The 468,788-nt window shown below is 55.2% G+C and overlaps 32 protein-coding genes, 2 long non-coding RNA genes and 1 pseudogene across 95 annotated transcripts in view; 13 read left to right on the forward strand and 22 right to left on the reverse strand.

Moving 5' to 3' along the window:
- Positions 1 to 28,389: 28,389 nt before the first annotated feature.
- efna3b (ephrin-A3b) lies at positions 28,390 to 65,166 on the forward strand. 2 transcript variants are annotated; one of them, XR_015930562.1, is made up of 6 exons: positions 28,390 to 29,121; positions 55,440 to 55,729; positions 57,564 to 57,629; positions 58,066 to 58,143; positions 59,684 to 63,660; positions 63,713 to 65,166. XR_015930562.1 is itself a non-coding variant. In XM_088620583.1 (5 exons), exons 1-5 carry the CDS (start codon positions 29,015 to 29,017, stop codon positions 59,800 to 59,802), a joined length of 660 nt encoding a protein of 219 aa, XP_088476709.1. In that variant the 5' UTR covers positions 28,390 to 29,014; the 3' UTR covers positions 59,803 to 65,166. The 2 variants fall into 2 exon arrangements, 1 of the variants encoding a protein (XP_088476709.1); XM_088620583.1 differs by having other exon boundaries at positions 59,684 to 65,166.
- A 14,780-nt stretch (positions 65,167 to 79,946) lies between these two features.
- efna1b (ephrin-A1b) lies at positions 79,947 to 97,663 on the forward strand. The gene is made up of 5 exons (XM_088620581.1): positions 79,947 to 80,265; positions 95,333 to 95,628; positions 95,731 to 95,796; positions 96,182 to 96,244; positions 96,452 to 97,663. Exons 1-5 carry the CDS (start codon positions 80,174 to 80,176, stop codon positions 96,568 to 96,570), a joined length of 636 nt encoding a protein of 211 aa, XP_088476707.1. The 5' UTR covers positions 79,947 to 80,173; the 3' UTR covers positions 96,571 to 97,663.
- A 5,933-nt stretch (positions 97,664 to 103,596) lies between these two features.
- Positions 103,597 to 109,980, forward strand: slc50a1 (solute carrier family 50 member 1). The gene is made up of 6 exons (XM_088620563.1): positions 103,597 to 103,828; positions 105,519 to 105,596; positions 106,469 to 106,592; positions 106,701 to 106,862; positions 108,054 to 108,173; positions 108,407 to 109,980. The coding sequence occupies exons 1-6, from the start codon at positions 103,761 to 103,763 to the stop codon at positions 108,509 to 108,511; spliced, it is 657 nt and encodes a 218-aa protein (XP_088476689.1). The 5' UTR covers positions 103,597 to 103,760; the 3' UTR covers positions 108,512 to 109,980.
- A 1,617-nt stretch (positions 109,981 to 111,597) lies between these two features.
- On the reverse strand, positions 111,598 to 113,204 carry dpm3 (dolichyl-phosphate mannosyltransferase subunit 3, regulatory). Of its 3 annotated transcripts, none has more exons than XM_088620564.1 (2): positions 113,022 to 113,204; positions 111,598 to 112,576 (listed from the first exon to the last, which is right to left on the reverse strand). In XM_088620564.1, the coding sequence occupies exons 1-2, from the start codon at positions 113,130 to 113,132 to the stop codon at positions 112,247 to 112,249; spliced, it is 441 nt and encodes a 146-aa protein (XP_088476690.1). In that variant the 5' UTR covers positions 113,133 to 113,204; the 3' UTR covers positions 111,598 to 112,246. The 3 variants fall into 3 exon arrangements, with proteins under 3 accessions (XP_088476690.1, XP_088476691.1, XP_088476692.1); XM_088620565.1 differs by having other exon boundaries at positions 113,003 to 113,122; XM_088620566.1 differs by having other exon boundaries at positions 112,957 to 113,035.
- A 4,816-nt stretch (positions 113,205 to 118,020) lies between these two features.
- krtcap2 (keratinocyte associated protein 2) lies at positions 118,021 to 120,345 on the reverse strand. The gene is made up of 5 exons (XM_088620557.1): positions 120,206 to 120,345; positions 119,124 to 119,278; positions 118,730 to 118,793; positions 118,564 to 118,630; positions 118,021 to 118,425 (listed from the first exon to the last, which is right to left on the reverse strand). Exons 1-5 carry the CDS (start codon positions 120,207 to 120,209, stop codon positions 118,305 to 118,307), a joined length of 411 nt encoding a protein of 136 aa, XP_088476683.1. The 5' UTR covers positions 120,210 to 120,345; the 3' UTR covers positions 118,021 to 118,304.
- A 1,420-nt stretch (positions 120,346 to 121,765) lies between these two features.
- Positions 121,766 to 137,760, forward strand: LOC148640079 (tripartite motif-containing protein 46-like). Of its 2 annotated transcripts, none has more exons than XM_088620554.1 (12): positions 121,766 to 122,205; positions 126,026 to 126,281; positions 126,421 to 126,571; positions 127,770 to 127,968; positions 128,436 to 128,582; positions 129,160 to 129,255; positions 129,367 to 129,620; positions 131,600 to 131,721; positions 132,073 to 132,399; positions 135,398 to 135,627; positions 136,433 to 136,500; positions 136,598 to 137,760. In XM_088620554.1, the coding sequence occupies exons 1-12, from the start codon at positions 122,146 to 122,148 to the stop codon at positions 137,049 to 137,051; spliced, it is 2,364 nt and encodes a 787-aa protein (XP_088476680.1). In that variant the 5' UTR covers positions 121,766 to 122,145; the 3' UTR covers positions 137,052 to 137,760. The 2 variants fall into 2 exon arrangements, with proteins under 2 accessions (XP_088476680.1, XP_088476681.1); XM_088620555.1 differs by lacking the exon at positions 121,766 to 122,205 and adding an exon at positions 124,204 to 124,936.
- Positions 137,761 to 138,801: 1,041 nt separating this feature from the next.
- LOC148640080 (uncharacterized) lies at positions 138,802 to 141,956 on the forward strand. 2 transcript variants are annotated; one of them, XM_088620830.1, is made up of 4 exons: positions 138,802 to 138,957; positions 140,563 to 140,647; positions 141,135 to 141,265; positions 141,606 to 141,956. In XM_088620830.1, exons 2-4 carry the CDS (start codon positions 140,581 to 140,583, stop codon positions 141,717 to 141,719), a joined length of 312 nt encoding a protein of 103 aa, XP_088476956.1. In that variant the 5' UTR covers positions 138,802 to 138,957; positions 140,563 to 140,580; the 3' UTR covers positions 141,720 to 141,956. The 2 variants fall into 2 exon arrangements, with proteins under 2 accessions (XP_088476956.1, XP_088476955.1); XM_088620829.1 differs by having other exon boundaries at positions 138,803 to 138,957; positions 141,132 to 141,265.
- A 2,874-nt stretch (positions 141,957 to 144,830) lies between these two features.
- chrna11 (cholinergic receptor, nicotinic, alpha 11) lies at positions 144,831 to 153,608 on the reverse strand. 2 transcript variants are annotated; one of them, XM_088621421.1, is made up of 11 exons: positions 153,019 to 153,608; positions 150,862 to 151,001; positions 150,465 to 150,509; positions 150,183 to 150,292; positions 149,657 to 149,736; positions 149,399 to 149,566; positions 148,665 to 148,859; positions 147,794 to 147,880; positions 147,391 to 147,500; positions 145,693 to 146,484; positions 144,831 to 145,620 (listed from the first exon to the last, which is right to left on the reverse strand). In XM_088621421.1, the coding sequence occupies exons 1-10, from the start codon at positions 153,068 to 153,070 to the stop codon at positions 145,729 to 145,731; spliced, it is 1,743 nt and encodes a 580-aa protein (XP_088477547.1). In that variant the 5' UTR covers positions 153,071 to 153,608; the 3' UTR covers positions 144,831 to 145,620; positions 145,693 to 145,728. The 2 variants fall into 2 exon arrangements, with proteins under 2 accessions (XP_088477547.1, XP_088477546.1); XM_088621420.1 differs by having other exon boundaries at positions 144,831 to 146,484; positions 153,019 to 153,535.
- Positions 153,609 to 154,881: 1,273 nt separating this feature from the next.
- On the reverse strand, positions 154,882 to 168,910 carry snx27b (sorting nexin 27b). Of its 2 annotated transcripts, none has more exons than XM_088621424.1 (13): positions 168,475 to 168,910; positions 165,873 to 166,104; positions 165,575 to 165,767; positions 164,703 to 164,767; positions 163,878 to 163,982; positions 162,313 to 162,391; positions 161,897 to 162,063; positions 160,739 to 160,828; positions 160,321 to 160,470; positions 160,112 to 160,240; positions 159,958 to 160,017; positions 159,418 to 159,480; positions 154,882 to 158,141 (listed from the first exon to the last, which is right to left on the reverse strand). In XM_088621424.1, exons 1-13 carry the CDS (start codon positions 168,774 to 168,776, stop codon positions 158,094 to 158,096), a joined length of 1,683 nt encoding a protein of 560 aa, XP_088477550.1. In that variant the 5' UTR covers positions 168,777 to 168,910; the 3' UTR covers positions 154,882 to 158,093. The 2 variants fall into 2 exon arrangements, with proteins under 2 accessions (XP_088477550.1, XP_088477548.1); XM_088621422.1 differs by having other exon boundaries at positions 159,432 to 159,480; positions 168,475 to 168,909.
- Positions 168,911 to 170,403: 1,493 nt separating this feature from the next.
- Positions 170,404 to 185,376, reverse strand: smad10a (SMAD family member 10a). 5 transcript variants are annotated; one of them, XM_088621429.1, is made up of 12 exons: positions 184,894 to 185,371; positions 181,800 to 182,037; positions 177,936 to 178,110; positions 176,814 to 176,837; positions 175,657 to 175,875; positions 174,766 to 174,927; positions 174,510 to 174,611; positions 174,373 to 174,426; positions 173,749 to 173,932; positions 173,352 to 173,520; positions 171,689 to 171,827; positions 170,404 to 171,383 (listed from the first exon to the last, which is right to left on the reverse strand). In XM_088621429.1, exons 2-12 carry the CDS (start codon positions 182,034 to 182,036, stop codon positions 171,172 to 171,174), a joined length of 1,677 nt encoding a protein of 558 aa, XP_088477555.1. In that variant the 5' UTR covers position 182,037; positions 184,894 to 185,371; the 3' UTR covers positions 170,404 to 171,171. The 5 variants fall into 5 exon arrangements, with proteins under 5 accessions (XP_088477555.1, XP_088477557.1, XP_088477554.1 ...); XM_088621431.1 differs by having other exon boundaries at positions 174,510 to 174,599; positions 181,800 to 182,040; positions 184,894 to 185,369; XM_088621428.1 differs by having other exon boundaries at positions 181,800 to 182,040; positions 184,894 to 185,368.
- Positions 185,377 to 185,998: 622 nt separating this feature from the next.
- snapin (SNAP associated protein) lies at positions 185,999 to 188,264 on the reverse strand. The gene is made up of 4 exons (XM_088621447.1): positions 188,052 to 188,264; positions 187,685 to 187,731; positions 187,330 to 187,448; positions 185,999 to 186,959 (listed from the first exon to the last, which is right to left on the reverse strand). Exons 1-4 carry the CDS (start codon positions 188,165 to 188,167, stop codon positions 186,852 to 186,854), a joined length of 390 nt encoding a protein of 129 aa, XP_088477573.1. The 5' UTR covers positions 188,168 to 188,264; the 3' UTR covers positions 185,999 to 186,851.
- A 332-nt stretch (positions 188,265 to 188,596) lies between these two features.
- Positions 188,597 to 196,519, forward strand: chtopa (chromatin target of PRMT1a). 5 transcript variants are annotated; one of them, XR_015930694.1, is made up of 7 exons: positions 188,597 to 188,837; positions 190,229 to 190,313; positions 192,609 to 192,759; positions 193,866 to 194,052; positions 194,130 to 194,252; positions 195,519 to 196,054; positions 196,188 to 196,519. XR_015930694.1 is itself a non-coding variant. In XM_088621446.1 (6 exons), the coding sequence occupies exons 2-6, from the start codon at positions 190,249 to 190,251 to the stop codon at positions 195,728 to 195,730; spliced, it is 738 nt and encodes a 245-aa protein (XP_088477572.1). In that variant the 5' UTR covers positions 188,597 to 188,837; positions 190,229 to 190,248; the 3' UTR covers positions 195,731 to 196,519. The 5 variants fall into 5 exon arrangements, 1 of the variants encoding a protein (XP_088477572.1); XR_015930695.1 differs by having other exon boundaries at positions 195,519 to 195,968; positions 196,016 to 196,519; XR_015930696.1 differs by having other exon boundaries at positions 195,519 to 195,968; positions 196,067 to 196,519.
- Positions 196,520 to 203,609: 7,090 nt separating this feature from the next.
- Positions 203,610 to 226,047, forward strand: kcnn3 (potassium intermediate/small conductance calcium-activated channel, subfamily N, member 3). 2 transcript variants are annotated; one of them, XM_088620469.1, is made up of 8 exons: positions 203,617 to 205,757; positions 214,547 to 214,642; positions 218,180 to 218,598; positions 218,959 to 219,100; positions 221,614 to 221,724; positions 222,173 to 222,300; positions 222,424 to 222,493; positions 224,047 to 226,047. In XM_088620469.1, exons 1-8 carry the CDS (start codon positions 204,870 to 204,872, stop codon positions 224,338 to 224,340), a joined length of 2,148 nt encoding a protein of 715 aa, XP_088476595.1. In that variant the 5' UTR covers positions 203,617 to 204,869; the 3' UTR covers positions 224,341 to 226,047. The 2 variants fall into 2 exon arrangements, with proteins under 2 accessions (XP_088476596.1, XP_088476595.1); XM_088620470.1 differs by lacking the exon at positions 214,547 to 214,642 and having other exon boundaries at positions 203,610 to 205,757.
- Positions 216,809 to 218,201, reverse strand: LOC148640087 (uncharacterized). The gene is made up of 2 exons (XR_015930526.1): positions 218,113 to 218,201; positions 216,809 to 217,447 (listed from the first exon to the last, which is right to left on the reverse strand). It is a non-coding gene; the product is annotated as an uncharacterized LOC148640087 (long non-coding RNA).
- Positions 226,048 to 227,280: 1,233 nt separating the features above from the next.
- Positions 227,281 to 245,636, forward strand: LOC148640088 (nuclear pore membrane glycoprotein 210-like). Its single transcript, XM_088621158.1, has 40 exons — positions 227,281 to 227,859; positions 228,898 to 229,043; positions 229,510 to 229,641; positions 229,734 to 229,827; positions 230,692 to 230,842; positions 231,779 to 231,911; positions 232,138 to 232,269; positions 232,563 to 232,631; positions 232,726 to 232,832; positions 232,914 to 233,054; positions 233,180 to 233,317; positions 233,503 to 233,658; positions 234,177 to 234,456; positions 234,644 to 234,789; positions 234,925 to 235,137; positions 235,240 to 235,464; positions 235,612 to 235,804; positions 236,062 to 236,159; positions 237,170 to 237,274; positions 237,359 to 237,460; positions 237,546 to 237,674; positions 237,969 to 238,096; positions 238,465 to 238,597; positions 239,510 to 239,572; positions 239,669 to 239,848; positions 239,943 to 240,023; positions 240,540 to 240,671; positions 240,754 to 240,897; positions 240,984 to 241,069; positions 241,473 to 241,647; positions 241,727 to 241,902; positions 242,075 to 242,295; positions 242,619 to 242,755; positions 243,101 to 243,227; positions 243,545 to 243,694; positions 243,956 to 244,215; positions 244,314 to 244,506; positions 244,726 to 244,842; positions 244,925 to 244,999; positions 245,468 to 245,636. Exons 1-40 carry the CDS (start codon positions 227,693 to 227,695, stop codon positions 245,563 to 245,565), a joined length of 5,733 nt encoding a protein of 1,910 aa, XP_088477284.1. The 5' UTR covers positions 227,281 to 227,692; the 3' UTR covers positions 245,566 to 245,636.
- A 118-nt stretch (positions 245,637 to 245,754) lies between these two features.
- Positions 245,755 to 247,676, reverse strand: LOC148640089 (small ribosomal subunit protein eS27). The gene is made up of 4 exons (XM_088621167.1): positions 247,578 to 247,676; positions 246,809 to 246,917; positions 246,360 to 246,470; positions 245,755 to 245,977 (listed from the first exon to the last, which is right to left on the reverse strand). The coding sequence occupies exons 1-4, from the start codon at positions 247,581 to 247,583 to the stop codon at positions 245,949 to 245,951; spliced, it is 255 nt and encodes an 84-aa protein (XP_088477293.1). The 5' UTR covers positions 247,584 to 247,676; the 3' UTR covers positions 245,755 to 245,948.
- Positions 247,677 to 249,319: 1,643 nt separating this feature from the next.
- On the forward strand, positions 249,320 to 260,815 carry rab13 (RAB13, member RAS oncogene family). The gene is made up of 8 exons (XM_088621166.1): positions 249,320 to 249,808; positions 254,301 to 254,361; positions 254,481 to 254,541; positions 254,657 to 254,734; positions 255,362 to 255,451; positions 256,089 to 256,154; positions 256,238 to 256,288; positions 257,181 to 260,815. The coding sequence occupies exons 1-8, from the start codon at positions 249,685 to 249,687 to the stop codon at positions 257,247 to 257,249; spliced, it is 600 nt and encodes a 199-aa protein (XP_088477292.1). The 5' UTR covers positions 249,320 to 249,684; the 3' UTR covers positions 257,250 to 260,815.
- A 1-nt stretch (position 260,816) lies between these two features.
- LOC148640091 (solute carrier family 25 member 44-like) lies at positions 260,817 to 267,675 on the reverse strand. The gene is made up of 4 exons (XM_088621159.1): positions 267,315 to 267,675; positions 265,562 to 266,946; positions 265,351 to 265,478; positions 260,817 to 264,658 (listed from the first exon to the last, which is right to left on the reverse strand). Exons 2-4 carry the CDS (start codon positions 266,808 to 266,810, stop codon positions 264,458 to 264,460), a joined length of 1,578 nt encoding a protein of 525 aa, XP_088477285.1. The 5' UTR covers positions 266,811 to 266,946; positions 267,315 to 267,675; the 3' UTR covers positions 260,817 to 264,457.
- Positions 260,917 to 263,185, forward strand: LOC148640092 (gamma-secretase subunit APH-1A-like). 5 transcript variants are annotated; one of them, XM_088621164.1, is made up of 7 exons: positions 260,917 to 261,328; positions 261,573 to 261,743; positions 261,831 to 261,904; positions 261,994 to 262,116; positions 262,349 to 262,476; positions 262,562 to 262,670; positions 262,768 to 263,185. In XM_088621164.1, exons 2-7 carry the CDS (start codon positions 261,574 to 261,576, stop codon positions 262,830 to 262,832), a joined length of 669 nt encoding a protein of 222 aa, XP_088477290.1. In that variant the 5' UTR covers positions 260,917 to 261,328; position 261,573; the 3' UTR covers positions 262,833 to 263,185. The 5 variants fall into 5 exon arrangements, with proteins under 5 accessions (XP_088477290.1, XP_088477286.1, XP_088477291.1 ...); XM_088621160.1 differs by having other exon boundaries at positions 261,240 to 261,369; XM_088621165.1 differs by lacking the exon at positions 262,562 to 262,670 and having other exon boundaries at positions 261,240 to 261,369.
- A 715-nt stretch (positions 267,676 to 268,390) lies between the features above and the next one.
- lrrc71 (leucine rich repeat containing 71) lies at positions 268,391 to 279,255 on the reverse strand. Its single transcript, XM_088621434.1, has 18 exons — positions 278,703 to 279,255; positions 277,609 to 277,706; positions 277,235 to 277,273; positions 276,995 to 277,129; positions 276,280 to 276,408; positions 276,109 to 276,184; positions 275,421 to 275,495; positions 275,265 to 275,333; positions 274,801 to 274,960; positions 274,334 to 274,417; positions 274,173 to 274,253; positions 272,700 to 272,807; positions 272,495 to 272,615; positions 271,606 to 271,685; positions 269,753 to 269,779; positions 269,432 to 269,540; positions 269,109 to 269,215; positions 268,391 to 268,839 (listed from the first exon to the last, which is right to left on the reverse strand). The coding sequence occupies exons 2-18, from the start codon at positions 277,691 to 277,693 to the stop codon at positions 268,717 to 268,719; spliced, it is 1,608 nt and encodes a 535-aa protein (XP_088477560.1). The 5' UTR covers positions 277,694 to 277,706; positions 278,703 to 279,255; the 3' UTR covers positions 268,391 to 268,716.
- Positions 279,256 to 279,404: 149 nt separating this feature from the next.
- Positions 279,405 to 300,340, reverse strand: LOC148640094 (potassium/sodium hyperpolarization-activated cyclic nucleotide-gated channel 3). Of its 3 annotated transcripts, XM_088621426.1 has the most exons (11): positions 298,472 to 300,340; positions 296,283 to 296,712; positions 294,703 to 294,864; positions 292,507 to 292,725; positions 291,896 to 292,042; positions 290,951 to 291,191; positions 289,511 to 289,675; positions 284,399 to 289,418; positions 282,605 to 283,869; positions 279,999 to 280,108; positions 279,405 to 279,674 (listed from the first exon to the last, which is right to left on the reverse strand). In XM_088621426.1, the coding sequence occupies exons 1-8, from the start codon at positions 298,978 to 298,980 to the stop codon at positions 287,827 to 287,829; spliced, it is 3,465 nt and encodes a 1,154-aa protein (XP_088477552.1). In that variant the 5' UTR covers positions 298,981 to 300,340; the 3' UTR covers positions 279,405 to 279,674; positions 279,999 to 280,108; positions 282,605 to 283,869; positions 284,399 to 287,826. The 3 variants fall into 3 exon arrangements, with proteins under 3 accessions (XP_088477552.1, XP_088477551.1, XP_088477553.1); XM_088621425.1 differs by having other exon boundaries at positions 282,605 to 289,418; XM_088621427.1 differs by having other exon boundaries at positions 282,571 to 289,418.
- Positions 300,341 to 300,842: 502 nt separating this feature from the next.
- On the reverse strand, positions 300,843 to 308,134 carry pklr (pyruvate kinase L/R). 2 transcript variants are annotated; one of them, XM_088621442.1, is made up of 11 exons: positions 308,009 to 308,134; positions 305,902 to 306,066; positions 305,639 to 305,730; positions 305,424 to 305,555; positions 305,160 to 305,346; positions 304,383 to 304,653; positions 303,723 to 303,873; positions 302,939 to 303,091; positions 302,484 to 302,650; positions 301,646 to 301,827; positions 300,843 to 301,565 (listed from the first exon to the last, which is right to left on the reverse strand). In XM_088621442.1, exons 2-11 carry the CDS (start codon positions 306,041 to 306,043, stop codon positions 301,459 to 301,461), a joined length of 1,584 nt encoding a protein of 527 aa, XP_088477568.1. In that variant the 5' UTR covers positions 306,044 to 306,066; positions 308,009 to 308,134; the 3' UTR covers positions 300,843 to 301,458. The 2 variants fall into 2 exon arrangements, with proteins under 2 accessions (XP_088477568.1, XP_088477567.1); XM_088621441.1 differs by having other exon boundaries at positions 307,915 to 308,056.
- Positions 303,091 to 312,202, forward strand: LOC148640096 (uncharacterized). Its single transcript, XR_015930698.1, has 3 exons — positions 303,091 to 303,199; positions 303,236 to 304,670; positions 307,945 to 312,202. It is a non-coding gene; the product is annotated as an uncharacterized LOC148640096 (long non-coding RNA).
- cyp11c1 (cytochrome P450, family 11, subfamily C, polypeptide 1) lies at positions 308,327 to 316,325 on the reverse strand. The gene is made up of 9 exons (XM_088621443.1): positions 315,931 to 316,325; positions 314,469 to 314,624; positions 313,319 to 313,521; positions 312,243 to 312,446; positions 311,465 to 311,625; positions 310,520 to 310,686; positions 310,220 to 310,298; positions 309,007 to 309,207; positions 308,327 to 308,886 (listed from the first exon to the last, which is right to left on the reverse strand). The coding sequence occupies exons 1-9, from the start codon at positions 316,149 to 316,151 to the stop codon at positions 308,776 to 308,778; spliced, it is 1,503 nt and encodes a 500-aa protein (XP_088477569.1). The 5' UTR covers positions 316,152 to 316,325; the 3' UTR covers positions 308,327 to 308,775.
- Positions 316,326 to 316,857: 532 nt separating this feature from the next.
- Positions 316,858 to 319,652, reverse strand: LOC148640098 (complexin-3-like). Its single transcript, XM_088621448.1, has 3 exons — positions 319,285 to 319,652; positions 318,093 to 318,180; positions 316,858 to 317,985 (listed from the first exon to the last, which is right to left on the reverse strand). Exons 1-3 carry the CDS (start codon positions 319,449 to 319,451, stop codon positions 317,788 to 317,790), a joined length of 453 nt encoding a protein of 150 aa, XP_088477574.1. The 5' UTR covers positions 319,452 to 319,652; the 3' UTR covers positions 316,858 to 317,787.
- A 2,693-nt stretch (positions 319,653 to 322,345) lies between these two features.
- LOC148640099 (dual specificity protein kinase CLK2-like) lies at positions 322,346 to 337,920 on the reverse strand. 6 transcript variants are annotated; one of them, XM_088621437.1, is made up of 13 exons: positions 337,766 to 337,920; positions 335,276 to 335,448; positions 334,689 to 334,935; positions 330,480 to 330,579; positions 329,488 to 329,554; positions 328,602 to 328,718; positions 328,103 to 328,269; positions 327,622 to 327,716; positions 325,942 to 326,071; positions 325,755 to 325,837; positions 324,828 to 324,907; positions 324,632 to 324,722; positions 322,346 to 324,529 (listed from the first exon to the last, which is right to left on the reverse strand). In XM_088621437.1, the coding sequence occupies exons 2-13, from the start codon at positions 335,446 to 335,448 to the stop codon at positions 324,323 to 324,325; spliced, it is 1,557 nt and encodes a 518-aa protein (XP_088477563.1). In that variant the 5' UTR covers positions 337,766 to 337,920; the 3' UTR covers positions 322,346 to 324,322. The 6 variants fall into 6 exon arrangements, with proteins under 6 accessions (XP_088477563.1, XP_088477564.1, XP_088477561.1 ...); XM_088621438.1 differs by having other exon boundaries at positions 324,632 to 324,718; positions 324,824 to 324,907; XM_088621435.1 differs by having other exon boundaries at positions 324,828 to 324,952.
- Positions 337,921 to 338,165: 245 nt separating this feature from the next.
- On the reverse strand, positions 338,166 to 344,659 carry LOC148640100 (uncharacterized). Of its 2 annotated transcripts, XM_088621444.1 has the most exons (6): positions 344,455 to 344,657; positions 342,917 to 343,246; positions 340,223 to 340,549; positions 339,449 to 339,592; positions 339,226 to 339,269; positions 338,166 to 338,926 (listed from the first exon to the last, which is right to left on the reverse strand). In XM_088621444.1, the coding sequence occupies exons 1-6, from the start codon at positions 344,516 to 344,518 to the stop codon at positions 338,777 to 338,779; spliced, it is 1,059 nt and encodes a 352-aa protein (XP_088477570.1). In that variant the 5' UTR covers positions 344,519 to 344,657; the 3' UTR covers positions 338,166 to 338,776. The 2 variants fall into 2 exon arrangements, with proteins under 2 accessions (XP_088477570.1, XP_088477571.1); XM_088621445.1 differs by lacking the exon at positions 339,449 to 339,592 and having other exon boundaries at positions 344,455 to 344,659.
- A 3,027-nt stretch (positions 344,660 to 347,686) lies between these two features.
- LOC148640101 (uncharacterized) lies at positions 347,687 to 354,031 on the reverse strand. 2 transcript variants are annotated; one of them, XM_088620649.1, is made up of 6 exons: positions 353,402 to 354,031; positions 350,411 to 350,719; positions 349,174 to 349,503; positions 348,190 to 348,339; positions 348,033 to 348,079; positions 347,687 to 347,946 (listed from the first exon to the last, which is right to left on the reverse strand). In XM_088620649.1, the coding sequence occupies exons 1-6, from the start codon at positions 353,529 to 353,531 to the stop codon at positions 347,764 to 347,766; spliced, it is 1,149 nt and encodes a 382-aa protein (XP_088476775.1). In that variant the 5' UTR covers positions 353,532 to 354,031; the 3' UTR covers positions 347,687 to 347,763. The 2 variants fall into 2 exon arrangements, with proteins under 2 accessions (XP_088476775.1, XP_088476776.1); XM_088620650.1 differs by lacking the exon at positions 348,190 to 348,339.
- Positions 354,032 to 354,184: 153 nt separating this feature from the next.
- Positions 354,185 to 362,630, reverse strand: LOC148640102 (immunoglobulin gamma-1 heavy chain-like). Its single transcript, XM_088620656.1, has 8 exons — positions 362,460 to 362,630; positions 362,049 to 362,289; positions 359,978 to 360,316; positions 357,660 to 357,989; positions 357,480 to 357,581; positions 356,885 to 356,997; positions 356,301 to 356,652; positions 354,185 to 355,282 (listed from the first exon to the last, which is right to left on the reverse strand). Exons 2-7 carry the CDS (start codon positions 362,107 to 362,109, stop codon positions 356,626 to 356,628), a joined length of 972 nt encoding a protein of 323 aa, XP_088476782.1. The 5' UTR covers positions 362,110 to 362,289; positions 362,460 to 362,630; the 3' UTR covers positions 354,185 to 355,282; positions 356,301 to 356,625.
- Positions 362,631 to 364,823: 2,193 nt separating this feature from the next.
- Positions 364,824 to 382,949, reverse strand: LOC148640103 (aryl hydrocarbon receptor nuclear translocator-like). Of its 17 annotated transcripts, none has more exons than XR_015930573.1 (23): positions 382,743 to 382,948; positions 381,744 to 381,858; positions 380,646 to 380,699; positions 380,101 to 380,148; positions 378,833 to 378,877; positions 376,457 to 376,670; positions 376,161 to 376,374; positions 374,702 to 374,804; positions 374,552 to 374,617; positions 374,360 to 374,445; positions 374,197 to 374,273; positions 372,917 to 373,051; positions 372,583 to 372,657; positions 372,354 to 372,505; positions 371,364 to 371,483; positions 370,590 to 370,701; positions 370,367 to 370,469; positions 369,962 to 370,061; positions 369,018 to 369,204; positions 368,717 to 368,891; positions 367,774 to 367,922; positions 366,671 to 367,278; positions 364,824 to 366,499 (listed from the first exon to the last, which is right to left on the reverse strand). XR_015930573.1 is itself a non-coding variant. In XM_088620621.1 (22 exons), exons 1-22 carry the CDS (start codon positions 382,762 to 382,764, stop codon positions 367,189 to 367,191), a joined length of 2,439 nt encoding a protein of 812 aa, XP_088476747.1. In that variant the 5' UTR covers positions 382,765 to 382,949; the 3' UTR covers positions 364,824 to 367,188. The 17 variants fall into 17 exon arrangements, 11 of the variants coding, with proteins under 11 accessions (XP_088476747.1, XP_088476746.1, XP_088476744.1 ...); XR_015930570.1 differs by having other exon boundaries at positions 366,631 to 367,278; XR_015930574.1 differs by having other exon boundaries at positions 364,824 to 365,219; positions 366,462 to 367,278.
- A 2,644-nt stretch (positions 382,950 to 385,593) lies between these two features.
- On the forward strand, positions 385,594 to 386,909 carry LOC148640104 (cortexin domain-containing 1 protein pseudogene; annotated as a pseudogene).
- A 94-nt stretch (positions 386,910 to 387,003) lies between these two features.
- Positions 387,004 to 407,897, forward strand: setdb1a (SET domain bifurcated histone lysine methyltransferase 1a). 5 transcript variants are annotated; one of them, XM_088620610.1, is made up of 24 exons: positions 387,004 to 387,156; positions 388,929 to 389,131; positions 389,622 to 389,794; positions 390,302 to 390,369; positions 390,731 to 390,851; positions 391,648 to 391,827; positions 392,455 to 392,656; positions 394,911 to 394,984; positions 395,388 to 395,578; positions 396,371 to 396,500; positions 396,664 to 396,811; positions 397,132 to 397,320; positions 398,396 to 398,795; positions 400,084 to 400,436; positions 400,750 to 400,866; positions 400,955 to 401,124; positions 402,406 to 402,846; positions 402,949 to 403,157; positions 404,131 to 404,156; positions 404,598 to 404,730; positions 405,491 to 405,641; positions 405,869 to 406,080; positions 406,430 to 406,518; positions 407,174 to 407,897. In XM_088620610.1, exons 2-24 carry the CDS (start codon positions 388,929 to 388,931, stop codon positions 407,289 to 407,291), a joined length of 4,098 nt encoding a protein of 1,365 aa, XP_088476736.1. In that variant the 5' UTR covers positions 387,004 to 387,156; the 3' UTR covers positions 407,292 to 407,897. The 5 variants fall into 5 exon arrangements, with proteins under 5 accessions (XP_088476736.1, XP_088476737.1, XP_088476738.1 ...); XM_088620611.1 differs by having other exon boundaries at positions 387,018 to 387,156; positions 388,892 to 389,131; XM_088620612.1 differs by having other exon boundaries at positions 387,021 to 387,156; positions 388,897 to 389,131.
- Positions 407,898 to 408,756: 859 nt separating this feature from the next.
- cers2a (ceramide synthase 2a) lies at positions 408,757 to 423,002 on the reverse strand. 2 transcript variants are annotated; one of them, XM_088620647.1, is made up of 11 exons: positions 422,461 to 423,002; positions 416,402 to 416,575; positions 416,028 to 416,145; positions 415,547 to 415,665; positions 414,449 to 414,506; positions 414,185 to 414,235; positions 413,787 to 413,879; positions 413,305 to 413,433; positions 412,476 to 412,582; positions 412,005 to 412,158; positions 408,757 to 411,235 (listed from the first exon to the last, which is right to left on the reverse strand). In XM_088620647.1, the coding sequence occupies exons 2-11, from the start codon at positions 416,572 to 416,574 to the stop codon at positions 411,068 to 411,070; spliced, it is 1,170 nt and encodes a 389-aa protein (XP_088476773.1). In that variant the 5' UTR covers position 416,575; positions 422,461 to 423,002; the 3' UTR covers positions 408,757 to 411,067. The 2 variants fall into 2 exon arrangements, with proteins under 2 accessions (XP_088476773.1, XP_088476774.1); XM_088620648.1 differs by lacking the exon at positions 422,461 to 423,002 and adding an exon at positions 422,294 to 422,420.
- Positions 423,003 to 426,439: 3,437 nt separating this feature from the next.
- On the reverse strand, positions 426,440 to 454,068 carry celf3a (cugbp, Elav-like family member 3a). 5 transcript variants are annotated; one of them, XM_088620638.1, is made up of 14 exons: positions 451,665 to 451,794; positions 449,653 to 449,717; positions 447,953 to 448,035; positions 439,126 to 439,174; positions 437,790 to 437,918; positions 437,240 to 437,319; positions 436,520 to 436,663; positions 433,975 to 434,110; positions 433,645 to 433,794; positions 433,486 to 433,551; positions 432,652 to 432,756; positions 432,346 to 432,489; positions 431,947 to 432,089; positions 426,440 to 428,071 (listed from the first exon to the last, which is right to left on the reverse strand). In XM_088620638.1, the coding sequence occupies exons 4-13, from the start codon at positions 439,172 to 439,174 to the stop codon at positions 431,962 to 431,964; spliced, it is 1,131 nt and encodes a 376-aa protein (XP_088476764.1). In that variant the 5' UTR covers positions 447,953 to 448,035; positions 449,653 to 449,717; positions 451,665 to 451,794; the 3' UTR covers positions 426,440 to 428,071; positions 431,947 to 431,961. The 5 variants fall into 5 exon arrangements, with proteins under 5 accessions (XP_088476764.1, XP_088476763.1, XP_088476762.1 ...); XM_088620637.1 differs by lacking the exon at positions 449,653 to 449,717 and having other exon boundaries at positions 437,790 to 437,915; positions 451,665 to 454,068; XM_088620636.1 differs by lacking the exon at positions 449,653 to 449,717 and having other exon boundaries at positions 451,665 to 454,058.
- A 2,369-nt stretch (positions 454,069 to 456,437) lies between these two features.
- adamtsl4 (ADAMTS like 4) overlaps positions 456,438 to 468,788 on the reverse strand; it is a 29,448-nt gene continuing 17,097 nt past the window's right edge. For 3 of the 7 annotated variants that reach the window (XM_088621584.1, XM_088621583.1, XM_088621582.1), the window contains exons 7-18: positions 467,723 to 467,859; positions 467,325 to 467,529; positions 466,605 to 466,774; positions 466,399 to 466,504; positions 466,106 to 466,315; positions 465,606 to 465,735; positions 464,569 to 464,773; positions 463,218 to 463,391; positions 462,326 to 462,508; positions 462,051 to 462,230; positions 461,291 to 461,435; positions 456,438 to 460,693 (exon numbers count right to left, since the gene is read on the reverse strand). In XM_088621584.1, the coding sequence (XP_088477710.1) occupies positions 460,563 to 460,693; positions 461,291 to 461,435; positions 462,051 to 462,230; positions 462,326 to 462,508; positions 463,218 to 463,391; positions 464,569 to 464,773; positions 465,606 to 465,735; positions 466,106 to 466,315; positions 466,399 to 466,504; positions 466,605 to 466,774; positions 467,325 to 467,529; positions 467,723 to 467,859 (1,976 nt within the window). In that variant the 3' untranslated portion in view covers positions 456,438 to 460,562. The remainder of the gene's footprint in view (positions 460,694 to 461,290; positions 461,436 to 462,050; positions 462,231 to 462,325; positions 462,509 to 463,217; positions 463,392 to 464,568; positions 464,774 to 465,605; positions 465,736 to 466,105; positions 466,316 to 466,398; positions 466,505 to 466,604; positions 466,775 to 467,324; positions 467,530 to 467,722; positions 467,860 to 468,788) is intronic. The other 4 variants (XR_015930729.1, XR_015930726.1, XR_015930728.1 and 1 more) reach the window with 4 other exon arrangements.

The raw sequence follows: 468,788 nt of genomic DNA on the forward strand, positions 1-468,788 counted from the left end.
GTGTTGTCTTCAACAACATGGCTGGGCAGCCTGTTCCACACCCCGGCCACCTTTTGTGTAAAGAAGTGCCCCCCCTGTTCTAACTATTAAGTACACTTCCCTGAAGTTTCCTCCAGTTCTTGTCTCGCTGTTTCGTGTGGAGAAATCCCCCAGGATTGACTGTCAGAGGCTGCGGAGGATGTCGGACACGCAGGGTCAGAAGTGCTAGGTCTCTCCGGATGGAGGAGGTTCAGTTCCTCCGGCCTGTCGTGCAGACGGGAGACGCTGGGCTGTGCGCGGCTGGACTGAGGCAGCACTCATTCATCCAGCGGGCAGAAAGGGCGTTCATATCGAAACTGAACCTGCTGGGAATCTGTCTGTCTCTCTGCATCTCCAGTACATCTCCCTGTCTGTCTCTCTGCATCTCCAGTACATCTCCCTGTCTGTCTCTCTGCCTGTCTGTCTCTCTGCATCTCCAGTACATCTCCCTGCCTGTCTTTCTGCCTGTCTGTCTCTCTGCATCTCCAGTACATCTCCCTGTCTGTCTCTCTGCATCTCCAGTACATCTCCCTGTCTGTCTCTCTGCCTGTCTGTCTCTCTGCATCTCCAGTACATCTCCCTGCCTGTCTCTCTGCCTGTCTGTCTCTCTGCATCTCCAGTACATCTCCCTGCCTGTCTTTCTGCCTGTCTGTCTCTCTGCATCTACAGTACATCTGCCTGTCTGTCTCTCTATCTGTCTCTCAGCCTTTCTCCCTGTTGGTCTCATTGCCTATCTGTCTGTCTCATTTCTGTGTATCTGTCTGTCTCCTTGTGTATCTCCTTCTCTGACTCTCTCTCTCTCTCTCTCTCTCTCTCTCTCTCTCTCTTATTCGTGTCTCTTGTCTCTCGGTCTGCCTGGAGACGGAGCCGGCCGCTCTGACAGACAGGCCCTACAAGCAGAGGAAGTGAGACGGGCCTGTGAGCGAGACCAGCAGTGGCAGCCTGCCAGCTCTGTCCATATCGAGACGCTCGAGGGGTTAATCCAGTCTTTACTGCGGCTCATTACAGACGGAGAGGCTCAAGGGACCGGCGCTGGGCACTGATAACAGGATTAGCTCTCTCCTGACAGCGGCTCAAGCACAGCGCCCGGGATTACTGAGGCTGTCCTGGCGGGTGACACGGGGACACGGGGACACGGGGCTGTTCAGCCTCCGGGAGCCCGGCCTGTAGGAGCTGGAACTGAGCTGGACAGTCCGGGTCGAGCGGGGGACGGAGAGGGAGAGGGGGGACGGAGTCACTCGGAGAATCTGGAGGCCTGGCGCTCAGACTGGAGCGGTGGGGGTCAGGGGTCAGGGGTCAGGGGTCAGGGGTCACAGCACAGGGCCGGGGTGCAGGTTGGGCTTAGGGCTGGGATGTGTCAGTGTAACACAGGACTGTGCTACAGTTAGGATTGGGGGGGATTGGGGGGGTGAGGTAGTGGGGGGGGGGTGGTGGTAAAAGGGAAAGAGAGGAAAGAGAGAGAGTCTTCAACTCTGACTTAACAGCACTTTATTGAACTGGGTGTCACGCCAGGTCCTTTAAAAGACGCAGCGAGGGGAGTCGGTGAGGACGCGCAGGCATTTGACAAAACTCAGACATTTCATAGACGATTCCCTAAATCAATCAATCAATCCGTCACCACAGCAACCGTGCTAATTGCTGTAGCAAAAATCACTGTAAAAGCCTGGAGGAAGTTTAAAAAACAAGATCGAGTGGAGAGAGATTCACAGAGTGAGGAGGAAGGAGGCCAGTGTGAGCCTCTCATGTAATAATATTTTATTATTGCAAGTGTTTGTAAATGTGCTGCTAATTGTTGTGGCTAATTGCTGTGTCTTACTGCAACACTGTAATCAGTCCAGATAATACACATTAACATTTAAATTTAAGAGAGGAGAGAGAGGGATGAAGAGAGAGAGAGAGAGGAGAGAGAGAAACGGATGGAGAGAGCTTAGACAAGAGGAGGGAGAGGGAGGAGGGAACTCAGCTGAACTGGCAGCCCAGTGTGTGATCTCCTATCCCAGCCTGACGAACAGTGAGTCTGTCTCCCAGTAATGTTCCAAATGTTTGAACACATCTAAGTGTATTATGACGTGTCTGTATTGTACATGTCTGTAGATTGTATGTTAATTGTATGTGCTTTGGCAATGCTGATTTACTCATTGGCCATGCCAATAGGGCGTCTTGAGTCGAATGTAGGGAAGGCGAGAGAGGGCGACACCAGCACTGCGACCACACAGCCGGGCACGTCGGAGCTCCAGAGAACACGCCCTGCAGAGAGCCACTTCACAGCCACCAGGGGCCCTGTAGGACCTCACTGTGGAGAGTGCAGTGAAGCCCAGTGAGATCAGGGTAAAAGCACAGTCCAGCGCAGTGAAGCCCAGTGAGATCAGGGTAAAAGCACAGTCCAGTGCAGTGAAGCCCAGTGAGATCAGGGTAAAAGCACAGTCCAGCGCAGTGAAGCCCAGTGAGATCAGGGTAAAAGCACAGTCCAGCGCAGTGAAGCCCAGTGAGATCAGGGTAAAAGCACAGTCCAGTGCAGTGAAGCCCAGTGAGATCAGGGTAAAAGCACAGTCCAGTGCAGTGAAGCCCAGTGAGATCAGGGTAAAAGCACAGTCCAGTGCAGTGAAGCCCAGTGAGATCAGGGTAAAAGCACAGTACAGTGCAGTGAAGCCCAGTGAGATCAGGGTAAAAGCACAGTCCAGCGCAGTGAAGCCCAGTGAGATCAGGGTAAAAGCACAGTCCAGCGCAGTGAAGCCCAGTGAGATCAGGGTAAAAGCACAGTCCAGCGCAGTGAAGCCCAGTGAGATCAGGGTAAAAGCACAGTCCAGCGCAGTGAAGCCCAGTGAGATCAGGGTAAAAGCACAGTCCAGCGCAGTGAAGCCCAGTGAGATCAGGGTAAAAGCACAGTCCAGCGCAGTGAAGCCCAGTGAGATCAGGGTAAAAGCACAGTACAGCGCAGTGAAGCCCAGTGAGATCAGGGTAAAAGCACAGTCCAGTGCAGTGAAGCCCAGTGAGATCAGGGTAAAAGCACAGTCCAGTGCATTACAGCCCAGTGAGATCAGGGTAAAAGCACAGTCCAGTCCAGTGCAGTGAAGCCCAGTGAGATCAGGGTAAAAGCACAGTACAGTGCAGTGAAGCCCAGTGAGATCAGGGTAAAAGCACAGTCCAGTGCATTACAGCCCAGTGAGATCAGGGTAAAAGCACAGTCCAGTGCATTACAGCCCAGTGAGATCAGGGTAAAAGCACAGTACAGTGCAGTGAAGCCCAGTGAGATCAGGGTAAGAGCACAGTCCAGCGCAGTGAAGCCCTGTGCGATCAGGGTAAAAGCACAGTCCAGCGCAGTGAAGCCCAGTGAGATCAGGGTAAAAGCACAGCCCAGCGCAGTGAAGCCCAGTGAGATCAGGGTAAAAGCACAGTCCAGCGCAGTGAAGCCCAGTGAGATCAGGGTAAAATCACCGTACAGTGCAGTGAAGCCCAGTGAGATCAGGGTAAAAGCACAGTACAGTGCAGTGAAGCCCAGTGAGATCAGGGTAAAAGCACAGTCCAGTGCAGTGAAGCCCAGTGAGATCAGGGTAAAAGCACAGTCCAGTGCATTACAGCCCAGTGAGATCAGGGTAAAAGCACAGTCCAGCGCAGTGAAGCCCAGTGAGATCAGGGTAAAAACACCGTACAGTGCAGTGAAGCCCAGTGAGATCAGGGTAAAAGCACAGTACAGTGCAGTGAAGCCCAGTGAGATCAGGGTAAAAGCACAGTCCAGTGCAGTGAAGCCCAGTGAGATCAGGGTAAAAGCACAGTCCAGTGCAGTGAAGCCCAGTGAGATCAGGGTAAAAGCACAGTCCAGTGCATTACAGCCCAGTGAGATCAGGGTAAAAGCACAGTCCAGCGCAGTGAAGCCCAGTGAGATCAGGGTAAAAGCACAGTACAGCGCAGTGAAGCCCAGTGAGATCAGGGTAAAAGCACAGTACAGCGCAGTGAAGCCCAGTGAGATCAGGGTAAAAGCACAGTCCAGTGCAGTAAAGCCCAGTGAGATCAGGGTAAAAGCACAGTCCAGTGCAGTAAAGCCCAGTGAGATCAGGGTAAAAGCACAGTCCAGTGCATTACAGCCCAGTGAGATCAGGGTAAAAGCACAGTACAGTGCAGTATAGCCCAGTGAGATCAGGGTAAAAGCACAGTAAAACCCACTGTGATGAGGGTAAGAAGATACTGTAGGTGTCGTACTGACCGGCTCTGTCCAGCTCTGTCTGCCCAGGCAGGTGACTGAGTTACTGAATTGCTGACAGCAGACAGCACTGCACTGCTGGGGTTTCTGAAGCAGCGGGGATACGAACTGCAGGCCCCAGCACACACTTTACTGCCTCTGCTGGAGTGTTTTTCAACATTTCTTAAATTAAACCAGTAAAGATGGCAGTTAGAACAAGAGAGAGAGAGGGGGGGGGAGGGAGAATGGAACTAATAAACCCGGGTTAATTGTTCCCCAGGGGGAAATCAAAGCATGTCGGACAGGATTCAGGTTCTCAGAATGTGATGAAGGTGCAAGATTTCCTGTAACGATTTCCCCTCGTTTCATTTCCTTATTTTCATCTTTTACAAGCGTCAGGCGTTCCTGCTCTCCCTCGACACGATCAGTAAAATGAGTATAGGAAACGACAAGCAAGGCGCTGAAATCTCTTATTTATCTCTTGTGATTTTGTGGGGTCCTTGAATTATTAATTGCTCCCAAATTAAAGTGACGACACTGGAGCTCTGCTGTCCATCAGTGTTTCGATCAGTTCTGGGACAAGTACGCCAGGTAGTATGGATTCAGAGTTTTTCAGGATAGGACAGAGAGGAACAGTGGGGTGGAATGAGCTCAGACACACAGCTTTGTCTCTCAGTGTGTGTATCGGGGTCTCTGTGTGTCAGTGTGTGAGTCTCTGTGAGCGTGTGTGCCTGTGTGTCTCTGTGTCAGAGTGTGTGTGCCTGTGTGTCTCTGTGTCAGAGTGTGTGTGCCTGTGTGTCTCTGTGTCAGAGTGTGTGTGCCTGTGTGTCTCTGTGTCAGAGTGTGTGTGCCTGTGTGTCTCTGTGTCAGAGTGTGTGTGCCTGTGTGTCTCTTTGTCAGAGTGTGTGTGCCTGTGTCTCTGTGTCAGAGTGTGTGTGCCTGTGTCTCTGTGTCAGTGTGTGTGTGTGCGTGTGTCTCTGTGAGTCTCTGTGTCCAGGTGTGTGTGTGTGCCTGTGTCTCTGTGAGTCTCTGTGTCCAGGTGTGTGTGTGTGCCTGTGTCTCTGTGAGTCTCTGTGTCCAGGTGTGTGTGTGTGCCTGTGTCTCTGTGAGTCTCTGTGTCAGAGTGTGTGTGTGCCTGTGTCTCTGTGAGTCTCTGTGTCCAGGTGTGTGTGTGTGTGCCTGTGTCTCTGTGAGTCTCTGTGTCAGAGTGTGTGTGTGCCTGTGTCTCTGTGAGTCTCTGTGTCAGAGTGTGTGTGTGCCTGTGTCTCTGTGAGTCTCTGTGTCCAGGTGTGTGTGTGTGTGCCTGTGTCTCTGTGAGTCTCTGTGTCCAGGTGTGTGTGTGTGCCTGTGTCTCTGTGAGTCTCTGTGTCCAGGTGTGTGTGTGTGCCTGTGTCTCTGTGAGTCTCTGTGTCCAGGTGTGTGTGTATGCCTGTGTCTCTGTGAGTCTCTGTGTCAGAGTGTGTGTGTGCCTGTGTCTCTGTGAGTCTCTGTGTCAGAGTGTGTGTGTGCCTGTGTCTCTGTGAGTCTCTGTGTCAGAGTGTGTGTGTGCCTGTGTCTCTGTGAGTCTCTGTGTCCAGGTGTGTGTGTGTGTGCCTGTGTCTCTGTGAGTCTCTGTGTCAGAGTGTGTGTGTGTGCCTGTGTCTCTGTGAGTCTCTGTGTCAGAGTGTGTGTGTGCCTGTGTCTCTGTGAGTCTCTGTGTCCAGGTGTGTGTGTGTGTGTGCCTGTGTCTCTGTGAGTCTCTGTGTCCAGGTGTGTGTGTGTGCCTGTGTCTCGGTGTCTGTCACTCTCTGTCAGACAGTGCTGTCCAGTGCAGGGACACATGAAATCCTGGACAACTCCATTTTTGGCACCGCAGACAGCTGTGACACTGACAGCTGAGATAACCCCTCTCCCCTCTCCACACACACAGCCCTCATCCCTATCTCTCACTCACACTCCCAGACAGCAATATCCTGTCAGCAGGCTCCGTGGGAGAGAGTGATCTGGAGAGGAAGAGAGGGAGGGAGATAGGCAGAGACTCAGAGAGACAGAGACTCGGAGACTTGGAGATGGAGTCAGGGTGGCTGAGTTTTGTCGACTTCATCTTTTCTTTTCTGTTTTATCAGAAATTGCACTCCGCCCGGGCGGTCGGGCGATATCATTCCGCAGGCAGGGAAGCCTCCTGCTGCAGGTGGGGACTGTTCAGAACCATCCCAGACGACGAGACTCCACTGTCAGGCACTGCAATTAGCCAATTAGCCAATCTGCCAATTAGCCCCTGATTCCTATTCATACAGTCAGATTAAGACCTGAGAGATGGACAGACAGCGATAGAGAGAGGGACACCAGGAGGGCACGTGAGGGTAAAAGCGGGGCCCTTGCCTGTCCCCTTGTTAACACTGACACACGTGAGATACAGAATGTAATGCCAGCAGTCTCCCCACCCTGTAGCTCCTTCCCTGCTCATCTTGAGAGGCTCAGCCAGGGCGGGCCAGGAAGGGGACAGGGTGGACAGAAGCATGTGATCTTTGTGTTCTTTCTACAAGCAAGAGGAGCCATTCGGCCCATCTTTGTTGATTGATCCCGGGATCTCATCCAGCTGCTCCAGCACCATGGCTGTGTAACTGGTACCACACCCCCACCAGCCTTTGTGTAAAGACGTGCCTCCTGTTCTTGGTTTTATATGCACTTCTGTGTAGGTGTCACTCTTCTGGACCTGTATTTGCAATTCAGTGCACCAGAAGGGTGAAGTTTATATCCAGTATAATTTAAATGCTGCAGTTCCTCTCTCCTGCCCCTGATCAGTGTGCAGTAGTGCTGCTGTGTGTCCCCTTGTGGGGCTGTGCTTCAGTGGAGCTTCTCTGTGTCCCCTTGTGGGGCTGTGCTTCAGTGTAGCTTCTCTGTGTCCCCCTGTGGGGCTGTGCTTCAGTGGAGCTGCTCTGTGTCCCCCTGTGGGGCTGTGCTTCAGTGGAGCTGCTCTGTGTCCCCCTGTGGGGCTGTGCTTCAGTGGAGCTGCTCTGTGTCCCCCTGTGGGGCTGTGCTTCAGTGGGGCTGCTCTGTGTGTCCCCTTGTGGGGCTGTGCTTCAGTGAAGCTGCTCTGTGTCCCCCAGTGGGGCTGTGCTTCAGTGAAGCTGCTCTGTGTCCCACAGTGGGGCTGTGCTTCAGTGGGGCTGTGCTTCAGTGGGGCTGTGCTTCAGTGGGGCTGTGCTTCAGTGAAGCTGCTCTGTGTCCCCTTGTGGGGCTGTGCTTCAGTGAAGCTGCTCTGTGTCCCCTTGTGGGGCTGTGCTTCAGTGGGGCTGCTGTGTGTCCCCCCATGGAGCTGCTGTGTGTCCCCCCAGTGGGGCTGTGCTTCAGTGGGGCTGCTGTGTCCCCCCAGTGGGGCTGTGCTTCAGTGGGACTGCTGTGTCCCCCCAGTGCGGCTGTGCTTCAGTGCAGGTGATGTGGGTCTCCTCCTATATGTAAAGCATTCTAGGATGTTTTAAGATGACTGGCACTATATAAATTAAATTTATTATTATTAATGAGACTGCACCAATTTAGGAAATATAATTAACAGAAAAGGACACTTTTTATACTGTTAATGTAAAACATGAACAAGTATTAAAAAAAAAAACAAGTGACAAACGAGGAATTGGTGTCAGTGAGGAGCCACACAGGACAGTCAAATACTGTTACTCCTCTGCCCTGCTGCTGTGTCACAGACTTTTCATTCCCTACTAATCATTAAAAGCCAAATTAAAGACACTATTACAGAACGTCACGCTGTTCCCAACACACAAAATACACGGACTGATCTCACAATAGCACACAGAACACAGTGCAGTATGTGTTAGAGAGAGACAGCTGATCCCAGAATTCCCACACCTGCCAGAATCACAGCAACTCCCGATCCTACTGGGAGAGGGAGGAGGGAACTCAGTTGAACTGGCAGCCCAGTATGTGATCTCCTGTCCCAGCCTGAGGAACAGTGAGCCGGTCTCCCAGTAATGCTCCAAATGTCTTGTGATGTGTCTGTATTATAAATGTCTGCAGATATTATGTTAATTGTATTTGTACTGCTTTAGCAACACTGATTTATTCATCGGTCATGCCAATAAAGCACCTTACATTGACAGGGATGGAGAGAGGGGGACTGAGAGAGGGATGGAGAGACAGAGGGAGAGAGGGATGGAGAGACGGAGAGGGAGGGAAGGAAAGGGGAGAGAGGAGAGGCGAGAGAGAAATGAGGGAACAGGCAGACAGAGGAGAGGAGGAGAAAAGGAGGGGGAATAGGGAGGGAGAGAAGGGGGGAGACAAGGAGAGAGAGATGGAGAAAGAGGGAGAGGGCTGGCGTCTTCCCAGTAGATTGATTGGAAATGTTCTGCTAATTGGTATTGCTTTAGCAGCACTGTAATTCATCAGTCATGCCCATAGCAGTGTTTGGATGTGAATGAGGAGAGGCAGAGAGTGGGGTGTGCCTGCGTGAAAGCAGGTCAGAGCAGTTTGCTGAGCCCTGTGCTCAGGGGCAGGGGGACTGAACGCATCATCCGTCTCCGCTCACACCTGGGCTGCGACAGGCCTGGAGGAGGGACAGACACGCCTTCTCCTGCGCCTGGACCGGCGTGCGGCTGGCAGAGCTCCCTCCCCTCTCTCTGGGAGCACACTCTGGGAGAGGCAGGGACGGCCATTCCTGGGCAAACTCTTCTCACTTCCTGTGGGAGGCCAGTGCGGTAACATCCAGCACAGCACAGGTAAGAGATCAGGGTAAAAGCACAGTGCAGTGCAGTACAGCCCAGTGAGATCAGGGTAAAAGCACAGTGCAGAGCAGTACAGCCCAGTGAGATCAGGGTAAAAGCACAGTACAGTGCAGTGAAGCCCAGTGAGATCAGGGTAAGAGCACAGTCCAATGCAGTGAAGCCCAGTAAGATCAGGGTAAAAGCACAGTCCAGTGCAGTAAAGCCCAGGGAGATCAGGGTAAAAGCACAGCACCCTTAGTGTAAAAGCAGCACCTCCTGTTCTCGGTGTCCTGGCCCTGTTGCCGGGCTCGACAGGCTGCCCCCTGCGCTGGGGTTCGATCGGCAGCGCCCCCATCGCCCCCCTCCGCCCCCCTCACCTGTACACGGCCGCCGGCCCTCGTTAGGGGACGAGCTCGTTCCGAGCGGGAAGGGCTGGAAATAGCCGCGGGTCGATGTGCGGGTCTCCTGGGCCCGGCGTGAGCGATGGCCGCGCGCGGTGTAATTATCCAGAATTGACTCCTTCGGCAATTATGGGAGGGCCTGTCAGCGCGGCCCAGCAGACAGTAATCATTAGAAAGAGATCGTCTTCCCTCTGTCCGCCGGCGGGCGAGGAGGACGAGGGGGAGGGCAGGACCCGCCTCCGGTGGCGCAGGTTGGAGTGGGGGGGCAGTGGGCAGGTGATCTGTTCAGCTGGCGGGGGCCTTTTCACAAAGTCTGGGGAGAAGCTAGAAATCTGGTCGTCTCACTCTCTCTCCCCTTGTCTCACTTTGTCTCACTCTCTCTGTCTCACTCTTTCCCTCTCTCTCCCCTTGTCTCCCTCTCTCCCCTTGTCTCACTCTGTCTCACTCTCTCTGTCTGTCATACTCTTTCCCTCTCTCTCCCCTTGTCTCACTCTTTCCCTCTCTCCCCTTGTCTCCCTCTCTCCCCTTGTCTCACTCTGTCTCACTCTCTCTGTCTGTCATACTCTTTCCCTCTCTCTCCCCTTGTCTCACTCTTTCCCTCTCTCCCCTTGTCTCCCTCTCTCCCCTTGTCTCACTCTGTCTCACTCTCTCTGTCTGTCTCACTCTTTCCCTCTCTCTCCCCTTGTCTCACTCTTTCCCTCTCTCCCCTTGTCTCCCTCTCTCCCCTTGTCTCACTCTGTTTCCCTCTCTCTCCCCTTGTCTCACTCTTTCTCCCCTTTTCTCACTCTCTCTGCTCCTGCTCTCACTCTTCCAGCACTCTGATCCTTTCTCCTCTCCTGTCTTTCTCTCCTCTCTCCTTTCCTCTCTCTAGCACACTTTCAGGTTCACAGAGGTGCTGTATTGGCACAACATCTTCTCTCCTCTCTCCTCTCTCCTATCCATCCTGCCTCTCCCTCCTTTCCACTCTGTGCCTCCTGTCTCCCTCTCTCCTCTCCCCCTTCCTCTCCCTCTTCTCTCTGTCCTTCCTCCTTCCCACTCTGTGCCTCCTGTCTCTCTCTCCTCTCGGGGGGGCTCAGGTTAAGCGGCTGAGCGGAGGCTAAGCGCTCCCGCTGTAATGGATCTGCTCCAGGAGCTGCCCGGCCCCTCCCCCTCCCGCCGCGCTCTGCCATTAGTCTTGAGGTGCCGAGCCGCGCGGAGAGAGACATCCATCACGCGCCTCGAGCAGGAGCGGTCAGGGGCCGCGCTACACCGCTGACGGCCCGCTAGCCAGCGCGACCTCCTGCTTCCTGCTCCTCTTCCTCTCCCCCCCCCCTCCTTCTCCTGCTCCTCTTCCTCTCCCCCCCCGCCTCCTTCTCCTGCTCCTCTTCCTCTTCCCCCCCTCCTCCTTCTCCTGCTCCTCTCCCCCCCTCCTCCTTCTCCTCTCCTCCCCCCTCCTCCTTTTCCTGCTCCTCTTCCTCTCCCCCCCGCCTCCTTCTCCTGCTCCTCTCCCCCCCTCCTCCTTCTCCTCTCTCCACCACCTCCTCCTTCTCCTGCTCCTCTTCCTCTCCCCCCCCGCCTCCTTCTCCTTCTCCTCTCTCCACCACCTCCTCCTTCTCCTGCTCCTCTTCCTCTCCTCCTCCTCCTCCTCTTCCCCTCCTCCTTCTCCTGCTCCTCTTCCTCTCCCCATTCTCCTCTCTTTCCACACCTTCTCCTGCTCCTCTTCCTCTCTTCCTTCTCTCTTTCCTCCTCTCTCCCTCCACCTTCTCCTTCTCCCCTCCCTCATCTTCTCCTTCTTTTCCTCCAATCTCTCCTCCTTCTCCTTCCTCCTCTTCCCCCTCCTTTTTCCTCCTCCGGCTTCTCCATCATCATGCGGTGAGGAAGAGGAACTCTAGCTGTGCCTGACAGGCAGGTTCGTCAGCTCGACGGCTCCCCCTGCCTGTGGGCTCTGAGAGGGTATCCCTCTGTGTCCCTGTGCAGAAACCATTCACTAAGAACAGGGTGTCAGGACACTCCACTCAAAGCGTTTTACGGGTCACGGGGATCCCCCCCACCACCAGTGTGCAGCCCCACCTGGATGATGCACCAGTACTCTCCCCACACAGCAGCTCTCAGTGGGGAGGAGAGCAGAGTGATGAAGCCAGTTCAGAGAGGGGGATTATCAGGAGGCCATGACTGGTAAAGGCCAGGGGGAAATCTAGCCAGGTCACCAGGGTAACACCCCTGTGCTTTTAGAGAAACGCCCTGGGATTTTTAATGACCACAGAGAGTCAGGACCTCGGTTTCACGTCCCATTCAAAGGACGTCACCTTTTTACAGTAAAGCGTCCCTGTCACTGTACCGGGCCATTAGGACCTACACAGACCGCAGGGTGAACGCCCCCTGCTGGTCCCACTAACACCTCTTCCTGCAGCAGCCTCAGCTTTCCCAGGAGTCTCCCCTCCAGGTACGGGCCAGGCTCACACTGCTGGGCTCCAGTGGGCTGCCAGCTGGGAGCTGCTGGCAAAGGAATGAAGTGGAGGCAGAAGGGAGAGGTAGACAGGGGGGTGACAGAGGGGGCGTGTTTGTGTGTCTGTGTGTGTTTTTTTGTGTGTCTGTGTCTGTGAGAGTGTCAGATTGTGTATGAGGGTCACGTTTCTCTCCAGCTCTGCTCTGGAAGATGATTGTAGCTCTGGACCCTGTAGATAACATGTCCTTATCTCCTTTCACACTGGGGCTCTGCACACTGACAGGCTGTCTGTCTATCTGTCTGTCTCTCCAACACCCAGTACAGCCCAGAGTCATCACTGCACACTGAGAGCCTGTCTGTCTCTCCAGCACCCAGTACAGCCCAGAGTCATCACTGCACACTGAGAGCCTGTCTGTCTCTCCAGCACCCAGTACAGCCCAGAGTCATCACTGCACACTGAGAGCCTGTCTGTCTCTCCAACACCCAGTACAGCCCAGAGTCATCACTGCACACTGAGAGCCTGTCTGTCTCTCCAGCACCCAGTACAGCCCAGAGTCATCACTGCACACTGAGAGCCTGTCTGTCTCTCCAGCACCCAGTACAGCCCAGAGTCTCTCAGTGTGTTTGTATTTCTGTCAGTATCATTAATGAGGTCATGTGTGTTTCAGTGTGTATAACTGTTTGTGTCTCTATAAATCAATGTGTTTGTACATCGGTGTGTGGCAGTGTCTCATTATATCAGTGTGTTAGTACATCTATATATCGGGGCGTGTGTCTCTGTGAGAAAGTACATGTGTTAGTGTGTGTCAGCGTGTGAGTGTGTCTTTACATCAGCATGTGTCAGTGTGTCTCTATGAGACAGTACGTGTGTTAGTGTGTGTCATGGTGTGTGTGTGTGTGTGTGTGTGTGTGTGTGTGTGTGTGTGTGTGTGTGTGTGTGTGTGTGTGTGTGTGTGTGTTTTAAAATCTGTATCTCTCGGCTGTTGTCATAACAACGCCATTACCTATGCGGTTTGATGTGTGTTAACAAACACTGTGCTCTCTGAGCAGACAGGGAGCCGGAGGGACTGGATCCAGAGTCTGGGCCTGTTCTGTGCGCTGGTTCTGGTCCTCCTGACACCAGTCTCAGTCTGGACCTGCTGCTCTGTGCTGTGGTTCTGGTCCTCCCGGTCTCAGTCTGGGCCTGCTGCTCTGTGCGCTGGTTCTGGTCCTCCTGATTCCGGTCTCAGTCTGGGCCTGCTGCTCTGTGCTGTGGTTCTCCTGATACCGGTCCCACTATGGGCCTGCTGCTCTGTGCTGTGGTTCTGGTTCTGGTTCTCCTGACACCGGTCTTAGTCTGGGCCTGCTGCTCTGTGCTGTGGTTCTGGTTCTCCTGATACCGGTCCCACTATGGGCCTGCTGCTCTGTGCTGTAGTTCTGGTTCTGGTTCTTCTGACACCGGTCTTAGTCTGGGCCTGCTGCTCTGTGCTGTGGTTCTAGTTCTCCTGATACCGGTCCCACTATGGGCCTGCTGCTCTGTGCTGTGGTTCTGGTTCTGGTTCTCCTGACACCAGTCTTAGTCCTGCTCTCCTTCTGTCAGTGTCCTTTTCTCTCCCCTCCCTCCCTCCCTCTCTGTCTGAGTTCATTACTCAGCAAGACCCTAACGAGGTCCTTGGAGAAGCCTTAATGAGGTACGGTGTGTGACGAGGTCGCCGTCGTTAGTCAAAGTTCGTTACTGTGTGTCACAAAAGTAGAACACCCCCCTCCACCCCTGGGTCCCAGCACTGTCAGAAACCAGAGCGCGTTGTGAAGCAGAGAGGTGCGTCCCACTTTCCGCCACAAACCTCAAGGATCCCCCAACTGCTGCTCATCTGGGCCTGTGACCCCACGTGACCTGAGAGACGCAGAGAGACACACAGAGAGACAGAGCCGCACACAGAGATGCAGAGAGACGCAGAGACACAGACGGAGAAACTGAGAGATAGTGATAGGGACAGAGAGATGGGGACACAGAGAGACGCAGACAGAGAAACTGAGAGATAGAGATGGGGACGGAGACAGAGAGAGATGGAGACAGAGATGGAGATAGAGAGATAGACAGAGATAGAGATGGAGACAGAGAGATGGACACAGAGATAGAGAGAGATGGAGATAGAGAGATAGACAGAGACAGAGATAGCGAGCGAGATGGAGACGGGGATAATGGCAGGGACGGAGAGATTGTGAAACAGACAGAGAGACAGAGAGCGCTGCTCTGAGATGAAAGAGACAGATAAGTGCCGTGAGAGGTGACAGATTACAGCACAATTACAGTCGGCGTCTTTGTGATCGGCCCGGCGTCGTGGCGACCGCTGTTAATTACACGCTGCAGTAACCGCACTCGCAACTGAGCAAGAGCTACCAGCGGCCCGCCACACGTGTCTAATAGCACGCAACACGCTTCAAACACGCCTCGCTGCCGGTTCCGAACAATTACCCTGCTGAAGCCTCGCTTTCCTGTAATTACAGGCAGCCAGATGGAGAGACAGAATGGGGAGCACTGATACTGCAGCCCCCAGACAAGAGAAGACAGAGAGAGAGGGATGAGGCCAGGAATATAGACAGTCTTGACCCTCCATCTGGGCCGGGTCACAGTGTAACCCTACAGTCCAGAGATCACTGGTCCAGTCTGGGTCACACTGTAACCCTACAGTCCAGAGATCACTGGTCCAGTCTGGGTCACACTGTAACCCTACAGTCCAGAGATCACTGGTCCAGTCTGGGCCGGGTCACACTGTAACCCTACAGTCCAGAGATCACTGGTCCAGTCTGGGCCGGGTCACACTGTAACCCTACAGTCCAGAGATCACTGGTCCAGTCTGGGTCACACTGTAACCCTACAGTCCAGAGATCACTGGTCCAGTCTGGGCTGGGTCACAGGGGAAGAGGAGCTGTTGTCCTGACAGTGCAGGTGTCAGAGGAGGAGAACAGCGCCCCCGGTGTCTGTCCAGGGCTCCTGCAGCGTGTGTGTGCTGTCAGTGAGAGCTGCACCAGTCCTCCCTCTGGTGCCTCAGCTCTGCTGTGGAAGAAATCCAGCCGCGGTGTGTTTTAAAATCACTCAGCTCTCATGTCAGCGCTCCGCCTGTGCACCTTGGGGTTGTATGGTGTCAGCCGGCGAATTAATTGGCAATCTGGAGGAGAGAAGAGCTGACTCTGGATCTTCGGCCAGGAGATCTCGCCGGAGTGTCAAGAGCCACGCTCCGTCGGCAGCAGGGAGAGACGGCCGCTCGTTATGAAGAAGAAGGATTAACGAAGAGCTGTGATAGTGACAGAACAGGATCAGCTGCAGAGGTGGTGAGGGTTGGAGGAGGGGATGGATGGTGATAGAAGACACACATCTACCTCTGCTCTAGCCCTCTCCCTCTGTCTCTTCCTCTCCCTCTCTTTCTGTCTCCCATTCCCTCTCTCTCCCTCCCTCTCGTGGAGTCTAGGACAAAGAGCTGATTCTCAGTCTGTGAGAGCTTCTGCAGTATGGTCAGTTCCTGCACTCTCACAAGGTCGCTGTAAGAGGGGAGACAGGTGTTGTGGTGGGGGGATGGTTGTAGAGGGGGGAATGGGTGGAATGGGTGCTGATTTACTCAAGTATTTCTCTCTCTCTTAGTTGTTCTCGTTAGCTGTGACACTCCCTCTCGTTTGTGACTCTCTCTCTGGGGAAAGTTAAGGAATCTGGGTCATGCCAAGAACATTCATCACTGGGGCCTGATGGGAGTGACTGCGTGTGCCTGACATGTGGAACTGCACACGGATCAACAGCAGGGCTGCGTGTCTCTGACATGTGGAACTGCACACAGATTGACTTGGGGCTGCATGTTTCTGACATGTGGAACTGCACACAGATCAGCAGCAGGGCTACGTGTCTCTGACGTGGAACTGCACACGGATCAACAGCAGGGCTACGTGTCTCTGATGTGGAACTGCACACGGATCAACAGCGGGGCTGTGTGTCTCTGACATGTGGAACTGCACACGGATCAACAGCTGGGCTATGTGTCTCTGACATGTGGAACTGCACACGGATCAACAGCAGGGCTACGTGTCTCTGACATGGAACTGCACACGGATCAACAGCGGGGCTGTGTGTCTCTGACATGTGGAACTGCACACGGATCAACAGCTGGGCTATGTGTCTCTGACATGTGGAACTGCACACGGATCAACAGCAGGGCTACGTGTCTCTGACATGGAACTGCACACGGATCAACAGCGGGGCTGTGTGTCTCTGACATGTGGAACTGCACACGGATCAACAGCAGGGCTCGTGTCTCTGACATGTAGAACTGCACACGGATCGACCTGGGGCTGCGTGTCTCTGACATGTGGAACTGCACACGGCTCAACCTGGGGCTGTATGTTTCTAACATGTGGAACTGCACACGGAACTATACTGCTGAGGAATTGCTCCCACTATGACTGAAACGCGCCTGACTGACATCTCAATTTCCAAACAGACCTTCCCCATACAGGGAGGCTCTGACAGGTGAGTACGATCTCCAGGATGTCAGATTCCAAATGAGAGGAAATTCCTCCCTTCGGCCTGTAACTCAGTGACCCACTAATCCCAGAAAGTCATCTGGTCGTTGCCTGCGGAATCCCAGAGTGCTAGAGATTCTGTGCAGACAACCCAGAATACACCCCCCCCCCACAGACACACACACGCACAACTCCCTGAGCTGGATGTGTGGCTCTGGGTCTGGACAGAGTTCCTTCAGCAGGGGAGGAAACAGGTCACCTGTGTCGGGAAGGGGGAGATCGCCGGAGTGAATTCTGTGTCTACAGAAGAGGAGGAAATAGAAATACCGGAAGCCTATTGACTAGAAGCCTACCCAGCCTTCACAAGTAAAGAGCACTCCTCCGACGGCACCAGCACAACACCTGGCTGGGGATGAATAACCTACAGTATTTTCAACTGTATTGAATAACAGAACATGTGGCAACAACACAACACCTGCAACAACACAACACCCGGCAACAACACAGCTCAAAGCCTGCAACAACATGGCACAACACCAACAACACAACACCCAGAAACAACACCTGGCAACAACACAACACCCGGCAACAACAAAGCTCAAAGCCTGCAACAACATGGCACAACACCAACAACACAACACCCAGAAACAACACCTGGCAACAACACAACACCCGGCAACAACACAGCTCAAAACCTGCAACAACATGATACAACACATGGCTACAGCAGAAAACGCAACAACACAACACCCAGAAACAACACCGCTCAAAGCCTGCAACAACAAGACAGAACACCTGGCTACAACAGAATACCTGGCAACAACAGAATACCTAGCAACAACAGAATACTTGTCCAACATTGACCCATGGGGATGAATAACGTGTTTTGAATTGAATAATAGAACATGTGGCAACAACACAACTCAACACAAAACATAAGGCACCAGCACAACACGTGACAACATCACAACACATGGAAACAAGACCACAACCGTCAACACCATAATTAACGGCATAAATGCAGCACGTGGCAACACCAAAACACAACACCCTTCACCAAAGGAATACCTGGTAACAACACAACACAAATCATGGCGACAACAGAACACCTGTCAAAAACACAACTCAACACTGGGCAACAGCATAACACAAATGGACAGTGGACTTGTTACCTGTGTGAGGTGTCCTGTGATTCCAGATGGAACATACTCCAACCACAGCAGTGTACATCTCAATCAGTTACGGTCCAAACATGTCTGAGCTCCACAGCACCAGAATTTATTACAGAAGAGCTGCTGTGATCGTACTGCCGCTCTGTCTCAGCTGCTGTTACCCCTGGTGCTCTCTGTACCTGTCATTCTCTCCCCGTCTGATCTGAGCCTTCTGACAGTCATCTGAAATATTCATCTCTCTCTTAAATATTTATACAATCACTCACACACTTCTCGGCATTAATGTGCAGAGAGAGAACTGGGCTGAGACCTGCTTGCTGGTGAATTCAGGGGCAGTGTGAGAGGAGAGGGACAGCAGTGTCTCCAGTCCAGTCAGGGGGGTGTCGGTGTGTGAATTCAGGGGCAGTGTGAGAGGAGAGGGACAGCAGTGTCTCCAGTCCAGTCAGGGGTGTGTCGGTGTGTGAATTCAGGGGCAGTGTGAGAGGAGAGGGACAGCAGTGTCTCCAGTCCAGTCAGGGGTGTGTCAGTGTGTGAATTCAGGGGCAGTGTGAGAGGAGAGGGACAGCAGTGTCTCCAGTCCAGTCAGGGGGGTGTCAGTGTGTGAATTCAGGGGCAGTGTGAAAGGAGAGGGACAGCAGTGTCTCCAGTCCAGTCAGGGGGGTGTCAGTGTGTGAATTCAGGGGAGTGTGAGAGGAGAGGGACAGCAGTGTCTCCAGTCCAGTCAGGGGGGTGTCAGTGTGTGAATTCAGGGGAGTGTGAGAGGAGAGGGACAGCAGTGTCTCCAGTCCAGTCAGGGGGGTGTCAGTGTGTGAATTCAGGGGCAGTGTGAGAGGAGAGGGACAGCAGTGTCTCCAGTCCAGTCAGGGGGGTGTCGGTGTGTGAATTCAGGGGCAGTGTGAGAGGAGAGGGACAGCAGTGTCTCCAGTCCAGTCAGGGGGGTGTCAGTGTGTGAATTCAGGGGCAGTGTGAGAGGAGAGGGACAGCAGTGTCTCCAGTCCAGTCAGGGGGGTGTCAGTGTGTGAATTCAGGGGCAGTGTGAGAGGAGAGGGACAGCAGTGTCTCCAGTCCAGTCAGGGGGGTGTCAGTGTGTGAATTCAGGGGAGTGTGAGAGGAGAGGGACAGCAGTGTCTCCAGTCCAGTCAGGGGGGTGTCAGTGTGTGAATTCAGGGGAGTGTGAGAGGAGAGGGACAGCAGTGTCTCCAGTCCAGTCAGGGGGGTGTCAGTGTGTGAATTCAGGGGCAGTGTGAGAGGAGAGGGACAGCAGTGTCTCCAGTCCAGTCAGGGGGGTGTCGGTGTGTGAATTCAGGGGCAGTGTGAGAGGAGAGGGACAGCAGTGTCTCCAGTCCAGTCAGGGGGGTGTTAGTGTGTGAATTCAGGGGAGTGTGAGAGGAGAGGGACAGCAGTGTCTCCAGTCCAGTCAGGGGGGTGTCAGTGTGTGAATTCAGGGGAGTGTGAGAGGAGAGGGACAGCAGTGTCTCCAGTCCAGTCAGGGGGGTGTCAGTGTGTGAATTCAGGGGCAGTGTGAGAGGAGAGGGACAGCAGTGTCTCCAGTCCAGTCAGGGGGGTGTCGGTGTGTGAATTCAGGGGCAGTGTGAGAGGAGAGGGACAGCAGTGTCTCCAGTCCAGTCAGGGGTGTGTCGGTGTGTGAATTCAGGGGCAGTGTGAGAGGAGAGGGACAGCAGTGTCTCCAGTCCAGTCAGGGGGGTGTCAGTGTGTGAATTCAGGGGCAGTGTGAGAGGAGAGGGACAGCAGTGTCTCCAGTCCAGTCAGGGGGGTGTCAGTGTGTGAATTCAGGGGCAGTGTGAGAGGAGAGGGACAGCAGTGTCTCCAGTCCAGTCAGGGGGGTGTCAGTGTGTGAATTCAGGGGCAGTGTGAGAGGAGAGGGACAGCAGTGTCTCCAGTCCAGTCAGGGGGGTGTCGGTGTGTGAATTCAGGGGCAGTGTGAGAGGAGAGGGACAGCAGTGTCTCCAGTCCAGTCAGGGGTGTGTCGGTGTGTGAATTCAGGGGCAGTGTGAGAGGAGAGGGACAGCAGTGTCTCCAGTCCAGTCAGGGGGGTGTCAGTGTGTGAATTCAGGGGCAGTGTGAGAGGAGAGGGACAGCAGTGTCTCCAGTCCAGTCAGGGGGGTGTCAGTGTGAGAGAAGATGGACGAGTCAGGTTCAGCGTCTGTAGCTCTTCTAGGAAGGATCTGTGCAGTACTCTCTTTTAGTGGTATCTGTGCCCTGTGGGGGCTGGGCGGACAGGCAGTGTGCTGAGAGAGTAGGAACCTGACACTGAGAGCAGATGGGCAAGAGCTACACTTAACACTGATATCAATTAGCTGATTGATGATTGAGGGAGAGAAAGGAGGAGAGAGAGGGAAATACAGGGTGATGGGAGGAAAGAGGGAGACAGGAGGAGAGGGGAAGAGAGGAAGATGGCAGGAGAAGGATGGAGGGTGATACAGGAGGAGTGAGATGGCGATAGAAGGAGAGAAGGGGAAGATAGAGGGTGAGACAGGAGGAATAAGAGGTAGATGGGAGGAGAGGGGGGGAAAGAGAGTGATACATGTAGAGAGAAAGGGAGACAGGAGGAGAGGGGGAGACAGGAGGAGAGGGGGAAGAGAGGAAGACGGGAGTAGAGAGGGAAGAGAGGGAGACAGGAGGAGAGAGGTAGACAGGAGGAGAGGAGGAAGAGAAGAAGACAGGGGGAGAGAGGGAGACAGGAGGAGAGGGAGGAGAGAGGAGATAGGAGGAGAGGGAGGAGAGAGAAGACAGGAGGAGAGGGAAGAGAGGGAGACAGGAGGAGAGAGGGAGACAGGAGGAGAGGGAGGAGAGAGGAGATAGGAGGAGAGGGAAGAGAGGGAGACAGGAGGAGAGGGAGGAGAGAGGAGATAGGAGGAGAGGGAAGAGAGGGAGACAGGAGGAGAGAGGGAGACAGGAGGAGAGGGAGGAGAGAGGAGATAGGAGGAGAGGGAAGAGAGGGAGACAGGAGGAGAGAGGAGACAGGAGGAGAGAGAGGAGAGAGGTGTGTGGGCTCTGGGACTGGGACACAGCAGTGAGAAAAGTTTGCTGGCAGAGATGGAGGTCAGCAGCAGAGCAGCGCGGAGCGAGGGAGAGGCGATGGATGTGGCGTGTGCCATCGCTCTGCCCTAACGAAGGAACTAATTAGTTTGACTCTAATTCACAGCACAGCCCCAGCCTGTAGCTGCCGCCCGATCATGCAAATTAGAGCTATTCATCTTTCCTCTGTCACACTCCCTCTTTCCCTCTCTCCCTCATCCCTCTCTCCCTCTCACTGCCTCTCCGAAAATAACTCGCTGCCTCCCAGCCACAGCAAACCTGCTTTCTGTCTCTCTCTCCTCTCTCTTTCTCTCCATCCTCCAGACCTCTGTCTCTCTCTCCTCTCATTCTCTCCATCCTCCAGACCTCTGTCTGTCTCTCTCCTCTCTCTCATTCTCTCCATCCTCCAGACCTCTGTCTGTCTCTCTCCTCTCTCTCATTCTCTCCATCCTCCAGACCTCTGTCTGTCTCTCTCCTCTCTCTCATTCTCTCCATCCTCCAGTCCTCTGTCTCTCTGTCTCATTCTCTCCATCTTCCAGACCTCTGTCTGTCTCTCTCTCTCATTCTCTCCATCCTCCAGACCTCTCTCTCTCCCATTCTCTCCATCTTCCAGACCTCTGTCTGTCTCTCTCTCTCATTCTCTCCATCCTCCAGACCTCTCTCTCTCCCATTCTCTCCATCTTCCAGACCTCTCTCTGTCTTTCTTTCATTCTCTCCATCTTCCAGACCTCTGTCTTTCTCTCATTCTCTCCATCCTCCAGACCTCTGTCAGTCTCTCTCTCATTCTCTCCATCTTCCAGACCTCTGTCAGTCTCTCTCTCTGATGACTGATGGATTGTCAGTGTTGCTAAAGCAGACACAATTAACACAACATCCACAGACATTACAATACAGACACGTCTCTCTCTTCTCCCCCTCTCCCCTCTCTCTCTCAATTCTCTCTTTTTTCTCAAAGTGAGCAAACAAAAGAATTAAATAAATGTGTTTTCCAGCAGCCTGTCCAGATGTGTTTTCCTTCTCGGCTCAGTGTGATGAGACTGAGGCTGTGGTTCGAGTCCTGAGTGAAGCACTTACAGCGTCTGGACTTTCCTGTATTGCATTGCTATTGATCTTCCTGCGGGCCTGCGTCTGGTTATAATCCAGCAGAGCACCCAAACACCAGGACCTGTGCACCTCTCCCTCTCCTCCTTTCCCTCTCCCTCTCCTCTCTCTGCCCTGTATGCCCATCTCTCCCTCTCCTGTCTCCTCTCTCTGCCCTGTACACCCATCTCCTCCTCTCCCTCTGCCTTCTCTCCTCCTCTCCCTCTCCTCTCTCTGCCCTGTATACCCATCTCCTCCTCTCCCTCTGCCTTCTCTCCTCCTCTCTCTGCCCTGTATACCCATCTCCCCCTCTCCCTCTGCCTTCTCTCCTCCTCTCCCTCTCCTCTCTCTGTCCTGTCCACCCATCTCCTCCTCTCCCTCTCCCGTCTCCTCTCCCTCTCCTCTCCCTACTCCGTATGCCCATCTCCCCTCTCCTGTCTCCTCTCTCTGCCCTGTATGCCCATCTCCCCCTCTCCTGTCTCCTCTCTCTGCCCTGTATGCCCATCTCCCCCTCTCCCTCTCCTTTCTCCGCCCTGTGTGCCCATCTCCCCCTCTCCCTCTCCTCTCTCTGCCCTGTACACCCATCTCCTCCTCTCCCTCTCCCGTCTCCTCTCCCTCTCCTCTCTCTACTCTGTATGCCCATCTCCCCCTCTCCTGTCTCCTCTGCCCTGTATGCCCATCTCCCCCTCTCCTGTCTCCTCTCTCTGCCCTGTATGCCCATCTCCCCCTCTCCCTCTCCTCTCTTTGCCCTGTGTGTCCATCTCCCCCTCTCCCTCTCCTCTCTCTGCCCTGTACACCCATCTCCTCCTCTCCCTCTCCCGTCTCCTCTCCCTCTCCTCTCTCTGCTCTGTATGCCCATCTCCCCCTCTCCTGTCTCCTCTGTCTGCCCTGTGTGCCCATCTCCCCCTCTCCTGTCTCCTCTCTCTGCCCTGTGTGCCCATCTCCCCCTCTCCCTCTCCTCTCTCTGCCCTGTATGCCCATCTCCCCCTCTCCCTCTCCTCTCTCTGCCCTGTATGCCCATCTCCCCCTCTCCCTCTCCTCTCTCTGCCCTGTATGCCCATCTCCCCCTCTCCCTCTCCTCTGTCTGCCCTGTGTGCCCATCTCCTCCTCTCCCTCCCTCAGCGTCTCTGTGTCACTCTCTCCTCGTTTGAACAATCGCAGGTGTCACTCTCCGCTATCGCGCTGCCATTAAAACCCTCTTTATTAAGCATGTTCATTATCGCGGCAAGAGAAACTGCCTGGCTCCCTGACACGGCTCTCTAACGAAGAAAAGGTGCATTATTAAGCAATTAGGTTTAAACGAGGGCTTTGCTACAGGGCCCTGGGGATTAGTCACTGCGAGCTGGCTCGGGAGAGTGGGAGGCAGCGAGGAGGAGAGGAGCGGATTGTGTCGGAGGAGAGAGACAGGCGGAACGTGAAGTCCTGCTCTCGGGAATTTTCTCCCGGCTGCACGTGCTCAGTGCTTGACCCTCCTCTTCCCTCTTTCTTCTCCGCAGGAAATGGGGCCTCTCCTCTGGCCTGTCAGTCCCGGCCCTCACCCTCACCCTCAGGGCAGCCCCAGCTCTGCCCCGGACCCAGCAGTGCCCCTGCTTCCGGCTGCATCTCCATCTGCAGGACAGTATTTCATACCCTCGGTTATTACACTGTGCCTGGTGAGCATGTGTTACTGTCGCACTGTACTGGACTGCACTACTGAACTGAAACACACTGCACTGTACTGTACTACACTATACTGCACTGTACCGGACTGTTCTACACTGTACTGCACTGTACTGGACTGTTCAACACTGTATTACACTGTACTGGACTGCACTTTACTGAACTGAAACACACTGCACTGTACTGTACTACACTATACTGCACTGTACCGGACTGTTCTACACTGTACTGCACTGTACTGGACTGTTCAACACTGTATTACACTGTACTGGACTGCACTTTACTGAACTGAAACACACTGCACTGTACTGTACTACACTATACTGCACTGTACCGGACTGTTCTACACTGTACTGCACTGTACTGGACTGTTCAACACTGTATTACACTGTACTGGACTGCACTTTACTGAACTGAAACACACTGCACTGTACTGTACTACACTATACTGCACTGTACCGGACTGTTCTACACTGTACTGCACTGTACTGGACTGTTCAACACTGTATTACACTGTACTGGGCTGTTCAACACTGTATTACACTGTACTGGACTGCACTTTACTGAACTGAAACACACTGCACTGTACTGTACTACACTATACTGCACTGTACTGGACTGTTCTACACTGTACTGCACTGTATTACACTGTTCAACACTGTACTGGACTGTACTACAATGTATTACACTGTACTGGACTGTTCAACACTGTATTACACTGTACTACACTGTACTGGGCTGTTCAACACTGTATTACACTGTACTGGAATGTTTGACACTGTACTGGACTGTACTACACTGTATTACAGTGTACTGGACTGTTCAACACTGTATTACACTGTACTGGACTGTTCGACACTGTACTGGACTGAAACTGTTCTTTACAGTACTATAATATACTGCACTGTACTGAACTGTTCTACACTGTATTACACTGTACTGCAATGTACTACACTGGAATGAACTGTACTGTACTTTACACTACTACACTGTACTGTACTGCACTGGGATGACCTGTACTGTACTACACGGCATTGCATAGTACCAGACTGAACCGTATTACACTGCACTGGAATTAACTGTATTACTGTACACTGGGCTAATGTGTACTTGTCTGCACTGAGCTGTGCTGCACTGCACTATACTTCACCGGGTAAGTGCAACTGTACTGAAATTAAGTACACTACACTGTATTGGCATGAACTGTACTGCAATCAGGCGTATTACACTGGGCTGATCTATACTGTACTGCACTGTACTACACTGGATTAAACCGAACTGAAATCCACTGATCTGCACAGTACTGTCATGGAGTGCACCAGAATGAACTGTACTCCCCAAGACTGAACTGCATTGTACTGCACTATACTCTGCACTCCAGTTTTATAACATACCAGAATGCACTGCAGCTGCAGTTCAGTTGGCATTGGAGCTCAGAGTTCATAATTCAAGACTTGTGTAGCTGGGAGTCCTGCCTCTCTCACGCTCTCGCTGGTGCTCAGTACTATGGCAGTAATGTGTGTAATCCCCCCCCCCCCCCCATGTCTATCTGGCCTTGTGACAGCCCCCCCATCTCGCCCCAATACAGGACATGACTTTCCCATCCCACTGTTTACCTTCAATTGTGCGTCTTCAAACAGCACTGAGAGAGACAACTTGACAGAGGGAGAGAGGGGGAACTCTCCTATCTCTCCCACCCTCTCCTCAAATTCAAATCAGATTCAAACAGCTTTATTCATGACTGATGAATTGCAGTGTTGCCAAAGAGGTAACAATTATCACAACATCTACAGACATTCAGTACAAACATATTATTGTACATTTACATTCAACATATAAAACAACTCCACTCAGTGTGACTCCAGTCAGTCTGCGTGTCAGTCCATACTCCACTCAGTGTTACTCCAGTCAGTCTGCGTGTCAGTTCATACTCGACTCAGTGTGACTCCAGTCAGTCTGCGTGTCAGTCCATACTCCACTCAGTGTGACTCCAGTCTGTCTGCGTGTCAGTCCATACTCCACTCAGTTTGACTCCAGTCAGTCTGCGTGTCAGTCCATACTCCACTCAGTGTGACTCCAGTCTGTCTGCGTGTCAGTCCATACTCCACTCAGTGTGACTCCAGTCAGTCTGCGTGTCAGTCCATACTCCACTCAGTGTGACTCCAGTCTGTCTGCGTGTCAGTCCATACTCCACTCAGTGTGACTCCAGTCTGTCTGCGTGTCAGTCCATACTCCACTCAGTGTGACTCCAGTCAGTCTGCGTGTCAGTCCATACTCCACTCAGTTTGACTCCAGTCAGTCTGCGTGTCAGTCCATACTCCACTCAGTGTGACTCCAGTCAGTCTGCGTGTCAGTCCATACTCCACTCAGTTTGACTCCAGTCAGTCTGCGTGTCAGTCCATACTCCACTCAGTGTGACTCCAGTCAGTCTGCGTGTCAGTCCATACTCCACTCAGTGTGACTCCAGTCAGTCTGTGTGTCAGTCCATACTCCACTCAGTGTGACTCCAGTCTGCGTGTCAGTCCATACTCCACTCAGTGTGACTCCAGTCAGTCTGCGTGTCAGTCCATACTCCACTCAGTGTGACTCCAGTCAGTCTGCGTGTCAGTCCATACTCGACTGTCATGTTAGTTAACACAGTCAGTGTGTTGGTTAATGTGACAGTCTGTCGGTGTATCAGTGTGTTAATATGACATTCAATTAGTTTGTCAGTCATTACGTCATCAGGCAGTGTGTCACACTCACACTGTTTCTTGTGAATGCCATCCTCATCCTCACCATCATCTTCATCATCATGAAGCAATGGAGGACTGTTGAGGGGCTCATCCTATACTGGCAGCACATTTAAAACCCAGCAAACACCATCACAGCTGATGAATGTGACTCATTGTCATTTCGTAATTAGTGTAATTAAGGTCTGGGGTTTAATTCTGTTTTTGTTGTTTTGTTTATGTTTCCCTCCAGGCCAAATAATTAACACTTTCACTCCTACCAGTCGCTGTATCAGGATTGAGGGTGTCAGTCAGTGTGTTAGGGTGCCAGTCAGGGTGTCAGTCAGTGTGCTGGTGTGTCAGTCAGTGTGTTATGGTGCCAGTCAGGGTGTCAGTCAGTGTGCTGGTGTGTCAATCAGTGTGTTATGGTGCCAGTCAGGGAGTCAGTGTGTCAGTGCATAAACCAGCAGCCATATCACTCTGCAACTCACAACTGGCAGCCCACTGGAGCCCAGCAGTGTGAGCCTGGCCAGTACCTGGAGTGGAGACTCCTGGAAAAGCTGAGGTTGTTGTTGGAAGAGGTGTTAGTGGGGCCAGCAGGGGCGCTCACCCTGCGGTCCATGTGGGTCCTAATGCCCCAGTATAGTGACAGGGACACTATACTGTAAACAGGCGCCATCCTTCGGATGAGATGTAAAACCGAGGTCCTGACTCTCTGTGGTCATTAAAAATCCCAGGGCATTTCTCGAAAAGAGTAGGGGTGTAACCCTGGTGTCCTGGCCAAATTACCCATTGGCCCTTACCAATCATGGCCTCCCAATAATCCCCCTCTCTGAACTGGCTCCATCACTCTGCTCTCCTCCCCACTGAGAGCTGGTGTGTGGGGAGAGTACTGGTGCATCATCCAGCTGGGACCACACACTGGTGGTGGAGGGGATCCCCATTACCTGTAAAACGCTTTGAGTGGAGTGTCCAGAAAAGCGCTATATAAGTGTAAGCAATTAATTATTATTATTATTATTATTATGATTATTATTATATAAGGGTGTCAGTAAGTGTGTCAGGGTGACAGTGCATACGTGTGTCAGTTCGTCAGGGTGTCAGTCAGTGTCAGGCAGGGTGTGAGGGTGTCATGCAGTCTGTCAGGGTGCCAGGGTGACAGAACCGGACCAGTGCAGATGTTCACAGCTGTGCACCCAGGTCTACACCCACCCACTGGGCACCCTGTGCCACCCTGAGCCCCAGGCCCCAGACACAGCCTCATTAATTAGCAGGTCGTTCAGCCCCGCAGGCTGGGAGTGAGTGTGGAGAGGGATGGAAATAATCGATTTGTCTGGCTAAGCGCACTCTACAGATACTGCTGCCACGCTGCTCACCCAGGCTCAGCTCAGACGGGCTCGCACAGGGCAGCTACACAACACCCAGCAGCAACGCACGCAGCCTCACAGACCCAGCAGCAAAGCACACAGCCTCACAAACCCAGCAGCAATGCACACAGTCTCACACACCCAGCAGCAATGCACACAGCCTCACACACCCAGCAGCAAAGCACACAGCCTCACAAACCCAGCAGCAATGCACACAGCCTCACAAACCCAGCAGCAACGCACACAGCCTCACAAACTCAGCAGCAACGCACACAGCCTCACAAACCCAGCTGCAGATACACAACACCCAGCAGCAACGCACACAGCCTCAGACATCCAGCAGCAACGCACACAGCCTCACACACCCAGCAGCAATGCACACAGCCTCAGACAGCCAGCAGCAAAGCACACAGCCTCACACACCCAGCAGCAACGCACACAGCCTTACACACCCAGCAGCAACGCACACAGCCTCACAAACCCAGCTGCAGATACACAACACCCAGCAGCAACGCACACAGCCTCACAAACCCAGCTGCAGATACACAACACCCAGCAGCAAAGCACACAGCCTCACACACCCAGCAGCAACGCACACAGCCTCACAAACCCAGCTGCAGATACACAACACCCAGCAGCAACGCACACAGCCTCACAAACCCAGCTGCAGATACACAATACCCAGCAACAGCAGATACACACTGCTGTTACTGCTGCTACAGTTACAAAAACTGTTTCTAATACTAACTGCTGCTCCTGCTGTTTCAAATACTATTACTGCTGTTCCAGCTGCTATTAATAACACTACCGCTGTTCCTTCTGTTACTGTTACTAATACTACTTATGTGTTACTAATACCGCTACTGCTGTTCCTTCTGTTACTGTTACTAATCCTAGTTATAATTCTGCTGCAGCTACAGCTCCGTGTACAGCCCCTGCTCCTGTTGGTACTCATTCCGCTACTGCTCGTCCAGCTGCCGGTGCACTGAGCAGCGCTGCCGCTCCCCGGGGTGGTCGTGCTTCGGTAGCAGGTGCGCTCCAGGGAAGGGTTAACGGAGGAGCGGGTCGGGGGGTGGGGGGGGGCGCGATTCCGAGAGCGCCGGGGGCGCGCCGCGCTCGGGAGGCCGCGGGCCGGCGGCGCGCTCCGGGGGCGGGGCCTGGCGCCGCGCGGCGAGGAGAGAGAGAGGGAAAGGAGGAGGAGAGAGGAGCGGGGAGGGAGAGATAGAGCGCGATAAAGAGAGAGAGCGGGCGAGGATGCGAGGGATGCCGGAGCAGCCCTCCGGAGCCGTGAGAGAGAACGCAGGGAAAACTCGCTCTCGCCGCGCGGCGCGCACGGACCCCGGGAGACGGACCCGAGCGCGGAGGAATTCGCGCCGCAGCCCCGAAAGTGGATTTAAAGACCAGCCGAGAGATTTCCACATTTTTGCATTACGTGCAGTCTTCTCTTCTTAAGAAACTACGCTCTTGCTTGGGGATATATTGCCAACAAACCGTCTTAAAGCGGAATATTTTTTTTGACTTCGCCGCCTCCTCCTCCTCCTCCCCTCAAATTGGAAAGCGACAACTAGGACAGGCGGAGTACCTGGGGGGTTTCTGGGGTGTGTGCGCGCAGTTGTGCTCTGGGGGGGTGGGGGGGGAATGGGAGACGGGGATCCTGTCCTGGGTGCTGGAGTGCATTAGCGGCAGAACCGGAGTCCCCGGAGGGACCTCTCCGTCTCGTGCGCCCGTCCCGCCGGCACGCGCCCGTGTGTGGGAGAGCGAGACCCGGCGGAGGGCGCGAGCGATGGCTCGCTGTGCGGCGGCGGTGTGCTTCCTCGTGCTCACCTGGGCGGAATCCCACCTGGCGCTCGCGAACAGGCACGCCGTGCACTGGAACAGCTCCAACGCGCAGTAAGTACCGGGGAGGGGGGCGGGTCGTACCCGCTTCCCTGCCACCTTCTTCTGTCCCCCCTCCTCTACCGAATACCGAATGTACCCCCCAATCCCCAACTCCCAGCCCCTCTCCCCCCCCCCCCCCTGCTCCTTTCCCGGCAGGTGATGTGGACGTTTCTCCTCTTAGCGCGGCGTGTGCCACCTGTCTGCGGTCCGCGGAGGGGGTCTATGCGCGCAGGCTGTCCGGCCGGGCCGGGCAGGCGGGCAGGGAGCTGCCCGTGTGTCTGTGTGCCCCTGTGTGCCATCTCCCGTCCGCATCTCGGCCGATCTGTGTGTGCGCGCAGGCTGTCCGGCCGGGATGGGCAGGGAGCTGCCCGTGTGTCCGTGTGCCCCTGTGTGTCATCTCCCGTCCGCATCTCTCGCCGCCTGTATCTCGGCCGATCTGTGTGTGCGCGCATCTCCTGCGCTCGCTATCTGTCTGCATCTCTCGCTATCGCCGCGCGGATCTGCGCTCCTAGCGGTCTCCGAGTCTGCAGCTCCCGCTCGGCGTCTAGAGCGCCGTTTGGCCACTATCGGGGACCGAGCCGGTCCGGCTCACCTGAAAGCCGGGCTCTGTGCACCTGCGGGACCGCCGGCGAGTGAATCCGGCTGTCCTCTCGGCCCAGCGACGCCACGACCCCGGAGTCGGCGGTGCCCCGGTGAAAGGAGAAGCGACCCGCCGGTCCTTCCTGCCTGCGGAGAAAACTTTCTCCCAGACTGCTGTTCTGAAACCTGCAGACAGGACACGAGCAGGGCGCTCTCACTGAAACACCGCATACCAGACTATGGAAACTGGGTAGTGGTGATTGTTTCTGCAGTATATCTTATATTCTCATAGTAACACTGTCCCTGTGATCTCTGGGTGCTGAGCCAGTTTGCTGTAGTAACACTGTTCCTGTGATCTCTGGGTGCTCAGCCAGTTTACTGGAGTAACACTGTTCCTGTGATCTCTGGGTGCTCAGCCAGTTTACTGGAGTAACACTGTTCCTGTGATCTCTGGGTGCTCGGCCAGTTTACTGGAGTAACACTGTTCCTGTGATCTCTGGGTGCTGAGCCAGTTTACTGTAGTAACACTGTTCCTGTGATCTCTGGGTGCTCGGCCAGTTTACTGGAGTAACACTGTTCCTGTGATCTCTGGGTGCTCAGCCAGTTTACTGGAGTAACACTGTTCCTGTGATCTCTGGGTGCTCAGCCAGTTTACTGGAGTAACACTGTTCCTGTGATCTCTGGGTGCTCGGCCAGTTTACTGTAGTAACACTGTTCCTGTGATCTCTGGGTGCTGAGCTCAGCCAGTTTACTGGAGTAACACTGTTCCTGTGATCTCTGGGTGCTGAGCCAGTGTACTCTAGTAACACTGTTCCTGTGATCTCTGGGTGCTGAGCCAGTTTGCTGTAGTAACACTGTTCCTGTGATCTCTGGGTGCTCGGCCAGTTTACTGGAGTAACACTGTTCCTGTGATCTCTGGGTGCTGAGCTCAGCCAGTTTACCGGAGTAACACTGTTCCTGTGATCTCTGGGTGCTCGGCCAGTTTACTGTAGTAACACTGTTCCTGTGATCTCTGGGTGCTGAGCTCAGCCAGTTTACCGGAGTAACACTGTTCCTGTGATCTCTGGGTGCTGAGCTCAGCCAGTTTACCGGAGTAACACTGTTCCTGTGATCTCTGGGTGCTGAGCCAGTTTACCGTAGTAACACTGTTCCTGTGATCTCTGGGTGCTGAGCCAGTTAACTGTAGTAACACTGTTCCTGTGATCTCTGGGTGCTCGGCCAGTTTACTGGAGTAACACTGTTCCTGTGATCTCTGGGTGCTGAGCCAGTTTACCGTAGTAACACTGTTCCTGTGATCTCTGGGTGCTGAGCCAGTTAACTGTAGTAACACTGTTCCTGTGATCTCTGGGTGAGTGTGAGTATTACTCTAATCAAGAAGTCTCAATCTCAGTGCTTGTGTTGTGTGTGTGTGTGTGAGAGAGAGAGTATTCCTCTAATTAAGCAGTTTCAATCACAGTGCTGGAGCTGTGTTGTGTGTGTCAGTATTACTCTAATTAAGCAATCCCAGTCTCCATGCTGGAGCTCGTGTGTTTGTGTGTATTACTCTAAGCATTCTAAAGCTCATTTGTGGAGCTGTGTTGTGTGTGTCAGCATTACTCTAATTAAGTACTGTAGTCTCAAACTCAGTGCTGGTGCTGTGTTGTGTGGATCAGTGTGTGTGAGTATTACTCTAAGCAGTCTCAATCTCAGTGCTGGTGCTGTGTTGTGTGGATCAGTGTGTGTGAGTATTATTCTAAGCAGTCTCAATCTCAGTGCTGGTGCTGTGTTGTGTGGATCAGTGTGTGTGAGTATTACTCTAAGCAGTCTCAATCTCAGTGCTGGTGCTGTGTTGTGTGGATCAGTGTGTGTGAGTATTACTCTAAGCAGTCTCAATCTCAGTGCTGGTGCTGTGTTGTGTGGATCAGTGTGTGTGAGTATTACTCTAAGCAGTCTCAATCTCAGTGCTGGTGCTGTGTTGTGTGGATCAGTGTGTGTGAGTATTACTCTAAGCAGTCTCAATCTCAGTGCTGGTGCTGTGTTGTGTGGATCAGTGTGTGTACTGTAAGTATTACTCTAATTAAGCAGTCTCAATCTCAGTGCTGGAGCTGTGTCGTGTGTGTGTGTGAGTATTGCTGTAATTACGCAGTCTCAATATCAGTGCTGGTGCTGTGTTGTGTGTGTGTGAGTATTGCTGTAATTCAGCAGTCTCAGTCTCAGTGCTGGAGCTGTGTGTGTGTGTGTGAGTATTGCTGTAACTAAGCAGTCTCAATCTCAGTGCTGGAGCTGTGTTGTGTGTGTGTGTGAGTATTGCTATAATTAAGCAGTCTCAGTCTCAGTGCTGGAGCTGTGTTGTGTGAGTATTGCTGTAATTAAGCAGTCTCAGTCTCAGTGCTGGAGCTGTGTTGTGTGGATCAGTGTGTGTGTGAGTATTGCTGTAATTAAGCAGTCTCAATCTCAGTGCTGGTGCTGTGTTGTGTGTGTGAGTATTGCTGTAATTAAGCAGTCTCAATCTCAGTGCTGGTGCTGTGTGTGTGTGTGTGTGTGTGTGTGTGTGAGTGAGTATTGCTGTAATTAAGCAGTCTCAATCTCAGTGCTGGTGCTGTGTGTGTGTGTGAGTATTGCTATAATTAAGCAGTCTCAATCTTGGTGCTGTGTTGTGTGTGTGTGAGTATTGCTGTAATTAAGCAGTCTCAATCTTGGTGCTGTGTTGTGTGTGTGTGTGAGTATTGCTGTAATTAAGCAGTCTCAATCTCAGTGCTGGTGCTGTGTTGTGTGTGTGTGAGAGTATTGCTGTAATTAAGCAGTCTCAATCTCAGTGCTGGTGCTGTGTGTGTGTGAGAGTATTGCTATAATTAAGCAGTCTCAATCTTGGTGCTGGTGTTGTGTGTGTGTGTGAGTATTGCTGTAATTAAGCAGTTTCAATCTCAGTGCTGGTGCTGTGTGTGTGTGTGAGTATTGCTGTAATTAAGCAGTCTCAATCTCAGTGCTGGTGCTGTGTGTGTGTGTGAGTATTACTGTAATTAAGCAGTTTCAATCTCAGTGCTGGTGCTGTGTTGTGTGTGTGTGTGTGTGTGAGTATTGCTGTAATTAAGCAGTCTCAATCTCAGTGCTGGTGCTGTGTGTGTGTGTGTGAGTATTGCTATAATTAAGCAGTCTCAATCTCAGTGCTGGTGCTGTGTTGTGTGTGTGTGTGTGTGAGTATTGCTGTAATTAAGCAGTCTCAATATCAGTGCTGGTGTTGTGTGTGAGTATTGCTGTAATTTAGCAGTCTCAATATCAGTGCTGGAGCTGTGTTGTGTGGATCAGTGTGTGTGTGAGTATTGCTGTAATTAAGCAGTCTCAATCTCAGTGCTGGTGTTGTGTGTGTGTGTGTGAGTATTGCTATAATTAAGCATTCTCAATCTCAGTGCTGGAGCTGTGTTGTGTGGATCAGTGTGTGTGTGAGTATTGCTGTAATTAAGCAGTCTCAATCTCAGTGCTGGAGCTGTGTTGTTGTGTGTGTGTGTGAGTATTGCTATAATTAAGCAGTCTCAATCTCAGTGCTGGTGTTGTGTGTGTGTTTGTGAGTATTGCTGTAATTAAGCAGTCTCAATCTCAGTGCTGGAGCTGTGTTGTTGTGTGTGTGTGTGAGTATTGCTATAATTAAGCATTCTCAATCTCAGTGCTGGAGCTGTGTTGTGTGGATCAGTGTGTGTGTGAGTATTGCTGTAATTAAGCAGTCTCAGCCTCAGTGCTGGTGCTGTGTTGTGTGTGTGTGTGAGTATTGCTGTAATTAAGCAGTCTCAATCTCAGTGCTGGTGCTGTGTGTGTGTGAGTATTGCTGTAATTAAGCAGTCTCAATCTCAGTGCTGGAGCTGTGTTGTGTGTGTGTGTGTGAGTATTGCTGTAATTAAGCAGTCTCAATCTCAGTGCTGGTGTTGTGTGTGTGTGTGTGTGTGAGTATTGCTGTAATTAAGCAGTCTCAATCTCAGTGCTGGTGCTGTGTGTGTGTGAGTATTGCTGTAATTAAGCAGTCTCAATCTCAGTGCTGGAGCTGTGTTGTGTGTGTGTGTGTGAGTATTGCTGTAATTAAGCAGTCTCAATCTCAGTGCTGGTGCTGTGTTGTGTGTGTGTGAGTATTGCTGTAATTAAGCAGTCTCAATCTCAGTGCTGGAGCTGTGTGTGTGTGTGAGTATTGCTGTAATTAAGCAGTCTCAATCTCAGTGCTGGAGCTGTGTTGTGTGTGTGTGTGTGAGTATTGCTGTAATTAAGCAGTCTCAATCTCAGTGCTGGTGTTGTGTGTGTGTGTGAGTATTGCTGTAATTAAGCAGTCTCAATCTCAGTGCTGGAGCTGTGTTGTGTGTGTGTGTGTGTGAGTATTGCTGTAATTAAGCAGTCTCAATCTCAGTGCTGGAGCTGTGTGTGTGTGTGAGTATTGCTGTAATTAAGCAGTCTCAATCTCAGTGCTGGAGCTGTGTTGTGTGTGTGTGTGTGTGAGTATTGCTGTAATTAAGCAGTCTCAATCTCAGTGCTGGAGCTGTGTTGTGTGTGTGTGTGAGTATTGCTGTAATTAAGCAGTCTCAATCTCAGTGCTGGAGCTGTGTGTGTGTGTGAGTATTGCTGTAATTAAGCAGTCTCAATCTCAGTGCTGGAGCTGTGTTGTGTGTGTGTGTGTGTGAGTATTGCTGTAATTAAGCAGTCTCAATCTCAGTGCTGGTGTTGTGTGTGTGTGTGTGTGAGTATTGCTGTAATTAAGCAGTCTCAATCTCAGTGCTGGAGCTGTGTTGTGTGTGTGTGTGTGTGTGTGAGTATTGCTGTAATTAAGCAGTCTCAATCTCAGTGCTGGTGCTGTGTGTGTGTGTGAGTATTGCCGTAATTAAGCAGTCTCAATCTCAGTGCTGGTGCTGTGTTGTGTGTGTGAGTATTGCTGTAATTAAGCAGTCTCAATCTCAGTGCTGGTGCTGTGTGTGTGTGAGTATTGCTGTAAATAAGCAGTCTCAATCTCAGTGCTGGAGCTGTGTTGTGTGGATCAGTGTGTGTGAGAGTATTGCTGTAATTAAGCAGTCTCAATCTCAGTGCTGGTGCTGTGTTGTGTGTGTGTGTGAGTATTGCTGTAATTAAACAGTCTCAATCTCAGTGCTGGTGTTGTGTGTGTGTGAGAGTATTGCTGTAATTAAGCAGTCTCAATCTCAGTGCTGGAGCTGTGTTGTGTGGATCAGTGTGTGTGAGAGTATTGCTGTAATTAAGCAGTCTCAATCTCAGTGCTGGTGCTGTGTTGTGTGTGTGTGTGTGTGTGAGTATTGCTGTAATTAAGCAGTCTCAATCTCAGTGCTGGTGCTGTGTTGTGTGTGTGTGAGTATTGCTGTAATTAAGCAGTCTCAATCTCAGTGCTGGAGCTGTGTTGTGTGTGTGTAAGTATTGCTGTAATTAAGCAGTCTCAATCTCAGTGCTGGTGCTGTGTGTGTGTGTGAGTATTGCTGTAATTAAGCAGTCTCAATCTCAGTGCTGGTGCTGTGTTGTGTGTGTGTGTGTGTGAGTATTGCTGTAATTAAGCAGTCTCAATCTCAGTGCTGGTGCTGTGTTGTGTGTGTGTGTGTGTGTGTGTGAGTATTGCTGTAATTAAGCAGTCTCAATCTCAGTGCTGGAGCTGTGTTGTGTGTGTGTGAGTATTGCTGTAATTAAGCAGTCTCAATCTCAGTGCTGGTGCTGTGTGTGTGTGAGAGTATTGCTGTAATTAAGCAGTCTCAATCTCAGTGCTGGAGCTGTGTTGTGTGTGTGAGTATTGCTGTAATTAAGCAGTCTCAATCTCAGTGCTGGAGCTGTGTTGTGTGTCTGTGTGTGTGAGTATTGCTGTAATTAAGCAGTCTCAGTCTCAGTGCTGGTGTTGTGTGTGTGTGTGTGAGTATTGCTGTAATTAAGCAGTCTCAATCTCAGTGCTGGAGCTGTGTTGTGTGTGTGTGTGAGTATTGCTGTAATTAAGCAGTCTCAATCTCAGTGCTGGAGCTGTGTTGTGTGTGTATGTGTGAGTATTGCTGTAATTAAGCAGTCTCAATCTCAGTGCTGGTGCTGTGTGTGTGTGTGTGTGTGTGTGAGTATTGCTGTAATTAAGCAGTCTCAATCTCAGTGCTGGAGCTGTGTTGTGTGTGTGTGTGTGAGTATTGCTGTAATTAAGCAGTCTCAATCTCAGTGCTGGTGGTGCGTTAAGGACTCAGTGCTGTCGCTGCAGGAGGAACAGATTGGGGTCAGTGTGAGAAACTGACTCTGCTCGGAAACAGCAGGACAGGCAGTCTGCCCCCCCCCCCCCCGAGAGCGATGGGGGAGGACAGAAGGAGCGAAGGACACAGGTGATGGAGAGCAGGAGAGCAGCAGTCTGGTAAGTCCTTGCCTTACCTTCGCTAGGAAGGGCCTGACGTAGGCGCTCAAGGGGCTGGTGGATGTGCTCCCCGGAGTGTGGCTGTTGTTGTTCCCAGCTCGTGCCGTGCTGGCTGCCTGCCCCGAGGGGGGGCAGTCTGTACTGCTGAAACACCCTTTTTCTCAGCGCAGGCCCAGAGCTGCTGTGTAGGGACTGCATCGGCCACGAGCACTGTGGTTTCCCAACTTCCCTGGCATTCAGCAGGAAATGTGCGCGTGACGGCGTCTGCTGTGGACTGTGTCATTGAGTTTGCTGTGATCGCTGGGAATGGGATTCTCCCAAGGGACAATGGAGTGCATGGGATTGCAACAAACCATGTGGGGCTTGCTGCAGCAACAGCACCCCCTGGTGGCTGCCAAAGGTACCCGCGACGCCTAGAAGTGGATTCATTTAGCTGTCTCATCAAGTCTGTGTGAGCAAATGAAAACTTAAAACGGAGAGTTCACTTGAAGTCTCCAGCCTATGATGTTGCCCCAGCACTGCTATTACAGCACTAGTGGTAAAACCTGGAGTGGATCAGACTGCTGTGCACTGGGAGTCGGACTGAGAACACTGTCAGACCTGCACTGGATTGGACTCCCTCTCTTACATTCTGATTCAGAGAGCTTTATTGTCTCTTTGAGAGATCTCAGTCTTTCTCGCTGGGTCACTGTTTGTCTAACTGGGGACACCCTCTCTCTCTCACTGGGGACACTGTCCCTTTCCTATTCTCTGGGGTTACTGTCTTGTTGGGCTCACTGGGGATACCATCTCTCTCCCTCTGGGGTCACCATCTCACTTTCTCATCCTCTCTCCCTCTCTCTCTCTCTCTTTCTGTGGTCACTGTCTGGAGACGGTCTCTCTGGGGTCAGTCTCTCCCCCTCTCTCTCTCTCTGTGGTCACTGTCTGGAGACACTGTCTACCTTCCTCAGTCTCTCTGGGGTTTGTGTATGGAGACACTGTCTCCCTTCCTCAGTCTCTCTGGGGTTTGTGTATGGAGACACTGTCTCCCTTCCTCAGTCTCTCTGGGGTCACTGTCTCTCCCTCTCTCTCTCTGGGGTCACTGTCTGGAGACCCTGTCTCTCTGGGATCACTGTCTCTCCCTCTCTCTCTCTGGGGTCACTGTCTGGAGACACTGTCTACCTTCCTCAGTCTCTCTGGGGTTTGTGTATGGAGACACTGTCTCCCTTCCTCAGTCTCTCTGGGGTTTGTGTATGGAGACACTGTCTCCCTTCCTCAGTCTCTCTGGGGTCACTGTCTCTCCCTCTCTCTCTCTGGGGTCACTGTCTGGAGACCCTGTCTCTCTGGGATCACTGTCTCTCCCTCTCTCTCTCTGGGGTCACTGTCTGGAGACACTGTCCCTCTGGGGTCACTGTTTCTCCCTCTCTCTGGGGTCACTGTCTGGAGACACTGTCTTCCTTCCTCATTCTCTCTGGGGTCACTGTCTCTCCCTCTCTCCCCTGTGGTCACTGTCTGGAGACACTGTCTCCCTTCCTCAGTCTCTCTGGGGTCACTGTCTCTCCCTCTCTCTCTCTGGGGTCACTGTCTGGAGACACTGTCTCTCTTTCTTGCTGGCTTTAGGTGTTGATGCAGCAGGAAGTGTAACTCTAGTTTGTTGACTCTCTGGAAATGGCATTTTCTGTTTATCTTATTACATTTGTTTAATGCAAGGTAATTTTGTGAGGGTGTGGGAGTTGATGCATTATCTCAGCCCGACCTTAAAACCTGCAAATGACTCATATTCATTTTCAAATACCACACGTGTCTGGACTAATAAAACTACAAGATTTTTTTGTGATATTTTACCAGCTTTGCAACTCCAGGCTCTTCTCGGTTAATTCTCTATATTAATCTATTAATCTCCCTGCCACTCTCTGATGATGATGAAGGAGTGTTCATGTGAAGATACAGAAGAGCTGGATCAAGTGTCTGTAAAATGACTCTCCAGCTCTGATGATGATGAAGGAGTGTGAATGTGTAGATACAGAGGAGCTGGACTGAGTGTCTTTACAGTGACTCTCCAGCTCTGATGATGATGAAGGAGTGTGAATGTGAAGATACAGAGGAGCTGGACTGAGTGTCTGTACAGTGACTCTACAGCTCTGATGATGATAAAGGAGTGTTCATGTGAAGATAGAGAGGAGCTGGACTGAGTGTCTGTACAGTGACTCTCCAGCTCTGATGATGATGAAGGAGTGTTCATGTGAAGAGACAGAGGAGCTGGACTGAGTGTCTGTACAGTGACTCTCCAGCTCTGATGATGATGAAGGAGTGTTCATGTGAAGATACAGAGGAGCCTTCCAGTGTCCTTTCTCCTTCTCAGTCTCATTCTGCGTTCCAGCCTATTGTCTGAGAGGCCCCCTATCCCTCTGTCTTTGTGTTCCAGACAGAGAGAGGAGGGAGAGGAAGATAAAGACCAGAGGGGGGGTGGGGGGTGCTGAGATCTGAAGTCGACGCTGGTCTTGATCTCGGAGTAATAGATCGCCCTCCCTGGGCGTGTTGCCCTCTAACCTGATGCTAATGGCACACAGCCACCGGCTCCTGAGCAGTGGTGCACTGAAACTCACACGAGAAATTAAATATTGACATGAATGTCTGCATGAAGTATTAAAATACTTAAAGGTCTGTACCCTCCTCAGCAGTGGAGAGCACTCTGCCCTGTGGACACCGGTCTCAGTCCGGGCCTGTTGTTCTGTACACTGGTTCTGGTTCTGCTGACCCCGCTCTCAGCCTGGGCCTGTTGTTCCGGTTCACCTGACACTGGCCTTAGTCTGGGCCATCTGTTCTGTGCTGTGGTTCTGGTGTCTGGCTGGGCTTGCGGCTCTGTGGTGTGGTTCTGGTTCTGCTGACACTGGACACTAGTCTCAGTCCGGGCCTGCTGCTCTGGTTCTGACTCCGCTGACAGTGGCCTGTGCTGCCTGTGCTCCAACAGGTGGAGTGAGACTGTCAGTTCCCTGTCACGTCTCTGCACAGATAAGAGCAGGATCTGAGAAACCTCTTTCACAAACATCACAGCCCCCCTCTCCTCTCCTGCGTCTCTCGCGCCTCCTGATGATCCACTCTCGACTCGGGTTCTGAGTGTGTTCGTGTGGAGTAGCCCTGTGTATGAGTGTGACAGTATGTTACATGTTTACAGTGCTGGTGTGTTCATGTTCCAGTATGTGTGTGTATAACTCATACAGTAGGTCTGTTACAGTATCTGTTATGTATGTATTAGTCTTACAGTATGCGTCTATGACATTGACATTGTTATGGTGCATGTGACTTACAGTAGGAGTGTTACAGTATGTCTGTGACATTGTTGCAGTATTACAGTGCATGTTAGTTACAGTATCTGTTATAGTAGGTGTCACAGTATGTCTGACATTGTTGCAGTATTACAGTGCATGTTAGTTACAGTATCTGTTATAGTAGGTGTTACAGTATGTCTGACATTGTTACAGTATGTTGCAGTATTACAGTGCATGTTAGTTACAGTATCTGTTATAGTAGGTGTCACAGTATGTCTGACATTGTTACAGTATGTTCCAGTATTACAGTGCATGTTAGTTACAGTATCTGTTATAGTAGGTGTCACAGTATGTCTGACATTGTTACAGTATGTTGCAGTATTACAGTGCGTGTGTTACAGTATGTCTGTGACATTGTTACAGTATGTTGCAGTATTACAGTAGGTGTTACAGTATATCTGTGACGTTGTTACAGTATGTTGCAGTATTACAGTAGGTGTTACAGTAGGTGTTACAGTATGTCTGTGACATTGTTACAGTATGTTGCAGTGTTACAGTATGTTGCAGTATATCTGTGACATTGTTACAGTATGTTGCAGTATTACAGTGTGTGTTACAGTATCTGTTACAGTAGGTGTGTTACAGTATGTGTTACAGTGTTTGTTGCAGTATTATAGTGCATGTATCTGTTACAGTAGGTGTTACTGTAACAATGTCACAGACACATACTTTGTTTGTTGTAGCATTTCAGTGCAAGTGAGTTAACAGTGTTACAGTATCTGTTATGTGTATTAGTCTTACAGTATGTCTGTGACATTGTTACATGTTACAGTATCAATTCCAGTATGTTAAATATGTTATCTGTGTGGTTTACGACTTGTGTGTTACATTGTTATAGTACGTTTCTATACTACGTTTGTGTTATAGTAGAAATATGTTACAGTTTTATAGTACGTGTGTGTGTTCCAGTGTTCCAGTGGGGCATCGCTCTGTGTCTGGCAGTGGGAGTGCTGGTAGTTTGCTACATGGGGATCACTGTCTGAATACTAATCTACTAAGCTGCATGCTTCTGTTTTATGAACAACTGGAAGCTTACAATGATGATGAGGGTGACAATTATGTCATATTGACTTCTGGTGATGTAGTTAAGTGCATTCATATTGTTGTCATTATTTATATTAATAAGCTATTGTGTTTTATAAATATAGATTACCATTTGTTTTCACACTTACAGAGCAGTCTGAGCCACTCTAGACTTTAGTGGACTGGACTGACTGGACTGTGAGCTGGATTAGTTATTAATTGAAATTATAATCAGACTCCCACTGACAGAGCAGTCTGAGACTCTCCAGGCTGGACTGGACTGACTGGACTGTGAGCTGGATTAGTTATGAACTGGGATTATAATCAGACTCCCACTGACAGAGCAGTCTGAGACTCTCCAGGCTGGACTGGACTGACTGGACTGTGAGCTGGATTAGTTATGAACTGGGATTATAATCAGACTCCCACTGACAGAGCAGTCTGAGGCTCTCCAGGCTGGACTGGACTGACTTTACTGGAAGCGTAATTATTTTGCTCTCTGCTCTCTCTTCCTCCGTCTCTTTCCTGGGGTGTCTGTCACTCTCTCTCTCTCTCTGACATACGGTGCAGAGTCAGTGATTTGGAAAGACAGGTCTGTCCAGGGGAACAGCGGTCTACACACACTGAGCCTGTCTCCTCTGCTCAGATCTCTCTCTCTCTCCCTCCGTCACAATGTTAGTGTGAGTCTGTAGCTATGTGTTCTGCAGCACAAGTAGAATTTGGTGTTGCCCAGTGCCTGGGCCAGGTGTGAGGTGATAAAGGAAGAGGGATCTAGAGTGTGTTGTGGTGTCAGCCTGTCTGCCTCTGCCCCTGTCCCTCTCTTCCTCTCTCTCATTCTCTCTATCCCTGCCCCCTCTCTCTCTTCATTTCTCTGTCCACCCCTCTCTCTCAGTCTCTCTCTTTCTCTCTCCCTGTCTGTCTGTGTCTCTCTCTCCCTCTCCCTGCCTGTCTCTCTCTCTGTATGTGTGTGTGTGTTTGTGTGTGTGATGAAGTGGAATGAATGTAGTGATGTCTGAGTACAGGGCCTCCTGCTGTGCTGGAAAGGGGGGGTTAATGTGTCTCGACCTGGGGGGGTCTGAGCAGACGGGATAGACGGAGCGTGAGAGGAGCAGGGCAGGGAGAGGAGAGAGGGAGTGAGGGACAGGAGAGCTGGGGGGGGTGGATGCTGTTGTTTTTTTAAGGATCAGTACGAGTGACTGCACCTGCCCTCCCCTGAGACAGCCTGATGGGTTTATCTCTCCGTCAGCCCCGCTTCTCCTTACTCGTTTACGCGCTGCTCCCTGGAGACAGCGGGCAGGGCGCTCGTGTGTGTGTCTGCCGAGGGGGGTACGTGTGTACACTAGAGGGGGGGGGTTAATGCATTTTTCTCACTGGCTGCTTCTTTCTCCCTCGTCCTGTGAGAGCATTTACTGACAGGCGCATGCCTTCAACGCAGGGTTCAGTCACTCCCTCGGAGGGCTCCGGCGACACAATGCCAGGCACAACGCGGAGCAGGCACCAACACCGCAGTGCAGCCCGCCTGCCTGCGTCTCAGTGTGCAAGTGCTGGGGAGTTTGGGCCAGGAAATGGGGAAAAGAGTATATGAGAGGTTCAAAATTAGATGGGGACATTCAATCTGTTTGGTTGCCAGTTGAGAAATGAACGGCCGAGCTCATCCAGATGTTTCTCTGGATAAAAAGTCAGGATGTCAATAACGAGGATGTGCAGCTTGTTCTAGGCTCCTGCAACCCTTAGCGTACAGAAGCACTTCCTGTTTGAGATCTTTAATGCACTTCCACCTGTGTCTTCTGGTTCGTGTTTCACTATTGATCCACTGTTTGTGTTTGTAGTAGAAAGAACGAGGGAGTTCATACAGGGCACCGATTATAGCTGCCTGGGGTATTCAGACAGCTGTGTGGTGAAAACTGAGCGCTGTGGAGCAATGCTCTTTGATCTCCACAATTGATTACTTCCTAGCAGTTATATAGTGCCTAGTGTGAAGTGGGAGAGAGGGATGGGATGACAGAGCGCTACAAGGTGGAAAAGCAGAGAGATCCAGGCGCAGGGTGTCATTAACATTCAGGGTCGGCGCCTGGTTACCCCAGCAATACCCTAGGAATGAGAGAGGAGAGCAGGAGTTAGAATGGGGTGCAGGGAGAGAGGAGAGGAGAGGAGAGGGGGGAACGGGGAGAGACCGTGTGTGTGGGAGGGAGGGAGGGCATTAGACTGGACTACTGCAGACTGGACTACTGCAGACTGGACTGTATTGGACTGGACTACTGCGGACTGTATTGGATTAGACTGGACTGTATTGGACTGGACTACTGCGGACTGTATTGGATTAGACTGGACTGTATTAAACTGGACTACTGCAGACTGGACTGTATTGGACTGGACTACTGCGGATTGTATTGGACTAGACTGGACTGTATTAAACTGGACTACTGCAGACTGGACTGTATTAGAGAAAGAGAGTAGCCTCTGCCAAACTGCAAGGACCCCGGGTCCAGGCAGGCAGCAAGCTACAAGACAGGGGGCCGTTTCACTGCCTGAGCAAAAACAACAACAATACAGAAAGCATTGGACAATGCTCAGCCACCCAAAGACAGACCACTGCTGTCGAGTTTCACTTCACAGACACTCTGCCATTCCTTCTACACACAAGACATAAGGAGATGCCCCCTGGTGCTGTACCACAGTGACAGACGGGAGTCTTCTGGTCACTTGCCAAAGATGAACTGAGTTTCAGTAGGAGTACAGAGGACTCTGGAGTTCTGCCTTTGTGCTGTTCATTACAGATTGGATTATAACAAACTGGACAGGAACAGACTGGAGTATAAATGTCTGGACTGAACTTTAATAGACTGGACTGTAATCAACTGCACTGGAGACATTAATCAACTGGACTGTGACAGACTGGACTGGACTCCGACAGCAGACTGGACTGGATTCTGTCATGGAATTCTGACAGCGGAACGGATTTAATCAGATTCTGACAGTGTGGCCTGGTCTACAGCAGACTGGACTGGACTCTGACAGCAGAATGGATTACATCAGGTTGGACTGGACTGGATTCTGACAGACCGGAATGAACTGTAACAGTAACACACTGTAAGTGTGATGCGTGTGTGTTGGCGTGTTGCTGTCTCGCAGTAATCTGTGTCCTGTGTGCTCTTGGCATGTATCACGTTTCTGCACCACACACCGAGAGAGAGGAGGAAGTTGTTAATATTTTATTTTGCGGTTGAGTTTTCAGACAACAAACATCATCTGGCTTTGTTAGTACAGACACTTCAATATAAAAAGCTTTGTACCTCTCGGTACCTCTCTCTTTTCACCACTCTCTCAGATTCAGATTCAAAGAGCTTTATTGGCATGACCAATGAACTGCAGAGTTGCCAAAGCAGATACAATTAACACAACATTTACAGTCCAAACATTATTATTTGAGAGGCTCAAATAATCTGTTCCTGAGGCTGGGACAGGAGATCACACACTGTATTATTATTATTGAGAGACAGGCTCACTGTCTGTTCCTCAGGCTGGGACAGGAGATCACACACTGTATTATTATTATTGAGAGACAGGCTCACTGTCTGTTCCTCAGGCTGGGACAGGAGATCACACACTGTATTATTATTATTGAGAGACAGGCTCACTGTCTGTTCCTCAGGCTGGGACAGGAGATCACACCCTGTATTATTATTATTGAGAGGCAGGCTCACTGTCTGTTCCTCAGGCTGGGACAGGAGATCACACACTGTATTATTATTATTGAGAGACAGGCTCACTGTCTGTTCCTCAGGCTGGGACAGGAGATCACACACTGTATTATTATTGTTGAGAGACAGGCTCACTGTCTGTTCCTCAGGCTGGGACAGGAGATCACACACTGGGCTGCAGCTCATGAATTTCCTCTCTCAGCAGGATTGGAAGCTGTTCCGATTCTAGCAGGTGTGGGAATTCCGGTGTTAGGTTTGTTATTTTAGGGAAGAAGATTTGTATTTCTCCCAGTGCAGCAGAAATCTCTGTCTGTGTTTCTCCCTGCTGGCAGTGGGAGCACAGGTTGTCCTCTCTGGAGAGCCAGGTCTGTCTATGTTCAGTGTCTGTGGACAGCCTGTGGTCGGTGATTATATCCTCTATCCTATGGTCAGATACTGTATTCAGCTGTGTGTGTTGTCTGTGTAGGTTCCTGTAGCATTCCAGTTTGTGGTGTGTGTGTGTGTGTGTGTCCCAGGCTTGTGCTGTGATTGCTTGACTGTGACTGGTGTTGCTGAGGCTGGCTGGTGTCAGTGAGCTTCAGGACCAGCTGGCTGAGGGGCTCTTCTCTGGGCTCAGCAGGGCCTTGTGCTGGAAGGAGCTCTGGTCAGTGTTTCTCAGGAGTGCCCAGTACTTCATTGCTCTCTGCTGTATATTGATTAGTAATGGGTATTGGCCTCATTCAGCCCTGCACAGTGTTAGGAGTTTGTCTCTGCACGTCAGTTAATCCTGGTCTGAGAGTACAGGGCACTGGGCTGGGTGACACTTTTTCACCAGCCCTTCGGATCTCTTCCTCTTCCCATTCCTTCCATCACCTTCTTGCTCACTCCCTGTCTCCCGCAGTCCCCCCTCGCTCCTCCTGCGCCTTAAGATCTCCCCTTATCTCCGTGTCCCTCTGTGCCTCTCTCTTTCGCTCCCCGTTTCTCTTTCTGTCTCTCCTTCCTTCCCTCCCTCCTTATCTCTCTCCCCCAGTCTCTGGCCTCCTCTCCCTGCGCGCCCCGTTGCTGTGCCAACGTGGCACACCGCGCTGAGCGCGCCCAGACGGGCAGCAACAGCTGTCACTCAGGGGCTGGGACGGGCATCTGCTCGCTCGGAGAGAGCCAGAGGTAATCAGTCTTGACAGAACAGAGCAATTAAAAATGTCAGATTTAGCTCGTGAGCTTAGGCTGACCTCCTAAAGGGCACTCATTCACTGTGCCACGCGGTGTCTGTGCAGTGCTGTGCCATGCCGAGAGATACTGCACTGTACTATACTGTACTGTGCTGTACTGACTCAAACTGCACTGTACTGTACCGTGCTTTACTGACTCAAACTGCACTGTACTATACTGCACTGTGCTATACTGTACTGTGCTGTACTGACTCAAACTGCACTGTACTATACTGTACTGTGCTGTACAGACTCAAGCTGTACTGTACTGATTCAAACTGCACTGTACTGTACTGTACTGTGCTTTACTGACTCAAACTGCACTGTACTATACTGCACTGTGCTATACTGTACTGTGCTGTACAGACTCAAACTGTACTGTACTGTGCTGTACTGTACTGACTCAAACTGCACTGTACTATCTGTACTATACCACACTGTGCTGTACTGACTCAAACACTGCAATGTATTATACTGTACATTTCTATACTGATTCATACCGCACTGCACTATACAGTACTGCACTGTCCTGGACTATATTACTGTAACACTGAGGCAGTGCAGGGATTTCTAGTGTGATACTGTGCACTAAACTGTACTGTAACAATACTGGACTACAGTACTGTAACACTGAGGCAGTGCGGTGATTTCTAGTGTGATACTGTGCACTACACTGTACTGTAACAATACTGGACTACAGTACTGTAACACTGAGGCAGTGCGGTGATTTCCAGTGTGATACTGTGCACTACACTGTACTGTAACAATACTGGACTACAGTACTGTAACACTGAGGCAGTGCGGTGATTTCTAGTGTGATACTGTGCACTACACTGTACTGTAACAATACTGGACTACAGTACTGTAACACTGAGGCAGTGCGGTGATTTCCAGTGTGATACTGTGCACTAAACTGTACTGTAACAATACTGGACTACAGTACTGTAACACTGAGGCAGTGCGGTGATTTCTAGTGTGATACTGTGCACTAAACTGTACTGTAACAATACTGGACTACAGTACTGTAACACTGAGGCAGTGCGGTGATTTCTAGTGTGATACTGTGCACTAAACTGTACTGTAACAATACTGGACTACAGTACTGTAACACTTAGGCAGTGCGGTGATTTCTAGTGTGATACTGTGCACTACACTGTACTGTAACAATACTGGACTACAGTACTGTAACACTGAGGCAGTGCGGTGATTTCTAGTGTGATACTGTGCACTAAACTGTACTGTAACAATACTGGACTACAGTACTGTAACACTGAGGCAGTGCGGTGATTTCTAGTGTGATACTGTGCACTAAAGTGTACTGTAACAATACTGGACTACAGTACTGTAACACTGAGGCAGTGTGGTGATTTCTAGTGTGATACTGTGCACTAAAGTGTACTGTAACAATAGTGGACTACAGTACTGTAACACTGAGGCAGTGCGGTGATTTCTAGTGTGATACTGTGCACTACACTGTACTGTAACAATACTGGACTACAGTACTGTAACACTGAGGCAGTGCGGTGATTTCTAGTGTGATACTGTGCACTACACTGTACTGTAACAATACTGGACTACAGTACTGTAACACTGAGGCAGTGCGGTGATTTCTAGTGTGATACTGTGAACTAAACTGTACTGTAACAATACTGGACTACAGTACTGTAACACTGAGGCAGTGCGGTGATTTCTAGTGTGATACTGTGCACTACACTGTACTGTAACAATACTGGACTACAGTACTGTAACACTGAGGCAGTGCGGTGATTTCTAGTGTGATACTGTGCACTACACTGTACTGTAACAATACTGGACTACAGTACTGTAACACTGAGGCAGTGCGGTGATTTCTAGTGTGATACTGTGCACTACACTGTACTGTAACAATACTGGACTACAGTACTGTAACACTGAGGCAGTGCGGTGATTTCTAGTGTGATACTGTGCACTACACTGTACTGTAACAATACTGGACTACAGTACTGTAACACTGAGGCAGTGCGGTGATTTCTAGTGTGATACTGTGCACTACACTGTACTGTAACAATACTGGACTACAGTACTGTAACACTGAGGCAGTGCGGTGATTTCTAGTGTGATACTGTGCACTACACTGTACTGTAACAATACTGGACTACAGTACTGTAACACTGAGGCAGTGCGGTGATTTCTAGTGTGATACTGTGCACTACACTGTACTGTAACAATACTGGACTACAGTACTGTAACACTGAGGCAGTGCGGTGATTTCTAGTGTGATACTGTGCACTACACTGTACTGTAACAATACTGGACTCCAGTACTGTAACACTGAGGCAGTGCGGTGATTTCTAGTGTGATACTGTGCACTAAAGTGTACTGTAACAATACTGGACTACAGTACTGTAACACTGAGGCAGTGCGGTGATTTCTAGTGTGATACTGTGCACTAAACTGTACTGTAACAATACTGGACTACAGTACTGTAACACTGAGGCAGTGCGGTGATTTCCAGTGTGATACTGTGCACTACACTGTACTGTAACAATACTGGACTACAGTACTGTAACACTGAGGCAGTGCGGTGATTTCTAGTGTGATACTGTGCACTACACTGTACTGTAACAATACTGGACTACAGTACTGTAACACTGAGGCAGTGCGGTGATTTCCAGTGTGATACTGTGCACTACACTGTACTGTAACAATACTGGACTACAGTACTGTAACACTGAGGCAGTGCGGTGATTTCTAGTGTGATACTGTGCACTACACTGTACTGTAACAATACTGGACTACAGTACTGTAACACTGAGGCAGTGCGGTGAATTCTAATGTGTGTTGAGGCTTAACTATCTGTTCCTATTGTGGCGCCCATGCATTGTGCACTATGCTGACAGCAGATTTTCCATTCAGTGAATTCTCAACAGAAGTAGTGAATGACGGAAAGAATAAATAAAGGGTGAGAGAGTGTCCACACTGCTGTGGTGTGTATAGCTCCAACAGCAGCCAGTGTTTCAGACAGGGGGGCAGGGCTAGATCTGAGATAATACAATGATGAAGGAGTGTTCATGTGAAGATACAGAGGAGCTGGACTGAGTGTCTGTACAGTGACCCTCCAGCTCTGATGATGATGAAGGAGTGTTCATGTGAAGATACAGAGGAGCTGGACTGAGTGTCTGTACAGTGACTCTCCAGCTCTGATGATGATGAAGGAGTGTTCATGTGAAGATACAGAGGAGCTGGACTGAGTGTCTCTACAGTGACTCTCCAGCTCTGATGATGATGAAGGAGTGTTCATGTGAAGAGACAGAGGAGCTGGACTGAGTGTCTCTACAGTGACTCTCCAGCTCTGATGATGATGAAGGAGTGTTCATGTGAAGATACAGAGGAGCTGGACTGAGTGTCTGTACAGTGACTACAGCTCTGATGATGATGAAGGAGTGTTCATGTGAAGATACAGAGGAGCTGGACTGAGTGTCTGTACAGTTACTCTCCAGCTCTGATGATGATGATGATGAAGGAGTGTTAATGTGTCTGTGAGAGTGAGAGTGTTCAGGTCCTCCTGTGTCAGCGTGTGTTTGTCAGTGAGGGTCTGATTCAGACAGTGTTGCCCCAGGGCTCTGTGATGTAGCCGAGTTTAATAATCTATCAATTATTCATCAGCTGTCTCTCTCTTAAGAGCGCGGAGGGGGAGAGGTAGGAGAGCAAGCGAGGAGGAGGACAGAGGGAGAAAGAGGCAGGAGGGGAGGAAGAGTGCGGGAGATGGGAAATCCACGTCAAGGAGCTATGCAGGTCCTCCTCCTATCCTTCCTGCTTCAGGGTACCCCCTTTCACGGGGTCCCTGGGCGTGGAAGGATCGGACACTCGCACTACCTGCTCGCATGCTCAGGAGCTTTTCCCAGCACAACACCAAGCACAAAGCGGATGAGGCCAAAGCACACTGGTGCAGCGCCACGTCCAAGAATAGACCAAGGGGTCTTTTCCTCGGTGTGCAGGGCCTGATGCAGAAGCTTGCCGGGTGCAGATGTGGACGGGTGTTGGAGATGCCGGGGAGGGTGGAATGTCTGTCTCTTGGGTGCCCCAGAGACATGTGCACCGCTGAAGTCCTTCCCCGGTGCAACACTTGCAGGTCCAGCTCCTGATTGTTTTATTACCGTCATACCGCTGAGAGCAGTTCCGCGGAAATTACAAAATACTCCTGGAACAGTGTTGGCCGTCAGCACACAGAGCACTGGAGCCACTCCAGCACGACGGTATTTAATTCCACCTGGAGAAGCTGCGCAGCGGGGTAGAATTTAGCAGTCGCTTTCCAAGGAGAACGTTGCGATTTCCAAGAAGAGCGCGTTAAACTGTGCTGCTCCACATGGGAATGAGGTGTTCTGCAAGAGCTCGCTGCAGGAATCCGGTCGGTGAAGCTCGCTGCGGTGTGTCTGTGGGGCGCCGTCTGGTGGCCGTTGTTGGTACTGCGCCCCCGCCTCGCACATTCACACTCGCAAACCCCCTCTCCCTGCCCGCCCCCCCCCCCCCCCCCAGTGCCTGCTGGCCTCACTAACTAGCTCAGCTCCATCACTTAAAGGGAACTGGTGATGAGACAAAAAGGAAGAGAGAGAGAGGGAGGGAGAGAGCAGCCCATCTCTTCATTTGTTTTCCACTTCCGTTCATCCCTGGAGACACACGGCAAACGCGATCTCTCTCTCTCTCTCCCTCCCTCCTTTTCTCTTTCTGTGCTCCCCTCTCTCTCTCTCTCTCCCTTGACTGGGTTTAAAAATAGAGCCGCTCTCTCTCTCTCCTCCTCTCTTTCGCTCCCTGTACATTAACCACTCCGTCTCTTCTCCTTCCTCCCTCCTCATCCCTCTCTCCGCTTTAAAAACTATCTCGGCCCGTCCCCCCTCTCTCTCCCGGCTTCTCCCTTTGACTTCCTGTCTCCCGCTCCCCCTTCCTGCTCTCCTCCGATTCTCTCCCCCTCTCCATTTAAAAATAGGCCTGCCCCACCGGCTGCCGCTGCCGCGCGCTCCCACGTCGCTCCGGGATCCTTTCATCTGCGCTCCGAGCAGGAGAAGACAGGGAGAGAGGGGGAGAGGACTGGGGGAGGAATCCAGCAGTCGAGATGACAAGCTTGTTAACACACCGATCTGCCTCTACTGCTCTCCCAGCTCTGAACTCACACACTGACACTGCTGCCCCTCTCCTGACACACTGACACCCCCCTGACTGGACTGGAGACACTGCTGTCCCTCTCCTCTCACACTGCCCCTGAATTCACACACTGACACAACCCTGACTGGACTGGAGACACTGCTGTCCCTCTCCTCTCACACTGCCCCTGAATTCACACACTGACACCCCCCTGACTGGACTGGAGACACTGCTGTCCCTCTCCTCTCACACTGCCCCTGAATTCACACAGTGACACCCCCCTGACTGGACTGGAGACACTGCTGTCCCTCTCCTCTCACACTGCCCCTGAATTCACACACTGACACCCCCCTGACTGGACTGGAGACACTGCTGTCCCTCTCCTCTCACACTGCCCCTGAATTCACACACTGACACCCCCCTGACTGGACTGGAGACACTGCTGTCCCTCTCCTCTCACACTGCCCCTGAATTCACACACTGACACCCCCCTGACTGGACTGGAGACACTGCTGTCCCTCTCCTCTCACACTGCCCCTGAATTCACACACTGACACCCCCCTGACTGGACTGGAGACACTGCTGTCCCTCTCCTCTCACACTGCCCCTGAATTCACACACCGACACACCCCTGACTGGACTGGAGACACTGCTGTCCCTCTCCTCTCACACTGCCCCTGAATTCACACACTGACACCCCCCTGACTGGACTGGAGACACTGCTGTCCCTCTCCTCTCACACTGCCCCTGAATTCACACACCGACACCCCCCTGACTGGACTGGAGACACTGCTGTCCCTCTCCTCTCACACTGCCCCTGAATTCACACACCGACACCCCCCTGACTGGACTGGAGACACTGCTGTCCCTCTCCTCTCACACTGCCCCTGAATTCACACACCGACACCCCCCTGACTGGACTGGAGACACTGCTGTCCCTCTCCTCTCACACTGCCCCTGAATTCACACACTGACACACCCCTGACTGGACTGGAGACACTGCTGTCCCTCTCCTCTCACACTGCCCCTGAATTCACACACTGACACCCCCCTGACTGGACTGGAGACACTGCTGTCCCTCTCCTCTCACACTGCCCCTGAATTCACACACTGACACCCCCCTGACTGGACTGGAGACACTGCTGTCCCTCTCCTCTCACACTGACACCCCCCTGACTGGACTGGAGACACTGCTGTCCCTCTCCTCTCACACTGCCCCTGAATTCACACACTGACACACCCCTGACTGGACTGGAGACACTGCTGTCCCTCTCCTCTCACACTGCCCCTGAATTCACACACTGACACCCCCCTGACTGGACTGGAGACACTGCTGTCCCTCTCCTCTCACACTGCCCCTGAATTCACACACCGACACACCCCTGACTGGACTGGAGACACTGCTGTCCCTCTCCTCTCACACTGCCCCTGAATTCACACACCGACACACCCCTGACTGGACTGGAGACACTGCTGTCCCTCTCCTCTCACACTGACACCCCCCTGACTGGACTGGAGACACTGCTGTCCCTCTCCTCTCACACTGCCCCTGAATTCACACACTGACACCCCCCTGACTGGACTGGAGACACTGCTGTCCCTCTCCTCTCACACTGCCCCTGAATTCACACACTGACACCCCCCTGACTGGACTGGAGACACTGCTGTCCCTCTCCTCTCACACTGCCCCTGAATTCACACACTGACACCCCCCTGACTGGACTGGAGACACTGCTGTCCCTCTCCTCTCACACTGCCCCTGAATTCACACACTGACACACCCCTGACTGGACTGGAGACACTGCTGTCCCTCTCCTCTCACAAGCAGAACTATTTTGATCTGCTCAGTCAGAAAGTATATGCTAATACCAGTTTAAACACAGCTCGAACATCAGTCAGTCCCACAGATGTGACTTTTGAAATAGTGTGAGTTTTGAATGAACAGAACTCGTCTTCGCAGGGGAGAGGCTGTGTAATTTTTGGTATGAAAGCGCCTGTCAGCACCTCTGATGTTTGTGAATTACTCTTGCTAGCTCGTGTGTAACACGGATCTTCTCTGGTTTTCAATGGCGCTGTGTGGCACTCGAGCTTCTGCGCTTATTTGAATACGCCTGCAAATGCACGGAGATGAGTCCTGGGAATCGTGCTAATCCGATTCCGTCTGACCTTGATCCCTGATTACAAGCGAGTGCCGTGTAAAATCCGATTCCTTCCCGCCTGGATGAATAAGAGGCAGCAGCAGCACTGGCCCCAATACCTGCCTGGAATGTGCTCCCATTGAGCGTCCTGCTGGGAGAGCCCCGAACCCCAGTATCCGAGCATCCTGCTGGGAGAGCCCCGAACCCCAGTATCTGAGCCTGAACCTCAGTATCCGAGCCTCCTGCTGGGAGAACCCCAAACCCCAGTATCTGAGCCTGAACCCCAGTATCCGAGCCTCGTGCTGGGAGACCCCCGAACCCCAGTATCCGAGCATCCTGCTGGGAGAGCCCCGAACCCCAGTATCTGAGCCTGAGCCCCGGTATCCGGGCCTCCTGCTGGGAGAACCCCAAACCCCAGTATCTGAGCCTGAACCCCAGTATCCGAGCCTCGTGCTGGGAGACCCCCGAACCCCAGTATCCGAGCATCCTGCTGGGAGAGCCCCGAACCCCAGTATCTGAGCCTGAACCTCAGTATCCGAGCCTCCTGCTAGGAGAGCCCCAAACCCCAGTATCTGAGCCTGAACCTCAGTATCCGAGCCTCCTGCTGGGAGAGCCCTGAACCCCGGTATCCGAGCCTCCTGCTGGGAGAACCCCAAACCCCAGTATCTGAGCCTGAACCCCAGTATCCGAGCCTCGTGCTGGGAGACCCCCGAACCCCAGTATCTGAGCCTCCTGCTGGGAATCTGGGCCGGGTCACATTGTAACCCTACAGTCCAGAGATCACTGGTCCAGTCTGGGTCACACTGCAACCCTACAGTCCAGAGATCACTGGTCTAGTCTGGGTCACACTGTCACCCTACAGTCCAGAGATCACTGGTCCAGTCTGGGTCACACTGCAACCCTACAGTTCAGAGATCACTGGTCCAGTCTGGGTCACAGTGCAACCCTACAGTTCAGAGATCACTGGTCCAGTCTGGGCCGGGTCACACTGTAACCCTACAGTCCAGAGATCACTGGTCCAGTCTGGGCCGGGTCACACTGTAACCCTACAGTCCAGAGATCGCTGGTCCAGTCTGGGTCACACTGTAACCCTACAGTCCAGAGATCGCTGGTCCAGTCTGGGCTGGGTCACACTGTAACCCTACAGTCCAGAGATCGCTGGTCCAGTCTGGGTCAGGTCACAGGGGAAGAGGAGGAGAACAGCGCCCCCTGTGTCTGTCCAGGGCTCCTGCAGTGTGTGTGTGCTGTCAGTGAGAGCTGCACCAATCCTCCCTTTGGTGCTTAATCTCTGAATTGGATCAGACTGCTGTGCACCGGGAGTCTGACTGACAGCATTGTAAGACCTGGAGTGGATCAGACTGCTGTGCACTGGGAGTCTGACTGACAGCACTGTAAAACCTGGAGTGGATCAGACTGCTGTGCACTGGGAGTCTGACTGACAGCACTATAAGACGTGGAGTGGATCAGACTGCTGTGCACTGGGAGTCTGACTGACAGCACTGTAACACCTGGGGTGGATCAGAGGGCTGAGCCTGTTTCCTGGTTGGAGGTGTACATTTTAACAAAAGGGATTCTCAGCAGGAAGAAGAGTGAGGGAGTTAACGAGAGAGAGAGAGCAGTGCTGTAGCTGCAGCCTCTATGTTCATTTAATAATTGAATAAATACAGTCTCCAGAGACATGGCCTAGAATTGAGAGACTGCCAGAGAGAGAGAGAGATGAAGTGAGAGAGGAGGGAGAGAAGTGAAGAGCGCGTCAGAGAAAGAAAGAGCAGGAGCGAGGGAGGGAGGAATAAAGAACGAGGGGGGGCCGGGGAAATGAGACGGAGAGGGGGATGGGGAGAGACGGGGAATGAAGGAGAGAAGGACAAGGAGAGGATGAAAAGACTGTAGCTGCGGAGAGGCAGAGCGAGGCAAGAGGCAGGAGAGAAGCGATGGGATATGAATAATACAGGAGACAGTGTTGAGCTAAAGAGATGCCAGACACCCATTAGAGATCATTGTACTACACAGACATCACTGAGCTGAACATCTGCTCACACACCTGACTGTGCTGTAGACACTGCTGCCCCTCTCCTCTCACACTCCCCTGAATTCACACACTGACACACCCCTGACTGGACTGGAGACACTGCTGTCCCTCTCCTCTCACACTGCCCCTGAATTCACACACTGACACACCCCTGACTGGACTGGAGACACTGCTGTCCCTCTCCTCTCACACTGCCCCTGAATTCACACACTGACACCCCCCTGACTGGACTGGAGACACTGCTGTCCCTCTCCTCTCACACTGCCCCTGAATTCACACACTGACACACCCCTGACTGGACTGGAGACACTGCTGTCCCTCTCCTCTCACACTGCCCCTGAATTCACACACCGACACACCCCTGACAGGACTGGAGACACTGCTGTCCCTCTCCTCTCACACTCCCCTGAATTCACACACTGACACACCCCTGACTGGACTGGAGACACTGCTGTCCCTCTCCTCTCACACTGCCCCTGAATTCACACACCGACACCCCCCTGACTGGACTGGAGACACTGCTGTCCCTCTCCTCTCACACTGCCCCTGAATTCACACACCGACACCCCCCTGACTGGACTGGAGACACTGCTGTCCCTCTCCTCTCACACTGCCCCTGAATTCACACACTGACACCCCCCTGACTGGACTGGAGACACTGCTGTCCCTCTCCTCTCACACTGCCCCTGAATTCACACACTGACACCCCCCTGACTGGACTGGAGACACTGCTGTAAACAGACTAATAGAGATCCTGTAAAAGTAAGTGGGACATTTCCCCTCTCACTAAAGCAGGTTGCTTTGACAGCACTGCCACCTGCTGGCCATTGTGGGATACTGCGGTTGCCCTGCTGCTGCGCTGCGTGGAGCTCTTCTGCAGCAGGACTAACCTGCCCCCCCCCCCGTCTCTCCCCAGCCTGCGACGGGAGGGCTACACCGTGCAGGTGAACGTGAACGACTACCTGGACATCTACTGCCCGCACTACAACGGCTCGTCCCCGGAGCGGCACGCGGAGCAGTACGTGCTGTACATGGTGAGCCGGGAGGGCTACCGCACCTGCGACCCTGCGCTGGGCTTCAAGCGCTGGGAGTGCAACCGGCCCCACGCGCCCCACGCGCCCATCAAGTTCTCCGAGAAGTTCCAGCGCTACAGCGCCTTCTCGCTGGGGTACGAGTTCCACGTGGGACACGAGTACTACTACATCTGTGAGTATAGCACTGCTGCACTCCTACTCCTGTGGGTATAACACACCCCTACTCCTGTGGGTATAACACACCCCTACTCCTGTGGGTATAACACACTGCTACACTCCTACACCTGTGAGTGTAACACACTGATATACTCCTACACCTGTGAGTGTAACACACTGCTACACTCCTACACCTGTGAGTATAACACACTGCTACACTCCTACACCTGTGAGTATAACACACTGATATACTCCTACACCTGTGAGTATAACACACTGATATACTCCTACACCTGTGGGTATAACACACTGATATACTCCTACACCTGTGAGTATAACACACTGATATACTCCTACACCTGTGAGTGTAACACACTGATATACTCCTACACCTGTGGGTATAACACACTGCTACACTCCTACACCTGTGAGTGTAACACACTGATATACTCCTACACCTGTGGGTATAACACACTGATATACTCCTACACCTGTGAGTGTAACACACTGATATACTCCTACACCTGTGAGTGTAACACACTGATATACTCCTACACCACTGAGTATAACACACTGATATACTCCTACACCTGTGAGTGTAACACACTGCTACACCCCTACACCTGTGAGTATAACACACTGATATACTCCTACACCTGTGAGTGTAACACACCGCTACACTCCTACACCTGTGAGTGTAACACACTGATATACTCCTACACCTGTGAGTGTAACACACTGCTACACTCCTACACCTGTGAGTATAACACACTGATATACTCCTACACCTGTGAGTATAACACACTGATATACTCCTACACCTGTGAGTATAACACACTGATATACTCTTACACCTGTGAGTGTAACAGACTGCTACACTCCTACACCTGTGAGTATAACACACTGATATACTCCTACACCTGTGAGTGTAACACACTGATATACTCCTACACCTGTGAGTGTAACACACTGCTACACTCCTACACCTGTGGGTATAACACACTGATATACTCCTACACCTGTGGGTATAACACACTGATATATTCCTACACCTGTGAGTATAACACACTGATATACTCCTACACCTGTGAGTATAACACACTGATATACTCCTACACCTGTGAGTGTAACACACTGATATACTCTTACACCTGTGAGTGTAACAGACTGCTACACTCCTACACCTGTGAGTATAACACACTGCTACACCCCTACACCTGTGAGTGTAACACACTGCTACACCCCTACACCTGTGAGTGTAACACACTGATATACTCCTACACCTGTGAGTATAACACACTGCTACACCCCTACACCTGTGAGTGTAACACACCGCTACACCCCTACACCTGTGAGTATAACACACTGATATACTCCTACACCTGTGAGTGTAACACACTGATATACTCCTACACCTGTGAGTGTAACACACTGCTACACTCCTACACCTGTGAGTATAACACACTGATATACTCCTACACCTGTGAGTGTAACACACTGCTACACCCCTACACCTGTGAGTATAACACACTGATATACTCCTACACCTGTGAGTGTAACACACTGATATACTCCTACACCTGTGAGTGTAACACACTGCTACACTCCTACACCTGTGAGTGTAACACACCGCTACACTCCTACACCTGTGAGTATAACACACTGATATACTCCTACACCTGTGAGTATAACACACTGATATACTCCTACACCTGTGAGTGTAACACACCGCTACACTCCTACACCTGTGAGTATAACACACTGATATACTCCTACACCTGTGAGTGTAACAACTGCATGCAGTTGGCGTGTAATTGGCGTGAGCAGTGATGTGTTGTGTGTTGTTCCAGCGACGCCCACGCACCACCATGGCCGCACCTGCCTGAAGATGAAGGTGTACGTCTGCTGCTCCACCAGTGAGTGTCTCTGGCCTCTCCCTCTGTCACTCTCTCACTCTCCCCTCCTCTCTCACTCCCCTCTCTCACTCTCCCCTCCTCTCTCACTCCTCTCTCTCACTCTCCCCTCCTGGCCTCTCCCTCTGTCACTTTCTCACTCTCCCCTCCTCTCTCCCTCTGTCACTCTCCCTCTGTCACTCTCTCACTCTCCCCTCCTGGCCTCTCCCTCTGTCACTCTCTCACTCTCCCCTCCTCTCTCCCTCTGTCCCTCTCTCACTCCCCTCTCTCACTCTCCCCTCCTCTCTCCCTCTGTCCCTCTCTCACTCCCCTCTCTCACTCTCCCCTCCTCTCTCCCTCTGTCCCTCTCTCACTCCCCTCTCTCACTCTCCCCTCCTCTCTCCCTCTGTCACTTGAACGCCCTCACTCTCCTGCTCACTCTGTCCCTCTCCCTCTGCAGCCTCTCAGCTGGATGAGAAGCCTCCCCCGACGCAGCTGGACTTCACCTTGAGACCCGACCTGGAGATCGAGGACCTTGGTGAGACTGCGCTGGCACACTCTCACCCCCTCTCACCCTCTGTGTGCTCTGGGAGTGAGAGAAGGGTGTTCAGGGGGCAGTGGAGTGTAGGACAGCGCTCAGGTGCCCGTACAGGAAGTCAGCAGCACTATGTGAAGAATGTTTTCCTGTGAGTCCGGAGGAACTGCTCTGCTGATAAGACAGCAGCATTCCTTCTCCCTGAGGTGTTCCTGTAACACCAGTCACGTCTGGTATTTACCTCCCTGTGCATTCCTGTCATTCTGTGCTGCCATGAGATTGTACTCATGCCACTGGTAGAGAGTGCTGCCTCCCCCTGCAGTTTTCACTGCCTGAGCTTGAGCTACTCCAGTCTGGGCCGGGTCACACTGTAACCCTACAGTCCAGAGATCACTGGTCCAATCTGGGCCGGGTCACACTGTAACCCTACAGTCCAGAGATCACTGGTCCAGTCTGGGTCACACTAACCCTACAGTCCAGAGATCACTGGTCCAGTCTGGGTCACACTGTAACCCTACAGCCCAGAGATCACTGGTCCAGTCTGGGTCACACTGTAACCCTACAGTCCAGAGATCACTGGTCCAGTCTGGGTCACACTGTAACCCTACAGTCCAGAGATCACTGGTCCAGTCTGGGTCACACTGTAACCCTACAGTCCAGAGATCACTGGTCCAGTCTGGGTCACACTGTAACCCTACAGTCCAGAGATCACTGGTCCAGTCTGGGCCGGGTCACACTGTAACCCTACAGTCCAGAGATCACTGGTCCAGTCTGGGTCACACTGTAACCCTACAGTCCAGAGATCACTGGTCCAGTCTGGGCAGGGCCATACTCTAACCCTACAGTCCAGAGATCGCTGGTCCAGTCTGGGTCACACTGTAACCCTACAGTCCAGAGATCACTGGTCCAGTCTGGGTCACACTGTAACCCTACAGTCCAGAGATCACTGGTCCAGTCTGGGTCACACTGTAACCCTACAGTCCAGAGATCACTGGTCCAGTCTGGGTCACACTGTAACCCTACAGTCCAGAGATCACTGGTCCAGTCTGGGTCACACTGTAACCCTACAGTCCAGAGATCACTGGTCCAGTCTGGGTCACACTGTAACCCTACAGTCCAGAGATCACTGGTCCAGTCTGGGTCACACTGTAACCCTACAGTCCAGAGATCACTGGTCCAGTCTGGGTCACACTGTAACCCTACAGTCCAGAGATCACTGGTCCAGTCTGGGTCACACTAACCCTACAGTCCAGAGATCACTGGTCCAGTCTGGGTCACACTGTAACCCTACAGTCCAGAGATCACTGGTCCAGTCTGGGTCACACTGTAACCCTACAGTCCAGAGATCACTGGTCCAGTCTGGGCCGGGTCACACTGTATCCCTGAGCCAGGGAACGAGACTTATGTACATAGGCGAGTGTAACCTTCCTAAACTCATAAACTATACTGCATGGAGATTCCCAGTTATAAATAGGAAACAAAATTAAAATTCCAAGCTATGCCGATGCATTATACACTGAATTCACCTTTCCCTCTCTCCCAGACCAGTTTCATCCCGAGATTCCCAAACTGGAGAAGAGCGTCTCTGGGAACAGCCCTACACGGGAGTACCTCTGCATCACCGTGGCAACACTCTTCCTCTTCTCCCTTTCTGTCTCCTAGCAACGCAGGGCAAAGGCACGCCCCCCCTCCCATTGCCCCGCCTCCCCCTCTGGCTGTCATGAGCTCGAACCTGCGCTCGCCACGCCCAGGGCAGCCACACTGTGCGGACGTGCAGAGCTGAGCATGGACAGTGGACACACTCGCTTGCACTGATGCACTAATGCTCTCACACACACTCTGATGCACTAATACTCTCACACACTGTAGCTCTGACACGCACACACACACTCTGATGCACTAATACTCTCACACACTGTAGCTCTGACACGCACACACACACTCTGATGCACTAATACTCTCACACACTGTAGCTCTGACACGCGCACACACTCTGATGCACTAATACTCTCACACACTGTAGCTCTGACACGCGCACACACACACTCTGATGCACTAATACTCTCACACACTGTAGCTCTGACACGCGCACACACACTCTGATGCACTAATACTCACACACTGTAGCTCTGACACGCGCACACACACTCTGATGCACTAATACTCATACACTGTAGCTATGACACGCGCGCACACACACACTCTGATGCACTAATGCTCTCACACACTGTAGCTCTGACACGCACACACACACTCTGATGCACTAATACTCTCACACACTGTAGCTCTGACACGCACACACACACTCTGATGCACTAATACTCTCACACACTGTAGCTCTGACACGCACACACACACTCTGATGCACTAATACTCTCACACACTGTAGCTCTGACACGCGCGCACACACACTCTGATGCACTAATACTCTCACACACTGTAGCTCTGACACGCGCACACACACACTCTGATGCACTAATACTCTCACACACTGTAGCTCTGACACGCGCACACACACTCTGATGCACTAATACTCTCACACACTGTAGCTCTGACACGCGCACACACACTCTGATGCACTAATACTCACACACTGTAGCTCTGACACGCGCACACACACTCTGATGCACTAATACTCACACACTGTAGCACTAACGCGCACACACACTCTGATGCACTAATACTCACACACTGTAGCACTAACGCGCACACACACTCTGATGCACTAATACTCTCACACACTCTAGCTCTGACTCGCGCACACACGCTCTGATGCACTAATACTCTCACACACTCTAGCACTAACGCGCACACACACTCAGATGCACTAATACTCTCACACACTAGCTCTGACACACTCTCACACACTCACTTGCTCTGCTCTCACGAACAACTAACCAGAAACGAGACTGGTGGCTGCAGAAGGAATTCTGGGAATTTCTGAGACACGGATAAAGAATTCCTTAACTGCAAGGTTTTTCGAAGCGCGGGCAGCACTTCAGAACACTCCTGGAGACGAGCAACGCGGAGAGCCGTGCGTGTCGTCCCTCTCCCTGGCACCCTGCAGCATGGACCTGCTCGGGTTTCGGACAGACTTCGCATCTGAAGATATTTAAACAAGCAATTATGCCAAACTTGAGTTTCAAACGTGCCAGTTTTGCACGTGTGAGTAAGAATTGGGATGGCACCTGGCAGTCGGCCATAATGCACACTGGTAGGGAGGCCCAAGACCCAGCTGAACTGAGAGACCCAAGGAGTCTGAGAAACTGGCAGTGAGATTAATATCCTGACTCTATAAGGGCTGTGTCTCTACCTGTAACACTGACACAGATCACAGTGAGACTGGGGCTCCTTTACAGCTCTCTGTCTGTCCCAGACTGGCAGTGAGATTAATATCCTGACTCTATAAGGGCTGTGTCTCTACCTGTAACAGAGACACAGATCACAGTGAGACTGGGGCTCCTTTACAGCTCTCTGTCTGTCCCAGACTGGCAGGGAGATTAATATCCTGACTCTATAAGGGCTGTGTCTCTACCTGTAACAGAGACACAGATCACAGTGAGACTGGGGCTCCTTTACAGCTCTCTGTCTGTCCCAGACTGGCAGGGAGATTAATATCCTGACTCTATAAGGGCTGTGTCTCTATCTGTAACACTGACACAGATCACAGTGAGACTGGGGTTTCTTTACAGCTCTCTGTCTGTCCCAGACTGGCAGTGAGATTAATATCCTGACTCTATGAGGGCTGTCTCTACCTGTAACACTGACACAGATCATAGTGAGACTGGGGCTCCTTTACAGCTCTCTCTGTCCCAGACTGGCAGTGAGATTAATATCCTGACTCTATAAGGGCTGTGTCTCTATCTGTAACACTGACACAGATCACAGTGAGACTGGGGCTCCTTTACAGCTCTCTGTCTGTCCCACACTGGCAGTGGGATTACAGGAGAGGTCAGCTCTGAATGTGATTTCAGGAGGCCAGGTAACAGTGCTGTTGGAGTTGGAGTCGCAGACAGTAGAACTGCGGGTGAAATATTAGACTGCTGTGTCAGCTCTGAGTGAGCGCACGTTACTCACCTGGACTCTGCACAAGGACCTGCAGGGCCAAGCAGTGCCCAGCCCATGAGGGGAGACAGTGTGTTCTCTCCTAGACTCAGAGTGCTGTTGTGTTGATCACGGCAGTACTTTCACCTGTGACCGCAGGTACATTGAGGAAGCCTTTTCAAGCTGCTGCTCTCAGAAAACTAGGCATCAGACAGAGAGGGAATCTGGGATGGACAGGGTCTGCAGGGAGCACGTTCCCAGTCACAGTGTCGCGGAGGCCGTGCAGCGCCCCCTGCTGTCTGCCTCTGCGTGACTGATGTTTATGCAGACAGTGGACAGCGGGAGGCGCTACACTGCCTCTGTGTGACTGATGTTTATGCAGACAGTGGACAGCGGGAGGCGCTACACTGCCTCTGTGTGACTGATGTTTATGCAGACAGTGGACAGCGGGAGGCGCTATACTGCCTCTGTGTGACTGATGTTTATGCAGACAGTGGACAGCGGGAGGCGCTTCACTGCCTCTGTGTGACTGATGTTTATGCAGACAGTGGACAGCGGGAGGCGCTACACTGCCTCTGTGTGACTGATGTTTATGCAGACAGTGGACAGCGGGAGGCGCTACACTGCCTCTGTGTGACTGATGTTTATGCAGACAGTGGACAGCGGGAGGCGCTACACTGCCTCTGTGTGACTTCTGATTATGCAGACAGTGGACAGCGGGAGGCGCTACACTGCCTCTGTGTGACTGATGTTTATGCAGACAGTGGACAGCGGGAGGCGCTACACTGCCTCTGTGTGACTTCTGATTATGCAGACAGTGGACAGCGGGAGGCGCTACACTGCCTCTGCGTGACGGCTGATTGCACTGTGTGTCCGGGTCGGTGTGGAACTGTGTGTCCACTTGAGGCTGTTGTTCCCAGGAATGTGTCCATGTTACTGGTCAGTGTCTGCCGGTCAGTGTCAACTCACTGCACAGCCATTTCTGGACATACTCCTGGCGGGAGAGAATCTGTGGGCTGTTTGGGTGTCCGGGATTTCCGTGAGGCAGCGGAGCTGGCCGGTTCCTCATCCCGGGAGGGGAGGGATTTCTTTCCCTAGAAGAGATGATGAGCTCGGAATGACCACCACAGAGCCTGGAAAATCACTCTTCCAAACGTTGCACTTCCAGAAGACACGAGAGAGGAGACTGGAGACTGTAGGCGCGCGCGCGCGCGTGTGTGTGTGTGTGTGTATGTGTGTGTGAGTGAGTCTCGGTCTGTGCTCCTCTGTGTCTACGTGTGTGACTGTGGGTGTGTGTGTGTGTGTGTGTGTGTGTGTGCGCGTGCGCGCGAGTCTCGGTCTGTGCTCCTCCGTGTATCTACGTGTGTGTGCGTGTGTGTGACTGTGTGTGTGTGTGCGCACGCGAGTCTCGGTCTGTGCTCCTCCATGTGTTGACGTGTGTGTGCGTGTGTGACAGTGTGTGTGTGTGCGCGAGTTGTGGTCTGTGCTGCTCCATGTGTGCGTGTGTGACAGTGTGTGTGCGCGCGAGTCTTGGTCTGTGCTGCTCCGTGTGTCTACGTGTGTGTGCGTGTGTGACAGTGTGTGTGAGCGGAGTGTTTCCTACTCCAGACACCTCCTCTTCCTGGGCCTGTCCTGGCTCCAGGCGGGCCGGATCTGTCTGTGTAACATAACTGAGCCAGTAACCCCGGAGAGCAGGCTGGGCTCACCTGAGCCGAGCCCCGGCCTGTGTGGCACTACACCTCTTTGGACCCAGATGTACGAAACCAGCTCTGAGCCATGGGATTTCCCAGCGCTCCGTGTGCTGGGTGTTTGGGGGGGGGCAGAGGAGCTGACCGCTGCAGTGTCCAGCCTGTCCTGTAGAGCCCAGAGGCACGGTGACTCCATGTGTTTGTGTGATGTTTTGGGGGGGGGCGCGTGGTCACCCCTCCCCTGCCCCGCTGGAAGTATCCTCCCATTGGCATTTTTGGCTGCTTGTGTCCCGAAAGGAGTTGGGCTCCAGGCGCTAGCGGGGGCTCGTGTGAGCACTCAGGTCATGTCCGGCCTCCCGCTCCGGGGCTCCGAGAGAGAGCTGGGGCCGGGGCTGGGGTCGCCTGGAGGCCAGAGCCCCGCAGGGCTGTTGGGCTCTTACTGCTCCTGGGAAGGCAAGAGTTAACAGGCAGAGGCCCACAGGGCTCCGAGCCGAGCGCAGCCCAGCAGCTCATCCTGCGATTAAGATAATTAGGGGTTCGGTTGTGTAGCGGAGCTGGACTGCGGCACCAGCCAGAAGGTAGGTGTGGGTGTGGTGCGCGCATGTGTGTCTGTATCTGTGTGCATGTGTGCATCTGTACATGAATGTGTGCGCATCTGATTGTGTCTGTGTGAGTGTATGTGTGTGCATCGGTTTGTGTGTGTGTGGGCGCCTGTACATGAATGTGTGTGTGAGTGCGTGTGTGTGCATCGGTTTGAGTGTGTGTGAGTGCATGTGTGTGCATTGGTTTGTGTCTGTGTGTCTCTGTGTGTGTGAGTGTATGTGTGTGCATTGGTTTGTGTCTGTGTGTCTCTGTGTGTGTGTGTGCATCGGTTTGTGTGTGTGTGAGTGTATGTGTGTGCATTGGTTTGTGTCTGTGTGTCTCTGTGTGTGTGTGCGCATCGGTTTGTGTGTGTGAGTGTATGTGTGTGCATTGGTTTGTGTCTGTGTGTCTCTGTGTGTGTGTATGCATCGGTTTGAGTGTTTGTGAGTGCATGTGTGTGCATTGGTTTGTGTCTGTGTGTCTCTGTGTGTGTGTGTGTGTGTGCGCATCGGTTTGTGTGTGTGTGAGTGAGTGTGCGATAGACTTGAAATCAACAAAGCATTTACGAGGGAGTCTGGTGGTGACGGTGTGTTTACTCCCCAGCGAGAGAGCGCGCTCTGCCCAGTCCTGGCACAGAAGGACCGGGCGCAAGACTGCGGGGGGTCGGGGCTGTTTCATAGCACTGAGAAGAATAAAAACTGAATTTGAAATATTCCTGCATCCGAGTGCTGGTGTTGATTGCCACCGGAGGACTTGGGGGGTGGGCGGGCGGGCAAGGGAGATAAATGCAGCCCCTAAACCAGAAGGAAGGGGGTAGCAGCTCTGCACAAGTGCAAGCCTGTGACCTTTGAACTTTCACCCCATCTGCCTTCCTCTCTTGCCCTCAACTGGACCTTTTGTTTCAGCAGGTGGTAACATCTACATTTCTGTTACAAAGTCCAAATGCAAATATGGAGAGAGAGAGAGAGAGAGAGAGAGAGAGAGAGAGAGAGAGAGAGAGAGAGAGAGAATGTTTATACGGTTAAAAGGAGTTAAAATTGAGCACTGCGGATCATTGGATTGATTCTGACAGTGGACAGCAGGGGGCGATGAAGCGGCTCCATTTGTGTCAGAACGTCTTCCGCATATGGAATGTGTCAGCGGACAGCTGTGAGGAGTTACCCAGGAGCTGTCCATGTCCGTAGGACACTCCCGGTCAGGTTAGTAAAGGGTGAGAGACAGGTAAACTGACATGAGCATAGGGGGAGAGAGAGACAGGTACACAGACACGAGCACAGAGAGAGAGAGAGACAGGTACACAGACATGAGCACAGAGAGAGAGAGAGACAGGTACACAGACACGAGCACAGGGAGAGAGAGACAGGTACACAGACATAAACACGGAAAGAGAGACAGGTAAACAGACAAGGACAAGTATACACACAGGGAGAGAGAGACAGGTATACAGAGAGACAAGGACAGGGAGAGAGACGGGTACACAGGTTGAAAGCCATACAGAGACTCAAGTGCGCACAGAGACAGACAGATAGACTTTATCATCACTAGAACCAGCAGATATAGTGAGAAACAGACCCCTCCCCCTGTCTGTCTCTGAGCTCTGCCTCATTTGTTACAGAACTTCGTTAGTGTGATTAATTGCTTCTCGCAGTCTCCCTGTGGAGAGGAACTGCATGAGACTCTTTTTCCTTCCTCGCACTGCACCTCTCTCTTCCTCACAGCTCCCGTTTCCTCTCCAGTCTCTCCATTTACCTGCTCATCTTAAATCCTGTCTGTCTCCTCTTCTCCTCACTGCAGTCTCCTGTCTCATCTTCCTGCCCACCATCACTCTTCCTCTGAGTCTGTACACTTACTCTCCAGCTCTGATGATGATGATGGAGTGTTCATGTGAAGATTCAGATGAGCTGGACTGAGTGTCTCTACAGTGACTCTCCAGCTCTGATGATGATGAAGGAGTGTTCATGTGAAGATACAGAGGAGCTGGACTGAGTGTCTGTACAGTGACTCTCCAGCTCTGATGATGATGAAGGAGTGTTCATGTGAAGATACAGAGGAGCTGGACTGAGTGTCTGTACAGTGACTCTCCAGCTCTGATGATGATGAAGGAGTGTTCATGTGAAGATACAGAGGAGCTGGACTGAGTGTCTGTACAGTGACTCTCCAGCTCTGATGATGATGAAGGAGTGTTCATGTGAAGATACAGAGGAGCTGGACTGAGTGTCTGTACAGTGACTCTCCAGCTCTGATGATGATGAAGGAGTGTTCATGTGAAGATACAGAGGAGCTGGACTGAGTGTCTCTACAGTGACTCTCCAGCTCTGATGATGATGAAGGAGTGTTCATGTGAAGATACAGAGGAGCTGGACTGAGTGTCTGTACAGTGACTCTCCAGCTCTGATGATGATGAAGGAGTGTTCATGTGAAGATACAGAGGAGCTGGACTGAGTGTCTGTACAGTGACTCTCCAGCTCTGATGATGATGAAGGAGTGTTCATGTGAAGATACAGAGGAGCTGGACTGAGTGTCTGTACAGTGACTCTCCAGCTCTGATGATGATGAAGGAGTGTTCATGTGAAGATACAGAGGAGCTGGACTGAGTGTCTGTACAGTGACTCTCCAGCTCTGATGATGATGAAGAAGTGTTCATGTGAAGATACAGAGGAGCTGGACTGAGTGTCTGTACAGTGACTCTCCAGCTCTGATGATGATGAAGGAGTGTTCATGTGAAGATACAGAGGAGCTGGACTGAGTGTCTGTACAGTGACTCTCCAGCTCTGAGGATGAGGAGGATGTGAAGACAGTGTCTGTAGAGGTGATTCAGTGTCTGGAAGACTGGGAGCCCAGAAGGGGCCTCAGTGTGGGCCAGTTCTCGTGCCCCTGGGCAGCCTGAGTGAGGTGGTGTCTCCTGCCGCTCTGAGAGCCCGTTTGTTGTCTGCGCGAGGAGGCCGTCAGTGCCAAGAGCGCGCCTGCTCTCGCCCTGCCTGACTCAGCACGCCGGCGCGCCGCCACCACCGCTGGCTGGGCAACCACAGTCACCTGGCTGTGTCTCATCAGCCCACAGAGACAGGAGAGAGAGGGAGAGGAGAGAGAGAGGGGTATGGGGGAGGGAGAGGAGGAGAGAGAGGGAGCAGGAGAGAGAGGGAGAGGAGGAGAGAGAGGGGTATGGGGGAGGGAGAGGAGGAGAGAGAGGGAGCAGGAGAGAGAGGGAGAGGAGGAGAGAGAGGGGTATGAGGGGAGGGAGAGGAGGAGAGAGGGTATGGGGGAGGGAGAGGAGGAGAGAGAGGGAGCAGGAGAGAGAGGGAGAGGAGGAGAGAGAGGGGTATGGGGGAGGGAGAGGTGGAGAGAGAGGGAGCAGGAGAGAGAGGGAGAGGAGGAGAGAGAGGGGTATGGGGGAGGGAGAGGAGGAGAGAGGGTATGGGGGAGGGAGAGGAGGAGAGAGAGGGAGCAGGAGAGAGAGGGAGAGGAGGAGAGAGAGGGGTATGGGGGAGGGAGAGGTGGAGAGAGAGGGAGCAGGAGAGAGAGGGAGAGGAGGAGAGAGAGGGGTATGGGGGAGGGAGAGGAGGAGAGAGAGGGAGCAGGAGAGAGAGGGAGAGGAGGAGAGAGAGGGGTATGAGGGGAGGGAGAGGAGGAGAGAGGGGTATTGAGGAGAGGGAGAGGAGGAGAGAGAGGGGTATGAGGGGAGGGAGAGGAAGAGAGAGGGGTATGGGGGAGGGAGAGGAAGAGAGAGGGGTATTGAGAGGAGGGAGAGGAGGAGAGAGAGGGGTATTGAGGGGAGGGAGAGGGGTATTGAGGGGAGGGAGAGGAGGAGAGAGAGGGGTATTGAGGGGAGGGAGAGGGGTATTGAGGGGAGGGAGAGGAGGAGAGAGAGGGGTATTGAGGGGAGGGAGAGGGGTATTGAGGGGAGGGAGAGGAGGAGAGAGAGGGGTATTGAGGGGAGGGAGAGGAGGAGAGAGGGGTATGGGGGAGAGAGAGGAGTGAAGACAGACGGTTTTTCACCTACCACGTCTGGCTCAGGCCGGGTTCAGCTTGGTTTTTCGCGATGACGCGGAGGGTAGCTAGATCCAGTCAGGCCTGCGCGGACCTTCGCTGGGCTGACAGCGCGCGCGGGTTGAGCAGGCGCCTACCGCGGTAATCAGCCGTTTCCCCACTTCCAGACGGACTACAGGTCTACAGCACACCAGTCTGCCTCTCCACTGCCCACAGCAGCCCAGCAGGGCAGCGTGAAACCGTGCCTGCAGGGTGGTCTCGGGTACGGGCCGGGGTCGGGCTTCAGGGTCATGCCCGGGTGACCAGGAGCCCACTCTGACTCCCAGGGTCTCCCCTCGACCCTGCGCTTCGCTAACAAACTCTTCTGTTAATTAAATAAATCAATTTCCTGAACAGTTTGTTCATCTGTGTCTGAGCGCTTGTTGCGCAGGGGAACTCGAGCCAGATGGACAGATTGCGAGACACGAAGAGATGAGCAGATAGTGAGGCAGAGAGACGGGCACAGGCACGCCACTGCACAGGTGTCAGGGAGAGAGAGTCACTGAGTGTGAGAGAGTGTTTGATAGATCAGAGGAACAGTACAGTCCAGTGCAGTAAACCCTAGTGAGATCAGGGTAAAAGCACAGTCCAGTGCAGTGAAGCCCAGTGAGATCAGGGTAAAAGCACAGTACAGTGCAGTGAAGCCCAGTGAGATCAGGGTAAAAGCACAGTACAGTGCAGTAAAACCCAATGAGATCAGGGTAAAAGCACAGTACAGTGCAGTAAAGCCCAGTGAGATCAGGGTAAAAGCACAGTACAGTGCAGTAAAGCTCAGTGAGATCAGGGTAAAAGCACAGTACAGTGCAGTAAAGCCCAATGAGATCAGGGTAAAAGCACAGTACAGTGCAGTAAAGCTCAGTGAGATCAGGGTAAAAGCACAGTACAGTGCAGTAAAGCCCAGTGAGATCAGGGTAAAAGCACAGTACAGTGCAGTACAGCCCAGTGAGATCAGGGTAAAAGCACAGTACAATGCAGTGAAGCTCAATGAGATCTGGGTAAAAGCACAGTACAGTGCAGTAAAGCCCAGTGAGATCGGGTAAAAGCATAATCTCAATGCACAGTGTATTAAAGGTAAGTAAAAATGGTAAAAGTAACAGGAATGGGGTACATTGATCACACCCTGTACCCTGACCTGGACAGACCTCAGAGGCTCAGAAAGGGGACAGTAACAGGACAGACTGCAGTGTCCACACCCTGTACCCTGATCTGGACAGATCTCAAGTTACACAAGACAGGCCCTGGTCAGTACTGGGGTGAAAATGGTCTGAGTGGAGCAGTAGATGACGATCTACTCCCTCTGAAGAGTGTGTGAGAGTCCCTGGTTTAACCAGTGCTGCTCTGTCACTGGGCTACTGTCTAAACCTGCACCACCTGCTGCTCCAGCCAGAGGGCGCCAGCGAGTGGGTGTGCCTCTGTTTACTCGCGGACAGGCAGAGTTCACACACACAGGATTACACAATCACTGCACTTTAAGGGTTATCAGAATCACGCAGTACAAACACACACGCAAACAGCAGAAACACAAACACACAGACACAGCAGATAAACACACAGAAGATACATACTGCAGACTCATAACAGACAGACAAACACGTACATACAACAGATACACACACATAAACGTTACGCATACACACACAGCAGTTACAGAAAACACGCTGTAGACACACAGAGACGCACACAGCAGATACACACACAGGAGATACACACAGCAGGTACACAGTTACACACACAGCAGGTACACAGTTATAAACACACAACAGATACACAGTTACGCACACAGCGGGTATACAGTTACACACACAGCAGATACACAGCTACACACAGACCCCTGTCCTCTTTCTTGGGGGTGACCATGTCTTCCCTGGGGGGGGGTAAGAGGGGGTGAGGGGGACCCAGATTTCACATTGTGAGGTCTGTTGCTGTCTCTCTGTAGTCACTCTCCTTCCCCCTCTCTCATCCTTTCCTGCTCCCCGCCCAGCCCCCCTGTTCCTGGGGATGTTAAGGATCGAGTCCTGAGTGTCCCGGAGTGTCCCGGGCCGACAGAACTGGGCTATTTCTGGCCCGGCAGCAACACGGTGCCCCTGCCCTGTTTTTAGCGGGTTTTAGCACGAGGGTTGAGCTGCGGTTTATTTCGGGTGCAGAATGAGCTCCCCTCCCACTATATTTAGCTCCAAATCCCGACGATCTCCGCCTGTATCCGAGCAGATGGGGTCGGGCCTGTTTTTGCTCTGGGATGGGGAGGGAGGGGCGCGGCAGAGAGGCTTCGGAGCCGAGATTGGAAGTCAGTGGGCCGCCGGCAGGCAGTAATCTGTGCACATCTGGACACAGCTGGCCCAGGCTGCTACACAACTTCCCAGGATTAAAGCGCTCTCGCAGAAATAGAAACTCGCTGATCCCGGCAGAGTATTTGGGGAAAATATTCCAATATTAGAAAGAAAAATCCTTCAAAAGGAGATCAGAACATAAGACGGTTACAAACGAGGGGAGGTCAAGGGGCTGGTTCTGCTTGTTTAGCTGGAAGTAGCGCTTCTTTACGCAAAGAGCTGTGGGGGTGTGGAACGAGCTGCCCAGCCCCCATAGGGGAAGCAGTTTCCCAAGATCAGCCAGGAAGGGCCTGGATGACAGATTCTGGGGTGCAGGTGGGCTAACTATTAGGGAGGGGGGTCCTCTTGCTCCTGCTGGGGGCTCGCTGCTGAGTCACATGTCCCTCCCTCCGGCCCTGGACGCTGTGGCGTCTTCCTCGTGAGAGTGCGTCAGACAAACCGGTTCTGTCGCGTGCGGACAGAGACGTGGAATGTTCGGGTTCACGGTAATGGATGAGCCTGTCAACACATCACTGATAAGAGAGACAGAGGGAGAGACGGAGGAGGAGAAAGAGAGACAGGTTCAGGGAGAGAGAGAGCGAGACAGAGATGGAGGAGGAGAGGGAGACAGAGGGAGAGAGAGAGACAGGTACAGGGAGAGAGGGAGACAGAGATGGAGGAGGAGAGAGAGACAGGGAGACAGAGGGAGAGAGGGAGGAGGAGAAAGACAGAGGGAGAAAGAGACAGAGATGGAGGAGGAGAGGGAGACAGAGGGAGTCTCCAGTCTTCTGTCTACAGTATATGTAAATAGTTTATGATATGTCCTTGTTGTAAATGTCTGTAGATTTTATTTTACTTTTATTTTTGTTTTGTTTCATGTGAATTTCATTATTTTCATTTGCTTTGCAACACTGATTGTCCCCATCGGTCATGCTAATAAAGCCTCTTGAATTGAACTGAGAGGGCAGAGGGAGAGAGGGAGGAGGAGAGAAAAAGAGGGAGAGGGAGAGGGAGACAGAGATGGAGGAGGAGAGAGAGAGGGAGAGGGGGAAAGGGAGAGAGAGACAGGTACAGGGAGAAAGAGAGACAGGAGACAGAGGGAGAGAGAGAGACAGAGATGGAGGAGGGGAGAGAGACAGAGTGTGAGGGAGAAAGGGAGAGAGAGAGAGAGAGAGACACAGAGGGAGAGTAAGTTGACAGAGAGACATAAGTAGAGTGAGGGAGAGAAGGAGGGAGAGAGACAGACAGATGGAAAGAGAGACAGGCTGGGAAAGAGAGAAAAAGTAAGAGGGGCAGAGAGAGAGAGAAGAAGACTGACAGAGGGAGAGAGAGACACCCTGACACCCCAAAATAAACCTTCCAAAATAAATCTGCTCAGGCACACAGTGCGTGGAGTTAAAATCATAGCGGAAACATTTGCATTTCTGCTTCATCAGTACAATCAGATCAGGAGCCCTGCAGCTGGTGTAAAACCCGGAGTGGAGCAGTGGCCGGGACTCGAGCAGGCTGCTGTGCACTGGGAGTCTGTCTGGCAACAGTGTAAAACCTGGAGTGGATCAGCCGGCAGCGCATCGGGAGCCTGGGCTGTAGCCTCTGGAAGTTCTGGCGCACACACACACGTGCGCTCACACACTCTCACACCTCCCTCCTCCCCCAGCCGGAGACAGGGAAACCGCAGGGAAATCACACGAAACTTGTTAGCGCAGTGTGCAGCTCCTGCTGTGCTGTCCTGAACCCCAGAGAGCAGAGGGGGTGCGAGTGATTGATGATCTGGGGCTCCACACATGTGCAGCGGGGGGGGCTGTCCCTCGACTGTGCTCCCCGCCTGTGTGTTGCGCACACACACACACCAACATGCACATACACACGCACACGCACACTAATGCACATACACACACGCACACGCACACAAATGTACATACACACCAACATGCACATACACACACACACACCCACAGTCACGTGGGTGGGGGGCTGCGGGGACAGTGAGTCCTGGGGGTTGTCATGACATCCTCACGTACAGGGTCAGTGTGTCTGTCAGTGTGCAGTGTGTCGTGTGTCAGTGTGTCTGTCAGTGTGCAGCTTGTCAGTGTGTCAGACAGTGCCCAGTGTGCAGCATGTCAGTGTGTCAGTCAGTGCACAGTGTGGAGTGTGTAGTGTGTCAGTCAGTGCTCAGTGTGCAGTGTGCAGTGTGTAGTGTGCAGTGTGTCAGTCAGTGCTCAGTGTGCAGTGCGCAGTGTGTCAGTCAGTGCACAGTGTGGAGTGTGTAGTGTATCAGTCAGTGCTCAGTGTGTGGCTGCAGGTTGTCAGTTTGTAGTGTGTCAGTCAGTGCTCAGTGTGCAGTGTGTAGTGTGCAGTGTGTCAGTCAGTGCTCAGTGTGTAGTGTGCAGTGTGTCTGTCATTGCTAAGTGTGCAGTGTGCACTGTGTCAGTGCTCGGTGTGTGGCTGCAGGCTGTCAGTGTGCAGTGTGTCAGTCAGTGCTCAGTGTGCAGTGCTCAGTGTGCAGTGTGTCAGTCAGTGCTCAGTGTGCAGTGCTCAGTGTGTAGTGTGTCAGTCAGTGCTCAGTGTGCAGTGCTCAGTGTGCAGGGCTCAGTGTGTGGCTGCAGGCTGTCAGTTTGTAGTGTGTCAGTCAGTGCTCAGTGTGCAGGGCTCAGTGTGCAGTGTCAGTCAGTGCTCAGTGTGCAGTGTGCAGTGTGTCAGTCAGTCTCAGTGTGCAGTGTGCAGTGTGTCAGTCAGTCTCAGTGTGCAGTGTGTCAGTCAGTGCTCAGTCTGCAGTGTGCAGTGTGTCAGTCAGTCTCAGTGTGCAGTGTGTCAGTCAGTGCTCAGTGTGCAGTGTGCAGTGTGCAGTGTGTCAGTCAGTCTCAGTGTGTGGCTGCAGGCTGTCAGCAGGGGGTGACGTCAGGCCCCACTGAGACACTGACTCTTTGTCCTGTGACTCCAGGGCTTGTTGCTGGACTTTGGTCCATCTTGGAGCTGCCTGATAACACCCTGACAGGCCTGTGTGCACGTAAGCACTGCCTGCCCCACACACACACACACCTGCACGCCACAGCACGCGGCTCGCAATCTGACACTCTAACACACAGACACACCCCGGCCCCTGACCTTGTACCCAGCCGGGCCCCTCCCTGATGCACCTTGCCCAGAGCGCGCGCCGCCAGGGGCCCGGTGGCACAGCGCTCTGCCTGGGACCGGGGTGGTGGACAGGCTGGCCTCGGTGTCTCAGCGGCAGGGTGGGCCAGGCAGAGGGGATTAGGACTAATACAGCCCAGATGTGTCATTTCAGACACACAGGAGCCAGTAACGAGGGGCCCCAATTAACACCCAGCCCTCCAGCTAATTAATCCCAGTTGCCCCGGCCTTGTCCCTCCCTCCCAATTTTCTATCTCCCTCTTTCTCTGCTTTCCTTCCACATCTGCTTTCTGTTCGACTGCCCTTCTCCTCCTCTCCTGTTCCTCCTCTCACCAGGCTCTCTCCCTCACTCCCTCTCAAGCTCCCTTCCTCCTTTCCATCCCTCTCTTCCTCTCTCTCTCCATCCCTCTCTCTTCCCCCTTGTCCATCTCTCTCTTCCTCTCTCTCTCCATCCCTCTCTCTTCCCCCTTGTCCATCCCTCTCTTTCTATCTCTCTCCATCCCTCTCTCTTCCTCCCTCTTTCTTCCCTCTTGTCCATCTCTCTCTTCCTCTCTCTCCATCCCTCTCTCTTCCTCCTTGTCCATCCCTCTCTTCCTCTCTCTCTCCATCTCTCTCTCTTCCTCCCTCTCTCTTCCCTCTTGTCCATCCCTCTCTTCCCCTCTCTCTCAATCCCTGTCTCTTCCTCCCTCTCTCTTCTGCCTTGCCCACCCCTCTCTTCCTCTCTCTCTCCATCCCTGTCTCTTCCTCCCTCTCTCGTCCCTCTTGTCCATCCCTTTCTCTCCCTCTCTCTCCATCCCTCTCTCTTCCTCTCTCTCTTCCTCCCACTCCCTCCCTCTCTCCAGCCAGCCGTGCGCTGTAACGCGATCCCCATTCCCGGCGGAGAATGCCGTATTCCTGCCTGGAAGCTGGCGGCCCAGAAAAGCGGAGTCTGTGTGGACAGCTGGCTCACAGCAGCGCTTAAATACAGACCAGCCCAGCTCCACTGCAGCCCTGCCACACAGGCAGCTATAATTAGCCTCTCCCAGAATAGCGAAGGGGGAAAGTGACACAAACACAGAGCCGAGCAACACGCAAAGGACACATCGCGGACCTGCAGCCTGCACCCGCACACGCCAGGACACGCATGTCCTGCACATGCTAGACATGCTCAAGACACGCTCCATCTTCATCAGAGCTGTACAGACACTCAGTCCAGCTCCTCTGTATCTTCACATGAACACTCCTTCATCATCATCAGAGCTGGAGAGTCACTGTACAGACACTCAGTCCAGCTCCTCTGTATCTTCAAATTCACACTCCTTCATCATCATCAGAGCTGGAGAGTAACTGTAGAGACACTCAGTCCAGCTCCTCTGTACCTTCACATGAACACTCCTTCATCATCATCAGAGCTGTAGTCACTGTACAGACACTCAGTCCAGCTCCTCTGTATCTTCAAATTCACACTCCTTCATCATCATCAGAGCTGTAGAGTCACTGTAGAGACACTCATTCCAGCTCCTCTGTATCTTCACATGAACACTCCTTCTTCATCATCAGAGCTGGAGAGTCCCTGTAAAGTTTCTGAGAAGTAAGAGACTCAGAAGTGATAGATGGAGACAGTTGTGGTGATGATGCTCAGCATGCAGGCCCTGGTTGACAGAGAGTGAGGGTGAGGCTCCAGGCTCTTACAGCATCTCTGGACTGCAGCCCAGTGACACACCACAGCTGGGACACACTCGCTGCCAGGACATGGAAACTATACATTAAACTTGTGTCCCTGCTTGCGTTCTGGAAACACAGGCTGGAGCGAGGGCACCCTCCCAGCTCTTTGTGCACTGAACTGTGATTCCAGGGCAGACAACAGGACAGAACATCTTCAGAACTACCCTGATCTCACTGGGCTTTACCGCACTGCACTGTGCTTTTACCCTGATCTCATTGGGCTGTACTGCACTGCACTGTGCTTTTACCCTGATCTCACTGGGCTGTACTGCACTGCACTGTGCTTTTACCCTGATCTCACTGGGCTGTACTGCACTGCACTGTACTTTTACCCTGATCTCACTGGGCTGTACTGCACTGTACTGTGCTTTTACCCTGACCTCACTGGGCTGTACTGCACTGTACTGTGCTTTTACCCTGATATCACTGGGCTGTACTGCACTGTACTGTGCTTTTACCCTGATCTCACTGGGCTGTACTGCACTGCACTGTGCTTTTACCCTGATATCACTGGGCTGTTCTGCACTGTACTGTGCTTTTACCCTGACCTCACTGGGCTGTACTGCACTGCACTGTGCTTTTACCCTGATCTCACTGGGCTGTACTGCACTGCACTGTACTTTTACCCAGGTCTCACTGGGCTGTACTGCAGTGTACTTTTTTACCACGTTCCTTTCCAAGCCCCTGACCCTCTGAAAGGCGGGCTCTGAGCTCCGGGGCGTCCCAGCGAGCACTGGGCCACGGCTCTGAGTCTCGGCTCCGAGGAGACCCGGCAGGCTGGGAGATACCGATCACCTGGGAGACTTTCTGTGCTTTTTGGGGAGGGGGTGTTGTCTGCTGTGACAGCTGGTGAGGAGAGGCGAGGGACGGTGGGGGGGGGGTATCCTAATTGCTGAAGTGTGTCTGCTTTGAGTGCCTTTCTGAAAACACACTGACACACACAGACAGACAGGCAGGCTTCTCCCCCAGCAGAATGGAACGGGACTCCATCTGGGATCATTAAGGAACTGTTAATGAATACAGTCATTGGGGAGGGAGGGGGAGATAAATTATTCTGCCTTTCAGGGTGCGAGCTGGGCGTCTGTCTCCCCAGAGGGAGAGGAGGTGGGAGAGAGAGGGAGGGAGAGAAGGAGAGAGGGGGAAGGAGAGAAGGAGAGAGAGGGAGAGAAGGAGAGAGAGGGAGGTAGAGAAGGAGAGAGGGGGAGGGAGAGAAGGAGAGAGAGAGGAAGAGAAGGAACGAGAGGGAGAGGAGGTGGGAGAGAGAGGGAGAGAAGGAGAGAGAGGGAAGGAGAGAAGGAGAGAGAGATGGAGAAGGAGAGAGAGGGAGGGAGAGAAGGAGAGAGAAGGAGGGAGAGAAGGAGAGAGAGAGAAGGAGAGAGAGGGAGAGGAGGTGGGAGAGAAAAATTGAGAGAAGGAGAGAGATTGAGGGAGAGAAGGAGAGAGAGAGAGAAAGTGTGGAAGAGAAAGAGAGGGGGAGAGGAGAGGGAGGGAGAGAGAAAGAGAGGAGGGAGAGTCTCAGTAAAGACACTGTAAAAGCACAGGACAGCAGCCTGCACTGGGGCCTGACCTCTGAAAGGTGTTCCAGGGTGACGGAGTGTGTGTGGGGGGTCGTGACCTGTGACCCCTCGCTGTGCTGTCCTCTCACGGACACACATGGGGCCCATTGTGCAGAAGTGTGCCGCTCCGAGGGACGACGGCCACCTGTATGCTAATAGAGCAGGCCCACTGTCCAGCCTGTGGAAGTGAGCCAGACCGCGTGCCGGAACAGCCAGGGGCAGGGCAGGGGCAGGGGGAGGAGGGGACGGGGGCAGATCGGCTCCTCTCCTCTGCCAGGGGGCAGCTGGTGCTGGCAGTGCGATCCGCCTCTAATCGCGCGCCAAGGCGCTCTCCTCCTAGACCACACACACGGGCAGCTGCTATTTGTGCAACAGGTGTTAAGATCTGATCTGTAGTCAGTCAGTTTAATTACACAGTGTGTGCAGTGCAGGAATTAAAGAGCTTAGTTTGAGTTTCTCTGCAGATCTGATGAAGATGATGATGGAGTGTTAATGTGAATTTACAGATGAGCTGTGTTAATGATGGAGTGTTAATGTGAAGATACAGAGGAGCTGGACTGAGTGTCTGTACAGTGACTCTACAGCTCTGATGATGATGAAGGAGTGTTCATGTGAAGATACAGAGGAGCTGGACTGAGTGTCTGTACAGTGACTCTCCAGCTCTGATGATGATGAAGGAGTGTTCATGTGAAGATACAGAGGAGCTGGACTGAGTGTCTGTACAGTGACTCTCCAGCTCTGATGATGATGAAGGAGTGTTCATGTGAAGATACAGAGGAGCTGGACTGGGTGTCTGTACAGTTCCTCTACAGCTCTGATGATGATGAAGGAGTGTTCATGTGAAGATACAGAGGAGCTGGACTGGGTGTCTGTACAGTTCCTCTACAGCTCTGATGATGATGAAGGAGTGTTCATGTGAAGACACAGAGGAGCTGGACTGAGTGTCTATGCAGCTGTAAGTAGAGAGAGGAAGGGAATAAATTCAGAGGGGAGAGAGAGGTGGAGTTGTGGTGAGCGAGATCAGAAGATGAGCTCTGTGTTTGGATCTCCTTACCCAAAACACCTGGAAGCAAAGATACCCAACCCCTCCCTTCCAGCCCCCCACACACAGACAGCCCCTGGATATCCCACACAAGACCCTCGAAGACAGAGACAGAGAGAGAGAAGTTCTACTGCTGGAGCCGTAAGAGAACAGAGAGAGAGACGGATGAAGAGCTAGAAACAGAGACAGAGCTGTACTTCCTGATACAGTGTGAGAAATACTCTGGGATTATACAAACGTTCTTCCCCAAAATAACACATCTAATCCCAGAATTCCAACACCTGCCAGGGTCAGAACTGCACCCAATCCTCCTGATGTAAGAAAATGAACAGAGCTGCAGCCCCTCCATAATAGTAATAATAATAATAATCATCATCATCATAATAATAATAATAATAATAATAATAATAATAATAATAATAATAATAATAATAATAATAATAATGATAAATGATGAGCCCTGGTCGGGGAGACTAGAGAGGAGGTGTTCTGAACAGGGAGAGGAGAGAGGAGGTACTATGATCTGAGAGAGAAGAGGAGAGAGGAGGTGTTCTGAACAGGGAGAGGAGAGAGGAGGTACTATGATCTGAGAGAGAAGAGGAGAGAGGAGGTGTTCTGATCAGGGAGAGGAGAGAGGAGGTACTATGCTCTGGGAGAGAAGAGGAGAGAGGAGGTGTAATGATCAGGGAGAGAGAGGAGGTGCACTGAGCGATCACACACTCTCACGTGAGACCCAGGTCCTCTTGCTCCTCAGCCCACAGGGTGTGGAGAGAGTGCGTGCACTGTAGGAATCTGTCTCCGACCACAGAGACTGCCTGTCCGTCCCACCACAGTGTTGATCAATAACAACAGCAGCACGCTGCAGTTCATGACATGTGACTCGCAGTGCGTTCAGGTGAAACAGGCCCTGACGACGATATTAATAAAGGTGCTCGTACTCGTGCAGAAAATGGAGCTAACGAATTAGCTGATAGAAGCATTTCAGCAAGTTGAAAGTCAGCAGCCCATGAGTCTCCCTTCTCCTTAACCCCTGTTCCCTCTCTCCTGTCCCTCTATTCTCTCTCCTGTCTCCTATCCCTCTCTACTCCCTCTCTCCTGTCTCTATTCTCTCTCCTGTCTCCTATCACTCTCTACTCCTTCTCTCCTCTCCCTCTATTCTCTCCCTCCTGTCTTTATTCTCTCTCCTGTCTCCTATGCCTTTCTATTCTCTTTCTCCTGTCTCCTATCCCTCTCTATTTCCACTTCCCTCTCTCCTGTCTCCTATCCCTCTCTCTCCCAGTCTTATCCGTTCACTTGCACACGCAGACACTGACAATAAATCAATGCTCCACTGTTTGCTCTGAGTCCGGACTTTATTCAAATCTTTGATAAATAATCGCCAGATCTTCAATTTTTGGCGCAGCCACAGATAAAGGGAAGAGTGTATCTGTTGTTTTTAATACGTAACTCATTTGTCTTTACGGGAGATGACTTCACCGATCGATGTTACTCATTATTGTTATTGTGAGTCCGGAATAACAGGGAGTGTTTCGGGGCCAGACCTTCTAGCGTCTAGGGAGGGGTCTTTGGGGCGCAAACACGGCTCTTGATTGGCCAGGGATGCGTGGATGGGCGGAGCACAAACGAAGGGCTACGTGTGGGCGGGGTCTACTAAGCTCCAGACGTACGATTGGCTGTCGAACAGAGGGGGGCGGGGGACAGGTGGCTGGTGTTTGAACAAAACCAGAGCCGAAGTTTTCTCATCCCTAGTGATCAGCGAAGCGGTTGAGGTGGTTCGTCCGTGGATCGATATTTCTTATCTCCGCAAGCAAACAGCTCCAGCTTAAGGAAGTCTATTCCACCCCCCAAATACTTTCTTCTACTTTCAATCGCCAGTACTTCCTAAGGTGCGGCCTCACGACAGGTAGTGGCCGGCGGTCTTTGGTCGTACTCGTTGGTTCCGGGACAGCGAGCGATATGGATGTACTGTGGCTCGCCTGCCTGGCTCTGGGCTCATGGGTGGCATCGGCAGAGAGGCACAGCGTCTACTGGAACAGCAGCAACACCAGGTGAGCTCCCCTCTCTTGCAGCGCCGTAGTGCGGCGGTTTGTGTGTTTGTGTATGTGCGTGCGTGTTTTGTTAAAGGCTGTGATTTGTTGACCGTGCCGTGTGGCTGGCGTGCACAGTTTTTTTTTAAAAAGGCTCGGTGCCTTTCGGACGGGTTCTGTCCAGGAGACGGAACCTCCCGGCACGGCCTGGGTTGGGCTGAGCGGACCGGGCCAGGGGGTTCTGCGGCGTGCGAAGTTTCGGGGCGTCCTGACTTGTTTGTGCACGTTGTGTGTGTGCGTGTGTTCTCTCTGACCGCTCACTGGCCAGGATCGACAACGCGCTGCGCGGAGGTATGTGTCTAAGGGGAGGCTGCTGACTTTCCCCTGTGATACTTCTTCGGGAAACTGCGGAGCTACAGCTGGTCTCCCCCGACTGCAGCAGTCCGAGTGTGTGTGTGTTGGTCCGCGCAAGTTGTTGTTGTTGTTGTGCGCTGATCCCCGTGAACGGACGCTGTCCTCCCCTCCTGGTCTGCCGAGAGACCACTCTTTCGCCTCTTTGTTGCGCCGTTCGGCGGGGAGCGTGTTTATTTTTCCCCCCTCTCGAGGGTGTGATTGTGCAAGCTGGGATTTGGTTTGGCAGGGAATGAAAAGCGGTTTCGACACGTACTGACGTGTTCCCGGGAGGCTATCGAGTCTCGATATTTCAGTGCGAGTCGCGATAGTTTATTGACTTCTATCAGTTGCTGAGGCACGGGTGAAAGCAGAAGGAGTTGTGATTTTTTTTACCAGGTAGTTATTGAAAGATAAGATAGTTCTTGCATAACCCGGAATCACGTAGACTTGAGGCGGAAAACAGCTCCTATTCCTGTACTTCTGAGACAGAGCCACCAGGAGTGTGCGGCACCTTTCCTCCTCGGCTGGGATTGAGCAACTACCTGATAAGACTGAGGGAGAGATCTCTGATCCGCTCCAGATTTTACAGGTCTATCAGTCAGACTCCCAGTGCATAGCAGTGTAATCCGCTCCAGGTTTTATAATACTATCAGAGTCCCAGTGCACAGCAGTCTGATCCACTCCAGGTTTTGTAATATTGTCAGACTCCCAGTGCACAGCAGTCTGATCCACTCCAGGTTTTGTAATACTATCAGACTCCCAGTGCACAGCAGTCTGATCCACTCCAGGTTTTATAATATTGTCAGACTCCCAGTGCACAGCAGTCTGATCCAGTGCTGTCATTCAGACTCACAGTGCACAGCAGTCCTGGTTTTCCAGAGCTGTCATTCAGGCTCCCAGACAGCACTGTAAATCCTGGAGTGGACCACTCTCCTGGGAGCCAGTTCTCCTCCTTCAAACCCAAACAGATCTTCAGGTTTCTCCCTTAGACAACACCAACGTCCCAGGTCAGATGTCAGTGCCTGAAGAGATCAGAGATGGGGAGATAACATTCCACCTCCAAATAGTGTGTGGGGGGGGGCAGACTGCCCCCCCCAGCTCCCTCCTTGCTCTGTCACTTGGGGATTATCTGAAAGCACTTCAAAAATAGCAGCCCTCCGTCTGCTGGAGGATTAGGGTCTGTCGGCGGTTCTGGGTATTCTTTGTATGAAGGGGCTCTGTGCGTTCTGGGGTCGAGCAGTGCTCTGTGAGTGGATCAGTGATGTGGTCCCTGCTCCCGCCTCGCGCCTCTCTCCCTCATTGATTTAATTATGCTCAGCCTAATTGATTGGATTACAATTCGTGTTTTTTTACATGCAGACTCCCAGACATGAGATACACATCTGCCTGCTTTCTGTCTCTCCCTGAAAACTGTGGATCTGTGTCATCAGGTCCTGGTTAGTGAGATCTGGGTAAAAGCACAGTCCAGTGCACTAAAGCCCAGTGAGATCTGGGTAAAAGCACAGTCCAGTGCACTAAAGCCCAGTGAGATCAGGGTAAAAGCACAGTACAGTGCACTAAAGCCCAGTGAGATCTGGGTAAAAGCACCATACAGTGCACTAAAGCCCAGTGAGATCTGGGTAAAAGCACAGTACAGTGCACTAAAGCCCAGTGAGATCAGGGTAAAAGCACAGTACAGTGCACTAAAGCCCAGTGAGATCAGGGTAAAAGCACAGTACAGTGCACTAAAGCCCAGTGAGATCAGGGTAAAAGCACAGTACAGTGCACTAAAGCCCAGTGAGATCAGGGTAAAAGCACAGTACAGTGCACTAAAGCCCAGTGAGATCAGGGTAAAAGCACAGTACAGTGCACTAAAGCCCAGTGAGATCTGGGTAAAAGCACCATACAGTGCACTAAAGCCCAGTGAGATCTGGGTAAAAGCACCATACAGTGCACTAAAGCCCAGTGAGATCAGGGTAAAAGCACAGTACAGTGCACTAAAGCCCAGTGAGATCTGGGTAAAAGCAGCATACAGTGCACTAAAGCCCAGTGAGATCTGGGTAAAAGCACCATACAGTGCACTAAAGCCCAGTGAGATCTGGGTAAAAGCACCATACAGTGCACTAAAGCCCAGTGAGATCAGGGTAAAAGCACAGTCCAGGGCAGTACAGCCCAGTGAGATCTGGGTAAAAGCAGCATACAGTGCACTAAAGCCCAGTGAGATCTGGGTAAAAGCACAGTACAGTGCACTAAAGCCCAGTGAGATCTGGGTAAAAGCACAGTACAGTGCACTAAAGCCCAGTGAGATCAGGGTAAAAGCACAGTACAGTGCACTAAAGCCCAGTGAGATCAGGGTAAAAGCACAGTACAGTGCACTAAAGCCCAGTGAGATCAGGGTAAAAGCACAGTACAGTGCACTAAAGCCCAGTGAGATCAGGGTAAAAGCACAGTACAGTGCACTAAAGCCCAGTGAGATCTGGGTAAAAGCACCATACAGTGCATTAAAGCCCAGTGAGATCTGGGTAAAAGCACCATACAGTGCACTAAAGCCCAGTGAGATCAGGGTAAAAGCACAGTACAGTGCACTAAAGCCCAGTGAGATCTGGGTAAAAGCACCATACAGTGCACTAAAGCCCAGTGAGATCTGGGTAAAAGCACCATACAGTGCACTAAAGCCCAGTGAGATCTGGGTAAAAGCACCATACAGTGCACTAAAGCCCAGTGAGATCAGGGTAAAAGCACAGTCCAGGGCAGTACAGCCCAGTGAGATCAGGGTAAAAGCACAGTCCAGGGCAGTACAGCCCAGTGAGATCTGGGTAAAAGCACAGTCCAGGGCAGTACAGCCCAGTGAGATCTGGGTAAAAGCACAGTCCAGGGCAGTACAGCCCAGTGAGATCTGGGTAAAAGCACAGTCCAGGGCAGTACAGCCCAGTGAGATCAGGGTAAAAGCACAGTCCAGGGCAGTACAGCCCAGTGAGATCAGGGTAAAAGCGCAGTACAGTGCGGTAGAGCCCAGTGGGAGCGTGACCAGGCGGTGTAGTAGTAATGGCCCCCAGGTGGTGTTTCTGGGAAGGAGACTTGAGCTGTGCTGTGCAGGGTGTGGTGTGCCGACGTGCTCTGTGATACAGGTGTGAGTCACGCAGTCTTTCCCCACGTTTCCTCTGCACTCTGCAACCCCGCGTCCGGTGCTCATCGCTGCTCTCCGCCGGCTCCATCTGGCCTCCCCGTGCCCCGCTCTGCGCTGCGCGGGGCGAGCAGGTCGAGGCGCTGGAACTGTGCTGAGAGCAGCAGTAACAATTAAAAGTCCTCCTCCTGCCTGTTCTCTTCAGTGGAATTTCTCCCTGCCTGGTTCAGACCGTCATGAACCTGGGCCTGCAGTAGGACAGGACATTAACACTGACTGACCGACTGGACACTCCGCTACATTAACACTACACTGAGAGAGAGGGTTTCATACTGACACACTGACTGGACACTCCAGTACATTAACACTGCACTGAGAGAGAGGGGTTCATACAGACACACTGACTGACTGGACACTCCAGTACATGAACACTGCACTGAGAGAGGGGGGTTCATACAGACACACTGACTGGACACTCCAGTACATTAACACTGCACTGAGAGAGAGGGGTTCATACAGACACACTGACTGGACACTCCAGTACATTAACACTGCACCGAGAGAGAGGGGTTCATACAGACACACTGACTGGACACTCCAGTACATTAACACTGCACTGAGAGAGAGGGGTTCATACAGACACACTGACTGACTGGACACTCCAGTACATTAACACTGCACTGAGAGATAGGGGTTCATACAGACACACTGACTGGACACTCCAGTACATTAACACTGCACTGAGAGAGAGGGGTTCATACAGACACACTGACTGGACTCTCCAGTACATGAACACTGCACTGAGAGAGAGGGGTTAACACAGACACACTGACTGGAGCTCCAGCTGGTCTGGAGAAGCAGTGTTTTTCCCAGGCTGTGCAAGCAGGGACAGGGAGCCCCACGCCCTGCCCCGCTCCCTCCCCGCTCTGTCCTCCGCGCAGCGCTGCCAGGAAGTGAGCAGACACTGCGGTGCTCTTCATGGCTCCGCAGGTGCTGGGATCTTGCTCAGCAGGACAGGAAGTGTTTTTCACTGGCGCTCTTTGCAGCTGTGTGTGTGGATCAGCTGGGACACTCTCGCTCACGCACATGCCCAGAGCATTGACCTCCACTTGATATCTAGTGCCTTTCATCAGCAGCCCCACTGAAGCACACACAGCGGCCCCACTGAAGCACAGCCCCGCTGGGGGACCCACAGCGGCCCCACTGAAGCAGAGCCCCACTGGGGGACACAGAGCAGCCCCACAAGGGGACACAGACCAGCCCCACTGAAGCACAGCCCCACAAGGGGACACAGACCAGCCCCACTGAAGCACAGCCCCACTGGGGGACCCACAGCAGCCCCACTGAAGGAGAGCCCCACTGGGGGACACACTGTACAGGAGGCACACAGATCAGGGGTGGACCAGTTAAGGTGAAACGAGCTTCACTGATGCAGAGGGGAGAGGGGGTGAGATCTGGAAGAGTGGAGCGTCTATCTTGAACACGTACTCCTGGGAAAAACAGCTCGTCTTGCCACAGTCTCCACACCTCTCCACGCCCCAAGGGCAGAGAGCAGATTGCTGTGGAATCCCAGCTCCGCGCCTCCCACTCTCTGGCTCCGTGCTGTTCAAACTGCACACTCCCTCCCCCCGGAACACGGAGCCGCGGGTCTGGTCGGAGCAAGCCGGCGCTGTCCCGGCCAGCGTTCTGGTCTAGGGTCCGAGATGGAGCCGATCAGGGGGACTGTTCATTGGGCTGGAAATCCCGGTCGGAAGTGGGCTGCGGGAGGGTTTTCCCCATTTTCTAACGCGGGAGAGAGCATGGTTTTCCAGCCTGCGGCTAACAGCAGCATGTTAGCTGCTGCGCCTAGCAGTTGATACGTTCCAGTAATAGAGCAGTAACAGCTCCAGTTGCTCCAGTATTAGAGCAGTAAGAGCTAAAACAGCACAGTATTAGAGCAGTAACAGCAGTAGTAATATTGTTAGTATTAGCTCCAGTGACAGCAGTAGTAAGAGCTACAGCAGTACAGTATTAGAGCAGTAACAGCAGTAGTAATATTGTTAGTATTAGCTCCAGTGACAGCAGTAGTAAGAGCTACAGCAGTACAGTATTAGAGCAGTAACAGCAGTAGTAATATTGTTAGTATTAGCTCCAGTGACAGCAGTAGTAAGAGCTACAGCAGTACAGTATTAGAGCAGTAACAGCAGTAGTAATATTGTTAGTAGTAGCTCCAGTGACAGCAGTAGTGAGAGCTACAGCAGTACAGTATTAGAGCAGTAACAGCAGTAGTAATATTGTTAGTAGTAGCTCCAGTGACAGCAGTAGTAAGAGCTACAGCAGTACAGTATTAGAGCAGTAACAGCAGTAGTAATATTGTTAGTATTAGCTCCAGTGACAGCAGTAGTAAGAGCTACAGCAGTACAGTATTAGAGCAGTAACAGCAGTAGTAATATTGTTAGTAGTAGCTCCAGTGACAGCAGCAGTACAGTATTAGAGCAGTAACAGCAGTATTGGCTACAGGAGCAGTTGTAGCAGCAATAGGAGCTAATAGTTGCTGAACCAACACTCTACCGCTGTCCTGAAGGGGTGAAAGGTCACGGCTGTTAGCAGCAGCCACACATGCTGTCCTGTAAGGTCACATCAGGTTCCCCTCTTGTTCCCAGGATGTCCTAAATGGTAATTAGCTCCGAGATTGGAGTAAATAATCCAGGGAAGAGTGTAACCGAGTGTGTGAGCGTGAGAATGCGAGTGTGTGCTTAGCAGTGCGTGTGAACAGCACTCATTCTGCATTGTCCTCCGCGACACCCTGTTGTTTCCCAGATCAGGATCGGAGGGGGGCGGGGGGTGTTTATCTGGTGTCCGTCTGGGTCAGGCACAAACACTGTGGGAGACGCGCGCGCAAACACACACAGACTGTGCCCTCACACTGCCCACTGTGGGAGACGCACACACACACACAGACCGTGCCCTCACACTGCCCACTGTGGGAGACGCACACACGCACACACACACACAGACCGTGCCCTCACACTGCCCACTGTGGGAGACGCACACAGGCAGACCGTACCCTCGCGCTGCCCACTGTGGGAGACGCACACAGGCAGACCGTACCCTCGCGCTGCCCACTGTGGGAGACGCACACACGCAGACCGTACCCTCGCGCTGCCCACTGTGGGAGACGCACACACGCAGACCGTACCCTCGCGCTGCCCACTGTGGGAGACGCACACACGCAGACCGTACCCTCGCGCTGCCCACTGTGGGAGACGCACACACGCAGACCGTACCCTCGCGCTGCCCACTGTGGGAGACGCACACACACAGACCGTGCCCTCGCGCTGCCCACTGTGGGAGACGCACACAGGCAGACCGTGCCCTCGCGCTGCCCACTGTGGGAGACGCACACACGCAGACCGTGCCCTCGCGCTGCCCACTGTGGGAGACGCACACACGCAGACCGTGCCCTCGCGCTGCCCACTGTGGGAGACGCACACACACAGACCGTACCCTCGCGCTGCCCACTGTGGGAGACGCACACACACACACACACCGTACCCTCGCGCTGCCCACTGTGGGAGACGCACACACACACACACACACCGTACCCTCGCGCTGCCCACTGTGGGAGACGCGCACACACACACACAGACCGTGCCCTCGCGCTGCCCACTGTGGGAGACCGTGCCCTCGCGCTGCCCACTGTGGGAGACGCACACACACAGACCGTACCCTCGCGCTCCCTACTGTGGGAGACGCACACACGCAGACCGTACCCTCGCGCTGCCCACTGTGGGAGACGCACACATGCAGACCGTACCCTCGCGCTGCCCACTGTGGGAGACGCACGCCCTCAGGACAGTGGGGAAATGCCACACTGTGACCTCCGGTACTGGTTCCCACAGAGTGGACTCTGTGCAGGGCCTGATGCAGAAGCTCCCACAGAGGCCTGTGGTGGTGGTGGGAGGTGGGGGAGCGCTTGTTCTAGGAATACGCTGGTTTCTTGTGAAAGGGGTCTGATTTTCACACCGTTCGCGCCAGCAGAAATCGGCCTGTCCTGTCTCCCACGCCTCCCTCCCGCGCGCCCCCCCCCTCCCTCTCTTCCTCTGCTCTCTTATCGGCGGTGCAGGCTTCCTCCCTCTCGCCAGGGCTGGCAGCACGCTTCCTCTCGGGGGGCGCTGCAGAAGATCAGAGAGGTGTGGGTACGATCTGAAGCCACTGTCGCAGGCGAGGAGGGCTGGGGGGGTTCTCTTTGTACCCCCCAGTGCTTTCTTTCCCAGCCTCGGCCTCTGGTGCTCAGACTTCTGCTGCTCCCTACTGCCCCCTGCTGGTCAGCCGCGCCGGTAGTTGCTCTTGTTCGCTCGCCCTGCGCTGGGAGTCCGGAATCGGGGTGACACGGTCCAGACCTCCCCCACCCTGTGGCTCTCTGCCATGCGGGGGGTTCAGCTCCTCTCGTTAACGCCTGGCTGGCGAGCTAATCCCCCTTTCAGGGCGCGTTAGTGCGGGACGACCCAGTGGAGCGTGGGGCGCTGCTGTGTCTGAGCAGTGCCAGCTCCTGTTAAGGGGTTTGCTGGGCCCAGGGCACTGTAGCAGTTTGCTGTGTAGCTGGGCCCAGGGCACTGTGGCAGTGTGCTGTGTAGCTGGGCCCAGGGCACTGTAGCTGGGTGCAGTGTGCTGTGTAGCTGGGCCCAGGGCACTGTAGTGGGGTGCAGTGTAGCTGGGCACAGGGCAGTGTAGCTGGGCGCAGGCAGTGTAGCGGGGCGCAGTGTGCCGGGCAGTGTGCTGTGTAGCTGGGCGCAGTGTGCCGGGCAGTGTGCTGTGTAGCTGGGCCCAGGGCACTGTAGCAGTGTGCTGTGTAGCTGGGCCCAGGGCACTGTAGCAGTGTGCTGTGTAGCTGGGCCCAGGGCACTGTAGCTGGGTGCAGTGTGCTGTGTAGCTGGGCCCAGGGCACTGTAGCTGGGTGCAGTGTGCTGTGTAGCTGGGCCCAGGGCACTGTAGTGGGGTGCAGTGTGCTGTGTAGCTGGGCCCAGGGCACTGTAGCTGGGTGCAGTGTGCTGTGTAGCTGGGCCCAGGGCACTGTAGTGGGGTGCAGTGTGCTGTGTAGCTGGGCCCAGGGCACTGTAGCTGGGTGCAGTGTGCTGTGTAGCTGGGCCCAGGGCACTGTAGCTGGGTGCAGTGTGCTGTGTAGCTGGGCCCAGGGCACTGTAGTGGGGTGCAGTGTGCTGTGTAGCTGGGCCCAGGGCACTGTAGCTGGGTGCAGTGTGCTGTGTAGCTGGGCCCAGGGCACTGTAGTGGGGTGCAGTGTGCTGTGTAGCTGGGCCCAGGGCACTGTAGCTGGGTGCAGTGTGCTGTGTAGCTGGGCCCAGGGCACTGTAGCTGGGTGCAGTGTGCTGTGTAGCTGGGCCCAGGGCACTGTAGCTGGGTGCAGTGTGCTGTGTAGCTGGGCCCAGGGCACTGTAGTGGGGTGCAGTGTGCTGTGTAGCTGGGCCCAGGGCACTGTAGTGGGGTGCAGTGTAGCTGGGCACAGGGCAGTGTAGCTGGGCGCAGGCAGTGTAGCGGGGCGCAGTGTGCCGGGCAGTGTGCTGTGTAGCTGGGCGCAGTGTGCCGGGCAGTGTGCTGTGTAGCTGGGCCCAGGGCACTGTAGCAGTGTGCTGTGTAGCTGGGCCCAGGGCACTGTAGCAGTGTGCTGTGTAGCTGGGCCCAGGGCACTGTAGCAGTGTAGCTGGGCGCAGGGCACTGTAGCAGTGTGCTTTGTAGCTGGGCCCAGGGCACTGTAGCAGTGTGCTGTGTAGCTGGGCCCAGGGCACTGTAGCAGTGTGCTGTGTAGCTGGGCCCAGGGCACTGTAGCTGGGCGCAGTGTGCTGGGCAGTGTAGCAGTGCGCTGTGTAGCGGGGCGTAGGGTGCTGTGTAGTGGGGTGCAGTGTGCCGGGCAGTGTGCTGTTTGCTCACTCTGACCCTGTGTCACATTCCTCCCAGTCAGTGAAGACCGCAGCACCCCTCCCCCTCGCTCTGCTCCTGTCCCGGGACTGATGGATGAGCCCTGTGCGAGCGCTGGAGGGAGACGTCACCCCTGCAGCAAGAGCAGGAGCAGAGATATCCTTGGAGTCAGCAGAGTGGTGTCTTCCGATTGTCCTGTCCCGCGTCTGTGTGGCTTCTCTGCTGGTTAAGTGGAGAGTGTGTGCGTGCTCTTTGACGGAGTGACGTCCTGTTCCGGGTGTGTTCCCAAGTTGCTCTCTGCTTCCAGGATAGACTTGGGCTTTGGGGTTCTGCCTCATGCCCGGACTCATCCTGCACCTGTCCCCACACAATCCCACACAAGGGTCTGACCCCAGCCTTCACAGCGCTGAAGGGGTCCGAGGGGTGGCCGTTAAAGCACAGACTGGACTGCCGCCGAGCTCTGAAAGGAGCCCCAGAACCAGCCCAGGTCCGAATACCATCAGAACCCCGCTCACACGGGGTTCCTCCGCTGCCCCGGCTCCAGGAGCCCGAGGGTCGGGTTGGGTGGGCTCCACCCGCTCCAGGACTGTCCGGCGCTGGGCTGGGGGAGGCACTGGGAAAAGCACGAGGCTCCGGGAGTGAAGGTCGTGTGGAGGTGGCGCTGGCAGTGTTGGGATCGAGAGGGTGTGAGGTTCAGATTGTGGTTTTTGTTGTTGTTGGGCATAATAATAAATCAGCCCAGGACAAGGACACAAATGTGTCTCTCTCTGCTTGGCCCTCTGTGTCTCCCTCCCTCTCTGTGTCTCTCTGCTTGCTCCTCTGTGTCTCCCTTCCCCTCTGTGTCTCTCTGCTTGCCCCTCTGTGTCTCCCTTCCCCTCTGTGTCTCCCTCCCTCCCTCTCTGTGTCTCCCTCCCTCCCTCTCTGTGTCTCCCTCCCTCCCTCTCTGTGTCTCTCTGCTTGCTCCTCTGTGTCTCCCTCCCTCCCTCTCTGTGTCTCTCTGTGTCTCTCTGTGTCTCTCTGTGTCTCTCTGTGTCTCTCTGTGTCTCTCTGTGTCTCTCTGTGTCTCTCTGTGTCTCTGCGGGGCAGATGGAGTGTCTAATGCTCACGCCAGCACTCCCGACACCAGTCTGAGAGCAAATGGCGTCTGTGAGCTTGTCACAGTGGAGTGTGTGGAGTGGGCGGGAGAGCAGGGGAGCGCTGGGAGTCTCGGAGCAGAGTCCACACTTCGGTACAGGGCGGCTGCGGTGGCGGTGCCGGGATATCGCTGTCGGAATGCAGAATTCCAGCACGGATCCCGGGGGGAGGCAGGGCCTCTCTGTGCTGTCTGCGGGTCCGTGTTGAGAAATCCAGGGGTTTTGCCGGGAGTCGGGTCCGGCGCAGGTTAGGTGGAAGCCGGCCAGCTGTGGGCTGTAATTTGAGGAATTTCAAATTCCCTGCTGCCTTCGGCACCAGCCCACCCCTGTGGGCAAGGAGCCAGAGCCAGAGGGAGGATGTTCAGGCTAATTACCCCCCACCTCAGGGGTCACTCCTCAGATCTCCTGTCTGCTTTCATTACGGCTAATTTAACCCCTCACCTGCCCACTCTGACTGTCGCAGAGCACCCTCTTCATCCCCATCGGAGCTGGAGAGTCACTAAACAGACACTCAGTCCAGCTCCTCTGTATCTTCACATGAACACTCCTTCATCATCATCAGAGCTGGAGAGTCACTGTACAGACACTCAGTCCAGCTCCTCTGTATCTTCACATGAACACTCCTTCATCATCATCAGAGCTGGAGAGTCACTGTACAGACACTCAGTCCAGCTCCTCTGTATCTTCACATGAACACTCCTTCATCATCATCAGAGCTGGAGAGTCACTGTACAGACACTCAGTCCAGCTCCTCTGTATCTTCACATGAACACTCCTTCATCATCATCAGAGCTGGAGAGTCACTGTACAGACACTCAGTCCAGCTCCTCTGTATCTTCACATGAACACTCCTTCATCATCATCAGAGCTGGAGAGTAACTGTAAAGACACTCAGTCCAGCTCATCAGTAATTTAATTATAGCCCAGTCACCTCCCTTTGTGCCCTGAGACAATCTGACATTCACATTGAAATGGCAGCCTGTTGAGACAAAAGGAGAGACGGGGGACGGGGAGATAACGGCCCTGCTGCCCTCTGGGGTGGGATGGGGTCTAATTAGCTCTGGGACAAGTGAGAGATTAAAGGCTCTTGTGCTGTTTTGTCCACGGCGCTGCGCTCCGGTGGGTGGGGCTCGGCTCTGGCGATCGGTGCTGGGACAGGGGGTTCCTGCTAATCAGCTGGGGTTCCTCCGGGGGGGATGCTCCTGCCCTGCCTGTCTCTCTCGCCAGCTCTGCTGGGGCTCAGACTGGGGGTCGGAGGAGTCTGGTCTGGGTGTCCAGCCAGCCTCCTGTCCAGTCTCCGTCTCCGGGACGGGCTGGGGAACGTCGGATTGTGTGTTTTAGTTTTTTTTTGTCGCCAGTAACTGTCCCGTATGGGAATACAACGTGTGCGTGTGGGGGGGACAGTTCAGTGGTGCCGGGGTGTCTGCGGTGTCGGATCTTGGCAGGGGTGGGGTTCAGGGGTTCTGACCTGACCCAGACACGGGACCGCACTTAGTGGTGTGGCGGCAGGCCAGGGGCGAGCAGGGCTCTTGGCACAGAAAGGAGCTGGGAGGAATGTTTCGGAGTTTTGACTTGGGTTCAGGGGTCAGAGCAGGGAGCAGTCTGAGAAGTGTCCCGCTCTGCGGAGGAGGGGCTGGGGAGATCGGGTTACCTGTGTCCCCCCGAGGGGCTGAGAGGGGGCGCCTGTGGAGCCAGACTGTCTCTGCCCAAAATCAGGGGTCCCTGGACAACGGCTAACGAGAGGGAGAAGGGGAGCACGCTATGAGCTAATGAGGCAGAACTAAAACAGCATCATAAACCGAGAGGGCGGGCGGACAGCCCTGTCTGCTGACCGGGCAGAGGGGAGCGAGGGATTGTGCAGGAGGAGGAGAAGAGATGAGTGAGAGAGACGGGGAGGAGGGGTGGGAACAGAGCAGTCGGCACCACGAAAATTGCTAGGTACCTGAAACCTAACACCTTAAAAACACACGCGTGCCGCCTAAGAAAACACTCTGGAGACGAGCCGCAGTCGCTGTCTGAGCAAGAGAGCGCAGGGGTTCGGGACAGCCTACACAAACACCTCTCTCTCTCTCTCTCTCCCTACCAGAGCACGCAAGCAGGCAGGCAGGGACCTGCCCTGCACAGCTGCCTCTCTCTGCTCCGCTCCAGGTTTTGCTGCTAGACAGGGCTGTGGGGCTCCAGGGCAGGCCCTAGCCGAGGCAGAAAAGCAAATATTGTTTTAAGCTCTCTTGTCTGTCAGTTCGCATTTACTGAAGTGGGAGAACCAGAGACCCGTGTCCCCGCACACTGGATTACAAGCTCTGCTGCACTGCTGGCAGACGGGAAGAGGCTCTGTTTTGTGTTTATTCTAACCCCAACAAAAGTGAACCAGACTCCCAGTGCACAGCAGTCTGATCCACTCCAGGTGTTACAGTGCTGTCAGTCAGACTCCCAGTGCACAGCAGTCTGATCCACTCCAGGTGTTACACTGGTGTCAGTCAGACTCCCAGTGCACAGCAGCCTGATCCACTACAGGTTTTACAGTGCTGTCAGACTCCCAGTGCACAGCAGTCTGATCTACTCCAGGTTTTACAGTGCTGTCAGTCAGACTCCCAGTGCACAGCAGTCTGATCTACTCCAGGTTTTACAGTGCTGTCAGTCAGACTCCCAGTGCACAGCAGTCTGATCCACTCCAGGTTTTACAGTGCTGTCAGTCAGACTCCCAGTGCACAGCAGCCTGATCCACTCCAGGTGTTACACTGGTGTCAGTCAGACTCCCAGTGCACAGCAGCCTGATCCACTCCAGGTTTTACAGTGCTGTCAGACTCCCAGTGCACAGCAGTCTGATCCACTCCAGGTTTTACAGTGCTGTCAGACTCCCAGTGCACAGCAGTCTGATCCACTCCAGGTGTTACAGTGCTGTCAGTCAGACTCCCAGTGCACAGCAGTCTGATCCACTCCAGGTTTTACAGTGCTGTCAGACTCCCAGTGCACAGCAGTCTGATCCACTCCAGGTGTTACAGTGCTGTCAGTCAGACTCCCAGTGCACAGCAGTCTGATCTACTCCAGGTTTTACAGTGCTGTCAGTCAGACTCCCAGTGCACAGCAGCCTGATCCACTCCAGGTGTTACACTGGTGTCAGTCAGACTCCCAGTGCACAGCAGCCTGATCCACTCCAGGTGTTACACTGGTGTCAGTCAGACTCCCAGTGCACAGCAGCCTGATCCACTCCAGGTGTTACACTGGTGTCAGTCAGATTCCCAGTGCACAGCAGCCTGATCCACTCCAGGTTTTACAGTGCTGTCAGACTCCCAGTGCACAGCAGTCTGATCCACTCCAGGTTTTACAGTGCTGTCAGTCAGACTCCCAGTGCACAGCAGCCTGATCCACTCCAGGTTTTACAGTGCTGTCAGTCAGACTCCCAGTGCACAGCAGTCTGATCCACTCCAGGTGTTACAGTGCTGTCAGTCAGACTCCCAGTGCACAGCAGCCTGATCCACTCCAGGTTTTACAGAGCTGTCAGTCAGACTCCCAGTGCACAGCAGTCTGATCTACTCCAGGTTTTACAGTGCTGTCAGTCAGACTCCCAGTGCACAGCAGTCTGATCCACTCCAGGTTTTACAGTGCTGTCAGTCAGACTCCCAGTGCACAGCAGCCTGATCCACTCCAGGTGTTACACTGGTGTCAGTCAGACTCCCAGTGCACAGCAGCCTGATCCACTCCAGGTTTTACAGTGCTGTCAGACTCCCAGTGCACAGCAGTCTGATCCACTCCAGGTTTTACAGTGCTGTCAGACTCCCAGTGCACAGCAGTCTGATCCACTCCAGGTGTTACAGTGCTGTCAGTCAGACTCCCAGTGCACAGCAGTCTGATCCACTCCAGGTTTTACAGTGCTGTCAGACTCCCAGTGCACAGCAGTCTGATCCACTCCAGGTGTTACAGTGCTGTCAGTCAGACTCCCAGTGCACAGCAGCCTGATCCACTCCAGGTGTTACACTGGTGTCAGTCAGACTCCCAGTGCACAGCAGCCTGATCCACTCCAGGTGTTACACTGGTGTCAGTCAGACTCCCAGTGCACAGCAGCCTGATCCACTCCAGGTGTTACACTGGTGTCAGTCAGATTCCCAGTGCACAGCAGCCTGATCCACTCCAGGTTTTACAGTGCTGTCAGACTCCCAGTGCACAGCAGTCTGATCCACTCCAGGTTTTACAGTGCTGTCAGTCAGACTCCCAGTGCACAGCAGCCTGATCCACTCCAGGTTTTACAGTGCTGTCAGTCAGACTCCCAGTGCACAGCAGTCTGATCCACTCCAGGTGTTACAGTGCTGTCAGTCAGACTCCCAGTGCACAGCAGCCTGATCCACTCCAGGTTTTACAGTGCTATCAGTCAGACTCCCAGTGCACAGCAGTCTGATCCACTCCAGGTTTTACAGTGCTGTCAGTCAGACTCCCAGTGCACAGCAGCCTGATCCACTCCAGGTTTTACTGCAGCCGTTTTGCTTCCTTACAAATGAATTGAGACGCGGCGGCACATCTGACACCCTCCCCCTCCCGTCTCTCCCGCCAGGTTCCTGTGGGACGAGTACGCCATCTCTGTCCGGCTCAACGACTACCTGGACATCATCTGCCCGCACTACGAGCACGGCGCGGTGCCCTCGCACGAGGCCGAGCGCTACGTGCTGTACATGGTGGAGCGCGAGGACTACGCCGCCTGCGCGCCCGCCTCGCAGGAGCAGGTGCGCTGGGAGTGCACCCGGCCCTTCGCGCCCCACGGCCCGGAGCGCTTCTCCGAGAAGTTCCAGAGGTTCACCCCCTTCACGCTGGGCAAGGAGTTCCGGCAGGGAGAGAGCTACTACTACGTCTGTGAGTACGGCCAGGGCCGCCGGGTGGGACCGGGCCGCCGCCGCCGCCTCGTCCGCCTGGGCGACTCGCTGACCCTGGCGCCTGTCTCTCTCTCGCCCGCAGCCAAGCCTGTCCACCACCACGGGGAGGCCTGCCTCAAGCTCAGGATCGACGTCACGGGGCCCAACGGTAAGACCCGCCCCCGTTTCTGACCCCAGTCAGAGCGCAGGAGCCCCTGCAGCTGCTGCGGGGGCCCGGCTGTGCACGATCGTGTGACTCGGAAAGTGGCGCTGTTAGGTCAGGCTCCCAATGCACAGCAGTGTGATCCACTCCGGGATCCAGGTTTTACACTGGCGTCAGTCACTCCCAATGCACTGCAGCCTGATCCACTCCGGGTTTTACAGTGTAGTCAGTCAGACTCCCAGTGCACAGCAGTCTGATCCACTCCAGGTTTTACAGTGCTGTCAGTCAGACTCCCAGTGCACAGCAGCCTGATCCACTCCAGGTTTTATAGTGCTGTCAGTCAGACTTTAGACTCCTAACAGCAGTCTAATCTCTGCTCCTCTTTCTCCAGGTTCCCAGCAGCCCCGCGTGGTGGAAGGGGGTGCCCATAACCCTGTATCCCGGCTCCCCGCAGGTACAGCCCTGTCCTTACCAAGCCCCTCTCCTTTTCCATCTTTTTCAAGGGGGTGGTGGGGGGGTTGCTGACCGAGGCAGACCTGAGCCTGCTTGAGAAAGGCAGCACCTGACCTAATCCTTAAAGCCTGCTTCCTTCCTGTGTTCTGGAGATCCGAGGGGGGCGTTCATGTTGGTCACCTCTCTCTCTGTCCTCCTCTCCCTGCAGATGACCCAGTGGTCCGCATGCCAGACGTTCAGAGGAGCGTGGGAAACACGGCAATGAAGATGGCCTCCCTCTCAATCCTCCTCACCCTGCTTCCCGGGCTCTGCCTGTTCCTGCTGTGAGGACTACAAGTCCCAGAGACACTGAAGTGGACTACAAATATGGTGGCCCGGGTAGGCCTGTAGCTGGCTGCCCCCCCACTTTTTGCCTGACCGGTGCTGGACACCGGGGAGAGATCACTCTCAATGGGGAGAGTGCAAGAGCCATTTTTTTAAAAAAAAACTTTATATATAAAACAAATTTACTGAAGAACTGAGGCCTGCGACGCTTCTTAGTGAATGCCTGGAGCATAGGAAGTGTGCAGCGCACAGACGTGGGACTGGCGGAGACCCCCAATTCTAACTCCGAGGTGTCTTGCAGCTGACACTCGACAACCTGCCTGCAAGCTGCGCCCCAAAACTACAGGACACTAAAGAGACAACTGTGGCTCCATGTCTGTGGGTCTGAACTGCACGTGTCTGTGGCGCCCGTAGAGATGTGGGGTTGACGTTGCTGCTGTTGTTCACTGGGGGGGGGGGTTAGTCTCGATCCTGACGGGGAGCTGGTCTCCCCACTGTAGCACCTTCCACCACCAACCCCCTTCCCCCAGATACAGGCGGACAGTGTGCTCAGCGCCGCCCCCTGCTGCTCCAGCGCCGACATGACGCACGACTCGTCTGACTGCGTGGTGGGGGGCGGGGTCAGGAGGGGACTCTGGCCAATCCGCTGCAGAGCTCCGACACGACCTCGCACCTCGATCGCCCCGCCGATCAATGAAGTGACTGACGAGCGGGCAGGCGCTGGGGACGGAGAGACGTTAACGAGCCAATTAAGTGCTGGAATGGGTTTGGCTGATTGCCGTACACAGAGCAGTGGATCGGGGGGGGGGGGGGTGTTCTGTGCATTTTGCCGTTTTTCCCATTTTAAAGTTGATCGTCTCCCAGTCGGCGGTTCTGGCGGTCCTGGAAGGACCCGGCCCGTTCTCTCACACCCGGGCCCAGACGGGCGGTCTGGCTGCTTTGTTCTCAAGATTTTTCTCTTTTGTTTCCGTTTCTGTACAGGTGTATGTAAGACTGTAAAGTAAAAACTGAATTGTACATAGGAGTATATAAAAGCCAATGTCTGATCATTGAAACCTTGCTTCCGAAAGTGAATAAAATGTTTCTACCAATGGGACCTGTGCAGGTGTTTTGCCACAGTCTGACGGGCTGCCTCTCTCCTGGTGTCCCAGTGTCTCCTCCCTCTCAAATTCAATTCAAAGAGCTTTATTGGGCCTGGCCATCTCTGAACTGGCTCCATCACTCTGCTCTCCTCCCCAGTGAGAGTTGCTGTGTGGGGAGAGGACTGGTGCATCATCCAGGTGGGGCCACACACTGGTGGGGGTGGAGGGGATCCCCATGACCTGTGAAGTGCTTTGAGTGGAGTGTCCAGAAAAGTGCTATATAAGTGTAAGCAGTTAGTATTATCTCAGTGTTGCCAATGCAGATACAAGCATCACAACAGTACATGTCCATACAGGAAACAGATCAGTACCGAGAGACATGTAATAGGTTTATGTTAAAAAAGAGAACACAACGTTTCGGCCGTGGAACCTTCTTGGAGTGACACCTGAAGAAGGCTCCACGGCCAAAACGTTGTGTTCTTTTTTTCAGCATGGAATAAACCTATTACTTGTTCCTTTGCAGCCTACGCATGCTGACGCAGCTCCCCACCTGAACTACTCGTACCGAGAGACAGGCTGACTGCTCCACTAGATCACACACTGGGCTGCAGCTCTAGTGAGTTTCCTCTCCCAGCAGGATTGGAAGCTGTTCTAATTCCAGCAGGAGTGGGAATTCCGGGATTAGCCTTGTTATTTTAGGGAAGAATGTTTGTCTAATCGCAGAGTAGGGCTGGGCGCTGTGACCTCAAACCGATATCGCGATAATTTCCCACACTTACCTGGATAACGACAAATTAACGACGATTTTTTGGAAACCCTTGAACTTCCAGGATTACATGGTATGCTGAAAGATCCGTGTTTTAAATATGCGAAACGATTAAAGCTGCACATACCCTCATCTGATCTCAATGTCTTACAAATAATTTAAGGACATAATTCATGGAAACGCAAACAGAATAACTTTTAATGAGCATTTTAACATCTGGCACTCTACGTGATCCACGACTCGTGTTACGTCTGGGCGCAGAAACGGTTTACATCGGACTTCTCTAAGTTCAGATGTTTGCTGAAGACAAAAAAAATAAGACCAGACGATCGACGCTGCATCTTCTTGAGATCCCAGCTCGTCTCGATGTGTACTTGAGCCGCCCCTGCCCGAACCTGGGGTTCGGCAGAAGCGCTCGTGTTGTCTCACGCCCGGCTCGCTGCTTCGTGCGAATGAAGGAGGAAGGTGGGGCCAGGCGGAAGCACGTGACTGGGTTTGGCGACTGGGTGTTGTAGTTGTATAAGGGGCCCACTCATGAATGCACACTGGGTGTTGTAGTCGTATAAGGGGCCCGCTCATGAAAGCACACTGGGTGTTGTAGTTTTATAAGGGGACCGCCCATGAAAGCACACGGCGGGGAGAGCTTTTACCGAACATACCTACATGGGCAAAATTAGGTCGGTGAGAGATTCTTCACGTCGGTATCGGTACATTTTCGTTCTATTGCCCAGCCCTATCCCAGACTATTTCTCACTGTACAGCAGAAAGTGATTCTCTGTCTCTTCCTGCTGGCAGTGGGAGCACAGCCTGTTCCCTCTGGACACCCAGGTCTGCCTGTGTCCAGTGTCTGTGGCCAGACTGGACACTGAGCCTGTCCTCTCTGGACAGCCAGGTCTGTCTGTGTCCAGTGTCTGTGGCCAGACTGGACACTGAGCCTGTCCTCTCTGGACAGCCAGGTCTGTCTGTGTCCAGTGTCTGTGGCCAGACTGGTCACTGAGCCTGTCCTCTCTGGACAGCCAGGTCTGCCTGTGTCCAGTTTCTCTGTCCAGGGTGCGATCACTGACCCTGTCCTCTCTGGACAGCCAGGTCTGCCTGTGTCCAGTTTCTCTGTCCAGGCTGGTCACTGAGCCTGTCCTGTGTCCAGTTTCTGTGTCCAGGCTGTGATCACTGAGCCTGTCCTCTCTGGACAGCCAGGCCTTCCTGTGTCCAGTTTCTGTGTCCAGTGAGCCTGTACTTGGTCAGAGTCAGTTTCTCTCTCCCGTCTCTCAGCCTGGTCAGCTCTTTCCGTGCCTCTGTCTCTCCTTCCTGTTTGCCTCTCTGACTTCTGTGCTCCTCTCCTGGTGTCTCCTTCTCTCTTCCTGTGTACAGCGGCTCCTATTGTTTTGCTGTACACAGGAAACAAATGGGGAGGAAGATGGGTTTGTACTCACACATTCATATTCCTGTCTCTGTCTGGGGACACAGTTTGTACTCCACACATTGTTAGGACACACACAGACACGTGTTTGTCTTTGTGAAGACCTGGCCATAGACACAGTACAGATAGACTTGACTCTGTGAGCATAGCCTGGCCACAGAAACTGGACACAGGCAGGCCTGGCTGTCCAGAGAGGACAGGCTCAGTGATCACAGCCTGGACACAGAAAGTGGACACAGGGAGACCCGGCTGTCTAGAGAGGACAGGCTCAGTGATCACAGCCTGGACAGAGAAACTGGACACAGGCAGACCTGGCTGTCCAGGGAGGACAGGCTCAGTGACCACAGCCTGGCCACAGAAACTGGATACAACTAGTTTCTGAAGATACAGATCTGTAGTGTTGTGCCTCACTCTGATATGTGATGTTGTAGCACTGCTGGCCTGAGGCTGGCTGTGGGTTGTGTGTCTGGTGCTGTTGTAGCACAGCTGTCCTGAGGCTGGCTGTGTGTTGTGTGTCTGGTGCTGTTGTAGCACTGCTGTCCTGAGGCTGGCTGTGTGTTGTGTGTCTGGTGCTGTTGTAGCACTGCTGTCCTGAGGCTGGCTGTGTGTTGTGTGTCTGGTGCTGTTGTAGCACGGCTGGCTGTGGGTTGTGTGTCTGGTGCTGTTGTAGCACTGCTGTCCTGAGGCTGGCTGTGTGTTGTGTGTCTGGTGGTGTTGTAGCACAGCTGTCCTGAGGCTGGCTGTGTGTTGTGTGTCTGGTGCTGTTGTAGCACGGCTGTCCTGAGGCTGGCTGTGTGTTGTGTGTCTGGTGCTGTTGTAGCACTGCTGTCCTGAGGCTGGCTGTGTGTTGTGTGTCTGGTGCTGTTGTAGCACTGCTGTCCTGAGGCTGGCTGTGGGTTGTGTGTCTGGTGCTGTTGTAGCACTGCTGTCCTGAGGCTGGCTGTGGGTTGTGTGTCTGGTGCTGTTGTAGCACTGCTGTCCTGAGGCTGGCTGTGGGTTGTGTGTCTGGTGCTGTTATAGCACGGCTGTCCTGAGGCTGGCTGTGGGTTGTGTGTCTGGTGCTGTTGTAGCACTGGTGTCCTGAGCCTGGCTGTGGGTTGTGTGTCTGGTGCTGTTGTAGCACTGCTGTCCTGAGGCTGGCTGTGGGTTGTGTGTCTGGTGCTGTTGTAGCACTGCTGTCCTGAGGCTGGCTGTGTGTTGTGTGTCTGGTGCTGTTGTAGCACGGCTGTCCTGAGGCTGGCTGTGGGTTGTGTGTCTGGTGCTGTTGTACCACTGGTGTCCTGAGCCTGGCTGTGGGTTGTGTGTCTGGTGCTGTTGTAGCACTGCTGTCCTGAGGCTGGCTGTGGGTTGTGTGTCTGGTGCTGTTGTAGCACGGCTGTCCTGAGGCTGGCTGTGGGTTGTGTGTCTGGTGCTGTTGTAGCACTGCTGTCCTGAGGCTGGCTGTGGGTTGTGTGTCTGGTGCTGTTGTAGCACTGCTGTCCCGAGGCTGGCTGTAGGTTGTGTGTCTGGTGCTGTTGTAGTACTGCTGTCCTGAGGCTGGCTGTGGGTTGTGTGTCTGGTGCTGTTGGAGTTTGGCTGTCCTGATTTTGGCTGCTGCCGGTGTGGCTCAGGGCAGTGAACTTCAGGCCCAGCTGGCTGAGGGGGAGTCACTGTGTCTTAAAAACACCAAGTTTCTCCCTCGGGAGCAGAGGAGTCAATATTTGCCCTGCCTGCTTCCTCCTGTTTGCTGAGCCTGACGTGGAGCAGATCAGGGCGGGAGCGCTGGTCCCAGTGTTGTTTCCTCTGGGGCAGCGGGAGACTCCAAGACTTTGATTTTCTCAGTGGGGGGGGGGAGGCGGAGAAGTGGGGGAGGGGCATGGGAGAGAGCCTCTTTGCACCCGGGTGCTAACGTGGCGTGTTTTTAGATCTCTCTCCTCCCCTCTCTCTGTCTCTCTCCCTTTCTCCTTCTCCTCCTCTTTCTCGGTCCACACGCTCGGGCCACCTGGACCGAACAATCCCATTGAGGGCGTCTGGGGTGTGTGGGACTGCACTTGGCCAGATACTGGGGCTAGTGTCCTGGCTAACGAGCGCTGCGCTGTGATCACGTCCTCAGGAGCTCTGTGCTGTGATCATGTCCTCAGAAGCTCTGTGCTGTGATCATGTCCTCAGGAGCTCTGTGCTGTGATCACGTCCTCAGGAGCTCTGTGCTGTGATCACGTCCTCAGGAGCGCCACGCTGTGATCACGTCCTCAGGAGCTCTGTGCTGTGATCACGTCCTCAGGAGCGCCGCGCTGTGATCACGTCCTCAGGAGCTCTGTGCTGTGATCACGTCCTCAGGAGCGCCGCGCTGTGATCATGTCCTCAGGAGCTCTGTGCTGTGATCATGTCCTCAGGAGTGCCGCACTGTGATCATGTCCTCAGGAGCTCTGTGCTGTGATCATGTCCTCAGGAGTGCCGCACTGTGATCATGTCCTCAGGAGCGCTGCGTTGTGATCATGGTCTCAGGAGCGCTGAGCTGTGATCACGTCCTCAGGAGCTTTGGGCTGTAATCATGTCCTCAGGAGCACTGCACTGTGATCATGGTCTCAGGAGCGCTGCGCTGTGATCACGTCCTCAGGAGCTCTGCGCTCTAGATATTGGCAATGTCCTCTTGATGAGCAGGGCATTGTGGGTCCTCTGCGTGTCTTTCTTTCCTGATTTTCACCTGGCTTGACTTTCAGCTCACGGGCTCAAAGTCAACGAGCTTTATTATTGTAACTGGGGAGTGACAGTGTTGTCAAAGGACCAAGAACTGGCAGACAGTTCCAATATACAAACATTATGATTAGACATCCATCCATCAATTTTCTAACCACTTTATCCGGTACTGGGTCACAGAAGCCAGTCAATCTCACAGTTTGTCTTCGGACTGTAGGAGGAAAACCAAGTGAACATGGGAGAACATGCAAACTTCACACATATAGCACCCCGGGGCCCCAGCTCCATGAGGCAGCAGCACTAACCATTGTGCCACCTTGTCGCCCAGGGTTAAAGTCAAACAGCTTTATTGATAATTAAGATAAGATAAGATCATTTTATTGGTCCCACTAACGCCTCTTCCAGCAGCAGCCTCAGCTTTCCCAGGAGTCTCCCCTCCAGGTACTGGCCAGGCTCACACTGCTGGGCTTCAGGGGGCTGCCAGTTGTGAGTTGCAGGGTGATATGGCTGCTGGCTATGGCTTTTTTATACGGTGCCCCTGGAGCAGCTGGGGTGAAGGGCCTTGCTCAGGGGCCCAACGGAGTAGGATTCCTCTGTCGGCCGCAGGAGTCGAACCAGCAACCTTCCAGCCACAGGCACAGATCATTAGCCACAATTGACAGTGATGCCAAAGCAATACCAACTAGCTAAACATTTACAGACAGACACGTGACAGATGCCAAAGCAATACCAACTAGCCAGACATTTACAACAGATAAACATCATGATCAGACATTACAAAACGTTGTTATCTGGAGATCCCACTCTATGTCCCTTACGCCAACAGGAGTCTCAGTTACTAGAGTGCATCACAGTCAGTCATGATGAGAATCCATAAGACCTTAATCGATATCCCATATTGACATCCGTATATTTTGTTTTCCTAAAAACCTATACAAGTAAGTTGATTTAGAGCGTGCGGTCGCTTTAACAGAAACAAAACAAAGGGCATTTCCGGACTACAAACGCGCTACGTCACCACTCCTTGTGTTCGATTGGATCAAAGTTGGGGATCACGCCCACCGGGTCTGACCAATGGGCTCTCCGCGTTGGGCCGACTGATTACAAACACGGAAATGGTAGCTGAGGTCTTGTTTACTGAGACACGCAGCTTGTACTTTTGGGCTCGGTGAAAAATATTATCGTTCTTCCTGTATTGTGGTCATTTCGCTATTTATTTTATATATATATATAGATCCATTTGTTGCGTTCTATGGATTTTCTTCAGCTGCTGTCATGGGCTTGCATCGTGTTTACAATATGCATGTTTTCGACCGGAGTGTGAGTATATTACAATACACTATATAGAGCCTATAAAGTCGATTCGCAACAAGCATCCAGCTTCGCCTCGCCTGTGTAACAACTCTCTGCCCGTGTTATGCGGAGTCCAGACGCTCCGAGCGCGCTTCTTCATTGTTGTGCCCGTTGCAATAGCCGCAGCAGGGCAGCTGTGCGAGTCGTGTGCGCGAATATCGAGAACGACACGGTAGTGTAGTGAGTGGGAGCGGTTGGGAACCCGGGGGCGGATGTTCGCTGTCGATTCCTGTCGGACAGGTGCGGGGAAACTGCGGCGGTCGGAGTGCTGACGCCGCCTAGAAACCGTCCCCCGGCTCCCGTCCCGCGGGGCGAACAGCACCCGACTGCAGGCGAGCGCCCGGGTTTCGGTGCACCTCAGGGGGCTTTATTGGCGTGACCGATGAGTACAATCGGTGTTGCCAACGCAAATGAAATTAACATGAAACAAAACAAAAATCTACAGACATTTACAACAAAGACATATCGTAAAATATTTTCATATACTGTAAACATATGGAACATTATTGGGAGACAGGCTCACTGTTCCTCGGGCTGTGACAGGAGATCACATACTGGGCTGCCAGTTCAACTGAGTTCCCTCCTCCCTCTCTTCTTTCCTTTACCTCAATGCACTCTCTCTCTCCATTTCTGTCACTTATCCTCCTGTCTCCCTCTCTCTCCACCTTTCATCTCCCCTCTCTCCTCTCTCTCTCTGTGTCCAAGACCAAAGACCTGATAACTGACTTCAGGACAGCCCCCCACACTCCCACCCTCACCTACACCGGGGCAGGTTCAGGGGAGCTGGTAGAACAGTACAAGTCCTTGGGGACTGTCCTGGACTCCAAGCTCAACTTCGAAGCCGACACTCGGAGAAGGCCAACAGCATCTTTTTTTTCGTAAGGAAGCTGAAGCGTTTTAAGGTCGATGATTCATTGTTGATTTCGTTCTACCGGTCCATCCGTGAATCCGTTCTCCCTTTTACCCTGATCTGCTGGTTTGGCCGCCTGGATCGGAGAGGCAAGAGCGAACCGGGCAGCCCTGTGTAAATCTGGTGCTGACCTCCCAGCCCTCTCCGCCATCTGTCGCCCACGTGTTCTGTATAAAACAAAACCCATCTGCGCTGATCCTTCACGCCCCTGTTTAATAAATGGAGGTTATAACAACAGTTCGGGAGGGATGACAACAACCAAGCTCAATCCGACTCAGCTGTCAGTGATTAGCAACCGCCCCTGACATCCAGTCCTCTCCCACACGCTATAAATACCTACGGGATCCCCATCTCTCTCTCTTGCATCCCTCTTCCTCTACAGCTGCCCCTCGGTCAGCCTGCAGGGGGGTCCTGGTCGCCTTGTCCTCTGGCTGGGAGGTCAGGCCTCAGTCAGGCGGGCTGAGCCACCACTTCGCTCCATGACTCTTTCATCTTGGGTGTGGTCATTCCTCGTGAACGTCTAGCTACTCCCATCAGAACGCAGAAACTGACTCCCCGACGCCCAAACCGACAGATTCAAGTTCTCATTCAGACCTGTTGCCATATCCTTACTTAACACTTGACCTTCTGTGTAAGTGTGTGTGTCTACTCTTGTTCCCTGTGTTTCGTTTCTTCTGTCTGTCTGCCTGTGCAGCTACACTGCTGCTGTAAAGAGAACTTTCTCTCTCTCCTTTCTCCCTTCATCAGGACAGACCTGAGGAAGATGGTGTCCTCCCGGAGCGCGGAGAATGTCCAGTTCCTCCCCTTCCTCACCACCTGCCTCAAGTAAGCGCTGCTGCCGGTGCCGCCTGCAGGGCGATCTGGGAGAGTCTGGCAGCCTGCACGCTCAGAGCTGCAGAGGGAGTGAGCGCTCTTCTCGGCTCTGACAGGGTGGGGGTGGGGTGGGGTGGGGCTGTGCAGATGCAGGAACAGGGATCGGGAATGACTGATGAGACACAAGGAAGCCGGGAACAGTTGAGGTTTTTCCCACATGTGCTGCTTTGGTTTCCTAGGAGCGATTGTATTGCGTTCACCCCACAGCTCTGCCCTGCTGGTGTTTGCCCTGGCCTGAGTGACGTCATCAGCTGAAGGCCATGCTGATCAGTTAGTAGTCTCCTGTGGGATCGGTGGAATGTTGAATGCATTGTGAACAGAAGAGAGAGTCTCTGTGCAGTCTGACCAGCGGAGTCTCTCTCTCTGTGTCTGCAGTCTGACCAGCGGAGTCTCTCTCTCTCTCTGTGTCTGCAGTCTGACCAGCAGAGTCTCTCTCTCTCTCTGTGTGCAGTCTGACCATTGGAGTCTCTCTCTCTCTCTCTCTCTCTGTGTCTGCAGTCTGACCAGCGGAGTCTCTCTCTCTCTCTGTGTGTGCAGTCTGACCAGCGGAGTCTCTCTCTCTCTCTGTGTCTGCAGTCTGACCAGCAGAGTCTCTCTCTCTCTGTGTGCAGTCTGACCATTGGAGTCTCTCTCTCTCTCTGTGTGTGTGCAGTCTGACCAGTGGAGTCTCTCTCTCTCTGTGTGTGCAGTCTGACCAGCGGAGTCTCTCTCTCTCTCTCTCTCTCTCTCTCTCTCTCTCTCTCTCTGTGTGCGCAGTCTGACCAGCGGAGTCTCTCTCTCTCTGTGTGTGCAGTCTGACCAGCGGAGTCTCTCTCTTTGTGTAGTAACCTGGGGTGGCTGTACTACGGGACTCTGAAGAAGGATGGGACGCTGATAGTTGTGAACGCCATTGGGGCTGTGCTGCAGACCCTCTACATCCTGTCCTACTACTACTACACCACCCACAGGGTGAGCAGGGCACCCTTGCTGCTGTAGTGTCACTGCGTCTCTGTGTGTGTCAGCGTGCTGCTGTGTATCAGAGGAAGGTGCTGAAGCTGTCTGTTGACTGTGTTTCAGAGGAAGGTACTGATGCTCACACTGTCCGCTGGCGGGGTGCTGTGTGGTGGGTATCTGTACTTCTCTGTGCTGGTCGGGGATGAGCACAGCAGACTGAACCAGCTGGGACTGATCTGCAGCACGGTCACTGTCAGCATGTACTTGTCCCCCCTGACGGACCTGGTAATAACCCCTCTCTTCCTGTTTATCAATTCAGTTCAACTCAAGGTGCTTTATTGGCATGGCCAATGAGTAAAATCAGTGTTACCAAAGAAAAAGAAATATGATTAACATAAAACAAAAATCTACAGACATTTACAATACAGACACATCATAGGATATTTACATATAAACATATGGAGCATTATTGAGAGACAGGCTCACTGTCTGTTCCTCGGGCTGGGACAGGAGATCACACACTGTATTATTATTATTGAGAGACAGGCTCACTGTCTGTTCCTCAGGCTGGGACAGGAGATCACACACTGTATTATTATTATTGAGAATCAGGCTCACTGTCTGTTCCTCAGGCTGGGACAGGAGATCACACACTGTATTATTATTATTGAGAGACAGGCTCACTGTCTGTTCCTCAGGCTGGGACAGGAGATCACACACTGTATTATTATTATTATTGAGAGACAGGCTCACTGTCTATTCCTCAGGCTGGGACAGGAGATCACACACTGGATTATTATTATTGAGAGACAGGCTCACTGTCTGTTCCTCAGGCTGGGACAGGAGATCACACACTGTATTATTATTATTGAGAGACAGGCTCACTGTCTGTTCCTCAGGCTGTGACAGGAGATCACACACTGTATTATTATTATTGAGAGACAGGCTCACTGTCTGTTCCTCAGGCTGGGACAGGAGATCACACACTGTATTATTATTATTATTGAGAGACAGGCTCACTGTCTGTTCCTCAGGCTGGGACAGGAGATCACACACTGTATTATTATTATTGAGAGACAGGCTCACTGTCTGTTCCTCAGGCTGGGACAGGAGATCACACACTGTATTATTATTATTATTGAGAGACAGGCTCACTGTCTATTCCTCAGGCTGGGACAGGAGATCACACACTGGATTATTATTATTGAGAGACAGGCTCACTGTCTGTTCCTCAGGCTGGGACAGGAGATCACACACTGTATTATTATTATTGAGAGACAGGCTCACTGTCTGTTCCTCAGGCTGTGACAGGAGATCACACACTGTATTATTATTATTGAGAGACAGGCTCACTGTCTGTTCCTGAGGCTGGGTCAGGAGATCACACACTGGGCTGCAGCTCTATTGAGTTCCCTCCCAGTATGACTGGGAATTGTTGTGATTCTGGCAACTCTCCCCCACCCCTTCTCTCATCAGGTCAACATTGTCCGCAGTGGCTCTGTCCGGTGTCTGTCCTTCCCTCTGACGGTGGCCACCTTCCTTACGTCCACCTCCTGGACCCTGTATGGCCTGCAGCTCCAGGACCTCTACATCATGGTGAGAGGAGACAGAGGAGAGGAGAGAGAGAGAGAGAGAGAGAGGAGGAAGAGGAGACAGAGAGAAGAAAGAGGTGGACAGGGAGGAGGAGAGAGAGGAGAAGTAGGAGGACAGGGAGGGGAGAAAGGAGCACTGGGAGGGTGAAAAGGGAGTCAGTATGGAATGACGTTGCATCAGCACTTGGAATCTAGAAGAGCTCCCGTAATATTGTTCCCTTGTCTCTGCCCTGCCAGGTGCCCAACACGCCTGGCATCATCACCAGCCTGGTGCGCTTCTGGCTGTTCTGGAGGTTCCCCATGCCCCAGGAGGAGCCGTCCTATAGGCTGCTGCAGATCTGAGGGGGCGGGGCCCAGCCTCATCATGACACTGTCACCATGGACACGGGCTGACCCGCTGGAACTGCCGAGCTGATTGCCGTGGCGACAAGGTGTTGGGAATGAGAAAGCCCAGAAAGCTACCAAAGAGATTGCATGACTGATCGGGAACACACTCGGCCCACCAGAGGGAGGACTGGCACGGCTCTCACTGACAGCACACACAGACAGAGGGGGCGCTGTTCTCCTCCTGATCCACACTACAGCCCCACAGCAGAGCTGAGGCACCAGAGGGAGGACTGGTGCAGCTCTCACTGACTGCACACACAGACACAGGGGGCGCTGTTCTCCTCCTCTGACACCTGCACTGTCAGGACAACAACTCCTCTTCCACACTGCCGCCCCACAGCAGAGCTGAGGACTGGCGCAGCTCTCACTGACAGCACACACACAGACTGCAGGAGCCCTGGACAGACACAGGGGGCGCTGTTCTCCTCCTCTGACACCCACACTGTCAGGACAACAACTCCTCTTCCACACTGCAGCCCCACAGCAGAGCTGAGGACTGACAACTCTCACTGACAGCACACACACAGACTGCAGGAGCCCTGGACAGACACAGGGGGCGCTGTTCTCCTCCTCTGACACCCACACTGTCAGGACAGCAACTCCTCTTCCACACTGCAGCCCCACAGCAGAGCTGAGGACTGACAACTCTCACTGACAGCACACACACAGACTGCAGGAGCCCTGGACAGACACAGGGGGCGCTGTTCTCCTCCTCTGACACCCACACTGTCAGGATAACAACTCCTCTTTCACACTGCAGCCCCACAGCAGAGCTGAGGCACCAGAGGGAGGACTGGTGCAGCTCTCACTGACAGCACACACACGCTGCAGGAGTCCTGGACAGACACCGGGGGCGCTGTTCTCCTCCTCTGACACCTGCACTGTCAGGACAGGAACTCCTCTTCCACACTGCAGCCCCACAGCAGAGGGAGGACTGGTGCAGCTCTCACTGACAGCACACACACACGCTGCAGGAGCCCTGGACAGACACAGGGAGGTGCTGGTTTTTCCTCCTCTCCTCAGACCACGTTTAAAAACATAGGTTGTCATGTAGTTTGCAAAACTAATTTTTGAAGTGTCAGGAGTGGAGATAAGGGGATACACTCTCTGACACACACCCTTCTGTATCAGAAAAATGCAAATATTTTTTTACTGTCTGCCTGGGGACTTCCAGTCTGCTGCTCTTGTGCCTGCAAGCCGTCTGGCATGTTTTTAAAAACGTGTTTTTAACCCACCATCTGTCTGTGTGTTCCAAAGATTCATTATTCTAAACAGATTAAATTTTTAAATATATTTTTATACTGAAAACAACAGGGCTCAGGTTTGGGGGTTTTCATTCATTTGATATGTATCAACTTTTTAGACTAGTAAATCCTTTTCAGCCTTTGAGAAACTGGTTATTAAATTTCTTTTCTGGCCATAAACCATTTTACAGTCTGGGATGTTACTGTGGAAAAACCTGTTTTCATCCTCACTGTGCCCTGGATGCCAGGTGTGAAGATACTTGATAAAGGCATTCTGATCCCTGGCAATGCTTTATCACAGAAAACAGCAACTGTAAACATGAAACCCCTAGACCACTATCTAGACTGGACCAGTGATCTCTGGACTGTAGGGTTACAGTGTGACCCAGACTGGACCAGTGATCTCTGGACTGTAGGGTTACAGTCTGACCCAGGACAGACTGGACCAGCAATCTCCAGACTGCAGGGTTACAGTCTGACCCAGGACAGACTGGACCAGCAATCTCCAGACTGCAGGGTTACAGTTTGACCCAGGACAGACTGGACCAGCAATCTCCAGACTGTAGGGGTACAGTATGACCCAGCCCAGACTGAACCAGTGATCTCTGGACTGTAGGGTTACAGTGTGACCCAGACTGGACTGTAGGGTTACAGTGTGACCCAGCCCAGATTGGACCACCGATCTCTGGACTGTAGGGTTACAGTGTGACCCAGACTGGACCAGTGATCTCTGGACTGTAGGGTTACAGTCTGACCCAGGACAGACTGGACCAGCAATCTCCAGACTGTAGGGGTACAGTATGACCCAGCCCAGACTGAACCAGTGATCTCTGGACTGTAGGGTTACAGTGTGACCCAGACTGGACCAGTGATCTCTGGACTGTACGGTTACAGTGTGACCCAGCCCAGATTGGACCACCGATCTCTGGACTGTAGGGTTAAAGTGTGACCTGGACCAGACTGGATCAGTGATCTCTGGACTGTAGGGTTACAGTGTGACCCAGCCCAGATTGGACCGCCGATCTCTGGACTGTAGGGTTAAAGTGTGACCTGGACCAGACTGGATCAGTGATCTCTGGACTGTAGGGTTACAGTGTGACCCAGACTGGACAGTAGGGTTACAGTGTGACCTGGACCAGGCTGGACCAGTGATCTCACCACAATAGTTAATGTTGCTGTTTGAGCCCCTTGATCGGCACCCTACATCACAGCTGCCTTTGAATGTTTTGTGTTTGAAATTTGTACCTGGCGACTTGGTCAGAATTATGATAGCTGCAGGAATGTGAGAGTGATTATCTGGGGGGTGTGGTGGGAGAGAGGGAGGGAATGTTGTGAGAGTGACCCCCCACAGCAGAGGGGACTGTGTCCTGCTCGATGAGAGCTTCACGTGTGGGCGGAGTGAGTGCGGCATCTCGCATGCGATCGCTGAACTGGGATATAAACGCATAATCCACAACCCAGTGCCCGGACTCGGGGAGAAGAGAAACACAGGGAGCAACAAACAGCTCTCTCAGAAGATGCTGCACAACTAGGAGCTCCATAAAGCGCCTTCTGTTCCCAGAGACTGTGTGTCAAACTGTGTCTGTCGCTCTCCTCTCTCTCTCAATCTGTTGCTCTGTCCCATCTCATCCATCTGCTCTGCAAGACAGTGATCGCTTTCTCTGACACCCCCCAAAAACAAGCCCCCCCCCGACACAGTGATCCCCTTTCTCTGACACCCCCACAAACACCCCCCCCCGACACAGCACTGGGCGTTCAGTCCCCACTCTCTCTGAAATGCACTGGGAGACGCACAGGGAGGAGGAGAATGGGCTTTATTGCAGTCACCTGCACTGTGGCGCTGTCCAGTGCACCACCAGAGGCTCAGGACTGACAGGAGACACAGCCCCGACCCCCTGCTTCCCAGTGTCAACAGAGCAGCACCCAGCTCCGTTCTCTCTCCTCGCACGGGGGGACAGGAGTGAAGGAGAGGAAACAGAGCAAGAGGAGGAGGAGGACAGGAGAGGAGCAGGGAAGGGACAGTAGTGAAAGAGAGGAGAACAGAAAGAGAAGTGAAGGAGAGGAAGAGGAGGAAAAGGACAAGAGAAAGGAGGAGAAGAAGGACAGGAGTGAAGGGGAGGAGAAAGGAGTATAGAGAAAGAGGAGTGGGAGAGAAGAGGAGAGAGGGAGGTGGGAGAGGTAAGAGAGGAGTTAGAGCAGGTGAGAGAAAGAGGAGTCAAGGATAGGAGGCACACTACAGAGGCTGGGGGAAGAGGATAGATGAGAGAGCCAAGAGGCGGGTGGGGGTGAGAGTGAGCAGATGACAAAACAAACAGCAGTAAGTCTGTAGGGTACAGATCCCGCAGCAGGTTCAGGATTCGAACAAGGACACCGTCAGTCCAGTGGTCCTCCGGCTCCAGTGCTTGGAGCCGAAATAGCAATCCAGAGCACGGCCCGTGTTTCCGGCTCAGAACCTCAGTCCCTTCCTCTGAAGGTCCACCCTGGCCTCCTGGATCTGCTCCTGCAGCTCCCGGGCAGCCTCCTTGCAGTCATTGAAAGTGGCGACTCGGTAACCGACGGTGGCCAGCGAGTAGCAGCCGAACGCCACCAGCAGGTAAACGGGCATCGGCCAGGCCACCTCCTGCCAGGCTGCCGGCAGCCTCAGGCCCAGCAGGTCAAAGGTCACTACCCCCCACAGGGCCCCGACCACAGAGATACCGAAGAGCCACTCGGCGAGCTTGGTCATGTTGGAATGTGGGATACTGGAGGTGAGTCTCACCAAGCAGGAAAACGAAACCTGGGGGATGATGATGATGATAATTATTAAAGTACCCCAGCCTCTAATTTCGTTTTATTTCGTCCAGTCTGTAACTGGACTGTTGTACGTCACGTTACTTCTACTTTAATGAATATCAAAATTCATTTTAAGCCCAGCAAAAAGAAAAACAGCCGTGATAAACACTTATAAACTAACGGATACTGGGGGGTTACGAAGTCAAAGACAAATCTGAGATATACTTTTAAGAGTACCGGTAGGTATTATTGAATGAAGACGTCGTTTTAATGGCTTTGAAGATTTCACAACACACGTACTGTTAAGCACAGCAAACCGAATACATACTGTGTAGTTACTCACGGACAATTGCCACAGTTCGAAAAATAAACGTATAATATTACCTATTATATTAATTTTAATATAAGCAGTAACGCTGTTTACGCCTACCTCGCCAGCGACAACTCACCAGTTTAATACTCAGCGCCGGATCATACGTCATCAGTGCGCGACAGTTGATGGGACTTGTATTTTTTTTTGTATGTTCCGAGACGCATACCCTGCCTCCGCCAGATAGCATTACAATCTGACAAAGCACTTCTGCTGGTACTGTGAGTGCCAGTCTGCAGTGTGCCAGCCAGGCCTTTTGTTTTTTTAAGTGATCGATCACTGAGCAGGGCCATCTGGAGGTGTGTGGAGTGTGGTGCTTTCTGTGTTTTGGGATGATTTTAAAAGGTGATAGGCAAAACAATACTCGGACAGATATAGTGTGAGACAGAGAGGAATACAGGTAGATATACAGACTGGCATGTGGGGAGTGACGGTGTGGATCTGTGCCCCTGCAGACTAACAGTCTCTGTGTTTGTGTCTCAGTAGCAGTGCCGTCCCCAGACAGGAGGGGAAGCCGGTGTTTATCAGGAAACACGCAGACGCACGGCCTCTTGCTGCTCTGAACAAAAGGAGATGTGATGTCTGTGCAGACTTGTTTGTATCTTTCCCACAGTCACCATGGGCCCTGTGCTGCGCCAGGGAAAGTTTTCACATAATACTGATGAGGACTGTGCTGCACTTTACTACACTTCTACCCTGATCTCACTGCGCTGTACTGTGCTTTTATCCTGATCTCACTGGGCTTTACTGCACTATACTGTGCTTTTATCCTGATCTCACTGGGCTGTACTGTGCTTTTACCTGGATCTCACTAGGCTCTACTGCACTGTACCGTGCTTTTACCCTGATCTCACTTGGCTTTACTGTACTGTACTGTGCTCTTACCCTGATCTCACTGGGCTTCACCACACTGTACTGTGCTTTTACCCAGATCTCAATGGGCTTGACTGCACTGTACTGTGCTTTTACCTTGATCTCACTGGGCTTTAGTGCACTGTACTGTGCTTTTACCCTGATCTCACTGGGCTTTAGTGCACTGTACTGTGCTTTTACCCTGATCTCACTGGGCTTTAGTGCACTGTACTGTGCTTTTACCCAGATCTCACTAACCAGGACCTGATGACACAGATCCACTGTTCTCAGGGAGAGGCGTGTTTTTCCACAGAAAGCCTGGGCATGTCTGTATAGGGGGCGTGTCAGAGTGCAGGAAGTGCAGTGGGTACCGTTGTGAGTACCAGTCTACCACCCAGGCCTTCTCTCTCTCTGCCAGTCTGACCCACGAGACACCAACACTGAAACACTTTCCACAATGACAGGCTCTCCATCGTGCCTCTATGTTGCCCATTTTCCTCACTTCCTCTGCCCCCCCACAATTCCTAAGTCTCTTTAGGCCCCCCTCTGTCACCTACTCCCACTCCCCCCGTCACCCCCCAACTCTGTTTAATCAGAGGAACAATAGGACTGTGAGTCCAAACAGGATACCTCTGTTTCCTGCACTGTGTCCCTGTCCCTGAGACAGCTTTCTGACACACTGGGCACAACACACACACTCAGTCTGAGACAGCCCTGCCCCTCTGACATGCTGAACACACACACACACACACACACACACACACAGTCCAAGACAGCCATGCCCCTCTGACATGCTGAACACACACAGACTGACACACTGAGTCTGACACCCTGAACACACACACTGAACACAACACACACTGGAGACAACACACACTCTGAGTCTGAGACAGCCCTGCCCCACTGACACACTAAACACACACTGAACACAGCACGCACTGGGAACAACACACCGTGAGCACAATATACACTGGGCACAACAATCACACAAAATCTGAAATAGCCCTGACCCTCTGACACATTAGGCACAACACACACTAAGTACGATATACACTAAGCACTAACACAGCACACACTGAGCACAATATACACTGGGCAGAACACACACATTAAGCACAACACACACTGAGCACAATGTACACTGGGCACAACGCTCTTGTATACTTCTGCTGGACACACCCTTCTGCCCTGTCTGCCGGCTGGCCGGTCACCCCAACACCACCCCCAGCACCCCTGGAGCTGCAGAGGGGCTCTGGGAACCTTCTCTCCCCCCGAAAAAGCAAAACAAAAACAGGCTCTTCCGTGCTCTCCTGCTTCTGTTTGTCAACTTCCTGCAAAATATCCCGACTTCCTGAGAGCCAGCGAGCAGCTGTGCACTCGCAACAGGGTCGTTAACCCCCCCCTCTACCCCGGCCCCCCCAGGAGAGAGCTGCCCTCCACCCGCCTGTCGCCCTCTCGCCCACTCGCCCCCTCACTCCCTCCCTCTCTCGCCCAGGTGTCCCGCTGGCCCCCTCCTCCTGTGAGAGCCTGTGTGAAGTCTCTTGATGTTCAGGGCCCAGAGCGCACCTGCTCCTGGCTTCCACCAGTGACCCTGAGCACCTTGTCAGCTCAGCACATTCCCCGGCCTGCTGCTCGCAGATTAACTGCCCTGCCAGACCGACACGGGCAGAGAGACGGGGTCGGAGACAGAAGAAAAGCTTAATGGGCACACACACTCTGAGGGGCACCACACAAACAGGCGCACACACACACACTCTGAGGGGCACCACACAAACAGGCACACACACACAGACACTCTGAGGGGCACCACACAAACAGGCACACACACACTCTGAGGGGCACCACACACACAAACAGGCACGCACACACACAGATACACACAATGATGTGCTCACACATAGATATGCACAGACACAATGATGTGCTCTCTCACACACACACACCGATGTGTTCACACACAGAGACGCACACACTACCGGCGTGTTGGGGAGACATGAGCGCTACAGGGGTTCGTGAAGCAGTCCTGGTCCAGCTGAGCTCTTCCGGCGAGAAACAGCTCATTATCGACTTCACTGGACCAGTTCACCCAGTTCACCCAGTTCTCCGTAAGTCCTGGAAAACGCAGCTGTCCAGAGGCTCCAGCGGGACGACCACACGCTGTCCAGGCTGGACTCCAGGCCCTACAGGAAGATTCCACAGGGCTGTTTTCACCCTGCGCAGACGACAGCTCACGCGTCAGCACGCCACCCCTGACCTGCGCTGAGGTCGGGGGCCAGCAGGTGTCCCACCAGAGAGAGTTCAGGCCAGGGGGGGTCAGAGCGGAGGGGTGAGAGTGGTGGACAGCAGGTGTCCCGCCGGAGAGAGTTCAGGTCAGGGGGTCAGAGCAGAGGGGTGAGAGTGCTAGACAGCTGGTGCAGGACACTGCAGTCCTGGCAGGTCTAATAAGAGTTCTCCTGTACCACCCACGCCGGCCAGTGCGTGAAGGATTTCCAGTTCTTTTTAACAGTAGTACAACCTGCAGTGGATCAGACTGCTGTGCACTGGGAGTCTGACTGACAGCACTGTAAAACCTGGAGTGGATCAGACTGCTGTGCACTGGGAGTCTGACTGACACCATTGTAACACCTGCAGTGGATCAGACTGCTGTGCACTGGGAGTCTGACTGCCAGCACTGTAAAACCTGGAGTGGATCAGACTGCTGTGCACTGGGAGTCTGACTGACAGTGCTGTAAAACTTGGAGTGGATCAGACTGCTGTGCACTGGGAGTCTGACTGACAGTGCTGTAACACCTGGAGTGGATCAGACTGCTGTGTACTGGGAGTCTGACTGACAGTGCTGTAACACCTGGAGTGGATCAGACTGCTGTGCACAGTACAGGAAACCTAGAGCGGATCACAGAAACATGAGAAAAGTTACAGGATAGAGGAGCTGTTTGGTTTGATTTGTGTTTGGTTTGGTTGTGCAGTTGCTGATTGATCCCAGGATCTCATCCAGATACTAGTTTAGAGTATTGTCTCCAACAGCATGTCTGGGCAGCTTGTTCCAGACTCCCACCACTCTTTGTGTAAAGATGTTAAGCCTGCAAGGCGAAAGTATGCAATAACAAGAGAAAAAACGAACTGAAGAAGCAAAGCGCCAAGTACTATACACGAGCAGCCCCACGGGCTCGACTCCTCCCCCCCTCTCCCTCGTGTAAAGTAAGGGCGACACCTAGTGGTCTATTCTGAGAACTGCCATCTTTCCCCGCAGCTCGACTTCAGTCTCATTGCAGTCTCTGCGAAGTGACAACTGTGACCATTTCCAGCTCCCTGCCCAAGAGCTCAGCCAGCTACTCGACTTCCTCAAAGTCCATTGTGTGTCAAGTATAGCCAGCAGCTTCATCACCCTGCAGTTCCCAGCTGGCAGCCCACTGAAGCCCAGCAGTGTGAGCCTGGCCAGTACCTGGAGGGGAGACCTCCTGGGAAAGCTAAGGTTGCTGCTGGAAGAGGTGTTAGTGGGGCCAGTAGGGGGCTCTCACTGCGTGGGTCCCAATGCCCCAATATAGACACTATATTGTAAAAAAGACACCGTCCTCCAGCTGAGACATAAAACCAAGGTCCTGACTCTCTGTGGTCATTAAAAATCCCAGGGTGTTTCCCGAAAAGAGTAGGGGTGTTACACCAGCGACCTGGCCAGATTTCCCCCTGGCCTCCTGATAATCCCCCTCTCTGAACTGGCTCCATCACTCTGCTCTCCTCCCACTGAGAGCTGGTATGTGGGGAGGGGACTGGTGCATCATCCAGGTGGGGCCACACACTGGAGGTGAGTCCCTGTTACCTCTATTGCCATCATTCCTGTTCCCAGACGTGTAAAACGGCCCCACTCAGCTTCTGATCCAGACCTGTTAGAATGAAGCTGTTCAGAGGAAAGGCTGGGCTGGGGAGGAGTCGGGTTCGAGAAACGGGAAAGTAGGGCTGCTCCAGCAGAGGCCCGATCTGGGCGCGGCCTGCCTGGCCAGGACGGAGGTCAACGTCAACCCCCTTACCCCCCCGCTCGCTCTGCTCCCAGCATCCCAGCCCCCAGACCTGGTGCTGCTGTGCCACTGGTCTCGGGCTGCGGGGGGGTGGGGCTCAGAGAGGCACGCTCACAGCTGCAGGGGGACAGGAGGAAGACAGGAGAGGGAGGGGCCTCAAGATGCCACTCTCTGCAAAAACCCTGGGCGCCACCCTTAGAAATTAAAACCATAAACGGTTTTAAACTTTTTTATTGGGATTTTTTTGGCTCCACGTTTTCTTAACAAAAGCTTCCTCTCCCACGTCCAATCGCAGAACAGCAGAGGGGAGGGGCTTGGAATGTGGGCCACAGAGTGGCGTCGTACGATTGGTTGGCTGGCCAGCGGCAGCAGGCTCCTCCCCTCTAGGACTTGCAGAAGGTGCTCTCGGGCTGCCATTGGCCGGCCAGGCGCAGCGGCAGAGTCCGCCCTGTGATTGGCTTTCTGAGGCTGGTGGGCGGGTGGGAGGCGGGACGTCCTCAGTTCTTCCTCTTGCCCTTTCCTGTGGGCTTCACCGGCGTCGCCATGGGAACGGAGGCTTGGTACAGGGCTGCCGACACTTTGTTGATGTAGTAGAGGCCAAAGAGGGAGAATATGAGACTGGAGAGAGAGAGGGGGGAGAGTCGCAGGGAGACGGAGAGAGAGAGAGGGCGTCAGGCACGACGCTGTGACCGAGCGCGATGGTCACACAGCGTTCCTGCAGGACGCCCTCCCTCAGACCGGCCGCCCCACACTCACCAGGTGGTGACGCAGACGCGGTGGACGAGCCCCGAGGCGAACAGGGACAGGCACAGGCACAGCAGGACTGCCGGGAGAGAGAGGGAGAGAGACAGACGGGCTGGAGTCAGACCGCTGCCAGGCACAGCTCTGCCCGGACTCGCAGGCCGGAAGGAAATCTACTCACTCTCCGGGAAGATCTTGGCCTGGAACCCCTTCCCAAACACCAGGTTCTCCAGGTTGTTGAAGGCCTGCGAGTGAACGGATCAGGAAAAGCACACCAAGTCTAAGCTGACCACCAGCACCTCTACTGGTCACTCTCAGGGTCAGAGTACAGTATCACAGGGTAAAAGTGGACATTCAGGGAGTCACAGTGCACAGTCAGTGCGCGGCATCGCCGTCAGGGGCACAACGGTGCACAGTCAGTGCGCGGCATCGCCGTCAGGGGCACAACGGTGCACAGTCAGTGCGCGGCATCGCCGTCAGGGGCACAACGGTGCAGTCAGTGCGCGGCATCGCCGTCAGGGGCACAACGGTGCACAGTCGGGGGGTGATAACGGACAGCACCAAAGCCAGGATACAGTGAGTGAGCAGATGAAGAGGATGGACCCCAGGAAGCCGCCCAGAATGGTCAGCCACTCCGAAGAGCCGAGCTGTCGACTGAACATCTGCATCCCAGCGAAGACCAGCACCGACAGCAGGGAGGAGAGGACCAGGGAGGTGCCCGTACTGACCGCTGGGGAGATAATCATTCACACAGGGACATCAGCACTGACCACAGGGAGGACAGGACCAGGGAGGTGCCCGTACTGACCGCTGGGGAGAGAATCATTCATACAGGGACATCAGCACTGACCACAGGGAGGACAGGACCAGGGAGGTGCCCGTACTGACCGCTGGGGAGAGAATCATTCATACAGGGACATCAACACTGACCACAGGGAGGACAGGACTGGAGAACTGACTATACTGACCACTACAGGGACAGAGTAACAATAACAACCCGAGAAGTTGTTCGACAAATCTGAGGTAGCAAATACAGTAGAGAGCGACTCTGAGAGGGAGAGAGAGACTTTATACATGCAAGAGATCTTTTCTTAAATGCCTAATAGAAGCAAATGCATTTCCCCGGAGAGGGAGGGAGAGGTCACTACAGCCACCTCGTACCCAGAACAGAGGAGTCTCTTCAGCTACTGGTCAGTGCTGCCACGTCAGTCTAGCGACCCCTGGTCTGGGACGCGGTCGTGTATTGTCACCGTCACGAGTGGGTGCAGAATACAGTTTACAGGCCTCGGAACTTGTTTCTAAATTGCCCAGCTGAGCTTCTCCGCTCCAGAAACCGCCGAAATCTGGGCTCTGTTAGAGCCACGTCAGTGTGCGCTACAAATAGGGTCCGACGGGAAACATGGAGGCGGAACTCCCAGAACGTCGCTTTTACCACCTTCCCCCGCGCTCTTTGCGTCCGATGTCAAAAATCACAAAGCCTACAGCCCCCCGTCGGCCATCACGGACTCCGTCTCCACCTCGACACTTCTGCAAATTCAGATAGCCCGACGCACCCTGCAGCCTCTCCCCCTTGCACAGTGAATACCAGACGGGCTCTCGCCACGGGGGAGCCCACGCCGCGTCCGTGTCCCCTTCTCGGGGCTCTGCACTCACTCACCCATTCCGTGAGATTTAAGCGCGTAGAAGTTCGTATTTCCCCCGTTGAACTGAGTTTACTCCGCCGACGCCACCACCGCTTTCACCGACGCACTGCGAGTCAGCTCCAACACTCACCACAGATATCGAGGAGCCTCACCGCCGGAAGCACCCTCCCCCAAACACAGCCGTTACCGGGGGCCTGGAAGAGCTGCAGCGCCGCCTGCTGGAGACGTAGGGCAGAGACCTCCACGAGACGAGTTGCTATAAATTGATAATAATAATAATAATAATAATAATAATAATAATAATAATTGCTTACACTTATATAGCGCTTTTCTGGACACTCCACTCAAAGCGCTTTACAGGTAATGGGGATCCATTACCATTGGTGGTGGTGGAGGGGACCACAAAAAAACAATAATAAAATTGTTTTTATTTTTCCTTCTCCTTTTATTTATATGTACTGGATACTTTAGTAGGCACAGGTGAACATATCCTAGCAAGTGAAGTCAGGTGTACTAGGATCTATAGTGACCAGTAGTCAGGACACCAGGGTCCACACCCCACTCTTACTGACAGTGTCCTGGGGTCTGTAGTGACCAGTAGTCAGGACACCAGGGTCCACACCCCACTCTTACTGACAGTGTCCTGGGGTCTGTAGTGACCAGTGGTCGGGACACCAGGGTCCACACCCCACTCTTACTGACAGTGTCCTGGGGTCTGTAGTGACCAGTAGTCAGGACACCAGGGTCCACACCCCACTCTTACTGACAGTGTCCTGGGGTCTGTAGTGACCAGTAGTCAGGACAGCAGGGTCAACACCCCACTCTTACTGACAGTGTCCTGGGGTCTGTAGTGACCAGTAGTCAGGACACCAGGGTCCACACCCCACTCTTACTGACAGTGTCCTGGGGTCTGTAGTGACCAGTAGTCAGGACACCAGGGTCCACACCCCACTCTTACTGACAGTGTCCTGGGGTCTGTAGTGACCAGTAGTCAGGACAGCAGGGTCAACACCCCACTCTTACTGATAGTGACAGTGGTTTAATGTCTTAGCTGAAGGACACACCCACAGACACAACCACAGACGGAGACAGACTCACAGACACAACCACAGACAGGGACACACTTATCCATAGACACAGAGAAACAGACAATGGCTCTCACACACGAACAGACACACACAAGCAGACATAGGCACACATGAGTAGACACAAACACACAGACACACAAATGAATAGACACACACAAGCAGACAGACGTGAATAGACGCACACACAAGCAGACACAAACACACAGACACACACAAGCAGACAGACACACACATGAACAGACACACACAAGAAAACACAAACACACAGAAGCACAGTTCAGAGGTCACACAAGCAGACAGAAAAGACACATGGACACACACGAATAGACACACACACACACACACACAAATACAGACACACACACACAGGCAGATAAACTCAGAATCAGCAGGGCTGCCAGGTGCGCGTGGCGCTGCTAAGCACGCGGTGCATCAGCCTCCCTGTCTGCAGGGGTCTCTGCGCATGTCCCCCGCCCCCCTCCTCCTCCTCCCCCGTTACTGAGCTCAGCTCCCCGATCTCGGGCAGCTCGTGCAGAACCCAGCGGAACCCGGACTCGCGCGCTGTGGACATTCGGGTGGAAACGGCACGAGCCGAGCCCAGGCTGCAGCGCGTTCTGAACGCGCGCGCGGTCCCCCAGCCGCGCCCGCACCCTGCCGCCTCTTACAACTAACAGGTCTAATTAATTTCCATCTCATCCGGGCGCGAGTCGCTGTCTGTGCTGTTCAGGGTGCTGAAGGAAAACTGGTTTGGTTTCTATCATCGCGGCGTGAAATACGCAGGCGCCACTGTAGGCACAGAAATCCATCTATGCGCGTCTCTCAAGCAGAATAAAATACTGAAATAAAATCGCGACACTGTGTGCGGAATGGCAGAGGCAGATTTTCAGACGTTCACCTCAATCATGGACGCCCTGGTTCGGATAAGTGTGAGTATTTCATTCTGAACGTGTCGTGTTGGTGTGCGCTGTCCAGATGTGTTGTTTGTCGAGAAACACAAAGAGGCTCTTGCGTGCGTGCAGTGAGGGAGCGTGTAGATTCCTGTGTGTCCACGGGAGTCGGCGCACGGCGCGCCGGCTCTTCAGACCCGCGGCAGAAGGACGGTTCCGGGCCTGATGAAACGCAGTGTGAGTGTGAGCGCCGGTGTCCAGTGGGTTTGTGCTCACCGGCGCCTTGCTCGACTGGAAGCAGGTCAGGGGACAGGTGGAGACAGGCAGAGAGAGAGGAGAGAGAGAAAACTGCACCTCTGTCTGTTTCTGTCTGTGTTTGTCTGTCTTGATACGCTGGTCCAGTCTGGGTCACACTGTAGCCCTACAGTCCAGAGATCACTGGTCCAGTCTGGGCCGGGTCACACTGTAATCCTACAGCCAGAGATCACTGGTCCAGTCTGGGTCACACTGTAGCCCTACAGTCCAGAGATCACTGGTCCAGTCTGGGCTGGGTCACACTGTAACCCTACAGTCCAGAGATCACTGGTCCAGTCTGGGCCGGGTCACACTGTAATCCTACAGCCAGAGATCACTGGTCCAGTCTGGGTCACACTGTAACCCTACAGTCCAGAGATCACTGGTCCAGTCTGGGTCACACTGTAACCCTACAGTCCAGAGATCACTGGTCCAGTCTGGGTCACACTGTAACCCTACAGTCCAGAGATCACTGGTCCAGTCTGGGCCGGGTCACACTGTAACCCTACAGTCCAGAGATCACTGGTCCAGTCTGGGCCAGGTCACACTGTAACCCTACAGTCCAGAGATCACTGGTCCAGTCTGGGTCACACTGTAACCCTACAGTCCAGAGATCACTGGTCCAGACTGGTCTTGACAGTGCAGGTGTCAGAGGAGGAAGAGGAGGGTGTACACAGCCCTCCTTCCTCGCCCATAGGGGCAGCAGAAGCAGGCGACACAGTGAGCTGGCTGAGTGTAGGGGGTAAAGAATATTTTGGGTAGGGCAATGGCATGGCGATGCAGTAGTCTGTCTGTGTGGAGTCTACATGTTCTCCTTCCGTCTAGATGGGTTTCCTCCAGGAGCTCATACTGACCAGGACTGACTGGCCACCCTGAACTCTCCAGTATCCCGTCCAGGTCAGACTGTTTTCACACTTCAGAACAGTTACAGGAACAATCTAATTAAGCCAATCGTTAGTTTAATTAGGGGTTTGATTATGCAATTAAGACCTTGGTAGACTGGAAAGCAGAAGGTTCCTGGTACAGATTGCCCTACATTTGGCTTTGGGCGAACTGTGAGCAAATTGCCCTTTGTATTGTGTGCAACTGAGAGTGCAGTCTGCCCACGATGCCAGTCTGCTTCCTCAGACACTGCACTGCTGGTACCACGGAGAGCCCTAACTTCTCCCATCAAGTTAAGACAAAGTGTAATTGAAGCAGCAGCACCAGGAGTCCGTACTGTGCTGTGATTAATCCGAGGTGATTCTCTGGGTGACAGTGAATTAGAGCTGAGCGAGTTTAACCCCCTCTCCTCCACAGGGTCTCATTGTCTCGCACTGGCCACAGCGCCTCGGGCTGTCTGAGGCAGCAGTCACACCCCGAACACCAGACAGGACACCTGGAGAGGAGAGAGGAGAGAGAGGAGGGAGAGAGGAGGGAGAGAGGAGAGGGGAGAGAGAGGAGAGGACAGAGGAGAGGGGAGAGAGAGGAGAGGACAGAGGAGAGGGGAGAGTGTTGAGCTGAGAGAGGAGTGGACAGAGGAGAGAGGAGAGAGAGGAGGAGAGAGAGGAGGGAGAGAGGAGAGGGGAGAGAGAGCGGAGAGAGAGGAGCTGAGAGAGGAGAGGACAGAGGAGAGGGGAGAGAGAGGAGGGAGAGAGGAGAGGGGAGAGAGAGGAGTGGACAGAGGAGAGGAGGGAGAGAAGAACTGAGAGAGGAGAGTTGAGAGAGGAGAGGAGAGAGAGAAGCTGAGAGAGGGGGGAGAGGGGAGAGAGGAGAGAGAGGAGTGGACAGAGGAGAGGGGAGAGAGAGGGGAGAGCAGAAGAGAGGAGGTAGGAATAGTGAGAGGAGCTGAGAGAGGAGAAAGGAGCTGAAAGCAGAGGGAAAGAGGAGGAAGAGAGGAGAGAGGAGGGAGAGAGGAGAGAGGAGTGAAGAGTGAGGAGTGGACAGAGGAGAGAGGAGTGAGGGAGAGAATGAGAAGGGAGAGGAGAGAGATGGGAGCAGGCGCATGAATGAGGAATAACAGGACCAGGCCGCGTTGCGATGCCGGTGCGCAGTGGCAGGTTGCTATGGCAACAGATGCATCCTGCCAGCAGCAGCAGCAGCAGCAGCAGCGCGGGGCTGGGCTCGCGCCGGATTCCTCCGTGTCGCGGCGCTCACCTACATAGAGAGACGGGGGGAGGAGGGGGGGGCGAGATTGATGCGCGGGGGACAGGAGCAGCGCCGGAGAGGGGAAGGGCCGGGGCAGAGGCAGACAGAGGGGAATGGCTGAGCAGCGCGCCGTCACTGGAGACAGACGGGTTCCAGCCGCCAAGACCGCAATTCGACCTTCGTCTTTCTTAATGCTGAGACTTGAAAACGCGCGCACGCCTGACCCTGTCCCCTCCCCCACTCCCGCTCCCGCTCCCGTCTCGGGAAGAGCCCTGCGCGCGTCCGCACGCCTGTAGGACCCGCCGTGCGCCCGGACCTCAGTAACATGGCGCCCAGGAACCCCGCCAAGGTAAGCCGCTCGCGCCCTCCGAACGCCGACCGAGGTCGCGAACGCGGCCGACTCGCGAGCCAACGGTCAGCGCTCAGGGGCGCACACGCGCCACCCCGCGTGCGTTGCGAGGGGAAAGCGAGCGCGGGCCGCCGCGGGTGACATTGGCGAATGACAAGCGGGCCCCGGGGCGGGTGTGCGGGACAGGGAGACCCGTCCGGAGGGGTGTGGTGGGGGGGGTCGGGGTGTGAGCGTGTTAGTGCACGAGGCTCCGGGCCCGCGAGGCGCCTGGGGAGAGGAGAGAGGGAGGTGGTGAAGGTGGTGACGTCATTGATTTGACTGCAGTTCTGTGGTTGATCTACGTAGATACAGATCTGATATTTCATTGCATATGTGTGTGCAAGTCTTCACATGACCCAAATAAAAGAGGGTAATCATTCTGAACTGTGCGACCCTGGCGTTGCTTCAGTACAGCTGATAGTAAAACCTGGAGCGGGTCAGGCTGCTGTGCACTGGGAGTCTGACAGCACTGTAAAACCTCTCGGTAGAAGCGGAACATGAGCAGGTTCAGCAGGATCAACAGTAGAGAAGCTCCCTGCTGTCTGAGCTGGGCTGAGGGAGACAGAGCTGACTGCATCACCATGATTTACCCCCAGCCCACCCCGCAGGGCAGAGAGGGCAGCGAAGCTCTCTGTCCACACTCACTCACTCAATTCAATTCAACGTGCTTTATTAGCATGACCGATGGTACAATCAGTAGAATCAATCAGTCTCTCTCTCTACTCTCTCCCCCCTCTCTCTCCTCTCTCCTCTCTCCCCCCTCTCTCTCCTCTCTCCTCTCTCTCCTCTCCCCTCTCTCTCCCCCCTCTCTCTCCTCTCCTCTCCCCCCTCTCCCTCTCTCCTCTCCCCCCTCTCCCTCTCTCCCCCTCTCTCTCCTCTCTCCTCTCTCCCCCCTCTCTCTCCTCTCCCCTCTCTCTCCTCTCCCCTCTCTCTCCCCCCTCTCTCTCCTCTCTCCTCTCCCCTCTCTCTCCTCTCTCCTCTCCCCCCTCTCCCTCTCTCCTCTCCCCCCTCTCCCTCTCTCCCCCTCTCTCTCCTGTCTCCTGTCTCCAGTCCAATATGAAGAGCATGGAGAGGGAGCTGCTGTGTCCAGTCTGCACTGAGATGGTCAAGCAGCCCATCCTCCTGCCCTGCCAGCACAGTGTCTGCCTGCTCTGTGCCACGGAGGTTCTGGTCCAGAACGGGTACCCGGTGCCGGACCCGCCCCCCGAGCCGCACTCCCCCGCCTCCACCCCCAACACCCGCAGCCCCCGGCAGGCACGCCGCCCCCCGCCGAAAACTGAGCGGCTGGACAGGGTGGTCCGCTCAGGTCAGGCACTGTCCTGCTGTCTCTGTCCACTCTGTCCACTCTCACTCTCTCTCAGAGCTCTCTGTCTCACTCTCTCTCACTCTCCCTCAGAGCCCCCTGTCCTCTCTCACTCCTCACTGCTCTCCTGCGCCCCCTGCAGGTTACGGGACGTACCCCGGGCGCCGGCGGCGTGAGGGCCCGCCCCCGGCCATGCTGTTCCCCTGCCCGTCCTGCCAGCGGGACGTGGAGCTGGGGGAGAGGGGGCTGTCCGACTGCCTGCGCAACCTCACCCTGGAGCGCATCGTGGAGAGGTACGCTGGCATGGTGCGGGCAGCGGGGTCAGCACGGGTCAGCCCAGTGTCACAGAGCACGGGTCAGCCCAGTGTCACAGAGCACAGGTCAGCACGGGTCAGCCCAGTGTCACAGAGCACAGGTCAGCCCAGCCCAGTGTCAAACAGCACAGATCAGCCCAGCCCAGTGTCACAGAGCACAGGTCAGCCCAGCCCAGTGTCAAACAGCACAGATCAGCCCAGCCCAGTGTCACAGAGCACAGGTCAGCCCAGTCCAGTGTGACACAGCACAGATCAGCACAGCCCAGTGTAGCCCAGTATCACACAGCCCAGTGTAGCCCAGTATCGCACAGCACAGATCAGCCGTCACAAGTACAAGTACAGTACAGGCACAAGTACAAGTACAGTACAGTTTAGAATAGTAGTACAGTACAGTGTAATAAAGCAGTGTAGTATAGTGTAGTACAGAACACTACAGTGAAGTGCAGTACAGTGTAGTATAGTGTAGTACTGTACAGTGTAGTACAGTACAGATCAGTACAGTACAGTGTAATACAGCCCACCTGCACGCCTCCCTGTCTCTCTCAGGTACAGTGCAGTGCAGTACAGTGTAGTATAGTGTAGTACAGTACAGTACAGTGTAATAAAGCCCACCTGCACCCCTCCCTGTCTCTGTCAGGTACAGCGCAGTGCAGTACAGTGTAGTATAGTGTAGTACAGTACAGTGTAATAAAGCCCACCTGCACCCCTCCCTGTCTCTGTCAGGTACAGTGCAGTGCAGTACAGTGTAGTATAGTGTAGTACAGTACAGTACAGTGTAATACAGCCCACCTGCACGCCTCCCTGTCTCTTTCAGGTACAGTGCAGTGCAGTACAGTGTAGTATAGTGTAGTACAGTACAGTACAGTGTAATAAAGCCCACCTGCACCCCTCCCTGTCTCTCTCAGGTACAGTGCAGTGCAGTACAGTGTAGTATAGTGTAGTACAGTACAGTACAGTGTAATACAGCCCACCTGCACGCCTCCCTGTCTCTCTCAGGTACAGTGCAGTGCAGTACAGTGTAGTATAGTGTAGTACAGTACAGTACAGTGTAATACAGCCCACCTGCACCCCTCCCTGTCTCTCTCAGGTACAGTGCAGTGCAGTACAGTCTAGTATAGTGTAGTACAGTACAGTACAGTGTAATAAAGCCCACCTGCACGCCCCCTGTCTCTCTCAGGTACCGGCACACGGTCAGTCTGGGCGCGGGGGCGGTCATGTGCCAGTTCTGCAAGCCGCCCGCCCAGCTGGAGGCCACGAAGGGCTGCACGGACTGCCGCGCCAGCTTCTGCAACGAGTGCTTCAAGCTGTACCACCCCTGGGGCACCCCGCGGGCCCAGCACGAGCACGTGGCACCCACACTGTCCTTCCGGCCCAAGGTAGGGACAGGGGTCTCTGCAGGGGCTGTCCTGTGTGCGGTGTGCGTGTATATACGTGTCTCTCACCCCTCTCTCCTCTCCTCCCTCTCTCCTCCATCTCTCCTCTGTCTCTCTGTCCTTCCCTCCTCTCTCCTCTCTCGGTCCCTCCCTCCTCTCTCCTCTCTCCTCCATCTCTCCTCCCTCTCTCTGTCCCTCTCTTCTCTCTCCTCCATCTCTCCTCTGTCTCTCTGTCCCTCTCTCCTCTCTCCTCCATCTCTCCTCTCTCTCTCTGTCCCTCTCTCCTCTCTCCTCCATCTCTCCTCCCTTTCTCTGTCCCTCTCTTCTCTCTCCTCCATCTCTCCTCTCTCTCTCTGTCCCTCTCTCCTCTCTCCTCCATCTCTCCTCTCTCTCTCTCTGTCCCTCTCTCCTCTCTCCTCCCTCTCTCCTCTCTCTCCTCCCTCTCTCCTCTCTCTCTCTGTCCCTGCCAGGTCCTGACGTGTCCAGAACACGACCAGGAGAAGCTGCACTTCTACTGTAAGTCTTGCCAGCGACTGCTCTGTCCTCTTTGCAAGCTGCGCCGGGCCCACGCCGGCCACAAGATCACCCCGGTCGCCAACGCCTACCAGGCTCTGAAGGTGGGTATGACACAGCACTGAGGAATGGGGTGGTAACCCCAGAGATCACCGGTCCAGTTTGGGTCACACTGTAACCCTACAGTCCAGAGATCGCTGGTCCAGTCTGGGTCACACTGTAACCCTACAGTCCAGAGATCACTGGTCCAGTCTGGGCCGGGTCACACTGTAACCCCACAGTCCAGAGATCACTGGTCCAGTCTGGGCCGGGTCACACTGTAACCCTACAGTCCAGAGATCGCTTGTCCAGTCTGGGTCACACTGTAACCCTACAGTCCAGAGATCACTGGTCCAGTCTGGGTCACACTGTAACCCTACAGTCCAGAGATCACTGGTCCAGTCTGGGTCACACTGTAACCCTACAGTCCAGAGATCACTGGTCCAGTCTGGGTCACACTGTAACCCTACAGTATGTTTGTCAGAATGACAAAATGGAGGTTGACAGAGGGAAAAACAGAAATGAGTAAATTTAAGTTAAAGGACAACAGGGTACAAGGAACACTGTAACAGTACATCAGCTATAGAACAAAATGGGACTAAAGTCCGTCATCAACTTGTTGACCTCTCTGCTCACCTGCAGGAGAAGATAACCAAGAGTGTCGGCTACATCCTGTCCAATCAGGAGACAGTGCAGTCCCAGATCACACAGCTAGAGGCTGCCATCACTCAGACTGAGGTTGGGCCCTTCTGCCTCTCCCTTCTTGTCTTCCTCTGTGCTTCCCCGGCGATGTGAACGAGCCCTCTCTTTCTTCCCGTCTCCCCCTCTCTCACTCCCTCTCCCGGCCAGATGAACAGCGGCTCTGCGCGGGAGCAGCTGTGCCAGTCCGTGCGGGAGCTGTGCGCCGCGCTGACCGACAGGCAGGGGGTGCTCCTGCAGGCCCTGGACGGGGCTCGGCTCAGGCGGGTCGAAGCTCTGACGGTCCAGGTCACGGAGAGGCAGTCCCTGCTGGAGCACGCTGGCCTGCTGGCCTTCTCTCAGGAGCTGCTGAAGGAGACTGAGCCTCCCTGCTTCCTACAGGCAGCACGGCTGACTCACAACAGGTCAGAGAGAGACTGCAGCACTGCAGACTGGTGTCCAGACTGACACTCTACAGCTCAGAGAGAGACTACAGCACTGCAGACTGGTGTCCAGACTGACACTCTACAGCTCAGAGAGAGACTACAGCACTGCAGACTGGTGTCCAGACTGACACTCTACAGCTCAGAGAGAGACTACAGCACTGCAGACTGGTGTCCAGACTGACACTCTACAGCTCAGAGAGAGACTACAGCACTGCAGACTGGTGTCCAGACTGACACTCTACAGCTCAGAGAGAGACTGCAGCACTGCAGACTGGTGTCCAGACTGACACTCTACAGCTCAGAGAGAGACTACAGCACTGCAGACTGGTGTCCAGACTGACACTCTACAGCTCAGAGAGAGAGACTACAGCACTGCAGACTGGTGTCCAGACTGACACTCTACAGCTCAGAGAGAGACTACAGCACTGCAGACTGGTGTCCAGACTGACACTCTACAGCTCAGAGAGAGACTGCAGCACTGCAGACTGGTGTCCAGACTGACACTCTACAGCTCAGAGAGAGAGACTACAGCACTGCAGACTGGTGTCCAGACTGACACTCTACAGCTCAGAGAGAGAGACTACAGCACTGCAGACTGGTGTCCAGACTGACACTCTACAGCTCAGAGAGAGACTACAGCACTGCAGACTGGTGTCCAGACTGACACTCTACAGCTCAGAGAGAGACTGCAGCACTGCAGACTGGTGTCCAGACTGACACTCTACAGCTCAGAGAGAGAGACTACAGCACTGCAGACTGGTGTCCAGACTGACACTCTACAGCTCAGAGAGAGAGACTACAGCACTGCAGACTGGTGTCCAGACTGACACTCTACAGCTCAGAGAGAGAGACTACAGCACTGCAGACTGGTGTCCAGACTGACACTCTACAGCTCAGAGAGAGAGACTGCAGCACTGCAGACTGGTGTCCAGACTGACACTCTACAGCTCAGAGAGAGAGACTACAGCACTGCAGACTGGTGTCCAGACTGACACTCTACAGCTCAGAGAGAGAGACTACAGCACTGCAGACTGGTGTCCAGACTGACACTCTACAGCTCAGAGAGAGAGACTGCAGCACTGCAGACTGGTGTCCAGACTGACACTCTACAGCTCAGAGAGAGAGACTACAGCACTGCAGACTGGTGTCCAGACTGACACTCTACAGCTCAGAGAGAGAGACTACAGCACTGCAGACTGGTGTCCAGACTGACACTCTACAGCTCAGAGAGAGAGACTACAGCACTGCAGACTGGTGTCCAGACTGACACTCTACAGCTCAGAGAGAGAGACTGCAGCACTGCAGACTGGTGTCCAGACTGACACTCTACAGCTCAGAGAGAGAGACTACAGCACTGCAGACTGGTGTCCAGACTGACACTCTACAGCTCAGAGAGAGAGACTACAGCACTGCAGACTGGTGTCCAGACTGACACTCTACAGCTCAGAGAGAGAGACTGCAGCACTGCAGACTGGTGTCCAGACTGACACTCTACAGCTCAGAGAGAGAGACTACAGCACTGCAGACTGGTGTCCAGACTGACACTCTACAGCTCAGAGAGAGAGACTACAGCACTGCAGACTGGTGTCCAGACTCTCACTCTACAGCTCAGAGAGAGAGACTACAGCACTGCAGACTGGTGTCCAGACTGACACTCTACAGCTCAGAGAGAGAGACTACAGCACTGCAGACTGGTGTCCAGACTCTCACTCTACAGCTCAGAGAGAGAGACTACAGCACTGCAGACTGGTGTCCAGACTGACACTCTACAGCTCAGAGAGAGACTGCAGCACTGCAGACTGGTGTCCAGACTGACACTCTACAGCTCAGAGAGAGACTACAGCACTGCAGACTGGTGTCCAGACTGACACTCTACAGCTCAGAGAGAGAGACTACAGCACTGCAGACTGGTGTCCAGACTCTCACTCTACATTCTACCTCTCTACTCGTTCTCTCAGGCTGTTGAAAGCGATAGAGTCCCTGCAGTGCTTCTCTCTCTCTGCTGATCCCTCTTTCCGGCACTTCCAACTGGACGTCTCCCGAGAGCTGAAACTGCTGAACACCCTGGAATTCATCCGGGGTAAGAAGGAGGGAGAAAGAGGTATTGGGGGACAGGAGAGGGAGGGAGAGGGGTTGGGAGGCAGGAGGGAGAGGGGTTGGGGGGCAGGAGGGAGAGGGGTTGGGGGGCAGGAGGGAGAGGGAGAGGAGTTGGGGGGCAGATGGGAGAGGGTTGGGGGACTGGACAGGCAGGGAGGGTGAAACTCTTCAACAGGGCTGTTCTGACTCTCCCTCTCCCCTGTGTCTCCTTTCCCTCTGTCTCCCACACACACTTCACCTCTAATTCTCCTCTCCTCCCTACTCTGTCTATGCACTCCTTTCCCATCCCCATCCCTCTCTTCCCCCTCCTCCTCTCTCCTCCTCCCTCTCCCAGCTCCCCTGGCTCCAGTTATTGACACCCAGCGGACCCTGGCCTACGACCAGCTCTTCCTGTGCTGGCGGCTGCCGCAGGACTCCCCCCCCGCCTGGCACTTCACGGTGGAGTTCCGGCGCCGCGAGGGGCGTGGTGGGGGGGTGCTGCGAGGGGGCGGGGGCGGCGCCCCCCGGGGCTGGCAGCGGCTGGAGGAGGTGGGCGGGACGAGTGCGGTGATCGAGCGACTCGAAATCGATTGCATGTACGTCCTGCGGGTGAAGGGCTGCAACAAGGCGGGGTTCGGAGAGTACAGCGAGGAGATCTACCTGCATACCCCACCTGCACCAGGTAACACTGACGCTCACCTGAGCCAGGTAACACTGACGCTCACCTGAGCCAGGTAACACTGACGCTCACCTGAGCCAGGTAACACTGACACACACCTGAGCCAGGTAACACTGACGCTCACCTGAGCCAGGTAACACTGATACACACCTGAGCCAGGTAACACTGACGCTCACCTGAGCCAGGTAACACTGACACACACCTGAGCCAGGTAACACTGATGCACACCTGAGCCAGGTAACACTGATGCACACCTGAGCCAGGTAACACTGACACACACCTGAGCCAGGTAACACTGACGCTCACCTGAGCCAGGTAACACTGATACACACCTGAGCCAGGTAACACTGACACACACCTGAGCCAGGTAACACTGACGCTCACCTGAGCCAGGTAACACTGATACACACCTGAGCCAGGTAACACTGAAGCACACCTGAGCCAGTTAATACTGATACACACCTGAGCCAGGTAACACTGACACACACCTGAGCCAGGTAACAATGATACACACCTGAGCCAGGTAACACTGAAGCACACCTGAGCCAGGTAACACTGATGCACACCTGAGCCAGGTAACACTGACACACACCTGAGCCAGGTAACACTGATGCACACCTGAGCCAGGTAACACTGATGCACACCTGAGCCAGGTAACACTGATGCTCACCTGAGCCAGTTAATACTGATACACACCTGCACCAGGTAACACTGACGCTCACCTGAGCCAGGTAACACTGACACACACCTGAGCCAGGTAACACTGATGCACACCTGAGCCAGGTAACACTGATGCACACCTGAGCCAGGTAACACTGATGCTCACCTGAGCCAGTTAATACTGATACACACCTGCACCAGGTAACACTGACGCTCACCTGAGCCAGGTAACACTGACGCACACCTGAGCCAGGTAACACTGATGCACACCTGAGCCAGGTAACACTGATGCACACCTGAGCCAGGTAACACTGATGCTCACCTGAGCCAGTTAATACTGATACACACCTGAGCCAGGTAACACTGAAGCACACCTGAGCCAGGTAACACTGACACACACCTGAGCCAGGTAACACTGACACACACCTGAGCCAGGTAATACTGATACACACCTGAGCCAGGAAACACTGATGCACACCTGAGCCAGGTCATACTGATACACACCTGAGCCAGGTAACACTGACACACACCTGAGCCAGGTAACACTGACGCTCACCTGAGCCAGGTAATACTGATACACACCTGAGCCAGGTAACACTGACACACACCTGAGCCAGTTAATACTGAAGCACACCTGAGCCAGGTAACACTGACACACACCTGAGCCAGTTAATACTGAAGCACACCTGAGCCAGGTAACACTGACGCACACCTGAGCCAGGTAACACTGACGCACACCTGAGCCAATTAATACTGAAACACACCTGAGTCAGGTAACACTGATGCACACCTGAGCCAGTTAATACTGATACACACCTGAGCCAGGAAACACTGATACACACCTGAGCCAGGTAACACTGACGCACACCTGAGCCAGGTAATACTGATACACACCTGAGCCAGGAAACACTGATACACACCTGAGCCAGGTAACACTGATGCACACCTGAGCCAGGTCATACTGATACACACCTGAGCCAGGTAACACTGACACACACCTGAGCCAGGTAATACTGATACACACCTGAGCCAGGTAACACTGACGCACACCTGAGCCAGGTAACACTGACACACACCTGAGCCAGGTAACACTGACACACACCTGAGCCAGTTAATACTGATACACACCTGAGCCAGTTAATACTGAAGCACACCTGAGCCAGGTAACACTGACGCACACCTGAGCCAGGTAACACTGACGCACACCTGAGCCAATTAATACTGAAACACACCTGAGTCAGGTAACACTGATGCACACCTGAGCCAGTTAATACTGATACACACCTGAGCCAGGTAACACTGAAGCACACCTGAGCCAGGTAACACTGATGCACACCTGAGCCAGGTAATACTGACACACACCTGAGCCAGGTAACACTGAAGCACACCTGAGCCAGGTAATACTGATGCTCACCTGAGCCAGTTAATACTGATACACACCTGAGCCAGGTAACACTGAAGCACACCTGAGCCAGTTAATACTGATACACACCTGAGCCAGGTAACACTGATGCTCACCTGAGCCAGTCGAGATTGTCAACACTTGTTGCCGGTTAAACTCTCCAGCACCATCAGCGATCTGAAATGATTAACTCGTCTTTCTCTCTCTCTCCTGCTGTCAACCCATCTCGTCTGTCTGCATCCCAGTGCGATCCTCTCATCCCTCTCTCTCTCTCTCATCCCCATCTCCACCTGCCGAGATAATCACTCCATGAATATTTCAACAGCGCGGTTCATTCATTAGGACAGGGCCCTAATGAACGCGTGTTAATTATTCAGGGAAAAAAAAGACAAATTGTTCTCTGCTGCCATCTTCCGAAGAATGTCGAGCTCGGAGTGCTCCCCCCCTCCCCCCGCTTCCCTCGCTCCCTCTATCTCCGGAAGGTCCTGGGTGCCTGAAGGCTGCCTGCCACTCTCCCAGATTCCCTGCTTTTTTGTTTTCCTAATTGTACTCTTTCCTGCACTTCTTTCCTCCCTGCCTGTTTTCCTCTCTCCCAAATTCTTCCTTTCCCCCTTTTCTGAACTCTCCCTCTCCCGTTCTCTTTTATACCTCCTTCTCCTCTCTACCTCCTCTCTCTCCCTCTTCTCTCTTTCTCATTCTCCTCTTTCCTGCCTCTCTCTCTCCTCTCTCTCTCCCTCTCCTGTCTTTCCTGCCTCTCTCTCTCCTCTCTCTCTCCCTCTCCTGTCTTTCCTGCCTCCTTCCCCTCTTTCTCCCGGTGGAAGTCTCCTTTCCTCCTCTCTCCCTCTTCTGCTCTATCCTATCTTTCCTCTTCTCCCCTCTCCCTCCTCCTGTCTTTCCTCTCCCTCCCTCTCTTCCTGTCTCTCCTCTCCCTCCTCTCAGTGCTGAATTTCTTCCTGGACTCGCGCTGGGGTTTCCATGGCGACCGGCTGGTGCTCGGTAAGGAGCAGCGCGGCGCCCGCAGCGTGCCCGGGGTGCCCCTGCTGCAGGCCGCCGACCGCGCCCTCACTTCCTGCCACCTGACCTCTGACCTCCTGATCGGGGACGTGGCCGTCACGCAGGGGCGACACTACTGGGCGTGCGCGGTGGACCCTGGGTCCTACGTGGTGAAGGTAAAGGTCATCACGGGGCGCAGCGTTCCCTAACGAGCCCGGTCTCGTTAACATCACGGCAGTCAGGAGCCTACGAATTCAGTCAGTTCACTGGAAAGTAGAAATAGTCAAGAATGGGATGAACACTAACGAGTATTAAAGTGCCTGTAAAGATTACACAATGGTTTGTGGGAGGATACCTATAAATAATCCGTCTGTTCCAGGTAGCACTGATACACACCTGGGCCAGGGATCTGTGATCTATACCTGAGCTAGGAAATACTGATACACACCTGAGTCAGGTAGCACTGATACACACCTGAGTCAGGTAACACTGATACACACCTGGGCCAGGGATCTGTGATCTATACCTGAGCTAGGAAATACTGACACACACCTGAGTCAGGTAACACTGATACACACCTGGGCCAGGTAGCACTGATACACACCTGGGCCAGGGATCTGTGATCTATACCTGAGCTAGGAAATACTGATACACACCTGAGTCAGGTAACACTGATACACACCTGAGTCAGGTAACACTGATACACACCTGGGCCAGGTAACACTGATACACACCTGGGCCAGGGATCTGTGATCTACACAGAGCTAGGAAATACTGATAGACACCTGAGCCAGGTAACACTGATACACACCTGGGCCAGGGATCTGTGGTCTATACCTGAGCTAGGAAATACTGATACACACCTGAGTCAGGTAACACTGATACACACCTGGGCCAGGGATCTGTGATCTATACCTGAGCCAGGAACTGTTGATACACGTGTACTGGGAGTGTCACCGTCCTGCTCTCTCTGTGCCGCAGGTGGGCGTCGGCCTGGAGGCCAGGCTGCAGGAGTGGTTCCATCTGCCCCAGGACATGGCCAGCCCACGGTGAGGGAGAGAGAGGGTCGTTCCTCTTCATGCTTCAGTTCCCCACCTGCCCCCCCTTCTCTTTCACCCTCTCCCTCTCTTGCCCCCCTGTCTCCAGGTATGATCCGGACAGCGGCCACGACAGCGGGGCCGAAGACGCCACGCTGGACTCCCCACCCCCCTTCTGCTTCCTCACCGTGGGCATGGGCAAAGTGCTGCTGCCCCAGGGGGTGAACAACTGCCCCAGCAACGCCACCAGCCCCCGGGACCCTCCCTCGCAGCCCCCACCGCCGACTCCCCACAGCCCCCCCGCCATCACGGCCCCCCTCCCTCCCCGCCTGGGGGTGTGCCTGGACTTCGAGAAGGGGCGTGTCTCCTTCTACGACGGGGTCTCGCTCCGCCTCCTGTGGGAGGGGCCGGTGGATTGCTCCGCCCCCGTCTGCCCAGCCTTCTGTTTCATCGGGGGAGGGGCTCTGCAGGTGCAGGAGCTGGTGGCCAATCGGAGCGCGGAACAGCCCCCTCCCAGGAGGGTCACCATCCAATCACGAGCAGTGACTAACCTGGGCAATTGACCCCTCCCCCCCCAGCGGACAGAGAGACTGACCGACACAATGGCCTTGGGATTTTTGGACAGTTCGGTAGAAACAAAAAAAAAAAACGCCTCCAAAACACCTCGTTGGGAGGATTCTGTGCCAAAACTACGGACTGATCCGAAATTCTTTTTCCCACAGGAGCGTGTAAGGAAGGCTGGCAGTGGTTTTGAGCGTGTGTTATCGGGGAGGGGGGCGGTGGATGGGACTGTACTGTTTTTTCTAAGTGCTGCCTTTCTTGTCCGCCGGGCGGTCGTCTGGTCAGGGGGTCTGCCGTGACCTCTGTGACAGGACACTCGGACAGCGGACCTGCCCTCCGTGGCCACAGGAAGTGGAACTTCTTTCCTAATTAGCGAATTCTTAAATTAATGAAGGGACCCCACGGGGGTCAAAGTTAACCTTCTGGAATGGGGGGGATGCAGGATGATGCTTTCATAGGTAATTTCTTCTTACTGCTATAATTATCATCGTTAAGATCGTTACTATTTTATTTAATGTTTCTCTTATAATTCTCACCAATAATGAATTAGCTTGCTGATGACCAGCTCCTCATTCTTTAGACAACTGAGAAGCGATACTGCACCTGAATGAACTCTAGACTGTAGCATTTTGGAATCTTATTTTGATGATCGTCACAGTGGCAGATATTTTAAGGATAAAATAAAAACGAAAGAGTAATTAGACAACAAAACTGATTGTGTTGTAATTTTTTTAGTTATTATACTATTTTGGAACTGTAACCCCTATGGTAACAGACTGTAGCTCCTACTGTAACAGGACTGTTCTACTGTACTGGGACTGTAGCTCCTATTGTAACAGGACTGTTCTACTGCACTGGGACTGTAGCTCCTACTGTAACAGGACTGTTCTACTGCACTGGGACTGTAGCTCCTATTGTAACAGGACTGTTCTACTGGACTGGGACTGTAGCCCCTATTGTAACAGGACTGTTCTACTGCACTGGGACTGTAGCTCCTACTGTAACAGGACTGTTCTACTGCACTGGGACTGTAGCTCCTACTGTAACGGGACTGTTCTACTGCACTGGGACTGTAGCCCCTATTGTAACAGGTCTGTCCTACTGCACTGGGACTGTAGCCCCTATTGTAACAGGTCTGTTCTACTGCACTGGGACTGTAGCTCCTATTGTAACAGGACTGTTCTACTGCACTGGGACTGTAGCTCCTATTGTAACAGGACTGTTCTACTGGACTGGGACTGTAGCTCCTATTGTAACAGGACTGTCCTACTGCACTGGGACTGTAGCTCCTATTGTAACAGGACTGTCCTACTGCACTGGGACTGCAGTCCATGGTATGTTGTGTAGCACAGGAGGTGCACAGCCAGTTTCAGGAAGTGTTGTACCCTGGCAAGGTAAGAGTTCAGGTGTGTCTGAGCAGGCACTGCCACGCCTGCCTGACTTCATAAGCATGGCAAAGTCTGTTTAACAATAAACTGCTCTCATGGTACTGCACCCAGGACTGGAAATACGAGCTGCAATTATACAGACAGGGGGAGGCACAAACAAACAGGTAGTTAAAGAGACAAAGATTGTATACACAGAAGTCTGCATCACTCTGTTTCTCTGCATGTGGAGACACACAGACCTGTGAGAATCCATGTGGCCTGGGAATTTGTGTTACTGTGACAACTGTACCACAGAGCAACACAGGGTAACACTACTCTAACAAACACAGGACTGTCACACACACTCAGACCTGTGAGAGTGTACCACACTGACGGCACAGTACCGTGCTGGGTGTGTCCTCTGGAGGGTGTGGGAGGAGAGGAGGAGGAGAGTGGAAGATCTCTATAAAAGACACACAGTCCTCTCTCTCCCTCAGTCTTCCCCTTGGCAGAAAACGAGAGTCTCTCCTTCGCTAGACAGGTAGGATTGCGTGGGGGGGTTGGGGAGGGGTGAGGGGGGGTCTTCACAGCCCACAGCCACATTCTCAGCAGGTAGGGGGAGTCTGGAACTTGATCCCCTTTATTCCTGACAGTGGAGTGGCGTGACATCTCAGTAAGAGCTCAGTGAAGATCTGGGGTACAGCGGGAGAGAGGGGGGTGACTCCGTCTCTGTAGCTCAGCAAAGGGAGGAAACAGACTTGTGTCAGGCTGCTCGGGATGAAATGGGTGTCGGTTCTGTCTAATAGGGCCCGACTGATGACTGGACTTGTGCCTGTAAATGTGTTGTCTTGACTCATGAGGGGGAGAGTGAGTTAGCATAATCTTCTTCATCATCACACCTGTGGAGTAACTGTACAGACACTCAGTCCAGCTCCTCTGTATCTTCACACTAACACTCCTTCATCATCATCAGAGCTGGAGAGTCACTGTACAGACACTCAGTCCAGCTCCTCTTTATCTTCACACTAACACTCCTTCATCATCATCAGAGCTGTAGTGTAACTGTACAGACACTCAGTCCAGCTCCTCTGTATCTTCACATGAACACTCCTTCATCATCATCAGAGCTGTAGAGTCACTGTACAGACACTCAGTCCAGCTCCTCTGTATCTTCACATGAACACTCCTTCATCATCATCAGAGCTGTATAGATCATACAGACTCTAAGGTAGAGAAGAACGACAGGTATTTAACACTGGTGTAAATGGCTTCAGTCTCACCATGCCTGTTTCTATGTTATGGTCTCCAGGTGTTATTATCCCAAGCCTGCTGGCTGGGCTCTTTCACTCCGAGGGGGTGCCCTTTGGGCACTGGGAGTAGCCGGAGTGTCACTGTCACCATTGTCATCATTGTCTGTTCTTAATTATCTATTGTTACAGAGATTGTTACTGTTCCTCGGCTGTCACCTGGGATACTGTAGACACAAAACAGACGTACTGACAGGCAGGACACACACAGGCTACCTGTCTGGCAGTCTCCCAGATAGACAGGACGTGCAGAATGGACATACAAAGAGTTTACACGGACAGGACACACAGACCGACAGAAAAAGAGATACAGACAGACTCACATGGATATAGACAAGCAGAAAACAGAGAGACACAGACAAATACAGAAATTCGATTATTTAGACATACAGACACAGTAAAATAAAGGAAAGACAGACAGGTTAAGAGAAGAACAGAGGGGGGTGCTGGGTTCAGGGTTTGGTGTATAAAACAGGTGGGTAGCTCAACACAAACACCTACCCCAGCAGCCTGTGCACCTCACGTACACTAACACACGCAGGCTCTCATATACCACTGGATGGACCTGACACACTGCATTCCTGAGAATGACCGAGCATGCCTAATGAACTCACTTGATTTTACTGCGCTGTGATTTTACACTGCTCCCACTGAACTTTACTGCAGTGTGTTATGCTTTTACCCTGGGCTTTACAGTACTGTACTGTGCTTTAGTGTAATTTGACCCTCTCTCTGGGCATGTAAAGGTGTTTTGTGAATTCAGGCCCAGGGCAGGACACTGGGATTGTCTGAAACCATCTAGGTCGTCACTGTTAATGAAACTCCTCCTCTGTCTGCAGTCACTTCTCTTGCCCACAATGACAAAACTCAGCCTGACGGTATGTCTGCTCTTCATCTGCCTGGCCTGGCCCTCCTCTACCTCAGGTATGTGAGTACGCAGCATGCCCCAGTCCGACAACATACTGTTCTTTTTTTCTTGACAAACCCTGCAACTGCACACAGGAGAGGTGAGGAAGTGCAGGCAGACTCCGCCCATGTGCCCGCCTTCCTGCCACTTATCTTTAAACATGTCACAGCTAGACCCGCCCCCAAAATGTAGCTTTCGCACTGATTGGAGGGGAGGCCCATCCCTCACTGGCCACACCACATGCCTGCATGGAGCCTGCAGGGGGCACTGTGTCATTGAAAACCATGGCCATCTAATCCCATCCTTCATGCTTGGGGAATCCCAGTCACAGTGCGCTAGAGACATCACCCAGACTCGAGCCCTCAGTCTCGGGTGAGTGCTTTCAGGCCATCCGGGTCTAGTCCTGTTGGTTCTGCTGGTGCTGGCCCTTGTCCAGCTGCTGTCCCTGCTGGTTCTGTCACGTCTGACTGACTCGGCTGTCCCCTCCACACTCCTGTCCAGCAGCCCTGTCGCCCCTGGAGCAGGCCATGTCCACTCTGAGGGATGTGTTTGTCCAGTACTCTGACAACCAGAGCAGTCTGACCCGGGAGCAGGTGCGCGCTCTGCTGTCCAACGAGATGAGCAGCAGTGTCAAGGTCAGTGAGTGGAGCACCTCGCTCTTCTGGCTGTCTGACTCCCTACCTCCCTGTTCCTTTCTCTGTCTCTCTGTCCTGCCTCTCCGTCCCTGTCTGTCTCCCACCCCTTGTCTTTCTGTCCTGTGCCTGTCTGTCTCCCTCCATGTCTTTCTATCCTGTGCCTGTCTGACTCTCTCCCTCCCTGTCTCTCTGTCCTGTGCCCATCTATCTGTCTGTCTGTCTGCTTCCCTGTCTCACTGTCCTCTGCCTGTCTCACCCTGTGCTGGTCTGTCTGTCTGTCTCTCTCCCTCCCTGTCTCTCTGTCCTCTGCCTGTCTCACCCTGTGCCGGTCTGTCTGCAGGAGCTGAACCTTCAGCTGCTGGATGAGCTGATGGGCTACGCGGATGTGGACATGAGCGGGTCTCTGGACCGCCAGGAGTACATCCGGCTGGTGACGTACATCAGCATGAAGTGAGAGTGGACCCCACTGTCCGGGTAACCCCCCAAAACAACGAGTCTATAGCCTGTCTCACCTGCTACCTGCTCCAGGACTGCTGAGCTCCCTGGCTGTAGAATTGGGACACTCCTGGGCTCTCCAGTCCATTCCTAGACCTTCTCATTGTCTCCCTGAAACAAGGAGCGACTACCCCTGAAACCTCTGTAACCTTTACCTGTATTCTCAGACTCCAATAAAAGAGTCCTCTTACCACAGGCTGAGCGCCTCTTGTTATTTATTATTATTCTGCTTGTTTTAACGGCCCTACTGCTTGGCTGACTTGTCAAGTTGAGTGCAGAGCTCAGGAACCATCAGGGCGCAATAAACGCAAATGGCCACAGGGGGGCTTCGAGAGCCGACACACTGACCAGCAGCGGCCGCTCGTGAAGGAATTCGATTTCCTGACGAGGGTCGCTTTCCGAGGCTGTGCAGCTCAGCGTGTTGGTTTTTTTTTTAGGCCCACGCATCTTACAGGTACCGAGGCTTTTCTTGTGTGTGTACAATTCAGTACCACAATCACACAGCACCGCACAGTTTTGAGCCATTGCTCACGAGCAATTCCTGAAAGGCTATCTACATTTTCAAAACCGCAAACGCAAAAAGTGAATGCCTGCCTTCAAAGAAAGGTGACAGGAGGGCAGGAATGCAGATATTCCTGGGGATATTAAACCTTTTCTCTCCAGAACAGGAAAAAAAAGCTTCTGCACATCTGTCCAGGACACCTGGCTGTCTAAACTAGGCTCCCCCTCACACGCCTACTCGTCCCTACATCTGGAAGAAAATTCTCATCTCCTCAGAGACCTCCCAGTTAAACTATGAACACCACTAATCTCCTGCTCTGTAGAGATTTAAATTGATGCAGGAATACACCGCAGAGACGAAATGCTAAATTCACTCTTTCTTTTCTGCATCGAAGACGGAACAAATTCCCTGCAAGCCTTCAGTCATGTCCTCCTGACTTGTCAGGACTGCTGGCTGGCTGCTCGTGTTAAAGCACAGGAGCTGAATTAACACTCTGTTTAATTGAATTGCTCTGCGGCTCTAATTACTGCTGGCTCTCTCCCTGAACTGCTGGAGCTCACACTCAGCTCTGCTCAGCCAGCAGCTGGGGTGCAGGACTGGGGTCTGGACCCTGCCTCTGTCCCTCGGTGATTCACAGATCACGCCAGGCCCCCAGTAACCCCCAGTCCTCCTCCTGTACCCCCTGTGACCCCCCTGGCCTCAACCTGTACTACCTGTGACCATGCACACCCTGGGTGACTCCAGCCTGCCCAAACATCATCATCATAATGTGTGGCCCCACCTGGATGATGCACCAGTCCTCTCCCACACACCAGCTCTCAGTGGGGAGGAGAGCAGAGTGATGGAGCCAGTTCAGAGAGGGGGGTTATTAGGAGGCCATGACTGGTAAAGGCCAGGGGGAGAATTTGGTCAGGACACTGGGGTAACACCTCTACTCTTTTCCAGAAACACCCTGGGGTTTGTAATGACCACAGAGAGTCAGAACCGTAGGACAGCGTCTTTTAATAATAAAACGTCCCTGTCACTGTACTGGGGCATCAGAACCCACACAGACTGCAGGGTGAGCGCCCCCTACTGGTCCCACTCACACCTCTACCAGCAACAGCCTTAGCTTTCCCAGGAGGTCTACCGTCCAGGTACTGGCCAGGTTCACACTGCTGAGCTTCAGAAGGATGCCAGCTGGGAGCTGCAGGGTGATATGGCTAGCGCACCCCAGTGACACTCAGCTGTCGGCGTGCCACCCCCCTTGGAAAATCAGTCACAAGAACAGCAGGCTGTGAAACCATGCGATAGTATGGCCTCATCTCCAAACTACAAGAAAAGACCCTGGTGCTCTGGAACTGGTACAATTAGAGCAAGCAGGTTCATTCTGGGGCTGAGCAGCAAGAACTCGCAGGCACAGAATCTCTTCAGTCCTGAACCGAGGAGACGACAAGGGCACTCGATTCCAGCTGTCAGATCTCGAAAGGTCAGTGCCAGAATCAGGAGACAAACTAGAACCTGGGGGCACAGGAGCAGACAAGGAGAACAGGAGACACGTCTTTACACAAAGAGTGGTGGGGGACTGGGACAGGCTCCGAGGCCGTGCCGCTGGCTTGGGGTGGGGGGAGACCCTTGGCTTTCGGCTGTAGCTGAGCTCAGAGCAAACAGGCACCAGTAAAAATGCTGGGCCTTGCTCTCTCAGCTGCCCGTCAATAACTAATTACTTGAGCCTGTCTCCCTCCCTCTGGTGAAGAACTGTGCTGGAAGACTGCACCAGCTCTGAGGGCGCCAATAAAACATTCCAGTGGCACTGAGGCCGCCCCTCTCTCTCGCTCGCTCTTCTGTGAAACAGGAGATTAGCAACAAGACAAATGGGGACTTAAAATAATATTAAAGCCATTTTCTTTTCTGCTTCACCAGCACAATTTGTACAGGAGCCCTGTAGCTGGTAGCAACGCCTGGAGTGGATTAGGCTTCTGTGCACTGGGAGTCTGACTGACAACTGTAAAAACCTGGAGTGGATCAGACCGCTGTGCACTGGGAGTCTGACTGACAGAACTGTAAAACCTGGAGTGGATCAGACTGCTGTGCACTGGGAGTCTGACTGACAGAACTGTAAAACCTGGAGCGGATCAGACTGCTGTGCACTGGGAGTCTGACTGACAGCACTGTAAAACCTGGAGCGGATCAGACTGCTGTGCACTGGGAGTCTGACTGACAGCACTGTAAAACCTGGAGCGGATCAGACCGCTGTGCACTGGGAGTCTGACTGACAGAACTGTAAAACCTGGAGTGGATCAGACTGCTGTGCACTGGGAGTCTGACTGACAGAACTGTAAAACCTGGAGCGGATCAGACTGCTGTGCACTGGGAGTCTGACTGACAGCACTGTAAAACCTGGAGCGGATCAGACTGCTGTGCACTGGGAGTCTGACTGACAGCACTGTAAAACCTGGAGCGGATCAGACTGCTGTGCACTGGGAGTCTGACTGACAGCAGTGTAAAACCTGGAGCGGATCAGGCTGCTGTGCACTGGGAGTCTGACTGACAACCCTATAAAGCCTGGAATAAGGAATAAGGCTGAAACAGAGTAGAAAAAGACATCTTTATTTTTGGATGCAGGTACAGTAGGAACTGCTGAGGCTGCAGTGACTGATGTGGAGGGCTGGGGCTCAGCGCTGGCGATCTCAGACTGGGTGTGTGCCTGTACAGGGGAAGGGTTGTACAGCGTGAGGGCGGGTCAGAACCTCACTGAGGAGGCCGAGCAGGTCTGGCACTGCGCTGAGGCAGGGGCTCGACTCAGGTGATCTGTACCCGACACTTGATTCCACAGCTCTGTATAGACTGCCCCTGGTGGAACCCGGGTCAGACCACACCCCACTGCAGTTCCCGAACACAAACAGGAGACCAACCAGCAGGGCGACACCCAGCCCGACAGCCGCGTCAGCGCCATGCCCTTGGAGAGAGAGAGGAAGTGTCTCCCTTCCCCCCTCCTCCTCTCTGTGTCTCTTGTGTTGCCTCTGAACAGAGCTTTGCAAAGGGTTTTAGGGTCCCATACCCCCGTGCCCCCCCCCCTTCTCCCCCCTGTCTCTCTCTTTCCTCCTTGTCTCCGCACTCTCTCCTGTCTCTCTCCTCAGTCTGTCTCTCTCCTGTCTCTACCTCTCACTCCCGTCTCTCCTCTCTCTCCCGTCTCTCTCCCGTCTCTCTCCCGTCTCTCTCCCGTCTCTCTCCCGTCTCTCTCCCGTCTCTCTCCCGTCTCTCTCTCAGATGAAGTCCTTGGACACAGCCTCCACGAAGTTGGGGGCTGACATGAGGATGGAGATGGTGCAGACTGTCTCTCTCTCTCCCGTCTCTCTCCCGTCTCTCTCCCGTCTCTCTCTCAGATGAAGTCCTTGGACACAGCCTCCACGAAGTTGGGGGCTGACATGAGGATGGAGATGGTGCAGACTGTCTCTCTCTCTCCCGTCTCTCTCCCGTCTCTCTCTCAGATGAAGTCCTTGGACACAGCCTCCACGAAGTTGGGGGCTGACATGAGGATGGAGATGGTGCAGACGATGTTGAAGATGCTGAAGGCCACCAGGCAGAGCCGGTCGATGACGGCGGCGGCGAACTTCCACTGCTCGCACTCCGTCTCGCCCTCGTCCTGCTCCCGGAACCGGTCCGCGATGAAGCGCACCTCCTCCAGGATGGCCTGCAGCTGGGGGTCCCCGATCCCGGCCGGGCACACCCCCAGACAGCCCCCGCCGGGAGCCCCCCCGCAGCCGGCGGACAGGGTGCTGCCCCCTCCCACGCTCTCCCCGTTCAGGCTGGGCACCCCCATGGCCTGGAGGTGCGGGAGGGGGCTGCCGAACTGGGGGGGCACGTGGGGCGGCGGGCTCCCGCTGCTCCCGGGCCCGCCCTTCCTGGGGGGCCGCTGGGGGGCCGTGATCACGGGCGGGTCGTCCAGGTTCTGGAAGCCCAGGTACAGCAGGTTCCCGTTATGGGTGCTGCCATGCGAGGGGTGCAGGCCGTGGAGCTGGGCGTGGAGCTGGGCGTGGGGGCTGAGCGAGGGCAGGTTTTGGGGGTGCAGGGGGTGCAGGATGGGGTCCGGGTTGGGGGAGCAGTGAAGGCTGCCCGTCCCGGAGCCCGAGGAGCACCGGCGCAGGTTCGGGGTGCAGGGGGGCCTCTCCGGGAGCCCCTCCTCTCCGGGACGCTTCATCCTCAGGAACCAGGCCACCCACTGGAACAGGATGAGCTCCACCTGGAGAGAGGAGAGAGGGAGAGGAGTGAGAGAGAGAGAAGAGCTGACAGTGCAGTGTGTGATCTCCTGTCCCAGCCTGAGGAACAGACAGTGAGCCTGTCTCTCAATAATAATAATACAGTGTGTGATCTCCTGTCCCAGCCTGAGGAACAGACAGTGAGCCTGTCTCTCAATAATAATAATACAGTGTGTGATCTCCTGTCCCAGCCTGAGGAACAGACAGTGAGCCTGTCTCTCAATAATAATAATACAGTGTGTGATCTCCTGTCCCAGCCTGAGGAACAGACAGTGAGCCTGCCTCTCAATAATAATAATACAGTGTGTGATCTCCTGTCCCAGCCTGAGGAACAGACAGTGAGCCTGTCTCTCAATAATAATAATACAGTGTGTGATCTCCTGTCCCAGCCTGAGGAACAGACAGTGAGCCTGTCTCTCAATAATAATAATACAGGGTGTGATCTCCTGTCCCAGCCTGAGGAACAGACAGTGAGCCTGTCTCTCAATAATAATAATACAGTGTGTGATCTCCTGTCCCAGCCTGAGGAACAGACAGTGAGCCTGTCTCTCAATAATAATAATACAGTGTGTGATCTCCTGTCCCAGCCTGAGGAACAGACAGTGAGCCTGTCTCTCAATAATAATAATACAGGGTGTGATCTCCTGTCCCAGCCTGAGGAACAGACAGTGAGCCCGTCTCTCAATAATGTTCTACGTGTTGCATGTTGTATTTAAATGTCGGATGATGTGACAGTACTGTAAAACGTCTGCAGATGTTGTGCTGATGGTATCTGCCTTGGCAACAACGTTCCCCCCTCCGTCACACCAGTGACGCTCCGAGACGCTCCGGGCTCTGGCCTGGCCTGTGGAGTGGAGATGGAGGCCGAGGGAAGGCGGAGGAGCTCTCACCCATTTGGGCATCCTTCCCCCAGACGGGTCGTGGTGATGGTACTGCAGAACCACCACTGTAGCCACAACGGACATGCCCACGATGATCATGGTACTGGCGAAGTACTGGCCTGAGAGAGGGGCGCAGGGAGACAGTAACACCTGAGCGACTGTGCCATCTCCGATCAGAGCCTGTGGAGCAGACTGTGCTGCTTCACTGTAAGCGATGGACTGAATGCAAATGGACAACAAGATGATTTTATTGCAAATTGATGTGTTAATTGCTATATTCCTTTGGTTTTTGGCACAGCAGTAACTCATTGATCAAGCGAATAAAGCTCTTTTAAACTTGAATCTGACCATTTGAAAGAGCAGGGGGACAGAGGGTGGGGGAGTCCGAGTGACACAGAGGCACCAGACTCACCGATCAGAGGAATGGAGTCAGACGTCGCCGGCATAATCTCCGCAACCAGCAGCATGAAGACGGTGAGAGACAGCAGGACTGTGATCCCTGCAGAGACAGAGAGACAGAGAGAGGGGAGGGGTGGAGAATCACAGTGAAGGATTACTCCTACTCTCACACACACACACACTCCCAGTGAAGCACAGCAGGGTGCTGAGGCCAGCAGAGCTGTCAGAGGGGGGTAGTATATAGACTGCAGAGAGAGCAGAGGGAGAGGGTGATGACTGTAAGAATCTGGAGAAGGAGAGGAGAGAGAGAGGGAAAGAGAGGGAGGAGAGGGTGAGGACTGTAAGAATCTGGAGAAGGAGAGGAGAGAGAGGGAAAGAGAGGGAGGAGAGGGTAAGGACTGTAAGAGTCTGGAGAACGAGAGGAGAGAGAGAGGGACAGAGAGAGGAGAGAATGTTAAAGGACCCTAAACAGACAATACACACAAGCAGAATATCTGAACAGCGAGGATAAACAGATCCTGATGAAGTACAGTGACCACAGCTTGGACATAGACCCTGGACACTGACAGACCTGTCTGTCCAGAGGGGTCAGGCTAAAAGACCACAGCCTGGACACAGACCCTGGACACTGACAGACCTGACTCACCAGAGGGGTCAGGCTTAGTGACCACAGCCTGGACATAGACCCTGGACACAGACAGACCTGGCTGCCCAGAGAGGACAGGCTCAGTGACCACAGCCTGGATACAGACACTGGACACAGATGCACCAGGCTGTCCAGAGAGGACAGGCTCACTGGACACTGTCAGACCTGGCTGTCCAGAGAGGACAGCCTGTGCTCCAGGACTCGACCATGAGTGGACACTGCGCTCCCACAGACTCACCCAGCGAGATCTTCTCCCCCGAGTCCGCGGGCAGCACGAAGACCAGCAGCGTCATGGAGGACAGCAGCACGCAGGGGATGAGCAGGTTCAGGGCGTAGTACAGCGTCCGGCGCCGGATGGTCACCACGAAGGTGACATCGGGGTACGGCTCCTTGCAGCAGTCGTAGAAAATCTCGTTGCGATTGCCTGGCACCCCTACACAGACAACACAGGCCGTGGGGTCTCCTCCGAAAAAGGGGGGTACTCTCAGCAAAAGCAGGTCTAAGCTTAAAATGGGGAGTCTCAGCAAAAGTGGGGACTCTTAATAAAGAGGGGTGTCTCCCAGCAAAAGGGAGGGACAAGCTGTGTAAAGGGGTGTCTATCAGAAAAGGTAGGGACTAGCGTTATAAGGAGTGTCTAAACAGAAATGGGGTGTCGTTGTAAAAGGGGTGTCTCAGCACATTTGGGCTCTCTTTATTTAAAGGGCTGTTTCAGCCAAAGTGGGGTCTCTTTGTAAAAAGGGGTGTCTTGCAAAAAGGTGGGTCTCTTAATAAAAGAAGGAACTGGCTGTATGAGGAAAAGTGGTGCCTCTTTGTAAAAAGGGGGTTCGGGGGTGCCTCAGCAAGCGTAGGGTCAGTATGTATGAGGGGCGACCCGGCCAAAACGAGTCCTCTGTAAAAAGGGGGTGTTTCTTAATAAAAACCAGGAGCGGCTGGGTAAGAGATGGGGTCCGGCAGAAGATCGGGGTCACTCACCCACCAGGTCCCACTCCCCGTTGGGCATGTACCCCGAGACGTCGGCGTCCATCATCTGCAGGTCCAGCAGCCAGCCGTCGTAAGTCCAGGAGCCGAACTTGAGCTCACACTTCTGGATGTCGAAGGGGAACCAGCGCACGTCCACGTTGCAGGTGCTGGTGAAGATCCCTGCGCACAGCAGCACAAGCAGCGGTCAGCGGTCAGCGGTCAGTGGTCAGCGGGCGGGGGGCTGGCCGGGCGGGGGGGGGGCACACGTACCTGGGGGCAGGTACTGGCAGTACCCGCTGGAGTTCACCAGGACGTTGGTCTTGAAGGTGGAGTCGAAGTGGTCGTCTGCGCTGGGGGGATGGGGGAGACAGAGGAGTTACCTGTGTTCAGGTGAGAGCTGCAGAGACCCAGATTTGGTGGGAGGTATCTGTGCTCCTGCTCAGGTGTGCTCTACCTGTGCTCAGGTGACAGCTGGACTCTTTCTCGTGTGCTATACCTGTGCTCCAGTGTGTTACCTGTTGTACAGGTGAGTGTTACCTGTTGTACAGCAGGATGTCAGAGGACTCTTTCTTGTGTGCTATACCTGTGCTCCAGTGTGTTACCTGTTGTACAGGTGAGTGTTACCTGTTGTACAGCAGGATGTCAGAGGACTCTTTCTCGTGTGCTATACCTGTGCTCCAGTGTTACCTGTTGTACAGGTGAGTGTTACCTGTTGTACAGCAGGATGTCAGAGGACTCTTTCTTGTGTGCTATACCTGTGCTCCAGTGTGTTACCTGTTGTACAGGTGAGCGTTACCTGTTGTACAGCAGGACGTCAGGTGTCCAGACCTGGTCGGTGGTGAATCGCAGGTTTTTCACTCCTGGGTATTTGGACTGGTTCCAGGAGAGGTAGTGATCATACCAGTACTGCTCAGAGATGGGAGAGGGTGACAGAGGGAGAGAGCCTGTGACTTGAACTCACACACACCATACACACTGACATCATACCAAACACACACACACAGTCACTCACACTTTCTGCCATACAGACACATTGGCATCACACCACACACTGACACACACACACGTGTGTCTTTACCATCTGAAGCCAGATGTTGGTTGTGAGGATCTGGTTCTTCTCATCCTGAAAGTACAATAGAAACTTATTTTAGTTCTCTAACGCAGAGAATCACAGAGACAGGCAGACACAATTATAGACAGGCAGACACAACTACAGACAGGCAGACAAACAGGGAGACACAATTATAGACAGGCAGACACAACTACACACAGGCAGACAAACACAAGTACAGACAGACAGGCAGACACAACTATAGACAGGCAGACAAACAGGGAGACACAATTATAGACAGGCAGACACAACTGTCAGACAGACAGGCAGAACTACAGAGAGGCTGATGGACATGCAGACAGGTAGTCAGGTACAGCTACAGTCAGACAGACAGGCAGGTACAGCTACAGTCAGGCAGACAGACCACGTCCATGATCTGCATGAGGCTGAGGGTGAAGTGGACAGTCAGGGGCAGAGAGTCGTTGCCCACTGGACGCTCCATCCTGTTATAGTCTTTCAGCAGCTCCTTCAGCAGAGTGCGCTGGTGAGGACCCTGCTCTGACACTGAGAGACAGAGAGACAGACAGGGACAGAGGGGGAGAGACAAGGGAGAGAGACAGCCTGGCATCAGAAAGAGGACTGTGGCACACAGAATATACTGCATCTATTTTCTTACACTAAATATTCTCTGCAGAGCACTGTCAGATTCAGATTTACAGCTTCAGTTTGAAATCCAGTACAGAATTTGCGATTTACAAGAAGCTGAATCCAGCAGAATTATTATCTGCAGAGTCAAGTGCTTAGAAGTAGATAAATATCAGTCACATTTCCCCCCGTTACCTCTTCTCTCTCTCTTTTCTAATGGCTTCAGGCCTGTAATAACAGGACTGTTCTACTGCACTGGGACTGTAGCTCCTACTGTAACAGGACTGTTCTACTGGACTGGGACTGTAGCCCCTATTGTAACAGGACTGTCCTACTGGACTGGGACTGTAGGTCCTACTGTAACAGGACTGTTCTACTGTACTGGGACTGTAGCTCCTATTGCAATAGGACTGTTCTACTGCACTGGGACTGTAGCTCCTATTGTAACAGGACTGTTCTACTGTACTGGGACTGTAGCTCCTACTGTAACAGGAATGTTCTACTGCACTAGGACTGTAGCTCCTACTGTAACAGGACTGAACTACTGCACTGGGACTGTAGCTCCTATTGTAACAGACTGTCCTACTGCACTGGGACTGTAGCTCCTACTGTAACAGGACTGTTCTACTGGACTGGGACTGTAGCTCCTATTGTAACAGGACTGTTCTACTGCACTGGGACTGTAACTCCTATTGTAACAGGACTGTTCTACTGGACTGGGACTGTAGCTCCTATTGCAATAGGACTGTTCTACTGCACTGGGACTGTAGCTCCTATTGTAACAGGACTGAACTACTGCACTGGGACTGTAGCTCCTATTGTAACAGACTGTCCTACTGCACTGGGACTGTAGCTCCTACTGTAACAGGACTGTTCTACTGCACTAGGACTGTAGCTCCTACTGTAACAGGACTGAACTACTGCACTGGGACTGTAGCTCCTACTGTAACAGACTGTTCTAATGGACTGGGACTGTAGCTCCTACTGTAACAGGACTGTCCTACTGCACTGGGACTGTAGCTCTTATTCTAACAGGACTGTTCTACTGTACTGGGACTGTAGCTCATATTGTAACAGGACTGTCCTACTGCACTGGGACTGTAGCTCCTATTGTAACAGGACTGTTCTACTGCACTGGGACTGTAGCTCCTATTGTAACAGGACTGTTCTACTGGACTGGGACTGTAGCTCCTATTGTAACAGACTGTTCTACTGCACTGGGACTGTAGCTCCTATTGTAACAGGACTGTTCTACTGCACTGGGACTGTAGCTCTTATTGTAACAGGACTGTCCTACTGCACTGGGACTGTAGCTCCTATTGTAACAGACTGTTCTACTGCACTGGGACTGTAGCTCCTATTGTAACAGGACTGTTCTACTGCACTGGGACTGTAGCTCCTATTGTAACAGGACTGTTCTACTGGACTGGGACTGTAGCTCCTATTGTAACAGGACTGTCCTACTGCACTGGGACTGTAGCTCCTATTGTAACAGGACTGTTCTACTGCACTGGGACTGTAGCCCCTATTGTAACAGGACTGTCCTACTGCACTGGGACTGTAGCTCCTATTGTAACAGACTGTTCTACTGCACTGGGACTGTAGCTCCTATTGTAACAGGACTGTTCTACTGCACAGGGACTGTTCTATGTGGTTTTCTCCAATCCTGTGTTATACGTGCAGCTGTCTTTATTGAACAATAAAGCCCTGCATGGCTGTGACTGGACCGCGACAGCTTCAGTATCGGAATTCCCCCGGCCAGCTCGTTACCGGTCTCCAGACAGGCCGTGTGTGTGAGTGTGAGCGTGCCGTTAGCCTCTGCCTTCACTGCACTCGCTCAGGCTGCGCTGCCGAAACCCCCCGGCCCCTCTCCGCACCGCCGTGCGCCCACACTCCCTCCACACCCCCCCAGAACCAGCCCCCACGAGAGGCTTACCTCGGATCAGGGCTGCTGCGCTAGCCAGGTGGAGAAGCAGAGACGTCAACATGATCCGTCTGCGGCGAGGAGGAGGAGGAGGAGAGAGAGAGAGAGGGTAGGGAGAGCCGGGGATGCAGGCTGCCTGGGGTCCGGAGTCCGGGATCCTGGCACGGATTGGGAGAGAGAGGGGGAGGGAACAGGCTTCCAGAGCGCACTGACAGCGAGCCCGCGGCTGGCGGTCTGACTGGGAGACGCACGAGCCAGCTCCCCCTCCTCCCTCCTCCCTCTCGCTCGCCGGTCCTTTCTGCGCAGGAGAGAGAGAGAGAAAAGGAGCTCCCAGACACAGGGAGAGAGAGAGAGGAGAGAGGAGAAAGAGGAGAGAGAGGAGAAGCTCCCAGACACAGGGAGAGAGAGGAGAAAGAGGAAAGAGAGGAGAGAGAGGAGAAGCTCCCAGACACAGGGAGAGAGAGGAGAGAGAGGCAGAGAGGAGAAAGAGGAAAGAGAGGAGAGAGAGGAGGAGCTCCCAGACACAGGGAGAGAGAGAGAAGGGAGAGAGGAGAAGCAGCAAGACACAGAGAAAGGAGAGGGGAAAGGCAGAGAGAGGAGAGAGGAGGAAAGGAGGAGAGAAAAGCAGCCGTAACACCCTGCAGCTCCCAGCTGGCAGCCCACTGGAGCTCAGCAGTGTGAGCCTGGTCAGGACCTGGACAGGAGACCTCCTGGGAAAACTAAGGATGCTGCTGGAAGAGGTGTTAGTGAGGAAGCATCCAATAGGTCATTACTCTTAAGTTTTTCTTTGCTTTTCCTTCAGCACCTGTATTTTATTTGACTGGTGCAGCACTGTTTTTAATGTAATAGTTAACAGTTCTAGTAAGTAGCTCTCGAGTGGGAGTGTGGGGGCACATCTGGATACAAGTGGCCAGGCCTGCACATCTGGATATCCACGCACCTCTTTACCAGAAGAGCACCGAGAGCCTCTTGCTCAAGCTGCACTTTTAACACGTTTGCAGCAGTGTTCAGTAAATCAGTAAAAGGAAGAGCTGACAATATTCCACACCCCCCACCCAGACACTAACAAGGACTACCGGAGACTGACACGCCGCGATCAATGGGCTGTAATTACTGAAGAGAGCTCAGCAGACATCAATACTGTTTACTCAGAGCTGCTGAAGAGGGATTTATGATCCTGCACATCCATGAGGCTGCTCGTTAGCTTAATTAGGTTAACGACGAGGTTCACCTGACTTCTGGCATGCTGCTCCAAGAAAATGCAATAAACCCTTAGTTGCAGTCTAATGATTAGTGATGATCTTGTATATACAGAGTGGAGGGTACAGACCCAGTGGTCCAGTCCGGGCCGGGTCACACTGTAACCCTACAGTCCAGAGATCACTGGTCCAGTCCGGGCCGGGTCACACTGTAACCCTACAGTCCAGAGATCACTGGTCCAGTCTGGGTCACACTGTAACCCTACAGTCCAGAGATCACTGGTCCAGTCTGGGCCGGGTCACACTGTAACCCTACAGTCCAGAGATCACTGGTCCAGTCTGGGCCGGGTCACACTGTAACCTTACAGTCCAGAGATCACTGGTCCGGTCTGGGTCACACTGTAACCTTACAGTCCAGAGATCACTGGTCCAGTCCGGGTCACACTGTAACCCTACAGTCCAGAGATCACTGGTCCGGTCTGGGCCGGGTCACACTGTAACCCTACAGTCCAGAGATCACTGGTCCAGTCTGGGTCACACTGTAACCCTACAGTCCAGAGATCACTGGTCCAGTCTGGGTCACACTGTAACCCTACACCCATCGCTGGTCTGGTCTGGTCAAAGAGAAGAACACTCAGCCAATGCAAAAATCCAAAAATGAAATCAATGCCAGGCATTCATCAATATATCAATTTATTTAAAAGAATATGTTACAATTTATTACACTAAGGAACTTTACCAAACATTTAAATTTTTACATTTTTTTAAAGTGGTTAGCTAGAGCTTGCTCAAATTTTCTTCTTCAATTTGTTTCTTTTAATATCTTATTTCTCAGTGTTAAGAGGATGAGGTGCTGTTAGCATTTTAAACTCTAACATCAGCTGGTCTCACCACACATTCGGTCTCCGTGGAAAATCACACAAATCGCAGTGGAAAAACAACTACAATTAAAAGAGCTTCTGATTTTAGAAATAAATTACAGCTGTGCAAGAGGGAGAGGCTGGGCACAGGTCTGGGAGAATCAGGAACAAGAGGCCCGGAATTCAGCAACAGGAATCCATTTTGTGTTGCACAGCAGTCTGATCCACTCCAGGTGTTACACTGGTGTCAGTCAGACTCCCAGTGCACAGCAGTCTGATCCACTCCAGGTTTTACAGTGCTGTCAGTCAGACTCCCAGTGCACAGCAGTCTGATCTACTCCAGGTTTTACAGTGCTGTCAGTCAGACTCCCAGTGCACAGCAGTCTGATCCACTCCAGGTGTTACAGTGCTGTCAGACTCCCAGTGCACAGCAGTCTGATCTACTCCAGGTTTTACAGTGCTGTCAGTCAGACTCCCAGTGCACAGCAGTCTGATCCACTCCAGGTGTTACAGTGCTGTCAGTCAGACTCCCAGTGCACAGCAGTCTGATCCACTCCAGGTGTTACAGTGCTGTCAGTCAGACTCCCAGTGCACAGCAGTCTGATCCACTCCAGGTGTTACAGTGCTGTCAGTCAGACTCCCAGTGCGCAGCAGTCTGGATGGTCAGGGAGTCTGACAGCAGCAGCACAGAGCAAAGACACTGGGACTGGGGCACGAGCAAGAGACTGCCACAAGGGGGCAGGACCAAAGAAGACATGTCTGGGCCTGGGACCGGGACCGTACTGGGACAGGGAGTAAGGGTGGAGGCACTGGCAGCAGGGGGCAGCAGGACACTTTTTAACTCACCCGCTGGTGCTCCTCTCAGCCAAGCTCCTCCCTTCATTGAGCCCTTAATTAATCTAACGAGCTGCCTGACTGGCACCCTTACAGGTGCTTTCCCTCTTCAGAGGGCGGGAGAGCTGGGGTCACTCGTGGAGTTCAGCAGACGAAGGGCACCTCCAGAGCGCTGAGGACCTGAACGCAGCGAGAGAGTTCAGGTGCATCAGGGTGGGGAACCGGGAGCTCTGGGCCAGGAGGACCAGTAGGTGGGGGGTGGGGACCCCAGTATGGAGCGGGGGTCCACTGAACCGGACCACAGCCTCAGTGTCTGGCCCTCATGCGAGTGGACAGGGATTGCCGACGCCAGTTCGTCCGGAGCCACCAGAACCGGCACCCAACGGTCTGCACTGGCCTGTCCCGCCAGGTCACCTTGGAAAAAGAGCTGGGGGCCCATGAGGGCAGCGGGTGCGAACCTTTACTCATCTCATGGCGCAGGTGCTAATGACCTGGCCGAGAGATCTGATCTTAACACTCTCCCCCTGGCCCAGAGCTCCCGGGACACACAGCTCTGGGAGAAGAGTGCCATCTGCTGGCTGGCTGTGGTACTGCAGTCCAACAGGAAACACCAGTCTGCCTGTAGGGCTGGGGGTACCGACAGCTCAGCCCAATTCTGCCCAATGTCCTGAAAGTGGACGATTCCTTGACTTAGTCTAAGGAGCTACACTATCTGCTTCCACCATCACCACCAGCTTTCGTCTTTTGGGAACTCTTGACAACTGCGGTTGTCTGCATGGACTGTGTGCCAGCGTCTGGCTCCCTGTGAAGCGAGGAGGGAGGGGGACGGGTTTGAGGGACGGCCCGGGTCCGTCAGTGAAATACTTCCCCTGCTCACTTCCTCTCGCTTTAGTTTACAGCATGGCTCTGAGAGAATAAACAGTGTGTATGAAAATGGCTGCACGCATAATGCTTAGCTCCCTTGAGGCAATAAATTTAACAAATCCAAAAAACAAGCAATTCTTTAAACGGATCACAAACGGAATAATTATATATATAAATGGAAATGATGTTAACCAACTGGAACAAGAGAGACAGGGTGTTAAGAGTGACAGACGCCCCCTTCCCTCCCCTGCTGTTCTGGATATCCTCCGGGATTCCACTCGCACCCCAGCGACCGGGAAAACGGGCAGAGGTGGAATCCTGTGTGATCCCGGCTCTTGGTGTTCCTAAAGGAGGAAGGAAAGTGACGGGAGTGCTTCAGACTCCTGGGAATGCGTCTCTTCTATTCCCAGAGAGTAGGCCATTCCGAATGCTTGTGACCCGATTCCCAGAGACCAGGCACTTCTGAATGGATTCCTGGAGATCAGTGGCGTCCGAATGCCCATGGCCGATTCCCAGAGAGCAGGAGTTTCTGAATGGATTCCCGGAGAGCAGGAGTTTCTGAATGGATTCCCGGAGAGCAGGTGCGTCCAATTCCCGGAGAGCAGCAATTTCTGAATGGATTCCCGGAGAGCAGGAGTTTCTGAATGGATTCCCGGAGAGCAGGAGTTTCTGAATGGATTCCCGGAGAGCAAGCGCGTCCAATTCCCGGAGAGCAGGAGATTCCGAGTGGATTCCCACAGAGCAAGCGCGTCTGAATACTTGTGACTGAAGCCCGGAGAGCAGGAGATTCCGAATGGATTCCCGGAGAGCCGACGACAAGACCTCACCGCCGCCCCTCTTCTTGCTCTTCCCTAAAAGCCCTCTGAAGCAGGAGGCCGGAGGAAAGACTGGGCAGCAGGAACCGGACCGGGAACGCGCGGCGCTCCGCCTGGGAGTGGGAATCCTCAGCCCTCACCTTGGCAGCTCGGAGCAGGAAGCCATCGGAATCCGAAACCAACCGGACACAGCAAAGGGGTCGGCCGCTTCCCCAGTCCGAACGCATGACTCCGTGCTCTCCCTCTGCCACCCCAGAACCGGACCGGCCCGTGCCCCTCGCTCCAGGGACAGCCCTCCCCTGTCCTGCATTTTCAGTCCCTTTCTTTTCTGCCAGAACTGGAGAAGGCGCTCCGGGACCCTGCTCTCTCGGGTCGGGTCGGGTTGGGTCGGGTCGGGTCGCGTGCTCTCCAGCCGGTCTCTCTTCCCTCGGGGCGCTCCGCTCTGAAATGTGGTTCTGGTTCTGCTCGTGTGGGGTCTGGGCTCGGCCCTGCTCAGGACGTGACGATCTCGCCCCCTAGGTGGCGCCATCCCTTCTGTGTGACCTCAACAGCTGGAAGATATTCTGAAAGGGAGAGACCCTTGAGACCACACACTCGCACCCCGCCTCACCCCAGAACAACTCACACACTTGCACCCCACCTCACCCCAGAACTCACACACTCGCACCCCGCCTCATCCCAGTACAACTCACCCCGCCTCACCCCAGAACTCACCCCCTCGCACCCCGGCTCACCCCAGTACAACTCACACACTTGCACCCCGCCTCACCCCAGTACAACTCACACTTGCACCCCACCTCACCCCAGAACTCACACACTCACACCCCGCCTCACCCCAGAACAACTCACCCCGCCTCACCCCAGAACTCACCCCCTCGCACCCCGGCTCACCCCAGTACAACTCACACACTCGCACCCCGCCTCACCCCAGAACTCACACACTCACACCCCACCTCACCCCAGAACAACTCACACACTTGCACCCTGCCTCACCCCAGAACAACTCACACACTTGCACCCTGCCTCACCCCAGAACAACTCACACACTTGCACCCCGCCTCACCCCAGAACTCACCCCCTCGCACCCCGCCTCACCCCAGAACTCACACACTTGCACCCCGCCTCACCCCAGAACAACTCACACACTTGCACCCTGCCTCACCCCAGAACAACTCACACACTTGCACCCCGCCTCACCCCAGAACTCGCACACTCGCACCCCCCAGTACAACTCACCCCGCCTCACCCCAGAACTCACCCCCTCGCACCCCGGCTCACCCCAGTACAACTCACCCCGCCTCACCCCAGAACTCGCACACTCGCACCCCCCAGTGCAACTCACCCCGCCTCACCCCAGAACAACTTGCACCCCGCCTCACTGACTCACTCCTCACCTCACTTCACTGGGCCCTCTCACTCGCCTCACTCTCTCCCCCCCGCCTCTCACCCGGGACCGCACACTCCCGTCAGTCCAGCGGCCTCAGAGAGGGCACCTGCCCGCCCTCCCAGAGTCGATCACTCCAGCAGGAGCGCTGCTCACTCCCAGAAACACCCCTTGCTCGCGTGCTTCACCGAGCCCGGAACCAGAACCGCACCGGTAATCCGACTCTACCCTGCGGCCCTGAAGCTCTCGGAGAACCCAGGTGACCCACAAAGCGGCGAAACGAAAGCCGCACCCCTTGCAGGAGAAACTGTGTCAAGACTGCACGAGAGGCCGAGCAGCGCAGCCCACAGCGAACTGTGGCTGCAGCCCCTGCAGTGGCAGTGACAGACTCTGGCCAGCAGAGGGCGGCAGTGCTGCGCCGTGCTGCAGGAGAGCCTGGCAGGGCCCGGCCTTACCTTACTACACATACCGTCTCTACTGCAGTTCTTATTGTCCTTGTCCGTGGCCTCCTCTTCCACCTGGGGGAGAGGAGAGAGAGAGAGGAGAGAGTTACAGGAGAGAGAGGGGAGAGGAGAGAGAGAGGGGAGAGTTACAGGAGAGGAGAGAGGAGAGAGTTACAGGAGAGGAGAGAGGAGGGAGGAGGGAGTTACAGGAGAGAGAGGGGAGAGAAGAGAGAGAGGGGAGAGTTACAGGAGAGGAGAGAGGAGGGAGTTACAGGAGAGGAGAGGAGGAGAGAGAGGGGAGAGAGTTACAGGAGAGGAGGAGAGAGAGGAGGAGAGAGAGGGGAGAGAGTTACAGGAGAGGAGGGAGGAGGGAGTTACAGGAGAGGAGAAGAGAGAGAGGAGAGAGTTACAGGAGAGAGAGGGGAGAGGAGGGAGGAGAGAGAGAGGAGAGAGTTACAGGAGAGGAGGGAGGAGGGAGTTACAGGAGAGGAGAGGGGCGAGAGGAGCTCAGTGCTGCTCCTCTCTGACCCGGGCTGTCGGATTTGGACTCACCTCCTTCCTCCAGCGGAGCTCACAGAAGACCCTCTCGAAGCACTCGTGCATGTAGTTAAACTGCAGCGAGACAGAGAGCAGTCTCACACACAGCCCACACGCCGCCGGGGTCCCCCCTCCCCGCCGACACCCCCGGAGGGCCCCCACCACTCACGTATGGGGTGAAGATCTTGACCCAGCGTGGCTTCTTCTCGGCGCGGGCGTACTCGAAGCAGAACGCAGTGCCCTCCTCGTCCGTGTCCCAGCGCTGCATCTCGGCCCAGTCGAACGCGATCACCTGGTTCTGTAGGGACATGACCCCCAGTGAGCCTGCGCCCCTCCGCCCCTCCGTCCTGCCCCCAGCCCCCCCCCACCGCCCTGTACCTCCAGGGTGCCGTCCTCAGTGCAGGCGTGCAGCTTGAAGTGCTGTATGCTGATGGCCGTGATCACGTGGCCCTTGCGGCGGGAGTCGCAGGCGCAGTGAGGGAAGATGATCTCGTTGTAGCCCTCGCAGGACTGCAGGACACTGAGGTACTGCAGAGAGAGGGGGCGGGGCAAGTAGAGGGGGCGGGGCCGAGAAGGCAGGGGGCGGGGCAGAGGAGAAGGCAAGCAGAGGGGGCGGGGCCAATGTCAAGGAGAGAAGGGAGAGAGAGGTGGGGCAAACAGAGGGGCGGGGCCGAGGAGAGCGGAGAGAAGGATGGAGGGGCAGGGCAGGAGAGAGAAAAGGGATGGGATTCAGTTACGCAGGCACTTCCTGAGACACGCAGAAAAAAATCCTGAAAACGCCGAGATCGAGAGTCACCATTGTCATCTTGCGCTGCTCAGCAAGTTTCTGCAGCTGATAGGCTTTCTCTTCGGCCTTGATAAAGCCCTTCTTCACATCGTCCACCGCCTGCAGCGAGAGAGGGACAGCTTGCGGTCACGGAGCGGACAGGCAGGGGCGGGGAGACGCAGACCGGCAGGGGCAGGGGCAGGGGCAGGGAGACGCAGACCGGCGGGGGCCAGGGGCAGGGAGACGCAGACCGGCGGGGGCAGGGGCAGGGGCAGGGAGACGCAGACCGGCGGGGCCAGGGGCAGGGAGACGCAGACCGGCGGGGGCCAGGGGCAGGGAGACGCAGACCGGCGGGGGCAGGGGCAGGGGCAGGGAGACGCAGACCGGCGGGGCCAGGGGCAGGGAGACGCAGACCGGCGGGGCCAGGGGCAGGGGCGGGGAGACGCAGACCGGCGGGGCCAGGGGCAGGGAGACGCAGACCGGCGGGGGCCAGGGGCGGGGAGACGCAGACCGGCGGGGCCAGGGGCGGGGAGACGCAGACCGGCGGGGCCAGGGGCAGGGAGACGCAGACCGGCGGGGGCCAGGGGCAGGGAGACGCAGACCGGCGGGGGCCAGGGGCGGGGAGACGCAGACCGGCGGGGCCAGGGGCGGGGAGACGCAGACCGGCGGGGCCAGGGGCAGGGAGACGCAGACCGGCGGGGGCCAGGGGCGGGGAGACGCAGACCGGCTGGGGCCAGGGGCGGGGAGACGCAGACCGGCGGGGCCAGGGGCAGGGGCAGGGAGACGCAGACCGGCGGGGCCAGGGGCGGGGAGACGCAGACCGGCGGGGCCCAGGGGCGGGGAGACGCAGACCGGCGGGGCCAGGGGCGGGGAGACGCAGACCGGCGGGGCCAGGGGCAGGGGCAGGGAGACGCAGACCGGCGGGGCCAGGGGCGGGGAGACGCAGACCGGCGGGGCCAGGGGCGGGGAGACGCAGACCGGCGGGGCCAGGGGCGGGGAGACGCAGACCGGCGGGGCCAGGGGCAGGGAGACGCAGACCGGCGGGGGCCAGGGGCGGGGAGACGCAGACCGGCGGGGCCAGGGGCAGGGAGACGCAGACCGGCGGGGCCAGGGGCAGGGAGACGCAGACCGGCGGGGCCAGGGGCAGGGAGACGCAGACCGGCGGGGGCCAGGGGCGGGGAGACAGACCTGGTAGAAGCAGTAGCTGATGGCCAGCTCGTTGTTGTTCAGCAGCAGCACCTCCTGCTCTGTGGTGAACAGCCACTTGCGGACCGTCAGGCAGGTGCCCGGCACGGCGGAGGTGTAGTTCTGGACGTACAGCTTGTGGGGGAACTCGTTCGGGGCAAGCTTTCTCACTGCCACAGAGAGACACAGGGGGGTTCAGAGCCCCCTCACTGCCACAGAGAGACACAGGGGGGTTCAGAGCCCCCTCACTGCCACAGAGAGACACAGGGGGGTTCAGAGCCCCCTCACTGCCACAGAGGGGCACAGGGGGGTTCAGAGCCCCCTCACTGCCACAGAGGGGCACAGGGGGGTTCAGAGCCCCCTCACTGCCACAGAGTGGAACAACTTGTTGCACCTGTGTCTGCGATGTTGAGACTCACCGAAGGAGTGGTTGATGACCTCAAACAGGGCAAAGTAACTGGCTGTGATACTGTCCATCCCCACCTTCGATACCACAGCCTGACAGGAGAGGAAGAGAGGGGGGTGATCAGGAAACAGTTTATTTTCAACAAGGCCTTTTTTTTACAGCACAGAGCACCACCAGGCCCAGCAGAGCCTGACCACAGCAACAACACCCACAGCACAGAGCACCACCAGGCCCAGCAGAGTCTGACCACAGCAACAACACCCACAGCACAGAGCACCACCAGGCCCAGCAGAGTCTGACCACAGCAACAACACCCACAGCACAGAGCACCACCAGGCCCAGCAGAGTCTGACCACAGCAACAGCACCCACAGCACAGAGCACCACCAGGCCCAGCAGAGTCTGACCACAGCAACAACACCCACAGCACAGAGCACCACCAGGCCCAGCAGAGTCTGACCACAGCAACAGCACCCACAGCACAAAGCACCACCAGGCCCAGCAGAGTCTGACCACAGCAACAACAGGCCCACCAGAGTCTGACCACAGCAACACCCACAGCACAGAGCACCACCAGGCCCAGCAGAGTCTGACCACAGCAACAACACCCACAGCACAGAGCACCACCAGGCCCAGCAGAGTCTGACCACAGCAACAGCACCCACAGCACAGAGCACCACCAGGCCCAGCAGAGTCTGACCACAGCAACAGCACCCACAGCACAGAGCACCACCAGGCCCAGCAGAGTCTGACCACAGCAACAACAGGCCCACCAGAGTCTGACCACAGCAACACCCACAGCACAGAGCACCACCAGGCCCAGCAGAGCCTGACAACAGCAACAACAGGCCCACCAGAGTCTGACCACAGCAACACCCACAGCACAGAGCACCACCAGGCCCAGCAGAGTCTGACCACAGCAACAGCACCCACAGCACAGAGCACCACCAGGCCCAGCAGAGTCTGACCACAGCAACAACAGGCCCACCAGAGTCTGACCACAGCAACACCCACAGCACAGAGCACCACCAGGCCCAGCAGAGTCTGACCACAGCAACAGCACCCACAGCACAGAGCACCACCAGGCCCAGCAGAGTCTGACCACAGCAACAACAGGCCCACCAGAGTCTGACCACAGCAACACCCACAGCACAGAGCACCACCAGGCCCAGCAGAGTCTGACCACAGCAACAGCACCCACAGCACAGAGCACCACCAGGCCCAGCAGAGTCTGACCACAGCAACAACAGGCCCACCAGAGTCTGACCACAGCAACAGCACCCACAGCACAGAGCACCACCAGGCCCAGCAGAGTCTGACCACAGCAACACCCACAGCACAGAGCACCACCAGGCCCACCAGAGTCTGACAACAGCAACAACACCCACAGCACAGAGCAGCACCAGGCCCACCAGAGTCTGACAACAGCAACAACAGGCCCACCAGAGTCTGACCACAGCAACAGCACCCACAACACAGAGCACCACCAGGCCCAGCAGAGCCTGACAACAGCACCAACACCCACAGCACAGAGCACCACCAGGCCCAGCAGCAGTGGACGACGCCGAGAGAGGGGTACCTGGTAGACGTGGTCAGTGGTGCTGTTCTTCCTCACACGCACAGTCACTGTACTTCTGTCTGGCAGTGCGACCCGCAGCTCCACATCCGACACCCCGTTATAGTTCTGAAACACAGGGCTGTCACTGAGACAGGCAGGGGAGAGAGGGGAGAGAGGGGAGAGGGGAGAGACAGACAGGCAGGCAGGGGAGAGAGGGGAGAGAGGGGAGAGGGGAGAGACAGACAGGCAGGCAGGGGAGAGAGGGGAGAGAGGGGAGAGACAGACAAGCAGGCAGGGGAGAGGGGGGAGAGATAGGCAGGCGGGAGAGAGGAGAGACAGGCAGGCAGGCGGGAGAGAGGGGAGAGACAGACAGGCAGGCAGGCAGGGGAGAGGGGAGAGACAGACAGGCAGGCGGGAGAGAGGGGGGAGACAGGCAGGCAGGCGGGAGAGAGGAGAGGGGAGAGAGGGGAGAGACAGGCAGGCAGGCAGGGGAGAGGGGAGAGACAGACAGGCAGGCGGGAGAGAGGGGAGAGACAGGCAGGCAGGAGAGAGGAGAGACAGGCAGGCAGGCGGGAGAGAGGGGAGAGACAGGCAGGCAGGCAGGGGAGAGGGGAGAGACAGGCAGGCAGGCGGGAGAGAGGGGAGAGACAGGCAGGCAGGAGAGGGGAGAGACAGACAGGCAGGCGGGAGAGAGGGGAGAGACAGGCAGGCAGGAGAGAGGAGAGACAGGCAGGCAGGCGGGAGAGAGGAGAGAGAGGGGAGAGACAGGCAGGCAGGCAGGCGGGAGAGAGGGGAGAGACAGACAGGCAGGCAGGGGAGAGGGGAGAGACAGACAAACCCACTGACCTCGTCGGACTCTGACAGGAACTCCTGCATGATGTCGCTCTCCCCGATGACCCTCACGGAGCAGACTGCAGAGAGAGCTGGGTGTGAGAATACAGTCCTCCTGCCCCAGGGTCACCCCTTAACTGCCCCATCACACCTGCCACCTCCCCATCCCACCTCCTCTTCCCTCCTCTCTTCTCCCACCACCTCTCCTCCCTTCTCCCCCTGCCCCGCCCCCTGCCCTGCCCCTCCTCCCACCTCTCCCCCTGCCCCGCCCCTCCTCCCACCTCGCCCCCTGCCCCTCCTCCCTCTCGCCCCCTGCCCCGCCCCTCCTCCCTTCTCCCCCTGCCCCGCCCCCTGTCCTGCCCCTCCTCCCACCTCTCCCCCTGCCCCGCCCCCTGCCCTCCTCCCACCTCTCCCCCTGCCCCGCCCCTCCTCCCACCTCGCCCCCCGCCCCTCCTCCCACCTCTCCCCCTGCCCCGCCCCCTGCCCTGCCCCTCCTCCCTCTCTCCCCCTGCCCCTCCTCCCACCTCTCCCCTGCCCCGCCCCCTGTCCTGCCCCTCCTCCCACCTCTCCCCCTGCCCCGCCCCTACTCCCACCTCTCCCCCTGCCCCGCCCCCTGCCCTGCCCCTCCTCCCACCTCTCCCCCTGCCCTGCCCCTCCTCCCACCTCTCCCCCTGCCCCGCCCCCTGCCCTGCCCCTCCTCCCACCTCTCCCCCTGCCCCGCCCCTACTCCCACCTCTCCCCCTGCCCCGCCCCCTGTCCTGTCCCTCCTCCTACCTCTCCCCCTGCCCCGCCCCTCCTCCCACCTCTCCCCTGCCCCGCCCCTCCTCCCACCTCTCCCCCTGCCCCGCCCCCTGCCCTGCCCCCCCTCCCTCTAAGGAAGGACCCACCTTTCTCCAGGTACTCCTCCAGCCCGCGGCGCCGGGCGTCCAGCTGCTGCTCGGACAGGGAGAAGGGCCACTTGCCCGGCAGCTTGGGGAAGGTGAAGCTGGCGAACTCCCTCTTCAGGTTCTGGTGCAGGATGGCGAACTCGCGGTACCGCTTGGAGCACAGCTGCCGGCCCGCCATGTACACGTGGTACACCTGCACACAGGGGAGAGCGTGAGCGGCGTGGGCCGGGCCGGGCCGGGCCGGGCCGGGCCGGGCCGGGCCGCCTGCCCCCGGCGCCCCCCGGACCCCCGCGCTCACCACGAACTTCTCGCTGCCCTGCTCCACGTGCTTGTAGGTGGGCACGGAGATGGGCACGGCCTGCTTCTCAGTGTAGTCGTAGAAGGACTGGCCCGAGGAGTCGTCCCCGGGGTCCAGGCTGTCGGCCTCGGGCTGCGGCACCGACAGCACCGTCAGCACCAGCTCCCTCTCGCCCGCCCGGATCAGGTCCACCACCTGCTTGTGCGTGGCCCCTTCCACACTCACGCCATTCCTGCCGGGAGAGAGGGGCATCAGAGAGGGGCCGGAGAGAGAGAGGGAGAACAGAGAGAGAGGGGGAGAGAGAGGGAGAGAGAGAGAGGCAGAACAGAGAGGGGGAGAGAGAGAAAGAGAAACAGAGAGGCAGAACAGAGAGGGGGAGAGAGAGAAAGAGAAACAGAGAGGCAGAACAGAGAGGGGGAGAGAGAGAGGCAGAACAGAGAGGGGGAGAGAGAGAGAGAAACAGAGAGAAGCAGAACAGAAAGAGAGGAAGAGGGACGGAGAGGCAGAACAGAGAGAGAGAGAGGCAGAACAGAGGGAAGCAGAACAGAGAGAGAGGAAGAGAGACAGAGAGTGATGAAGCTAGAGAGAGAGGAAGCTCAGACTGAGGCCGGTGGCCGGGGGGGTGGTGTCTCGGATTGGCACAGAGTTGGTTTCCTGGCTTAAGGGGCTCAAGCAGTTCGGAAAAAACAATCCCGAGACGTCCGCACGCGCGGGATTTCAACACCCCAGGCCATCCCTCCATTCTGCAGCAATCAGTGTGAGGCTGGGCCTCCCTGCCGATTCCCGCTCCACACCCCCGCCACTCTGAGCGTGAAGCTGAGAGTGCGCCTGCAGGGGGACCGGCCGGCTCCGGTGGTCCTCCTCGACACGACAGACCCCGCCGCCCCCTGACCCTCACGGCCGCTCAGGCGGTTTCACCTCACCGAGCGACACTGACCCCCCCTCCCCTCGGAGTGTTCGTGCGCAGGTCCGGCTCCTCCCCACCTCCTGAGCTCCTCACCGCGCCAGATCTCTGTAATTACAGGCCTGATGGGTCTCGCCACAGCCCAGACACCGCCCGTCTCCACGCCAACCACCGCCGTGCCGTCCCCCCTCCCACTCCCACACACAGGACAGCCACAGCCGAGTGTCGGATCACCAGGGCCGAGGCCGACAGAGATCACTGGTCCAGTCTGGGTCACACTGTAACCCTACAGTCCAGAGATCACTGGTCCAGTCTGGGCCGGGTCACACTGTAACCCTACAGTCCAGAGATCACTGGTCCAGTCTGGGTCACACTGTAACCCCACAGTATCCAACTGGAGTGGATCAGACGGCTGTCCTCCTGGTGTAACAGCCCTGTGTTTTAATAATAATAATAATTGCTTACACTTATAAAGCGCTATTCTGGACACTCCACTCAAAGCACTTTACAGGTAATGGGGATCCCCTCCACCCCCACCAATGTGCAGCCCCACCTGGATGATGCGATGGCAGCTATAGTGCACCAGTCCTCTCCCCTTCTCCCTGCACAGCAGCTCTCAGTGGGGAGGAGAGCAGAGTGATGGAGCCAGTTCAGAGAGGGGGATTATCAGGAGGCCATGATGGGTAAAGGCCAATTGGGATTTTAACCGCTCCACCGGCTGTCCCCATGGTGTACCAGCCCTGTGTCTTAACCACTGGACCAGCTGTCCCCCTGGTGTAACAGCCCTGTGTCTTAACCGCTGGACCGGCTGTCCTCCTGGTGTAACAGACTGGACCTTCACAACTGGACCAACTGTCCCCCTGGTGTAACAGCCCTGTGTCTAAACCACTGGACCAGCTGTCCCCCTGGTATAACAGCCCTGTGTCTAAACCACTGGACCAGCTGTCCTCCTGGTATAACAGCCCTGTGTGTTAACCGCTGGACCGGCTGTCCTCCTGGTGTAACAGCCCTGTGTCTTCACCACTGGACCAGCTGTCCTCCCGGTGTAACAGCCCTGTGTGTTAACCGCTGGACCGGCTGTCCTCCGGTACAGAGTGCGCTGGGAGACGGGGGTGAGAGAGTGCTGGTTGAGTATCGGGCTGTATGTGCTCTGAATTCTTAATGAGCCCGAGTTGTCGCCACAGGTCCAGCCCGACATTTTCCATCCCTTTCAAACGCACCGCCAGCCCTCGCCGAGACACGCGTGACCGATCCCCGCGGGTCCCCCCCCCCAACACCGCTCGGCCGGGACGGGGAGCTCGAGCTGGAGGGGCCCGTGCACTCCGAGCCGGGGCGGCGCGCGCGCGCGCGCGAGGGTGTCTGTGTGTGTGCGGAATGTCTAATGAACCGGAACCAGACCGGCGGCGGTTCGGGGGCTCGGACGGGCGTCGCGCAGGACTCAGCCAAGACTGAAGCACCGCGGCCGGTTTCCACATTCGCCCCCGCCAGCTCCTCAGGAGCGCGGGCAGCGTCCACCCCACGGAGCGGACACACAAAACAACAAACGTGTTCCTGCGAGACGCCGCGGGGACAGCGGGCGAGCCAAGCCCACCCTCCGTGTCCCCCCTCCCCACGCCGGCTGCACTGACGACACTGCCGTACGGTCTCCCGGTACCGCCGCGGCGCCGGACTGCGGGGCCCCGGGTCGGGTCCACTCACACTTCCAGGATCCGGTCGCCCTTGGAGATGCCGGCTCGGTCCGCCGCCCCCCCCGGCAGCACGGCGCTGACGTGCTGGAGGGGCGCGTACAGCTCCCCGTTAATGCTGCGGAGCTGTCCGCCTTCGCTGACCTGCCCCCGCACGTTAAACCCGTATCCCGAGTCCGACTTGACGATCCGGACCAGCCGCGGGCCCGACGCGACCGTGGTGGCGGTGCCGCAGGGCCCGGAGCCGCTCTTGGGCGGCGGGTGCAGAAGCGAGGGCGGCCCCGACCGAGTCCCGTCTCCCTCTTCGTCCGCCATCTTTTCACAACAACATATGCAGGTTTTACAGCGGAGCCCGGCAGCAATTACACCCGAGCTGCCTTTTCGCTCAGACAGCTCTACAGACCGCTGCCGTCAGCATCACAAGACTCGCCCCCCCCTCTTCCCCTCCGCCTGGCCGGGCTCGCCAAGCATTGTGGGACGTGTAGTTTAAATCACCCCTCACAAACTGGAGAGTCCGCCAGTGGCCGGCTTTGAAAACTACATTTCCCACAAAGCCACAGAGACAAACGCTATAATCTGGTGTGCGTGATGGCAGGAATTCTGGGAAGCAGAGTTTGGTTTGAGCGAGAATCTCCTTGCTGAACTGAGGTTTTAAACCAGAACTCTTTTTTTTAATGAATCTTGCAGTGGTACAGTTTAGAGTATTTCCCAATAAGTCATAAAAAACGCGAAATATTTCGCTCATATTTCATGCATAGTTTCCTTATACACAAACTCAAATCAGAACAGATAAATTTTATTTGGTGATATTATTGTACTTTTGATGTACAGTGTAGGCTCAGCAGTTTTTTTTAATATAATTAAAATAAATGTAATAACGCTACAAAAATTTACAACTTGATCAGATGAGCCATTTACTGAAACAATCAATCAGAATGGCTGAGCAGAGTTTCCTACTTGAGAAATATGAGTATTTACTTGTTTTAAAGAACGGCTACAGTATTTAAAGAACTGAGGTGTCCATTTCAATTAGGTAATTTCTCACCCAGAGCAAGGCTGGAACAGTGTTCCTGGGTCTTTCCTCAAAAGCACTAAGCAGTGGAATGTATTTTACAAGTTTTAAATAAGAAACCACACTTCTTAGTTAACAATGTCCAAAAGTGTGTCAAAACTCTGCAGTCTCTCCCAGTGTCTGGGGGTTTATACTGTGTCTCCTGGTGTCTGGGGGTTTATACTGTGTGTCCCAGTGTCTGGGGGTTTATACTGTGTCTCCCGATGTCTGGGGGGTTTATACTATGTCTCCCGGTGTCTGGGGGTTTATACCGTGTCTCCTGGTGTCTGGGGGTTTATACTGTGTCTCCTGGTGTCTGGGGATTTATACTGTGTGTCCCAGTGTCTGGGGGTTTATACTGTGTCTCCTGGTGTCTGGGGGTTTATACTGTGTCTCCCGGTGTCTGGGGGTTTATACTTTGTGTCCCGGTGTCTAGGGGGTTTATACTGTGTCTCCCATTGTCTGGGGGTTTATACTGTGTCTCCCGGTGTCTGGGGGTTTATACTGTGTCTCCCGGTGTCTGGGGGGTTTATACTGTGTGTCCCGGTGTCTGGGGGTTTATACTGTGTCTCCTGGTGTCTGGGGGTTTATACTGTGTCTCCTGGTGTCTGGGGGTTTATACTGTGTCTCCCGGTGTCTGGGGGTTTATACTGGGTGTCCCGGTGTCTGGGGGTTTATACTGTGTCTCCCGGTGTCTGGGGGTTTATACTGTGTCTCCCGGTGTCTGGGGGTTTATACTGTGTCTCCCGGTGTCTGGGGGTTTATACTGTGTCTCCTGGTGTCTGGGGGTTTATACTGTGTGTCCCAGTGTCTGGGGGTTTATACTGTGTCCTGGGGGCTGGTGATTACTCGTTAAGAGGAGCAGGTTAAGAAATACACAGCAGAAGGAAATGTATCTCAAAGACTTTATTAGTGTGTCCCTTTCGTGTCCTACACTAGAACTGAACCTTTGCTCTCGCCAGGAAGCAGACAGCGCACACGTACTCTCTAACACAGACAAAGCTACAGCGCGAGTGAAAACACTGCTGACTACGTCGTGGCTTAACACCGATTTCAACGTATTGAGGCTTTGGTGAGACTACATATTTTGGCAAAGTGGTATACGATTTTTGGTTAATTAAAGTTTTGGTCCCCAGACTGAGTGCGATCAGGGAGGTCTCGTCCCTGCTCTCCGTTTCTTTTGGTTACAGATGTACCCATGAAGCCCAGCGGCCTTGGGACGGGGCCCTGGACATCCTGGGCAGAGCTCGCCCAGGTCGAGCCCCAGCCAGTCGCTCGGTCTGGTTCTGTGGGAGCAAAGGGGAGGGAGGGGGTGCTGTGTTCCGAGTCTTGTGGTCGGCCCAAGGGTCAGTGCTCCTACTGGGTGCCCAGCCAGGTCAGTTTGGAGGCAGGTTTCTGTTCTTTTCTTTCGGACCAGAACCGGCCAGACCCCGTGCACGGTGCCTGGGTTTGGTTCCCGACCAGTGGTTGTGCGGTACTGACCCAGTAGCCTGCCTTTAGAGGATCTGGACCCAGGTCTGTTGGTGCTGGGGGTGGGGGGGGTCAGCTGTGGGCGAGAGGTTCTGGACCGGGGTCTCAGGTCAGGGCGGCTCGGGTCGGTCACCTGTGTCCGCAGCTCTGACCCAGGTCCCCCTTGGGCGGGAGTTCGCTCCCTGCGGGTCAGTGGGCCGGGCCCGGGTCGGACAGGGGCATGGTGTGCAGGACCTCGTCCAGCAGCTGCAGGGCGCGGTGCAGGTGCACCTCCACCCAGCAGGGGGTGTGCTTGATGCTCTGGCGCGGGTAGTCCGGGCCCCAGCCCTTCACGAAGCTCAGTCTCACGATGCACAGCCTGCGCAGGTCGTCCACTCCGATACCTGCAGCTGCGGACAGGCCTGAGAGACAGACAGGGGGAGAGTGAGAGAGAGAGAGAGACAGGGGGAGAGAGAGAGAGAGAGAGAGAGAGAGAGACAGGGGGAGAGAGAGAGAGAGAGAGAGAGAGAGAGAGAGAATGAGAGAGACAGAATGAGAGAGAGACAGGGGAGAGAGAGAGACAGACAGGTGAAAGAGAGAAAGAGACAGGGGAGAGAGGGGGGGAGAGTGAGAGAGACAGGGGAGAGAGAAAGGGAGACAGGGGAGAGAGAGACACGGGAGAGAGAGAGAGAGACAGGGGAGAGAGGCAGCGGCAGGCAGTACTCACTGATAGCGGGCGCGATACCCCCCACACTGCCCGGCCCAGGGATGTTCCCAGCCACCGCTGCCGCCTGGGCCGCCGCCGCCGCCTGCGCTGTGGCAGCCTGCTGCTGCATCTGTCTGTGGCACTGCCTGAGGTCAAACACCTGCAGAGAGAGAGAGGGGTTAATCCTGCACACACTGCCTGAGGTCAAACACCTGCAGAGAGAGAGAGGGGTTAATCCTGCACACACTGCCTGAGGTCAAACACCTGCAGAGAGAGAGAGGGGTTAATCCTGCACACACTGCCTGAGGTCAAACACCTGCAGAGAGAGAGAGGGGTTAATCCTGCACACACTGCCTGGGGTCAAACACCTGCAGAGAGAGAGAGGGGTTAATCCTGCTCACACTGCCTGAGGTCAAACACCTGCAGAGAGAGAGAGAGAGGGGTTAATCCTGCACACACTGCCTGAGGTCAAACACCTGCAGAGAGAGAGAGGGGTTAATCCTGCACACACTGCCTGAGGTCAAACACCTGCAGAGAGAGAGAGGGGTTAATCCTGCTCACACTGCCTGAGGTCAAACACCTGCAGAGAGAGAGAGAGGGGTTAATCCTGCACACACTGCCTGAGGTCAAACACCTGCAGAGAGAGAGAGAGGGGTTAATCCTGCACACACTGCCTGAGGTCAAACACCTGCAGAGAGAGAGAGGGGTTAATCCTGCACACACTCCCTGAGGTCAAACACCTGCAGAGAGAGAGGGGTTAATCCTGCACACACTGCCTGAGGTCAAACACCTGCAGAGAGAGAGAGGGGTTAATCCTGCACACACTGCCTGAGGTCAAACACCTGCAGAGAGAGAGAGGGGTTAATCCTGCACACACTGCCTGAGGTCAAACACCTGCAGAGAGAGAGAGAGGGGTTAATCCTGCACACACTGCCTGAGGTCAAACACCTGCAGAGAGAGAGAGAGGGGTTAATCTTGCACACACTGCCTGAGGTCAAACACCTGCAGAGAGAGAGAGAGGGGTTAATCCTGCACACACTGCCTGAGGTCAAACACCTGCAGAGAGAGAGAGAGGGGTTAATCTTGCACACACTGCCTGAGGTCAAACACCTGCAGAGAGAGAGAGGGGTTAATCCTGCACACACTGCCTGGGGTCAAACACCTGCAGAGAGAGAGAGGGGTTAATCCTGCACACACTGCCTGGGGTCAAACACCTGCAGAGAGAGAGAGGGGTTAATCCTGCACACACTGCCTGAGGTCAAACACCTGCAGAGAGAGAGAGGGGTTAATCCTGCACACACTGCCTGAGGTCAAACACCTGCAGAGAGAGAGAGGGGTTAATCCTGCACACACTGCCTGAGGTCAAACACCTGCAGAGAGAGAGAGAGGGGTTAATCCTGCACACACTGCCTGGGGTCAAACACCTGCAGAGAGAGAGGGGTTAATCCTGCACACACTGCCTGACGTCAAACACCTGCAGAGAGAGAGGGGTTAATCCTGCACATCCCTTCCCGCTACATCCCCTGTCTCTACCACCAGAGGGCGCCCAAAGAACACACCACAGACACTAATGAGAAGAAGGCACAGCCACAGACAGACACTGCACCATGACCTATGACCGTCTTTAAGTAACGCTGAGAGACACAGGGGGAGCCCCAGAATCTCCCGCTGAAGGGGTCCTCACCTTGATGTAGGCTCCTGGGTAGATCTTGTGCACGGCGTCGCCTGGCGCCCTGCCAGCCTCGCGGTCCAGGTAGTAGCTCTGCACGAAGACGGCGTGATCGCTGAGGCAGCGCATCCAGACATCTCCCTCCCCACGGCACTCCAGCTGCACGCCCTTCCCGATGTGCAGCCTGGGAGACAGGAGGCACGGACAGAGGGGAGCAGTCAGGGAGAGAGGAGACACACACACACCTGGCTCTCTCACTGGCCCCAGACGGCAGACACACACACACACACACACACCTGGCTCTCTCGCTGGCCTCAGACTGCAGACACACACACACACACACACACACACACACACCTGGCTCTCTCGCTGGCCTCAGACTGCAGACACACACACACACACACACACACACCTGGCTCTCTCGCTGGCCTCAGTCCGGTGCACGTTGCTCAGCTGGCCCAGACAGAAGCGGTCTCCGCCAGACGGGTCCACGTAGCCGTCCACAGTGACCACCGGACAGCTGGCCGGCACCTTGAACTGCTCCCCAACCTGCACGTCCATCTCGAAGTAGGAGATGGAGCACCAGAACTCTGGGCCTGGAGAGAGACACACAGGAGCCTGAGCACCAGCAGGGCTGTCTGAACACAGTCTGTCTGTCTGAACCAGAACTCTGGGCCTGGAGAGAGACACACAGGAGCCTGAGCACCAGCAGGGCTGTCTGAACACAGTCTGTCTGAACACAGTCTGTCTGAACCAGAACTCTGGTGCTGGAGAGAGACACACAGGAGACTGAGCACCAGCAGGGCTGTCTGAACACAGTCTGTCTGTCTGAACCAGAACTCTGGTGCTGGAGAGAGACAGACACAGAGCTTTGCTTATCTGTTTGCATATCTTAGTCAGAGTCTTAGATCTTATCTTAGAGCTTGCCTATCTCAGCTTGTCTCCAGGGGAGATGGGAGACAGGGAGACAGGGAGACAGGGAGACAGGGAGACAGGGAGACAGGGAGACAGGGAGAGCAGCAGTACTCATCAGTACCTGGATGGCTGGAGACAGGAGGAGGGAAGGCTGCGGAGTTCTGATGCTGAGACCCTGTAGACCGGAATGAAGTGACATCAGATTAGTGCCGCAGGGGAGTGATAGGCTGGAGGTGCAATGGAGGACTGGAGACTTACAGAAGTGGGCGGGGTGATGAAGGGGGGGCTGGGCGTGGCTCCTCCCATTTTGCTGGGGTCCTACAGGAGTGTAGGCGGCTGTGCTACTGCCTGTCCAGGTCGCTGCCATGGATGGGAGAGGGAGAGAGGGAGAGAGGGCACGGTTGTGAGCTCACTCGTGCCTGCGCAGTTCACTCTCTCACACTGGGACACACTGACACGCGAGCACACCGAGACAGCGTCTCCACGACAGCACAGCCTCGAACCCGGGACTCACTGTGGAAGCTGCTCTGGGGCTGGCTGTGCGTGGGGGTGCTGTAGCCGTTCTGGGAGGGGGCGGAGGGAGGCGGCGTGGGCGCCATCGTCTGGGGCGGAGCGGGCGGTGCGATCTGCAGGAGTCCCTCGCTGTGAGCAGGCAAGGGCAGCATGGAGCTGGAGGCTGAGAGAGACAGAGGGACAGGAGGAGAGAGAGGAGCGAGAGAGAGGGACAGGAGGAGAGAGAGGAGCGAGAGAGAGGGACAGGAGGAGAGAGAGGAGCGAGAGAGAGGGACAGGAGGAGAGAGAGGAGCAAGAGAGAGGAGCGAGAGAGAGGGACAGAGAGCAGCGAGAGAGAGGGACAGGAGGAGAGAGAGGAGGAGAGAGAGGGACAGGAGGAGAGAGAGGAGCGAGAGAGAGGGACAGGAGGAGAGAGAGGAGGAGAGAGAGGGAGAGAGGGAGAGGGACAGGAGGAGAGAGAGGAGCAAGAGAGAGGAGGAGAGAGAGGGAGAGAGGGAGAGGGACATGAGGACAGAGAGCAGCGAGAGAGAGGGACAGGAGGAGAGAGAGGAGCGAGAGAGAGTGACAGGAGGAGAGAGAGGAGCGAGAGAGAGGAGGAAAGAGAGAAGAAGACAGAGACAGAGGGAGAGACAGGAGGAGAGAGAGGAGAGTAAAGAGGGGTGAGAGAGGCAGGAGGAGACACAAGCAGAGGGAGAGACAGGAGGAGAGGGAAGGAAACACAGGAGGAGAGCCAGGGAGGAGAGAGATAGTAAAGAGAGAGGAGGAGAGAGACAGGGAGACAGAGAAGGAGAAAACACCGTGATTCACTGATCATCATAGTACAACTGTAAATCTGAGTGAACGGAGGAGAGAGGAGAGAGATACATTCGGTGTCTACACGCTGCCTGCTCACCTGGGGGCGACAGGGGGAGGCTGGGGTACAGGCCGCCGGGCGGGGGGGCGCGGGGCGGCTCGGGGGACAGCTGCAGGGGGGGCAGGGGCTGTCCATAGTGCTCCGGGGGGGGCAGCTTCAGCCCCACGTGCTCGGGCGGGGGGGGCAGGCCTGGGGGGGCGCTGTCCATCTGGATGCAGTCGTGGATAAACTCCTCCTTAATCAGGCGGCCGGGGGGCGCTGGGGAGACAGCGGACGTGGGGTCAAAGGTTAAACTCAACACTGCGCTGAGGCCGAGCTGGACCGAGCTGGACTAGGGTGTTCACGCTGAGCAGGAAGGCAAACAACATGCCAGTACAGACCTATCTGACTCAGGGGAGGCTGTGCTCAAGCTGTATAACACACTCATGCATTTAGCACAATTCCAGCAACTGCTGGAGCCGGACTCTATCCCAGCAAGCAACAGGTGCAAGGCAGGGTACACCCTGGGCAGGACGCCAGTCCATCACACACACTCACTCCAGGGCCAGTTTTCCCAGAAGCCAATCAGCCCACCAGCAAGTCTGTGGGCCACAGAAGGAAGCCAGAGCACCTGGATGAAACCCACAGGAAGCCGGGGAGAACATGCAAACTCCACACAGACAGCAGCCCAGGTTTCTGGAATTGAACCCAGAGCCCCAGCGCTGGCCAGGGAAGAGCAGCCGGATACATTCTGGAGCTGAAGGGACTGAACATCGCTGACAGGCTGGAGGAACTGAGTCTCTTCAGTCCGGAGAGAGGACTAGGAGGTGACCTGCGATCCTCACAGACGCCGAGACAGCCAGCAGGCTTCTTCAGAATCAGCAGCGAAACACCAACCAGGGGACACAAGAAGCCAATAATTTACACAGAGGGCGGCGGGGGCGTGGAACAGGCTGCCCAGCCACGTTGCCGGATTCTTTGCAGAAGCAGCTGGCCGAGACGCTGGATCAACGTGCTTCTAGCTACCCAACGCGCTGGAGGGGCCGGAGGGCTCCCGTCCTGTGTCACCACTCCGGCCATCGTGAGTTTCACTCGCTCTTTCGGGGACCCAGACACTTCGGAGTTTGGGGTGTCCGCGGGGCATGTGGGGGCGGGGGGAGGTCAGGGCTCCCACTGCGACTACCGGAGTTGAGAATGTCAGTTTCTGCCACACTCACCTGTGTTCTGCAGGCTGAGACCTGCTTCAGAGAAAAAGGAGAGAGAGGGACAGAGAGAGAGGCTGGGTTACTCACAGCAGCGCACAACGGCATCCTCAGGCCTGAGAGGGGGACAGACCACAGCAGGTGAGCTGACCGCTGACCGCTGACCGCTGACCACTGTACTGCCACACCCCCTGCTTGTTACCCCATCTCCACCCTCCTCTTCCTCCTCTGACACCTGCACTGTCAGGATCAGACTGGACCGGTGATCTCTGGACTGTAGGGTTACAGTGTGACCCAGACTGGACCAGTGATCTCTGGACTGTAGGGTTACAGTGTGACCCAGACTGGACCAGTGATCTCTGGACTGTAGGGTTACAGTGTGACCCAGACTGGACATGCGATCTCTGGACTGTAGGGTTACAGTGTGACCCAGACTGGACCAGTGATCTCTGGACTGTAGGGTTACAGTGTGACCCAGCCCAGACTGGACCAGTGATCTCTGGACTGTAGGGTTACAGTGTGACCCGGCCCAGACTGGACCAGTGATCTCTGGACTGTAGGGTTACAGTGTGACCCAGACTGGACCAGTGATCTCTGGACTGTAGGGTTACAGTGTGACCCGGCCCAGACTGGACCAGTGATCTCTGGACTGTAGGGTTACAGTGTGACCCAGACCGGACCAGTGATCTCTGGACTGTAGGGTTACAGTGTGACCCAGACTGGACCAGTGATCTCTGGACTGTAGGGTTACAGTGTGACCCAGACTGGACTAGTGATCCCTGGACTGTAGGCTTACAGTGTGACCCAGACTGGACCAGTGATCTCTGGACTGTAGGGTTACAGTGTGACCCAGACTGGACCAGTGATCTCTGGACTGTAGGGTTACAGTGTGACCCAGACTGGACAGGACCAGTGATCTCTAGACTATGCCCTGTGTCTCTGCCTGTGTGAGTTCACTGGGGAACTGGGGCGCCCCACACCAATGTTTGTGTGTGTGTTTCCACTGGGAATTTGGGGTGCACCATACCAATGTTTGTGTCTTTGTGTGTGTGTCCAGTGGGGATTTGGGGTGCGCCATACCGATGTTTGTGTCTTTGTGTGTGTGTGTGTCCACTGGGGATTTGGGGCGCACCATACCGATGCCGGGTGACACCACTCTCTCGTAGTGGTAGGGGTTGACGCAGACGTTGTCGTATTTGAGGTCGAAGGCGAACTGGCAGAACTTGACATGTTTCAGTTCGTTCTTGTGCAGGTCGGGCCAGCGCCACAGCCGAGCGTAGATCACATGGGGAAACCCCTTCCGCCCAGCCACCTTGAGAGAGAGAGAGAGAGAGAGAGGGGTTACTGCACCCAGCAGACAGCACAACACACAGTCTGGGCTGGGTCACACTGCAACCCTACAGTCCAGAGATCACTGGTCCAGTCTGGGTCACACTGTAACCCTACAGTCCAGAGATCACTGGTCCAGTCTGGGTCACACTGCAACCCTACAGTCCAGAGATCACTGGTCCAGTCTGGGTCACACTGCAACCCTACAGTCCAGAGATCACTGGTCCAGTCTGGGTCACACTGCAACCCTACAGTCCAGAGATCGCTGGTCCAGTCTGGGTCACACTGTAACCCTACAGTCCAGAGATCACTGGTCCAGTCTGGGTCACACTGTAACCCTACAGTCCAGAGATCGCTGGTCCAGTCTGGGTCACACTGTAACCCTACAGTCCAGAGATCACTGGTCCAGTCTGGGCCGGGTCACACTGTAACCCTACAGTCCAGAGATCACTGGTCCAGTCTGGGTCACACTGCAACCCTACAGTCCAGAGATCACTGGTCCAGTCTGGGTCACACTGCAACCCTACAGTCCAGAGATCGCTGGTCCAGTCTGGGTCACACTGTAACCCTACAGTCCAGAGATCACTGGTCCAGTCTGGGCCGGGTCACACTGTAACCCTACAGTCCAGAGATCACTGGTCCAGTCTGGGCTGGGTCACACTGTAACGCTTCAGTCCAGAGATCACTGGTCCAGTCTGGGTCACACTGTAACCCTACAGTCCAGAGATCGCTGGTCCAGTCTGGGTCACACTGTAACCCCACAGTCCAGAGATCGCTGGTCCAGTCTGGGCTGGGTCACACTGTAACCCTACAGTCCAGAGATCGCTAGTCCAGTCTGGGTCACACTGTAAGCCTACAGTCCAGAGATCACTGGTCCAGTCTGGGCCGGGTCAAACTATAGCCCCACAGTCCAGAGATCGCTGGTCCAGTCTGGGTCACACTGTAACCCTACAGTCCAGAGATCGCTGGTCCAGTCTGGGTCAGGTCACAGAGGAAGAGGAGCTGTTGTCCTGACAGTGCAGGTGTCAGAGGAGGAGAACTGCACCCCCTGTGTCTGCCCAGGGCTCCTGCAGTCTGTGTGTGTGCTGTCAGTGGGAGTTGTCAGTCCTCAGCTCTGCTGTGGGGCTGCAGTGTGGAAGAGGAGCTGTTGTCCTGACAGTGTGGGTGTCACAGGATGAAGAGGAGGGTGTTATCTTCATCTCTCCAGTGCTGGAGCGGTGTGAGGGGGCTGTCCCAGTTTGTTTGCTGGGAGAATTTGCTGTGGGGGTGTATTGACTGGGAAAATGTTGGTTCACTCCTTTGGAAGCCCTACAGTGATCCAGCAGGATGCTGCAGAGATCAATAATCTTTGAAAACACTTCACAGATCAATAAACACTTCATAGAACAAGTGGGGATTTTAAACTAAATGAGAGATAGAGAGGACTGAGGGCAAGAGAAAGGAAAGATCCAAAAGAGAAACAAGAGAGAGGGAGAGAGGGGAGAGAGAGAGGAGAGAGAGGAGAGAGAGAGAGGAGAGAGGGGAGAGAGAGGGGAGAGGGGAGAGAGGCAGAGCGAGGCAGAGATGGGGGAGTTAATCCAATATACCAGGGCCGACTGGAGCCAGGCTGCTGAGTAACTACAGCAGAGATGTCACCCACCCTGACACTGGAGAGAGAGGGGAGGAGAAAGAGGGGAGAGAGGAGGAGAAAGAGGAGGAGAGAGAGCCTAACAGTTCACCATGTGCCTCCCGTCACAGTCTGAGAAACACAGTGACAGTATGCAATAGTAACGTCATCCTCTCGTCCGGAATGCTTGCAAATGCTAATTCTGATCATAACAGAATAATACAACTGTTCATAAGATGATGATAACAGAACAGAGAGAGGAAGAAGAGAGGGAAAATAGGAGGAGATGGAGAAAGAGACACACACACACGCCCACGCGCGCGCACACACACACACAGAGACAGACGGGCTTAACTTAAACCTGCCCCCTTCCTGTGTCTCAGACAAAACAACCCCGTCTTGTGCCCCTCCCTCCTGCCCCGGCGGGGGAGGGGCAGGCAGGCGGGAGCCGTGCTCTCAGTCCGAACCAGCTGCACACAGAGCACAGCAGCACAGACACACACTGACACACACTGACACAGCAGCACAGGCCCCGACACACACTGACACACACTGACACAGCAGCACAGACGCCCCGACACACACTGACACACACTGACACAGCAGCACAGACGCCCCGACACACACTGACACAGCAGCACAGACACACTGACACACACTGACACAGCAGCACAGACGCCCCGACACACACTGACACACACTGACACAGCAGCACAGACGCCCCGACACACACTGACACACACTGACACAGCAGCACAGACGCCCCGACACACACTGACACAGCAGCACAGACACACACTGACACACACTGACACAGCAGCACAGACGCCCCGACACACACTGACACACACTGACACAGCAGCACAGACGCCCCGACACACACTGACACAGCAGCACAGACACACTGACACAGCAGCACAGGCCCTGACACACACTGACACAGCAGCACAGGCCCCGACACACACTGACACAGCAGCACAGGCCCCGACACACACTGACACAGCAGCACAGACACCCCGACACACACTGACACACACTGACACAGCAGCACAGACACCCCGACACACACTGACACAGCAGCACAGACACACACTGACACACACTGACACACACTGACACACACTGACACACACTGACACACACTGACACAGCAGCACAGACGCCCCGACACACACTGACACACACTGACACACACTGACACAGCAGCACAGACACCCCGACACACACTGACACTGACACACAGTGACACACACTGACACACACTGACACACACTGACACAGCAGCACAGACACACACTGACACAGCAGCACAGACACACACTGACACAGCAGCACAGACGCCTCTGTCTCTCTCAGTGTGTGGGGGTGTGTATGAACCCCTCTGTCTCTCTCAGTGTGTGGGGGTGTGTATGAACCCCTCTGTCTCTCAGTGTGGGGGTGTGTGTGAACCCCTCTGTCTCTCTCAGTGTGTGGGGTGTGTATGAACCCCTCTGTCTCTCTCAGTGTGTGGGGGTGTGTATGAACCCCTCTGTCTCTCTCAGTGTGTGGGGTGTGTATGAACCCCTCTGTCTCTCTCAGTGTGTGGGGGTGTGTATGAACCCCTCTGTCTCTCTCAGTGTGTGGGGTTGTGTATGAACCCCTCTGTCTCTCTCAGTGTGTGGGGGTGTGTGTGAACCCCTCTGTCTCTCTCAGTGTGTGGGGGTGTGTATGAACCCCTCTGTCTCTCTCAGTGTGGGGGTGTGTGTGAACCCCTCTGTCTCTCTCAGTGTGGGGGGGTGTGTATGAACCCCTCTGTCTCTCTCAGTGTGGGGGTGTGTGTGAACCCCTCTGTCTCTCTCAGTGGGGGGGTGTGTATGAACCCCTCTGTCTCTCTCAGTGTGTGGGGGTGTGTGTGTGAACCCCTCTGTCTCTCTCAGTGTGTGGGGGTGTGTGTGTGAACCCCTCTGTCTCTCTCAGTGTGGGGGTGTGTGTGAACCCCTCTCTGTCTCTATGTTACTCGCACCCTGAGCGCAGAGGGGTGGAGGTGAGGGGGAGACCTGGTCGATAGAAGATATCGTGTCTCGTACCTGCAGCCGGCCGTCCAGCGTCCTCTGGATGGTCACACACTTGCTGGGGTGAACCCCGTTGGTGGTGATGGCAGTGATGAGCGAGTCCAGCTCGTCCTTCTTCTCCTTCAGCTTCTTGACCAGGCTCTCGATGGCGCGCTTGGCGAAGCCCTCGTTCTCGCCGCCCTGCCGGTGGCACATGAGGCTGTGCACGATGCTGAGGCAGGCGTCGCTGCTGCTGGGGGCGCTCACCGACATCCTGCTGCAGAGAGAGAGGGGCTCATACAGACACGCGCTGCGCACACCCACAGCACCAGGGCCGCTCTAGAGCCGCAGGACCCCACAGGGCCGCTCTAGAGCTGCAGGACCCCACAGCGGAGCTCTAGAGGCGCAAGGCCCCACAGGGCCACAGGACCCCACAGGGCCGCTCTAGAGGCGCAGGACCCCACGGGGCCGCTCTAGAGGCGCAGGACCCCACGGGGCCGCTCTAGAGGCGCAGGACCCCACGGGGCCGCTCTAGAGGCGCAGGACCCCACGGGGCCCCTCTAGAGCCGCAGGACCCCACAGCGGAGCTCTAGAGCCGCAGGACCCCACGGGGCCGCTCTAGAGGCGCAGGACCCCACAGGGCCGCTCTAGAGGCGCAGGACCCCACAGGGCAGCTCTAGAGCCGCAGGACCCCACAGCGGAGCTCTAGAGCCGCAGGACCCCACGGGGCCGCTCTAGAGGCGCAGGACCCCACGGGGCCGCTCTAGAGCCGCAGGACCCCACAGGGCCGCTCTAGAGCCGCAGGACCCCACGGGGCCGCTCTAGAGCCGCAGGACCCCACGGGGCCGCTCTAGAGGCGCAGGACCCCACGGGGCCGCTCTAGAGGCGCAGGACCCCACGGGGCCGCTCTAGAGGCGCAGGACCCCACGGGGCCGCTCTAGAGCCGCAGGACCCCACGGGGCCGCTCTAGAGCCGCAGGACCCCACAGCGCAGCTCTAGAGCCGCAGGACCCCACAGGGCCGCTCTAGAGGCGCAGGACCCCACAGGGCCCCTCTAGAGGCGCAGGACCCCACAGGGCCGCTCTAGAGGCGCAGGACCCCACAGGGCCGCTCTAGAGGCGCAGGACCCCACAGGGCCCCTCTAGAGGCGCAGGACCCCACAGGGCCGCTCTAGAGGCGCAGGACCCCACAGGGCCGCTCTATAGTTACAGTACAGTAAAGCTCTAGAGCTACCGGACAACATGGTATAACTCTACAGCTCCAGTACAGCAATAGAGCTACAGGATAGCACAGTACAGCTCTAGAGCTCCAGTACAGCTCTACAGCTCCAGGACAGCTCTAGAGCTACAGGACAACACAGTACAGCTCTAGGACAGCTCTACAGCTCCAATACAGCACAGTACAGCTCTAGAGCTCCAGGACAGCACAGTACAGCTCTAGAGCTCCAGGACAGCTCTAGAGCTACAGGACAGCACAGTACAGCTCTAGGACAGCTCTACAGCTCCAATACAGCACAGTACAGCTCTAGAGCTCCAGGACAGCACAGTACAGCTCTACAGCTCCAGGACAGCACAGTACAGCTCTACAGCTCCAGGACAGCTCTAGAGCTACAGGACAGCACAGTACAGCTCTAGAGCTACATGACAGCTCTTGACTGTTCCGACAGTTCTCAAGCTACTGTACAGGACTGCACAGTCGATCTGCAGCACATTTCTGAAGCTACAGTGCAGTGTGGTTCAATTCCAGAACTACATCATATCATGTTAAAGGTCTTGTTCTACAGGACAGTTCTAGAGCTACCGTAGATTTCTACAACTGCTGCACAGGTCCAGAGTTACAGTGCACATGTCTGCACTGCAAATGTGTCCAGAGGCAGAGGTGTCAAAGCAATTAGTGTGTCCTGAACAGAACCCAGGACTGAAGGTATGTCAGGAGCACAGTACAGTGCAGTACAGCCCAGTGAGATCAGGGTAAAAGCACAGTACAGTGCAGTAAAGCCCAGTGAGATCAGGGTAAAAGCACAGTACAGTGCAGTACAGCCCAGTGAGATCAGGGTAAAAGCACAGTACAGTGCAGTGAAGGCCAGTGAGATCAGGGTAAAAGCACAGTACAGTGCAGTGAAGCCCAGTGAGATCAGGGTAAAAGCACAGTCCAGTGCAGTACAGCCCAGTGGGATCAGGGTAAAAGCACAGTACAGCCCAGTGAGATCAGGGTAAAAGCACAGTACAGTAAAGCCCAGTGCGATCAGGGTAAAAGCACAGTACAGGCCAGTGCGATCAGGGTAAAAGCACAGGACAGTGCAGTGAAGCCCAGTGAGATCAGGGTAAAAGCACAGTACAGTGCAGTAAAGCCCAGTGAGATCAGGGTAAAAGCACAGTACAGTGCAGTGAAGCCCAGTGAGATCAGGGTAAAAGCACAGTCCAGTGCAGTACATCCCAGTGGGATCAGGGTAAAAGCACAGTACAGCCAGTGAGATCAGGGTAAAAGCACAGTACAGTAAAGCCCAGTGAGATCAGGGTAAAAGCACAGTACAGGCCAGTGCGATCAGGGTAAAAGCACAGGACAGTGCAGTGAAGCCCAGTGAGATCAGGGTAAAAGCACAGTACAGTGCAGTGAAGCCCAGTGGGATCAGGGTAAAAGCACAGTACAGTGCAGTATAGCCCAGTGAGATCAGGGTAAAAGCACAGTACAGTATAGCCCTGTGGGAGAGGCAGATACAGTTAGCACGACAGAGACAGGCAGGCAGAGGTTTAGACTGAGACGGAGATACAGAGTGTCTTAACTTCGCCTGGCTCGGGCCCTCTGGTGACTGAAAACCCTCGAACTGTTCTGAACTTCACTTCAGCGAGCGAAGGGCTGGATTTATATATTTCCAGCCCAAAACCCGGCCATCTGACGAGCGCGGAGGAGCGGGATCGCAGTCGGTACCGGCACCGCGGCACCGCTCTTCTGACGACAAGCTCCGGTCCAAGCCGGGGGCGGACTGTTTCTGAATGTCTCGGACTGAGTCCTACACCTCGGGGCCAGCGATTGGAGGCAGAAACGCGACGCGGGCGGGAGAACGGTTAATGACGGGAATATCGATCACTGCAAGAGAAGTCAATCAATCGATCAATTTTAAAAGGCATTACTTTCACATCGGTGTGGCACAGCAGCGCGACAGCAGAAAGTGGCGCAGGGAACCCCGATCGGTCTTCTTCCCCCCTCTCTGCTGTGCCCGATCCCAGTCCTCCGTGTCTCAGCCTCTCCGACTCCAGCCGGGCATCCTGCAGCTCCTCGCGCTCGCTACAAAAACAAAGGGAGAGACGCCGTGCGCGTGAGTGTCTCGGCGGTCGCCAGCCAATGGCAGCGCGGCTCTGAGGCCGGGCCGCCCACGCCCGGGCCAATGGCGAGCCGCCTCTCAGCCGCTCGAGCCCCGGGGTCTGTCTGGGTCGCGGCGTGACTGACAGGTCGGGCGGCGGAGTCCCGGCTGTTTTTTTAAGGTGGCGCCGTGGAGATTACCACGCCCGGCCCCTCCGCCCTCCCCGTCTCCTCTCTCCTTCCCTATCCTCTCCCCCCGTCCTTCTGTCCCCATCGTCAGCTGTTCTGCCTGTCCTCTCCTGCCACCCTCCTCTCCCTCTGCTCCCCTCTCCTGCCCCCTCCTCTCACTCTGCTCCCCTCTCCTCTCCTGCCCCCCTCCTCTCACTCCTCTCCCTCTGCTCCCCTCTCCTGCCCCCCTCCTCTCTCCTCTCACTCTGCTCCCCTCTCCTCTCCTGCCCCCTCCTCTCCCTCTGCTCCCCTCTCCTGCCCCCTCCTCTCACTCCTCTCTTCTCACTCTGCTCCCCTCTCCTGCCCCCTCCTCTCACTCCCCTCTCCTGCCCCCCTCCTCTCACTCTGCTCCTCTCCTCTCCTGCCCCCCTCCTCTCACTCCTCTCCCTCTGCTCCCCTCTCCCACCCCCTCCTCTCTCCTCTCACTCTGCTCCCCTCTCCTCTTCTGTCCCCTCCTCTCACTCCTCTCTTCTCTCCCCCTCCTCTCTCCTCTCCTATCCCCATCTCCTCCCACTCCTCTCCATGTCTCTCCTATCCCTCTCTCCTCTCACTCCGCTCCGCTCCATGTCTCTCCTATCCCCCTCTCCATGTCTCTCCTTTCTCTCAGGGAGGGGTCAAAGGTCAGGGAGCAGCTCCCAGAAGCCCAAGCAGCAAAGATCCGACATCACACGAGTTCTTGAAAATAAAGCACAGCTGCTCGGACCCATGTCGACTCAAACAGGAACAGGTTTATTCACAAGACATTGCCATACATCCTGCACGCGCCCCGACAAACGAACAGACGATCAGTCCCATCTCCAGCGCCCGGAGCGCAGCACCAGTTCCTCCCACAGTGCACCAGAGGGCGGAGACGTCCTCTTCCTTCTTCCTGTCCCGCCCGAGTTGTCCTCACACCCGGGGCTGCGGCGCTGCTCCAATGGGCCCGCACGCCCCGGCGCTTCCAAACCCGGGTTCGACACCATGGCGGAGGCGAACTCGACGCCAGCTGACCTCTACACTACAGCTGCATAGCAGGGCCAGCCGGACTGAAACAAAGCTCAATTCATCTCGTGTCTGGATCACACAGGCTCTGCATCCCATTTGCAAAACTGCATAGTGCAAAATATATATTTTATTTTAATAAATGCAAATTAAACTGCTAATAGTAAACAGCAGGACAGTTTACAGCCCGTCTGTGTGGGGCCCTTCACTGAAGAGCAACACTGCCACCCGGTGGTGAGCATCAGTAACTACAGCCCAGACACAGCAGCTTGTTGGCAGTGTTGCGTGTGTGGGAGTCCTGCTGTCGATGCGGGAGGAGCAGGGCCCCCCGGCCCCCCGGTGGAAGTCAGCCCCGGGTCTATAGATCTACAAATCTCTGGGAGTGTGCGTGTCCTCACACAGACAGGCAAACGGATGTCCAGTGGCACGTGTCAGTGTGAGCAAGTCTCAGTGCATCACGGTGCTCAAGTCTGTGCGTCTGGGAGAGTGGCAGTGTGCGAGTGTGTGTTGGTGCATATGTGTGTGTCTCACTGTGTGATGTTGTGTGTTGGTGTGAGTTTGTGTGTGTGTCTGTGCACTGCTATGGCTTGCTGGGAGAGCGTGGCACGAATGCTCCAGTTGTTTCCAGCATGGTCTTCCTGCGCGCCGTCTCCTTCGCAACGCTGTGATTGAGTCGCCGCAGTCGCTCCTAGGAAAGAGAGAGTAACCGAGTCAGACCGAATCGGACCGCATGCAGAACCGACACCAACCCAACACAGACAGCTGAGAGTGTAAGAGTGTCAGGACACAGGGTCCACACCCCACTCTTACTGACAGTGTCCTGGGGTCTAGCGACCAGTAGTCAGGACACCAGGGTCCACACCCCACTCTTACTGACAGTGTCCTGGGGTCTGTAGTGACCAGTAGTCAGGACACAGGGTCCAAACCCCACTCTTACTGACAGTGTCCTGGGGTCTGTAGTGACCAGTAGTCAGGACACCAGGGTCCACACCCCACTCTTACTGACAGTGTCCTGGGGTCTGTAGTGACCAGTAGTCAGGACACCAGTGTTATCTGACCTGTGCGTTCTGCAGGATGTTGTTGACAAGCACAACCCGGCGCCGAGCATTCAACAACTTCTTCACATAAGGATCCAGGTCTAGCGCCACCTTCTGGTGATCGTTGATCCTGCACAGCTCTGAGAGAGAAAGAGAGATTTCAGAGCTAACCTCCAACCTCATACATCAACACTCTATCATCATCATCATCATCATCAGAGCTGGAGAGTCAGTGTACAGACACTCAGTCCAGCTCCTCTGTATCTTCACATTAACACTCCTTCATCATCATCAGAGCTGGAGAGTCACTGTACAGACACTCAGTCCAGCTCCTCTGTATCTTCACATTAACACTACGAAGACAGTCTTCTCTTACCTGTGGCCAGATTATCAATGTGTTCGCGAAGCTCCACCTGACTCTCCCTGAAATCACAACAGCAGGAATATTACAACTGCCCAGGACTTCACTCATCAACACATCTTGCCTGAGACGAGCGAGACTTCAGTCCACTCCACTACGAACGAAATTACTTCGCTAACCCCCCTGTCATCTGCCCTTCGCCGCTGTGGAATGCAAATTCATCGCGCCAGTGGTTCGCTGTCATACTTATTGTTATTTCCGGGCTGTCGGGGGAGGCTACATCACGGGGCGATCGGCCCGCCAGCCACAAAAGCCGATGTCACCAGCGGTGACAGCCCTCCCCCCCATCTGCCGCCGACAGAAGACTGATTTGCCCCCTTACCTCACTGAGTGCACATGCATGTCGAGCTGCTGCACGGCGGGTTTGAGCAAATCCAGCAGCCCCTCGGCGATGGCATCCTTTCCTGACGGAGTCTCTATCACGGCGACTGCGGCCATTCCGGCGAAGCCTTCAACTGAGCCGACTGGGAAATGTAGTCCTGAGTGGCAATGTTTGTAGGCCCGACATGAGGAGTGCGCTGCTATGACCCTTGGGAAGTGGAGTCTTCGCGTTTTCGGACAACGGTGGAATGAATGGCGAGGCGGCGGAAGTGGTGGACAGGAAATATAGACAAACCTGTCATGGTGACGCAATAACACGAGATGCATGGTGGGATGCGGAGTTCAATTTATTCCTAACCAAGTACCTAGAAACCCTTTTATTCAGAACTAAGGAGTCAAAAGGAGACTATATCGTTTGATTTATACTATTCCATTTTCTTGCTGTTTTTAAATAGCGTTTGTTTTGTTACCAGAAAAGATTGAACTTGATTTTAAACACTGTTCGCACTTTCGAGAGGCTGGATTTACTTAAGACCGGAAATGGACGGAGTCTCCATCTTGGCCCGTCTGAAGTCGGTCGCCATTTTCTCGGAGGAGGCGAGGCGAGGGCAGCGTGTACGTGCGACAGAAAGAGAAAAAAAATCAAATTTAAGAGTTGGGGGGCGAGTGCGTGTAGAGACAAGCAATTCAGGCAAAACAAAAAAGTATTTTATTTTCGAAAAAAGACGCCGTATCTTACGAAAGAGAGAAAATACCCCAAAGTCAGACGTCCGGCCGATACAAGAGAGTAAGTTAACAGTGCTGAGTCGTTTATTGGTGTAATTGTGTAGAATTAACACTTACAGCAGCTCTGTGCTTAGTTCACGTTTTCTGCATCCCACAGAGACAAAACCATACTGATAAAGTCGACATCTTAATTAAAATTCGTGTTTTTTTTGTGTAACTTCAGAACGGTCATTTGTTGCTCGTGTAGAAGACAGCAAGTCTCCGGTCCCGAGAGCTGTTTAACGTCCCCAGGACGGATAACGTCGCTGCTTCTAACGCTAGCAGCACGCCGTGTGGGTGCTTTGTTTGATCTTGTAATAATACGTTAAGTTTATGTAGCGCCTTACACTCGCTCATATGTCATGGAGCATGAAAATGTTTTGAGGGATTGGGATGTTGACGTTGTGAACGTTTTTAGAGACGGCGGGCTGCCTGACTGGACCTGTTACCTGCGAGTTTGTGTTTCAGAGTTAGATTATAATCCGAGTTGTGGCCTTTCGGTAACCTCGCTGTAGTGGGGCGTGACGATGCTGTGTGTATAGCTCTTGCTGGGCAGGGTGACTGCGGAGTGATGCGTGCGCTTCTGTTTTCCTAGTCTGGGGTGTTGCAGGCGGACTGACCAAGCTCCCATTGTACAGCAGTTTCACCCATCCTGGGTTTCTGTCTCATTGACAGCACTGTAAAACTTTGAATGGATCAGACTGCTGTGTACTGGGAGTCTGACAACACTGTAAGACCAGGAGTGGATCAGACTGCTGTGCGCTGGGAGTCTGACTGGCAGCACTGTAAAACCTGGAGTGGATCAGACTGCTGTGCACTGGGAGTCTGACTGACAGCACTGAAAAACCTGGAGTGGATCAGACTGCTGTGCACTGGGAGTCTGACTGGCAGCACTGTAAGACCTGGGGTGGATCAGACTGCTGTGCACTGGGAGTCTGACTGGTAGCACTGAAAAACCTAGAGTGGATCAGACTGCTGTGCACTGGGAGTCTAACTGACAGCACTGTAAGACCTGGGGTGGATCAGACTGCTGTGCACTGGGAGTCTGACTGACAGCACTGTAAGACCTGGGGTGGATCAGACTGCTGTGCACTGGGAGTCTGACTGGTAGCACTGTAAGACCTGGAGTGGATCAGACTGCTGTGCACTGGGAGTCTGACTGGTAGCACTGAAAAACCTAGAGTGGATCAGACTGCTGTGCACTGGGAGTCTGACTGGCAGCACTGTAAGACCTGGGGTGGATCAGACTGCTGCGCACTGGGAGTCTGACTGACAGCACTGTAAGACCTGGAGTGGATCAGACTGCTCGTTGCTGGGGCTCAGGCTGGGGCTGTGCCCAGAGCAGCGGCGATGACAGGCGTGTAATGTTCTTCTGCCAGGTGTTAACCTCTCCCCTCCCTCCTGTCTCTGCAGGCCTCAGTCCGTGAAGAGAAATGAGCGCGCCCTCCTCTCAGAAGGTCGTGCTGAAAAGCACCACCAAGATGTCCCTGAACGAGCGGTGAGACTCGACCCCCCCCTCTCCCCCATACAGGCAGAGCAACTGCGGGGGGGGACAGCAGGCAGTGTGACCCCAGCACTGTTCTCTACACCCCGTCCTGCGTCATACTGCTCTCAGAGACACCAGAGCAGACTTGCTTACCCACACTCTTACAGAGAGCGGAGGCTGTCTGGACCCCTTCCACTGTCCCCTGTTCCACTGTCAGGGGCGGAGCTGGACCTTCTTCATGGGACAGCAGCTGGAGGAGAGGAGTGTGGGCTTTTGCATGCTTGCCGATTCTGATTCGAATGAAGGGAATGGGAGTGTCCCGGTTTGGAATGGGGTCCATCCAGGCTAGAGATCGCAACTGGGGTACCAGTCGAGAACTGTCCCCTACACTCCAGAGTTCACAACTAGGGTCCCACTCCCGTACCAGCCCCTATACCCCAGAGATCAATGTCGGAGGGTACAGTCCAGGATGAGCCCCAAGACCCCAGAGATCACAGCTGGGATCCAGGATGAGCCCCTGTAATACGAGAGACCGTCCTCTTTAGAAACGGGGCGCCCCTGCCCTGGCAGTTTAACCAGCGGTCACCGAGGGTAGCCCCCTGCCGAGCTGTTTTTGGGAGCAGTATGGCTGCTGTTTGGACAGAGGTGTAGCAGGCGGGGCGGAGGGGAGCCCCTGGCCTGGCTGAGAGAGATGAACCCCCCCGCCGCCCCCGGCCAGCAGCGCGATGGCGGGGTGCGAGAGTCGGTACCGGCAGATCGGCGTGGTGCATGCCTGTCTACGCCCTGCTGGGCACAACCTGCCCACAGCTGCCCCAGCCTCCTCCCCAGTCTTGCTCCCTGCCCTGCTGTCCTGCTCTCCTCTTCCTCCTCCTCCTCCTCCTCTCTCTCGCTCCGCTGCCTGCGTCCTGTTCGAACCCGGGCGCCCAGTCCTAGTCCAGACGTGGCCACTCCCACCCCCCACCCTCCCCTGCCTCGGACGCTCGGGGTGGCGCGGTCTGGGCTGTAAGAGGCGGGGTGCCCGGATGGCCGCCACAGCCCGGGGCCCCCCCTTCCCTCGCTGTCGCCCCCTGCTGTGGGGGCGGGGTGGGGGGCCTGTAAGAGGCGCTGTCTTGGCTCGCTGCGCTGTCTGCGTCTCTCTCTCTCTCTCTCTGTGCGATGGTGTCTGTGTCGCGAGTCAGGAGTGGACACCCCCTCCTCCCACTCTGTCTACACGCTCAGCCGGTGCCAGGGTGCGTGATGGGAAGGCTCCGCGCTCGTCCCAGGCTGCCTGTGGGCCTGGCGTGACGCCACCCCCCTCACGGGGCCAAGGGGGGTGGGCTGGCAGTTCGGTATCCTAGAGGCAGGACCTTACCGCTGGGGCAAGGCCACCGCGGATCAGAGGAAGAGCAGCAGCCCAGCGAACCGCGCCGCCGGCGGAGGTCGGAGTCGGGGGTGAGCCGGCCTGCTGTTTCGTGAGCCTCCCGGATCTTCAAACGGGCTGTGCCATCACGGCACCCCCTCTCCCGCTAGCTGGGGCGAGCAAGCTCCTGGCGCACTCTGGAGAGGTGTCCCCAACACCGGCGCAGCGGAAGACATGGGGTTCACGGATCAGGGGGTGTCTTGGGTTGTGTGTGTGTGAGGTATTCTGCACAACTGTATTCTGTTGCTTTCGGAATCCACTTTCCCCCTCATGGCTCTCACTGCGGCTCCGTGTCCCTGTCTCACTGTGTCCCTGTCTCACTGTGTCCCTGTCTCACTGTGTCCCTGTCTCACTGTGTCCCTGTCTCCCTGTCTCCCTGTCTCCCTGTCTCCCTGTCTCCCTGTCTCCCTGTCTCCCTGTCTCCCTGTGTCCCTGTGTCCCTGTGTCCCTGTGTCTCTGTCTCACTGTGTCTTGTGTCTCTGTGCTGCTCATGCCCACGTTCTCTCAGAGAGCTCTCCCTGTGTCCCTGTGTCCCTGTGTCCCTGTGTCCCTGTGTCCCTGTGTCCCTGTGTCCCTGTGTCCCTGTGTCCCTGTGTCCCTGTGTCCCTGTGCTGCTCCTGTCCTGCTGCTCATGCCCACGCTCTCTCAGAGAGCTCTCGCGCTGGAGGGGCAGGAGGCTGTGAACCGCTTGGCGAGCGGAAGGTGTTTTGGGGAGACACCGGGGGCTTCAGGCTGGGAGGGGAGCCCCCTGGCAGTGTCAGCGCCAGCAGAGCCTGACGTGCAGCTGGTTTGGGTGCGTGCCGTGTTAAAAGATGTGCTTTGAAACCCCCCCCCCCCTCCTCCTCCTCCTCCCCCATCCTCCCACCCCTCCTCCCTCCTTCCCCCCGTCTCTCTTCCTCCTCTCCAAGCTTCACTAACATGCTGAAGAACAAGCCGCCGTCGCCGGTGAGTGTCCGCGCCACCCTGCAGCAGCAGCACACCGCCAGCGCCCGCAACCGCCGCCTGGCGCAGCAGATGGAGCACCGGCCCTCGGTGCAGGCCGCGCTGCAGCTCAAGCAGGTGAGCCCGCCCGCCGCGGACCACTGGGCCAGCTGTCCCCCTGGTGTAACAGCCCTGTGTCTTCACCACTGGCCCAGCTGTCCCCCTGGTGTAACAGCCCTGTGTCTTCACCACTGGACCGGCTGTCCTCCTGGTGTAACAGCCCTGTGTTCACCACTGGACCAGCTGTCCTCCTGGTGTAACAGCCCTGTGTTCACCACTGGACCAGCTGTCCTCCTGGTGTAACAGCCCTGTGTCTTCACCACTGGACCAGCTGTCCCCCTGGTGTAACAGCCCTGTGTCTTCACCACTGGGCCAGCTGTCCCCCTGGTGTAACAGCACTGTGTCTTCACCACTGGGCCAGCTGTCCCCCTGGTGTAACAGCCCTGTGTCTTCACCACTGGGCCAGCTGTCCTCCTGGTGTAACAGCCCTGTGTCTTCACCACTGGACCAGCTGTCCCCCTGGTGTAACAGCCCTGTGTCTTCACCACTGGGCCAGCTGTCCTCCTGGTGTAACAGCCCTGTGTCTTCACCACTGGGCCAGCTGTCCCCCTGGTGTAACAGCCCTGTGTTCACCACTGGGCCAGCTGTCCTCCTGGTGTAACAGCCCTGTGTCTTCACCACTGGGCCAGCTGTCCCCCTGGTGTAACAGCCCTGTGTCTTCACCACTGGGCCAGCTGTCCCCCTGGTGTAACAGCCCTGTGTCTTCACCACTGGCCCAGCTGTCCCCCTGGTGTAACAGCCCTGTGTCTTCACCACTGGGCCCTGCAGCTCACAGCTGTCAGCCCACTGGAGCCCAGCAGTGTGAGCCTGGCCAGTGTACCTGGATGGGAGACTCCTGGGAAAGCTAAGGCTGCTGCTGGAAGAGGTATCAAGGAGTCTCTCTGTGTGGGTCCTAATGCCCCAGTATAGAGACAGGGACACTATACTGTAGTAAAGACACTGTCCTTTGAGCGAGACAGATCCTGACTCATTAAAAATCCCAGAGTTGGGGTGTTACCCCGGTGTCCTGGCCAGATCCCCCTGGCCCGTACCAGTCACGGCCTCCTGCTGGTCCCTGTCTCCGAACTGGCTCCGTGGCTCTGCTCTGCTGGATTAACCCCCCGTGTTGCCGCGTGTCCCCGCAGAGCCTGAAGCAGAGGCTGGGCAAGAGCAACATCCAGGCCCGCCTGGGCCGCCCGCTGGGCTCCCTGATGCGCGGGGCGCCGGGGGGCCGGGGCTTCCCCATGGGGGGGCTGCGCGGGTCCCCGCGGGGCGTGATGCGGGGCCGGGGGGGGCGCGGAGGCCCCATGCGGGGTGCCATGTCTCTCAGAGGTGAGTGGGGCGCCTCGGTGGGGGGGGGTGAGGAGCGCCACCTGCCCGGCGCGGCTCTGACCCCGTTCTCTCTGCAGGCCTGGGGCAGATGAGGGGGAGAGGGGGTCCCCCCCGGCTGGGGCTGAAGAGAGGCCTGAGGCAGCGGGGCGCCATGCTGGGCCGAGGAGCCGGGCCAGGCCGAGCCCCCATGAGCGGCAGAGGTGAGAGTGGGGGTACAGTGGGGGGGGGGGTGACACTGTGGATCTGGGAGAGTGGGGGTACAGTGACAGTGAGGGTGCAGTGGGGGGGGTGGGGTGACACTGTGGATCTGGGAGAGTGGGGGTACAGTGACAGTGAGGGTGCAGTGGGGGGGGTGGGGTGACACTGTGGATCTGGGAGAGTGGGGGTGCAGTGGGGGGGGGTGACACTGTGGATCTGGGAGAGTGGGGGTACAGTGACAGTGAGGGTGCAGTGGGGGGGGGTGACACTGTGGATCTGGGAGAGTGGGGGTACAGTGACAGTGAGGGTGCAGTGGGGGGGGGGTGACACTGTGGATCTGGGAGAGTGGGGGTACAGTGACAGTGAGGGTGCAGTGGGGGGGGGGTGACACTGTGGATCTGGGAGAGTGGGGGTACAGTGACAGTGAGGGTGCAGTGGGGGGGGGTGACACTGTGGATCTGGGAGAGTGGGGGTACAGTGACAGTGGGGGTGCAGTGGGGGGGGGGTGACACTGTGGATCTGGGAGAGTGGGGGTACAGTGACAGTGGGGGTGCAGTGGGGGGGGTGGGGTGACACTGTGGATCTGGGAGAGTGGGGGTACAGTGACAGTGAGGGTGCAGTGGGGGGGGGGTGACACTGTGGATCTGGGAGAGTGGGGGTACAGTGACAGTGAGGGTGCAGTGGGGGGGGTGGGGTGACACTGTGGATCTGGGAGAGTGGGGGTACAGTGACAGTGAGGGTGCAGTGGGGGGGGGGTGACACTGTGGATCTGGGAGAGTGGGGGTACAGTGACAGTGAGGGTGCAGTGGGGGGGGGTGACACTGTGGATCTGGGAGAGTGGGGGTACAGTGACAGTGGGGGTGCAGTGGGGGGGGTGACACTGTGGATCTGGGAGAGTGGGGGTACAGTGACAGTGAGGGTGCAGTGGGGGGGGGTGGGGTGACACTGTGGATCTGGGAGAGTGGGGGTACAGTGACAGTGAGGGTGCAGTGGGGGGGGTGGGGTGACACTGTGGATCTGGGAGAGTGGGGGTACAGTGACAGTGAGGGTGCAGTGGGGGGGGTGGGGTGACACTGTGGATCTGGGAGAGTGGGGGTACAGTGACAGTGGGGGTGCAGTGAGAGTGGGGCTCTGAATGGGATTGGGGTGCAGTGAAAGTGGGGACACGGGGAGGGGATGTGGGGTTCTGAGAATCTGTGGGGGTGGCCCCTGTGTGCATGTCTGGCGCCTGGGAGTCCGCCTGCCTGACGCCCCCCCTCTCTCTCCAGGCCGCGGCGGTGTGGCTCTGCGCGGGAGGGGCGGATTCGGGGGCCGAGGGCGTGGCCGGGGCAGAGGCCGGGGCCGAGGGGTCAGCCGGCCAGCCGTGACCCGGGAGCAGCTGGACAATCAGCTGGACGCCTACATGTCCAAGACCAAGGGCCACCTGGATGCAGAACTGGACGCGTACATGGCCCAGGCTGACCCCGATGGCACTGAGTGACCACAAGTGCCCCGCTGGGACAGACCCACGCTGACACTGACTGACCGCTGACTCGGATGACCACTACAGACTGACCGCTGGATAGGCTGACTGACGGGCACGGACAGACGCATATGGGCTGACTCTCTGACGCGCTGACTGAGGGCACTGGCACAGACAGACGGACAGACATGCTGACTGAGGGCACTGGCACAGACAGACAGACGGACAGACATGCTGACTGAGGGCACTGGCACAGGCAGACAGACGGACAGACACGCTGACTGAGGGCACTGGCACAGGCAGACAGACGGACAGACATGCTGACTGAGGGCACTGGCACAGGCAGACAGACAGACAGACACGCTGACTGAAGGCACTGGCACAGACGGACGGACGGACAGACGGACATGCTGACTGAGGGCACTGGCACAGACGGACATGCTGACTGAGGGCACTGGCACAGACGGACAGACAGACAGACACGCTGACTGAGGGCACTGGCACACGGAGGCAGTCCAGAACTGAACATTCTGCCAAATGTAGAGGACAACTGGGCACCGTGACCACAGAGCCCAGGCGAGCCAGGCGGATTGGACAGACTGGGAGCGCTGGAGTTCTGTGGGTCAAGCGAGAGAGAGACTGGGACAAAGACTCTGCTGATATCGTGCTCCAGTTTTCGGCAGAGGAACCTCTGGCCGGAGGACGTCCATTTATCCGCAAAAAGGCTGTTTTAGATTTCTTTGTGTTTTTATTTTCCCTCCAGTATCTGTTGTTCTGATTATTATTAAAAGTCTTAGATTGCTTGGTGTTGTTTGTAGGCGACTCGTTCTGTGATCAGTGGCTGTAGATTCAGGTCCTCTGGCCAGCACTGTCCTGACCTTGCAGGTGCTGGGCTGAAATCTTCCCTGGGGCATCCAGTCTGTTCTGGGTCACACTGTAACCCTACAGTCCAGAGATCACTGGTCCAGTCTGGGTCACACTGTAACCCTACAGTCCAGAGATCACTGGTCCAGTCTGGGTCACACTGTAACCCTACAGTCCAGAGATCACTGGTCCAGTCTGGGCCGGGTCACACTGTAACCCCACAGTCCAGAGATCACTGGTCCAGTCTGGGTCACACTGTAACCCTACAGTCCAGAGATCACTGGTCCAGTCTGGGTCACACTGTAACCCTACAGTCCAGAGATCACTGGTCCAGTCTGGGCCGGGTCACACTGTAACCCCACAGTCCAGAGATCACTGGTCCAGTCTGGGTCACACTGTAACCCTACAGTCCAGAGATCACCGGTCCAGTCTGGGACACACTGTAACCCTACAGTCCAGAGATCACCGGTCCAGTCTGGGACACACTGTAACCCTACAGTCCAGAGATTGCCGGTCCAGTCTGGGTCACACTGTAACCCTACAGTCCAGAGATCGCTGGTCCAGTCTGGGTCACACTGTAACCCTACAGTCCAGAGATCACCGGTCCAGTCTGGGACACACTGTAACCCTACAGTCCAGAGATCGCCGGTCCAGTCTGGGTCACACTGTAACCCTACAGTCCAGAGATCGCTGGTCCAGTCTGGGTCACACTGTAACCCCACAGTCCAGAGATCGCTGGTCCAGTCTGGGTCAGGTCACAGAGGAAGAGGAGCTGTTGTCCTGACAGTGCAGGTGTCAGAGGAGGAGAACAGCGCCCCCTGTGTCTGGCCAGGGCTCCTACAGTCTGTGTGCATGTTGCAGGGGATGGGGGTCTCTCCTGCGCTGGTGCAGTGGTGGGGTGTAGCGCAGAATGGAATAATTTTACAATGAGTGCCTTCCCCTTAACTGAGCAGTGAACCCACAAATTGTGTGTTGAGTGTCTGAGGAAGATGCCTGGACCTGTCTGAGGCCAGCCCCCCCCCTCCCCCAGCCTGGGTACCCAAGGGCCTTGTCTGAGGGGGTCACCTCAGCTCTGCGATTCGTACCCTGCTACTACCCAGGGTCTGCCCCAGGGGTAACTGAAGGTTTCCTTTACTGCAGGCTGACCCCAACACGTAGATTCTCTGCAGGTGGAAGACAACTTGTGTTTTCTTGGAAGTGCGAGATGCTGAGGTCTGAGCTGTTCGGACACGTAACCTTAACACGGGGTTGTGCAGAGTGGCTGTGGACTTTTATTAACAATAATTAATATAAGTAAAAGTTTGCCGTTATCCATGACCATGCAACATTGTTTAAGAGAAAATGAAGTCCTGGAATGTAGGATAATGCGCTGTCTTGCCTTCTGTCTGGGAAGTGGGTGTTTTTAAACGATGAAACTGATGCCTAGCAAAAAAAAAAAGGAACGGTTGCGCCCTCTGGTGGTGCAGGCGCGCTCCTTCGCCTGATATAACGGCACCTAGCGCCTAATCCAGCCTGTAATTAACTTTTTTGGCCATAATGTGCCCCTGGAGTCCATTTGAGCTGCAGCGTTTTAATCTTTTTTTTTCCCCTAAATTACAGTACTTTTGCTTTAAAGGCGGAGCTGTTGGAATTTGAATGGATTCATGGATAAAATGCTGGTGTTGCTGTCCAGATGGGTGATAATTAATCCAAGGGTTTCACAGGGCACAGGTAATGGCCAGCAGCCATGTCACTCTGCAACTCACAACCAGCAGCCCTCTGAAGCCCACCAGTGTGAGCCTGGTCAGTACCTGGATGGGAGACTCCTGGGAAAAACTAAGGCTGCTGCTGGAAGAGGTGTTTGTGGGGCCAGCAGGGGGCGCTCACCCTGCGGTCCATGTGGGTCCTAATGCCCCAGTATAGTGACGGGGACAGGCGCTGTCCTTCGGATGAGACGTAAAACCGAGGTCCTGACAAATCCCAGGGTGTTTCTGGAAAAGCGTAGGGGTGTAACCCCGGTGTCCTGGCCAAATTTCCCCCTGGCCTTTACCAGTCATGGCCTCCTAATAATCCCCCTCTCTGAACTGGCTCCATCACTCTGCTCTCCTCCCCACTGAGAGCTGCTGTGCAGGGAGAAGGGGAGAGGACTGGTGCACTATAGCTGCCATCGCATCATCCAGGTGGGGCTGCACACTGGAGCTGGTGGAGGGGATCCCCATTACCTGTAAAGCGCTTTGAGTGGAGTGTCCAGAAAAGCGCTATATAAGTGTAAGCAATTAAGTGTAAGCAATTAGTATAATTAATTATTATTTGTGTGGGCTCAGCTGTTTCCTACCTGTATGGGTGAGTCTGCCCACCGCAATGATCCCAGCCCATCTCCCACGGGTCGCTAACGGCGCGATGGGCTCCATGCAAGTACCTGCTGGTGTTGCCGCAGTGGCTGCAGAGGAGCGCTAGAGGGCACTGTAGGGACACATGAGTCAGGGTCTTGTCACTGAAACCTGTCTGTTGAGACCAGAGGGAGAGAGACAGGCAGTCACAGTGCAGTGGGGAGAGAGGGAGACAGGTAGTCACAGAGCAGTGGAGAGAGAGGGAGACAGGCAGTCACAGCACAGTGGGGAGAGGGAGACAGGCAGTCACAGTGCAGTGGAGAGAAAGGGAGACAGACGGTCACAGTGCACTGGGGAGAGAGACAGGCAGTCACAGTGCAGTGGGGAGAGAGACAGGCAGTCACAGTGCAGTGGAGAGAGGGAGACAGGCAGTCACAGCATAGTGGAGAGAAAGGGAAACAGACAGTCATGCCAGTAAAACGCTGTGATTTGTCTTGCAGAGGGAGGGACTCTGCTTTGGTCTGTTTAGCCAGTAGGTGGCAGTTCCTCACAGCGTTCCTCTCATCACAGTGGTTCACTTTGTGACTAAACCTGTGAAGATCATGACAGAATTCCACCAGATTTTAACTCCATGCTCTCCCTTTGCTCCCTTTGTACATAGTATTTCACATTTACATTCTTAATATAAAAATTGTTGAGAAACAGGCTCACTGTTCCCCAGGCTGGGACAGGAGATCACACACCATATTATTATTATTGAGAGACAGGCTCACTGTCTGTTCCTCAGGCTGGGACAGGAGATCACACACTGGATTATTATTATTGAGAGACAGGCTCACTGTCTGTTCCTCAGGCTGGGACAGGAGATCACACACCATATTATTATTATTGAGAGACAGGCTCACTGTCTGTTCCTCAGGCTATGACAGGAGATCACACACTATTATTATTATTGAGAGACAGGCTCACTGTCTGTTCCTCAGGCTGGGACAGGAGATCACACACTGTATTATTATTATTGAGAGACAGGCTCACTGTCTGTTCCTCAGGCTGTGACAGGAGATCACACACTGTATTATTATTATTGAGAGACGGGCTCATTGTCTGTTCCCCAGGCTGGGACAGGAGATCACACACTGTATTATTATTATTGAGAGACAGGCTCACTGTCTGTTCCTCAGGCTGGGACAGGAGATCACACACTGTATTATTATTATTGAGAGACAGGCTCACTGTTCCTCAGGCTGGGACAGGAGATTATTATTAATAATAATATGAAGTAGTACATGATAATGTATTATTATGATTATTATTATTTTCAGTTTCTATGTCCAGGCTGTGGTCACTGTGTCTGTACTTTGTCAGGGCCAGGCCTGTCTCCCATCCCCTCTGCTCTCCCCTCTCTCCCGTCTCTGCTCCTGTCTCTCTGTCGCTCCCTGTCTCTCTCTCACCAGACTCTCCCCCTACCTCACCTGCCCTGTCTAATCCTCGTGTCTGGCTGTGGTTGGATCTCTGGGCTGTGCGCTGAGCCGAGGGGATTAGTGCAGGGGCAGACGTCACTCCCCCACCCCTCCGTTCCGGACGGCCGAACAGGCCGGTTTTGATGGGAGTCTTCCTCACTGCGCGAGGAAGAGCGCCAGGGAAGGCATCTGCCCACCTGACTGACCACTTGCATAACTACCTAATTAACTGTGCTGGACTGCTTGTCGATTTAACACAAGAGATTGTACAAGCAGGTGTGTAACTCACCCACTGTGTATCAGCTAGTGTGAGTAACAGCTTAACTAGTACCTAGCTCTCCAGCCTAGTGACTGCCTAGATAACTGTCGGCCTTTTTTCCTTTACAGCAGTTTAATTGATTATCAAGGTGGGTAGATAACACTTTAATTCACACTTTGAACATATTCATTTTCCCTGCCCGTCTCTGCCTCTCTCTCCCCTTGTCCCCATCTTGCTCTCCCTGTGTCCCCCTCCCTCTGTCTGTCTCGCCCTGTATCTCTCTCTGTGTCCCTCTCCCTCTGTCTGTCTCTCTCTCTCTGTCTGTCTTGCCCTGTATCTCTCTCTGTGTCCCTCTCCCTCTGTCTGTCTCTCTCTCTCTGTCCCTCTCCCTCTGTCTGTCTTGCCCTGTATCTCTCTCTGTGTCCCTCTCCCTCTGTCTCTCTCTCTCTCTCTGTGTCCCTCTCCCTCTGTTTGTGTCGCCTTGTATCTCTCTCTCCCACTGTCTCCCTCTCTCTCTGTGTCCCTCTCCCTCTGTCTGTCTCGCCCTGTATCTCTCTCTCCCACTGTCTCCCTCTCTCTCTGTGTCCCTCTCCCTCTGTCTGTCTCGCCCTGTATCTCTCTCTGTGTCCCTCTCCCTCTGTCTGTCTCTCTCTCTCTGTCCCTCTCCCTCTGTCTGTCTTGCCCTGTATCTCTCTCTGTGTCCCTCTCCCTCTGTCTCTCTCTCTCTCTCTGTGTCCCTCTCCCTCTGTTTGTGTCGCCTTGTATCTCTCTCTCCCACTGTCTCCCTCTCTCTCTGTGTCCCTCTCCCTCTGTCTGTCTCGCCCTGTATCTCTCTCTCCCACTGTCTCCCTCTCTCTCTGTGTCCCTCTCCCTCTGTCTGTCTCGCCCTGTATCTCTCTCTCTCTCCCTCCCTGTCTCAGACAGCTGTTCACGGTGATGTAACTCTGCACTGTTGCCAGCTGGTGACCTTCAACCTTTCACTGCAGTTATTTCAGTCACGCCGTGTCCCCCCTCCCTCTCGGATCACGTCCACAGCACGTTCCGGGTGGAATCAGGGAATTACTGCATGAGCATCAGGAAGGAGTGTAGCACCCATGACGAGTGATCACCAACTACAGCTCAAACACAGACGTTCTACACATTACAGCCTTCTTCCTCATCATCACTCACTGTCTCAGTGCAGCTCATACTGTCAAAATAACTCCATCATCCTCTTCATCATCAGAGCTGGAGAGTCACTGTACAGACACTCAGTCCAGCTCCTCTGTATCTTCACATGAACACTCCTTCATCATCATCAGAGCTGGAGAGTCACTGTACAGACACTCAGTCCAGCTCCTCTGCATCTTCACATGAACACTCCTTCATCATCATCAGAGCTGGAGAGTCACTGTACAGACACTCAGTCCAGCTCCTCTGTATCTTCACATGAACACTCCTTCATCATCATCAGAGCTGGAGAGTCACTGTACAGACACTCAGTCCAGCTCCTCTGTATCTTCACATGAACACTCCTTCATCATCATCAGAGCTGGAGAGTCACTGTACAGACACTCAGTCCAGCTCCTCTGTATCTTCACATGAACACTCCTTCATCATCATCAGAGCTGGAGAGTAACTGTACAGACACTCAGTCCAGCTCCTCTGTATCTTCGCATGAACACTCCTTCATCATCATCAGAGCTGGAGAGGAACTGTAAACATGCTCAGTTCACTCTATGTATGTTATAAAAACACAATTCTGAGTGGGAATTGTAGGCATTTGGTATCTATAGTCATAATGCTCTCAGATCTTCTTAGGATCAAAGCTGGATGACTGATGAGATGTTCTAATTCCTGGCCGGGGCAGAGATGTCCAGCACCACCAGCAGATCCGCAGGTCCCCTGAGCGAGGAGATGGACCGGGTCTGGGAGATGGACCGCCCTCCTCCCAGCCTGCAGGACAGGAGTGTGAGGGCAGGGGTCTCTGTGGCTTCACAGCATCACAGCCGTCCACAACCAGACCATCCAGAACCAGGCCTTTCAGACCCAACCCATCCAGAACCAGTCTGTCCAGAGCCAGGCCTTACAGACCCAATCCATCCAGAACCAGGCCTTTCAGACGCAATCCGTCCAGAACCAGTCCGTCCAGAGCCAGACCTTTCAGAACCAGCCTGTCCAGACCCAGTCCGTCCAGAACCAGGCTGTCTAGAGCCAGGCCTTTCAGACCCAATCCGTCCAGAGCCAGGCTGTCCAGAACCAGGCCTTTCAGAACCAGCCTGTCCAGACCCAGTCCGTCCAGAACCAGACCAAGTCTGTGCAGAATCGGGCTGAGAGGCTTGTTTCAAGGCGCGTGTGATTTGCAGTTGTCAGGGTCCGTGAACCCGGGCGAGAGACCCGCACCCTCCCTCCCTGTGTCTCAGAGCCCAGGCCCCCGCCTGCAGCCTCGCTCCTGTTCTCCTGCGTGGCCAGCCCACTTCCAATTCAGCCACTATTAAAAAAAAACCAAATTCTCCCTCATCCTCTGCTCAAACCGGCTCTCGCAATCCGCTGGCGCTCAAGGTGTTTCCGCGTGCCGGATTGTGTAACGGGTGATGTAATGGGCTTCGCTCGCGACCGGCGCTCCCGTGAAGCGCTCACGAGAACCCCTCGCGCTCCGTGCACATCCCAACATCTGTGCACGGGGACAGAGCAGCTCCGGCTGCCTGCGCATCAGCTCGGCGGCTCGGACAGTGAACTCTCAGGGCCTGCCGGGGGCTCCTTTACTTCTCCTCCTGTTGCTTGATTTGTTCTCCTTTTGTTTATAACTATTAATGATAATCGCCCTTCTTATTTTAAAACATCTGTACGAGCTTTTGCATAACAGGTGCCTAAGGAAAGTCTCTGTGCCGACGGAGCGCACTCGGATTGAATGGAGAGCGACTGCAGGTTAGGGGGCGGGGATATGCAAATCGCACAGGCTGCGGGGGGCGGGGCTGCTGCCCAGACAATAGCTAGTCGGCGACTGGCCCAGCCCGCCCGCGGGCCAATGGCAGGGGGCGGGGGGCGGGGCCGAGCGCGAGGGAGACAGGAGGGCAGAGACGGAGACGGGAGACAGAGGCGGAGAGGAGCGCGAGCCCGGGCAGGCGGACCGAACGGGCTTCAGCTGGGCTTGCTCTCGCTCGCGCGCTCTAGCCGTTGGTCCCCACAGCGTCGCCGCCCGTGAGGCGCCGAGTCTCGGCAGCGGCGTCGGCCGGCGAGAGGCAGGGAAGCGGGCTCGCCGCAGCGGCAGCCGCCACCGCCTCGGATACAGCCATCCATACAGCCATCCGCCCGGCGCAGCGAGGTGAAGGCGGACACACCGGCGCAGGTTTCGGTCCCACAAGCACCGAGCCGGGGCGGCGGAGGAGACGGAGGGATGCTGAGGACGACCCCCTGAGGAGCAGGAGCGGGGAAAGTGTGGATTAATCTCTTTTTTGGGGGGGGGGTTCTTGATTAACAAGTGCGGCGGGAGAGACGGGGGGGGCGAGTCCGTTAACCCCGGGATACCGGCCGGGTCCGAGCTGTGTGTGTGGACGGTCGGGGGGCTCGGTCCGGTTCGGCCCTGGCGTATCCTGTTGGACTGGGATCTGCGTTTCGGGATTGCCGAGGGTCTCACAGCATTAACACCCAGTCCACCGGGAGAGGAGACAGAGGATAGGGAGTCGGAGAAAAGAGGAGTGGACAGAGCGAGGGAGGAGTGGACAGGGGACAAGGGGCCAGAGAGGAGTGGCAGTGGACAGAGGACAAGGGGCCAGAGAGAGGAGTGGACAGAGTCAGGGAGCAGTGGACAGGGGACAAGGGGCCAGAGAGAGGAGTGGACAGAGTCAGGGAGCAGTGGACAGGGGACAAGGGGCCAGAGAGAGGAGTGGACAGAGTCAGAGAGCAGTGGACAGAGGACAAGGGGCCAGAGAGAGGAGTGGACAGAGTCAGGGAGCAGTGGACAGAAGACAAGGGGCCAGAGAAAGGAGTGGACAGAGTCAGGGAGCAGTGGACAGGGGACAAGGGGCCGGAGAGAGGAGTGGACAGAGTCAGGGAGCAGTGGACAGAGGACAAGGGGCCAGAGAGAGGACAGAGGCTGGCAGAGGAAGGTGGCGGAGGCAGCGCGAGGCCGAGAGGGAGGCAGGAGGCAGGGGTCTGGCCCTAGCAGGCTGGGGGGGGTTAGGCGGTGACAGTATGAACCCTGACCTCTCCTCTTCAGTCGGGCCCCCCCCACACCCCGAGTCAGCGAGAGACTGAGTCCTCCCTGGCCCCCCCCCCCGTGTGCGATGGAGAGCCCCCCCTCGCTGGGGCCCAGCCTGCTGCGCGACTCGCTCTCCGTGGAGGAAGGGGGCGAGGACGGCCCCCCCGCGTCCAGCCTGCTGGGCTGTTCCATGTTCTCCGGGCCGAACCACGCCAACCACGCGGGGGGAGCCCTGCTCATGGAGCGGCTGAACGGCACGCCCTCCCCCTCCCCCCCGGCGCTGCCGCCCTTCTCTGGCTCCGGCCGGCTCTCCGCCCAGCTGCCCCTCGGCCCCCAGCCGGCCGGCAACGCCCTGCGGCCCGCCGGCGCCTCGCGGCTGGGCAGCCAGCACAGCCTGAGCGAGCACTTCTGCCCCGCGCACTCCCCGTCCTTGGACCGGGACCGGGACCGGGACCGGGGGGGCTGCAAGCACCGGCAGGCCAGCCCGCTGGTGCACCGCCGGGACAGCAACCCCTTCACCGAGATCGCCATGAGCTCCTGCAAGTACGCCGGCGGCGTGATGAAGCCGCTGAGCCGGCTGAGCGCCTCCCGCCGGAACCTCATCGACTCCGACTCCGAGGCGCCGCCGCTGCAGGTTCCCCACGCGGCCGGGGGCGGGGCCGGCGCGCCGCAGTCCCTGGCCCCGCCCCCCGAGATCATCATCTCGTCAAAGGAGGAGCTGCGGCTGGGGCCCGGGGAGGGACCCCCGGCGTCCCCCTACCACCAGAACCACCAGGGCCCCCCGGCCGGCACCGGCTCCTCGCGCCCCAAGGCCAGCAAGCGCAAGAACCAGAACATCGGCTACCGGCTCGGCCACCGGAGGGCGCTCTTCGAGAAGAGGAAGAGGCTCAGCGACTACGCGCTCATCTTCGGCATGTTCGGCATCGTCATCATGGTGATCGAGACCGAGCTGTCCTGGGGCGTCTACAGCAAGGTGAGCCGGGGCGCCTGGCGCCGAGACGAGACCGAGATGGGGCTGGAGCTCTCGGTTTCTCTCGCTGTGTTTATCGCACCGCTCGTCTCTGCTCCCTCCCTCCCGAGGCTCTTGGGAGTAATCAGAAGCAATTACCACAGAGCACTGTACTTGTATGGCAAGAGGGGAGACGCATAATCACAACCGTGGTGCTGAGAGGGAGGCAGGGGTCTATCGTCAGGCTGTTTCCTAGGCTGGCTGTGAATGTGAGCTTGTGTCAGCGTGCATCTGTGCTATCTGTGAGTGTGTGTCGGTGTGTATCTGTGAGTGTGAGCTTGTGTCATTGTGTATCTGTGATTGTGAGCTTGTGTTACTGTGCATCTGTGAGTGTGAGCTTATGAATATCTGTACAGTTGTTATATGACTGTTGTTACTGTAGTTATAACACTGTTATTACTGTACTACTGTACTGTATTACTGTATACTGCATCAGTGTTACCGTTGTTACTGGATACTGGATACCAACCGTGATATAACTTGAATAACAACTGGACCATATACAGTATGCACATTAATAGTAATAAAATAACTAAAGTAACAACACTGTAATATACCCACAGGAACAACACAGCCATATAACTGCAATTACAGTGATATAATTACAGTAATTACAGTAATACATATGGTAACAAACTGCGAAATAGCTATAGTAGCAACAGTGATATATCTATAGTACTAATATTGTCATATAGCCACAGTAATAGCAATGATATAACCATAGTAATAACATTGTCATATAGCTACAGTAACAACAGTGATATATCTATAGTAATAACATTGTCATATAACCCCAGTAATAGCAATGATATAACCATAAAAATAACATTTTCATATAGCCACAGTGACAACAGTGATGCAACTACAGTAATAACATTGTCATATAGCCGCAGTAATTGCAATGATATAACCATAGTAATAACATTGTCATATAGCCACATTAACAACCATATAGCCATATCCAACACTGTGAAATAACTACAGCTACAACACTGTGATATAACTCTGAGCAGCCAGGTCTGTCTGTCCAATAACTATATCCAGGCCGTGGTTACAAAGCCTGTTCTTTCTGTATCAGCCAGGTCTGCCTGTGTCCAGTTTCTGTATGCAGGCTGTGGACACTGAGCCCATCCTCTCAGGATCAGCCAGGTCTGTCTGTGTCCAGTTTCTGTATGCAGGCTGTGGACACTGAGCCTGTCCTCTCTGGACAGCCAGGTCTGCCTGTGTCCAGTGTCTGTGGACAGACTGTGGTCAGTGATTATATCCTCTCTGGACAGCCAGGTCTGTCTGTGTCCAGTTGCTCTGTCCAGGCTGTGGTCAGTGAGTCTGTACTGGTCAGGGTCTGTTTCTCTTTGCTGTCTCTTACCCGGGTCAGATACTGTATTCAGCTTGTGTGTGTTGTCTGTGTAGGGTGCTGTAGGATTCCAGTTTGTGTTGTGTGTGTGTGTCCCAGTGGGTACGTTAGAGTGGTTGGGTTTGTGCTGTGACTTGTTTGATGTGTGACGTTTTATCAGTGCTGAGCTTTGTGTGGGTCTCTCTCTGTTCCCTCTCCCCCGTCTCTCAGTTTCTCTCTCTCTGTTTGTCTCCTTCTGTCTCCCTCTCTCAGTTCGATTCAGTGAGCTTTACTGGCCTGACTGATTAATTTCAGTGTTGCCAACGCAGTTGCAATTAACACAACATGTACAGATGTTTATAGTACAAACACATCATGGGGCATTTACATACAACAAACTGCACAATACAGAAAACTTTGTCTCTCTCTCTCCCTGCCTGTCCGTCTCTGTCTCCCTGCCTGTCCGTCTCTGTCTCCCTGCCTGTCCGTCTCTCTCTCCCTGTCCGTCTCTCTCTTGTCCGTCTCTCTCTCTCTCCCTGCCTGTCTCTCTCTTCCTCTCTTCTCTGCACTCCAGGCAGAGCTGTGCCTGCTGTTGTGGGTGGAGGGCCGGGGGTGGTGTATTAGAGGGAAAGGAAGCGAGGGAAAAACAAAGAGAGGGAAAGAAAGGGAGTGGAAAGAGACAGAGGGACAGAAAAGAAACTCTGTTAAAAGAAAGTGATAAAAATAGATGGAAGGCAAACAGCCGAGGGCAGTCTGTCACCAGCTCGTCAGCCCAGCACAATGGCTGAGACAGAGCAGCGCTGTGATCGGAAAGACATCCTGTCTGGACGAGAGGTTTCCCCACCATCCCCTGCAGTGCTCCAGGAATCCTGAAAGAGGAATCCGGCTGGATCCTCCCTCTGGAGTAGTCCTGTAGCTGGGTGTTTGCAGGAGCCTGCATGGAAATTGTCTTTCTGCTCCACCAGTACTGTTTCCACAAGAGCTCTGTAGCCCAGTAACTGCTAGTAAAACTTACCCAGCCTGCTGTGCACTGGGAGTCTGAGTGACAGCACAGTAAAACCTGGAGTGGATCAGACTGCTGTGTACTGGGAGTCTGAGTGACAGCACAGTAAAACCTGGAGTGGATCAGACTGCTGTGTACTGGGAGTCTGAGTGACAGCACAGTAAAACCTGGAGTGGATCAGACTGCTGTGTACTGGGAGTCTGAGTGACAGCACAGTAAAACCTGGAGTGGATCAGACTGCTGTGTACTGGGAGTCTGAGTGACAGCACAGTAAAACCTGGAGTGGATCAGACTGCTGTGCACTGGGAGTCTGAGTGACAGCACAGTAAAACCTGGAGTGGATCAGATTGCTGTGTATTGGGAGTCTGCCCATTAACAAAGTGCCTTAGCAGCTTACCACAACAATTCTAGTAAAATTTTACCTATAAGGTATTTATTAGAAACTGTGTTATTTATAGGAACCAAAATACAGTATGTCTTGTGTTGAAACCTCCTGGTCAAGATAGGCTTAGTACTTTGCTGCAGTATTTTCACAGTAACGGTGGTGTTACTGTGGTGCTCTGGCACAGAGTGGGCCCCCTGGGTGGTGTAGTAGCATGTCATCCTGTTGAGAGCTTGGTGACAACGGGACTGCTGTCTCTCCCGCCCCATGGTCAGGGCGTGCAGACGTGTCTCCCTGCCCTGTGGAGCAGGTGCACACACACGGGAGGGGGTTATACAGTCCTGGATCGCCCTCTGGAAGTGGACAGCTGTAAAGAGTTGGCTGGTGGTCACAGGAATTCCACGGATGTTCATGGGCAATGAGCTGTCTCGGGCAGTGGGAGCCTGCTCTGCAGGGAGTAGTGCTGGGGCACACGGGGACAGCTGGGTTTCTGTTTCTGTGCACGGGGCCTCTCTGGGTCTGTCTAGTTTCCTCCCTCAGGCACACAGGTCTCCAATCTGCCCTCCCAAGGCTGAGGTTCACCTGCATATAACATAATGATAAAATAATTCACTCTTCACCTCCCTCCTGCTGCTGTTACTACTGCCGTTACTGTTACTGTGGCTGATACTACTGCCATCACTCTTAGTGCAGCTGTTACTACTGCCGTTGCTGTTACTGCTGCTGATACTACTGCCATTACTGTTACTGTGGCTGATACTACTGCCATTACTGTTACTGCAGCTGTTACTACTGCCATTACTGTTACTGTGGCTGATACTACTGCCATCACTCTTACTGTAGCTGTTACTATTGCCATTACTGTTACTGCAGCTGTTACTACTGCCGTTACTGTTACTGCTGCTGATACTACTGCCATTACTGTTACTGTGGCTGATACTACTGCCATCACTCTTACTGTAGCTGTTACTACTGCCATTACTGTTACTGTGGCTGATACTACTGCCATCACTCTTACTGTAGCTGTTACTACTGCCGTTACTGTTACTGCAGCTGTTACTACTGCCGTTACTGTTACTGTGGTTGATACTACTGCCATCACTCTTACTGCAGCTGTTACTACTGCCATTACGGTTACTGCAGCTGTTACTACTGCCGTTACTGTTACTGTGGCTGATACTACTGCCATTACTATTACTGTGGCTGATACTACTGCCATTACTGTTACTGCAGCTGTTACTACTGCCATTACTGTTACTGCAGCTGTTACTACTGCCGTTACTGTTACTGCTGCTGATACTACTGCCATTACTGTTACTGCAGCTGTTACTACTGCCATTACTGTTACTGCAGCTGTTACTACTGCCATTACGGTTACTGCTGCTGATACTACTGCCATTACTGTTACTGTGGCTGATACTACTGCCATTACGGTTACTGCAGCTGTTACTACTGCCTTTACTGTTACTGCAGCTGTTACTACTGCCATCACTCTTACTGCAGCTGTTACTACTGCCATTACTGTTACTGCAGCTGTTACTACTGCCATTACTGTTACTACTGCTGTTACTACTGCCATCACTCTTAGTGATGCTGTTACTTCTTCCATTACTGTTACTACTGCTGATACTACTGCCATCATTCTTACTGTTACTATTACTACTGTCATTACTGTTACTCATGCTGTACTACTTCCATTCCTGTTACTGCTGCTGATACTACTGCCTTTACTGTTACTGCTACTGTCACTACTGCCATTACTGTTACTGCTGTTGTTACTACTGCCAAACGCTTGCTGCTGTACCTACTGCCATCACTCTTACTGCAGCTGTTACTACTGCCGTTACTCTTACTGCAGCTGTTACTACTGCCATTACTGTTACTGCGGCTGTTACTACTGCCATTAATGTTACCGCTGTTGTTACTACTGCCATTACTCTTAGTGCTGCTGTTACTACTGCCATCACTCTTACTGCTGCTGTTACTACTGCCATTAATGTTACTGCTGTTGTTACTACTGCCATTACTCTTAGTGCTGCTGTTACTACTGCCATCACTCTTACTGCTGCTGTTACTACTGCCATTTCTGTTACTACTGCTGATACTACTGCCATTACTCTTAGTGCTGCTGTTACTACTGCCATCACTCTTACTGCTGCTGTTACTACTGCCATTAATATTACTGATGCTGCTTTTAATACTGCCATTACTGTTACTGCTGCTGTTACTACTGCCATTACTCTTACTGCTGTTGCTGTTACTACTACCGTTACTCTTACTGCGGCAATTACTACTGGTATTACTTTTACTGCAGCTGTTACTACTGGTATTACTCTTACTACTGCTGTTACTACTGCCGTTACTCTTACTGCTGTTGCTGTTACTACTGCCATTAATATTACTGATGCTGCTGTTACTACAACTGTTACTGCTGCCATTACTGTTACTGCTGCTGTTACTACTACTATAATTGTTACTGCTGCTGTTATTATTGCTATTACTGTTACTGCTGCTGTTACTACTGCCATTACTCTTACTGCAGCTATCACTAGTGCCATTAATGTTACTACAGGTGTTAAAATTGCTATTACTCTTACTGCAGTTGTTACTTCTGTCGTTACTCTTACTGCAGCTGTTACTACTGCCATTACTGTAGCTGTTACGATTGCTATTACTCTTACTGTTGCTGTTACTACTGGTATTATTCTTACTGCTATTACTCTTAGTAATGCCACAAATGTCTGTTCCCATGTACTTCTCTCCTCTACTGTCTATCTATCTGTGTGTCCCTGTGTCCTGTCTGACTCCTCTTCTGTCTGTCACTCTGTGTGTCCTCCTCTTCTTTCTGTCTCTGTCCCTGTTTTTTAACCTCCTGTCTGTCTCTGTCCCTGTGCCCTCCCCTTCTGTCTGTCTCTATCCATGTGTCCTGTCTGTCTCTGTCCCTGTACCCTTCCCTCCTATCTGTGTCTCTGTCCCTGTGTCCTGTTTGTGTCTCTGTCCCTGTACCTCCTCTCCTGTCTGTGTCTCTGTCTCTGTGTCCTGTCTGTGTCTCTGTCCCTGTACCCTCCTCTCCTGTCTGTGTCTCTGTCCCTGTACCCTCCCCTCCTGTCTGTCTCTGTTCCTCTGTCCTGTCTGTGTCTCTGTCCCTCTGTAGTCATCCCGTGTGCCCCTGGTCTATATTAAAACCTCTCAGCTGCTGGTCCTCAGAAATGTCAGGTTCATTCACAACTGTGCGCCCCTCCCCAGTTCTGGGGAGACCTTTCCTGAAATAAGAAGCCGGAAAACACCACATGTAGAGGAATGAGATCGGAGTGGGTGCGTGCATCTCAAAATAACACCGCCGAGTCCCAGACACGCCTAAGGACTGTGTCCCCTCCTGCCCCCTGATTTTCCTGCAGGGAATAAACTGCCCCACTGCCCTGTGGGAAATGCCACACTGATGATTTTCTTTAAATCCCAGCTGGCACTTCGACAGTCCCACAGCGTGCGTTTTGTTCTGATGTCCACACATACCTCAGAGGCCACAGTGTGAAAGGCCAAAGTCAAGCTGCTGCAGAGTTTCCACGCCCTCTCTCAGCAGCCAGGTCCTGCAGGGCTCAGCCAACTTGGAGGGCTGGGACTCAGCGGGACCAGTGTGACAGAAATGTCCAGCTGTCTTCCTTCCATCTGACTGCTTTGCTCTCATCGCCCTCTGGCATTTAGTGTGGGAACCGTAATCTGGAGACACATGTGAACTGGACTGTGTCTTTACAGTGACTCTCCAGCTCTAATGATGATGAAGGAGTGTTCATGTGAAGATACAGAGGAGCTGGACTGAGTGTCTTTACAGTGACTCTCCAGCTCTGATGATGATGAAGGAGTGTTCATGTGAAGATACAGAGGAGCTGGACTGAGTGTCTCTACAGTGACTCTCCAGCTCTGATGATGATGAAGGAGTGTTCATGTGAAGATACAGAGGAGCTGGACTGAGTGTCTGTACAGTGACTCTCCAGCTCTGATGATGATGAAGGAGTGTTCATGTGAAGATACAGAGGAGCTGGACTGAGTGTCTTTACAGTGATTCTCCAGCTCTGATGATGATGAAGGAGTGTTCATGTGAAGATACAGAGGAGCTGGACTGAGTGTCTTTACAGTGACTCTACAGCTCTGATGATGATGAAGGAGCGTTAATGTGAAGATACAGACGAGCTGGACTGAGTGTCTTTACAGTGACTCTCCAGCTCTGATGATGATGAAGGAGCGTTAATGTGAAGATACAGACGAGCTGGACTGAGTGTCTTTACAGTAACTCTCCAGCTCTGATGATGATGAAGGAGTGTTCATGTGAAGATACAGAGGAGCTGGACTGAGTGTCTGTACAGTGACTCTCCAGCTCTGATGATGATGAAGGAGTGTTCATGTGAAGATACAGAGGAGCTGGACTGAGTGTCTGTACAGGGACTCTACAGCTCTGATGATGATGAAGGAGTGTTCATGTGAAGATACAGAGGAGCTGGACTGAGTGTCTCTACAGTGACTCTACAGCTCTGATGATGATGATGAAGGAGTGTTAATCTAGCGGGTTTTCACAGTGGCTTCTATGAAGATGCTGTAAAGGTCACCTCACCAGGTCAGACAGACAGCTGCCTTGTATGACCTTGGTGGTAATGGCTCCCCAGTCTCCAATCTCCCCTCACCGTTTATGAGTGCAGTTAATAATTCAGACTGTGCGCTGATAGAGCCATTAACTATCACTCCTCTCTCTCTGCCCTGTTTCTTCATGTGTTTCCAGCTCTTGTCCAGTCTCTCTCTCCCATCTGCCTGTCTCTCCCCTGTCAGGAGTGCTGTGACTGTGCAGGGTGTGTGTGATGTTTGTGTGCAGTTCAATTCCTGTTGCTGCTTGAGTACATCCTTAGAAACAGGAAGTATCCATGCTGTGCCCCCTCCCAACCGGACAGCCTGGTGGGATCTGACCTCTGCGAGCCCCCCCGCCCCCATCAGGAATCCTGGAGGATAATCTCGGTCAGAGGCATTTCCATTGGAAACCTTGGCAACCACCATGTTTACAAATTGCCCTGACAACTGTTGTCATGCAAACACACTGACCCTCTGGCCTCTGTACCTCCCCACCTTCTCCCAGCTGCCCACTGCCCCACCCAGGCTGTGGCGTCAAGAGACTGCTGGGTCCTGTAGGTGTGACAGCGGGTTGCGGGTTCAAGTCCCACTACTGACTCTGAGGGTCCTGTAGGTGTGAGAATGGGTCATGGGTTCGAGTCTCAGTACTGACTCTGTGGGTCCTGTAGGTGTGACAGTGGGTCATGGGTTCGAGTCCCAGTACTGACTCTGTGGGTCCTGTAGGTGTGAGAATGGGTCATGCGTTCGAGTCTCAGTACTGACTATGTGGGTCCTGTAGGTGTGAGAATGGGTCATGCGTTCGAGTCTCAGTACTGACTCTGTGGGTCCTGTAGGTGTGAGAATGGGTCATGGGTTCGAGTCTCAGTACTGACTCTGTGGGTCCTGTAGGTGTGACAGCGGGTTGCGGGTTCGAGTCTCAGTACTGACTCTGTGGGTCCTGTAGATGTGACAGTGGGTCATGGGTTCGAGTCTCAGTACTGACTCTGTGGGTCCTGTAGGTGTGACAATGGGTCATGGGTTCGAGTCCCAATACTGACTGTGGGTCCTGTAGGTGTGACAGTGGGTCATGGGTTGAGTCCCAGTACTGACTCTGTGGGTCCTGTGGGTGTGACAGTGGGTCATGGGTTCGAGTCTCAGTACTGACTATGTGGGTCCTGTAGGTGTGACAGCGGGTCCTGGGTTCGAGTCCCAGTACTGACTCTGTGGGTCCTGTAGGTGTGAGAATGGGTCGTGGGTTTGAATCTCCAGCCAGCCCTGCTGTACCAGATGCCCGCTGGAGGGCTAATCAGTGATGGGCTATAGCTCAGTGTCCCAGCCAGGGGGCGCTGTGCTCTTGGTGTGTTTAAGAGCTCCACGCTCAGGACAGGACTGGAGGCTGGGCAGAGGCGTGACGCTGACTGTGTGCCTGTGTGTCTCCTCAGAGCTCCATGTATTCCCTGGCACTGAAGTGTCTCATCAGCCTTTCCACTGTAATTCTGCTGGGGCTCATCATTGCCTACCACGCCCGGGAAGTGCAGGTGAGAGACCGCGGCAGCACAGACACGGACACACTGACACACTGACGGGTACCAGCACCTCATGGGAGACTCACAGTGCGCAGCAGTCTGATCCACTCCAGCTTTTACAGTGCTGTCAGTCAGACTCCCAGTGCACAGCAGTCTGATCCACTCCAGCTTTTTTAGTGCTGTCAGTCAGACTCCCAGTGCACAGCAGTCTGATCCACTCCAGGTTTTACAATGATGTTCAACAGACTCACAATGCACAGCATTCTGATCCTCCACAGCTCTTACAGCAGATGTACAGCACTGGGTTTGCTTTGTGCTGGCTGACTGTCACACTGTGATGCAATTAGGGGATTTTCCCCACTCTGCTAGTTCTGGCAGTAATACCCTCTCTCCTCCTGAGTTTATCTCCCTGCTTTAATTCTCTGTGATTAAATTAGCATCAGGGATCGCATGCTGTCAGTTCAATAAACCATCAGCCTTCTTCCCACCATTTCTTTTATTCCTGTACACGCTTTTCTGATATTTAATTCGGGAGAGGAATTAATTTCTCAGCCCGGCTGAGAGATGCTGATTAAAATATTAGGAACAGCAACATCTCATTACCAACATCAGCCAGCTGGAAACTAGACTATATCTGTATCTTCCATTCTCTTCCTGCATCTGTCCTGCATTTCTCTTCTGTCTCTTCTCTTTCCTCTCTCCTCTCATCTCTCTCTCTTCTCTCCTCTCTCTTCATCTTCTCTTCCCTCTCTCTCTCTATATCTCTCGTCCTCAGGTGAACTGCAATAGGAATGTGCCAGCCTATGTACCCTTTCCAGCCTGCACCAATGCGCCAGTGTTTGTGGTAGTGTGTGCTCATGTGTGTTGGGCTGTCTGTGTCTGTGTATTCCAGTGTTTGCCAGGCTGTGCCAGTGTTGCAGTTTGTGCCAGGCTGTGTGGATCTTTGTGTCAGTTTGTACCATTGTGTATGCTGGACTGTGCTGATGCCAAGCTTTGACATGATGTGTCAGTGTCTGTGCCAGCCTGAGCCAGTGGGTGGTCCAGTATGCCAGTATGTGTCCCACTGTTAGTCAGTGTCTGTGCCAGGCTGTGCCAGTGTCATCCTAGCAGTTGTCGGTGTGTGTGCCAGTCTTTCAGTGTCTGTACCAGTGTCTGTGCCAGTCTGTATCAATGTGTATTCCAGTCTGCAGTGTCTGTACCAGGCTGTACCAATGTGTGCTCCAGTCTGAGTCTATGTCTGTCAGTGTGTATGCCAGTCTGTATCAGTGTCTGTGCCAGTGTGTGCTCCAGTCTGTGTCAGTGTGAGCTCCAGTCTGAGTCTGTGTCTGTCAGTGTGTGCTCCAGTTTGAGTCTATGTCTATGTCAGTGTGTGTGCCAGTCTGTGTCAGTGTGAGCTTCAGTCTGTATCAGTGTCTGTGCCAGTGTATGCTCCAGTCTGTGTCTGTGTCAGTGTGTGCTCCAGTCTGTGTCTGTGTCAGTGTCTGTGTGTGCTCCAGTCTGTGTCAGTGTGAGCTCCAGTCTGTGTCAGTGTGAGCTCCAGTCTGTCAGAGTGAGCTCCAGTCTGTGTCAGTGTGTGTCAGTGTCAGTGTGTGCTCCAGTCTGTCAGAGTGAGCTCCAGTCTGTGTCAGAGTGGGCTCCAGTCTGTGTCAGAGTGGGCTCCAGTCTGTGTCAGAGTGAGCTCCAGTCTGTGTCAGAGTGAGCTCCAGTCTGTGTCAGAGTGGGCTCCAGTCTGTGTCAGAGTGGGCTCCAGTCTGTGTGAGAGTGGGCTCCAGTCTGTGTCAGTTCCAGGCTGTGCCAGGGCTTTGTGGCCAGCCCAGCGCAGCTCTATTAATGATTCACTCTGGGTTATGGATGGGATGTCATTGCTGGCAGCTGGGCGCGATCAGACTGACGACCTTTCCTAATGGAATTTAATAATTGATCAGGGAACGGGTGGAGGAGGGGGCCTCACATCACAGAGCCATCTCCGGGCCCCGCAGAGACCCCCGAAGAGCAGATTAACACTCCTCTCAGGCAGGCTTGTCAACCTCATTACTGCCATCAATCGTCTTAAATAATTCACTTCCTCAACAATCTTTAAAATACCACACCTGTCTGCCAGCGCCCATAGCCCTGTGACAGTGTGCTGTGCTGAAACCATGGTAAAAGTGCAGAAAGCAAGGTAAAAGTAGACAGTAATGAGCAAGAAGTAGCAAATTAACATTCCATCATCAATAACTATAAAGACACTCAGTCCAGCTCCTCTGTATCTTCACATGAACACTCCTTCATCATCATCAGAGCTGGAGAGTCACTGTAGAGACACTCAGTCCAGCTCCTCTGTATCTTCACATGAACACTCCTTCATCATCATCAGAGCTGTAGAGTCACTGTACAGACACTCAGTCCAGCTCCTCTGTATCTTCACATGAACACTCCTTCATCATCATCAGAGCTGGAGAGTCACTGTAGAGACACTCAGTCCATCTCGTCTGTAGCAGTCATATCAGTGGATTAATTGAAGTTGTTCAGCTGTAGAGTCAGTGAGAGGGGAATCAGGGGGAGACAGTTTCTCTGCTTCTGCTCTTTCTCATCTATCACTCTTTCTTCCTCTTTCCTTGCCTCCTCTCTCTCTCTCACCCTGTTTCCTCTGTTTTACAGCCAGACGAATCCAGTGGGCCCAGTGGCCTCCTCTTGTGTGTAAGCTGTCTGGTGTTGTCACTTTCTCCCCTCTCTCCGGCTCTCCCTGCCTCCCTCTCCCTGGCTCTCACTGGGGACACTAATTAGGCTTGGACCCTCTTTGATGTTGTCGCCTTGGCAACAGTCACAGTGACGATGCTGGGTCAGGAAACAGTTTTGGGAAATGAGGGATTTGTATACTCTAACACACACACTGACACACAGTGGCACACACACTGACATTGGCACAGCCTTTACTGACGTACAGTGGCACACACACTGACACACAGTAGCACATACACACTGACACTGATACTGACACAGTTGCACACACTGACACTGGCAGAGACTGATACTATCGTACAGTGGCATACACACTGACACTGGCACACACAGACACACAGTGGCACACACACACTGACACTGATACTGAGACACAGTGGCACACACACACTGACACTGGCACACAGTGGCACACACACACTGACACTGGCACAGACTGATACTGACACACACTGGCACACACTCACTCTGACACGCAGAAACACACACGGTGGTAAACATGCTCAGTGGCACTCACTAACGGCAATAAACATAGCCTGGCACTCACTGACACTGACATTGACACTGGCACACACTCACTCACTGACCACACAGACACACACAGTGACTCGCACTCACTGGCGCACACACTCACTCTTCCTTTCTCAGCCCATGTCCGATGTCTGTTAAAAGGCTGTGTCGTGTAGCTGTCAGTGTGGTTTCCTCAGGGCCAGTAACAGAAGTAAGACTGTAGTTTGTCTACAGCTTCCTGCTCCACTCACCTGAAGAGGAGTTTCCCTGCCAAAGTGATGTCATCTTTCCCTCTGTCTCACTGCCCCGCCCCATCAGCTGTTCGTCATTGACAACGGCGCGGACGACTGGCGCATCGCCATGACAACGGAGCGCATCCTCAGCATCGCGCTGGAGCTGCTGGTGTCAGCTATCCACCCGGTGCCGGGCGAGTACAAGTTCCACTGGCGCGCCCGCCTGGCCTTCTCCTACACGCCCTCGGTGGCGGAGGCAGACGTGGACATCGTGCTGTCCATCCCCATGTTCCTGCGACTGTACCTCATCGCCCGCGTCATGCTGCTGCACAGCAAGCTGTTCACCGACGCCTCCTCGCGCAGCATCGGCGCCCTCAACAAGATCAACTTCAACACCCGCTTCGTCATGAAGACCCTCATGACCATCTGCCCCGGGACCGTGCTGCTGGTCTTCAGCATCTCCCTGTGGATCATCGCCGCCTGGACGGTCCGCGTGTGTGAGAGGTGGGAGGGGAGAGAGGGGTGAGGGAGGGGGGAGAGAGAGGGGGTGAGGAATGAGGGAGGGGGGAGAGAAATGAGGGAGGGGGGAGAGAGAGGGGGTGAGGAATGAGGGAGGGGGAAGAGAGGGGGTGAGGGGCGAGGGAGGAGAGAGAGAGGGGGTGAGGGAGGAGAGAGAGGGATTAGGAGGGGAAGGGGAGAGGGGATGTGGGAGAGAGGGAGTAGAGGAGTGAAGAGAGGAAGAGGGGGAGTAGGAGGAGAGAGGGAGGAAGAGGGAGAAAGAGAGAGGGAAAGAGAAAGAGGAGACAGCAGGAGGAAGAGAAGAAGAAAGTAATGAAGTAATAGCACACTCCCTCTCTCTCTCAGGTACCACGATGCCCAGGACGTCACCAGCAACTTCCTGGGTGCCATGTGGCTGATCTCCATCACCTTTCTGTCCATCGGCTATGGAGACATGGTCCCCCACACCTACTGTGGCAAAGGGGTCTGTCTGTTGACCGGCATCATGGTGAGAGAGAGTGAGCACTGTCTGCTGTCTCTCTTTCTGTCCCCCCCCACCTCTCACTGCTGTCTCTGACGTCATGGCATGCTGTGAACCCCTCACCTCTCACCTCTCACCCTTCACCTCCCACCCCTCAACTGTCACCCTTCAGCTCCCATCTCTCTCTTTCCAGCCCTAACCCCTCACCCTTCACCTCAAACCTCTTATCCCTCACCTCACACCCCCCACTCCTCACCCTTCAACTCTCACTCTTAACTCCTCACCCTTCACCCGTTACCTTTCACTTCTCACCCTTCACCTCTCAACTCTCACTCTTCACTCCTCACCTTTCACCCCTCACTCCTCACCTCCCACCCCTCACCTGTCACCCTTCACCTCTCAACTCTCACTCTTCACTCTTCACTTCTCACCCTTCACCCCTCACCCCTCACCTGCCACCCTCCAGCTCCCATCCCTCTCCTTCCAGCCCTCACCCCTCACCCTTCTCCTCCCACCCCTCACCTCCCTTCATTGTGTGGGAATGTGGGTGCCAGTAATTTCAGTGCATTGAACACTTGTTAAGAGCCTCTCTTCAGCCCCATCTGACTCACGTCCTCTCAAGGATGGAGAGGGAGGGAGGGAGGGTGATGGAGCTGTGACGAAAGCTCGCATTTCTTTGGAAACTCCATCGCAAACACCTTCTATAGGTGCCATTCTTGACTTTGTTGCCCTGGCAACGGCGCAGGCTGGAGCACTCTGCTGGAATGTGCTATTGTGCTGGCGGCAGGAGGGAGGGGGCCGGAGACAGAGAGGGAATAATATTTTACTTTTCTCTATCTGCATATTTATTCGGGTCTGAAATAACCAGAACGGATTGTGAGCACTGGCTGCCATTTGAGCAGTATTTCCAGACAGAACCAGCCATCATAATTACTCCTATTATCACTGTTCCTGAAACTGCTGTCTCTCCTACTCCGTCTGTCTCCGTCTGGGCTGTGTTTATCTGTTATCACCATCCTAAAAATTAACATCACGCACTCTAAACGAGCTAGCACGTTAATTACAGTACCCCCCACACAAATTCACAGTGAGGCTGACTGAGTTCTCCTCGTTAGCACAGACACTGATTACTGTAATGGAGGCAGCTGTTAATTGTCTAATGACTGTTGAGTGTCATGTCTACGAGAGCACCTGTCCTACACAGGCAGGCACAGACAGACAAAAAATAGACAGAGGCAGATAAAGAGGTGGACAGACAGGTGTGAGGGGTTTGCAGTAGTGTACAGATGGACACAGACAGACAGGTGTGAGGGGTTAACAGTAGTGTTCAGATGGACACAGACAGGTGTGAGGGTTTTGCAGTAGTGTACAGACAGTAGTGTACAGATGGACACAGACAGGTGTGAGGGATATACAGTAGTGTACAGACAGTAGTGTTCAGATGGACACAGACAGGTGTGAGGGATTTGCAGTAGTGTTCAGATGGACACAGACAGATGTAAGGGATTTGTAGTAGTGTTCAGATGGACACAGACAGATGTGAGGGGTTTGCAGTAGTGTACAGATGGACGAAGACAGACAGGTGTGAGGGGTTTGTAGTAGTGTTCAGATGGACACAGACAGGTCTGAGGGGTTTGCAGTAGTGTACAGATGGACACAGACAGGTGTGAGGGGTTTGCAGTAGTGTACAGATGGACACAGACAGGTCTGATGGGTTTGTAGTAGTGTTCAGATGGACACAGACAGATGTAAGGGGTTTGCAGTAGTGTACAGATGGACACAGACAGGTCTGAGGGGTTTGCAGTAGTGTTCAGATGGACACAGACAGATGTAAGGGGTTTGCAGTAGTGTACAGATGGACACAGACAGAAGTAAGGGGTTTGCAGTAGTGTTCAGATGGACACAGACAGATGTAAGGGGTTTGCAGTAGTGTACAGATGGACACAGACAGAAGTAAGGGGTTTGCAGTAGTGTTCAGATGGACACAGACAGATGTAAGGGGTTTGCAGTAGTGTTCAGATGGACACAGACAGATGTAAGGGGTTTGCAGTAGTGTACAGATGGACACAGACAGGTGTGAGGGGTTTGCAGTAGTGTTCAGATGGACACAGACAGACAGGTGTCAGACAGACAGACAGGTTTAGCAGGGTGGGCTTGAAATTGTATGAATACAACCAGACATAGCAGTTTCAATAACAGCAACACTTTGACATTGTGCTGATCTCCAACTGCCAGCATTCTCTATCATCTGTTTCACAATTACATTTGATTTTTAAGCCTCAGTCACATGACTGTTGCTAATGAGCTTTCTGTCTGTTTCAGTTTAATTACTGACAGAATCTCTCTCTCTTCCTCTCTCTCTCTGTTTTAGGGGTGTTTTCTGGTTACTGACTTCCTCTCTCTCTGTGTTAGGAGTGTTTTCTGGGTACTGACCTCCTCTCTCTCTCTGTGTGTTAGGAGTGTTTTCTGGGTACTGACCTCTCTCTCTCTGTTCGGATTGTTTTCTGGGTACTGACCTCCTCTCTGTTTCTGGCTCTCAGGGTGCAGGCTGCACAGCTCTGGTAGTAGCAGTGGTGGCCCGGAAACTGGAACTGACCAAGGCAGAGAAGCATGTCCACAATTTCATGATGGACACACAGCTTACCAAGAGGGTGAGGACAGTAGGCCTAGAAATTAAGTAGGATCAGTAGGGGCTGTGTTGGGTCAGAACGGGCTATGTAGGTTCAGTAGTGACTGTGTATGGCTAGCACTGCTTGTGTAGCGTCATCAGTGTGCGAGTAGGATCAGCAGTGTGTGTATAGGACCAGCTGTGTGTGTGAAGCAGTGTGTGTGTGTGGCAGTGTGTTTGTAGGACCAGCAGTGTGTGTGAGGCAGTGTGTGTGTGAGGCAGTGTGTGTGTGAGGCAGTGTGTGTGTGAAGCAGTGTGTGTGTGTGTGTGTGTGTGTGTGTGTGTGTGTGTGAGGCAGTGTGTGTGCAGGACGGCAGTGTGTGTGTGTGTGTGCAGGACCGGCAGTGTGTGTGTGTAGGACTGGCAGTGTGTGTGTGAGGCAGTATGTGTGTGAGGCAGTGTGTGTCTGACTGTCGCTGTGTTTGGCCCAGATCAAGAACGCAGCTGCCAACGTGCTCCGGGAGACCTGGCTCATCTACAGACACACCCGGCTGGCCAAGAGGATCGACCACGCCCGTGTCCGCAAGCACCAGCGCAAGTTCCTGCAGGCCATCCACCAGTGAGTCACTCGCACCCGACACCAGAGCCCCGAAACTGGGCTCGATTACAGGAGTCCCCCAAACCAGGACAAGTGAGTGCGGCTCTGGATGGTTTCTTAAGGATGTCTCTCTTCCTCCTCCAGGCTGCGCAGCGTGAAGATGGAGCAGAGAAAGCTCAGCGATCAGGCCAACACCCTTGTGGATCTGTCCAAGGTAACCCCCCAGGCCAGAGCTCCCCCTGCTGGCTCCTGGTGCACAGCGCGCCGGAGCTCCACCGTTCCTTCTCTCTCTGGATGCCCCCTCCCCTCTCTCCGTGTTTCCCAGAGAGACGGAATCCCTCTCTCGCTGGCTCACGCTGTGGGAATGAGTCTGTGTTTCTCTCCGCAGCCCAGAGACGGAGGGAGGGAGGGAGACTTCATCGGCCCCCCCTCTCCCCCCTCTCCCCCCTCTCCTCGTCAGTCACACTGTGCTGCCTGTCTCCCTCTCCTGGGTCTGGCAGGGATGAGCCCCTCTCCTCATGTACTCGGGGCGCTTTGGTTCTGTAATTACCCCCCTGCCCAATCCCTCACATGATTCCACTGTTTCTAGGGTGGCCTGCCAGTTTCCCTGGCTTCAGGTCGCCTAGCAACCAGAACAAGTGTTAGAGCTGGCACTTGTGTTAGAGTGAGAGAGAGGGAGGAGAGTGTGTGACAGTCTTGCATTGTTAATAGTGCGTCAGGGTGTGTGTCTGTGTATCTGTATACAGTGTGTGTCTGCAGTAGGAGCCTGTGTCCAGTGTGTGTGTGTCTGCAGTAGGAGCCTGTGTCCAGTGTGTGTGTGTCTGCAGTAGGAGCCTGTGTCCAGTGTGTGTGTCTGCAGTAGGAGCCTGTGTCCAGTGTGTGTGTGTCTGCAGTAGGAGCCTGTGTCCAGTGTGTGTGTCTGCAGTAGGAGCCTGTGTTCAGTGTGTGTGTGTCTGCAGTAGGAGCCTGTGTCCAGTGTGTGTCTGCAGTAGGAGCCTGTGTCCAGTGTGTGTGTGTCTGCAGTAGGAGCCTGTGTCCAGTGTGTGTGTGTCTGCAGTAGGAGCCTGTGTCCAGTGTGTGTGTCTGCAGTAGGAGCCTGTGTCCAGTGTGTGTGTGTCTGCAGTAGGAGCCTGTGTCCAGTGTGTGTATGTCTGCAGTAGGAGCCTGTGTCCAGTGTGTGTGTCTGCAGTAGGAGCCTGTGTCCAGTGTGTGTGTGTCTGCAGTAGGAGCCTGTGTCCAGTGTGTGTGTGTCTGCAGTAGGAGCCTGTGTCCAGTGTGTGTGTGTCTGCAGTAGCAGCCTGTGTCCAGTGTGTGTGTGTCTGCAGTAGGAGCCTGTGTCCAGTGTGTGTGTCTGCAGTAGGAGCCTGTGTCCAGTGTGTGTGTCTGCAGTAGGAGCCTGTGTCCAGTGTGTGTGTGTCTGCAGTAGGAGCCTGTGTCCAGTGTGTGTGTCTGCAGTAGGAGCCTGTGTCCAGTGTGTGCGTGTCTGCAGTAGGAGCCTGTGTCCAGTGTGTGTGTGTCTGCAGTAGGAGCCTGTGTCCAGTGTGTGTCTGCAGTAGGAGCCTGTGTCCAGTGTGTGTCTGCAGTAGGAGCCTGTGTCCAGTGTGTGTGTCTGCAGTAGGAGCCTGTGTCCAGTGTGTGTGTGTCTGCAGTAGGAGCCTGTGTCCAGTGTGTGTGTCTGCAGTAGGAGCCTGTGTCCAGTGTGTGTGTCTCTGCAGTCTTCTCTCCTGACCTCCTGACTTCCTCTCCTCCTCTCGCGCCTCGTCCCAGATGCAGAGCGTGATGTATGACCTCATCACGGAGTTGAATGACCGCAGCGAGGACCTGGAGAAGCAGATCGTCAGCCTGGAGAGCAAGCTGGAGCAGCTGACCGCTGGCTTCTCTGCCCTGCCGGCCCAGATCGGTGACACGCTGACTGCCCAGCATGCTCTGCTGCTCCGCGTGCTGTCTGAGAGACACCCCCGCGCCCCTGCGCCGGGACCCCTGCCACGACCCCCCTCCTCCGACAGCCCCCTGGACTCGGCCTCCCTGCCCAGCCCGTATACCAGCTCTTCCAGCTGCTGAGAGGAGGGGCGAGAGGGGGAAAGGCTATAGCAGTCTGCATCCTGATCACTAGTTATTAATAATCATTAATATAACAAAATCATACTTTTTATTAATTATTCTTAATAACTAAAGCAGCAAAGGTAAGGATGATGATAAAGGTGCTGGAAGCAGTCTCTCCCTTTGTCAGACATGTGCACAGCACATTTCCCTTTAAGAGCTGTGACCAATATGAACTAGTGCCATACTCTACAGTCCTTAACACTCTAGAGACACTCCATTCTGTACTCTCTGGACACAATCTAAACACTGTACACTCTAGACACAATCTAGACACACTACAGTCTACACTCTAGACACAGTGAAGACGCACTACAGTCTGTACACTCTAGACAGTCTAGACACACTACATCTTACACTCTAGACACAATCTAGACACTCTACAGTCTGTACACTCTAGAGACACTCCATTCTGTACTCTCTGGACACAATCTAAACACTGTACACTCTAGACACAATCTAGACACACTACAGTCTACACTCTAGACACAATCTAGACACTCTACAGTCTGTACACTCTAGACACAATCTCAACACTCTTTACACTCTAGACACAATCTAGACACACTACAGTCTACACTCTAGACACAATGAAGACGTACTACAGTCTGTACACTCTAGACAGTCTAGACACACTACATTCTATACACTAGACACAATCTAGACACTAGTCTGTATACTCTAGACACAGTTTAGATACTCGACAGTCTGTACACTCTAGACACAATCTAGACACTCGAGACGCAATCTAGGCACACTACACTTACAGACACTCTCAACACTCTAGCTCTATGGACATTCTAAACGATAGTCTGTCCTCAGTCTATATACTCTATACACTCTCTGTACACCCTTTGCACTATAGAGAATGTATTCTTTATACACATGCAACAATCTGCACAGTGCATATCCTGATCAGTCTACACAGTTTGGACATTGTACATTCTATTTAGTCTCTACGCACTCTAGACATGCTCTGTACACCTTTCTCTAGACACACGACACACTGTGGTACTGTACACAGGGTAAAAGCACAGTACTGTGCAGTAACGTCCTGTGAGATGGTGGTAAAAGTGCAGGGGCTGTGGTGCAGTAAACCCTGATACGCACTGTCAGTCCAGAAAGCAGTGGGATCTGCACAGCTCTCGCAATCAGTTGTCACAGAGTTGTCACTGCCTCCCTGCAGCCTGTCTCTAGTGCCCTAGAGCAGACGAGCACCGACTCAGGGGGGAGAGGGGAGGCCTCTGAGGTGCTCTGCAGCATCACGATGTCCTGGGAAACATTACAGCTGCTGTTTGCAAGGAAGAAGGAAAAAGTACTGGAAAATAACCAACTTCTAACGGGACGAACTCGGCTCATTTTAATCATTTTAAGGCGAGTCGGCGAGGAGCTGCAGGGACAGACTGTGAAACAGCGCCCTCTGGTGTGCGAATATCTCACTCCTGCCTGGAACTGGCCAATAGCTTTGTAATGATCTTTTTTACTCAATATTATTACGATTGTAGGTAATATTACTATTCTTCTTATTATTAATAATAATAGTAATAATGATGATAATGACAAATAACTAAATGAGAAAATATCAAGTTTTAAGTTTTACATTATTTTCTAATCTGTTCTAATTTTTATTTTAACAGAGAAAAATAAAGTATATATCTATATATTATATGTCTGTGTTCTGGAGAGTGGTCATTGCTTATTTTGTGGGTGTGATAGAAGGGGTCTTGGCTTGAACCCTGTGCCTTGCTGGGTCTCACAGTACTGACATACTCTTTCCCTCTCCTTTAATCACACTCTCTCTCACCCCAAAGAGGAACTTTATACTGATGTTGCCAGAGTTTCTCTGTTGAGGTGCAACTTTATACTGAAGTTGCCACAGTGTTTCTCTGATGAAGGGCAAGTTTATAACTAATGTTGAAACTGAGTTTCTGTACTGAAGAGCAACTTTGTACTGATGTTGCCACAGAGTTCCTCTACTGAGGAGCAACTTTGTATTGATGTTGCTAGAGTATTCCTCTACTGAGGAGCAATGTTATACTGAAGTTGCCAGTGTTTTTGTACTAAAGACCAACTTTATACTGATGTTGCCACAGAGGTCCTCTACTGAGGAGCAACTCTGTATTGATATTGTAACGCAACAGGGGCTCAGGCGGGCGCCCTTGCCGCATCAGGTCGGCCCCATCCCGACTGAGGCTTGAACCCGGGACTCCCGCGTTTCTCTGCAGCGACCCAGCCCGGTGAGCCAAAGAGAGATCTTTCTACAGCCCAGTAGCTGTAGTCCTGCTATCACAGGGAAGGGCGGTGACGTCACCCGCTCTGGTACGCCGGCTCTTACACAGTGCCTGTCGGCCGTAAGCGTTACAATATCAAAAGTGAGCTTCTCTACTGAAGAGCAACTGTGTAGTCATGTTGCCACAGAATTCCTCTACCAAGGAGCAACTTTATACTTATGTTGCCACTTTGTAATCTGGGCTACTTGTTTTGCATTTTTAATTCACGTTTTTTAATAAGAATAATAAACAGTACATGCACAACACAGCACTATGCTTGGCTGCGATGTACCTCATACTTTCAAGAAACACTTAAATACGGAAGTCACTGAAAGCCTTTTGTCCAGATCACCGCGAAACAAGAACGAAAACCGTCGCGCGAAGGCCCCTTCGGCGCGTGCACGGCAACCGCCATATCAGTTTTTTTGGAAACCACCAAGTTCGGAAAGAGAGGGGCGTGCCCGTTGAAATGTGTTTATTTTTAATGAAATGGCTTTTCCGTTTAAAGGCACAATGTATTGTATGATATAGTAATAAACTCAGGGGTTCGGTTTTATAGTACATTGAGTCGTCGCCCCCCTTTACGGGCTTTGGGACTACCCTCTCCCCCGACGCCTTGGTCTCTCCCAGCACCGGAAGCGGCCTTTCGTAAAGTTCGTTATTTTAAACAACTTAATTTGAATTAATTTAAATCCGCTCGTTTCCAGTTAATTGTTCAGCATAGTGGGTTGAGGTGTAAATTTTAAAACACATTCAAACCGCCAGACTTATTCGACCAATCTGCAGTTGTAAATATTTACTGTCCTTAACGTTTCTTTTCTAAATAGATTGTCCAACGTTGGAGTTAAATGTCAATATTTTTAATATTTGACCGGCGGTGTGCACTTTTCTTGGCTTTATAGCGTTAAATATTCACGAGTCAACGATCTTGAATTAGCAGATCAATGCGTTTCATTTTTCGTTCGCGTTTGACGCGGAGTTCGTAGTAAAATGGCGGGTTTTGATTTTCTCGCGGCGGAGCAGTAGCCTGTATTTAAAGAGCGATGTTCTCGCCGTGCCTGTGGGCAGTGTTACTATTACCGCTTCTCTCCCTGAACCTGATCTGCCCGGCGGGGGCGGCGAGGCTGAGCGCCCCCAAACTTCTGCTGCCCTGTTCGGGGTCGGCCAGGGTCAGCCTCCCCCTGCAGGCGGAGGAGGGCTGCTACACATGGTAAGATCACCGGATAATCATCCCGTCGGTGTCAGCCTGACATCCCAGTAGCGGCTCCTTGAATCTCAAGGGTGACATAGGAGGTGTCAGCCGCCTGGGGGCACACTGTTAGGTGACATAATAAGAATATAGCACTTTTCGGGACACTCCACTCAAAGTGCTTTAATGGGGATCCCCTCCACCAGCTCCAGTGTGCAGCCCCACCTGGATGATGTGACAGGAGCCATAGTGCACCAGTACTCTCCCCACACACCAGCTCTCAGTGGGGAGGAGAGCAGGGATGAAGCCAGTTCAGAGAGGGGGATTATTAGGAGGCCATGACTGGTAAATACCAGGGGGAAATCTGGCCAGGAAACTGGGGTAACACCCCTACTCTTTTTGGGGAAACACCCTGGGATTTTTAATGACCACAGAGAGTCAGGACCTTGGTTTTATGTCTCATCTGATGGACGACACCTTTTTTACAGTATGGTCTCCCCATCATTGTACTGGGGCATTAACTGGGGCCCCACTAACACCTCTTCCAGCAGCAGGCTTAGCTTTCCCAGGAGTCTCCCCTCCAGGTACTGGCCAGTCTCACACCTGCTGAGTGTCAGTGGGGCTGCCAGCTGGGAGCTGCAGGGTGATGTAGCTGCTGGTTAATCAGAGTAGCTAATACCTCCTAGAGCACCCTTAAATGCCCCCAATTCATCCTTATACACTCCATTACAGGCCCAGTCAAACCCTGGCCTTTCCCGGGCTGTGTCGGACAGTCCTGTGCTGTGTATGTCACAGGGACGGAGGGAGCCCCCTTCAGGATGAGGTGTGTCAGTGCAGGGGGACGCAGGCCTGGACCGTGGGCTGCAGGGTGATATAGCTGCTGCCTGTAGCAGGTGTATATCTGCAGTAGCACTGTTGAGGAGAACAGAGACAGGGAAGCAGAGTAGAGGAGTGTCCAGGCTCTCTGGGGCTTCAGCCATATTCCTGAGCAGGGCTAAGTGAACTACGTTCATTACATTCATGGCACACAATTACAGCGATGGTGCTGTTCCCTGCCAGGGTCACTTCAAGGCCAGAGGTAGTGGGTGTGCAGCCCCTCCATCAGCCCTCTCTCGCCGGCGCGGACTGCTCCCAGAGTGCTTTGGTGTCCGCTCTGTCTGCCCAGCCGCTCCGTCAGGCCAGCGTGGTGGAGGCCCGGGAGTCCGGTAACACTCCTCTTGCTTCAGAGTGTCGCTCCAGCATTGTGAAACAAACAGAGACACGAAGAAAACCTTCATCTGTATCTTCACATGAACACTCCGTCATCGTCATCAGAGCTGGAGAGTCACTGTACAGACACTCAGTCCAGCTCATCTGTATCTTCACATGAACACTCCTTCATCATCATCAGAGCTGGAGAGTCACTGTACAGACACTCAGTCCAGCTCCTCTGTATCTTCACATGAACAATCCTTCATCATCATCAGAGCTGTAGAGTCACTGTACAGACACTCAGTCCAGCTCCTCTGTATCTTCACATGAACACTCCTTCATCATCATCAGAGCTGGAGAGTCACTGTAAAGACACTCAGTCCAGCTCCTCTGTATCTTCATATTAACACTCCTTCATCATCATCAGAGCTGTAGAGTCACTGTAAAGACACTCAGTCTTGCTGTGTTTGTGTCTGGCAGTGACAGGCCGTGTGCTGCGCTGTGATGTCACTGTGGACAGTATCACCCGGATCAGGATCGTCACGACAACACGGCAGCTGTACACGGAGGACCCGCCCGTCCAGCTGTCTGTCACGGCAGAGGACTGCGAAGGTGCTCCGGCGCGCAGTCTGCCTGCAGTCACAGCCCAGCCCAGTCACAGACACCCATTAACCCCTCTCCCACCCCTGCTGCTCCTCTCTCAGGGAACACGTTCAGCACCCTGGCCGGCCTGCGTTTCCACTGGTCTGTGCTGGCGGACTCGGACACACAGGGGCCGAGCACAGCAGAGAGAGTCCGGTGAGGAAGAACACTGCTGAGCCACTGGCCACTGACTGACCAGCAGCGGGCTGGGAGGCTGACTCACAGTGTTGTCTCTGTGCTGTTGGACAGTGAAGTCTCTGTGTGTCTCTCTGTGACAGTGGAGTTTCTGTGTGTCTCTGTGACAGTGTTGTCTCTGTGCGTCTCTCTGTGACAGTGTTGTCTCTGTGCTGTTGTACAGTGTTGTCTCTGTGCGTCTCTCTGTGACAGTGGAGTCTTTCTGCTGTTGTACAGTGTTGTCTCTGTGTGTCTCTCTGTGACAGTGTTGTCTCTGTGTGTCTCTCTGTGAGAGTGTTGTCTCTGTGCTGTTGTACAGTGTTGTCTCTGTGCGTCTCTCTGTGACAGTGGTGTCTCTCTGCTGTTGTCCAGTGTTGTCTCTGTGCGTCTCTCTGTGACAGTGGTGTCTCTCTGCTGTTGTACAGTGTTGTCTCTGTGTGTCTCTCTGTGACAGTGTTGTCTCTGTGCTGTTGTACAGTGTTGTCTCTGTGTGTCTCTCTGTGACAGTGTTGTCTCTGTGCTGTTGTACAGTGTTGTCTCTGTGCTGTTGTACAGTGTTGTCTCTGTGTGTCTCTCTGTGACAGTGTTGTCTCTGTGCTGTTGTACAGTGTTGTCTCTGTGCTGTTGTACAGTGTTGTCTCTGTGTCTCTCTCTGTGACAGTGGTGTCTCTCTGCTGTTGTCCAGTGTTGTCTCTGTGCGTCTCTCTGTGACAGTGGTGTCTCTGTGCTGTTGTACAGTGTTGTCTCTGTGTGTCTCTCTGTGACAGTGTTGTCTCTGTGCTGTTGTACAGTGGAGTCTCTGTGTCTCTCTCTGTGACAGTGGTGTCTCTCTGCTGTTGTGAGCAGGTTGGTGCGCTTCACAGAGGCAGGGTATTCCGCCCCAGAGCACATCTCTGCCCTGGAGAGGGAGGGGCTGTGGGGAGAGCATGTTCTCGTGGCTGGAGTCCGTAGTGGAGCAGCGTGGGTTCGAGTTTCTCTGAGCCATCCTGAGTACAAGGTCATTCCTGCATACCACATAATATACTAAATTACACCCCAGTAGAACACAGTACAGTACAGAACAGTACAGAGTCACCCCACTAGAACACAGAACAGTACAGGACTACAGAGTCACCCCAGTAGAACACAGAACAGTACAGTACAGAACAGAACAGTACAGGACTACAGAGTCACCCCAGTAGAACACAGAACAGTACAGTACAGAACAGAACAGTACAGGACTACAGAGTCACCCCAGTAGAACACAGAACAGTACAGTACAGAACAGTACAGGACTACAGAGTCACCCCAGTAGAACACAGAACAGTACAGTACAGTACAGAACAGTACAGGACTACAGAGTCACCCCAGTAGAACACAGAACAGTACAGTACAGAACAGTACAGGACTACAGAATCACCCCAGTAGAACACAGTACAGTACAGAACAGTACAGGACTACAGAGTCACCCCAGTAGAACACAGAACAGTACAGTACAGAACAGTACAGGACTACAGAATCACCCCAGTAGAACACAGTACAGTACAGAACAGTACAGGACTACAGAATCACCCCAGTAGAACACAGTACAGTACAGAACAGTACAGGACTACAGAATCACCCCAGTAGAACACAGTACAGTACAGAACAGTACAGGACTACAGAGTCACCCCAGTAGAACACAGAACAGTACAGAACAGTACAGAACAGTACAGGACTACAGAGTCACCCCAGTAGAACACAGAACAGTACAGAACAGTACAGAACAGTACAGGACTACAGAGTCACCCCAGTAGAACACAGTACAGTACAGTACAGTACAGAACAGTACAGGCCTGTAGAACACAGTACAAGACTACAGAGTACACAATATAGTGCAATACAATTGAGTCTTAGACAGAAGCAGAGTGGAGTGAAGTAAAGCACAGTGAAATCGTGGTGACTGTGTGTGCAGGAGGTGCCCGCGGACAGCGTGGGGCTGCTGGTCCTGGACAGAGTGTTCCTCAGCCCCAGCCAGGACGTCTACCTGCTGCTGGGCTCTGCGCTGAGGTTCCGGGTCTGGAGGCGCCTGCAGGGCAGGGACCGGGGTACGAGAAAGACACATGACCTTTAATTGTTCATGCGTTTCCTTTTATCCTTCCTGGCTTTACTGTGACATGCCTGTTTACTTTGCGATGCCTGTCAGGCATGGCGTGTGGTAGGTTAGGCAGGTGTTCAGGTGTGACAGTGATAGTTTTCACAATGATGTAGACCATTCTGACTGTGCTCTTTGTGCTCTGGAGTTCTGATACCCCTCTCTCTCTCGTGTCCCAGATGTACCCTTATCCTCAGAGGGGTACGAGCTGGTCCTGCAGGCCCAGGAGGGAGTGGTGAGGCTGGATCAGGAGACTGCAACAGTGACTGCACTGCAGCTGGGCCACACAGCCCTCTCTCTGACACACTCCAGTATCCTTCACTCAACCGCTGTACCTGTGCCAGTACCCCACCTGTACCTGTACCTCTACCCCTCCTGTACCTGTATCTCTCCTGTGTTTGTATCCTAGATCCGCCTGTGTCCTACCTGTACCTCTACCCCTCCTGTACCTGTATCTCTCCTGTGTTTGTATCCTAGATCCGCCTGTGTCCTACCTGTACCTCTACCTCTCCTGTGTATTTTATATAGGCAGTAGGACATGTTAGTGTGTGAACAGAGGTTTGCCTTGTGTGTGTGGTGATTTTCCTCAGTGCTCTGTGGCCAGACATCCACATGCAGGCTGCCTCTCAGCTCCCAAGCTGCAGTATCTCTGTGGTGGAGCCGCACTATCTGAGTGAGTGCTGTGGTTTCTAGCGCCCCTGAGTCAGCCGCTGTCCTGTGTGTGCCAGTCGCCACCTGTCTGGATCTGACCGTCCTTGTGTCCCCAGCCCTGAGCGTGGAGCCCGAGGAAAGGTGGGCTCTGCAGACTGGCCGAGTCTACCAGATCACCGTGGGCGTCCACGACCGCGCCTCCCACGCTGCTCAGCTGTCCGAGGTACACCTGTCTCCCGACCGCCTGTCCCCTGGTGCCTTCACTGGCCTGACGCCCCCCCGGTCCGGCCTGTGTGTGTTCCAGAACGTGAGGATCGCAGTGGAGCTGTCGGAGCTGCACTTCGAGACGCTGCTGTCCTCCCCCAACGGCTCCTACCACGTGGTGCAGACGCTGCGCCCGGGACGAGCCCTCGTCAGAGCCGCGCTGGGATCCATAACGACCGAGGTACAGTGCGAGAGGGCGACCCGTGCGGAGTCGCAAGGTGATTGATGTGCAAACCCCTGAAGAGAGCTTTTTCCAGCCCTAACCATGCCTTACCCTCACCCCCCCCCCCATCTCCTGAACTCTAGAATGGTATGGTCCTGCCTCTGAGTCCTCCAATCAGCCACCAGCAGGAAGTGGAGATCTACAGCCCCATTGTCCTCATGCCCAGCGTTGTCGCGTTGCCCTGGCACCCGGGAGACGGGCTGTACCACTACAAGATACAGGTGACAACCGGACAGTGCAGCTCCCTCTCGTAACCATGTTGTGTAGAGACGCTCATCTTCCATAGTAATCCCACTGCTAGGGACCCTTGAGTCTCCAATGATCCTGCGCTCTCACATACTGCTCTGTAGTGCTGTGTCGGTTACCCTGCTGTTGTTGTGCTCCCTGTGTTGCGTTGTTGTTGCAGGTTGAAGGGGGCAGTGGGAACTTCAGCTGGGCGTCCTCTAATCAAAGCGTCGCCATGGTGACGGTGAACGGGACAGTGGTGACTGGTTCAGTTCTGGGCGTCAGCATCGTTGAGGCTAGAGACCAACAGAACCCCTCCCACTGCGGACTAGCCAGGGTGAGACACCGCTGCACACTGAGACAGACAGGCCTGTGCCTGACAACTTACAGGTCAGCTTCATGTGTTAAAGTCCAGTCTGTTGCACCAGGAGGACAGCTGGTCCAGTGGTGAAGGTCCAGTCTGTTACACCAGGGGGACAGCTGGTCCAGTGGTTAAGACACAAGGCTGTTACACCATGAGGACAGCTGGTCCACTGGTTAAGACACAAGGCTGTTACACTGTTACACCAGGAGGACAGCCGGTCCAGTGGTTAAGACACAGGGCTGTTACACCAGGGGGACAGCCAGTCCAGCGGTTAACACACAGGGCTGTTACACCAAGAGGACAGCTGGTCCAGTGGTTAAGGCACAGGGCTGGTACACCATGGGGACAGCTGGTCCAGTGGTTAAGACACAGGGCTGTTACACCAGGAGGACAGCTGGTCCAGTTGTGAAGGTCCAGTCTGTTAAACCAGGAGGACAGCCTTGTCTGCGCCCGATAGCCAGTGTTGTCTCCTTCCCACAATGTGTCTGCAGGTGTTGGTGCTGAGGCCTGTGAAGATGCAGCTGTTGCCCCAGCAGGGAGACTGTGAAGTGGGGGGGTCAGTGGACCTGCCTCTGGCTGTGTGGGGGCTCCCTGACCTCCCTGAGGCCCCACATCTGCAGACACCCCCTCAGCTGCCTCGGGACTCCCTCAGCACCAAGCCCTCGCCCCAAGATCCCCTGAACGCACAGACGCCCCAGCTGCTGACGGATTGCTCCCTGCTGCCCCTGGACACCCACCCCGACCGCCTGGGGGTCTTTGAGGCTGTGCCAGGTAACCCCAGCCCCTGGTCCTGCCTCTTCCCGACAGGGGGGGTGGGCTGTGCTCCGTGCGTGAGGGGCCCCCGGCTCTCGGGCGATGGGAGAGAGGGGTGTCTCCTCTGAAACCTCTTGCTAGGAGCCCAGACTGAGCGCGCCAGCCGTGTTCGCCACCCTGTCTGTGCCATCTTGTATCCCGGCAGGCCAGCTCGGCCCCGGACCGGGGTCCTGCAGCGGAGTCCGGCTGGAGGCGGTCGGACCGGGTCACACACAGCTGACCATCGGGATGGCCACAGACCGGCACTACATCACTGCCACGGCGACTCTCGCCGCCTACAGGCCCCTGCGGGTATCACAGCAGCCTCTTCTCTTTATGGGCCGGGGGAAACATGACAGTCGTGTGCCTGATGCTTTCAGATTTGAAAAGGTGTTCAGGCTCTTGCTGTACAGCTGGCAGAACCCATCCTGAGTTTCTGCGTCCCAGGCGCTGCTGTCGGACGTCCTGCTGGCGAACGGAGCGGCCCGAGACCTGCTGTTCGACGGCGGGCCGCAGCCCTGGGTTCTGGAGCCCGACCGCTTCTTCAGTGACCTGCTGGCTGAGCCCGGCGGGGGGGCCCAGATCGCCGCGCTGCGCCCGCCCCAGCTGCACCGGAACCAGCACGCCTACCGGGTCACCTGCACTGCGCTGGGGGAGCAGGTAGCCCGGCCGGCACCGCTGGCCCAAGCCACGCGGCGGTGTGATCCTCAGCTGACGGTGCCGCGCCGTGACCCTGCTGCTCTGCTCTGGCTCTGTCCCCAGTGGCTGGTGTTCCGGAGCGGGAACGTCCCCGGGCCTCTGAACCCCCGGCCCAGCGCAGAGGAAGTGCGGGTCAGGGTGGGGTGCGCCCTGCCGGCCAGGCTGTCCCTGACCCCCGTCTCCACCCTCTCCGCCTCCACCCCCGTCTCTCCGCCGCCACCGCCCCCCTCTGCTGCATCCCCGCCGGCCCCCTCGCCCTGCCCCCAGCCCCTGTACCGCGGCAGCACGGTGAGTAGTCTTGTGTTGGCGGACGGCTCAGAGCCCTCTTCCGGCCCAGTTCGAGACCCAGGAGCCCTGCGCGCCACGCCGGCCCTGGGCTATCCCACGTGCCCCCGATCCTCTGTGCCCGACTGACCCCTGCCCTCTGTGTGCCAGGCGGCCGTGCCCAGCTCCAGAGACACCGTGCTGGAACTGGCAGCCTTCGACCAGCAGGGGGCCCAGTTCGACAACTTCACTGCGGAGGCGGTGCGCTGGCACTCCTCCAACCCCTCCCTGCTGTCCGTCGCCCAGGACACGCCCATGAGCCTGCAGGACAGACAGACGGGCTCTGGGCACGCCAAGCTGCACGGTCAGTCCTCCGCAGGCTTAGCTGTGACTGTGGTGATGATGGCAGGAGGAAGAGGAAGGGCAGTGCTGATCACACTGCCGCCAACAGTTGTCAACATGACAATTTCACTGGATCGTAGCTTGATCAGATACTACCTCGAAGAATAATTCTGATGTTGTGCATCTACATCTCGTCTCTCAGAGATCCCCAAAGACCAGGTACTGTAATGTTCAGTGTGAGTGGGAGTCTGATCCTCCTGTTGGTGGTGTTGACCTCAGGGCGTCAGATCCTGCATGCCCACAGTCAGACTGGCACAGTCACCATCACCGCCAGCCTTGCTGAGCACCACGATTCTGCCAATCCGGTCAGCATACAGGTCAGGACCTCTCCATTCCCTTCCTTTTCTTATAGTAGTAACCGTAACAACTACAATAATACTTATCAGCTTTATTGTATGCAGTGCGTTTAAAACTGTATGTTTTATACAGCTTCTCCAAGCGCTTTACAGAGAGAGAAAGAATAAATACACAGTGAGAGGAGATAGCAGAATGAAACAGTTATTGTGAGGGTTTGGAATACAGCAGGAAAGCAAAGGGAAAGACACAGAAACCAGCTAAACTCAAGCCCCTCTAAAGAAGGAGGTTTTCAGTCCAGACTTGAAACAACTCGGGGAAAGTGACTCCGTGATAGCCATAAGAACGGGCTTGGTGGAGAAACAGGAGAACAGAATTAGACGAACCAGTAGGTGAGCATGAAGATTTAGAAGACAACAAGAAACGTGATAGGAAGCCAGTGCAGGGACTCCGGGACAGGGGTAATGTGATCGCTAGGCCTGGTCAGGATTCTGGCTGCCGAATTCTGCACATACTGTAGTTTGTTCAGTGTGTATTTAGATATCCAAGTGAGTAGGGCATTACAGTTTTTACACTGTTCTTAGTTTTCTGTTTTATGATTTAGCTTTAAAGCAGCCCCAGTCTCACTGTGATCTGTGTCAGTGTTACAGGTAGAGACACATCCCTTATAGAGTCAAGATATTAATCTCACTGCCAGTCTGGGACAGACAGAGAGCTGTAAAGGAGCCCCAGTCTCACTGTGATCTGTGTCAGTGTTACAGGTAGAGACACAGCCCTTATAGAGTCAGGATATTCATCTCACTGCCAGTCTGGGACAGACAGAGAGCTGTAAAGGAGCCCCAGTCTCACTGTGATCTGTGTCTCTGTTACAGGTAGAGACACAGCCCTTATAGAGTCAGGATATTAATCTCACTGCCAGTCTGGGACAGACAGAGAGCTGTAAAGGAGCCATAGCGAACAGGTGTAGACACTGATAGGACAATGTGTTTGTGTCACTGAAGATGTGACAGTATGGCGTGCTCCTCTTCTGCAGGGTGTCTCTCTGCCTGCACTCTCCGTGTCTGTGGACCTGCGCCTGGTGGAGGATTTTCGCTGGGAGCCAGAGCGCATCACACTATTCAACCACCCTGCGGTGACGGTAGCACACCATTCCTCCTGTTCGTGACACAGACACTCTCTGACTGGCCCAGGGCAGCGTGAGCGTCTCCGTCTGTCTCTGCAGGAGACCCTGTCTCTGGTCAAGGGCTCTGGACACTTCCTGTTCAGGCTGCAGGACAGTGACCTGGCTGACACCGCCTTCCTGGAGCAGCACAGCGCAGTGCAGGTGAGCGTACTCGCAGTCCGTACAGGGGTACAGTTTTCCACGTTACAGTCTAATATAATCACAGTGGTGGTGGTGTTCACCCCAGGTGTCCCCGCTGCGGCCTGGTTCCTCTGCACTGCTGGGCTACGACCTCTGTGTGACCTCTGCTGACCCGGCTGCAGCCTTGCTGACCGTCTCCGACATCTGGGATTTCGAGATGGACTTCATAGACAAAGTCCGACCATCTCAGTGTCTCTCCCTCACTCATTCTTCCATCTGCCTGTTGAACTCTCCTCTTTGAAAGAGGTCTTGAGCTCTTCGGCCCTTTGGCCTCTCTGCTTCACTCTCTCCTCTTCTTTACTCTGTTCTCTCCCTCTGTTCTTCACTCTCTCCTCTCTCCTATACTGTCTCCTCCCTTCCTCTCTCTTTTACTCTCCTCTCTCCCTCTCTTTTTCAGTCTCTCTGTTTATTTGCTTTCTCCCTCTCTCCCTCTCTCCCTCTCTCACACAATCATGTATCTGTCCTGCAGGTGGAGCTTGGGAACAGCGCCCCCCTCAGGGTGCGAGTGCTGGACGCTCTCGGACAGCCTTTCTCCTCCCGGTACCACCTGCTCATGGACCTCCGGGTGCAGATGACCTCTGCCATCGTCTCTGTGCAGTGAGGACACAGCGTTTGTCTGTCTCTGTCTCTCACTGTCTCCCTGTATCTCCCCGTCTCTCTCTCTATCTGTGCCTTTCTCTTGTCTTTAAATTACCATAACGAGTTTCAAAGAAGTCCACTTGCCTCTGTATCTCTGCTGGTCTCTCACTCTCTCTCTCTGTGTCGGTTGTTCTGTTCATGTACTCAGTGAAGAACACTCAGGCTTTCCTCCTGTCCAACTCCAGATCCCCGCCACATTAGAATGGGCACCTGCTCCTCAGCCTGCCTAGATGGTGACCATAGCTGTACTGCTGTGCTTGTGCCTGCTCTGTTATGTGTGTGGTGCTTGTTAGATGTCTGTCAAATCAGTTTGTGCATGTGTTCAGGCAGATTGGCCCGATGGATGGCGTGACGACAGGGTTCCGGGTTCGAGGGGACTCTGTAGGAGAGACCAACCTGCTGCTAACAGCCAGGGACCGGAGTGGAGCAATACTGACCTCCACTCCCAGACCTATAGAGGTGAGAGAGACTCCTGACCTCCACTCACAGACCTATAGAGGTGAGAGAGACTCCTGACCTCCACTCACAGACCTATAGAGGCGAGAGAGACTCCTGACCTCCACTCCCAGACCTATCAGCAGCCATATCACCCTGCAACTCACAACTGGCAACCCACTGAAGCTAAGCAGGTGTGAGCCTGGTCAGTACCTGGATGGGAGACCTCCTGGGAAAAACTAAGGTTGCTGCTGGAAGAGGTGTTAGTGGGGCCAGCAGGGGGCGCTCACCCTGTGGTCCATGTGGGTCCTAATGCCCCAGTATAGTGATGGGGACACTATACTGTAAACAGGCGCCGTCCTTCGGATGAGACGTAAAACCGAGGTCCTGACTCTCTGTGGTCATTAAAAATCCCAGGGCGCTTCTCGAAAAGAGTAGGGGTGTAACCCCGGTGTCCTGGCCGAATTTCCAATTGGCCCTTACCAATCATGGCCTCCTAATAATCCCCTTCTATGAATTGGCTACATTACTCTGCTCTCCTCCCCACTGATAGCTGATGTGTGGTGAGCGTTCTGGCGCACTATGGCTGCCGTCGCATCATCCAGGTGGATGCTGCACATTGGTGGTGGTGGAGGGGAGTCCCCATTACCTGTAAAGCGCTTTGAGGGGAGTGTCCAGAAAAGCGCTATATAAGTGTAAGCAATTATTATTATTATTATTATTACCTATAGAGGCGAGAGAGACTCCTGACCTCCACTCACAGACCTATAGAGGCGAGAGAGACTCCTGACCTCCACTCACAGACCTATAGAGGCGAGAGAGACTCCTGACCTCCACTCACAGACCTATAGAGGCGAGAGAGACTCCTGACCTCCACATTGAGCTGAGTGCAGACTTCTCCATCTCTCCTCTCTTCTTTCCCCTCTGTCTGTGCAGGTTTTCCATCCCTTTAGGCTGCAGCCCAGAAGGATGGCTCTGGCATTTGGCAGCGAGAGACAGGTGTGGTACTGTCCAGTGTCCTCTTCACTGATATTGCTGGTGAAAATCTTGTTCCAATTGATTTCCAATTGTTATGCTGCCTGTTATTATTCTTAGGTGGTGGCAGAGGGGGGGCCTCACCCCCGGTCCAGTGTCACTTTCACTGTGAGTGACAGCCATGTTGCTGTGGTGACGGAGGAGGGGCTTGTGCGTGGTGTTGCCGTGGGGACGGTGCATGTGCATGGTGTGCTTCAGACTGTGCAGCAGGACACTGGAGTTGTAACCATCTTCTCAGAGGTCACTCTCTGTTACTGTCTCTGTCATTTCACTGTTTTACTCTTTCTCTCTGTCCATCTCTGTCTGTCTGTAAGACAATCTCTCTGTCCTCCAGGATGAGGTGGAGGTGGAGGTGTTCAACCTGACATCAGTGAGGGTCCAGGCTCCCCTTGACCGTCTTCCTGTAGGTGCAGAGGTGAGATCCTGTCGCTCTCCTCTCCCGAGCAGGCGTCCTGTCTCTCTCCTCTCCCGAGGAGGCGCGCAGGCGTCCTGTCTCTCTCCTCTCCCGAGGAGGCGAGCAGGCGTCCTGTCTCTCTCGTCTCCCGAGCAGGCGTCCTGTCGCTCTCCTCTCCCGAGCAGGCGTCCTGTCGCTCTCCTCTCCCGCGCAGGCGTCCTGTCTCTCTCCTCTCCCGAGCAGGCACGCAGGCGTCCTGTCTCTCTCCTCTCCCGAGCAGGCGTCCTGTCTCTCTCCTCTCCCGAGCTGGCGCGCAGGCGTCCTGTCTCTCTCCTCTCCCGAGCAGGCGCGCAGGTGTCCTGTCTCTCTCCTCTCCCGAGCAGGCGCGCAGGCGTCTTTTCTCTCTTCTCTCCCGAGCAGGCGTCCTGTCTCTCTCCTCTCCCGAGCAGGCGCGCAGGCGTCCTGTCTCTCTCCTCTCCCGAGCGGGCGTCCTGTCGCTCTCCCCTGCCTATTTCCTGACCAGTCTCTGTCTTATAGATGCCTGTGTATGTGATGGGCGGTAGTAGCTCTCAGACTCCCCTGTCATTTGCGGGAACGGAGGGCAGATGGAGTTTCCAGTGGGTGCTGGACAAGCCGGGCGTGCTGGAGGTGGAGCCACGCCATGCACAGGTCACTGCGCCTCTCCGAGCGGTTCAGTAAAACCTCGTTCTGGCGCCCTGCCTCTGTGTGACTCTGTGCGCTGCTCTCTCAGACAGCGGTCAGAGTCTCACCTGGCCAGCGCTTCTCTGTGCTGGTGCGAGCCGTGTCGGCCGGCTGGGCCAGCCTCAGGGTCACTGCTGTCCTGGTCAGCGCAGCCGGAGAGGAGGCAGAGCTCAGTGACGAGATACGGATCACGGTAGGTGTGTGTTGAACACCGGGCTGGTTTCACCCACACTCGGTTCTGAAGCTCCTCTTGATGATTGGTTCTGTGTGTGTGCGCAGGTGTTTGATGAAGCCCAGCATGTCGCCGGACCCTCCCGAGTCATTCTCATGTCACCCTTCTCCCAGCACAGGCTGCAGACTACACGGTGAGCACCCCAAAGCTGACTAATTCTAATAATAATTATTCCTTGTAATATTAGTGTAATATTATTAGGAGGCCATGATGGGTAGAGGCCAGGGGCAAATCTGGCCAGGACGCTGGGGTAACACCCCAACTCTTTTCGAGAAACACCCTGGGATTTTTAATGAGAGTCAGGATCTCAGTTTTACGTCTCATCTGAAGGACGGCACCTTTTTTACAGCATGGTATCCCCATCACTGTACTGGGGCATTGTTGTACTGAGCTCCAGGTGGGCTGCCAGCTGCAGGGTGATGTAGCTGCTGATTATATACTAGCTAATACCTCTTAGACCACCCTTAAATGCCCCAATGTAGCCTTATACTCCCCTTACAGCACTAATGGACAGTACTGTGCTGTGTACGTCACAGGGACGGAGTGAGCCCCCTTCAGTATGAGGTGTGTCAGTGCAGGGGGGACGCGGGCCTGGTCAGTGTGGACCGCCAGGGCCTCGTGCGGTCAGGCTCAGCCACGGGGTCGGCTGTCCTGGAGATCATCGTCATGGAGCCCTGTGGGGTCAATCAGACCATCCTGCTTATCGTCAAGGTACTGCACCTACGAGCCGGACCGGACAGGCACAGAGCTGAGCTTCGTTCCGGGTGAATCCCTGTTGTCTGTGTTCCAGGTGTCTCCAGTGTGCTTTGTACGGTTGACTGTGGATTTGGGGGTTCACAGTTCAGGGGAGGAGGGGCTCCCAGCGTTCCCCCTGGGCGCGCGCCTCTCTTTCCGGGTGCTGCTGTACGACAGCACGGGGCAGCGCTTCGACGTCCACGATGCTCAGCTGCGGTTCATGCCCAGCAGGTACCCCCTCGGTCTGCCTCACTGCCCCTTCCCTCTCTGCCATCCTGTCTGCTCTCTCTCCCTTGTCCTCTTGTCTCTGCCCGCTCCCTTCTTGAATCCACTGTGCTTCTTTACACCGAGGCTGGCGGGTGTGTGGAACAGGCTGCTCTCGCTCTCCCTGTCTGTCCTGCAGAGACGACCTGATCCAGATCAGTGCGGGCCCGCAGAGCCAGCTGTTCTGGGCACAGCCGGTGTCCCCCGGACTGACCGTGCTGGGGGTGTGTGACCCCCGCAGCCCCGCCCTGTGTGACTACACCCCCCTCCTGGTCCTGCACGCCCTGTCGCCCCCTCCGCACTCGCCTCTGCGCCCCGGACACCTCGTCTGCTTCTCCACCCCGCTGAGAGACAGCCAGGGTACCCCCACCCCTCTCGACTTATCTGTCCTTGCTTTCGCGGTCCTGCTCGTCGTCGTGACTCTGCAGGGCCTGTCCTGTCGTGGGCTGAGTGGCTAATGCAGACCCGTGTGGATCTGGGCACCTGCTGAGGAAGCTGCAGGCCCTCCTGAGGGGTGATCGAGTTCTCTGGTATTACTGGGCTGTTCGTCAGCAGGATACTGTCCACCCACCTGTCTCTGCCGTGCTCAGCATCACCCCTTGTTCCCTTGGTGTACCTCAGTCGTCTCACCCTCGCCCCAACTCTTTCTTTTTCACCTCCCTCCCTCCCCTGCACTCTCGCAGGGCGCCCAGGCTGGTGGGAGGTGTCATCCAATCAGACGCTGCACATCGACCCTGCTACGGGGGCGGCCCTCGCTAAGCATGCTGGGACAGTGGTGGTGTACTACAGACTGGAGGGTGAGCAACAGGCACTGAGAGAGGTGAGAAAGAGGGGGTGGAATGATAGTCCTGAGTTGTGTATATACAGTATAGTGGCGAGTTGTGTATGTGGTGTTCTGTATATAGAGTGGTGAGTTGTGTATGTGGTGTTCTGTACAGTATATAGAGTGGTGAGTTGTGTATGTGGTGTTCTGTATATAGAGTGGTGAGTTGTGTATGTGGTGTTCTGTACAGTATATAGAGTGGCGAGTTGTGTATGTGGTGTTCTGTACAGTATATAGAGTGGTGAGTTGTGTATGTGGTGTTCTGTACAGTATATAGAGTGGCGAGTTGTGTATGTGCTGTTCCGTATATAGAGTGATGTACAGCTGTGTGCTCTGTGACAGGTGACAGTGGTCCCAGCAGCAGTGCCTGTTCTCTCCCTGCCAAAGGACAGATTCCTCACTAACTGGCTGGGAGCCAAGGACTACACTGTCTCTGTCCACCTCACTGGGGCTTCACATACTGACACAGGTCAGACCCTCAGGACCGCACTGTCTCTGTCCACCTCACTGACACAGGTCAGACCCTCAGGACCGCACCGTCTCTGTCCACCTCACTGACACAGGTCAGACCCTCAGGACTGCACTCTCTGTCCACCTCACTGACACAGGTCAGACCCTCAGGACTGCACTCTCTGTCCACCTCACTGACACAGGCCAGACCCTCAGGACCGCACCGTCTCTGTCCACCTCACTGACACAGGCCAGAAGGCCAGACCCCCAGGACCAGTAGCCAGTAGGTGAGCCGACTGGCCAGTGTGTGACAGTGTCCCTGCCTGTTGCCCACAGCGCAGTGCAGTGAGCCCCAGAGGGAGGCGAAAGAGAACGTGCTACAGCCACAGGCAGAGCTGGTGTGCTCCCTCCACTACAGCGCCACCTGTCTGCAGAGCACGCTGCAGTCCGTCTTCACCGCCACTCCGCACTACAGCGCCGACTCCGGTGAGGGCTCTGGCGGGTGTGCTAGGGTACTACGGGCCTTCTCAAGACAGTGCTGTTTGGCTGAATGTCTCTTTAAAACTTCAAGTGATTCTGCTTGGTTTCCCAAAATGTATTGTAGTTGTTGCAGGTAGTGACGGTGAAGCAATTCAAGGTAGATTCTAGGAATAATGACGCCCTCCACAGGGAGAAGGGCTGCTGCTGTCCAGGGTCAGACTGGAGCACAGCAGGGGTCCACACGTCCTGTGCCCCTCTCTCCTGCAGGGCAGTACAGCTGCGTGGTGGCGGTGCAGCCGCACTCGCAGGCCGCGAGGCGAGCCCTGGCCTCAGCCCCGCTCTCCGTCTCCCTCTCCGCTGCCCTGCGGGGGGCCGCTCCCGAGCAAGGGCGAGAGAGAGGGGGGCACGGTGTGTTGCCCTTCCTGCCCGCTTTCTACTGCAACCAGAGCCGGCTGAGCCTGAGCCCCAGCCAGCCGGTCACAGAGCTCCGCGTGCTGGGCACCGACGCAGCGCTGGACTCGCTGAGGGTGAGGCGGCACTGAGGGCGCGGGGGGGGAGCAGGGGGGCAGGAGAAGGGGTGGCACCGCCCACTTGCTTTGCTCTCCTGTCTTTACTGCGTGTCCAGATCCAGTCGGACCACCCGGAGGTGCTGCTGTCTGATCCTGTCCGCTCCGCAGAAGAACCGGCGCTGCTCGTCGTGTCTGTGTACCCCGCGACCCTGGGGCTGCTCCAGCAGGAGGCCACACACAAGCTGACGCTGAGCAGCACCATGACGGGGCAGACGCAGTCGGTCGTCATCGCGATCGAGTCCGAAGCAGGTCAGCGTACGCCCGGCTCTGGGGTTGTGGGCACGGAGTTGACCCAAGGGTCACACACAGCCGTTCCCGGAAAGAAGGTATCGGCTCCCACCCTGTGGTTGGAACTGTGCCAGACTCCCACCACCCTTTGTGTAGTTTCTGCTTGTGTCGTCTGGTTCCCGTCAGTGTGAGCAGTGTCGCCCGAGCGGGGGGCAGCGCTGACGTCCTGTGCTGTTACAGGCAGCCAGCCGCCCCCCTGTGAGGACAGCAGGCCTGCCCCGACGCTGCTGGGCTCCCAGTACCTGCTGCTCTTCAGCGTGTTCGCCGTGCTGGCCCTCACCGCCGGGCTCTACCTAGGTGAGAGCGCCTGGGCCGCTGCCGGACCGCGGCTGGGACACCGCCCCGCCACCCTGCTGACCGCGTGTCTCTGTCTGCGCAGTGTACAGCCTCATGCTGGCTCGAACCCAGACGGTGCCCGTGGTATACGTGCCTACCTCCGCCCACACTTACTCAGGTCAGTCCTTTAAAACTCCTCTCTCGGTCAGTCGGTCAGTCCGAGCGGACAGGCAGGGCTCTCGGTTGGTCAGTCAGTCGGTCTGAGCGGACAGGAAGCTCCCTCGGTCAGTCCGAGCGGACAGGAAGCTCTCTCAGTCAGTCAAGTTGGCCTGAGCGGACAGGAAGCTCCCTCGGTCAGTCCGAGCGGACAGGAAGCTCTCTCGGTCAGTCGGTCGGTCCGAGCGGACAGGAAGCTCTCTCGGTCAGTCGGTCGGTCCGAGCGGACAGGAAGCTCTCTCGGTCAGTCGGTCGGTCCGAGCGGACAGGAAGCTCTCTCGGTCAGTCGGTCGGTCCGAGCGGACAGGAAGCTCTCTCGGTCAGTCGGTCAGTCCGAGCGGACAGGAAGCTCTCTCGGTTGGGGCCTGGTCTGTCGATCAGTCAGCCTGAGCGGATAGAAATGTCTCAGTCAGGGGTCTCTGTACCGCAGGGGACGCTGTCCTGACCAGGAACCCTTACTGGGACAGGTGGACACAGCTGACAGACGGGACGCCCCGCCGACGACACTGGCTGTGGAGCACACGGTGACCCCAGTTACACCCCTCACCCCTAGTGCAGCACACCGGTCACTACAGCTCAATAAAGGCTCGAGCAAGTCAGCTGCAGATGTGGTTCATTTTAACCTGCCCACTGACCCCAGCCGCCCTGCGCCACGAGCACCCAGAGCCGCCCACTGAACACGCGCGCAGCAGCCAGTAACGACACAGGCGCCAGCTCTTCCGGAATGAAAAACCTTTATTGTAGCGGGGTGGGTTGGGGTTACAGATACAGTGACCGTCCTGAGAGGTGCTCCTCCTCCTGGCCTGTCCGTCGTGTCGCCATGGGGACGGCAGCACGAGGCCCCGCGGCGAGGAGCGCGCACTGTGCCAGCGGCCCAGCCCTCCCCGCGCCGGACTGCCGCACAGCGCCACCTAGTGCTGCTTCCTCCGGAACGAACAGCCTGCAGAGAGAGAGAGACAGGGCATTCCCACAATGCTTCACATTTATAACCCCCAGCCCTCCACCCACTGGTCTCCCCACTGCTGCAGCGCAGGAGAAATAAAGGTAACATCCCCTTTCTCCTCCTGACACCCACACTGTCGAGATATCAGCTCTTCCTCCACACCGCAGCCCCACAGCAGAGCTGAGGACTGACAACTCTCACTGACAGCACACACACACACTGCAGGAGCCCTGGACAGACACACCAAGTGAACTTTCTCAGATAGTCAGTTGTGTTACCCCTTGAGGAAACCTAGACAGCAGTCTGAGACGGTCCACAGAACTAAGCTTTAAACAGGTACTGAACCCTGAACCCGGAACACACACCGCTCAACACTGACCTTCTGTCAGCCGGGCCTTCCCTCCCGTGGGCTGGCACAGCACTGTGGAGCAGCCCACACACAGCACCACTGTCTGCGCGTGGCTGAACACCGTGGTGATCTTGTAGCATCCTGTAGACAGCAGAGAGCACATCAGCACACTGAACACAGCCCTGCACACAGTCACATGCTCCACTGAGCCAGCAGAGAACACATCAGCACACTGAACACAGCCCTGCACACAGTCACACACTCCACTGAGCCAGCAGAGAACACATCAGCACACTGAACACAGCCCTGCACACAGTCACACATTCCACTGAGCAAGGCCACAGAGCCCATATGACACCAACAGCCCATATACTGCAGCCCCTGCTCAGACAAAAACCAATAGACTCCCCTTACAGATTCCGCCCCGGGCAGTCAGAGAGGCCGGGCTCGGCCCCAGTCCGGGAGGTGGACACACTGACCTGGACACTTGACATCCATGAAGTAGGAGTTGGGGCTCTGGACCAGCCTCTTCTTCTTGTGCTTCCTCTTCTCCTCCTCGGGGGACGGGTGCAACAAGTCTTTCGCGAGCTGCGTGGGCAAGCCGAGAGGGATTAACACCGTGGCCCGGACATCCACGCGTGTAGACAGATCCGTGGAGCCCCCGCTCAGACTGGGCCTCCCAACAGCATAAAGACCCGGAAAGCGGAGCGGAGACTGATCCCGAGCCATCGACCCCACAAGCGAACCCAGAAGCCACAGCACACTGCTGCTGCTGCCCCGCCGTCTACACAGACATAACTGAACCTGCCCTTAACTCCGTGCTAGTTCGATCGTGTCTTTAAAAATACCATGCTGCGTCAAAGCGTCTCTCTCCCACGCCAGCCTCTCCGACAACCCCCAGCCCTGCCCGACTATTCAGCCACACAGTCCTACCCATTAATAACTGCGTTATATCACACGTAGCACACTCATATTATACCGAATCTCTGTTAATTCGCTCCCCGTCACCCCCCTCCTCACGCATCGCCGTCCCCCATGTGCGCCGCCATCTTGTCCCCGTCTCGATTCCGTAACGCATCTACCTCGCCCGACTTTAGGCTCTAATTTACTTAATTTAAGCGCCCCGAGTTCTAGTCCACCTCTACACAGAACCGCGAAGCTACCCTCGCCTAATCCGGTGCAATTCAACCCAGTTCGTGTCGGTTAGGAAGGGATAAACGCCGTTTTGTAAACGGCACAGACACTCACTGGCATGTTGGCGAGTATGCAGCCTCTGCCGAAAAGAAGGAAGAACCGGAAACACGGGGTTAATATAAACGGGGTGGTCGAGCAGGGGCCGGAAGTGTGGTGTGCAGTGTCACACGGTGTCAGCCATGACAGTAAGGTCACAGTGTGTTAATTGTGGAGTAGCTGCACGTAGTAATAATAATAATAATTGCTTACACTTGTATAGCGCTTTTCTGGACACTCCACTCAAAGCGCTTTACAGGTAATGGGGATCCCCTCCACCACCACCAATGTGCAGCATCCACCTGGATGATGCGACGGCAGCCATAGTGCGCCAGAACACTCACCACACATCAGCTATCGGTGGGGAGGAGAGCAGAGTGATGGAGCCAGTTCAGAGAGGGGGGTTATTAGGAGGCCATGATTGGTAAAGGCCGATGGGAAATTTGGCCAGGACACCCCTACTCTTTTCGAGAAGCACCCTGGGATTTTTAATGACCACAGAGAGTCAGGACCTCGGTTTTACGTCTCATCCAAAGGACAGCACCTGTTTACAGTATAGTGTCCCCGTCACTACACTGGGGCATTAGGACCCACATGAGCCGCAGGGTGAGCGCCCCCTGCTGGCCCCACTAACACCTCTTCCAGCAGCAACCTTAGTTTTTCCCAGGAGGTCTCCCCTCCAGGTACCGACCAGGCTCACATCTGCTGAGCTTCAGTGGGTTGCCAGTTGTGAATTGCAGGGTGATATGGCTGCTGGTATTGATATGACGTATCTTAATACACATCAGTTATTTTTAAACATTTATTATAACTATCATTCATCCAGTATATAACAGGGCTCATTTTATACTGATTTAATATAATATATATTGTGAAGTTCTTCAGTGTTTTTATACTTGTATTTTACAGCCATTCTCATTTCCTGAGTCAAAAGTCACCAGGTTGAATATTTCTGCATTTTCTGACAAAAACTTTAGTAAAATTGATATGAAGGTCAGTCTTCTGGGGGCAGCATGGTGACGCAGTGGTCACTGGGTTTAATTCCTGACCTGGAGTGTTATCTGCGTGGAGTTTGTGCGTTTTCCTGGTGTTTGTGTGGGTTTCCTTCTATAGTCCAAAGACATGCTGGTGGGTTAACTGGTTTCTGGGAAAACTGGCCCTGGTGTGAGTGTGTGTGTCCTGAGCTGGACCGGTGTCATGTCCAGGGTGTGTCCTGCCCTGAGTCTGTTGCTTGCTGGGATAGACTCCAGCTCTCCTGAAACCCTGTACTGGAAGAAGTGGCGGATTGAAAGATGTAATAATAATAACTGTCAACTCACGTGTCAAGGATCACAAATGAGAGGAGCAATTTGACATTATCTAGCCCATCAGCACTTAGTTATAGGAAGTTCTCTGTTCCCTGTGTTAACAATACTTTTTATGACTTTATGTTCCTGTATGCGATTTCCCGAGACGATATGTGACATTTATGTTTCACTTTGTGTGTCTCTGATGCCCTTTTGTACACGACACGCCCTGGACACTTTCCCTCAGGCCTGTTGTAGCCCCTGAAAACCCCTACATCCTTCTCAACAGCCCGAGGTCCTGGGGTCCAGCCGGCGCGCATCCTCCCCGGAGCCCTGCTGGGCCGAGCCGGATAGATGTACTCTACAGCACTGCGGCGAACTAGGCGCGCCGCTACCGACCGGTACCGCTCCTGCTGCGGCCCGGCTGGGACAGAGCCGGAGCGGAGTCTCCCGCAGCGCCCTCTGGCGGCCGCGCTGCTCCTGTGCGCCTCCCGCTCTGCCCTGCTCGCTCCTTCTCTCTCTCCTACGTAACTTCGGGAACTTGGGGAGGAAAAGGAAAGTTTGGGACGAGCAGGGCTTGCGGATCCGGGCCACCTCCGTGTTGTGGTTGTCGTCGTCTGGGACCGTGCGGCTGGGAGCGCTCACCTGCCGAGCGTGTGGGGCTCCTTTTTTCTCGCAAGCGAAACAGCAAAAGGAGAGGATTTTTTGGGGGGTCATTTGAATCGTTTTGTTGGGTTTTTTTTTGTTGTTTCTCCCCAAACCCCGGCGGAGGGGAGGCTGAGAGAGTCGGGCCAGCGGCGAAGCGGAGCGAGTCCGAGTCCACGACCCGGGACAGGCAGATGGCTAAGAAGTACGACTTTCTGTTCAAGCTGCTGCTGATCGGCGACAGCGGGGTGGGCAAGACGTGCCTCATCATCCGGTTCGCGGAGGACAACTTCAACTCCACCTACATCTCCACCATCGGTGAGCGGCCGCGGCTCCGGGCGCCTGGGGCCTTCGCCTGGACCCGGGCTGCTTTGGGGGGGTTCCAGTTAAAACGTTTTTGAGGTCTAACCCGTGTCAAAGGAAGAGAGAGAGAGAGAGAGAGAGAGGGAGGGAGTCGACCCGGGTCTAACCCGTGTCAAAGGAAGAGAGAGAGGGAGGGAGGGAGGGAGTCGACCCGGGTCTAACCCGTGTCAAAGGAAGAGAGAGAGAGAGAGGGAGGGAGGGAGTCGACCCGGGTCTAACCCGTGTCAAAGGAAGAGAGGGAGGGAGGGAGTCGACCCGGGTCTAACCCGTGTCAAAGGAAGAGAGAGAGAGGGCGTCTGAGGGCACCTGTCCCCTAACAGACCCGGTCAGTGCACACACTGACAGACCAAACTCGCTAACTCACTGTGGTAAACCGTGTATGTACTGTAGTACACTATAACTCACTGTGGTAAACTGTGTATGTACTGTAGTACACTATACCCAGCAGCCATCTCACCCTGCAACTCACAACTGGAACCCACTGAAGCTCAGCAGGTGTGAGCCTGGTCAGTACCTGGATGGGAGACCACCTGGGAAAAACTAAGGTTGCTGCTGGAAGAGGTGTTAGTGGGGCCAGTGGGGGCGCTCACCCTGCGGTCCATGTGGGTCCTAATGCCCCAGTATAGTGACGGGGACACTATACTGTAAACAGGCGCTGTCCTTCGGATGAGACGTAAAACCGAGGTCCTGACTCTCTGTGGTCATTAAAAATCCCAGGGTGACTCTCGAAAAAGAGTAGGGGTGTTACCCCAGTGTCCTGGGCAAATTTCCCATTGGCCTTTACCAATCATGGCCTCCTAATAACCCCCCCTCTCTGAACTGGCTCCATCACTCTGCTCTCCTCCCCACTGAGAGCTGTTGTGTGGGGAGTGTTCTGGCGCACTATGGCTGCCATTACATCATCCAGGTGGATGCTGCACATTGGTGGTGGTGGAGGGGATCCCCATTACCTGTAAAGTGCTTTGAGTGGAGTGTCCAGATAAGCACTATATAACTGTAAGCAATTATTATTATTATAACTCACTGTGGTAAACTGTATGTACTGTACTACACTGTAACTCACTGCAGTGCACTGTATGTACTGTAGGACACTGTAACACACTGTGGTAAACTGGTATACTGTTTACTGTAGTACACTATAACAGTGTGGTAAACTGCGTGGTAAACACACTTGAAAACACTGTGGTAAACTGCGATATATTAGTACACTATAACTCACTGTGGTAAACTGTGTATATACTATAGTACACTATAACACACTGGTAAACTGGTATATACTGTAGTACACTGGAAAACACTGTGGTAAACTGTGGTATATACTGTAGTACACTATAATACACTGGTAATCTGGTATATATTGTAGTATACTATAGCACACTGTGGTAAACTGTGGTATTATACTATAGTACACTGTAACTCACTGTGGTAAATTATGGTACATAGTGAATTACACTATAGCACACTGTAGTATATACTGTAGTACACTATAACACTGTGATAAACTGTGGTATATACTGTAATATGCTATAACACTGTGGTAAACTGTGTGGTATATACTGTAATCCACTATGATTCACCGTGGTATGTACTTTAATCCACTATAATTCACTGAGGTAAACTGTGTGGTACAGTATATACTTTAATACTATAACACTGTTAAATGGTATTTACTGAAATACTATAATTCTCTGTGGTAAACTGTGGTGCAGTGTGGTGAACTGTGGTGCAGTGCTGACAGTGGTGCAGTGTGGTGAACTGTGGTACAGTGTGGTGAACTGTGGTGCAGTGCTGACTGGTGCAGTGTGGTGAACTGTGGTACAGTGCTGACTGTGGTATAGTGTGGTGAACTGTGGTATAGTGCTGACTGGTGCAATGTGGTGAACTGTGGTACAGTGTGGTGAACTGTGGTACAGTGTGGTGAACTGTGGTGCAGTGCTGACAGTGGTACAGTGTGGTGAACTGTGGTACAGTGTGGTGAACTGTGGTATAGTGCTGACAGTGGTGCAGTGTGGTGAACTGTGGTACAGTGTGGTGAACTGTGGTATAGTGTGGTGAACTGTGGTGCAGTGCTGACAGTGGTACAGTGTGGTGAACTGTGGTACAGTGTGGTGAACTGTGGTATAGTGCTGACTGTGGTACAGTGTGGTGAACTGTGGTACAGTGTGGTGAACTGTGGTATAGTGCTGACTGTGGTACAGTGTGGTGAACTGTGGTACAGTGTGGTGAACTGTGGTGCAGTGCTGACAGTGGTGCAGTGTGGTGCAGTGCTGACAGTGGTGCAGTGTGGTGAACTGTGGTATAGTGTGGTGAACTGTGGTATAGTGCTGACTGTGGTACAGTGTGGTGAACTGTGGTACAGTGTGGTGAACTGTGGTGCAGTGCTGACAGTGGTGCAGTGTGGTGAACTGTGGTACAGTGTGGTGAACTATGGTATAGTGTGGTGAACTGTGGTGCAGTGCTGACAGTGGTACAGTGTGGTGAACTGTGGTACAGTGTGGTGAACTGTGGTATAGTGCTGACTGTGGTACAGTGTGGTGAACTGTGGTATAGTGTGGTGAACTGTGGTGCAGTGCTGACTGTGGTGCAGTGTGGTGAACCGTCACCACAGCTCTTGGTGTTGGTGATCCAGCCACACTCCCCGCAGGCTGAACAGCAACAGGTCCTGTCAGTTTGCGGCTCTCCCCTGTTGCAGTAATAACACACAGTGTGATAATTACCGCACACGCCTGGTGACTGTCACTGCCTGTCCCTCCCTCTAACTCTCTCTGACTCCCAACATTCACACTCAAAGAGCTTTATTGGCATGGACAGTGAATTATAGTGTTGACAAAGCATATACAATTAACACAATTTAGAGACATTTACAGTACTAACATGTTATTGGACATTTATATACAACACATAACCATTATTGAGAGACAGGCTCACTGCTCCTCAGGCTGGGACAGGAGATCACACACTGGGCTGCAGCTCTATTGAGTTTCCTCTCCCAGTAGGACTGGAAATCGTTCCGATTCTGGCAGGAGTGGGAATTCAGGGATTAGGTTGGTTATTTTGGGGAAGACTGTTTGTCTAATCCCAGAGTATTTCTCCCAGTGCAGTAGAAAGTGCATCTCTGTCTCTACATCTCCCTGCTGGCAGTGGGAGCAGAGCTTGTCCTCTCTGGACAGCCAGGTCTGTCTGTGTCCAGTATCTATATTCAGGCTGTGGTCACTAAGCCTGTCCTCTCTGGCTCTCAGAATGTCCAATATCTATGACCAGGCTGTGGTCATCAAGGTCTGTTTCTCTTTGCTGTCTCTTACCCTGGTCAGATACTCAGCTTGTGTGTACTGTCTGTTTAGGGTCCTGTAGCATTCCAGTTTGTGTTGTGTTGTGTGTGTGTGTGTCCCAGGCTTGTGCTGTGATTTTGCTTGACTGTGACTGGTGTTGCTGAGGCTGGCTGGTGTCAGTGAGCTTCAGGACCAGCTGGCTGAGGGGCTCTTCTCTGGGCTCAGCAGGGCCTTGTGCTGGAAGGAGCTCTGGTCAGTGTTTCTCAGGAGTGCCCAGTACTTGATTGCTCTCTGCTGTATATTGATTAGTAATGGGTAATGGCCTCATTCAGCCCTGCACAGAGTAAGGAGTTTGTCTCTGCACATGGGGGTATTTGTTACAGGGCTGTGTGTGCAGAGTTTCTATGGGTGTCTGCAATCCTGGCATGTGACTGGACCCCACACTTCACCAGTGGCTTGGATTACACTGTGAAATATCTGCAGCCAGATCTGTCATGTAGGTGTGATGTTGTAGAGACTCCTAGCAGTGTGGAAAGCCCTGTGTGCCTTCTTCAGTGCCTTCACTGCCAGGCCGAAACTCGCAGACGAGCTGACTGTCAGTGTGAGGTTTGTGTGGCTGGTTGTGCAGCTCTCTCTCCCTCCCTCTGCCAGTCTCTCCTGTGTGTTTGTGTGTACTGTATATAAAGCTGGCATGTCAGTACTTGCTGCTGCCTTCAGGGAGTCGGAGAGAATGTGTGTCAGGACAGCGTGTGTGTGAGTCAGGAGAACTACTTCCCTGTGCTCAGCCCCTCTCTCTGTATATCGGGGTCCCCTCTGTTCATCAGGACTGCACCCTAGAACCCGCTGCCCTGCTCAGATTCTCAGCCCCTCTCTCTGTATATCTGGGTCCCCTCTGTTCATCAGGACTGCGCCCCAGAACCCGCTGCACTGCTCAGATACTCAGCCCCTCTCTCTGTACATCGGGGTCCCCTCTGTTCATCAGGACTGCGCCCCAGAACCCGCTGCCCTGCTCAGCTACTCAGCCCCTCTCTCTTTACATCGGGGTCCCCTCTGTTAATCAAGACTGCACCCCAGAACCCGCTGCCCTGCTCAGATACTCAGCCCCTCTCTCTGTACATCGGGGTGCCCTCTGTTCGTCAGGACTGCGCCCCAGATTCTCAGCCCTCCTCTCTCTGCAGGGATCGACTTCAAGGTGAAGACAGTGGAGGTCCAGGGGAAGAAGGTGAAGCTGCAAGTCTGGTGAGGCGCCGCCGGCCCACAGTCCAGATGAGGCCCGGTTCTCCTGGCACAGCTGCTCACTGTGTCTCTCTCTGTGTGTCTCTCTCTGTGTGTGTGTGTGTGTGTGTGTCTGTGTGCAGGGACACTGCTGGGCAGGAGAGGTTCAAAACCATCACTACAGCCTACTACAGGGGAGCCATGGTGAGTCACACACACACATGACACCCTGACACACACACACACACACACGCACACACACACACACACCCACGGCCCCTCGGACAGGGAAGACGAGCTGTGTGACTTGCTGTTGCAGGGGATTATCCTGGTGTACGACATCACGGACGAGAAGTCCTTTGAGAACATTCAGAACTGGATGAAGAGCATCAAGGAGGTGAGAGAGAGGGAGACAGGAGGAGAGAGGGAGACAGGAGGAGAGAGGAGAGAGGGAGACAGGAGGAGAGAGGGAGACAGGAGGAGAGAGGAGGGATTGAGACAGGAGGAGAGAGTGAGACAGGAGGAGAGAGGAGAGAGGGAGACAGGAGGAGAGAGGAGAGAGGGAGACAGGAGGAGAGAGGAGAGAGGGAGACAGGAGGAGAGAGTGGGACAGGAGGAGAGAGGAGAGAGGGAGACAGGAGGAGAGGGTGAGAGAGGAGGGAGTGAGAGAGGAGGAGAGGGTGAGGAGAGGGATAGGATGAGAGAGGGGAGAGAGAGGGACAGGGGGAGAGTGGGACAGGAGGAGAGAGGAGGGAGAGGAGGGCGAGAGAGAGAGGGACAGGAGGAGAGAGAGGCAGAGGGATACAAGGGTAGAGAGGGTGAGGAGAGAGAGGGACAGGAGGAGAGAGGAGGCCGAGGGAGAGAGGGACAGGAGGAGAGAGGAGGGAGAGAGGGACGGGAGGAGAGAGGAGGGTGAGGGAGAGAGGGATGGGAGGAGAGAGGAGAGAGAGGCAGAGGGATACAAGGGTAGAGGAGAGGGTGAGCCAACAAGCTGCAAGCTTTGACTCTCGTCTTTTATTCCCAGAATGCCTCAGCAGGGGTCAGCAGGATGTTGCTTGGCAACAAATGTGACATTGAGGCCAAGAGGAAGGTCTCCAAGGAAACGGGGGAAAAGGTGAGACTTATCAGACCATGTCCAGTCACAGCTCAGCATGTCGGCAGTGGCTTTGCTCTGTGTGTCTGACTGTGCGGTAGTACAGTAACAACACTGCTGTGTCTGTCTGACTGTGCGGTAGTACAGTAACAACACTGCTGTGTCTGTCTGACTGTGCGGTAGTACAGTAACAGCACTGCTGTGTCTGTCTGACTGTGCGGTAGTACAGTAACAACACTGCTGTGTCTGTCTGACTGTGCGGTAGTACAGTAACAACACTGCTGTGTCTGTCTGACTGTGCGGTAGTACAGTAACAACACTGCTGTGTCTGTCTGACTGTGCGGTAGTACAGTAACAGCACTGCTGTGTCTGTCTGACTGTGCGGTAGTACAGTAACAGCACTGCTGTGTCTGTCTGACTGTGCGGTAGTACAGTAACAGCACTGCTGTGTCTGTCTGACTGTGCGGTAGTACAGTAACAGCACTGCTGTCTGTCTGACTGCGGTAGTACAGTAACAACACTGCTGTGTCTGTCTGACTGTGCGGTAGTACAGTAACAACACTACTGTGTCTGTCTGACTGTGCGGTAGTACAGTAACAACACTGCTGTGTCTGTCTGACTGTGCGGTAGTACAGTAACAACACTGCTGTGTCTGCAGCTGGCCAAGGATCACGGAATCCGGTTCTTCGAGACGAGCGCCAAGTCCAGCATCAATGTGGAGGAGGTGAGTGTCCAGCTGGCAGCCGTCTGTCTGTCCGCCTGTCCAGATGTGACCTTTGCCCCTCACACTGTCCCTGCTCTCTCCAGGCATTCATCGCTCTGGCTGGGGATATCCTGCTGAAGACCGGGAAGAGACCAGTGAGTACCGGGAGCAACACTCCCTGAGTACTGACTGTGCTGCAGTACTGATACTGATTGATACTGTACTGTACTGTAGTCACTGTACTGATACTGACTGATACAGATTGATACTGCCTGTACTGTACACTGATACTGACTGATACAGATTGATACTGATACTGCCTGTACTGTAGACTGATACTGACTGATACAGATTGATACTGATACTGCCTGTACTGTAGACTGATACTGCCTGTACTGTACACTGATACTGACTGATACAGATTGATACTGATACTGCCTGTACTGTACACTGATACTGACTGATACAGATTGATACTGATACTGCCTGTACTGTAGACTGATACTGACTGATACAGATTGATACTGATACTGCCTGTACTGTAGACTGATACTGCCTGTACTGTACACTGATACTGACTGATACAGATTGATACTGATACTGCCTGTACTGTACACTGATACTGACTGATACAGATTGATACTGATACTGCCTGTACTGTAGACTGATACTGACTGATACAGATTGATACTGATACTGCCTGTACTGTAGACTGATACTGCCTGTACTGTACACTGATACTGACTGATACAGATTGATACTGATACTGCCTGTACTGTACACTGATACTGACTGATACTGATACTTCCTGTACTGTAGACTGATACTGACTGATGCTGCCTGTTCCGTACACTGATACTGACTGTGCTGTAGGCTGATACTGTCTGTACTGTACACAGATACTGCCTGTACTGATAGTGATTGATACTGCCTGTACTGTACACTGATACTGACTGATACTGATACTGCCTGTACTGTAGACTGATACTGACTGTGGTACAGTACAGTATAATCCTGTCTAATATAGAATTGTCTCTGTGTTTCCAGGGCGCAGGAGGTCGGGAGGTGCATCTGAACACCACAGAGAAAAAGGCGTCCAAATGCTCGTTACTCTAATGAGGAAATTCTGGAGGGAAATGGGGTTAACAGGGTCACTGCTGGACGGACAGACAGAAAGACTGAGTGACTGGGATACCAACCTAGGACTGCTCCTTTATACATACCCTCTATTGAAGAGCCACCTACACACTATAAATACCCTATAGAGAAGAGCTTCATGAACACACTATAAATACCCTATAGAGAAGAGCTTCCTCAAAACACTATAAATACCCTATAGAGAAGAGCTTCATGAACACACTATAAATACCCTATAGGGAAGAGCTTCCTCAACACACTATAAATACCCTATAGAGAAGAGCTTCATGAACACACTATAAATACCCTATAGGGAAGAGCTTCCTCAACACACTATAAATACCCTATAGAGAAGAGCTTCATGAACACACTATAAATACCCTATAGGGAAGAGTCTCCGACACACTATAAATACCCTATAGAGAAGAGCTTCATGAACACACTATAAATACCCTATAGAGAAGAGTCTCCGACACACTATAAATACCCTATAGAGAAGAGCTTCATGAACACACTATAAATACCCTATAGGGAAGAGCTTCATGAACACACTATAAATACCCTATAGGGAAGAGCTTCCTCAACACACTATAAATACCCTATAGAGAAGAGCTTCATGAACACACTATAAATACCCTATAGAGAAGAGTCTCCGACACACTATAAATACCCTATAGAGAAGAGCTTCATGAACACACTATAAATACCCTATAGGGAAGAGCTTCATGAACACACTATAAATACCCTATAGGGAAGAGCTTCCTCAACACACTATAAATACCCTATAGAGAAGAGCTTCATGAACACACTATAAATACCCTATAGAGAAGAGCTTCCTCAACACACTATAAATACCCTATAGAGAAGAGCTTCCTCAACACACTATAAATACCCTATAGGGAAGAGTCTCCGACACACTATAAATACCCTATAGAGAAGAGCTTCCTCAACACACTATAAATACCCTATAGAAAAGAGCTTCCTCAACACACTATAAATACCCTATAGAGAAGAGCTTCCTCAACACACTATAAATACCCTATAGAGAAGAGCTTCATGAACACACTATAAATACCCTATAGAGAAGAGCTTCCTCAACACACTATAAATACCCTATAGAGAAGAGCTTCATGAACACACTATAAATACCCTATAGGGAAGAGCTTCATGAACACACTATAAATACCCTATAGAGAAGAGCTTCCTCAACACACTATAAATACCCTATAGAGAAGAGTCTCCGACACACTATAAATACCCTATAGAGAAGAGCTTCATGAACACACTATGAATACCCTGTAGGGAAGAGCTTCCTTAAAACACTATAAATACCCTATAGAGAAGAGCTTCCTCAACACACTATAAATACCCTATAGAGAAGAGCTTCATGAACACACTATAAATACCCTATAGAGAAGAGCTTCCTCAACACACTATAAATACCCTATAGAGAAGAGTCTCCGACACACTATAAATACCCTATAGAGAAGAGTCTCCGACACACTATAAATACCCTATAGAGAAGAGCTTCATGAACACACTATAAATATCCTATAGAGAAGAGAAAAGTCTCGTACACACACTATAAATACCCTGTAGAGAAGAGCTTCCTAAACACCCTGTAGAGAAGAGTGCTGTAAACACACTATAAATACCCTACAGAGATAAGTATCCTATACACACTACAAATACCCTATAGAGAAGAGTCTCCGACACACTATAAATACCCAATAGAGAAGAGCTTCCTCAACACACTATAAATACCCTGTAGAGAAGAGCTTCCTAAACACTATAAATACCCTGTAGAGAAGAGTGCTGTAAACACACTATAAATACCCTACAGAGATAAGTATCCTATACACACTACAAATACCCTATAGAGAAGAGCCTTCTAAACACAGTATGGAGAGCCTGTTATACACACACTAGAGAAGAGCCTAAACAGAGTATACACTCTATACTAAACAGTATAGAGAGCCTGTTACACACACACTATAAATACCCTACAGAGATAAGTATCCTATACACACTACAAATACCCTATAGAGAAGAGCCTCCTAAACACCGTATGGAGAACCTGTTACACACACACTATACAGTAAATACCCTACAGAGAGGAGTATCCTACACACGCTATAAATACCCAATAAAGAAGTCTCCTGCTCACATTATAAATATCCTATAGAGAAGAGTTTCCAAAACACTATATTTATCATATAGGGAAGAGTCTCCTGCACACTATAAATACCCTATAGAGAAGAGTCTCCTACACACTAAAAATACCCTATAGAGAAGAGTCTCCTACACACTATAAATACCCTATAGAGAAGAGTCTCCTACACACTATAAATACCCTATAGAGAAGAGCTTCATAAACACTATATTTCTCCTATAGAGTGGAGTCTCCTACACAAACTACCTTTTAGAGAAGAGTCTTTCATACACACGTCAGGTATCAATCTCGGCTTTAAGGTTCAGAATTTGCTCGAATTAGTGGCTCTGCTGCACGTCTGTAATGTTTTTTCCGGGCTTTCTAAGGTGTCAGATATATCAGAAGCCCAGAGATACGGTGCAGGGGAGACTGTAGCCCGTGTTCTGCTCGTGGGGGTTGGTTTCGTGACAGAGCAGTGCGGTGAGGTGCGAGAGGCACCCTGATCCGATCGCTGTGAGAGGAGTCTGTACACGGCAGTCCACAGGACCAAGACAGCATTCCCGACGGCGCGCTGGGGAATGGGGACAGGATATCCTCAGGGATGCTGGCCTGGGCATCCTGACGGACGTTTCTGCGGGAATTCTGTAGGATGGTGTTTTCTGTTGGACTGTGTTTGTGTTTGCTTGGACGTACTGCCCAGCAGCTCTGTTAACTTACGGGCTGCTGGGTTCATGTTCTTCACTGTTTCCCAGTGAGGCTGAGAGTGGGCGGGTTTATCCTGTAAGTGACTGGAGGTGAGAGGCTGGAGCGACGTGGGTTGGTATGTTAGAGACTGTGTCGACAAACACTGATGGATATGCTGAGACTGAGTGACACACTGTCTAATAGTGATTAGCTGGCTGTGAGTGATGACATTAAGTGATTGACAAGCTGAATGAAGGTTTGAAACACCGATTGGCTGACACTGAGTGATTGAGAGTCTGGGTGACGCACTGATTGGCCGACACTAAGTGATTGACGGCCTGAAACACCAATGGGCTAACACTGAGTGGCTGAGGGTCTGACTGACACACTGATTGGCTGACACTGAGTGATTGACAGTGGTGCAGACTGGCAGACAGTGGCGCTCAGAGTGACCAGCACTGACCCTGACAGATGAACTGTGCGTTGTACATGCAACTACACAACACTTCTAGCTTCACACTCATTAAGAGACCACATTTTTGGCACTTTCTTTGCACTGTCTAGTATTAGGGAACACTTACCATCGTCTGTCTCTGTATTTAATCTGTATTTTTCATGTGGAAACTGCTGTCTTTTTCCAAGGGGAGTGGCTAGACATCCCCTTCCATTTAAACCTACACATGAAAATAAATAAAGCATTTGTGTAGCAGTTTCAGTGTAGCTGTTTTATTGCACAGAGTCAGTATTGAGAACTGAGTGCACCTTTTCTGAACCTCTACAAATCCTACCGAGTTGCACTGACGGGTAACCTAAATTAACTTGAAAAACTACAGCTCCCATGAGGACCTTGGATGACACCAGGAAGCGGATGCTAAGGTTCTATATCCCGCCTCCTCTCGTCTTTCTACTGGGCCATGAATTCCCAGCACTCACGCCGGATGGAGCAGCGCGATTGGCCGGGATCGCCCAAGGGGCGTGGCCCTGGCTCTTCCGGATACAAGGGCTGGACGAGCGAAGTCATGTGGTTTTCTGGAGGGTTATTTAAAATGGCTGAGGAAGTGTCTGGGGGGGGAAAAACTCCATTTAAAAAAATAAATAAAACCGTAACGCTCCAGGAAGCCGTTTTGTCCTGAGGAAGACGCTCGGAGGGATGGGGGCTGCCGTGTTTCTCGGCTGCGTCTTCACCGCCTTCGGGCCGAGTTTCGCCCTGTTCGTGTTCACGGTGGGCGCCGATCCGCTGCGGGTCATCGCGCTGGTCGCGGGGTGAGTCGGCTGGCGAGTCCTGCCGTTTCATTCGCGACATTTCTGATCTGCTGATCCCTATTTCTCCTGTCTTATCTCTCTCTCTCTCCTGTCTGTCTGTGGCTCCTCTGTCTCCTCTCCCTCTGGTCTCTGTCTCCTCTCCCTCCTGTCTGTCTCTCTCTCTCTCTCCTCTCCCTGCTTCCTCCTGTCTCTTCCCCCCACAGTATGTTTTTTTGGCTCCTCTCTGTGCTCCTGTCCTCGGCGCTGTGGTTCACCGCAGTGCAGCTGACTGACCAGGGCGACCCCAAGCTGCAGTACCTCCTCCTTGCCACAGGGGCGGCGCTGTCCGTGCTGCTGCAGGAGCTCTCCCGCCTGACCTGCTACGTGCTGCTCAAGTGAGTGGGAAGGCTGGCTGGCTGTCCGTCTGTCTGTCAGGCTGGGAGTCCCCCTCTCACTCCGGCTCGTCTCCTTGTCCCCCTCAGGAAGGCGGGGGAGGGCCTGGCTGCCTCCCGACGGGGGGACCAGCGCCCCCTCTCTCCGCAGCAGACGGCGTACGGTAGGGGTGCCTTCCCTGTGTCTCCCCGGGGCTCTCTGGGGGCCTGGGGGTGGAGTGGCCTCACCTGTCCCTCTCCCTGCCCCCCGCAGTGTGCGGCCTGTCCTTCGGGATGGCCAGCGGCGCCTTCTCCCTGGCCGGTGTGCTGGCGGCCAGCCTGGGGCCGGGCGTGCCGGGAATCCATGGAGACTCGGCGCACTTCTTCATGGTGTCGGGTACGAGTGGGCTGGGCGGGGGCAGAGCCAGGTGGGGTGGGCAGGGTAAGTGGGGCCTGGTGGGCCTGGGCAGAGTGGGCGGGGTCTGGTAGGGGTGGGCGGGGTCTAGTTCGAGCGGGAGTGGAGCTGGGCAGGGCGGGCGGGGTCTAGTTCGAGCGGGGGTGGAGCCGGGTGGGGTGGGCGGGGTCCGGTGAACCGGGCAGGGCGGGGCCTGACTGCCTTGTCTCCCCAGCGCTGCAGGCCCTGTGCGCGCCCCTCCTGCACGCCTGCTGGGCCGTGGTGCTGGCCGAGGCCTGGGAGCGGCGCCGGCCCGGGGCGGGGCTGGGCGTGGTCGCCGCGCACCTGCTGGCCAGCGGGCTGGTGAGAGCCGCCGGGTCCGGCCGCCGACTCGCCGGCACAGCTGGCTGAACGCACCCGCGAGACTCTCTCTCTCTCTCTCCCCCAGAGCTTCCTGAACCCGCGGTACGAGTACAGCCTCCCTCTGCTGTCCGTCCTGACGGTGGCCATGGCGACGTGGGTGTGGCTGACAGTGGGCGGGGCCTGGCGCCATCGAGGTCTTTTCCTTTCTTTTTTCCAGACCCCAGCAGAGCACTAACTGCAGTTAAATCATGAATTCATTAAACCATTCTCTCTTCTTCCCTCCCCTCTTAGGTGAGCGCTCAGTGAGGGACCAGGCAGTTCTGTACTCTGCCATCCTGAATGCTGTGGACCACTGATGCAATACCAACAGCAGCCTGAAAGGGGGCGCCACTGAGACACGTCCAACTGTGTGTGTGTGTGTGAGGGATACCAGCCTGTGGTAGAGAACAGCAAGAGAACTGGAGAACAGATGGGTTTGTTCCGGAAAAATGCCCTTCCCTTCCTCTCTCTTGTTGTGTCTGGTTGCCTCTGTATTTATATTTGAACCCTGGGGTGCGCTGACCTCAGTGGGAGGGGGGGGGTGGGCAAGGACTGACTTGTTTCCATGGAAACGGCAGGCTGTGTCCTGGATCCCTGAACCTGTGTGTGACGTGGGATAATTCTGTGAAATGCCACCTAATATATACGTGAATAAAAATGGAATATAAGAGCTGAGTTCCTGCTGATTAATCCACCTGTGAATTACTGTAACAATCAGTTGAGTCTGAGTATTAAAATAATTTGTAGGGGTCATGTAACCTTCAGGAGGAGGTTGATGCAGTCATCCAGTTCCTAATCCCCTCCTCCCAGTGAGGTGTTGCAGGGGAGACAAAGTCTGTCCTGGACACACGCTGGACAGGATCCCAGTCCACAGCAGGTCAGACATGCACACACACCTTGTTTCAGAACAACTCAGCTGCCCATATGTCTACAGCCTTCCACAGGACACCTGAGCAGCTGCAGGAAATCCATGCAAACACAGGGGGACCATACAGACTCCAGCCAGACGGCACCCCCAGGACAGGAATCGAACCCCGGGCCCCAGCAATGCTGACCCTGCGATCCCTAGACCTGTTGGCATCCCCTCGCCATGCTGCTGCAATTCAACCCAACCCGCTTTTTTTAAAATAGACATTTTATATTGTAGAAAAACAATACCCCATCGTAACAAACACACGAGACAAATGGGCGAGCGGTCGCACTGTCCCGCTGGTCCGACACCGAGCCTCAGGGGACAGTCCTGCTCCTGTCCAGCTGCCCACCTGCCTGGGGGGGGTCGGCAGCGTGGAGGGGCTCCCTGGGGCGTCCGGCTCAGAGCCATCATCGCAGTGTCCGCAGAGCGCTGAGCTCGCGCCCAGGGCCTTGTGATGGGAGGGCAGGTAGTTCAGCTCGGCGGCGCCCCCTTGTGGCCGGGGGGAGGGAGGGGTGACCGCGGGGCCGGGCCGAGGCGCTCACTCTCACTCTCTCTCACCGAGCCCTTGCCCGGGCAGGAGTTCAGGCTGCTCGTTCACGTGATTTAACAACAGTTAACGGTTACTCTGAAATCGATCTCGGATCATTTCTTTACAGGATTTCAGCGCGGTCGGTGCCAGTTTCATTAGAGTACGGCACAGGAACAAACCAGAGGCTTTCCCGGAAGGCCCCCCGACTCCCGGTGGGAATTCTGTCCCGGATCGGAAGCAGCAGACAGTGGCATGTGCGTGGAGACGGGGGGCTCCTCTGTGGTTTTCCCTTTGTGTTCTTTCTTGTGCCAGTGATTTGAAATTTTAATATCGAAGACAAAAAAAAAAGTCTCTTTCACCCATCCTCCACCCCTCTTCATCTCTCTAACCCACTCTCTCCCCCCTACATCCAACTGTCTCCCTCTGTCTCCCTCCACCCCACTCCCCCTCTATCCCCACTTCCACTCTCGGCATCCCGCGGTCTCCCTCGCTATCCTGCTCTATCCCTCTGTCTCGCTCACGCTCTCCCTCAGATCCTTCCTGAGGCTCAGTCTCTTCAGGGTCTCGTACCCCAGCACCACGGCCAGTGAGGAGGGGGCGACAGAGAGCAGGCGGGCAGACAGCCCCTTGACAAGCCCCCTCGGGCCCTCCTCTCGCACCAGCTGTCCCAGAGTCCGCAGCACAGAGCGTCCACCCTCCACCTGAGAGAGAGGGGTCAATACAGACACACTGACTGACTGGACACTCCAGTACATTAACACTGCACTGAGAGAGAGGGGTTCATACAGACACACTGACTGACTGGACACTGCAGTACATTAACACTGCACTGAGAGAGAGGGGTTCATACAGACACACTGACTGACTGGACACTCCAGTACATTAACACTGCACTGAGAGAGAGGGGTTCATACAGACACACTGACTGACTGGACACTCCAGTACATTAACACTGCACTGAGAGAGAGGGGTTCATACAGACACACTGACTGGACACTCCAGTACATTAACACTGCCCTGAGAGAGAGGGGTTCAAACAGACACACTGACTGACTGGACACTCCAGTACATTAACACTGCACTGAGAGAGAGGGGTTCATACAGACACACTGACTGACTGGACACTCCAGTACATTAACACTGCACTGAGAGAGAGGGGTTCATACAGACACACTGACTGGACACTCCAGTACATTAACACTGCACTGAGAGAGAGGGGTTCATACAGACACACTGACTGGACACTCCAGTACATTAACACTGCACTGAGAGAGAGGGGTTCATACAGACACACTGACTGACTGGACACTCCAGTACATTAACACTGCACTGAGAGAGAGGGGTTCATACAGACACACTGACTGGACACAGAGGTGGTCGTGTGCTCTCGTACCTGCAGCCGGGCCCGCACCACGTCCATGGGGTTGGTGAGGGTGGCGGCGGTGATGGCGGCCAGGGGTCCAGACACAGCCTGCAGCGCCAGGAGGGGCACCTGGGAGGGGGCCAGCCTGGACAGGCGCTCTGAGGGGCGAGAGGTCGGGGTGAGCCCCCCCCTACAGGATATAGCGCCCCACCCGCCCCCCCCCCCCGGCGCCCTCACTCACCAGTGTAGAAGTGATAGAAGGGCCACCAGATGGCGCTGTTGGGGATGTAGGTGAGCAGAGAGGCCAGGTAGCCGCGGTAGAAGCCGCGCACCCCGTCGGCGCGCAGGACCTGCCCCACGATGTCCCGCGTCTGCCCCAGCCCGAAGCGGGGCGCCCCCGGGCCGGCCGGCGCCCGTACGGTGAAGCGCCCACCGGCGCCCCCTGCTGCCGGCCCCTGGCCCTGCATCATCAGGTGCTGGGAGACGACGTCGATGGGCACGGTCAGCGTCTGCGAGACCAGCGAGGCGGCCGCGCCCGCCAGCAGCGACTTGAGCGCGTTGCTGCCCGTGTGGCGGCCCGCCAGCTGGCGCGTCAGCTCGTAGGCCGTGACGTAGCCCTGCCCCGCCAGCAGCGTCAGCGAGTTGGGCAGGAAGCCGCGGTACAGGCCGCCGGGGCCCTCCCGCCGCACGATCTTCACGAAGGCGTCCGCCGTGCCCGCGTACAGGGCGGAGCCGCGCTGCACCTGCAGCCGCGTGCGGATCAGCGCCAGCGGGTACACCGCCGCCCGCACCAGCAGCGCCATGGCCACGCCCAGCGCGTAGAAGCGCCGCTTGTCCAGGTGCTGCCACTCGATGATGGGCACGCCGCCCTCCGAGGAGAGGGAGGGGGGCACCGAAAGGGCAAAGGAGGAGGGGAGACGGGGGGGAGAGGAGACGGGAGGAGGAGGGACAGAGGGAGAGGAGAGAGGAGAAACAAAGGGAGAGGAGACAGGAGGAGAGACAGAGGGAGGGGAGAGAGGAGGAGAAACAGAGGGAGAGTAGAGAGAGGAGGAGAGAGGGGGAGGAGAGACAGAGGGAGGGGAGAGAGGAGGAGGAGAGACAGAGGGAGAGGAGAGAGAGGGAGAGGAGAGAGGAGGAGAGACAGAGGGAGGAGGAGGAGAGACAGAGGGAGGGGAGAGAGGAGGAGAGACAGGGGGAGAGGAGAGAGGAGGAGAGACAGAGGCAGGGGAGAGAGGAGGAGGAGAGACAGAGGGAGGGGAGGACAGAAAGGCAGGGAGAGAGGAGGAGGACACAGAAAGGCTGGAGACTGCATCAGAGGAGGGGAGCCTGTTCCCAAACAGGGCCTGGCAGGAGAAGGCGGTGCTGGGGATGGGAGAGCGAGACAGAGGCTCCTTGGCCACCGGCTGGCAGGAGGCGCCGGTCATGACGGACTGGCAGGGCCCAGGGCGTGCCGGAGTGGGCGGGTCTAAGGAGGCACGACACGAGTTCATTGGTCCTCCAGAGAACACGTGGCCCCTGATTGGAGAAGCAGAGGAAGGCGGAGGCCGGGTGGGGATTGGTGGAAATGCTGGGACCAGCTGTAAGGTGATTGGCCAGGAGGGTCAGTCTTCCATTGCAGCCTACAAACTGGACCAACACGAACAAACACGAACCGATTAATCACAGCTCGGGGGCAGGCACCGCCGACACGTGTTGCAGTCTAACAAGCTGCTTGTTGCGCTTAATAGGAATCAGTGCAAAAACGTGCACGAAACCGAGCCTGCGCGCCGCCGCGACCAGCACAAGCGGCGCCGTTCACGCGTGGGCTACCGCTGTGGGCAGAAAGGAGAGACGCCCCGCACGCGTGGTGGAAGTGGCGGATCTCTCCCTTCTGCTCTACAGCGTGTCCCCAGCCTGTCCGTGTGCACACAGCGAGCAGCTGGCCGTGCAGTAATGGCAACAGTAATAACAATAAGGACAGCGGTCTGCAGGGCAGGGCAGGGCTGTCGGCTCACCCGCGCTCTCTGTGGCCGCTCCGGGACCCGCGCCGCCGAGCGGGGGCACAGGCCATGCTCCGGGCTGCAGCCAGGACACCCCCGCGCCAGCGCCGCTGGGGGGGCGTGGTGGGCACGGCGCGGCGAGTCTGCAGGAGTCCGGACAGGGGCCGCGGAGCGCCAGCGACCCGCACGGCTGCGCTTTGCAGGGCCGGGCCAGGCGCAGGCATTAAAACACCCCGTTATTCTCCCCGACTTCTGGCTGTGGTGGTTGTTGTTGTTCAGGGCTTTGTTATCTCGTACCGTCCCCACCGTCCTTCCTGCTCCACTCACTTCCCTATGCCCGTGTCCTCGCTCTCTCTCGCAATCAACAAACACGCGACGCCCCGCCCACCCCTTCCCTCGGCCAATCGCCATCCGAGACGAGCCGACCATGCGGCTTGACTGACGGGCGCTCTGGCCAACGGAAACGCAGAGGAAATACCCCCCCCCGCCCCCTAACAAGCGAGTTTGCGCCGAGGCGTTTGTTTTTTCGAGCTCGATCTTCAGGCCGAGCGGGGAGGAGGGCGGCCAGCCTGGTTTCATACAGCGCCCTCGGAACCCGTCATCTCCAATCTGTAAAACCACAGTGCACTAGAAAATGGCGAAACTAGAAGCCCGATCCGATCCGGAAGATAAGCCCCGAACCGGATTTCCAAAAAGCACGTTTCCAGGCCGGATCCCTGATTGCATGTGAAGAGGTGTTACAGAACCGGGGGCACACAGGACACCCCCAATCAGCACAGTCAGGCCTGGGGAGGGGGGGTTGAGAGATAGATACTGCGGTGCTGTTCTGCGCATGGCCATGAACCCGAAAAGATGTAAAACCAACTGGAAGCCTGTGCAGGACCCCTAGGACAGGGGTGATGTGAACAGTTGCGTGTGTCTGCCCTGAGTAGTGAGCCAGTTGTATACTTCTTTCTTAGAAGGGCTTTTATTTCAGTGGTTTTGTATCTGTGTCCAAATCTGCTTTCCTGCTGTATACTTCGTTGTGACTGTGTCATTCTACTGTTTTTATTATTATTCTGATTTACAGACTGCAGGCCCAACACACCGTACTGTCTTCAATCATATAGTTTAATTACAATGATTCCTGTTGGGCAGCACCTTTTAAACCTTCTATTCCTGCAGCTTCTTCCATCACATTTCACAGCGCAAAATATCACAAAGTGTAAGCCTGTATCTGAGTTTACCAAGTAAAGAGTCAATAAAACAGTTTTTATTGTGAAAACAGCTTATTCTAAATAGCTTCTCTGTAGAAATAAAAAATAGTACTGCCTCTCACAAGCTGAGAAGTTATTACACTTATTATGGGAACACCGTGACTTTGTGAAGTTAGAGGAGGCAGGGCTGCACACCCTGTAAATGTGTCCCTCCGGAAACGCTACACTGGCTGGTCTTGCTCGTCCTCTGGCAGCCGGGGGACGCTCTTGTTGAGTGGATCTCTGATCGACATCACTTCCTGTATCTTCAGGAAGGGCTCGCAGTCTGGGGAGAAGTGGTTTCTCTGTAAAATGAAGAAAAACAGTTCATAGACAGGGAGATAGATATTTTTCTGAGACATTGAAGTCAAAGTGTTCAGCTTTTGCTCTGGTTTTGTGAACAGACAGATGGCAGGTCAGATCCGCACGCAGACACAGACGAGACACAGAGGCCTGGGACTGTGGGCTCAGGGCACAGACACACAGACTGAACACGCAGACACAGAGACAGACAGACTGCCACAGACTGTCTCACATCAGATGAACATGCAGACACAGAGACAGACAGACTGACCGCGAGAGACAGCCGGAGCAGACCAGTTCCCCCTGTGCTCCCTGCTTCTCCCTGACTGGCCAGAGCAGAGAGGAACGCCGGCAGACACGACTCCGTCAGCCGATTCCCTTGGGAGAAGGAGGACAGGGAATGAGGGGTCCAGGGAGAAATGGACAGAAAGAATCAGGAGAAGAGGTAGTTAGTGTACACTGCAGTTTGCTGCTGCTTGAAAAAAGTAATGAGTGAATGTTGGATTGCAGCACCCATCCCTTAGACCCGTTTCAGTATTAAGAAGCCCCCTTCTCCTCCCATACAGACATACTGCCCTCGACCACATCTCTCACCTGACAGGGTGAGGGAGGTGAGGGTGTGGTTTCCAGGGATGAAGACACAGCCCTCGCGATGCTCCACTGTGTCCAGCAGGGGGCAGACAGCCTCCTGAGTCTCCACCACCTGAGAGACAGAGGTGGGTGGTAAGACAGAGGGAGAAGGGTTAAAAACGAGGATGAATGGAGAGTATTTGGAATATTTGGAAGAGCGCTATTCAAATTTAGGTCAGGACCATTCCACTGTCTCCCTATCTTTCAATACGAGCCTGAACTCACAAGAGCTTCCTCTGAAAAACCATGCACCAAGCATCAGAAAGACAGAATAATGTCCTCTACCTTGTTCTGAGCAGAGCCGGACTTGTCCTGCAGGGGATACATGAAGAGTGTATGTCAGTCTGGAAAGTACTTAGTAGCCAGTGCCAGGTATTTAGTGTGGATACATTCACCGATCTGTAAACTGACACAGTGAGAAAAGACCCTACATATCAGTGCAGACCTACAGTCCAGAGATCACCGGTCCAGTCTGGGTCAGGTCACACTGTAACCCTACAGTCCAGAGATCACTGGTCCAGTCTGGGTCACACTGTAACCCTACAGTCCAGAGATCACCGGTCCAGTCTGGGTCAGGTCACACTGTAACCCTACAGTCCAGAGATCACTGGTCCAGTCTGGGCCAGGTCACACTGTAACCCTACAGTCCAGAGATCACTGGTCCAGTCTGGGTCACACTGTAACCCTACAGTCCAGAGATCACTGGTCCAGTCTGGGTCACACTGTAACCCTACAGTCCAGAGATCACTGGTCCAGTCTGGGTCACAGTGTAACCCTACAGTCCAGAGATCACTGGTCCAGTCTGGGCCAGGTCACACTGTAACCCTACAGTCCAGAGATCACTGGTCCAGTCTGGCTCACACTGTAACCCTACAGTCCAGAGATCGCTGGTCCAGTCTGGGTCACACTGTAACTCTACAGTCCGGAGATCACTGGTCCAGTCTGGGCTGGGTCACACTGTAACCCTACAGTCCAGAGATCACTGGTCCAGTCTGGGTCACACTGTAACCCTACAGTCCAGAGATCGCCGGTCCAGTCTGGGTCACACTGTAACCCTACAGTCCAGAGATCACTGGTCCGGTCTGGGCTGGGTCACACTGTCACCCTACAGTCCGGAGATCACTGGTCCAGTCTGGGCTGGGTCACACTGTCACCCTACAGTCCAGAGATCACTGGTCCAGTCTGGGCTGGGTCACACTGTAACCCTACAGTCCAGAGATCACTGGTCCAGTCTGGGTCACACTGTCACCCTACAGTCCAGAGATCACTGGTCCAGTCTGGGTCACACTGTAACCCTACAGTCCAGAGATCGCTGGTCCAGTCTGGGTCACACTGTAAGCCTACAGTCCAGAGATCACTGGTCCAGTCTGGGTCACACTGTAACCCTACAGTCCAGAGATCGCTGGTCCAGTCTGGGTCACACTGTAACCCTACAGTCCAGAGATCACTGGTCCAGTCTGGGCCGGGTCACACTGTAACCCTACAGTCCGGAGATCACTGGTCCAGTCTGGGTCACACTGTAACCCCACAGTCCAGAGATCACTGGTCCAGTCTGGGCCGGGTCACACTGTAACCCTACAGTCCAGAGATCACTGGTCCAGTCTGGGTCACACTGTAACCCTACAGTCCAGAGATCGCTGGTCCAGTCTGGGTCACACTGTAACCCTACAGTCCAGAGATCACTGGTCCAGTCTGGGCCGGGTCACACTGTAACCCTACAGTCCAGAGATCACTGGTCCAGTCTGGGCCGGGTCACACTGTAACCCTACAGTCCAGGGATCACTAGTCCAGTCTGGGACACACTGTAACCCTACAGTCCAGAGATCACTGGTCCAGTCTGGGTCACACTGTAACCCTACAGTCCAGAGATCGCTGGTCCAGTCTGGGTCACACTGTAACCCTACAGTCCAGAGATCACTGGTCCAGTCTGGGTCACACTGTAACCCTACAGTCCAGAGATCACTGGTCCAGTCTGGGTCACACTGTAACCCTACAGTCCAGAGATCGCTGGTCCAGTCTGGGTCACACTGTAACCCTACAGTCCAGAGATCACTGGTCCAGTCTGGGTCACACTGTAACCCTACAGTCCAGAGATCACTGGTCCAGTCTCGGTCACACTGTCACCCTACAGTTCTTACCTCTTGCTCCGGCACTGGGGGGCGCTTCTCCTTGCCCCCTGACTTTGCCCCTCGGCCCCGAGGCACCTTGGTGTCAGATCCTGGAGGACAGAGAGGGAGAAAGGGGGGAAGAGAGGCAGAGGAAGGGATAAGATAACATTTTTATTGTCCCATGAGGGAATTTTATTTAATGAAAACACAATGCTCCTGTACATTCAAATAGAATGCAAACAAAAAAAAGAAAAACATTGCACATTATTCTATTACAAAAAAGGAGAAAAACATCGCACATCACTCTATGGCACATGTACAGTGTAACACAGAACAACATGTCACATTTATAGCACATCACAAGACATCTCGCACTCGAGTGGGTTGTAAGAGTCAAACTGTGTTCATCCCTGACATTTGCACTGACAGCTCTAATGGACAGCGGAGCACAGGGCTGTTTGTATCTGTTTGACTCACCTCTGGGAGCCCTAAAGCGTTTGCCAGAAGGAAGAAGTTGATACTCAGAGTCGAGGCTCTGGGGAGGATCTGATATCATTTTTCCTGCCTGTTTGATTATGGATTTTTCAAAGATTGTCTGCAGGGAGGGGTGATTTTTCACTCCCATGACCTTCAAAGCTGTCTGGCTGAGGCGGGTAATTTGCGATTTTAAATGAACTGATAGATTACCAAACCACGCTGAAATACCATATCTGATAATGCTCTCGATTACAGCACGGTAAAAGAGTAGCATTACTTCCTGTCGAACCCCAAACACTCTTCGCAGGAAATACAAGCGCTGCTGAACTCTCAGTCCACAGCACAGGCTGTGTGGGTAGAGCCAGTCGGAGACACAGCTTTCTGATCATCACTTGGGTACTGGGATGACTAACTTGACCTACATTGGGTTTGTGGAAATTACCTTTTTTGGCAACTTTAGTGTCCTCCTTCTTCCCGGTAGCCCCGCCCTGCCCCCCAGTGGCCACACCCCCAGCGGTCTGATTGGCCAGGGCGCTGGGTTTGTCCTCCTTTTTGGGAGGGTCCTGAAGGAAGGAATGGTGGTGCGTGTTATTGTGTGTTAGTGTGAGTCGGCGCAGGAGCGCGTGCTTGTGAGTCCACTGCAGTACCTTATCCTTCCTCTTGGAGGCGCTCTTGCTGGTCTTGACGCCGCGCTCCAGCGAGGTGCTGCTGGGATAGCTGAGTGGGCGGTCTGCCTTGGAGTCTGCACGGCGGGGCTGAGGGGGTTGGGGCAGAGAGTAGAGAGAGAGAGAGAATACAGAGGAGGTGACGAGAGATTGAGAGAGAGGCCTGGGGAGGAGAGAGGGTGATAGGTCATAGATCATAGGTCATGACCCCCCCCCCCCCCCCAGCTACGCGAATCCCCCCTAACGCCTCCCCTCCCAGCTACGCGAATCCCCCTGGCCCTCCCCTCCCAGCTACGCGAATCCCCCCTGACCCCTCCCCTCCCAGCTACGCGAATCCCCCCTGACCCCTCCCCTCCCGGCTACGCGAATCCCCCCTGACCACTCCCCTCCCAGCTACGTGAATCCCCCCTGACGCCTCCCCTCCCAGCTACGCGAATCCCCCCTGACACCTCCCCTCCCGGCTACGCGAATCCCCCCTGACGCCTCCCCTCCCAGCTACGCGAATCCCCCCTGACCCCTCCCCTCCCAGCTACGCGAATCCCCCCTGACGCCTCCCCTCCCAGCTACGCGAATCCCCCCTGACACCTCCCCTCCCGGCTACGCGAATCCCCCCTGACGCCTCCCCTCCCAGCTACCCGAATCCCCCCTGACGCCTCCCCTCCCGGCTACGCGAATCCCCCTGGCTCTCCCCTCCCAGCTACCCGAATCCCCCCTGACGCCTCCCCTCCCAGCTACGCGAATCCCCCCTGACGCCTCCCCTCCCAGCTACGCGAATCCCCCTGGCCCTCCCCTCCCAGGTACGCGAATCCCCCCTGACGCCTCCCCTCCCAGCTACGCGAATCCCCCTGGCCCTCCCCTCTCAGCTACGCGAATCCCCCCTGACGCCTCCCCTCTCAGCTACGCGAATCCCCCCTGACGCCTCCCCTCCCAGCTACGCGAATCCCCCCTGAACACTCCCCTCCCAGCTACGCGAATCCCCCTGGCTCTCCCCTCCCAGCTACGCGAATCCCCCTGGCCCTCCCCTCCCCTCCCAGCTACCCGAATCCCCCCTGACGCCTCCCCTCCCAGCTACGCGAATCCCCCCTGACGCCTCCCCTCCCAGCTACGCGAATCCCCCTGGCCCTCCCCTCCCAGCTACGCGAATCCCCCCTGACGCCTCCCCCCCCAGCTACGCGAATCCCCCTGGCCCTCCCCTCTCAGCTACGCGAATCCCCCCTGACGCCTCCCCTCTCAGCTACGCGAATCCCCCCTGACGCCTCCCCTCCCGGCTACGCGAATCCCCCTGGCCCTCCCCTCCCCTCCCAGCTACGCTAATCCCCCCTGACGCCTCCCCTCCCAGCTACGCGAATCCCCCTGGCCCTCCCCTCCCACCTACCCGAATCCCCCCTGACACCTCCCCTCCCAGCTACCCGAATCCCCCTGGCCCTGCCCGGTCCCGCCGCCCCTCTCCCTCACCGACTGGTTGGCCTCCTGGGCAGACATCAGCCGGCGCCGCTCCACCGTCTCCTCGTGGGTCAGGGCGAAGGGGCCCAGCACCTGGAGGGGGAGGAGAGTGAGAGCTGCGCAGGCGGGAGGCGGGTGCGAGCGAGGAGGGGCGGAGGGAGGGGGAGGCTCACCTGCACCAGGCCGGAGGCTCCCGGGTCTCCAATGTGGTTGTGAGCCAGAGAGAGGCACAGCAGCGTGCGGTTCAGACGCAGGCCCTGAGAGGGGCAGAGAGAATCAGCACAAACCTTTCCCAGAAGCACAGCGAGTGCAGGTAAGTCAACCACGTATGGGTCTGCCATTACTATTGTACAGGTGTGCCATTACCTGTGTACAGGCGAGCTGTTGCCTGTGTAAAATATCTGTGTAAGGGCGTGCTGTTATCCTTGTACAGGTGAGCTGTCATCTGTGTAAGATACCTGTGTATGGGTTGTTGTTGTTCTTGTACAGGCGAGCTGTTACCTGTGTAAGATACCTGTGTAAGGGTTGCTGTTATTATTGTACTGGTGTGCTGTTACCTGTATATGGGCTTGCCCTTACTTATACAGTATGTATGTAAGTTATTTGTGCAGGTGTGCACTTCTATAGACAGTTGTACCACCTGGGCGATGTGCTGTGCTCCAGTGTCTCCAATGCGGTTGAAAGCCAGGTTGAGGGACAGCAGGCTCTTATTGGCCGAGCGGGGTGTGGACAGGGCTTGGCCAACCAGACGGGCCCCTTCTTCGTCTATCTGATTATTGCGCAGAGACAGGTGAGCCAGCCTGGGGAGGAGACAGAGGACATGATCTGCTGAGGAGGGCTGCAGGGGCCTGTAACTGTTTGGAGGAGGATATGGGACTCTGTTTGACCGAGGAAGGATGCAGGGTGCAGGAGATGGTGGCTGGCAGGGGAACAGGGTGGGAATGAGGTGACAATGGTGGGTGAGGGAGGGACTTGTGGAGGCAGGGGGCTGTGATAGGCTGGGGAGGGAAGAGGAAGGCTGGGATTGGCTCAGGAATAAGGTGGAGGATTTGATTGGCTGGGAAATGAGGCAGGAGAAGGTGAAAGGTCAGGGATGATACCCACACGCTGTCCTCTGCAATCAGGATGTGGTAGCACTGCTCGGGAATGGGAGTCCCCTCTAAAAGCACTGTCCTGAGAGAGACATATAGGCAAGCTTGAGAATTAAGTTTAATTTGAGTCTAGTGTGAGTGTTTGGCTTGACTGTAAATTGAGACTCACCTAAGGCTGAGGCAGAGAGACAGCGTGTTGCGCAGGGAGGTCAAAGTTCGCTGGGTGAGCCCCACCCTCCACAGACTGTAACACAGAATCCCGACAGCACAGTCACATTCTCTCTCACCTCCTGTCCTCTCCCTGCCTCTTCCTCACACCTGCCCTCTCGCCAGCTCCCCTCATCCTCATCTCTGCAGCCCCCCAATCTCTCCCCGTCTCCCTCTCCCCCTCTTCCTTTCTCCCTCTCCTCCCTCCTCTCTCTCTTACCCATCTCCCTGTCTCTCTCTCTCAGCTCCCCCTACCCTGTCTCTCTCTATTTCCTCCTCTCCCCCCGTCTCTCTCCCCCTCTCCCTCTCCCTGTCTCTCTCTCTCAGCTCCCCCTACCCTGTCTCTATTTCCTCCTCTCCCCCCGTCTCTCTCCCCCTCTCCCTCTCCCTGTCTCTCTCTCTCAGCTCCCCCTACCCTGTCTCTCTCTATTTCCTCCTCTCCCCCCGTCTCTCTCCCCCTCTCCCTCTCCCTGTCTCTCTCTCTCAGCTCCCCCTACCCTGTCTCTCTCTATTTCCTCCTCTCCCCCCGTCTCTCTCCCCCTCTCCCTCTCCCTGTCTCTCTCTCTTAGCTCCCCCTACCCTGTCTCTCTCTCTCCTCCCCCTGTCTCTCTGTCTCCTCCTCTCCCCCCTGTCTCTCTCTCGACACTCACTGTAAGCTCTGCAGGTTGCTCAGGTTGGGGAGACTCCTGCTGAAGACTCTGGCCATCTGCTCGCCCACCTTCCACCCTGAGCAGCAGCGAGAAGAGGGAGAGCTTACAGAGTGCGGCAGCGAGCGAGCGTGAGCACACACGCCTCCCCAGCCACGAGCAGGGCCGACTCACCCCTGACCCTGACCTCTCGGACGCTCCGGGGGTCATCGCCCTCCAGCTCCACCTGCAGGCGGGGCTTCAAGCAGGAAAAGCGCTCGGCTGGAGGCGGGCCTCCTCCATCCAGCTGTGATTGGCTGTTATCTACAACACAGGGCAACATGAGGGCAGGACAGAACAGGACCATCTTCCTCTATCTACACAGTTACTCTCCAGCTCTGATGATGATGAAGGAGTGTTCATGTGAAGATACAGAGGAGCTGGACTGAGTGTCTGTACAGTGACTCTCCAGCTCTGATGATGATGAAGGAGTGTGAATGTGAAGATACAGAGGAGCTGGACTGAGTGTCTGTACAGTGACTCTACAGCTCTGATGATGATGAAGGAGTGTTCATGTGAAGATACAGAGGAGCTGGACTGAGTGTCTTTACAGTTACTCTACAGCTCCGATGATGATGAAGGAGTGTGAATGTGAAGATACAGAGGAGCTGGACTGAGTGTCTTTACAGTGACTCTACAGCTCTGATGATGATGAAGGAGTGTGAATGTGAAGATACAGAGGAGCTGGACTGAGTGTCTTTACAGTGACTCTACAGCTCTGATGATGATGAAGGAGTGTGAATGTGAAGATACAGAGGAGCTAGACTGAGTGTCTGTACAGTTATTCTACAGCTCTGATGATGATGATGATGATGTCAGGAGTGCTCATTTTAAATGATCCTGTCCTTACCCAGAATACTTCTGTCTGTGGTTGGCGTGACCCCTGTCCGAGGTCTCAGGGTTACAGGAGGGATCTCCCTCATGCCCACAAGAGCACAGAGCTCTGGGAAATCGGCTTCAAGATTGCCAGTGCACTGGTAGTCCTCTGGGGGTGTGAGACAGAGACACACAGAGTATCGTACAGGAACACGAGAGTACAGGAGCCCCATTATAACAGGAAGATGTAATAGATGTAGTAAAAGACTCTTACCTATACTTTGTACTGCAGATTTATCCAGAATATTTAGTCCTTAGTGCAGTGCAGCAAGAAAAAGAGAAAAATAAAGAGACAGAGATAAAGTGGCCACAGATGAGACCCTTAACCTCACACCAGAGACACCTCCGAGCCCAGATTCAGAGAGGTAGGAGGACATGGACTCAAGAAATCTAGAAGTCTTGTTTTAGACTTGTCTTAGCCTGGAAGATTTGCTCAGAGTAAGGGAACAAGCTTGAAATCTCCATTCCCTAATGAGCCATGCAGCTGGTAGTACAACTGTTTAATAATTTAAACGTTGTGCACAAAACAAAAATGTCACTTATTTCACCAAGTCCTTTATTGTTTATGTCATCTAACTAATATCTTACCAGTACTCTTGGAGGAATCGTCCTCTGTCCCAGAATGCCCTCTGTCTATCTTCTCTTTTGGAGCCTTCTCTAACTTCTTTCCCATCCTGATTGTAGCCCTACAGGAAATCACATGATCATATGTCTGTACGTTAGCAAGAGGGAAGTAGCAAAATAAATATTAGTTCCATACAATATGTTCTGTTACAATGGTGGCTACAGTCCCAGTCCAGTAGAACAGTCTTGTTACAACAGGGGTAACAGTCCCAGTACATTAGAACAGTCCTGTTACAATAGAAACTACAGTCCCAGTGCAGTAGAATAGTCCTGATACAATAGGAGCTACAGTCCCAGTGCAGTAGAACAGTCCTGTTATAATAGGAGCTACAGTCCCAGTACAGTAGAACAGTCTGTTACAATAGGAGCTACAGTCCCAGTCCAGTAGGACAGTCCTGTTACAATAGGAGCTACAGTCCCAGTCCAGTAGAACAGTCTGTTACAATAGGAGCTACAGTCCCAGTCCAGTAGAACAGTCTGTTACAATAGGAGCTACAGTCCCAGTCCAGTAGGACAGTCCTGTTACAATAGGAGCTACAGTCCCAGTACAGTAGAACAGTCTGTTACAATAGGAGCTACAGTCCCAGTCCAGTAGAACAGTCCTGTTACAGTAGGAGCTACAGTCCCAGTCCAGTAAAACAATCTGTTACAATAGGAGTTACAGTCCCAGTCCAGTAGAACAGTCTGTTACAATAGGAGCTACAGTCCCAGTCCAGTAGAACAGTCTGTTACAATAGGGGCTACAGTCCCAGTCCAGTAGGACAGTCTGTTAAAATAGGGGCTACAGTCCCAGTCCAGTAGAACAGTCCTGTTACAGTAGGAGCTACAGTACAGTCCCAGTGCAGTAGAACAGTCCTGTTACAATAGGAGCTACAGTCCCAGTGCAGTAGAACAGTCTGTTACAATAGGAGTTACAGTCCCAGTATAGTAGAACAGTCCCGTTACAGTAGGGACTTTTAATAATCACGTATGAAGGGTAGAAAAACAATGAAATCGTCACTTCCGTGAATAATAGATATTAAGTGATTTTGTGTCGTTTATATATAATTTAAACTTACCTCGAAATGCCTTGAAGATTTGGCGTTGCACCGTTACCATGCCAACCATCCACTTCCGGGCCAGAAGCAGGTTTCAGCCCGCCTCCCTCCCCGCTGCCAGCCAATCAGCAGCGGGAGGAAGACACGTGACGCTCACTCGGGCCGGAACTTTCAGAGGCCGGGACGTGTCCGTAAATTTGCAAATGTACTGTTGTGGTATGGTTGATTTAGGAAGATAAGAGGTTTGGGCTTAAGTGCTCTTTATTATGCGGGATCTGTCAGACAGTACAGCTCATGTCGAGCTCCTCACTTTCCGATTGCTGCACAGTACGATTCTTCCAGGACCGACCGCTAGTGGCAAAGTTACAATTAGTATTAATTTTAAAATATTCAAATTAGTATTAACACTACCTAAAAGAGCGTAGCACGACTGCAGAAACACCGAACTCGAAAGTTATGTTTTTAGACTTCCAAGTTCAATGTACAGCTCCCTACCCTGCCTCTGTCTACTTCGCTATATTGTAATTCAAAGGACCACGTAAAGGTTTATTCTGCACAGAAAGGACAAGAAAAGAGATGACATTTCGGCTGTGGAGCCTTCTTCAGCTGTATATGTTGTAATTTGTCGTGCTGTCGGCGATGTGTGGAAAAGCAGTGCAGTTGCATTCTCACACAAACACTTTACAGTCAGTCCGTTCCGGCAAAGAAGAACACGAGTCCGACAAATGTCACAATTTTATCGTGAACACAAAACACGCAGTTGCAAATTTATTTACAGACAAGTAACAACGAGCAGGGCGGACCTAGTACTGCAGCGAGCGCCGCACCCTGTACTGTACAGCGGGGGTCAGACGGGGAAGCAGCGGGAGGGGAGGGAGGGGAGAGAGGGAGAGAGGGTTGTGCCCCCTGCTGGTGGGAAGGTCAAGGTACAGGCTGCGGGTGCGACTGGCGGCGGTGTTTTGACAGCTCCTCAATGTTCCACAGCCAGGCGTTCTGCAACACCAGAACACAAAGTCACATTAATGCAGTACACAATAAAACACTGATAGCAACACAGCTCAGACTGCTGTGCACTGGCAGTACAGTAAAACCTGGAGTGGATCAGACTGCTGTGCACTGGGAGTCTGACTGACAGCACTGTAACACCTGGAGTGGATCAGACTGCTGTGCACTGGGAGTCTGACTGACAGCACTGTAACACCTGGAGTGGATCAGGCTGCTGTGCACTGGGAGTCTTACTGGCAGCACTGTAAAACCTGGAGTGGATCAGACTGCTGTGCACTGGGAGTTGTGCTGGAGCCCGGAGTGAACACTCACCAGTTGCGTGTTGACTCGGAGCAGAGTGCTCTGGTACTCCGACACCTTCTTCAGCCTCTCGGCCAGGCCCTGCACCTCCTCAGCCAGGCCCTGCGTTGCCTCCTCGTAGTCTGCAGACAAGGGAGGGAGGGGAGGGAGAGGGGTGAGCTGGAGAGGAAGGGCAGGGCTCCCCCCAGAGACACACGACGGCAATCCAGAGCGACAGGAAGAAGCCAAGCCGGAGAGAGGAGGACGGCTCTTCCCGGCCGGTGACACTCCCCCACAGACAGCAGGACACAACACCCTCCTGACCTGCTTGCGAGCCGTCGGGCTGATTATTCCATCAGAACCCCTCAACACGCCCTTCACACTCCTGGGGCAGACAGTTCATCAGGTCCGTATGGACTTCCAGCACCTTCTACTGCTTCCAACTGCTCTGTTTTGAATTGTGCCAACAGCCTCGCCTCTGTGGCCAGCAGCTACATCACCCTGCAGCTCCCAGCTGGCAGCCCCACTGCAGCCCAGCAGTGTGAGCCTGGCCAGTACCTGGAGGGGAGACTCCTGGGAAAGCTGAGGCTGCTGCTGGAAGAGGTATTAAAGAGACCAGCAGGGGGCGCTCACCCTGCGGTCCGTGTGGGTCCTAATGCCCCAGTATAGTGACGGGGACACTATACTGTAAAAAGGCTCAGTTTTTCAGATGAGACGTAAAACCGAGGTCCTGACTCTCTGTGGTCATTAAAAATCCCAGGGCGTTTCTTGAGAAGAGTAGGGGTGTTACCCCAGTGTCCTGGCCAGATCTCCCCCTGGCCTTTACCAGTCATGGCCTCCTGATAACCCCCCTCTCTGAACTGGCTCCATCACTCTGAGAGCTGGTGTGTGGGGAGAGTACTGGAGCACTCTGGCTGCAGCCACATCATCCAGGTGGGGTTGCACACTGGAGCTGGTGGAGGGGATCCCCATTACCTGTAAAGCGCTTTGAGTGGAGAGTGTCCAGAATAGCGCTTTATAAGTGTAAGTAATTATTATTATAGGGGGTGGGAGAGACAACAAGGAAAAAAATGCTCAAGCGCCTCTCTGTAGCAGGAACTGACAGCCAGGGGGCGCCAGGACACCCTTCCCCCTCCAGCCCGGGTCAGTCCTGCGCCACAGCAAGGAAACCACAGCAATAATAACACCATACCTGTGTGTGTCCTCTAATCCCCTGATCCTATTAGAGATAAATTTATCCAGAAATCAGATTACCGGGTGACACCTGGAGCCCCAGACGTGCCTGCAGACCACAGCGGCCAGTCCTGCCCCTCGGATTTCAGAAGTCTTTCCACACCCCATCGCGCCCTGTCTAACCCCGGAGCCCCTGCGCCGGGCCGTGCGCAAATCGCTCACAAACACACACCAACAGCTGCCTCCATCTCCACAGAATTTAGCTCGGGCATCTCCTGTAAAGGGGAGCAGCACGAAATCCGATTCCGATACGACTCCCAGGCCTGGTACCCACTGGACAGGGTGGGTCGCCAACCGAGACTTTTGTGGCTCCTCTTTACGCAAAGGGTGGCGGGTGTCTGGAGCAGGACTTTCCTGCACCTGGGCGATCTGGAGTAGATTTGCTGGGATCCACCCTGAATGGGCTGGATGAGATCCTGGGAACAAGACTGGGTCTAATCTAGAGATCTATTCACACTGTGATGTGGTGCTTCCATCAGCTTTACCAACAGGGGGCAGAAGAGGGAATGAGGGGGTCAGGACTGGACCTGACAGGGGGTCATGGGTTCATGTCTCCTCTGCAGACGATCAAGAATAAAAAGCATGTCATACCCTCGCAGGCTGACCTGACACAAGTCCTCAAAATCCTCAAGGACACTGACCAAGTCAACCCAACAGACATGTTTTTTACAGACATCAAATTCTCCTCCCCACTGAGAGCTGCTGTGTGGGGAGCGCTCTGGTGCACTATGGCTGCTGTCGCATCATCCAGGTGGGGCTGCACACTGGTGGTGGTGGGGGGGATCCCCATTACCTGTAAAGTGCTTTGAGTCGAGTGTCCAGAAAAGCACTATGTAAGTGTAAGCAATTATTAGTAATTATCTTCAGAATGAGCCAGAATGTAAGCTACAGGGCAGCTTGTTTAAAATTGAGAAGGGGGGGAGGGGGGGGCGGCGCTACTTTACACAAAGGGTGGCAGGAGCATGGAACAAGCTGCAGAAGCCAATACCCCGGTTTCTTTCAAGAAACAGCTGGATGAGATCTAGAGCTCAAATAGCTAGCTCACAACCGAACGGACTGCACGAGTCGAAGGGCCCAGCCTGGGCGACCCACTGAGGTCAGCGGTCGCACGGCTGTCGCTCCTGGGAAGCTCTTTCATCTGTGTCTCATCCCTCAAGGACTCAACACTGACCCACTTGTTCGAGATTAAAAAATGAGCTGAACTCTCCACCTTACACAGAAGCTTACGTACACGAAATTAATTTGTATTGAGATTATTACAATGCCTATGATATAACGTATGCAACCGCTTTAGAGACGTGCAGACAAGAAATGTGCGTGTTGTTGTCTTTACCGATTACTGAACCGCCGATATACAAAACAAAACAATTACCGAACGCCCAAGAGCCCAGCCCCGACTGGCTGACCTTGCATTGCTTTCTCCAGATCAGAAGACATTGCTTTGTGAAACCACTCCTCTTCAATCGCTGTTTGTTTTCTCCCAGCTGGCCGCTTGGTCTCCCCGCTGATGCTTTCTTATCTCGCGCCACACGTGTGACATCACATCCGCCCTGCGCCCTGAGGGTGGAACGGTACCGTAAAATCTAGAGTAGTCGACGTTTAGCGGGTATGTACCGTAAGTTAATGAAAAGACGGGCACCTCCTAATAGGAAAATTTCAAACAATTGGTTTGCATTCGTGTAGGAAGGGACCCACTTCATCCTTCCCTGAAGTGCAGCCCCACCTTTACTGACATACAGCAGCTCCACTGCACACAGGTCAGCAGAGGAGAGAGACACAGCAGCACCGACTGAATTAAAAGGAAACTATACCGTCCAGAGTTGGATTCAGCCAGGACACCTCCACTCTTACTGACAGTGTCCTGGGAAGTGTCCTGTGTCAGACAGGGAAGAGACAGGCAATATGCTCTGGAGAACCCTTCATCTCCAAGCTCGTGAGCAGAACCACTGACTGCCCACTGTAGAGCTGTCCCGGGACAGGACAGAGACAGAGACACAGAGGCCAGGCCTAGAGCTGTCCCGGGACAGGACAGAGACAGAGACACAGAGGCCAGGCCTAGAGCTGTCCCGGGACAGGGCAGAGACAGAGACACAGAGGCCAGGCCTAGAGCTGTCCCGGGACAGAGACAGAGACAGAGACACAGAGGTCAGGCCTAGAGCTGTCCCGGGACAGGACAGAGACAGAGACACAGAGGCCAGGCCTAGAGCTGTCCCTGGATAGGACAGAGACAGAGACACAGAGGCCAGGCCTAGAGCTGTCCTGGGACAGGGCAGAGAAAGAGACAGAGACACAGAGGCCAGGCCTAGAGCTGTCCCTGGATAGGACAGAGACAGAGACACAGAGGCCAGGCCTAGAGCTGTCCCAGAGTTGCAAGCGAAAGCAACAGTTTTCATCACATGCTCCCACAGGACGAGACAGAGCGCAGTCATGGCTCCACACAGGTTCTACAGACGCAGCGGTGCGATGGCGGGAGACCGCATGTCGTCAGATCGGCCTCTTGTGCCTCCTGTGAGGAGGGCAGGGAGGGAAATTACCCAGCGGCCCCCCCAGGGGGGCGGGGCTTGTCTCTCTGACCTCATGGAAGGCCTCAGCCACGTCTGCCCACCTCTGGAATGAGTCTCCACGGTAACCAGGGATGTCTGTTTCCTCAGAGACTTAGACAGGTGAGCAGCTGGGAGATAGTGAGGACAGTGAAAAAATACAACAGGAAGGATCAGAGGGAGAAAGAGGAACAAGACAGGGACTGTCCTACTGCACTGGGACTGTAGCCCCTATTGTAACAGGACTGTCCTACTGCACTGGGACTGTAGCTCCTATTGTAACAGGACTGTTCTACTGCACTGGGACTGTAGCCCCTATTGTTACAGGTCTGTTCTACTGCACTGGGACTGTAGCTCCTACTGTAACAGGACTGTTCTACTGCACTGGGACTGTAGCCCCTATTGTAACAGGACTGTCCTACTGGACTGGGACCGTAATGTACTGTACTGTCAGTATGAACTGGAATTGTGTCCTCTAACTAGGGAGGTCAAGAAAGCAATACACCTATTGAGGGAGTCTGAGCTGTGTGGATTACGTGTTGTGATGTTCTCTAAATTCTCCTGAATGTCATGCAGGTTGTCCAGAAGCGTAATACCTGTGCTCTCTCTCTCGGACTCAGGCCAATCGGATTAGAAAAGGGAAATTAAAGGCTGACACACCTTGTCCTGCACCATCTGGACAGCTGCTGCCCCGACCCCTGCGCCCCCATTCCAGGAAAGGGATTAGGGATTTCAGACTCCGAGTCCAGCTGACGGGTCAGGAAATGAGTTCCATACCCTTTCAATCAGGCCCCATCTGGCCACTGCGGTCACACTGATCCAGCAGGGGCTGGAGAGGGAGAGGGAGAGGGCGGGGGGGGGCAGAGTCTGGCCAGAGGCCAGCCAGGTCACTGGGCAGCTCCTCCTCCACAGCCCCTCCCTCCCTCTGCCTCCCAGTGCCTCCCAGCGCCTCCCTGCGCCTCCCTGCACCTCAGCTCCAAGCACAAGCCAGCAGCAATCAGCTCCATGGGCTCCTCTCCAGTGTGGCCTGTGTCATCTTCTCAGGTCCTGAGCCCTCACTCACCTCTCTGTTCTCCCTCTCCTTCATCCTCCTCTCATTTCACCTCTGCCTCACTCCTCCTCATCCTTTCTCTCCATCTGCCTCACACTCCTCTCTCCTCTGCATGACCTCGCTCTCTCATGCTTTCTCTCCTCTCTCTGCCTCACTCTCTCTCCTCTTCCTCACTCTGTCCGTTCTCCACAGCTCAACAGGAACTCACGCTGCGACAGTCCTTCCTCCTGGTCATCTTTATTTACATCTCCCGCCTTTACAAATGTCCTTTTGCGTTCCCCATCGTCACATTTTCTCAATAAATTCTCTATTTACAACAACAAAAAATATACAATACGAAAGAGAGAGGGATCTGTAAATGACTTTTTTCCTTCCCGTCAGTGCTATTGGAATCGCCGCTCGCTGGATGGAGAAGACGCTGCCCTCCACAGGTGTGGGCTCGGGCAGGTGAGTGGGTCTACAGGGCGGCCCGGGCGCGCAGAGGGATCCCGGACCGGCGAGCCCGCGGGGATTACGCGTGTCCCAGGTGAGGCAGGGGCAGGAACGCTGGAGAACGCACAGCACAGGTGGCACAACACCGACAAAGGGGTGACTGGAGAGCTGGGAGGAGGGAGGCGCCTGGGACAGACACAGACACGGGGACAGTCATCCCCAGAAAATCCTTGGATCACGGCACATCCTGATGAAGATGCATGGAATGTTCAAGTCTTCCCCTTCCCATCTAACCAGTTTCCCTTATTCCTGGAAGCATTCCGGGGGGGGGGATCCTAATCCCTTAATCTAGGCGTGCGAGTAAAACCGGATGGCTCCTCCGTGAAACTGGCCAGAGCTGGAGTCTTCGCCTGTGCCGGCGTTCCTCCGGATTGCGTGGAGAACTCCGTGTGGGAAGCACCTCTTGTGCTTTTTTCGCCGGCCCGGTGTCCAATCCGGCAGCACGGAGGTCCCAGTTCCTTCCACACCGGACAGCACACTGCCGGAAGTCCACACTGCTGCCGGTATTCCCGACAATTCCCAATCCAGCTGGCACGGGAGAGGAAGCTGCTACAGTGACGTCAAGAGAATCTGCAGTGTGGGCTGTACTGAGCTCTACACATCTAGAAGCTGCGCCCTGTCTTTTTGTTCACAAAGAGTATTTCTGTCTCTAGGTAGAAAATCGTTAAAAATGCTCTGCTAGAAAGCTAAAGCTGTGATATGGAGAAGCATTTTTGGTCCGATCAGGACCCGCGGCGTGCGCGGAGCTCAGAGCCCTGGGGGCTTGGAGGGGGGCAGGGCACAGCTCGACACGCGGAGGACAGAGCGGCGCTCAAGGTGTGCTGGCGCTGACATGGCCCCGCCCGCCGCTGACCGAGGGGCTGCAGGCACACGGCCCACACCTCACTGCTGACGTCATCGCCACCATGTTGACATCTCAGCTCCCTGAACAGAATCCGGTGATCACTGCACACTCGTGCACAGAATCCAAATATCACTGCACACTCGTGCACAGAATCCGGTGATCACTGCACACTCGTGCACAGAATCCAAATATCACTGCACACTCATGCACAGAATCCAATTATCACTGCACTTGTGTATAGAATCCAATTATCACTGTGCACTCATGTACAAAATCAAATTATTACTGCACTTGTGTACAGAATCCAATTAAAACTGCACTCGTGTACAGAATCCAATTATCGCTGCACTCGTGTACAGAATTCAAATATCACTGCACACTTGTGTACAGAATCCATTTATCACTGCAATCTTACACAGAATCCAATTATCACTATATTTGTGCACAGAATCCAATAATCACTATATTTGTGTACAGAATCCAATTATTACTGCCCACTCGTGTACACAATCCAGTGAACACTGTGCCCTGTGGTAAAAGGCGCATTATAACAGTAAAAAGCCCACAGTGGAAACCAGCTCTGCTGTCTCGAACAGGTCCAGACTGTACTGGAGCCCTGGCAGGGACGTCAGCACGATGGCGATGGCCCTGTTACGAAATACCTGCAGCCCAGCAGACATTGGCGCTGGATATAAAAACCCCCCAGTCCCTGGCTCTGACCCGACCTTGGCCGGACTGGGACCAGAGTCAGGGAGCACAGCGGAGCGGGGCCTAAAGGGAGCCCCCTGGTGGCAGTGGCAGGTAGAACAGATGTTGCACGTGCACACCCAGGACAGGGGTTGAACTCCGCACAAACGCTGCTGCTTTTCCAAAACTAAACACGCACCTGGACGATGGACGCTTATAAATTGCTTATAAATCTTATTACTGTTGTTATTATTATTGTTCATCTTTTACACTTTGGTGATAAGGAAGGAGGGCAGTGAGGTTGAGGGGGGGCGGGGTTTTGGGGTGATTTTCGGGCGGGGGCTCCGGAGACTGCAGGCTGGAGTCTGTCTGTGGTCCCCCAAGGCTGGACGCTGAAGAACGTTGCCAGTAGCACCCCAATCCCTGGAGAAGACCAGGAGACGAGGAACAAGTCCCAGATCCCGGAGAAGACTCGACTTCCGGGTTCCCAGCAGGGAATTCCACTTCCTGAGGCGATCCGGGTGCTCAGCAGCCTCCTGGGAGCGTGGGGCCAAGCCTGGGAATGGCGCCGCGGCCGGGATGTTTTTAGGGAAGCTCCCAGCTGTGAGTCCTGGGAGCTCTGGGCCAATGGGGTGCAGGTCGAGCGCCCCCTGGTGTCAACACAGCTCCTGCGCAGGTGCTGAGGGATCGACAGGGAGACTCCAGCTGTGCCCTGTGCCCCCGGGGGGGTGACTGGACTCCAGCTGTGCCCTGTGCCCCCAGAGGGGTGACTAGACTCCAGCTGTGCCCTGTGCCCCTGGGGGGGTGAGACTGGACTCCAGCTGTGCCCTGTGCCCCTGGGGGGGTGAGACTGGACTCCAGCTGTGCCCTGTGCCCCTGGGGGGGTGAGACTGGACTCCAGCTGTGCCCTGTGCCCACGGAGGGGTGAGACTGGACTCCAGCTGTGCCCTGTGCCCCCGGAGGGGTGAGACTGGACTCCAGCTGTGCCCTGTGCCCGGGGGGTGAGACTGCTCTTCACATGTTAGATGGCAGCTTGTGTCTGAGGGCCGACTCCCCTGGCGCCTCCCCCACCCTGGAGCCCCTCCTGGGGGGGGTGGAGGGGTCTCTACCCTCCTTGGAGGAGGAGGTGGAGGCAGAGGCAGAGGCAGAGGAGGGGAGGGGCGCTGCAGGGGGGGAGGGGGCCCCCGGCGTCTGCGAGGAGGGGGGGCTGGGGGGGGCCGGCGGCGTGGCCTTGGGGCGCAGGGCGAGGGGGCCGGAGGGGACTGGGGTGAGTGGGGCAGGACCAGGGGCTGGGGCTTGGGAGAGGGCAGCTGTCTGGGATGGGACAGAAGATTGGGGTGCTGGCTGCGACACAGGCTGAGGCTGGGGCACCGGCTGGGATTTGGGGAGAGGCTGGGGCGCTGGTTGGGATTTGGGGAGAGGCTGGGGCACCGGCTGGGATTTGGGGAGAGGCTGGGGCGCTGGTTGGGATTTGGGGAGAGGCTGGGGCACCGGCTGGGATTTGGGGAGAGGCTGGGGCGCTGGTTGGGATTTGGGGGCAGGCGGGGGCGCTGTTTGGGATTTGGGGACTGGCTGGGGCGCTGGCTGGGATTTGGGGAGAGGCTGGGGCGCAGGCTGGGAGGGGGCCGTGCTCGTCAGCACCCCGGCGCTGCCCCCCACCGCGCCCTGCCTGGCCAGCTGCCCCGGCGCCGAGAGGAAGGGGGCGAGCAGACTGCCCCCGGAGGCCTTGCGGTGGTACTGCGAGTGGCTGCGGTCCAGGACGCACTGCAGGGGCTCCTGGGACCCGCGCAGCTGCGGGGAGCCCCCCCAGCCCCTGTGGGGCAGCGTGGGCTGGGAGGCCGAGAGCAGCCGGGCCTCCTGCGTGAGCCGGCCGATGGCGGGGAGCCCCTGGGTGCTGCCCCCGTACCTCACCAGCGCCACCTGCTGCCGGGGGGCGGAAGTGCCGTCGCCGCGGGAGGGCTGTCGCAGGGCCGCCCCTCCTGCCCCCGGCTGGACCCGCAGGCTGTAGTGCAGCGTCCTGCCCAGGTGGGGGGGCTGCGGGGCCGGAGCGGAGGAAGGAGGGGGCGAGGAGGAGGAGGAGCAGGGGGGGGGGGCAGAAACGGGGAGCCCCGGGGGCGCGGCTGTCCTGGGAGACACCCCACCCCCTCCGAGGGAGCTGACGGAGCCCGGGCGGGCCGGGCCGCGGGGGGGCAGCGGGGGCCGGGGCGGGTCGGGGGCGGGGCCGTGCTGCAGAGGGGGGGGCAGGAAGATGGCGGCCGCCAGCGCCTGGGTGGCCTGCTGCTGCAGCTGCTGGTGCTGCTGGGGGGTCAGCGCGATGGCCACGTTGGTGGTGGCCGTGGCCGTCTGCAGCGGGGCGTGCACCAGGGGTGCCCAGATCAGGGGGCGCGGCCGGGGCGACAGCGGGTCCTGCGCCGCCGCCATGTTGTCGTGCCTGACGATCTGCTGCACGATGACGCTGTCGCACGAGCCGTACGCGGCCCCCCCGCCGCCGCCGCCGCCGCGCGGCCCCCCCGGCCCGCCCCGCCCGCCGCTGCCCCCCCCCACGGAGCCCCCGCCGCTGTGGGGGTCCTGCGAGGCCTTGCGCAGCAGGATGGAGTTCTTCTTCCCTGGGGGGGGAGACAGAGAGAGAGAGAGAGAGGGGGGTCACGCTGGCGCCGCCCTGACCCATGCCCCGAGCGGCCGGCGGCCCGCGCCTCACCGATGCGGTCCAGCCGGTCCATGGCCACGGTCTCGAAGGCGCGGCGCATCATGGGGTGCTCCTCCAGCACCTCGTTGAAGTTGTCCACGGACAGCGAGTACAGCCGGCAGTAGGTGTCGGCCCTCACGCTGGCCGTGCGGCGCCCCCGCGTCAGCAGGCAGATCTCTGGGGGGGGGGAGAGACGGGTCACGGCGATCGACTCCCCCTCGAGTCCCTCTGCACCTCGTCTGCACCTCCTCTCTCCTCTCTCTCCACTCTGTACCCCACTCTGTACCCTCTCTCTCCTCCCTGTCTCCCCACTCTGTACCCCCTCCCTGTCTCCCCACTCTGCACCCTCTCTCCTCCCCCTCTCTCCTCCCTGTCTCCCCATTCTGTACCCCCTCTCTCCTCCCTGTCTCCCCACTCTGCACCCTCTCTCCTCCCTGTCTTCTCACTCTGTACCCCCTCTCTCCTCCCTCTCTCCCCAATCTGTACCCCCTCTCTCCTCCCTGTCTCCCCACTCTGCACTCTCTCCCCCCTGTCTCCCCACTCTGCACCCCTCTCTCCTCCCTGTCTCCCCACTCTGCACCCCCTCTCTCCTCCCTGTCTCCCCACTCTGCACCCCCTCTCTCCCCCCTGTCTCCCCACTCTGCACCCCTCTCTCCTCCCCGTCTCCCCACTCTGCACCCCTCTCTCCTCCCCGTCTCCCCACTCTGCACCCCTCTCTCCTCCCCGTCTCCCCACTCTGCACCCCTCTCTCCTCCCTGTCTCCCCACTCTGCACCCTCTCTCCTCCCCCTCTCTCCTCCCTGTCTCCCCATTCTGTACCCCCTCTCTCCTCCCTGTCTCCTCACTCTGCACCCTCTCTCCTCCCTGTCTTCTCACTCTGTACCCCCTCTCTCCTCCCCCTCTCTCCTCCCTGTCTCCTCACTCTGCACCCCTCTCTCCCCCCTGTCTTCTCACTCTGCACCCCTCTCTCCTCCCCCTCTCTCCTCCCTGTCTCCTCACTCTGCACCCTCTCTCCTCCCTGTCTTCTCACTCTGCACCCCTCTCTCCTCCCCCTCTCTCCTCCCTGTCTCCTCACTCTGCACCCTCTCTCCTCCCTGTCTCCTCACTCTGCACCCCTCTCTCCTCCCTGTCTTCTCACTCTGCACCCCTCTCTCCTCCCCCTCTCTCCTCCCTGTCTCCCCACTCTGCACCCCTCTCTCCCCCCTGTCTCCCCACTCTGTACCCCCTCTCTCCTCCCTGTCTCCCCACTCTGTACCCCCTCTCTCCTAACCCTCTCTCCTCCCTGTCTCCCCACTCTGCACCCCTCTCTCCTCCCTGTCTCCCCACTCTGTACCCCCTCTCTCCTCCCTGTCTCCCCACTCTGTACCCCCTCTCTCCTAACCCTCTCTCCTCCCCGTCTCCCCACTCTGCACCCCTCTCTCCCCCGTCTCCCCACTCTGCACCCCTCTCTCACCCCCGAAGTAGGAGCCGTCGCTCAGCTTGGTCTCCTTGTTGCCGCGGGTGAGGATGCTGACCACGCCGTGCTGGATGAAGTACATCTTCTTGCCCACCGTGCCCTCGCGGATGATGAAGTCGCCCGGCTGGAAGACCTCGAAGCGCAGCTTGGTCAGCATGGCCGTGACGAAGTTGGGGTCGGCGTTGGCGAACAGGGGCATGTTGGCCACCAGGCTGCGGCAGTTGAAATTCACAATCTCCTGTGAGCCAGGACAACAGAGAGAGGGGTTAGAGAGGGAGAGGGGTTAGAGAGGGTGTGGGGTTAGAGAGAGTGTGGGGTTAGAGAGAGAGGGGTTAGAGAGAGAGGGGTTAGAGAGACGGGTTAGAGAGAGTGTGGGGTTAGAGAGGGAGAGGGGTTAGAGAGAGAGGGGTTAGAGAGGAGAGGGGTTAGAGAGAGAGGGGTTAGAGAGAGGGGTTAGAGAGAGTGTGGGGTTAGAGAGGGAGAGGGGTTAGAGAGGGTGTGGGGTTAGAGAGAGAGGGGTTAGAGAGGAGAGGGGTTAGAGAGAGAGGGGTTAGAGAGAGGGGTTAGAGAGAGTGTGGGGTTAGAGAGGGAGAGGGGTTAGAGAGGGTGTGGGGTTAGAGAGAGAGGGGTTAGAGAGGAGAGGGGTTAGAGAGAGAGGGGTTAGAGAGAGATTAGAGAGAGAGGGGTTAGAGAGAGATTAGAGAGAGAGAGGTTAGAGAGAGGGGTTAGAGAGAGAGGGGTTAGAGAGAGGGGTTAGAGAGTTAGAGGGGTTAGAGAGGAGTTAGAGAGTTAGAGGGATTAGGGAGAGAGGGGTATAGAATGAGAGGGGTTAGAGAGGGATTAGAGAGAGGGGTTAGAGACACAGAAGGGTAAAAGAGAGAGTACAGAGGGAGAGTGAGAGGGGTGGGGGTGGTAGAGAGTGAGACGGACAGACAGACAGACCTCCTTCAGCGGCTCGCTCAGCTCTCCCAGGATGTTCTCCTCATCAAACATCTTGCCCTGGTAGCGATGCTCATAGTACTCATGAATCCGCTGACGCACATCGGCCGGGAGCTTGTGGAACGACATGTACTGCTCCACCTGCTTATACTGAGAGACAGACAGGTCACTGCTCCACCTGCTCGTACTGAGAGACAGACAGGTCACTGCTCCACCTGCTTGTACTGAGAGACAGACAGGTCACTGCTCCACTGCCTGTACCGAGAGACAGACAGGTCACTGCTCCACCTGCTTGTACTGAGAGACAGACAGGTCACTGCTCCACTGCCTGTACCGAGAGACAGACAGGTCACTGCTCCACCTGCTCGTACTGAGAGACAGACAGGTCACTGCTCCACCTGCTCTTACTGAGAGACAGACAGGTCACTGCTCCACCTGCTCTTACTGAGAGACAGACAGGTCACTGCTCCACTGCCTGTACCGAGAGACAGACAGGTCACTGCTCCACCTGCTCTTACTGAGAGACAGACAGGTCACTGCTCCACTGCCTGTACCGAGAGACAGACAGGTCACAGACAGGGGGCAGGTATTGATCGCTGATGGCGATGGCTTACCTTCTCCTGGTACTGGCGCCGCGAGGAGTCGAGCGACTGGATGAGCGCGGTGGCGTGGCCGATGAACATGGCGTAGCAGGTGGCGCCCACGATCATGCTCAGCATGGTGAGCCACACGTCCGTCATGCCCACCGGGGCCTGGGCACCGTACCCAATACACAGCATGTGGCTCATGGCCTTGAAGAGGGCGTAGGAGTACTGCACACCCCAGGTGACATTCTGGGGAGGGGGGAGGGAGAGGAGGTGGACAGGGGACAGGGGAGAGAGGAGAGAGGAGGAGAGACGAGGAGAGAGAGGACAAAGGAGGAAGTAGAGAAGAGAGGAGAGAGGGTCAGATGAGGGGTACAGGGGAGAGAGAGAGGAGAGAGGGGAGAGAGGGAGAGAGAAGAAAGAGGGAGAGAGAGGAGAGGTACAGGGGAGAGAGAGAGGAGAGTGGAGAGAAAGGAGAGAGAAGAAAGAGGGGGAGAGAGGAGGTGGGAGACAAGAGTAACAAGAGAGGAGAGAAGAGGGGAGAGAGGGAAAGAGGACAGGTACAAGGGAGAGAGAGGGGGGAGAGGGGAGAAAGGGAGGAAAGAGAGAGGAGAGAAGAGGAGAATGGGAGAGAGGAAGAACAGGGAAATGAAAGGGACAGAGGGTGGGAGGGAGAGAAGGGAAAGAGAAGGAGATTTATGAGTAATAAAGTTCACATTCTGACCAACCTCGGTTCCCCCCTTTCTCCCTCCCTCCCTCTCTCGGTTCACAACAGTGGGGACTCCCAGACCTCACAGCATCACTGTCAGGCTCCTTAGCAACCATCTCCCTGGCAACACGAGAGGAAACCCTCCGCTGCAGTGAGTCAGCATTTTAGGAAGATGGATACAGAGGGAGAGAGACAGGGGGAGAGGGGGAGTGAGACAGAGAGAGGTATAGAGAAGGAGAGACGGAGGCAGTATTGAGGAAAGACAGAGAGAGCATGGAAAAAGCACAGAACATGTCAGACATGGGCACTGAGGGTCAATCTGGACCACGCCAGCCAGAACACCGCTTCACACTCAACAACAACACATTGGAGCTACACAACCAGCCACACAAACCTCACACTGACAGTCAGCTCGTCTGCGAGTTTCGGCCTGGCAGTGAAGGCACTGAAGAAGGCACACAGGGCTTTCCACACTGCTAGGAGTCTCTACAACATCACAGCTACATGACAGATCTGGCTGCAGATATTTCACAGTGTAATCCAAGCCACTGGTGAAGTGTGGGGTCCAGTCACAGGCCAGGATTGCAGACAGCCAAAGAAACTCTGCACACACAGCCCTGTAACAAATACCCCCATGTGCAGAGACAAACTCCTAACACTGTGCAGGGCTGAATGAGGCCAATACCCATTACTAATCAATATACAGCAGAAAGCAATCGAGTACTGGGCACTCCTGAGAAACACTGACCAGAGCTCCTTCCAGCACAAGGCCCTGCTGAGCCCAGAGAAGAGCCCTCAGCCAGCTGGTCCTGAAGCTCACTGACACCAGCCAGCCTCAGCAACACCAGTCACAGTCAAGCAATCATAGCACAAGCCTGGGACACACACACAACACAACACAAACTGGAATGCTACAGGACCCTAAACAGACAGTACACACAAGCTGAGTATCTGACCAGGGTAAGAGACAGCAAAGAGAAACAGACCCTGACCAGTACAGACTCACTGACCACAGCCTGGACAGAGAAACTGGACACAGGCAGGCCTGGCTGTCCAGAGAGGACAGGCTCACTGACCACAGCCTGGACAGAGCAACTGGACACAGACAGACCTGGCTGTCCAGAGAGGACAGGCTCACTGACCACAGCCTGGACAGAGCAACTGGACACAGACAGACCTGGCTGTCCAGAGAGGACAGGCTGTGCTCCCACTGCCAACGGGGTGAAACAGAGACAGAGATGCACACAGAGACAGGCGAGCGCGCGCACACACGCACACACACACACACACACACACACACACACACACACACACACACACACACACACACACACACACAGAGAGAGACAGGGAGACAGGCACACACAAACTCAGGTACACAGAAGGACAGACACACACAGAGACAGGCATACACAGACACAGAGACAGGCGTGCACACACAGAGAGAGGCACACACACACAGACAGACACACACACACACACACACTGAGACAGGCGCACACAGAGCTCCTCCTCACCACCATGTCGTTGATGGCCACCCAGCAGTCGCTGGGGAAGTCCTGCAGCATGGGCACCAGGAACTGCAGGCAGCCGTCCCAGTGGCACAGCAGCAGCATCATGCCGATCAGGTTGACGATGCGCACCACCGCGCTGGCCAGGTCGTAGGTCATGTGGAAGATCTGCAGGGCCGGAGGGTCAGGAGGAAGGGCATCAGAGAGGGGCGCCTACATCAGCTGAGATCATGACAGGCTTGCAAGACCCAGAGAGATTACTGACGCCTACCATCCAACACCTGACCCAGAGCATTCACCATCTTCCTCATTATCATCGTCATCACTGTCATCTGTCATCACTATCACCCTCATCATCATCCCTGTCATCACCCTGATTAACATCATCGTCTCTCTACTGGAGTGTCCAGTCAGTCAGTGTGTCTGTATGAACCCCTCTCTCTCAGTGCAGTGTTAATGTACTGGAGTGTCCAGTCAGTGTGTCTGTATGAACCCCTCTCTCTCTCAGTGCAGTGTTAATGTACTGGAGTGTCCAGTCAGTGTGTCTGTATGAACCCCTCTCTCTCAGTGCAGTGTTAATGTACTGGAGTGTCCAGTCAGTGTGTCTGTATGAACCCTTCTCTCTCAGTGCAGTGTTAATGTACTGGAGTGTCCAGTCAGTGTGTCTGTATGAAACCCTCTCTCTCAGTGCAGTGTTAATGTACTGGAGTGTCCAGTCAGTCAGTGTGTCTGTATGAACCCCTCTCTCTCAGTGCAGTGTTAATGTACTGGAGTGTCCAGTCAGTCAGTGTGTCTGTATGAACCCCTCTCTCTCAGTGCAGTGTTAATGTACTGGAGTGTCCAGTCAGTCAGTGTGTCTGTATGAACCCCTCTCTCTCAGTGCAGTGTTAATGTACTGGAGTGTCCAGTCAGTGTGTCTGTATGAACCCCTCTCTCTCAGTGCAGTGTTAATGTACTGGAGTGTCCAGTCAGTCAGTGTGTCTGTATGAACCCCTCTCTCTCAGTGCAGTGTTAATGTACTGGAGTGTCCAGTCAGTCAGTGTGTCTGTATGAACCCCTCTCTCTCAATGCAGTGTTAATGTACTGGAGTGTCCAGTCAGTCAGTGTGTCTGTATGAACCCCTCTCTCTCAGTGCAGTGTTAATGTACTGGAGTGTCCAGTCAGTGTGTCTGTATGAACCCCTCTCTCTCAGTGCAGTGTTAATGTACTGGAGTGTCCAGTCAGTCAGTGTGTCTGTATTAACCCCTCTCTCAGTGCAGTGTTAATGTACTGGAGTGTCCAGTCAGTCAGTGTGTCTGTATGAACCCCTCTCTCTCAGTGCAGTGTTAATGTACTGGAGTGTCCAGTCAGTGTGTCTGTATGAACCCCTCTCTCTCAGTGCAGTGTTAATGTACTGGAGTGTCCAGTCAGTCAGTGTGTCTGTATGAACCCCTCTCTCTCAGTGCAGTGTTAATGTACTGGAGTGTCCAGTCAGTCAGTGTGTCTGTATGAACCCCTCTCTCTCAGTGCAGTGTTCATGTACTGGAGTGTCCAGTCAGTCAGTGTGTCTGTATGAACCCCTCTCTCTCAGTGCAGTGTTACTGTACCTCTTCCCACTGGTGGATGTACCGGATGAGCCTGGATAGCCGGAGCAGGCGCAGCAGGCTGAGGATCTTGGTGAAGCGGACGATCCTGAGGGCCCGGGCGGTGCGGTACACCTCCGAGTCCACGTGGGTCTCCAGGTCCACCATCAGGAAGATGTAGTCCACGGGAATGGACGAGATGAAGTCCACCAGGAACCAGCTCTTCAGGTAGCGCAGCTTGATGGCGCGGGGGTCCAGGATGATCTCTGTGTTGTCCTCCTTGACGATGCCCGTGCGGAAGTTGAGCACCAGGTCGACCAGGAACAGGGTGTCGGAGACGACGTTGAAGACGATCCAGGGCGGTGTGTTCTCGTCCTTAAAGAAGGTGATGCCGACCGGCAGGATGATGAGGTTCCCAACCATGAGCAGCAACATGATCAAGTCCCAGTAAAACCTGCAAGAGACAGGGGTTAATACACACAGTACTGAGAGAGAGGGGTTAATACACACAGTACTGAGAGAGAGGGGTTAATTCACACAGCACTGAGAGAGAGGGGTTAATACACACAGCACTGAGAGAGGGGTTAATACACACAGTACTGAGAGAGAGTGGTTAATACACACAGAACTGAGAGAGAGGGGTTAATACACACAGTACTGAGAGAGAGGGGTTAATACACACACTGCACTGAGAGAGAGGGGTTAATACACACAGTACTGAGAGAGAGGGGTTAATACACACACTGCACTGAGAGAGAGGGGTTAATACACACTGCACTGAGAGGGGTTAATACACACAGTACTGAGAGAAAGGAGTTAATACACACAATACTGAGAGAGGGGTTAATACACACAGCACTGAGAGAGAGTGGTTAATTCACACAGCACTGAGAGAGAGGGGTTAATACACACAGTACTGAGAGAGGGGTTAATACACACAGTACTGAGAGAGAGGGGTTAATACGCACAGTACTGAGAGAGGGGTTAATACACACAGTACTGAGAGAGAGGGGTTAATACACACAGCACTGAGAGAGAGGAGTTAATACACACAATACTGAGAGAGGGGTTAATACACACAGTACTGAGAGAGAGGGGTTAATACACACACAGCACTGAGAGAGAGGGGTTAATACACACATTACTGAGAGAGAGGGGTTAATACACACTGCACTGTGAGAGGGGTTAATAAAAACAGTACTGAGAGAGAAGTGTTAATACACACAGTAGTGAAAGAGGGGGGTTAATACACACTGCACTGTGAGAGTGGTTAATACAAACACTGCACTGAGAGAGAGGGGTTAATATACACAGCACTCAGACAGGGGTTAATATACACAGCACTGAGAGAGGGGTTAATACACACAGAACTGAGAGAGAGGGGTTAATACACACAGCACTGAGAGAGGGGTTAATATACACAGCACTGAGAGAGAGGAGTTAATACACACAGTACTGAGAGAGAGGGGTTAATCCATCCATCCGTCATTCCTCCATCATCCTTCCATCTGTCCCTCCCTCAATCATCTCTAGATCATCCCTCTATCTGTCTGTCCCTCCCTCCATCATCCCTCAATCTGTCTGTCACCCATTCATCATCTGTGAATCTATCCATCATCCATTCATCTTGTTGTCCATCCCTCTATCATCCATCCATCCATTTGCACATTCCTCATCCATCATCCCTCCATCACCCCTCCACCCATGGTCTGTCCACCCAGCTCCGTCCACTGTCCATCTATCACTCGTCCCTCTGCATCTTCAGACAGCAGTAGCTGAGCTGTCCCCCTCCAGCACCGCTCCCTACTGACCAGTTTACTGCAATCCGCACAGCGCGCTCGGTTGCTCGGGTCTGGCAGTGCTGGCCGTGGTGCTGAACTCTGCACAGTGAGGACAGACTGGCAGGGCAAGCAGACAGACGGGCAGATGGACAGACAGAGCGACGAGACAGATGGACCGATGACAGACAGATGGATAGACAGTCAGATGGACACACAGACAGATGGAGACACAGACGGACAGAGAGATGGACAGACAAAGAGACAAGACAGATGGACATATGGACAGACAGACACACAGATGGACAGACGGGCAGGCAGACGGACAGACAGACACACAGACGGACAGACAGGCAGGCAGGTGGACAGACAGGCAGGCAGACAGACAGGCTCTGTTCCCTCTCTCCCCGGCCCGGCCCGGCCCGGCCCAGTTACCTGAAGTCGCTGTAGGGGTGGATGATCCAGAAGCCGGCGGACTTGACGCGCTCCTGCTCGATCTCCACGGCCTTGTGGCTGCCGAACATGCGCAGCGAGAACTTGTTGACGCCGGGCTGCAGCATGGCGCCGAACTGCCGCTGCATGAAGGTGGACTGGTTGGAGTAGCTGTAGTCCTCGCCCTCCGAGCCCGGGCCCGCCAGCGCCGGCTCGGGCGTCCCGGCCGCGCCCGCCGCGCCCCCGCCGCTGGACGAGCTGGAGGCCAGGGCGCCCCTGGACGCGGCGAAGCCCACGGACCTCTGGGAGGGCGGGGCCGCGGCGGGGCCCGAGGCCGGCGAGGAGGCGGAGCCCACGCCCGACGGCCGCCTGCCGGCCCCGCCCCCGGCCACGCCCTCCCGGTCCGCCCCCGGGGAGTCCCAGTCCGCTGGGCTGCCCTTGCTGCGGCGCTTGGGGGCGGCGGCCGGCCGGCGCTCGGACCCGGGCCCCCCCCCGGGGCCCCCACCATCCATCGCGGGGGCTGGGGAGCTCGGTCGAGTCCCCCCCCGGCGCCCCTCAGACAAAGTCCCCCCCGCCGCTCTTGTCTTTAACAGTCAGCGAGGGGTGGCCGCGAGCGCACCCGGAACGACTGTCGCGAGCGGGTGTCGCACGAGCCGGCGAAGCCAAGGGTAAGAGGCTCGTGGAGGACGGCTCTACAGGCTCGCGGGAGTCTCGCGCCCTTCCATCGCGGCGCTGCTCGTCCGGCTCCGAAACACCACCGTCCGGCGGCAGATCTTCCTCCGGTCTCTCTCTCCTCACCTCACCTGGACCCCCGGCCCAGACACGCCGCCGCCTGTCCTTGCGCTGCCCCGGCTTCTCTGGCGCGGCCGCCCCGCTCCTCTCTCCTCGCTGTCGCCGCCGGCCCCCTGTCTCCCGCGGGCATCGTCCCTCCCGGGTGCCGACGTGCCGGTCCGAGCCCCTGGTCCGAGCGCCGCCGCGTCTCTCCTTGTGACCGGCGGGTCGCTCCAAGGACGCCCGTAATGTCGTCAGAGCCTCAGCGCCTCGGCATCAAAGGCGACAGCGCCTGTCAAAGGCGACAGCGCCTGTCTCCCCCTGTCCGGGGGAGAAAGAGCCCCCGCAGGCGCGAGCTCAGCGCGCAGGAAGGGCAGGAAAGCCGAAGGAGGGCGGGGGTCTCGCGCGGCTCGAGCCGCTTCCTGGCAGCCGGAGGCCCGAGCCGCTCCGCTCGCCGCTCCCGCTTCTGCTCAGGCGAGGGGCAGCTCCTGCATCCCTGACGATGCTCCTGCTCCGCCCGCCCGTCTGTCTTCAGGGAAACGCGCTCCGCGCGGTCGGAGAGTCCGTGAGCGTTTCCGCGGTCTGCATGCTCCCGTGCTGGTGTGTCTGCATGCACCGCCGTGCGGACTGCGCGTGTCTCTGGGCTTCACTGGCGGCTCCGCCAGCCCGGCGCGCGCACGCCCCGCTGAGGTGTGCAGGAATATTCCGATCTCCTTGTTGCCATGGCAGCCGCATCTCTATCCTGGGCCTCGTGCCAGGCGGCGGGGCTCGAGGCGACTGGAGAGTGACAACACGGCGGAGGCCGAGCGCGAGACCCACAGGTATTGACAGACGTCATCATCATCATCACTCTCATCCGGCGCCACCCGCCCGCGAGAAAGACGAGCGCGCTGACACAGAGATGTGCTAATCCGTCAACAAGACGCCAGAGTCTCCTGTTTGGGCTCCTATCTTATCGTGGTTTCATGACACTCTCTCCGCTGTCTAAGGTTTTAAGAGTTTAAATGTCCGTTTACAAAATATGAGACAGGATAAAATAAGGAACATGTAGTGCACAAGGTTGAAATTCTAAAAAAGAAATGCACTATGTGACGTTAATGTCAAAAGTCTTTCTACAGATGTTCAGCAGAAATGAAGTCACAGTGCAGTGTCATGATGACGTCACCGCAGGATGTGCTAGGAGCCATGATGACATCATCATCGCAGGATCTGCTAGGGGCCATGATGACATCACCCCAGGATGTGCTTGTCGTGTGATGACATCACCCCAGGATGTGTCTGCTGTTATGATGACGCCGCTGTAGGGGGCTCATTCAGAGAGGCTCTGGAGCCCCCAGGGTGAAGACCAGCCCTCTCTCCTGGCTGTGCCCGCTGTCCACAGGGGCACAGGAGTGATGTATTGCGCTGTGTGAGTATTGATGCCAACGCGCGAGGCAGCAGACACTGCTGTCCTTTTAATCGACCTGTCTGTTTGCCTGTCCCTATGTCCATCTGTCTTGTCTCTGTCCAGCTGTCTGTCCCTCTACGCTGATGTGGTCATCTCCATGGTCAGGCTGGCTTCAGCGAGAGGCACACACACACACACCGCACACCCAGCACAGGAGAGGCTTGACTGATTTATTGTGGCGTTCTGACAAGAGCAGGCGTGGCCTGTAGGGTTACATCTCCCAGCGCTGCTTGTGTACACTGTAATACTGTGTGCTTGTGTCAGTCGGTGTGTCAGTGTGTTACTGTGTCAGAGAGTTGCTGTGTTGCTGTGTCAGTGTGTTACTGTGACAGAGAGTTGCTGTGTCAGTGTGTTACTGTGACAGAGAGTTTCTGTGTCGCTGTGTTGCTGTGTCAGTGTTGCTGTGTTGGGGTGTCAGAGAGTTGCTGTGTTATGCTGCTCTGTGTTGCTGTGTTGCTGTGTTGCTGTGTCAGAGTGCTGCTGTGTTGCGGTCTCAGAGAGCTGCTGTGTCAGTGTTGTTGTGTTGCAGTCTCAGAGAGCTGCTGTGTCATTGTTGTTGTGTTGTGGTCTCAGAGAGCTGCTGTGTCAGTGTTGCTGTGTTGTGGTCTCAGAGAGCTGCTGTGTCAGTGTTGTTGTGTTGCGGTCTCAGAGAGCTGCTGTGTCAGTGTTGTTGTGTTGCAGTCTCAGAGAGTTGCTGTGTCAGTGTTGCTGTGTTGCGGTCTCAGAGAGCGGCTGTGTCGCTGTGTCGCTGTGTCGCTGTGTCAGGCCGTGCTCACGGCACGCTGACGGCCCTCATGATGTTGGTGAACCCGGAGCCCGGCCTCCAGCCCGTCACCACGATCACCATGTCTCCCGCCCCGAAGAAGCCGCGCGCCCGGCCTGCGGAGAGAGGGGCTGGTCAGGGGGAGAGGGCGCAGGGGGGAGAGACGGGATCGCGGGGCGCCGCCCCCCCACGTTACCGATGTCCATGGCGAAGGTGACCCTGCGGTCCAGGTCGTCGGCCCAGACGGCGGCCGGCGGCTGGAGGAACAGCGCTGGGAAGACGCCGCGGAGCAGCTGGGCTTGCCGGGCCACCTGGGCGCTGCGGGTCACCGCCAGGATAGGGGCCCGCGGCCGGTACCGAGACAGCAGCTGGGCCGACCTGAGACACACAGGGGGGCGATGAAGGAGTGACAGCGACAGGTGGTGAGGATGATGATGATGAGGAGGAGAGTGATGAAGGAGTGACAGCGACAGGACCTGCCGGAGGTGGTGAGGACGATGATGATGAGGAGAGTGATGAAGGAGGGACAGCGACAGGACCTGCCGGAGGTGATGAGGACGATGATGATGAGGACAGTGATGAAGGAGTGAGTACCTGCCGGAGCTGGTGAGGACGATGATGAGGAGGACAGTGATGAAGGAGTGAGTACCTGCCGGAGGTGGTGAGGAGGATGATGAGGAGGACAGTGATGAAGGAGTGAGTACCTGCCGGAGGTGGCGAGGACGATGATGAGGAGGACAGTGATGAAGGAGTGAGTACCTGCCGGAGGTGGCGAGGACGATGATGAGGAGGACAGTGATGAAGGAGTGAGTACCTGCCGGAGGTGGTGAGGGCGATGATGAGGAGGACAGTGATGAAGGAGTGAGTACCTGCCGGAGGTGGTGAGGGCGATGATGAGGAGGACAGTGATGAAGGAGTGAGTACCTGCCGGAGGTGGTGAGGGCGATGATGAGGAGGACAGTGATGAAGGAGTGAGTACCTGCCGGAGGTGGTGAGGGCGATGATGAGGAGGACAGTGATGAAGGAGTGAGTACCTGCCGGAGGTGGTGAGGACGATGATGGCTCCTGCGCAGCACTTGAAGGACGCCTCCACTGCGCCGATGGCCGTGACCTCTGTGGGGTCAGAGGTCAGCGGGGTCAGCCGCCGCAGCTCCTCAAACAGCTGCTGGTGGAAAATTGCCGCCTCGGCCTCCCGGCACACCTGACGTGTGGACAGACAGGTGGACACATGGACACGGTCAGCGTCGGGGACAGACAGGTGGACACATGGACACGGTCAGCGTCGGGGACAGACAGGTGGACACGTGGACACGGTCAGCATCATGCACAGACAGCTGGACACACAGAGATGGCTGGTGTCATGCACAAACAGGTGGACACGTGGAGATGGTCCGCGCTGCACACAGACTGGTGGACATGAGGACACGGCCAGCGTCACGCATAGGCAGGGACACAGAGGCTGAGAGGTGGACAGGTGGAAAAGACTCACCGAGTGCATCATTCGCACGGCCTCAATGGGGTACTGCCCCTTGGCCGTCTCGGCGGACAGCATGACACAGTCCGCGCCGTCCAGCACCGCGTTCGCCACGTCACTGCCCTCCGCCCGCGTCGGCCTCGGCTTCCCCACCATACTCTCCAGCATCTGCCACAGGGCAGAGGGGCCCACACAGAGACAGAGACAGGGGGACATGGGCAGAGACACAGAGACACAGAGCCAGGTGGACAAAGTGACACAGAGAGAGAGAGACAGGTGGACACGGTCAGTGACCCAGAGAGAGAGAGACAGGTGGACACGGTCAGTGACACAGAGGGAGAGAGAGAGACAGGTGGACATGGTCAGTGACACAGAGAGAGAAAGAGAGACAGGTGGACATGGTCAGTGACACAGAGACACAGAGCCAGGTGGACACAGTCAGTGACACAGAGAGAGACAGGTGGACACGGTCAGTGACACAGAGAGAGAGAGACAGGTGGACACGGTCACTGACACAGAGAGAGACAGGTGGACACGGTCAGTGACACAGAGACACAGAGCCAGGTGGACACAGTCAGTGACACAGAGAGAGAGACAGGTGGACACGGTCAGTGACACAGAGAGAGAGAGACAGGTGGACACGGTCAGTGACACAGAGAGAGAGAGACAGGTGGACACGGTCAGTGACACAGAGAGAGACAGGTGGACACGGTCAGTGACAGACTGACAGTTACACTGTGACACTCTGGACTCCAGTCCTGTTCCTTGTGGGCGAGAGGTCAGAGGTGGCCAGTCACACCTGTGTGGCGCAGATGACCGGTTTGCCAGCTCTGTTGCAGTGTCCGATCATCATCTTCTGGGCGATGAAGACCTTCTCCGCCGGGATCTCGATGCCCAGGTCCCCACGAGCTACCATGATGCCATCGCTCTCTGCCAAAATCTCATCGAACCTGAGAGAGACAGGGACCGCGAGGGGCTGAGGTCAACACTGCTGAACACCAGCACACAGTGCTGAGACACACTGAACACCAGCACACAGCACTGAGACAGGGGGCCGACACACACTGAACACCAGCACACAGCACTGAGACAGAGGGGCCGACACACTGAACACCAGCACACAGCACTGAGACAGAGGGGCTGACACACTGAACACCAGTACACAGCACTGAGACAGAGGGGCAGACACACACTGAACACCAGCACACAGCACGGAGACAGAGGGGCTGACACACACTGAACACCAGCACACAGCACTGAGACAGAGGAGCTGACACACACTGAGCACCAGCACACAGCACGGAGACAGAGGAGCTGACACACACTAATCACTGCTGAACACCAGCACACTGCAGCAGCATGATGAGGAGACGGATGTACAAGAGGGACACATGTCAAAGTGCGAGAGAGAGACGGACAGTGAGACGTCCACTCTGCCTGACTCCGCCCCCCGACTGACCTCTTGACCCCCTCATGGTTCTCGACCTTGCTGATGACCTTGATGTGGCGTCCGGCCTCGCCCAGCGCCGCCCGTACCGCGCGCACGTCCGCCGCCTTGCGGATAAAGGAGGCGAAGACCATGTCGACGCCCTGCTGCACCCCGAAGGCCAGGTCCGCCCGGTCTCGCTCTGACACCGCGGGCAGGTCGACCTTCGCCCCTGGCAGGTTCACCCCCTTCCTGCTGCACAGGACACCCCCATTCTCCACCTCCGTCTGCACCCAGTCTGGGCCTGACAGAGGCAGCGAGGTGAGGGTGAGGGTGAGGGTGAGGGTGAGGGTGAGGGTGAGGGAGTACACTGCAGTGTGAGTGTCTGTGAGTGTGTGAGCTCACTGCAATTTGAATGAGAGTGAATGTGAGAGTGAGCACTGCAATGTGAATGAGAGTGAGTGTGAGTAAGACTGTGAGTGTATGAGCACACAGGAGTGTGAGAGTGTGTGATCACAGTGCAGTGTGAATGGGAGCGAGTGAGTGTGTGATCACACTGCATCGTGAGTGTGAGTGAGACTGTGAGTGTGTGAGCACACAGGAGCGTGAGAGTGTGTGACCACACTGCAGTGTGAATGGGAGCGAGTGAGAGTGTGAGCACAAACACACTGCAGTGTGAGTGTGAGCACAAACACTGCAGTGTGTGTGAGCACACTGCAGTGTGAGTGAGACTGTGAGTGTGTGTGAGCACACTGCAGAGTGAGTGAGTGTGTGAGCTCAGTGCAGTGTGAGTGAGTGTGAGGGTCTTACCTATCTCCAGCACCCTGAGTGAGATCAGTCCGTCGTCGATGTAGATGCGTCTCCCAGGCTGGACCACGCGAGGCAGGCTCTCATAGTCAACCCAGATCAGCTGGCCGTCCGTGCTGTCCCGCAGAGAGCCAGCCGTGACCACTCGAACCCGGGACCCTCGCTCCAGCTCCACCTCCCCGTTCACCTCCTGCACGCAGACGCGAGGACATTATAGACTACTGACTCTGTCCAGTCAGTCCAGTCCAGGGCAGTTTCTACACTCACCCCTCTGACCAGTCCTGTCCTGATCTCTGGCCCCTTGGTGTCCAGAGCGATGGCCACGGGCCGGTAGTACAGAGGGTCAGAGGTCAGGGTCTCCGTCGCCTCCCGGATATTCAGAATGGACTCTGCGTGGTACTGTGGACAGATGGTCAGACGGACAGGTCAGCAGACTGGCAGGAAAACACAGAGAGTTAGAACCGTGGGGACAGGGCACTGACCTCATGTGACCCATGAGAGAAGTTGAGGCGGGCGATGTCCATCCCAGCCTTAATCATCTCCTGCAGTCTGGGCACCGAGCGAGAGGCAGGGCCTGGACAGAGGGACAGAGACAGTCAGGGAGTCAGTGGTCAGTGAGTGGTCAGTCAGGGTGTCAATGAGCACCGAGCGAGAGGCAGGGCCTGGACACAGGGACAGAGACTGTCAGGGTGGTCAGTCAGAGAGTCAGTGTGTGTGTCAGGGTGTCAGTGGTCAGTCAGAGTACCAATGGTGCAGATGATGCTGGTGTTGCGCGCTGTGATGGGCTCCTGGTCGATGTCCAGCAGACACAGGTGCTCCAGGAAGGTGTCAGCCATGGCGGCGTCCAGCTGCTGCCGCTGGATGAAGGAGTCTGGGAGCTGAGCCATGGCGCAGGAATAACGTCGGATTGCTGGGAGAGAGGGAGGGGGGGTGAGCAGCCAGCGCACACTGCAGTGGGGGGAGGGGAGGGACTGGCACAGTAAACACAGGGTGAGCATGGCTGCCCAGCAAACACACAGTGTAAATAGGGCACAGTAACTGTATGGAGCACAGAGAGTGAGACAGGTCCCTGTTCAACAGCTCCAGTGCCAGAGAGTGAGACAGGTCCCTGTTCAACAGCTCCAGTGCCAGAGTGAGACAGGTCCCTGTTCAACAGCTCCAGTGCCAGAGAGTGAGACAGGTCCCTGTTCAACAGCTCCAGTGCCAGAGAGTGAGACAGGCCTTTATTCGACAGCTCCAGTGCCAGAGAGTGAGACAGGTACCTATTCAACAGCTCTAGTGCCAGAGAGTGAGACAGGCCTCTATTCGACAGCTCCAGTGCCAGAGAGTGAGACAGGTACCTATTCAACAGCTCTAGTGCCAGAGAGTGAGACAGGTACCTATTCAACAGCTCTAGTGCCAGAGAGTGAGTCAGGCCTCTATTCGACAGCTCCAGTGCCAGAGTGTGAGACAGGTACCTGTTCGACAGCTCCAGTGCCAGAGAGTGAGACAGGTCCCTGTTCAACAGCTCTAGTGCCAGAGAGTGAGACAGGCCTATATTCAACAGCTGCAGTGCTTGAGAGTGAGACAGGTTCCAGGTGATCAGGTCTACACCTTCATTAATAACATAGTGTGACATATGTCTCCATTCTCACTGTCAACACTGGCTGCTTATGAATTAATTATGTGCTCAGTCTCCCACTGTCCACTGGGAGTTAACAGCTGTTTGTTTAGTGCAGGAGGTGTCAAGAAGAAGCCTAATAATAACACAAACCCTGACTGATACTCTGACACGCTGCCACACTGACTCTGACTCTCTGTGAGACTCTCCGACTGACTCACTCTGTCCACCAGTCCGTTTACCAGTGCGTCCATCAGGATGTCCACCACTCAGTTCCTCAGCCAGCCCATCAGTATGTCCACCGGTCAGTTTCTCAGTCTGTCTTTCAATCTGTCCATCAGTATGTCCACCGGTCAGTTTCTCAGTATGTCCACTTGTCTACCGACCAGTCACTTTATCTGTCCCTCTGCCAGTCCCCTGGTCAGCCTGTCCATCAGACGGTCCACTGGTCAGTCTCTCAGTCAGTCCATCTGTCCCTCGGTCAGTCCCCTGCTCGGACTCCATGCTCTGAGCTCCCAGAGCCTGGGCTCCTCAGGTCACTCATTAACTGTGTCTGTTATCTCCAGTGTTAATAAGTAACTGGGCCCAGGCTGACGGCCCAGAACTTTGCTTCTCTAAATAAAAGCTGATGCCTGTTGGTGGATTTATAGCAGTAACTCCATCAAAACACCTGAACCAGCTTAACAGTTGACCCTGTCCTGCAGACTCCACAACAGCCCAGTCGTGCCCAGTATATCCCAGGACACTCCGGTCCAGTCCAGCTAAGCCCAGTATAACCCAGTACACTCCGGTCCAGCCTTGATAAACCCAGTATATCCCAGTACACTCCGGTCCAGTCCTGAAAAGCCCAGAATATCCCAGTACACTTTGGTCCAGCCCTGATAAGGCCAAACCAGTTGTTTCCAGTCCTGCTGCTGCTCAGTCCACCTTAAATGTAAAGTATTCAATCCCAGTCCAGTCCGGTGCGGTTCGGTCTTTTCAGAGGAGAGACGTGAGCAGGGAGGAGTGAGAGGGAGGAGAGGGAGAGTGAGAGAGAGGGGAGCGGGGAGGAGTGAGAGAGAAGGGAGAGGGGAGGAGTGAGAGGGAGGAGAGTGAGAGTGAGAGAGGAGTGAGAGGGAGAGTGAGAGAAAGGGAGATGACTGTCTCTGTCTCTTTTACCCTGAAAGCACTTTAAGCTTCACTCTCCAGGCCTTAAACGAAGCAGCCAGCCCACCAGGAGCCCCAGACACGCCCGAAACAGCCCGACACCAACCTGCTGGCGAAGCGAAGTCTCTGAAGACGGACTTTATGAGCAGGAAGCGTTTCAGAGGAAGAGCGAGAGGAGGGAGAAGGGGGCGGAGCGGTGAAGGTGGAGGCTGTTGTGATCGTTGTGCTGATCTGTGCTGCCACCCTGAGGTGGACAGGCGGAACTGCGGTAGGATATCTGGACGCCCCTGCTGTCACATTGCTTTGTCGTTTTCAGAAGCCCAAGAGCAAATCGAATGAAGACGAACACAGAAGAAAGAGCCTGATCGCAGGGCTTCTGCATGGGCATGCAGCCAGCAGAAAAAACACAGGCCACTCGCACACATCTGCTGATCAGCGTTTATTATACTGGACCAGTCTGGACAGAGCACATCGCCAGCACCCCCAAACACAGTAGGATTCTCAGTCTCTGTGCTGACGTCACAGCAGGGTGATTTCAGGGTTCGGTGTGAGGTCAAGGCTGGGTGAAGGTGATTTGGGGGTTCAGTGTGGGGTCACAGTAGGGTGAAGGTGATTTGGAGGTTCAGTGTGAGCTCAAGGCTGGGTGAAGGTGCTTTGGGGGTTCAGTGTGAGGTCAAGGCAGGGTGATGGTGATTTGGGGGTTTGGTGTGAGGTCACAGTGGGGTGATGGCGATTTGGAGGTTCAGTGTGGGGTCACAGCTGGGTGAATGGGATTTGGGGGTTCAGTGTGGGGTCACAGTAGGGTAAAGGTGATTTGGGGGTTCAGTGTGGGGTCACAGTAGGGTGAAGGTGATTTGGGGGTTCAGTGTGAGGTCACAGTAGGGTGAAGGTGATTTGGGGGGGTTTCTCTGGCTGCAGGATCAGGGTGTACTTGGTGTTGATGTCAGCAGTAGACGACACTTCCAGACGGAAATTCCGCAGAATCTGCAGGAGGAGAAAGAAAAACTCTTTATTTTCCTGGGATGTTGCCTGGATTTGCTCCAGAGCCATGAGATCTTCACCCCGACCTCACCTGGCTCTGCACTGAGGCATCCTGGGACTTACGTGTAGCAGGAAGAGCTGCATCTCGTTCTCTGCGATGCGGCGACCCACGCACTGTCGCGACCCGAACCCGAACGCCAGCGAGCGGAACGCGGAGCCGCCCTCCTCCCGGCCGGCCCCCCAGCGGGCCGGGTCAAACCGCCGGGGGTCACTGAACACCCCCTCGCACCGACCCAGGGGGTACAGACACACCTGTACAAGAGTCTGCGAGAGGGAGAGGAGAGAGGGGTTAATACAGTACCCACTGTACTGCACTGGCAAGCACTGAATTGTGTAGCATTTGTGTATCTGCAGAGGTGCAGTCATGCTGAGCAGCTGTGTGATTGTGGTGAGGTGCAGTCGTGCTGCACACCTGTGTGACTGTGCAGAGGTGCAGTCATGCTGCACACCTGTGTGACTGTGCAGTGGTGCAGTCGTGCTGCACACCTGTGTGACTGTGCAGTGGTGCAGTCGTGTTGCACACCTGTGTGACTGTGCAGTGATGCAGTCGTGCTGCACACCTGTGTGACTGTGCAGTGGTGCAGTCGTGTTGCACACCTGTGTGACTGTGCAGTGGTGCAGTCGTGCTGCACACCTGTGTGACTGTGCAGTGGTGCAGTCGTGCTGCACACCTGTGTGACTGTGCGGAGGTGCAGTCGTGCTGCACACCTGTGTGACTGTGCAGTGGTGCAGTCGTGTTGCACACCTGTGTGACTGTGCAGTGATGCAGTCGTGCTGCACACCTGTGTGACTGTGCAGTGGTGCAGTCGTGTTGCACACCTGTGTGACTGTGCAGTGGTGCAGTCGTGCTGCACACCTGTGTGACTGTGCAGTGGTGCAGTCGTGCTGCACACCTGTGTGACTGTGCGGAGGTGCAGTCGTGCTGCACACCTGTGTGACTGTGCAGTGGTGCAGTCGTGCTGCACACCTGTGTGACTGTGCGGAGGTGCAGTCGTGCTGCACACCTGTGTGACTGAGCGGAGGTGCAGTCGTGCTGCACACCTGTGTGACTGAGCGGAGGTGCAGTCGTGCTGCACACCTGTGTGACTGTGCAGTGGTGCAGTCGTGCTGTACACCTGTGTGACTGTGCAGTGGTGCAGTCGTGTTGCACACCTGTGTGACTGTGCAGAGGTGCAGCCGTGCTGCACACCTGTGTGACTGTGCAGAGGTGCAGCCGTGCTGCACACCTGTGTGATTGAGCTCCAGTTTAACTGAGCTGTTGTAGCTGCCTGCTCACCCCAGCAGGTATGTGGTAGTTCTGAAGGACGATGTCCTTGACAGGATACCGCTGGACTGTGATGCCCACTGGATATAATCTGAAAGAGAGCAGGTATTAATATGTCTGTTTCATAGCTCTGTAAATAGTCCATTATTTAATTAACCTTCTTCTGTGGACAGAAAAAATAAAAGTTGGAACAGTCTCCTAAGATCAGTGAGGCTACTTAAAATCAGAAATTCAAAAGATAAAGGAGGAGATACAACAGGCACAGTGCAGTGACCTTGCATGCTTAGTAATGGGGCGGGTGTGACCTCTGACCTGAGTGTCTCCTTGACTGTGCCCTTCAGCAGTGGAGCCCCCTGCAAAGCTTGCGCCACATCGCCCCCTGCCTGAGCCCAGGAGAACTGCACTTGTCTCCTCACTGCTTCCTGCACTGAAGGGTTACGGGCCAGCTCAAACAAGGCAAACTGTAGAGGCACTGCAGTCTGGAGAGAGAGGTTAATACAGACACACTGACTGGACACTCCAGTACATTAACACTGCACTGAGAGAGAGGGGTTCATACAGACACACTGACTGGACACTCCAGTACATTAACACTGCACTGAGAGAGAGGGGTTCATACAGACACACTGACTGGACACTCCAGTACATTAACACTGCACTGAGAGAGAGGGGTTCATACAGACACACTGACTGGACACTCCAGTACATTAACACTGCACTGAGAGAGAGGGGTTCATACAGACACACTGACTGGACACTCCAGTACATTAACACTGCACTGAGAGAGGGGGGTTCATACAGACACACTGACTGGACACTCCAGTACATTAACACTGCACTGAGAGAGGGGGGTTCATACAGACACACTGACTGACTGGACACTCCAGTACATTAACACTGCACTGAGAGAGAGGGGTTCATACAGACACACTGACTGACTGGACACTCCAGTACATTAACACTGCACTGAGAGAGAGGGGTTCATACAGACACACTGACTGACTGGACACTCCAGTACATTAACACTGCACTGAGAGAGAGGGGTTCATACAGACACACTGACTGACTGGACACTCCAGTACATTAACACTGCACTGAGAGAGAGGGGTTCATACAGACACACTGACTGGACACTCCAGTACATTAACACTGCACTGAGAGAGAGGGGTTCATACAGACACACTGACTGGACACTCCAGTACATTAACACTGCACTGAGAGAGAGGGGTTCATACAGACAGAATGCATGAGCTGTACCGTGTCGATCCCCCCAACCATCAGTTCAGTGATGTTGGCCTTGACAAGCTCCAGGGACAGCTGTCCTCCCCCCATCAGCGCCCCCAGGACCCCCAGGAACTGTCCCCTGGACACACTGCCCCCCCGCAATCGCTGGTATGACTGCTGGATACGGGAGTCCGCTGAAAGACAGAGGGAGAATATGTCACAGCAGAGTGTTGTGTAGTACAGTACAGTGTAGCACAGCTCAGTAGTACAGTACAGTGTAGTAGTACAGTGTAGTGTAGCACAGTTCAGTAGTACAGTACAATGTAGTACAGTACAGTGTAGCACAGTTCAGTAGTACAGTACAATGTAGTACAGCTCAGTAGTACAGTACAGTGTAGCGTAGTACAGTACAGTGTAGTACAGCTCAGTAGTACAGTACAGTGTAGTAGTACAGTGTTGTGTAGTACAGTGTAGCATAGCTCAGTAGTACAGTACAGTGTAGTAGTACAGTGTAGTACAGCTCATTAGTACAGTACAGTGTAGTAGTACAGTGTAGTGTAGCACAGCTCAGTAGTACAGTACAGTGTAGTAGTACAGTGTAGTGTAGTACACTGTAGGCACAGCTCAGTAGTACAGTACAGTGTAGTTTAGTACAGTATAGTAAGATCACTAACTGTCAGTGCACACAGCTCCCCACAACGCTGTCTTGCACTGCTCATCTTCCACACTGCATCTCCACAGTAGAGCTGAGTCCCTGTGGGTGAGCTGGGAGATCAGCACCAGTTTCTGTCCCCTGCTCTTGCTGACTCACCGTGGCTGAAGATGTGGTCCCAGGCCTCCAGGTGCTTCTTCCACATGGAGGAGCGCAGGAGGGGCAGCAGGCTGGGGGGCAGGTACAGCAGGGGCAATGTGGTCTCCAGCATCTGCTCCACCGCCAAGATGAAGCACTGAGCCTCCGGACTGGGAGGGTCAGACAGCAGCCCTATCCGCTCCCCGTACAGCACATAGCAGATAGCTGAGAGACAGAGGGGTTAATACACACCTACTGGCGCTGTGCTGGGAGACAGAGGGGTTAATACACGCATACTGGCACTGTGCTGGGAGACAGTGGGGTTAATACACACCTACTGGCGCTGTGCTGGGAGACAGAGGGGTTAATTCACACATACTAGCGCTGTGCTGGGAGACAGAGGGGTTAATACACATGTACTGGCGCTGTGCAGGGAGACAGTGGGGTTAATACACGTGTACTGCCGCTGTGTTGGGAGACAGTGGGGTTAATACACGTGTACTGCCGCTGTGTTGGGAGACAGAGGGGTTAATACACATGTACTGGCGCTGTGCAGGGAGACAGTGGGGTTAATACACGTGTACTGCCGCTGTGTTGGGAGACAGAGGGGTTAATACACATGTACTGGCGCTGTGCAGGGAGACAGTGGGGTTAAAACACATGTACTGGCGCTGTGCTAGGAGACAAAGGGGTTAATACACACGTACTGGTGCTGTGCTGGGAGACAGAGGGGTTAATACACATGTACTGGCGCTGTGCTGGGAGACAAAGGGGTTAATACACATGTACTGGCGCTGTGCTGGGAGACAGAGGGGTTAATACACATGTACTGGCGCTGTGCTGGGAGACATGGGTTAATACACATGTACTGGCGCTGTGCTGGGAGACAGAGGGGTTAATATACACGTACTGGTGCTGTGCTGGGAGACATGGGTTAATACACATGTACTGGCGCTGTGCTGGGAGACAGAGGGGTTAATACACACGTACTTTCGCTGTATGGCTCCACAGCCGTAGTTGCGCAGTTGTGTAGCTTGTAGTAGTTGCACGTGAGTATGACAGGGTAGACTTGCACAGTTGCATAGTAAGAGACTCACATTCCAGGGTGTATCGGAAGAGGTCAGGGCTTAGGTCAAGGGTCAGCTGCCTTCCATGGGGTCCCTGCTCCACCTGCCTTTGCAGTCGCACTGAAAAATCACACGCAACTTCATCCAGGTGCGGCAGGAAACGCATCACTGCTGCAGGGTTCATGACCTCGCGGTTCAACAGCAGGCGGTCCTGACGCCACTCTGCCCCGTTTCTGAGAGAGAGGAGAGAGGAGAGGGAGGAGGGAGAGGAGGGGGGAGAGGGGGGAGATAGACAGGGGGTAGAGGAGAGAGGAGAGAGGAGGATGGAGAGAGGAGAGAGAGGAGAGTGATAGAGGGGGAGACAGACAGGGGGTAGTGGAGAGGAGAGAGAGGAGTGTGATAGAGGGGGAGACGTAGAGGAGAGGAGAGAGAGGAGAGTGATAGAGGGGGAGACAGACAGGGGGTAGAGGAGAGAGGAGAGAGGAGGATGGAGAGAGGAGAGAGAGGAGTGTGATAGAGGGGGAGACAGACAGGGGGTAGAGGAGAGAGGAGAGAGGAGGATGGAGAGAGGAGAGAGAGGAGTGTGATAGAGGGGGAGACAGACAGGGGGTAGAGGAGAGGAGAGAGAGGAGTGTGATAGAGGGGGAGATGTAGAGGAGAGGAGAGAGAGGAGTGTGATAGAGGGGGAGACAGACAGGGGGTAGAGGAGAGAGGAGAGAGGAGGATGGAGAGAGGAGAGAGAGGAGTGTGATAGAGGGGGAGACAGACAGGGTGTAGAGGAGAGGAGAGAGAGGAGTGTGATAGAGGGGGAGACAGACAGGGGGTAGAGGAGAGAGGAGAGAGGAGGATGGAGAGAGGAGAGAGAGGAGTGTGATAGAGGGGGAGACAGACAGGGTGTAGAGGAGAGGAGAGAGAGGAGTGTGATAGAGGGGGAGACAGACAGGGGGTAGAGGAGAGAGGAGAGAGGAGGATGGAGAGAGGAGAGAGAGGAGTGTGATAGAGGGGGAGACAGACAGGGGGTAGAGGAGAGAGGAGAGAATAGGATGGAGAGAGGAGAGAGAGGAGTGTGATAGAGGGGGAGACAGACAGGGGGTAGGGGAGAGAGGAGAGAAAAGGCACTCAGATACCCAAGCAGACAGACAGGCAGGGGAGTCGCACTCAGACAGGTAGATGGACTGACTTGAGAAAGACGCCTTTGCTGTGGTTCCGTGTCTCTCGGTGGGCGGCCCAAGGTTCGAGCAGCATCCTGCGGGGGTGCAGCCCCTCGGCGCGGAACAGAACCCCAATATCCTCAGGCAGCAAGATGTTCACACTGACCTTTGACCCCAGACGCTCCCTGAGACAAAGGGCAGGAGAGCCCAGAGAGGGGGGGTTAGGACACTGACCGCTGTGAGAGAGAGAGGCAGCAGGAGAGTGAGCAGCAGCAGCAGCAGCAGCAGGAGGAGAGTGAGCAGCAGCAGCAGCAGGAGGAGAGTGAGCAGCAGGAGAGTGAGCAGCAGCAGCAGCAGGAGGAGAGTGAGCAGCAGCAGCAGCAGCAGCAGGAGAGTGAGCAGCAGCAGCAGGAGGAGAGTGAGCAGCAGCAGCAGGAGGAGAGTGAGCAGCAGCAGCAGGAGGAGAGTGAGCAGCAGCAGCAGCAGGAGAGTGAGCAGCAGCAGCAGCAGGAGGAGAGTGAGCAGCAGCAGCAGCAGGAGGAGAGTGAGCAGCAGGAGAGTGAGCAGCAGCAGCAGCAGGAGGAGAGTGAGCAGCAGGAGAGTGAGCAGCAGCAGCAGCAGGAGGAGAGTGAGCAGCAGCAGCAGCAGCAGGAGGAGAGTGAGCAGCAGGAGAGTGAGCAGCAGGAGAGTGAGCAGCAGCAGCAGGAGGAGAGTGAGCAGCAGCAGCAGGAGGAGGAGGAGAGTGAGCAGCAGCAGCAGGGGAGTGAGCAGCAGCAGCAGCAGCAGGAGGAGAGTGAGCAGCAGCAGGAGAGTGAGCAGCAGCAGCAGGAGGAGAGTGAGCAGCAGCAGGAGGAGGAGGAGAGTGAGCAGCAGCAGCAGGAGAGTGAGCAGCAGCAGGAGAGTGAGCAGCAGCAGCAGCAGCAGCAGGAGGAGAGTGAGCAGCAGGAGAGTGAGCAGCAGGAGAGTGAGCAGCAGCAGCAGGAGGAGAGTGAGCAGCAGCAGCAGGAGGAGGAGGAGAGTGAGCAGCAGCAGCAGGGGAGTGAGCAGCAGCAGCAGCAGCAGGAGGAGAGTGAGCAGCAGCAGGAGGAGGAGGAGAGTGAGCAGCAGCAGCAGGAGAGTGAGCAGCAGCAGGAGAGTGAGCAGCAGCAGCAGCAGCAGCAGGAGGAGAGTGAGCAGCAGCAGCAGGAGGAGGAGGAGGAGAGTGAGCAGCAGCAGCAGCAGGAGGAGAGTGAGCAGCAGCAGGAGGAGAGTGAGCAGCAGGAGAGTGAGCAGCAGCAGCAGCAGGAGGAGAGTGAGCAGCAGCAGCAGCAGCAGGAGGAGAGTGAGCAGCAGCAGCAGCAGGAGGAGGAGAGTGAGCAGCAGCAGCAGCAGCAGGAGGAGAGTGAGCAGCAGCAGGAGGAGAGTGAGCAGGAGGAGAGTGAGCAGCAGGAGAGTGAGCAGCAGCAGCAGAGTGAGCAGCAGACACACACACACACACACACACACACACACCTGTAGATGGGCCCCAGGGACTGGAAGGTGCTCTCCATGTGCTGGTGCAGGGAGTCGAACCGGTTCTCTCTCCAGTACTTCAGCAGGTTGACCCAGCCGCTGGCGCCCGTGCTGGGGATCTCCTCGAACCCGCGCACCACCTGCCCCGAGGCTCCCGTCCCGGAGAGGGCAGCGCGGCACAGCGGCGCAGAGAGGGGCCGGCGAAGGACGGGAGTCAGCATCTCTGCCCACACTCTCACACCGACTCACTCTCTCTCCCCTTCTGATCACTCCTCCCGGCTCGCTGTCACTCCCAGCCTCAGCACCAGAGGAGACCGGGGTCCGGCGGGAGGTTGTCTCAGCAGTCCTCCTCCTCCTCAGCCTGTCTCGCTCTCTGGGTCCCTTAACTTTTCGCTCTCTTCTCACAATTTATACACCTCCTCCCTCCCTCCTTCCCTCCCCTCTCCCAGCTGTTCCCAAGCTCAGCTGCCACCCTGCACTGCTGGGGTCAGAGGTCAGGGTTAGAACAACACTGCCGCGGGGAGCAGTGACATGGGAAGCACAGACACGCCATTTCTCATCATCTCCTGAAGATCAGAGAGCCAGGGACACACTGGACTCTCTCTCCTGAAGATCAGAGAGCCCAGGGACACACTGGACACTCTCCTGAAGATCAGAGAGCCCAGGGACACACTGGACACTCTCTCCCGAAGATCAGAAAACCTGGGGACTGGGACACACTGGACACTCTCTCCCGAAGATCAGAGAGCCCAGGGACTGGGACACACTGGCATTCTCTCCCGAAGATCAGAAAACCTGGGGACTGGGACACACTGGACACTCTCTCCCGAAGATCAGAGAGCCCAGGGACTGGGACAGACTAGTCTGCAGGTCATACTCATCAGGAAAAAGGAGGCAACAGACACAGAAACAGTTTGTCCACTCCAATTTGCTTCTGACACCTTGTTTATTGTAATTATTTTTTCCACAGTCTGGACAGCAGCGGGCACAGCGCAGACGGACTCTCACCTCTGTTCTCCCTGTCCAAGGTAGAGCGTGAGGGTCTCGGACCACAGCAGGGGACGGGGGGGAAGACCGTCTGTGCTTCAGAGATGAAGACCAGGAGGTGCAGCCATGCTGCTCTCATTAAATACAGTCCTGAGATCAGCCATCAATAATCGACACCTGAATCTCAGCACTCTCACAGTGCAGAGTAACAAGATGGCAGAGTATCTTTTTAACATTGGCCATTTACAGAGGTACAAGAACATAATGCAACTGGCTTTAGTGTACAAGACAAAAACAATACCAAGAACCAAAAAAAAAATATTGCACAATGATGTGTCCTAAGAGCAGCACCATGAGCTGAATGATGTCCTACGTAAGAGAGAACTTGCTGCCATGGGTGAAGGTGCCCTGTCAGCGATTAATGATGCCTGTCCTGTGTGAGTTGGGGAGGGGTCAGAGTGTTGATAGAGCCCTACTGAAGTACCAGGCTGTATCTCTCCCTCTGTCTCTCAGGGTTGTGGGAGAGCCTGCAGGAGACACCGGTGGGCACAGTGGTGTTCTACTGTTCTGTGTGCATCACTGATGTACAGGGATCTTCTGAGTTCAACAGCAAGAAATGAAGTAAGAAAGATAAAATGAAGAGAAAGAATAGTGCAACTTTATCTTTGTGTTCAGTGTTTCAGGGTGCTGGCAGTGTGCAGTGTTCAGTGTGATCAGGGCGTACAGACCGTGTTTACTTCATCCCTGTGTGTCAGGGTGCTCGCAGTGTGCGGTGTTCAGTCTGTCAGAGTGCTCGCAGTGTGCGGTGTTCAGTCTGGCAGTGTGCGGTGTTCAGTGGGATCAGTGTGCACAGATGGTGCTGTGTGCTGTTCACATGAGGGTGCACTGCTCGGTGGCTCTCTGCATGCTGCTTTGGAAACCACCCAGACTGAGCCCCCGGAAGGTGCCAAGAAGATTAAAGCCCCTGTCCTGAGGGGGGGGCACCTCGGACCGTACCATCGCTGCCAGCTCCCGGGGGAGCACCACCTTCCCCCTCGCCATATTCAGGTGATTGTCATCCTTTGCGTTCTGAGAGAGAGATGGAGGGAAGGAGGGAGGGAGAGAGGCTTGTTAGCCATGATCTGGACTCCACTGCAGCCTGGGATACAGACTCAGACACACAGCTGACCTCTGACCTGTGCCAGCTGGTATTTCTGTCGGAAGTGGGATCTCATGGCAGCTCTCTGTGCGTTCTTCTGGGCACTCCGCTCCTCTCTCTTCCTCCTGTGTGAGCACACACACAGACCTCAGCTTTACACCGCCTGTGATCTCACACTCACACACACCTCAGCTTTACACCGCCTGTGATCTCACACTCACACACACCTCAGCTTTACACCGCCTGTGATCTCACACTCACACACACCTCAGCTTTACACCGCCTGTGATCTCACACTCACACACACCTCAGCTTTACACCGCCTGTGATCTCACACTCACACACACACACACCTCAGCTTTACACCGCCTGTGATCTCACACTCACACACACACAAACCTCAGCTTTACACCGCCTGTGATCTCACACTCACACACACCCCTCAGCTTTACACCGCCTGTGATCTCTCACACACACACACCTCAGCTTTACACCACCTGTGATCTCACACTCACACTCAGCTCCACGGCGCCTGTGATCTCACACACACACACTCAGCTCCACACCGCCTGTGATCTCACACACACACACTCAGCTCCACACCGCCTGTGATCTCACACACACACACACACTCAGCTCCATGGCGCCTGTGATCTCACACACACACACACACTCAGCTCCATGGCGCCTGTGATCTCACACACACACACACTCAGCTCCACACCGCCTGTGATCTCACACACACACACTCAGCTCCACACCGCCTGTGATCTCACACACACACACACACACACACACACACACACACACACACAGCTCCAGGGGGCCTGTGATCTCACACACACACAGACACAGACACAGACACAGACACAGACACAGACACAGACACAGACACAGACAGCTGCACACTGAGACACAGATACACACTGAGGTTCAGCTGCACACACAGATACACACTGAGACACAGAACATGGGTACAGCATCACACACAGATACACACTGACACAGATACACACTGAGGTACAGCGTCCTACACAGATACACACTGACACAGATACACACTGAGGTACAGCGTCACACACAGATACATACCGAGACGCGGAGACACACTAGGGTACAGCGTCACACACAGATACACACTGAGACAGTCCACATACACACCGACACCTTGCTATATAACAGTGCGATGTCAGGACTGACGCTCTGCTCACACGGTGCACAGGCCTCACCTCTCCTGCTCCAGGTCCCTCTGGTACCTCTGCAGCTCTGCAGCAGTCATGCGAGGCCTGTGGGGGGCGCTGTTGCGCCGCGCCTTGGGATCCCTCTGCTCCAGCGGCACGCAGCAGATCAGCTGCCTGATGGGGGCGCCCAGGGCGGACTTCACCACGGACCCCATCTGCCTGCCTGTCCGCGGGACAGTGCCCACCGCGGTCCGGAGCGGGAGAAGCCGGAGCAGGCGAGAGGGCGGGGGTCTGTGCAGCGCTGGAAGTGTGACGATGGGGTTACCGCTCCGGATGTTCCTGCTGCTCTCCTCCTGCGACCACACGAGCCGGCTGTCTCTCTGCGTCTCCGAGCGGATCGCCGGAGGCACAGGACCACACGAGCCGCCGCCGCCCGCCCACACACACACACACGGCCGGGGATTAGAGCAGCAAAGACAATCCTATTAGCTCCCAGCACAGTCGCACGTGCGCACGGCGGGACAGCGGGACAGCGGGACAGCGGGCAGGGGAAGGGCACAGGGTCCGAGCAGAAGAGGGAGGAGAGAGGGAGACAGGTGAGACCAGAGACACAGGAGAGAAAAAGACAGCAGAGAGACAGGTGAGGGAGACAGGAGACTGGAGAGACAGGAGAGAGACAGGTGAGACCAGAGACACAGGAGAGAAAAAGACAGGAGAGAGACAGGTGAGACCAGAGACACAGGAGAGAAAAAGACAGCAGAGAGACAGGTGAGGGAGACAGGAGACTGGAGAGACAAGAGAGAGACAGGTGAGACCAGAGACACAGGAGAGAAAAAGACAGGAGAGAGACAGGTGAGACCAGAGACACAGGAGAGAAAAAGACAGCAGAGAGACAGGTGAGGGAGACAGGAGACTGGAGAGACAAGAGAGAGACAGGTGAGACCAGAGACACAGGAGAGAAAAAGACAGGAGAGAGACAGGTGAGACCAGAGACACAGGAGAGAAAAAGACAGGAGAGAGACAGGTGAGACCAGAGACACAGGAGAGAAAAAGACAGGAGAGAGACAGGAGAGACAGGTGACTGGAGAGACAGGAGAGAGAGACAGGTGAGACCAGAGACACAGGAGAGAAAAAGACAGGAGAGAGACAGGTGAGACCAGAGACACAGGAGAGAAAAAGACAGGAGAGAGACAGGTGAGACAGGTGACTGGAGAGACAGGAGAGAGAGACAGGTGAGACCAGAGACACAGGAGAGAAAAAGACAGGAGAGAGACAGGTGAGACCAGAGACACAGGAGAGAAAAAGACAGGAGAGAGACAGGTGAGACAGGTGACTGGAGAGACAGGAGAGAGAGACAGGTGAGACCAGAGACACAGGAGAGAGACAGGTACACTACAAGAGGAAAAACAGGAGAGAGAGACAGGCGAGACAGGAGAGGAGGACGAAGAGTCCAGCAAACTGCCGATTCACGCCAGAAGGTCTGGCTGCAGTGTCCCGCGCCCCTGCACACAGGCCTCAGTGGGTGGGTGCTGTGCTTGTGGAGGGGGGGCCTGGGTCCGAGTGCCAGCTGTCGGGGGGCAGACGGACAGAGGCGGCCAGCAGGACTGAGACAGGAACCGGGCCCTCGCCCCCACCCCCCAGCAGTAATCCGGTTACTGACGGTCACTGCCCAGCTGTCTCGCATTAGGCTGAAGCAGTGTCCAGAGAGATTACTGCACCCACAGTAAACAGTAATCCCCAGTATAGTCAAAACCGTACTACAGTACAGCACCAGTACTGCACTGTGTTCAATGATCTGTCGCAGTTAAGTATAATACCAGTACTGTATTGTATTAAATACTGTACTGTGTTCAATGACATATTATAGTAAAGTAAATCACCAGTGTTGCACTGTATTTAATGATGTGCCATAGTAAAGCACACTGTACTGCACTGTATTTGATGATGGACTAGAAGCAGTCCTGTCTTGGTCCTGGAGTGCCCCTGTCCTGGCTGTTTATTTTAAATTCTAAAGCTCCCCCTCTCCTTGCCGTGCGAGGGCTCGACCCAGACGAGGTCAGCACGCGCGGGGAGGAGGGGGCAGGAACCACTCAAGGCCCCCCAGACGGCGGCTGTGGCCCTGTGCACTGACAGCAGAGGACACTCGGAAATGAATGGGAACGAGGGGGAGGGGGAGGGGGAGGCGCTCGTGCAGACCTGCCGTGTATTAAACTGGGCTGATGATCGCGGATGGGGCCACGATGGCACCCCGGGTTCGGCTGAAGCAGCCTGAGGCGCAGGGAGACGAGACACAGGCGAGAGACAGCCCAGACTGCTGGGAATTTTCTCCCAAACGTAGGGTACCTGCCATTTCTCCCGTGCTCAGCTCTGACTCACGGTCGCCCTGCCCAGGGGGATGCTGTCGGGCTCGCGCCAAGCACCATCAAGACCGAGAACAGTGGCAAAGCGGCCCGATTAAGCTCATTAAAGTCTTTAGGGCGAGAGCACACGTGGACTACGAGCACGCAGCGCCTGCCAGGGGCTCCAGCAGCTGGAGACAGAACCTGAGCCCCGACCCGGGCTTTCGCGCGTGAACGCCCCTCCGTCAGGAGCGCGCCGGGTTCGAGGAGCCGCCCGTCTGCGCGTGGTGCTCTCCGGTGCAGCGCTCGGGGTGGAGGGGTGGAGTCCCGGCTGCAGCAGTCACACCTCCGGAATCAACTGATTTTCCCCCACAACGCTCTTGTACCCTCAAAGGGCAGAGTGGTCCACAGACCTGCAGTCGGAGAGCTGCTTCCGTTTTCAAATGTGGCCGACGCTCTGGACCAGCGGGGGTGGGTCGCCCCAGCCCCCGGGCTTCCGGGGGGGTAAACCCATCTCCCTGCGTGTGCAGGGCCCCGCTCCAACCCCATAATCCGCCTCCGATCCCCCGGCGCGCTGCGCCCCCTTCGAGACGCAGCCCTGGGACCCTCAGGGGAACTAGCGGAATCGCGGGAGGACTGGGGTCCCCCCTCCCGGACCCCCAGTACAGCGGGCTCTCAGTCTCAGGAGGCGCGGAGGCAGACCGAAGGAGAGGACACCCCACCGGGCTCTCCGCTCCTGGGGGGCTCCACATGCACGGACGCTGCCAGGGTTCAGTATAAAGATCTTTTTATTATAAAACACTTGACATTTGGAATATTACATATGGCAAAAACACGGAGGGTGATTTTCAGCTTGTCCCCAGCCCTCTTGCCCCGACACACGCTCTCTCTCTCCAGCCCACGCCCGCCCGCCCGCCCCGCCCCTCCTCGAAGGAGCAGGAACAGCACCCCCCCCCCGCCTCTCGACCCGACGGGAGGTCTCCAGGGGTGGGGGGCAGGAGCGGAGAGGCTCAACGTGGGCGGGGGGGGGGAGAGCGGGTGAGCAGGGAGTGTTTCACATGAAAAAACAAAACCCCTGGGTTTCACCCGAGGGGATGAAAACAGAAAACTGAGGCCTGCACGGCCACTTCCTGCCCAGCGCCTAGAATATACAGCTATGAACACGGGCCCAGCACCGCCACAGGGCCCCTTATGTACACACTAGTTTACAGAAGCACAGCGGCCCGACCCCGGGGGGCTCCAGGCGGACTGGGGGGGTAACGGCAGGGGGAGACAGTAAAGCGCCGCTGGCTTCAATACTGTACAAGGAAAAGACGTGAGAGAACACCGAAATCTGTACATGCTACAGCACAACGCGGCCGTCTCCTCGGCGGGACGGGCCCGAGAGAGAGAGGAACCAAGTCACACCGACGAGGAACCAGCAGCGATGAGGAGGAAGAGGAGGAGGAGGAGGAGGAGGAAAGGGGGTCAAATCAGGGGGGCCGGACACCACTGCAAGTCCAGTCCGCCGGCGCTCCTGACGAATGGGGAATCGGGAGCTGGGGTCCCTCGGCAGGTCGCAGGTCTGTGCGAGACTGTAGGAGGTCCGAGTCGCTGTCAAAAACCGAGCCAGGCCAGTGACTTCACCCCCCAGGAAACCCGACAATCCTGTGGCCCCAGATCCGGCTTCTCCAGCATCCACCGCCTCCGGGTTTTCTTTCTAGCGGAGCTCTCAACCGAACCCTGGAGGTGAGCCCCGCGGGGGAACCCCGAGAATCCCGAGGGCGATAGAACTCTTCCGCCACCTTCAGACGCTGACAAAAAAAACAAAAAAACACTCCCGGTTTGTTTAGAAACGTCCAGCCACAGACATGACGGGCTGACGGGCAGCTCGGGCAGGAGAGGTGTGAGTGGGGTCGCCCCCCTGGGCTCCGGTCCGCGCGTCTTGACGGATGAGAACAGCCCCAAATCTTTAACAACCTCCTCCCGCCTCAGACACCCCAGCCTGGCAGCCGGTGGTCTCTTCTCCGTGAGCCAGGCTCCTCACCCCTGGAGTGTGACGTACAGGATACTACCCCCTCCTCTCCCGGGGGGGGAAGACAAAAAAAAGCCTCAAGTCTCTCGTCTGCGACTGGAGAAGAGGCAGCAGCCTGGAAGCTGGCGGCTCGTCAGTTTTGAGCACGATCCTGCGGTCAGGAAGACAACCGGGCAGCCTCCCCGCCCTCGCCATCGGGCCGGCGGTGCCTCGTGACCAGCACAGCTGGAAAACACACTCCCCCAGCCCTGCCCACGCCCCGGCACGGGCACAAGCGCACAGAGAGGGGCTACGCTGGCTCTGGTGCCACCCAAGTCAAGTCAAAGCCCCCCCGTGAAAGTCCGAATACCGCCGTCACCTCGGGAAGCACGGGGCGACACTGAGGAATGAGGGGGTGTGTCCCATGTCCCGTGGATCCGGCAGTCTGCACCGGGGTGGTCCGTGAACCGCGAGAACAGGGCCTTCGGGGCGAGGGAGACGGGCAGGGATCGGGGCCAGCGTCCCCCGCAAGACCCCGGTCAGTTCAAGAGCCCCTCCTCTCCCCCCCCCCCACCACGCCAGGACCGACGCTGCACCCAGCTGGCTGGCAGGGACCGGCCCCCGGCCCGGTCGATCCGGTTTCGAGTCTCTCTGTCCCCTCGGGACGCCAGGGGGCTGGCTGTGGTTCTCCTCAGTCCCGGCGGCGTCTCCGCCCCGCCCCGCCCGCGCGCCCGCCCCACGCGGGGGCCTGCAGTCACCGGCTGATGTCGCGGTTGCCCTCCCAGGCCTTGCCGGCCGCGCAGTCCCCCGGGGCCTCGCCGGCGCCCCCCCGCAGCGGCGAGAAGAAGGGGTGTCGCAGGGACTCGGCCAGCGTGAGGCGCTTGTTCGGCTCGTACTCCAGCATGCTCCCCACCAGGTCGAACAGCAGGTGGTGCTCCTCCGCCTCGGACAGCATGTACCTCTGCAACAGACAGGAGGGAAGGGCAGGGGGGGTCAGCGCGGGGGGGGGCCAGCGGGCGAGCAGGCGGGGGCACGCGGACGCGGGGGCGACTAGGGCCCTCACCCTCAGCGGCTTGCAGTTCTCCCGGACGTAGCGCCCGGCGGAGGAGCTGTCGTCCCAGTCCAGCCGGCCGTGATAGAAATACTTCTGCTTCCTGGAGAGGGCAGGCAGCACAGTCAGGCGCTGGGACCGGGGTATCCCCACCGCCGTCGAGACGGGGGACCCCTGGTCCCGGGACGGTCGGCGGAGCGGGACTTGCCTGGTTTTGCGGATCATCCTGGAAGGGATTGGTCCCAGTATCCTCTCCATCATGGCCAGGTGCTCCCTGTTGTCGTGCGTCTGTGAGGAGGCAGGAGAAGGGGGTGTCTGTGTGTGTCCTGACCACTCTCGCACAATGACAAAATTAACAGTAAGCACAAAAGCCACTTCTCCCTCCCTCCCAGGGGTGAAGAGCAGAAAGGCTCCCCATCTGAGCAGAACACACACATTTCCAACAGCCCCAGAATCTCTGCACAGGCCCCTCACGTCTCCCTTTAATAGAGCAACCGTGGTCACGTGCGTCGCCTCCTTAACCTTCGACCCCCTGCTGACACAAGCACAGGCCATCGCCACAGCACGGCCGACAGCTCCAGAACTTTTTTACAAGACGACAGTCTCTTCCTCAGCCCCCCCCCCCTGTCAGACCCAAGGTTCCTGCGATCAAGGACTTCAGTGTCAGGGTCCTCGCACACGTGACACAGGCAGGAGCCCCCTCCCGCCCCCGCTGCTGTAATTCCAGCACTAAGGTCGCCAGCCACCTAAAATAACAGCCCTCTCTGGCCGCCCCGGGCCTCTCCCCCCTGTGCTCTCTGCCCGCCCCGGGCCTCTCTCCCCTGTGCCTCTCTGCCCGCCCTGGGCCTCTCCTCCCTGTGCCTCTCCCCCCTGGGCCTCTCTGCCCGCCCTGGGCCTCTCTGCCCGCCCTGGGCCTCTCTGCCCGCCCTGGGCCTCTCCCCCCTGTGCTCTCTGCCCGCCAGGGCCTCTCCCCCCTGTGCCTCTCTGCCTCCAGCTGGCCTCTCTCCTGGAAGCCTCTGCCTCCGTCACCTACAGATGGGAATTCTTGTGCACATCGCTGGTACTTTGTGCTGCATGACCTCCCTTCATGCTTGCCTCCCCCTGATCCCACACCCAGTGGTGGGGCCCGGCCTACCTGGAACAAGGTGAAGCCCAGGTAGTACTCGAACAGGATGCAGCCGATGCTCCACACGTCGCAGGGTTGGCTCCAGCCCAGCTCTGCTTGACAGACACAGACAGACGAGAGTCTAACTCTGGAGAAGAAACCCTCTCGGGTCTGCTTTACCAGCGCGCGCACCGGGGACAGGGGGCGCCCCACTCACCCAGTATGACCTCGGGGGCGCGGTAGTGCCGCGTGGAGACGATGGTGCTGTGATGCTCGTGGTCGAAGGTGGCGCTGCCGAAGTCCACCACGCGCACCGCTGTGCTCTTCACCGTGCGCTCGTCACGCTTCTGCGGGACACGGAGACAGCGCAGTCACCCGGGAGCCCAGGCCACACGCCCCACTCCCACTCCCACTGCCCCGGGAGCCCAGGCCACATGCCCCACTCCCCACTCCCACTACCCCAGGAGCCCAGGCCACACGCCCCACTCCCACTGCCCCAGGAGCCCAGGCCACACGCCCCACTCCCACTGCCCCGGGAGCCCAGGCCACACGCCCCACTCCCACTGCCCCGGGAGCCCAGGCCACACGCCCCACTCCCACTGCCCCGGGAGCCCAGGCCACACGCCCCACTCCCACTCCCACTACCCCAGGAGCCCAGGCCACATGCCCCACTCCCACTGCCCCGGGAGCCCAGGCCACACGCCCCACTCCCACTCCCACTACCCCAGGAGCCCAGGCCACACGCCCCACTCCCACTCCCACTACCCCAGGAGCCCAGGCCACACGCCCCACTCCCACTCCCACTACCCCAGGAGCCCAGGCCACACGCCCCACTCCCACTACCCCGGGAGCCCAGGCCACACGCCCCACTCCCACTGCCCCGGGAGCCCAGGCCACACGCCCCACTCCCACTCCCACTACCCCAGGAGCCCAGGCCACATGCCCCACTCCCACTGCCCCGGGAGCCCAGGCCACACGCCCCACTCCCACTCCCACTACCCCAGGAGCCCAGGCCACATGCCCCACTCCCACTGCCCCGGGAGCCCAGGCCACACGCCCCACTCCCACTCCCACAGGAGCCCAGGCCACACGCCCCACTCCCACTCCCACTGCCCCAGGAGCCCAGGCCACACGCCCCACTCCCACTCCCACTGCCCCAGGAGCCCAGGCCACACGCCCCACTCCCACTGCCCCAGGAGCCCAGGCCACACGCCCCACTCCCACTGCCCCGGGAGCCCAGGCCACACGCCCCACTCCCACTCCCACTACCCCAGGAGCCCAGGCCGACACGCCCCACTCCCACTGCCCCGGGAGCCCAGGCCACACGCCCCACTCCCACTCCCACTGCCCCAGGAGCCCAGGCCACACGCCCCACTCCCACTCCCACTACCCCAGGAGCCCAGGCCGACACGCCCCACTCCCACTGCCCCGGGAGCCCAGGCCACACGCCCCACTCCCACTCCCACTGCCCCAGGAGCCCAGGCCACACGCCCCACTCCCACTCCCACTGCCCCAGGAGCCCAGGCCACACGCCCCACTCCCACTACCCCGGGAGCCCAGGCCACACGCCCCACTCCCACTGCCCCGGGAGCCCAGGCCACACGCCCCACTCCCACTCCCACTACCCCAGGAGCCCAGGCCGACACGCCCCACTCCCACTGCCCCGGGAGCCCAGGCCACACGCCCCACTCCCACTCCCACTGCCCCAGGAGCCCAGGCCACACGCCCCAGGCCAGGGGAGGAGGTTCCTGGAGCAGCTGCCTGTTCCTGCTCGGATTCCCAGCCCCTTGCTCTGGATCTCCTCCGGAGCTGGGCTCAGGACCTCAGGACAGGAAGGACCCTCTCTGAGCCGTCACACCCCGCCCCCCATCCTCGCAGCAGGCGGCCCCCCTCTCACCTTCTCCACGTTGTACGTCATGGTGAAGTCGGAGTTGACAAAGAGGATGTTCTCCGGTTTCAGGTCTGTGTGCGTCAGCTTGTTGTCATGCAGAACTGCAAGACAGACGGACAGCCGATCAGCCGGACTGCCGGACAGGGCGAACCAAACACAGGGGAAAGGCCACTGCAGCTGGACAGGGACAGGGACAGCGCAGCGCTGCCCCCTAGTGACGACTGACTGACCAGCAAGGAAGGTGCCCAGTACCAAGAGAACGAGTGCACACTGGTCTGAGGGCTGCGTGGTACCGGGACACCGCAGGACAGCCGCCAGACCCTCCTGCACTGCAGCGTGGGTACGAGAGACATGGAGAGAGGAGGGGGGGGGCTGTTCTCTCTCCAGCATCACCAGCCCTTCACGTACGGAGCCATGAAGCTGGAACGGCCTCACAGGGAACACGGTCTGCCAGCCTGACGTCGGGGGGCCCGGCGGGGGTACTCACACTTGACGGCCTGGCAGATCTGGTAGGCCATGTGGCGGACCTGCGTGATGGAGTAGGGCAGGTAGTTGTTCTCCTTCAGGAAGTCGAAGGTGCTGAGCGCCAGCAGCTCGAAGGAGATGCACATGTGCCCGTGGTAGTCGAACCAGTCGTACATCTGGACACACAGGCTTGGGGGAGAGGGGTGCAGGAGTTAGTGAGCATTTGAACTGCCCTCTCCACCCACCAGCACTCCCTCTGTCACTGGGCCCACCCTCACAACTGCCCCTTTCAGGCGATCATCTCTTATTGCTCCTACCCTCACAACTGCCCACAACCAATCTTTTACAGTGCCAACTCACAACTGCCCTGCTTTCAGCCTAACTGCCTCATTCCAACTCTCACTGCACCCAGCCTCACAACTGCCCCTCTGTCAGTCTAAATGCCCCCCACCCCACCCTGTACTAGGCCTCCCTATCGCTGCACCCCCCACCCCCCTCTTGAGTAACGACCCCTCTCTTACTGCTTGTTGTCAGGGTCCTTCTCGTTAATCCTCTCCAGCACGTTGATCTCCAGCCTGGCTGCCTCCTTGTACTTCTCCACATTCTTGATGATCTTCAAGGCCACGCGCGCACCGCCCCTGAAGCCAAAACACACGCACACACACGTCACACCCCACCTCGCGCCTCCTGCTCGTCACACTGAGGCACACTGGTCCACGTGAGGCCGGGGTGGGAGATCGGACCAAGCGTATGAGACGCGGGGAAGGCAGTTGAGAGCTTGACACTGCTTTCCAGTTCCAAGAACAGACTGTCCTGCTGTCCCGAGTTGAGTGGTTCTGCTGCTCTGCAGTTTGAATTAAGCTTCCTCTGTACTGTTTGAGGTGCACTGCACGGCAGCTTGATCCACTCCAGGTTCTGCTTCCAGCTGCAGGGCCCCTGTCTTGCTCCTGCCAACACCAGGTCCCATGTATCTCGGGCTCTCCCACTGAGTCTGACCGGATCCTCACGTTCCGAGCAGATCCCACGGACACCGCTACAGAGGGTCGGGGCCTCTCTGGTCTTGAACAGAGAAGACGGCGAAGGGAGTGGACTCGGAGGACTTCACCGGAATCAGCCGCGGAACATGAACTAGGCGGCACGGACAAGCGAACGCTGCGGACAAGCGCATTTAAAACCTGAGCTGGGGGGTAATTCTCTACACAGAGTGCTGTGGGGGTCCGGAAGGAGCCACGATACCCCGGTTCCTTTCAAGAAACAGCTGGCTGAGATCCTGGATCAATTAACTACAAGGGGCTGAACGGACAGGCCCGATCTCTCTCGTGCAGAAACGCTCTGCTGCTCTCGCGTGAGGTTTCAGGCCTCGGCCCGCTGCGCCCCCCCGCGGTCCCCCGGGGCGCTTCTGGTTACCTGCGATGGTCGATGCACTGCACCACCCTGCCGAAGGTGCCCTCTCCGAGCGTGTTCACGATCTCGTCTGTCGGGGAAGAGGAGGGGGGGAGGAGGAAGACAAGGGGGCCGGGCGTTAGAGAAACGAGCGAGGAGCAGGCCAGGCACTCAGACCTACTGACAGAGGAGGAGCAGACCACTGAATTAGCACCTAAAGGACGAAAACGCACAGAAACCGCTCACAGTGACGAGAGAGAGTTCTGCCGGCCGCGGCCAGGGCGTGCCTGTCTGGGGCAGCTACAGCTCGGCGCGGGGTGGAAGTCTAGGAGGCTGGCTCTTCCACCCGCCCCCAGAGGCTAGAGCTTTACTCCTCTCGTGCGGTGGATGTGGGGGAGGGGGGGGGCGCACCGCCCCGCCTGCACAGCGGGGGAAGTCGAGAGCTAAGGGCGGAGTGGGGGGCGGGTGGAGTGGGGGGATTTTGGGAGGGCTCTTCCAATTGCAATTTCCCTTTCCGTTCGAACCCGCAGACCAGGAGAAAGCAAACCGACCTGAGTAAGTCAGCAAGGAAGGAAGGGGGGGGGGGGAGGAGGGAACACAAAGGGAAGCAACCTTTTTTTCCCCATATGGAAGCTTCCGCTAATTAGATTAATTAACAAAAAAAAAACAGTGAACACAGAAACACCATCGACGGAACTCAAGCTTGGGGGCCCTGCCCTTCGCTAAGAGGTACCAGAATCGAGAAAACTGGGTTCACCGGTTTTAAAAAGCACTCACGGCAACATCCTGGGCCCTTCCAGGACGTAAATACTCTTGTCTCTGGGGGGGGGGAGGGGGGGCAGGGTATCAGTGGGGGGTCTTACTCCTGCAGTAACATTAATGGCATCTGCGCCTACTTACAGACTTGTAAAATGTCACAAAAAAAAAAATACAACCCAAAGAGACTCATACAACTGCGCATATATCAAAAGCTAAGAGAGGCACTAAATGGATAATGTTACGATATGGCCGTGTACATCGTTCTTGCAGGACGTCGCCGGATCGATACATCAGATGCCCTTCCTCATCGTCTCTGATGCTCTGGGCTCTTGTCCGGCTGTTACTCTGTCCACTTCTCTGCTCCGCGGGTTCGACCCCAATCGCGGCGCGAAACGGGGGCACCGGCGGATTGTCGAAGGCAGGCGCAGCCGGGCGGCGGAGGTGGGCGGTGGCGGTTGTAGGTGTTGTAGGCAGATTGGGCCAGTCATGATTTCCCCAAGAGCCAATTCATTTGACGGCACATAGGAATATATAACGATAGGGATATTGCAAGGGAACATGTCAAAGATCACATTTCTCTTTCTCATCTCCTCCTGTCCTGCTGTCTCTCTTGTCTAGCGTCCTCTCCCAAAATACAGGTACATATAAAAAGACACAGAAAAGGCTACTGAGCTCAATCGTTAGGAGGTCAAAAACAAAAAAAAAACACAGAGCAAAGAGGATTTCAGAAAATAAAAAAAAATCAGGCTTAAGCAAATGAGGACCCAAAAAAAACCCAAAAGCAACAGAAGAGAAACCGGAGACCAGGTTTCTCCTGTTGCCAGCGGCCCCCTCCCTTGGCGGGGGGACAGGCCCGGCCCCCGGGCCCCGGAGGGGACAGCAGCAGGGTGAGGCCGTGGACGCGTGGTCCTGGCTGGACCAGGCCAGGGGCATGGGGGTTACATCAGGCACGCGGCTCCCTCCCTCTTTCACTCACTCTCTCGCACACACAGCTGGGGAGCCCGCTCGCGCGTTTGTGGGTGCGTTCGGCCAGGCCCGTGGACGCGGGGGTGTGGCGAGCGCTGCCTCTTCACCAGCAGGCCCCTTCCCTAACAGAGCTGTGCTTTGACACAGACTCTTCGCCCCGGCGCCCGCGGTCCCTCACAGGGGCCCCCAGGGCCCCAGACTGAGGGCTGTGAACTCTCACTCACGGCAGCCCCAGCTCACGAACGCACCCACAAACGGGCTTCCTGTGAAAATGAAGACTGTGGTTAATTTATCACAGCAAAACCTGTCTGGCCTCGCTGCTTTCCCGCGGATGGGGGTAAATAAAGCTCAGCCCGGAAGTGCCGACGACAACCCACTGTTAAAATAGTAACTCGCAGCCTTTGAAAACCGACTGGACCAGATCCAGCTCCTGTCTCTCACTCAGGGACAAACCTCTCCAGGTCCCTGTCCCAGCTCTTGTCTCTCTCTCACTCACTCTGGGACAACCCTCTCCAGGTCCCTGTCCCAGCTCCTGTCTCTCTCTCTCTCTCACTCACTCTGGGACAAACCTCTCCAGGTCCCTGTCCCAGCTCCTGTCTCTCTCTCACTCTCACTCACTCTGGGACAACCCTCTCCAGGTCCCTGTCCCAGCTCCTGTCTCTCTCTCTCTCTCTCACTCACTCTGGGACAAACCTCTCCAGGTCCCTGTCCCAGCTCCTGTCTCTCTCTCTCACTCACTCTGGGACAAACCTCTCCAGGTCCCTGTCCCAGCTCCTGTCTCTCTCACTCACTCTGGGACAAACCTCTCCAGGTCCCTGTCCCAGCTCCTGTCTCTCTCACTCACTCTGGGACAAACCTCTCCAGGTCCCTGTCCCAGCTCCTGTCTCTCTCTCACTCTGGGACAAACCTCTCCAGGTCCCTGTCCCAGCTCCTGTCTCTCTCTCACTCTGGGACAAATCTCTCCAGGTCCCTGTCCCACCCCCTGTCTCACTCTGGGACAACCCTCTCCAGGTCCCTGTCCCAGCCCCTGTCTCTCTCTGGGAGAGACCTCTCCAGCTCCTGGAGTGAAGGGGCAGGGAGCCTGGCTCTGTGACCTGCGAAGCCCCCTGGGAAGAAGACACCGGGCAGGAGTATCCCGTTCCCTGCGGCCCTGTTTACTCCCTCCCCTCGCGCTCCAAGCGTTCTGCCACCTGGCCTTCCCAGTGCTCCACTCTGCGCCGGCTCCGTGTGCGTGTGGCCAGGGCGACTCCTGCTGACCACCGACCACGCGCCGCACGAGGAGGAGGAGGAGGAGCCCCGGCGGGCAGGACGGCTCCAGGGGACCCCCCCGGCCAGGAGCCGCTGACTGGGCCGCGACGCCCAGCCCGTGCATCCGAAGCGGTGAACCGAAGCGCGGTGCTCGCCCTGGGAATGCTGGGAAGGAGGCGGACGCACCCCCCCCCCAGCCTCCCAGGCAGCTGCCCGGCGACGAGCGACGAGAGCTGCTGCCGGCGCGGCGAGCCGACCGCTGACCGCGTGCGATATTTATATCGGCTCCGCCGGGGGCTGGCGTGCCAACCCCAGGGTTGAGCCTCCAGCCCCCCGCCCCCCAACAATTGAACAATCCGCGTCTGCCGTACGGATCAGCACCGCCACTCGGGGCGCCGGGCCCGAGACGGGCACAGTGGAGGGACACCCCCCTTGGTTCGGACTTCACCTCCAGCTGGGCAACACCGGCGCGCGGTCCCAATCCCGCATTCCCAACGGGCAGGGCGGGGAGAGGGCAGGTCGCCGCGACGACGAGCGCTACAGCAGTACCCGCTTCCCTGTAGCGAACGGCAGCGCCACGCGCACGGACCCCCGGGAGAGACCACCCCGTGCCCTTTTCGGAACCCGGCGGACTCGACCCTGCAGTCGTCGCCTAACGAGCCGGACCAGAACCGGGCAACTAAACGCCCCCCCCTCCCTGCCACCCGCGGCCGAGACGGGCCCGGTACTCACAGCGACGCACAGGCAGAGGCAGCGGAGGCAGCTCTTGTACAGAGTGGCCTGCTCGGGTTTCCCCATGGCTCCGCGCGGCAGCACCAGAGAGACGGAGAAGAGAGGCGACACGAGACGAGACGAAGGCAGGGGGAGCAGGATGGGCTCGCGCTGCCCTCCGAGAGCGTCCCCGGAGCGCGGAGCCCGGAGCCCGGGGGAGAGAGCGCACACACCGGGCAGGGAGGCGGAGGAGAAGCCGAGACACACAGGCAGGCACAGCGAGGGGAAGAAGAGAGGACTCAGCGGGCGCTGGTAGGAGGGGGGGTAAAAACGCTGAGCAGAGCCTAAATCGGGCTCTGCGTCCGCCGGGAAGCACCGCAGGATGACTAGAGACTTGGGAACGCTGGGATGAGGATAGGGTTTCTCCTCCTCCTCCGCCTCCCTCTATTCCTGGCCTCCGAGTTAACGCTTAAAGAGTCTCGCCCTCCGCAGGCGGGAATCCGCCCCCCTGCTCTCTGGGACTCCCCGTGAGTGAGACCGAACCAGCGGGGCCGGGCTGGGTTTCCAGCTGGTTAAACCCGCTGCCCGACCCGTCCTGGCGCCGGAGCGGTCCGGTTCCAGCCCAGGGAGCCGGGCGCTCCAGACGCCCCCAGAGAAGCCCGATTCCCCGGCACGACTCCGGCACCCTGGGAACACGGCCCTGGAGGGCACCCTGGGGAGAGCACAGGCCGCGCCGCAAGGCATCTCGCCGGGGCAGAGGAACCCGGTGCCAGCCGGCCCGGTCCTCTCCAGGTTTTACCTCCAGACGGACGTCAAGCCCGCTGGCGAGTACAGCCGCGCGAGGGGACAGGCGGACCTACGGGCTGACTGAACGCCGGGGCCGATGCGAAGGCTGTGCCCCCGGGGGTGCGTGTTCGGGGTTCTCCCTACACGGCAAAGTACTGGACTTCCCACCTCACGGGCCTACGTCCACGCAGCGCCCCCCTCTGGGGGAACCCCAGCGCCAGAGGCCTGCTCCCCGGAGCAGCCCCTACAGCCCAGACCGGTCGCCCAACAGGCAGGAGACGCAGCCTCAACGCGCCTCAACACCGACCGGCCGATCGGACTCCCCGCCGAAACGCGTCTCAACTAGAGGACCAAGCAGGACCGCAGCCCACCGAGGACCCTGAGGAGACCCCACCCTGGAGCAGACAGAAACCCCAGAGCGAGACTGGCAGCACACGGAACAGACTGCCATTACCCACGTGTATTTTTTAAAATAATGTTTTTACAGACGCCCAGAGAGCGAAAAGGTCCGCGCGGCAAGGAAGGACCTTCGCAAAACCTGCCCCGTCTCGCTACAGTGAGAGAGAGACAACATTCACGCCCCCGCCCCCACCCCAAAAAAACATCCACAGCAAAACAAAACAAACAAACAAAAGGTTTGCTACTTACCGAATCCAGGAGCTGCGAAAAGGAGCGTTAGTAGAGAAAGAGGGCAGGAGGCGCGCGAGGGAGGGAGGGAGGGGGGCAGGGGCGGGGGGGGCGGTGGGCACACTCACCGAAGACGATGGGCTAAAGGTTCGGGTTCTACGCCTCCTTCGTTTGTGCTTACGCCTGCTGCTTTTGCGGCTGGGGTAGCTGTCCTCGCGGTCGCGCCGGAACTCGTAGGAGCGCTGGTGCAGGGCGTAGTCGACGTCGTAGTAGCCCTCGGCGCCGCGGTCCCGCTCCCGGCTGAAGTCCAGCCGCCGGTATCCCTCGCAGTACCGCCGCTCGAACGCCCTGCGGTCCGCCGAACGGTTTTCGTAGCTGCCGGAGGGGGGGGCGAGGGGGTGTGAGCGTGAGAGCAGGAAGCGGACTGGGGGGTTATGGGGAGGGGGGGGCGGACGCGGTGTTAGGGGCCGGACTCGGGGGAGGGGGCGAACTGGCCCTCATGGACCCTTTGAGCGGAGGCGCCGGTCCCCAGTGCCCCAGAGGGGGGACAGTCACAGCGGGCAGGGGGAGGTAACGGACAAGCGCGCGGCACTGGCGCTGGACCCAGCCGAGCGGCGCTGGCCGGGGAGAGGCCAGGGCCCAGACCGGTACCAGCGGTGCCGAAGGACGGGGGCTCGCGGGTGCTCGCGCGGCCGAAGCCCGGCGCCGCCCTGACCTCCTGGAGCGCAGGTGGTAGCTGTCCTCGTGCCGCTGGGCCCGCCGGTCCCTCTCGCTGCTGCTGGACCGCGTGCGGCTGCGCCTGCGCCGGTGCTTGCGGTTCCGGTACCGGTCCTGGTAGCTGCATCGGCTGCCCCGCTCCGAGGAGTGGTACCGTCTCGAATGCGGCATCTGGAAGGACAGGACGGGGCGGGGGCGGGTGAGCCCGGTGGGACAGGTGTGTGTGCTGTGCGCTTGTGGGCCGGCGGCCTGTACCGAAAGGTGACCTGTACCGCTATTTTCACACAGAGAGAACCAGGACCACCACAACGACAGCACTACAGTAAAACGTTCACAGTAACTTGTAAAACCTCCAATTTACATCACAACATAGATCACATTTCCAGGTCCGCACATGTTCTGCGATTCAGAACGAGGCAACAAAACTACCGCTGACGTGTTGACATCGCAAACCAGCAGGCTCGTGAACACACCTCTTTTAATCCAGCAGAAATACCGCGCTCGACTTGTTTTTGCCGACAAATACTTCTCAGTCGTTAACTCTGCGCGCAGATCACAATGGAACGTATCTGCGGGGAAATGTCTGCTGCTCAACCTGTCATCACAGAGACTCGTGAGCAGGAAGGGCCGCATCTCGTCCGGCGGGGACGTTAGCGCAGAGCGAGACCCGCCGGCTGCCCTGGCGACAGGCGACAGGAGGAGCAGCTGTCACACTGCCCCAGGCAGCCCTCACACTTCGGGGAACCCAGGGCAGAAACTGGGGTGCGACTGATCCCAGAGGGGTTGATGGGCAGGATGATGGGGAGGTGGTGGATTATGGCTGGGGTGGGCACTGGATCTTCCCCCCCAGCAGGGCAGGAGCACCCCCCCTATGTCTGAGGGGGCCGGGTGGACTGTGGACAGAGGGACTGTGTGGTCACCTGGGGAGACAGTGTGTGGGGCAGGGGGGAGAAGTCAGATTCCGTTCTACAGTACTGCAGCAGTGTTCAGGGTAAGTGACAGCACCACAGTACTGCAGCAGTGTTCAGGGTCAGTGACAGCACTACAGTACTGCAGTGTGGCGTGGGTTCATCAGTGTTCAGGGTCAGTGACAGCACCACAGTACTGCAGCAGTGTGGTTCATCAGTGTTCAGGGTAAGTGACAGCACCACAGTACTGCAGCAGTGTGGTTCATCAGTGTTCAGGGTCAGTGACAGCACTACAGTACTGCAGCAGTGTGATGTGGGGTCATCAGTGTTCAGGGTCAGTGACAGCACTACAGTACTGCAGCAGTGTGGTGTGGGGTCATCGGTGTTCAGGGTCAGTGACAGCACTACAGTACTGCAGCAGTGTGGTTCATCAGTGTTCAGGGTCAGTGAGAGCACTACAGTACTGCAGCAGTGCGGTTCATCAGTGTTCAGGAACAGTGAGAGCACTACAGTACTGCAGCAGTGCGGTTCATCAGTGTTCAGGAACAGTGAGAGCACTACAGTACTGCAGTGTGGTGTGGGTTCATCAGTGTTCAGGAACAGTGAGAGCACTACAGTACTGCAGTGTGGTGTGGGTTCATCAGTGTTCAGGGTCAGTGACAGTATGGTACAGTAGCAGTGGAGACCCGTACCCTGCGCAGGGCAGGTAACACAGGGACAGGTACACGCACACGGCAGCTCTCAAAGTCACACGCTTCGCCTGCCTCCGTGGCGTCTCCCGCAGCGCAGGCGGCGTGTTTTTCAACCCGGAGGCCTAAACCCTCAGACAGCGACCCTGTTGTTCTCATGTCAAAACCTCCAAGCCCTACAGGAACAGGTGCCGTCAGGCGGCTCCCGGACACGGACACCCGCTACCATCAGTTTTCACAGCCCCGGGGTGGGGTGGGGGGATTCTCGGCTGTGGGTCAGACAGCAGCTCGTGTAATTAATATTTAAAAAGCCAACAGCTCAGCTCAGCACGGCGCCCACCATGTTGTCGCTGTGTCCCGCCCCCATCGACCCCGCACAGGCCGGCGAGCCCCGTCTCTTCAGCCCTCTTTACATGACTGTCGCCCCCAGAGCCGCTGCCTCCCCGCACCCACGGCCGAGTGAGCGAGCAGAGGCAACGGGGCCGCAGTAAGAGAGAGAAGGAGAGCGGGCCAGGGGGACCCAGCCGCAGACACACCGCCAGCCGTTGGGGCGGAGTTTCGAATTCGAATTGCGGGTTTTGAATTGCAACCGAACTCCGGCCCAGCTCGTGGCAGCTGCTCGGCGACGGGGCGCTCTTGTTGTTGTTGTTTTTTTCCCCTCTCCCCGAGTCCGCCATTTTACAGCCCGCCGCCGCCGCCGCTGCGCACCCCTGCTTCTCTCTCTCTCTCCCTCCCCCGCCGCCATCTTAGCTCGACACGCTGGCCCGCTCCACGGCCGCTCCGGCTGGGAAACACCCCGGCTTCCCGGGCACCCGGGGGCCGGCCCGGCGCCCCCTTACCGCCCCGAGCCCCGAACGCGCAAGAACAGCGATAATTGATTTCATGTTTTACCGTTTTCGCAGCGAGGCCCGTCCGCTTATCCCACAGGAAATCCGTCTTGGCGGCTCGCTCTCTCTCCCTCTCTCGCGCTCTGTGCTAGCAGCTGCAGCTGCCCGCGCGCTCTCGCTTTCCTTACCTGCGCGCTCCCGAGAGCGGGGGGGGGTAGCCGAGCGACGTCAGTAGCCAAGCGTGCTCGCCCCCGGACGGCTTATTAAATACCACTTTGACGAGAACTCCGAGCTACCTGTCACACCCACAGAGGGCTCAGCGTTAATACACCAAGGCTGTGTCAGTGTTGTCGGTACTGGTGGTAATGTGTGGTTTGTGAGATGGCCCGTGAGCCGCTGGCTGCTTCATGTGTGGCGGGCGAGGAGCACAGAAAGCTGTTGAAAACATCACGCAGGACACAGGCTCACGCATCACGCTGACTTTATTCACAACCGATGCGCAGATCGGCGCCTCCAGGGCGCTGGACAGCACCGGCAGCACGTCAACACAGCAGAAATCGAGAATAAATCTATAAAACTGACGTGTAAAAATCCAAACTGCACGGAAGAGCTCTGGACACAAACTGTAAATAACCACTGAAGATAAAAGACACTGTCGGCGGGTGAGCTGTAGAGGGCGCTGAACACCACACAACACAGGAGGACTGAACACTACAGCACAGGCTGCGCACTACTGAACACCACAGAACAACACAGCACAGACTGCACACTACTGAACACCACACAACACAGGAGGACTGCACACTACTGAACACCATAGAGCAGCACAGCACAGACTGCACACTACTGAACACCACAGAACAACACAGCACAGACTGCACACTACTGAACACCACAAAACACAGGAGGACTGCACACTACTGAACACCCTATAACAGCACAGCACACAGGAGAACTGCACACTACAGAAGACCAGAGCAGTCCAGAGAACTGCGCACTGCTGAAGCCCAGCTGTCAGCGGACTGGGATCTGAGGGCTGGGCAGCAGGGGGCGCTGTGGCGCTGCGTGGCGAGGGCTAGGCGGTCTGGCTGGTCCCGCTGGGCCTGGCGTACCGCACCTCGCTGTAGGTCAGCCTGTCCTCCTGTCTGTCCTGGCGCCGCCGGCCCGGCCGGCCCGCGGGCTTCAGGTCCAGGTGTGCGTAGGTGACGCCCCCATAGGTGTCCGTCTGCAACACAGCAGGGTCATGTGTCACACACCTCGCAGCAACACACAACACCTTGCAACAGTGCACAGCGCTGCACAGCACTCACAACAACACACAGCACTGCACAACATTCACAACACCTCGCAAGAACGCACAGCACTGCACAACACTACACAACAACGCACAGCACTGCACAATACTCTGTACCTTGACCACTCTATTCTGACCCTCCCATGGCCTGAACCACCCAGATTAAATATAAGTACTTTTGTTAAGGTGTATAAAGTCTACACACACTGGTCAAATGACACCACACTCACCTCTAACCCAGGTACAAGAGCGCCCCCATTCGTCTGCCTCGAGTCTGCAACAGAGGAGCACAGGACGAGCAGAGCAGTGATCCATTCTCATGAGCAATACGAATCAATCCGTCTGTTCTCTATCTGTGTGTGTGTCTGTGTGTCTCATGAGCAATACGAATCAATCCGTCTGTTCTCTATCTGTGTGTGTGTGTGTCTGAGCTGGTGTGTGTGTGTGTCTTACCTCTGTCAGAGGGTGAGCGATTAATGGTCAGGTAGGAGATACTGCCGATCAGAGCCAGCAGACTGAGGGCAGAGAGAGAGGCCAGGACAGCTGGGTACAGAGACCCACTCGGACCCGGGCACCACTGGAGCGCAGTCAGCTGACCTGTTCGAACAGCAGGGGGCGACACCTCACAGCTGTGTGCTGTAATACCTTTATCCTGACACACTGTAGTGTTCTCAATAATAATGGGGTGGGTGATGGGTGATGGGTGATGGGTTGTAAGGGATAGGTCAGGGTGGGTGATAGTGGGTGTGGGGCTGGAGGTGGGAGTGTGAGAGTAAGAGGTGGTAGGGAGTGGGTAAGAGGTGGCTCATGGGTAAGGGGTGAGGGGTGAGGGGTGATGGGTGAGGGGTGAGGGGTGAGGGGTCGGTGATGGGTGAGGGGTGAGGGGTGAGGGGTGAGGGGTGATGGGTGAGGAGTGAGGGGTGAGGGGTCTGTGAGGGGTGAGGGGTGAGGGGTAAGGGGTCGGTGAGGGGTGAGGGGTGAGGGGTGAGGGGTGATGGGCGAGGGGTGAGGGGTGAGGGGTCGGTGAGGGGTGAGGGGTGAGGGGTCGGTGAGGGGTGAGGGGTGAGGGGTAAGGGGTCGGTGAGGGGTTGAGGGGTGAGGGGTCGGTGAGGGGTGAGGGGTGAGGGGTCGGTGAGGGGTGAGGGGTGAGGGGTCAGTGATGGGTGAGGGGTGAGGGGTGAGGGGTGTGTGGTAGGTAAGGGGTGGGTGCTGTGTGGGTGGGTTTACCTTTCCCCTCGAGGGTGCGTGACGAGACGTTCGGGCTCTGATGGACGCTAGCCCAGCCTGTCCGGGCCTGGCAGGACCACGGCCCCCCCTCGCTCCACTCCTCCTCCGAGACGTTCAGGCGGCTGGTGACGCGGTAGCTGGGCCGCCCCCCCCTGCCTGCCACCCTGGTGGTCTCTTCCAGCGCCGGGCGCTCCCTCTCGGCCCCCAGCCAGCTCACCTGAGCCCAGGGCAGCGCCAGGCCGCTCACCAGGCACAGCAGGGCCAGGCCCTCCCCGCGCCGGCCGGGCCGCACCAGCACCGAGACGCTGGGGCTGTCCGCGGGGGGGTCTGCAGGGGGAAAGAGGCACGTGATGAGCGCAGATTAACGGGGACCCCCAGAGAGCCAGGCAGCTGGCACTGCAGCCTGCGTTAGAGCTGCATCAGGATCTCACGTCGTCTTGCAGAGCCCAGCGCATCACCCCAGAGAGCAGCCGGAAACCCGGGGTGGGTGGGGTGCGGCTCTGTACACGGCTCTGGGCTGTGGGGCTCGGTTCTGGCCGGGGGCACATTCTGTGAGGAGTTTGCATGGTCTGTCCGCGTGGGAGTGGGTTTTCCCCAGGTGCTCCTGTTTCCTCCCACTTCCCAGACTCCTGCTGGCTGGGTCACTGTTGTCTCTAAATTCCCCTGGTGTGTCCCTGTGTGTCCCTGTGTGTGTCTGTGTGTCCCTGTGTGTGTCTGTATGCATCTGTGAGTGTGTCCCTGTGTATCTCTGTGTATATCAGTGTGTGTCTGTGTGTCCCTGTGTATCTCTGTGTATATCAGTGTGTGTCTGTGTGTCCCTGTGAGTGTGTGTCTGTGTGCATCTGTAAGTGTCTATGAGTGTCCCTGTGTGCATCTGTGTGTATCTCTGTGTATATCAGTGTGTGTCTGTGTGTCCCTGTGAGTGTGTCCCTGTGTGTGTCTGTGTATATCAGTGTGTGTCTGTGTGTGTCCCTGTGTATCTCTGTGTATATCAGTGTGTGTCTGTGTGTCCCTGTGTGTGTCCCTGTGTATCTCTGTGTATATCAGTGTGTGTCTGTGTGCCCCTTTTTGTGTCTGTGTGAGGCAGTCAGATATTAATATTATTCCAATAATACTCCTTATGTTTATATGCAAATATCTTATGATTGTGGCTTTATTGTAAACGTCTGTAGATTGTTGTTCCATATTAATTGTATTTGTTTTGCTTTGGCAACACCGATTGTACTCCTCGACCATGTCAGTGAAGCGCCTTGAGTTGAATTGAATTGTCAGTGAAGCGCCGGGCGCCCAGAAGCCCGCAGCCGCCCGGGCCGCAGGGCGGAGTAACAGCTCACTGTCTCTCCCTCGGACCCGGTCCCTCCCTCCAGACCCGCCGGGCCCGACAGAACTCGGCTCCCGACGTCTTGGAGCCTGTCGGGTTTTGCTCTGTGTGGTTTTTGCCAGCAATCTCGACATTTAAAACAGGAGGAAAATCCTGTTCCTCTTCTTTGTCGCTGTTTTTATTACAGAAATAACGTCTCATTTTCTAATTTTACGATTTTCCATCCACCCGTGTTCTTCCCGCTTCGCCCGGCACAACGTGAGTGTCAGTCACAGGACAAACACACACACTCACAGACACACACACTGGTCAGCACACAAGTCAGTCACGGGACACACACACACACACACTGGTCAGCACGCCAGTCAGTCACGGGACACACACAGACACACGCTGGTCAGCACGCCAGTCAGTCACGGGACACACAGACACACACACTCACACCAGCGCCCGGGTTCCCTGTTTTTCCCTTTGTCCCTGAAAAGCCAGCACGTGTCTGGACTGTGGGACGGAAACTCACATGAACACGGGGCATGGGGAGAACAGACAGACCACCAGGGCCCCAGCGCTCTAATGCTGTTGTTGTTATTATTATTATTATTATTATTATTATTATTATTATTATTATTATTATTATTATTATTATTATTATTAGGACCGGGTGATATTACAGTACAGCAGATACAGCAAACCGGTCACAACCCAGGGGAGAATATTTCCTCAGTCTGTCCGGCTGCTCGACGCCACCCCGCCGTTTCTTGCAGGAAGCCAGAGCGCAGGCAACATCAACATGGCTGGGCCGCCTGTTCCCCACTCCCACCACCCTTTGTGTAAAGAAGCGCCGCCAGTCCTCACTGGAGGATTGCACACGACTGCGTTTCGAATGAAACCAGGGTGTCGGCTTCGACAGCTTGGCTGAGGCGCCTGTTCCCCACTCCCACCACCCTTTGTGTAAAGAAGCGCCGCCAGTCCTCACTGGAGGATGTGTTTTGAAAGAAACCAGGGCGCAGGGCTTCGAAGGCATGCCTGGGCCGCCTGTTGCCCACCCCCACCACCCTTTGTGTACGGAATGTGTGCGCAGGTGCTGCTCTCAGTCTCTCCCGCTCTGCCGCGGGGGCTAGCCCGGAGTCCACAGCCTGCGAGACCCGGCTGTCCTCCCGCCCAAGGCGACAGACGCGCGTCCCCCCCCCCGGGGAGCCTGGCAGGCTCCTGCGAGGCGAAGACACGCCGACAAACCGACCACCCCCCCGAGCCATAGCGTCCCCGGGGCTGCCCGCGGCGGCGGGCTCGCACCCAGCGCCGCCGACCGGGTCTTCTCTGGGCTCCCCGGCCCCGGACAGCCCCGGCACGGCGCGGGGCGGGCGGGTTCTTACCTCCGACGACGAGGACGGTTCCGCGGTCCGTGAAGGCCATGTAGCTGCTGAGGTGCTCTCCGCAGTAAAACACGCCGGAGTCGGCGGGCCGGGCGGCGTGCACCGTCAGCTGGACCCGGTTCGAGTCGATTCTGGTGCTGCTGTATCGGCAGTCGGTGTTCTGGTTCAGTTTGCAGTCCGTGTTGAGGATCTCCAGCTTCCCGTTCGGGTCCATTCGGACCCAGCGGAGGAGCTCATCGAAGCAGCTCTGCTCTCTGCTACAGGTGCAGGGTACCGTGGCGTCCTGGCCCGGCTGGGAAAACACCCAGACCCTGTCCTGGGCCGGAACCGCTGAGGAACAAACAGAGCCCGCCAGGTTCGGCTTGTGTAATAATAATAATAATAATAATAATAATAATAATAATAATAATAATTATTATTATTATTATTATTATTATTATTATTATTATTATTATAATTGCACAAAAAATATATGAGCAAAAGCGATTTTAATAATAACAGCAACAATATATGGTCTCATACTCTTATTTCACTTTAGCAACGATAATAATACAATTAGATCAATAGTAATTTAACAATTAATTATTAATAAAAGCTATTTGTTTTATTGCGGTTTAACAGACAAAACGACAGAAATGATATTAATTAAATATAATAATTAATAATTTAAATTAATAATGTTAATAAAGTCTAATATCATTATTGCACATGAACAACAATAATAACAGTAATTTTAATAATAACAGTACGAATATATTATCCAGATCTAACAGTATTAATGTTCATTAGCAAAGACGATGATAGAAGTGCAACAGTAATTTTAATAACAATGGTAATGATATATCAATAAGATCTAATCGTGTAATTGCACATTAACAACGAAAATCAGAACAACAGCAATTTGAAAAATAAGAACAGCAAAAATAGACTAATAAGAATAAATCTAATATTATTACTGCGCATTAACGATAAAAACATTAGAAAAGCAATAGTCATTTAAATATTAACAACAAGAAAAACATAAGAAATAAAAAGGATACGAAATATGATTATAGGACATGAATAATAATGTTAATGTAATAATCATCATTTTGGTTTAATCGTGCGTGCAAATAAATAAAAACAGGACTAAAATATTAGTAACCATAATAGATCTATAAAACATAACAACGTTGTAAATGAACAATACTACAATAATATCTGTGTACTGTAGTAATTATCAGTAGTACTGTAGTAACTCCACGGTTATTCTGTGATTCTATGAGCGGACACGATTCAGAAAAGGTGATTCTGTTTAAAACAGTTTTACTCCTGTCTGTCTGAAGAGGCCGAATCGTCGAAGTTCTAACAGGCGGAAAACGACACGCTCGTCTTTAGTGTGGAAAGGAGTTTAAGGACTGTCGCTCCGTTCAATCGCCCGAGCTCTCGGTCAGGTTACAGTATAGGCTGGATATTTAAAAATCTCCTCAATTATTATTATTATTTTTTATATTTACCACACAGTTAAAAAAACTCTGAAGAGAAAACATGGAACTCACCTTGAACGACAAACTGAAGACCGAGGAGCAGGACAAGGGAGCCCATAGCGGACCACAGCCTCATGTGCTCGGGGCTGTGTCGGCGGGTCGGTGTGTCCGGGGCTGTGTCGGCGGGTCGGTGTGTCCGGGGCTGTGTCACTGTGTCGGTGTGTCCGGGGCTGTGTCACCGTGTCAGTGTGTTAGTGTGTTCGGGGCTGTGTCAGACTGACTGAGGCGGTATGTTCAGCACTGCGTCAGTGTGTTCAGGATCGCGTCAGCGTCTGTGTCAGAGAGCCAGAGGCGGTGTGCTCGGGGCTGTGTCGGTGTGTTCCGGACTGTGTCAGTGCGCGTTGTGTTCTAGACTGGCAGTGTACAGTGTACAGTGTGTTCAGGACTCGCGATGGAGAGTCCGTGTGAACTGTGCTCAGGGCTCACAGTAATGTATCACTGGGCTGTGTCAGTATGCAGTGTGCAGTGTGTTCAGGATGGTGTGTGCGGTGTGTTCGGGGCTCTGGGTGGTGTGTGTTGTGTACAATTTGTTCAGGGCTCTGTGTCAGTGTCAGTATGCAGTGTGTTCAGAGCCTGTGTGCTGTGTGCAGTGTGTTCAGGGCTCTGGGTGCTGTGAAGACAGTGCAGTGTGTTCAGGGCTCTGGGTGCTGTGTCAGTGTGCAGTGTGTTCAGGGCTCTAGGTGCTGTGAGGACAGTGCAATGTGTTCAGGGCTCTGGGTGCTGTGTGCAGTGTGTTCAGGGCGCTGTGTGCAGTGTGTTCAGGGCTCTGGGCGCTGTAAGGACAGTGCAGTGTGTTCAGGGCTCTGGGCTCTGTAAGGACAGTGCAGTGTGCAATGTGTTCAGGGCTCTGGGTCCCGTTTGCAGTGTGTTCAGGGCTCTGGGCACTGTGAGGACAGTGCAGTGTGTGGTGTGCTCAGGGCGCTGTGTGCAGTGTGCAGTGTGTTCAGAGCTCTGGGCGCTGTGAGGACAGTGCAGTGTGCAGTGTGTTCAGGGCGCTGTGTGCAGTGTGTTCAGGGCTCCGGGCGCTGTGAGGACAGTGCAGTGTGTTCAGGGCTCTGGGCTCTGTAAGGACAGTGCAGTGTGCAATGTGTTCAGGGCTCTGGGTCCCGTTTGCAGTGTGTTCAGGGCTCTGGGCACTGTGAGGACAGTGCAGTGAGTGGTGTGCTCAGGGCGCTGTGTGCAGTGTGCAGTGTGTTCAGAGCTCTGGGCGCTGTGAGGACAGTGCAGTGTGCAGTGTGTTCAGGGCGCTGTGTGCAGTGTGTTCAGGGCTCCGGGCGCTGTGAGGACAGTGCAGTCGGTGACTCTCCCCCTCAGCGGTGCCTGCGGTCTGCACCCCAGCCTCTCAACATCACACGGGGTCGCGTCACACGAGAGTCTGGGGGTCGCGTGCACGGCTGAAACGCAGAGCGCAGCCCGGCTCGCGTGCCTGTGTCGTCACGGGAGCAGCCGGGCCCGCCAGGCTCGTGCCTTTGTTGTGTGCTAACGGCAGGTGCCAGATCACTGTCTCGAGCTGGAGACACTTGCACTTCTAAAACTGCTCGAGCTTGAGCGAGATCGGTGCGTAACCCACGCGCGCACACCCCAGCAGCGAGAATTAGTATTAAGTGTTACAATCATCACACCCGGATATTTCCGGCAGTCTGGGGAGTTATTTCGTTGTGTGTTGTTTAATATCCGTGTGTCAGTGCACCTGTGTGTCTGTGATGGAATCGACGTTTTAAATGAACTCGCGGGCGTCGTCTTCTGCATCAAAAAGTACCAAACTACTGGTGTGGGGCACGCGGTGTGGAGTCCCCACGAGTGAAGTCTGGTTAGTGGCACAGAGACAGGTGCAGTTTCTGTTGCACTGGGAAAAATACTCTAGGATTAAACAAGCATTTATTCCCCAAATCACACATCTGATCCCAGAACTCCCTCTCCTAGACTCCTCCCCCCACAGGGGGGAGGGAGTCTATCCCAGAAAGCAATGGGCTCAAGGCAGGGTCCATCACAGGACACACACACACACTCACACTCACACACACTCTCACACACACACTCTCACCAGGGCCAGTCCATCACAGGACACACACAGTCACACACACACACCCTCACAGGGGTGTAGAGGGGTGTGTGTGTTTACTGGTACAGTAGGGTAGGGAGGTGTGTGTGTTTACTGGTACAGTAGGGTAGAGGAGTGTGTGTGTTTACTGGTACAGTAGGGTGTGTGTGTGTGTGTGTGTGTGTGTTTACTGGTACAGTAAGGTAGGGAGGTGTGTGTGTTTACTGGTACAGTAGGGTAGGGGGTGTGTGTGTGTTTACCGGTACAGTAGGGTAGAGGGGTGTGTGTGTGTGTGTGTGTTTACTGGTACAGTAGGGTAGGGGGTGTGTGTGTGTTTACCGGTACAGTAGGGTAGAGGGGTGTGTGTGTGTGTGTTTACTGGTACAGTAGGGTAGGGTGTGTGTGTGTGTGTTTACTGGTACAGTAGGGTAGGGTGTGTGTGTGTGTGTGTGTGTGTGTGTGTGTGTGTGTGTGTGTGTGTGTGTTTACTGGTACAGTAGGGTAGGGGGTGTGTGGGCTCAGTGGTCACTCAGTTCCACTGTCATCAGCGCTGACAGAGGTGCAGCAGAGTGGCTGTAAACACACTTCAAAGCCCGAGTGTGTTTCCACTGAGTTCACACCAGCCTCTGCCTGTCTGCCTGATACTCGCTGGCCTCCCTTTACTGGAACTGCTCTCCTGCCAGCAGCTTCTGTGGTGCAGCATGGTAATTACTCAGTACTACCCAGTGAGATCAGGGTAAAAGCACAGTACAGGGCAGCCCAGTGAGATCAGGGTAAAAGCACAGTACAGTACAGGGCAGCCCAGTGAGATCAGGGTAAAAGCACAGTACAGTACAGGGCAGCCCAGTGAGATCAGGGTAAAAGCACAGTACAGGGCAGCCCAGTGAGATCAGGGTAAAAGCACAGTCCAGTGCAGTAAAGCCCAGTGAGATCAGGGTAAGAGTACAGTTTCAGTGTAGTAAAACCCAGTGAGATCAGGGTAAAAGCACAGTCCAGTGCAGTAAAGTCCAGTGAGATCAGGGTAAAAATGCAGGATGATCTGTGTGCCTCAGAAAGCTGATGCTGTGACTGACAGGGTGTACTTGTACTCTGGACACCTCATTCACGATCATTATAACACCGACTGGGACACTGGTGCAGGGTGTCGTACAACAGGAACTTCGAGATGTGGATCATAAATAAACACACAAAGTAGCCACAAGGTAGAAAGAAAAGTGCTCTTTATTTATAGTATGTAGAAAGTTAACAAAACAAAACACACCAAAACAAAAGTTAAAGTATTACTGCTGTACAGGCTCTGTATTACAGCTGTACAGGGCTGTACAGGTCTGTTTTACAGCTGTACAGGGCTGTACAGGGCTGTACAGGGTCTGTCCTGCGATGGGCTCTGGCCTCCTGTCTCTGGATCTCCGCTGAAAGTCCACCTGAATGTAGGTCACCAGCTCGTCCTCACTGCCCCTCCTCTGCGCGGCGCAGAGAAATGTCATTACAATAACGCACTCATGAGACGAGTAAAAGAGTCCAGAGCCCGTGGAGGCGCCCGTCTCACCTGCTGCGGGACTTCCTGGTGGGTCCGTCTGCGACTCTCCCTGCCAGCTGCCAACACAGGAGAGGGGGGTTACTGTGGGCACGGCCCAGGCCCTGGGCTCACAGGTCCAGACGCCAGTGTCCAGCCCTGCGGTGTGGTGACCGCACGTGGTGCTGACCTGCGCCAGTGTCACAGCTGAGTGGACGGAGGGGTCCGTCCAGGCATGGAGGGGGGCAGCGTCTGATGGCCACGGCGCTGGCACACAGGATCGCAGCGAGGAAGAGGAGGCAGGCCGAGGGAGGAAGAGCGGGGAGGAGGGAGCAGGACTCTGGAACGACACAGACAGGGGTCACCGGGACAGACAGCAGGCAGACAAAGAGAAAGAGACAGAAAAACAGGCAGCAGACAGCCAGAGACGGACTGACAGGCCGACAGGCAGAGAGACAGTTAAAGAGGCAGAAAGAGGGGACAGAGGAGAGGAGACTGGCAGGCTAAGAGACAGACAGGCAGCAGACGGGCAGACCAAGAGACAGACAGATAGACAGAGACATAGAGACAGACAGGCAAATAGAGAGACAAACTAGTACACAGGCAGACAAGCAGATAGACAGAGGAGACAGAGAAATGGACAGAGCAAGAGACAGACAGGCAGACCAAGACACAGACAGGCAGCAGACAGGCAGACCAAGAGACAGACAGACAGCAGACAGGCAAACCAAAAGACAGACAGGCAGACCAAGAGACAGACAGCAGGCAGGCAGACCAAGAGACAGACAGCAGACAGGCAGACCAAGAGACAGACAGGCAGACCAAGAGACAGGCAGCAGACAGGCAGACCAAGAGACAGACAGGCAGCAGACAGGCAGCCCAAGAGACAGACAGGCAGCAGACAGGCAGACCAAGAGACAGACAGACAGCAGACAGGCAAACCAAAAGACAGACAGGCAGACCAAGAGACAGACAGCAGACAGGCAGACCAAGAGACAGACAGACAGCAGACAGGCAGACCAAGAGACAGACAGGCAGACCAAGAGACAGGCAGCAGACAGGCAGCCCAAGAGACAGACAGGCAGCAGACAGGCAGCCCAAGAGACAGACAGGCAGCCCAGGAGACAGACAGGCAGCAGACAGGCAGCCCAAGAGACAGACAGGCAGGCTGTACCCTCCCTCAGCAGGGCCAGTGCTGAGATGTTCCGGCTGTGGTGGACGGTGTCTGGGGCAGTCTGCACCTGGCAGGACCACAGCGCCCCCTGGCTCCACTCCTCCCAGGACAGCTTCAGGGTGCCGACGACCCGGTTCCCGGCTGGCTCGCGGCCCGACTCTCCCAGTACCCTGCGCGGGACCGCGGGCTCCCTGGGCAGACCCGACTCCCGCCAGCTCAGCTGGACCCAGGACTGCCGGAGCCCGGCCGCGGCGCACCGCAGTGCCACGCCCTGCCCGCGGGCACCACCCTTCGCCAGCACCGACACCTGGGCGCCCTCTGCTGGCGCACCTGGGAGGGAGGAGATCAGTCTCACGTGCCGGGCTCATTCCTGCACTTCTCCGGCCCCCTGCCCCCTCCCGTCCAGCGGGAGAGCAGCCCAGGGGGGCTGCTGCTGGCAGAGCTCTGCCCCCGCGTCCACAGACGCCTCCGAGCAACGCCCCCCCCGAGCGAGAGGCGGGACACGGGCTTGGGGACCGGCTGGTACATCTCGGAAACAACATGAATTCGTTGATGCAACAGAAGAAAAAAAAAAGCCGAATTCCCAATTAGGCACAAAACCGTGAATTTGCGAAAGTACTACTCTCACCACGTTGTCGCAAACTCGCATTCGAGTTCCCACGAACTGTGACGCGATGCGGCCCTTCCTGCTCACTAGTCTCTGTAACGACTAAGGTACTAGCGAGCAGAAAAAGACAGCAGACATTACACCGCACACGTTCCCGCGTGATCTGCACCACAAGTTTACAATTAAGTGGTAGTTAATGTCGTCTCGAAGGCGAGAGCAGTATTTCTGCTGGGTTAAAAGAGAGGTGTTCGCAAGCCTGCTGGTTTACCGGAAGTCTGCTTGCCTCGGTCTGAAGTGCACAGCAGAGCTCCGCGCATACCTGGACATCTCGCCTGCTTGGTGAGAAACTGGAGGTTTAACAGACCACCACGTACATGTTCCTGTTATTGTGGTTTGAAACGCGCTCGTCAGCGCTGGTTCTTTCTGACCCCGAACCACGAGAGCAGCGTGGCTCTTGCCCTTCAAAGGGCAAGCATGAGAAGCCAGTCTTGCACTGGCTAAAAAAACAGAAGGCGCTTCTACTGTTCTTGTGAGAAAGGCAGATCGCGCCAGGTTCTGTGAGGGCTGTGTCTGTGTGGAGCAGTGGCGGACAGCGGGCAGTAGGGGGCGGTGTTCTGGACCCGGACTCACCGGCTGCTGTCACTATCACCGCCGTGGGGGCGGCGAACCTCAGGTAGCTCCCGCTGTACTCGGCGCAGTAATACAGCCCCGCGTCGCTGCTGGCGTTGACGCGGACGCGCAGGGAGAAGAGCTGCCGGCCGGCAGCCCCTCTGTCGCCACCCCCTCCGCGGCCGCCGTCCAGCTCCCTCAGCCCGCCGGCGGGCCCCCCGTCTCGAAACCAGCGGACCTGGTCGGCCGGGACGGCGGCGGGCAGCTCGCAGGTCACCTGCACGTGGTCCCCCGGCCGGGCGAGGACCCGAGAGGCACTGCTGGGGCAGACTGGAAACGACACACGCACACGGGTCAGCGCTGGGCAGGGCTGGAGTCTAGTTCAGTGCAGGGTAGAGTAGTCTAGTCTAGTCTAGGGTAGAGTAGTCTAGTCTGGTGTAATTTAGTCTTGTCTAATCCAGGGCAGTGTAGTTTGGAGCTGTCTAGTGTAGTTTAGTCTAGTCTAATGTAGAGTAGACTAGTCTAGTGTAGTCTAGCCTAGTGTAGAGTAGACTAGTCTAGTATAATCCTGTGTAGTGTAATGTAGTGTAGTGTAGAGTAGACTAGTCTAGTGTAGAGTAGACTAGTCTAGTATAATCCTGTGTAGTGTAGTGTAGAGTAGACTAGTCTAGTGTAGAGTAGACTAGTCTAGTATAATCCAGTGTAGTGTAGTGTAGAGTAGACTAGTCTAGTGTAGAGTAGACTAGTCTAGTATAATCCAGTGTAGTGTAGTGTAGAGTAGACTAGTCTAGTGTAGAGTAGACTAGTCTAGTATAATCCAGTGTAGTGTAGTGTAGAGTAGACTAGTCTAGTGTAGTGTTGAGTAGTTTAGTCTGGAGTAGTCTAATGTAGTGTAGTCTGGTGTAGTGTACAGTTGTCTACTGTAGTTTAGCCCAGTGTAGTCTAGTGTAGTCTAGTCTAGTGTAGAGTAGACTAGTCTAGTATAATCCAGTGTAGTGTAGTCTAGTGTAGCCTAGTCTAGTGTAGCCTAGTCTAGTGTAGAGTAGACTAGTGTAGAGTAGTCTAGTCTAGTGTAGTGTAGTGTAGTGTATAATTCCAAATAATTCCAAAACAGAATAAAAAGGACATCAAGCATTTAGTGATTACATGACTGATTTGCTTTAAACTACAATGCCCCCCCCGTATTAAAGTTCAAGTTCACATTTATTTGTCATTCCAGCCACATACAAGCACACAGTGGAACGAAATATCGTTCCTCCTGGTCCACAAAGCAAATACAGGCAGGGCACTGACATTGAGATTGTAGACAGGAGACACACAGGGCAAAGTGCAGACAGTGCAGATCACAAGGCAATACACAATTCAATATCCATGTTATAAAACGAGTGATTGTCTAAGATGGTCATGTATCCCAGAAGTCATTCAGCAGTTGTAGTGCCCTGATACTCCGACTGCTATTCTGCTAATACAATATTAACGCAAAGGAACAAGTAAAGGCTTATTCCCTGCTGAAAAGAGATGAGAGAACACACAGTCTCGGCTGTGAAGTCTTCCTCGGGTGTGAACTCTATTCTCAGCAGGAATAGACCTGTTACTCGCTCCTTTGCAGACTACGCATGCTGATGCAGCTGCCCACCTGAACTACAATATGACTGTTTGGCAAATGAATTAGAATTTGCCACTTCTGGCAAATCAGCACTGATCTTACTTCAAAACACAACGTTTCCCAACTGCTCTGCGTCCATGTGATCCGATCCCGACAGGAGCGTGGTGAGATTTGTGACTTGTTCCAGGAATGTAGGGGTACAGGACTCTGCTCCCCCAACTTCACCCCGTGCAGGTGAAGAGTCTAGGCTGTCACAGCTGAGGGGTATCTGCTAGTCCCCAAGCCCACCCAGTGAGACTGCACTGGGGGGACTTGTCCCCACACTGAAAGCTGGTATGAAGCTGCTGTTTAAGTAATAGCAGTTGGCATTTTCAATTATGGTGGGCATTTTTAAATTAATTACAGGCATTATTACATTTGTTCCAGTGGGACTTAGCAATCAACCACAGTTGGAATTATTAATTACAGTTGGCATTATTAAATTAATTTATCACAGTTGGAATTATCGATTACAGCTGGTATTATAAATTAATTACAGCTGGAATTATTGATTACAGTTGACATTTTTTAATTAATTACAGTTGGTATTATTCGAATAATTTGAGCAGGTATTTTAAATTAATTATTGTTGGTACTATTTGATGAATTACAGATGGCTTTGTAAATTAATTACAGTTGATATGATTAAATTGATTACAGTTGGTGTTATTTGATGAATTACAGTTTGTGTTATTTGATGAATTACAGTTTGTGTTTTAAATGAATTTATAAATAAATTTACAGTATAAATAAATTAATGTATAATACATTTTAAATTAATGTTAAATTAACAGTCCGCACTATCAAGGTCACAGATTTACAATGTTAATACGACAGATTCGATGAAAACCCAGCCCGTTTATCGTTTCCTTTTTAATAAATCAGCACAGCGAGGAGAATTCAATAAAGTTAAATTCTTTTTTAAATGCGCTGGTTTGAGGTGTGGGGCGGAAGAGGAGATATCATTAAAATATTCACGAACAATAAGAAAATAATATCAGTTCTGTTCTCCGTGTACAAGACATAGTCGTCTCTTACTTTACTGCTCTGAAACATAAATCCGATAGTCTATAGAAACTCTCCTGATCGGATCCCTTAATCTCCTGATCATCCATACAGATGATCGAGACAGTCGGTCTGTCCCCTGTCTGTCCCGGCCCTGACCCTCGTGTTACAGATGATCGAGACAGTCGGTCTGTCCCCTGTCTGTCCCGGCCCTGACCCTCGTGTTACAGATGATCGAGACAGTCGGTCTGTCCCCTGTCTGTCCCAGCCCTGTGATTGACTTCATAATAAGGAATAAAAACAGATTTTCGAGACCCACGCGAGACAGCTTACGTCTCAGAGACGGAGCCGGTCGGTCTTACCGGCGCACAGAAGAACCAGCCAGGCCAGGCAGCCAGGCCGTGCCCTCTCTCCCCTCTCCACGGACACGCCGCCCCCACGCCACGGCCACGACCCCCTCACAGTGGCCGGAGCAGGCTCGCTCTCTGTCATCCGAGAACCAGGGTATCTTTTGCGTGCGGGCGAACAGGAGGGCGCAGGCCGGTCTCTGACTCTCACTCGCAGCCGGTCAGGAGTGGCGAGGCCGTGGGCTCTCAGCGAGGCGGACTGGAGACTCCTGCGCGGTCCCACGGGGCGCCCAGGTTCCACGCAGTTTCGCGCCTTCGAGCGATCGCTCCGATTGCGACGCCCCTTCACCTGCGGGGCGAGTTTGCCCTCAGAGGCGAGGAGGAAGAGGAGGAGGAGAAGGAGGAGGAGGTGTGTCTCTGCAACCTCTGGCGGTTCGGGCGCGCGCTGGTTCGGTTCGGAGGACCCGGGCAGGACAGCCGCGCTCGTGCGCTCCTCGTGAAGACACGGGGGTCCGGCCGCCGGCAGATACAGGCGGGAGGGGTTTGATAATCAAGCGTGTGTCTCCGTGGGGGTGGGAGTGGGTCTAGAATGACAATGCTAACGCAGCACCAGAAAAAAAGATCCAACCTGTGGGTTTTTTTTTATCTCAATGGTTTATTGAACGTCAGATTATACAAAGGAGAAAAGGAATGCAAAAAAAAAAGAGAATAAAACATACAGAACAATTCGCTGTCCGAGGTCATTACAAATCAGAACACAAGTCACAGTTTTTACATACATCAGTTGTGTCTTGTGCCTTGTTATTGTTTTTTTTATCTCAATGGTTTATTGAACGTCAGATTATACAAAGGAGAAAAGGAATGCCTTGTTATTGTGGAACTACTCAAGTAATATTGGAGAGACATCCAGACCACTTCGTGTCGTGAATATGATACCGACAGAGTGTTCCTAACAGATTAATTATAAATAAATGTTCTTTTTCCATATTACACGTTCTCGTCCGCTGTCAGTATAACAGACATGTCTGTCCTGCTCTCCGTGCGGGCGGGCGGAGTCGTCTCTGTGGTTAATGCTCTCGGACACGGGTCCCACGTCCTGGTGCGTCCTCAGCCCGAGCCGTATCAAGCCCGCTTCTCCCCGGACGGGACACGCACACACTCCCGCCAGCAGCCGGCCTCTGGACACGGGGGGTGTCCACGCAGACATCGCCCCAGATCCGCAACCGACAGACCCCAATACTGCTCCTACCGCGTCGGCCCCGAGCCTTGTCAGCGACAAGCCCTGCTGTATATAGCGCCTTTCAAGGAGCGTGAGTGGACAGTGACTGGACGCAGGACAGTGGGGTGTGGGGAGAGACGGTTTTTTCTGGGGGGGACGTTCATTCCTGCCTCGCGCAGGCATCGCTTTGTGCGTCTCTAACCGGTTGTGTATCGCGGGCGTGGGTGTGTGTAGGTGCCTGAGTGTCCTGCAGCGAGTTCCTGTGTGTGTGTGGGCGCAGGCCTCAGGTGGGTTTTGGGGTCACCGCGCTGTGTGAGGCGCGCGGCCGACCGCAAGCCGCCCAGCCCGCGACAGTCAGCGCGAGAGCGGATACCCATCCACCGACCACGCGGCTGCGTGTCCGGCGCGCCTTGTCACCTCTTCGCTCCGAGCGCAAAAACTTTCCGTCTGCTGAGACTGCGAGGTGACTCTGGGTCTAAAAATAACCCTCACTGGCCTGAAACACACTCAGACGGGGAGGCTGCGGCTGGAGAGCCGCCGAAAACAGTTTCATCACTGTCGTGACTTTGGCTCTCACATCCAGTCTAATCGATATTCTCTGATCCTAAAGGGTCAAGCGAGTGATAAAACTATCCTGACTGTCATACAGAATTACAAACTACATGTTACAATAGGAGCTACAGTCCCAGTGCAGTAGAACAGTCTGTTACAATAGGAGCTACAGTCCCAGTCCAGTAGAACAGTCCTGTTACAACAGGAGCTACAGTCCCAGTGCAGTAGAACAGTCCTGTTACAATAGGAGCTACAGTCCCAGTGCAGTAGAACAGTCTGTTACAATAGGGGCTACAGTCCCAGTCCAGTAGAACAGTCCTGTTACAATAGGGGCTACAGTCCCAGTGCAGTAGAACAGTCCTGTTACAATAGGGGCTACAGTCCCAGTGCAGTAGAACAGTCCTGTTACAATAGGAGCTACAGTCCCAGTGCAGTAGAACAGTCTGTTACAATAGGGGCTACAGTCCCAGTCCAGTAGAACAGTCCTGTTACAATAGGGGCTACAGTCCCAGTCCAGTAGAACAGTCCTGTTACAATAGGAGCTACAGTCCCAGTCCAGTAGAACAGTCCTGTTACAGTAGGAGCTACAGTCCCAGTGCAGTAGAACAGTCCTGTTACAGTAGGAGCTACAGTCCCAGTGCAGTAGAACAGTCTGTTAAAATAGGGGCTACAGTCCCAGTCCAGTAGAACAGTCCTGTTACAGTAGGAGCTACAGTACAGTCCCAGTGCAGTAGAACAGTCCTGTTACAATAGGAGCTACAGTCCCAGTCCAGTAGGACAGTCCTGTTACAATAGGAGCTACAGTCCCAGTCCAGTAGAACAGTCCTGTTACAATAGGAGCTACAGTCCCAGTCCAGTAGAACAGTCCTGTTACAGTAGGAGCTACAGTACAGTCCCAGTGCAGTAGAACAGTCCTGTTACAATAGGAGCTACAGTCCCAGTGCAGTAGGACAGTCCTGTTACAATAGGAGCTACAGTCCCAGTGCAGTAGGACAGTCCTGTTACAGTAGGAGCTACAGTACAGTCCCAGTGCAGTAGAACAGTCCTGTTACAATAGGAGCTACAGTCCCAGTGCAGTAGGACAGTCCTGTTACAATAGGAGCTACAGTCCCAGTGCAGTAGGACAGTCTGTTACAGTAGGACCTACAGTCCCAGTGCAGTAGAACAGTCCTGTTACAGTAGGACCTACAGTCCCAGTGCAGTAGAACAGTCCTGTTACAGTAGGAGCTACAGTCCCAGTGCAGTAGAAGTAGATCTATGTACCGTAGTAATCTATGAAGTAGATATTGAGATGTAAATCTATGTAATGCAGCTGTACGTCAGGCTGGACACAGATGCTCCTCCCAGCGCAGGGTGGACTGGGAGGTCACTGCAGTCCCACACGCTGGCTGTGTGGAAGGATCTCCTCCAGGATGGCGTGTCTCGGGCCGGGCCAGGTCTGGTTGGGCCTGGTCTCTGCTGAGGCGGGTCACAGGTTGAGGGAGGAGTATTCCGTCTGGGAGAGGAGGAGGGAGTGGAGTCAGGAGTGTCAATGTGACAGTGTGTCAGTGATCTGTGCTGGCTGGACTGGTGTGGTTCTGATCTGTGCTGGCTGGATCAGTGTGGCTCTGATCTGTGCTGGCTGAACCAGCATGGATCTGATCTGTGCTGGCTGGACCGGGGAGGTTCTGATCTGTGGTGAGAGGACCGGAGAGGCACTGCAGTGTGTCAGTGTATCAGAGCCTCACCTCGCTATGCTGTATGGACCGGGACGGTGCTGATCGGTGCTGTCTGGACCGGCTCGGCGCTGTGGGTTCTGGTGGTCCTCTGTGCTTCTTGGGAATCAGAGGGGCTGGCGGGGCTGAAACCACAGACACAGGAAACAGCCCCATTACCCACTGCAGAGCCCAGCCAGCCTTCAACTGACTGACAGGCAGGGAGACAGGCAGGCAGGGAGACAGACAGGCAGGGAGACAGACAGGCAGACAGGCAGGGAGACAGACAGACAAGCTGATGGGCAGGGAGACAGACAGGCAGGCAGACAGGGAGACGGACAGGCTGACAGGCAGGCAGGGAGACAGACAGGCAGGGAGACAGGGAGACAGACAGGCAGGGAGACAGGCTGACAGGCTGATTGGCAGGGAGACAGACAGACAGGTAGGGAGGCAGACAGACAGGCTGACGGGCAGGGAGGCAGACAGACAGGTTGATGGGCAGGGAGACCGACAAACAGGCAGGAAAACTGACAGACAAGCTGAAGGGCAGACAGGCAGACAAGCTGATAGACAGGAAGGCAGTCGGGAAGACAGGTAGTCAGGCAGACAGACAGGCAGGGCTGCTCACCTCGTCTCTGCCGAGCCCTGCAGGCGCACAGGACGGCCACCACGGCCACCAGCAGCAGGACGGCCGTCAGGGGGATCAGGAACCCCAACAGCGGGCACGCCCCTGGAACGACACGCAGAGTCCTGAGCGGGCGGGCGGGCGGGACAGGGTGGGGGGGCAGGAGGAGGGGGCGCTCCTCACCCTGCTCGCTCTCGCTGTCCTGCTGTGTGCGCTCGGCCTGGACGGAGGAGTTGTCCCCGTAGCGCAGCTCACAGACCACGCGCTGTCCCCGCAGCCGAGACGAGGGGACGGACAGGAAGGAGGACACGGTGAACACGTCCTCTTCGTCGAACAGCCACCCCACGCTCTCGCTCTCGGGGTCCAGGGGCGTCAGGGGGGTGCCCTCTGCCCCCACTCTCCAGAGAGGGGTGCTCAAGTCTGGCCGGGGGGCGCCCCTCAGCTCACACAGCAGCGCCGTCCGGTCGCCCTCTGGGCTGGAGAAGAGCTGGACCTCGGGCTCGACCTGTGGGTCTGAGCACACAGAGCGTCACTCCGGCCCCTATCTCTGACCCACTCGCTCCCCACACTGACCCACTCACCCTGACCCACTCGCCCTGACCCACTCGCTGCCCACACTGACCCACTCGCCCTGACCCACTCGCTCCCCACACTGACCCACTCACCCTGACCCACTCGCTCCCCACACTGACCCACTCACCCTGACCCACTCGCTCCCCACACTGACCCACTCGCTCCCCACACTGACCCACTCACCCTGACCCACTCGCTGCCCACACTGACCCACTCACCCTGACCCACTCACTCCCCACACTGACCCACTGCCACCCCACACTGACCCACTCACCCTGACCCACTCGTTCCCCACACTGACCCACTCGCCCGGACCCACTCACTCCCTACACTGACCCACTGCCACCCCACACTGACCCACTCACCCTGACCCACTCGCTCCCCACACTGACCCACTGCCACCCCACACTGACCCACTCACCCTGACCCACTCCCACCCCACACTGACCCACTGCCACCCCACACTGACCCACTCACCCTGACCCACTCCCACCCCACACTGACCCACTCACCCTGACCCACTCCCACCCCACACTGACCCACTAACCCTGACCCACTCCCACCCCACACTGACCCACTAACCCTGACCCACTCACACCCCACACTGACCCACTCTCTCCCCACACTGACCCACTCGCACCCCACACTGACTTGCCAACACTGACCCACTAATGTCTGTCCACAGCACTGATGTCCAGTCAAGGAGGACCACAGTCAAGGGGCACAGTCAGGGTCAGGGGTCAGGTCAGTGGAGTTGCAGTCAGGTCAGGGGTCAGGTTAGGAGGGTCACAGTCAGGGTCAGGTCAGTGGAGTTTCAGTCAGTGGTCAGGGGTCAGGTCCCAGGTTCACAGTCAGGGGTCAGGTTAGGAGGGTCACAGTCAGGGTCAAGGGGGTCACAGTCAGGGGCAGGTCAGTGGAGTTGCAGTCGGGGGTCAGGGGTCAGGTCCCGGGTTCACAGTCAGGGTCAGAGTCAGGTTAGAAGGGTCACAGTCAGGGTAAGGGGATCAGGTTAGGAGGGTCAGAGTCAGGGTCAGGGGGGTCACAGTCAGGGGTCAGGTTAGGAGGGTCACAGTCAGGGTCAAGGGGGTCACAGTCAGGGGCAGGTCAGTGGAGTTGCAGTCGGGGGTCAGGGGTCAGGTCCCGGGTTCACAGTCAGGGTCAGAGTCAGGTTAGAAGGGTCACAGTCAGGGTAAGGGGATCAGGTTAGGAGGGTCAGAGTCAGGGTCAGGGGGGTCACAGTCAGGGGTCAGGTTAGGAGGGTCAGAGTCAGGGTCAGGGGGGTCACAGTCAGGGGTCAGGTTAGGAGGGTCACAATCAGGGTCAGGGGGGTCACAGTCAGGGGTCAGGTTAGGAGGGTCACAGTCAGGGTAAGGGGATCAGGTTAGGAGGGTCAGAGTCAGGGTCAGGGGGGGTCACAGTCAGGGGTCAGGTTAGGAGGGTCACAGTCAGGGTCAGGGGGGTCACAGTCAGGGGTCAGGTTAGGAGGGTCACAGTCAGGGTCAGGGGGGGTCACAGTCAGGGGTCAGGTTAGGAGGGTCACAGTCAGGGTAAGGGGATCAGGTTAGGAGGGTCACAGTCAGGGTCAGGGGGGTCACAGTCAGGGGTCAGGTTAGGAGGGTCACAGTCAGGGTAAGGGGATCAGGTTAGGAGGGTCAGAGTCAGGGTCAGGGGGGTCACAGTCAGGGGTCAGGTTAGGAGGGTCACAGTCAGGGTCAGGGGGGTCACAGTCAGGGGTCAGGTTAGGAGGGTCACAGTCAGTCGCATTCCTCGGCACCATGCCTGATTTCAGCGCTGTTTGAACAGACGGGCAGACGCCTCTGCTGACTCAACTACCGGCGACTGAGCCGCAGAGAAAGTGAAAATACCGCCGAACAGAAAGTCCCAGCGAGCCGGCTCCTGATCGGACCGGAATCGCCCCCCCGCCTCACCTGTGACGGCCAGCGCCGAGGCGCTCCCGGGCGTGAACTGGAGAGCATCACGCATGACGCAGAAATAGAGGCCGGCGTCCGACAGCTTCAGGCCGGTGATGGTCAGACTCGCCCTGCCGCTGTCCAGGGGGAGCTCCCCGAGGTACCGGTCGTACTTCTTGCTATACAAGCTGAAATAGGCCAAGAGCTCCACCGACCCCCGGACGTCCTGCCGGTACCAGCTGATGTGCGAGAAGGACTTGGTAACGCCGTCCAGCTGGCACGTCAGGGTCACATTACCTCCGGCCTCCCCGAACACGACCGGCACCGAGCCCGCGGAGCCGCTTCCAGAACCTGCGGCTGAACACACACACACAGCGCACCCATAACTACACGAAATCTGCTCATAAATACAGAAAACTACTCCATAAATACACTCGCGAACACGTACATTAGTTCAGAAATTCATCCACACACAAGAAATAATCCGCAGACATTTATAAAATAATCCAGAAACACACAAAATTAATCCATTACACATAGCCCCGAATTCATAATTACACAAACACACAAGTACATTCATCCAAAAACACACAAATTACGCGTAAATTAACGCATAAATGCACACAAGGAAATTAGTCCATAAATACACAAATATCTATAAATACACACGTTCACCAAAATAACCCATAAATGCACAAATAATTAATCTATAAATACACACGATCACCTAAATTAATCCATAAATGCACAAAGAATTAATCTATAAATACACACGTTCACCTAAATTAAACCATAAATGCACAAATAATTAATCTATAAATACACACGTTCGCCTAAATTAATCCATAAATAGACAAATATTTAATTTATAAATACACATGTTCACCTAGATAAATCCATAAATACACAAATAATTAATCTATAAATACATACGTTCGCCTAAATTAATCCATAAATACACAGATTTTTATAAATACACACGTTCACCTAAATTAATCCATACACAAATAATGAATCTATAAATACGCACGTTCACCTAAATTAATCCATAAATACACAAATAATGAATCTATAAATACACGCGTTCACCTTAATTAATTCATAAATACACAAATAATTAATCTATAAATACACAAGTTCGCCTAAATTAATCCATAAATACACAAATATCTATAAATACACACGTTCGCCTAAATTAATCCATAAATACACAAATATCTATAAATACACACGTTCACCTAAATTAACCCATAAATACACAAATAAGTAATCTATAAATACACACAAGTAAATTGGCCCATAAATACGAAACAATTAATCCATAAACACGAATTAATTTATCCTTTCATTCAAACACACACTCATACACAGACATGCACATACACATGAAAACGCATTTCAACTCTGGACGCGTCAGGCGCTAAAACCCGGCGCTGCCCGGCCAAAATGAAAAGAAATTAACACGCATCTCGTCAGAGGAAATGGAATTAAAAAGGCTGGAGAAACGGATGATTTTTTAATATTCTGGTCTGTGAGAGGAATAATAATTTCTCCCGGCGCCCCCGCAACTAAACAGTAACAGAAATAGTTCAGTGAAAATAAAAAGACAGAAATAGTGAGATATAAATACTGTGAAAATAGCTATCGAAAAGGTCCAGTTACCCAGAAACGGAATAATAATATAAATAATAATTAATTAATAATAATACATTAAAATAATAATAAAAATTAGTCGAGAGTTGGGTCTCGGTCTGTGGGTCACGGGTGGATTGGAAGAGACAGTCGGGTCTCGCTCTGTGGGTCACGGGTGGAGTGGAAGAGATAATCGAGTCTCGGTCTGTGGGTCACGGGCAGAGTGGATGAGACAGCGGGGTTTCGCTCTGTGGGTCACGGGTGGAGTGGACGCGAGAGAAAATTCGGCCCCGTCTGTGCTCAAGCCCCCGAAACAGAACAGAAATCAAAAATAAAGTTCATTAAAACAAAAAGAAAACAGAAATAATGAGACATAAAAACTGAAAACAGGTCCAGTTACCATGAAAATAATAATAATAATAATAATAATAATAACAATAATAATTCGCGGACTCACCGGCCAGGGTCAGCAGGACCAGCGGGAAGAGCGAGACGCCGCACACGGCCCTTGTCCCCATGGCAGCGACTGGCGACGGGCTGAGGGGCTCCTGAACTCCGGCTCTTGAGCGGCGAGCCCAGGCGACAGGCGGACGGGCTGAGGGGCTCCTGAACTCCGGCTCTGAGCGGCGAGCCCAGGCGACAGGCGGACGGGCTGAGGGGCTCCTGAACTCCGGCTCTTGAGCGGCGAGCCCAGGCGACTGGCGACGGGCGGACGGGCTCCTGAACTCCGGCTCTGAGCGGCGAGCCCAGGCGACTGGCGGACGGGCTGAGGGGCTCCTGAACTCCGGCTCTGAGCGGCGAGCCCAGGCGACTGGCGACAGGCTGAGGGGCTCCTGAACTCCGGCTCTGAGCGGCGAGCCCAGGCGACAGGCGGACGGGCGGATGGGCTACTCCGCTCCGGGTCAGGCAGACAGACTGCGGTCCGGGCAGGACCCGGCGCCGGCGCGCTGCGTGTGTGCGTGTCCCTGCGGGCCGGCAGTGGGTCTCTGGCGTGGGCGGACTGCGGCCGCTCGCCGGCAGCGTGGGCTCGGACACCAGTGGAAAGTTACGCGGTCGCCTGATTCCGGAACCCGCGGCTGCACCGAGCTGTTTCAGCAGAACTGAAACCGCGCCTCTTTCTCGTTCACCAGACAGGACACACACACACATACACACACAGCACAGGGTGTGTGTCCTGTCCCTCAGAGCCCCGCCACACCGGTCTGGACCAGTCCTGCCGTGTTCGAGCCCGTCCGTGCTGTGCTCGGTGGTGTGTCTCGCACACGGTCTCCGTGTAGAGGGCAGAGTTACCAGCTTAATAATAATAATGATAATAATAACTTTACAGCCCAGTCTTGATGATGAAGAGCTCCAGTATACTACACAATACTACACAAGATGGAACCAAGGAGTTTTATTATATCATTTGTATCTCAAGTTCACGGGTCTTTCGTATCATTTTCATGCAGCCTGAGCAGGGCCGGTCCTCAGCAAAGACACAATCACTTAAAACAATCACATTAACTCGTTAACAAGAAAAGTTTTATTGACCAGCTGTGAAGGACTCATGAGAAATAACCTATAAACAAGAACACAAGGCGCACATTTGACCAAATGGTAAAATAATACGTCTTTTAACACTGAAAGTAATAAAAAGGAGAATTAATAACAATGAATAGTGATAAACGGCATCTCTCCCAAACTTTAGCAAATCAGAGCTGAAGAGCGCCGCACTGCAGCTGCAGAAATAAAATATGAAATCAAGTACGAAATGAAACAAGTGCTCTCAGTGAGACAGGAGCTGAGATCAGCCGGGCTGAGCAGATCGGAAAGTTTTATATATAAAAAAAACTTTCTATCAGTCAATTCGCCTGCGTTTCCGACCTCAGGGGTGTTTTGATGCGCTTGAAGAGCTCTGGCACCGGGAGAGAGACTCAGGCCGAGGCGCTGAGCCGCACACAGCCCCCCCGGTAAGGAGAGACAGGCGATACCACAGCCCCCCCGTTAAGGAGAGACAGGCGAGACCGCACGGTTAGATGTCATCGCTGAACAGCTGTTTGTACCGCACAGCGATTTCTCACGACTTGGCTTGGCCCGGGCAGCGGCGGGTTTTAGCGCCTGACGCGTCCAGTTGGGGGGGGAGCGTGAATCTGCGGACTTCGACACAAACACCTCCAGTCATCTACGTGTCTAGAGCTTGAAAATGTGACACGTCCGCGCTTCGTGGATCCGGCGGACTCCGAACCAAGTGAAATACAGATGATTACACGGTACGCACGTAGTGCACTATCACAACGACGTGACTCGGCGCCCCCCGGATCCGAGATCGCTTATCCCGCTTCAGACACGTTGCTTTCTCGATCAGCACTGGTCAGTTTTTTTTGACTGGGCTTCCATGCGGATGATCCGCACCAGCAGTAGAAAAAGCGGCATCAGGGGATGTTTCGCTCACATCTGGACGTGCCGATGAAACGTGTGCTGCGTCGCACATGGAGGGGGCCCCCTGGCGGCCTCTGGGCCCTAGGCAGCCGCCTGGTTGGCCTATACCAGCGGCCGCCCAGAGCCTCGGACCGAGCTCCGCCAGCAGCAGGTACTGTGAGGGTGAGCGGCGCCACCTGGCGGCGGTAAGTGGAACCGCACAGAGCCCAACTGGCCTTTCAGGAAAGGAGCCCGGGATCAGGGGGCTGGCAACCCTCTACAACGGCACCAGTGTGACCCTCGTCTGACCCATCTTCCAGTCCAGGAGGAGGGCCCGGTCCAGCTCACCGGCCTCCCGCAGCCAATGGGCCCCAGGATCTCAGGGGGCTGCCTCCTCTCTCACTCCAGGGCAGATGGCACTTGTGCCAGTCCCCCGCTGCTCTTAGCGTAAAGAAGGGCCTCCTGTACCCGGATCTGAACACGCGTTTTCTGGTCTGTCAAGCCCACCGAGAGAACCGCACACCCTGCAGGGCCTGGCGGGGGAGGGAGTGCCCCCTAGTGGTGGAGCTGGTGAGCAGAACACCTCCCGCCGTGCGCACACCCCTCCCCCCAGGCCACCACAGAGGGGCGCTGTCGAGCAGGGAGCTGAGGCCGCTCTGGGCTGAACCCCGAACCTCTGGCTCCGCTCAGTAAGGGGGTGTCACATGTGCCCTGGGTCAGGTCCAGAGTCCGGAGAAACTGGACACCGAGCTGACCAGGTCCGAGGTCGAACTGGAATGGACAGCGACTTGCTCATCCCCAGTACACACATGGGATTTTGTAAAAAAGGAGGCCCTTGTGTCCACAGTCTTTTTATTTTAAAAATCCCCACGTCCCCAGCTAGAAAGCTACCACTTCCTTACACTCAGCAGCTGTGCTCTTGACAATACATTTCATACAAAGAAAATGAAACAAAATGGAGCAGAGAGACACACTGTGATTACACCATCGGACCCGGGACCGACAGGACACCAGCTGCCCTGACACACAATCGGAACGAAACAGGGTCTGTCAGCTCTTCCACCGACAACACCAGAAATACTGGACTGTCACTCTTCATACGGGCTCCTGTCTGCAGGCGTCACACACAGCACAGCGCCACACACAGTGCCAGTCTCTCTTCTCTCCTGCCTGACACACACACACACAGCACAGCGCCACACACAGAGTGCCAGTCTCTCTTCTCTCCTGCCTGACACACACAGCACAGCGCCACACACACAGTGCCAGTCTCTCCTCTATCCTGCCTGACACACACACACAGCACAGCGCCACACACACAGTGCCAGTCTCTCTTCTCTCCTGTCTGACACACACACAGTGCCAGTCTCTCCTCTATCCTGCCTGACACACACACAGCACAGCGCCACACACAGTGCCAGTCTCTCTTCTCTCCTGTCTGACACACACACAGAGTGCCAGTCTCTCCTCTCTCCTGTCTGACACACACACACAGTGCCAGTCACTCCTCTCTCCTGCCTGACACACACACACAGTGCCAGTCTCTCCTCTCTCCTGCCTGACACACACAGCACAGCGCCACACACACAGTGCCAGTCTCTCCTCTCTCCTGCCTGACACACACAGCACAGCGCTACACACACAGTGCCAGTCTCTCCTCTATCCTGCCTGACACACACACAGCACAGCGCCACACACAGTGCCAGTCTCTCTTCTCTCCTGTCTGACACACACACAGAGTGCCAGTCTCTCCTCTCTCCTGTCTGACACACACACACAGTGCCAGTCACTCCTCTCTCCTGCCTGACACACACACACAGTGCCAGTCTCTCCTCTCTCCTGCCTGACACACACAGCACACTGCCACACACACAGTGCCAGTCTCTCCTCTCTCCTGCCTGACACACACAGCACAGCGCTACACACACAGTGCCAGTCTCTCCTCTCTCCTGCCTGACACACACAGCACAGCGCTACACACACAGTGCCAGTCTCTCCTCTCTCCTGCCTGACACACACAGCACAGCGCTACACACACAGTGCCAGTCTCTCCTCTCTCCTGCCTGACACACACACAGCACAGCGCTACACACACAGTGCCAGTCTCTCCTCTCTCCTGCCTGACACACACAGTGCCAGTCTCTCCTCTCTCCTGTCTGACACACACACACAGTGCCAGTCTCTCCTCTCTCCTGCCTGACACACACAGCACAGCGCCACACACACAGTGCCAGTCTCTCCTCTCTCCTGCCTGACACACACAGCACAGCGCTACACACACAGTGCCAGTCTCTCCTCTCTCCTGCCTGACACACACAGCACAGCGCTACACACACAGTGCCAGTCTCTCCTCTCTCCTGCCTGACACACACAGCACAGCGCTACACACACAGTGCCAGTCTCTCCTCTCTCCTGCCTGACACACACACAGCACAGCGCTACACACACAGTGCCAGTCTCTCCTCTCTCCTGCCTGACACACACACAGTGCCAGTCTCTCCTCTCTCCTGCCTGACACACACAGCACAGCGCCACACACACAGTGCCAGTCTCTCCTCTTTCCTGCCTGACACACACACACAGTGCCAGTCTCTCCTCTCCTGCCTGACACACACACACAGTGCCAGTCTCTCCTCTCCTGCCTGACACACACACACAGTGCCAGTCTCTCCTCTCTCCTGCCTGACACACACAGAGGACGGTGCACTATGTGGACTTTCCATCGACGCTGTACACTGCTGTCCTCCACTGTTACAGCACACAAAAAGTCTGACTGGAAAAAAGTCAGAACAGGACAGCTGACATTGTAAAAGAACTCTTAATTAAAAATACTTTGCTGTAAAATAGTTTCTGATTACCTTAAAAACGCCCTGCGCTCTCCTGGGGCCACGGACACGGACCGGACTCGCACAGACCCAGAAACACTGAGCCCCAATGCCACGAGCGCACACACACACACACGCCTTTATATAAACTCACAACACACACACTCCCGTCGGCACTGTTATAAAAATATCTCTTGAAGAGCCGACAAACACTGAAGCCAGATCCCAGCGGAGGCGTTCCTCCCTGGGGCGCTGGTGGCGGCGCGTGGCCGGGGGGGAGAGGATCGGACTGGGGGGAGAGCCGCCGCCAGCGCCGCGCCGCGGGCCCCCCCCCCTGCGGGAGCTGTGCCGAGGGGCCGTCCCTCGCTCGCTCGCTCACTCGCTGAAGGACGGGAAGATCGGCAGCTCCACAAACTCGTCGCTGCTGAAGGTGGACGTCTGGTCGCCCAGCATGGACAGCATGTCCTGGGAGGGGGAGAGACACGGATGGACTGAGAGACACACACTGAGGGAGACGTACAGAGACACACTGAGGGGCAGAGACAAAGACACAGAGAAAAAGAAACACAGAGACAGAGAGAGACAGAGAGAAAAAGAGACACTGAGAGGCAGGGAGAGACAAAGACAGAGCAAAAGAGACACTGAGAGGCAGGGAGAGACAAAGACAGAGCAAAAGAGACACTGAGAGGCAGGGAGAGACAAAGACAGAGCAAAAGAGACACTGAGAGGCAGGGAGAGACAAAGACAGAGCAAAAGAGACACTGAGAGGCAGAAGGAGACAAAGACAGAGCAAAAGAGACACTGAGAGGCAGGGAGAGACAAAGACAGAGCAAAAGAGACACTGAGAGAGAAAAAGAGACACAGAGAGACAAAGACACACAGAGAGGAGACAGTCACTGAGGAACAGTGACACACACGATGAGAGACAGCTAGTGAGGGACAGGGACAGAAAACCCTTACCGGTGAGAAGATGTCTGGCTGGCTGCTTTGCGGGAGGGGGTGCGCCTCTGTGGAGGCCTGCGTGTGCGCCTGGCCCTGCCACTGCGGCCACACTGCCACGCCATCTCCTGGTCGGGAGGGGAACTGCGCACTGGGCTGGCCGCTCTCTACTGCACAGAGAGGCAGGAAGAGGCCGGCTGTCAGAGCGATCAAGCGCGCAGGAGCAGGACACTGAGATACAGCGCTGAGCCACACAAAGCCTGCAGTTCAGAGAGGCACTGACCCTGGACACACAGACTACCGCTGAAGAGGCAGACCGGACTGAGGGCACTGACAAGAGGAGGACTTTACAGTGGAGTCTGACCTCAGCACAGACAGGCAGACAGAGAGGCAGAGACGCAGAGGGGTCGGACTGAAGGCTGAGTGTGTACGAGAGAGACAGAGACACAGACAGGTTGGACTAAACACTGAGAGTCTATGACAGACACGGAGAAAGACAGATGGGTTAGACTGAACACTGAGAGTCTATGACGGACACGGAGAAAGACAGACAGGTTCGACTGAACACTGAGAGTCTATGACAGACACGGAGAAAGACAGACAGGTTCGACTGAACACTGAGAGTCTATGACAGACACGGAGAAAGACAGACGGGTTAGACTGAACACTGAGAGTCTATGACAGTGAGGAAGAATTTTAACAGACACAGAGGGACCGGCAGGTTAGACTGAACACTGAGAGTCTATAACAGACACAGAGGAACAGGCAGGTTAGACTGAAGGCTGAGAGTCTATGACAGACACAGAGGGACAGGCAGGTTAGACTGAAGGCTGAGAGTCTATGACAGACACGGAGGGACAGGCAGGTTAGACTGAAGGCTGAGAGTCTATGACAGACACGGAGGGACAGGCAGGCCAGAGTGTCCACAGGGACACAGGGGCAGACAGACAGACATTTGCCGTACCGAAGGTGCCACTGGGGGCGCTGGCGCGCGTGTTGTTGAGAGTGGGGAAATTGCCAGTGCTGGGGGGGGTGGGCGTGGCTGGGCTGGACAGAGCGTTGAAGGAGGGGGGGCCTCCCTGGAACCCCGCCAGCTGAAACTGGGGGGACTGTGTCTTTGCCACCTGGGGCGCCACCTGCTGGACAGAAAAAACACACCCAGCAGACGTCATCAGAGGAGGCCTGGCCCGGCGAGGGTCTTCAGCGCGCCGCGGTCAGCCCGCCCAGGACGGGCCTGCCCCCCCCCGCTGCTGCTCCGTACTGACCTGCGAGCTGAAGGGGGGCCGGGCGCCGGCCCAGCCCCCCGCGGCCCCCGCTGGCCCGGCCTGCGCGGAGGCGGCGCTGGTGCCGCCGCCGCTGGGGTTAGTGGCCTGGCGGGAGATGTGGGCCAGGATCTGTCCGGCCGAGGACGGCTGCTGGGCCAGGCCGACCTGCGGGGGCATCACCACCGACCTGGAACAACACGGCAACGGCTCAGTGCGGCAGCCCCGCTCCTGTATAGCGCCTTTCGGACCCTGTCAGGTCCTGCCGCTGTCCTCCCCTGATGCTATTATTTCTAGCGAGACGCAGACGGAGCCCCCCGGCTCAAGAGACCTTCTGCATGGAGTCAGAGTGCTTCCGCAGCCTGCACTGGGTTAGCACCCAGTACAACCAGTACAGTCTAGGGGACTAGTGTAAACCTGGAGTGTAAAATCCGACACCCAAAGAAGGCCCCATAGCTGAAACGTTGTGTTTCCTTGCTTCTCTTTTCAGCCTGGAATAAACCTTTACTTGTTCCTTTGCAGTCTAGGGGACTGTGAGTAAACAGTCTGAACAGCCTCCTGTCATCTGTGGTCTTTCAGAGGCTCAATCCAGGCCTCAACCTTTCATAGGCTTTTTACATACTGGAAAACCTGGAGTGGATCAGACTGCTGTGCACTGGGAGTCTGACTGACAGCACTGTAAAACCGGGAGTGGATCAGACTGCTGTACACTGGGAGTCTGACTGACAGCACTGTAAAACCGGGAGTGGATCAGACTGCTGTACACTGGGAGTCTGACTGACAGCACTGTAACACCTGGAGTGGATCAGACTGCTGTACACTGGGAGTCTGACTGAAAAAGGTGTAAAACCAGGAGTGGGTCGGGATCCGGAGGAGTGGGAGAGTCCGTCTGGTTTGTTTTCATGCTGCGGTACAGCCCAGTGAGGAAGACGAAGGAGGAGGGTTACCTGAATGTGTCGGCAGGCCGCGGGGGAGGGAAGGCGCCCCCCTGGGGGTATATCTGCTGGGTGCCCGTGGCAGGAGAGGAGGCCAGGGGCTTGGACTGATCTGAGAGAGGAGAGGCAGAATCACAGCTTAGTGTGGGACGACTCTCCGAGGGGGAAGCGGGGCTCTGTGGAAGTGGGGTACAATCACTGCACCCCAAGACCTGTCACACCCCAAGCTGGGCAAACTGCCCTTCACCTGCTGGGATCCATTCTTCCCTCACCATGGGGGTACAGTGTGTGTACAGCTCGCTGTATTAGTCCCAGGGGGTACAGTGTATACATGTCGCTGTATCGGGGTGTTGAGGAGATATGGTGTGTGTACAGCTGACTGTACTGGAGTGTCAGGGGGCTACAGAGCGTGTGTACCTGTGTACAGCTCGCTGTATCGGGGGTCTCTCTCAGGGGGGTACAGGCCCTCAGTCTTGTCCAGGGGTTTGCTGTGTTCTGGTCCTGCAGCTGTTACTGGAGCCTGAGACAGAGAGCATGCTGTCACACACAGCCCTAGTGTCGGTTCTGACCCGGCCCAGAGGAGCCTGTCTGAATGACAATGAGCACAAACCGGACACACGGCACCGGTGTCGGTTCTGACCTGGCCCAGAGGCAGCTGCAGGCTGCTGTGTTGCCCGCCAGCCTCGTATGAGCCCAGACCCTCCCGCCCAGACGCCATCTCGAGCTCCGACTGCTGCTGCTGCTGGAGTTGTCTGGAGAGAGGAGAGCATGAGGGATCAGGGATCAGGGCAGGACAGAGAGAGGCATCAGGGATCGGGGCAGAAAAGAGGAGAGAGGGAGGGATCAGGGACCAGGGCAGGAAAGAGAGAGGAGAGAGAGAGAGGGGGAGGGAGGGAGGGATCAGGGCAGGAGAGAGAGAAGGATTGGCAGGAGAGGTGGATGAGATGTACAAGGACACACTAGTTCGAGATGCCCAGCCACCAGAATCACCACAGTGCTCACACACTATCACTAAAACACCACAGTGCACACCCACTATCACTAAAACACCACAGGGCTCACCCACTATCACTTAAACACCACTGTCCCAACATCGTGAGACTCCAACTGCACCAGTCCCTCTCACCCTACACAACACACCGACACTGGGACAGACAGGGCTGAGGGTCCCCAGCTGAGAGAGAAACACGTCCCCATGGCCCACAGCACACAAGTCAACCCACCACCCTATCTGGGCTAAGGCCACCCACTACCCTCGAACCCTGAACAAGGCCGGGAGTCTCCACGTGGTGGCATGCCAAGAGCACAGCCCCCTGGGATACCGGGACAGGCAGAGAGGGAGGGGGAGGGAGAGAGGAGGGGGGACGCAGAGGGGGTCCAGTGGAGCTGATGCAGGGCGCACAAGCCCTCTCACCTTGGAGGGCCCTGCCCTGGACTCAGGTCGTGGGGGCAGTTAGGAGGGTTCTGCCCCAGCATGGGGGACACGGGGATGCCCGGGGAGGGCAGGGAGGGGCAGTCCTGGCTCGGTGCCCTACTGCCACAGAGGAGGGGAGTGAAAAAAGTTTTGGTCAAATCAGGAGGGGATGGGCAGATGGGCACACACGTTGCTATACACGCACGCAGATATCCACATGCTTACGCGCGTGCCCTCTCACCGACTCGCGCTCGCACGCGCGTGCCCTCTCACCGACTCGCGCTCGCACGCGCGTGCCCTCTCACCGACTCGCGCTCGCACGCGCGTGCCCTCTCACCGACTCGCGCTCGCACGCATCTCCCACATACTGGATTAGCAACCTGTTTCATAAGAATTACTATAAACTTACTACTGTATATTACAAAACTTTTATTACTATGTATTTTTTTCTCTAAAACCAACACATTTCAAGCACAAATGATTAAAAAACGTATGTTTTCAGAAACTAAAAACTAAAAAGTCTAATTCATTCATCTCCGGTGATCTGTAACCGTGACACAGATCCTCATATGAACTGCTGGGGGGGCTGAATGGCCTTCTCTCGTCTGCAACTGTGTATCCAGGCCTGGACGACGGCCATGGGTGAGATCAGCCTACAGGAACAGAGAGCCCTGCTGCTGAAGCCGAGAGCCCGGCTCCTTTCGAGAAACGACTGGACCCTCCAGTCAGGACAGGAGGCGCTTCTTTACACAAAGGGTGGGGGGAGTGTGGAACAAGCTGCCCAGTCATGCTACTGAAGCCGATACCCTTGCCTCTCAAGAAACATGGGGACGAGATCTTCAAATCACTGAGCTAGTTTGCAGCGAGGTCTTCTGGTGTTACGGCACCCTGAAATTTTCTAGGGTTCAATACTTCACAGAGAAGAAGGCGACGGGCTCAGGGCGACTGGCAGGCAGGTCCCGGAGGTGGACCCTCTGCAGGTGGACTCACTTGACGTTGGCGTTGGTGCAGATGATGTACTCGATCTCCTCGGAGAACGGGTTCTGGAAAGTGAAGGAGCTCGTCCGCATCCAGACCCACTCCCGAGATTTGGACCGGAACCGGAACATCACCGATAGAACCTGACCTTTCAGCTTGATGACCTGCAAGAGGGAAGGAGTGTGAGGGAGGGGCTGCCTGTCTGACCTGACTTACAGCGAGCAGTGGGCAGCAGGCTGACCTGCTGGAAGCTGTCTCTCAGCAGCCCCTGGTCCTCTGGGTGGGCGAACTCCAGAATTTCCTTCCCCAGCAGCTCCTGGGGGGCAGACAGAAGAGAGAGGAACATACAATGAATTGCAGACCGAACAGGAACAAGACACCTCCCTTCCTCCCCCAATCAATCAATCAATCAATACGGCCTCCCTTCCTCCCCCAATCAATCAATCAATACCGCCTCCCTTCCTCCCTCTCTCAATCAATCAATCAATGGCACCTCCCTCACTCAATACCACCACACCTTCCCTCAGCCCTCCCTCAATCAATACTGCCTCCCCCTCCCTGCTCCCCTCTCCCACCTGTGGCTGGTAGCCCACTGTGCCCACACAGCGGTGGTCCACGAAGGTGAAGATGCCCTGGGTGTTGTGTCGTGAGATGAACTCGATGGGGATGCTGATGTTGTTCATGTCGGTGTTGCTGGGGCAACTGGTCACCTGCACAGAGTGAGCGACACCAGCAGACTGAGTGTCTGTACAGTTACTGTACAGCTCTGATGATGATGAAGGAGTGTTCATGTGAAGATACAGAGGAGCTGGACTGAGTGTCTGTACAGTGACTCTACAGCTCTGATGATGATGAAGGAGTGTTCATGTGAAGATACAGAGGAGCTGGACTGAGTGTCTGTACAGTGACTCTACAGCTCTGATGATGATGAAGGAGTGTTCATGTGAAGATACAGAGGAGCTGGACTGAGTGTCTGTACAGTGACTCTCCAGCTCTGATGATGATGAAGGAGTGTTCATGTGAAGATACGGAGGAGCTGGACTGAGTGTCTGTACAGTGACTCTCCAGCTCTGATGATGATGAAGGAGTGTTCATGTGAAGATACAGAGGAGCTGGACTGAGTGTCTGTACAGTGACTCTCCAGCTCTGATGATGATGAAGGAGTGTTCATGTGAAGATACAGAGGAGCTGGACTGAGTGTCTGTACAGTGACTCTCCAGCTCTGATGATGATGAAGGAGTGTTCATGTGAAGATACAGAGGAGCTGGACTGAGTGTCTGTACAGTGACTCTCCAGCTCTGATGATGATGAAGGAGTGTTCATGTGAAGATACAGAGGAGCTGGACTGAGTGTCTGTACAGTGACTCTCCAGCTCTGATGATGATGAAAGAGTGTTCATGTGAAGATACAGAGGAGCTGGACTGAGCGTCTGTACAGGGACTCTACAGCTCTGATGATGATGAAGGAGTGTTCATGTGAAGATACAGAGGAGCTGGACTGAGTGTCTGTACAGTGACTCTCCAGCTCTGATGATGATGAAGAAGTGTTCATGTGAAGATACAGAGGAGCTGGACTGAGTGTCTGTACAGTGACTCTACAGCTCTGATGATGATGAAAGAGTGTTCAGGTGAAGATACAGAGGAGCTGGACTGAGTGTCTGTACAGTGACTGTCCAGCTCTGATGATGATGAAGGAGTGTTCATGTGAAGATACAGAGGAGCTGGACTGAGTGTCTGTACAGTTACTCTACAGTTCTGATGATGATGAAGGAGTGTTCATGTGAAGATACAGAGGAGCTGGACTGGGTGTCTTTGTCTCACGGGCCCGCACACGCAGCACCTTGAACCCACGGTACCTGTAGCCTCCCGATCGCCACCAGACAGAATCGGTTTCCCTGGCTGCTGTCAGACTCCTCCTCGGGCAGGGAGACTCCTGTGGGAAAGACCGCGGAGAGGAGAGAAGGTGAGGAAGAAGACCCGGGCGGGCGGTCCGCGGGGCTGCAGCGAGCTGGGCGGTACCTGCCGGGGGCCAGGACTTGATGTACCCTGTGCAGTGGACGACCACGAACTGGGGCTCCCCATCCTTCACTGGGCCCAGGCCGTTCCTACAGGGGAAAGGGCAGCGAGGGGGCAGGGGGGTTAATCCGATCCGTCCCGCTCCGTGCTCAAGAGCCCCGATAACACGGACAACGCGGCGACACGCACACAGACCTGTTGCGGCTCCGCAGGTAGCTCAGCCTGTTCATGGACACGGGCTCCACCGGGGTCATCCCACACCTGTAGCACAGGGTGGGGTCAGAGGTCAGAGGTCAGGGTTCAGGGGGCAGGGCTGCTGTGCAGGAGGAAGTGGGGAGGGCCTACCTCATGCGGCAGATGAAGGACCGGCGGGAGCCCATGCACATCCTGACAGAGGACTGCTGGCCCTCCTTCTTCACTGTGCCAGTCTTCAGGTCCAGGACACGGCCTGGCAGAGAGGGGGCAGCAGTGAGCAGCACAGCACACTCGCAGCACAGGGCAGTGAGTAGTACAGCACGCTCACAGCACAGGGCAGTGAGTGGTACAGCGTGCTCACAGCACAGGGCAGTGAGTAGTACAGCATGCTCACAGCACAGGGCAGTGAGCAGCACAGTACTGAGCAGCACGGAGCAGTGAGCACAGCACAGCACACTCGTAGCACAGGGCAGTGCATACAGCACAGCACAGCACAGAGCAGTGCATATTAAAGCAGTGAGTACAGCACAGCACGCTCACAGCACGGAGCAGTGAGTACTAGAGCAGTGCGTACAGCACGCTCACAGCACGGAGCAGTGAGTACTAGAGCAGTGCGTACAGCACGCTCACAGCACGGAGCAGTGAGTACTAGAGCAGTGTGTACAGCACGCTCACAGCACGGAGCAGTGAGTACTAGAGCAGTGAGTACTAGAGCAGTGCGTACAGCACGCTCACAGCACGGAGCAGTGAGTACTAGAGCAGTGCGTACAGCACGCTCACAGCACGGAGCAGTGAGTACTAGAGCAGTGAGTACAGCACAGCACACTCACAGCACGGAGCAGTGAGTACTAGAGCAGTGCGTACAGCACACTCACAGCACATAGCAGTGAGTACAGCACAGCACGCTCACAGCACGGAGCAGAGAGTACTAGAGCAGTGCGTACAGCACACTCACAGCACGGAGCAGTGAGTACTAGAGCAGTGCGTACAGCACGCTCACAGCACGGAGCAGTGAGTACTAGAGCAGTGAGTACAGCACAGCACACTCACAGCACGGAGCAGTGAGTACTAGAGCAGTGCGTACAGCACACTCACAGCACATAGCAGTGAGTACAGCACAGCACGCTCACAGCACGGAGCAGAGAGTACTAGAGCAGTGCGTACAGCACACTCACAGCACGGAGCAGTGAGTACTAGAGCAGTGCGTACAGCACACTCACAGCACATAGCAGTGAGTACAGCACAGCACGCTCACAGCACGGAGCAGAGAGTACTAGAGCAGTGCGTACAGCACGCTTACAGCACGGAGCAGTGAGTACTAGAGCAGTGCGTACAGCACGCTCACAGCACGGAGCAGAGAGTACTAGAGCAGTGCGTACAGCACGCTCACAGCACGGAGCAGAGAGTACTAGAGCAGTGCGTACAGCACGCTCACAGCACGGAGCAGTGAGTACTAGAGCAGTGCGTACAGCACGCTCACAGCACGGAGCAGTGAGTACTAGAGCAGTGCGTACAGCACGCTCACAGCACGGAGCAGAGAGTACTAGAGCAGTGCGTACAGCACGCTCACAGCACGGAGCAGAGAAAGGGGAGAGGCGCAGGCCCGTACCGCTCATGTTGTTTTCAGTAGTAGACAGCTGCTCTCTCAGCTTGTCCACGTCGTCGGGGTGCACCTGGTCGTACAGCGAGCTGCCCAGCCAGTCGGACTGCGCCTGGTTGAGCACGGGGGTGACCGAGTCCGACACGTACACGACCCGGCCCGACTCGCACGACACCACGAACAGGAACCCGTCCGCAGCCTCCAGGATCAGATGCTTCAGCTCCTGGGGGGGGGGGGGAGGGAGAGTCAGCAAGATACGTCCGACTGCAGCCCTGCCGCTGCCCCGCCCCCTCGCACTCACGCACCTGGTCGGTGAGGAAGGAGGGCTTGTAGGTGCCGTCGGCGGCCGTGTTGCCCGTGCCGCGCAGCGACTTCATGTGCGACACGGCCATGCGCAGGATGGTCAGCTTGTCGGGCTTGCGGGCCAGGGCGCTGCAGGTGGGCACCATGTCGGACAGCTCCGTGATGTACGCCGTCATCTTGTTCCGGCGCCGGCGCTCGATCTCACTGTGGTTCTCCCTGGGCGGGCGAGAGGGGGCACAGGGGGCGTCAGTCCGCCCGCAGGGCGTGCTGGAGGCCAGGAGCCATGCACACAGCAGTCCGATCCACACCAGGGTTTACAATGACATCAGTCTCCCGGCACACAGCAGTCTGATCCACACCAGGGTTTACAATGACATCAGTCTCCCGGTACACAGCGGTCCGATCCACACCAGGGTTTACAATGACATCAGTCTCCCGGCACACAGCGGTCCGATCCACTCCAGGGTTTACAATGATATCAGTCTCCCAGCACACAGCAGTCTGATCCACACCAGGGTTTACAATGACATCAGTCTCCCGGCACACAGCGGTCCGATCCACACCAGGGTTTACAATGACATCAGTCTCCCGGCACACAGCGGTCCGATCCACTCCAGTGTACAGCAGTCAGATTCTGGCAGTAGGACTAAAGCACTGTAAAACCTGGAGTGGATAAGACTTCTGTGCACTGGCAGATTCACCAACAGCCTTCCAGAAGGAGACAAGGCACTTAACCCTCTGCTACACATTCCCAGTATGGGTATGAGATTAAAGCTCCAGCCCTTACAGAGTCAGGATATTAATCCCACTGCCAGTCTGGGACAGACAGAGAGCTGTAAAGGAGCCCCAGTCTCACTGTGATCTGTGTCTCTGTTACAGGTAGAGACACAGCCCTTATAGAGTCAGGATATTAATCTCACTGCCAGTCTGGGACAGACAGAGAGCTGTAAAGGAGCCCCAGTCTCACTGTGATCTGTGTCAGTGTTACAAGTAGAGACACAGCCCTTATAGAGTCAGGATATTAATCTCACTGCCAGTCTGGGACAGACGGAGAGCTGTAAAGGAGCCCCAGTCTCACTGTGATCTGTGTCTCTGTTACAGGTAGAGACACAGCCCTTATAGTGTCAGGATATTAATCTCACTGCCAGTCTGGGACAGACAGAGAGCTGTAAAGGAGCCCCAGTCTCACTGTGATCTGTGTCAGTGTTACAGGTAGAGACACAGCCCTTATAGAGTCAGGATATTAATCTCACTGCCAGTCTGGGACAGACAGAGAGCTGTAAAGGAGCCCCAGTCTCACTGTGATCTGTGTCTCTGTTACAGGTAGAGACACAGCCCTTATAGAGTCAGGATATTAATCCTACTGCCAGTCTGGGACAGACGGAGAGCTGTAAAGGAGCCCCAGTCTCACTGTGATCTGTGTCTCTGTTACAGGTAGAGACACAGCCCTTATAGAGTCAGGATATTAATCCTACTGCCAGTCTGGGACAGACGGAGAGCTGTAAAGGAGCCCCAGTCTCACTGTGATCTGTGTCTCTGTTACAGGTAGAGACACAGCCCTTATAGTGTCAGGATATTAATCTCACTGCCAGTCTGGGACAGACAGAGAGCTGTAAAGGAGCCCCAGTCTCACTGTGATCTGTGTCAGTGTTACAGGTAGAGACACAGCCCTTATAGAGTCAGGATATTAATCTCACTGCCAGTCTGGGACAGACAGAGAGCTGTAAAGGAGCCCCAGTCTCACTGTGATCTGTCTCTGTTACAGGTAGAGACACAGCCCTTATAGAGTCAGGATATTAATCCCACTGCCAGTCTGGGACAGACAGAGAGCTGTAAAGGAGCCCCAGTCTCACTGTGATCTGTGTCTCTGTTACAGGTAGAGACACAGCCCTTATAGAGTCAGGATATTAATCTCACTGCCAGTCTGGGACAGACAGAGAGCTGTAAAGGAGCCCCAGTCTCACTGTGATCTGTGTCTCTGTTACAGGTAGAGACACAGCCCTTATAGAGTCAGGATATTAATCTCACTGCCAGTCTGGGACAGACAGAGAGCTGTAAAGGAGCCCCAGTCTCACAGACATCTCTGTTAAAAGTACCGACACACATGAGGACTCTGCACTCTATAAGGACTACAAGAACACACACATGATCTGGGAGCCGAGTCCTGAGAAGCCGAGGCGGCCAACTGTGGGAAGGGAGCTGGAACGGAACCACAACATAACTAAACGGCCCCGTGCGCGAGCAGTGGCCGCGGGCATCAACGCAGGTGAGACTCAGGTCAAGCACGCGGCTCGCCCAAGAGCCACCCAGGCCGTCGCCAGCCCCGGGGGCGCAAGGGGGCTCAGGGCGGGGGCCAGGGGGCAGGTGTGGGGGCGTACCTTGCTAGCCTTTCCTTATCAGCGCAATTCTGCTCATCGTCTGACCTGGAAACAAAACCAGCGCACTAAGACCGGACCGAACAGAACCAGAAACGAGGCGGCAAAACTGCGGCGTCACTGGAGTCACAAAGCCCGTTTTGTGCAGTGGAGCTCCGTGGAGTTAAAGGAAGGAGGGGAATTCATATCCGTTCTCCCCTTTCGGCAAAGCTTCGGACTGGTGGAGCGATCACACCCATGATGCAGCTGCAATTTGAACAGGAAGTCGTGAACATTAAAAAAAAAAAGAGAGAGAAATTCCTCCGGGAAAGAGAGCAGGGAAGGGCTGCTATCCTCGACGGAGCAAAGCAAAACGGGATTTGCCTGGCAAGTGACGCCACACTTTCGGGAAAAACAAAAACGCCGAGAGTCGGGCACAAAGTGAAACAGGACAGAGGGTTCGCCGGACACGCAGGACAGCAGCAGCCAGGCCGGCCAGCTCTGCAGGACGCTAGCAGCCGAGCAGGCAGGACAGTGCAGGCCGAGCGCATGCCCAGAGCAGCACCACGAGGGAACAGAGGCTGGGAGAGAACAGCGCCCCCTGGCGGTCTGGGAGACCACGACAAGGCAGGATAACAACACTGGCGAGCATGCTCCAGACAGCAGCTGAGCAGGACTCCAGACACACGCTGCATCGCAGACTGGGCCACCCCAGGGCTCATCTCTTTGCAAACAGTGCTCCAGTCGGTCACTCAGTGCTCCAGTCAGTCAGTCAGTCAGTCAGTGCTTCACTCAGTGCTCCAGTAGGTCAGTCAGTCAGTGCGTCACCCAGTGCTTCACTCAGTACTCCAGTTGGTCAGTCGGCCAGTGTGTCACTCAGTGCTCCAGTCGGTCAGTCGGCCAGTGTGTCACTCAGTGCTCTAGTCAGTCAGTCAGTGCGTCAGTAAACTCTGAAGTGGCTCGGACTGCTCTGCAGCTCTAGGAGTCTGATGCCTTTCAATCGTAAGAATACAGAGACGCAGAACGACAGGGCACTCTGTGACAAACGGAAAACCAGAGAAAGACATTCCAGGAGGGCCTGTTCCTGATCCGAAGAGCAACAGGCTGGCTGACCCAACCCGGCGCCGCCAGCAGGGGAGGCGCAGAGAGGGGGAGCCCCCGGCCCCCCGGGGCCCCGCGCGCTGGGACGCGCTCCCGCCTGTCGGCCGGCTGGTTTTCATGTCCCGGAGCGGAAGGAAGCGCTCAGGCTGCGGACAGCGTGCATCCCGACAGGGGAGACTCCTCCGGCTTACCTGGCAAAGCGCTCCTTGTCGTTGGAGCCTCCCTGGTCATCATCACACCTGCAGAGGGGGAGAGAGGGGGAAGGAGAGGAGAGGGGGAGAGGAGGGGGGAGGGGGGAAAGAGAGGGACGAGAGAGGCAAAGGAGGGGAGAGAGGGAGAGGAGGAAGAAAGAAAGAGAGAAGAGAGAAGAGAAAGGCGAGAGACAAGAGAAGGAGGAGGAGCAGGATGCAAGCGAGACAGAGGGAGAAGAGAGAGGAGCAGCCAGGAGAAAGGGAGAATGAGCAGGGGGAAGGAGGAGAAAGGAGAGTGCACTGATTACTCCCTCACCAGTCCCCTGGTACTGCTGCTAACAGGGCACAACCACAGAGACCAGCACAGGCGTCCCGCATCCGCACCGAACAGAAACGGCGACAGCAGCGGACACAAACACAGCTCTGCCAGCACGCTCACGCACTCTCACACCTCCCCCCCTCCGCCTCGCGCCGCCACCCAGCAGGCCGAGGGGCGGCCCTCCAGCCCCAGCGCCGGCGACCTCGCTGCCCGGAGAGGTGCCCACCTGAAGAGCTTGCCGCCGCCGCCGCCGCTGTCGTCGTCCTCATCGAAGTCAGGTCTGTGCGGAGAGACAGCGAGAGTCAGGGCCCGGCTCGCGGGACGGGGGGGGCACCAAACCGCAGCCCACCGGGCCGCACCGGAACACAAAGGGCGAGACGGCTCCGCACTTGAAATGGAAACCGGACCTGCCCCGACCAGCGCAAGGCCTGGATCTGAACGATGAAAACGGCTCTTCCCGGCCGGTGACACTCCCCCGCAGACAGCAGAACACAACACCCTCCTGACCTGCTTGCGAGCCGTCGGGCTGATTATTCCCTCAGAACCCCTCAACACGCCCTTCACACTCCTGGGGCAGACAGTGCATCAGGTCCGCATAGACTTCCAGCACCTTCTACTGCTTCCAACTGCTCTGTTTTGAATTGTGCCACCAGCCTCGCCTCTGTGGCCAGCAGCTACATCACCCTGCAGCTCCCAGCTGGCAGCCCCACTGCAGCCCAGCAGTGTGAGCCTGGCCAGTGTACCTGGAGGGGAGACTCCTGGGAAAGCTGAGGCTGCTGCTGGAAGAGGTATTAAAGAGACCAGCAGGGGGCGCTCACCCTGCGGTCCGTGTGGGTCCTAATGCCCCAGTATAGTGACGGGGACACTATACTGTAAAAAGGCTCAGTTTTTCAGGTGAGACGTAAAACCGAGGTCCTGACTTTCTGTGGTCATTAAAAATCCCAGGGCGTTTCTTGAGAAGAGTAGGGGTGTTACCCCAGTGTCCTGGCCAGATCTCCCCCTGGCCTTTACCAGTCAGGGCCTCCTAATAACCCCCCTCTCTGAACTGGCTCCATCACTCTGAGAGCTGGTGTGTGGGGAGAGGACTGGCCCACTATGGCTGCCATCGCATCATCCAGGTGGGGCTGCACACTGGAGCTGGTGGGGGGGATCCCCATTACCTGTAAAGCGCTTTGAGTGGAGTGTCCAGGAAAGCGCTATATGAGTGTTAATTATTATCATCATCTTCTTTAAAAGTCTTTTGCTTTCTTACTATAAAGGGCATTGAGAAGCTGCTTTGAAAGGCACTATATAAAAGAAGGCAGCACATCGCCCCTGTACTCACACAGCGCGTCTCTTGGTGGCCCCTCTCTGCACCATGGTGCCCGCGGCAGCCCCGCCCAGGCCCGGGTTACCAGGGGCCCCACCCGCACTCAGCCCGGACACCTCCGACGCCATGTCTGGGAGAGAGGGAGAGAGAAGGAGGGTCACACAGTGTCAGTCTCCGGCCACAGCGAGACCGCAGAGCGCCCAGACATCGGTGCCTGAGGAAACGGGCCACGCTCCCAGTGCACAGCAGTCTGGTCCACTCCAGGTTTTACAGAGCTGTCAGTCAGATTCCCAGTGCGCAGCAGTCTGATCCACTCCAGGTTTTACAGAGCTGTCAGTCAGATTCCCAGTGCGCAGCAGTCTGATCCACTCCAGGTTTTACAGTGCTGTCAGTCAGACTCCCAGTGCACAGCAGTCTGATCCACTCCAGGTGTTACACTGGTGTCAGTCAGATTCCCAGTGCGCAGCAGTCTGATCCACTCTAGGTTTTACAGTGCTGTCAGTCAGACTCCCAGTGCACAGCAGTCTGATCCACTCCAGGTTTTACAGTGCTGTCAGTTGGCAATCATCATCAAGGCTACTTCTCTGACACTTTGAAGCGCTTTTCCTTTTAGCTTCAGCTGCTGTCCTGGCCAGTGAACGGACCAGCGCGACGCGAGTCACAGAGAGCCCCCTCCCCACGCACCCACCCAGTGCCAGCACCCAGCCGGCTTCAGACATCGCCTCGGCGAAACCCTCCCGCGACAGCCAGTCAGTCGGACAGCGACAGGAGAGAGAGGTTTCCTCCCTCCGGTTCGCCAGACGTCCCTGTGGGCTCGGGAGTGACCGGGCTGTCCAGGCTGTGGCGGACAGCCGGGCTCCAGCGGAAAGACCCCCCTCCCCAAAAAAAAACCCGCCCGGTGACCCCCAGAGCCCCCGGCTCTGCCCCGTGAGGGCTCAGGGCTGGCAGGCCTGTTCTGACACCCCCGGGACACACACTCGCCCAGGGGCCGCACGCAATCGACGGGCTTCGTACCTGATGCCGAAGTCGAGGCCATGAACGTTAGAAAACATCCAGCCCTCGGCGCCTCCGCACGGTGTGGGACAGCGTGAGACACGGGTTGTCGGTTTTTTTCTTATTTTTCGAAAGATACTTTTTTTCCTCTTATGTTTTTGTTTTTTAAAAAAAAACACACAGCGAAAACCCTCCCTTGAAACAAGATGGCAGTCTGGAGCGGAGGCCCGCGCGTCAACCGAACTCTTTGATTACAAAACGGATTAAAAACGTGTTAAAATGATGGGCGGTGCCTCTGTCCAATCAGTGATGACAAAGATTGGACGTACCTTTCTTTTGGCCAATAGAGATTCGGAATCTAGCAAAGGCAACAGAGAGATCCCGCCTTTCACACCAGGCTAGAATGATCTGAGGGGGCGGGCCGAAATCGGTGACGCCACACAGAATTGTTTAAAGGGACAGTCTGGGGCGGTTTGAGTGTTTTTAATCGAGATCTTTTGTATTTTTCCACAGGAAATGCGCTTGTTGTGAAAGATATTTCGACATCTGGTATTTGTCATCCTCCGCGGTCCCTGCAGGGAGAGAGTGATTTTGTGGAGAGGCGAGTTTCTGATTAATTATGTCGAGTACAGACCTGCAATCTCAGTGTTTAACATAAACACAAACACGAGAACAGGAACAAAAGGTGAAGGAGAGGAGCTACTTTTCCGTCAATTGATCCTAGAAGCGTTAAAGAAAACCCCAACCCTCTCTCACAATAATGTTTTATGTGGTGTATGCAAATATTGTGTTGATTGTGTCTGCTTTGGTAACACGTCATTCTTCTCATGCCAATAAAGCTCTTTCAGAAGTTGAATTTGAAACCAGGGTATCCGCTTCAGTAACACAGCTCATTAAATCCTACAGTATTATGAAAACATTTGCTTATCATTCCTGTTCGTTAGCTTTGCAAAGGGGCCGTGGGGCAGCTGTTTGCTGACTCATCCCTGCACTGAATAACTTGTCACAGAAATCTTGTCCTTTGTAAAGCCCAGTGAGATCGGGGTAAAAGCACAGTACAGTGCAGTGAAGCCCAGTGAGATCGGGGTAAAAGCACAGTACAGGGCAGCCCAGTGAGATCAGGGTAAAAGCATAGTACAGTACAGTGCAGTACAGCACAATGAGATCAGGGTAAAAGCACAGTACAGTGCAGTGAAGCCCAGTGAGATCAGGGTAAAAGCGCAGTCCAGTGCAGTACAGCCCAGTGAGATCAGGGTAAAAGCGCAGTACAGTGCAGTAAAGCCCAGTGAGATCAGGGTAAAAGCGCAGTACAGTGCAGTAAAGCCCAGTGAGATCAGGGTAAAAGCATAGTGCAGTGCAGGACAGCCCAGTGGGATCAGGGTAAAAGCACAGTACAGTGCAGTACAGCCCAGTGAGATCAGGGTAAAAGCACAGTGAGATCAGGGTAAAAGTGCAGTACAGTACAGTAAAGCTCAGTGAGATCAGGGTAAAAGCACAGTCCAGTGCAGTCCAGCCCAGTGAGATGAGGGTAAACGCAGTAAAGAGTACACTAGCAGTGTCTGCTGCTGGTCCAGAGTCTGTGAAAGAGGAGCTGGCTGGCTTCACGCTGTCTCCACGGGGATGGCCCCTGTCTCCCAGTACTCCCATGAAGCGTGACGGGTTGCCGTGTGCCGGGTTACACGGCTCGGAGCAGGTGCCCTCTGTGGAGCGGGCCGCGGCGGCACCGCGCCGGGATCGGGTTCCCCTCGGCAGCGGGCCGGGCCGAAAGACAACACCAGGAGCGTGCTGAAGTATTCATGAGCCGGGGGGGACAGTGGCGCACACGAGGAAAACTCCCGCAGCCGAGCGCAGAGGTCCAGAACGAGCTGGATCGCTCCGGCAGCAGTGCATCCCTGCAGACCCTCCTGAATCCCGAAGGCAGGAGCGAGTGGCGAGGCGATACCGCCACTGTGTGACCACACACACTAACCAGGGCACGGGTAAGTGTGAGGCCGCCGTTTCCCACACACACACCGGCTGATCCGCCATGTTCCCTACTGGAGTTCTGGGATCTGGCCTCGGAGAGGCAAGAAGTCACTGCATACGCTGTTAAAATTCTTTGAATTTCCGATTTAGGATTGTTTTGTTTTTCCCCAGCGTGTGACAGTGTTGGGTTCAGGGCACGTTTATGCTGCTTTCACTGGCTAGCTGCCCTGTGCAGGTGTCAGCGCCAGGGTCAGGGGTCAGGGGTCAGGGGTCACCCGTACCTGCGTTCCATAATGAGCCCCCTCCCGTTCCTGCACAATGGGACTCACCCCCCTGCGTCTCTCAGTCTCGACAGGGCTCTGCAGAACCCCGGTCCTGAGCCTGTAGCTGGGACCCAAACCGAACTGGATCCCACTGGGCCACTGCTGAGCCACCACCCCGCTGGAGGACCGGACTGGCGTCAGAGAGCGACTCTCGCACTGCCTGTCACACACACTGCCTGGGGCGGACCGAGAGACTCGCGGGTCACTCTGCTGTTTGATTCCTGGGCTTTTCTGATTGTTTAATATGTTTACAGTAATAACATGGAGTTCATCCAGCTCGATGAGACTTTGCTCAAGTGAGGAGACCTGACAGGTCCAGGTGTTAAGGTCTTGTTACACCGGGAGGACAGCCGGTCCAGTGGATAAGACACAGGGCTGTTACACTAGGAGGACAGCCGGTCCAGTGGATAAGACACAGGGCTGTTACACTAGGAGGACAGCCGGTCCAGTGGTTAAGACACAGGGCTGTTACACTAGGAGGACAGCCGGTCCAGTGGATAAGACACAGGGCTGTTACACCGGGAAGACAGCTGGTCCAGTGGTTAAGAAACAGGGCTGTAACACCAGGAGGACAGCTGGTCCAGATGGACACGGATGCCCCTCCCCAGCTCCCGGTGGACGTTGACAAGGGCTTCGCTCTGGCCTTCCTCTTCCTGCTGTGCTTCTTCCTGCTGGTGACGGTGGTGCGCTGCGCCCAGATGGTGGTCGACCCCTACAGTGCCATCCCCACCTCCACCTGGCAGGAGGAGCAGATCAGCAACTGAGGCTGAGAGCAGCACCCTCAGCGGCTGGGAGACTGGGGGCAGTGGGAGACAGTGGACAAACTGGGAGACAGGCGGTAGACTGGGAGACTGGGGGCAGAGTGGGAGACTGGGGGTAGACTGGGAGACAGGGGGTAGACTGGGAGACTGGGGGCAGAGTGGGAGACAGGCGGTAGACTGGGAGACAGGGGGCAGAGTGGGAGACAGTGGACAAACTGGGAGACAGGGGGTAGACTGGGAGACAGGCAGTAGACTGGGAGACAGGGGGCAGAGTGGGAGACAGTGGACAAACTGGGAGACAGGGGGTAGACTGGGAGACAGGCGGTAGATTGGGAGACAGGGGGCAGAGTGGGAGACAGTGGACAAACTGGGAGACAGGGGGTAGACTGGGAGACAGGCGGTAGACTGGGAGACTGGGGGCAGAGTGGGAGACAGTGGACAAACTGGGAGACAGGGGGCAGAGTGGGAGACAGTGGACAAACTGGGAGACTGGGGGCAGAGTGGGAGACAGGCGGTAGACTGGGAGACAGGGGGCGGAGTGGGAGACAGTGGACAAACTGGGAGACTGGGGGTAGACTGGGAGACTGGGCGCAGAGTGGGAGACTGGGGGTAGACTGGGAGACTGGGGGCACAGTGGGAGACAGGGGGCAGAGCTGGAGACAGGCGGTAGACTGGGAGACAGGGGGTAGACTGGGAGACTGGCGGTAGACTGGGCGACGGGGCAGGGCTGGACCATGGGGAGCAGTGTGCAGTTTTATCCAGACCAGGAGTTGCTGAAATAAAAGGATCTGGAAGAACGACTGTGTTTTGTGTCCTGTCTCAGAATTCCCAGCTCTGACCAGGAGGAGTGCACTGACCCACTGAGACAGAGTGGATTCTTGTACATTTATAGGTATCTGTGCCAGGCATTGACAGCCACGCTGCTTACACATTGCCCTGCTCAAGAATAATGCGTTCAGCAATTACAGAAGAGCTTCGACCACGTGTTGTAAACTCTAGGCATACAAACCCTTGACAGGTCAGCTCCCGCCAGAACCTCTGGCTACACTGATTGGTTCAAACCGACGTCTATCACGGTTTAGCGCTCTTTATTGGACAAACCTGCCATCGTCGGAGGGGCCTTTCCTCTTACCTCACGCTACTGTGGAGCCTATTGGTTGCCTCCCCTATCACTCACGTCGATCAGCATTGCTGATTGGCGCTCATTAGGTCTGGGGGCGTGGCGACGACTGCAGTGGGCGTGTTCCCTCATGGACTCTCTCTGGGAAGGGGGAGAAAGGGAGACAAGCTCGGAGACTGGAATCTGGCTCAAAAATTTCTTTATGAAATAGCGAAAGAGTAATATCTACAGTGACCCTCTACCGGCGAAACGCCTTGGAAGGAGAGGTAATTCTGGTTAAAACCGGAGTCGTTTGTCGTTAATTTCTCAGGTGGGCAGACGTCGTTTTGTAGAGAGGGGACATCTGCGATAAAGAGCGAATGCTTACAGCTAAATTTGTCCAAATTATGGCTTTCGGTAACAACGTTTATTTCGTAAAGATAACCCCTTACTCTCATATTTACTGCATATAATCACAAATATGTAACTATAGTTTTTTTTGTGAGAAATTAAAAGAACGCGATGAGGTGTTTTAAATTCGCCCTCACCTTACGTCAGACCCGCGCGCCCTGCGAGCGCAGCGCATGGTATGCTGGGAGTTGATGTTTTCTTCGTCGTAACTCTCCTTCGTATTTAAAGAATTGCGGGAGATAAAAAACTACATTGCCCATGACGTTCATTTGCCGCAGTAACACCGCCTTCATCGCCTTCAATGGAGGTGCTCAATGCAGATGACGAGATGTTTTTAAAATACATTTATATTTTGAAGTCTTCCTTCCGCAAAGGTTTTGGATCTAAATCAGTACCCCTCGTTTCGTCTCGTCCCGCAGTCGAAGCTGCTGCTAATTCTAAAAGTGTGGAAAATTGAAAACGTGCGTGAGGTTAGTAGTGATCTCAACGAACTTCAACAACCTTTTGTGTAAAATTAGTTCTGCTCTACGCGTAACATCATTGAACACCTGAAAACGTTCGCTGTGTAGGTTTCTGCTATAGTCCGGTGTCCGAAGCCCAAGAACACTGTAGGACCTCTGTCCTGCAGCCACAAGGTCGCCACATCACGTAACATGTGTACTCATCTCTAGGTCAGATACTCAGCAGTAGGAGGTGTACTCCTTCGGTATTAATGTTAAACAGAAGTCCTGCTGGTCACTACAGACCCCAGGACACTGTCAGTAAGAGTGGGGTGTTGACCCTGGTGTCCTGACTACTGGTCACTACAGATCCCAGGACACTGTCAGAGTGGGGTGTCAACACCAGTGTCTTTTGGATTCCTTTGGGGTAAAGGGGACTGTAGTTTTCTTACAATGTTGCACTCACAGCAGTGTACCTCTCTCTCAGTGCAGTGTTAATGTACTGGAGTGTCCAGTCAGTGTGTCTGTATTAACCCCTCTCTCTCAGTGCAGTGTTAATGTACTGGAGTGTCCAGTCAGTGTGTCTGTATGAACCCCTCTCTCTCAGTGCAGTGTTAATGTACTGGAGTGTCCAGTCAGTCAGTGTGTCTGTATGAACCCCTCTCTCTCAGTGCAGTGTTAATGTACTGGAGTGTCCAGTCAGTGTGTCTGTATGAACCCCTCTCTCTCAGTGCAGTGTTAATGTACTGGAGTGTCCAGTCAGTGTGTCTGTATTAACCCCTCTCTCTCTCAGTGCAGTGTTAATGTACTGGAGTGTCCAGTCAGTGTGTGTATTAACCCCCCTCTCTCTCTCAGTGCAGTGTTAATGTACTGGAGTGTCCAGTCTGTCAGTGTGTCTGTATGAACCCCTCTCTCTCAGTGCAGTGTTAATGTACTGGAGTGTCCAGTCAGTTGGTGTGTCTGTATGAACCCCTCTCTCTCAGTGCAGTGTTAATGTACTGGAGTGTCCAGTCAGTGTGTCTGTATGAACCCCTCTCTCTCAGTGCAGTGTTAATGTACTGGAGTGTCCAGTCAGTCAGTGTGTCTGTATGAACCCCTCTCTCTCAGTGCAGTGTTAATGTACTGGAGTGTCCAGTCAGTCGGTGTGTCTGTATGAACCCCTCTCTCTCAGTGCAGTGTGTCTCGGTGCTGTGTGTCCGCTGCTGCAGATGGACGAGGTGGAGATGGAGCAGGAGCTGCAGGAGGAGCTGGGTGTGTCCCTGGACGAGCTGCGGCAGTGGGTCCGGGAGGAGATCCTCAGGAGCGAGGCTGTGGCCAGGAAGACGGCCGAGCTGGAGCAGCTGGAGCGCCAGGTGCAGCAGAGGGAGGCGGAGGTGTCGCGCGTGGACCGGCTCTTCGACACCGCCTTCCAGTGAGTGACCTGTCCCCAGGGCAGCGCGGTCAGGGGGTGACCTGTCCCCAGGGCAGCGCGGTCAGGGGGTGACCTGTCCCCGGGGCAGCGCGGTCGGGGGGTGACCTGTCCCCAGGGCAGCGCGGTCGGGGGGTGACCTGTCCCCGGGGCAGCGCGGTCAGGGGGTGACCTGTCCCCGGGGCAGCGCGGTCAGGGGGTGACCTGTCCCCGGGGCAGCGCGGTCAGGGGGTGTCCTGTCCCCGGGGCAGCGCGGTCAGGGGGTGTCCTGTCCCCGGGGCAGCGCTGTCAGGGGGTGTCCTGTCCCCGGGGCAGCGCTGTCAGGGGGTGTCCTGTCCCCGGGGCAGCGCTGTCAGGGGGTGTCCTGTTCTGAGGACAGTGAGTGACAGGTCTCTCTGCTTGTTCTGAGGACAGTGTGGCCAATGACTGGCCTTGTGGTGTGTCCAGTGGTCAATGTGGTCAGTGAGTGACCAGTCCTGTGGTGTCCCCCCAGGTCGATGCAGGAATGTGAGGGCCTGGTTCGAGACCTCTACTCCAGCATGGGTCTGACGTACCGCGACAGCAGCTCGGACGATGATCAGGGGGATCGTCTGGCCCTCAGGCCCTCTGAGGTCATCGAGATCGATGATGATGACGACGACGATGATGTTGTGGCTGTGGGATGCAGTACGTGTTGAATACGAATTCCTTCCCTCTTATATAGCGCCTTTCACACCAGAGGATCCCAGAGCACAGCCTCCCATGAGCTGCACAATCTGAGTTGCCTGGACAGGCGCCTGCTGGTGTCCAGCTGTATTAAACCAGAGGTCAGGCACCAGTCTGGTGTCCAGCTGTATTAAACCAGAGGTCAGGCGCCTGTCCGGTGTCTGCCTCTTCAAGGCTCAGGAATATTTAGCGTGAAGAATCATCCCACGCCTGTTGTTTCTGTGTGCAGGGCACTATATAAATTCAAAGAAACAAGTAAAGGTTTATTCCATGCTGAAAAGAAAAGAAAAGAAACGTTTCTGTTTCGGGTGTGAAGAAGGCTCCTCAGCCGAAACGTTTTTCCTTGCTTCTCTTTTCAGCAGGAATAAACCTTTACTTGTTCCTTTGCAGCCGACGCACACTGATACAGGTACGTCCTTGAGCTGTATAAATTCCATATTGATCTCCTTTCCTGTCCCTCCATCACAGTCACTCCGGCCCACCCGAATGTCACCTCTCCAGCCAAGAAAGTGACCACCCCCGTCAAGGATTCCACAGTGAGTGTCTGGTCACTCTTTCTCCTCCTGCTGTGTCCATAGTCTCCTGTTCTCTTCTCTGTGCTGTCTAAACAGAGTGAGGCTGTGTGTGTGCCCTGTACAATATCGTGCTGTGTGCTCTGAGGCTGTGTGTGTGTCCTGTATAGTTTTGGGCTGTGTGTGTTGTACAGTATTGGGCTGTGTGCTGTACAGTATCAGGCTGTGTGCTCTGAGGCTGTGTGTGTGTGCTGTACAGTATCAGGCTGTGTGTGTGTGCTGTACAGTATCAGGCTGTGTGCTCTGAGGCTGTGTGTGTGTCCTGTACAGTATCAGGCTGTGTGGTGTGATTCTTCCCCAGATAAATCTCTCTGTCTGTCTCTAGTTTGATGACGCAGCGGCAGCCTTGAAGAAATCGTCTCAGGATGTGCAGAAGCTGGCCGAGACCATGTCCAAGAAGACTGCGCCTGCGCTGCCCTCGACACTACTGCGTTCCTCCAGCAGGGGTCAGTGTCTGTCCGGCCTCGGGGCGGGGCTGAGGGCTGTGAGACTGGAGACAGGTTTGATAGTGTCTGTCAGCATTGTGAGACAGGTGGGGTGGTGCCTGATGTCTTCCAGGGCTCAGAGACTGGAGACAGAGACAGGTGTGGTGGTGTCTGTCGGGGCTCCGAGACAGGAGACAGAGACAGGTGTGGTGCTGTGTGTCGGGGCTCCGAGACGGGAGACAGAGACGGGTGTGGTGGTGTCTGGCGGGGCTCTGAGTCGGGTGTGGTGATGTCTGGCGGGGCTCTGAGTCGGGTGTGGTGATGTCTGTCGGGGCTCCGAGACGGGAGACAGAGACAGGTGTGGTGGTGTCTGTCGGGGCTCCGAGACGGGAGACAGAGACAGGTGTGGTGGTGTCTGTCGGGGCTCCGAGACGGGAGACAGAGACAGGTGTGGTGGTGTCTGTCGGGGCTCCGAGACGGGAGACAGAGACAGGTGTGGTGGTGTCTGTCGGGGCTCCGAGACGGGAGACAGAGACAGGTGTGGTGGTGTCTGTCGGGGCTCCGAGACGGGAGACAGAGACAGGTGTGGTGGTGTCTGGCGGGGCTCTGAGTCGGGTGTGGTGGTGTCTGGCGGGGCTCTGAGTCGGGTGTGGTGGTGTCTGGCGGGGCTCTGAGTCGGGTGTGGTGGTGTCTGGCGGGGCTCTGAGACGCGAGACAGAGACGGGTGTGGTGGTGTCTGGCGGGGCTCCGAGTCGGGGTGACAGTGTAGCTCTCCTGCGCCCTTTGGAGTCTGACCTCCTGACCCCTCTCCACCCAGACACATCGGCCAGTAAGGCGTCGGCCCAGCCGGCCTCGGCCTCCGGCTCGCGCGGCGCGCCGGTGCAGCAGGCAGGCGCGGACAATAGGAGCGGCGAGCTGGTGCTCAACATGAGGATCCTGGGCAAGAAGAGGACCAAGACCTGGCACAGGGGGGTGCTGATCGCCATCAACCCCGTGGGTGAGTCGGGGGCCGGCGCTCGGACGACTCCGGAGCCGGTGCTCGGATTAATTTGATGTGGGACGAATCCGGGCCCGACGCTCAGCCGAATCCGATGGCGGATGAATTCGGGGCAGGCTCTCGGACGAATCCGATGTCGGATGAATTTTTGGGGGGCGGGCTCTTGGATGAATCAGGGATGTGCCCTCGGACGAATCCGGACAAATCTGGGATGGGCTCTCGGAGGAATCCGATGTTGGGCAAATCTGGGATGGGCTCTCGGAGGAATCCGGGACGGGCGCTCGGACGACCCCGGGACGGGCGCTCGGACGACCCCGGGACGGGCCCTCGGACGACCCCGGGACGGGCCCTCGGACGACCCCGGGACGGGCGCTCGGACGACCCCGGGACGGGCTCTCGGATTAATTCGGGGCAGGCTCTCGGAGGAATCCGGGACGGGAGCTCCGACAAATCCGGTGCCGACACTTGGGGAATCCGGGCCGGGCGCTCGGATGGCTCTGGGACAGATGCTCGGATGGATCCTGTGTCTACACTCGGACGAGTCCTGGCCACGCCTGTGGTTAGGGTGGGGTCTGGGGTTAACACGACCGCCAGCTGACCGCTCGCTGCTCTGCCCCCTGTCCTCAGGCGCCAGCTTCAAGTACAAGGTGAAGTTCGACAACAAGGGCAAGAGCCTGCTGTCGGGGAACCACATCGCCTTCGACTACCACCCCACCCTGGACAAGCTGTTTGTGGGCGCCCGCGTCGTCGCCAAGTACAAGGATGGCAACCAGGTGTGGCTGTACGCCGGCATTGTGGCCGAGATGCCCAACAGCAAGAACAGGATGAGGTGAGTGTGGGGAGACGGGAGGCGTCGGCTGGCCTGCGGGGGGCAGTGTGGGGAGACGGGAGGCGTCGGCTGGCCTGCGGGGGGCAGTGTGGGGAGACGGGAGGCGTCGGCTGCCCTGTGGGGGGCAGTGTGGGGAGACGGGAGGCGTCGGCTGGCCTGCGGGGGGCAGTGTGGGGAGACGGGAGGCGTCGGCTGGCCTGCGGGGGGCAGTGTGGGGAGGAGTCCGCCGCCCTGCGGGGGGCAGTGTGGGGAGACGGGAGGCGTCGGCTGCCCTGCGGGGGGCAGTGTGGGGAGACGGGAGGCGTCGGCTGGCCTGCGGGGGGCAGTGTGGGGAGACGGGAGGCGTCGGCTGGCCTGCGGGGGGCAGTGTGGGGAGACGGGAGGAGTCCGCCGCCCTGCGGGGGGGCAGTGTGGGGAGACGGGAGGCGTCGGCTGCCCTGCGGGGGGCAGTGTGGGGAGACGGGAGGCGTCGGCTGGCCTGCGGGGGGCAGTGTGGGGAGACGGGAGGCGTCGGCTGGCCTGCGGGGGGCAGTGTGGGGAGACGGGAGGCGTCGGCTGCCCTGTGGGGGGCAGTGTGGAGAGACGGGAGGCGTCGGCTGCCCTGCGGGGGGCAGTGTGGGGAGACGGGAGGCGTCGGCTGGCCTGCGGGGGGCAGTGTGGGGAGACGGGAGGCGTCGGCTGGCCTGCGGGGGGCAGTGTGGGGAGGAGTCCGCCGCCCTGCGGGGGGCAGTGTGGGGAGACGGGAGGCGTCGGCTGCCCTGCGGGGGGCAGTGTGGGGAGACGGGAGGCGTCGGCTGCCCTGCGGGGGGCAGTGTGGAGAGACGGGAGGCGTCGGCTGCCCTGCGGGGGGCAGTGTGGAGAGACGGGAGGCGTCGGCTGGCCTGCGGGGGGCAGTGTGGAGAGACGGGAGGCGTCAGCTGGCCTGCGGGGGGCAGTGTGGGGAGACGGGAGGCGTCGGCTGCCCTGTGGGGGGCAGTGTGGGGAGACGGGAGGCGTCGGCTGCCCTGCGGGGGGCAGTGTGGGGAGACGGGAGGCGTCGGCTGCCCTGCGGGGGGCAGTGTGGGGAGACGGGAGGCGTCGGCTGCCCTGCGGGGGGCAGTGTGGGGAGACGGGAGGCGTCGGCTGCCCTGCGGGGGGCAGTGTGGGGAGACGGGAGGCGTCGGCTGGCCTGCGGGGGGCAGTGTGGGGAGGAGTCCGCCGCCCTGCGGGGGGCAGTGTGGGGAGACGGGAGGCGTCGGCTGCCCTGCGGGGGGCAGTGTGGGGAGACGGGAGGCGTCGGCTGGCCTGCGGGGGGCAGTGTGGGGAGACGGGAGGCGTCGGCTGGCCTGCGGGGGGCAGTGTGGGGAGACGGGAGGAGTCCGCAGCCCTGCGGGGGGCAGTGTGGGGAGACGGGAGGCGTCGGCTGCCCTGCGGGGGGCAGTGTGGGGAGACGGGAGGCGTCGGCTGGCCTGCGGGGGGCAGTGTGGGGAGACGGGAGGCGTCGGCTGGCCTGCGGGGGGCAGTGTGGGGAGACGGGAGGCGTCGGCTGCCCTGCGGGGGGCAGTGTGGAGAGACGGGAGGCGTCGGCTGCCCTGCGGGGGGCAGTGTGGGGAGACGGGAGGCGTCGGCTGGCCTGCGGGGGGCAGTGTGGGGAGACGGGAGGCGTCGGCTGGCCTGCGGGGGGCAGTGTGGGGAGACGGGAGGCGTCGGCTGCCCTGCGGGGGGCAGTGTGGGGAGACGGGAGGCGTCGGCTGCCCTGCGGGGGGCAGTGTGGAGAGACGGGAGGCGTCGGCTGGCCTGCGGGGGGCAGTGTGGGGAGACGGGAGGCGTCGGCTGGCCTGCGGGGGGCAGTGTGGGGAGACGGGAGGCGTCGGCTGCCCTGCGGGGGGCAGTGTGGGGAGACGGGAGGCGTCGGCTGCCCTGCGGGGGGCAGTGTGGGGAGACGGGAGGCGTCGGCTGCCCTGCGGGGGGCAGTGTGGGGAGACGGGAGGCGTCGGCTGCCCTGCGGGGGGCAGTGTGGGGAGACGGGAGGCGTCGGCTGCCCTGCGGGGGGCAGTGTGGTGAGACGGGAGGCGTCGGCTGGCCTGCGGGGGGCAGTGTGGGGAGACGGGAGGCGTCGGCTGGCCTGCGGGGGGCAGTGTGGGGAGACGGGAGGCGTCGGCTGCCCTGCGGGGGGCAGTGTGGGGAGACGGGAGGCGCCGGCTGCCCTGTGGGGGGCAGTGTGGGGAGACGGGAGGAGTGGCAGTGTCACTGGTTAGTTGGTTGTGTTTTCCAGGTTTCTCATCTTCTTTGATGACGGATACGCCTCCTACGTCAGCCTCCCTGAGCTCTACCCTGTCTGCAGGCCCTGTAAGATACAGCTGCTTCTCCTTGTCTCTCCCTGTCCTCTCTGTGTCTGTCGCTCCCTGTCCTCTCTGTGTCTGTCGCTCCCTGTCCTCTGCCAGTCTGTGTCCTCTCCCTGTCCTCTCTGTGTCTGTCTCTCCCTGTCCTCTGCCAGTCTGTGTCCTCTCTCTGTCTGTCGCTCCGTGTCCGTCTATCTGTGTCCTCTCCCTGTCCTCTCTGTGTCTGTCGCTCCCTGTCCTCTGCCAGTCTGTGTCCTCTCTCTGTCTGTCCCCCCATGTCCGTCCATCTGTGTCCTCTCCCTGTCCTCTCTGTGTCTGTCGCTCCCTGTCCTCTGCCAGTCTGTGTCCCCTCTCTGTCTGTGCTTGCCCGCCTGGTCTCTCACCCCCTTCCTGTCCGTCTGCTGTCCCAGTGAAGAAGACGTGGGAGGACATCGAGGACTCCTCCTGCCGCGACTTCATCGAGGAGTACATCACCGCCTACCCCAACCGGCCAATGGTGCTGCTCAAAGCGGGTCAGCTGATCAAGACGGAGTGGGAGGGCACGTGGTGGAAGTCCCGCGTGGAGGAAGTGGACGGCAGCCTGGTCAAGATCCTCTTCCTGGTGAGCGGCAGAGTACCCCTGGGGCAGTGCGGTGGGGCATCTGGGGCGGTGCGGTGGGGCATGTGTCCAGTGCGGTGGGGCATGTGTCCAGTGCGGTGGGGCATGTGTCCAGTGCCCTGGGGCAGTGCGGTGGGGCATGTGTCCAGTGCCCTGGGGCATGTGTCCAGTGCCCTGGGGCATGTGTCCAGTGCGGTGGGGCATGTGTCCAGTGCCCTGGGGCATGTGTCCAGTGCGGTGGGGCATGTGTCCAGTGCGGCGGGGCATGTGTCCAGTGCGGTGGGGCATGTGTCCAGTGCGGTGGGGCATGTGTCCAGTGCGGTGGGGCATGTGTCCAGTGCGGTGGGGCGGTGCGGTGGGGCATGTGTCCAGTGCCCTGGGGCATGTGTCCAGTGCGGTGGGGCGGTGCGGTGGGGCATGTGTCCAGTGCGGTGGGGCGGTGCGGTGGGGCATGTGTCCAGTGCGGCGGGGCATGTGTCCAGTGCGGTGGGGCATGTGTCCAGTGCGGCGGGGCATGTGTCCAGTGCGGTGGGGCATGTGTCCAGTGCCCTGGGGCAGTGCGGTGGGGCATGTGTCCAGTGCGGTGGGGCGGTGCGGTGGGGCATGTGTCCAGTGCGGTGGGGCATGTGTCCAGTGCCCTGGGGCAGTGCGGTGGGGCATGTGTCCAGTGCCCTGGGGCAGTGCGGTGGGGCATGTGTCCAGTGCCCTGGGGCATGTGTCCAGTGCCCTGGGGCAGTGCGGTGGGCCGTGTGTCCAGTGCCCTGGAGAGTGACTGTCCCTCTCGCTGTCTTCCAGGACGACAAGCGCAGTGAGTGGATCTACCGCGGCTCCACGCGGCTCGAACCCATGTTCAACCTCAAGATGAACACCGCCATGTTCCAGGAGAAGAAGCAGGCCGGGGTGCAGAGAACCCGGCCCAACATGGGTAAGTGGGGCGGTTGGGGGGGGGGTGTCGGAGAGGAGAGGAGCCCGCGGTCCCTCTGGGGCTGTGTGTCGGAGAGGAGCGCTCCCAGAGTGGGTCGCAGGGTGGTGTGTGGGTGTGGCTGGGCCTCTCAGGACTGTGAGCTGTGCTCTGCTTGCCCCGGAAGGTGCTGTCCGGACCAAGGGCCCTGTGGTTCAGTACACCAAGGAGGCCAGCAGCCCCAAGACCCCGGCTCCGGCCCCAGCTGTGGTCGTCCCAGGTGCTCGCCCCCCGCCCAAGGTGGACTCCGCTGCTGCCCAGCCTGCCCGGTCCGAGTGAGTACAGCAGTGCGAAGACCTCCTGGCCGGGTCTCTGTCTTCCCTGTGTCCCTGGCGCCCTGTCTGTGTCCCTGGCGTCCTGCTTGTGTCGGGCTCTGTGTCCCTGGCGTCCTGCTTGTGTCGGGCTCTATGTCCTGCCTGTGTCCCTGGCGTCCTGCCTGTGTGGGGCTCTGTGTGGGGCTCTGTGTGGGGCTCTGTGTGGGGCTCTGTGTGGGGCTCTGTGTGGGGCTCTGTGTGGGGCTCTGTGTGGGGCTCTGTGTCCGTGGGGCTCTGTGTCCGTGGGGCTCTGTAGTGACGCTGCGCCCCTCTGTGTCCAGGAGTCCGGACAGCCAGCACTCGGGCCAGTCCCAGACCCGCCCGAAGCAGCAGGTGGCCAAGAAGAGCACCTCTCCCTACATCTCGCCCCGGCCCAGCAGCAGCACCCCCGCGCCCAGCGACGCCGGGACCCCCGCCGCCGCGCCCAGCCGGCCCCCCCAGACCATCGCCACCACCCTCATCCAGCCCGGGTGCGACTCCTCTCCGTCTGTCTCCCAGCCCCTGGACAGCCAGGACACTACACCACTGTCTCTTCTCTCGCTCTCCCCCCCCTCTGTATCCCTCTCTCCCTCTCTTCTCGCCCTCTGTATCCCTCCCTCCCTCCTTCTGTGTATCTCTCCCTCCCCCTCTGTATCCCTCCATCTCCCCTCTCCCTCTGTATCCCTCTCTCCCTCTCTTCTCGCCCTCTGTATCCCTCCCTCCCTCCTTCTGTGTATCTCTCCCTCCCCCTCTGTATCCCTCCATCTCCCCTCTCCCTCTGTATCCCTCTCTCCCTCTCTTCTCGCCCTCTGTATCCCTCCCTCCCTCCTTCTGTGTATCTCTCCCTCCCCCTCTGTATCCCTCCATCTCCCCTCTCCCTCTGTATCCCTCTCTCCATCCTTCTGTATCCCTCCATCTCCCCTCTCCCTCTGTATCCCTCCCTCCATCTCTCCTCACCCTCTGTATCCCTCCCTCCCTCCTTCTGTATCCCTCCATCTCCCCTCTCCCTCTGTATCCCTCCCTCCTTCTCTTCTCACCCTCTGTATCCCTCTCTCCCTCCTTCTGTATCCCTCCATCTCCCCTCTCCCTCTGTATCCCTCCCTCCCTTCTTCTGTATCCCTCCATCTCCCCTCTCCCTCTGTATCCCTCCCTCCTTCTCTCCTCACCCTCTGTATCCCTCTCTCCATCCTTCTGTATCCCTCTATCTCCCCTCTCCCTCTGTATCCCTCTCTCCATCCTTCTGTATCCCTCTATCTCCCCTCTCCCTCTGTATCCCTCTCTCCATCCTTCTCTATCCCTCCATCTCCCCTCTCCCTCTGTATCCCTCCCTCCTTCTCTTCTCACCCTCTGTATCCCTCTCTCCCTCCTGTCCCTCTGTATCTAGCTCAGAGTTTGTCTCTGCACATGGGGGTGTTTGTTACAGGGCTGTGTGTGCAGAGTTTCTATGGGTGTGACAGGACCCCACACTTCACCAGTGGCTTGGATTGCACTGTGAAATGTCTGCAGCCAGATCTGTACGCGGGGGCCGATGTTGTAACGGCGTCTGTCTGCGTCTGTCCCCTGCAGGTACTACGTGCTGCACACCAGCGGCCCCCTCACCCAGACCCTGACGGCTCTGCCCCCCGCCCAGACCCTGGTTCCGCTCCCTGTCATGGTGCCGGGCCCAGCGCTGGCCCCCGCCCCCGCCCCCGCCCCCGCCCTGGCCCCGGTCCTCGTCCCCGCCCCCGCGCCGGCCCCCCAGGCCCCCGCGGTGGCCCCCCAGGTCTACCACGCCATGTCGGAGCGCGTGCCCCAGGAGCCGTCCTACCAGGCGCCCAGCGAGAAGCTGTTCTACGTGCCCCACGCCTGCTCGCCGGCCTGCCTGGACCGGCTGCGGCCCGACCAGTTCCGGGGCCGCAACCCGCTGCTCATCCCGCTGCTGTACGGCTTCCGCAGGATGACCTGCCGGCGCCGGGTCAACCGGAAGGTACAGGGCTCAGACCGCACTGACCGCTCCTGGCCACAGGGCTCAGACCGCACTGACCGCGCCTGGCCACGGGGCTCGGACCGCACTGACCGCTCCTGGCCACAGGGCTCAGACAGCACTGACCGCGCCTGGCCACAGGGCTCAGACAGCACTGACCGCGCCTGGCCACGGGGCTCAGACAGCACTGACCGCTCCTGGCCACGGGGCTCAGACAGCACTGACCGCGCCTGGCCACAGGGCTCGGACCGCACTGACCGCGCCTGGCCACGGGGCTCGGACCCCACTGACCCCTCCTGGCCACAGGGCTCAGACCCCACTGACCGCGCCTGGCCACAGGGCTCAGACCCCACTGACCGCGCCTGGCCACAGGGCTCAGACCGCACTGACCGCTCCTGGCCACAGGGCTCAGACCGCACTGACCGCGCCGGGCCACAGGGCTCAGACCGTACTGACCGCGCCGGGCCACAGGGCTCATGCACTGACCGCGCCGGGCCACGGGGCTCAGACAGCACTGACCGCTCCTGGCCACGGGGCTCAGACCGCACTGACCACTCCTGGCCACAGGGCTCGGACCGCACTGACCGCGCCGGGCCACGGGGCTCAGACAGCACTGACCGCTCCTGGCCACGGGGCTCAGACAGCACTGACCGCTCCTGGCCACGGGGCTCAGACAGCACTGACCGCTCCTGGCCACAGGGCTCAGACAGCACTGACCGCGCCTGGCCACAGGGCTCAGACAGCACTGACCGCGCCTGGCCACAGGGCTCAGACCGCACTGACCACGCTGGGCCACAGGGTTCAGACCGCACTGACCACGCTGGGCCACAGGGCTCAGACCGCACTGACCGCGCCGGGCCACGGGGCTCAGACCGCACTGACCGCTCCTGGCCACGGGGCTCAGACCGCACTGACCGCTCCTGGCCACGGGGCTCAGACAGCACTGACCGCGCCTGGCCACGGGGCTCAGACAGCACTGACCGCTCCTGGCCACGGGGCTCAGACCGCACTGACCGCTCCTGGCCACGGGGCTCAGACAGCACTGACCGCGCCGGGCCACAGGGCTCAGACCGCACTGACCGCTCCTGGCCACGGGGCTCAGACAGCACTGACCGCGCCGGGCCACGGGGCTCAGACAGCACTGACCACACTGGGCCACGGGGCTCAGACCGCACTGACCACACTGGGCCACAGGGCTCAGACAGCACTGACCGCTCCTGGCTGCTGGGCTCAGACAGCACTGACCACCTGCGGTGGTCCCAGACAGCCCTGACTCTCCCGTCCCCCCCAGATGTCTTTCCACGTGAACTACAAGTCCCCCTGCGGCCTGACCCTGCGCAGCATGAGCGAGATCGAGCGCTACCTCTTCTCCGTGCACTGCGACTTCATCTTCCTGGAGATGTTCTGCCTGGACCCCTACGTGCTGGTGGACCGCCGCTTCCAGCCCCAGAAGCCCTCCTACTTCATCAGCGACATCACCGAGGGCAAGGAGGACGTGCCGCTGTCCTGCGTCAACGAGATCGACGTGACGCCGCCGCCCAGCGTGGCCTACAGCAAGGAGCGCATCCCGGGCAAGGGCGTCTTCATCAACACCAGCCCCGACTTCCTGGTGGGCTGCGACTGCACGGACGGCTGCCGGGACAAGTGAGCGGGGTACCAGGGGGGTCTGTGTGGGGGTACGGGGCGTCTGTCTGGGGGTATCGGGGCGTCTGACTGGGGGTATCGGGGTCTGTGATTTCCCAGTGGGGTGCGACTGTACGGACGGCTGCCGGGACATGTGAGTGGGGTACCAGGGGGGTCTATATGGGGGTACTAGGGTATTGGGGTGTCTGTGTGGGGTTTTTGGGGCTGCTGCATGAAGGCACCTGGGCGTCTGTATGGGGGATTCAGGGCTTCTGTGTGAAGCGTTATCGGGGCGTCTGTGGGGTGTCTGAAGTGCTGTCCTCTCTGGTTTCAGATCCAAGTGCTCCTGCCACCAGCTGACTGTCCAGGCCACTGCCTGCACCCCGGGTGCACAGGTGAACCCCAACGCTGGATACCAGCACAAGCGGCTGGAGGAGTGTCTGCCTACAGGGTGAGCACTCCCGCTGTCTGGCTCTGCGCCCCGCGTGCACAGGTGTGGCCCGTGTGGCCGGCACTGACCCCTCTCCCCCTCCCCCCAGCGTGTACGAGTGCAACAGCCGCTGCCGCTGCAACCCCCAGATGTGCACCAACCGGCTGGTGCAGCACGGGCTGCAGGTTCGACTGCAGCTCTTCAAGACCCAGAACAAGGGCTGGGGTATCCGCTGCCTGGACGATGTGGCCAAGGGCTCCTTCGTCTGCATCTACGCAGGTCAGAGGGAGGGGGCGGGGCATCGGAGGGAGGGGCGGGGCTGCTTCCCAGTGTTGATGGATCGCCATGGGAGGGGAGGTGGGCGGGGCGTTGGAGAGAGGGGCGGGGCTACTTCACTGTTGATGGAGCACCATGGGAGGGAGAGGGGCGGGGCTACTTCACTGTTGATGGAGCACCATGGGAGGGAGATGGGTGGGGCTACTTCACTGTTGATGGAGCACCATGGGAGGGAGATGGGCGGGGCTACTTCACTGTTGATGGAGCACCATGGGAGGGAGATGGGCGGGGCATTGGAGTGAGGGGCGTGGCTACTTCACTGTTGATGGAGCACCATGGGAGGGAGATGGGCGGGGCTACTTCACTGTTGATGGAGCACCATGGGAGGGAGATGGGCGGGGCATTGGAGTGAGGGGCGTGGCTACTTCACTGTTGATGGAGCACCATGGGAGGGAGATGGGCGGGGCTACTTCACTGTTGATGGAGCACCATGGGAGGGAGATGGGCGGGGCATTGGAGTGAGGGGCGTGGCTACTTCACTGTTGATGGAGCACCATGGGAGGGAGATGGGCGGGGCTACTTCACTGTTGATGGAGCACCATGGGAGGGAGGTGGGCGGTGCATTGGAGAGAGGGGCGGGGCTGCTTCACTGTTGATGGAGCACCATGGGAGGGAGAGGGGCGGGGCTACTTCACTGTTGATGGAGCACCATGGGAGGGAGATGGGCGGGGCTACTTCACTGTTGATGGAGCACCATGGGAGGGAGATGGGCGGGGCTACTTCACTGTTGATGGAGCACCATGGGAGGGAGATGGGCGGGGCTACTTCACTGTTGATGGAGCACCATGGGAGGGAGGTGGGCGGTGCATTGGAGAGAGGGGCGGGGCTGCTTCACTGTTGATGGAGCACCATGGGAGGGAGGTGGGCGGGGCATTGGAGTGAGGGGCAGGGCTACTTCACAGTGTTGATAGAGCGCCGTGTCTCCAGGGGAGTGGGTGCAGCATCAGAGGGTCGGGGGTTGGGGGGGCAGGGTACCAGAAAAGTGGGTGGGGCATCAGAGAGAATGGGGATGGGGTAGCATGGGCAGTGGACAGGAAATCGGGGGGAAGTGGGGTGGGGCAAAAGGGGAGTGGGCGTGGCTGTTCAGCAGCGTCGACAGAGCTCAATTAACTTTGACAACACGAACACCCTCCCTCCTCCTCCTCCTCCTCCTCCTCTGTCTTCAGCGTGAGGGGTTGTGGGTCCTTGGAGAAAGTCCACCTCCGTCTCTCTCCCCGTCTCCAGGAAAGATCCTGACCGACGACTTTGCGGACAAGGAGGGGCTGGAGATGGGCGACGAGTACTTCGCCAACCTGGACCACATCGAGAGCGTGGAGAACTTCAAGGACGGCTACGAGAGCGACGCCCGCTGCTCCTCCGAGGGCTCCGGCGTGGACGTGAAGGCCGGGGCGGGCGGGGGCCCCCGGGGCGGGGCGGGGGGCCGGCGGGGCGAGGGCGGCGCCGGCGGGGAGGCGGGCCAGCGGGACGAGGACGGCGCCGGGCACGCGGGCTCCTCCAACGAGGGGGAGGAGGACGAGGACGAGGAGGACGAGGAGGACGAGGACTCCAACGAGGAGGAGGACGACGACAGCTCGGACGACAACTTCGTGAAGGACGAGTACTTCACCGCCAGCTCCGTGTGGCGCAGCTACGCCACCCGCAGGCAGACGCGGGGCATGAAGGAAGGTGAGGAGGAGGAGGAGGAGGAGGAGGAGGAGGGCGGGACGAAGGCACAGCCCGGCCCTCCGACTCTCCCGTGACCCCCTCTCCCTCTCGCCCCGTGTCCAGGCAGCGTGTCCCAGGACAGCAAGGAGGGCCTGAGCGTGTCGGGGGGGCAGGAGGCCAGCAAGCCGCCCGTCCCCGAGGAGACGGGCAAGAGCAAGGTGGCGTCCTGGCTGAGCTCCACAGGGGGCGGCGGCGGAGACGAGGACTCCCACGACTCCACCCGCAGCAAGGCCGAGGGCTCCGAGGTCAAGAAGGAGCCCAAAACAGACAAGGTACCTCACCAGGGCACAAACTGACTGGCACCAGTGTGCAGAGAGAGATTTACTTACACACGGAGCAGCACCAGTGTGCAGAGAGGTATTTACACACACACAGAGCAGCACTAGTGTGCAGAGAGGTATTTACACACACACAGAGCAGCACCAGTGCGCAGAGAGAGATTTACTTACACACGGAGCAGCACCAGTGCGCAGAGAGGTATTTACACACACACGGAGCAGCACCAGTGCGCAGAGAGGTATTTACACACACACGGAGCAGCACCAGTGCGCAGAGAGGTATTTACACACACACGGAGCAGCACCAGTGCGCAGAGAGGTATTTACACACACACGGAGCAGCACCAGTGCGCAGAGAGGTATTTACACACACACGGAGCAGCACCAGTGCGCAGAGAGGTATTTACACACACACAGAGCAGCACCAGTGCGCAGAGAGGTATTTACACACACACAGAGCAGCACCAGTGCACAGAGAGGTACTTACACACACACACGGAGCAGCACCAGTGCACAGATAGGTACTTACACACACACAGAGCAGCACCAGTGTGCAGAGAGGTATTTACACACACACAGAGCAGCACCAGTGCACAGGGAGATATTTATACACACACGGAGCAGCACCAGTGCGCAGGGAGATATTTACACACACAGCAGCACTAGTGTGCAGAGAGGTATTTACACACACACAGAGCAGCACCAGTGCTCAGCGAGATATTTACACACACACAGAGCAGCACCAGTGCGCAGAGAGATATTTACACACACACACGGAGCAGCACCAGTGCACAGGGAGATATTTACACACACACAGTGCAGCACCAGTGTGCAGAGAGGTATTTACACACACAGAGCAGCACCAGTGCGCAGGGAGATATTTTGCACACTCATGTCAGGACACGAGGACTACAGGTGAAGACACTCAGCCCCACCTCCTGTCTCACTGTCATTGTTTCTCTTGCAGGACGCTGGCGATCAGAAGAGCAGCTTGTGAGTCTCTGCACACTCTAATCAGTTAAATTGATTAACTGTGGATGGGCCTAATGGCTTTCTCTTCACCTTCTTCCTGACTCTCTCCTACACCCGTCTCTCTCCCTGACTGATGCTCTCCTCACCTGTCTGCCTCTCTCCCTGACTGATGCTCTCCTCACCTGTCTGCCTCTCTCCCTGACTGATGCCCTCCTCACCTGTCTGCCTCTCTCCCTGACTGATGCCCTCCTCACCTGTCTGCCTCTCTCCCTGACTGATGCTCTCCTCACCTGTCTGCCTCTCTCCCTGACTGATGCTCTCCTCACCTGTCTGTCTCTCTCCCTGACTGATGCTCTCCTCACCTGTCTGCCTCTCTCCCTGACTGATGCTCTCCTCACCTGTCTGCCTCTCTCCCTGACTGATGCTCTCCTCACCTGTCTGCCTCTCTCCCTCTCCTCTCAGCTTACTCGACACCTCTCGAGTGTTTGGATATAATCCATGTCCAGTGAAAAATGAGGGTGTGAAACGTCCTGTTACCAAGACGACACTACTTCAAAATCGCCAAGGCCCCCAGCCCTCTGATGCCAGCAACACGGTACTGAGCCCAACCCCTTGGGTAGTGTTAATGTACTGGAGTGTCCAGTCAGTGTGTCTGTATGAACCCCTCTCTCTCAGGGCAGTGTTAATGTACTGGAGTGTCCAGTCAGTGTGTCTGTATGAACCCCTCTCTCTCAGTGCAGTGTTAATGTACTGGAGTGTCCAGTCAGTCAGTGTGTCTGTATGAACCCCTCTCTCTCAGTGCAGTGTTAATGTACTGGAGTGTCCAGTCAGTCAGTGTGTCTGTATGAACCCCTCTCTCTCAGTGCAGTGTTAATGTACTGGAGTGTCCAGTCAGTGTGTCTGTATGAACCCCTCTCTCTCAGTGCAGTGTTAATGTACTGGAGTGTCCAGTCAGTGTGTCTGTATGAACCCCTCTCTCTCAGTGCAGTGTTAATGTACTGGAGTGTCCAGTCAGTGTGTCTGTATGAACCCCTCTCTCTCAGTGCAGTGTTAATGTACTGGAGTGTCCAGTCAGTCAGTGTGTCTGTATGAACCCCTCTCTCTCAGTGCAGTGTTAATGTACTGGAGTGTCCAGTCAGTGTGTCTGTATGAACCCCTCTCTCTCAGTGCAGTGTTAATGTACTGGAGTGTCCAGTCAGTGTGTCTGTATGAACCCCTCTCTCTCAGTGCAGTGTTAATGTACTGGAGTGTCCAGTCAGTCAGTGTGTCTGTATTAACCCCTCTCTCTCAGTGCAGTGTTAATGTACTGGAGTGTCCAGTCAGTCAGTGTGTCTGTATTAACCCCTCCCTATCAGGATGTGATGACTCTGTCCAGTTCGGACAGCGAGGGTGACAGGAAGCTGAGACGACCGAGTGCTGGAAATGACAGTGATGACATTCAGACCATCTCCTCTGGATCTGAGGAGGAAGACCGGAAAGACAGCAGCATCATCAACAGCACCACACGTGAGACCCCCCTCTGCGTCCCTGCTCTCTCTAGATACTCTAGACACTCAGCTCTCCCAGTGTCAGGCTCTCTCACAACAGTGTGTGGGGGTACAGTGTGTGGATCAGGCTCTCTGCGGTGTGGGGGTACAGTGTGTGGATCAGGCTCTCTGCGGTGTGGGGGTACAGTGTGTGGATCAGGCTCTCTGCGGTGTGGGGGTCCAGTCAGCTCTCCTCTCCCTCTGCAGGGCCTGTGAAGAGGCAGGTAGCAGTGAAGTCCACGCGTGGTTTCGCTCTGAAGTCTACACACGGCCTGGTCATAAAGACGCCCATGACGTCAGCCGGCGGTGGAGGGGATGGCACCCCCTCCTGGAAGAACACGCGCCAGTTCTACGATGGCGAGGAGTCGTGCTACATCATCGACGCCAAGCTGGAGGGCAACCTGGGCCGCTACCTCAATGTACGTGGGGCGCAGGACCCTGTTCGTCCCTGCCCCTGTCACCCACCCCTCCTTCTGTCCAAGCCGCCCGAATCCCAGAGTTTCAACACAGCACACTGGACTTCGTCCGGTGTCCGGGGAGCGGACTCTGTTGAAACTCTGGGATTCTGAGTTTTCCAAAACACTCTCCAATGCCGGAGCGCAGGAGAGTGTATTGGATGGGTCAGAACGTGTATCCTCCTGGGCAGCTGCAGGGATCCAGTGTAATTGAACTTAAGTATTAGATATGTGGCTTAGAAGTGTAATTCACTTAAAATTACTGCTGCGAACTGAAGACTGAACCTCTTCTTCTCTCCCCTTCCCTCTACAGCACAGCTGCAGCCCCAACCTCTTCGTGCAGAACGTGTTCGTGGACACGCATGACCTGCGCTTTCCCTGGGTCGCCTTCTTCGCCAGCAAGTACGACTCCTTTTCTTATGCACCGTCCACACTGCTCACACTGAGCTGCACTCTGCTCACACTCGCCTGCGCACTGCTGTTACACACGGCTTATACTGGCCTGCATACTGCTCTCGCACACTGCTCACAGTCACCTGTGCACTGCTGTTACACAATGCTTACACTGGCCTGCATACTGCTCTCACACAGTGCTTACACTGCTCTCGCACACTGCTCACAGTCACCTATGCACTGCTGTTACACAATGCTTACACTGGCCTGCATACTGCTCTCACACACTGCTTACACTGCTCACAGTCACCTGCGCACTGCTCTCGCACACTGCTCACACTGGCCTGCGCACTGCTCTCGCACACTGCTCACACTTGCCTGCACACTGCTCACAATCACCTGCGCACTGCTCTCATACACTGCTCACACTTGCCTGCACACTGCTCACACTTGCCTGCACACTTCTCGCTCTCGCACTCTGCTCACTCCACACATTGCTCACACACACCATTCACACTCGCCTTCACACTGCTCTCGCACACTGATCAAAACTGCCCTGACTCCGACACACTCACCGACACACTGACAGACTGCTGCATCTCTCGGGGTGATGGCTGAGGGCCGGAATGCCGACAGGAAGTGATTCCCCCTGGTCTGTTTCCAGGAGGATACGTGCTGGCACAGAGCTGACCTGGGACTATAACTACGAGGTCGGCAGCGTGGAGGGGAAGGAGCTGCTGTGCTGCTGTGGATCCACAGAGTGCCGAGGACGCTTACTGTGAACTCTGACCCCTGACCTCTGGACCTCTCCCCCTTCACTGTCCAGGCACACGCATCGCGAGTCGGGTCAGGAGTCCGGTCCACTCCAGGTTTTACGGTGTGCTCCATCCCAGTCTAAGACCCCCCTGTGCAGTGCGCAGTGTGCTTGACAGCAGTGAAAAACCTGGAGCGGATCAGATCGCTGTGCACTGGGAGCCCGATGGCCTGGCCTAGCCAACAAGAAAAAAGCTGGAGAGAACTTTAATCCGGACTGTAAGCCGTTTGCCGACAGACTCTGAGAAGCAGACTGCCTGCTTCCCTGGCTGCCGGAGGTCACGGTCCAGCAGGAGGCCAGGATCTGCAGGATCAGGCGGGTCGCAGTTACAGCACTGACCTGCAGGGGGCGCTGATGTGCTCCGAGGAAGACTAGGACCCACCTGCAGTGTGGCCTTTGTTTCTGGTTGTCCTTCCCCCTCGCACCTGGAGCTCTTGGTGGGACTGAGCTGGGCTCGGCGGGGGGGACCTGCTGCCATCTGCACGACGGGCAAGTCCTGCTCATTCTTGTGTGTACCAGTAACGAGTCACAACCGTTATTTTATATTGTCATTAAATTTCTTTTCTATTTGCAAGACCGCGCGTGCAGACCTCCTAACTTCCCAGCACCTGACAGGGCCGCGACGTTACAGAAGTAATCACCTCTCAGCTGCGTGCTCCAGTTTCACAGGGGTCTTGACCAGCCAGGACTGGGGCTGGAAATGGAGTTCAGGGAAGAACTGTCCTTTCTCCATCCTCCACTGGCTTCATTTTGACTGTGTAGGAGAGGAGCGAGTCCCAGGTGTACTGTATGTGCAGTGAACATACTGTATTGACTGGTTTATTCACTGCGTCCAGTCAGAGGAGTACTGTGGGCTGGGTGTGATCTACTCACTGGAGCTAGTGACAGGAACGTTTGGACTCCTGGTCTCTGTTCCAGAGAGAGACACAGCCCTTCTGTTAATTAGGATATTAATCTCACTGCCAGTCTGGGACAGACAGAGAGCTGTAAAGGAGCCCCAGTCTCACTGTGATCTGTGTCAGTGTAACAGGTAGAGACACAGCCCTTATAGAGTCAGGATATTAATCTCACTGCCAGTCTGGGACAGACAGAGAGCTGTAAAGGAGCCCCAGTCTCACTGTGATCTGTGTCAGTGTTACAGGTAGAGACACAGCCCTCATAGAGTCAGGATATTAATCTCACTGCCAGTCTGGGACAGACAGAGAGCTGTAAAGGACCCCCAGTCTCACTGTGATCTGTGTCTCTTACAGCTGGCGATCTTGCCTTTTAAAAGTCTGAATATTTGCATTACCAAATCTAGCTGAATCCGTGGCTCTAGAAAGCAGCCAGAAGGAGTCATGTTTCATTATTACAGTGGGAAAGATGATTCCCCCAGGCTCGATTTCCTGAGCAGTAACATGGAAACACACTGAAATAAAGGCACCACGCAGCCATGGTCTTCAATCATTATTATTAACATTGTTATTGGCATCATCATAAAAGTTACCCCTCCCCCACAAAAGAACACTACACAATCAAGGTCTGGAGAGGTGCTCCGAGAATCGGAAGAGGAGGAGAGGAGGAAGAGGAGAGCGTGAAGAGACACCCGCACCCTGTTGTGGGTTCGAGAGAAGATTGGGTGAGGTGCTAAGAAGTTCAGAATTCCCACCTACCTGGGCAGCTTGCACTACATGCCCTAATTCGTAAATTAGTGTTCTTCAATGCAGCCTAGGCTGACTCTTCCTACTCCGTTTGAACAGATCGGACGGGTTCATGTGATCTCCTCTACTCGAAATGTACAGTAACTACCACTGTTCTCCTGGTGTAACAGCCCTGGGCCTTCACCACTGGACCAGCTGTCCCCCTGGTGTAACAGCTCTCTGTCTTCACCACTGGACCAGCTGTCCCCCTGGTGTAACAGCTCTCTGTCTTCACCACTGGACCAGCTATCCCCCTGGTGTAACAGCCCTGTGTCTTCACCACTGGTTCAGCTGTCCTCCTGGTATTACAGCCCTGTCTCTTCACCACTGGACCGGCTGTCCTCCTGGTGTAACAGCCCTGTGTCTTCACCACTGGTTCAGCTGTCCTCCTGGTATTACAGCCCTGTCTCTTCACCACTGGACCAGCTGTCCAGGAATATCATGGTTTAACCTTGAAGACAGCTGTATTACAGACAAGGCTGTTTAAATGTAGCTCCTCTGACCACTTCCTTTAGTATTTCAGTGCCACTAACCTGACTACACACACACACAGGTAACAAGGTCACAGTGCAATTCAGTGCTAGCCTGGTCTTTCATATATAGTTTCATTGGCAACATCAGCCACCTTCATATGATTTCTCCACCAAAAATAAATCCCTGAACATCTTAAAACGAAATATACATTTCTAACAACTTTTAAAAAATCCTTTGGCAACCAAATGAAAAAACCTGTGATCCAGGCGTGTGAGGAACTGTCTACCTCTATCTCCTCCCTCCCTCTCTCTCTCCTCTCCAGTGCCTCATCTTCCTCTCTCCCTCACTTCTCTACCCCTCCATCTCTCTCCAGTGCCTCAGCTCCCTCACCTCTCTCTCCCACTGCCTGGGAAGGCCCGGGGGGGGTGGGGTGGTGATGAAGAGGAGAATGAGTCAGGGCTGATGGGAGTGAAGAAGAGGGAGGGAGGATGGAGGCGTGGAACAGATTCGTTAAGGCACTTGATCAAAACCGAATTCAACAGTAACACACAACTGTATTGCACAGAACAACTTGCACAAGTGACAACACTGATGAGAGAGAAACTCTTCAGAATCAATCGGGGGAGCCCAGGGCTGGGGGGTAATTTATCCTGGAGAGAGGGAGAGAGTCGGCCTGCCAGTCAGACTCCCAGTGCACAGCAGTCTGATCCACTCCAGGTTTTACAGTGCTGTCAGTCTGATCCACTCCAGGTTCTACGACCAGTTGCACAGTTCTGAAATTCTACTGCTGAGAACAGAAAAATGAAGCAGCTACACACACACAGTTTTGTAAAACTTTCATGCCACTCAGGAGCCTGAGCCCTGGACACCAGACACGGATCTTCGCGCCCTTGTACCGCCGGCAGTCTTCCGTGGAGACCAGGCCCTTTCCGAATCATCACTCCCCCTGCCTGTCTCTCTCTCCCTCTTTGGATGAAAAAATAGCTCCCAGTTTTTATTTTCTCGCAGATCACCATTTTATAAGGCACACAAGTTTAGCACTAGGCAACGCAGGTAAGTAAAGTGTTAATCAACAGATTGCATTATTTCTGTCCCACCATGAAGAAGAAAAGGGAAAAAAAAAAAGCTCTGGAATTTTCCACCGGAATTTATTTGGAGAGGAATTGTTTATCCACTGGAGGAGAAGTAAAGAATTTTTTTTCGGGTGGGCGGGGGGGGGCGTATTTCAGGACAAGAGCAGGCCACGGAGCTCCGGAGCGAGACCGCCCGAGCCGAGCCCAGGGCAGGCAGCTCTCCTCGCGCAGCGGAGCTGGGGTTCGCCCCCGCCGCGCTCGGCCCGCCCGCCGCCTTCTCGACTGATCGGGACGCTCGGACCTGCTGCACCCATGGGAGGAAATCCGTTTAAAACAAAGAGATGCGATAAAAAGGCAGCGCCCCCCTTCAAGTCCAGGGCCGCGCCCCGTAACTACTGACACCCCGCCTCCCGCGCTGCCCCCCCCCCGCCCGCCCGCCCGCGCTGTGGCGAGGCGCGTCAGGTAGGGGGCGCCGCGCTGCGGGGCGGGGGGCAGGGGGCGGGCGCACACCCACACTCCTATTCGGTCTTGCGGTGGTTGTTGTTGACGGAGGGATGCCCGTTCCTCACGGGACCGTTTTTGGGGGCCTCCTGTGCACCCCAAACTTTCTCCTTCTCCTCCTCCTCCTCCTCCTCCTCTTCCGTGTTATCCGTCTCCTCCCGATCGCTCCTCTCGTCTTCCACACCCTGCCAGAGAACAAATCCCAAAGATTATTTTCTCCCGGATGAACAATCGGACTGTCCTCCTGGGTCGTTTCAAAAGGCTGGCCACAGATGAGGGGACCCCGTTCAGTACTCAGTAACTAATTAATCCAGGGTTCTCACCCAGCTGGTTCCCCAAAAGAAACCAGGGTATCAGCCCTGCTCCGCACTCCCACCACCCTTTGTGCAAAGAAGCACTCCCTGTCCTGACTGCAGGATCTCACCCTGCTGTTTCTTGAAAGAAACCAGGGTATCAGCTGACCAGTCTGTTCCAGCCTCCCACCACCCTTTGTGTAAAGAAGTGCCTCCTGTTCTCAGATTTCAACGCACGCCCCTGTGTATCACCGGCCCCTTGGCACTCGTTTCTGTCCCCAGTGCTAGAGCCCTGTACACCCGTCACACAGCACCACGCCCCGGTTTCTCTTCTCTCTGTCCCCCACTGTGTCTGGAAGACGGAGCCACACAGACCCCTCAGTCTCTCTCAGGAGCAGCTGCTTCAGGCTCAGCGGTTCTCTCCTGATGTCTGCGGGCTGTGTCTCTGCTGCCCGAGTGTCACACTCCTGTCCCCAGTGGGTGTCATCGGCCTGATGCTGGCCCGAATCGGTCCGAGTCTCTTTCAGTCTTCTACAGCGTTTGTCAATTGTCCCGTTGAGGTAGCGTCTCCGAACTCTAGCACAGTGCAGCCAGCCGTAAACCCCTACCCCCTACAGGGCCTGTTCCACCCTACACCAGTCCCTGGTTCCCTTTCCGGTACCTTTCCGGTCAGGAACTTGGCGGCCATGCGCAGGATGAGAGCAGCCCAGAAGATGTGGAGGCACTGCAGGATCAGCAGCAGCCCGTTGAAGAAGTAGTAGCCGAAGAAGGGCGGGTAGAGCTGGACAGGGTACACCCAGGTGCAGTGCAGGATCCTGCGCAGAGAAGAGGGGTACATGTCGGTCACGCCCCAGAACCGGGCGCTCCTCGCTCCATCCGAGCGGCTCGCGCAGCGGCCTCTGGAGAGGAGCCAGGGTACTGGCTTCAACAATCCTACTGGGGGGACCGGGCCGCCTGCTCCAGACTCCCACCACCCTCTGTGTAAAACAACGCGCTGAGCAGCGTCTCGAAATCGCTGCGGCGAATCGGTGAGCGACTCGGCCGCGGGGGCGCTGCGGCGAATCGGTGAACCAATCGTCAAGCGCTGCCGTGGTGCGTGGCGAGCGCGCGAGTCCACAGATCAGACTCTCACCAGAAAGGGAAGATGACGAGCCGTGTGATGATGAAGACCACGGCGAAGACGATGAAGATGGCGTTGCAGGTGTTCTTCCAGCCCGCGTAGTTAAACATCTTCGCTGACTGAGAGAGAGAGAGAGAGAGATGGAGAAACGCACTGAAGGACAGGTTCGACAGTCACAGCTTTCAGGCTCTGAAAAGGCTCGAAGAGGGACCTGCCGCCCAGCTGGTGAGAGAGCGACTGGACTGAAGCAGGAGGAGGAACAGTGGCTCTCTGTGGGAGAGTCTGATGCTCCCCATCACCCACTCACACCTGGCAGGAGCTGCTCACTCACAAATACGGGAGCCAACTCTTATCCAGCAGGAGGAGGAGGAGAGCAGAGGGTTCCGAGAAGCTGCTGGGAGCAAATTACTTAACTAAGTTACTTAAAGTAACCGGGGTGTTTTGGAAACGGAGGTCGTAGTGCAAAGTCTAATCCATTAGCAGATAAGTTACAGCACCAATCAGCTGAGCTTAAGGGATCAGCTAGGGCACAAACAACAGAGAGACAGGAACACTCCAGAACCAGACTGAGAGCTGCCGGTGTACTGCGTTAATCACGACGTCCCTTCACTTGTTCAGTCACAGAATTGCTTCACATTAGAAATGTAGAACCGGTGCTGAAAGGCACTGCAGTGACACGCCGCCTCCACCAGAGGGCAGACCTCAGAAAAGATGACAGTGGCTGCAGTGACACATTGCCTCCACCGGGGGGGGGGTCTTTCTGAAAATAGAAAGCTCACAGGGGAAGAAAGGAAGGGACAGAGAGAGAGAGGGAGACAGATGGACGGGGAGGGAGATGCACCTCTAGGAAGTAGTCTGAGGAGTCGTGGACGAACATGATGAGGGTACCAGCCCGGATGTAGTTGACACACCAGGAGAAACTGATGAGGATGATGGTGGCCACATGGTGAACGATCTGTTCCTTAAAATCCTAGAGGGGGAGGGAGAGAAAGGATGATACAAGAGCAGGAGCAGTACAACACACTAGAGCGCCCCCCTCTGGGAGAGGAGCAGTACAACACACTAGAGCGCCCCCCTCTGGGAGAGGAGCAGTACCGCGCTCTAGAGCGCCCCCCTCTGGGAGAGGAGCAGTACCGCGCTCTAGAGCGCCCCCCTCTGGGAGAGGAGCAGTACCGCGCTCTAGAGCGCCCCCCTCTGGGAGAGGAGCAGTACCGCGCTCTAGAGCGCCCCCCTCTGGGAGAGGAGCAGTACCGCGCTCTAGAGCGCCCCCCTCTGGGAGAGGAGCAGTACAGCAGGCTGCAGCGGGACAGTGTTGTGCCTCACCTTCCTCTTCACGTCCGACGCCACGCTGAACAGCAGGGACCAGTAGAAGCCCAGCTCGATCATGTAGTACCAGTACTGGGAGGGCAGCATGGTCTGGGGGCAGGAAGAGGACAGAGAATTAAACTACAGTTCCCATGAGCCTGAGCAGCCCTGTCTCTGGGGAGCGGACGTCACATCATCCCCGCAGCCAGGGCGCCCCCCCGCACAGTCCGACCCCACACCCTGCGGTGCTGAGGTGTTTCAGCCTGCTCCACAGTGTGCTCGGTGTTGTGTCTCACACAAGGTCCGGGCCTGGCTCGCCGCAAGGAAGAGGCTCGAGGCCCCTGTGTCTCCAGACACAGAACCGAGCCGCCAGCGGACCTGTCCAGCTGGGGTGAAGATGCAGGAGGTCAACGTACCAGCGTGGGGAACCCTTTCCAGACTTCATTCAGGTCATAGAACCAGGGTTTCTGAGAGGGAGAGAGAGGGAGAGACATGACTTGCTGGCATGCGATGGAGAAAGAGAGGAGCAGAGAGAGAGACAGGAGCAGAGAGGGAGGGGAGGGAGAGAGAGAGACAAGAGCAGAGAGGGAGGGGAGGGAGAGAGAGAGACAGGAGCAGAGAGGGAGGGGAGGGAGAGAGAGAGACAGGTTAGAGGTGGACGAGAGGCGGGAGGTACTCACATCAATCAAGGCCCCCAGGCCAGCAATGAAAGCAAGAAGGTAAAAGGTAAATCTCCAGCTGAAAGAGAATCAGAGCCTCCAGAGAATTAGACACTCCAGATACACAACAGACAACACACTCACCATCTCACAACACAACTACAACCAGATGCACCTAGCATGGCCTGGGCTAACTCCACAGGCCTGTCTGTGGGTTCAAACACACAGGGAGAGAGGAGAAGGACAGGGACCCAGGAAAACAGAGGGGGACAAACACAGGGAGAGAGAGGCACAGGGACACAGGGAGAGAGAGAGGCAAGGAGAGAGAGGCACAGGGACACAGGGAGAGAAGGAGGAGGGAGAGAGGCACAGGGACACAGGGAGAGAAGGAGGAGGGAGAGAGGCACAGGGACACAGGGAGAGAGAGGCACAGGGACACAGGGAGAGAAGGAGGAGGGAGAGAGAGGCACAGGGACACAGGGAGAGAAGGAGGAGGGAGAGAGAGGCATAGGGACACAGGGAGAGAGAGGCACAGGGACACTGGGAGAGAAGGAGGAGGGAGAGAGAGGCACAGGGACACTGGGAGAGAAGGAGGAGGGAGAGAGAGGCACAGGGACAGGGAGAGAAGGAGGAGGGAGAGAGAGGCACAGGGACACAGGGAGAGAAGGAGGAGGGAGAGAGAGGCACAGGGACAGGGAGAGAAGGAGGAGGGAGAGAGAGGCATAGGGACACAGGGAGAGAAGGAGGAGGGAGAGAGGCACAGGGACAGGGAGAGAAGGAGGAGGGATAGGGTGGGATAGCTGTTATTTCTGTTTGAACAGAGAGCCTGTTGTTCATCAAACAGAAGCCCATTTTCCTGACTGCAGCTATTCTGTCATCCTGCACTACAGTGACACACATGCAGACACTGGGCTCAAACTGCTGTGTTGTGTGCTGTTGTGCAAGTGTGTGTCACACTGGGCTCACACTTCTGTTGTGTGCTGTTGTGTGGGTGTGTGACACACTGAGCTCACACTCCTGTGTTGTGTGCTGTTGTGCGGGTGTGTGACACACTGAGCTCACACTCCTGTGTTGTGTGCTGTTGTGTGCTGTTGTGCGGGTGTGCGTGCAAGTGTGTACCTGGCCTCTCTGAACTTCTTGAGCAGGTTGGGCCGATCCTGGTTCCTCCGGCGACGGAACCAGCGCTGGGCCTGTCGCACTGACCAGCCCGTCTGCTGAGACAGAGTCTCCACTTCACTCTGAGAGAGAGAGAGACAGGGGAGATCACTCCACCCCCCAACAGGAAGAGCAGGCCCAGGGGCCAGACCCCTCAGGTGCAGGAGGCAGGAGGCCTGTCCGGGCCAACGCCCCGCTCCGGCTGGGGGTCAGGCGCCTGGGCCTCTCTGGAGCCCAGGGGGACAAGGCCAACTGCACATCTTTACACAAAGAGTGGGGGGAGTCTGGAACAAGCAGTCCAGCCGTGTTGCTGAAGGCGATATCTGGTCTTAGTACCCGATCCTCAGAGCTACAGGCTACTAGCCAGTGCCCTTCATGAGCGAATGTCCAGGTCTGAGAGAGGGGCCTGCTCTGCCCCCCACGCACCCTGTAGGGGTGCACTGACCTGTGTGGGGTGCTTGGAGCTGCTCCTGTAGAAGGACTCCAGCACCGCGTTGGGCGTCGCCCTCAGCCTCACCCTCTCTCGGACGCTCAGGAGACGAGCGAGCGGAGTCCCCACGAACCTGAGACACACGGACACACGGAGACACAGTCAGCCAGGATGCCTGCAGGAGCCACTCCAGGTTTACACTGGTGTCGATCAGACTCCCAGTGCACAGCAGCCTGATCCACTCCAGGTTTTACAGTGCTGTCAGTCAGACTCCCAGTGCACAGCAGTCTGATCCACTCCAGGTTTTACAGTGCTGTCAGTCAGACTCCCAGTGCACAGCGGTCTGATCCAGTCCACAGTGTCTCCGTTTCATGGGCAGTGACACTCACCGCTCAAAGAGCTGTCTGATGACCAGAAAGAGCAGGGCCAGGGGGATGGTGACCCAGAGATCACTGGTCTTGGCATAGACACGGCCATCCCGGTCCTCCAGGTCAGACCAGGTCAGATTATAGGGCAGCCACAGCCGGTCCCACCAGAACCACTCGTACACTGTATGAAGCATCCTGGGACAAAGACAGAGAGGGTAATACATTCACTGCACTGAGAGAGAGAGGTTCATACAGACACACTGACTGACTGGACACTCCAGTACATTAACACTGCACTGAGAGAGAGGGGTTCATACACACACTGACTGACTGGACACTCCAGTACATTAACACTGCACTGAGAGAGAGGGGTTCATACAGACACACTGACTGACTGGACACTCCAGTACATTAACACTGCACTGAGAGAGAGGGGTTCATACAGACACACTGACTGACTGGACACTCCAGTACATTAACACTGCACTGAGAGAGAGGGGTTCATACAGACACACTGACTGACTGGACACTCCAGTACATTAACACTGCACTGAGAGAGAGGGGTTCATACAGACACACTGACTGACTGGACACTCCAGTACATTAACACTGCACTGAGAGAGAGGGGTTCATACAGACACACTGACTGACTGGACACTCCCGTACATTAACACTGCACTGAGAGAGAGGGGTTCATACAGACACACTGACTGGACACTCCAGTACATTAACACTGCACTGAGAGAGAGGGGTTCATACAGACACACTGACTGACTGGACACTCCAGTACATTAACACTGCACTGAGAGAGAGGGGTTAATACAGACACACTGACTGGACACTCCAGTACATTAACACTGCACTGAGAGAGAGGGGTTCATACAGACACACTGACTGACTGGACACTCCAGTACATTAACACTGCACTGAGAGAGAGGGGTTAATACAGACACACTGACTGGACACTCCAGTACATTAACGCGCTGCACTGAGAGAGAGGAGGGGGGAAGAGATGACTCAGATCCTGTGAGTGTTCAATCCACACATGTCTGGAATGATGCCCTGCCCAGTAATCTCTCTGTCCCACCCTCCCCACCTTACTGGTCTTTAAACCGATCAAATCCAGCTGATGTCATTCGATCACTCGAGAGCTCTGGACCCCAGGGGGGCGAGTGGGAGCCCAGAGAGAACAGCAGGGGCTCAGGACCCCCACACACACACCCAGAGCAGACAGGGCTCTGTGCCCCAGACCCAGAGACGGCCCTGCCAAGACTCACAGAGAGCAGATGGACTCTGATCGGACAGCTTCCAACAAGGCAGAGAGAGGCAGCACTGCGCACGCCACACACCAACACCGAATACACACTCACACACTGAACACAGTTACAAACACTGACACATACCCACTGAACACACACTGACACCGAATACACTGAACACAGTTACAAACACTGACACACTCAAACACTGAACAGTCACAAACACTGAAACATACCCACTGAACACACACACACACTGACACAGTCACACACCCACTGAACACAGTCACACACCCACTGAAAACACGCTTGCGTATCCAGATAATTACACACTGAACACACTCATACACACTGAACAGCTTCCAACAGAACAGAGGCCTCACTGCAGACGCCAAGACACACAACCACACACAGACACTGACCCACACTGGGGATTGTGTGTTCAGTGTGCGTCTAACAATCACGCACAGACACTGACACACCATCGTACACTCACACACCCACTGATACACACATACTGAACACACAATCCTAACAAACTGACCCACAATCAGACACACAGACACTCACACCTAAAAGACTGAAAGATGCAGCCGTCCCACACACAGAGACCTCCACCGAGAACCACACCATTAAAGACAGAGCTGTGACCCCAGGACGCCAGGCGACAGGACATGTGTGGGGCGACAGGCCTGTAATCAAGCACCACAGGCCAGATGGGGCTCCAGACAACCCCCAATTAAGTGGGGCTACAGTAGGCATGGGGGGTCACCAACCACAGGCATAGGGCAATTAGAGGGGATTGTGGTTTACATGCAACTTCAAACGATCCTTAGAACTGTAATACAACTGTCACTGTACAGACACTCAGTCCAGCTCCTCTGTATCTTCACATGAACACTCCTTCATCATCATCAGAGCTGGAGAGTCACTGTACAGACACTCAGTCCAGCTCCTCTGTATCTTCACATGAACACTCCTTCATCATCATCAGAGCTGTAGAGTCACTGTACAGACACTCAGTCCAGCTCCTCTGTATCTTCACATGAACACTCCTTCATCATCATCAGAGCTGGAGAGTCACTGTACAGACACTCAGTCCAGCTCCTCTGTATCTTCACATGAACACTCCTTCATCATCATCAGAGCTGGAGAGTCACTGTACAGACATTCAGTCCAGCTCCTCTGTATCTTCACATGAACACTCCTTCATCATCATCAGAGCTGGAGAGTCACTGTAGAGACACTCAGTCCAGCTCCTCTGTATCTTCACATGAACACTCCTTCATCATCATCAGAGCTGGAGAGTCACTGTACAGACACTCAGTCCAGCTCCTCTGTATCTTCACATGAACACTCCTTCATCATCATCAGAGCTGGAGAGTCACTGTACAGACACTCAGTCCAGCTCCTCTGTATCTTCACATGAACACTCCTTCATCATCATCAGAGCTGGAGAGTCACTGTAGAGACACTCAGTCCAGCTCCTCTGTATCTTCACATGAACACTCCTTCATCATCATCAGAGCTGGAGAGTCACTGTACAGACACTCAGTCCAGCTCCTCTGTATCTTCACATGAACACTCCTTCATCATCATCAGAGCTGGAGAGTCACTGTAGAGACACTCAGTCCAGCTCCTCTGTATCTTCACATGAACACTCCTTCATCATCATCAGAGCTGGAGAGTCACTGTAAAGACACTCGGTCCACAATGTTCTCTTACAGGACAGGATTGTGAAAAAAAAATTAAACTTCCTCTGTCCCGTCTCCTGCTCCAATCCCTCTCCTTCATCTCCTGCTCTAATCCTGATTCCTCCCTCTCCATCCAGCACTCTCCGTTTCCCTGTCCTGCGTCAGCTCTCCCTCAGATTTTCCGAAGGAGAACTGAAGAGTCAACACTGCCCCTGGATGACGGCCCTGACTGGGAGAAAAACCACGGAGCACTGCGGAGCACGGCGCCCCCCAGCTCCTGTCCTCGCCCCAGCGCTAATTGTCCTTCTTGCTCATCGCTTCTCCAGAGCACAGACTCAGCTCCTCACCACCAGCAAACAGCAAACCCAGCCCAGGAGCAGAGACCTGCAGGCCAGGCCTGCTCATCCCACCATCCAGGCGAACCAACGTGTTCAGAGTGTCTGGAATTGGAAAATTGTCCTAGTTTCCCCTAATTTCACTGCATTTCTACCTGTACCTCACCTTATTTTACAGGGCTTTACCTCACTGTACCCTGCTTTTAGCCTGATCTCACTGGGCTTTACTGAACTGCACTGTGTTTTTACCCTGATCTCACTGGGCTGTACTGCACTGGACTGTGCTTTTAACCTGATCTCACTGGGCTTTACTGAACTGCACTGCGTTTTTACCCTGATCTCACTGGGCTGTACTGCACTGCACTGCACTGCGTTTTTACGCTGATCTCACTGGGCTGTACTGCACTGGACTGTGCTTTTACCCCGATCTCACTGGGCCGTACTGCACTGGACTGTGCTTTTACCCTGATCTCACTGGGCTGTACTGCACTGGACTGTGCTTTTACCCCGATCTCACTGGGCTGTACTGCACTGTACTGTGTTTTTACCCCGATCTCACTGGGCTGTACTGTGCTTTTACCCTGATCTCACTGGGCACTGGACTGCAGAGAGGTGCTCTGTACAGTCCTGCTCTTGCTCGGGTGGGGATCCCCTCCAGAGCTCCCCAGGGATCAGCTGTGGACAGTCAGCTCAGCACCGGTGCAAATGCATGGTGCCAGACCACCACGCCTACAGTTTCACAACAGCCTTCATGCTCTTGTGATGCAATCGCTGCAGTGAAGGTTTTGCAAGGTTGCATGCCTGTGTGTCATAGTATGACATTACAGTGACTTACTCCCTTCAGCAGCTCCTGCGCCTCACTGCAGACTCCTGAGCACACTGCCAATTACCTCACCCCCTCCCCTTCACTCCTGCACAATTACTGCACCTGCTAGAGCTGTACCCCTATAGCAGCACCCCCTATAGAACCCTGCTGCGTACAGGGCGCTGACTCAGGGATCTGTACCCCTATAGCAGCACTCCCCTATAGAATCCTGCTGTGAACTGGACGCTGACCTGAAGCTGTACCCCTATAGCAGCACTCCCCTATAGAACCCTGCTGCGTACAGGGCGCTGACTCAGGGATCTGTACCCCTATAGCAGCACCCCCTATAGAACCCTGCTGCGAACTGGACGCTGACTCAGGGATCTGTACCCCTATAGCAGCACTCCCCTATAGAACCCTGCTGTGAACTGGATGCTGACCTGAAGCTGTACCCCTATAGCAGCACTCCCCTATAGAACCCTGCTGCCTACAGGGCGCTGACTCAGGGATCTGTACCCCTATAGCAGCACTCCCCTATAGAACCCCTATAGTAGTAGCTTATAAATCAGTGTAAACAGTGTAAATCAACACTCAACACGGTCTTCAAAAGCAAACGTGCAAAGTCCAGTTTGCACAATTAACCCTCCCCCCGCCAAAATATTCACCTTTCTTACCCCGTGTTGCACGAAGGCGATATAATAGGAACCCGGGACCGATTCGCTGCGACCCCGGCATCTGTATCACTATCTCACTGTATCAGTGCATCTGGATCACTATCTCACTGTATCACTATTCAATTCAATTCAAGGTGCTTTATCAGCATGACCGATGGGTACAATCAGTGTTGCCAAAGCAAATAAAAATAATAAAATTCACATGGAACAAAACAAAAAATAACTAAAATCTACAGACATTTTACAACAAAGACATATCATACAATATTTACATATGCTGCAGACAGATGGAGCATTATTGGGACTGTTTCACTGCATCTGTATCACTGTCTCACTGCATCTGTCTCACTGTCTCACTATCTCACTGTTTCACTGTATCTGTCTCACTGTCTCACTATCTCACTGTATCTGTCTCACTGTCTCACTATCTCACTGTATCTGTATCACTATCTCACTGTTCACTGCATCACTGAATCACAAGGAGACCCTGCGGCTACACAGTAAGAAACGCCGCCAGAGCGAGAGCGCAGCTACGAGCCGCTTGTTGGCCTAGAAACCAGTCTTTCAAGCCGAGAGACCGGGGGCCCCCGCAGGGCTCACCTCCCTCTGCTGGCCCGGGATACAGCATAGCGGACCCGCCCGCTAACCGGAGGGAGGGGGGGTTCCTCTGGATTCAGGGGCGTGAGGGGGACCCCGCTTCGCTGCCGGGAGAGCCCCCCCCCCAAAGGGACGCTTCGTGCCGGACTGAAGGAGAGGGACAGCCCCGTGTCTGGTGAGCTACACGTCACGGCTCCCGTCTCTCCTCTAGTGACGGGGGCCCGGGCTCGCGGAGACACCCAGGGGATCCCCGCTACTCCCCGGGGGTCGGGGGCACACAGACACCCCGGCGTCCTCGCTGCAGCCTCCAGCCGGGGCTGGACACGCGTCTGGCGGGGGTTTACTCCCGGGAGAGCCCGCACACGGACCTGCTCTTGCGCCCACGTCCCGCACGTCCGTAACCTTACACAGCCGAGAGTGAACGCAGCTGCCCACGCCCCGTGACTGCCCACCGGGCACCGGCGCGACCCGAGACGCCCGGATGACGAGTGAAACAGCCCTTCCGTGCCCACGCACGACCCCTCCGGCTCTCACAGGCAGCGCCGTTACCTCAGGGCGCCGGGCGGAACAGCGGAACAGCCGACCCTCGACAACAACAACAACAAGGCGTGCTCCGAGCGCTCGCGCCGGCTCGCGCGGGTGCGTGTGCGCGAGCCGGCCCGGGGTCGGACCCGCTGCGCGTGAGCCAGGGAGGAAGATGGCACCGCCGTACTCACGTGTCGGCTTCCGCGCGGAGGAGAGCCAGCAGGAAGGCGAGCTCGCGAGGCGGCTTTCACGGGGCGGCGGAAGGGGGGGGGGCGGTCAGTACGTCGGGGACTGAAGATCCACCACAGGCCCTCGGCCGCGCACGGTCATGTTCCGGTCCAATCCGGCGGGTTCGGCTCGGGAATTGAGCACGCAGCGGCGGGCAGGACTTTGCCCCTCTCTCCGGAATCTCAGTCTGTTTTTTTCTGTTTCGCCGTTTCCGGTGGTTTTGCCCTCGTTCACTTCAGCTCTCCTCCTCCTCCTCTCTCTCCTCCCCACCCCCCGAGACGCCGAGAGAAGCCCGCTAGTCTCCGGGCTCGCCCCACGCGGGCCCGCCGGCTGGTCACGCGATGCGGCTGAGAGCGGAGCGAGACCCCCAGGCCCCTCCTCGCGGTCCTCGCTGTGTCCCCGAAGAGCAGCTCGCGGTTCCGGTGCGCGACGCGTTGCGGGAGCAGAGACCGACTGAGCGAGAGGGAGGGCGCGCCGGAGGGAGGGTGCTGTAACAGCGGTGACGTTGCCGTGTAGCGGGCCCGTCTGCCTCCCCCCCCCCCTCTCTCTCTCTCCCTCCCTCCCTCTCTCCATCCTCCCTCTCTCTCCGGCTCGCCTGCTCTGTGGTTTTGGCACAGTCCTGCGAGGAAGCCTTGAGCAAATATTTAATACATACAATACATCATCCAGTGCGCTCCTCGCCGCCTGCTTTTCTTCCTAGCAGCGCGGACACATTGAAAGAGAATCTCGGCCATCCTCAATCACACTCCCTCCCAGTACAGTGACCGTGTGGTCAGTCCAGTGCAGTGACCGTGTGGTCAGTCACAGTGTAGTCCAGTGCAGTGACAGTGTGGTCAGTCACAGTGCAGTCCAGTGCAGTGACAGTGTGGTCAGTCACAGTGTAGTCCAGTGCAGTGACAGTGTGGTCAGTCACAGTGTAGTCCAGTGCAGTGACAGTGTGGTCAGTCACAGTGCAGTCCAGTGCAGTGACAGTGTGGTCAGACACAGGGCAGTCCAGTGCAGTGACAGTGTGGTCAGACACAGTGCAGTCCAGTGCAGTAACAGTGTGGTCAGTTAGAATAATATACCCTGGGTGTTTCTTTCTGTTAGGCTCGAGGCAGCTGGCCGTGTGTCAGTTCTTTAATGACTCCGTGGAGAAGTGTCTGGGGGTGTCTGGGGGTGTCTGCAGCGCGCCGGTGGTCCAGGGGCTGTGGTTGGGTGACCCCCTCTGTGTCTCTGGGGTGTTTGGCAGCAGCTGTGTGTGGGGTGTCATCTGTAATCTATTATCCTTACCCTGGGGGACATTGTGAGAGTCACTGTACAGACACTCAGTCCAGCTCCTCTGTATCTTCACATGAACACTCCTTCATCATCATCAGAGCTGGAGAGTCACTGTAGAGACACTCAGTCCAGCTCCTCTGTATCTTCACATGAACACTCCTTCATCATCATCAGAGCTGGAGAGTCACTGTACAGACACTCAGTCCAGCTCCTCTGTATCTTCACATGAACACTCCTTCATCATCATCAGAGCTGGAGAGTCACTGTACAGACACTCAGTCCAGCTCCTCTGTATCTTCACATGAACACTCCTTCATCATCATCAGAGCTGGAGAGTCACTGTACAGACACTCAGTCCAGCTCCTCTGTATCTTCACATGAACACTCCTTCATCATCATCAGAGCTGGAGAGTCACTGTACAGACACTCAGTCCAGCTCCTCTGTATCTTCACATGAACACTCCTTCATCATCATCAGAGCTGGAGAGTCACTGTACAGACACTCAGTCCAGCTCCTCTGTATCTTCACATGAACACTCCTTCATCATCATCAGAGCTGTAGAGGAACTGTACAGACACTCAGTCCAGCTCCTCTGTATCTTCACATGAACACTCCTCCATCATCATCAGAGCTGGAGAGTCACTGTACAGACACTCAGTCCAGCTCCTCTGTATCTTCACATGAACACTCCTTCATCATCATCGTTATGTCACAGTTTCACATAATCTCTTACAATCTCTTACCAATTCCTGCTCAAGCAGCCACACGACCCAATTACCCAATCGCTCACGTTGGCACCCAGCTGTAGAAGGACTCAATCCCTTGTTCACCACGCTCGGTATCAGTTCACCAGAGGAGACTTTCCAGTTTTTCGACCTACGCCTGCCAAGACTAGTTTTTCAGATCTACGATTTGGATAAGTACTGATACCTCTTCCCAGCCCTCAGCCCAGCTCTGGGCCTGTATTAGGGGTTCAGTTTTCTACTAGGGCACTTCGGCCTAACACATTACAGTTTCAGGGTCCCAGTCTGCAGTGAAAGTGCTCTCTGAGTGTGCGCAGTGTAGTTATTTGAGAAGTGAGTGTGTGTGTATGAGAGTGTGTGTACGAGTTTGCATGTGTGTGAGAGTGTGTATGAGTTTGCATGTGTGTATGAGTTAAGTGTGTCAGTGTGTGTGTATGAGTTAAGTGTGTGTGAGTTTGCATGTGTGAGAGTGCGTTTGCGTGTGTGTGTGAATTGTGAGTTTGTGTGTAAGTGTGTGAGTTCGTGTGTGTATGATTGTGTATGTGTTTGTGTGTATGAGCTTGCATGTACGAGTGCATGTGTGTGTGAGTCTGTGTATATGAGTTTGTGTGTAAGTGTGTGAGTTCGTGTGTGTATGATTGTGTATGTGTTTGTGTGTATGAGCTTGCATGTACGAGTGCGTGTGTGTGTGAGTTTGTGTGTAAGTGTGTGAGAGTATATGTAAACCACTGTGCTGCACCATGAGGCTTGCATCACGAGGGTCAGACTGTGGCCGATAACAGTAAGAGCACTGAGATAAGACACAATGAAACTCTGTTTCTCAACACCTCTGCCAACACAAACACTCAGAGCACAGAGAAGGAGAGAGAACCCGGACAACACGCAGAGGACAGGCTCAGTGACCACAGGCTGGACACAGACAGACCTGGCTGTCCAGAGAGGACAGGCTCAGTGACCACGGCCTGGGCATAGAAACTGGACACAGGCAGATCTGGCTGTCCAGAGAGGACATGCCCACTGTCCACAGGCTGGCCACAGACAGACCTGGCTGTCCAGAAAGGACAGGCTCAGTGTCCACAGCCTGGGCATAGAAACTGGACACAGACAAACCTGGCTATCCAGAGAGGACAGGCTCAGTGACCAGCCTGGCCTAAGACACTGGACACAGACAGACCTGGCTGTCCAGAGAGGACAGGCTCAGTGACCACAGCCTGGCCACAGACACTGGACACAGACAGACCTGGCTGTCCAGAGAGGACAGGCTCAGTGACCACAGCCTGGCCACAGACACTGGACACAGACAGACCTGGTTGCTCAGAGAGGACAGACTGTGCTCCCACTGCCAGCCTTTCGATGAATAAAATGACATCATCGCTGTAAATGTTTACTGTTGGTGATTGCTCTGGCAACACTGTAATTTATCAGGCAATTCATCTCTAATGATCTGAGAGGAAGAGAGAGGGAGACAGGGGCAGTGGACACGAGTGGACATGAGTGATGTCTGTGGCTGCTGTCTCACACTGCACAGGGTGAATGATACCTCTCCCAGACCCCCCCCACACGCTTGTGGAAAGGAATTCCCTGGAGTTCCCACCTGTGGTTGGTGTAATGTGACCTTTATGGGGATGAGGGTTCGAGCTGTGCTACAGAGCAGTATGTCTGTCCATTTGTGATCCACTAATTCCTAGTAGAGGGTCTCGGCGGAGAGAGAGAGAGACAGAGCCGATCCAGGAAATCACTGAGTAAAAGGACACACACATACCACACGCACACAGGAAGACACGATTAAACCAGAGCACCTGCAGGAAAGCAATGTGATCAACATGCGACATGCGCTCAGCGGCAGAGGACAGCGCGGCAGCACTCTGCCGCCCCCTCGTGGTCCCCCGCGAGTATGACACGCTGACGGCTCGCACAGCAACACACGGGGACAGCTCGTCTTCTGCAATTCTTTATTAGAGAGACTTCTTTAAATTAAAAAGGGAGAAAATTACAATAAATAACAAATAAATTAATTGATTACAAAGTCTGGAATGTACAGACCGGCAAATAGCTCATCTAAAAATCTCTAAAATCATGAAATATCAGAGGCTCGTAAAATAAATACATTTAAAAAAAAAAGAAAAACCCTTCTGTGATTTAACCCCTCCCGAAACGATGTGTAGATCTTTATTTTTTTAATTCGTCCCCCTCCCCGTTTTCCTCATAGCTAATTTTTTTGATTTTTTTAAATATTATTGTTTTTTTTCCCCAGGTTTTTCAAATGCTTTTCAAACGAAATTATGTACATTTCCGAGAGAGAGAGAGTGGTCTTCCCCGGCGGCTGCGCGTGTCCGTCTCGAACCGGGGACGTGAGTTCTGATTGACAGGTCAGAGGTCAGGCCGAGGTTCCTATTTCTTTCATCATTCGGCTTTTTAAAACTGTTTCCTTCTGGGGGGGTTTTCTCCCCCCCCCCCCCCCCAGATCCTTTCCCCATTCCCTGCCTCATTCCCGGTGGAGGCCAGGGGATCGGGATTCCAGGGAATCGGCAGGCCATCAGCTTGAGCAGCTGGTCAGCGGTCAGTGTGGCACGCATGCGTGGGTGTGGGGGACAGGGAACCCCCATAATCTCCGGGGTGAACTCGGGTCACATGGTCCCATTGGGAAGAGCCCAGTGTCCCCTCCTGGGTCTCGGGGTTCTGGTTCCAGCTGAGCTCCTTCGCTTCAGACCTTAACGGGCCTCAGAGCTGACTGGACTGGACGTCTCTTGTAGGGGTTTGGGTTCGGACCCTGTTCAGGACTGTTAGCAGAGGGAAAGGGCTGGAGTGGCACAGCCACACCAGGCACTGCGGCCCGGGGGTCTGAGAGGACACACCCCCGCGGACCAGGGCACTCTCAGGTCAACACCACGCAGTGGCGCCCCCCTGTGGTTGACCAGGGTGTCCTCAGCTCACCACAGGCTGTGTGTGTGTGTGCTGTCAGTGAGCGCTGCGCCAGTCCTCTGCTCTGCTGTGGGGCGGCAGTGTGGAGCTGTTATCTCGACGGTGTGGGTGTCAGAGGAGGAGAACAGCGCCCCCTGTGTCTGCCCAGGGCTCCTGCAGGCTGTGTGTGTGCTGTCAGTGAGAGTTGTCAGTCCTCAGCTCTGCTGTGGGGCTGCAGTGTGGAAGAGGAGCTGTTATCTCAACAGTGCAGGTGTCAGAGGAGGAGAACAGCGCCCCCCTGTGTCTGCCCAGGGCTCCTGCAGGCTGTGTGTGCTGGTTTCAGGGGGGGAAGACTGTCGTCTTCATCTCTCCTGCGCTGGGGCAGCGTCAGTGCGAGGGGCGCCGTGCTGAGCGCAGGAGACAGAGAATTTCCAGATCCAAATTTTGGGGTCAGTGAAGAAAAAGTAATCAATTTCTTTCTTTTTAAAACAATGGTGGATGATCAGTTCCCGTAGGTGTTTGGGAGCTGGGCTGTAAGAGAGCTGCGCTCTGGGTGGATGTCAGTGTTGGCTGGAGGTGTCAGCTGTAACAGTGGGGGTGGAGGGGGGGGGGGGGGAGGACAGAAGGAGTGTCCTCCATTTCTTTCTGTGTCTCCCCAGAAAAAAACACCTGCAAGAGAGGGAGAGACGGCGTGTCACTGTCCGCGCCGCCGACATGCCGACATGCCGGTCACAGCAGGCACAGACCCGGGAACGAGACTTCAGAGCCGCAGGGAGCGTCCCGCCGGGACCCCCGGCGCCCAGCGGTCCGGTCCGCCGCGGGGTCCGCAGCCGTGTGGCCGAGGGGCGCTCGCCGTGGGACCTGCAGCGGACCGGACCGCTGGGCGCCGAGAGCCCGGCCCCGCACTCCTGCAGACGCGTGTTCATACAATCCGAATTTTTTTAATGAAACCAATTTGTTTTGTTTTTTTTTTGTTGTTTTTTTTGCTTTTAGAAGCTCTGGATCCACAAGCAAGCACAAACGGCATGCAGTTTCTCGCAGGACTTGCAAAGAGTTCTGGGTAGCTCACGCGGCCGGGCCGGAGCACAGTCTGTTGTGTCTTAAGGTCGATTCGTCCTAAAACCGATTCCCTTCCTCCTGCCTCTGCCCCTTTCCCTGTCTCTTCTGGGGGTTTTTTCCCCTGTTTTTTTCTCTCCTCCTCGACCCTGGCAGTCAGGAAAGCCACCCGCGGGCGAACCGGCTCCGCTGGCCCCTGAAAGGCTGTCCTTGTGCCTGCAGCCAGAGCTACCCAGAATCCCCCGAGACAAGAGCAGCAGTCTGTTGAGCACCAGGCATCATCTGTCACCATGACAACCAGACATCATCATCACCGCACAGCACAGGCCAGAGAGAGGCTGGTGTTGGTCACGGGGGGGGCACTGGGGTACAGGGGGGAGACAGAGGGAGAGGGCGGAGAAGGGGAGATGGGGTACACAGTGAGGGCAGGAGAGGAACTCGGGTGTTTCAGGTTTCAGGTAGTGTTTTACAACATCAAGGGTTCTACTGAAAACATACGTTAACAAATAGCCAGTAAGTGTTTCAGAGCTAATCATTCTTTAATGGACCACTGAGGTCCACAAACCCCACCCCCTTCGTTAAGATGTGACCTTCAGTGGGCCCTGGGAAACCTGTCTGGTGGAGCTGTGGGATTAGGGGGAGTGGGGTTAGGGATTAGGGGGAGTGGGGTATAGGGATTAGAGGGAGTGGGGTTAGGGATTAGGGGGAGTGGGGTATAGGGATTATGGAGAGTGAGGTTAGGGATTAGGGGGAGTGGGGTATAGTGAGATTAGGGGCACTGGGATCCAGACTAGGGGATATGACTGTGGGTGGAGATCTGGGAATCCCGTGGCAGAGACAGCGAGGAGCAGCAGGGCTCCAGGTCCTGACAGCAGGCTGAGGGCCACAGCGCTGCAGGGAGGTCCTGCTCTGCCCAGGGGGCAGCAGGGAGGCGTCCAGGCCTGTCTGTCACTTCCTCACAACACACAGGACACAACAAGCAGGCAGTCTCACCCCGACTGGCCACCCAGCACAGCCCGGTCCTGTCCTGTTTAGCCTAGTCCAACACTTTCCAGTCCAGTCCAGTCCAGTCCAGTCCAGCTCAGTACAACCCATTCCAGCACCTTCCAGTCCAGTCCTGTTACGCACAGCCTAGTCCAGTCCAAGACAGCCTGGTCCAGTCCAGCATAGTCCAGTCCAGCACAGCCTAGTTGAGTACAATTTATCCAGCGCAGCACAGTCCAGTCCAGTCTAGCTCAGCTCAGTCCACTGCAGTCCAAAGAAGTCCAGTCCAGCTCAGTCTCGTGCAGACCAGTCCACTTCAGATCAGTCCAGTGCAGTCCAGTCCAATCCAGCCATAGCCAATCCAGAACGGTCCAGTACATGCCCAAGAACAGTTCAATATAGTCCAGTCCAGGACAGTCCATTCCAGTCCAGTCAGACTGTGAGAAAGCCATGTGAATCGGAAAGACAGTCAGACAGAGACACACAAACAGGCAGACAGAGACACACAGACACACACACAGTCAGGCAGACAGACAGACAGACACAGACACACAAACACACAGACAGACAGACAGACAGACAGACAGACAGACAGACAGACAGACACAGTAACGCAGACACACAAACTCACACAGACACACACAGTCACACACAGTCACACAGACACACAGACACACAGACACACAGACACACACAGACACACAGACACACAGTCACACAGACACACAGGCAGTCAGGCAGTCAGGCAGACGAGTCTAGACAGCCCTGGGTCACCCGATAGAGGGGACAGGTCTCCTGCCCTGGGCGGCTGCTGGCCTGTGGGGGTGGGGGGCTGCTCCCATGATGCCCAGCAGCGTGAGGTCACACATCACAGGGGCGCAACATTCGGGACAAGGTGCCAGCAGTCTCACACACAGCATCCTCATCGTCACACCGAGCGCTGCCCCACGAAGCCGGCGCCCCCAGACCGCCGTCCGTGCCCCAGGACAGAGACGCCCAGGGGCTGGAGCTGAGCGAGCCTGCTCCGTCCTGGGCTCGGTTCTGTCTCCAGGACGCATTCTCCCGGGATCTGGGGCTGCCCGGTTTCACAGGGCTGGGCTCCACAGTGAGAACAGCAACAACGACAATCGGAAGAAGAGGAGTTGCCACAAGTCAGAATTACCAAATTAAACGAAAAAACAAAGTGACCGCTAACAAAAGGAGGTGCCGTACGACGGAGAAGGAAACAGAAGAGCTTGTGCTGATAAACCAACCAAGAGACGGATCAAGGCACATTGAAATCCACAGTGACAGCTGGCCCGTTTTCACGCTCACAGCCATAGAAAGTGATGGACGAGCAGAGGAAGATGCACCAACACATCCAGCGCTCCACGGCAACGCGTCATGCAGCCCGCATGACTGGTCGCTCGGGGCAACGGCCAATCGCCACGCCGACCCAGGCAGCGCCACGGCAACCACACAAGCCAACTTACACCTGAGGGGGGGAAGGGGGGCGGGTCTACGGCTCCCGTGACAGCTAATGGCTGGCTAGGGTAACGTCATAGCGACGCTGTCGTCTCGATTTATGATTGGACCCTGTCTGGGCTGGGCGTGGTTTAACAGTGAGAAAAAAAGGGAAAAAGGGGTTTTTGTAGTTTTTCGTCTCGTACTTCTATCATACGGCTTCAATACACATGATGACATGGGGTGATTTGTTTGAAAGATCAGTCATGCCTATGGGACACGTAAAATTCTATTGACTAAGGAGGCACGTCAATCTTTCACAAAGGCCCCACCTCCCACTTTGCCACACCCCCATCTTCTATTGGTGACCAATTGCCTTGCCTGTTAGCATTGAGTGACATGCCCCTTGTCTTTTGGCCCCTCCTCCTTTTGAGAGTCACACTTATCCCCAGATCACCCCATGTCACTATAGACATGTCACTGTAGTCAGAAATGCACACATTCTCCCTCACTCCACCTCCACCCTCCTCTTTCCATCCATAGTCTGTTCATTTCCCTTCGGGATCAATAAAGTCTTATCTAATCTAATCTAATCTAATACTGTCCCCTCCCTCTACACTGGTCTTTCTGTGCATCTCTCTCTCAGTACTGACCTCTGTCCACCCCTCTTTCACTACTGACCTCCTCTCCCCTCTTTGCATCTCAGTACTGACCTCTGTCCTCAGTACTGACCTCTGTCCATCTCTCTCTCTCCAGCTCGCTCTCAGTACTGACCTCTGTCCATCTCTGTCCTCAGTACTGACCTCTGTCCATCTCTCTCTCTCAGTACTGACCTCTGTCCATCTCTGTCCTCAGTACTGACCTCTGTCCATCTCGCTCTCAGTACTGACCTCTGTCCATCTCTGTCCTCAGTACTGACCTCTGTCCACTTCTCTCTCCGTACTGACCTCTGTCCACTTCTCTCTCAGTACTGACCTCTGTCCACTCTGTCTCTCCGTACTGACCTCTGTCCACTTCTCTCTCAGTACTGACCTCTGTCCACTCTGTCTCTCAGTACTGACCTCTGTCCACCTCTCTCAGTATGGACGGTTGGCATCTTTCGGTCTCTTCAGCTGGACCTTCAGTCTCTTCATTCCGATCTGGAATCCGTTCATGGCCTGGATCGCCGTCTGGGCACTGGCAGGATTGTCAAAGCTGACAAAGCCTGGAGAGAGGGAGAGGGAGGGAGGGAGGGAGAGGAAGAGGGGGAGAGGGGGAGACAGAGAGAGGGGGAGAGAGAGAGGACAGAGAGGGAGAGAGAGACAGGGATGGAGGGATGGAGACAAAGCAAGTGATCAAAAAAGCCTCTAAAACAACATTCTTGAGACTCTCTCCTCTTCCTCCTCTCCCGTTCTCCTACTCATCCTCCTCTCCCTCTCTCCCCCTTCCTCCTCTGCCTCTCTCCCACTCTCCCTCCTCACCGAAGCACTTGCTCTGGTTGGTCGCTCTGTCCACGAACACCTTGGCTGAGATAACGTTCCCAAAGGGCAGGAACATCTGGAGCATCTCGGAGTCGGTGAACTCCTGGGGCAGGTGGTAGATAAAGATATTGCAGCCCTCCGGCCCTGAGAGAGGGGGGCAGGAGACACAGGGGGTTACTCCAGACGCTGACCGCCCGGGGGGAGACAAGAGCAGCTCCTCACCGAGACACGCTTCCTGGTTTCCTGAGCTGGACTGGTGATTGGCTGCTGCCCTCAGTGCTGAGAACGAATAAGAAGTGAGCTCACCTTCTCTTTGTTGCTGCTGCTGGGGCTGCTGGTGTTGCTGGGCAACGATTGCGTGTTGCTGTGGAAACGGCTGGCCGACCAAGCCGTATGCTGCTGGGTAGGCCGCTAGCAAAATGAAGGAACCATTAAGAAGCGGAAGAGAGCTTTTCACAGCAGCGCAAAGGGCAGGTAGACAGGGCACACAGAGAGACAGACTGTCACCTAGACAGTCAGACAGGTGGGCAGACAGGCAGGTGAGCAGACAGGTGGACACTCAGACAGAAAGACAGGTGAGCAGACAGGCAGGTGAGCAGACAGGTGGACAGACAGGCAGGTGAGCAAACAGGTAGACACACTGGCAGACAGACAGGCAGGTGAGCAGACAGTGGACAGACAGGCAGGTGAGCAAACAGGTAGACACACTGGCAGACAGACAGGCAGGTGAGCAGACAGGTGGACAGACAGGCAGGTGAGCAAACAGGTAGACACACAGGTGGACACACAGGCAGACAGACAGGTGGGTAGACAGGTGGAAACAGGCAGACAGACAGGTGAACAGACAGGTAGACACACAGGTGAGCAGACAGGTGGACACACAGGCAGACAGACAGGTGGGCAGACAGGTGGACACACAGGCAGACAGGCAGGTGGGCAGACAGATGGACACACAGGCAGACAGACAGGTGAGCAGACAGGTGGACACTCAGACAGACAGACAGGTGGGCAGAAAGGTGGACACAGGCAGACAGACAGGTGGACACACAGGCAGACAGACAGGTGAGCAGACAGGTGGACACTCAGACAGACAGACAGGTGGGCAGACAGGCAGACAGGCGGGCAGGGCCCTCTCCTCACCTGTGTAATGCTGCATGCCAGCGTAGGCCTGTTGCAGAGGGTCCACAGCAGCTGCCGGGCTCTGAGCTGCACAGACAGGAGGGGCAGCAGGGCGTTATCATTCTGGCGCACTGGGGGACTGGCCTGCGAGCGTGTGGGGGGCTGTGGGCGGGCACTGACCTTGATAAGCATGAACCCCATTGGTGTAGATGGCCTCGGACGCTGCCTGGCCATTGGCCTGCGCCGGCACTGGGCTGTAGCCGTTCACCCCGATTGGTGCAGGCAGGGCCGGCACGGGCGTGGCAGCGATGGTGGGGGGCGTGCTCGTCCCTGCACGGGGGCCAATCAGAGAGCAGGAGAGAGAGTGAGTGGCAGCTGGGAGCAGCACCTCGCAGACCAATGGGAATCGCTCTCTTGGAGAGAGAGGGGAGGGAGGGAGAGTCGGAGAGAGATTCAGAGAGAGAAGCAGGAGAGAGGGGGGCAGGGAGAGGGGCCGGGGGCAGTACACACCTGAGGTGGGGGTGATGGGCGTGGCGATCAGCCCGTTGGCGTTGAGCGCTGCCATCTGCTGCATCTGCACCGCGGCCACCGTGGCCATGGGGCTGAGGTACGCCGTCTGGGCCACCAGCGCCTGCTGCTGGACCAGCTGGGAATCACACACACACAACGGATCAGCACAGTGCAGCCCGATCCAGGGGGCACAGGGCGGGCCAGCTGCCCTCGGCTTCACTGTGACACTGTGAGTCAGGGTGTCAGAGAGGGAGTGAGCAGTCAGTCAGGGTGTCAGAGAGGGAGTGAGCGGTCAGTCAGGGTGTCAGAGAGGGAGTGAGCGGTCAGTCAGGGTGTCAGAGAGGGAGTGAGCGGTCAGTCAGGGTGTCAGAGAGGGAGTGAGCGGTCAGTCAGGGTGTCAGAGAGGGAGTGAGCGGTCAGTCAGGGTGTCAGAGAGGGAGTGAGTGGTCAGTCAGGGTGTCAGAGAGGGAGTGAGTGGTCAGTCAGGGTGTCAGAGAGGGAGTGAGCGGTCAGTCAGGGTGTCAGTGAGGGAGTGAGCGGTCAGTCAGGGTGTCAGAGAGGGAGTGAGTGGTCAGTCAGGGTGTCAGAGAGGGAGTGAGCGGTCAGTCAGGGTGTCAGTGAGGGAGTGAGCGGTCAGTCAGGGTGTCAGAGAGGGAGTGAGTGGTCAGTGAGGGAGTGAGCGGTCAGTCAGGGTGTCAGAGAGGGAGTGAGTGGTCAGTGAGGGAGTGAGCGGTCAGTCAGGGTGTCAGAGAGGGAGTGAGTGGTCAGTGATGGAGTGAGTGGTCAGTCAGGGTGTCAGTGTGGGTGTGAGTGGTCAGTCAGGGTGTCAGAGAGGGAGTGAGCGGTCAGTCAGGGTGTCAGAGAGGGAGTGAGCGGTCAGTCAGGGTGTCAGAGAGGGAGTGAGTGGTCAGTCAGGGTGTCAGAGAGGGAGTGAGCGGTCAGTCAGGGTGTCAGAGAGGGAGTGAGCGGTCAGTCAGGGTGTCAGAGAGGGAGTGAGTGGTCAGTCAGGGTGTCAGAGAGGGAGTGAGCGGTCAGTCAGGGTGTCAGAGAGGGAGTGAGCGGTCAGTCAGGGTGTCAGAGAGGGAGTGAGTGGTCAGTGAGCGAGTGAGTGGTCAGTCAGGGTGTCAGTAAGGGAGTGAGCGGTCAGTCAGGGTGTCAGTGTGGGTGTGAGTGGTCAGTCAGGGTGTCAGTAAGGGAGTGAGTGGTCAGTCAGGGTGTCAGTGTGGATGTGAGTGGTCAGTCAGGGTGTGAATCAGGGTGTCAGGGTGTCAGTGAGCGAGTGAGTGGTCAGTGTGGGTGTGAATCAGGGTGTCAGGGTGTCAGTGAGCGAGTGAGTGGTCAGTGTGGGTGTGAATCAGGGTGTCAGGGTGTCAGTGAGGGAGTGAGTGGTCAGTGTGGGTGTGAATCAGGGTGTCAGGGTGTCAGTGAGCGAGTGAGTGGTCAGTGTGGGTGTGAATCAGGGTGTCAGGGTGTCAGTGAGCGAGTGAGTGGTCAGTGTGGGTGTGAGTGGTCAGTCAGGGTGTCAGTGAGCGAGTGAGTGGTCAGTGTGGGTGTGAATCAGGGTGTCAGGGTGTCAGTGAGCGAGTGAGTGGTCAGTGTGGGTGTGAATCAGGGTGTCAGGGTGTCAGTGAGCGAGTGAGTGGTCAGTGTGGGTGTGAATCAGGGTGTCAGGGTGTCAGTGAGCGAGTGAGTGGTCAGTGTGGGTGTGAATCAGGGTGTCAGGGTGTCAGTGAGCGAGTGAGTGGTCAGTGTGGGTGTGAGTGGTCAGTCAGGGTGTCAGTGAGCGAGTGAGTGGTCAGTGTGGGTGTGAATCAGGGTGTCAGGGTGTCAGTGAGCGAGTGAGTGGTCAGTGTGGGTGTGAATCAGGGTGTCAGGGTGTCAGTGAGCGAGTGAGTGGTCAGTGTGGGTGTGAATCAGGGTGTCAGGGTGTCAGTGAGCGAGTGAGTGGTCAGTGTGGGTGTGAATCAGGGTGTCAGGGTGTCAGTGAGCGAGTGAGTGGTCAGTGTGGGTGTGAATCAGGGTGTCAGGGTGTCAGTGAGCGAGTGAGTGGTCAGTGTGGGTGTGAATCAGGGTGTCAGTGAGCGAGTGAGTGGTCAGTGTGGGTGTGAATCAGGGTGTCAGGGTGTCAGTGAGGGAGTGAGTGGTCAGTGTGGGTGTGAATCAGGGTGTCAGGGTGTCAGTGAGCGAGTGAGTGGTCAGTGTGGGTGTGAATCAGGGTGTCAGGGTGTCAGTGAGCGAGTGAGTGGTCAGTGTGGGTGTGAATCAGGGTGTCAGGGTGTCAGTGAGCGAGTGAGTGGTCAGTGTGGGTGTGAATCAGGGTGTCAGGGTGTCAGTGAGCGAGTGAGTGGTCAGTGTGGGTGTGAATCAGGGTGTCAGGGTGTCAGTGAGCGAGTGAGTGGTCAGTGTGGGTGTGAATCAGGGTGTCAGGGTGTCAGTGAGCGAGTGAGTGGTCAGTGTGGGTGTGAATCAGGGTGTCAGGGTGTCAGTGAGCGAGTGAGTGGTCAGTGTGGGTGTGAATCAGGGTGTCAGGGTGTGAGCCTCTCACCGCCTGTGTGTAGGCACTGTAGGCCCCGAAGTGCAGAGTCATGGGGCTGAACACGCCCAGCTGACTGGCCACCTGCTGCATCCTCCTCAGACCTCGCTCCTTCTCCGTGTCCGCAAACTTCACCACCAGGCTGGAGGAGGCGCCCTGGACACACCGACACACAGAGAGGACCGGCTCACTGACCACAGCCTGGACACAGACAGACCTGGCTGTCCACAGAGGACAGGCTCACTGACCACAGCCTGGACACAGACAGACCTGGCTGTCCACAGAGGACCGGCTCACTGACCACAGCCTGGACACAGACAGACCTGGCTGTCCACAGAGGACAGGCTCGCTGACCACAGCCTGGACACAGACAGACCTGGCTGTCCACAGAGGACCGCTCACTGACCACAGCCTGGACACAGACAGACCTGGCTGTCCACAGAGGACAGGCTCACTGACCACAGCCTGGACACAGACAGACCTGGCTGTCCACAGAGGACAGGCTCGCTGACCACAGCCTGGACACAGACAGACCTGGCTGTCCACAGAGGACCGGCTCGCTGACCACAGCCTGGACACAGACAGACCTGGCTGTCCACAGAGGACAGGCTCGCTGACCACAGCCTGGCCATAGAAACTGGACAGTGGTCCGGAGAGGAGGGAGGGAGACAGGGGAGAAAGGAGAGACACAGACAGGGAGAAAGGGACACAGCAGTGCTCAGCGCTCCTCACCGGCAGTGTCCGGCTCCCGTGCAGTGAGCTGATGGCGGCCTGGGCCTCTGCATGGGTCTGGAACTTCACGAACGCACACCCTGGAGAGAGAGTGAGCAGGGGTGAGCAGGGGAGTAAGTGGGGGTGAGAAGGGGTGAGTGGAGGTGAGCAGGAGGGGTGAACTGGGGTGAGCAGGGGGAGAAATGGGGTGAGCTGGGGTGAGCAGGGGTGAGCAGGGGGTGAGCCGGGGGGATGGGTCAGGTGAGCGGGGGTGAGCAGTAGGGGTGAGCGGGGGTGAGCGGGGGGAGAAATGGGGTGAGCTGGGGTGAGCAGGGGTGAGCAGTAGGGGTGAGCGGGGGTGAGCGGGGGGAGAAATGGGGTGAGCTGGGGTGAGCGGGGGGGTGAGCAGTAGGGGTGAGCGGGGGTGAGCGGGGGGGTGAGAGGAGGTGAGCGGGGGTGAGCAGGGGTGAGCAGGAGGGGTGAGCAGCGCGGGTGGCCGCAGGGAGCTAACGGGCAACAATTCCTGCCGAGCAGGCAGTCGGGGTGCTGGGGGGAACCCCAAGTCTCACACCTTTGCTGGTGCCGTCGGGGCCCCTCAGGACTGTGCACTCATCTATGGTCCCGAAGGGCTCAAACATCTTCCTCACATCTTCATCCGTCTGCTGCTTCCCCAGCATCCCCACAAAGAGCTTCCGGTCTTCTGTGAGAGACAGGGAGCAGGGGTAGAGGAGAGAGGAGAGGGGAGAGGGGAGAGGGGAGAGGAGAGGGGAGAGAGGAGAGAGGAGAGAGGAGAGAGGAGAGGGGAGAGGGGAGAGGGGAGAGGGGAGAGGGGAGAGGAGAGAGGAGAGAGGGGAGAGGAGAGAGGAGAGAGGAGAGGGGAGAGGGGAGAGGGGAGAGGAGAGAGGAGAGAGGAGAGGGGAGAGGGGAGAGGAGAGAGGAGAGGGGAGAGGGGAGAGGGGAGAGGGGAGAGGAGAGAGGAGAGAGGGGAGAGGAGAGAGGAGAGAGGAGAGAGGAGAGGGGAGAGGGGAGAGGGGAGAGGGGAGAGGAGAGAGGAGAGAGGAGAGGGGAGAGGGGAGAGGGGAGAGGAGAGAGGAGAAGAGAGGGGAGAAGAGAGAGGAGAGGGGAGAGGGGAGAGGAGAGGAAGATGAGGTAACAAGGGGACAAGGGGGGGGAGAGAGATAAGATGGAAGTTGGATTAACTTGTCTTTTCATTAGTGTTTCAACTTCAAGAGCCAGGATACCGAATACAGTATCGCAAAGAGAGAGAGGAAGCCTGAGGAACAGTGAGCCTGTCTCCCAGTAATGCTCCATCTGTTTACAGTATATGTACATATTAATGACATGTCTTTGTTGTAAATGTCTGTAGATTTTTTTTGTTTCATGTTAATTTTATTTGCTTTGGCAAAACTGATTTTGCTCATCGGTCATGCTAATAAAGCACCTTGAAATTGAATTGACAGTTCTCATTGCAATGCAGTGAGACACCACCAGGGGGACACAAAGATCAGCCTTCAGAAGAATAAAGAGCCAAGTCAGAGCTGGCTGGACATTCACACTCCTTCATCATCATCAGAGCTGTAGAGTCACTGTAAAGACCCTCAGTCCAGCTCCTCCAGTTCATGTGTATCTTCACATGAACACTCCTAGGTTACCAAGCCCAGGTGTGTCAGTGTCAGTGTGTGGCAGTGCCCAGGTGTGTCAGTGTCTGTGAGTGTGGCAGTGCCCAGGTGTGTCAGTGTCTGTGAGTGTGGTAGTGCCCAGGTGTGTCAGTGTCAGTGTGTGGTAGTGCCCAGGTGTGTCAGTGTCAGTGAGTGTGGCAGTGCCCAGGTGTGTCAGTGTCAGTGAGTGTGGCAGTGCCCAGGTGTGTCAGTGTCAGTGAGTGTGGCAGTGCCCAGGTGTGTTTTTACCTCCTCTGCTCTCACTGTCTGCAGGCTTCACCTGGATGGGCCGATTCATCTACAAGAGAAGACAGACAGTGTCAGTAAAGACACACGCCATCTGCAGTTCAGGATCACACACAGTGGGGGTGGGGGCAGGGGCAGAATTGGGGGCTCGAACCTCCAGCACGAACACGATCAGGGCAGGGAGTCCCCTGCAAATCACTGTGAGCTGCTGACTCCAGGCAGGGCACCTGTCCAGCCTACCCCTTCAAAACACCATCAGGAGCTGATCTCTGGACTGTAGGGTTCAAATATGACCTGGTGCCTATTTGATCAGGCAAAGCTTCATCCTGCATGACTTCTGTACACACACACTCACACACACAGTCCCTCCATCAACCATCTGATTCTTCTCAGGATGCCTGATCGGATTAAGAGCCCATCTTGCTCAGTGGGATTACTGACCATCCTGGATTACACTGGAGAGGGGGAGGGAAAAAGAAATTCTGCTTAAAAGCAGTGACCAGAACTCCTTCCAGCACAAGGCCCTGCTGAGCCCAGAGCCCCTCAGCCAGCTGGTCCTGAAGCTCACTGACACCAGCCAGCCTCAGCAACACCAGTCATAGTCAAGCAGTCACAGCACAAGCCTGGGACACACACACACACACACACACACACACACACACACACACACACACAAACTGGAATGCTACAGGACCCTAAACAGACAGTACACACAAGCTGAGTATCTGACCAGGGTAAGAGACAGCAAAGAGAAACAGACCCTGACCAGTACAGACTCACTGACCACAGCCTGGACAGAGAAACTGGACACAGACAGACCTGGCTGTCCAGAGAGGATATAATCACTGACCACAGTCTGTCCACAGACACTGGACACTGACAGATCTGGCTGTCCAGAGAGGATATAATCACTGTCCACAGACACTGGACACAGACAGACCAGAGAGGACAGGCTGTGCTCCTACTGCCAGCAGGGTGAAACAGAGACAGAGATGCACTTTCTGCTGCACAGTAAGAAATGTTCTGGGATTAGACAAACATTCTTCCCTAAAATAAAAAAACTAATCCCAGAATTTCCCACACCTTGAGGAATCAGAACATTTCCCAATCCTACTGGGGAGGAAACAACAGAGCTACAGCCCAGTATGTGATCTCCTGTCACAACCTCTCAAACAGTAATACGTTTTTGTTGAAAATGTTCTGCTAAGTGTTATTGCCCTGGTAACACTATTATAAATCGGTCATGCAAACAAAGCTCTTTGAATGTGAATACTCTGGAACAGGCTGCTGTAGCCAGGCTTCTTTCAAGAAACAGCAGCTTCAGAATCAGGGCAGAAGGCAGTTCTTTATACAAAGAGTGGTGGGAGTCTGGAACAGGCAGCCCAGCCATGTTGTTAAAGCTGATAGCCTGGCTTTTTTCAAGAAATAGCTGGGTGATCCTCAGATCAATTAGGCTGGAGGGGCCAAATGGCTCCGGTTGTCTAAAATCTTTCTGTTCTTTTGAGGTAAGAGAGAGAGGTAGAGCCGAGAATGAGAGAGAAGTGCACACAGAGAGTGGGGCAGTTGTGCACGCAGAGAGTGAGGCAGGAGTGCACACAGAGAGTGAGGCAGGAGTGCACACAGAGAGTGAGACAGTCATGCAGATAGACTGAGGGAGCAGAGAGAGTACAGAGGAGACGGAAGGGTTGGTCTTTGCACTGTGTTTACAGCAGATTAGCGCAGTCCTTAATTAATCACTGGCACTAATTACAGGTTCTGTTAATCAATAGGGAAATTGATTTGCTGCAATTTGTCAGGGAGGCATAGACTGATTCATAGTTGGGCAATTACACTCACTGTGATACTTAGTACAGCCCACTCACACACTGTGACACATTCACAACCACTGCAACACACACAGTTACGTCTGCCAGTTCACATGCTGCCCTTCACACACCAACACACTCACGCACATCGCAACACGCTGCGACACTCAATCACACACAACACAACACACAGACACACTCAGAAAAACTCTGACACACAAGATGCACACCCACACTCGCAGTAGTGACACACTGGGATGGACGTGCTCACTGCAGCGAAGACCAGTCACGATCGTGACAACGCCGGAGAGGCCGGACAGCTTGTCTGCGGCCCCGGTGACTCTGTTGCGTGCTGTGTGGCAGAGCCCTGCGGAGCCAGTCTCCTGGGGCAACAGGAAGGACCAGAATAGCTGGGCCCTGGGGGTGCAGAGCCACTTCCTCTCCCGGGACCCTCCTCTCTAACAGGCAGGCTCCCAGGACCCTTATTACAGTCAGTCCCCAGGCACAGTCACCGGCTGTATTAATTACACCCGCTGGCACTGACTGTACTTACTACACCCACAGTCACCAGCTGTATTAATACACCCACAGTCACTGACTGTATTAATAACACCCGCTGGCACTGACTGTACTTACTACACCCACAGTCACCAGCTGTATTAATACACCCGCTGGCACTGACTGTACTTACTACACCCACAGTCACCAGCTGTATTAATACACCCACAGTCACTGACTGTATTAATAACACCCGCTGGCACTGACTGTACTTACTACACCCACAGTCACCAGCTGTATTAATACACCCACAGTCACTGACTGTATTAATAACACCCGCTGGCACTGACTGAACTTACTACACCCACAGTCACCGGCTGTATTAATACACCCACAGTCACTGACTGTACTTACTACACCCACAGTCACCAGCTGTATTAATACACCCACAGTCACTGACTGTACTTACTACACCCACAGTCACCAGCTGTATTAATACACCCGCTGGCACTGACTGTACTTACTACACCCACAGTCACCAGCTGTATTAATACACCCACAGTCACTGACTGTACTTACTACACCCACATTCACCAGCTGTATTAATACACCCGCTGGCACTGACTGTACTTACTACACCCACAGTCACCAGCTGTATTAATACACCCACAGTCACTGACTGTATTAATAACACCCGCTGGCACTGACTGAACTTACTACACCCACAGTCACCAGCTGTATTAATACACCCACAGTCACTGACTGTATTAATAACACCCGCTGGCACTGACTGTACTTACTACACCCACAGTCACCAGCTGTATTAATACACCCGCTGGCACTGACTGAACTTACTACACCCACAGTCACCGGCTGTATTAATACACCCACAGTCACTGACTGTATTAATAACACCCGCTGGCACTGACTGTACTTACTACACCCACAGTCACCGGCTGTATTAATTACACCCGCTGGCACTGACTGTACTTACTACACCCACAGTCACCAGCTGTATTAATACACCCGCTGGCACTGACTGTACTTACTACACCCACAGTCACCAGCTGTATTAATACACCCACAGTCACTGACTGTATTAATAACACCCGCTGGCACTGACTGTACTTACGACACACACAGTCACCGGCTGTATTAATTACACCCGCTGGCACTGACTACTTATTACACCCACAGTCACCGGCTGTACTTATTACACCTGCTGTCACCTACTGTATTACTAGTACCACAGTCACCAGCTGTATTGAATACACCCACAGTCACCGACTGTATTTATTACACCTACTGGCACTGACTGTACTACATCCACCATCACCGGCTGTACTTATTACACCCCCTGCCACCGACTGTATTTAATACACCCACAATCACCAGCTGTATTTATTACACCCCCTGTCACTGTCTGTATTTATTACACCCGCAGTCACTGGCTGAATTTATTACACCCGTGGTCATCAACTGTATTACTAGTACCACAGTCACTGTCTGTATTTATTACAGACACAGTCAAAAGTCATCCACTGTCACCTTCTGCATTTATTACACCCACAGTTACTGACTGTATCATAACTACAACAATCGCTAGCTGTATTTATTTCTCCCACTGTCACCAACTGTATTTATTACACCCACAGTCACAAGCTGTATTTATTACACATGCGGTGACTGACTGAATTTCAGCCATAGTGAAAAACCCTATTTATTACACCTGGAGTCAACAACTGTATGTATGACAGCCACAGTCACCAACTGTATTTTGTGCACCCGCAGTAACTGACTGTTCTTCAGATACAGCAACTGACCTGTTACTGTATCTTTATTTTAAAACTTTAAAAATATATTTATACTTCTAAAAATAAAAATGCAATTATTTTTAAATTAAAGACAATTCACATATCTTATCCAAGACTGCATTTAGAAAATTAAAGATTTTGATCATATTTCTTCTAAAAAGATATTCCTGTTCTAGAAACAGTCCAGAGAAATGCAACCAGGTAGATTCATGGTCTCTAAGGATTGTCCTTACACTGGAAAGGTACAAGAACTTAATCTCTTTTGTCTTGAGTGGAAATGGGATAAAGACTCGATTCAGCTACTAAAACCTTCAAAGCCTCTCACAAAATCTGTGTGAGTGTGTCTCTGTGAGTGTGTGTGTTTGTCTTTGTGAGAATGTGTGTGTCTCTGTGAGAGTGTGTGTGTGAGTGTGTGTGAGAGAGTGTGTGTCTGTGTGAGTGTGTGCGAGAGTGTGTGTCTGTGTGAGAGAGTGTGTGTCTCTGTGTGAGTGTGTGTGTGTGTCTGTGTGAGAGAGAGTGTGTGTCTGTGAGAGAGAGTGTGTGTCTGTGTGAGAGTGTGTGTCTGTGTGTGAGAGTGTGTGTCTCTGTGTGAGTGTGTGTGAGAGAGTGTGTGTCTGTGTGAGAGAGTGTGTCTCTGTGTGAGTGTGTGTGTGAGAGTGTGTCTGTGTGAGAGAGTGTGTGTGAGAGTGTGTGTGTGTCTGTGTGAGAGAGTGTGTGTGAGAGTGTGTGTGTGTCTGTGTGAGAGTGTGTGTGTGTGTGAGAGTGTGTGTCTGTGTGAGAGAGTGTGTGTCTGTGTGAGAGTGTGTGTCTGTGTGAGAGAGTGTGTGTGTCTGTGTGAGAGAGTGTGTGTGTCTGTGTGAGAGTGTGTGTCTGTGTGAGAGAGTGTGTCTCTGTGTGAGTGTGTGTGTGAGAGTGTGTGTCTGTGTGAGAGAGTGTGTGTGAGAGTGTGTGTGTGTCTGTGTGAGAGAGTGTGTGTGAGAGTGTGTGTGTGTCTGTGTGAGAGTGTGTGTGTGTGTGAGAGTGTGTGTCTGTGTGAGAGTGTGTGTCTGTGTGAGAGTGTGTGTCTGTGTGAGAGAGTGAGAAATCACCAGGTGCTGGGTAGTTATGGCACAGGCAGGTTGCTCTGCATGGCAACCACCCACTCTGCCTCACTTGCATTTGGTTGCCTGGCAACAGTGCTGACATCACTGACTGCCTCTAGGTAAACAATGAGGGATGCTGGTTGCTGGGAGCAACAGATCAGCTCTTATCAACACAGGCCGGGGGGGGATCTCTGCGGAGCAGGAGAACATCTGAAATTGCCCTGCCCCCCGCCCCTCTCCATCACTCTCTCTGTTCCTTCTCCACTGCTCGAGCTCTCAGTGTCTTCCTCTCTTAATCTCCTCTTTTTTTCTCACTTTCCTCTCCTCTCATTCTCTACTGATCTCTCCATCGCTGTTGATCCAGAGCTGCACAATGAGACCCCCAGCTCAGTAACCAGACATCTTGCTCACTAACCAGACTCCCAGCTCACTAACCAGACCCCCACCTCACTAACCAGACTCCCAGCTCACTAACCAGACTCCCAGCTCACCAACCAGACTCCCAGCTCACCAACCAGACTCTCAGATCACTAACCAGACCTCTTGTTCACTAACTAGACTCCCAGCTCGCTAACCAGACCCCCACCTCACTAACCAGACTCCCAGCTCACTAACTAGACTCTCAGATCACTAACAAGACCTCTTGTTCACTAACCAGACTCCCAGCTTGCTAACCAGACTCCCAGCTCACTAACCAGACTCCCAGCTCACTAACTAGACTCTCAGATCACTAACCAGACCTCTTGTTCACTAACTAAACTCACAGCTCGCTAACCAGACTCCTAGCTCACTAACCAGACTCCCAGCTCACTAACCAGACTCCCAGATCACTAACCAGGCTCCCAGCTCACTAACCAGACTCCCAGCTCACTAACCAGACTCCCAGATCACTAACCAGACTCCCAGCTCACTAACCAGACTCCCAGCTCACTAACCAGACCTCTTGTTCACTAACTAGACTCCCAGCTCACTAACCAGACCCCCAGCTCACTAATCAGACTCCCAGCTCACTAACCAGACTCCCAGCTCACCAACCAGACTCCCAGCTCACTAACCAGACCTCTTGTTAACTCCCGGACAAACCAGATGTTTTTGATGTTGTAATGACAGTTTTTTGCCTTTTATAATAGATTTATATTATGTTATCTCCTTTCCTCCCACACAAGAGATTTACCTCTAATTACTTGCGTGCTAATAAAGGTTTAATTAATGGCAGCCATCTGTACACACTACAAATCCTCCCTCCTCTACAGCCCACACACTCACTCACACACACGCCAACAGACACACTGACAGCCCTGCCGTACTGAGAGACACATTCAAACTCAAAGAGCTTTATTGGTGTGACTGATGGATTACAGTGTTGCCAAAGCACAGGCAATAGACACTGACACACCGACTGACTGACACTCTCATAGACTGACACACTGATTGACTGACACACTGACTGACACCGACACTTTGACACACTGATTGACTGACACACTGATGGACTGACACACTGACTGACACTGACACTTTGACACACTGATTGACACTCTGATGCACTGACACACTGATGGACTGACACTGACAGACTCACACACTGACTGACTGACTGACTGACTGACACGCTGACAAACTGACACACCGAGTGACTCAATCACACACTGAAAGTCTCTGGGCCTGGATCTCAGTGTCTGCGCTGCAGTGAGAGAGGAGAGAGGGGATGAAAAATTCACACAGCAACACGCTCCACACAACACTCACACACAGTGTTAATCTCCCCCCGGCTGTAAAGCGAGGATTAACTAATATTAAATCTACGGATTATCCAATCAAATCTCATTGCCCCCCCCCCGCCCCCACACAGCTCTGGGCCGTACCACTGCGCTGCAGGGGGGGGTGACTGCGTGACTCTGGAAGTGACTCTTCAGAAAGGCAGCTGCGACTCAGAGGGCACACAGTTAATCTGGGAGCATGACCTCTCTCTGTCTCTAATCCCCTCTCTTCTCTTTCCTCCCCCCCGTCTGCCTCACATTCTGGCCTTTCTCTGCCCCCCCAACCCGACACACAATGTACCTGAGAGCCTCTCCTTTCTCCCTCTCTCCTCCTGCCCTCCATCCTTCCATCCCTCTATTCTTTCAAGTCCCTCTTCGCCTCTATATGCTACCCAACCCCCCACCTCATCCTCCCACCTCTCCTAGGCTTCAGAGTATATTGGTCACTGCCTTGCTGTGGTTACCTAGCAACCTAGCATCTCTTGCTCTGCTGTTTCCTAGCAACAAACTTGCCAAAGCCAGGCCGCTCTCCCTCCCCTCCCCCACTCCAGTCTGCACCAGAGCGTGTCTGTGTGCTGCGCGCCTGCGTGTGTGTGTGTGTGTGTGCGCAATGCTAAGCCTGGACCCATCTGTGGGGCAGGACAGTGCATCTGTCTCCCTATAGCGCTGTGCCCTGCATCCTGTGGCCTTAAGAGCATGGTGGACACTCATTTATTCTGTCTTTCTCTAGCGTGCTTTCACTGGCACAGATGTTATTTAGGGCTACCGGCTCACTGCTCTTGGGGACCTGGGTTCGATCCTCCATGATTATGGTAATCATGTAGGAACATTCCGTGTGGAGTCTGCATGTTCTCCTTGTGTCTGAATGGGTTTTGCCCTGGTGCTTCAGTTTCAGTCCACCTGAGTCGGGAGCTCTTAAACACACCAAGAGCACAGCGCCCCCTGGCTGGGACACTGAGCTATAGCCCATCACTGATTAGCCCTCCAGCGGGCATCTGGTACAGCAGGGCTGGCTGGAGATTCGAACCATGACCCACTGTCACACCTACAGGACCCACAGAGTCAGTACTGGGACTCGAACCTGCGACCTGCTCTAATTTCCTACAGGACCTAGAGTTAGTCCTGCACACAGTGCATCGCAGTGCAATTGCTGTATGTGATCAGCTGCTGGTTTCAGGGGGAGGGGGGCAGATTCAGGACAATGGAATGGAGGGGGAGGGGCAGGGGGCAGCTGGGGGGGTCTGCTAGAGCGACAGATGTCTCTATCTGAATTGACAGACGGTTCCCACGCACCCCCACTTTCTCCCTCCTCCAAGACCCTGCAGATGTGCTTTACTCCTCTTTAGGCTGCCCTGCTCATCGCACCCCCTCCCATAACTCCATTCAAGTCTTCATTTAACTGGGAGAGAACCAGCCCTGGTCTTTGTCTATGTTAATCACCTTACACCCCCCTCAATCCTCAGACATATACAAAGGGAGCTGCTTCACACAGAAGGATACTCTTGAATCAGATTCTAACAGCTGCTACTCTTACAGTCCCTGTGGAGTCCGGGACACTGACACAGCCCAGTCACAGGGCTCTAGACTCTTACAGTCCCTGTGGAGTCCGGGACACTGACACAGCCCAGTCACAGGGCTCTAGACTCTTACAGTCCACTGACACAGCCCAGTCACAGGGCTCTAGACTCTTACAGTACCTGTGGAGTCCGGGACACTCACACACCCCCGACAGCACTGTAGAGAGAGAGTTTAACTTCGCAGTTAAATCCAGAGTGGATCAGAGCTCTGCACACAGGGAGTTTGACTTCACAGTAAAACCCGGAATGGATCAGACCGCTGCACATGTGAAGGTAGAGGAGGGCAGCACTCACCCCAGGCAGTGTCTTCTGCTCATGCAGAGCACTCTGGGCCTTCAGCGCAGATTCCCGCGCACAGTATGTGAGGAACGCACAGCCTGCAGGGCAAGGAGACAGCAGGTAAGCGCTGGCACACTCAAACTCAAATTCAAACAGCTTTATTGATACTCTGACTGACACACTATCAGACACACTGAGACACTGACTGACACACTGAGACACTGTCTGACACACTGACTGACATACTGTCAGACACACTGTCAGACACACTGAGACACTGACTGACACACTGAGACACTGACTGATACTCTGGCTGACACACTGTCAGACACACTGAGACACTGACTGATACTCTGACTGACACACTGAGACACTGACTGATACTCTGGCTGACACACTGCCAGACACACTGAGACACTGACTGATACTCTGGCTGACACACTGTCAGACACACTGAGACACTGACTGATACTCTTACTGACACACTGTCTGACACACTGTCAGACACACTGTCAGACACACTGAGACACTGACTGACACACTGACTGACACACTGACTGACACACTGACTGACACACTGAGACACTGTCTGATACACTGACTGATACTCTGACTGACACACTGAGACACTGTCTGACACACTGACTGACACACTGTCAGACACACTGAGACACTGACTGATACTCTGACTGACACACTGACTGACACACTGTCAGACACACTGAGACACTGACTGATACTCTGACTGACACACTGAGACACTGTCTGACACACTGACTGACACACTGTCAGACACTGAGACATTGACTGACACACTGTCAGACACACTGAGACACTGACTGATACTCTGACTGACACACTGAGACACTGTCTGACACACTGACTGACAATCTGACTGACAATCTGACAGATACTCTGAGACACTGACACAGTCACACTAAACCCATCACTGGGTTTAGTGACTGATACTCTGACTCACACAATGACCGTGATGTGTCAATGATGTACTGATGTACACTGACTGACAGTATCTGACTGACACTCTGACACACTCTGTAGCACGCTGGTTTGGAGCACTGACGCACTGGCTGATACAGACGGGTGTTCTGGGATGCTCTGGGATGTTTTACCAGAATGAATGGCTGGTGTGCAGGAAGATGGACACACGGAAGACAGCACACGTCCAGTCAGTTTGGACGGACAGCTGTTTTCTAGTTGACGCCTAGTGCAGGTTTGTGGAGCAGTGTGACTGCTGTGTTCCCCGAGAGAAACTCTCGTGGAAAATGCAGATTGCAGAAGTTGACTGTAGTTTGTATTATGTAACTGACATCACTGAATAATGAAGGTTTATAGTTACATTTTAAAATGAATAGAGTAACTTGAAACCCAGTAAAGTAAAGAGTATAGTACACTATAGTACCGTGTAACACAGCACAGCATAGTACAGTACAGCACTGTGTAGTACTGTGCGTGGTAACTGTGTAGGTTAGTATTGTACATGACAGTACAGAATAGTACCTCAGATCACAGTGCAGTACAGTAATGTGCACTATAGTACAGCGTAGCACAGTACACTACAGCACAGCACAGTTCAGTACAGCACAGTACAGTGTACGGTACAGCATAATACAGTATAGCACAGCACAGTACAGTATAGTACAGCACAGTACAGCACAGCACAGTACAGTTATGGCTCTCTCTGATTTGTGCTGTACCTGCTCTGCTGGTAGATGTAGATGCTCAGTTTCCAATTGCATGACTCTACCATCTTTTCCAAGCACTAAAACAACACCACAAAATTACAATAATCATCAACCAATTTAATTAAGATAGGCAATTCATTTCTGAGCTGGCTACTGAGATAAGTACCTGCCCAGAAACTACAGCTTAACTCGCTGAACAGGGACAACACAAAACAGGCTCACACTACTGAGCAGCACAATGAGAGACAAAAACAGAGCACAGAGACACACTAGAGACTCAGGGCTTCTCTGACAGGGAGACAGGGTAGAGAGAGACGGACTAGAGAGAAAGGAGCTACGGCGAGAGACAGGTTAGAGAGACGGGGAGAGAAAGGGGCTAAAGAGAGAGACAGGTTAGAGAGAGAGACAGGGAGAGAAAGGGGCTACAAAGAGATACAGGTTAGAGAGAGAGATGGGCTGGAGAGAGAGACGGGCTGGAGAGATGGACTAGAGAGACAGAGAAAGAGACAGAGACAGACCAGGAGAACCAGGAGAAGAAAGAGGAGTCAGGATAAGGATGGGAAGAGACAGGAGTCAGGGTAAGGATGGGAAGAGACAGGAGTCGGGGATAAGGATGGGAAGAGACAGGAGTCTCTGATCCTGTTGATCTCTGGGATGCAGGCAGCTGTGTCACAGGAGGGTAGAGTGTCTGTATTGTACAGGGAGAGTGAAGCTGCCATTTCCAGCGTTCTCACACAGACTGGGCTGGCACTGCACAGGCTACACACTCACACTCTCACACACACTCACACACACACTCACAGACACACACACTCACACTCACAGGCTACACACTCACACTCTCACACACACTCACACACACACACACTCACACACCCACAGGCTACACACTCACACACTCACACACACACACTCACACACCCACAGGCTACACACTCACACTCTCACACACACACACTCACACACCCACAGGCTACACACTCACAGACACACACACTCACAGACACACACACTCACAGACACACACACTCACACTCACACTCACACACTCACAGACACACACACTCACACACTCACACACACACACTCACACACCCACAGGCTACACACTCACACACTCACACACACACACTCACAGACTCACACACTCACAGACTCACACTCACACTCACACACTCACAGACACACACACTCACACACACACACTCACACACTCACACACCCACAGGCTACACACTCACACACTCACACACACACACTCACAGACACACACACTCACACACTCACACTCACACACTCACACACACACACCCACAGGCTACACACTCACACACACACACTCACACACACTCACACTCTCACACTCTCACAGACACACACACTTACACTCTCTCACACTCACACTCTCACACACTCACAGACACACACACTCACACTCTCACACTCACACTCTCACACACTCACAGACACACACACTTACACTCTCTCACACACTCACAGACACACACACACACACACACTCTCTCACACACACACACTCTCTCACACACTCACAGACACACACACTCACAGGCACACACACTCACCCATACTCATTCACACACTCACTCACAGACACACACAGGACACCTGTGACACTGGACTGGCATTGCTCAGACTGCAGGCACACACACACACTCACACACACTCACACACTCACAGACACAGACACACTCTGACACACATACAGTGACACACCCAGATGAGATTTCGCAGGAGCAACCTGTGATCTGGTCACGCGTGTAGCAGCTCCACATCTGGAATTGCGACCAGCCGGGATATTTCGCTATTGTGTCGTTTGTTGGCGTTCAAACTAAAATGGCACCGGCTCATCAGGCTTGTGCCGCTTGCCCGAGAATAGTGAGACGGAGACTTTGCTCGTATGCTAGAGTGACCGGGCTGTGCGTTGCGCTATCTCCCGGTCACCGTCCCCGCCGGGCCGGGCCGAGCCGGGCCGGGCTGGGCCGAGCCGTGTCGCTCCTTACCTTTGTGCATGCCGGTGTACTTGTCCTTGATCACCGTCAGCTCGTAGATCTTGCCGAACTGCTCGAAGATGGGCTTCAGGTCCTTTTCCTCCAGGTTGCGGGGAATCTGGCCGATGAAGAGCTTGATGGCATCGGCTTCCTTCATCGGGACCGGCCGGCGGAGAGCGGGGCGGCGCTGGGAGAGAGAGAGAGACAGGGCGGGCGGTCCGGGGGGGATCCGGGCGGCGCCGGGCTGCGGCTCGCCGGGCCGGGCAGCGATCACCTCGGGCGCAGAACCGGCTTCCTCCGCTGAACCGAAAGCCCTCCTTTCCGACAGCGATCTGCCGGGACGGTCCGAAAGAGAAGATATCTAGAGCGGTTTTTGCCTCTTTTTTTTTTTTAAAAGAATTTTTCGAAATGAGATTTTCTAATTATCGTCGTCCGTCCGCAGCCCCGATGCTCGGTTGAGCGCAGAGATCAGGTGCGTCTGAGCGGCTGCCTTTGTGAGACTCGCACGGGCGGGTGTTTATATCCCACGGCCCCGGGGCGCCTTCCCGCGGACAGACACGGACGCAGCTGAGGATCCGAACCCGTCCCCCAGTCCCGAGACAGAGCCCAATAACTGCCGGAGGGGCCGAACCGATTGTGTGTCGTGCCTGTGGCGGCGGTCCTGTCCGGGTCCCGGTCCAGTCGAGTCGCGACGGTCGCCTAAGTGCGTCGTCTCCCTGCTCGGTCCCGGTCCGCTCGGCAGTCGGTCGGCCCGGTCAGATCCGGATGTGAGGGCGGTCGCGTGAGATGTCGTGCGCGCAGGGCCGTTATCTTCATGTATTTCTTTCCCGGTGCTTGGGATTGGCCGTGACGAGACGTGCGCCGGTGTGTCTCTCTCCTCTCTCCTCTCTCCTCTCTCCTCTCTCTCTCCTGCTGTGCCTCCCTCCCTCTCGCTCTCTCTCTGCGGAGCTGCGACAAGCCGAGTCGCCAGCGGCAGGGACAGTCGCCAAACTCCCCGAGCGCTTTCTCCGCGAACAGAAGTCACAGGCGCGTCAGAACCGACCTCGGTACCAAAAAAAAAAACGGCAGCCGGAACGAAATCGATTCTTCCCCGAGGCAAGTAAACCTCTCGCCGCACCGACACACTGAACGCTGAAGGTCTTTCAATGCCTTCACGTTAACTTCACGTTCGCCTAACATGTTAGAAACAGACAGCACATGTTGGGATTTTGAAACTTGGTGACTTGATGATCCTTGCAATGATTTCTGCATTTGTTTGAGGCCGTTGGAATAGAAGAAGTGGGAGGGGGATACATCAATACTAACGCCATCATCATCATCATCAGCTGACTTCCATCGCTCGTTTACGTTGGGAACGTCGCCAGGTATTGTCAGACGGCCCCTAAGCGGGGAGCAGGCGAGTCGCCGCAGAGCCGGGTCCTATTGTTCGCGCGGCTCTGGCCTTGGTGCTGAAAGCACGACATCACGACCTGCGCACGAGCCGGCCCCCCACACACTGAAACACACACAGACACACACCACACACTGAAACACACACCAGACATGGAAAAACACGCACCACACACTGAAACACACACTAAGCACAGATACTCTGAAACACACAAACCACACACTGAAGCTCATAAACACTGAGCAGACACACAATAAAACACACACACACACAAATACCTGAAGAACGCTCTCACTGACATACAACATCCACCACACACTGAAGCACAGACACTGAAGCAGACATTCACTGACAATCTTTCAGTGTCTCCTGCCCTGTTGTGTGTTTATTACTGAGAGGTGTATAGTTGTCTCCTCTCTCTGTGTCTCCTGTCCTGTTGTGTTTATCACTGAGGGACTCCCTGTTGTCTCCTCTCTCTCACTGTGTCTCCTGTCCTGTTGTGTGTGTCTCTTCCTGAGGGACTCCCTCTTGTCTCCTCTCTCTCTCTCACTGTGTCTCCTGTCCTGTTGTGTGTGTCTCTTCTCTCTCTCACTGTGTCTCCTGTCCTGTTGTGTGTCTGTTACTGAGGGACTCCCTATTGTCTCCTCTCTTTCTCACTGTGTCTCCTGTCCTGTTGTGTGTGTCTCTTCCTGAGGGACTCCCTGTTGTCTCCTCTCTCTCTCACTGTGTCTCCTGTCCTGTTGTATCTGTCTGTTCCTGAGGGACTCCCTGTTGTCTCCTCTCTCTCTCACTGTGTCTCCTGTCCTGTTGTATCTGTCTGTTCCTGAGGGACTCCCTGTTGCCTCCTCTCTTTCTCTCACGGTGTCTCTGACCAGCTGCTTGAGGGACAGACGGGAGTAGAGAGTAGCAGGAGGTGTCCCGAGCTGAAGCAGTGCATGGCCTGACGTCTCCCTCTCCCTCTGTGAGCGCTCGCTCCTCTCCCCCCTCGCCCCCCCGACAGGCTCTGATCTGCTCTGAAAGGTCACCATCTGGCTGCCAGCGCTGCGCCCCTCCCCCGCCACCCCCGTGCACAGTTCCCCCCAGCGCCTGGCTGGGACAGCCTGTCAGTGCCGCCTTCCTGCCCGAGTCATCCAGAGCAGAGGGACCAGAGGCTGTCCAGGACCAGCTCATCATTTAGGCTCACTGTGATCTGTCTCTGTTGCAGGTAGAGACACAGCCCTTATAGAGTCAGGATATTAATCTCACTGCCAGTCTGGGACAGACAGAGAGCTGTAAAGGAGCCCCAGTCTCACTGTGATCTGTCTCTGTTGCAGGTAGAGACACAGCCCTTATAGAGTCAGGATATTAATCTCACTGCCAGTCTGGGACAGACAGAGAGCTGTAAAGGAGCCCCAGTCTCACTGTGATCTGTCTCTGTTGCAGGTAGAGACACAGCCCTTATAGAGTCAGGATATTAATCTCACTGCCAGTCTGGGACAGACAGAGAGCTGTAAAGGAGCCCCAGTCTCACTGTGATCTGTGTCTCTGTTACAGGTAGAGACACAGCCCTTATAGAGTCAGGATATTAATCTCACTGCCAGTCTGGGACAGACAGAGAGCTGTAAAGGAGCCCCAGTCTCACTGTGATCTGTCTCTGTTGCAGGTAGAGACACAGCCCTTATAGAGTCAGGATATTAATCTCACTGCCAGTCTGGGACAGACAGAGAGCTGTAAAGGAGCCCCAGTCTCACTGTGATCTGTGTCTCTGTTGCAGGTAGAGACACAGCCCTTATAGAGTCAGGATATTAATCTCACTGCCAGTCTGGGACAGACAGAGAGCTGTAAAGGAGCCCCAGTCTCACTGTGATCTGTGTCTCTGTTACAGGTAGAGACACAGCCCTTATAGAGTCAGGATATTAATCTCACTGCCAGTCTGGGACAGACAGGGAGCTGTAAAGGAGCCCCAGTCTCACTGTGATCTGTGTCAGTGTTACAGATAGAGACACAGCCCTTATAGAGTCAGGATATTAATCTCACTGCCAGTCTGGGACAGACAGAGAGCTGTAAAGGAGCCCCAGTCTCACTGTGATCTGTGTCTCTGTTACAGGTAGAGACACAGCCCTTATAGAGTCAGGATATTAATCTCACTGCCAGTCTGGGACAGACAGGGAGCTGTAAAGGAGCCCCAGTCTCACTGTGATCTGTGTCAGTGTTACAGATAGAGACACAGCCCTTATAGAGTCAGGATATTAATCTCACTGCCAGTCTGGGACAGACAGGGAGCTGTAAAGGAGCCCCAGTCTCACTGTGATCTGTGTCAGTGTTACAGGTAGAGACACAGCCCTTATAGAGTCAGGATATTAATCTCACTGCCAGTCTGGGACAGACAGAGAGCTGTAAAGGAGCCCCAGTCTCACTGTGATCTGTGTCAGTGTTACAGATAGAGACACAGCCCTTATAGAGTCAGGATATTAATCTCACTGCCAGTCTGGGACAGACAGAGAGCTGTAAAGGAGCCCCAGTCTCACTGTGATCTGTGTCTCTGTTACAGGTAGAGACACAGCCCTTATAGAGTCAGGATATTAATCTCACTGCCAGTCTGGGACAGACAGAGAGCTGTAAAGGAGCCCCAGTCTCACTGTGATCTGTGTCTCTGTTACAGGTAGAGACACAGCCCTTATAGAGTCAGGATATTAATCTCACTGCCAGTCTGGGACAGACAGAGAGCTGTAAAGGAGCCCCAGTCTCACTGTGATCTGTGTCAGTGTTACAGGTAGAGACACAGCCCTCATAGAGTCAGGATATTAATCTCACTACCAGTCTGGGACAGAGAGTTTAAAAGGAGCCCCAGTCACAACAGGATATTCTCCAGAAGCAAAAAGCTTGATCTTGTGAGCGCACTGCTTTGTATCAATGTGCAACGTCGTGTGTATGTGAAGTGGCATTAGGAGCCATTAACTGTACTGCAGCTGTTCCATTACTCGCAGATACATGAGCGCCACCACACAACAGCGACGCCTTGTGGCGAAAAATGGAAGCGCCCATATTAAAGTAGGGTTTCACAAAGCACCATTGAAGACTTCAGAATGTTGTGTACAAATTGAGTCAAACTCGTTACATAAAATATTGCTTCCCTAGAATGGAGCAGCTAGATGCCCAGGCTTCTGCATCTATAGAGCATGTCTAAGGCCTACAGTGACAGGTTAAAGGTGACTGATCTCTGTGGTCTTGAAACAGGAGACTAAGAGGGGACCTGATTTGAGAACACAGTGAAACACCACCCAGGCACACAAGTGGAAACTACAGGGTCACAGTGCGTACCAGGGTAAACTGGGGTACCCCTCATACTCCTTTACACAGGAGCTGCAGCCCCAGACAGCGTCAGCTCAGCTCCACAACAAGGCTCTCTCACAACCCAGAGTTCATATATTTATTTCATAATAGAACCATTATTATAACCTCTCTCTCAAAAACACAACAGCAACAATAAAAAGCTTCAGATCTGTAGGAGACCAAAATAAATTAGTTGCACATAAAAATTTCAGACGTAGAAAAAAAAGCTGCGTTTTTTTCACAATAATTCAGTTAGCACTTCGAGGTGGAAGAAACTGTGTCAGCGTGATAGAAGAATACTGTAATTAAAATAGTGACGTTACTGGTAATTATGAAAGCACGGAGGCCACAGAATACAGAAGGCACAGTCTGAGCGCATCGCCAGACAGATCGTCCTGCCCTGGGACTGAAGCCATGCCGATCCCTCAACAACCAACACTCAGCGTGAAGTCTATATAGCGCCTTTCCATGGCCCTCCCCATCTTAGAACATCTCACGCGGCCAGGCGGCTGTTTCCTGAGGTCAGTCCTGTCCTTCAGTCCTGACAGCGGGAGAGAGAGAGTCGCTTCTTCACACAGTGAGTGGCGGAGGGAGGGAACAGCGACGCCTGACCCCCCCCCCCCAGCATGAGGCTGGATGAGTGGCTCACCTCACTGGAATGGTGTGTAAAGGTGTGATGGTCACCTGCACAGCCGCCCGGGTGGACCTTTTCCCTGGAGTCTGCCTTGGATTTGGAAGATACTGGGAGTGCGCTCACCGAAATCCGGGTCATTGTCTGCCCCCATCTCTGCGGCCCTTTTTTCCCGGGAGGGAAACTGCGTTTGCTCTGATACACTCATCCTCCAGGACTCGGTTCCGAAGCCACAGGTTTCCACCTCGGCCACCAGGGGGCAGCGAGAGCCGAGGCCAGGGTAGGACGTTCCCAGGGTGAGCTGTGCAGACGGGACAGGCCCGCTCCTCGGGGGTGGGACTGCAGCCTGGGGCGGAGGAGGAGGACGGCTGCGGCTTTTAAGCAACCAAGCCGGGTTGCTGCCACCATCCTCAGACACCACACAGGGCTCTGTAGCTGCCTTCTGATCCACTGCGGGTCTTACAGCGTTCTGATCCTGTGCACTGGGAGTCTGACTGACAGCACTGTAAAACCTGGAGTGGATCAGACTGCTCTGCACTGGGAGTCTGACTGACAGCTCTGTAAAACCTGGAGTGGATCAGACTGCTGTGCACTGGGAGTCTGACTGACAGCACTGTAAAACCTGGAGTGGATCAGACTGCTGTGCACTGGGAGTCTGACTGACAGCACTGTAAAACCTGGAGTGGATCAGACTGCTGTGCACTGGGAGTCTGACTGACAGCACTGTAAAACCTGGAGTGGATCAGACTGCTGTGCACTGGGAATCTGACAACATTCTAAAACCTGGAGTGGATCAGACTGCTGTGCACTGGGAGTCTGACAACATTCTAAAACCTGGAATGGATCAGCTTGTGTAATAGTGTGAGTGTGTGTATACAGTGTGAGTGTATGTGTACGGTGTAAAGTGATAAATGTACATATGTGCAAAATCAAGTGTTGTGTCTACAGTGTGAGTGAGTGTGTGTGCAGTGTAAGTGTGTACAGGTGGTGTGTGCTGTGATGTCAGTGTGTGTGTGTGTGCGCGCGAGACACACATGTGACTGTGTCCATATTCACATTTACTGTCCGTGGTCATGAATATATAACATACAGTATATATTAGTTCTATTTCTGTACTTTACACACGCAGACAACATTTCCTGCTTCTACATGGCTTGTGAACTGACACGGGTGGTAGACCTCCCTGCCCAACAGACAGCAAGAGAGCCATGCCGGGAATTGGGATCGCTCGGGAAACAGTCGGACCAGGTTCTGGGATTAAGGAACTCCCTGGACCCCTGAGGTTTAGCTCCAGCTCAGGATTTCATGGCTTACCTTTGCTCCCTGCACCTGCTTGGAAATTTAGGTCCGGGTCTTCAGACCTTGGGAGAGTTTCGAGCTGTTTAAATTGAACGACCAATCTGACACCTGACGGGGGCAATTAGCAGTTTAATTAAGGCCCCAGCTGGGATAAGAATGAGAAGGGTGGAGTTCCCCTTGTTGGTCTCATGCCGGAAGTTTTTAAGGTCATGTGTTCCTATTTCATTATTTTCTCATGTCACTGTCCTGTGTTCTAATGTCACTGTTTGGTGTTCCTATGTCACTATGTTGTTATGCTACTGCCTTGTGTTCTAATGTCACTGTGTTCTTGTGTCACTGTCTGCTGTTCGTCGCTGTGTAACGAGCTCTGTTCTTGATCTGGCTGGGGTCTCGTGCCTGGAGAGCAGACAGGCCCGGGTGTGCTCTTGGGACACTGTGATCGTGGCTGTGTCACGAGCTCTGTTCTTGATCTGGCTGGGGTCTCGTGAGGAGGAGAGCAGACAGGCCCAGGTGTGCTCTTGGGACACTGTGATCGTGGCTGTGTCACGAGCTCTGTTCTTGATCTGGCTGGGGTCTCGTGAGGAGGAGAGCAGACAGGCCCGGGTGTGCTCTTGGGACACTGTGATCGTGGCTGTGTCGTGAGCTCTGTTCTTGATCTGGCTGGGGTCTCGTGAGGAGGAGAGCAGACAGGCCCAGGTGTGCTCTTGGGACACTGTGATCGTGGCTGTGTCGTGAGCTCTGTTCTTGATCTGGCTGGGGTCTCGTGAGGAGGAGAGCAGACAGGCCCGGGTGTGCTCTTGGGACACTGTGATCGTGGCTGTGTCACGAGCTCTGTTCTTGATCTGGCTGGGGTCTCGTGCCTGGAGAGCAGACAGGCCCGGGTGTGCTCTTGGGACACTGTGATCGTGGCTGTGTCACGAGCTCTGTTCTTGATCTGGCTGGGGTCTCGTGAGGAGGAGAGCAGGCAGGCCCGGGTGTGCTCTTGGGACACTGTGATCGTGGCTGTGTCACGAGCTCTGTTCTTGATCTGGCTGGGGTCTCGTGCCTGGAGAGCAGACAGGCCCAGGTGTGCTCTTGGGACACTGTGATCGTGGCTGTGTCGTGAGCTCTGTTCTTGATCTGGCTGGGGTCTCGTGCCTGCAGAGCAGACAGGCCCGGGTGTGCTCTTGGGACACTGTGATCGTGGCTGTGTCACGAGCTCTGTTCTTGATCTGGCTGGGGTCTCGTGAGGAGGAGAGCAGACAGGCCCGGGTGTGCTCTTGGGACACTGTGATCGTGGCTGTGTCACGAGCTCTGTTCTTGATCTGGCTGGGGTCTCGTGAGGAGGAGAGCAGACAGGCCCAGGTGTGCTCTTGGGACACTGTGATCATGGCTGTGTCACGAGCTCTGTTCTTGATCTGGCTGGGGTCTCGTGAGGAGGAGAGCAGACAGGCCCGGGTGTGCTCTTGGGACACTGTGATCGTGGCTGTGTCACGAGCTCTGTTCTTGATCTGGCTGGGGTCTCGTGAGGAGGAGAGCAGACAGGCCCAGGTGTGCTCTTGGGACACTGTGATCGTGGCTGTGTCACGAGCTCTATTCTTGATCTGGCTGGGGTCTCGTGAGGAGGAGAGCAGACAGGCCCGGGTGTGCTCTTGGGACACTGTGATCGTGGCTGTGTCACGAGCTCTGTTCTTGATCTGGCTGGGGTCTCGTGAGGAGGAGAGCAGACAGGCCCGGGTGTGCTCTTGGGACACTGTGATCGTGGCTGTGTCACGAGCTCTGTTCTTGATCTGGCTGGGGTCTCGTGAGGAGGAGAGCAGACAGGCCCGGGTGTGCTCTTGGGACACTGTGATCGTGGCTGTGTCACGAGCTCTGTTCTTGATCTGGCTGGGGTCTCGTGAGGAGGAGAGCAGACAGGCCCGGGTGTGCTCTTGGGACACTGTGATCGTGGCTGTGTCACGAGCTCTGTTCTTGATCTGGCTGGGGTCTTGTGAGGAGGAGAGCAGACAGGCCCAGGTGTGCTCTTGGGACACTGTGATCGTGGCTGTGTCACGAGCTCTGTTCTTGATCTGGCTGGGGTCTCGTGAGGAGGAGAGCAGACAGGCCCAGCTGTAGGAGAAGGTCTTGCGGTGTGGCGCTCATCCAACGAGGACCCTGGGCTCCACTCCGCGCCGCACTGGCTGGCAGGCTGCAGCGGGCGTGCTGTTGCTAGGGGCCGCCATGACGATGGCGTGGCCTGGCGAGGCATGTCTGCGTCGCGCCCTCCCGAGCAGCGAGCGAGGGGCACGCCGCTCTGCGCTCAGTGGCGTTTGGCCCTCTGGGCAGCGCGGGTGCAGGAGGCACAGCACACCGCTTTGTAGTAGGAGTAGATGCACATACGCGCCTGGACCAGTAGGGGGCAGTTGTGATGCTTGTCTTGGCAGTTTTCATCTGAGTGAGAGCGAGAGAGGGGGCAGAGGGGAGGAACGAGGGGAATGAGGAGGGAGAGAGAGAGGAGTGAGGAGGGAGAGAGAGGGGTGAGAGGAGTGAGAGGGGGGAGGAACAGTCAGGCAAAAAGTCACTTTTTGCAACAGTAATTTAAACAGACTGACATGTAGGAAGGCTGTCTCTGACACAGGCAGGTCATACAGTCAGGCAGTGAGACAGGCAGGCAGTCTGTGAGACAGGCAGGCAGTCTATTATACAGTCAGGCAGTCTGTGAGACAGTCAGGCAGTGAGACAGGCAGTCCTTGATACAGTCAGGCAGTGTAGTGTAGGCAGAGAGTCTGTGATACAGGCAGGCAGTGAGACAGGCAGGTAGTCTGTGATACAGGCAGGCAGTGAGACAGGCAGGTAGTCTGTGAGACAGTCAGGCAGTGAGACAGGCAGGTAGTCTGTGATACAAGCAGGCAGTGAGACAGGCAGGTAGTCTGTGAGACAGTCAGGCAGTGAGACAGGCAGGTAGTCTGTGATACAGGCAGGCAGTGAGACAGGCAGGTAGTCTCTGATACAGTCAGACAGTAGGACAGGCAGGCAGTCAACATTTACCCAGGTCTGCATTGCAAGGTTGCTGGTTGCACAGCTGCTGCTCCTGGGGTCTGGCTGAGGGGTCGCAGTCTCGGCTCAGATTCCTGTCCTCAGTCAGACACCGCACCTCCCTCACCTGGACCCCGCCCATGCAGGACCTGGAGCACTGGAGCAAGCGAAGGTGACAAAGAGGCAGTCAGAGCCGGGCTGTAAGAGTGCTTACACACGGCTTTGGGACAACCAGCCAATCAGGTGACGGAAAATCAGAATAAGGGCAGACACGGGGCTGAAAGAGTCCACAGCCAATGAGAGGAAGGGCTGACACAGGGCTGAAAGAGTCAACAGCCAATCAGAGGAAGGGCTGACACAGGGCTGAAAGAGTCAACAGCCAATCAGAGGAAGGGCTGACAGAGGGCAGAAGAACAGACAGCCAATCAGAGGAAGGGCTGACACAGGGCAGAAGGAAAGACAGCCAATCAGAGGAAGGGCTGACATAGGGCTGAAAGAGTCAACAGCCAATCAGAGCAAGGGCTGACACAGGGCTGAAAGAGTCAACAGCCAATCAGAGGAAGGGCTGACAGAGGGCAGAAGAACAGACAGCCAATCAGAGGAAGGGCTGACACAGGGCAGAAGGAAAGACAGCCAATCAGAGGAAGGGCTGACATAGGGCACAGGATAAAAAGCCAATCAGGGGAAAGCTGATACCGGGGAGAAGGAGAAACGGCCAATCAGAGGCAGGGCAGAGGGAGAGACAGCCAATCACAGGAGGGGCTGTACGCACCGCGCTCCAGTCAGTGGTGAACCACTGTGGCTTGCAGGGCCCGGCACTGCAGCTCTGTATGGAGGGAGGCTTTTCCTGGGACTCACAATCCCTAGAGTGGGTCACATTGATGTCGTTCCCCAGCCTCTGGACACAGATGATGTCCCTGCGCTGCGTCCCGTTCCCACACGCCACACTGCACTGCGACACAGAGAGAGAGAGAGACAGCGACATCACAGCGCGGGGGCACTGAGGGCTGGGAGAGACACACAGGCACACCCGCGCCCCCTGCTCACCTCACCCCAGGGCCCCGTGTACCAGTGCAGGGCAGGCAGGCAGGGCCCTCCGTTGCAGGCCCTCATCTCGGCTGGCCTCTCCCCAGTGCAGGTCTGGCCCCCCTCGGGGTCTGCAGCCCCCCCTCCGCTGGACAGACACACCACTGACCGGCGCTGCACCCCTGGGCCACAGCCAGCCGAACACTGAGACAGAGCGGGAGGGAGAGTTACTGCACAGTACACAGTGATATATAATACTGTAATACTTCACAGCACTGTGCTGTTATACTCTGCACTGCACTGCACTGCACTATTCTATACTGCTCTGTAATACACTCTACTATACAACACTGCTTTGTAATACACTATACTTTACAATACTATGCTATAATACACTATACTATACAGCACTGCTCAGTAATACACTATACTATACAACACTGCTCTGTAACACACTATACAGCTCTGCACTGTAATACACTATACTATACAGCACTGCTCTGCAATACACTATACTTTACAATACTGTGCTATGATACACTACTATACAGCACTGCTCAGTAATACACTATACTATACAACACTACTCTGTAATACACTATACAATACTGTGCTGTAATACTGTTCTAAATTACACTGCACTGTAATACACACTATACAGCACTGTTCTATTATACACTATACTTTACAATACTGTGCTATAACACTATACTACACTATACTATACTGCACTGTAATACATTATACTTCAACCACTGAACTATACTATACACTATGCTGTAATACAATATGTTCTAGTTCACTGAAAAGAAACACACTATACTATAGTAAACTACTGTAATACACTGGACTGCAGTGTGGTTCCAGTATACTGTACTGTGGTGCCGGTGTACTGTACCGGACTGTGTCTTACCGAGTGGCTCCAGTCAGTGTGGTACCAGCTGAGGACACAGGGGCCCATGTCACAGTCCTGGCTCCCCGGGGGGCGGAGCCTTGTGTTACACTCCCTGTCACTCACTACTGCCCCCTGGGTGCTGACGCAGCGAACATTACGTGTCCTCTTCCCCACACCACACATCACTGAGCACTAAGAGACAGAGAGAGAGGGGTTCATACAGACACACTGACTGGACACTCCAGTACATTAACACTGCACTGAGAGAGAGAGGGGTTAATACAGACACACTGACTGGACACTCCAGTACATTAACACTGCACTGAGAGAGAGGGGTTCATACAGACACACTGACTGACTGGACACTCCAGTACATTAACACTGCACTGAGAGAGAGGGGCTCATACAGACACACTGACTGGACACTCCAGTACATTAACACTGCACTGAGAGAGAGAGGTTCATACAGACACACTGACTGACTGGACACTCCAGTACATTAACACTGCACTGAGAGAGAGGGGTTCATACAGACACACTGACTGGACACTCCAGTACATTAACACTGCACTGAGAGAGAGAGGGGTTCATACAGACACACTGACTGACTGGACACTCCAGTACATTAACACTGCACTGAGAGAGAGGGGTTCATACAGACACACTGACTGACTGGACACTCCAGTACATTAACACTGCACTGAGAGAGAGGGGTTCATACAGACACACTGACTGGACACTCCAGTACATTAACACTGCACTGAGAGAGAGAGGTTCATACAGACACACTGACTGACTGGACACTCCAGTACATTAACACTGCACTGAGAGAGAGGGGTTCATACAGACACACTGACTGGACACTCCAGTACATTAACACTGCACTGAGAGAGAGAGGGGTTCATACAGACACACTGACTGACTGGACACTCCAGTACATTAACACTGCACTGAGAGAGAGGGGTTCATACAGACACACTGACTGACTGGACACTCCAGTACATTAACACTGCACTGAGAGAGAAGGGTTCATACAGACACACTGACTGACTGGACACTCCAGTACATTAACACTGCACTGAGAGAGAGGGGTTCATACAGACACACTGACTGGACACTCCAGTACATTAACACTGCACTGAGAGAGAGGGGTTCATACAGACACACTGACTGGACACTCCAGTACATTAACACTGCACTGAGAGAGAAGGGTTCATACAGACACACTGACTGACTGGACACTCCAGTACATTAACACTGCACTGAGAGAGAGGGGTTCATACAGACACACTGACTGACTGGACACTCCAGTACATTAACACTGCACTGAGAGAGAGGGGTTCATACATTATCAGTGGAAGGGACTCACAGAGCTCCAGTTGGTGCGGATCTCCCATTGGCTGCAGACGCGCAGCTGGCAGGGCTGGGTGGCGTTGGGCCGGAACAGCGCGGCGCAGCGCTGAGGGTGCACCATGGTGGAGCGGTTGGCATAGCTCTGGCGGCACTGCAGCTGCCGGTGCTGCAGGCCCGGCCCACAGGACCGACTGCACTCCGACCACTCCCCAGCCTCCCAGCTGACAGAGAGAGGTGTGCGCAGACACACAGTGTTAACAGTGCTCACTGGCACAGAGACACACAGTGTTAACAGTGCTCACTTGCGCAGACAAACAGTGTTAACAGTGCTCACTTGCGCAGATACACAGTGTTAACAGTGCTCACTTGCGCAGATACACAGTGTTAACAGTGCTCACTTGCGCAGATACACAGTGTTAACAGTGCTCACTTGCGCAGACACACACAGTGTTAACAGTGCTCACTTGCGCAGACACACACAGTGTTAACAGTGCTCACTTGCGCAGATACACAGTGTTAACAGTGCTCACTGGTGTAGACACACAGTGTTAACAGTGCTCACTTGCGCAGATACACAGTGTTAACAGTGCTCACTTACGCAGACACACACAGTTTTATCAGTGCCCACTGGCACAGACACACAGAGTGAACAGGGTGCCCACTGGTGCAGACACACAGAGTGAACAGGGTGCCCACTGGCACAGACACACAGAGTGAACAGGGTGCCCACTGGTGCAGACACACAGAGTGAACAGGGTGCCCACTGGCACAGACACACAGAGTGAACAGGGTGCCCACTGGCGCAGACACACAGAGTGAACAGGGTGCCCACTGGTGCAGACACACAGAGTGAACAGGGTGCCCACTGGCACAGAGACACAGAGTGAACAGGGTGCCCACTGGTGCAGACACACAGAGTGAACAGGGTGCCCACTGGTGCAGACACACAGAGTGAACAGGGTGCCCACTGGCGCAGACACACAGAGTGAACAAGGTGCCCACTGGCGCAGACACACAGAGTGAACAGGGTGCCCATGTGCTCATGTGACTCACAAGGCCGGGCAAGGCTGCACGTTGCAGGACTCCTCCTGGGGGACGGGTCTAGAAGCAGCGTCACACTTCCTGTCAGGAACTTCCTCCTGAGTCTTCCTGAAGACACACTGGTACACCCTGTACTGCACACCTGGAGAGAGACAGGTGAGAGAGAGAGAGTGATACACCCTGTACTGCACACCTGGAGAGAGACAGGTGAGAGAGAGAGAGTGATACACCCTGTACTGCACACCTGGAGAGAGACAGGTGAGAGAGAGAGAGTGATACACCCTGTACTGCACACCTGGAGAGAGACAGGTGAGAGAGAGAGAGAGTGATACACCCTGTACTGCCCACCTGGAGAGAGAGGCAGGTGAGAGGAGAGAGTGATAGAACGGGAAAGAGAGAGAAGACAGACAGAGAGGGAAGAGAGAGAGGACAGTAAAAACAACAGAACAGCCAGAGAGGCTATAATTAAGACTGCGATTCCCAGATTGTCCACCAGAGGGCTGCAGACTCACCCTTCCCGCAGGAGGCAGAGCACTCTGTGAGCGGGCCCCTCCTCCACGCGAACTCCGGCTGCGTGTCGGGGGGGACGTCAGTGCGGGGCGGGATTCGCACGTTCCGATGGGGCGCCGAGCCACGGGACCGGGGGCTCTCCCCCCGCAACGCCCCCCTCCCCGCGCCGCCCCTCTCTCTGGCGGCTGGGGCAGCCTGCAGGGTCAGGGCACCTGGAGGAGCGAGAGGGGGAGGGGGTGAGGGGGCTGCGCACGGGGTGGGGTATGGGCGCCGGGTGGAGGGGCTTCAGACTCACCGAAGTCCGGCCGGGGCTGATGGGCCGGCGGGGTGGGTCTCTCTGCCCTTCCCACTGGGAGCAGGAAGTCGAAGTCAATCCCAGGATTCTGCTTGTGGAAGATAATCTGGGAGCAGCACAGGGCGACAGGACAGCCAGTCAGCCAATGAGCTCCATCGATTCAGGGGACCAGTTCGGCCAGTCCGTGGCCCCGCCCCGGTACTCACATACACATGCAGCACGGTGGTGGTGGGGCCGGGGGCGGTCAGGCTCTCCCCTCCTCCTCCCCCTGCTGCCCGCTGGTACTGGAACACGGTGCCCCCCCCCTCGTACTGGCCCGGGGGGTCGATGGCCCAGCGGCCATTGACCAGGGGCTGCCCGGAGCCGCTGCGCAGAGCTGGGAGAGAGGGCAGCGTTAGGGCCTGTCGGGTCCACTCCGACACCAGCGCCAAGGGCGGCCCGGAGCAGCCTGGAGCGACCCAGAGTGGACCAGAGTGACTCAGAGTGACCCAGAGAAGCCCGGAGTGACCCAGAGTGACCCAGAGTGACCCAGAGAAGCCCGGAGTGACCCAGAGTGACCCAGCGAAGCCTGGAGTGACCCAGAGAAGCCCGGAGTGACCCAGAGTTACCCAGAGAAGCCTGGAGTGACCCAGAGAAGCCCGGAGTGACCCAGAGTTACCCAGAGAAGCCTGGAGTGACCCAGAGAAGCCCGGAGTGACCCAGAGTGACCCAGAGCAGCCCAGAGAACCCTGGAGTGACCCAGAGAAGCCCGGAGTGACCCAGAGTGACCCAGAGAAGCCCGGAGTGACCCAGAGTGACCCAGAGTGACCCAGAGCAGCCCAGAGAAGCCCGGAGTGACCCAGAGTGACCCAGAGTGACCCAGAGCAGCCCAGAGAAGCCCGGAGTGACTCAGGGTGACTCAGGGTGACTCATCTGCCTCTGCTCACCCAGGTAGTTGGGGCTGCTCTGCCTCTCAGTGATGTTGATCCGCATGGCTCCGACCGGGATCTCCAGGAAGCGGTGGTATCCGATGGGAATGCTGGAGTTAGCGAAGGTCCCTGAGACATGCCGGCAGGAGGAGTTGTCTCCCCCGCAGATCCCACAAGCATCCCATTGCAGGCTGGAGTCCAGGACCCCATCACAGCCCAGGCTCTGAGAGAGACAGTGGACATTCTTACACTGGACACTGTCCATCCCTCCAGCACCACATCACAGACTAATACAGACACTGGACACTGCACTGTCCATCCCTCCAGCACCACATCACAGACAGACTAATACAGACACTGGACACTGGACACTACAGGGTGGAGGGACAGAAGTGACAGAGACATTGGACACTGACCAGGCAGGCCCCGTCCACGCAGATGTCCGTCCCGTTGCTATGGCAAGGGGTGCCGTCCCTCACTCTGTCAGCCTGTCTCACGTAGAACCTCAAGCCCACTGGCCGACAGGTCAGCTCACACTGCTGGCCTGCCCCCACTGAGAGAGACAGGGGAGAGAGAGACAGGTGGGGAGAGATAGACAGGGGGAGAGAGAGGAGAGAGAGACAGGCAGAGAGAGACGGGAGAGAGTGACAGGTGGGGAGAGAGAGACAGGGAGAGAGACAGACAGTGGATAGAGACAGACAGAGAGGCAGGTGGGGAGAGAGACAGGAGGGGAGAGAGACAGGCAGAGAGAGACAGGGGGAAAGAGAGGAGAGATAGACAGGGGAGAGAGACAGAGAAGAGAGAAGAGAGAGAGACAGGCAGAGACAGGGGAGAGAGAAGAGAGAGACAGGGAGAGAGAGATGGGGGAGAGAGCAACAGGGGGGAGAGACATAAATTGTCAATTCTTTTATCAACCATATTTCACATTTCATCCTGACAGTGCAGTCTGAGTCTGCTGTCAGCTGTGTATATATTTCTGTCTATATTCAATGTGAGTCCATGGATGTCAGTGTGTATTTGTTTCAAATTGTGTCCATAAGTGTATTTCTGATTTGTATTTGTTTCAGTGTGAGTCTGTTAGTGTATTTGTGTCTTTTGTGTACTGGAGATTCTGTGTGTCTACAGTGCTGGTGTCCAGTCCTGGAGGACCTGTGTGTCTACAGGGCTGGTGTCCAGTCCTGGAGGACCTGTGTGTCTACAGGGCTGGTGTCCAGTCCTGGAGGACCTGTGTGTCTACAGTGCTGGTGTCCAGTCCTGGAGGACCTGTGTGTCTACAGGGCTGGTGTCCAGTCCTGGTCCTGGAAGATGTTTCTCTGAAGGATTTCCAGGTCTCTCTACAGCACCAGCACTGGAAGAGCTGGGAGAAGCTGTTATTGTGGTCCAGTTCAGTCAGGAACTGGCTGGCTCAGCTCCTTAAGAGCCCAGCTGGAAGGAAGACCCGCAGACAAACCATCCCTCCAGGACAAGAGCTGTTCCAAAACG

This window comes from Lepisosteus platostomus, chromosome 26 (assembly GCF_059453375.1).
Source record: "Lepisosteus platostomus isolate fLepPlt1 chromosome 26, fLepPlt1.hap1, whole genome shotgun sequence".
Taxonomy (NCBI): domain Eukaryota; kingdom Metazoa; phylum Chordata; class Actinopteri; order Semionotiformes; family Lepisosteidae; genus Lepisosteus; species Lepisosteus platostomus.

What these genes read in the sequence shown, in the direction of transcription:
- efna3b (XM_088620583.1), top strand. Translation starts at nt 29,015, where the DNA reads ATGGCTCGCTGTGCGGCGGCGGTGTGCTTCCTCGTGCTCACCTGGGCG. An exon ending in TGGAACAGCTCCAACGCGCA is followed by an intron (nt 29,122 to 55,439) that starts GTAAGTACCGGG and finishes GTCTCTCCCCAG; the next exon opens with CCTGCGACGGGAGGGCTACA. An exon ending in CCTGGAGATCGAGGACCTTG is followed by an intron (nt 58,144 to 59,683) that starts GTGAGACTGCGC and finishes CCTCTCTCCCAG; the next exon opens with ACCAGTTTCATCCCGAGATT.
- efna1b (XM_088620581.1), top strand. Translation starts at nt 80,174, where the DNA reads ATGGATGTACTGTGGCTCGCCTGCCTGGCTCTGGGCTCATGGGTGGCA. An exon ending in TGGAACAGCAGCAACACCAG is followed by an intron (nt 80,266 to 95,332) that starts GTGAGCTCCCCT and finishes CTCTCCCGCCAG; the next exon opens with GTTCCTGTGGGACGAGTACG. An exon ending in TGTATCCCGGCTCCCCGCAG is followed by an intron (nt 96,245 to 96,451) that starts GTACAGCCCTGT and finishes CTCTCCCTGCAG; the next exon opens with ATGACCCAGTGGTCCGCATG.
- slc50a1 (XM_088620563.1), top strand. Translation starts at nt 103,761, where the DNA reads ATGGATTTTCTTCAGCTGCTGTCATGGGCTTGCATCGTGTTTACAATA. An exon ending in TGTCCCCCCTGACGGACCTG is followed by an intron (nt 106,863 to 108,053) that starts GTAATAACCCCT and finishes TTCTCTCATCAG; the next exon opens with GTCAACATTGTCCGCAGTGG. An exon ending in TCCAGGACCTCTACATCATG is followed by an intron (nt 108,174 to 108,406) that starts GTGAGAGGAGAC and finishes CTGCCCTGCCAG; the next exon opens with GTGCCCAACACGCCTGGCAT.
- dpm3 (XM_088620564.1), bottom strand. Translation starts at nt 113,132, where the DNA reads ATGCTATCTGGCGGAGGCAGGGTATGCGTCTCGGAACATACAAAAAAA. An exon ending in CGGCGCTGAGTATTAAACTG is followed by an intron (nt 112,577 to 113,021) that starts GTGAGTTGTCGC and finishes ATCATCCCCCAG; the next exon opens with GTTTCGTTTTCCTGCTTGGT.
- krtcap2 (XM_088620557.1), bottom strand. An exon ending in GGCCAAGATCTTCCCGGAGA is followed by an intron (nt 118,631 to 118,729) that starts GTGAGTAGATTT and finishes CTCTCCCGGCAG; the next exon opens with TCCTGCTGTGCCTGTGCCTG. An exon ending in CGCGTCTGCGTCACCACCTG is followed by an intron (nt 118,426 to 118,563) that starts GTGAGTGTGGGG and finishes CTCTCTCTCCAG; the next exon opens with TCTCATATTCTCCCTCTTTG.
- LOC148640079 (XM_088620554.1), top strand. Translation starts at nt 122,146, where the DNA reads ATGGCAGAGGCAGATTTTCAGACGTTCACCTCAATCATGGACGCCCTG. An exon ending in GGACAGGGTGGTCCGCTCAG is followed by an intron (nt 126,282 to 126,420) that starts GTCAGGCACTGT and finishes CGCCCCCTGCAG; the next exon opens with GTTACGGGACGTACCCCGGG. An exon ending in ACGCCTACCAGGCTCTGAAG is followed by an intron (nt 128,583 to 129,159) that starts GTGGGTATGACA and finishes GCTCACCTGCAG; the next exon opens with GAGAAGATAACCAAGAGTGT.
- LOC148640080 (XM_088620829.1), top strand. Translation starts at nt 140,581, where the DNA reads ATGACAAAACTCAGCCTGACGGTATGTCTGCTCTTCATCTGCCTGGCC. An exon ending in CTGGCCCTCCTCTACCTCAG is followed by an intron (nt 140,648 to 141,131) that starts GTATGTGAGTAC and finishes ACTCCTGTCCAG; the next exon opens with CAGCCCTGTCGCCCCTGGAG. An exon ending in AGATGAGCAGCAGTGTCAAG is followed by an intron (nt 141,266 to 141,605) that starts GTCAGTGAGTGG and finishes GTCTGTCTGCAG; the next exon opens with GAGCTGAACCTTCAGCTGCT.
- chrna11 (XM_088621421.1), bottom strand. Translation starts at nt 153,070, where the DNA reads ATGTTGACGTCTCTGCTTCTCCACCTGGCTAGCGCAGCAGCCCTGATC. An exon ending in CCAACATCTGGCTTCAGATG is followed by an intron (nt 150,293 to 150,464) that starts GTAAAGACACAC and finishes ATCTCTGAGCAG; the next exon opens with TACTGGTATGATCACTACCT. An exon ending in GGGGGAGAAGATCTCGCTGG is followed by an intron (nt 147,881 to 148,664) that starts GTGAGTCTGTGG and finishes CTGTCTCTGCAG; the next exon opens with GGATCACAGTCCTGCTGTCT.
- snx27b (XM_088621422.1), bottom strand. Translation starts at nt 168,776, where the DNA reads ATGGCGGACGAAGAGGGAGACGGGACTCGGTCGGGGCCGCCCTCGCTT. An exon ending in CTGAGGACGGCACCCTGGAG is followed by an intron (nt 160,241 to 160,320) that starts GTACAGGGCGGT and finishes ATGTCCCTACAG; the next exon opens with AACCAGGTGATCGCGTTCGA. An exon ending in AGCTCCGCTGGAGGAAGGAG is followed by an intron (nt 159,481 to 159,957) that starts GTGAGTCCAAAT and finishes CCTCTCCCCCAG; the next exon opens with GTGGAAGAGGAGGCCACGGA.
- smad10a (XM_088621429.1), bottom strand. Translation starts at nt 182,036, where the DNA reads ATGTCGGTGAGCGCCCCCAGCAGCAGCGACGCCTGCCTCAGCATCGTG. An exon ending in TCTCAGCCTGCAGAACACAG is followed by an intron (nt 175,876 to 176,813) that starts GTGAGTGTGGCA and finishes CTGTCTCCCCAG; the next exon opens with CGCCCCCCGGCCGCCTGATT. An exon ending in GCCCCAGAGCAGCTTCCACA is followed by an intron (nt 174,612 to 174,765) that starts GTGAGTCCCGGG and finishes CATCCATGGCAG; the next exon opens with CGACCTGGACAGGCAGTAGC.
- snapin (XM_088621447.1), bottom strand. Translation starts at nt 188,167, where the DNA reads ATGGCCGCAGTCGCCGTGATAGAGACTCCGTCAGGAAAGGATGCCATC. An exon ending in CATTGATAATCTGGCCACAG is followed by an intron (nt 187,449 to 187,684) that starts GTAAGAGAAGAC and finishes TTTCTCTCTCAG; the next exon opens with AGCTGTGCAGGATCAACGAT. An exon ending in ACATCCTGCAGAACGCACAG is followed by an intron (nt 186,960 to 187,329) that starts GTCAGATAACAC and finishes TCTCTTTCCTAG; the next exon opens with GAGCGACTGCGGCGACTCAA.
- chtopa (XM_088621446.1), top strand. Translation starts at nt 190,249, where the DNA reads ATGAGCGCGCCCTCCTCTCAGAAGGTCGTGCTGAAAAGCACCACCAAG. An exon ending in AAGATGTCCCTGAACGAGCG is followed by an intron (nt 190,314 to 192,608) that starts GTGAGACTCGAC and finishes CTCCTCTCCAAG; the next exon opens with CTTCACTAACATGCTGAAGA. An exon ending in GGGTGCCATGTCTCTCAGAG is followed by an intron (nt 194,053 to 194,129) that starts GTGAGTGGGGCG and finishes TTCTCTCTGCAG; the next exon opens with GCCTGGGGCAGATGAGGGGG.
- kcnn3 (XM_088620469.1), top strand. Translation starts at nt 204,870, where the DNA reads ATGGAGAGCCCCCCCTCGCTGGGGCCCAGCCTGCTGCGCGACTCGCTC. An exon ending in GTCTGTTGACCGGCATCATG is followed by an intron (nt 219,101 to 221,613) that starts GTGAGAGAGAGT and finishes TCTGGCTCTCAG; the next exon opens with GGTGCAGGCTGCACAGCTCT. An exon ending in CCCTTGTGGATCTGTCCAAG is followed by an intron (nt 222,494 to 224,046) that starts GTAACCCCCCAG and finishes GCCTCGTCCCAG; the next exon opens with ATGCAGAGCGTGATGTATGA.
- LOC148640088 (XM_088621158.1), top strand. Translation starts at nt 227,693, where the DNA reads ATGTTCTCGCCGTGCCTGTGGGCAGTGTTACTATTACCGCTTCTCTCC. An exon ending in CCCTGTACCGCGGCAGCACG is followed by an intron (nt 235,465 to 235,611) that starts GTGAGTAGTCTT and finishes TCTGTGTGCCAG; the next exon opens with GCGGCCGTGCCCAGCTCCAG. An exon ending in AGATGGACTTCATAGACAAA is followed by an intron (nt 237,675 to 237,968) that starts GTCCGACCATCT and finishes TCTGTCCTGCAG; the next exon opens with GTGGAGCTTGGGAACAGCGC.
- LOC148640089 (XM_088621167.1), bottom strand. An exon ending in CATGGATGTCAAGTGTCCAG is followed by an intron (nt 246,471 to 246,808) that starts GTCAGTGTGTCC and finishes TGCTGTCTACAG; the next exon opens with GATGCTACAAGATCACCACG. An exon ending in GAAGGCCCGGCTGACAGAAG is followed by an intron (nt 245,978 to 246,359) that starts GTCAGTGTTGAG and finishes CTCTCTCTGCAG; the next exon opens with GCTGTTCGTTCCGGAGGAAG.
- rab13 (XM_088621166.1), top strand. Translation starts at nt 249,685, where the DNA reads ATGGCTAAGAAGTACGACTTTCTGTTCAAGCTGCTGCTGATCGGCGAC. An exon ending in AAGGTGAAGCTGCAAGTCTG is followed by an intron (nt 254,362 to 254,480) that starts GTGAGGCGCCGC and finishes GTCTGTGTGCAG; the next exon opens with GGACACTGCTGGGCAGGAGA. An exon ending in CCAAGGAAACGGGGGAAAAG is followed by an intron (nt 255,452 to 256,088) that starts GTGAGACTTATC and finishes CTGTGTCTGCAG; the next exon opens with CTGGCCAAGGATCACGGAAT.
- LOC148640092 (XM_088621160.1), top strand. Translation starts at nt 261,257, where the DNA reads ATGGGGGCTGCCGTGTTTCTCGGCTGCGTCTTCACCGCCTTCGGGCCG. An exon ending in ACCTGCTACGTGCTGCTCAA is followed by an intron (nt 261,744 to 261,830) that starts GTGAGTGGGAAG and finishes TGTCCCCCTCAG; the next exon opens with GAAGGCGGGGGAGGGCCTGG. An exon ending in ACCTGCTGGCCAGCGGGCTG is followed by an intron (nt 262,477 to 262,561) that starts GTGAGAGCCGCC and finishes TCTCTCCCCCAG; the next exon opens with AGCTTCCTGAACCCGCGGTA.
- LOC148640091 (XM_088621159.1), bottom strand. Translation starts at nt 266,810, where the DNA reads ATGAACTCGTGTCGTGCCTCCTTAGACCCGCCCACTCCGGCACGCCCT. An exon ending in CTTCTATCACTTCTACACTG is followed by an intron (nt 265,479 to 265,561) that starts GTGAGTGAGGGC and finishes CTCGCCCCTCAG; the next exon opens with AGCGCCTGTCCAGGCTGGCC. An exon ending in TGGTGCGGGCCCGGCTGCAG is followed by an intron (nt 264,659 to 265,350) that starts GTACGAGAGCAC and finishes CCTCTCTCTCAG; the next exon opens with GTGGAGGGTGGACGCTCTGT.
- lrrc71 (XM_088621434.1), bottom strand. Translation starts at nt 277,693, where the DNA reads ATGGGAAAGAAGTTAGAGAAGGCTCCAAAAGAGAAGATAGACAGAGGG. An exon ending in CCGAGAGGTCAGGGTCAGGG is followed by an intron (nt 276,185 to 276,279) that starts GTGAGTCGGCCC and finishes GCTGCTGCTCAG; the next exon opens with GGTGGAAGGTGGGCGAGCAG. An exon ending in CCCAGGAGGCCAACCAGTCG is followed by an intron (nt 272,808 to 274,172) that starts GTGAGGGAGAGG and finishes CAACCCCCTCAG; the next exon opens with CCCCGCCGTGCAGACTCCAA.
- LOC148640094 (XM_088621426.1), bottom strand. Translation starts at nt 298,980, where the DNA reads ATGGATGGTGGGGGCCCCGGGGGGGGGCCCGGGTCCGAGCGCCGGCCG. An exon ending in CACCCCTACAGCGACTTCAG is followed by an intron (nt 296,713 to 298,471) that starts GTAACTGGGCCG and finishes TGTCTCTTGCAG; the next exon opens with GTTTTACTGGGACTTGATCA. An exon ending in CGACGGCTCCTACTTCGGGG is followed by an intron (nt 289,676 to 290,950) that starts GTGAGAGAGGGG and finishes CCCCCCCCCCAG; the next exon opens with AGATCTGCCTGCTGACGCGG.
- pklr (XM_088621442.1), bottom strand. Translation starts at nt 306,043, where the DNA reads ATGGCTCAGCTCCCAGACTCCTTCATCCAGCGGCAGCAGCTGGACGCC. An exon ending in CGGTCATCTGCGCCACACAG is followed by an intron (nt 303,092 to 303,722) that starts GTGTGACTGGCC and finishes GCCCTGTGGCAG; the next exon opens with ATGCTGGAGAGTATGGTGGG. An exon ending in CACCTTCGCCATGGACATCG is followed by an intron (nt 301,566 to 301,645) that starts GTAACGTGGGGG and finishes CTCTCTCCGCAG; the next exon opens with GCCGGGCGCGCGGCTTCTTC.
- cyp11c1 (XM_088621443.1), bottom strand. Translation starts at nt 316,151, where the DNA reads ATGCTGACTCCCGTCCTTCGCCGGCCCCTCTCTGCGCCGCTGTGCCGC. An exon ending in CTTCCGATACACCCTGGAAT is followed by an intron (nt 312,447 to 313,318) that starts GTGAGTCTCTTA and finishes TCTGTCTCTCAG; the next exon opens with CTATCTGCTATGTGCTGTAC. An exon ending in ACTACCACATACCTGCTGGG is followed by an intron (nt 309,208 to 310,219) that starts GTGAGCAGGCAG and finishes TCCCTCTCGCAG; the next exon opens with ACTCTTGTACAGGTGTGTCT.
- LOC148640098 (XM_088621448.1), bottom strand. Translation starts at nt 319,451, where the DNA reads ATGGGGTCCGTGGTGAAGTCCGCCCTGGGCGCCCCCATCAGGCAGCTG. An exon ending in AGGGACCTGGAGCAGGAGAG is followed by an intron (nt 318,181 to 319,284) that starts GTGAGGCCTGTG and finishes GTGCTCACACAG; the next exon opens with GAGGAAGAGAGAGGAGCGGA. An exon ending in AGAAATACCAGCTGGCACAG is followed by an intron (nt 317,986 to 318,092) that starts GTCAGAGGTCAG and finishes TCTCTCTCTCAG; the next exon opens with AACGCAAAGGATGACAATCA.
- LOC148640099 (XM_088621435.1), bottom strand. Translation starts at nt 335,448, where the DNA reads ATGCCGCATTCGAGACGGTACCACTCCTCGGAGCGGGGCAGCCGATGC. An exon ending in TGGGCTTCACCTTGTTCCAG is followed by an intron (nt 324,953 to 325,754) that starts GTAGGCCGGGCC and finishes ATTGTGCGAGAG; the next exon opens with TGGTCAGGACACACACAGAC. An exon ending in AGGATGATCCGCAAAACCAG is followed by an intron (nt 324,723 to 324,827) that starts GCAAGTCCCGCT and finishes TGCCCTCTCCAG; the next exon opens with GAAGCAGAAGTATTTCTATC.
- LOC148640100 (XM_088621444.1), bottom strand. Translation starts at nt 344,518, where the DNA reads ATGAGGCTGTGGTCCGCTATGGGCTCCCTTGTCCTGCTCCTCGGTCTT. An exon ending in AACCGTCCTCGTCGTCGGAG is followed by an intron (nt 340,550 to 342,916) that starts GTAAGAACCCGC and finishes TTCCCCCTGCAG; the next exon opens with ACCCCCCCGCGGACAGCCCC. An exon ending in ACGCACCCTCGAGGGGAAAG is followed by an intron (nt 339,593 to 340,222) that starts GTAAACCCACCC and finishes CTGTTCGAACAG; the next exon opens with GTCAGCTGACTGCGCTCCAG.
- LOC148640101 (XM_088620649.1), bottom strand. Translation starts at nt 353,531, where the DNA reads ATGACAGAGAGCGAGCCTGCTCCGGCCACTGTGAGGGGGTCGTGGCCG. An exon ending in ACTGGCCCTGCTGAGGGAGG is followed by an intron (nt 348,340 to 349,173) that starts GTACAGCCTGCC and finishes GTGTCGTTCCAG; the next exon opens with AGTCCTGCTCCCTCCTCCCC. An exon ending in ACCAGGAAGTCCCGCAGCAG is followed by an intron (nt 347,947 to 348,032) that starts GTGAGACGGGCG and finishes TGCGCCGCGCAG; the next exon opens with AGGAGGGGCAGTGAGGACGA.
- LOC148640102 (XM_088620656.1), bottom strand. Translation starts at nt 362,109, where the DNA reads ATGGGGACAAGGGCCGTGTGCGGCGTCTCGCTCTTCCCGCTGGTCCTG. An exon ending in GGACAGCGAGAGCGAGCAGG is followed by an intron (nt 357,582 to 357,659) that starts GTGAGGAGCGCC and finishes GTGTCGTTCCAG; the next exon opens with GGGCGTGCCCGCTGTTGGGG. An exon ending in CAGGGCTCGGCAGAGACGAG is followed by an intron (nt 356,998 to 357,479) that starts GTGAGCAGCCCT and finishes CTGTGGTTTCAG; the next exon opens with CCCCGCCAGCCCCTCTGATT.
- LOC148640103 (XM_088620617.1), bottom strand. Translation starts at nt 382,764, where the DNA reads ATGGCCTCGACTTCGGCATCAG. An exon ending in GACAAGGAGCGCTTTGCCAG is followed by an intron (nt 378,878 to 380,100) that starts GTAAGCCGGAGG and finishes TTTTGTTTCCAG; the next exon opens with GTCAGACGATGAGCAGAATT. An exon ending in CAAGTCCTGGCCCCCGGCAG is followed by an intron (nt 374,274 to 374,359) that starts GTACCGCCCAGC and finishes TCTTTCCCACAG; the next exon opens with GAGTCTCCCTGCCCGAGGAG.
- setdb1a (XM_088620610.1), top strand. Translation starts at nt 388,929, where the DNA reads ATGGACGAGGTGGAGATGGAGCAGGAGCTGCAGGAGGAGCTGGGTGTG. An exon ending in ACCACCCTCATCCAGCCCGG is followed by an intron (nt 397,321 to 398,395) that starts GTGCGACTCCTC and finishes TGTCCCCTGCAG; the next exon opens with GTACTACGTGCTGCACACCA. An exon ending in AGGAGCCCAAAACAGACAAG is followed by an intron (nt 403,158 to 404,130) that starts GTACCTCACCAG and finishes TTTCTCTTGCAG; the next exon opens with GACGCTGGCGATCAGAAGAG.
- cers2a (XM_088620647.1), bottom strand. Translation starts at nt 416,574, where the DNA reads ATGCTTCATACAGTGTACGAGTGGTTCTGGTGGGACCGGCTGTGGCTG. An exon ending in GGAAAGGGTTCCCCACGCTG is followed by an intron (nt 413,880 to 414,184) that starts GTACGTTGACCT and finishes TCCTGCCCCCAG; the next exon opens with ACCATGCTGCCCTCCCAGTA. An exon ending in CGTCGGACGTGAAGAGGAAG is followed by an intron (nt 413,434 to 413,786) that starts GTGAGGCACAAC and finishes CTCCCCCTCTAG; the next exon opens with GATTTTAAGGAACAGATCGT.
- celf3a (XM_088620636.1), bottom strand. Translation starts at nt 451,809, where the DNA reads ATGAAGGAAGCCGATGCCATCAAGCTCTTCATCGGCCAGATTCCCCGC. An exon ending in AGACAGTGAGAGCAGAGGAG is followed by an intron (nt 437,919 to 439,125) that starts GTAAAAACACAC and finishes TGTCTCTCACAG; the next exon opens with AAGACCGGAAGCTCTTTGTG. An exon ending in GCCCATCACCCCCACCTCAG is followed by an intron (nt 433,795 to 433,974) that starts GTGTGTACTGCC and finishes GCCCCCGTGCAG; the next exon opens with GGACGAGCACGCCCCCCACC.